Source organism: Pogona vitticeps, chromosome 2, assembly GCF_051106095.1.
Source record: "Pogona vitticeps strain Pit_001003342236 chromosome 2, PviZW2.1, whole genome shotgun sequence".
Classification (NCBI taxonomy): domain Eukaryota; kingdom Metazoa; phylum Chordata; class Lepidosauria; order Squamata; family Agamidae; genus Pogona; species Pogona vitticeps.
Window position 1 is genome coordinate 289,123,568 of NC_135784.1, and position 533,360 is coordinate 289,656,927.

Sequence of the window (533,360 nt, forward strand, 5' to 3'; positions counted from 1 at the left end):
TGGAGAGGCACCACCCAAAGCTCCACACTGTTTGAGAGGGGGAAAAGAGCAGCTCCAGGGGAGGCAAGAGGGCAGGGGTTTCTGGGGCCAGGAGCATGAGGCACCCATTGGGTCCGCCATGACCCTCAGCCGGCAGTTGAAGGGCAAGGTTCAGCAGGCGGCCACTCGTCTCATTACCGAGAAAATTACCCTGCTCGGACTTCCACTGCCCATCATGGAATTCCAAGCCTTCTTCCAGTTGCTGCATTTTTGACCCCAGTACGACCTCCCCTCATGGAGAATTCTCAGTTCTAGAATGCTGCCCTCACTCTATGACTCTGTGAGGGAGGCAGTCTGTGACCATTTTTCGCAGCTACAGGGGCACAAGGTGCACTTCATAGTGGACCTTTGGAGCAGAGGTCAGCTACCTCTCACTCACAGCCCACTGGTGTCAGCCAGAGGACTTGGGTAGGGGCAGGGCATCGGCGACAGGGCTGCAGGGGAAGGCCCTTGCCCTGACCCCAGGCTACAGGTCCGTTCTACTGCAGGCGCAGTACATGGTCACAGATTCTGGGCGGAACCGGTTGTCGCCATTGAACGCAGTGAGCTTTGAGGGCATCGTATGCATGGCACACAAATTACACTTTTTGGTGTGCGATGCCCTCAGCCTTAGCAGCCACATCAAGCCTGAGTGAGACGCAGGCACCCAGGAGACGCGGGCACTCCTGGAGCAATGCCATCAACTAGTGGGCCATTTCTCCCTCAGCCTGAAAGCTGCCCACTGGCTGCATGAGAGGCAGAGGAGTTGGGTCAGGAGTCCCATGTTCTCCTGACAGACCTGCCCACCAGGTGGAACTCCATCTACACCATGGTGTCACACCTAGTGGAGTAGAAGGCCATTTTGGAGGACATCATGTCCTCTATGCCCATTCTGCCCGGGGGGGGGAGAGGTGGACATCACTGCCACAGATTGGCTGGCCCTCTCTCAGATGGTGGAAACCACGGACATCTTGTGTGGTTATACAGCAAGCCTGGGGCAGGTTATCTCCCTGATTCATGCCCTTGATTGGTCCCTGGAGACCGCTGTGGCACCAGGATCCTCCCTCCTTCCACAGACCAGGGCTTTGGTGAAGAGGTTGCAGGCAGGCATGCAGAAGTGACTCCATCTTGTCTACAGTGACAGAGCTTACCGCATGGCCTGCCTGTGTGATCCTCGAATCAAGGGGGGCTTGGCAGCACGCACCTCAGACCTCGAGGAGTGGAGAACAGAGCTCTCCACTGAAGTCCACAGGGTGTTGGGGGCACAATGCTTGCATGAGGTGATGGGAACATCAAGCCACAAGGTTCAGGGTGGTTTGCCTGAACCATAGGGAAGGACTTCACCTGGTGAAGGCTCCATTCACCACCAACATGACTGGAGCTCTGTGGTGACCTTGGCACTTGCCTCAGAGGAAAGACAGCCAGCTGAGGAGGATTTGGCAGAGATAATGGTGCGGGAATATCTGGCTGAACACCCTCAGCCCCACCAGTCAGATCTCTTCCATTACTAGGCTAGGAAACTAGCCTTTATCAGCCCATGATAATTAGAAGCAAAGCATTCTCTGGTATCACTTAGATGCAGCCCAGTGGACTCCCTCAACCATTCTTTTGTTTGCTGACACCTCAACCACCAAAAAGGAATAGCCAGGTGTGTAAAGCCTTGAACAGCTCAGAAATGGTTGAATAACAGGGACTTTACACAATTCATGAGTGGGGGGGGAGTTGTTACTTTGGGAAAGAATCCCATAAAAAGTCATGAAATGGTGATATTTTTCATTCTGATGCAGACCTAATTACTGTTTCCATCTCCTCCTGGAGCTGCCTTGAAACCTTCTTAAGAAGCATCACCAACTTTCCTTTGAGTTGACTTCGCTGAAGGCCTGAAGTCTCCCAGAGTTCAGGCCTAGGTGAATCAGTGTCTTAGCTGCCCAACAAGTGACTTTAGCCTGAGAACCCTGCGAGCAATTATTTATTCTAAATTCGTCATCATGGCCTAGCACCGTGTTTCTCTGTGTTTTCTGGGGGGGGGGGGGTTGTCCAAGATTTCAATTTTTGTTTATACTCCATCTAGGGTCACAACACTCCCCAGCTTTGAGACAGTTTTAACGAGACTAGGGAGAAACAATTTCTTTCATCCTGAATCTCTCTTCAGAAGTACTCCCCCACCTGTTCCCTCTCTTGTGTGTGAGCAAGTGACCCTCTGTTTTTCTTTTCTTTTCATCTTCTTCAGGCATTAGCCCTCTCAGACTTGCAATAATATTTCTGAAGTACATATATTTTTTTTCTAGTTATGTGGCTCAACTGTAATCTTTGCTGTTCACCAACACAATGATTGCATCTGTTTTCATTATTTTGTATTCAGTAAAATCCCCATGTTGAATAGCTCTATGTAAACGTGACACACTTTATAGGTACGTCTCAAAACTTGTCTAAGTGCTAAATGTGTTTTATATTCAACATTTTACTTTAAAATTGAGAACAGATTTGTTTTAACTAAAAGGGGACTTAATGATGGTTAAGAAGAGGTGGGAAAGTATGAAGATTTGTTAAAAATTAAAAAAGGAGATGGGAATGTGATGCCATAAAGCTTGGGAACCACTGCCTTACTCTGTTGTATCCATGTCCTACTTTTCACAAGGTCTACAGACTAGGCAGTGTGATTTAGAGGTCTGAAAAATTCCAGAAGGTTCAAGAATGAACCTGGGAAATTAAGTATACAGGACTCTTGCATTTCCCCCAAACAATGGGTCCTTTTATTTCATGACCAAAGTCCTGTAATGTATTATTTGCTCTCCTTTGCTTTGAGCTCTCCATTGTCTCAGAACTGTTTGATGTGCTGGTGGCTCAGATACAATAGTCTTGTTTACATGGAATGAATGGCACTTCTATTGTTTGTTAGAATTTCTTTGCGTCCACAAAAGCCCGGCAACAGGCTCTGCATTTAAGGCCATCAGAAAAGTTTCACAACTTTTGGAAGTTGATGCACTTAGCAGGACCAGAAGAAAGTGAATGAAAGGCAGCTGCTTTCAATAGTTTCCAAAATAACAAACAAACAAACAAACAAATAAATAAATAAATAAATAAGGCCACAGTGGTGGGGAAAACCTGGCAGCCATTAAGTTCAACACAACTTCTGAAGAAGTGTAGTTGAGGATTGCAGCCATATCTTGGCACCTCAGAAACAAGCTGTTTTTAAATCCTTTTAATTTCAGTAAAGGACATCTAAGTCTATATTTATTTGCCTATGGGAAATAAGTAGGCTTTAGAATGTTTAATTTTGGCTGGCACTAGCATCTTAATGCAATAGAGATGCCTGTGTCTGAAGGCAGTTCATAATCTGCAGCTAGTCCAAAATACTGTGAGTAGGCTGCTAATATGAGCAGGTGAAAGGGGATATATCCTGACCATGTTAAAACAACTTCACTGCCTTGTGGTATATTTCTAAGTTGAATTCATCAAGCTGCTCTTGACTTTCAAAGCCTTCTTTGATGTAGAAACCAGGTTATAGCTGAACTGCCTTCTCTCCTATCAGTTCTACTAACTGAGATCTTCATTGGAGGCTGATTTCTACAATAGTTTCATACTCCAAAAGTGCACCTGGGCCAGCAGGGGAGAAAGAATGAGGTAATACGTTGCAGAGTTTTGAACTGGTCTAAAACAAATTGGTAGCTGTGCAGCAGAAGTGCAGAGACTTACAAAGCAGAATTAGGTTTAAATCTCTCCAGAGTAGATCATCCCTTTAGTCCCTTCAACTGGCACTTACAGTCTCAATAACTTACTGATATTGATAAGAGACAGAATAAAAAGGTTTCATTTACTCACAGTTGAATAGATCAGAACAACAACTGTAGAGAGAGAGGTGTGTGTCTCTCTCTTGGTTACTGCTGGTTGAATTACAACCACCCCAGCCCAGAAAGGTTCCCACCCCCCCGCCAAAACTCTAACAGAGTTTTCAAGGTAAGTGAGATATTTAAGGAGTGGTTTTAGCAGTTCCACTCCCCTAGTCAATTACTTTTTTTCCTAAATATATTTTTATTCATTTTCATAGGGATAGGAGTTATGGTACAAACAGGGGGCCAGATAAGGGGAGGAAGAGTAAGAAAGTGTAAAATTCCAGAGAGTGAAAAGTATTCTTACATACGCTTATACAATTGTATAAAAAATTCAAATCATAGAAAGAGAAAGAAAACATTATAACACTTTTCCATACTGTAATATTTATCATTACTAATCTTCCATTTTCTTGGACTTTCTTTTTCTTTTTATCTTTAACTTTACTAGTTTTATAGGTTTAATATTATTCTGTCATCTTTAGATATAAAGATGCTCTATTGTTCTAAATCACAATGCTCAATTGCTCTATTGTTCTAAATCACTGTTACAACCATTAATTTGTGTTTATTTTATCATATATTCTTTCACAATGAAATACCTTCTTAGATTTAACAAAGTTTATCTCCATTGCACTATCTCCATATTCTAACCAATATTTTGTGCCCCTCTTATCATGTCGTCTTTCATTTTCCATCTTATGGACCACGCATCCATTCTCAAGAGCTTCATCCACTCCAGGTATTGTCTCCTTTGTTTAATCTCCCACAGCGTGTGTCCCATCATCTTGAATCTTCTCTCTTTCATATCAAAGTTCATAGTAAACTTCATCATTTGCTGTACCTCCACTGTTGACATCTCCATAAGGGGGATTAGCAAATTGATTGTCCGCTGCATTGTATCTTCACCTTTTTCTTCGAGAACCTTCTGGGGTTTAAGAATAAAATTGTCTGTCTCTGTTTGTGGCTTTAAAAATTGATTCCCTGTCATAGTTTCAGTTCTTTCTCCATCTTCACTGTAAATTCTATTTGTGTCCGCATGTCTTTAATTTGTTCCAATAGCTGATCCATCTCTATTTTCATCTGGTGCAGTCCATTAAATATACTGTTTTGAATATGCTTAAGGATGTCTTGTTGTCCCATAATTGGAAGTATTATTTGGATTTCTTTCCATCAGGTAGTATCCACAATAGTTATTCACAATAGTAGCTTGGGGCAGAAGGTTGACAGGAGGAAGGGCTTTTCCCAAGACTGTTTCTGACTGCTTCATATATTTAAATCCATCAGTAGTTTTATTGCTGCAATAGAAACAAAGTTGTTTTTTCTCCCTCCCCCTCCCTCCTCCTTTCTTTGTTTCACTCAGCCAAGCCTTAGATGAAGGGGGGGGAGGGTGCACCAGTCTGGTCAGATAAGGGCCTAATCCATTTGTCTAACAGATTACACCCAGTCTCTACATTGTTTAGATCCTTAAAAGTTCCATATGTAAAATAAGTCACTTGGTCAAGTTTGGTCAAGATTATTATTCCAAAATCCTTCGGTACTTTTCCGCTGTCTGTCTTGGGACATTCACAGCTCTGTGCCAAAGATGGTGCACACTCAATTCTGCTTCCAGATTGCTACTTCAAAGACAGGCAGATCCAGAAATCCCGCGGGCCACCGCCCTTCTTAGTCAGATTCTGTTGCTTCAGACTTTCACTTCTAGTAAAAGTCCCCCCCCCCCAGGTTTGGAGGGGTCGAAACCAAGTGGTCTCAGACCCAACTGATCTCACTGCGATGAAGCCCCTGGTCAATTTCCATGGTCAAGTGGAGATTCAGACCCTGTTCTCCACAGTTCTAGTCCATCACTCTATCCACTATACCACACTAGGAATCCTGAAAGGCAGCATAGCATGTTAAAATAACTCCAAAACTATATTCCTAAGCGTCACATCCTCTAGATGTGTTACACTAACAGCCAGCCATGTCTGACAGTACCATGTTTGAATGGCTGTCCTCTGGAAAGCGACTTTAATTACATATTAGAATTATAATTCTAAGGGTCAAAAAGCTATCACTATATTTGTATACTTTCAGAAAGCAGTATTTCACTTTCCCAGATGTAACTAAATACTTAGTTTTAGTTCTGAACTAGGACATATAGTTAGCACAGCATCAGAAATGAGGCTCTCTGAACTGATATTATGCCATACCAGCCTGAACACAATCTGATTTTTTGATGCTAAACAGAGATTGTTTTGAGAATTACTTAGACATGAGATCATCAGGGAATATCAAGGATTTTGAGGCAAGGTTAGGCAAAAACTATGGAAAGATACCATAGTTGACAGTACTGGGCTATTTGGGTCTATTGACTCAATGTAAGGCAGCTTCCTATATTCCTCTAGATAAAAGGCATCTAATAATTGTATCAGGAGTTTGCCTGGCTCACTCCATGTTTGGCAAATTAACATCCTTTTTTGTGATTGGTCATCAGGAGGAAAAAAAGTAGACTTTGTTTGCAAGTCTGACTGTGCTTTCAGTGAATTATGTACCTGAGGGAATAACACAGATGCAGGGAACATAGATTCCCTTTTCATTAAAAGAATGTATATTTTCAGATAAGTGAATTAGTGGATACTGATTCTGAAGATAAAGGGATCCTGCTCTATCATTATTACAGGTGCTGGAGCCCTGTACTCTTTTTCACATGGCCACCATTGCATTAACCCCCCACCCCAAGAAAAGGACCTCAAGATAAAATGAAAAGAGAATCTATGTTCCCTGCAATGGTGTAATTCCCTCAGGTACATAGTTCATTGAAAGCACAGTCAGACTTGCAAATGAAGAAAGTTTATGGCACATGGCCTTCCAATTTAAGCCTTTCTCCCAGGTGAGCTACGTTTATGTCTGTCAAGTAGAATTCCTAGAATGGACAGTTATGAGGTCTGTAGTCCAAAAAAATCCAAAAATCTCACCCCTACCACAGACTTCCCTTTTACCTTAATGCCTTAGTGCACATCAGCATGTAGATGCCATGTCGTCTTTAACTTAGTTGTTTCATTAGCAACTGTGTTGTTCATACACTGAGAGTGATCTTTTGTTCTTGCTAGTAGTTGGCTGCCTTTTGAGCTGAGAGTTTCATCTTCCAGCACTATCACTTGCTTCATTTCAGATTGCGTCATGAAAGCCTTTCAAGGTGTAAAACATTCAGAAGTGGATTACCTACTTCTATGCAGCTCTAACAAGAGTTAGCTTGAGTTTCATTATGTTATCTATGAAAGATCCTTTGTCCATGTCACCTGTGGCTACAGAGAAAGAATTACCCCATGTTGTGAAATAAATTTTACTTCTCAGTGGGAACTAAAACCTGAATCTCTCAAGCTCTAGTTCAATATATGAATCATTATGCTATGCAAGCGAGCCAGTGTGTCAGGTAATTGGGAAGCTCTCAAGCAAGCCTTCTTTTCTACTGAAATGAATCAAGATGACACAGGTTCCATCTTCTACTGGCTTATGCCCAAGATCCACACTGATGATTTTGAGCATTCTAGTGTACATCTAGTCAAATATTACACAATAAAATCCAAATGGTCTTCGTAAGTCTAGCCTTGCACCTGAAAAACCAATTAGTGCCCATCTGCCCAAGAGGTCAGTGAATAATTCATAGCAAATAAATGGGTAAGACTCTAGTGGAAGGAGATTTTTTTTAAGAATTCAAAAGAATATTTGTAGATTATTAGGGTTTTTTTTTAACATCATGCACTGTCTCCCTAATCAGCTCCTATGGTTTATTCATTATCGAGACCAATTGCTTTAGTGCCTTTCCATTAGGCCAGTCTGCACTAATCATGTATTGTTAATGTCAAGTATGGGAGAGCAGAAAGCGTTGTTTTAATAAGTACTTAAAACTGCAGATTTAAAGTAGTAACTAATTGTGTTTCGTGACAGTTATTCAAGTGTTAAGGTTCAATTTGAAGAATTAGACCATAGCCCTATTAAGCTGTAGGTATTGACACTGAAATCTTAAGACAGCAAATGGTTACAGTTTAACACTGTTGGATCTTGCATTTATTTTCTCCTCCAGCTGAAGTTTCTGCCATCAAAAAAGGAAGGAAGGAAGGAAGGAAGGAAGGAAGGAAGGAAGGAAGGAAGGAAGGAAGGAGTCCAAACTTGCAGAAGTGTTTCTAAATAGCAGTAGCTAAACAGCAGCACAGTAAGAGCAATTTTACTATGTAGTTGCTAATCAAGTGTAGAGCTTGGAAAAGTCATTGATGTATACCAAAACGTCCAGAATTCTCCAGCAAATTTGCTCACAGGCTGCTTAGGAGGATACTGGGTAACTTTCTGAAGCTCTCAAACTGCATCATACCAGCCAGACCATAACAGGCAGCTCACTCACTCCATAAACTGAAGCTGGGCTTATGAAAGTTACTTTTTTCCCCCACTTTGGCTACCAGAATCCCCTGGCTGAGCCTATTTGCCTGGATTTCTTCATGTCCCTTTCCATACTTTGCAAGCCTGGTAGCAGCTCTAGAACCACTACCACCCACCCATCTTTGTCTGTCTTATCCTCTAACATCTTGTTTTGTCCTGAAATCTTAGGAAAGAGGATGTAGCTGGCCTGGCAACCTTATCTATCTATCTATCTATCTATCTATCTATCTATCTATCTATCTATCTATCTATCTATCTATCTATCTATCTATCTATCTATCTATCTATCTGTCTGTCTGTCTGTCTGTCTGTCTGTCTGTCTGTCTATCTATCTATCTATCTATCTATCTATCTATCTATCTATCTATCTATCTATCTATCTATCTATCCATCCATCCATCCATCCATCCATCCATCCATCCATCCATCCATCCATCCATCCATCCATCCATCCATCCATCCATCCATCCATCCATCCATCACACTCAAAGTGTCTTATAGTCTTTATAAAAGAATTTCAGTAAAATCAAATGTAAAACCATATAATAATAGGATCAATTAAAGCAAATCTCCCTGTAAAAATCATTTAAAGCAATTAAATGCATTTTAAAAATTAAAAGTGCACAGTTGAAAACAATGCAACAGAACAGTTTGAAAGATATGTTGCCTGAGGTGAAGCAATAAATGATGCTATGATGGCCATGTGAAAAAGAGTACAGGATTCCAGTATTGGTAAGAATTATATAGGAAGCTTGTTTGCTTTTTGTATATGGAATGAAAAGGAACACCTCTCTCTCTCTCTCTCTCTCTCTCTCTGTGTGTGTGTGTGTGTGTGTGTAACCACTTTTTTAAATGGTGCAGTGTAACTTCTGAATTTTAGATAATTCATTTCTTTGGCAAAATACTAGGCCCACGTTGGAAGGCACACTTTATAGTTACCATATTTATAGTAATATTCCATTTACCAGTGTCAGCTGTGGAAGCAGACAGAAGCCATTTCATTCAAAGTAGCAAATCATGTTGGCAGATAAGAAGGGATGTAATGGGTAACTGAAAAAAGCAGATATATAAACCAACACCTGACCATGCAAGAGTTTGTGTTGAACTGTCAAGCAGATTATCACTGTTTGATCCTGTATAAGGAGAAACCTTTGGGCTTAACAGAAAAGTAATAACAGTATCCTATAAGCACCCCAAGGTGAGGAACCTTTACTGGGTGTGGTGCTATATTGCAGCTGTATTGCTAATAAATTGCCCTTCCAAGTTTTTGTGTTTGATGTTTATTTCTACATAACCAATTAGATTATGACACTATGTATATTGATGATGTTCTTATTGTTTTTTCAATTCTCCCTGTCACCTGCTATTACAGACTATGTGTAGACTCCCTTTAACAACACTGGGGTTAGGCATGCCAGATCCCCATGTAGTTCAACCTCTGTGCATAACTTTTATCTCCCCCCCTCCATGTAACTACAAAACATAAGCAATTGATGCGCGCGCGCACACACACACACACACACACACACACACACACACACACACACACACACAGAGAGAGAGAGAGAGAGAGAGAGAGAGAGAGAGAGAGAGAGAGAGAGAGAGAGAGAGAGAGAGAGCAGTTCTTTCTATTGGGGTTCTCCTTCATAGTGTTGACAAGCTTTTCCATACAGTACCGTGTGTACTTAAAGGTCCTTATGACTCCCTGATCTAGAGATTGAATCAGACATGTTGTGTTTGGGGACAAATAGACCATTTTGATACCTTCAGTGTTCAATTCATGGGGGTCTGGGTGGTCAGGGTCACAATATTTATTCAATATTTATTTATTCAATATTTATTTATTTATTGAAAAATATGTATGCTGTTCAGACCCATGCAACTCAAGGAAGAAGTCTACTATAAAACTATATTAGTTATGGAATTTGACTATCCACCATATCCAAATCTTGTCTGATTTAAGTCAGGTCAGGTCTTGTCAGTGCTTGGATGGGAGACCACCAACAATATAAATGATTTCCAAGGAGGGCTAGGAGAGAATCCTGCCTGAAATTTCATGGAGCTGCTTCTGAGTTTTCTTGACCATTCTGGGCTAGGTAGAGCGAAGGTCAAGGTGAATACAATACAGCTTCGTGATATTTACTACATGTTCATTTCAAAAACTGTAGAAAGCCATTGTGATAAATGCATCCAGGGAACAGAAAGAAATTGCTGTTGTTGCTCTCCTGACTTAATCTGGCATTTGAACTTGTTGGTTGGTTTGTACAATTGATTCACATCCCAGCTTTGTCCCAGAATTGAGACAATATTGTCTGAATATTGAATGTTGTTGGTAACAGATGATACAATATTACTTGCTGTCTGCAGAGGGTACTCAATAAAGTCAATGAGTTAAATAATGAGCATGGTCTAAAAATCCATGTTATTTAAAAAACAAGCCCATGATAGCAAAAAATCAAGCAGTCCAAGGAATGTAGCTGAAGATCTAGAATGAAAGTGTGGAACATTTTGATAAATTGGGATAAAATACATTATGTCTTGACGGCATATAACAACAATATAATCCTGCTATTCAATTAACCATATTCCAATAGATTTCATTATACTGCAAAGAAATATAACAGCCACTAACAAGCAGAAGTATTTCAGTTTATTTGGCAGTGGCTTTCCTCAGCTGCTTTAGTAAAAGTATCCTGATTCCAAGGTGGTGCATGTATACATTTTGGTTCTTCAGCTACATTTCTTGAGTTGCTTGATTTTTACTTGTGGTAAGAATGAGGATGTAGGGGGAAGGGTCTAGCTGTGCTCTCCTGTCTCACACATTTTAAATATACCTTTGGAATGTCTGAAAAGTAAACAGGGATGTTGCCCCAAAAAAGTTGTATTATTATAACTTCTGCCCACAGATGAATATTTACCTCACATGTGTTTTCTCCTCTTTTATGGACAGCAAAGCCACCACTAGTGAGAGAATATAGAATGGTAAAACCTACAGTTTTTTAGCACTACCCATGAAGGAGGTGCACTTAACTTGAGGAAGTGGATTTCATCCATGAAAGCTTGTATTTAAATTTTTGAGTGGTCTAATACAAAGTAGCACCCTCTCTTGCATTTGTGTAGAGACTTGATAGTACGTACATAGAGATGAGACAATGGTGGCTTAGCTGAGCCAGGGCTCTAAGGGTCAGAGTCAGAGTACTTTCTGAGCAGCAGGGACTATGATATAATTTGCTATCCCCCTCAGGCTGAGAGGTCCCTCTGAGCTCTGCTATTCACAGTAGCTAGAAGAGAAATGCTTGTTTTCAAGAAAGGTGCATTGTTACAGGCTTTCCCTGTTGCCATGAAAAGTATGTGTGAATGGTTCAGCCTTGAAAGCTATTAACATTAATCCATCAAGAGAAGGAGATACTCAGGATTTGGCCATCTTTCACAGTCACAATATGCAACAATTATGATGGACTTAATTTGTGCTCAGTCTTCAAGGCAATCGCAACATAATCAGACATGGTAGTTTCATAAGTCAGAGCTTTCATCATTCAGCGTTCAACTTCTTTCTGTTTTTTAAAAACTTATTTTGACACGAGTCAAGTAATGTCAAGTCACTATTTAGACACAGAAGCTTTTAAAAAAAAAACATATCCACTTAGTCTTGGTTTTGAGTGTAAGTATTGGACAAACAATTGCAAAGCACCACACCATGCTTCTTGTAGCACTGCAAGGACTAAGAGGTTTCCAAACATTGTCGCAGCGAGTCACCATGAATCAAGGCAAGCCCTTTTGCATTTACCTTTTCAAATGCAACTGCTCTTCCCTCCTTTTTGGTGACCTTGTTTGTTACTCTTGACTTTTTCATTGTCCTCTTTCTCTGCTCTGTCTCCCAGAGTCAACATTCAATTTAGTGAAGATACCAAATTTCTTGTAAAGACATAGTTCACAAGCTCAAAAAGTGAATTTGTTTCCTGTATACGGCCATTCTCTTCTCATAGTTCTTCTCCAGAAACATTGCTCTTGTTTTCTCCCCCCGACACACACACTCAGTTGGTGTGCCGGCCCTACCATTAGGGACAGTACAGAGCTATTTCAGGCAAAAGATGTAAGGTATCATCAAAGGGCTAAAAATGCTTAGTTATTTGAAGAATTCTTGTATTTTCTACTGCTGTAGAAAGGAATATCTGGGAGACACTCTCCCACCTATTGTGGAATGTGGGATGACTTTGGAGATTTGCACTAGATTTAGAGAAAGGAGCATTTAATTTCCCGCTCTGCCTTAAACAGCAAAATTCTTTGGGCTAGCCTAACACCAAGCTGTCTGGAACAGTTAGAGTCCACAGAAAACTAGGAAACAAAAATTATAGACAGCAAAGTACTGTTTTAATCAAAAGCAGCTGGAGAACTAAAGGTGTTCATTTGGTGGCAACAATAACAAACAAGGAACTTTGTGGCGTTCACCCTTATTATGCTGAATAGGTTATGCATTATTCATGTTCTATGCTGATGTGGTCGAGAGGTGGGGCCACTAGAGATGTTAAAATGCAGGGCCAGAGAGGAGGAGTTTCGTTTACAGTCTGGATCTGAATTTGAAGGGAGAAAGAGAGAGTTAGTTTGGGAATCTGAGGAGTGATTCGTCTGAGGAGTGAATAGTAACCTGTAAGAATATAGAAGATTGTTATTGATGCTTGCTGAACCTGAAGAAGATACTTGTGAATTATTATAGAAACATCTGTAATCAATAAACCTGTTTTATTCAAAAGACAGTGATGAATGGACCTCCTTCTTTCCTAAGTAAAGTACATTGATTAAAAAAAATCAACTGGTGGCAGTGTGTGAAAACGTGTTTTTTGTTTGTTTGTTTGCCTTCATGAGCTCTCTGTTTTGGGGAGACAAACAGGGGGCACAAGGGGCAAATGTCACAAGCTTAGTCAATGGTTTGCTGCTTTCTCGTTCCTCCCATAGTGAAATAGTGGGATAGTGGTAACTTGTGAAGTGTGGGCTCTCTTTATGACCATCTCTAAAGCCACAATACAAAAACAAAAAAGTCAGTTCCAGCTGTTCTAATTTCAATCAGGAACATATCTTTTCAGAAACGAATGTGACCCAGTGCTCTTCCAGATGGGGGAAATTCTGTATCTCCCCATTTGGCATGAGGTCCAGGATGGTATGAGGTCTTCTGCCTTGGGCAGGGGGGTGACCTAAAAGACCTCCAATGTCCCTTCCAACCATACGATGATTCTATGATTTCTTCAATTTTCTTCTTCTTCACCATGAACAATCAGCGATTCGTGTCCAAACCACAGTCTAAAACGCATTTATCTAAAAGTAAATTCTCTTCAGGAAAAAAATATATCAAAAATTGGGGGAAAGAGCCACTGGAGCTACTCTTCTGGAGCTATTTTACTTATCTATGATGCTTCTGTATGTTTGCTTGATGATAACTTCAGTGATGATTCAGGTACATACAGAGAACAAATGTTCCCTCAGCAAGAACTGCCAATTGCTGATTCAAGTTGAAGTCTCCCCCAGATATTTTCCATTGCAAAAGGGATACCATACAATAATCTATTGTTGCTGGAAAATTAATTTACTACTGTGCAGATTGCAGTGAAACTTCAGATGGAGTAGCAGGTAATATTTCCCTCAGCAATCCAAATGTCTAGGCATTTCAACTCCTATAAGCATTAGTTCCACCAGACCACTGCAATGCAGGATTCAATTTTTCAAAAAACCTTGGGTTTATGAACGTGAGATATTATGCTTCTCTATTTATGATTCAAAAGACCAGGAAAATAGTCCAGCATTGCTACACAATATTGTGCCTGCACTGCCAGTAGAAAAAAGGATGCCAAGATTTACATAGCAAAAGAAAGCTTGAATGTTGACAGCACACATGTCAGCAGCCAAGATGGTCTACAGGATACTCTCTAGTGCTCACTACCATGTCTTATAGGCATTTTGATACCTAGAGAACCTGCTGAAAAACTGCCCTGACAATTGTTTTGTGTTTGGATAAGACATGGTTTACTGATGAAAAAAGGAGTGAGGTTCTGGGATTTTCCCATTCTTGATGTCTCTTTGTGAATGGCAGTGAGTCTAAGAGGATATCCTAACTATCTTGATTGCTGACATGGGTGTCATCAACATTCAGACTGCCCTTTGCTATGTAAAGTGCCCTGTTGTCCTATCTTTTCAGAACATTCATTCTGTTTGCTATTTTCATTGGTTACCAATACTTAGGACTGTCATGTCATTCCATTCCCTGATATTTCAATCAAAGTTGAGACCAAAGTGTACACCCTTGTGATGGCATAGAGGCGGGGCAAACAAGACTTGAGTTTTTCCTTAGGGTTTGTGCTTCTCCTGCTAAACTTGTACAACAAGAAGGTTCTAGTGTCACAATGCCTATGTTTCACATCCTGCTTTGTTCCAGCTGGTTTGCTGGGTCCAGTCTTGGTGTTCCAAAAATCTGAAGCAAGGGAAGGAGATTTCAGGCAGAATTAGTGAGGTCATCCATAGGGGCTATTATGTCATTTATAGCAACATGCAAGCAAACACATTTACATAATGGTAGTGAACCCTGGCATCATTTCGGAAGGCTGGAGATATGTTTCTCAGTGCTGAAACTGCTACACACAGACAAAATTGAATTTTCTTCTGCAGAGCCATTCACCCTGAGATTTTTATCCCCAGTGGGAGATCAACCAAAGCATAGCAATTCCATGAGACTTTGGCCAGCATCCTGAGACCTTGCAGACACACCAGTACGCTTGAGGTAGCATATAAAGCATCACGAATTTGACCTGGCCTTAGAAATAATTCATGAAGGTTTTTTGCCGTCATGTTATAAATGGAACTGTGGAGATTTAACTTTTTCTTGTTGAAATAAATGATCGATAGTTGTGAGGGTAAAGCATCATGTTGTATTATATGTTATAACTATGGGCTAATACAATAAAATTGCACTGAACAAATCCAGTGATGACTCAGTAAAATCTGGAGGAGGAAGAGGAGAAATTTATTTAAACACCCCCAGACAGTATTGGGATTATATCTCGAAAGGTGAACTATTATTATTTATTTCAGACATTTCATCATGTTGTAGTTCTTGTTAACAAAATAGAAACATTGCATTAACTTAAAATAGTGGAAAAACAATTCAGCAGCCAAGTTAATTTTTAACTGCTTAGGGTCAACGCTAGTCATGCTATGAAATCTACAACTAGGTGTCAACATTGGAAAATCCTTTCCACCACAAGATGGCAGAAAGCAGTCCAGGAAAGTGCCTGTGAAAATGATCTGTTTCCTTGAAGAGATTCACAATAGTAGGGTTTCTTTCAATACCAGTTCCCAAGCCATTTAAAATTTCATGCCTAAGACTGCCATTAGTATGGGAAAAATGGTTCCATGACCCATGAAGCTGTTTCATTATAGAATAATAAAGGTACAAGTGAGCTTGGAGATCTAATGCCCCATCTGCTACTCACTGGAGGCTATGCAGTGCAGGATGTAATAATAATATTCCTGGCAAATAGCTTCTGTATAATACAGGAGACTAATAATTTTCAGAAGACTTCTGTTCCACTGCTAATTGGCCCTACTGGCTAAAAGCCTGTTGCTTAGCATAGTCATCTGCATTAGAGTAGACCCCTTGTATCGAGATTTGGCAAATCTTTGTAAGATCAATTGATTCCAATGGGCCTACTCTAGTTGTGATTTACATTAACCTAGTAAGTCACAATTCAGCTGGGCCCTTTCAAATCAATGGAATTTAAGAAGGACTCACAAAATCTCAACTGATTCAATAGTTCTACTGTAATGTGACTTCTATGTCAAGCAGCAGGATTTGAGCCACTGGTTTTTGAACTGCAGCTTCCAGAATTCCATAGCCATCATGATCCAGAAATGTTCTAGGAACTGGACACCAGGAAATTGATGTTTTCTATTGTTGTTAGAAGGCATTTTAAAGCAAGAATGCTAGTTTGGCACAAAATATTAGCTGGATCTATTAATACATCTAAGTTAGATCCTTTCAGTGCAGTCTCATCTGAATAAGGTTCAACTCTGCCTTCTAGGTCAGATATGTAACTTACCACCATCATAGTTTTCAAAGCAGCAGCCATATTAGTCAGTTGCGTCATTTATAACTTTAAAAAAAGCAGAAGAAAAAAAATGAAAACGAAAGTATTGTGGCACCTTATACACTAATGTTGACTGGATTGCACCAACTCAATAACCATCACACAAATATTTTGCACTGGCCTAACTGTGCCACAGTGACTAACAATGTGTTCCCGACTTTGCTCATGCAAATTTTAGGAGATAAAATGTGCTATTAGAATTTATGGTCTCATCAAATTCCTCTTTATAAATCTGCAGGTCTTTAAAATCAATTATTAATATGTCAATTGTCATTGTTTAATTCTTTTTGTATTTCAAAGACAGTCTTGGTTATAGGGTAGGTCATGGTGTGCATAGCAATGATAAAATGTTACATAAGAAGATTTATCTCAGTCATTAGGCTTTGGTGGTTTTGCTGTGCATCAACAAATACAGCACAGTACTTTAAACTCTGTTTTTGCATGAAATTAATTTTTATCCTCCTCAGTAATTATCTTAGTTTTCAAAACTACTCAGAACTGGCACAGTTATATACTGGCATAGTTTGTTAAAAAGAACAAAGAAAATATTTATGATTTATAAATATAGTCGGCTAGGAAAATATGCCAATTGATAGAAGGAAATATATGCACATTAGCTGTGCATGCAAAAAGTGTTGCAGACTTTTGGATTTTAGTTAAAAATATCTAGCTATAAAGCAGAAGTCCAGGGATTCACAGCAGAAGTAGCTCCAAGTCTCCCCAGAGTAGACTACTCTTTCCCTCCCCATCAACTGGTACATACAGTTTCAATAACACTGTCTGAAACACTGGTAAGAGAAAGAATAAAAAGGTTCCATTTACTCACATTTGAATATATCAGACAAACAGCTTACTACAATACAGTGTATACTAAATGACTGCTTAGAGCAGCATACCTCAAGAGACCCACTGCTGACTGCTTCCAGCAGATGCTTGCAGACTACATTCTTTAACTGAACTAATTGTTAATTGCACTAACAGAAGCCTAAAAGGGGGGAGAGCACCTAAGCAGAGATATGTGGCTCTCTTTGAAATCAGAGGCAGGGAAGAACAACTGGTTCCTATTGGATTGATTGACAGTCAGCCCAACCCAGAAAGATCCTCCCCAGCCAAACCTAGTAAAGGCAAAATACAAGGTTGCCAAAACTCCAACAAAAAGCTATTGGAGTCTTCCCTTTTCAGTCCGCATTGTTCCTAGCCGTGCTCTCTGGTGAATCTCAGAATGGCAATTCAAAAGAGTATGTTTTCCATGTCCTGCTATATAAATACTTGCTAATGATGTGAATATAGCCACACTGAGATTGTCCAATTTAGGAAATAGTTATAAATCAGATGTCCTCAGTCTATTTTTCTCTATTGTGTTGACATAGAGCTCCCATTGATGAAGCCCTTCCCTGTAAAGTTCACCACCGTAGTATCTTTTTTATGGACTATATACATACTGGTTGAAATCTTGCTCACACAGTGAGAATGACACTATGGAGGTTGGAAGCTGAAGATGATATCCTTCTGTCTGAAGGTTCAATAAGCGGAGGCATACCAGCACACAAAACACTCCCTGATTGTGTGTGATTCATGCAGTTTACCAGCCTCTCAGAGAGTGATACATTCTCTCTTCTGACCAATTTATCTTGGATTTGCCTATACCAGCAGCCTTGTTTGTAATCTAACACATGCTCAGTTGCTTACTTTGAAACTTTCCAGTATAGGCCTATAAAAGGTTATTTGAGTCTGTTCTGGGAGGCCTTTCCTCCCTACTTTCTGTAGTGTGTTTTGGATTCTCCTCTTTTTGAAAGCAATAAAGTTTTGGTTTATTTTTACTGAGGTGTACTTACTCTGTTTGTAATCCCTTGCAGGGAACTGTTGGCTATAGTGCTGTTTTCCCCAGCAACATCATTATCAATGGCAGATTGCTGCTGATTAAAGACTTCCCTTTTGTGATTTTGACATGATCATTGGTTGCACACAGTGCTATGAAGTTATATGTATCCTGAAATCACAAGAGGAAGCCTTTAATCTGTGTCAATCTGCTGGTGGTGGTAGTATCATTCCCACTATGCAGGAGAACTCTACTCAACAGCATTTTGGACCACTACATGTTAAAGTGTGCATTGTGTGTTGTCTATTTGTGAACTGTGTGTATTACATGCTTTATGTGGTATATCATTTAGTCATTTTTGAATCTAAAAATAAGTTTATAAATGGCTACAACTAACCAATCAAAACTCAGTTTATAAATAGCTGTAACTAAATAACTAAGCAAACTTACCTCCCTTTGGGAAAGGGAGAAAATCCAGCCTTTGTTGGATTATTTTTCTCACTTTCTGATTTGATCTGCCTTAAATAAATAGCAAAACCCAAGAGCATCACTATTAGTCATTATTAGTCATCCCATTCACTCACCAGACCAAAGATCTATCAATTGCTCAGCTATTCTAGCAGACTAAAGCCAGTATGCTATCACATTTTTATGCCAGTGGAATACAAATAGCATAAATCTTGGCAATGAATTGCCATACATTAAGTCAGTGTAGCCATTTGTTTTTGTGCACCAAATCACACAAATTACCATACAACAGCAAATACCTTTACTACCTTCTTAAATACAGCAGTTTGCCAACTGAGTCACACCAGTGGATGCAAATAATACTTTTAGCCAATGTCATCCCTTTTGCACTAAATACAGTCCTGGAACTGTGTTCTTCATATTTCCACCCACTCCACAACACCACGTCCTGAATTTACTGCAACATATTTCGTTTTGTGACCTTGGGGGGGGCTTCTTTACACTTCCACCCTCTTTATTTTATAAATCAATTACATATCTACCAAACTTGTCTTCTTTTTTAAATTAAAAAGACCTCAGTGCAGCTTCCTTTCTTCACATGAACATTCCTCACGCCTTTATCGTTTTATTTGGTTTTTCATGTACTTTATTTCTACCGATGCTACTGTGATAATCGGCTAAATCCTTTTGCACAGATATGCTAGTAGAAGGGAAACAGTGGATTCTGACCTATATAGTTTGTTTAATTATATATTTATTAAGACATCTCTATTCTATTTTTCCTTTTCAAAAATCCCAAAGTGGTTTATAATACTCCACAGTAGACATTTGTACTGTGCTGTCGTCATGTTCGCTGCTGGTATTTCCATCTGTTTTCCAGTCAAGGACCTTACAAAGAAGGCAGATAATTTCTAATCACAAAAACAAAACAAAACAAAACAAAAACAACAGAAAGGCATTTATCTTTCAATGCAAATGAGAGGCCTGTAGTGAATAGCTTCTTCTTGGAAAGTATTTGCAGTGAAGATAGTAAGTGGCCAGGAAGGTTTCAGTACTACCATCATGATAAGTTCTTCATGTGTTACTTCAAAGTGGAAAGGTATGTCTGGCTTTAAAAGGAAAGGAAAGGAAAAGTACTGCATTCACAATTTAATATCATCTTAGAACTGCTGAGCTGGAAGAAACCTTATGGATCACCAAGTCTAGCTCCTGTCAAAGATTTACAGTGGGGAATCAACCTCCCAACCTCTGGTTCTGCAAGCAGATACCTAAACCACTGAATTATCCAGCAGTTCAGAAAATTACAGACCATGAGGAGGGCTCATGGATTCCATGTAGCATTCTCTTAATAGTGACCATTCTTAGGTAACGTCTTTTTTCTTCAGGGTTATATAGAGGCATGCTCTGGATGGCCTTGATGGATAGCATTATGAATTAGACAGAGAATTCAACATTTCCACATCTTATGTTTCTGAGTAGCAAAGATAAGCTAGTGAACACTGGAAATCAAGATCAGTCACTGAATCACCTTGCCCAGATTGTTTCAGCTTCTGCTTGATTTGTTTTCTTGAGTGTTTCAGAGGAAAAGAGAAAGAAACTGGGGTAAAGTTGTTAAGGGTTATTATCAAAATAGTTCCTTAGTAGCATCCCGATAACATTTCTATGGAGCTTTATAGGTAAAGGTAAAGGTTCCCCCTGACATTTAGTCCAGTTGTGTCTGACTCTAAGGGGTGGTGCTCATCCTCATCTCCAAGATGTAGAGCAAGCATTTGTCCATAGACAGTTTCCATGTGGCCAGTGCGACTAGACACAGAATGCTTTTACCTTCCCACTGTGGTGGTACCTATTTATCTACTTGCATTTACATGCTTTCGAACTGCTAGGTTGGCGGGAGCTGGGACAAGCGACGGGAGCTTGCAGCACAGAGGCTTCTGCGGTTTAACCCGCAGCACCACCACGTCCCATGGAGCTTTATAAATGCTAGCATATAGGTGCTAAACTCTGGTGGTTGTCCTGCTACCATGGAAGAAAATCTTCAGATATAAGGTGTCTGTGAGCTTCACGTAGAATGAGCCATGGACAAAAGCCTGAGGCTTTTCTTTGCACTAGTCATGTATTCTAGTAAGCTTCATACCTCATCACATAATTTTCTCACAATATACCTATCACATCTCCCTTTACAGAGACAGGAAACATGTGGCACCAAGGGCCCAAATGTAGCCTTTACATCTCAAGTAAAAACAAACCAAAACCACAGAGATTGCTTCAACATTTGTGCTCTCCAGCAGTTGTGAAATAATTTTTTGCCATGTTTTGAGAGGCCCTGAGCATTACTGAGGCTGCTCAGGCCCCATTTTTATTTTTTAAAAAATTATTTCAGCCATTGGAGGGCGCAAGAGGATGTTTTCTATTAAAGCAAAACATTTTTTGATAAAAAGAAAAGAAAGACAAAGGGAAACAAAGGGAAGAGAAGGGGTCATGGGAAAATGTGTGTTCCCCAGACCTCTGGTATTTGGTCACCACTGCATTATTAACAAGAATATCCACACTAATGGTGGGGAACTAGAAGAAGTAGCTGTATGGTGATGTTACTATAATTTATGTGCTTTATGCTTACAATTATACCGCAATCTGCTTGTATGTGTAAATTAAAATAATAAAGAAATATAGGATTCCAGAATGGAGGCAAAGTTCCTCTGCTGCATGGACATCATATCTATTGGGCTATCAGCAGTACTCCTATTGCAAATTAAACCAGGCTGAAGACAATAGGATGCTAAAAATATCTGTTAGAATACACTGTTCTCTGAATTTAGGTGAGAGTACTGGTAACTTGGCATTTACGACTATTGTATTCTTACTTTGTTTCCCTCAAATCGTAAAACAGAAATTAATTATGGGTACTTCAGAACGTGCTCAAACTGTACGAGTCCTTTAGGAACAGTTTTTGTGGTTTTTAGGTGATGAAATGCACTGTGCAGTGTTCATCCAATTTTTGCCTTAGATGAAAAATAACAAAGAACAGAGAGAACAAGCCATTCTGCCTTTGTGGAAGAAAATGATTAACAACAGCTAAAGAAGAGGTGGGTCAGGACTAGTGGTTTGCGCATCTGATGTAATAAAGAACAGCCCTAAAAACATTACATTTTGTCAAGAAAAAAAATGTCCAGTTCTGGCAATCTAGATGGGGGAGGAAACAAATTGCGGCCCTCTAGATGCCATTAGATTGCAAGTCTCATCATCCTTTACCACTGTCTAGGCTGCCTAGGAATAAAAGGATATGCAAATGAATAAAATCTATAGGTTTGCATTTTGCCCACTATAGTCTAGATAGAGCATTAGATCTGGACATAGCCAGTCTTTGGAGAACTTGTTCCACTGGGACTGGTCTAGGCATGGCTATGTTTGCATCCAACCACACGCAATGTGGTAAAGGGGGAAAATTAAGGGCCAAATTTGCACATAGGGGAGAAGTTTGGATGTTAATGACAAATTCTAAAATATCCAATTGTCTGGTAGCTCATGATTTAATTTGTACAATAAAGGTGCACTGTGCAGTGCCATACAAATGATAAGATTTTTAGAACCTAAATGAGCACTAAGCTTTCATTTCACCACTTGACAAGTATCATTTGTGGATATATTTATTTAGCTTGTCTACTGCCCCCATAGTGTACGGCGCTCTCTAGGCAGTATGAATTCAATTAAATAAAACACAATGCTACAAACATACAATTGATAACAATGGCAATAAGCCTTGTGGCACAGTGGCTAAACTGCAATACTGCAGTCAAGACTCTGCTTATTACCAAAGTTTGAGCCTGAAGGGCTCAGGTAGGCAGCTCAAGGTTGACTGATCCTTCCATCCTTCTGAGGTCAGTAAACTGAGTATCCAGCTCATTGGAGGCAGGGTGGGGAGGGGATGTGTAGCTGCATAATTAAATAGTAAACTGCCCAGGGAATGCTGTAAAAGCTATAGTGTTGTTTTGCTTTTTAATTAGCCCCCCCGCGGCATGAAAAATGCAACTTTAAATAAAAATAAACATTTAAACATATGCTTAAAAATATTTATCAAGTTAGTCCACCTCATATTTGGTCTTCCTTTTTTATCCTTCAACTTTTCATAACAGTATCGTTGAGACTTTTTTCTCTAGCAAACAGTGGAAGATAACTTTATGATGAAGATTTACAGGCTTCATCATGTAAGATGCTTTGATTGGCTATGGTTTGCAAACCATACACAAACAAATGGAATTTTAAAGGGGGCATATGTACACTGTATAAATAATGTGCATGTGGTTGATCAGCATCCTGAGACTTACTTAGACTAATTTTGCTGGTTTGAGGCATCTAGGGCGAATGTTTCGTACAGCTAAACTAGAATTTGGGGGGAAAAATTTTCAATCTACAACTCCCAGAATCCTCCATGCAGTAGTGATCATGCTGGCTATGGAGTTATGATTATTGTAGTCCCAGCGTAAGGATATCCACAAAGTTCTGCTCATTTCCATTTTGAGGCACTAAGAGTAGTGTGGAGCTACATGCTGATAGAAGATACTGCTGTTATCAATCTGTTATCAATCTTCCTTTTGAAGGTGGTAGGAGATTTATAATGCTGTAGTTCCTGAGATCCAATGTATCCCCAGGATTCTGGGTAAAGAAACAGAGAAGTACATCTATAAGCCAGGGTAATGACAGCTTTCGGCAAGTAAAGCCATCAGGCTTGACATTCTTCCTTGCATGTCATCAAAAGCCTCATTAGAAGTGTCACTCTCTTGTTTCAGAAGAGGCACAAGACAAATCATGGACAGGCTGAGGGCCAAACTAAAAATGTTGGGATTTGTGACCTCATTGCCGATGTCTTTGATTTTGATGAAAAAAAGCAGCTGTGGACAGTAAGAGAACTTCGGATTGGGATCTTGGTAGTACAAAACCCCCAAAGAGGGATAACTGGGGGGGGGGCTGGGTGGGAAATAAAGAGAGAAGAACCACATGGTAGATTCCACAATAAAAGTTCAGGAGAGGTGATACCTTTATGAGACCACTAAAATCAAACATTCAGTGTGAGCTTTCATGATTTTAAAAAAAGCTAAAGCTGGAAGTGGGGTTTTAGGGTTTTCTTAGTTTTTCCTTTTTTTTTTTTTTTTTTGCATTTTCAGGGGTGGTACAGCTCACCGTGGTTCCTGGATAAAGACAATTTGACCTCAGGCCATTGAAACGTGTCCACTGTTGTGAAGGCTGCAAGATAATATTGCAGTACAACGCTGTGTATACTACTGACTGTAGGGGGGTAGCGAAACATTTCGGGTCAGCCTTGCTAATTAGAAAAGAAATTAATTTCAAGGATTATTCTCCAGCATTGCAATTAATCATGACAGCATGAACAACATCCTGTTCTAGCCTCTTCTGCCTAACTGGGTAAACAGAAGCCAGGGGGATGAAGGTTTTTTTGCATCAGAAATATGAGAACATAATCAACCCACTTCCTCTCTCTGTGCCATGGTGCCAGTCTGAAGCTATCTGACTCCCAGAAATCCTGACCAGCTACGGCTGGTGGTGAAAGCTTCTGGCAGCTGCAGTCCAGGAACACCTGGGTTAGCCAAGATTGGGAACTATTGGTCTAGGGCCACTTTTCTCTCCCCCACACAAAGATCTACTTTAGTCTGCAACAGGTATCCCCCCCCCCTCATCCTAAGATTAAAACCAGCTGTTCCATTCAGATTTAGATGTTCAGATATATACCTTATATGAAAGGAGGGGGAAAGTCTCTGCATTCTTAAGAGTTTTGATATCTCAGCATTTCTTTCTGAAGCAATGATGCCCAAGTCAGGGTTATGAGACCATAGCATTTTTAGCTAACCCAGGTAACGAGAAGCCAATAGGCAGGCTGGGGAGCTGAGGAATATGGGGACCTGGGAAATGAGCAACTGTAACTCCATGGCCTCAAAGGGCTCCCTATAATGGAAACAAATAATTTCCTGATTCAAGTCCCAGCTGGTTCTAATTCTTTCTTTTCTTTTCTCAGTACATTCCTAAACTTTCCTTGAAACGAAAGTGACATCAGCAATGCCACGTGTTAGTTTTTGCTTTCTGTACCCTTGAGAGCCTCAAAAAACATTGTTTGCCTTTGTAGGAGGAATCTGTCTGGCTTTTCCTGCTTTCTAGGGTGGCACAGGAAGGTAAAAGAAAAACAGATATGCTGAGGTGTACCAAAGACTTGCATAATACTTTTAATGTCTAGGTATTTGAAAATGTGTGCCATATTAAAATAATAATTATATAAATAGCCCTTTATTTATTTCATGATGTCCATTAAAGTTATATCTAAAGATGGGCATGAACCTCACTTTGCCAGTTTGGCCCGGTTTGGTGTTTTGCAGGTGCTGCATGCTTCCCTTCCCTGCCTCTCCAGGGAATCACCCGGTCACTGGTAGTGGTGTAGGCTTACCTGCCCCATCTCCTCTTCTGAATGGACAATCACCCAAAGAGGTGGGACAAGAAAGCCTGCACTGATGCCAGTGACTGGGTGATCACCTGAGGAGGAAGAGGAGAGAAGTATAGTCCTGCTAGCAAGTGGGAGATTGCCCAGAGGAAGCAAAAGAAAGAGATGTGTGGTGCTTGTAGAACACCTGTGCATGGAACTGCACAAAACCTCACCAAACCACTGAACCAGATGTGCCCATCTCTAGTTATATCCCAATCTAGATGCTACAGCATTTCAAACTACACTTGTAGCAAATCTCTTACTCCTTGCCCTGATTTCTAATATGTTAGTCCACAGTCATTGAAACATGTCTGCATTGTAACTCCTTTCTTTTCAGTGTCTCACAATTTGTTTCTCTCCAACATTCTGTGGACAACTAACAGTGCAATCTTCCTACACATTTTTACTCAGATGTTCTTGAGTAAAACAACCTGCATATGATGCCTTTGAGGGGTTTTGGGGGGAGGGAGCTGCAGTAAATATCAATCAATTCAGTAACAGCCAATAGTTCCCTCTCTACCTCAGATTTCTTTTTTCCTGCCTTTTTCCAGTCGGAGTTCTGTCAGTTAACAACGGAGTCTGTCAGAAGTGGACAGTTAGAGTGATGTGTTCTCCATCAATATGTAATCAATAAGTTAGTCAGTAATAAAGCTACATAATTAACCAGTGATGTAATAAGTTAACATTTTTATAGAACATGTTGTTTTTTAAAATCTAAAAAGACCTGTAAGTAAACAGAAACATTTAATCCTTTCTCATTACCAGGATCTCTGAGTGTATTAATGAAACAGTAAGTACCAGTTAACAATAAGGGGTGGTATATCTAAGAAGACTCTCAGTCATCCAGGTGAGGTTATCTGGAAGTTGAGAGTCATGGTAATTGGACTTCTTTCTTATTAGGTTGAAACATTTTGCTACTCATCCAAGTAGCTTCTTCAGTCTGAGGAGAGTTGATAGGAGATCCCTGATAGGTCCTCCGTGTTGGCTTACCCCAAAAAAGATGCATGTCTGCATGGGGTGAAGTCAGTAGACAGAAACAAAAACACCTCCTTGGGTTTCCTAGACCATCTTTCAGCTGCTGTGTGACTTATGCTGAACCTCCTTCAATCAGAACAGATATTCTTAGGGCTGCTAATGCCACTTCCCTTCTTTTAATGTTTTTTTTACTGTTATCTGAGAGAAGATAAAAGAGACACCTTACCTTTGTTTTCAAGAAGTGTTTGACGGACTCTCTGTTTTCTCTTAATAAGCTAGAATTAGGATTCTTATTATTTTTCCTCTCTAAATACATTTCTCTAAAACACACACACACAACCTTTCTTACCATATTTTTCCGTGTATAAAATGACACATTTCCCTAAAATAGTTAGAGGGAAAATTGAGGGTCGTTTTATACACAGAAGTAAGGGGGGAGGGATCAAAGCACTTTGATCCCTGCTTTCCCCCTCCATGTTTTGTAAAGAAAGTGTGGGGAGAAAGTGAGCAAGGCTGCAGAGTTCGTGTGGCGTGCTCTTGCCAGGAAGCGATGCTCCATGCCCCCCTTGCTCACTTTCCCCCTACACTTTCTTTCAATGAAAGGAATTTTGGGTTAAAAAGGGGGGGCGTTTTATACATTGGGGTGTCGTTTACACGGAAAAATATGGTATTTGCCTAGAATAGGAAGTGTGGATGTGATTTCTTTCCACAGAGGGGCAGTATGCTGTGCTAACCACTTTTGCTTACAGGGGCTGACTGCACAAGTTAACTCTGCTGTTCGGTGCTCCTTATTCTGCTTGCAATTCTTCAAAATAGTTCAGCCTGAGAGAGATAGTCCAAGGATATCCAGTCAACTCTATGCACCAGAAGGAGAACTGAACCTGTGCTACTTCCATTCCAAAACCCATTATTACACTGACTATAGAATTCTCTACAAGGATAAAACAGGACTTCTGTTTGCTACCAGTGCAGCTTCTTTAGCCTACACAGATTTCAAAGGTGTGGAATTGTCCATCCTTGCTCCAGCAGGTATTTGTTTATTTGTCTGTTTTTACCCTGCCTTTCTCCTTAGAAAGGGCCCAGGGCAGCTTTAGATCACTGAAAGACAATTTTTTTGATTACTAAAAACAATGCGTATACAACGGTGGCTTGCATCATTAAAAGACAATATTTAAAGCTAAAAACAGTAAGTATGCAAATAGTAAAAAGGAACAAACAAATACCACTCTGGGAAATGGTAAACATAAGCAGTACTAAAAACACGGTCAAATCAATAACACATAACAATTCACCTGAAGATCTCAATCAGGCATGACAAACTTTTCCTGGTTGTGGGATTCTGGGAATTGTACTTCAAAACACAGGTATTGCTTCATCTCCATATTCCAGGAACCAAATCTAGCAAAGAATCCAACGTTCATTTTGTTCTATCTTTAGAGTCTTTAATATTTTTATATTAGTCGATAACAACCAAAATTTGCTGGGCAGTTTGCAAGTAAATAAATAACTATATTTTAATAGATCATAATTTACCACATGAAAACAAAAATTCAACATGAAGAGAATTCAATGTGTTGCACATATTGATTAGTCTTCAGAAAGTTATTACCTAAACACAGAATTTTGCCTCCCTTCGCCTTTGTGATCCAGTATGTTTTTTGTTGCAATAAATCTTACAAAACATCTGCAACTAGATCAAAGCTATTATTCCCTTGCTGTTGATTGAAAGAATGAGAGTGAGAGAATGGTGTATTCATGCCTCATAACAAGCTTATAGCTGGAGTGATATTTTAATTGGGAACCTCTCCATTTCAAGCTACACATTGGTACAGAAAACACATCATAAGAAGAGGGAAATCTTCAAGAGCTGAAAAGCATTTGATCAGGAAGGGGTTTCACACCTCTTGTAGTTTGCAAATTAGCTTACTTTATTTATTTAATTATTTAAATATTTTTACCTTCCTTTATCATTAAAAGGACCCATTTTCCTTATGATTGTACACTGGGAGATAAATTTATTTTATTTTTTTATTTATTTATTCATTTCATTTCTATCCCGCCTATCTGGTCACTTTCGACCTCTCTAGGCGGCTTACAATCAACCAACAATAAATATTTAAAACATTACAAGTAATGTAAGTTTGATTACTCAGACACCAAGGTCTCTTGGAAACATATCTTTAGAACACTTAGATAATTTCTACTACTAATCGTGCATGTACAGTTTGACCTGTACTCTCAGTAGCCCTCCTGAAAACAATTTGCACTTACGTTGTAACTGGACTATCGTTTAAACCACTGGTTGCCAACCTTAGGGCCCCAGATGTTCTTGAACTAAAACTCCAGAAATCCTGGCCAGGATGGCCAGTGCTGAAGGCTTCTGGGAATTATAGTCCAAGAACATCTGGGGACCCAAGGCTGAGAACCACTGGTTTAAACCATTGAATGAATGAATGAATGAATGAATGAATGAATGAATGAATGAATAAATGAATAAATAAATAAATAAATAAATAAATAAATAAATAAATAAATAAATAAATAAATATTGGCACAACTTTCTCATGACTATATTGAGCTTTTAAAATGCTGAAATAATTTGATGCAGTTCAACAGGAAACAAGGCTGAGAACCACTGGTTTAAACCATTGAATGAATGAATGAATGAATGAATGAATGAATGAATGAATGAATGAATGAATGAATGAATGAATGAATATTGGCACAACTTTCTCATGACTATATTGAGCTTTTAAAATGCTGAAAGAATTTGATGCAGTTCAACAGGAAACAAGGCACCATCAGTATTCCTCACATACTGATTTTTTTGATTGGGAACTTTCATAGTTAACCATACCATTTCCTTGGTTGTTTTGTTCAACCTACTTGTTCTAGAATTTGGTCTCATGTGCCGTCAGGTGAAAAATGATATGATAAGGTGAATAGGCTTTTCAAGGTAAGCAAGGTATTTAAGGAGTAGTTTTACCAGTTCCAAATTATCCTCTCTCACAGTAAGTTTCCATGGCAGAGCCAAGGAACTGAACTGAATCCTGGCCCATCACTCTGTCCACTACACCACACTGAGTGCCCTTCCAAAATAGCCCCACTTAAAGACAGGTATGGAGATTCGCAACAAGTGGAGCCAGACTTCAGTTGTACCAGCAACTTGACTCAGACTTGACTTGAGGGTGGCAGGTGGGATGGGACTTGGAACTCAACTTGGGACTCAGACCCACTTGTCTGAATTGCATTGTCAAGTTTCAATGGGCCTGCCCCCCCCAACAGCTGGCTGGTGCATGCCTGGGCAGAGGCCACGGGCTGGCTCTGGGAATGGATGTTGGCCTGTTCTCTCTTAAGATGGCAGCAGTGGCAGGTGGAAGAGGTGGGTGGCAGGGTGGGAGCCTTTGGGTCCCAGTCCCAAATCCTGAACCTTGGTGAGGGGCAGGGTAAGCAACGTAAGACTCAGACTTGAGGCTTGCAATTTGGACAAGGCTGTATATTGTCCCCCTGCTTATTTAATTTATATGCACAACACCTCATGCGAAAGGCAGGACTGGAGGAATCCCAAGCCAGAATTAAGATTGCCGGATGAAATATCAACAACCTAAGATATGCAGATGATACCACTCTGATGGCAGAAAGTGAGGAGGAATTAAGGAACCTTGTAATGAGGGTGAAAGAGGAGAGTGCAAAAAACAGTCTGAAACTCAACATCAAAAAAAACTAAGATCATGGCCACTGGTCCCATCACCTCCTGGCAAATAGAAGGGGAAGATATGGAGGCAGTGACAGATTTTACTTTCTCGGGCTCCATGATCACTGAAGATGGTGACAACAGCCAGAAAATTAAAAGACACCTGCTACTTGGGAGGAAAGCTATGACAAACCTCGATAGCATCTTAAAAAGCAGAGACATCACCTTGCCAACAAAAGTCTGAATAGTCAAAGCTATGGTTTTTCCCATAGTGATGTACGGAAGTGAGAGCTGGATCATAAAGAAAGCTGACTGCCAAAGAATTGATGCTTTTGAATTGTGATGTTGGAGGAGGCTCTTGAGAGTCCCCTGGACTGCAAGGAGAACAAACCTATCCATTCTAAAGGAAATCAACCCTTAGTGCTCACTGTAAGGACAGATCCTGAAGCTGAGGCTCCAATACTTTGGCCATCTCATGAGAAGAGAAGACTCCCTGGAAAAGACCCTGATGTTGCGAAAGTGTGAAGGCAAGAGGAGAAGGGGACGACAGAGGACGAGATGGTTGGACAGTGTCATGGAAGCGACCAACATGAATTTAACCCAACTCTGGGAGGCAGTGGAAGACAAGAGGGCCTGGCGTGCTCTGGTCCATGGGGTCACGAAGAGTCAGACACGACTAAACAACAACAACAACCAAAGATTTGCACTTGGATTTGAGGCTTGTGTCTCCAGACTTGCCAACGTCCATGCTTAAATGATTGGTCCTACACAGGACTCAGTATCTCGTTGCAGATTTTAAGAGATGCATAGGTGGCAGGGAAGGCATATTGATCTATTGCCCTGAGTTCTTCATCTCCATTCATTCTATTTTGAGCGTAACAACTCACCCATTGTCCAATGCAAAAAAACCACCCAGCTGTCCTTGAAATGTTTGACAGGCTTTCTGTGTTGAGAGAAGCATAACAGATAACAAGGGCAGTTTAACTTTGCGACACTGAATGCAACATTCATTTTATAAACAGTGTCTGGAATGCCACCTGTCCGGGTTTATAATAGCTCTGCCATCGCTCCATATTCATTTCTGCTGTTGCCAGAGTGTGCTAAAAACTGAGTGCATTTCAAATGATTGTTACTGCGGGAAAAGAATATTTTAAAACCATCATTGCCAAATCTAAAAGAGAAACAAACGGATGACAAATTGCACCCATAAAAATTCCCAGCAAACTGCTGACAATGGAACCACTTCAGCAATTTTTAGTGAAGCTTAAAAAATGGTCGGTGAGCACAGTCTCAGATGCAGGTGTTATCTGTGTTCTAAGTACCTCTACATTGTTCCCACTATCCATGGTATTAATGTTTTACATCTCCTATTGACATTTGAGGGTTGTTTTCGACATTGGTGGGTCGTGGAACCAAACTAAAATCATGGAAGACGATTAAAGAATTAAGCCTATCTCTAATCAAATACTAAAATAAGCCCTGATAACATAACGCTGCCCTTTTTATACCAGATGGGAATGACAGGATGGCAAGTTTATTCTCCCCTCATAAAGTACAGCAATGCATTGTTTTATTGAAGTGATGCAATTCGTCAGGGCAAAGAACTGCGGTTTTGGGGGAAACTGTGTATTATATTGCATGTATTATATTATAAAGTGTGTAATATTGGTCAACAATATCAGGCCAATCCCTGGCATTTTGAATCATGGATACAGAAGCAAATATCCCACATTTATAAACCAGAGGGTTTTTTCTTTTTATTTTTTTTTAATTGAATAAATCTAGTTGTAAGAACGCAAGGTTGAAGAGGTGATCCTATTCTCTTCAAGGCAACTACTAGGCAGCAGTGGTAGCTGGAAATAACTCTGGGGGAGGAACTACAACAGTGACACTCAAACTAACTATTGTTATTACTGCGCAGTAGGTGGCAGTGGTAAACCCCTGCTGAAATTTCCTTGCTACAAAAACCTTATGATGAAACAGTCCAAAATTAAACGAGAGATAGTGCTGGAGAAAGGGACCCCTGGGTCATAAAGCACTCTCTGCCCCCCTGCCAGATGTCCATTTATTCTGAGGCAGATTCCAATGAATCCATTCCACATATGTGACTGCCTCTGTTCTGTGTTTCTTTGCCTCTGCTCTGTGTTTCTTCCTCCCCTCCCCTTTCACCCACCATCACCTTCCTCCCAATCTCTCAGTCAATCTCTTCTTCTCACCCCCCTCTAAATCCTTCTTATTTTCTATTCCCCTCAGTCACCTTAGACCACTCTCGCCCCTTTGTCCCTCTTCTCCTTTCCGCACCCTTTCTACTTCCACCTTTTTAATGATTACATATGATTTTATATGGGATCCTCATCAAACCACCATCAAATCATAGATCCCATCTGTGCCCATAGAATATCAATCCAATGCATGCCTGGGACCCAGGTTTTTGTGATTTCGGGTGATCCTATATAGAAAGTAATGGGGATCTATGGGGAGAGTTTTTTCTCCTCTTCTACTGGCTCACTCTCTAGGTGGAAGGTTTGGATTTCCTGCATGAGGGGAGGAGAGAAAACACTCCCCACCTCTCCTTCTGTAACTCTGTCTCCTCTCGGTGTGTTCATGTGTGTACATGCATTTGTGAGTGTGTGTCCATAGTGGGTTTGCTGGGACAAAAAACCTTGTCCATTTCCCACTCTTCCTCCCACTCCCTTTCCATTCTCCTTCCTACCCCCCCCATCAGACCCATCTGACAGTAGATGAAGGTGGCACTAGTGGTAGTATTGACTACAGCAGGGTGAGGATGCCCATCACAAAAGTTTAGGATTCAGGATAAAGTCCATGTCACTTAAGCTTAATTTAAAAAGATAAGCTCACTCTGCCAGTTTATTCCAGCAGTGGGGACAGGTCCTAAGCTTATGATCGGTGTGAGGAATAATGGCAGAGAAGGGCACTGTGTTCTGCTTTGCTGAATGTCCTTTCAAAATGGGCACCAGTCCTGCTTTTAAGCAACTTGTCTTCTCCTGCTGATCCTCCCTAATATGATCTCTTTATCCATCGCAAGAGTTTCATTGTAACCTGAGACCTGATGCTTTTATTTCCTGGCTCAGACCCACTGGCCCCGACTCCCTACAGGCTCTGATAAAAGACTAAGAGGCTCAGCAAATGGGGGAATAATTATGTTGCCTTTTCACTTTCAATGGGAGATGGCATTTATGCCCCTGTCAACGAGATAGGAGGAAAGAGAGAAAGAGCTGGCATTCTGCTTTGATTCTGGGCTCACCGTTTGGGCAAATGGAGGACTATTCCAGAAGAGGCTTGGGCTCTGTCATTAGCAGAGTTGTGTGAAAAATCTGCCCCTTCGTTTTAGCAGGTGTTTTTTTCTTCCTTCCTGCATGCCAATATCAAGCCTAGAGGATGCTGATTTGCTAACTCTCCAAGTACAGATTCAACTCGCCATTGCACATTGCACGGCACCCACTTATTATGATGCACAATTGGCTTAACTGTGCAATATGTGTCCTTATTCAAAAGCACACAGAAGTCTCTATGCATTATAAAGCTGCTCCGAATAATTGCAGTGCATCACACGCACAATTGGCTTTATTGTGCATTAGTTTCTACATCCAGCCATTACTTCCTCTCCCTGCCCCCAATCTTGTGTGCTGTAAAGCTGATGAGGATGATAAACCTATGGTCTTTTCCTTTTCAGGGAAATTAATTATCCAAAGCATATGGCTTTGCTTCAGGAGCAGAAAATCAGTTATATGTTACATCTCTCACCCTTTGGCAAGGCAAGGTAAGGAGCTGCTTAACTTCTCTTGCATCATGTTAAGGAAAACTACAGCTGGCTGGATATGGAAATGAGAAGGAGCACCTAGCTGTAGAGCCTGCAATAATCAAGAAGTTGATCTGTCTAACCAGAGCCGTTACAAAAACCATGAACACACAAATGAAATAATGTTAAAACTAGGCAGCTAAAATAATGTTAAAAATAAATACAATAGTCAAATACCTATAGCCTAGACAGAATTCTAACAAATAAGATTAAAATACAAATTGTCATAATCGCCACAATTCCTTCTTACATATGCTGCCATGAAGACAAAATAGGCCATCTTCTCAGAGATACAGGGAGAAGTATTCCCACTAGAAATGTAAGCAGGTGTCCCATGGGACCTCCAAGTGGTGAACCCAATTCAGGACATAAATCTGCAAAAGTAATATTCTGGCAATCTGAAGATGGGATGGTTGGAATGAAAATTGGTTAAACTTGTCCTGGTTGATGCTGTGGGGCTCTCTAGATTAAGTTACTTTTTTTGAAGAGAATGAGTAATTTAAGGAGTGGTTTTACCAGTTCAGACCCCCAGTGAGTTTCCATGGCCAAGTGGGGATTTGAACCCTGGTCTCCAGAGCCCTAGTCCGTCAACTCTATCCACTACACCACACTGGATACCCTATGACATAAATAGATGGGCCTGATTATTTCTGGGCATCCATATTTATCTCCAAGGTAGACATACAATAAAAAGTTGGTATAAATGTGCTGGACAAGATTTATGAGAAATGGAATGATTTTCCTCAGGCTCCTAGCGCTATTGTTCGTTCGTTCGTTCGTTCGTTCGTTCGTTCGTTCGTTCGTTCGTTCGTTCGTTCGTTCGTTCCTTCCTTCCTTCCTTCCTTCCTTCCTTCCTTCCTTCCTTCACTTCCTTCCTTCCTTCCTTCCTTCCTTCCTTCCTTCCTTCCTTCCTTCCTTCCTTCCTTCCTTCCTTCCTTCCTTCCTTCCTTCCTTCATTCATTCATTCATTCATTCATTCATTCATTCATTCATTCATTCATTCATTCATTCCATTTGTTTACTGCCTTTCTGCCATTGAGTTCAAGGTGGCATACATGGATCTCTTCCTTCCCATTTTATCCTTTCTCCATTTATTTGAGTTGGGCAGAGTGAGAAGCAGAGTGATTGGCCCAAAGTTTTGTGGCAACCAGGAATTTGAACCCCCATTTTCCAAATTATAGACAAATCTTCCAATTACCACAGTACATTGGCTCTCTGTAATCTGTTTTCCCATACAGAGCCTTCAAAAGTTTGTTTGTTTGCTCTTTCTTTCTTTCTTTCTTTCTTTCTTTCTTTCTTTCTTTCTTTCTTTCTTTCTTTCTTTCTTTCTTTCTTTCTTTCTTTCTTTCTTTCTTTCTTTCTTTCTTTCTTTCTTTCTTTCTTTCTTTCTTTCTTTCTTTCTTTCTTTCTTTCTTTCTTTCTTCTCTCTCTCTCTCTCTTTCTCTTTCTTTCTTTCTTTCTTTCTTTGCCTCAGTTCACATTGTAAACAACAGATTGCCTGCACTTTGCAATTGGTCAAGCATACAGTACATTTGTTTACATGTCTTGGGCACATAGCACTGAAATAGCAAGATGACCATAGGACCATTGTTCTCATTTCCCATGTGAATAAAATGATGCTCAATATGTTGCAACAAAGGCTTTTCCAAAAAGGAAAAAGCACACAAGGTTCTATTGCAAATATCCACTGTCTACTTAAGCACACCAAAGAATTTCAGAAGAAGATCTGTCTATGCTTTATAGACTACAAAACATCCTTTGACTTTGTGGACCATGAGAACTACCCAATGCCATAGATAGTCCTGAAAGAACTGGCTGTGTCTCAGCACTTAAGTGTCCTGATTTGCAACTTGTATTGTGGAGAAGAAGCTATACAGTGGTGCCTTGACTTACGAACTTAATTAGTTCCGGAACTCGATCGTAAGTCAAAGCGCCATTTCCCATTGAAATGCATTGGAAATGTAATTACTGTAATTCGTTCTGGCTGAAGAGAAAAAATAACCACCACCCCCCCCAAAAAAACACTGCAAGACCCATCGGAAACACGATTAATCCCTTCCAGCCGAAGCGGGGTGGTGGTGGTGGAAGAAAAGCAATCAACTGTGCAAGACCCATCGGAAATGTAAAGAAAACAAAGCAAAAAGCAAGCAAAGTACATCAGAAATGAAAAGAAAACAAAGGAAAAAGCAAGGGAAGCATGCAAGACCCTTCAGAAATGGGAAACCACCCCCCAAAAAACCAACCAACCCCCCCAAGACCCATAGGAAATGGGGGGGACCAAAAAGCCAACAACCCCCAAGACCCATCGGAAATGGGGTGGAAAAAAACCAAAAAACAAACAAAACCCCCCAAGACCCATTGAAAATGGGGAAAAACACTCCAGAAAAACCAAACCCCCCAAGACCCATCACAGTGTAGAAACATAACCCCCCCAGCCCAAAACCACGCTGCAAAACCCACCCAGAACAGTTTTTAAAAAGCAGAAAGCAGCACCTTACCTTACCAGGCAGTCCGAAGCCTCCTCCGATCACACACTCTCCAACTGCTGGAGCGAAAGAGCTACAAAGAAGCAGCCTCTTCGCCTACCAATGGTTAGCAATTTGGATTTCCCGCCCTTTCCCCACTTCCTTTTTGTGTTCATAACTGGAAGCTCTAGCCACAAGTCCCTCTCAGAAGAAGCTGCATCATATCCAGGAGAGTACTGTATGCTCTGCAACTGTAGAATCAAACAGCTTAGCAACCTTGGGGAGCCCCCCCCCCACAAAAGGTCTCAGAGAAGGATGTATTTTATCACCTTTTCTGTTCAGTCTGCATACAGAACATGTCAAACAGAAAGCAGGACTAGATTCAGATGAAGGAGAAGTGAAATTTGCTGGAAGAAACATCAATAATGTAAGATATGCCTGTGATACCATCTTACTGACAGAAAGCAGCAATGGCTTGAAACAACTTCTGATGAAAATGAAAGAAGTGACAAAGGATGATTGCAGTTAATCATTAAGACAAAAATCATGACTACAGAAGAATTACACAATTTTAATGTTGGCAGTTAAGAAATTGAAATTGTTAAAGATTTTATGTATCTTGGGTTCAACCATCACCAAACAGTTACTTCAGCAAAGAAATCAGAAGATTGAGATTCAAAAGGCAGCAATGAATGAATTAGAAAAGATAATCAAGTATAAGGATGTATCACTGAAGACCAAGAACAAGATCATCCACACTCTTGTATTTCTATGCATGGGTGTGAAAGCCGGACAGTAGAGAAAATGAACAGGAAAAATGATTTGTTTGAGATATGGTGCTGGGGGAGAGTTTTGTGGATACCTTGGATTGCCAGAAAGACAGACAAGTGAGTTTTAAATCAAATCAGGCCTGAACTTCCTCTTGAGGCAAAAATGGTGAAATTGAGGATGTTCTACTGTGGGCACATCATGAGACAACAAGATTCTCTGGAAAATACAATACAGTAATGTTGAGAAAAGTTGGGGGCAGCAAGAAGAGAGGAAGAACAAATACAAGGTGAATTCCACAGGCTAGTGTTTACAAGAGCTGAGCGGGGCTGTTGAGGACAGGGCACTCTGGAGATTGCTCATTCATAGGATCTCTGTAAGTCAGAGACAACTTGACAGCACAACTGCTGCTGCTACTACTATTACTACAGAGAGATAACAATGCGAGAGAGAGAAATAGGCATCTACCTTAATATGTGATCTGTCTCTGAGAGAAAATGAAAGAGAAGGTGTGAGAGAATGAAAGGAAGAGCAATAGTGAAGAATGTAGCCCTTCTCATAGCTGCCATGCAGGCCCTTTTAAATTTCCATATGATATAAGCCCTTCATGGGGAAATAAGAAAAAGAAAAGAACTTTCTGTCTCTGTGGTACCCAGTGTAGTGATAAACTAGAACTCTGGAGACCTGAGTTCAAATCCCTACTCAACCGTGGGTAACTGGGGATATGGAACTGGTAAAACCACTCCTCAAATGTCTGACTTACCTTGAAAGCCCTATTAGGGTCACTATAAGTCAGTTTCAGTTTGATAATACATAACAACAACAACCTCTGTGATATGCCGCCAGATTGGCTGCTATCTTTGTAGATGTCTGGCATGTTTTTAAAGTTCTGGATTTATCTTTCAAGATGGTCACCATGATAGTCTGTTGCAGCAGATACAACAAACATTAGTGTATCTAAATAAAAAACTTTATTTGCATAAGTTTTCTAAATTACAGTCCACTTCTTTAGTTGCATTTGAAAAAGTACGTATTCACACACAAATAATGCATGCCGGACTTGTTAGTATATTTACACAAATTGACTCAAATCCAGCCTGCATTGAGACACAGTCTGAAACCCAGAATTGGCCTCCAAACCAAATAGGGAGATCAATCCATTGCCCTAGTAAAACTTTTATTCAACACAGACAATCCTGAAATAAAACAGCTCCACTCAACTTAACCTCCTTCAGCTGAACTACAACTCTCACTCCTATCATCCACATTGGTAAAAGATTATAGAAGGCATAGTCTGACACATCTGGATGATGTCAAATGTGAAAAAGCTGAGATAAGAGTCATGGTTAGAGATGGGCATGACTCACCATTTTGGCGAGTCATCCTGTTTCATGAGTCATCAAAAGTCGACAACTCACAAAGCACAAAGTTGTCCCCATGAAGTGACAAATAATGAAGTTATTCATCAATTCATGGGGGGATTATTTAAAAAACACTCCCACCCACCCCCCCGCTGCCACTGCCAGCCTCCTCATCACTGCTACACCATCACCACCGTGCTGCTGGCTAAGGCAGGCTGAGGGAATCCAGACTGCCCTTTGCAAAGATGGCAACTGCAACTTCTCTGCCCTAAATGAAGCTGCAGCCACCATCTTTGCAAAGGACAGGCAATTTCCCTTTCTATAGGCTGTGGCTGTGGAGACCTGATGGAGACCTCAGCAGCAGTGGCAACAATTATGGTAAGGGGGTGTCGGTGGGGATGGGGGGCTAAGGTAGGGAGAGGAAGGGGGTGCGGGGTAGGCTGTGAGGGTGGGGGTGGGTGGCTGTGGGGGTGGGTGGGTGCCTATTGGCCCTTTGATTAGTTGATCAGTAGCCAGTAGGCAGAATGTGTTTTTTTTAAATTACGAAAGATGAATAAAAACGAGAAAATATTTCTCAATCTGTATTTGTTGGGACTTTAAATCTGACAAATATTTAATGAATTGGCTACGTATTTTCATCAAAACAGCTGATCTTTTTATATTCGTCCCTATCTCTAGTCATGGTCTTTATCTGTGGAATTTCATGTAAATCATGTTCAAGTATTTCTCAGCAATTGTGATACAAGTGAATCAAAATATATTTGACTTCATTTGTAAAATTGTGACTCTTTTTTAAAGCTAGGAATCCCAAAACTCTCAAAATAACAAGGGAAAGAGAACATATGTTTTCAGTAGCTCAAACTGGATCAAAAAAAAGCTGTGCTCTTGGCAGAAAGAGGTGGTTTGGGGAGTGTTAGTTGACACATGTTGCTAGTTTAAGAGCCTGACCTTTCTAGGGAAGAATGTATGGCTTTCATTTTTATTTTTATAGCAATTGTTGCATATTACAAGGGGGGGGGGAACCAACTGAATGCTTCTGTTGAATCTCACATCCAATTAAGGATACTGAAAACAGTGCAGAGTTCACCAGTGTACATTTGGAAAAGACACAAAATAAGCAAAAATATACCTGCTGTGTAAGTATATTATTCTTCATGTTAATGTACTTCTTTTTTTTAGCTGGAGTGGAGAAAAAACTGTAGCTGGACCATCTGGAAGTCACTTAAAAGACATCTGCCATTAGAGCTCCAAGCATGATACAGGAAAGGAAAGGAGTCATACAGAAGTGGCTTGATTGAGGTTTTGGATCCTATTCTCCCACATGCCACTGACAAAGATGGTGAGGGGGAGCAATACCCCAGTACTGGAATTGGCATAGATGCATTCCCAGACAGCCTTGCAGCAGTTTGGCAATGGTGGGTCCTTCCTTGTAGATCCCATCAGAGATCTATGAGTATTTTGCTTTGCTTTGGGCAACACCTTCTTGAATATCCCAGCAAAGATGGCCAATGACCATGTTGACTAGTCAGCCAGGCTTGGGTATTTGGGGAGTTGTTGCCCAAAAATGTAACTGTTCTGATCTCTGGATTCTAGGCAGATATATATTCACTTGGGGCACCTGGTTTTCAGAAATCTTCCAGAGAGCAAAAATTGCGGAAAGGAGTGGATGGTGTCACCAACTATCATCAAATGCATTGTATTGCCTGCCTGTGGGCTTTCATTTAGAAAAAAAACTGTCCAGAAGACTTTCAGAGTCATTAGCATCTAACAAATGTCCCAGGTAAGAAACACCCACATTCAGAATTGGATTTTGTATCTCTTTTGCCAGCAGTTCCAGTGTAATGCTCCAGTAAATGTGTGTCTGACTTAAAACCAACTGTACCACACCTTTAAGAAAGATACCTGTACTGAGAAATCAGCATGAGAAGGGCAATCAACATGGTAGAGTCTGAAATGTTTAGCCTACACAAGAAAAAATTCAGAGGTGACATGATAGCTAGTTTCAAAAGTTTTATTTTCTACTATATCCAGACCAGTGGGTTCAGACCAAACATTAGGAAGAATTTTTCTGATGGCAAGAGCTGTTCAACAATGAGAAGATGGTACACTTTCTTGTGTTGAAGGTTTTTAAACAGCACTGGATGGACAACTTGGGGTTGCTTCAATCTTTACACTGATTTTATTATTCTATCCTGCCCAATTATGAATGTTCACAACTGCTCACACAGACCCTCCAAGAGGGCTCCCAAAGCATGCTTACAGCCATGAGCCCTGGTATGCTGACAGGAAGTTTACTGCTTACTTGAGGTTAAAGTTGCATTGTTGTGAAAGCTGTGAAATCATCTTCATGTATTTTACGCTTGGGACTCATATTAATCAAACAGGGAAATACACTCAAACAAAAAGAAAAACTGATTTATACACACAGCTCTTTTATAGTGGCCATGTCCCTGCTTGCATATTACTCTGATCAGTTTTGTTTCATAAAGTTGAATTGAATAAGACATGCTGAGCTAACTGTGCTTTCTGCTACTCTTGAATTTTGCAAGAAAAGAGGGGGGGGGGAGGATGGGAAAAAAGGCAGACAACCATGCTATGGGCTTTCTTTTCTCAAGTTTGGCCCTTTATTAAAAAAAATTTTTAAATAACATTATTGTCATTTCTCTTGTACAAGAATGAAACAAATGTTTACTGTTTTCTGCTGTACCTAGCCCAAAACAGGAAGCTCTTAATAAATTGGTGGTGGAAGACTCAAAGGTCATTTTGCACTGGTAATCAAGAATTGCACTCTTACATAGTAAGCAATTTTTCCACATAGTTTATAATTGTAACTATAGCCAGAATGTGCTAATGGATGAATTCTGGAAGTGATGTGAACAGATACAAATGTGTCTGTTGTGCCCAATCTTGGATTGTCATGATACTGCACTTTTCAAGCAATGATAGTGATTCGACCTGGATACTGATATGTGTTTTCTGCAGTACAGTGGACCCTCGACTTACAGACGGCTCGACTTACAGACTTTTCGAGTTACAGACTTCTCTGGCTGCAAAATTTAGATTCGACTTGCAGCCAGAGAATCGACTTACAGACCAGAAAAAAACCAAAATGGAATAAAAATAGAATAAAAACCACTGGTTATGGGATTAATAGGTTTTCAGTGCATTGTAGGTCAATGGAGATTCGACTTACAGACTTTTCAACTTGCAGCCACCATTCCAATACGGATTAATTCCTTAAGTAGAGGGTCCACTGTACTTTATCCTGTTAAACCCAAGAAACTGCATGTACAGTGTATGTGTTTGTGGCTATGTAACTCCTATGGACCATCTGGGGAGTGGGGAAATCCTTGGGAAGCAGTTGTCCTTGCAGGTTTTCAATTTTAAAAAGAGAGATGGCTGGATAGGAAAGGAGCTCGTTGGCCCCTGGTGATCAGGGATGTATCTATTTGATTTAGGAAACAGAATGGCCATATATTTGTGCAGAAGGGGCAAATGAAGGGTAAGGCCTTGGACTGGCAGGCTGTATTTATCTCTATGCTTGAATTTTATTTTAGGGCCTTGAAGATTTTACATTTTGAGCTTCTTGTCTGTGCCTTGAATGTATAGTGAGAAGCAAGGATGCTTTGAGATTTATTTTCTGACTTTTGCAGTTAAGGAGAGAGACTTCATAAAACTCTTTTTCTCCTCCACACATAGAATCATAGATTTGTAGAGCTGGAAGAACTCTCAAGAGTCATCAAGCCCAGATCCTTTCAGAAGCAGGAAATCCAGCACTAAGGCAACACTGACAGGTGGCCATCCAGACTCTACCTAAAAACCTCCAATAAAGAATAAACCCATCATCTCCCGAGGCAATCTGTTCCACTGTTGGAGAGTTCTAATTGTCGAGAAATTCTTCCTACTGTTTGGTTGAAATTTGCTCTCTTGTAGTTTCGATCCATTGCATTGAGACCTACCCTCTGGAGTGGGAGAAACCAAGCATCCTTTGTCTTCTATAGCCCTTCACATGTTGGAAGATGGCTATCATGCCAGTTTTCAGTCTTCTCTATGCTAAACCTGTCCAGTTCCTCCAACCGTCCTTCACTGTGCTTCATTTCCAGACCTTTTATCATCTAGATTGCCTTCCTTTGGTTATGTTCCAGCTTCTCAATGTCCTTTTTAAATCGCAGTGCACAGAGTTCCAGGTAAGGTTTGACCAAAGCAGAGTAGATGGGTACCACCTCAAGAACCAGATTGGTCCCTCTTCTCCTGTCATCAAAGCTTTTCAAGTGTGCTCTTATAAAAAACTGAAGACAGGGAAGAAGGTCTAGATCAGGTGTAATGTTCTTTCTTATTCAAGGTACAGTGCTTATCAGGCAAGATGGAAACTGCTGTTTCCTACAAAACTATTACCCAACCCATCATTACAATAAAGGTGATACCAAACACAAAATTTAATGTACAGTTACTTAATTTTTTTATTTAATGTATATAACACCCAACTAGACAGAAGTCTTCTTTCTCTATTTGGTAGCAACAGTATATATCCTGCCTGTAAGAGCCTGCTGATAGACTGTTATTTCACTACAGTGGTGCCTCACTAGACGATGATAATCCATTCCACTGAAATTGCTGTTTAGCGAAATCATTGTCTAGCGAAAAGCATTTCCCCATTGGAATGCATTGAAACCTGTTTAATGCGTTCCAGTGGGGAAGAATCGTCGTTGTCTAGCGAGGATCGGCCATAGGAAAGCCGCTTTGTGAACCGCCGATCAGCTGTTTAAATAGCTGTCTTGCGAAGCTTAGGTCCTGAAAACACCCGTTTTGTGAGCGTGGAGGGAGCTGTCAAAATCGTTGTCTAGTGAAAATTGGTTTGCGAAGCAGGGACCAAACATTGTCCAGCGAAATTCCCCCATAGGAACCACTGTTTTGCGAATCGCTGTAGCGATCGCAAAAAGTCAATGTCTAGCAAAAAAAACCAAAAAAAAAAAAAAAACCCTGTCATGCAGGGTAACGGTCTGTATTTGGGTCCTCTAGATGTAGTCTCCTGGACTAAAGTGCCATCAGCTTCAGCCTAAGATCTTTCAATAGAGCAAGTTAAATTTCTCACAAAGCAAAGCTCTGGAGCAACATTTCAACTAGTTGCCAAGCTGTCATCAGGTAGGATGGGATTCCTGCCTTCCCAAAGGGCAATTTTCACAGGCTTGTTCAGTTCAGAAACTGCCATTGAACTGAATCGACTGAATAGTTCCCAACAGTCAGGCCATAACAGAAGGTACATAGTTGTAACTGACATCCAAGATTAATAGGTCACACAGTGACCATAAAGAAAATGATCAATAATAATTAGAGTTAAATTAGTTTTACTTTCTTACCTTATTGCTACAATGTAGGGTTGATGCCAAACAACTTCCTGGTTGCTATACTAAAGGGGAAAAGTAAGGAATTGTTTGGCCTAAGACACTATCTCTCTTTCGACACGGATATTTTGCTTTTCTTTATTTTTTTTAAAGTTATACACACACACACACGAATTACAGTAATGATTCATAGTGATTCTGGAGGATCCCAGTTTTTGAAAGGCTGTGTTTTGTGGTGATTATAGCAGTTATGGTGATTGTGGGCCTAGAACTCTTAGTTCGAGCTACTACCTCGCAAGGTTATTTTTAAGGGAAGCAGGAGAGCAATGTATGCAGCTGTAACTTCATGGGAGAAAAGATGGGACTGAAATGCAAGAGAAACACACGGCTCAATTCCTGCTGTTTTAGCTCTTTGTTGGCAGGGCTCTTTGTTGGCAGCTCTTTGTTGTACATATCTAGACCCGATGCCTCTTTCATGGAAAAATAGGGAAGAGAAAATAGGGAAGAGAAAATTTGGAGCCCATTTGTTCTCAAAGGGATAGTACATGGTCAATTCACTATGCTTGAATAAAACACTAATGAGGGATAAGCTATAATGGTTTGAATCCTATTACTTAAAAACACCAGCAAAGTCAACTGTTAGCAGTGAATTGCCTAGTTAAGGAGTCAATGCTTGTTGTATTCCTCAACATGCACTAGTCATATGACTTAACACATGATGAGGAAAGCAAGCATGAACAAGTTTGTGTTTTTTGTTTTTTTGTTTTGTTTTGGTTTTTTTGCTAAACTTTATGTCATTTGGCTTACATTTGGTGTACAAAAGTAATAGGATTCTGGCCATTAAGCATGTAGTAGGTAGTTTACACTGGCCAGGATGCTGCTGCAATCACAAAACATAAATGAGCAGTTGCACAAGTGAGTTAAGCTATTTTCTGAATTGTCCAGTGGGAACTCAATTGGTTCCTGGTGGCCGAATCATCCATGTGCCCAAGTGCATGATGGCCAGACAGGAAATATCAAAAACCATTTGTGTGGTGGCAATTATATGCCTTTTGCCATCCCAAACAGGATGCTGGCCACTGTTTCTTTCTCTGTTGTTGCTTCATCAACTACAAATGGGAAGAAACATAATTCATTCAAAAAAAGTAAAGTAATAAAAGGCTATGGGGCAAAAAGCTACTTGTGAGGTGAAAAATCCCATCAAAATACATGTTTACATTTAAAAGTGCCATTAAATAGAAGACGGGAGGGCCTGATGTGCTCTGTTCTGGAATTTTTTAAAAGTTTTTTTTCCAGAGTGACAGCTTAGCTCATGACAGCCTGATCCAGATTTGGCCCACTATGCAACGGTGTGGGGAAACCACATTTCCCTTTCTTGGACTATTTCCCCCCTAAATTCCGTTCTCCAGCAAAGAGGCTAAAAAAAGATGTTGAATTCCACTTTTCTGCTGAACCAGGAAAGGTGGTTTATAGCTTGAATGCCACTTTTTCACACAGTCTGTGCCTCATACACCCTACACTGCCACCACGTGGTGATTAATGGATGAGCTAGTTACTCTGGTGAAGGGGAAAAGGCCTTTCTAAGCATGGCACCCTGCATTTGCAATCTTCTAATTATTCATTACCAATTGATTATTAATTTTATTTCTGACATTTTAATCTCACCTTTTCTCCAGTGAGAGCATAAGGTTGCTTTAAGTCTGAAGAAGCTACATGTTTCTAGACTTCTCCCGTTATCAACTCTGGGAAGTAGGTGAGGCTAAAAGCATAAAATTGCTCAAGGGTCACCTGGTTAGTTCCATGGCAGAAATTCCTTCGCTGTTGAATTTAGTTTCATTTAGTTATGTTTTACCAATGTGCATTAGACAACAGCACAAATATGTACAATGTAAAAAATGTCTTGCTGATAAAAGCATTAACTACTATTGCTATCGATCTTCATTGACTTCAAGTAGGGGTAAGGAAGCGATAACACATTATTGATCCAATATCTATTATTCAATATGAAATAATCCATGATCATGTTTAAAAAAGCAAAACTAATTCTTGTAATAGATTTTAAAGAACATCTTTCCAGAATCTGAGCTGATACTGGCATAGTGCAATGGAGACAGATTTACAATGAGAATATCCCAAGAAAACAGACCAGGTTTCCATTACTCTCTCATATTTATATTCCTATTGATACCTTTATTTTACGTCATTTTTTTACTGAGTGCAATTGACCATACTTGGTCCATCCTGGTATAAGCAGTGTGCTGCTTATATACCACCCCACAGTGCTTAAAACACTTGCTGTGCAATTTAGAATGAATTATACAGGCTACACATTATCCAGATCCTCCACCCTTTTGAAATTTCCATTGTAACTGCTGATGGCAATATTATAATCACACCTTTATGCAATAAGGAGCTATTTTGATAAAAGAAAACGGATAGAAGTTAAGAACTGGCCACATTAATCTGTTGCCAAGCCAACTGTTGAAAGCATTGGGAGTGTACAATAGGAGCTTCTTTCACTTCATGTAGTTTGCAGATTAACACAGGAGTTCTTTAAGTCAGATTTCTGAAACCTGAAAGGCTACCTGAACCACATTTCTCCAACATTGACATGCTTCCTGCTCTAATCATGAACATCTGTTTCTGTTCTTAGTGCAGTACTTGGACTACTATAATATCCTCGCTCATAGTCTTTTACATATACAAAGGTTCTCTAGCAGAAACAGCATGTACATTAGAGAGAGATGGAAGAGTGTGGAGGCTTTTCTTATGAGGAAACATCAAAGGCCTGAAACCCATTGCTCAGGAGGTTATGAATTCATGAGGTTGCTTTAAGTTTGAAGAGAATTGACCACACATAACAACAACAAAGTAGACCCATTGATCCAATAGGCCTTATGTAAGTGTTGACTTAGCAAGTTTAATTTATTCATCGAGTTTATTCTAATTAGGGGTATAGCTAGATTTGGGCCACTGTGAATAAATGGCAACTCTGAACACATTCATTGCACAGATAGATTGGTAGTGGAAGATAAGAAGAGAAGCAGCAGATTGCCATGTTGACATACTTGCCTCTCACAGGAGACTTACATTGAAGAGCACCTATGGCAGGGGGTGTTGTGAACTTATGGAAGGGACTAAAACCAGAGGAATGTACATGCATCATATATTTTAGGAAATCATGTCTGTCTTCTTGAGTCAAAAGAAGGACCGTGACTTATCAGAAACAGCTACCAAAGTAAGAGAACATAAGAATTTAGTACTAGATCAGAAAAAAATCCTGTCTAGGCCAGGATTCTGTTCCCATAGGGGTCAAACAGAGGCCCCTACAAGAGTAGGATGTGCAGAACTTGGTACTTAAGTAGAGAAAATCTGGACTGTTCTAACAAATATTGTATGATGATGACTGACAGTATTTATGGAAGTCCAGAAAGAGGGTGTGGTTAATACAACCATTCTACATCAGGTGTTGTTAATACAACCCTTCTGCACATTTACTTTGTATGTGTAAAAGGTCTATCTAGTCAATCCTGTTTCTGGGTGCAGTGTCCTTCCCATGCATGCTCCCAGAGGCATATGGAGAAGTATCTTGTCTCAGATACTGGTGGCACTCCAGAACCATCATAACTAATAACCATTGAAACACTCTCCTAAGTAAATGGACTGACTCATCCCACAATCCTGTGGGTTTCCACAGTTTGCTAAAGATCTCCTTTCCCAGAAGGTTCTCTATGGGTTGACTGACTGAATGTATTCTGCTGATACATTCGTGAGTTTTCCAGGGCTTTGAAAAGTTATACTGTATTTTCAATAATAACTCTCAGAATCCATGCTAGCTGGGGAAATGGGGATGGGTTAGAGAGCTATCATCAATAAAAAGTAAGCTTTCCAAGTTCCGGGTTGTTCCTTTGTTAATCCTTTGTTAATCCGCTTCCTTCTGCCTTTAAATCTGAGCTTGGAATAGTATGCTTAGAAAGGAACTCCTTGTATTAACTCATTACTTTCATATCAGCCAAGTTGCCCACATAAGTGGTGCTACCCTTTCTTTTACTAGAAAAATACAGGAAAATGGTCTCTGGTTCTCTCTAGTGGACCATTCCAACACTGCAACTTAAAAACACAAAAGTCAAAATAAAACTATATTTGCCATGTAGTATCAATAAAAGAATAGCATAAAAAATTTAAACATCCATATCAAAATACTTCTAAAACTACCTTTAAAATAACATATCAAAGTAACTAGAACATGTTGCTTTATATAAAGAAAGTAACTCTGTACCTAATTATATTACTTTTGAAATGTAACATAACAACACCCTCATTATCCAAAACACAACCAGTTAACAAGCAACTACTGCACATTAATTCTAATTAGTTACATTTGACCTCTGCTTTTAATAATTCTGGTTTTATTGAAGAAATTTGATATTGTTTGAAATTTGTAGTAAATCTCTTCAGGCATTTGTATGAAATGAAAAGTGTGTATATGTTTTTAATAAACAGCCAATATATAACTGAAAACAGAAGCAGTTCTTTAAATTGGCTTAAAATTGCTCTCTTTTATTTTCATATATGCCCTTTTCCTAATATAAGAGTTTCAACTTAAACAATACATTCATTTATAGTCAAGGAGTCCAATGAAAATATATAGCCAAGCAATAGACATTTTTAAAAATAATATATTGATGAGTTTGGTAATCCTAATAAATATTGCAATAATAATTGATTTGCATTTTGGGTATTCTGTGAATAATTAAGAATGAATAATTTTTGGAAAATATTGGTTGCATGAACCACAAAAAACTTGTTTACTCTGGGAAGAAATAATATACTCATTACCCAACTGGGTAGATGGAAAGAGCTTGCTCTTTAATAATTCTGTTGGCACTAAACTGTTTGCATTTGTAGTTAAACAATGCATCATCCATCTGTACTAATTAGTTGCCTAATGCCTTCAGCACAGCTGGATGCAATTAAAAATGTGAATATGCAGTCCAATACTCCCCCCTGCCCCATTAACTTTTCATGCAGTTTTACATTCTGTTACTTCTAGAGTCTGTTCACATGTAACATTATATCAGTGGCAGTCAAAGCATTGCTCTACAGATGTTATTGGATTGCCACTCCCATCAGTCCCAGCCAATGGCAAGGAATGCTTTGGACCATTGTCCAGCAACATCTGATGTGTGCATTGGCCAACCACAACACTAGGTAACAGTTTATACTTGCAGACACATGAAGAAATCTTTCTTCTGTTGATTCCTGGCTTCCTGTTATAGTGCAAAATCATGGTACAAATACACTTGGTTTTGTAAAATATTGTTTTAAGTTGGTGCATTTTGAAACTCCTCCTTTGCACAGAAGGAGAAGCAAGGAACTACGAAAAAAAGACATTGATTCCAGCATGTTGATGTGGATAGTGTGAAGGACTAGGGCTCAGGAGGCCTGGGTTCGAATCCCCCTTCAGCCATTGAAGGTCACTGGGAGAGTGGAACTGGTAAAAACACTTCTTAAATATTTCACTTACCTTGAAAGCCCTATTAGGGCCACCGTAAGTCAGTTCTGGGGGGAGACAAGGACTTGTGAGACTGAAGCTTTGCTTGTTCTCTTTTCTGATGATGCATCAAACCAGATGTTAGTGCAAGCATGGGAAAGGGCCAGGAGACTGAATATGAAATGGGATGACTGAAAAAAAAAGAAGTTACAGTCTTGAGTTTGCAAGATTTAGGTAGGGCTCTTAATTAGAGGATATTTTGGAGTTCATTCATTCACAAGGTCATGAATAGTTTGGAGGTGACTTGACAGCACATACCACAAACAAATGATGTGGTATTTGCGAGGGTAAAATCTGCTGCCACACCTCATCTCTTCTCCATGCATGCATTCATACACAACTTGGTAGCCAGCTCTGACTTTTAACTTCTAATCAGAGTGTGGAAAAGTTAATTTTTGGACTTCCCAAGTGTTTTAATGACTCCCAGAATCTGCACTCAGCTGTGTGAGGGATTTTGGAAATTCTGGAAAGTCCAAAAAGTATCTTGTTGTTAAAACAAATGAGCAGTGATTCTAGAAGAGAAACTAAAGTACATCCCACAAGCAGGACACATACTTTATTTTGTCCTGCAAAGGCATCCATCGTACCTGGCTACTATGCCAACTTGGAGATTCCTCTACAGAGGCTGAGTAGAGACAACAGCAAGGGGACATCAAGCTTCTGGAACACTCAGTTCCTGATGAACTGAACCCACTGGATCTGGGAGGATATTCTTCTGGACATATCCATAAAGAACGTTTCGTTTCGTTTAGTCGTTTAGTCGTGTCCGACTCTTCGTGACTCCATGGACCAGAGCACGCCAGGCCCTCCTATCTTCCACTGCCTCCCGGAGTTGTGTCAAATTCATGTTGGTTGCTTCGCAGACACTGTCCAGCCATCTCATCCTCGGTCGTCCTCTTCTCATCTTGCCGTTGCACTTTCCTAACATCAAGGTCTTTTCCAAGGAGTCTTCTCTTCTCATGAGATGGCCAAAGTACTGGAGCCTCAGCTTCAGGATCTGTCTTTCCAGTGAGCACTCAAGGTTGATTTCCCTTAGAATTGATACAGTAGGTTTGTTCTCCTTGCAGTCCAGGGGATTCTCAAGAGCCTCCTCCAGCACCACAATTCAAAGGCATCAATTCTTCGGCGGTCTGCTTTCTTTATGATCCAGCTCTCACTTCCATACATCACGATAGGAAAAACCATAGCTTTGACTATTCGGACTTTTGTTGGCAAGGTGATGTCTCTGCTTTTTAAGATGTTGTCAAGATTTGTCATCGCTTTCCTCCCAAGAAGCAGGCGTCTTTTAATTTTGTGGCTGCTGTCTCCATCTGCAGTGATCATGGAGCCCAGGAAGATAAAATCTGACACTGCCTCCATATCTTCCCCTTCTATTTCCCAGGAGGTGATGGGACCAGTGGCCATGATCTTAGTTTTTTTGATGTTGAGTTTCAGACCATCCAAAAAGAACACTGAATGCTAAAACAACTGTGGACTTCTGACCTCAATCTGACCTACAGTGATACTTTCTTGGTCTCAAAGGCTGTCCTACAATCATTCGCATTTATTTGTCCAGAAGGTACTCAAGTTGCTAAAGTAATTAGTCAAGCAGTTTTGGCAGAAAACATTGTTGGGAAGAAACTGGAATTACTTATACAGTATGCACAAAAGTGTATTTGAATACGACTCTGTACACATTCCCTTGGAAACGGAAACTTTTAGCTGATTAAAGAGTTAAAGAACTCTTTCACTGCCTCTTCAAGTTAATCTGTAGGGCAAAACACATTGTTGAGGTACTTGCCTTTGTTAATAGTCTATTGTCTCCTAAACTGGGCAACAAAGACTTTGGTAATGGGGTATTTGAACTGGGTTAAAGGATCTAGTTATACATTCTTTAAACATCAGTGGCCTAAATCAAATTGCTAATCTCAGCTAGAGTAAACCTACTGAATCAATGGGATTTACACAATTATCATTTTACCATTCCATCTTGAAAGCCCTGTTAGGGTCACTATTAAATCCCATTCGGCCATAAGAACAACAACCTGTTTCAAAATAAAAATTGTATTTAGGACAATATGTTGTAAATATAGTTGCTTAATAAAACATTGCATAAAGTTATATATATTATTGATGCATTGTTGCATTTTTAGATAGGGTCAGAAGGGACATGTTTAGAGAGAAAGGTCACAGAAACAGGCTAAAAAGACAGGTTTTCTTTAAAAAGTGGGAGAAAAAAACAGGTTTGCTTTAAGGAAAGTAGTGAAGTGACAGTCCTATAGAAAGAGAGATAGAATGCTATATATCTTCAGTAAACATTATTTCACAATTTCTCAGTCTTTTCACATAAGTCTTCAAAAGGAAAAACTGCTCCCTGTGAGAGACAATCTGAACTTTTGACCCTCTCAACCAGGACTCAATTAGCTGACTCTTAGATAATTTTTGTTAACTAACATTTTGTTTGAAATGCAATGCTGGAGGAAAGCTCTGCTATCCAGGGCTTCTAGAAAGATGATAGAGTCCTAGATCAAATCAGTCCTGAACTATCTCTGGAGGTAAAAATGTTGAAACTGAGACTTTCCTAATTGGGGCACATCATGAGAAGGCAAGGCCCTCTGGAAAAGATAATAATGCTGGGAAAATTTAAAGGCAGCAGGAAAAAAGGCAGACCAGATATGGACTGACTTCCCTAGTGGTCAGTTCTGATCATTTCTGAAGGCTCTTGCCCGATTTGTTTGCTTTCTACTTTGATTTGCATTTCCGAAGGGTCTTGCACAGTTTGTTTGCTTTTCTTTTCTCCCCTTTGGCTGGAACGGATTAATCATGTTTCCGATGGGTCTTGCAGGGTTTTGTGGTTTTTTGGTGATTTTTTTCCTTTGGCCGGAACGGATTAATTGCATTCAATGCATTTCTATGGGAAATGGTGCTTCGACTTATGACCATTTCGAGTTACGACCGGAGTTCCTGAACCAATCAAGTTTGTGAGTCGAGGCACCACTGTATAGCCTCCCCCCCACATACCGCCTCAGCTTGCCTAACCCAAGGAAAACGTTTAGAAATTGGAAAGTAACATTCTAGTCTGCATTTCGCAGAGCAGGCAAAACCACATTAGTTTGTATATGTTGCAGTCATTCACATGTTTTGTTCACCACTTTATTAAGTCCAAAACAGCCCTGCTAAATATTTTGGTGCAAAAAGACTGCAGCCCTGTCTTGGTTCTGTCCTCCCCCAGCAACCATATTACAAATGATGTGATTATTTTCTTGGATCCTCTAGCTCTGGGCAATTCTACATGAGGGAAGTTGCTATTGGAATTTGCATATAGTTTAGGTAAGAAGGGTTGTCACATGTCAGAATTGACTTGATGCCACGTGATTATTTAAATTTACATTTTAAAAAAATTAAGAAATTCATTTCTTTAAAAACCCTCCAGTTTATGTGGGACATTGTGCTTCTGTATCCATGTCTCAAAACACCAGTGAATGCACCTATCTCATGAGATATCCTGTAGACCAGTGGTCCCCAACCTTGGGCCTCCAGATGTTCTTGGACTTCAACTCCCAGAAATCCTGGCCAGGAAACGTGGTGGTGAAGGCTTCTGGGAGTTGTAGTCCAAGAACATCTGGAGGCCCAAGGTTGGGGACCACTGCTGTAGACCATCTTGACTGCTGACATGTGTGTCTTTAATAGTCAGACTACTTTTTGCTATGCAAAATTTGTCATTTTTTCCTACTGACAAAGTGAGCATGATACTGTGCCGCAATATCTGGCCATTTCCTAGTGTTCTGAATTGTGATACAAAAGCACAATAACCCACATTTATAAACTGGAGGGTTAGTTGTTGTTGTTATTTTAACAATTGAATTTATATGCAGTACTTGATCATCTAAAAGTTGGCTTGAGTTTTATGAGACCTTGAGTTTTAAAGTCTTGAGTAAGGACTAACATGTGCATTTTCTTCAAATGTGAATTTGAGTGAATATACTGACCAGTTTAATTTGTACCACCTAATGTCTGCCTTTGTGCCTTTCATGAGGAAGGAGCCACTTTGGCTCTCAGTGAACGTGCCTTTTTGCAAGACGTCTACCATCAGCCTTGTCTAATCACAACCTTTGGAATCTTAACATTCCACTCATTGCTAGAGTGAAGCTGGAAAGACCCGAAACTCCCACTTTGACATTTGATATATTTGAGAATGGCTTAAGTCCATCGATACTACTTACAACAGTATCAGTGAGCAATTTTGGACTTGCCAACTGTGCTTGGACTGCAACTCCCACCAGTCTTAATCAGCATTACTGTGCTGAGGAATGCTGAGACTTGCAGTCCAAAACAGCTGATCAATGAAGCCATGCACAGTTTTATGTACTTTCTAAAGATGTAAAGCAAGGTAAATGTTGTGGTGTTGGGACCATATTGTCCTTTTGAAGACAGCTGGACCCTATTTGCAGAAAGCTGTTTTCAGAACTGCCAGTCTTATAGTTTAGCTGTGAAGTAAACCATAACAAATTGGGGAGGGGGGTCAAGTTAGGAAGAAAGAATAATGCTTGTTTAACACAGGATATCTTCTAGTTATAAAAATAAATAAGTAAAAAACCTGTGATTCTGAAAGAAATAGCATGCTTCCCCCTCCAATTTCTATAGCTTGCCTGTACTTTCAGCTACATTTTCCTCTGCAAATCAGGTGAGTGGCACTTGTGGGAAAACAATGTTTGATTATTGATTTGAGTTATAGTGTTGGGGTAGAGCTTTGCATGGTTTGCCAGACCCCCCCCCCCAAAAGCAGGTGCTAGACAAAATCAAACCTGAACTGTAGTCTGTAAACTGAGACAGACTATCATCAGCTTTGGGCACATTGTAAGAACAGAGGATTCACTGGCAAAGACAATATTCCAAGGAAAAATTGAAAGCAACAGGAAAAAGAGGAACATCTAACTTTGGACAGTAAACTAATAATCATGTGTCATCAAATCAGTTCTGATATAGATTAATTAGATTAAAAAACACACAGTTTGTGTGTGAGTTTGTAAGTCTAAGAAGAGTTGTTAATAGTCGGACCTTCTGGAGGTCAGGGATTCATAGAGTCCCAATAAATCAGAAGCAAACAAGGCTGCATGGTGGTAAGTTCTGATCATTTACATAAGTAGTGTTCATTACTAAAACACAGTATGTTTGCCTGTGTACATTAAAATTTAGGATTCCAAGGAGGTGGGGAAGTGCTGCCTTGATCTGTTCTGCTAACCCTTATAGTCTGGGATTAAGTACATTTCATTTAGTACCATGGTGCCAACATTGGGTCCCCATATGTCATTAATACTAAAATTTCCAAAAGCCTTCAGCATTAGCTGTGCTGGCTAGGATTTCTGAGAGTTCTCATCCAAGGTTAGAAACCACTGATTTGGTTGGAGATAGAATCGATGCTTTTGAATTGTGGTGCTGGGAGAGACTCTTGAGAGTCCCCGGGACTGCAAGGAGAACAAACCTATCCATTCTGAAGGAAATCAAGCCTGAGTGCTCACTGGAAGGACAGATCCTGAAGCTGAGGCTCCAATACTTTGGCCATCTCATGAGAAGAGAAGACTCCCTGGAAAAGACCCTGATGTTGGGAAAGTGTGAGGGCAAGAGGAGAAGGGGACGACAGAGGATGAGATGGATGGACAGTGTCACCGAAGCTACCAACATGAATCTGGCCAAAGTCCGGGAAGCAGTGGAAGATAGGAGGGCCTGGCATGCTCTGGTCCATGGGGTCACAAAGAGTCAGACATGACTTAACAACTAAACAACAACAAATTTATATTCAAATCACAACTCACATTAAATACCGTATTTTTCGCTCCATAAGACGCACCATTCCATAAGACGCACCAATTTTTTAGGAGAAGAAAACAGGAAAATATAATCTGTTTTCTTTGCTCCATAAGACACACATATTTTCCACCCCCCTGTTTTGTGGGAAAAAAGTGTGTCTTATGGTGCAAAAAATACGGTAGTTATAAATTCAGTATTCCTTCCTGATTTATTCAGCATTATTTATTGGGGTTTCAGTACAATTTTAAAAAAACTTTTATTGAAGTTTTAAGACCTGAGGACTGTATGGGAAGGCTTCCAAGGCACTTAAACAGGCTTTTGAATTTGGAAAAGAGCCATTTTTAATCCCTGGTTTAGAGCTTTTTAAATGCTTCTCTTTTCTTTATAGTCCCTTCTTCGTACAGTTTGCTTTGTTCTTTAGTCTGTTATTCCTGTTGTCTATTTGATGTCAAAAGAGACTGACTTTAACCAAAATGAATAGTTCAATTGATTATGGATATACTGTAAATTTAAGTCTGAAGGGAGCTATTTTGCCTTTAAATACGTACACAAACCAGTGGATCAGGAAAAAAAAAACCTGTATGTACAATTTTTCACTATGTAGAATCCCTGTCTACTGATTTCACATGCAAAAGCTTTAAAATCCAAAATTGTGGAATGTTGTTAGAGTGTTTGTGAGAAGCAGAAACAGCAACTTTCACCTGGTGGGCCAGATATTGCTGAACATAGGTTTCCATATTGCCTACCAGCTTCTAGACTGCCCTTTCCCCTAATCAGTGACTAGGGATAAGAAATTATCTCTAGCCTGCCCTGTGAATGTAGGTCTTTCAATATGTCAAGGAGGACATTTTGAGGCAGAATCACAACAGGTGGGGGTAGAGCCTTCCTGAAAATTACTTCTTCTACTAGCATGGCTAGTAGCCATGTTGTTTGGGAAAATGTTCAGAAATGTAGGTAGGTAGGTAGGTAGGTAGGTAGGTAGGTAGGTAGGTAGGTAGATTAGATAGGTAGATTAGATTAGATTAGATTAGATTAGATTAGATTAGATTAGATTAGATTAGATTAGGTAGGTAGGTAGGTAGGTAGGTAGGTAGGTAGGTAGGTAGGTAGGTAGGTAGGTAGGTAGGTAGGTAGGTAGGTAAAGAAAGAAAAAACTAACTAACTAACTAACTAACTAACTAACTAACTAACTAACTAACTTTTGAAGGCTTTGTACAGGAAAACAGATTACAGAGAGCCAATGTACTGTGGTAATTGGAATATTTGTCTATAATTTGGAAAACTGGGGTTCAAACTCCTGGTTGCCACAAAACTTTGGACCAATCACTCTGCTTCTCACTCTGCCCAACTCAAATAAATGAAGTAAGGATAAAATGGGAAGGAAGAGATCCACGTATGCCACCTTGAACCCAATAGCAGAAAGGCAGTAAACAAATGGAATGAATGAATGAATGAATGAATGAATGAATGAATGAATAAATGAATGAATGAATGAACAATAGCGCTAGGAGCCTGAGGAAAATCATTCCATTTCTCATAAATCTTGTCCAGCACATTTATACCAACTTTTTATTGTATGTCTACCTTGGAGATAAATATGGATGCCCAGAAGCAATCAGGCCCATCTATTTATGTCATAGGGTATCCAGTGTGGTGTAGTGGATAGAGTTGATGGACTAGGACTCTGGAGACCAGGGTTCAAATCCCCACTTGGCCATGGAAACTCACTGGGGGAGCGGAACTGGTAAAACCACTCCTTAAATTACTCTTCAAAAAAAGTAACTTAATCTAGAGAGCCCCACAGCATCAACCAGGACAAGTTTCACCAATCTTCATTCCAACCATCGCATCTTCAGATTGCCAGAATATGACTTTTGCAGATTTATGTCCTGGCTGCAAATCAGTGCACACAACATATTACTTGTCTGTTACTATTCCTCATTGATACCACGGAGCCAAAGCTTACAGAATTGCAGCTGAATATTGATTCATTGATGACTGATTCATTTAATGACTGATTGGATCTTATTCTGTCTCTTACCCCAAATTGCCTTCCTCCTTTTATTCCTTCTCAGATTTGGGAGCAGGGGAGGGAATTTTTTAAGACTACAGCTCACAGAATCCTGCAACTGGCAAGTATGTTGGCCGGCTAGGGATACTGAGAGTTGTAGTCCTCATAGTAACTTTTATTATTATTATTCTTATTTATTCATTACATTTTGCACCCCACTTTCCCACTAAAAAGTACTCAAGGCATCTTGCAGTTTTCATTAAACAATAATAAAAAAGGAAAGATGACTTAAAAGTAATGTCACAAAATCAATTAAAACCAACCCGAACGTGAAGTTTACTTTGGAACAGTTTAGCCCTCCCTGTATTTCCCTCTGATGCTTTCTTTGTCCTATTCAGATCAATTCCTGTCCAGTTCATGGATTTGTCATTGAATGTCAATTGTTCTCATATGGAGTAGAATTCCTCCCACTCTGCTTGATTATTTGCAAGCTTACAAACAAATTTCCAGTTTTAATATGCTTTCAATCCTGTGTTTACATATAGGTTTCAATATATTTGTACATTTTTTAAAATATTGTAATGATTTACTGTTTTAGCTTTTAATATTGTTTCTTCTAATACTGCAAGTTTCCTTGGATCCTTTTCGGAGGAAGGGGCATATAAACAAACAAAAGTAAGACAATTAAAATCAATTGACTTTCTTTTCTTTCTCCCTCTCAGGCACATACCTGTTTTTTCCTCTCAGTGAGACTCCAAACTCTGAGGGATGTTTCACTGATAAACAAGGTGGGATTCCCCAGCTATCAGGACAAGCATCTTCTACCATTAGCTCCCATCAGGGCTTTCAATCTCTCCATCAAAGAAAGTTGCACCTGAGAACTTCTAGTAAACCAGGCAGCAGCCCCTTTATTCTGAGTTGGGCTTGTCAGAAATTAATCTCCATCCTTTATCTTCCGCTTTGCAACAAGGGGTAGGGCAAGCAAGCACTGTCTTGAACCTGGTTATTTATTGGGGAGGTTGTGGAACAGAGACATACCAGAAGTCAAACAGGCCTGAAAGCATTCAAATTCTTTTTTTTTTAAAACTCATCATACACTAAACAGAACATTCCACAAACTGAACAAACATTTTCAAATCTTCCTTTGTCACATATTAAGCCTGCTTTTTTTAAAAGGTGATATCTCCTAACCTGAAACCCCTGATTTATTCATCTTGATCAATGGCAGCCCTGTAATTCATAATCCAGATTTTTGGAGTTATAACTCTCCTCAGGTGTGACCATCATAGCCAATGAATACAGAGAAGGGGGTTATTAATCTAAACACCTGGAAGATGTCAGGCTGGAGAAAAGTGTTCTGCCCTGTAGGTGCTCCCAATTCCAAGGCCCTATGGCTTGCTTCTGAAAGCCAAAATGGACGCTACTAAATTGGGAAGTGGGCAGCATAATGGTCACTTAGGTTCCATGAAAGTAAATGGTGCACCTTGAGGGAAAAAATACTGGAACTTCACATATACTGCATAATACCAGAGTCTGAAATCGTGACAAATTAGGAAAAAGTCATTTTGGAACTGTAGTGGAAAAAACACCGAGGACAAAAGACAAATTCCATGCTAGGGATAATTAAATAGAGACACTGTGAAGGGCCCCCCACTGCAAGTTGCAGCAGAACTAGGCTCTTTATTGAAGTCAACACAAACTTAAAAGGGCTCAAAACAGAACACCCAATAAGCGCCAGACTCTCAGTCTTCTTATGGCTAAACATCCCCTTCAACCATTCCTAAGAGGGTGTTACTTCTGGGCCTGTTTGCTCTCCTCTGGATATATTCCAGCTTGTCCACATCCATCCTGTTCAGAAGAACAGAAGAGCCATGGTGAATCTATCTAGTCCAGCATTCTGCCCACAGTGGCCACCTAATGGTCCAGAAGAAGCCCTCAATCACTTGAGTGCATAAGCACTTATCTGTTTTTGTTCATTATCAAATGGAATGCAGAGACATACTATCATTACAAATGGATAGCCTAATTCTACATAAATTTCTCCAGTATGCCATTGCCACATCTTGTTGCAGGGAATTCCACTGTTTAACTATGGCCAATATGAAGACGCATGTTTTAGGAATAATAAGCATGGGTTTTATTCACTCTGGATGGGTAGACTTCCAGCACAGCCACACTTCCGAGACTCGTCTGCCAAATGCTGGTGGCAATGTTCATCCATGAGTGTGTGTGAAGTCCTCCCCGTTGACTAGGCATGATGGGACCTGTAGTCCAATATATCTGGGTGGTCCCAGTTTTGGAGAAAACTACTCTGCTTACCATGGACTTCCAGGGAGACAAACAAGTGGTTACTAGATCAAATGAAGCCTGAACTATTTCTGGAGGTCAAAATGCTCAAAATTTTGAGCATTCTGGAGGTCAAAATGCCCAAAATCCAGGCAGGATTCTCTGAGAAAGGCAGTAATGCTGGGAAAGGAGGAAGGCAACAGGAAAAGAGGAAGACCACGAGATAAGCTGACTCCCTAAAAGAAGCCACAGGCTTGAGTCTGCAGTTAGTTGCACAGCATGACTGTTGTTGTTGTTTAGTCGCTTAGTCGTGTCCAGCTATTCGTGACCCCATGGACCAGAGCACATCAGGCCCTCCTGTCTTCCCCTGCCTCCTGGAGTTGAGTCAAATTGAGGACGGGTCCAGATCACATATATGTCACAAATATATGTGATTTGGAGAATTGTGGGGAATAGCTTTGTATTTACTATTTGTAATGTTAACCCCAAAAGAGGGAATAAACTCCGGTGAAGACAACAGACCACAATGCACTACAACCAGCTGCTCTAAAGCCAATTTATTAGAATACACAGCTAGGGCCCTTCCTCTTAAAAGCAGAGAAGAGCCCCGAAGAAAGTCAGCATCAATGTTATATAGGATAATATACAAAGAGCCATATGAAAAAGTCTTATGATTGGTGCCTTTAACCCGCAACTTTTGGATCCTGCATATTATTGGCCAAAGATGTTTGGTGAACCTAATCTATTGGTTCTTGTGGGATCTCCGCATTGAATCCCTGTGTCCCTTTGACCTAAAGGTCATAACATACCCCAAAAGAGTCAATGTGTCTACTCTGAATATGCCTTGGTTTCCCTTATCTCTTTTGGTATGTTTATGTAGTGTTCTTGTGTCTGTAATATGGTCGCTTGTGTTTTCATTCTTTAGAAATAAAAAAGTTAAAGGGAAAAAAAATTGAGGACGGGTCATTTTGGAGACCCTTCATTCACAGGATCGCCATAAGTCGGAGGCGGCTTGAGGACACATCATCACAACAACCGCTCGTACACCGACCATGATTCTTAGCTAGAGAAGGCGGAGGGGATGCATCTGTGAAGGGAAGAACCCGGCGGCCACCGATTCCAGTAATTAGATAATGTAATATCGCTCCTGACTCCGGCCAGCTGCCGGAGGAGGCAATCAGCCGCTCCTTCCTCCCTGCGTTGCGGGACTGAGCGCAAGAAGCGATTCGCTGGCGGCGGCCCGCACCCCCTGACGTCAAGTTGCCAGCCAGCGTCAGGGCAACGCCGGCTTCAAAGCCAGCGGGAGAGACCCTGCGCGCCTCCACGGAGCCAGACCAGGGCCGGTGGGAGCGCTGCGGATTCGGCTGCCGACCCTCCGCGCGGTGTCCTCCTCGCCGCCGCCGCCGCCGCGTCCATCATGCGCTTCCCCGAGGTGCGCGCCCGAGCGCTGGCCCTCCTCCTAGTCGCAGCCGCCTTGAGTTGCGCGGATGCTGATACCAGCACCCCAGGTAACGAGTTCCGTTTCTTTTCCATCGCTCCGTTTTCTCAGAGATCGACTGGAAAGCCACCTGGTCCGCCAAACGGGGACGATGATTGGGGGGGTCTCCTTCCGAGGCGACCAGTCGGTCACCTTGTGGCAAGGTCTCTTTTGCTCGGGCGAGGGTGGGGTGGGGGAGGTATTTTTTTAAATATATATATATATTCCCTGACCTCTGGGAGCGGTTATATGGTTTGGGGTGAAGGGGTGCTGCTGCAAAGGATTGCTTTTTTTTTTTACCCCCTCCTCTGCTTGCTTTGGGGTATTCGGAATCGCTTCCCCATCTCTGGCCGCCCCAGAAATCTGCAAGAATTTCCACCTCATGGTTACCTTCCCCCCCCCCCCGCCGCTAGATCGCGCGAGCCGTGCTCCCATCCCGTCTCGAAAAGACTTACAGGACGCGCGCCATAAATCCCCAAACTTTCTTTAACTACAAAATGAATGATAACAATCCCCCAAACGGAAATATTTCATCCCCCCCCCTTTGGGATAAAAATATTTCTCTTTATGGTTTACTAGGAAAAGAAGCGAGGATGCCAAAGGCAGGGCAATATGTAGTTTCTGTTGTTTGTTTGTTTTGGAGACTTGAAGATGCTACCCTGGAGGCACCATTTCCTCTGGAATGAGCTTCTCCGGACGAAGGCTCCTCTTGTTGGGAGTAACCTTTGTGTGCTTGGTTTGTGACCATTTGCAGCACGACCCTCATGTTTACTCCAGGGTACATCCTACCGTGCCCAGTGGGTCCAGGACTGAAGCATTAGGATCTAAGATGAACCCTCCCGCTTTTTTTTTTTTTTAATTTTCCATTTCATTGCCATCAAAGCAAAGACTGGAATAAGATATGCTGAGGCTCTGTGTCTAGTGTAAAGCCCCTCTAGCTTTGCAAACAAGGTTGCCTTTTCTACATAATTGTTTAAAACGTGAAGTTTAGTTCCTAGCCCCATCCCCAGCGGATACCCATAAACGCGGAAGTATGGAACACTATACTCTGCATAGTCTTTGGCGCCGGCTAGTGGCCAGTTCTGGTAAATACACCATGGAAATATGCATAAATACAGGTGCTTGGGGGCTTTTTAATTTAGTATTTTCAGGCAGCAGATAAGTGAATCAGCGAGTACTAATTCCACGGATAGGGGGTTCTGCTGTTCTTATACGGCCTGTGTATAAATCTATCACTATAGTGAGGAGAATGTGTAGTGCTTTAAGATGTTCAACTAGGACTTGGGAGATCTAGGTTTTTGTCTCCACTGAGCCTTAAAGATAACGGGGTGCCTTTCGGCCCATCGGTCTTTCAAGTTTTCCTACCCCATAGGGTTGTTGTATGGATAAAGTAGAGAGGAAGGAAAGGAGAACTTCAAAGGTAACTCAGAAGTAAATGCAACCCCATGGTTTTCAGGCCCTGCACATCCTCCCGACTGGAGACCCATTGCTACCTCTATTGGAGGGGTCTTCACCCCATCAATGTTCAGATTTGTCAGTCCTAATGATGCAGCAATAGTCTTTGTTATTTCTTCCAGGCTGTGTTCTTGCATATGTTCGTGCCAGTCTCTCTTCCAGCTAAATAGGCATTGTGGCTTTGGAAGCAAGTGTCTTGTTTGCTCCGGTAACTGGTGCTTTCAGAGGATGTGAAAATGTTGATTATGATAATATCATGCATTAGAACAGCCTGAAAATAGAACAGACTGTCCTGGATGGTGCCCAGCTTTCCTTCATTAACAATTTTCAAGCAGAGATTGAATTACCTTAAGAGCATAAGGGCCTTTCGGTTCATGTAGTCCGGAATTATGTTTGCACAAATGTCCTACCAGATGCTTATGGGATACACATAAGCAGGACATAAGCAGAATAGCACCCTCTTAGTCCTGTTGCCTAGCATCCATGAGTCAAAGATACTGGAGAGAGCATCACAACATGTAGCTATTGATAACTTTGCTCTCCATGAATGTGTCTACTCGCTTTTTAAAGCCAACCAAGATGGTGGCCATCTTGTGATGGTGAATTCTATTTCTAAACTAAATTTTTATTCAGTTATAATCTAAGGGTGTGGAGCACACGTGCCCTGAAGAGGGTTTGCTGATCCCATCTTGGCTGCTGTCACTTTGTATATGAAAGCAACAGAGACCAGCTTATTCGGGTAGTATTTCCACAAAACCCTAGTTGTGGGGTTTCTAGCTTATGTGGTTACACAGATACAGCCATCTCCTCCTCAGACTTTTGGTTTCAAATGTTGAAAGTGACAGCATAGGGAGTGGAAATAGCATGTTCCCCTTAGTTCATGTAGACTCCACACACTTAGATAACAAACAGGGCTCACCTCTTAACCATTCCATATCCTCCTGTTTTTTCAAGTTGTTTTTAGCTTTCCCTAACAATACTTATTGATTCTTGCTTTACCTATCAGAGACGCTATAGAAATTGGATTTATGAATTGGGTTGGGCTAGGTAAGCCTTGAGGTTTTGTATACCCTGTGTAATGAGGGCACCATAGAATCATGCCTGGGATATTTTTTACTCTTAGGAACATAAGAAGAGCCCTGCTGGATCAGGCCAAGGGCCCCTCTAGTCCAGCTTCCTGTATCTCACAGTAGCCCCACCAGATGCCTCTGGGAGCACACGAGACAACTAGATCCCTGTCTTCCGATACCCCTCCCCTGCATCTGGCATTTGGAGGTACCTTCATTCTAAGCCTGAAGATTATACATCCCCACAGCTAGGAATGGACCTCAACAGATGGGAAGCCTTGACATCTTAGTGTTCAGCCTGGAGGCAGGTGGTGCAGCATGGCCTCTCCCAATTTGAAGAGACATTTGCTCAGCAGGCTGAGGCAAAGAGGCAGTTCCGAAACCAGCAAAATAATGGGAGCTGGACAGGGGACAGATTGTATTTGTCTTCAGTGTGGAAGGAATTATCACTCTCAAATTTGCCTTCTCGGGCACACTAGACACTGTTCCAATACCCCTATTCAGAGCATGTTACCATAGTTTCTCGAGACTGAAGGATACCTGTAAGCTATACGTATATCTCCATCATGGCTTGTAACCTGGGATAGACTTTTCCTCCAGGAATCTGTCCAATCCCCTTTTAAAGGCATCTAAGCCAGATGCCATCACCACATCCTGTAGCAAGGAGTTCCACAGACTAACAACATGCTGGGTAAAGAAACATTTTCTTTTGCGTGTTCTCACTCTCCCAACACTCAATTTAAGTGGATGCCCTCTGGTTCTAGTATTGCGTGAGAGGGAAAAGAGCTTCCCTTTATCCACTTTATCGATCCCCTGCATAATTTTATATGTCTCTAATCAGGTCCCCCCTCAGGTTCCTTTTCTCTGGACCAAAGAGCCCCAAACGCTGTAGCCTTTCCACATAAGAGAGGTGCCCCAGCCCTGTTACCATTTTAGTCGCTCTCTTTTGCATCTTTTCCAGTTCCACGATGTCTTTTTTTGAGATGCGATGACCAGAATGGTACGGAATACTCCCGGTGTGGCCTTACCAGAATTTTGTACAATGGCATTATAATTTGTTGGTGGTTCTATTTTCAATCCCCTTTTTAATGATACTTAGCATGGAATTGGCCTTCTTCACTGCTGCTGTACACTGGGTTGACACTTTCATCGAGCTGTCCACAAGCACACCAAGATCTCTTTCCTGATCCATCACGGACAGCTCAGAACCCATTAATGGATAACTAAAATTTTGATATTTTTTTTTTGCCCCAATGTGCATTGCATTACATTTTCTTATATTGAAACACATTTGCCATTTCCCTGCCCATTCTTCCAGTTTGGAGAGATCCTTCTGGGGCTCTTCACAATCCCTTCTGGTCTTCACCACCTGGAAAAGTTTCGTGTCATATGCAAACTTGGCTACCTTGCTGCTTATCCCTACCTCCAGATCATTTGTGAACAGGTTGAAAAGCACGGGTCCCAGGACAGATTCCTTCACCTCTCTCCATTGTGAAAATTTCCCATTGATACCTACTTTCTGTTTTCTGGTTCTCAACCAATTCTCAGTCCATAAAAGGACCTGCCCTCTTACTGTGGAGTTTTTTCAGCAGCCTTTGGTGAGGGACTGAGTCAAATGCCTTCTGAAAATCCAAATAGATAATACCCACTGATTCGCCCACATCCATATGCCTGTTGACCTTTTCAAAGAATTCTAAAAGGTTTGTGAGGCAAGACATACCCTTACAGAAGCCATGCTGATTTTCCCCAGCAAGCTTTGTTCTTCTATGTGTTTTAAGATTTTATCTTGGCTGAGGCTTTCCACCATCTTCCCTGGAACAGACGTTTGGCTTACCGGCCTGTAATTTCCTGGGTCCTCCCTCCTTCCCTTTTTAAAGATTGGAGAATCTGGAGACTGGAACTTGTGCATGAATTCTGATAACTGTTAGGGAGTCCTGTTAATATATGAGTTTAGAGGTCCTTTCCTCATCTCCAGAGTATCAATTGCAAATGAGAAATCTTCTTTGTTCCATTAAAGTGTCTTGGGCGTCTTAAAGATTCTCAGATCTCTTGCAGTTTAAGCACCTACAACAAGAAAGGCAAAAAGAAGGATGATCTCCAGCTGGCATATATTACATACACATATACGTATTGGTTGTTGTTATGTTCCACACAACTGCTTCCAACTTCCAACAATCATAGCAGGGTTTTAGAGATATGTAAAATGTTCAAGGTGTGGCTTTATCATTGCCAGTTACTGAAACTACAGATAGTGGATTTCCTGCCTGAGTGAAGATATGAAGCCAAGTCTCCTGAGCCCTAGTTCATGCTAGTTCTGGTCCTCCTGTCCCATTGTGCCCATTGTTTTCCTCAACCTATTTGTGTATATGTAATTGTGTAAAAAAACACATGCCAACTGAGGTTAACAGTCAATAAAAGTTTCTGCCAGAATAAATCTGTCTTTCAGGTGCCGGCAGACACCTTTATAGATTTATTTTCCCCATAAACTATAAGTGAGAATGATAGCCTTGCATAAGTTGCTTCATTACATGTTGCATTAAAGCTCTGCTTTGCTTATCCATCAATTGCAAAATACGTGACTTCAGCTTTGCATCATATTGAACTGAAATCATTTCATCAGTGCCTTTCCTGTTTCAAAATGAATTGGGAAAGCATTTTAACAGGCTGCAGATTAAAAAGTAAGCCAGTTTGACCTCTTTTATGGATCAATGCTCATTAGGACTCATTGGGACTATATGGCTATTATTGGAAAATATTTATCCTTATCTTTTGCCAGGTTTTATTGTAAATATGATGATCCTTCTGAGCATGCTTTGTTGGAATTTTATTTATTATTTTCCATGCTATCTGTATTTTCAATAACTGGGATGGATTTTTCAGTATTGGTTAGCATTAGTCTTATCTACCCAGTACTAATTGATTGATCTCTTCAGCTTTTGAAATTCAAACAGAGAGCCTTGCCTCTCTGCTGGGTGTTCTGTTCCTCTCTAACATCTGTTGATGCTAGTTGTTTGTTGTTGATGATGATCTGTTCCGTTGAGTGCTAGTACAGTATATAAAAAGTCAATAATTTCAAGTAATTATAAGTAAATAAACTTAAAATTCTTTCTTCTACAAATGTCTCAGAGTGAGCTACTGAGACTTTAAATGCTAATTAATTAGTAATGAGTGGAATCAGGAGAACTTATGCCTATTCTCCTTTGTGAATCTGTGTACTTGTATTGTGTGCCAAAAGAGAATCTTACCAGAAACTCAGAACTCTGCAACATGCTTTGGAGAACAGTACAGTTCCCAAGTGGCAAGCAACAACAAACAGATTGCTAGGACAACACAGAATTTAAAAGACCCAAGGTGTGATCCCGTCTAAGTTAGCAACACTTCAGACTTCTGAGTCCTAGTCCCACAATCTTCCAGTCTCCATACTGGTTCCATGATCAATCAATTTATCTTAAATGGTTAAAACTTAGGAAAAAAATTGGATCAAAAACATAGAGAGGGAATAGCCTTTTATTAGTGGTGAGAAAAGCTAATAAAACTCTTTAGGGTTTGTTTGACCTAGATAAAAGATGATGATGCTGTTAATGATAGAAGTTCATAAAAATATACTTCTGATGGGGAAAATTGATGGAAAGCTTTTTACTTTACAATGCAGGATTGTCTAATGAAACTGAGTGATAGCAGATTTCGGATCAGAATATTTCTTTATCCTGGAATTAATCAGGCTTTCAGCAAATTTACTTTTTTGGACTGTATCGTAACGTAGCCAGTAGCCAGCAGGTAACTTTTTCAAGTTCTGCAAGTCACTCATTTATAGAACACAATCAGGAAATGCAACCTGCACCACATTCACTTCCACAAATGTGGGAGGAGACACTGCTAGATAAGCTTTGAGATGCTCCTCTTTAAAGTTCTCATGAGCCCTCCCCACTTTCAAGTCAGAGACACAATTTCATTTCCCTTCCTGCTCCACTTGGCTTTGCCCTTTTGTCTCCATCCAGCAGTCAGTCCACAGTTCTTGCCCACTGGACTTTGGTAGTCTTTGCTGGACTCCTTTTGGTGTTAGGTTTTTAGATTATTATTTATGCACCCATAAGGCATGGATGGGACTGTTTTGGCTACACACTTGGAGACTGGAATTTTTATCTATACTACATAATTATAGCAGTTTGATTCCACTTTAACTGCAATGGCTTCTTCCTGTGCAATGCTGGAATTTAGACTTTGAAAGAAGTACTGTACTTAGAATTCTCTGCCAAAAAGCTCTAGTGCAGTGGTTCCCATCCTTGGGTCCCCAGATGTTCTTAGACTAAAACTCCCAGAAGCATTCACCGCTAGCTGTGCTAGTTAGGATTTGTGGGAGTGGCACTTTTTGGGGACCCAGGGTTGAGAAACACCGTTCTAGTGCCCCTCTCTGAAGTAGAATTCTATGTGCTCACCAAATTATCGATACCGTTATTCCATAGAATGAAGCCATAGTAGTTAAAGTGAAATCAGCTACAACTGTGCAGTATGGATACCCCCAGAGTTTGCTATTCATACATTAGTTATTAATATATTGGTTACAAACAGGAAACGAAATCCTGGAGAAAAAATATCATATTAGCTATAGTACTTTAGACACTGGTTTGTACATACACATCATTATTTAGAGCTTCTGCATCCAAAGTCATGATGATGTCCAACCTCGGACAAGATGTAGATTAGTGTATCATTCTGGCAGTGACTATTAATCATAATGGGTACATGGAAATTCTCGATTCAGAGGCCATACATGTCTGAATATTAGCTGCCAGGCAACAACAGTAGAGAAAGCTATTTCCTCCCTGTCTTTGTGGCGAGCTCCTCAGAGACATCTGCTTAGAAACAGTGGAAATTCAAATGTTTGCCCTGATTAACCTTTGATCTGTATTCAAGATAATGAGGGGAAAGTAAAAGGATTCCTTAATTCGTGGAAAGACTATGTATCAAAGTGTGAAAGCAGAACACCTGTTTAACATTCAGGAAGCTCCAGGATCAATCCCTGGCATTTTGGCTGAAACCCTGGAGCCAGTCATGAGAGAACAAGAGTGAAGAACCTCTTTCAGCCTGAGGGCTGAATTAAATTTGAAAAGGTTCACAAGGGCTTAAATTTTGGTGGTGAGCAAAGCCAAAGACAAAACTGCAATAAAAAAAATGCCAGCTCAAAGTCAGTAATGCCTCGGGATAGGGTGTTTTTGCCTTTAGAATGGGAAGAAACTCCTATAAAAGCTGGGAAACGATGAAACGATGTTGTCTAGCAGGACAGCGGGCAGGGGCTTTGCTTAAGGACACCAACACTGAGAGGGGGCCAAAATCTTGAAATGAATCTACAGGTGAATGTTTGGAAAATCATGGGCAATGCGTCCTCACCCTATTTGTATTTTTTGAAAGCAGAAGCTTTTCTTTTGGGCAGCACCACATTCTACTCTTGTTTTCTTGGTGGGAACTCAGACCCAGGTATTAGGGCTGAGTATGTAGCAAATGGTGTTGTTTGCCCTCCCCCCCCCCCGTTGCCTACATTTCTAGTTGTGCCTCTGCAATCTGGAGAACCCTAAAATGCAGATTGAGCTTCTGAGAGAACTGGGTTCATTTATGTAGCCTGTGGTTTTCTATCTGCCCAGAGTAGACTATCTATCTAGATAGGTGGGGTATAAATCTAATAAAATAAAATAAATAAATAGTGCCCTTGGTTATAGATAGGTAAAGGTTCCCCTTGACATTTAATCCAGTTGTGTCTGACGCTAAGGCACGGTGCTCATCCCCGTTTCCAAGCCATAGAGCCAGCGTTTTTGTCTGAAGACAGTTTCCGTGGTCACATGGCCAGTGTGACTAGACACAGAACGCTGTGACCTTCCCACCGAGGTGGTCCCTATTTATCTACTCACATTTTTACATGCTTTCGAACTGCTAGGTTGGCAGGAGCCGGAACAAGCAACAGGAGCTCATTCCGTCGTGTGGATTCGATTTTACAACGGCTGGTCTTCTGACCTTGCAGCACAGAGGCTTCTGCAGTATAACCCACAGTGCCACTATGTCCCTCGGTTATAGATAGTACTCTGCTAAAAGGGATTCAAGAGAAAAGTGGACAAATATCTGTCAGATCGGCTCTGATTTGGATTCCTGCATTGAGCTGGGGATTGGTCTTGATGGCCTCATAGGCCCTTTCCAACTCATTTATTCTATGATTCTATGAAAGTCCAATGATCTTTCAGGCAAAAGCTGAAAAGAAGGTCAAGTAATGCTCTTTATTGGGTCACTAAAGTGTCATAAATGGGTGAGCTTTTAAGTCCTGCAGAATGCATGCATCTGGCTGGGTATTACAAAGCTGGGCTGGAGAGCACAGGGAGAAACCGAGAAGTCTAGAAGACATTTTGGATAGACATAGAAGCTTCAGGATATGACGACTTTCTATGTCACTGTGTTGCATAATCCAAAAAGGTGGGGGGGGGGACAGCCCTAATTACTCTCAGTTTTAAGGAAACAATTCCTGCAAGGACTCTTAAAAACATTAACTGAAGGGGAAGTAATTATAAATAAATAATATGAAGGCCTCCCTCCCCCACAAGTAATATGAATGCTAAATTTGGCCTGAGGCAGACAAATTCCGGTTGAAAACCTCAAAAGAGCTCTGTTTTTCAGAGTCACAGTGGCCAATCAGATGCCTGCAGGAATGTACAAAGAGGATAGAAGTACAATTGCAACTTCCTCCTCATGTTGACCAGCAACTTGTGTTCAGAGGCTTTTCTGACAAGGATCGTATTTAACCATCTTACACGCTTTCCGTTTTATTTTGGTTTCGGAGGCAGGTTCTTTGTTTTAGAACAAAACACTCTTGTTTTCATTCCTTTTTAAAATGGAGGCCTTTTTTAAAAATGGATGAAATAAGATCCAAGGTGCACTGGTTGCGTTTTGCCTCCAGTGACTTCAGCAGCTTTAGCAATGGCCAAGATAAGCTGGAGAAAATCATCTAACCTAGCTATCGAAGGGTTTTTGCCTTAAGCTTTAATCCGTAAACCAGTGAAGTAATTTTGTTGAAGGCATTATAATTCCCTTACTCCCAATGAGAGAGAGACACCCTTGCCTTCAAGGCATTACAGGAAAAGAAAACCAAACTGAGATTCATTTTCCTACATAATGCATTTGGCGTGTAGAATGTGTGAAGGAAGCCAGTTCAAAAACAGGAACGACCCACTGTACGTCCTGATCTCCGGCATTTTTTTATTATTTGCGGCATCCAACTTTCCATAATGTGTGGTTTCTGCTTCACTCTGGAGCTCTTTGGAGAATCAGAGGAGAGGCAGTAGTGATAGTGAGTAGGTATTAAAGAAAGCAGTGAAACCTGTACCAATATAGCAGGTATATAAGCACATAAGAACTAGAATCTCACACCTATTGTGGCGAACTTTAGACCCCTAGAAACATGATAAGGCCTACATGACCTTCAAACACATTGGAATGCAGAGCAGGATGTTACAGGGAGGTGTGAAGAGGCCCCTTTTTACAACACAACAGATACTCAGTCCTCAGGAAGAATAACATCAACACACACACACATATATAAGGAATACACACCTGGGGTGCCAGGATGTCTCTGGAAATCAGAAGGATAACAAGAGGGGGGCAACCTTCACTTCATTCCCTGTTAAGAACCAATAGAACATCCGATCACAACCTAAACACCAGTTAGGGCAAGGATCCAAATTTCTTTCAGAATAGGCCCAATCACAGTTTTGGGGTTTATGACTGTCTGTAAACAGTATATATGTATCTTATCTATGTATTTTCGGGGCTTCTCTCCCTCTTTAGAAGAGTAGCTCCAGCTTTCTGTTTGGGGCATATTCTCTTCTTTTAATAAAACTCATTGTATCACAGCTGGTTTGTCCATGTCTGATCCTCTGCCAGAGATTAGCTCGAAAATATAGGCCTTCTCCTCTGTGTTGAGAAAGGGGCATGGGAGTAATTGATGGGAATATTCCCAGAAGCTGGTTGAATCTTAGACTGAGAATAGAGTCTTCAGGTTGCCATTTTCCCATTTCCTTAATCTTGGGACTCAACAATTTGAGACTGGAGACAGGCCCTTGTAAAGTCACAGGGGGACCTTCTGATTTCATGGACCGGGGGGGGGGGGCTTGTGTAACCATTGTAAAACAGTGTGAATGTGCATATGTGTGCATGAGAGAAAGTGAGTCACACTACATATGAACATTTCCTCCTAAATTAATGTTATATATACAACCACCTCTGCACTGAACGAGTCGGATGTGTGTGGGAGGAGATGGATGACCAGGCATTAAAGTCAGCATGTGCAATGAAATAAGATTCCAAAGAAGTAGCTGTGTTAATCTCTATCAGCAGGTTGACAAAAGAAAAGAAAAGGAAAGCCAAAATATTGTAGCATTTTAAAAGACTAGCAATTTTATTTCTGTGTGAGCTTGTGCAGACTAGTTCCTCAAACACTGGAGTCAAAATACATAACTGGTATAATTTTTTTAAATGTACATAACCCCTTGACCAGGTAAGGATACAGCTAAGGGCCAAACTGACAGTGGTTTGTTAACCCAAGAATGAAACTATCAAGTGTAAATTACTTCAGTTCTGTCCGGGCAATAGTTGTAGACCAGGTGAACTTAACATAAAACTCAAGCTTTTAAGTGTGCAAGATATGAGCAGGGCTACAAATGAGAGGACCTTCTGCAGTTCATTGATTCATAGGCTCACCCAAGTCAGAAGAAGTTTGGCAGCACAGAGTAACAAGAATGATTGGTCTTGCTTATTTTATAGATAAAGTGTTAACCATGTTATAGAGTTAGTATTTATAGAGGGTTCCTCTTATTGTAATGATAAGAGAACCACTGCCAAATGAGGGCTTAGAGAAGCATGGGCTCAAATATGCACCCAACTATGAAATTCACTAGGTAGCCTTGGATTAGACATGCTCTATCTGACTGATCTACCCTACCAGTGAAATAGGGAGGGTAAGGTGGGCAGAAAGAGTGCCATGTGCATTGTTTTGAACTCACTGGAAAAAAAGACTAGAAGTTTAACTAGTAAATAACTACAAGCATTGATAATGGATTGTGGCAGAGTTGCATTGGCGTGTGTTGTTTTCAAAGCAGCTATCATCGTACTGATAGCTGTTCCGAGTACACTGCATGGAAAAATGGCATGGAAATGAGTGCAGAAGTAATGATATTGGCAGTGCTGATGTAAAAAGCAGTCCAAAACACTTGCAGAATGACTGGAATTTCTTCCCTCCCTCCTTTAGTATGCAGACTTAATCTTACTGATTTATATTAAAGTCCTACAATTAAAGGCTTTTATGTCATGAATGACTAACATTGTGTCTACAATGAGGAGTAGGGGGAAAGAAGATGCTGTATGTGACAGATCTGGACTGAGGCTCAATTTCCAACTGCACATTATGTATCTAACTGCATGCAGGGGAACAACACTCAATGATGTGACTTGCTGCACATCATAGTAGGTAAACTGTAGTATTAGTCCTACTTAGATTAGTCCTATTGAAATCATGGGGCTTTGACTCACTAATTCCATCTGTGTCATTGGTCCATTTGAGGAAGGACTAGAATTGGATTGAGTCCTATTTTGCCATGTTGGAGGGGGGACTGAGGGAGTGTTCATTTTCTTCTTCTCTGAAATGGACTCCTTTTTCGCTCCATGTCCTCTAAGTCTTAATAAGAACCACTGAGAATCAAACCGACATTTGTCTACACAACTTTCATAACCACATCCTGTGTCTCATTTTGTGAAATCCGATGACAAAGAGATGAAATGCAGGAAATGACATGTGTATGATGCACTGAGATTTTAGGAAACATAAAGGGTAAAATATTGTTAACAATAAGTGCCTGTAGAAAGCAGAATTTTTACAGCTTTTTCAGTAAAGACTTAAGATTTTAAAACACTTCCAAGTTAAAGCGTCTAAAAATCCTAAGGTTTATGTCTAACAGTAAATCATTGTTCTCTGTAACACTGTTACAGAGCTTTTGAAGCTCTGTAAGCTTCAAAAGTTATTTTTTAAAAAAGTAACACATTCAAATAATTGTAAAGCCCCAATCAGAAATTAATAGCTTTATGACTGGCAACCCCTCTTCTACAGAGATGAGGAAGGACAATTGATTTGCACTGTCTGAAGCTGAAGCAACAATCCTGCAGTTTCAATTTCAGGATCGTACTTTGACTCAGATCCTAGAATTGTAATATCTGGTTGGGATGATTTTTCAACTCTTCTGCTTCTTTTCCCATTCATTCATGATCTGCAGTTGCCAGCATAATGAAGAGGCTCGCTGGACTGTAAAGCTGACCTTTTTTAAAAAAAATATAGGAGGAGTACTAGAATATATTATATTATCCATCCTTTTTTTCTGGATTTTGTTCAATGGCTTTTTCATTTAAGCTGTTTCATTTTAAGAAAACTATCTGTTTGTCAGACATAACTAAATACATATTAGTTATTTTTTTAAAAAAAATCTGAATGCTCCAGATTGATGCAACACATCATCCACCCATCTTGTCATAGCCTCAATATTCACAATAGCATGCAGCACAAATCAGAGTCTTATCCACTTAGTAAGGCATTATGTGCTGTCAAGTCAGAATTGACTTATAGTGACCCTAATAGGGTTTTCAAGGTAAGTGTGGTATTTAAGGAATGGTTTTACCAGTTCCACCCCCCCACATCCCCCCAGTGAGTCTCCATAGCAGAGCCGATTGAACCCAGGTCTTTTGAGTCCTAGTCCATTACACTATTCTCCACAGCACACTGGGTGTCCCTCTTAGTAAGGCTACATCCCCGTAATTATAAAATGTCACTAAAACTTCAGTTAACTGCAGAAGGGGTGATATTATCCCTTATTAATCTACAGTTGTAATCTAATTTAGTTCTATCTAGGTTATTGCAAAGAGGAATAGACTACCAGAAAGCTAGCAATCAGTCCTTAGTTTGTAAGACATGAGTAGGGTAGTTAGAGACACACACTTTTGGTAGTCATTTATTCTAGGTCATCCTAGGCAAAAAAGTGGGGCTATTGTACTTTGGGCACGTCATGAGAAAACATGACACACAACTAAATGCAATAATGCCAGGAAAAGTTGAAGGTGGCAGGAAGACCAACTTTGAGAGGGATTGACAATGCCCTTTAGTCTGCAAGACTTCAGCATGGCTGTTAACAATAGGATGTTTTGGATTCCCAATGTGGTGTAGTGGATAACATGATGCACTGGAGAACTGGGTTTGAATCCCCACTTGGCCATGGAAACTCAGTGGGGGATCGGGACTTTAAAACCACTACTTCAATACCAATACAGTACTTGAAAAGCCCTGTTAGGGTCACTATAAGTTAGTTCCAACTTGACAGCACAAAACAGACAATTCACAGGGTCATCAAAAGTTGGAAATGGCTTGAAAGCACAATGCATATTGAAGAGCTCTGTGTTCTCCTAATCCAAAGAGCTCTTAGGAAAAAAAAATACATGCATTATCTTCTAATGCTCCTTGACACCTCCACTAGGAGCACCGGCTTATCATTGTCTTGCAGAACCAGCTTCTGCTATGAACCTGGAAAACCATTGTTTTTAGAGGAAATAAACCCTGAAAACAAATAATCTGTTTCAATTCAGTGCTGTGATGCCTTTGTGTAAAAGTTTGGCTGCTTTATATATAGTGTTTGCCTTTATACTGAGAGACAAACACTACAAAAGCCAACTGCCTTGAGTTTGTGCTTCACACCAATTCACAGTGTGTACCTTGGCCAAGCTAGTGGTGGGTGATGGAATTGAACTCCCAACACATTTGATAGGCACCATTTTGAAAAAGGATGTGTGTGCACCTAACCACTCGCTGTTCTTTCTCTTAGCTGCATTGCCCTGTCACAGAAGAAGCCAGGACATGCTGGACACCTTAAAATGATTTCGGTTTCTAGGCCCTTAATGAGAGAGACTTGCTCTCATGTGTTTTTGACTCAGCCCTGTTGTCCCTGAATGAAGGTGTCACAGGCTTTTCTTCTTTCACATTCTTTTGGTTGTGATTTTATACTCCCAGTTGTCCTCCTTTTCCAAATCAGTGGCTGATTCATTTCAATGATTTGCTTGTGCCTGAAACTGAGTATTATTATCAGAGGAAGCCATCAGGGAAAAGAGTTACATTTCAGGCAACCTTCTAGAGCTAGGAACAGGGGTGGGGTGGGGTGTTGTTGTTGTTGTTGTTTGGGCCACAAGCCCTAGACTTTCTCAACCAGCATGCTTTTGTAACTGTTCTAAGCTCTGCAGTCTCTATAGCCCAAAGATAAATTTCTATGACTTTCTGAATTTTGTTCTCCAGGAGTGAGAATTTCCTCACTTTTTAACATGTCTTCTAATGAAAATTTGCACAATTTTGTTGTGGTCTGGGTGACCTTATTTCAGGTCCAGCAGCTTAACAGCGTATGAAGTTCCTTAATTTGTGATTTTTGTATTATTTTAAAATAGAGATTCAGAGGTTGTTCAGTCCTAGAGGCTGTAACAGGGCAATTTTGTCACTTGCTGCCCACCCAACCCCCCCCTTCTCTCCCTCACTATCCCTTTTCCTTGTGTCCTGTCATTCATAAGCCTGTGGATAAGAGCTGCCTGATTTTTTTATGCTTTTGTGCCATGTTGGGAACCTTTGGGAGGTGAAGAGCAGGTTAAAACTGTGACAAATAAAGAGTCTCAATGTTTTAGAAGCAAGCAACATACATGAATTGGCACAGAGGAGAGCAGGAGGCGGACTTAATTTCCTAGCCAGTCATTGACAAAGGTATCATTGACAATCAGGCTCTCAGATAAGACATCCTGTCTTCTTTCTGCTTTGGGGACCTGACCAAGATTATCTCATCAGTCAGGTGCCAGCAAAAAAAGTCCTTTGTGGGTTGTGAAGACACAAACATAGCAGAAAGGACTCCAGCCTTAGACAGAAAAGAGCCTCTCACTGACAAAGGTGAATTATTTCATCTGCTGTGTGACTCTACAGCACAAAGCAGACATCTAAAACCTTTTACCCTTGCAGAACGTTGTATGAATCATTCAACAGCTGTTCAGAAAGAGGGAACCCAAGGAAATGTACATTGGGTAGAGTATTTTGACCTCCTTTGAAAAGACAGGCACCTGCTTGACCCCAGATCTTGTCTCATGTAGAAAAACAGCCTCCAGCAGCATGGCCAAAACAGAGTGGAGGAAGTGGAGGAGTGCTCAGCCTGAAGGAAAAGATGCAGAGCTCATAATTAGAGTGTGGCAGTTGATTTTGTTTGTTTGTTTGTTTTGGGACTCCAAATAGCGGTATTCTCCAAAAAATTCTCCAGGCAGAAATCTTGGCATTCCAGCCCACAAACAGATTTGCAGACACTTTCATTTTATTCACTTGGACAAGATTAAGGCCTCCTATGCCTTCATTTCTTGCTGCTGTGCTTTCTTGGGAGGAAACTGCTGTAATGCTTCGTTGTGGTTGTAGTTCTTCAGGAAGCGCCTGCTATAGAAGTGGTCCCTAACCTTGGGCCTCCAGGTGTTCTTGGACTACAACTCCCAGAAGCCCTCACCACCACCTCTGCTGGCCAGGATTTCTGAGAGTTGAAGTCCAAGGACATCTGGAGGCCCAAGGTAGGGGACCACTGCTCTAAGGTATCTTGCTGTCCTCAGGTATTGTGGTAGATGATGCCCTGTTTCCATTACTAGAAGAAGATTCAGCTGTAACTCAGGGTGGGCATCTGTGGGCAGAATGGTGAGGAGCTGCTATTTGATTCTTCACCTAAAGGAGTACGGTCTCTTCTTTCAGTCCTACATTTTTAGACAGAGCCTGGTCACCTCATATTACTTGAGTCTGAGAGGAAGGGAACAGCAAGAATTCCCTGTGTTCACACAGCCTGCCCTGCCCCCTGTAAACTAGCCTGCTTCGTTCAAATGCTGTGGAAGAAGCCGCTCTGTCCCCTATGTCAGTGGTCCCCGACCTTAGGCCTCCAGATGTTCTTGGACTTCCACTCCCAGAAATCCTGGCCAGCAGAGGTGGTGGTGAAGGCTTCTGGGAGTTGTAGTCCAATAACATCTGGAGGACCAAGGTTGGGGACCACTGCCCTATGTGAATTTCAGTCCAACCAATTCTGTACATAGAGGGAATCCCCTTCATCCTTTACCATGGGCAGAAAAAATGTCTTAGGCTGACAATAACCTCAGTGACAATCACAGCCCTTTTCCAAAGCAAACATCATGCTGCCAAAGTAAAACTTCACTGATGTTTGTACCCTGTTGGGTCCTGTTGTCAGCCTACAGAGTCCCCTGTCACACAAAGGCACCAACTTGAATGTGATCTGAGTGGTCTTCATGCATAGTCAGTCACTATTTAAAAATAAAAATAAATAGAAGGTGAATATGTTGTCATCTCTGTTGCTTTCCCCACATGAAGAGTAGGATATAATGATCTCCAAGAGAATATATATAGTTATAAGTAATATTTGGCTGCCTTGAGCGGTAGAGTCCTCCCATTGTGAAATGCATTGCACTAGGGAGAGAGAGAAAAAGATTTCCAGAAAATTATAAAGAAACATTCTGATTATGGTTGTCATATTTAATTTTGGCAAATCTTAGTAACATCATTATATAATATGGTGTCAGGTAGCTTTTGTTCACATAATATGCCAATGTTATATTATGCAAAGTAATCTTAGAATAGTCGACTTGGAAGGGACCTATAAGGCCATCAAAGTCCAACCCCCCATTTAATGCAAGAGTCCAGATCAAAGCAGATCAGGTAGATGGTTGTCCGTATTCTCTTGAATGCCTCCAGCATGATCCCACCATGATCCCACCACCCAGCCCAAAAACCACACTGCAAAACCCACCCAGAACAGTTTTCAAAAAGCAGAAAGCAGCACCTTACCAGGTAGTCCGAAGCCTCTTCTGATCACACAATCTCTAACTGCTGGGGCTAAAGAGCTACAGTACAAAGAAGCTGTCTCTTTGCCTACCAACGGTTAGCAATTTGAATTCCCTGCCTTTTTTCCTTGCCTTTGTTTCTGTTCGTAACTGGAAGCTCTGGCCCCAAGTAAAAGCAAAATTTTGCGGCTGGAGCTGGTCGTAACTCAAAATGGCCATATGTCGGGACAATTGTACTGTAAGTTGAGGCATCACTGTACTGTGTTACAGTTTTCAAGGGGAAATGTAGAGGGAAGTAAAGGCAAGCTTCAAATATAAGGGAAGAAGAAGTTATATAATTTTGTGCAGAGATATACTCTGAATACTTTATTATAACCAGACAATACGTTTGGTTAACTTTCTTTGCTGTATTTGAGTTTTCATCATCAGACACACACACCAAAGCAAGTGCCAAACCTCTGTGGCAGGTCCTATACAGTGGGGTCTTGACTTAAGAACGGCTCGAGTTAAGAACATTTTGACTTAAGAACCACTCTCATAGGAAAATATTGACTTGACTTACATACTTAGATTTGAGTTAAGAACTGAAAAAAACCACGTGGGAGGCCAGGAAAGTGCAAAATTTGAACTTTCAGTTAACTGTTGGTCAGTGAAAAGGGTGCCTGTCTGCTTCCTCACTCCTCCCAGCGTTTAGAGAGTGGATTGGGAGTCTTCAGACTGCCTGGTACTGCACTGCCTGGACTGTATTTTCCCTGCCTTCCCTGAACCTTTCTTGACCTAAGAAAAAAAAGAAACAAAATATCCCCCTCTAGTGGTCGAAGGCAGAATAGCAGCTTCCCATTAGTTTCTATGGACGGAAAAGAGCAGATACGGATCAAATGGTTCTCAATGCATTCCTATGGGAAATGCAGATTTGACCTGAGAACTTTTTGACTTGAGAACCGCCTTCCAATACGGATTAAGTTCTCAAGTCAAGACCCCACTGTATTTTGCTTCCATTTCTCAGTAGAAATCTTTTCTAAACCTGCTATCTCTCCCTCTGCTGCTATTTTGTTGTGCTACTGTTGCCCCTGTTACAGTTACAGAATAAGATTTGCAGCACAGTTTTGGAAATGTACTTTTTGGCATATACAGTACAAGCCAAAAACTCTCAACTTGAATAATTACTGGCCACGTTGATTCTGGGATACTGTAGCCCAAGGGGGAAAAAGACTTTGTAAAACTTTAATAAGCACAGATATAGGAATCTTTTCTACGTCTTTACTAAGGTGCAAGACCCCATTTAATTAAGTATGACTTATATCTTAGCAATTTAAAGAGCCATATATAGAAAATGCACGTAGAACTGATTTTTGAAAAAGGACATTACAATTGTCTTCTCATTGTTTGAAATCCCCCCTAGAAATTTAGAATTTACAGCAACCACCTCAGTGATCATATTAACATCTAAAATGTTATTACTAAAACGTTATTATTTAATAATAATGTAATTATTAATAATGCTATTATTAAAAATAGTCACAAGTTCTGGATAATTTATTCTCGTCCTTCACCTTCTCATCTCATTTTATGCACCTTTCCTTTTCCTCATGGAGCATCTAGCTTGTTGCTTGGCAACTAGAAGAACCAAAAGCCCCTGGAATGATAGAATTCTAGAGCTGAAAGGGCCCCCCAAAGGGCATCAAGAAAGATAAATATCAGAGCTTGAAAATGTTTTCTTTTTCCCCCCAAACTAAACTCCTATAATCTTCTAGTGAGCATGCATTCCTATGGCTTCATTGCTTTCTATGCTCTGTTTGTAGGGAGCGCTTCAGATTTCAGCCATCTGCAGACCTTCTGAAGACAGGAGGGCCTGGCATGCTGTGGTCCATGGGTCACAAAGAGTTGGACACAGACTTAACACTAAACAAGCAGGCCTTCTAGCACTAGGCATATCTAGGACTGGAATAGTCACCCATTAGTCTTTGCTTTGCATACCTTTGGGCGGCTGTTAAACTGTGGATGTTTTCTCTCATGGTTAATCACATAGAAAGGCCCCTTTCTTACAAAACAATTGTCCAAAACAATGGCTTGTGTTTTTTTTTTAACTTCCTATCTGATTCTATCAGGGGCAGAGGCTTATCTTTAAATAAAGCAGAGGGATGAAAGAATGAATGAAGACCACCCAATGAGCTAAATGAGCACTGATGTTACAGTATGTCTAAATTCTAGGCAAAAAGTGGCCAAACTGGTAATATGGAAACTCTGGTCCTGATAAAGGCTGAACAGAAGCTTATTTCAGAGCTGGGAGGGTCACCAGCAAAGCGGCTTATACACTTGTCAACATAATGCTGCTACTGACAAGCAAGTGACAAGAATCTCTCCTTCTGAACTCAGCCTGCATACAGGCTGCTATTTATGAAATCAATCATTTAATAACATGCCCCCCAAGTTTCAAGACTTTTAAAGGTTAAAAAGGATTTACAGCTGGTTCTAGTTTTGTTGAGTTTGGTAGGGAAAGGGTAACTCAAAATATTTATTCCATATGGCCTTTCGTTTTTAATATTTTAAAAAGATTGGCCTTTTAAAATTATTTTAAATCTTTTTAAATATATCTATATTTGTCAATTTTACATAATTTTGGAAGCAGTTATGGGCTGAAAAGGAATCAATAAGTACGGTAGTTTTCAATAATAATAGTGGCAACAGTTCTGACACTTGTGGTAGGCTAGGAAATAACTTGCACAGAGGGTGCAGTGCTGGCATTCTCAATGCCTCTATGTTGCTGAAGCATTGGTTTTATTATTTGCTTTATAAATTGGTTCAGACTTTTAAATGTTGTTTTAATCTGGGATGAAAATCCTGATTTTCCTTGTTTTCAAATGCAAGGATGAGGAATAATATTGATTTTTATTTAAGTACGCTGCCTTGAATCCTTTTTCAGGAGAAAACTGGGGTAAAAATATTTAAAATAAATAAAATAAATAATAATAATCTCATCCCATGAGAGGAAAGCCATTTTGTGTTGTTTCCAACAAGAAGAAAAGAACAAGGATGAGAACGATTGTTCTTTTTTTTTGCAGCGTAAGCATAGTGGCATAAATAACATTTTAAATGTAAATAATATTTTAATGCAAATAAAGAAAATAACAATGACCGACTGTATATTTTTTAAAAAATCCCTGCCTTTCTCCTAAGAAAGGATCCAAAGCAGCTTACATCATTAAAACACAATATTAAGGTTAAAATAATTTTTAAAACCCCCCAAAAACCAACAGTGATTTATTCAAATATTAGAAGAATTAATAAAATTGTATTAAGATTACCAGACAAAGCAGAACAGATTTAGAAGCAACAAAATGCAAATGGTCTCCTTTTAAAACCTCTCCCAGATAGCCTGTCACTAAGGAAAAAGCCTGCCTGAAGAGAAAGGTCTTTGTTGGTTTGCAGAAGGACAGCAGAGATGGGGCCAGCCTGGCCTCTTGTGGGAGGGAGTTCCAGAGTCTGGGAGCAGCAACAGAGAATCCCCCTCTTATGTCCCCACCAAAGTCACCTGTGGGGATGGTATGTCAGAGAGATACCTCCCCTGATGATTTTAACACTAGGTAGGCCCATAGATTTGACACAACTCCGAGAGGCAGTGGAAGAAATTTGTAATTTTATGATTTTATATATTTTTATAGTTCTGTTTTATTTTGTAAGCCGCCCCGAGTAGACATGGTCTAGAGAGGTGGGGTAAAAATCAAATCAAATAAATAAATAAATAAATAAATAAGAGAGGAGGGCCTGGCGTGCTCTGCTCCATGGGGTCACAAAGAGTCGGACACAACTAAATGACTAAACGACAATGACAAGGCCCATAGAGGAAATATATGGTCTTTGAGAGAGCAGCATGGCCCCAAGCCATTTCATGCTTTGTAGTTTATAACCATCATTTTAAATTGTGCCCCAAAACGGATCAGCAGCCAGTGAAGTTGCTGTAACATAGGGGGTTGTGTGATCCCTGTAACCAGCCCCAGTTAGCAATCTCCCTGCAGCGTTTTGGACTCAATGAAGTTTCCAAGCACTTCCCAGAGGAAGCCCCACATGGAACATAGCTTTGCAAGGATTTAGAGGCATCGAAGTGCTTCCCTCGTTTTTTAAAAATGAGAGCCCTTTATTTTCTGCTTGCTTGTATGTGTATACTTTGCTTCTCAGAGAGAAGAGACACTAGTTTTGCCCAGAGACAGACTCTACCCACTGCAGAAACCATAATAACAAAAAACAGAGACGTTCTTCTCTTGCTACCACTTGAAGACAAGGAGTTTTTCAGGATTTGAAAAATCCTTCTCATGGTGCCGGCTCGAGACACAAGAAAGGGCTGGTTAAATATGCTTTTCATCTCCATTGTTAACCTACTTGGATCACAGAAAGAGTGTGAAGCTGCATAATGAATGCTTCAGCTGCGTTCTGGGTTAGGATGTCATAAACCTGCCATGATGCATTTAATTATCTAAAGTCCCTGGAATGAAGATGTTGTTTATCTTCCCCCTAGGACTCAAACAGATGCGTAGATGAGCTTCATATTTTGAGGCTGTCCTAATTTCAGCACATGAGAAGGCAGGATTCTCTGGAAAAGAGAATAATGCTGGGAAAGGTAGAACGCAGCAGGAAAAGAGGAAGACCAAATCTGAGATGGGCTGACTCCCTAAAGGAAGTCACAGCTTTGAGATTGCAAAAGCTGAGCATAGGGCATTTTGGAGATCAGTCATTCATGGGATCATGATAAATTGGAAGCAACTGACACATAACAACAACAAAGTATTAAAATGATTAGGGGGAGGAGGATATATATATCCTCCTCCCCCTAATCATTTTAATACTTTGTTGATGTATATATATCTGTAGCCCTAGAAATATGTTTTGCATTCAGCAGTGAGGTTTGGATAGCAATACACTTAATGCCTGTTACAGGCTTCCACAGGGCAAGCAGCTAGTTTCAACAGGCTAGCAATATACATGTAAAAGGATATGGTTCTTCAGGAGAATCAGAATGTACTTTTTCCCCATAGAAAAAAAGGATATGGTCTTTTACCAGAGTAAAACCATTAGAATAGTACTACCCTGTTTCCCTGAAAATAAGACCTAACTTAGTATGATTTTTCATGGTTTTTCCTGTTGTGATGTATGGAAGTGAGAGCTGGACCATAAAGAAAGCAGACCGCCGACGAATTGATGCCTTTGAATTGTGGTGCTGGAGGAGGCTCTTGATAGTCCCCTGGACTGCAAGGAGAACAAACCTATCAATTCTAAAGGAAATCAACCCTGAGTGCTCACTGGAAGGACAGATCCTGAAGCTGAGGCTCCAGTACTTTGGCCATCTAATGAGAAGAGAAGACTCCCTGGAAAAGACCCTGATGTTGGGAAAGTGTGATGGCAAGAGGAGAAGGGGACGACAGAGGATGAGATGGCTGGACAGTGTCATCGAAGCAACCAAAATGAATTTGACACAACTCCGGGAGGCAGTAAAAGATAGGAGGGCCTGGCGTGCTGTGGTCCATGGGGTCACGAAGAGTCGGACACGACTAAATGACTAAACAACGATGATTTTTCAGGATGCTCGTAATATAAGCCCTACCCCAAAAATAAGCCCCAGTTAAGTGAAACCCTGCCCTCCACTATTGTGCAGCAACCAAAAGAAGATGGCATGACTGTAAAATAAAATATCCCCTGAAAATAAACCCTAATGCGTTTTTGGAGCAAAAAATAATATAAAATCCTGTCTTATTTTCGGGGAAACAGTATATCCCCACTTTGATGGAAAAACTACTTTTGTTGCTTGCAAAAGATAAATAAATTGGAATTTCTGTTTTAACCACGATCAAGACTTTCAGCCACGTGTATGGATATGTACATGGTTATCTCAATGAACCCAATGTTCAGATGGTTTAAAAATACACAAGAATGTGAGTCAGTACACATCAATTGACTTCATTACCAGAAGTAGGTAACACACAAGCAAGACTGAGAGGCATCTGACATGGGTTTTCCTGCATAGATGCATATTGGCAGATTCCTGGTCAGGGACACAGTTGGGCTAGGTGCGGGCAATTAGAGAACTTAATTCAGTTCTTAAAAAAGAAAAAAAACCCTCCAGTTTATGAATGTGGAATGCTATGCTTCTGTATACATGATTTCAAAATGCCAGGAAATGGCCCACTATGTTCCTGCATTGCCAGCAAGAAAAAGGATGCCAGCCTTTGCACAGCAAAGAGTTGTCTGAATAGTTGTTGTAGGTTTTTCGGGCTGTCTCGCCGTGTTCTTGAGGTGTTTCTTCCTAACGTTTCGCCAGTCTCTGTGGCTGTAGGATCCCACAGCTATAAATACCCAACTATCCCATAAACTGCACCAGAGCACAGACAGAGATCTGACGTCCTCTGAAGATGCTGGCCACAGAGACTTCCAAAACGTTAGGAAGAACAACCTCAAGAACACGGCCAGACAGCCTGAAAAACCTACAACCACCATCAGATCCTGGCTGCGAAAGCCTTTGAGAATACGTAGTAGCCTGAATGTTGAACAACACCCACGTCAGCTGTCAGGATGGTCCACAGCAGTCGTTCCCAACTTTCGCAAACCCAGGTGTTCTTGGCCTTCAATTCCCAGAAACTACAGCTGGTGGTGAAGACTTCTGGGAATTGCAGTCCAAGAACACCTGAGTTATCCAAGGTTGGGAACCACAGGTCTACAAAAGACCCTCCTGTCTTTGCTGCCGTCCACAAATAGACACCAAGCAAGGGAAAATGGCTGCATATGACTTCTCTTTTCATCAGTTTACTGTTTTTCACCCAAAAACAAATCAATCATCAGGGCTGTTTTTCACTTTTGAAAGGCCTTTTTTGAGGATCAATATTTTAGTCCCTGGATTTCCTAATTTAAAATAGCAGTGGGTTCAACAGGTGTCTTTCAAGATAAACAGGATTGGTCTTTTAAAAATATGTAATCTGTTTTAAATCTGAGGCTTTTAGAATACACATTCTGAGAGGTGTAGTAAAACAGTTGTACTTAAGAAAAATCGTAAGTCAAAAACTCTTTGTCCAGAACTCCCTCAAATTTGGTAGAGAGTGAGAACAGACTGCCTGCTACAACTGTGCCAGATTTGATGCTGATCTGAAGCCCAGTTTAAAAGTTGTAAACTTTTTGAATGGGGCTGCCCCCATTTTTAGAATTGCCTTATCAAATGTTGATTTGCTCTGCCAGCACAAGTTCAATAACATTTTTCATGTGTGTAATATCCAAAGGTTATAAATAATCATAATGAATTTTGCTTTTCAAAGTAATGGTGCATTTGAGAGGTGTTCTTTCTACTTTTTCAGTGTGCCTTTTTAAGGCTAAAAGTTCCTGTATTTTTTTACTTGAAGTGTGATTTAAGTTCTGGCTTATAACTCTGCCATCTACAAGCTTATAATTGAAATATATAATTCTGATTTAAGGACTTGCCTGCAACTGAAGTTTAATCTTCATATATTCATAAGCATTTGTTTCTTACCTGCAAAAATAGATTTATATCAAAGAATTTACACCTGCACAAGTTTCATGATTGGATTTTCTGTATACAGTACCTGAAGTTAGAGTGCCTGTAACTTCCAAGTTACATGTTTTAAATAATTTTGGATTTTATTCTTTCGCATATGTTTGTACAATAAGCCAGCTGATGTTATTAGATGTGGCTGACTACAGAAAGATTTACGTCACCTTAAGTAAACAATGATTATTCTTATCCTGTGAAGAGAAACAAAGCATTTAAACTATCAAACAATTAATATCTTGATACCCAGATTAACTGTGATGTGATTGATAAGATTATCTGACCTCTCACTGGAATTAAAGTCTACCTAGGGAGAAATGCCAGTTATTATGGACCATCACAGACACAAACTACCAGAGAGTATTATAAATCATGTACAGTGGACCCTTGACTTACAGACGGCTTGACTTACAGACTTTTTGAGTTACAGACTTCTCTGGCTGCAAAATTTAGGTTTGACTTGCAGCCTGAGAATTGACTTACAGACCAGAAAAAAACCAAAATGGAACAAAAACAGCCTGTTACAGGATTAATCGGTTTTCAATGTACTGTAGGTCAATGGAGACTTGACCTACAGACTTTTTGACTTGAGAACCGCCTTCCAATACGGATTAAGTTCTCAAGTCAAGACCCCACTGTAGTGCCCTGAGGATTTTGTTCAAGTGTCATACATTTGACTTTGACACAATAACTGGATTCCTATTTTCTGCATCTAACATCCAAATCAGTTCACTGCAGGCTCAAGTGGTACCCATTGTATATAACTTTTCATCAGAGAGTTTGGAGATTTGGTTACCATTCTGTTCACAGGATTCCTCGAAATTTTACAATTTGAAAGAATAATAAATAAAAATAATTATGTACCATCAAGTCGATTCTGACTTATCAAGAGGGTTTCCTAGGTAGAGAATACACAGAAGTGTTCTTCTAGTGACACCTTGGGACTGGGCAGTTTACCCATAGGCCTGGCTCTTCTCCTAGGTAGAACAGTGGAGAATAAGATTTAGTTCTGAAACCTAACTGAGCTATCCGGCCAAGTTAGGAATAATATTCACACTTAGGTTATTTATATTGTTGGAACTAAAATACTCTTACTCTCTGCTTTTAAAAACAGCAATGGGAACACAAAATACCCAAGACATTTCAGTCACTGATGCAGATTCACCTACAGAACCACACACCTCAGGTAAGAATTAAAATTCCTTTTTTTTTCTCTTCATGTACAGGTTGTGAGCTTCTGATAGGTATCTAGTTTGATACTGTACGAAGTGATTGATGAACTAGAAAGGCTTTTGTTCTATTTGAGCATAGCTATTCTTATTGTGAATCCAGCAACAAGAACTGGAAGACTTACAGGTTTCCCACCCCTGTCAAGGTAATTTAATTCTGAGAAGAGAAAGATAAACTTAAGGAATGCTGAATTGTGAGCTTTGTTTGAAAGACCATTGCCATTCATGCGGTGAGAAGCACAGACCTTATGTGTTGATGGGCACGCATTTATCACTTCAGGTGACTTCTTCTGTGATTAATATTTTGTTTGGAAAACAACAAGGGTTGCAGCGCTTCGTGAATTAAAAACTGCACGTAGCAAAATTCTTAAGGGTGCAGTTCATCCCCCATTTCTATGAAGGACAGGCACATAACCACCACGCCCTCCTTCCCTCCATTTATGAAAATGTAGAGAAACTACTTTCATATGTGCTGGGAATGTGAAAAAATTGAAGATTTTGGAAACAAATGTTTAAAGAATTAATATATGTGGAAAAGACATAGAATTGAATCCTGAGATTGCTTTGTTATCAATATTTGAGAATGTGGAATATGATAAGATGATTAAAGAATTGATAACTAATTTATTAACAGCAGTGAGATTCATAATAGCTATGCAATGGAAATCAAAATCTGAATTTCAAATGGATGAATGGTATAATGAAATATGGAATATAGCCATAATTGATAAATTAACTTTTAAGCTAAAGCGGTGGTTCTTAACCTTTGTTACTCGGATGCTTTTGAACTGCAACTCCCAGAAACCCCAGTCAGGACAGTTGGTGGTGAAGGCTTCTGGGAGTTGCAGTCCAAAACTCCTGAGTAACTCAAGGTTAAGAACCAGTGAGCTAAAGGATAAGAAAGGAGAGCTGAAAAAGAATATTTTTTATGAATTGTGGGGCAGATTCATGAAATATGTACTAATAAGAGAAAAGGGGAAAGCTCCAAATCAAGAATCAATGCAATTCTGGAGAAGAGAACAATAAAAGGAGAGGAAGAATATAGATGGAGGAGGAAGAGGATTATTGCAAGAGGTCCCATCTATGGTGGTGGGGAAGTTAAATACAGTTAAATTGTATTTTGGTTTGTGTATTTTATTGTGTATTTTTGTTTGTGTATTTTGGTTTGTGTATTTTATGTTTTAGTTAATTTAAAAAAATTTAAAAAAAGAAAATGGAGAAAAGCAAGATGTATGACTTGGAAACTCATTGGCTTGGAGGCCTCTAGGCCACCACATGCCCTCAAGGAATGAACCAGACTGCTTTGCTTCTCTCTGTCTTCCTTGTGCCCAAAAAAATAATAATTGAGAGGGTATGGAGGGTTCCTTAGATGGTTTGGAGAACACAGTAAGCGGAAGATGTGTGAGTCTTACATAGCTGCTTTATATGCTCTAGATACACAAGAACAAAAATGTATCCTACTTTTTAGAGGAGTATCCTCAGTTTGGAAGCAGCCTCTATTCCAGTGGTTTTCAAGCAGCAGTATGTGTACCACTGGCAAGACTCAGGATTTTCATTAACACAGAACTATAATAATAATCTTAGAACTGCAGAGGTGGAAGGGACTCTATGGATCTTTGAGTCCAGGCCCTGTCAAGCAGGCACAGTGGGGAATTTAACTGCCAGCCTTCAGTTCCACAGCCAGATATATAAACCACTATGAATTATTATTGTTGTTGTTTGTTTTAATTAAATGATATTGCCAATAACAGTAGCATAATGGTTTGTTATTACTATCTTTTACAGTTACACAATTTAGGAGTAACTATATACTCAACAGTATTATCACAGTTTTCAAGTATTGATGGGCTTACTAATTTTTAGGCTATATATTTTTTGGTCATCCTCTTCTTCACTTTGGAGAGATGCATTATACTTCTATTTGAATTACAGCTTTGGTTTCTTAATTTGCATACGTATACATAAATATACGCTAGCACCACGGTTCCTCGCCTTCGGTTCCTGATTCAGAAGTTCTTGGATTGCAACTGCCAGGAATCCCAGAAATCCTGGCCAGTGCAGCTAGTGGTGAAGGCTTCTGGGAATTTTAGCCCAAGAACATCTGGGGAATCAAGTTTGGGATCCACTGCTGAAGCAAATGAAAATGTTCCACAATTCTGAGCTCTCTCCTGGGATGAAACACATCCTTTTCAATTGCCAATGTGTTAGTCCACAGGCTTTGTCCTTTGGTCCCATTTTGAGTCTTCAGCAATTTCACAGAAGTGATCAAGTGCAAGGAGAGCTGAATGGTTTTTGCCTGTCGTGTAACCGAGCCCTGCGTGACACTTAGGAAACGTTTCAGATGTTTCCTTCTCAGCATAGAAAGGCTTCTCAGCATAGAAAGGCTTCCTGAACCAGTTTCCTGCCATGAAACGGAACTGTTTCTTTCACAGCTGTTTGTGAAAGTTTTGGAAGGGTCTCATTGGCTGTGGTGAAGAAACAGGAAATGGCTGCTTTGCTGTGGAGCAGGCAGGGTGCCTCTGAAGTTCAGAAGCTCTTTTCTTCAACCCATTGGGCACCTTTGAAGCTCAATTGGGTTCCTCTTCCCCTTGTGAAACCATCGGCCAAGGTTTCCAACAAACAATGGCCTTTAAACCCTTGCCTAAAAGAATTTGTCCTCTATGCTGTCCGGCATTTAAATTTCACCTACAGGAAAGGAGGAGCTTTTAAAGACAACAATCCACACAGTATTCAAAAATCAATCTTAAAAGAAGCAGTTTCCCCTGCAAGATCACTGCACACAAAAGACCAGCTAATGACACCATCAATCACAGTGCACAGACAGAGTTCTGACTCCTGTCCTCTGAAGATGCCGGCCACAGAAACTGGCAAAACATTGGGAAGAATAACCTTTGGAACATGGTCAAATAGCCCAAACAGTCCACAACAACTAAATAATGTTTTCATTTTACGTAGGCAGGCTTTTGGCAACTGAATAGGCTGTTGAGGTAATAGGGAATACTGCAGTTTTTATTGCTTTCTGATGCATTTTAAAGCAAATTAAATCAACCATCCTTTAATGTTTTAGGGGTATAACTTGTCCAAAATTCCATTCGTTATACATGTCACTGTAAAGTTCAGCAGCATAAACTGCAGTGGTGAACTGCCATTTTTTAAGGAGACCATGCTCGTATTTTCTGTTGTGTTCCAGTTGTGTGACAGTGGTGTTTAGTGCGAAAGGTAAACAGTGTCTGCTTTGTTGATGGCAATTTACAACTGGAAATTTACACCATTGCACTTATGCTGGCAGATGTAATCGTCCATTATGTGTTACGAACCACCTTGGGTCAGTGCACTGAGAGAGAGAGGATACAAATGAAACGAAATATATAAATGAATTAATTAAATAAATTGTCACAGGAACAAAATCTTCTTTGCAATGCCTTCTAACTATGATAATGTGCATACAACGCCAAATAAAACATGTGGGTAAGTGAGTATTGCATATAGCATGTGCAGCCTTTTTCACATAAGGAGCCAGTTTGGGAGAAGGAAACACAAGCAGGCAGGAAGCGGGAAAGAGCCCACCATGCTTCTGTGTAATATGTTTGCCCCCACTGCTTGTATTTTCCTCATAACAATTATGTGAGGTGGTTTCTACTAGGAGTATGTCTACTGTACACACAGAGAGCAGTTTGATACCACTCATGGCACCATTTTATAGAATTCTGGTCTTTGCAATACTGGTAAAGTACTTTGAATTTTGTGCTGGAGCACAGAGTTCTCAATACCTCACCAAACTACAAATTGTGAATATTCCACAGAATGGAGTTATGGCCATTAAAGCAATTTGAAACCATTGTGATTATGTAGTGGAGTTGCATTCCAAGAGCAGTGAGGATGACAGCTGGATGTGGATTTGAGCTTGGGTATCATCATTTGCCACACAGAAATGGATCGCTTCAGATATGACTGGTTCCTCCATACATTCGTTGAACATGTGGATAATGACAAGTGGCATCTGGCCTCAATTGCTGCCGTCTGGGCATTCGTCCCCCACATTTTACAGTTAGGGGTTCTTCTCAAGAGGAAAAATATATATACAGATGTATGTGTTAAAGGCAAAATGTAGATGTGCTAGCAGTATATCCATGATGGGAAACAGCATAACAGCCACTGATTGAACACCAGGAAGTCACCAGACCTAATGGAAAAGGAAGGTGACTCTTAAGGTCAACTTCATGATTTTAGTCTGAACTTCTCAAGAGCAATCCTCCTATTAGGTTTAGCACCTTGTAGGTCTTGTAACATTTAAACAAACCCCCAGGGGGGTTGTTGTGTTCCTCCCATTTTTATTTTCCTGGGCTGGCTTGAAATCTATGTTGTGAGGGTGGAAGCAAACATGAGATGTATTTTCAATTACAACTTCATCTTAGTAAAGTGTTTTTATTTATGTGGAATATTTACATCCTGCCCTGTGTTGCAGGATCTCAAGTGAGATACAACTAGAGCAAACAGGTGAAATAATTTAAGTACCATGTTTTTCCTTTTATAACATTCCCCTGTTTATAAGTCTCATCCCCCCCCTTTTCTAACCCAAAATTAAGAAAACGTAGCTTTGAGTATTCAGCCTCTGGGCTCAGAACATCAGATATTACGAGTCCCTGTTAAATCTGAGCCTACATGCTCCACCTCCAATGAGGTGTGTTCCAATTGGTTTGTTCAGCATCAGCTGACGTCAGTTCCATATAGAGTGGTCGTATAGACCAGATGGGCGGGATAGAAATCAAATAAATAAATAAATAAAACACTCGTGATTGGAGGAAGCTAAGCCTCGTGATTGGAGGAGGCCTGTTTACAGAGGCAAGATATGTGCTGTTTTGTTCTCTCCTCAGCTATCTCCTCAGCTATTGCCCCTCAATTTTAGTGATGATTTTAGGAAAAAAGTGTCTTATACATACATATTACCACCCCATCTCCATAAAGGAGGTGGCTGCCTGATTCACTAGCCACCTATGACAAGAAGGGAAGTATGTAGAGATGGACATGAAATGGTGGTTCATGCTGCTTTGATCATTGGCCCAACAGGTGTTCTGCAGTTCTGAGCCCCACCTCTTCCAGTGGGCACCTACTCAGAGGCAGCACTCCAGCTTTCTTGCCCCGCCTCCTATGGATGCTGCATCTGAGTGGGCGCCTGCCAGAGGAGGTGGGGCTCGGAACTACAGAACACCTGTTAGGCTGATGGCCGAACCAGCATTTTGTGCCCATCTCTAGTATGTACGTTTTTATATGCATGCTATATCAAATTGTTGTGGAAATTAATCTAGTCTCAATTTTTCTGTTTAACAGTACCACCTACCAGTATGCAAGGTGTCAACTCAGCTGTGACTTCATTTCCCTACATGAGGGAGAATATTACCATAAATGGTATGTGTTTCTTCTTCATTATGAACATTAGTTTAATGAATTGTTTAAAAAAAACAGCAAATGTCTAGCTGTTATCGGTTAGGTGTCAAGGCATAAAGCAATTACAGAGGTAAATTTCAAAGTATATTAAAGGTCAAATAGCTAAGGGAGGTTTTTGTTCATTTCAGTCTTGATACTGATATTTAATCTTTGGTCATAGGAGAATATTTTATGTCAGATGGGTATGCAAATTATCTTTTACCATTTATTTAAGACTACCTCCCGGTTAGAAAGTACTGCCTACAGGTAGCTGTGCCATGGAAAAGCTCAGGAGCATTCTGCTTTCTGCAGAGAAAACGTTGATTTGATATTAGCTCCCAGACCTCTGGTTTTTCTCTTCCCCTGTCTGGGTCACGGCCAGAGAATATCTTTTCTAAACCGGTTTGTCTAGTTTCCTCTTTTGGTCTAATCAGGTAGCTCTATTCCTCTTTTGTGTCATGTTGAGAAGTTGCAGGAGTTTTCTTTTTGTCAGACAGAAACCACAAATCTTACGGGGAAGAAGACCTGTGTCACTTAACACAGCCGAGCTCTGATTTCATCATTTTCTGAGTAACCTCTGTATTATTGAAAGATTTATAATGGCACCTTGTTGTCAAATCGAGACACATTAAAGTTGTTGATCAAATACGTAGGGTTTGGTAATCACTTTAGGCAGGAAAATCCCACAGTTATATTCACAGAACGCAGCTAGAGGTATAGCAAATGATGGAATAACTGAATCAGTAACCCTAGGCTAAGGAATGAGACAAGGGATCAGTTATTTACACTGATAATAGAATTGTTAGCACAGGTAAATAGAAATTATAAACAAATAAAGGCACAGAAATAAAATAAAGATAAATTTGATGACACACTATTAATAATTAAGAACGTAACAGAGCTAATCAGAGCACATTTGAGAGTAGTTGAGGAAATAATAGGATTGAAAGTAAACTGGGATAAGTTAGAGTGTTTGCTGTTGAATTATTCTGAAGATGAGAAGGTGAAAATGAAACCTATTTGAAGCAAGATTGCAAAGTGTAATTAAATATTTAGGGATAAACATCACGTGGAATTTACAAGATATAGTTAAAAGAGATTTGGATAGGTTGAAAAGGGAGATACGTGAACAGATAAGACTATCAGAAGTTAAAAGATTTCTTCATTTGGCAGGGTAGCATTATATGAAATGGAAATTATTCCTAAATTCAATTTCTTATTTTGGATGCTTCCGATAAAGATCACTGAAATAGATCTGAAAAAAATGATAGAGTATGATAAAGACATTTTAATGGCAATAAGCAAGCAAGGATTGATAGGAGGCACTGGTATATACCACAAAAAGAAGGAGGTCTCATTATACTCAAATTAAAAGATGTTATATAGTACATCAACTTGGACATATTCTGGACATTATAATAAATAGTACAAATTTAATATGGAAAGATATAGAAATGTATGGAAAGGAGAATTTAGAGTGTATTCCATTTAAAGAAAAGATTTGAGAAGAGATTAAGAAGATTGCCAACCCTTTCTTTAAAAATACATTAGAAAGTTGGAAAAACTATAGAGGAGGACTGAGTCCACCAATTTGCATCTTTACCCAGGTGGTGGAGCTAACAAACTTTCCAGAAAATCTTTAAAAGATATTTTTAAATGTACTAAAGGATAAGGAGTTAAATAAGATAAAGGATTGATTGGAGAGTTAGTATAAAAAAGGAGGGGTGAAGGGGATTTCTTGATTAAATATATTTCAAATAGAAAGATGGACAACGGTATGGAAAAGCAAGAAAGGAGAAGGTAGACAAATGACAACATTTGAAATGATTATTGAAAAAAGATTAAAATCAGAAGCAGTCTAAAAAAGAAATGATGTGAAATATGTAAATTATATATAAATACAATAGGGTTAAAAGATTAATGGCAAGAAGATCTGGCAAATGAAATCATAGGAGATTATTGGAGTATAATATGGAACAAAAGAATCATGAAGAATATGTCTGTAAGGGTTAAAGAAAATTGTTATAAGGTAGTGTGGAGATGGTATTTAACACCGCTAAAGATTAATGTATTAAACAAGAACCTATCATCTCTGTGTTGGAGGTGCAAAAAAAAAAAAAAAGGGACATGCTTACGCATGTGGTTATTTGAAATAAGGAGGAAAGAATGAAGGCAAGTTTTTAAAGAAATTAGGGAACTGGATTAGATATTCAAATGTCTCAGTTGACTGCCTTATTGAATATGGTTAATCAATTGAAGAGAGGAGAAAAGGACCTCATTATTATAAGGGCTATAGTTACAAGGTTATTATTTGCAAAGAATTGGAAATGTGATAGCCAAATTAATATTGAGGAATAGTGCAGAGAAATGTGGGATATGGCAATTAATGAGAAATTAGGATGTGAAATTAATTTAGGAAGAGGATTATAAAAAAGTAATGATTTCTTTAATATATAGAATTTATTTCTGGAATATGTATTTTGAAAAGCGAAGGGAGAGAAGTGGGATGAAATGAAATGTAAGAACATCAAAAGGTGAAGGTGGTATGGGTGGAGTATAATGTCTAAGAGAAATGTATTTCAGTGCTTACTTGAAATAAGGTGATGCAATGCAAAAATGTTTTTAGGTTTATGTTCTTTTTTTTGAGATTGATCAAGTCAGTTTCATCAGTACTAGCTTCTTTTGAAAGGAGAAGCCATAGAATGTTTGAGTTTTCACATTGAGAGTTACATTAATTTAATCAATTTTCTTTTAACTATTTCCAACAGAAGCTTCAGTAACAAAAAATGTCATACTTGAAAAGCCAACGAGACTTGAATTTATGTGTAGTTTGGTTATTAATTCTGCTATGAAAATGGAAAAAATGGAGGTGGTTTGGAAGATAGATGACAAAGAAATAAAAAATGAGAGCATCAGCAGAAATCCAACAGATACAAAATGGTGTAGTCAACACGAGTGAGTGGCTTTTATGTGTTTTCTCCTGCATAATTTGAAGTGTATGTGTATGAACTATGCAGTGAAGGGGATGTGAAAGAGGGAGATGCATCAGCATGACTTGCTTTCTTATCCATCAGTTATGCAGCACACGAGTTTCAGAAAAATTATACTCAAAAGTGACATTCCTAAATGGAGTTTTTCCCCTTTTCATTCATAATATGTAGCGTTATGTAAAGCAAATTCATAGAATCATGAAGTTGGAAGGGGCCTATAAGGCCATTGAGCCCAACCCCCTGTTTAATGCAGGAATCCAAATCAAAGCAGATCTGACAGGTGGTTGTCCAATTTTCTCTTGTGTGCCTTCAGCATTGGAGCACTCACTACCTCCCATAGTAATTGGTTCCATCATCATACTGCTCTAACAGTTAAGAGATTTTCCCAGATGTTCAGCCTAAATCTGGTTTCTGTGGCTTGAGCCCATTATTAGATGTCCTGCACTCTGTCTGGAATGAATGAGAACAGATCCTGCCTCTCCTTCGTATGACTGACTACCTTTCAAGTATTTAAAAAGTGCTATCATACCTCCCCTCAATCTTCTTTTCTCAAGGCTAAACATGTCCATTTCTTTCAGTTTTTCCTCATAGGGCTTGGTCTCCAGGCTCCTGATTATCTTTGTTGCCCTCCTCTGAACTTGTACCAATTTGTCAATGTCCTTCTTGAAGTGTGGTGTCCAGACACAATACTCATGATGAGGCCTAACCAGTGCTGAATAGAGAGGAACTAGTACCTCATGCGATTTGGAGATTATACTTCTATTAATGCACTCTAAACTAGTATTTGCCTTTTGTTCTTTTTTGTAGCCACATCACACTGTTGGATCATATCCAGCTTGTGATTTACAACAACTCCAAGATCCTTTTTGCTTGTAGTATTACTGAGCCAGGTATCCCCCCATCCTGTAACTGTGTGTTTGGTTTCTTTTTCCTTAGTGCAGTACTTTGCACTTACCCCTGCTAAGTTTCATTCTGTTGTTTTCAGCTCACTGCTCAAGCCTATCCAGATCATTTTGAATTTTGTTTCTGTCTTCCAGAGTATTGGTTCTTCCATCCAATTTTGTGTCATCTGCAAATTTGATTAGCATTCTTAGCACTCACTGATCCAGGTCATTAATAAAAATATTTAAGAGCACAGAGCCCAGGACTGAGTCCTGAGGTTACCCCACTTGTTACCCCCTCCCACTTTGAGAAGTAGCCATTAATCGTCACCCCCTGAGTATGATTCTATAACCAACTGTGTATCCAACTGACAGTTGTTCTATCCAGCCCCCACCTAGTTACCTTGCTAATCAGAATACCATGGGGCACTTTGTCAAAAGCTTTGCTGAAATCATGATATACTACATCTAAGGTGACCTGTTCAAAAAAATGAAATCAAATTAGTTTGGCAGGATTTGTTCTTGACAAATTCACGTTGGCTTCTAGTTATTACTGCATTGTCTTTTAGGTGCTTGCATAGTGACTGCTTTATAATGTGGGATTAATGTCAGACTGACTGGTCTGTAGTTCTCAGGTTCCTCCCTTTTGCCCTTTTTGGAAATACGGACAACATTATCCCTCCTCCCATCCTCTGACACCTCACCCATTTCCCATGATTTCAAAAAAAAAATAATAAGACAATGATTCTGAGAGTTCTTCAGCTTTCAATATTCTTGCATGCTGTTCATCGGGCCATGGAGATTTGAACTTCTTCAAGGTAATAAGGTATTCCTTGACTATTTGTTTATCCATCTCCAGATTCACTTGCACTTCACATTTGTCTGGAAGGTCATAATCTGTCCTTTGGGGAAAGAAAGAGCTAAAATAGGAATTGAGCACTTCTGTCTTTTCTTTGTCATCTGTTATCATTTTTCCATCTCCATTGAGTAGCTGAGCCACTGTTTCTTTTCTTTGTCTTTTGCTACACACATACCTGAAGAATGTCTGTGAAGATTCTCAGTCTATGCTACTTGTCTGACAGTGAGTGGAGAAGGACTGCAGAAGTGGGATTGTCACTCACTCCTAGTTCTTTGTCCTTCTAAGGAGCCTATTCAGACCAGAAGAAGTGAAACCAAGGTGGAGGAATTATCAGGGATCTCCTGTCAACTCTCCTCACACTGAAGAAGCTACCTGGATGAGTAGTGAAACGTTTCAGCCTAACAAGAAAGAAGTCCAATTGCCATGACTCAACTTCCAGATACCTGAAGAATGTTTTTTTGTTTTTGTTTTAAGAATCTCTAGCTAAGCTATGCTCATTCTCCGCTTTTACCTTGCTAATGTCATATCTTCAATTTTATGCTACTTGTCTGAACTTTTCCTTTGTGGCCTGGACTTCTTTCCACTTCCTATACGTATCCTTTTTTTGTTTTCAGGTCCTCTCCGAGCTTTTTATGAAGCCACACTGGCCTTTTTGCTGTCTCCCATCTTTTTTTTCCTTGTTGGAATTGTTAGTTGTGCCTTTAAAATGTCCTTTTTAAGAAACTCCCACTCTTCTTGGACTCTTTTTCTTGTTAGGATCTCCTGCCATGGGACCTTACTTATCGTTCTCCTAAGTTTATTAAAACAGGATTTTTTAAAAAATGTAGCATATATGTGTGGCTACACCCTGCTTTGGTTTCCTTTGAAATCAAGAATTCTAGTAGAACATGGCCACTCTCGCCCAAAGTTCTCCTTACTGCCACTTACTTACTTACTTACTTACTTACTTACTTACTTACTTACTTACTTACTTACTTACTTACTTACTTACTTACTTACTTACTTACTAACTAACTAACTTACTAACTTACTAACTTACTAACTTACTAACTTACTTATTTATTTATTTGATTTATATCCCACCCATCTGGTCTGGTCGACCACCAGTTCATCCACCAAGTCGTCTCTGTTGGTTAGAATCAAGTCAAGGATAACTAGTCCTCTAGTTTCTTAATCCACTTTTTGTAGGAGAAAATTATCCACCACACAAGCCAAGAATTTATTGGAAGGGCCATACTTGGCAGAATTTGCCTCCCAAGAGATATCAGGATAATTGAAATCTCCCATCACTGCTACATTGTGTCTTTTTGAAATGCTTGCAGCTTGTTTTTCAAAAGTTTCATCTGCATCCTCTCCTTGATCAGTCGGTTGGTAGCACACTCCAGCTACCGTGCTCCTTTTGTTTTTCACCCCAAATACATTGATCCAAATTGTCTTAATAGGACAGCCAATCACTTCTTCCTATATTTCTGCATAGGAACATACAGTGCAACTCCACCTCCATTTCTGTTCTTTCTGAACAATCCCTATCCTTCAATTTCTGTATTCCAGTTATGGGAGTCATCCCAAAAGAAACTGGGTTAGGAAAAACAAGAAAAGTATGCTTAGTAGAGGAATTCTATCTAAGATACTAGGGAGCAGGAAGAGGACTGGCTGTAGATGGAAGAAAAGTCATCCTCAAGAGCATTAGTCTGCGCACAGCTTGGAGGTAGTTAGTTGTAGGTAACGTAGTTACCTCTAACTAGTTATTTTCTGGATAGCAAGTAATGTAAGTAGAAATTACAGAATTACCTTTAGCTTAATAAGTGACACCCATGTTTGTTTATTTATTTATTTATTTAATTTATATGCTGCCCACACTACCCAAAGTTATAACCAGCAACACCTGGCCCAAAATCCAATGGGAAAAGCACATGCAAGGCAATCAGACACTGATTGCTCATTTCCTGGGCATCCAGTGACTTGAGCAAGTCTGTGATTGACTGAGCTACCTGAGAAAGACCAGCCAAATGATGAGACAGTCCATAAGCATCTACAGCAAGAGGATCCTGTCCCTTTTTACTTTAGTATGTTACATTTAATGACACCTTAAGGCATTTGATTGATATTTGATTCAAGACATGTTGGCAGTGTTTTTTCAAGTTTTATACCATTCTCTTATCGATTCTAAGTGACATCAGCAGCACTTTTCAGTTATGTCTTTTGTACTTTGGTAATACTAACCTGGTGCAATACCTAATAGTTACTAGAAGGAACTGGGGAGCATTTCTTTGTATTTGCTACCTGGTTGGTAAGGACCACACAGTGTTTTATAATAGTGCATAGTGCAACTAATCTCTTCCATGATCAGAGCACCAATAATTTAAAAAAAATTAAAAGAAAAGCAAAAAAAACAAGAAAAAGATACCTAAAAATACAAATCTGATAAAGAATCAATAAGTACAAAAACAAGCTATACATTTACACATGCTTTAATTATAACATTGACCAGGTTCCCAAGATCTAATGAGTCACTTAGTGAGTTCCTTAAAAAATTGTAACATTTAGAGCTCTCGGTCCACATGACATAATATCAAAAGAGAGACATTAAACAGATAGACAGGAGCCCAAATACCGAGGCAGACTTTCCTATCTTATTCTACCAGTACTGGTGCTGAAGGCTGTCTTGGTGCCAAATGTCATTGCAATTTTCTTTATTTGAACAATAATGATATTTAACACTATTGATAGCCAGTGCTGTGGCAACCATCATGACACCATCATGTATCCACATTGTTTGCTGTATCGGTTTGGTCGTGGTGGACTTCAACATTTTAATGGAAGATGTATGTCTCGATACAATGAAAATTCTACCTGTAATATCTGATTTTTGATTACCCATTTCATAAAATATTTCAGCCCTCAACTAATTAAACTGTCAATTTGAATTAGCCTCACAATGTACCCCTTTTAGAGGATGTTGTGCCTCCATGAATTTGGAATATCACTATTGTAGCAATTTTGCTTTCATATTGCTATGCAATTATTTTCCATTTTTACTTAGTAAAATAGTTCAATTTTGCATATGATCATCTGATCAACCCACAATTGTATAGTATTAATTATTGAAGTATTCTTTTCAGGATAAATGTCATAAACAAAGACGACATAAAGAATTACGCTTGTGTTTTTAAAACTGAGCCAGAAATCAGTGCTATATTTCATTTACAAGGTAAGAGTTCAAGAGTTTTCTTTCTTTATGGATTTTCTAAATACTAAAATGCTATAATTAAATTTTGTTAGTTATCTGGGTGAAATTGCTTATAGATGTATATGTTCCTTTTTGCGCAGAACAATGTTGTTTAGTCGTTAAGTCGTGTCCGACTCTTTGTGACCCCATGGACTAGAGCACACCAGGCCCTCCTGTCTTCCACTGCCTCCCGGAGTTTGGACAAATTCATGTTGGTCGCTTCGATGACACTGTCCAACCATCTCATCCTCTATCATCCCCCTTCTCCTCTTGCCTTCACGCTTTCCCAACATCAGGGTCTTTTCCAGGGAGTCTTCTCTTCTCATGAGATGGCAAAAGTATTGGAGCCTCAGCTTCAGGATATGTCCTTCCAATGAGCACTCAGGGTTGATTTCCTTCAAAATGGATAGGTTTGTTCTCCTTGCAGTCCAGGGGACTCTCAAGAGTCTCCTCCAGCACCACAATTCAAAAGCATCAATTCTTCCGCAGTCAGCCTTCTTTATGGTCCAGCTCTCGCTTCCATACATCACTACAGGGAAAACCATAGCTTTGTGCAGTACAATATAGTTTTATAAATAGAAGCAAGGCAGAGCTGGAACATGGATGCAGTTGTGGGACTCTGGAAAGGAAGGAAAAAAGCACAGCTTTTCTGCTTTTTTAAAATAGAAAACATTGATAAACATGAGAAATGTAGTGCTGCCACTCTGTTTCAGCCTGCAATTTGTGACTTGGGGACCTTTCAAATGTTTTTTTTAATCATTTAGAGCAGGAAAGCCTGAGAATGCTGAAGGCAACCCCAATTTTTTTTCAACATTTCATGCACTAATCCCCAGTAATTTTTTGCTTCCCTACATGTCCGCCAAACATGTATTGTATTTTACATTTCTGTCTTGTATTTTACATTTCCAACACTTGTTAGAAACGTTTCCCATGCATTTTAGAAAGTTTCGTTGGAGTCATATGCCATCTATAAAACTTTTTATATACATTTTCTTTGCAATTTACAGATTGTGCAGACTTAATATTTGCCAAATTTGTGTCCAATGATCTAGATCAATATCATGACCAATATTTTGCACCCATTTTAACCACTTCATCTTCCATTTTCATATTTAAGAGATTCTTATTTTATCATTTGCAGTAATTTATTAAATGTTTGTTCTTCATAAAAGCCCATTGGTTTAGCTCTTATGTATCTCGAGTCTAATTGTAATCTTATCCACCAATGTTAAAAGACCTTTTGTTCCTCTAACTCCTCTCTAGTCTTTAACACCCTGTCTTTCTTTAGCAGTTCTTGATACCTGTGAAGTTTTGTTGAGCCCATTAAGGCTGGCTGTATAAATGATTCTAATGGTGACACCCCACCCCAGAATTTTGTGATACATTTGCTTTTGTATTTTATTCCAAAACCATAATAAAGATTTTCTTATCTTTTGATTATTGAAGAATTTTTGGTCTTTAGCTTTTTTTAATACTAAAAAAAGCATGCCATCCCCTTCATTTAACCTGATTTTGATCCCACTCACCCCCAATTGCTTCCTGAGTCATTTGTTTCACAGCAAATGCTGCAATGGGAAGTGGAAGATTGTCAGAAGCCCACTCTATTTCAACAGCATATAGGCAATCCCAGATTTAAATGGGCATTGGCCATGCTATGTGTGGGATTCTGGGAGTGGCAAGGAAAAAACAAACTTCACTTCCTAAGCTGTGGAACTTGACTATCTGTGTGAATGTTCAGTTTGTTGGAGATCCAGCTTGCAGGATTATCCCTACTTCCTTTCTTTCTGCAGGAGGGACGTAACACAACTGTGATGGATTGTTTATGCAGACAGTCTGGCTCATGTTTGTTTGTATGGTTGATGGATTTATATACCACCTCATTAGTATATGCACTACTCTTGGCGACTTACAAGCTACGAAGTTACAAGTTACAATATCAGTTTATAAGTATTACAGTGTGCTTCACATTACAATGTTAATTCGTTCCAGAGAAATCGCTGTAGAACAAAAATGTTGTAATGCGAAAATAAAAAGCCCATTGAAATACATTGAAACCCCTTCAATGCATTCCAATGGGCTGGAAACTCACCATCCAGCGAAGATCCTCCATAGGGTGGCCATTTTCGGTGGCTGTCTTGCGAGGAATCCATCCCAGAAAACAGCAGGGAGCCATTTTATTTTCCTGGTGGCCATTTTGAAACCACCAATCAGCTGTAGGAGAATCGTCGTTTTACAAAGAATTGGTTCCCGAAGCAGGGAACCGATCATCGCAAAGCGAAAAAACCCTATTCAGACAATTGTTTTGCGATTGCAAAAACGTCATTGTAATGCGGGGCAATCGTAAAGCAAGGCACCACTGGAATTTCCGTTTTTCTATAATCAGTTGAAGACAATATTCATGGCTCATGTTGATCACAACAACAGTTCTTTGAGATATGTAAGTCAGGCTGAGAAAAAGAGTTTAGATGAATGTCACCTATTGAATAGCATGGTTTAACTCCCAAGCTGTAGGCCAAGACTCTAACCACTACGCCATGATGGCTTTTGCACTCACTGAGGATGGTTGTTCCTTTTATGTCGAGCAAGGTCTTCTGACTCTCATTTTGATAAGGAATGCAGTGTCGTTCCTGGCCAAATTTATCAGTATATAATTCTGGAGCCCATTCACTTGCCCAAAGCTTGCTGAAGAGAAAACAATTAACCTGCTGGAAGGGACAGTAGATTAAGGGGGTCTATTGTTTAAAAAATTCTATTGATTGTTAAAAAATAATCATTTTTATATTTTATTTATGTAGATTGATATTTTTAATTTGATTTCCCATATTGTTACTATACAGTATATAGTCTTTTTCTTTAAAGTATTATTTGTTGTTTTACTATATTGTGAATCCCCCGGAGTGGCCTCAGTTGCCAGATGGATAGTATAAAATTTATTTAAATGTATAAAATTAAATAAAATCTACCATCCTGTGGAAAGGAGTTCCATTGTCTGACAGCAGCTACAGAAATGGCCCTTTTTTAAGTCTTCCCTTGGGCAATTGGGGGACAGTGGAACTGAGAGAAGGGTCTTCCTTGGAGAGGTGGAAGCCTACAGAGATGCATAAGGGAAATGCAAACTTTCTGATAGCTGGAGCTTTTTAGGACTTTTAAGGTCTTAACCATCATGTAGAAGTATTTTGGAAGTGCTGATTATGACTTTAATACTGGTGTTTAATCACAAAGTGGGGGGGGGAATAGCAGCACTCAGCAAGGGAGAGAAATGGCATAAGGAGAAGGAAAAAAGTGAAGAGGTTGTGGTATAAAATAGGTGAGAGCAGTTCCCACTTCCTTAAAAAATAAACGTTCATAGAAATCTTTCCTTAAACTGTTCTGACCTTTACAGTGTCTATAGAGACAGTAGAAATCTGTAGAGACGGAGCTTCTAAGGTGTTAAATGGACAGACCAGTGGCAATTGTCAGATACACTGTAGCCCTGGATCAGTTTGGTGATGAACCAGGGTACTGTAATATGGCGTACAGAATATTGGATTAGGACTCGGGTTCAAGCAGCTATGGAAACGTTTTGTAAAAATTGTTGTCCAGTTTCTCTGGCAGGTCCAACCAACACATGCAATTCCACCAAAACATGTGATATTATATAATATAGAGTTTGGTTTCCTGGGATAGCCCAAATCATTCGCCTCAATAGGATAAAACAATAAGCAGATCTTTATAGGGATCTGAAGATTGAATGTCTGAACTTCTTGAACAGTTTGTGCACAAATTGTTCTGGCACAACCTTGTACTGATATGTTTACAGCCTTGTGATGAGTTGTGACAAATTTATACAAACATCAGAAATATACTGATTATCTGATTACATGAATACAAAAATAGATACAATAGATGTTTAGTATTTCTGGAACAAAAGTTAAGTTTTCTGTAAGCTCTTCCAGTCTTTATCTCTCATGTTAAAATGTCAATTTGTTTAATACAACCTATGTTTTCTGTCTTTGGGGACTTTCTGCATATCTCTTTCTTCCTCCCTGTCTCCTTGGCTTCCAGCTGGGAGAGGGGGAGTGACATCCATGTGGTGTGTTTCAACAAATTTGTGAGGAAGAGTTGGGGCACTTATCTTATAAGAAAGGAATGTGTTTAAGGAGAATTTCTAGTGAATATACTTCTTTATACTATCTTGTTTACAGTGAAAGTAACATAATGTTTTGGGTACATTTTGAAAGAAAAAAAATTATATCAGACTTATTGGGTTCCTTTTTTATTGTGTTAGAAAGATTATTCCAAGTTATGGATGGGGAGAATTATTAGATGATGATGCTTCTAAAGTGATGCTATTTATACACTTGGCAGGTTAACTAGTAATGGATTTCCTCCACTCAGATGCAAACATAGGCTTGGTTGCAAGTACAAGCAAGAATTAAGAAAACGGGCCTACAAATTATTCATGTCAAATAAATAGCTCTATGTATGGCAAATACAGTGTGTGTTCATTATAGACAGATATGTCATTTCATGAGTGGTACCTGATTCTTTTCCTCAGTGCCTGAAATACATATAAAATCCAAGCAAATCGTAAGTTACGTTGGTGATTACGTTGTCTTGTCATGTACCGTTGGTGAAGAAAAAAAGCACTATCAACCATCATCTTGGGCTTGGCATACAGCCAATGGAAGTGAACAGGCAAGTTTTGCTCATTAGCAAGAGAAAAATATTATTTCATCCTAATATAGATACGTTCCAAATGTTTGATATAGAACTGGTCCTAGTCAACCCCTACATCTGCTTTATTGCATTTTAGCCTCTCCTAATGGTAGGGTAGGAAATTTTAAGGCTTGCCAACTCTTTATTTTTTTTAACTAAAACCCCAGAATCTAGTGATCAGAGTTAGGTACCAAAAAACAAAACAAACAAAAACCATAAGGAATGAAAAACAGGATGTCTCTGAGTGTATTTTTAGATGTGGATTATTTTATTTTATTTTATTATTGGTCTTAGAATTGAATTTGGCAGACCCTTTACCCCCACAAGTTCATTTTTGAGTATCCCAAACTTTCTCCACTTCAGCTGCCTAATTTAGCTGAGAAAAGCATTACTCTTGTTAGTGTTGGACAACTGGGAGTCCTTAGGATGGCCAAGCAGCCAACTTGAGAAGTTTTTGTAGACAAGTCCACTTTCTCAGACCATGGAAACTCACATTAAAATATAGCAGTGAGTTTTTAATGTGCCAAAATGTTTTTGTTATTTTCATTTTTTATATCCTTTTGGCCTGATATTCCATTGTGATATTCTGTTAAAAAGAGGCAATTCCAAAAAATGATTTCTCCACTTTGAACTTTGTCTCACACCGTCATCAGGTTTTAATTTGAATTCACCTGTGCCTAATCCATTGCAAATTGTGGATTTTCTTTCTGCAGTTTCATTCCATATTCAGTTTCATTCCCATGCTGTGGAGGCAAGTGACTCCAGTAGTGTGGCTGCTCTGAATCCACTTCAAGGTTTAGTTAAAAATTTAAAGGAGCTATCCAAGGTGCTGAGCCTCTTTGGAGATACCCTGTTTCCCTGAAAATAAGCCCTAGTAGGATTTTTCAGGATGCTCGTAATACCCCGCAAAATAAGCCCCAGTTAAGTGAAACCCTGCCCTCCACCATTGTGCAGCAACCAGAAGATGACATGACTGTCTTTGAATAAATGTAGATTGTTATACATGAAAAAAAAATCCCTGGTAAATAAGCTCAAATGTGTTCTTTGGAGCAAAAAATCACCCTGAACTCACCAGCTTTCATTGTTCCCAGGTCTAAAAGATTCTCCATTTTCTAATGATGTAAGAGTTCGTCTTTCACTCTACTAAATTAGATCTTCTTTTTTTTTTGGCCAGGTTGCTCTTAATGCTACTTTAATGCCAGAAAAATACCTCATTATTGAGGGACCTGCCAACATAACCAAACTGAAGATCTTGAGTCTGTCTGAGAAAGACAGTGGACTTTACTGGTGTGAAGCTATATTTCCAGTTGGTGAAAGCAAAGGGAATGTGTCGCTCACTGTTCTCACCTACATGACTCCACTTAAACCATTTCTTGGCATAGCTGCTGAAGTCGTTATTTTAGTAGCTGCTATTTTTATCTATGAAATGATCTCAAGAAAGAAAGAAGTTCAAGTTGGTAAGATATAAAGCACCACATTTTAATTTCTCTCCTTTTATTTTTTTAAAAAATGCACATTAATATTTTATTAATAAATTCATAATAGATTAATTTATTATTAATTTATTAATAAATTTATATTAATGTGGATTATTATATATTATACTAATTATTATATATATCCACATTAATAGTAACTTTCATCTTGTGGATATATGAAGCTGCCTTATAAAGTCATGTCAATAAATCTTCTATTCAAGTACCATCTACTCCAGCCTTCCCCAAATTTGCATCCTCAAGGCATGTGGTTTGCAAACTTTGTCATCCCCAGTATGCATGGCCCAAGTAGTAATCCTATAAAGTGTACTTATGAGAGTACAATTCTACTCCCTGTGTGACTTGAACGTAATGATCAATGCATTTATCAACGCTGGTGGCTTTGACTTCAGTGGTATGGAAGAGAACTTAAGGGTGGAACTCGAAAAAGAATTGGGCTAATAATGTTTCCCATCTCAATGGAACTTCTCTCCACATTAGACTTGATTAGAATTGAGCTTCAAGATGATCATTCAGAATGTCTTTAGAGATTTTAGGCTGCAGTGTGCTTGTTGCAAAAGATCATAAGCTGCATGATCAGGTCCTAAGTCCCTTTGAAAAGACTTGATCCACAAATATAGGAAGCTGCCTTATATTAGTCTCATTATTGATTCCTCTCACCCAGTATAGTATACTCTGAATGGCAGTGAGTCTCCAGAGTTCAAGGCACAATTGTTTCCTAACTATAGCCAGACTTCTCTGGTGTATCTCTGATGGTTCCCAACTCATATATTAATCAAACATGATCCTACTTAACTGCTCAAATAAGAAAAGTTAAGGTGTGTTCAGAGCGATAGAGTAGCAGCGCTTGATTGTCTTCAGTATTGGAATCAGTGAGACCTTCAAGTCATGATGAACCTTTTGTTGATTTCAGTGGATCAGAGATGCAACCATGTGTGAGACTCTCTCTCTCTCTCTCTCTCTGTGTGTGTGTGTGTGTGTGTGTGTGTGTGTGTGTGTGTGTGTGAGAGAGAGAGAGAGAGAGAGAGAGTTAGGTGGTCTGCCATTTCCAGAGCTCAGACAGCCCAAGTCATCTAAAGGAGGAAGTTGTTGGGGTGGGGGTGGGATTTCTCCCCAGAAAGTTCTCTGGAAGTTTCCCACCCCACCCCAGATTCCTCTTTGGTTGGCTTTAGTGGGAAAGAAGACGCCTCTACATTGAGTTAGGCAATAGGGCTGATCCTGAGATACTTTGGGGCAATGGGGATTAGACCCACAAGAGTGAGGGTCACCTCCCAACCTCCTCCTAGTACTCACTATTTCAGGTAACACTAGTGATGGTGGATGTATGCCTATGGATATTTCTTTGAATGTACCAGAGACCGTTGAAATGGACATGTATTTTCTCCCAGTTCTGATGGAGAGGCACTTCCCTAACACCTTAATACCCTCTAGCCAGCAGTTCGTGGGGCTAAACATTTCTCTTCTTCTGGATCCAACCTCTAATGTTCATATTGGCATATCCGGAAATAAATGTCCCATTTAAATGTGTTGATTTTGGATAATACAAACATTTCCATTTAAGCTGTCAGTGAAATAGATTGTTTTATTAATCAGTGCTTTACTTTTTTAAAAAAAATGCTGATGTGTTTATTTATTTATTGGCTCACAGAGGTTGAGAAGGAATTCGAACAAGCAGAAACACTGTAAGTAATTAAGTTACCCTGTATTTTTCTATGTTTATGTGAAGTATTTATAACATTTATACTAGGGTGAGGAAAATTCAGATCTTCAGATTTTTTTTTTTAACAACGTGTCACCAAATCCCTCACAATGATGAGTGGAGCTAAGCGAATTGTAGTTAAAAAAAATCCCAGGAGGGTAAAAGGTTACTCACTTGTGGTTTAAGCAATAGGAGATGAATAACAGTTCCATTAAAACTGAAGTACATTTTCTCATGTTGTTTAGTAGATGTTGGATGACAATGCAGTGTGGTTGTTCATTTCCACAGAGAAGAGAATGCTCTGTTTTTGTTAAGTACCAATGTGTAAGCACATGTAGGAATTCAAAATTAACAGTGACAGGTTGTTTTAAAGCAGTAAATACAGAACAGAATGCATTCCTCAAATCAGGCTTATTTGTTCATCTGGACTACAGAGACCTCATTACCTTGTTCTATAGACATATCTGCACTACACAATTATATCAGTTTGGTGGAAATTTATTAACTCTGTGGCCAGTTCTTCTCTTCAGACAACCTTTCCCTGGCTGCCCGAGTGGGGTTTTACTGCTTTGAATGTGCTTTGATGGAGCTTTTATTTAACATTTTTTCAGTGTGGTATTTGATCCTCCTTAGTATTTGTATATTCACAGTTGTTAGCTTTAAGTACTGTCTTTTAATGATGTAAGCTGCCTGGATTCCTTTTTAAGGAGAAAGGCAGGGTAAATATTTTAAATAAAATAAATCCTTGGACTTGTTGTTTGGTGAGATACGTAGGATCTTTTGCTAAAGAGGTCTGCCGTTGCCATTCAATGGAGTGCATGAGGACTCACTAGCAGAGAAATCTCAGTGTCATGCCAAATGTGGGATGGAGCCTTAACAGTTAAAGTGCTATCAGATTGGTGTAACTGTGTATTATAGTTATTGTATTTCTGAGAACAAGAAAGCCACAGTGTGTTTCCTGTAGTGAAAATGGCAAGTCATGGTTTAAAATTACATCTAAAAATATCTTCAACAGGACCAGCTTCTTCCAGAAAGCAGGAGTCACCTCCACTGATGACTTTTTTAAAGCCTATTCTTCTCTGGTTGCTCAGGAAGTTTATGAACAGTAGTTAAAAATGAGATGGCAATCCTAAAAATAAGTAAAATCATTATTTGCTTTATGTAAAAAAATCGAACATAAGTCCTAAGGACTCACTGGTCTTTCTCCTCTGCAGGAAATCGGAAGACAGCAATGGTGTGGAAAATAGTTCTACCAGACAAAGAAAAACTTAAGTTACATATCATCAGGCGGTAAGTTCAAAATACATTAGATAGATTCCAAAACTAATAATAATAAATTGGAGGGAAAGTGCCACATACTGTAAAAGGCACAGGGGACCTTTTTTCATTCCAAAAAGAAATAAACGCACGAAAAGTCTTCAAGCCACACATATGGTGCCTTTTACCCATCCATGTTTTAAGAATTCTCCAAAATCTGTGTTTTATTGATTGCTGTTATGATGTACAGGCTTCTGGAAAGATAAATTGTCAGGGATGGGAAAGTTGGTTTTGTGGACTCCAGCATAGCCAGGGGAATTTTCACAGGCCAGTTTCAACTAATAGGTCAGAGGTCTCCTCCCAATGTTACTGTATCCTGATTCTTACTCCTCCCCTAAACTCTTCTGAACAAATGGGTCAAACCTGACCTATCCCAGGAGGCAAAAAATATTGAAACTGAGGTTGTTCTAATTTGGGCACATCGTGAGAAGGCAGGATTCTCTGGAAAAGAAAATAATTCTGGGAAAGGTGGAAGGCAGTAGGAAAAGAGGAAGGAAGACCAAATACAATATGGATCAACTCCCTAAAGGAAGCCACAGGCTTGAGTCTGCAAGAGCTGGGCAGGGCAGTTGAGGACAGGACATTTTGGAGGGTGGTCATTCATGGCATTGCCATAAGTTGAGAGTGACTTGTCGGCACATAACAACAGCAAACACTCTCCTACCCTGTGTCTGGGCAGACATACTCTGAGTAACTGATCCTGGAGATTTAAGATACCCTGTTTCCCCGAAAATAAGAACTGACCTGAAAATAAGCCCTAGTATGATTTTTCAGGATGCTTGTAATATAAGCCCTACCCCAAAAATAAACCCCAGTTAAGTGAAACCCTGCCCTCCACCATTGTGCAACAACCAGAAGGCATAGGCTGATATTCATGGAGTCATCCGACCTAGCACTCAACCCTAAATATCTACACTCACTTCTTCACTTGTGGAAATTTGCTTCCAAGACTTAATGATGATTGAGTTATACCGGCAGTTTTTAATCAGTAGGAATCTGGCCAATGTGAATGAATCCATAATCAGAAGTGACACTATTTTGAATTAGCCAGTACTACCTAAATATATATTTTAATATTTATTATATATTATTTATTATCTTCTTTTTAGGCAAACCAAAGGAAACATATCTGTCTGGCACACCAGAAAACCTCGCACAGTTGAGAACAGCAGGAGTCAACTCCTGACCATGGCCTTTTATGCATCTTAAGAGAAAAAACCTCTTGCTTAATGCCTTTTTAGTAATAATTGTATTGAATGATGCTACTATCATGCGCATCATCATTCAAGTACTTCCTGTACCCATGTTGTTGTAGGCTTTTATATGGTTATACTGTGTTATACCCACTGGAACATTTGGCCTCAGTTAGCAATAACCTGGCCTTAATTTTCAGCCATTCCTCTGAATGTGTATATGTATGACATGCTTTTTACTTACGTGTGGGCCCAGTGCTAAGCAACCTATCCCAGTCTCGTATTAATTATCTCATTTAAAGAAAGTAGTGCAGCATCAGAATAACCTTGTAGCAGCCATGATTCTCAAGCAAAATATGAAGGGAACTTCGTGTTTTTCATTGTTTTGAGAATTTTAATGTACTGTATTAACTCATTTCAGCCACTGACATTTTTTGTTTGTGTCTGTGTGGACAATGGGCCCCTCCTAGGATCTCTCTATCTTATTTTTTAGATGTATTCTTTTTTAGATTTTTTTTTAAAGATATAAGTTGCTATTGATGTAGAGATGACTGGAATGTTAGGATATTAACTAACAAACTTGGTCACTAGCAAATAAAAAAATTCCTCGTCTTTGGTATTTGAAGTTGTCATGTTTAAACTAATTAAATGTGTTTTAAATATTTGTACATAGGAAGACAACAGCATTCAGCTGTTCTTTTAGTCTGGAACTATTTTCTGCCGAGAGTAGACCCAGAACTGCGCTGTAGCTACATAGTTTATTTATGGTTTTTATGAAGATGTAAAATCCTCAGTGTAACAAAAACCTAGGAGGCACAAAACACTTCGAATGTATTTATTAATTAATCATTATTTATTTATTCAATTTCTATACCACTCATCTAGTCAAAGGCTACTCTGGGCAGTTTACAACATAGAAAACAAGGCAATTAAAATCAAATTATTTCATAAATCATAAAATGACACATCCACAACTTACACAAAAGAAATAACAAACCATTACAACACATACTACAACACAGTGAATAAAAACTAAACATTTAAATGGCCAGTGATTTTATAGTATTTTGGCTGTAGCAACATGTTGGTAAGTTCCATAGATGAAATGTTTTGAAAAGCCTTAACTACCCTGTTTCCCTGAAAATAAGACCTAACCTAAAAATAAGCCCTAGTATGATTTTTCAGGATGCTCGTAATATAAGCCCTACCCCCCCCAAATAAGCCCCAGTTAAGTGAAACCCTTCCCTCTACCATTGTGCAGCAACCAGAAAAAGATGACATGACTGTAAAATAAAAACATCCCCTGAAAATAAGCCCTAATATGTTTTTGGAGCAAAAATTAATATAAAACCCTGTCTTATTTTCGGGGGGGGGGAGGATAGTAGATCATAAGCTGTTTCTTGAAGATACCCAGTGAAAAGCCATTCCACGGCTGAGGAGTGACTCCTGAGAAAGCTCAGTTGCTTGTTTTTGCTTTGTGGGTCTCTCTCGGGGTCAACATCCTCAGCCATCCTGCCTGGAAGGACCACTTAGGGTGGGTGGTCCTACTTGGGAGTAGGCGTTCTGCCAGTGTATTTTTAAATTTTAAAGTATCTCTCATTCTCCTGGTCATAGCTGCATATTTCTGCATCTTAATTAATTTTAAATAATGTGCTGGGGAGATACCCACACTGAATATAGAATGCATTATTGATCAGCAGTGCATACAGCTTGTCTTTAAATATTCGCAGGCTTTTTATTAAGTGTGTGTATATATACAGATACAGGAACGATATTTGTTCTCAAGATTGCTCACATTTTCAGGGTGTTCTCTTTAATTAAGCCTTTTTTTGGTATGATCTGGCCACAGTTAAGCTATTTAAAGGGATGTTAGCTCCCTTTGAAGCAGAAATTGGCTGAATTGGGAGCATGACACTGCTGCCTCCAGACCTCCGTGCACTCTCTTGGATGGTTTCCATTGAGGAAGCCTACACATTTAGCACCCCCTGGTGCATGAATCTTCTCAAGATGCCTAGCTCTTGTCATAGCAGAACATCTGGGGCAGGAGCACCAGCAGCACTCTGTACCTCATAATCCCATGAAGCCCACCCCTTTATCCAATTCAGATACAAAGGGGCACATGTGCTTTGTTTTCCTCAATTAAATCCATCAAACACAGGCAGGGCTTCTTTCTGTGGCAACAGGAAACAGGCAAGGGGTGGGGTGAGAGCCCTCCCCCAGTTCATGCTTCCAAATTAACCCCTTTCGAAACACCTGAATAGAGCTTAAGTTGACCCAAACAAGCTAGGATTGCCTCACCTGTATATACACAGGTGTAGCCTTTCACATGTGTAGGATGAGATGAGAAGATCCATATAGGTAAAACAGATTGTGTACATACCTTTTATATCACACTCCAGCTACATGTGACTGCGGTAGGATATTAGCAAGACCACTGCATACACTGGCTGTGGGTTCTGGAATTTTTAGTCCACAAAAGGAAGATTCACAAGTTTGCAGGGTTGGGGAATGTTATTGGATGGCAGCTCCCATGAAGGTTGCTGTTATAGTCAGTAGAGAAGGCTCATGGGACCTGCAATTGATCAGGATCCGAAGGCCAAGTGCTCCCCATCTTTATTTGGGGTTACATTTTATTTCCTAAGATAATGTCTAAACACCTTCAGTTCTCCCCTGACAATCATGTCCAAGCAAACAAGTTCAGCAGTTGCCACCTCATTGGTGGCCCTTTGCTGTCTACTCAATACTTTACATGTGCAACTGAGGGGAGGGAATCTAAAACATGGACCTTGCTGTTCATGCAGGAGAGTTCTAACTGGATGGGGATATCTTGTCTAGTCCAGTATTGCTAAAAGCCTATGAGGAACTAAAGCAGGCAACGTGATGCAGCATCTGGGAGAGCTTCATGTAAGTATCTTCCTGTCACCGCTTCACCAAGACTGCATCTCCTACTCCTTCAAAGTTCAGGTCTTTGGCCTGGAGCATGGCAGCTCTTCGTCTCTAGAAACTAATCCTGGGCAAACTTATTGTGAGTGCCCAGGTTCCAGGATTGAGGTGTTCATGAAGCAGCGTGTAATTTCTCCATCCTTGTCATGGGCCTTTGGTGTTGGACTGGGACATGGATAGCAGCAGTGGAAGTCTTAAAGGCTCTCTGGGGTCTCTGGCCATTCTGACTCACAAATCCAATGGTATTTTGATCTGATTTCCCCTCTTAACTGCACCACCAGTTTCTCAGCCCTTTAAGCCTGTGTCCATGACATTGCTGGACTCCTCAGTCATGACACTGGAAGAGGCAGACGGAGCAGATAATGAAGGACAAGGTCCAGGGACCACAGCCACCATCTTCCACCATTATAATTACACAAGAGGAGAATGGCTGAAGACAGGCACTTCTAAATGCATTTCCTTCTCCCATCTTTACCAGAATAATGCTGATAATAGATTGGTATAGTAATACTAATATTTGTTTAGTCGTTTAGTCGTGTCTGATTCTTCGTGACCCCATGGATCAGAGCACGCCAGGCCCTCCTGTCTTCTACTGCCTCCCGGAGCTGGGCCAAATTCATGTTGGTCGCTTCGATGACACTGTCCAACCATCTCATCCTCTGTCGTCCCCTTCTCCTCTTCCCCTCACACTTTCCCAACATCAGGGTCTTTTCCAGGGAGTCTTCTCATGAGATGGCCAAAGTATTGGAGCCTCAGTTTCAGGATCTGTCCTTCCAGTGAGCACTCAGGGTTGATTTCCTTTAGAACTGATAGGTTTGTTCTCCTTGCAGTCCAGGGGATTCTCAAGAGCCTCCTCCAGCACCACAATTCAAAGGCATCAATTCTTCGGCGGTCTGCTTTCTTTATGGTCCAGCTCTCACTTCCATACATCACAACAGGAAAAACCATAGCTTTGACTATTCGGAATTTTGTTGGCAATGTGATGTCTCTGCTTTTTAAGATACTGTCGAGGTTTGTCATCGCTTTCCTCCCAAGAAGAAGGTGTCTTTTAATTTCATGGCTGCTGTCACCATCCGCAGTTATCATGGAGCCCAAAAAACTAAAATCTGTCACTACTGTACCTCCATATCTTCCCCTTCTATTTGCCAGGAGGTGATGGGACCAGTGACCATGATCTTAGTTTTTTTGATGTTGAACTTCAGACCGTTTTTTGCACTCTCCTCTTTCACCCTCATTACAAGCTTCCTTAATTCCTCCTCACTTTCTGCCATCAGAGTGGTATCATCTGCATATCTGAGGTTGTTGATATTTCTTCCGGCAATCTTAATTCCGTCTTGGGATTCCTCCAGTCCGGCCTTTCGCATGATGTATTCTGCATATAAGTTAAATAAGCGAGGGGACAATATACAGCCTTGTCGTACTCCTTTCCCAATTTTGAACCAATCAGTGTTTCCATATCCAGTTCTAACTGTTGCTTCCTGTCCCATGTATAGGTTTCTCAGGAGATAGATAAGGTGGTCAATACTAATATAGTTAAATATAATTAGCTACTCATCCTGAGGCAAGTAGCTATGGGTGAAACAACAGTTTTAAAAATCTGTCTGCATGATGGATGCTGAAAACAGGAAGAGGAATCCTGTGTGTGTGTTGAAGCCAGACAGAACACACTGTGAAGTAGAAAAGATCATTAAGGCCTTCAAAAGAAAAATGTATAACAAAAGCAGCAACAGAAAATCGGAATAATACTTTCATTTACAACCCATGTTTGCTGGACAAGGCAAGGCAACATGTTGATTATGCTGTAGGCATGGGGGGGGAATCGATAATAAAGCAAAAGGAAATGAATTTAACGATTGTAGCACCAGGGATTTAATTAGCACCAGCTTACAACTTAAGCGAAACAGCAATAAAGAGAAAAGGGGAATTCAATACTGGATAAAGCCTCAAACATTGATTTGATTTTGATACATGACCTTTGTCAAAATAATGGTATTTACTATATCCAGCATATCTCTGGACTACATAAATAACTTGTAATGATTACTTATTTCTAATTAAATAAAGGTCTAGCCATGTGGCATTCCAGTTGTAACATAATGAGGGGCATCTTCACTTCACCGCCATGTAACTTGTAATTGTTACTTTTATAGTTACTTGGTGTGTGGCCTGATTAAATGGTGGGAGGGATGTTTCATTCTACCAGCTTCTAGCACCGAGCTCTTTATTACTGTATCCTCTTTAATTAGTTCTGGGGTTCAGTAAAATAAGATCTTGTGGCATCTTAAAGCCCACCATGTTTTCTTCTGCATAAGCTTTTGTGCACTACAGCACACTTTAATATGTCAAGAAAACATTGCTAGTTCTGAAGGTGCCATAAGACTCATTATTTCTGCTTCAACATACTAATATGGCTGGTTCCTTCCAATTTTAAAAAAATCACTGTATCGCTAACAAATTACTTATGTGTTGAAGATTACATCTTTGGACCTTAGAAGTAATCAGTTGCTTTTCAAGGCAACTTTCTAAGCTCTGTCCCAAAAATGACACAACCTCAAAAGTTCCATTTCTTGTACTTATGGCAAAGTAAGAATCCTGGCTTTTGTTGATGAGAGTGTACAGGTGGATGAATGCTAGGCTAAATAATTGAAACAACAAAGATGTTTGTGTGTCATCTTTTGAGAGGATTTTTTTTTCCAAAAGAACCTTCCAAGGCTATGCTTACTAACTTGGGCTCATGCACCTTTCTCTGCTCGCTTGCAGAACTGGGGAGGATAGACGAAGCTTGCCCTTCCAGATTAGAATAATGCTAGCTTCCCTCTAAACCAGGCTTGTCCAACCCGCGGCCTGAGGGCCGCATGCGGCCCAGGTCAGCTCATAATGCGGCCCCATGCAATTTTTTACTTTTAAAGAAATTCCAAAGTTTCAAGTAACACTGTCGGCGCTTGCGGCCAGAATGCGGCTGGGGCATGTCACAACAGTAGAGGGGGAGAGAGGGAAGTAAGGAAGGAGGGGGAGGGGAGGGGATGGGGGGCTATGTGACTGCATTGCGCCATCCCCATCAATAGGTGGACCCCCTCCCAGCTCCATAAAGCCGCCGGAGTCGAAGCTGGCAGCCTCTGCTGTCTGAGATCGCAGCTGCCGGCAAGCGTGCTTGGAGCGGGGCTGTGGAGGACAGATAGGGCTGCCCCCCCATGCGGCCCAAACCAAATGTATATGTGGCCCAAACCAAATTTTCATCTTCTAATGTGGCCCAGGGAAGGTGAAAGGTTGGACACCCCTGCTCTAAACAATGACTCAACTGTGATTAATCTAAACTGTACTTTGCTGAAACAGGTCAGCTGCCATGAAATTGGCTGGTTTCCCTATTATTATCTACAATTGGTTGGAACCGGGCAATATGGCATGCTGTGAATAATCTGAAGCAGAATAAAAATTTCTGGATTCAGAGCAACGACAGAGAAGAAGTGGAAAGAGATGATTACATGAACCTTACTGTAAACTCATTCTGATAATGTGAAACAAGCTCAGTGAGATGGCAGCAGTGTCTACCCACAGAAAGCTCTGCTTGGTCATATGCAGTCAACTTTTTAAAATTGTAGCTGTGGGTTCATGTGATCTCCCACCCATGAGACAGCTGGTCATCCTTGAGCATCAACTGTCAGAGGTTATTCATATGAGTCCTGGCTTTGACAACCTTCCATAGGATGTCCCTGCTTTCTTGAGGAAGACCTATGGCAGCTGGCCCCAGTAACCCAAGCTGGGTCATGTAAACCAGTGAGAAGCAACTGGTTCATCATCTGGTGTTTCTGGACTACAACTTTTACAATGCTATATTGCCTTGGGCATATGGGAGTTGCCATATGGGAGTTGCACTCCAGTATATCTGGAAGGTCACAACTACCCACTGTTGACTGATACCTAGCCACACAAGAGTTACTCTTGAAGAGCTGACATCTATCTAACTGGAAGAACAATGAGATGGCATGCTAGTAAACACACTACTAAAGAAATGACATAGGCCGGAGATGATAAACAGCTAGAGTTCTTCAAATTGTTTGAAACATACACTTGGTTCAATGAATTGTCACTCTTTCCATCAAGATATACCAAGAGGTCTCCTGTTTTCAGTATATTCATGATTCTCATCTAGTGACATTTGTCATTAAACTCACTCAAAAGTATGAGTAGAAATAGGATGAAAGCTTTCTTTATTCATCTCAGAGCACTGCACAATTTAAAATTAGGAATGTATATGAAATCTAGATAAAATTAAAAAGAAATTAAAGTGTTAAGATAATTAGATTATTTTGACCACAAGTAGGCTACTTCAATAGTGCTGTCACACCCATTTAGTAGATCTCCTTTTGTACACATAATTGGGCATAAATTGCATGTGCATAAGTGCTGCATTGGTTGAATTTCACCATAGTCACAGAAAATATGTCCTGTATTCAAGCAGCCCCATTATACCAAATTATTTTTGAGTTTCCTCATTTGCTTTGAACAACTTTCAAATGGTCTAGCCAGAATCTTGTCTTAGTGAGAGACACTCTTCAGCACTCATCCATTCAGCAGAGTGTGCTATTTTTGGTCTCCACAGGTTTAGTCTAGCCTCTTCTAATTTAATATTTAGAGCTTGATATGTGTCCAGAAAATTTCCTCTATTTCATTTGTCATATAGGGCAGTGGTCCACATCCTTGGGCCTCCAGATGTTCTTGGACTTCAACTCCCAGAAATCCTGGCCAGCAGAGGTGGTGGTGAAGGTTTCTGGGAGTTGTAGTCCAAGAACCTATGGAGGCCCAAGGTTGGGGACCACTGATATAGGGGGTTAAACCAAAAGGAAGTGCTAAAGCCAATGTCACTTTTGCCACTGGTGTTAGATTGCATCCATATTTAGCAGTGGCATTGGCACCAGATACATGTCATTGCTGCCTTGAAGAGCCCTTAGGCCATCCATTATCACTATGTCTTGGAACCCTAGAAACCGCTCAATAAGCCAGATGTGTCCAATGCAGGTAACCAGTGTCATTCAGGAAAAGGCATGTTGGGACAGAAATAAGGAAAATAACAAGGAAGTGGACAGAAAGAACAAAAAGAGGTGACGGTTCCTATTTTATAGTTTCTCAAGAGTAAGACAGAACAGCAATACACTGTTAAACTGCTCATCTAATTGGCCTTCAAGAGGTTTGGGACCTTGAGAACTGTCAGAGCTCCTCTTAAGATCTACCATCAATACCACCCACATTTCCCAGACTTGGTACTGTGGGTGGCCTTCCCTGAGGAAGGTTAGGAAGTCTTCAACCAGGAGCAGGGCCTTCTTGGTGGTGGCCACCTTGTAGAACACCCTGCCTGTGGAGGTGTACCAGGCCCCTAGCCTCCTGACATTCAGAAAACATGGGAAAAACTTGTTGTTCAGGGAAGCATTTCAGGACATCCTTCCTTTATGATTGTTATTTTATGATTTACTTATTGTTTTACATTGGGTTTGTCTGTGGCACTCATCCAGTGCTTTCTGCGAGTCACTTTTTATATTATTGTAATACGGCCATTCTTTTGATAGAAACCACCCAGATGGTGTGGTAGAGAAATGAAATGAAACCAAACAAACAAACCAACAACAAACCAACGAATGACAGCTGTCAATGGAACCACCTGTCGGGAATGTTGCCATTTCATTCTGCATTAGATCTTCTGCTCAAATCGCCACAGCCACAACTTCCCTTGGCACTAGAATAGGTATCTGGGGTGAGGGGTTGATTTCTAATTTGGGCATCATAGAAAAATAGAATTGTAGAAAAAGTAGAGCTAGAAAGGACCCCAGGAGGCTATTGAATCCAATAGCATCTCTGAAGAGTGCTCTCCTAATCTCTTTAAAAATGAAGCAAAGTCCATTACCTTCTGAAGCAGTCCAGTCTAAGGCCAAACAGCTCTTGCTGTCAGGACGTTTCTTTTAATGTTTAAGAGAAACTTCTTGTCTCATGATCTTCATCCATTACTTTGCATTCTACCCTCTGGAGTTACAGAAAACAAGCTTGCTTTATCTTCCACATAACAGCTCTTCTCTTGTTCAGGCTAAACATAGCCAGGGCTTGTGTTCCAGAAATGGATGGGGCAAAGGTAATGTTTGAGGGCAAAGAAAATCAGGTAGAAGGAATATGCAACGTTTACTGGTTTGGTGGTTGTGGGTTTTTTGAGCTGTTTGGCCATGTTCCTAAGGTTTTTCTTCCTAACATTTCGCCAGTCTGTGTGGCCGGCATCTTCAGAGGACAGGAGTCTGTCTATGCTCTGCATTCTGACTCCTGTCCTCTGAAGATGCCAGCCAAAAAGCCTGGAAAACCCACAACAACCATTGGATCCCGGCCATGAAAGCCTTCGAGAATACATTTTACTAGTTTGTACATTTCCTTGTCAACAATGTGAAGCACGGCTCACTTCTGTATATCAGCTTTCCAACTTTTAAATTGCCACCTTTTGTTTACTGATCACAGGTAGCAGCCAAAGAAACGTGAACCTAATGATAGAACCTCTCTGGGCCAGAGAGTCTGCAGTAATAATAATGCATCATCAAATCAACTCCAACTTAATTCTCCGTTTCCTAGGTAAAAAGCATTCCAAAGCAGTTCTCAGCCCTTCTTTCTGGTAACTCTCTGAGACAATGCAGCATGCCGTAGGCTACACAAGTGTCAGAGGGCATGTAACCCCATCAAACTCCAAACTATAGATGATTTCGGCTGGCTCCTCTCTCAGAAGATAGCTTGGAGATTCACATTTTTGATGTGCACCAACCCACTGAGCCACACTAGCTCATCTGGATGAACAGCCCTAGAATCACCACCTCAGGATCTCAGGTCATAGAAAGAGATGCTACATGAGCCTCCGAACCAAATCTACTGACATTTGTTTTCTAGATCAGTGGTTCTTAACCTTGGGTTATTCAGGTGTTTTTGGACTGCAACTCCCAGAAGCCTTCACCACCAGCTGTGCTGGCTGGGGTTTCTGGGAGTTGCAGTTCAAAAACACCTGAGTAACCCAAGGTTAAGAACCACTGTTCTAGATGCTATCAGTGACCTTTGTAAACCAAGACAGTCATTAAGGGAAAGCTTTCCTGGGAGAAAGTTCCTCACCTGCTTGCAGAAGGATATCAAAGATGGGGCCAGCCTGGCCTTCTGTGGGGAGGAGTTCCAACATCCCAAGTCTGGGAGCAACAACAGAGAAGGCCCTCTCCCATGTCCCCACCAAATGTACTTGTGAGGTGTAGGATTGGAAAGATTTCCCACCCACCCCTTCCCTGGAATGAAGCCAGGAGGAACCAGGTTTGGCTTGACATCTTTACCTATGTTCATGGAGTTACTTTCCACTGGTGTGTAAGTTGTCTCTATTGTGTCAGCCAATCTGGATGGGGAAAGCAGGTTTATATTACAGCATCATATACTGATGGAGCCATTAGGGCAGGATCACTTTCTGGTCTCTTTGGATTTGGATTTTCTTGGCTTTTGTACAGCCAGTCTCCAGGGCACCCTAAATTGTGTGTGAGACCTAATCCACAAGTGACAAAGTTCATCTATTATAAACCATTAAATACAAGAGGCTCTGTAAATTAAACCAGTGAAGCTTGAGGAAATTAATCCTCAAATGGAATTTTTGGGTCCTTTTTTAATCTTTTACCTGGCACCTTAAGCCCCCACAAACATATAATTACCACTGGGCATTCTTCCAGAATAGCATCTTTGGGGTTACATCACTCTCCTCTCCCCACCCACCACCCACCCTTCCCTGGCACAGCAAAGGAAAAGGAGAAATCAACAGAGAAGGTGGGGGCTGGAGGAAAAAAAAGGAATGAGGCAGCTGCATCGTCAAGCTGAAGGTAAGGAATGCCACGAAGTGGTGCCTAGGTTTTTCAGTTTGAAGACAGGCTTTTACAACATTCCAGGGGTATCCCAGTACAAATCCCTCATAAATCATGGAAAATAGGGATGCTGTTCAGGGAGCTTTCTGCACAGATCAGTGCATGGCACTGAATCGGGATTAATACATTTTGTGCTGGAACAGCCAATACCTCCCAAGTCAAGGTGAGCTGTACCCTGAGCTCTTCAAATGATTTTAGTAGAAAAATCTGAAGAGAACTGGACATTGTTAGTCTCTCCTTGTAAGACTAAAAATACAATAAAAAAGCAGGCCCAAGGTACAGTGGTTAAACCGCAGTACTGGAGTCAAGCCTTTGCTCGCCACCCGAGTTCAATAGCTGGCTCAAGGTTGACTCAGCCTTCCATCCTTTCGAAATCGATAAAACAAGGACTCGGCTTGCTATGAGGCAAAATGCTGTTTGCCCAAATGTGTTGTAGAAGGCCCTGGGAGTGCACTAGCACTATATAAGTTGAAACAACAACAATCGTAACAAATTAAACAGTTATCATTTTGTTGCCTTTCATGATAAACAAGGGTCAATTGCTCCTACCTGAGCTTCATGGCTGGGTCATTATCCTTCATGGTACATCCAGCTCTGATGGGAAAAGTCGCAAGCAATCTGAGTCAAGAAAATGTTTGCTGCCCACAGTTTTAAGCTTTTTGGTAATAAATGTTTGGAGGGAAGAATGACACCTGTCAGGTCGTGAGATTTTGGTGAGCATTTCAAATCCCTGCTCAGCCATTGACACTCACTAAGGTTGAAACCCTACTAGGGTTACCAGAAGTCAGAATCCACTTGACTGTACATCTCACACATACAGACTGAAATCCAGTAGTAAGTCACAACTAGAGTAGGCCCATTGAATCAGTGGTGATTTGGTAGTCAAGAACTGTGTAAGTTCCATTGACTCAATTAGCCTTCTTTAGTTACCACTTGCTGCTGGATTTCAACTATTATCAGTTCTGCAAGGACCATGAAAAATGATGTAATGGGGAGATAGGAAGGTGTGAATTCAGTGTTAGCCAAAACTTGGAAAAATAATGTTTTTTTAAGTCTACAGCTCCTTGAATCCTATGTTGCCATGCTGGCTAGAAAACATTTTGCACACAAGCCCCATAACAACTTCAATGGAGCATTTTATTGTTTCCGCTTCTCATTATAAAGCTTTAGCTCAGTTTTCAGCCCTCCAAAGTATTTTTGAGCAAAATACTATTGTGTAGTTTTAGGATGCCAGAAATAATTTAAATAAATTTAAAGCTTCCCAGCCCCCAAGTTTCAGCTCCCTAGGTTGGCTAGGACTCTTTTTTGCCTTGGGAAAGCCTTTGGGAGCTTCAACCAGGGTGAGAGAGAGATTTTAAAAGTCAAAAAGCATCACCAGATCACTGCCAGTAGTCCTAAACCCATGAAAAGTTACATAATAGGATCCTGCCCAAAATAATGATATGAATTTCTTTTAATGGTAAAAAAATACTTTTGTGCAGCTCTGCTGGCCCAATGAGAATGATGTCACTGGCTGTGCTAATGACAAGGGCCCTTGCTTTTTGAAGGGTGTGCAACTCACACGCAATGAGACAAAACGTATGCATGGCCTGAAATCAAAGCAGGAGCTCTTGTATTTGTAGCAGTTTACCATTGTCAGTGGCTTTGCTCCCATTATACCAATGGGGCTCTGCAACAGGATGCAGGCCAGTGTTTTCAAAGTTATTCACACAGCATTGCACCCTGGCTTGGTTTAAAAGAAGAATGGAGAATATGCACCGTTTTAGACAACGTTGGTCGGCATAGGGTCTCTAAAGACTGTGCCAGCTAAAGCTGATGGGAGCTGCAGTCCAATAATATCTGGAGCACCAACTGTTCCCCCTCTCTTGGTGACATCCTTTGATTATGCTACAGCTACAGAGATTTTGGAGAGGCAGTGGGGTGGAGAAAGTGCTAGGCTTAGACCCAGGAAGCTCATTTCCTATCTCTGGATGGCCATGAAAACTCAACCAGAGGTGGCAATGGTTGCCACTCCTTGAACATCTCACATACTTGACAAATTTATCAGGATTGGTGTAAGTGGGAGACAACTTAGAAGCTCATGATACAGACATTTCAGGATGCCATGCAGTTTCTTTATTAACCAGAAGATGTCACCGTTTTACTATGATTTAGAATGAATGAATTCTATCCCTCCCTCCCTCTCCCTCTCCCTCTCTCTCTCTCTCTCTCTCTCTCACACACACACACACACACACACACACACACAGAGAGAGAGAGAGAGAGAGAGAGAGAGAAAGCCTTGAAAACATTATTTAAAAAAATAATAAATGTGGTGTAGTAATCAAAAGAAAGACACTGCAACCAAATCTCTATAAATATTTTAAGATGGCATTCTGGTGAAGTTTTCCAGAGCTGGCTTCTTTCATGATGAGGCCAGGTGCTCCTTCTGGGTGCAAGTAAGGCAATCCGATTTTTGCCTTTGTGTGGCGTACCATGACCAGAACCTGGGCAGCATCTCATCCCTGCTGAGGCTGATGTGAGAAGGTAGAAATGCCTTTGTTTGGGGGAGAAAAAAGTGGTAGTGAAATGATAACCCAAACAATGATAGCTTCAATTGTCAATATAGCCACTAATTAGAGATAAAACCTGCAACTATATTGACTTCCTACATGGAAAAGAGAAACAGCTAACAAAGTTGATAGGACATGGGCTCTCCCCAATGATGACATGTGGAGATGGAGGCCCTATGATTGGGCAAGAATGGGGGTTGCAGGGCCATTTGGCCCAGGCCTCACCTCATGGGAAGAGGGAAGCCTCAACTCAGCCAGCATGATTGTGTGGCATTATTTATATGCACTACAATATATTTATTATTTGTTTGCTTCATTTATAGACCACCTTTCTCCCAATAAGGGGACCCAAGCCAGCTCACGATATTAAAAAGAATAGAATTAAAAACATAATGCATTATAGATTGAAAACAATTGAACTATAGAACTGATTAAAATGCAATCGAATAATTAAATACAAATAACTTAGGAACCTGGCCCTCCTGTTTAAGTCAGGAAAAATATTAAATTGTTTTGTCTATGATTTGTCCTTTATATAAATAATTTCTTATAATAGTAAAAAAAAGAGCTATCTTAACTTAAAAATGGCATTCAAGAACTCAATCGAGATTGTTAAAAGCTTGCCTGGAAGTGTGGGTCTTCAGCTGTCAGAAGAAGAATAAAAAGGAGCGGCCAATCTGACTTCCCACGGGAGAGCATTTCATAACCTGGGAGCTGCCACAGAGAAAGCCCTCTCTCATGCCCCCATCAACCATGCCAGTGCTGGCAATGGGACCGAGAAGATGCCTCCTCTGATTATCTTAACTGCTGAAAAGGCTCATAAGGGGAGATACAGTCCTTCAAGTAGCCTGGACCCAAGCCATATAGGGCCTTATAGGTAACGACCAGTACGGGATTCATGAACTACTGTATTTTTCGCTCCATAAGACACACCTTTCCATAAGACGCACCAATTTTTAAGGAGAAGAAAACAGGAAAATATAATCTGTTTTCTTCGCTCCATAAGATGCACAGACTTTCCACCCCCCTGTTTTGTGGGGGGAAAGTGCGTCTTATGGTGTGAAAAATACGGTATATTGCTCCTCATAGTAGGGAGCTCTTTGAGTAGATGTGGGTATCATTTCTGTCTGTCAATGCTTTGCAGTCCCAGAAGGAGCACACATGAAGTTGTAACATCCAGGATGAGGTGGATGCTAGAAGACAAAGCCAATTATCCTATGGTGTTCCTGACAGAGTTCCTGTGCTCTTGGCAGCTTCACTGTTACAGTGGAAAGTAAACAGGTATGGTATCCCACGTGGGCATTTGCTCATGCAAAGAATAATATCCTTAGCACACCGTCCATCTGTTCCTATGCAAATCTCTGTCGCTGTAATCCCTTTCGTGGAATTCAACAGCAATGAACACTTTACACAAGCATGGAAAGCTTGTGTTAAGTCCCCCACCCCAGCGTTGGGAATTTGGCAGCAGATAATAAAAACCTTAATAAAGCAAACATTTTCTACTTGACTTATATGATTGTTTCCAGTTTATAGGTGAAGTTTGGTGAACTGTGGTTTGTCACAGAATTTCAACAGCCTCTTCTGAGGGCCCTGGAAGCCACAAAAAATCTGCAGGGAGAAGCTCAGAAGCTATGTGTCACCTATCCCTACTGTTTGGTATTTTGGCTTAGAGCCTTGAGTTCTCAGAGTATTACCACTACACTCATGTTCCCATGGCTTTTGTAAAGTGTCCCTTCTCCACTCACACCACCAGCAAAATTAATTCTAGAGACTTTCATACTGAGCCAGTGAGCCCTGGGACCAACAATCAGGATAGGGAGGCCCGGAAGGAAAAAAACAAGAAACCGGGCCTTCTCGGTGGTGGCTCCTCGCCTCTGGAACCATCTGCCTCCGGAGATTCGTGCGGCTCCCTCGCTGGGTATTTTTAAAAACCAGTTAAAAACTTGAATGTTTAGGCAGGCTTTCCCCCCTAGTTAATTCCCAATTTTCTTTCCCCTTCTTCTATTTGTATTATTTTATATGCTTCCATCTTGCCGAATTGTAGAATTGCGTTATAAATTTTATATATGTGTTGCTCCATGTTGTAAGCTGCCTAGAGTGGTCGAAATGGGTATAAACAGAATAAATAAACAAATAATAAATAAATAAATAGGAGCATGTTGACAGGTCCCGGGACACCAACTGAAGTCTCAGGGAATCATTTTGGTTCTAGGGGGTCACCAGACAGATATATCTCAGAGCAAGTGGCACTGGAGGAGAAGAAAGCTTGATTTTATGTATGAGATAGCTTTAATTTCCAGGTCCCCATTGTTGCCCCAGTACATCTGGTCCCAGGGCTCACCGGCTCAGTATGAAAGTCTCTATGTTTAGTGGTACAATGGAAAATCCACACTATATGTCTCATTTTCCCCCCATGCATCTTAGTTTGCAGTTGTTACACGAGACCTGTCTACCGTGCCATCACGAGATATACGCCTGTGGAACACAGACAATACTGCAGCAGAATGCCCCTGGCACTTACAGTACAGCATAGTAACTCAACAATTGCAACCTGGGCTTCCTGCAACTTAGCACTGAGACACATTGCTGGTACCATACCCATCCCAGGAAATGCTGTGATCTTCCATGTCTAAGAGACAATCATCAGAAATGAACATATGTGAGACCATGTGCCATTGGAAAACATGTTAATCCCAGTTGGGACTGTTTCCAGGGGGAAAAAATAGTTTGGAAGAGTAAAAGGAAGGCAAAGATCATAGCTAGGAAAACGAAAATTTAATCCACAGTAGGTAGAACAAGATGGAAACTAAAGCTTTGTGACCATCCTTGCTGAAAAGCTGCTTGCATTTGTCCTCTTTCATCCCTACCTCCCCTGTTTTTCTTCCTTATCCCCTGTTTTTAGATTGTTAAACTATGGAAAGTTACTTGCTTATTATACTGCTGAATAGTTGAGTGGTTTGCATATCTGGCCAGAGGTTTCAAGTTCGATTCCCCACTGTGCCTCCTTGACAGGGGCTGGGCTTGATAATCCATTGGGTCCCTTCCAGTTCTAAGATGATAATGCTTGTATATGAGGAGCTCTCAGAAGCATTTCGGAACAGGAGCAGGATGGAAGTGGTGGTGCTGATGGTGCTGATACAGGGCCTGATTATTATGTGACTGGAAACTAAGGAAGCATATTAGGGAGTGGGAAATAAATACTCTTAGAAAAACATCCACCACTCCTTGGTATTCCTTCTACTCATTCCTGCTCCCAGACAAAAGTGGACAGGACGTTAACATCAATGACCCAAACCACATCAACTTATTATTTTTCAGCCAGACATATTCATGTTTATTTTGCTTTATTTTTTGAATATAATAGTAGAGAAAGTTTGTGACTTTCCTTCATCTTTCTTTTTAAAAAGATGGAGTTTCCCCATTTGAAATCTAATTAAGATTTCTTTCCCAAAGATTTTGCATCAGTTCAGCTTCCTTTGCTTAGAGCGTAAGGCTAAATGAATTCATCCATCAGGGAGCAAATCTTAATTTCTTTGACTCCACCTTTTTGGAGGGTATAAGAATGATTACATAACAGGAAACTGTTATTGTTTTTACTGGTTTTTTAAAAAAATCCCAAAATAACCTGTTTTGCATCAAAAAAACAATTCAGAACTGCTGAGTCTCTGTTATGCGTCTGCCACTAGACTTTACTCAGCTCTTGCGATTACTCTAGCCAGAGGTTAATGGAGTGTATGGTGTACATACAGACTCCTGGTGACCTTGTAGGACTCTCTTTTGTCTGTTAGCAACCTACAACAGTCTTTCAACATTTTAGAGTGATTCATTAATTCTAGCTGATGGACCTGAAGGCAGCCGAGGACAGTGTGCACATCCTGTAATAAGCCACCTTTCTCAGCTGACTTCACCAATGAAATCACTTTAATTTCTGCTGTCTTATTCCATTTTCCCAGAAGCTCTAAACAGTGCACTTGAGTCCCCAAAGATTGCTTTGCAAAATGGCTTGAGATCTGGCAAGTTCACAGTGGTGTGAACCTTCCATACCTGTCCTCCCTGATAAGAGGCACAAACATTTGAGCTCCCCCATTAGCAATTACGGGAGAGTGGAAGGAGACATTGGACTCTTCATAATTTACTGATGTCAAGCTGGAGTCACTTGGATGCTTGTTTGAATCACCTTTGTTAATTTCGTACCATTGTTTTGGTTTCCACAGAACAAGGATGTGACAAGGATTAAAGATGCCTCTGTGGCCCTATTATGGGACAGAACACTTTTAGGGATTACAGTGAGCTCTGATTCCTCATGCTCCCTTCTGCTAAGTATCATGATGTGTCCAAGATGGATAAAGTCCACTAAGGCCTCTTAGTGATGAAAAATAATTAGGAAGAAAAATGTAAAGGTGGAGTAGAAGGGAAATCATGTAAGCAGCCCCTTGCTCTCGAAGCCTCAACATGGTGTGCCTTCTTATGTGACTGATCTCATAGAACACAGCAGGGAGCCTGTGGGAGCTGGGAGGGGGAGCTTATGTAGTTTTCTTTGTGCTCTGCCTTAAGGCAACAGGATACTAGCCTAGTATTTACCATTTGGTATCAGGTACTGTATTTCTGTTGGCATTCCCCATTGATAATAAGGTACAGTGGACCCTCGACTTACAGACGGCTCGACTTACAGACTTTTCGAGTTACAGACTTCTCTGGCTGCAAAATTTAGGTTCGACTTGCAGCTGGAGAATCGGCGTACAGACCAGAAAAAATCCAAAATGGAACAAAAACAGAACAAAAACAGACGGATACAGATTAAACGGTTTTCAATGCATTGCAGGTCAATGGAGACTCGACCTACAGACTTTTCAACCTGTAGCCACCGTTCCAATACGGATTAATTCCGTAAGTAGAGGGTCCACTGTAGTAGATACAGTAGTGCAGTACCAGGGGAAAAACAATCCTTCAAATTCCCACTTATTTTGAAAGCCCTGTTAGACTTGCTTTAAGTCAGTCCTGACTTGATGGCACATAACAGCAATGTAATCACTTAGTATTTGTAGTAGCAAAATAACTGTTTTCCTACATTCTGTGGAGGGAATGAATTCCCAAGAAGCATGTGGAGATTTACTCTTCCTCTGGCATAAGATCAAGGACTTTGTCTTGAATTTGTGCACGGCAAGAAGATAAAATATTGATATGGTGGGAAGGAGAACAGTTAATTGAATTTTAAACCCAGTTTCAAGTGACTTTGGACATCCCACTGAGTTCTCTGACTTACATGTCCCTCCTTCAAAATCTAAATACTATTTCTCTTAGTTCAGTGGTTTAGATAGGCACTGTGCCTCCTTAATAGAGACTGAACTTCATGATCCATAGGGTCCCTTCCAGCTCTACAGTTCTAATATTTATTTATTTATTTATTTATTTATTTATTTATTTATTTATTTATTTATTTATTTATTTATTTATTTATTTATTTATTTATTTATTTATTTGGTTGTTGTGGGTTTTTCGGGCTTCTTGGCCGTGTTCTGAAGGTGGTTCTTCCTAACGTTTCGCCAGTCTCTGTGGCCGGCAACTTCAGAGGACAGCAAACTGTGCTCTGGGTAAGGCTTGAGAGTGGGCTATTTCCAGTGGGATAATGAATTCTACGAACAGACAGATGGAGTGGCCATGGGCAGCCCTCTCAGCCCGGTCATAGCAAATTTCTACATGGAGCATTTTGAGAAACTTGCCCTGGCTTCGGCACCCCTCGCACCCACAGTCTGGTTCCGATATGTGGATGACACCTTTACAATCTGGAGTCACGGAGAAGAAAAACTGGAAGAATTTCTCAACCATCTCAACAGCATCCACCCTAATATACAATTCACCATGGAAAAAGAAACAGAGGGCCAGCTCCCGTTCCTAGATGTCATGGTCCTACGCAAAACTGACCTCCGACTGGGACACAAGGTCTACAGAAAACCCACCCACACAGACAGGTACCTACACAAAAACTCCAACCACCACCCACGGCAAAAAAGAGGCATAATCAAAACACTGGTAGACCGTGCAAATCGGAACTGTGAACCTCAGTTTCTCAACACTGAACTCGACCACCTGAATTGGGCCCTACAGGCAAATGGCTACTCCAAAAATGAAATCACAAGAGCCATCAAACCAAGAAAACAACACCGAACTGAAGAACAAAAACAGCCACCCACAAACAAAGTATTTCTGCCATACATCAAAGGGGTCACGGACCGCATGGGGAAACTTCTGGAAAAACACAACTTACAAACAGTATTCAAGCCCACCACAAAAATACAACAAATGTTACGGTCAGCAAAGGACAGAAGGGACCCCCTCACCACTGCAGGAGTATACCGGATACCTTGCAGTTGTGGCCAGGTATACATTGGAACCACAAAACGAAGCATCCACACCAGAATCAAAGAACATGAGAGACACTGCAGACTAAAACAACCAGAAAAATCTGCAGTAACTGAACATGCCCTAAAACAAACTGGACATGAAATTCTATTTCAAAATACTGAAAGACTGGACAACACCAGCAATCATTACATCAGACTGCACAGGGAAGCCATTGAAATCCACAAGCATCAACAAAACTTCAACCGGAAGGAGGAAAGTCTGAAACTCAACAAAACTTGGCTCCCAGCTCTCAAAAACACAGAGTGCAAAAGATCAACGAACTCCACCCAGCCACAAGGTCAGGGGATTGCTACACACAAAACACCAGCTAATGACACCCATCAACCGCAGGGACAGATAATCTCCCCTCCTTATCAAAACAATACAGCCACAACAAAACATACTAATTAACCATCTCCTGATAGGACAATAGCCTTCTCACAAACAAGCCTTCTCACAGCCATAAATACTCCACTCTCAAGCCTTACCCAGAGCACAGTTTGCTGTCCTCTGAAGATGCCGGCCACAGAGACTGGCGAAACGTTAGGAAGAACCACCTTCAGAACACGGCCAAGAAGCCTGAAAAACCCACAACAACCATTAGATCCCGGCCGTGAAAGCCTTCGCGAATACATATTTATTTATTTATTTATTTACTTACTTACTTATTTATTTATTTATTTATTTATTTATTTATTTGATTTATACCCCACCTATCTGGTCTACTCGACCACTCTAGGCGGCCTCCAGTATAGGATAAAACAATAAAACACAAGAACATTACATAATCATTTGATACAGTTACAATAAAATAGAATGAGAATAAAATAAGAAGGAATAGAAAAGAAATCAGGTATTAACTGGAGGGAAGGCCTGGATGTACAACCATGTTTTTAATTGGGTTTTAAAGATTCCCAGTGTAGGGGCCGCACAAATCTCTGAAGGGAGGTTGTTCCAGAGGCGTGATTAATCATAATTAATATGATGATTAATTTCCCTCTTTATTGTGAAGTCATTCTACCCTGAATGGTGGTATAGCAATAATCAGTGAAAAAATAAAGAGATGAACAGATGTAGAAACAGATAAATATTTCACATTTCCTCCCATGCTTGATAGTTCTTCCCTATCTGCCAACTCCCTGTCATGTTAGCTTGTATACTTTGGGAGCTGTGGTCTAAAAAAGTAACTTTTCTAAGTTCTGGCCATCTCATGGGGAGACTTTAGAAGTGGGACATTTGAAAGGTTAGATTTTCAAAATGTGGCTCCTGTGCTAAATGTGGAAGAGTTTTACTTTCATTTACAATTCCATGCAATCTCACTTCTAGTTTTGTGCACAGAGCCTTCATGTATGGAGCAAAAACTGTACTGCATAAATTGCCACCTAAACCATGGATGGCTGAAGATATATTGCTACCTGAGGCAAAGAACAAACTCATCAGTCCCTCTTCATTTCCATGCCCAGACATGAACTGGGACAGCTGTTGAATTTTACTGCTGTGCTGTAAGGACAGCATCCTTTACAGCAGTGATCCCCAACTTTTTCCAAACTGCAGACTGGTTGGGGTGGGTGGGGTCCGTGCGGGGGAAGGGGTGCATGCTTGCACATGCACAGGTGGGTGGGGTGTGCTCACACGCATGCACATGTGGGCAGGGTGTGCTCATGGGTGGGTGGGGCGTGGATGTGCAGGGCAGCTGTGCACACATGCACAAGTAGGTGGGGCACCCTGTGCATGCGGGTAGCCGAGCTATGCATGGGGGTGGGCGTGCAGGGGAGATGTGCATGCAGGGGGGCAGGAGATCTGTCTCCACTGCCTAGTTCTGCCAAGGCCACATCCCAGTACTGGGCCACAGACTGGGGTTTGGAGACCCCTGTTTTACAGGGCAGGAAGCTGGATGAGAGACTGCAAGGCAGTTCATTTTGCACATATAGTATTTTTAACTGAGGAGAATTGCTAAAGGAGGAGTGATGGGGATGATACAATAAAAATTGCAACAAATGGGTCAACCTCATTCATCATTGTTCTCCCTCCAGAAATTTCATTCACATTATCAAAATGTCGAAATGGGGCTGCAGATGAAATTGATACGGGAATGCAAACCTTCTGTTCTCGCCACATGGGGAATGATGATGACAGTGAAAGGAGTTAGATCACATTGCCAAAACTGAACTTGTGTAGATTCTTCTTTCACACTTGTCCTCAATAGAATATTTAAGTGTGACCGTTTCTCATTTTGTCTCGGCATGCATTGCAACACTCATCTATCCCCCTTCTCTTTGGGATCTAGCAATTCCCAGCTTGTCTTTTTTTCCTAGGAAATTCTTGTGTCTCATAAATTACCGCCATCCTTTCAGACCTTTAACCCACAGGGGCTGAAATTAAAGCATGAATAGTAATTGCTTAAGCAAGAGCTTGCATATGGCCTCAAGCTTTTTGGTGGGTCCTGGAACTCTCCATTGCCCCCTGTTTTTTCTTTTTAAAAAAGGGAGAAAGTACACTACCAAAATGCTCTAAGGGATGTGATTCTCCTCTAAGAAAAGCTATGCTCCATGTAGATTTTTCAGCAAAATCTCCAGTTTGCATGGAAAATAGGACCCAGAAACTTTGCTTTTGCTCTCTCTTGACCTAAACAGTGTCAGAATCATAGACAGGAAAAGTTGACTCATTTTTTATTATTATATATAATAGAAAATTCTTGTAAGCCAAAAAAAATATGTTTTAAATAGTATTTCTTGTCAGGATTTTGTGGGAACATATATTAATTCTACTTAGGGTTTCACTTAATCCTTGATTTCACATTGTAGTATGAAATGAACTGCAGATAATGGGTTAAAATAGTGGTGAGGAAGCTTGACCCTATAGCTGTTGCTGAACTACAACTTCCACAGTTTCTAACTTTTGACCATGCAGGAAGGGCTGAATGGTGGACCTCCAGAACAGCTCAAGGGACATCTATTTCCCTTTAATACCTGGATTATAGGAATCCTTGGGTAGTTTTAAACCATGTCTAATGGTTGAGCTAATGAACTGCTTGGCTATTTGGGGAAGAGGGGATTCCTCTAGGGAGGAATGAGTTACACAGGTGTAGAGAGAGAGAGAGAGAGAGAGAGAGAGAGAGAGAGAGAGAGAGAGAGAGAGAGAGAGATCATCTGGTTTCTTGCTCTGATCTGTGGTGGCATCCCCAGTCCATTATTGATACTCCACTGTAAAGTGCTTGTTTTCAGCAAAAAACCTATACTGTGCCTTAGCTGATTTTCATGCTGAACACACAAATGTCTAGACAAGCGGTTCTCAACGCAGCTGTTCTTGGACTGCAACTCCCAGAGGCTTCACTACTAGTTGTGGTCACTAGGGTTTCCAGGTGTTTCTGCCCAACATCACCTGTTACTCAAGGTTGGGAATCATTGGTCTAGAGGATTTCCACAGTGAGTGACAATATGGGGACAGGGCTTACATGCAACATACTGTGTCTATCACCCTTCATACCTGACAGGCTGAATAGGGGCCTTCTGTTTTTTACAGCAAAGCTTATCTCAACTTGCAAATCTCCTGGTTTTTGTTTTGGGTCCCCAGGAGACAAGCACAGGTTTGTTAGCTCATCTCAGTTCTCAGACATTAGATTTGAATAATTTGCATGCCTGTTGGGACAATAGATTAAAGGAGAGGAAATAAGCATAATGTATGATCTGGCCTTGAATGTGTGACCCCTAAGGGAGGCAAAGCTTATTCCTCCAGGGAATGATTCTGCTATACAATGGCTCACTTGGCGTAGCTGGAAACTCATTCATGCGCATACAGAAGAATAACAGCCCAACACAATGTTCCAAGATTGTATTCCCAAGGACAAAGATTCACAAGGATAAACCCCAATTTGTATATTTCATCAAATGAAATGATTTGATCTTTAAAGTGGTACAATAATTTTTACCTTTTCCCCACTCTTTTCTCAATACAGTAATTTATTTCTTAGTTTGCAAGCCAAGGAATTTATGAATGTTTCAAGAACCTATGCAGTGTCTTATAAGTTTCCTCCCTTCTCAATACATTTATTGTGATAGACTGTCTTTTTCTAAGTGATGATCTGCTATGAATGGAAAATGACAACATCTGGCAAGCCTCCAAAAATGTTATCAAATATGGCAAAAATCATCATCTGAACCACTCTGCATCTACACTGGTCTAGAATTTGGTCAAGCCTGGGAAAATGGGGGAACCTACAAGCCCCTCTTTTTTCTCTCCTGCAAATCTAGGGACTATTAGGCCCCCATTACTAATTTTTATTATAGTCTACCTTAAATCAGCTACAGTTCTTTAGTCAGAACAAAGAACATTCCAAAGAAAAATATCCCATGCTCATGAACTTCATTAAGTCTTTCTATGCCACCCATTTTAAATCAAAGTTGAAAGCTTTAGACACTTTCAGTAGAGGCAAATGCTGGCTTGTTTGACAGGGTGAAGAAAAAGGAAAGGTTTTCTAAGGAGGATTTCCCCTCCTTTTCCTGCCTTTAGCAAAGAAAAAGGAAGCTCTCTCTTCTAATCTAATAAATCACCATGTGAACACCTGGGGGCACTCAAACTTCACTCTCTGCAATTCTAATGCCTGCAACCAACTCAAAGCAGAGATGGTCCTTGGACCAGCACAAGGAACATGAAAAGAATTATTTCTTCTTGGCAAGAAAGCACCACAGGCTTTCAAAACACTGCTAAATTAGGCCCAACAGCTCTATTATGTGTCATTCATCTTTGGGGCTTACATAAACGCTTCATGTATATGTAGGGGCTGAGAATCTTCACATGGGAACTGCTTGGAGGGCTAGAGCTCTAGGATGCTATGCAAGCAGAATTTCATCATCACAAAAGATTGTTTTTGTGTCCTCGTCATCCCCCCCCCTCATATTTTGGAACATTTACACATCAGAGGGAACAGCTATCATTGGCAGTCTAGTGGAGCCTGGTAACTCCAATTACAGGACCTTGGATAGTTCCTTGACACTTCTCATAAGACAGGCAGTGTGTTCTGCTCTCTAACCCTGCAAACTGTTCAGACAGCTCCCCTCTCTTGCCTAACGGAAATGTTTTATTCTTTCTACCAGTATATCTATGGTGGGGGAAAGGTGGATTCACTGTGCTGCTACACTTGTTCAACAGTTAGGATTGAACTACAGCTGATCTACTCACCTGAAAATAAAGGGTCAATTCAAATGCCAAGGGAGATGCTTATTACCTGCTCTCATAATTATTATTATTATTTTGCCTCCAGGCACACAGTTTCTTCAAAACTACTGGTCTGAACAATCAGACTTGCAGATGAAGCTTGTGTATATCAATCACAAAACAAAAGCATGCAGAATGAAGACAAGGTTGTGTTGGGACATAGAGATGTCTTTTACCTTATAGGGAGCTATGCTTCTAATGGCATTCTAAGTGTATCATCTCATTGAACAGAGGTAGAACATACTATGGGGTACTTCATAGGTAGGCAATGGAAAAAGTGGGCATCATATGAGGTGACAAGAGGTAGGGGAAAGACACTGTACTGTGAGATCGACATAAAGAAACCTGTGAGGGATGTGGTACACAGACTCTTACAGAAGGAAGAATGTTCTGGGAGAAAGGGAGAAAATGCATTCCATTATCAGAGAGGAGGTTAAAAGAAAATTTAAAAATTAAATTAAACAGGTGGCTTTTCTTGGGTTAGCATATGGCTGTTATATATGAATGTTTCTCAGCCCCTTTTGTGAATTTCCTACCAGCATTCTGTTCCAAGTTGAAAGAATCTATTTCCACCCCCACAGAAATTTCTGTGTATTTGCATCTGCTTTCTCTCCCAAAATGTGCACATTTTGGGCCATATATTCCAATGTATGCACTAGAAACAGGATAGATGTCTGTCCTCCTTTGCATCATGCTCCTCCAGACTAGCAACTAGCCTGCCTATTTCAAAAATTAATCCCTGTCCCTGCCTCCAAAAGTATATGGCATAATATGGGTGGATTGCCCTCTAACCTCCAGCGGAAGACACCTACATGGAAAGTGTCTGAGGGATCATCAAATCAATCTTCTTCCTGCCACATCAAACAGAAACCCGAACAAAAGGTCTTTAATCAGGTGAGGAGGGAAAATGCTGAACACCTTTGATAGCTTCCGTATGAAAATATAAGAACAGGCTAGATGCTGTTGTCAGGAACTGACAAAGCCTGATTTCTCTCTGATGATAAATGCTTCTGCAGACCCCCAGGGCCAGTAGATTTTTGTTATCTGCAGCTGCAAGAGATATTCCTTATTCCTCTGGAAGAAATATATCACCCCTGTAAAAGCAAGGTGGCATTTTGTTATTATCTCTCATTTCTCACCAAGAGCAGAGACCAGCATTTCTGATCAGCAAAATGCGCTGGTGCTAGATTATGATTATAAAATGGAACAGAAATTCTAGATGGAGAAGTTTCGGATATATGTCAGCTTTATCCAATCAGCTGCATTGAGATACAACACCCATCATCCCCAACCTTCATTTGACTTGTGGAAGGCTGATATACATTATCACACAATCAGTAATGCTTATGTTGTCATGCATTTAAGAAGGTAGAAAAGCTCCTTGCTTATAAGCCAAGTAACACTGCAAAGTTCATTAAGGTCTTTCATAGGTAGCTGTGATGTGATGGCTATTATGTCAAACTAACATTAAAGAGACCTGGGTTCAAGACCCTATGAACCTCACTGGGTGATCTTAGACCATTCATTAACTTTCTTTTAGTCTAGCATACCTCTCAGGTTTGTTCTGAAGATAAAAGGATGAATAGAACCATATATATTAGAGAGGTGCACCAAAAGCATGAATAGTTCGGACCCACTTTATCTGCTTCAGAAAGGGCGCTGTTTTGGTTTGGATGGCTTACTGTGGACAATTCAAACTTGGTACTAAAATGGGGAAATCCATGAACAGCAAGCCCTCTTTATGATTTTAAGTGAATTGCAATAAAATTGAAACATAGCAGTTCCCTTCAGATATATGAAGTCTTGAATATTTCAGAGAAAGCATAAGACATCAGTGCAGGGGTGGGTCATATCCAACCTATCGCCTTCATGTAGTTTTCCTCCTGGACCTTTCTGCAAGCCCACCCCTGCTGGGCCTCTACAGGAAGTCTTCTAAAAATGTGATATGACTCATAATGCTCTCCCACGCCAACTTGAAACGATACATGTGAGGACCATGTGCCTCAAAACATAAGCCTCATTTACCCCAGTTTTCACCAGTTTCAGTCACCATGACAAATTGGGAAGTAGCAGTGAAGCAAGACGTTACTCACTCCCAACCCTGCTTTCACGTTAGAGGCGCTCAACAAAACATGAAGTTACCCACTTCTTCTGTAAGCAATCTGCATGAGGATAACATGTCAAATAGCGATGACCTTTACCTCTAACTCTACAGTAACACTGTTATTGTCACTGTTACTGTTACTGTTTTCCATGGTATAAGGCAGTGGTCCCCAATCTTGGGCCTCCAGATGTTTTTGGAATACAACTCCCAGAAGCCCTCACCACCACCTCTGCTGGCCAGGATTTCTGGGAGTTGAAGTCCAAGAACATCTGGAGGCCCAAGGTTGGGGACCACTGGTATAAGGCACTGCTGACATGCATTTAATGAAACAAAAAAGAATGGTATTTCTCCACAAAATTAATTAATTAATTACTCATTTTTAACCCCACCTTTCTGCTTAAGATGGACCCAAGGTGGGTTACATCAATAAAAGACAATATTTAAAGCTAAAAAAGTAAGTATACAAATCCTACAAATGATCAAACAAATACCACACCAAAAATGGTAAACAAAAGCAACACCCAAAACACATTCAAAGCAGTAAGACACAACCATCTATTTGAGAGGGGGGAAAACACTTGGGCAGGCAGCCACTGAGGGAAAGCTTTCCTGAAGAGAAAGGTCTTCGCCTGCTTGTGAAGGTCACACCTCTTCTGGAGCAGTTTTGTTTGTATCTCTTTCCTACTAGCCTTGGTTCTAAGCTCAGCTCTTTCCAAACAATCATCAAAATGCCACTGAGAGATTGCTTTTTAATACTATTGAAAATGTTCCTAAAAAGCAATTTCCCCATCCCTTTTCATCTTGGCCATAGTTTTAACAACAGTGAGAGGAGGGAACAGAGGAGGGAACAGTGTCTTTCTTAACCATTTTACTTACTGGAGCCTACCTTTACCTACAATTCTTCTCCCATTATCTTCCAAAATAATCTGTCTGGTGTTTTGCTCTCTTGAATGTAACCAAAGGGATATTCCTAGGTCAGCACTGAAAGCGTGTGATGGTTATGAGCTGTGAAGGCTTTGAAGTTCTTCATTTTCCAATATAGGTGTCCAACCTGATGTTCTTATTTTCACATTGAAGCATTATATAACAGTGGTCAGACTGTCTCTTACAAATCCCACTACAGTCAAGTGGATTTATGTCTACTCTGTGCTTGCCAGAGGAGGAGGAGGAGGAGGAGAAAGAGGAGGAGGAGGAGGAGAAGGAGAAGGAGAAGGAGAAGGAGAAGGAGAAGGAGAAGAAGGAGAAGGAGAAGGAGAAGAAGAAGAAGAAGAAGAAGAAGAAGAAGAAGAAGAAGAAGAAGAAGAAGAAGAAGAAGAAGAAGAAGAAGAAGAAGAAGAAGAAGAAGAAGAAGAAGAAGAAGAAGAAGAAGAAGAAGAAGAAGAAGAAGAAGAAGAAGAAGAAGAATTGGCCTTTTCCAATGGATTGAGGAGCTTAGCTGGAGCCAAACAAGCTTGAACCTTTGGATGTGCACTTAAGTGCAAAAATTCTTCAACTTTCACTTCATAAGTGCTTTGCCAAAAATTAAGATGCACAGTATTTTAAAATGGAAATGATATCAAGCTATTTATGTCATATTTCAGAAGTTGTTATGGCCCACAACTATTGGAATAAAACATATTTATCTGCTTTTCTGAGAAAACAAATTTCCAGTGTTTTTTTTAAAAAAAGCAAATGGCACCCTGGCAATTAGTTGGCCTGCCTGCCCCTCCTGAAGCTAGCCTGGTGACTTTGCATGTAATACAAGATGCTGTACCACCCCATCTAGGTTGTGTATATGGAATGCGTGAAAGAGGCTTAACCTTGTACAGTATGGGACTTTCCTTGACAGGGATAGATAATGTACATCCCACCAATGTTCCTCACCACTCACTGCACTGTACACATACACAGTCCAGTAAATGCTATGCAAGACTGGGAAGTCTCTATCTATCTGTCTATCTGTCTATCTGTCTATCTGTCTCTCTGTCTATCTGTCTCTCTCTCTCTCTCTCTCTCTCTCTCTCTCTATGTATCTATGTATCTATGTATCTATCTATGTATCTATCTATCTATCTATCTATCTATCTATCTATCTATCTATCTATCTATCTATCTATCTATCTATCTATCTATCTATCTATCTATCTATCTATCTATCTATCTATCTATCTATCTATCTATCTATCTATCTATCTATCACCAGGCGTTCTCCAGAACCTAAGGATATTGCTGAAGTGAGATATTAGGGTTCATGTGTGAAGGAATTAGTAGTACTCTTCCCAACAACTCTCCCATCCACAGGGCTTTCTCTGGGCCTGCTCTATTTGAGACTGGAAATAAATCCCTCAAACCAGTTTGGGATGCGAGATATTTAAGGAGTGGTTTTACCATTATCCTCTGTTATGCTTTAGAGCAGAAAATGAATAGCAACATAACAGTCTTTATGTCAGCAGAACAGGAAACAACATTTAGGCCTCATGATAGATTAAAATGTCAGTTTAAGGCAAACTGATTGTCGTACCAGTAGTGCAACTTCTACTTGTACTATCACTAGAAAAAGTAACTGTTCAAAGATCTGGATAGGTGGGAACTCCAGATGCAGCAGTATTTAAAGAAGGTGGAGCTCTCTCACTTCTCCTCATGGTTCCAGTGTAACTCCATAATAACACCGTGGCCTATTTTATAATTGCATTATACAGCAGAGTCTGGTTTTGAGCAGGTGCTCAGACCAATGGGAAGCTTAGCATGCATTTTAAGCCTAGTCAACTCCCACCTAGGAAACCATTTTTTAAAAGTGAAACAAATTAAATAATCCTGCCATCTGCTGCAGGGAATTGATCAGCCAACAGGTAAAACAAAAGCCGATCAAGAGGCAGTATTAGAAATCAGCCATCTGTTCCCACCGCCCCCTAAAAGGAGTCTGTGGGAATCCAGGCCGTATCAAGAGTGTGAATGTAAAGTGATAAAAAACCTCACATGATACTACTCAGCCAGTAGAATACTGGAGCCAATAAAATGCTTTTAAAAAATTCTTGAGCAAATGGGCTAATACAGCATTTGTACTTTATTCACACTGCATGAACAGCAACTGAGCAGTACAATTGTTGTTGTCAAAAATGTTAATTTAAATTGTGATGGTAATAAAACCCTACATGAATAAACTGCTCTATCCAAGCAGCATTTAGCCAACCCCTGATTATCAAACTGGTAAGCAAACATTGAGGCCAAGCTCATACAGTATGTCTCAGTGTAGAAGCTACATGGCCACCCTTAGAGCACATTGATTTAGTATTGATCAATGTACATGAAAATGATATTTTAAGAGTGTACACAGTGCCAAGAAAGGGAAAGGGGGGAAAGCATCAACAGATTGGAGCAACTTCCACAAAGAGGTGATGGCCAACTTGTCCTTGTCATTATATATGGAAAAGCTGAAAAGGGACAACACCCAGAGAAAGGTAGCAGCAGCTAATGCGGCATAGGCATCAGTCAATCAGTTTCATTCAGGGAGTTTAAAACCAGCAAGAGTTTTCTTAGCATCTCTTGTTTTCTCCTTCTCTCTTTGGCCTGCCATGGAGTGATCCCTTGACAATGGGAGAGAGGTGGAGAGAATTAACTAGATGGCAATGAGTAGAATCAGTGCTGTAACAAGCTAGTTTGCACTAGGGATTATTATGATTCTGTTTGACTATTTAAAAAATTCCTGAATGTGTTTCTTGTACCACTTCTGTATTTTTTTTAAAGTTTTCTGTGCAGAGATGTTGCTTATTCTTGACCTTTAGAAACTAAGATGTTGGTGGGTCTAGAAAGTTATAGGCCAGAATCCTAGAATATGGCACACCAGTCATATGACTTGGCACACAACAGGCAATACAAATGCCAATTTCTTAACTAGCAGCAATTCACTGCTGAGATTTATGCTGTTGAATTTACTTTGGCATACATATTTGGTTGAATTTGAGCCACTGTCACTGAAGCCGACTGAAATACTGGACTTCCCACGGTCTGGAAGGGAGCAGTCTTAGAGAAGAAGGAAATGTGACCTCCACTCCCTGGGCCAAGTTGAAAGGTGATAGTCCCCCAGCCTCCCTTTACTCAAGCATGTTTGGTGCAGAACTCAAATGTGAAAATCAAATGTGAACGAAACTGAGGCCAGAAAAAGATGTTAATGATAGCTGGTGGAAGAGGGAGATACTTAACTAATGCAAGTGTCTGAGCATCACAGAATGGGGATCTTCAAGACTATGCAAATTAGGGTGCAAATGGACAGGAATCACCATATGGATAATTTGTGGCACAGTCTGTTGTGAATTATTTCTCAAAGATCACACAAGCTACAGGCCATAGGGCTCCAGCCCAACCCTGATCAATGCCCAAGCTGGATCTGTTCTTTTGGCCTAGCAAGAGGTCTACTCTTTCTTAGGATTGGACTAGAGCTACTCCCAGATGGATGGAGAACTCACTTTAAAGGAGTTCACTCCCAGCAAAGTGATTCTTTCCAGTTAGTTAGACACAATCCTTTCTTGCTGGCTGATCACACCATAAGCCTGCTTTGCCTGATGGCTGGCTTTCTGGATTCAACCATTGGCTTCCTTCGAAGTCTGATGTCACTTTCTCTCTCTGGGTTTTACCATTGTCAGTTGCTAAGGATGGCTACCATCACAGCATACCTCCAACCATCTCTCGTTGTTGTGCAGATTAGTTGGTCTTTATTGAGACCAGCCTCTGACAATAGCTATCCAAGAAATCTACCTTTTACTACCTTCCAGGTTTACCCTTGATATTCCCTTCAATAATGTATTGCTGCCTCAGTCACTTCTTTGCAACCTTAACATACTTTCACTTTTGACTATAGGCCATCTTTCTGGCCTGGGACTAACAGATTTGTCCATCCAGGCTTCTAAATTTCTTGTTAACTTTTAAATGTCTTGTGTGACTCCTTCTGTATCCAACTACTTTTCTGCTAAGTTAGAACTACCACCTGTTTTTTTCTGATAGACACATCTTCAATCTGTAAGTACAACCATCTGGGAAGAATTGCACCTAATGAATTCAGACAGTGCGAATGATGAATGTTTGCAAATCATTTGGCTACTGCAAATTGTTTGTTTTCAAATAATTTATCATATATTACATATTTTTTTAAAAAACTGTTGCAGACAAAAGTGAAGCTGAAAGAGTTCCCCAACCATAGCTATTTAAAAGGAATCTATCTTTAAAAGAGTAAAACAGGACAATACACTTGACATTGCTTAGCAGAGCTCTTTTAAGTGGTAAAAAAAATATGTTTGTCACAGCACACACTTTTCCTCACCTTCATATCTTGCATTTAGTGGTGGTTCTTCATGGGAATAATCATTACTGCTCATGATGAACCTGCTTTGCAAGTCTGATTAAGGCACAAATCTTTGAGGAAATCCCATAGCTACAAGGAAAGCTTGTTAAATCTTAGAGAGAACACATTTCCATGAACAGTTTGCTTGTCTCTCAGTGACAACTGAATAGGGAGAGGGACAGCACATATCATACCTGTTCCCATGCATGGTTTCTTATCATGTATAAAGAACACTCCAGGATTGGACCAAATGTCTATCTAGTCCAGCTTCATTTTCTGAAGAGGTCAGTCATAGAAAAATCTGGGAGGTCCACAACTGGTATAAAAGCTTTTCCACGGTATTGGTCCACAGTAAATAGTCTTTAAAGCATTACTGTATATAAATTCTGCTCAGGATGTACCATTCAGCCATTAGGACAAACAAACATTTATAAATGCATCCTCTATGGACTGGATTCATCCCCTTTTAAAGGCATCCTTGCCAGTGGCGATCACCGCATCCTGTAACAGTGAATTCCACCTGTGAATTATGCATTATCTAAAGGAATGCTTTCCTTTGACCTAATTCTGCTGCTCCTCAAGTGCTATGGGACAAACATTCCTGCCTCCACTCTTTCTTGACATCATGAATAATTTTATGAACCTCTTAGCATCATTGTCTGGGGGTGCATGAGGCAGCCATTCTGCTGAAGCTGAGCAAAGTGGTGCTGGGTCAGCGCTCGGATGGCAAACCATCTGGAAATGTCCATATTATGCTGCCTTGCATCCTGGACTGTAAGGCGTAACATAATGTAAATGGGTAACATCTATTTTGGTCAAAGAAGGGCTCCTAGAGTGGAAAATAAAAACAAGACAGTTCCTGTCCGCAGGGTGACACCCTAGAAATATATAGGCAAAAGGAAGGAGCAGAAAACAGGAGGTAGAGCAAGCTGCTTTCAGTAGGATTGATGGTATATCCCTGCTTCCCATCTCATCTCCTTTTGTTCTGTTTAATAAAGAAAGAAAGAAATACAGTAGTATTCTCATATAGATGCCTTTCTGAAAAATCTGGATGGATAGCTCAGTGGTTTAGGTATCTCAGAGGTTGGGAATTGTATTGCCTACTGTAAGCCCCAGGAGAAGAACCAGCCTGTGTGGCCTTGGGCAAGCTGCACAGTCCTGGGACTTCCCTACAAGACAGGATTGATAAACCACTTCTGTGTATTCTCTATCTAAGAAACCCTGGAAAGGGTAACCATAAATCTGAATTGACTTGACAGCATGCAATTATTATTATTTTTTTTAAAAAAGGAATGCTTTTCTCTTTGGATGTTCCAGGCCTTTGCTCATCTTCTATACCTCTTAGTCTCTTTGATATCCTTTTGGAGATGCAAAAAGTGACACTTCTGGGACAGATTAAAGACAAATATGTTTTATGTATCATCAGGTTTTGGGGAAATGTTGTCAACTTCATCAGATGCAAGTGAGTTATTGGCCAAGAAAGTTTATATAAAAGCATGTTAGTCTTCAAGGTGCATTTTCCATGCAAGAAAGTAACATAGTTAACTCATGGGAAATCTTTGAGATACATATGTGACCCTGTAGCAGCTCAAGAGTGAACCTCCAAATGTTGCTTTCATTCATCCTAAGCAACCTGACAAGAGGAAAGATAGGGATTGGTTCAGCAACAGATGAAAGACGAAAGGTTTCCTGCTCTACAATAAGTGAATCAGCAACAACAAACACAAACACAAAAATATTTTGCCACATTAAAGATACACTTCATGGATTTTATAGTCCACTTCTTCAGACACACAACTATATCAGAACAATGACCACTTACAGTCAAGCGATTCCCTGGATTTTACCAGGAGGTTCTCTGATGAGAAAAGGAATGAGAATACATAATGTCATAAATATTTATTTATAGCCTTGGAACTGTCACATGCCATTTGGCACTCTCAAGACTACTGGGAATGTCCATTTTCTGGGTCAATTATTTTGAAATGGAGAGATCTGTGAGTACCTGGTGACCACTAAAGTCATTTTGGAGACCTTAGTGAGCCATGTGTAGCCTACTGAGATAAGAAGTCCCATCCTGCTCTAGTACTTGAAAATTCATTCTTAAGAAAAAAAAAACAATCTCTGTATCCTTGAGCTCTGAAAAATGAAGGCAAGAGTACATGATTCAGAAAAGGAAGTCACATGTTAATGTTATTTGCAATTGGAATTAATGCATAACTAAGGCAGTATAGCAAAATTGTTGGGCATACATGACTTAAGTTATATGGACAACACACCCTTTGTCTCTAAAAGGAGAAAACCATTTAGATTTGGTAGGAAATAGTTAAATTATAAAAGAAAGGAGGACCGTTGACCATATTTCTACAGCTGCATGCAAGAGGTTGCTGATATCAGAAAACCTTCCTGCTGTGCAATCCAGGAAGAGCAGCTGTTGAACTCAATCAGCAGTCTTTGCAGCCAGCAAGTGAGTGAAACCTCCCACCTCATTACAGCAAAAAGTGATTTTTCTCAGTACTACAGTGAACCAAAGAAATTTGAGCAGAACCTAGTCAGACTGCACTGGTGAGGAAATTCACCCACAAGGCTACTGAAATAAAGTCTGGCAGAAGAATGAATGAAGAAATAATAACTGAGGTAACTGGAGGAATATCTGAATAGCCCAGATAATAATAATTTTAAAATTATTTATGCTTTAGGTGGCCATTTGCCCTATTTTGCATCATACAGTCCTCTAATTAAAGGGCTGCTCTGGAACAGACCAAATATTTGGGGTTTTCTTCAAAAGTCCAGACATGCATAGCAAAATACATCAAAAATAAAATAAAATAAAATACTTGCACGGTATGAAAGCAATCCTATGCACAGCTATGCCTGGAAAACATACTTTTGAAAAAAGAGATCCCATAATCGTTCAGTCAGCATGGTTCTGCTGGCTGACAAATTATAGGACTTTGTCACCAAGAAAATACACATTTTCCACATTTTAACACATAGTTACTTCAAAGGTTATAGTTCAACACCACCAACGTTGGTGGTACCTACATCTGAATCCACTGGGCAGAATCCTCTGTGCCTGATCTGTATACACAAGACCACCAACTGTGTTTGTAAAACTTGGGTTCACACCCAGCGCAAGAGTCAACATCTAGAAGTATGACTCCAGCTCACAGTTTGGTGTCGGATTAGCTGTCTCCCCTAAATTCATACAACAATAGCCCAATATACAATTTATGGTCCCAAATCCCACTGTGGGTGAGGAAGCTCTACATCCTTGGGCCTTATGCACAGTCCTTCCAAAGGGATAGCAGGCTCTTCTCCCAGTAGACAATGCCAAGTGCACACAGTTAGGTGCTCAGCTCTTAGCATCCTCCAGGTTTATCGCAGAAAACGGCTCCAGCAAATGCACCAAGAAAGATGCAGTGACCATGGTGCACTTCAGAAAAGAATCTCCCACTGGTAGCTCTTTAGCTCTGAGCCAGATGTGGTTTCAGAGCAAAGCAAAGCGTGCTACTTATATACCGCCCCATAGTGCTTCAAGCACTCTCTGGGCGGTTTACAAGTTAATTATGGAGGCTACACATTGCCCCCCCCCGCAAGCTGGGTACTCATTTTACCAACCTCAGAAGGATAGAAGGCTGAGTCAACCTCGAGAGGGCTATCTGGGATTGAACCCCAGGTCGTGAGCACAGTTTTGGCTGCCGTACAGCAGTTTAACCACTACGCCACGAGCCAAGTGATATCAGCAAAATGATTCCAGCTCGTAGCCAGGCAATCCTTTATTTCAGCTCAATATCCTCTATTCCTAACAGCAGTGAAAAGAAAAGGCATCTTCCTCACCTCACTACAGTACTTGTTTTCTCTGTCCAGCTATATGACCCCTATGCTTTAGAGGTCACAACGTTGTGATGGACCCAGTCATGTTTTGACAGGGTAAGCATGGTGACAAATAGATACAAGTGACCTATCTTGCTCCTTAACCTATCCCACAAATTACAAGAAAACATTATAACTCTATGCAATATGTATATGAGAACAGTATGCTGGGTTCAAACCCTAGGTTCTCCTTGTTCTCCCTAGTTCTACTACTTGGTAGGGGATATCATGTTCTCTACAGCTTTATATGTATACAGGCTATCTCACAGAGGCATTCATTTATTACAGAAAGGCAGTGTCTACCTTATGTGAGGAGAAGCTGCAGATCATACAGAGCAGGTCATGTGGAGCACATGCTTATGCTGTAATGAAACCCACTGAGGTTGATCAGAAGGATTATCCTCCAACCACAACAAAGCCTTCTACTTATTGTGGAAGGGCATTTTACCTTTGAATGTCATAGCATCCAAAAATGTGTATGTGTGGAGACTGAAGTTATCTATCTCCTGTCTAATGATATTGCTCATTCTTATGGCTAGTCAAAAACCTTTCTCTGCTAGAGACACGGGAGCAAATAGCTCAACCCAAGTCAATATATAAATGTTGCTGAAAAGAACAAAGTTATTGTAACTTTGCTTCTTTTCAGCACTACATGTATATTTTCAGAAACATACACAAGAGCTTACCTACCTCACAAGTATCTCTCCTCTTCACTGGCAGCAAAAATGCTGTCATTCACAAATGAAATAATTAACAATTAGATACCCTTGTCCTGACTACTGGTAGAGTCCAGCTTCAGCGTCTGGCCCTGGACTTGAAACATACTAGTCCAAATATATATATTTTCAGTTCATCATTGAAATCTGTAGTTGGAGGATTCTGGAAGTTGTAGTCCAAAGAAAGAAAGAAAGAAAGAAAGAAAGAAAGAAAGAAAGAAAGAAAGAAAGAAAGAAAGAGAGAGAGAGAGAGAGAGAGAGAGAAGGTTCCATTTCCTACCTTTTTTTTGTTTTTGGTATAGTGCTTTTGCTAAGGTTTCACTAGTGTCCTGAACAATACCACTAATTTATTTACCCGGTTAGTTTTAAATGGGAATTAGATGTGCCTGTCAGCCAATTCTTGATGAATTCTACATTTGCCACAAATGTCATGCCAACCCTGTTTGTGGGAATATACAATGAACACCCGAATCCATCAAGACACATTGTGTGATGCAAATACAACAGAGAGAATCATCTCTGCTTCTTTGGAGTTTATTTTTAGTTCTGCTTCCTTTGGAAACTGGAATTTGGGGGACAGATTGAATTTTTTTGTTTTTTTAAAAGAGCCTTTCTTCCCCTTTGCATTGAATAAGAGCCATAGATGAATCACTCTGAAGCCTTCTGAAATTATGTATGAGCCCCACTTACATGAAAATGCACTCATTGTAAGTTCTTGCAGACTGACTTTAGTTTTTAGCACAAGTTCCTTGCCTAAAGATTTATTTATTTATTTATTTATTTATTTATTTATTTATTTATTTATTTATTTATTTATTTATTTATTTATTTATTTATTTATTTATTTATTTATTTATTTATTTATTTGCTGGATCCCTTCTCACAGACTTATTGCAATGAATAATTTAGTGGTGAAATGAAACATGAATGAGGATATAATGTTTTCATATTCCATGTACACATACTGTATGTGTAAAATGTGCCATCCTCGCAATATTTTCTGGTAGACTGTGGAAGTGGGTTGCAATTCATGGAAGCTCATACTGAAATGAATCTGCTTGTTTCAAAGGTGTCACAACATTTCTGTTCTTGTTTTTGTTCTATATGCTGAAACAGACTTAACATGGCTACCTCTGTAAAAACTTGCAAGGCAGATCATGTTCTTATTATAGTAAAATGATCAGTCCATGCCACCTGCTTTTAATGGTGACTCGCTAATTGTTTTTAGTTTTTTTAAATCTTATTTTCTGGTTTTGAATTATATTTATTGTAAACTGCCCAGAGAAGTGCACTAATGGAAGAGGTATATTTATTAGACAGGCAGGCAAGACAGGCGGATGGATGGATAATATTAGTTATATGAGAGTTTGGACACAATTTTCTGGGCTACAATACAGTTTTCCAGCCAGTGGCCATGGTGCCTGGGGGGATATGGGGGCTCCAGCCTAAAAGATTATAGGTAAGGTAAAGGTAAAGGTTCCCCTTGGCATTTTAGTCAGTCGTGTTCGACTCTAAGGGGCGGTGCTCATCCCCGTTTCCAAGCCGTAGAACTAGCGTTTGTCCGAAGACAGTTTCCGTTGTCACATGGCCGGCGTGGCTATACACGGAGCGCTGTTTACCTTCCCACCGAGGTGGTACTTATTTATCTACTTGCATTTACATGCTCTCGAACTGCTAGGTTGGCAAGGAGCTGGGACAAAGCGATGGGAGCTCACTCCGTCATGTGGATTCGATCTTACGACTGCTGGTCTTCTGACCCTGCAGCACACAAAGGCTTCTGCGGTTTAGCCTGCAGCGCCACCACGTCCCTCAGATGAAGTCTGAGCAGGACTGTGCAGCAACTGCTTCTTTTTACCTACCTCAGAGACCATGAATGATGTTTAAAACCTAGTCCAACTTTTCCTTTTCCTGTTTAGAATCAGGGATAGGCGCCACCTTTGACTGAATCCCAGATTCTTCCACTTAATCAATTCTGTGGTGGAATAATACTCTCAGAACCGTAGAGCTCAAAGGGACCCTGTGGGTCATGGAGTCCAAGAAGCACAGTGGGGGAATCAAACTCCCAGACTCTTGCTCCACAGCCAGATACCTAAACCAGTGAGCTATACTGTAACTGTTAGTTCTGAGAAAGTATAAAGTGCTATGAATGTTTCATGATATCTGAAGAAGTGTACTCTACAAATGCTGATGCTGTAATTAATTTGTTAATTCTTTACAGTGCCACACAATTGTCCATTGGCTACAACAGAATAACATGGCTACTCCTTTAAAAAAAATCTGTTGGCATCGGTTGTTATTCATTCACTCATAACTTGATCATAACCAGAATATCTAAATGGGACTGAAGAAACTTTGGCTGAGACCCCCAGTAAAGTTCACTGGTAATTTGTGTTTATTATCCTCCAGGTATTTATCTGTTTGCATTTAGGTCAAAACATTTGGTATGGCCTTAGGCATGCCAATGAATTAACAAATTACTTTCAATGACCTCATGCCCCTGGCAGCATCCTAGATTTTTGTTTGTTGAAACTCAGCTAAGGCTGGGATTCCAGTCACAAGAGCTTTTCAACCATGTTCAAACAAATACAGGAACAAAGCTGTTCTTCACATCTGCACACCTGAACTGCAAGGTCTAAGATGCAGCCAAGCATGTTGGATATTTGGGGGCAGGCCCTGTGTGCCTACCTATGTTCCCCCCACTAATTTTGCCCTAAAAATGAGCAGGATGATAATGGAGGGTTTATGTAGCTTGTCTTGAGGTCCTTGGGAATGTCAACAGCCATGGGGTCACTACTGAGAAAACTCTGTCTCTCACATCTACCTGTCCGACTGATTTCCAGGTGTGTCTAGAAAAAAACATGAAATTGCATTACTCTTTCCCCACCCCTGCCCTAAGCCATCCCTTCTCTGGATGTCCAAGATTTCTTAACTGTTGGTTTGAAAACCTCCAATTTATTAAAAAAAATAACTGATTCTCTTTTAATAAGGGGAAAAAATCTAATGGCATACTGAAACACAGTCTTGATTGTTTGAAGGACTCCTGTCTTGCCCTGGGAGATGCAACTCATGTGTTATGAGTTCTGTCTCTGACAGATAAGCACACAAGCCTATGAGCCCGAGAAAAAAGAAACAAAAAAGCAGATTTTTAAAATCAAAATCTGTGCATATACATTAAAGGTTTTCAGTAGACAGCAAGTTCAGAGAATGCCATCTTTTTTTTATTTATGTGAGATTAACTGGAGACAGATTCTTTGATCACTGTTTTGATAGCAGGGAGAAAAGGGGGTAGGAAAACAATCTATAGGATAATTGATGGCTTTGGAAACACAACATGGCTTTGACTCTTCCGTTTTTTAAATTACGAAATATTTCTTATATAATTCCATTGTTATTATAACTCCTTGGAAACCCAAGTTATTTTAATCAAGCTTGTTTAACAGGGGTTATGCTATTATAATAGATTCTGCTAGTCAGGCGGTTGGAAAGAGAGATATACCCAAACATTTATTCATACACTACAAACGGCTAGCAGGGCTAGCTCTGCCATTAGACAGAGTGAAACCCCAGCCTCAGGAGCAGTTTTATTCCAATCATTATGTGTTTTGTTCTTATTGGGTTTTTTTTTTAACTGCCTGGAATGGGGAGAGCTGCTTATTATTATATTATTATTTTGCTTCTTTTATCAAAAGAACAGGCCTGGCTTTCAGTACTATGAATCTTGCAGGGTCATTTATCTGATAGCAAAATGCTATCAGCCAGTCCAGATGGGTAGTAATTATTTTTCAAAGTAATATAGATTGAACTGTAGACTCTCCCAGGTGCTGGTTTTGTATTACTATAATTGATCAAAACTTCATAAGAAGTCACATTGGTCTGCTGTTTGGCAAGGGACGAGCAACAAAATTCCACCCTCAAATCATGATCAGTGATTTTTGGGAGGGCTGTACATAACATCCCAGAAGTTAAATAGGGGAGGAATTAAGTGACACCCAGTTGTATCAGCATGTTTTCATTTTACTAGGGATATTTGTTAGCTGGATTAACCTGAGAGTTATTTCATTGAAGTCAGTATAACTTCCTTCCAAGCAGACTGTTGTGCTGTTAACTGAAGGCAAGATTCTGGAAATATTGGTATTCAGAACGCAGTGATCTGATGGGTGCTACTACAGTAACTATGTACTAGCAAGAGTCAGCTCAGGATAACCAGGAACTCAAGGATGAGACATACTGTATAAATAGCTAATAAAAGTGTGTTGTTTGGGCATAATGAACCATCCCTATAGCCATTTCACCTGCCATCAGGAAGAGAGTCCTTTCATCAGGAATGTCCGCTCCTTACCACGAGTCGTAGGAACAGAAGTGGGGATGTTGGGTTCAGGAGCTCAAAGGAGTTGAGTGGCTTAGAGAATATCAGAGAGATGTTTATTTGTGGAAGGGCAACTGGTACACAGTTTGGACCTGGACTTAGAAAAAAGGAACCAATTTACAGCTTTTTGGGGAAAACTCTTGAATTGCTGGATCAAATTCAGAAACAAGCAAACAGGTAATACTCCACCAGTAGCTGAAGGAGGCCTTCAGTTTCATCCAGTTCTAGAATGGAATTCTGCAGTCTGAGAGATTCTTTACTCTTGCACAGAAATGTAAAATGGATGAATGAGAAAAAATCAGGTAACAGCTATGCCAGTTTAACCATGAAGTAAAATCAATCAAATAAACAGACCTCTGCTCTAAGCAGCTCCCCTGTTGGAAATTCCTCATGTTTTCAGTGCATTTCTCTGGAACTTACTTTTTCAGATCTTCAGTTTCTTGGAAGAGTTGCAGATCTTCAGTTTGCTCCTATCAGGCTTCAATTCTGTATCCATTTTCCTGAGAATAAGTCATGCCAAACTCACTGGAGCTTACATCTGAGTAGATTCAGATACCATGGCCAGAAACAGCACAATCCTATCCTTGCGGCGCAAAAGCAAGTCCATTTTTTCCTTATTTGCAAATAAATGAGTATACAGTTGTGACTAATACTCTGCAGTACATATTTACATGAGACTACAGTGCTGAATTAAGTCTTGAAATAAGGAATGCCTTTTGCAGAACTCTTGAGAAAACAGCAGTTTGTTCATACCATGAACTTCTATTCTACGAGTTGACAAAGGGCGTTCCAGCTACTCTATTTCTTTTTTCTCACCCAGAAACAATAGGGTCAAGGGGCTGATTGCTTGGTCACTACAGTAATACAGACTGGAACAGTTACAAGTGGTTCTGCCCACACTCCATTGGGAGGTGCCCATCCAAATCAAGGAAGACCGTTTCTGAAGTTCTTAGAATAGAAATCCATAGAAAAGAATGTGTTTTCCACTGTAAGAGGCAGAAGAAAAGACAATGGCAGCAACAGTGTATCTTGTATGCATATAGAATAGTAATTATGCAGAATTATAAACAGAATAATTAGGAAAGCAGAAACAGTAATAGCTTCTTAATAACAGTAGTAGTGAAAATATGGAGGGGGTGTTTGTTGCACTAAAACCAACAAAGAGTCTTATGGCACCTGAAAGACTGAACTGAATTTTTATGGACTGCAGGCAATTTCTTATGTATCTTTTAAGACCTTTTAGCAATAAGATGCTATAAGATTGTTAATTTAACTGAAGAACAACAGCTCACCTTATTTGTCAGTATAGTAAGATCTTCACAGTGCAGTCCCATACATGTCAACTCAGAAGTAAATGACACAGAGTTTAAAATAATTTACTTCCAGAGAAGTGTGTAATGCAGTCTAAAAGGTTTTAAAACAGCCAGCAAAGTTTTGTTTCACTTTGTTTTTAAAAGCCCATATAGGGCAACTGTAACAGGCAGATATAACATCACATGTCCGTCACAGCTGGGCAGTGAGTCATCAGCCTATGGTGTGACGGAGGGTGGAACTTAAGGGGAAGAGCTAGTATAAAAAGGGGGGTGAAGAGTGTGTGAGGGAGATTGGAGATGAGAGTCTGAGCTGAGAGTTTAAAGTGATTAGTAGTTAGAGTGAGTGAGGGAGCCTGTCAGTGGTGAAATAGTATGTGTGAGCCAGTGTTTATTAACAGTGATTGATTAATTGATACTTTACCCGTGATTTACCATTTTTATTTTTGTGATCAATAAACCAGTTTTTGTTTTTCCAAAGTTATACTTGTCCTTTTATGATTCTTCAAGGATAAGTTGGTGGCAGCAGAGATTTTACAGTAAAGTAGCAACCACTCTTTGAAGTTTGAGGGTGGCTGTTACAGTAACATTTAGCAATAACCACATTCACTGATTGCAAGCACACTATTGTAATATTGTCCCTATTAAAAATTACTGAGATTTACATATGTGTAGGGAAAGGTTGCCCAGACTCCGGGAGGAAGTAGAAGACAGGAGTGCCTGGTGTGCTTTGGTCCATGGGGTCACGAAGAGTTGGACACGACTAAACGACTAACAACAACCAAGCAAAGGCAGAATTGCAATCTATTTTTTAAGTGCACCTCAGGTTTATTTAGTGTAGTTACATGGGCTGGTGGGTGGAATAATGTTGGCTCAGGATAGATATTGATTTATCTATTTTTATCTCTACAAATGCAGGGTCAGCCAGAGATCCCATTACATAAACTAACTGTATTCAAAAGCATCATTATGTTTGCCCACTTTTCCTAATTTGATTTTTACTTCTTTCTTTAATATTATTAGAAATTACATGTTTTTTTTTAAAGCGGAAGATACACAGGGACAGTTTTTATTATTATTTATAGAAAAAAACACAGTTATTAGATACATGCACAAATTCCAATGGAGGAAACAAATGGAAGAAAGTGAAGGAAAAGAGGTGATGGAAAAGGAGGCAATGGATATAAAGACTGAATTAATATAGCTTTATCTCTAAATAGGCTGCATCAGCAGAAGCAGATCCAGATCTAGAAAAATGACTCTGTTCAAACCTCACTTAGAATATAGTGTTCAGTTCTAGACCCCACTATTTCAGGAGACTGTCAGCCAGCTGGAATATGTCCAGAAAAATGTGACTAAGAGGTTAAAGGAGATCAAACCTTATTAGGAATGGCTGAGGCTGTTTAAGATAGGGGAGATGCCATTGAGAAGTGATGTAACAGCTTGAAATATCTGAGAAGAACCAGTCCTGACAGTAAGAGCTGTTCAACTATGGAATGCAATACTCTGGAAGATGGTGGATTCTTTTTCATAAGTGAAAAAAAGGTTGGATCATTTGAACTTAGGTTGGATCTCCATTTGTCCCAGATGCTTGAGCAGTGGATTCCGTGCATCAGCAAAGGGCTGGACTTGATTAACTGTAGTCAGTTCTGGTTCTATAATTCTATAGAGTGAAAGGGCAAATTTACAACTCCCTTGCACCAGCAGGCTTCATGTCACATTACCAGTTGTGTGATTCATCTTGCAACCAATGTGTGTATAGGAAGACAACAGGAAGCTAGCCAGAACAGGGGTTATGCTTTCTTGATTACCTTTCCACTCCATGTTTAGGCAATATGGCATTGTATAATCCAAGTACTATCCTAGTTATTTTTGTACTCTGAGAGGGCACCAAATCTCCTTCTGTGTCTGCCATTGTGCACACTACAGAACAACCAGTGTCACAAAAGGTCAAAGTGGATGTTAAGAGGCTAATCCTTATCTTGGATATTACACAGGTTTTCTGGTGGGTGAGGTAAGGTAGTACTAAATAAACTCCCTACGTGTCATTCAATTAAGGAAAGATTAGAGAGCATTCACCTTTCACTCAACACACAAAAATATGTTTTCATTAGGCAGTCTGGCAGACAACCATGTTGTCAAGGAATGTAATGAGATAATTCCTAGCTATTAATGAATAATAAGGTTGGGAATGTATTTATAGTCCTAAAGGTGTCCCAGATTCTTTCCTATTTATTTATATTTATTCAATTTGTATCCCACTCCCGTTGTCACAGCACCACTCAGGGCAGGTAACAACTCATAAAATAGAAAACACAAATGAAAATAGAAATATTAAAACTGATAGCAATAACCCTAAAGGGGGGGAGAGAAAACCAGATGGTACTGACTAATCTCATAGGGGATGGTGGAAAAGAGGGAAAGGAAGAGGAGGAGGGGAGAGAGAGAGAGAGAGAGAGAGAGGAGAAGAAGGTGATCAGCTGGGGTTGGTGTGGAAAGCCTCCCTGAAAAGCAATGTCTTTAATTGCTTCCTAAGAGTCCACAGGGAGGGGGCTAGGTGGGGCTCCTCTGGAAGCTGGTTCCATAAAGTTGGAGCCACCACAAAGAAGGCCCTACCTCTTGTAAAGGATTTATGAGCCTCTCTCAGACTGGATACCCAGAGGAGCCTTGGCTGGGAGGATCTTGTGGGTTGGACAGATGACATTAAGGAGAGACACTCTGACAAGTAACATGGGCCCAAACCATGGAGGGCTTTGTATGTGAGTGTCAAAACCTTAAACCTGATCCAAGACGCCATGGGCAACCAGTGGAGGTGAGTCAGAACTGCAGTGATATGGCCAAATTTACTTGCACCAGTCACCAGTCTGGCTGCTGCATTCTGGACCCACTGAAGCCTGTGCATCAGGTTAAGGGAAGCCCCACATAGAGGGCATTGCAGTAGTTCATCCAAGAGATGACCAGGGTCTGCACCAAAGTCTGAGGGAGTCCTCGACTAGGTAGGGGTGAAGTTTGGCAATTAGCCTAAGGTGTGTGAAGGCTAATCCAGACACGGCTGTAATCTGGGACTCCCAAGAGAGAGCTGGATCCAGAAGAATGCCCAAATTATGCACTTAGTTTTTAAACTGGAGGGGATTACCATCCAGTCTAGGGACCATCCCCTCCATACCTATCAGAGGTCCTCCCACAAGGAGCAAAATCTGTTTTGTCCGGGTTCAGTTTGAGCCTCTTAGCCCTGGTCCATTCCAGTACTGCAACAAGGCAATGCTCCAGCATCCAGATGGCATCCACTGCAGAGGTGGTAAGGGAGAGATAGAGTTGCATTTTATCAGCATACTGATGACACCTTACTCCAAAATTTCTGATGGCCTCCCCCAATGGCTTAACATAGATATTAAGCAGAATTGGGGATAGTGCCAATCCCTGAGGAACCCCACACCAAAGTGCTGATGCCTCCTCCTCTAGCTGAACTCTCTGGACATGGTCCTCGGGAAAGGATCGGAGCCAGCTCAATGCTAAGCCCCCAATCCCCTCCTCAGAGAGCCTGTCCAGAAGGATACTGTGGTTGACAGTATCAAAAGCCACCGAGAGATCTAGTACCAACAGGGTGCATCTGCCTCATCATCTTCCCTTAAAAGGTGAGATGTGATCATAATCCTTATTCCCAATACTAACCTAGCCACCATGTTTTGTACCTGTAGACGTTTCTATGTCAGTAGAGAGCATTGCCACAATTGATCCTAGAGATTACCAATGCATGGACCAGTGTGATTCCCCCATTGCACCTCCTAAATGGGTACTGGACTTGATGATCCATAGGATCTCTTCCAGATCTGCAGCTCTAAGATTATTTATTATAACCAGGAAGCTAAAGCAAGCCATGATTGTCATGATTCAAGAGAGAACAGAAAATAGTACTTGAACTGCTGTCTACTCATTTCAAAAAAATTCAATTTATTCACAGTTTACTCAAGATTTATAACAGGCAAGGAGAGCCACTGTTTTCTGCAGATACAATAATATATTGACACTCAAAGGCACACTCCACATAGGACTTCCTCGTATTAGAGAATTGGTAACCCTGCAGGCTCTTAAACTATAGTTTGCTAAAGCTGCTTGATGTGTTCTCAGATGGAGAATTACAGGAGAAATGCCTTTTTAAAGAGTGAGCAGTAGCAAGAGCTAAAGTTAAGCTCAATAGAACTAGGGACATATATGATCGTCACATATTTATCATCAACAATATTACCAAAAACTGCTGGATAACTCAGTGGTTTATGTCACTGGCTGCAAAGCCAGAGGTGGGAGTTCAATTCCTCACTGTGGCTCCCTGGCAAGGGCTAAACTGGATGATTCATAGGATCCTTTCCAGGTCTGCAGCTCTAAGAGGATGATAACCAAAAATGGAAGTCTACCACCAACAGAACAGAACAAAAGAGGACACTGTTTCGCATAAAATATGCATATGGCAATTTATTGGCACTATGGAACTATTGCAGATTCAGACTGCTGGATAGCTCAGTTGTTTAAGTATCTGGCAGTTGAGAATTCAATTCTCCACTGTACATCTCAAAAGAGCCAGCCTGTGTGGCCACGGGCAAGCTGCACAGTCTCAGAGTGCCCCACTTCTGAGTGCTCTCTAACTTGAAACCCCTGGAAAGGGTCCTCATAAGTCTTCACAGCTCAATTGCAAATTTAGAAATAACATGTTGTTTGCGTAGGAATAAAGTTCACAACACTGTTACTGCCACATTTTCTCGGCCAGTTGCCCAGTGGCTAATGGCTGATGAGCAACTTCAAAGCAAGTGTCTTAGGGGTCTTCAACTAGACTTGGAAAGACCAACTTTTCAAAATAGGGAATGCCTGCTATCGGCGGTTTCCCCATGTAAGGCATGACACGCAGGTGCACTAGAAAGGGAAGAATGTGGAATAATGGAACAAGGAATCGAGTGGCAGATTAAAGCAAACTTTTTCTATCAATTTTGCTGGAATTCAGCAACCTGTATATTATGCCTTTAGAGGTTTGGAAGTGAGGGACTTTGGGGTGAATGTCAGTCACATAGGAGCAACCAATTGTATCCTCTCTGCCTCAGATTCCTTTTCCCGCCTTTTTACTCTGTCAGGGTTCTGTGTCACTTAGAGTCAATTAGATTTTGGGATTTTGTATATCTGTAATTTATGGTTTTTCATGTAAACCACTAGACTTTCTGTGGTCTTGTCTGTCTTTCTGCTTGTTTTATTTTATATCTATACTGCCTTTCTCCCTGTGATTTATCATAATCAAGCACTACACCACACATAGTCATTAAAAGCAAGAAATTTTCAGTTTTCTGGAGCACTAAAGATGGCGATGGGGCACCAGAGCAAATGGGGTGACTAGAGGATAATGCACTAGGACAGAATGTACCACAAGGGCCTTGATAGCTATGCCCCAAAGTGAGACAGGGATGACCTACCGAGGCAGAGGCTGCAGGCTAAGGAGGAATACAAACATTCAGTCTGCCCAGAGAAGTACCAATCTGCCAACACAATTTCCCCTGTTTTGTTCATTTGGCCTTGAAGGTATCCCACCTGTCTATGTAAACTGTAGGTACAACTGTCAGAAAAGAAGAAGGTAGCAGGAACCTAGAATTTAGAAGCCCAGAGAGTTGAGAGAAGAGAAATAGCCTTGCTGGAGAGCTCTCTTTTCTCTGAACTCAAATATACTTGTTATATAACTGACCTACCTATAAAGTCAGTGCATGGCTTCTGGGGCTACATCCTTCTTGTTAGAGACTGTACTTTTTAACAGTCTTCATTTCAGGAAAGAGTGAGCATGCAAGTATGGGAGAAATACTAGCTGAAAGACAATTACCATTGTTATTTTACAGATTGTTTCAAATCAAATCTTTGTAAGTTCAGCAGGAATCAATAAGAGCAGATACACCTAGCTTCTTAAACCATCTGCAGTTAAATGAACTGTGTGTGGGCAAGGTATCTGCTAAGATGGTTGACAATAACCTTATTGCAATCAGTGAATCTGAAAAATGTTTTCTGAGAAAACTTTTGATTTACAACTTTTTTTTTTGGTAGAACAACAGAAAGTGCCAGAAGGTCTTGTTTGTGAGCCTTCTTCCCTCAGCTATTAGCCGAACGTCTTTGATGCAAGGCAGTCTCCTCCAATCCTCCAAGTGTTACAGCTTCCACCATGCCCAGACAACATGGAGAAAGATAGGTAACCTAACTATCTCGTGGGCACCAGGTTGGGGAAGATTGGTGTGATCTATGGAATGCTTATGTACTTTCAAACTCAGAATATACAGGCAGATTATATGGGACATCCAAAATCAACAAACAGTCCAGCTTCTGCATGTGAAATGGAATGATCCATTTTGATTCAGAGAAAGGACTCCAGGGGTAGGCAATAAGGCATGCTTATTTGCTGCTTTGCAGAGCTTGAAAAAGTCTCATTTTTGGACTACAGATAGCCTTCAGATAGCATGGCTAGTTGGCTGCTTCTGCAGTTTTAAAATACTGGTGAGGGAGGAATTAAAAGAATGAAACCTAGGGGGAAGGGGAAAAACAGAAGGAACAAAATGAAAATCCAAAAGGTATATGTAGGCTTGTTTCTCACAAAAGGACGAGACACAATAGCATTTGAACATCTTGGTTTTGTCTCTTGAGGTCTACAAAGGTTTAAGGTTGCCTTTGAGAGATGAGAGCCTAAGGAGACTAAAGGTGATCAAACAGGCACAAAATGGCATGACAAGAATCTGAGAAAAACCTAGTCAAATGACCAATAAAATAATCCCATGGGACTAGAGTAGTAGTTCTCAATCTTGGGTAAGTAACCCAGGTGCTTCTTGGACTGCAGTTCCCAGAAGCCTTCACTACCAGCTGTGCCAGCTGTCATTTTTGGGAGCTGCAGTCCAAGAACACCTGGATTACCCAATGTTGGGACCCACTAGAGCAGTGGTCCTCAACCTTGGGCCTCCAGATGTTCTTGGACTACAACTCCCAGAAGCCTTCACCACCATCTCTGCTGGCTAAGATTTCTGGGAGTTGAAGTCCAAGAACATCTGGAGGCCCAAGGTTGGGGAACACTGCACTAGAGCACCAATATATGAGGTCTGGAGGAGGACAAAAGGCAGCTTGTAAGCATGACTTCCATCATTCTTGAGCTTGCCCATTCTTTCTTGGAGATATCTTCCTCCAGTGTTTGTTCTGATGTTTCTGTCCCTGCCTGGGGATCTCAGGGTACCAAAGCTGTTCCTTGAGACATCAGTCGCTGCTTTTTGCTTGGTTGCCATTAATTTTTTTTTAAAAAAAAATTCTATATTGCTCTTTAATTTTTAAAAAAACAGATTATCTGAAAATGACTTGGAGGGGAGAGGATGCAAAACCCAATCTCCTCCACAAAATAAACACTTTTACAATAGCGTACCCGTTTTGCAACAATACATTCTTAAATTGTGTAGTGTTCATTAAAACAGAACAGTGACAATATTGTTATGCACCATCCGGCTGTGTCTGACTTATACAAACTCTCCTGAGTCCTTGTATGACACTTTAGTTACTACACTGCTCTGGCTCACTTTGCTATGTTATTTCTTGTTATTAAAAGCAGTAATCTATTACAGGTAACATTATTGCTTTTAATGTGCTACTTCTAAGTTGTGGCTTTTAAAGGATGTGATTGAACAAGTGAATATGATTTACTATACTAGGCTAATTAAAATGCCTCTATACAATATTTTTCTCCCACCAGTGGTAACCTATCTATGTGTTTCTAGGAAGCTTGCAAATGTGGCTAGCTCTGATTGGTTTTCACCATTAGCAAGTAATAACAAATGCACTTCTTTTCAACATAAACATCACATCTACATGGTGCTGTTGTAATCAGTGTTCATTGTCACCAGAGTCCTATCCTGCCCATTCTATTTAATTGTTTTTTGCAATTTGTCTTAACCAGGTGTCCAGCACAGAATTCCCATTATGCTTTTACAGCGATGCTACACGAGCAACATTATGGCATGTTACAATGGTGTAATAATTAGCAATCTGGCAATGATTAGAAGATACACCACGGCTGCTTTAATCCTCCAGGAGCACAGATCAGTGGTGTAGGGTATGGGCATGCTGTGGGTTCTTCATGCCTAGAATCAGCCCTGGATTTAGCTTAGTTGTCAAATAATAACCAAATACAGTGCTTAGAAACATGGTTATGCAGGCTGGCAGATTCTGGGAGCTGTAATCCAAAAAAAGTTAAATATGCAGGTTTTGACAAAGCTACCGGTAGTTGCAATGAAACTGGAAGTTAAGGACATGAATACAACATGGCAACAGTGCTGGGGAAACATGGTTTGGACATTATCTTTGATTCTTTAATTTTATGCAGGTTACCATTTATTGCAGTTATTTAGAAGCCCTTACCAAATATTCAATTAAACGTTCTTCCTTTTTTTAAAAAAGAGCAGAGTAAATTGTGAACTCTAACACCATTTTGTTTTGATATGTTAGAAGTCTGAGAAGTTCTGAGCAGCTGATTTATTTTTTACAGAGATTCAATAATACATTTAATAGTGTATTCATGAGTTGTCATAAAAGGAACCAACTGGTAAGGTGACTTAGAGGAAGCATTTCAATTTCTTCCGTTAATCTACAGCTCACAGGAGGTAGCGGGGTGGTGGTGGAATAAATATCAACTAGAGGTGTGTATTTTGGTTTGGAAATATTCAGAATTCCCTAAATAATGTCTTATTCAGATAATTATGAATAGATCTCAATCCAAATGTGATAGTTCCTAATAGCAGTAATAGTCATTTCTAATATTCCAGGTCCCATTTACTCCTATAAATAAGAAAGTAAAGCTTGCTAGAGGAAAAAGTGAAGATAAAACCTTTTTCCTCAGGCATCCTCAAGTGTTTTCTTGAAAAAATCAGGAAGAGGGGGAGGATAAAGACAACCCATCACTGTTATTAGGTAAAGGTAAAGGTAAAGGTTCCCCTTGACAATTTTTGTCCAGTCGTGTTCGACTCTAGGGGGCGGTGCTCATCCCCGTTTCCAAGCCATAAAGCCAGCGTTTGTCCAAAGACAATCTTCCGTGGTCACATGGCCAGTGCGACTTAGACACGGAACGCTGTTACCTTCCCACCGAGGTGGTCCCCATTAATCTACTTGCATTTTCATGCTTTCAAATCGCTAGGTTGACAGGAGCTGGGACAAGCGACGGGCGCTCACTCCGATGCGTGGATTTGATCTTATGACTGCGTGGTCTTCTGACCCTGCAGCACAGGCTTCTGCGGTTTAGCCCGCAGCGCCACCACGTCCCACCACTGTTATTATGAGCCCCCAATCCCCCAAACAAAATCTGTCATCTTGTTCAGCAGGGCCACTCTGAAAGAGCTATATGCAGAAGTACAGGAAGTACAGGAAGTGTGTGTCTTTGCCAAGGAGGTGACAGAGAAGCTTCTGGTTCAAAGTGGGACAGATATGAGTGACCTTCAGACATGGTGCAGTGACGTCTTTGTGCAATCCAGGCAGGGGAGTTTGGGCAAGGGGGCAAAAAAACCATGGTGAAGAAGGCACTTTTCTCCCAAAGAGCCAATGTGCTAGAGAAGAACAAGCATGGGTTCAGCACTCAGATTGACAGTGTCAGCTTGGGTCTCAGCAGTGCTGCTGATTTTGTGGTTGGGAAAGAGATTTGTGAAGAGCACCAGACATTGCCTTCTGTATCCATGGGTGCCATATTCAAGGAAGAGTTTAAACCCCAGCAAACAGCAAAAGGTGAGAGGCAGCAAATGCCAGACTCACATCTCAAGAGTAAGTTCAAGGTTACCCTGGAGAAGCTTGGAGGGGTGCAGGCAAATACTTAAAAATGGCAGGATTAATTATCACTTGGGGAGATGATAGCCCCGGATGATCAGCCATTTTCTCTGGTGGAGAACACTGGTTTCCATAGGTCTGTGGCAGAACTGGCACCCCATTGCCAACAGCCATTCCACTGACCCTTAGCTACAGAGTGATGCGCAATTCAAATTGCCTTTTGACACTGTTGGAAGGTGGCATCTGAGCATTTCTGTGAAATTTGAGGATGGTTCCAGGGCTGAAAGTAGTTCCTTACCCTAGTTACAAAGCGATTAACATGCTGGGGTCAGTCTTGTGTCCCATGCAATATTTTGCTTGGGAATGCAATGGGCAATTTCGTCTTGCTTTGTCGCCTAGTACCCAGCCACTATTTCCTCTTTGTGATTAGTCTATTCCCAACATAATGCAAGATTAACAAAGACTCTTCCTTTTCAGCAAACATAATACAAAAGAATGGGATTGATTTGAAATTGTGTCTGCTGCAGATGGTAATCAGGCGGACATTGCTGCTTCAGAGTGACTGAATTGCCATCTTTCCCTGTAATGTTTGATCAAAAGTGAAATTAACATCCAAATGCTAAATTTTGTTGACAGCTCAGAGAATATTTCTTAAGCATTTATCTGTGTATCTTTTAGATCAGATCCTGAAGCTGAGGCTCCAATACTTTGGCCATCTCATGAGAATACTCCCCAGACCATGATGTTGGGAAAGTGTGAAGGCAAGAGGAGAAGGGGACAACAGAGGATGAGATGGATGAACAATGTCAGTGAGGATGTGATGCATTGTCTTTAGCCTAAGTGTGCATTGCAAAGGGAGCCATGTTGCAGCCACTTAAAGGGCAAATGTCTCAGCTCCTGTGCAAAGGAGGCAAACATTTTCAAAATACATATTCACCCTTTCAGTTTAGTTCTTAAATATTTGCTCATTTTGCCCTACATGTTTAGTTTCTGCACACTTGAAATAAAGTCTGGGCAAACTTCCAATAGTATTCAAGTGGTTAATTTATTTATTTTATTTATTTGATTTATTTGATTTATATGCCGCCCACTCTACCCAAAGGTCTCTGGGCGGCTCACAACAACCAAAATTCAATGCAGTAAAACTAAATAATTAAAATACAGTTAAAATACAATTAAAATACAATTAAAAAATACAATTAAAATTGCCATCATTAAGACCCACAGTTAATGTTATTTCAATTAAAAGCCTTCTGGAACAGGAAGGTTTTGACCTGGCGCCGAAATATCATCAGTGTCGGCGCCAGGCGAATTTCAGTTGGGAGGGCGTTCCATAGTCTGGGGGCAGCTGCCGAGAAGGCCCTTTGTCTACAAGCCATCCCTCTTACCTCCTTGAGGGATGGCTCTTTCAAAAGGGCCCCCTGGCAAGATCTTAACAGCCTGGTAGGCTCATATGGAAGGAGGCGGTCCTTCAAGTATCCAGGGCCCAAGCCGTTTAGGGCTTTATATGTCAAAACAAGCACTTTGAATTGGGCCCGGACAGCAACTGGTAACCAGTGTAAATTATACAGAATCGGCTTGATGTGCTCTCTGGCGGCCCCACCACTCACCAGCCGCGCAGCTCGATTCTGGACCAGTTGCAGTCGCCGGACCGTCTTCAAAGGCAGCCCCACGTAGAGCGCATTGCAATAATCAATACGAGATGTTACCAGTGCATGTGTAACTGTCATGAGACTCCGCTCGTCCAGGTAGGGCCGTAGCTGGTATAATTTCCGCAGCTGGATGAAGGCGCCCCTGGCCACCGAGTCCACCTGGGCTTCCAGTGTTAGACTGGGGTCCAGGAGCACCCCCAAGCTGCGGACCCTGTCCCTTAGGGGGAGTGTAACCCCATTCAGGACAGGGAAGTGGCCCTCCAACCTGTCCGGCGAAGCACCCACTAACAGCACTTCCGTCTTGTCTGGATTGAGTTTCAATTTATTAACCCTCATCCAGTCCATTATCAGGTCCAGACACGAGTTCAGCACAGAAACCGCCTCACCTGGATTGGTGGAAAACGAGAGGTAGAGCTGAGTGTCGTCAGCATATTGCTGACTCCTCAGCCCAAACCTCCTGATGACCTCTCCCAGCGGTTTCATGTAGATGTTAAACAGCATGGGGGACAGTATCGAGCCCTGAGGAACCCCATGACATAAATGCCATGGGGCAGAGCAACTGTCCCCCAGCACCACCCTCTGGATACGGTCAGCTAGGAAGGAGCGGAACCACCGTAAAACAGTGCCCCCAACTCCTAACCCAGCCAGCCTATCCAGAAGGACACCATGGTCGATGGTGTCGAAAGCCGCGGAGAGGTCCAGGAGTATCAACAGGGTCACACTCCCCCTGTCTCTCTCCCGGCAAAGGTCATCATACAGGGCGACCAAGGCTGTCTCTGTACCAAAACCCGGCCTGAAACCCGATTGAAATGGATCCAGAAAATCCGTTTCATCCAGCAGCGCCTGGAGTTGCCCGGCCACAACCCGCTCCAACACCTTGCCCAAATAAGGGAGGTTCGCCACTGGTCGGTAGTTGACCACCAGCCTTGGGTCCAGGTTAGGCTTTTTAAGGAGTGGTCGAATTACCGCCTCTTTCAAGGCGGTAGGGACCACTCCCTCTCTCAGAGAGGCGTTCACGGCCTCCTGGACCCAAGTGCGAACCCCCCTGGCAGATCTTCCAATTAGCCAAGATGGGCAAGGGTCGAGCGGCGTGGTGGTAGAACGGACAGATCCAAGCACCCTGTCCACATCCTCGGGTCTCAACAATTGAAACTCATCCATTAAAGTTTGACCTAAGCACGGCACACTGGACACATCTTCCGATTTTGCAGTAACAGTGGAGTCCAGCCCACTGCGAATCTGAGCGATTTTTTCCTCAAAATGAATAGCAAACTCATCACAGCGAGCTGATGAGCAGTCCGGGACCTCCACCGGGTTTCCCGGTTGAAGAAGATCCCGGACCACCCGAAACAGCTCTGCTGGACGACATTCTGAGGAAGCAATACGGCTGGAGAAATATTGCCGTTTCGCCAGCCGTATTGCCACGAAATAGGCCCGATAATGGGCTCTAAGTCGTGTTCGATCAGATTCCCAGCGGGACTTCCTCCACCTGCGCTCTAGCCGTCTCCCCTCTTTCTTCATCGCCCGCAGTTCAGAAGTATACCAGGGAGCTGTCTGGGCTCGGCGAGCAGGGAGAGGGCGCTTAGGCGCAATCGTGTCAACCGCCCGGGTCATCTCCCTATTCCATAGGGTGACCTGAGCTTCGACAGGAGCGCCAACCATATCAGACGGATACTCCCCCAGAGCATTCAGGAAACCATCCGGATCCATTAGTCTCCGGGGGCGGATCATCTTAATCGATCCCCCACCCTTGCAGAGGGAAGAAGAAGCTAATAGACTGAATTTGACCAGGAAGTGGTCTGACCATGACAATGGGGTCACGACCAGCCCCTCCACATCCAAACCACCACCTTCCAGTCCCGTTGTGAAAACCAGGTCCAAGGTGTGGCCCTTCTCATGTGTCGGGCCGATGACACATTGAGACAGCCCCATGGTTGTCATGGCGGCCATGAAGTCCTGAGCTGCCCCAGTCAAGGCAGCCTCAGCATGGATGTTGAGGTCCCCCAGCACCAGCAGCCTGGGAGTCCTCAACACCAGGTCCGAGACTGCCTCCGTCAGCTCAGGTAGGGAGACTGTTGGTACGCAGCAGGGTGGGCGGTACACCAACAGAATCCCTAACCTGTCTCGCGAGCCCAACACACAATACAGGCCCTCGAGACCTCCTCTCAAAGGGACAGGAAGCCTGGTCAAGGAGATAGAACTCCTATAGACTATAGCAACTCCCCCTCCCCGACCCTCCGAGCGACCCTGGTGCTGGACTGAGTACCCAGGCGGACACAGCTGGGAGAGGGGGACACCACCTTCCTCTCCCACCCAGGTCTCAGTAATGCACGCCAGGTCAGCCCCCTCATCCAGAATTACATCATGGATGAGGGCAGTTTTGTTTTGTACTGACCTGGCGTTCATCAACAGCACCGTGTGGCTCGAGGGTTTGCTGATATGGTTGCCTGATACCATCTGGTTGGAGGTAGGACTAGAAGAGGGGATAGATGTAAGATATCTAACCTCTCTTCTCCTACGCGGGCATGTTCTACCCCCACCGCCATTCCTTCCCCTACCCAGCACCACCTCAATGGCTGCCCCCTCCAACGCCCTCCCCCCTTCCTGTTCCATCAGGTCCACTGTGGGTCTCTATGCAACTCAATGATAGTTAAAAACAAACAAAACAAACCCACACACCCTTCTAATGCCCCTTCTCCCCTCCCAGCCAGATGGCTGGTGTTGCAGAAGGGGTGGGGTAGCCCAAAGCAGCAGCAGCAGCAGCAGCAGGGTCCTGGTCCTGAAGGGTAGGGGAGTGCAGGCCAGAAATACTCCCAGGCACTGTCTCTCACCCAGTGCCTGGGGACGGCAGATGTTACCAGCAGCTCCCCCAACGACAGGAATGTTGCTCTCAGAGGGCCCTGGCACCGGCTTCTTGCTTTTATAGCTTCCCTCCCCTCCCAGCCAGGTGGCTGGTGTTGAGGAAGGGGTGGGGTTGCCCAAAGCAGCACCAGCAGCAGCAGCAGCAGGGTCCCGGTCCTGAAGGGTAGGGGAGTGCAGGCCAGAAATACTCCCAGACACTGACTCTCACCCAGTGCCTGGGGACGGCAGATGTTACCAGCAGCTCCCCCAACGACAGGAACGTTGCTCTCAGAGGGCCCTGGCACCGGCTTCTTGCTTTTATAGCTTCCCTCCCCTCCCAGCCAGGTGGCTGGTGTTGAGGAAGGGGTGGGGTTGCCCAAAGCAGCACCAGCAGCAGCAGCAGCAGGGTCCCGGTCCTGAAGGGTAGGGGAGTGCAGGCCAGAAATACTCCCAGGCACTGACTCTCACCCAGTGCCTGGGGACGGCAGATGTTACCAGCAGCTCCCCCAATGACAGGAACGTTGCTCTCAGAGGGCCCTGGCACCGGCTTCTTGCTTTTATAGCTTCCCTCCCCTCCCAGCCAGGTGGCTGGTGTTGAGGAAGGGGTGGGGTTGCCCAAAGCAGCACCAGCAGCAGCAGCAGCAGGGTCCCGGTCCTGAAGGGTAGGGGAGTGCAGGCCAGAAATACTCCCAGGCACTGTCTCTCACCCAGTGCCTGGGGACGGCAGATGTTACCAGCGACTCCCCCAACGACAGGAACGTTAATAGTTAGTAGTAGTTACCTTTTCTCATTTTTAATGTGCCATATTACTTATTCCAGCATAATTGTGGGGCTGGAAGAGACTCTTGAGAGTCCCCTTAACTGCCAAGAGAACAAACCTATCCGTTCTGAAGGAAATCAACCCTGAGTGCTCACTGGAAGGACAGATCCTGAAGCTGAGGCTTCAATACCTTGGCCAACTCATGAGAAGAGAAGACTCCCTGGAAAAGCCCCTGATGTTGGGAAAGTGTGAGGGCAAGAGGAGAAGGGGACGACAGAGGACGAGATGGTTGGACAGTGTCATCGAAGCCACCAACATGAATTTGACCCAACTCTGGGAGGCAGTGGAAGACAGGAGGGCCTGGCGTGCTCTGGTCCATGGGGTCACAAAAAGTCAGATATGACTTAACGACTAAACAACAACAACAATCATTCCTGGGACTCATGGAGCTAATGAAAAAGGGAAGGGGGGATGTGGCTGTGCAACTAGAAAATGTTTGTTTCATTTAGAAAGTTTTGGGACTAAATTTGACATATCTGCCATTGTTACAGCACAGGCTCCCTAGAGGGGAAAAATGGATCCATAAAATGGGTTTACTATATTATAGTGCTAAGGCCATATTGGTCATTGTGCATACAGTGCATGTCTCAGAATATGAGTATGTCTATGTTGTAAAAGCTTTCAAGGACTGGATATAGCAAACTGCTTTATTTATTTCATTTATGGTGGGAACTAACAGAATGTGCAAAAAATAGATACAGATAAAAGCAAATGTTCTAATATTAAAGCGTATTAATTAACTAAAGCAATTAGGCATTTAATAAGACTGAAAATAACCACTAACTTACAATAATTTGAAACATTTAAACACAAAGGAAAAATATAGCACAAGAGGAATATATTCTCTCACTCAGTTGTGTTTCACTTCCAAGAGCTTTCCAAAGCCATAAATAATTCCTGGCATGTTTCCGAAGACTCCTAGAGCCAGAAATGCCAGGGATTGAACCTGATTGCTGGTATCTTTTCTGCAGAGCAAAACTTAGAAATTTTGGCCAGAATCCTATTAGCAGTTTGTGTACAGTCACGTAAGTAACAGTAGCATAATGCTGCTAATTAACAAGGTGCTGGCTGTGCTCCTGGACAGGTCCTTGCTTGTACAACAACATATGTGACCAGGAACGCAATCAGCACTTATTTATTTATTTATTTATTTATTTATTTATTTATTTATTTATTTATTTATTTATTTATTTATTTATTTATTTGTTTGTTTGTTTGTTTGTTTGTTTGTTTAATTAATTAATTAATTAATTAATTAATTAATTAATTAATTAAACAATTAATTAATTAATTAATTAATTAATTAATTTCTACACCACATTTTTCCCCAGTAAAGGGACCCAAAGTGGCTCAAAAGTTATTAAAAATCAAGTCAACTAAATTAATAGCAATTTGCTGCTGGGAGATACATAATTTCCCTTATGTTCATGTAAATCAGTGGTTCTTAACCTTTGTTACTCGGATGTTTTTTAACTGCAACTCCCAGAAACCCCAGCCAGCACAGTTGGTGGTGAAGGCTTCTGGGAGTTGCAGTCCAAAACTCCTGAGTAACCCAAGGTTAAGAACCAGTGATGTAAATCACCAACAGGATTCTGGCCTTTACTTCTTTGTACAACTCCAAGAGTCTGCTGTAGCTAGCATGGAAGTTATAGCTCCCTTCTCATTAAAATCCCCACACTATGCACCGAAATGCAGCTCGTTCCCATGACTCGCCTGTTAGGAACAAGACAAGCATGTGGCGATCTCCTCTGAAGCCCTAATTCCCCCCCAGGCTTTCACGAGGTTCTCGCTCTTCTTCGCTGCCACCAGGTATTACTGCTTTAATACCATTTAATCGTGAAGACTTGTGTGGTGTTACAAACTTAAGGCTTTTATTTGAACAGGGAAGTTATTAGGTGATAAATATTCATTAGATCAGTCACAGGCTGTCAATCACTTACATTTGAATCTAATCAGGTACAACTACAAAACTCTCTTAACTTTCTGTTCCAATCTATATTCTTACAGATCCCTAACTCTCTTTCCGAGTTACACACAGTCTCTCTCTACCAGAAACTCCCTCAGACTCCATACACCAGTCTATATATCCAGCACCCCCCCTCCGCTCCGTCTTCCGTTCAATCATTGGCTACTTCTTCACTGTTGTACTGTGATGGACAGGTGAGGGCAGGGCTGTTTGCTACAAAGCATAACTGACAAGTTAAGGCAGTCCAACAGCCAGGTATACTAAGAAAGGGCTAGACTCAAGGGCCAGCCTATATATGATGCTAGGAAGCCTAAAGAGATTTCCTCAGAAGTAGGTCAGATTATCAACAGCAAGCAAAGAATGAGATGTGGAGTGCTCAGGGGGGCTATATAAGGATCGGTTAACTCTGGCCTTATATAGTTCTTTTGGGACTGCTTTTTGCCTCTGTGCCAAGTGTCTTTAAAAGCTGCATGACAGCAGGGAAATCAGCTAACAAAATGTTTCTCCTAGGATTTTCTCTAATAAAACCTTCAGTTTGCAACTTTTTCCTCAAGCAATGGCTTGCTTGTTTATATATGGCTTCCCCAAACCCTAGCTTTACTTCCCACTTATTTTTTATTTTCCCAGCAGCAGGTTTCATAGCTAAAGGGTCATGTGAACCGAGGCTTTCATCATCCTTGGGTCACATTCTTAACTGCCACAGTAGCAGGAGCCTTTTAAAGAAAAGGTATAACAAAATATTATGGTTTGGGTGAAAAACTGGCTGTGTGCATAATTAATACTGGTATCCAGTGATCACCCAATTCCCAATGAATCAACCTCTCTGTCTTCCTATCTAATTTATACTCCACATTTCCTCTAGTAGAGGATCCCAACTTGGGCTTGTCCTTTTTCATTTTATAACTGCCTTTGCAGACAGCGAGCACTTTTACTCCAGCGCTTGATGGCTAATCAATGGAAACCCATCGCTTCAAAGTCACGGAGTAAATCACAAATGGTGCCCTCTGGGAATTCTATGTTAACAGGGTGCAAATAGTTCTGCTCAACGGTAGCATGCTGTATAATTGCAGGCAGTTTGGAAAGGCTTATTTGTATTTATTTAATGGTCATAAGGCATGGATTGTTGTTGTTGTTTTCCAGGGGATAGACATGACAGTGCGTTGCTTCCGGCTGACCCACAAATGATCTGAATTTAACAGAGATCATATTGCATCCCCCAAACTGAATTAACTTCTCTGTATTAGAGAGTATGGCTCTGGGGTGTTTTAGAAAGCACTCTGTGTTTGCCCTTTTGGTAGAGCCAATCTCTGGTTCAAACCTTGGGTCAGCTATGAGGTCAGCAGATGGCCTTATGTAAACCTCGTTTACTTTGTAGTATGAAAGCATCAATGCAGACTTCGCTACTGGAGGTGATCAGGATTTTTGTGATTTAGTCTGAGAAGACTGAAAAACGTGTCTGAGTTAGGGTGGTCACATGTCCTCTTTTTAGGGAGGACAGTCTTCCATTTGCAAGGCAGTCATAGGATAATCCTGCCATTGAAGGTGTCCTGCATGTTATGGATGGGCGGGATTATAAAGATAGAGCCATAAGGAAGAAAACTGGAATCTTGAAGTTGACAATCCACAGTTATTAGCCTCTGGACAGCAGAGAAGAGGTCACCCTAGTGAGGTGTACCATAATTTTGTTTACATTATACAGATGATTTCTAATTTTATGTCTGTAAAGATAAATTAGAACATTTCATGCAGAAGTTGGGATCTTCCTTTGTCCTCTTTTTAGATGGTGGATGTCTTCCTTAAGTAGCTGTTAAAGATGTAAGAAATACTTGCAAATTTTCTCAGCCTAAAAAAAAGGAGAGAGAAGCTGCTGTGAGACCTTTTTCCCCTTACTCAAGAAAAGAAAAGATCAGCACTTTTTGAACGCAACAGATTTCGCAGCAATAATGAGATATGTTTGTGGGGAAAACTGTCTTTTGCATTAAGAAGCTTGCCCAAAATAGAAGGGGCTTTTATATGCAGAATGTAAGGAGATCTGCTCAAAATGCAAAGTTTCCTGCACAAACAACTGTAAATTTATTTTTGGCAAAAAAAGTGCCAGAATGCGACAACAAGAATGGAGCACAAAATCCATCATGGTGCATACTCTGCTCCAAGTTTAAGAAGGTGTAACTCAGAAGAGGAACATCTCTTCAAAAATAATTGGATGGTGAATTGTGAACAAATGTCTAACTGTGGGTTGGTTCCACATGAACTGAGAATCATAAACTATGAGGCTGCCAAGGAACGCATTAAGAAAAGGTTAAAAGAGGCTGACCGGCAATTAGACATGGAGTGCATTTTTAATACATAATTTTCTCAGTGACACATTTGAAAAAGGGTATACTCACAAAGATTTTCTTCCCGATTTAGCCTTCTGCTTCTGGAGAGAAGGCCTTTCGGTTTCACATGAAGTCTGCTCCCTACCTGGAGGAAAGCAGCCCTCTGAAAATTTTGTTTTTGAGATTGCAGCTCTCAGAATGTCACAGCTAGTATAGCAATAAGCTTAAGTATGGCTAACTGATGTTGAATTTCGGTTAACAGCAATTTTACCAGCATAAATTAAAGAGCTACTTTTAAAAAAAGGAAAGGAAAAAGGAAAAAAAAGCAACACCAACAGCAGCAGTCAGGATGGTCTACAGGCCACCCTCTTCTGCTCACTACCATTCACACTTGTTGAAAACCAGCCCTGACAATTATTTTGTGTTTGGGGGAGAAATGGTTAACAGATTAAAAATAGGAGTCCAGTTCTGGGATTTTCCGCTGCATGGTGTCATTTTTTGAATGGCAGTGAGCAGAAGAAGGACCATCCTGACTGCTGCCATTGGTGTTGTCAACATTCAGACTGCCCTTTGCAATGTAAAGCTTGTCATCCTTTTTCTTGCCAGCAACGCGGGCACAATGTTGTGCAGCAATATTGGGTTATTTCCTGGCTTTTTGAATTGTGGGTACAGAAGCACAATATCCCACATTGTGCTGGAAGAAGCAGTATTATTGGGGTTCTTGTGCTACTCAAGCTAAGATTGAGCTTTGCAATTAGAAAGAGAGCTTCCTTTAAAAAATCCCCACCAATATTTTCTGTAGCTCCAAAATTGCAAATTAGCTTGTTTTCATTTGATGACAGGTCATCAGGAGGTGATTCTGTGCTTCATTTACAAGTTGATTGAGAAAGCATGGTAGGAATGGATTTCTGAAGGAATACCATGTTATTACCTCCTAATTGCAAAGCTGGTGTCTTCTGCAGTCTGACACTCAGGTAACACAAACCTTGCCTGACAGTGGCACAGGACAACTCAAATTGGTTGAATGCCGGAGTAGACAACTTGATGCCCTAGGGCCAAAGCCACATACACTCCTTGGTCCAATTGCAGAACACCTTTACAAACTCTTCAGCTAGGCTTCTGCCACACCCAGGTGTCCCTTCATGTGCTGCTCACTGGGTGGGAAGGAAGAAGAGGAGGAAGAAGGGAAGAGAAGGAAAGGAAGATGGCAGAGAGACAGAGAGGCAAGAAAGATAGGGAGAAAAAAGGAAGGTAGGCAGAAGAAAAGGGGCAGGCTTGCTGACTTTTAGTTTTGGCAACGCCCTGGCATTAGAACTACCAGACACAGGAAGCATTGGGTTGTTGGGCTACAAATCTCAGAATACCACAACAAACATTTCCTATCTTTCAGCCGCATCCACTGCTTGTGTTCTTCCACCCTTGCACCCAAAAGAGTATTGTCATGGGAATACAGTGATTTTTGTCAATGATTTGACAACAAGAAGACTCCCCAGAGCCGGCTTAATATACATCAAAAAATAAATCCAGTGACGTCAACTACTCTGAATACAACGGGAAATGCAACAGGAATCAAGGCCATCAAGCAAAAGCATTGAGTAGTTGAATGAAATCAATCTCTCGACAACAGTTTTTAAAAGAGCATCCCTGCTTCAAATCAGGATATTTATTTATTTATTTCGTAGGTATGTCTTGCTCATAAATAAATGACAACTTTCTGGAATGTGCAGTTCTTCGTTGACTCAACGTGCATCCAGTCAAAGAAACTGCCCCCACACCCATGGGCCAAAGCATGCCTGTGTTCTCAGCAGGAACAGTTTCTCACATCCCCCTTTTTCCAGTGTAATTTCCCCTTCTATCTATATTTGTTATATTTCCTTGAATAATTCCCCACACACATACTTCAGCTTTGATTACAAGCTGCTGTAGTTCACTCCCTTTGCAGGCCACGCAAGGACAAAACCATTTTGTTGTTCTACTTGCTCTGCGAAGCAGTGCATTAAATGTGAGACATGCCTAGGCTGGTGCCAAACACAATCACTTGTAGAGAGGAAATACAGAAGCCTTTATATGAAGAGTTATTTATTTATTGGATTGATTTAAGTAGAGCAACTACTGTGACATACACAGACTCCTGGAACAGCCTTATGAATACATCCAGGACTCCATGGAGAATTTTCTCTTTCCTGTCAATTCTCACTCCCCCCCCCCCCTTCATAGCCAGAAATGTATTCTTAAAAGCGACATCTCTGCTGCATACTTCAGCAGCTTCTCCAACTAGTAGATCTCAGTGATTTTACAGTACTTAAAGCATTATGGGCAATGTGTAGAAGAAGGGAAGGCATGTATTTTCGGAAAACAGTTGTGATGTGCAATGTGGTCTTTTTCTGATTTGTGCATATACATACGGTAGTTACAGTACCAAATTGCAGGATTTCTGTCACCAAGGAGTGTGTGTATTCCTCTCTACTTATGAAGTCTCTGATGGCATTTTTAAGGCATGTGACATACGCGAGTAGTGGTTTACCATTACCATCCCTCCCCATAAGTTTCCATGACTGGATGGGAATTTGAATTCAGGTCTTCTGAGTCCTATCTCCATACAGTATTCTATCTACTACTGCACACTGGCATATGCACTGAGGGCTAAGGATATGCATATCTATAATATCTGCATAGATGAATTTTTTCCTGTTCCATGTCAGGTATCGACTTGGTTCCATCCAGGTTGCTTATTGTTTTAAGAGACAGTATCTATCTATCTATCTATCTATCTATCTATCTATCTATCTATCTATCTATCTATCTATCTATCTATCTATCTATCTATCTATCTATCTATCTATCTATCTGTCTGTCTGTCTGTCTGTCTGTCTGTCTGTCTGTCTGTCTGTCTGTCTGTCTGTCTGTCCTTATTATTTGTTTGTTTGTTTGCTTGCTTGCTTGCTTGCTTGCTTGCTTGTTTGTTTCACTTTTGTAGCATCCATCTGGCCAAAGGCCACTCTGGGCAGTTCACAACAAGAAAGACTCAAGAAACATGGCTAAAATACAAAATACAGCCAACCTAAAAATACTAATAGTAAAATAAAAAATAAAAAATACAATCAAAAATACATTAAAATACAATCAATGTGAATAGACAACTCAGATGATGCAATTAGATTGAGTTAAGCCAAATAGGTCCAGCAGACTCTGCAGGTGTGATATTCTGAAACATCTGCCTAAATAATAAGATTTTTAAAGATTTCTTTAAAATAGCCAGCGAAAGGACCAAGCAAATTGTGGGAGGCAACTTGTTCCACATTTAAGGAGCAACCACCGAGAAGGCCTGGTTTCTTATTTTCTCCTTCTAGGCCTCGCTTGAGGTTAGCGTCCTCCGATGGCCTGCTTGGGATGTTCGGGTAGGATGCCAGAGTCTGCCTGTCTGCCTGCCTTCCTAGCTTTTAAAATGCACCAATGTTTTTACTTGTCTGCCTTGCTTGAACACCTTCTGCCCATCAACACTGTGCTTTACATGCATTTTAAATATGCACATTTTTCTGCACTCACTTTCAAATCTGTGCAATTTTGGGGAGACATCCTGTAGCAATCTGTCAAGGTGAACATTCCCATGACTATGTACAGTATCAGCATTCAGCAGCATACTGTCTGGAAAGTGTGGTCTGTGGGCAAAATGCTTCAAAATGTCAGCTTTACAATTAGAAGGTAATGAAACATTTGGCCTCCAAAGATGCAGACCTTCAACAATCCCCTTGCACATGAAGCCCATCTTTTTTTTCCTGTGACCAGTTTTCCCAACAAAAGCAAGCTAATTTGCAACTTGAGAAACCTCATATTAGGATAAATGAAGGGAAATCTGCTTCTAGTGACAGGCTCACTACAATATCTGTTTTGAGCCTAAGAAAAGCCTATTGAATCTTACACATGTCTAGTGAGTGATGCAGTAGGTATCTCAGAACTTGGAAAAGTAACTACAGTATATACTTGAGCTTTCTGGGGACTGAAATGCTGAAAAAAGCAAGTCCCCAGGTTCTGGTGTCCCCACATATAGTGACCCAGTAAATCTAGCATTCTGTTTTCAGACACTTTTAGGCAGAAAAGGGAACATTGCTCAAGTAGAAGACATCTTTTAGAAAGGGCTACCTCATTTGCCAATGCAGAAACAAATGTGACAAATCCATCAGGTCAAACAAGACTAAATGATGTGGCCAAATCAGATCATCTGTGTGCTGCTGCCTCTTTAAGAGATGACATTAAGCCAGCTGCAGATGATGATTATCCATTTGGCAAAGATGATTTGGTAATTAAGCCTGAGATTAATTAACTCATCAAGATAAAATGGGGACATCAAAAATACTTCAACTAGGTATTCTTCCAAGAAGGTTCTGGAATGCATTCCTGATGCGTTGAGGTTGGACCTGGAATAAAACATCACCCTTGGCTCATATAGTTCAGAAGCACATTCACTTAGAAGAAAAATATGTATTAGCAGTAAATAGAGTTTCTTTGGCCTTATGTTAAGTAAAGTTGGGCTATTTAATATTAAAACAGGGACAGAGACACTTGGTGGCGAGACACATGCTTTCTGTATAGGAGATCTCTGGTTTAATTGGTAGCATCTTCATTTTTAACAGAGAAAGAGGGTCAGATTGCAATTTGTGGTAGAGATTTTTGACTGAACCCCAGGAAAAATGCTGCTAAGCCTTTCATATGTTTGAGGTTGCTGGCTGGATAGCTCAATGGGATAGGCATCTGGCTGTGGAGCCAGAGGTTGGGAGTTTGATTTCCCACTGTGCTGCCAGGGAGAAGAGCCAGCCTGTGTGGCCTTGGGCAAACTGCACAGTCCCAGGGCACTTCTAGAAGAAGGGGATGGTAAGCCACGTCTGAGTATTCTTTACCCAGAAAACACTGGAAAGGGTCACCACGTCAGAATCAGTTTCACACACATACATGCTTGGGGCAACAAAAACTCCCATATTCCATTACCACTGCCTATGTTGGATAGGGCCAATAGAACATCTCGATAGCCATAGTGCCCCTAGCCCTAGTCTAACCTGATGTAAGGCAGAGTTCTACATTCTATATCTCTTTTTTGTCAGGTACAGATAAGCAAATCAGTCCACGAGTGTACACAATGCCTGCATGTTGATACCACTTTAGCTTCCATATCTCCATCCTAAGGAATCTTTGGATTTCTAGTCTAGTACTGTAATATAGAATACAATTGTTAATGTATCTTATACGTCCTTCCAGCTAAAGCAGAGAATTCTAAGTCTCACAGCAAATGATAAATCCCAGGATTTTGTAGGACATTGACATTGCATGTTAAAGCATTATGAGACTGTCATAACTGTGAATGTAGATGTACTTCCAGTCAGTGTCACTAGCCAAAAGTCAATTTCCTTTAATTTCCATATAAGGTAAAGGTAAAGGTTCCCCTTGACAATTTTTGTCCAGTCGTATTCGACTCTAGGGGGTGGTGCTCATCCCTGTTTCCAAGCCATAGAGCCAGCGTTTTTGTCCGAAGACAATCTTCCGTGGTCACATGGCCAGTGTGACTTAGACACGGAACGCTGTTACCTTCCCACCGAGGTGGTTCCTATTGATCTACTCGCATTTACATGCTTTCGAACCGCTAGGTTGGCGGGAGCTGGGACAAGTGACGGGCACTCACTCCGTCGCATGGATTCGATCTTACGATTGCTTGGTCTTCCTGCAGCACAGGCTTCTGCGGTTTAGCCCGCAGCACCACCATGTCCCCAATTTCCATATAAACCTGAAAATTTAAAAAAGCCCATTGCACAACCTTAATTTTCTTTATATGTAATTTCTGCAGCATTCAATTTGTATATTCCAATTTTTATATGCCAACCTTCTCCAATGTACAGCTTTCTATAAATTTTTTAAGTGTACACCACTTTTGAGCTGAGAACAGCACTGAAACATTCAGAGAAATGGCACAGCCTAAAGAAGAAACGATCAGTATTCTGATCTGCACAAAAGTCTAGCAAGTTCTGTTGCTTAAAAATGTTGAAGAAAGACAATATTTTCCCCATGTCCAGCATTGTCAATTATTTCTACAATGACTCTTTGCATCTTTTCTGATGGATGGACATTGTTATCTGTAGATTCTTTATGATGTATATGTCAACAGTATGTAATTAGTATAATCTGAATGTTATATTAATTAACAGAGAAGTGCCAGATTATTACAGAGAAAACATCTGAGTCTTAGTCTACTGTGTCCTCATTTTGCAGTTTGCACCCTAAAATGAACCTCTTGGAGATACTGTTAAGTGGCTATGGAAACAACAGGGTTTGAACAAATTTATTTAACCTTGATACTTTTCAAATAATATCAAATGCAGAATATCAGTTAAAGTGAGAAAATATGTTAAAAACAGAAAATTAAGATTCTTAGCATTTAATTAAACTTAGTTCGTTATGTCCGATCAAGTTGGAACTGATTGACTGCGACCCTAATGGAGCTTTCAATGTAAATGACATATCTAAGGAATGGTTTTACCAGTTCTACTCTCCAAGAGAGTTTCCTTGGTCAAGTGGGGATTCAAATTCTGGGCCCCCGAGTCCTAGCCTGCCACTCTATCCACCACACCACACTGGGCACCCTATGAAAGATATATTGCTGTAAATAAATACTTTGAGGCTGGCAAAAATCCTCTTGCATAAGTTATGCTGGCATAATGGAGATGCTCTCACTGGCAGTGAGAGATCACCAGTCATTACAGATGCCATGCCTCATTCCTGGGACTTGCATGACTCATACATCATTGACTGAGCAATTATGTGTAAGTTATGCAGGATTGAGGCAATACCTCTTCTATTAGTACCAGACTCATTCCCCAGTGATGCTGATGTGCTTTATGCCACAGGATTTTAGCCATTACTTATTTGTAGCATCTCAGAAGAAAGTACAGTAGGGCCTGTGGGCTCCCAGAGCCTTCCGTACACCTTTCCAAAATCCATACACCCTATGCTGAGATTTATTTTGAAATAAGGAAGCAGCTGAAAGGATGGTTGGAAGGAACATTTTTAATCTTCCATCAGTTAAAAGTTTCCCTATCAAGATGTTGCTTCTGTCACATATTCAGATTCAAATGAAGCAGTACTGGAAAGAGAGAGAGAGACAGACAGACAGAGAACCCTGAAACCTAATAATAGATTCCTCAATTGTAGAATTATTGGCTTCATGAACCCTTTGAATATTTACCCCTGTTGACCATTCCTACTTAGTGCTTCTTTTCTGGCATCTAACACCAGTAAAGCCTCAAGTCTCAGAAAATATCATGCAGGGTTTTATTGAAAAAAAGGGGAAAGTAATGAGCAACAATAGTACTTTTATTACTTCCAAGCTAAATGTAACCATTTTCCAGTTAACAGAACAGCTCTCTGGATTCTATGCTACGTCTTCTTCCACGTACTCTATTTTTATGTTCTTTGTTTGTTAATAAATCCTAATCTATGATAAATTAACTTGGTATGTTCTCATTCTGACTAATTTTATCTCACGGCACCAGCATCTTGAGCCTCTTAGCCAGGCTTCTGTTCTATAAACCCAGCCTGCTTCGTGCATCAGTTCACATTGTTTTGCCCATAAGATGGCAATTCAGCGGATTGTGCTTTGTACGTAGAGCCATATCGTTGTGCATTATATCTGTGTCTAATGCTTTCCACAGCATAATCCATCACAGTTTATTCCAGGCCTACCAAGTTGGATGGGATGGGTTCTGTGTTAGAAAGGTGCAATCACTCAGGCTTAAAATAGAGTTAACATACTTATCGGTGGTGTAGAAGAAAGCTTATTATTCTATATAACATAATAGGTTCGATAGAAAGATTTTTAATGAGTCATAAAAGTAGAAGTACATCTCTTCCAAAGAACTGTGTTTGCTGGAGCTTAAGAGTGAAGCAGGGATACCATGTGAAAGAAGAAGGAAACAAAACAAAACAAAATCAGCTTAAATAATTCAGAAAGCTCAGCTCTCTGTAATGTCTTTGCCCATAGCTGCGTACAAGCACAGTTTCCTTTCATCGGTTTCCTATCACTTCCTCGTGAGCTTCATATCAGTAGAGGAACTGCATGTCTGAAGACACGCACAGCCTTTACTTGGATTGAATTTTGAAATAAGTGTGATTTCCTGAAGAGAGACCCAGTTTCTTCTGTTGTATAACAAGTGCATGGCTGAGAATAGTCAAGCTCACCTAGGTTGACCTTGGAATAAAGATGCAGGAAGATACCTAACAGCTAGCATGGTATAGTGTTTGAAGTGTTGGACTGGGATACCCAAGTTCTAGTTTCCAATGAGCCTAAAATGCTCAGCCTGGATCAGCCAATCTCTATCAATTTACTTTCTTGGACAGCTACTACCAGTTTAAAAGGAGGTTTTTCAGGCTCTGGCTGATAGACATGCTTTCTGGAAATTGAGTGAACTGTACTTTCAAAGAATGATGCTCTGTAGCAGACTATCATGGCACCTTTTAGAGAACTAGCTGGTATATGTCAAAATATAACATACTGTGTTACACTGAAAAATCCAGCAGATCTAGCCCTTTGGTTTTTTCATAAGGGAAGACCTATTTATCAAACAAGGGTAAGTTGTTTGCTACAAATATACCCCCAGAGAAAACAAAAATCAAAAAGAATATTACAATGGGTTTCTTAAGTTTGCTTAAACTGACAGGGTGAATGCTTTCTCAGTGAGGCAAAATGCAGGAAACATGATTAAAGTTTAAATCAAGTAGGAATAGGGAGGAAGCAATGACAAGGTTTAAGGGACGTAGTGGCACTGCGGGCAAAACCGCAGAAGCCTGTGCTGCAGGGTCAGAAGACCAATAGTCGTAAGATCGAATCCACGTGACGGAGTGAGCGCCCATCGCTTGTCCCAGCTCCTCTCCAACCTAGCAGTTCAAAAGCATGTAAATGCGAGTAGATAAATAGGTGCCACCTCGGTGGGAAGGTAAAACAGCGTTCCCTAGTCAGGCTGGCCACATGGCAATAGAAACTGTCTTTGGACAAGCGTTGGCTCTACGGCTTGAAAACGGCATGAGCACCGCCCCCTAGAGTCAGACACGACTGGACTAAAAATGTCAAGGGGAACCTTTACCTTTTTTTTAATGACAACACTTAGCACAAAAGGAATTCTAAGTTGAGCTCAAATGTTTGAGAGCAGAACTAAGACAGGAATAACTCCACTGAAGCTGAACAGCTGCTTTGCTCCAGCATTTGAGTTGGTTTGCTGGTGCCATTGAATATGTTTTCATTAAATGGAATGCACCATAACTTCCTGAATATACCTGATTTTACCTTGCTTTGAAATCTAAGCCTGCAAGAACAAGCAGGGATCCTCAGGCAGGGCTAGGAAAGAATCTTCTGTAGTCCTGGACAGCTACTTCTGATCTATGTTGACTAGATGGGTCATGATCTGGCTTAGTCTCTGGTAGCTTCCAACATGCCTACATACTTAGCAAATTTCCATGCCAACCTGAACATGTCCCATTTTTGTCTGATCTTGGAACCTGTGCACCATCAGTCCTGGTCAGTACTTTGGTAAGAAACCAGTTAGGACTATTATAAATCTTCAGGTAAAGCTGGGGGGAAAACACCTGAAAATCTCACCCCTGCCAGTGAGAAGAGATAATATTAGCCTGGGTTAGATGTGCTAATAGTCGGACTGAGTTTAGCTGCCTGTTCTCTTTAATTCTTGCCTACTTCCTATAAACATAACATAACATAAACTGCTGGACAGCTCAGTAGTTTAGGTATCTGGCCGTGGAGCCAGAAGTTGGGAGTATGATTCCGCACTGTGCCTCTTTGACAGGAGCTGGACTTTATGATCTATAGGGTCCCTTTTATGCTATGCTATGCTATGCTATGCTATGCTATGCTATGCTATGCTATGCTATGCTATGCTATGCTATGCTATACATATAACTGATTTATAATGTTCCGTAATATTTCAACATACTTCTAGGGAACATGGGACAACCTCCTTAGAAATCTGATGGATTACATATTTTGCAGCGCTTGAACCTTGGAGCCATGAGAAATTTTGGTCTGAATTTGGTGAGGGAAAAAGTGCCACTTTCCCCTTTGTCTAATGCTGCCAGAGCAGCAAAATGCATAAGAAAGTGAAGGTGAGGGTTTCTCAGAGATAAGAAAAATAAAAAAGTGGGGGGTACTTATTTCTTGCTCAGACTAAAATGTAAACCAGTGAGGTTGTTTCAAAATCAAAATGTATGCTTCTAATTTATAAGGTATGGTGTTATTGTGGAAGACCTTTGTCATGGCAAGGAAACTTAATGGTATATATGAATGTTCCTTCTATGTACAGGCTTCTATTCATACCTAGGTCAGAATTAGAGATCAACCTTGTTGGGTTATATTACAGAGCTCTATTCTCTTCTGATGCCTCCTTATCTATGTGATAGAACTTTGCTTGACAAAATAAGACCTAAGAATGTGTTTACATTGAGATGTGCTGGGCAGAAGTTCTAGGTTAGCAATCAGGTGATAAGAGTATCTCAGACTGCAGTCATGCTGGCAATCAGGTAAAGGTAAAGGTAAAGGTTCCCCTTGACAATTTTTGTCCAGTCGTGTTTGACTCTAGGGGGCGGTGCTCATCCCTGTTTCCAAGCCATAGAGCCAGCGTTTTGTCCGAAGACAATCTTCCGTGGTCACATGGCCAGTGCGACTTAGACATGGAACGCTGTTACCTTCCCACCGAGGTGGTCCCTATTTATCTACTTGCATTTGCATGCTTTCAAACCGCTAGGTTGGCAGGAGCTGGGACAAGCGACGGGAGCTCACTCCGTCGCGTGGATTCGATCTTACGACTGCTGGTCTTCTGACCCTGCAGCACAGGCTTCTGTGGCTTAGCCCACAGCGCCACCACGTCCCTTCTGGCAATCAGACCTGCATTTAAACGTCATTTAAATTAATTTAGACTATATCATTCACACAATGCAAGGGTGAAATTGATTTACAGTATATGGTCTGCAAAGCAAGTTTTTTCTTTAACTGGCTGGGCAGGGACTTTTTAAAATACCTCACCTCTAAAACTGACACTGCTGCTGTTTTAATTTGTGCCTATGTAGATTTTGGGTGGCCGGGGCACCACCATTTTTCCTTTTAAATGTTTTTAAAATTCTTTCTTGAAATGTTTATGACTGAATCACTTCCTCAGTATGTTTGCATTACAAACACCTGCCCCATTCTCTCAATTCGGTTGATGAAGGAGCCAGGAGAGGAGCAGAAGACCAGCAGGCACAGAGTGGGCACATCTGAATACAGAGGGTGATCCGCAAACAACGAGCATTGCCCCACAAAGCAGCTGGAAGCCTTCCTCTCATTTTTTTAAAATCATTAACTGGCTTGGGTCACCTCTCTGATGTTCCCCCCCATGGTTTCTAGATGCCCCCCAGGTGGCACCTCCTAGCCACTCAATTGATCAATGTAGCACTTACTTAAAAAAATCAAATCAAATCAAAACCTTTAAAAACAATGTTCTCCTAAAACAGAAAGAATATGCCGTGATTTCAGCAATGTAGACACCAAAACTGGTTAAAGTCACCGGGAAAAAAAAAATCAATTTCTATCAAGTGCATGTGAACACATGTGACCTGAACCCGATTTTTTAAATATCTAGACAGAAATCGATTCGGATTGCCTGTCTGACCACAGCCTCAGATGGAGAGCTCTGGAATCTGTTTATACTTAGATGTTTGGTTCTGCTATTATTTTGTGAATTAATCAGATGTGTTGTTATCATTTTTTCCAATTAGTCAGATGTAAACATTTGGAAAGTTTGCTGAACTCAAGTATGATTAACAAGCAGCCACAACTAATTACTGTCTCAAGGAATATAAAGCCCGGACCCTTCTATTCATGAAGCCTCCATATAAACCTAGATCCCAGGAAGGTGCTGTGCACTTACCGATTCTGAGACTACTGGCAATCAGAAGCAGTGTAAGATTATTATTTTTTCTGTGTACTCTCCCACTTTACTGTTCATATTTTCTGTTCTACCATCTCTTTGATAAAATTGTTATCTTTCCTTCATGGTCTCTGAATCCAGAAACTGTTGTCAGTCTTGGCCAGCTATAAGACCACTGAGTTCTGCATTTCTGAGTCAAGAACCATGGAATGTATTAGCAATGCAGGTAAGACCTTAGTGCAACCTCACTAGTCAAGGTAAGTGCAAAGGTAGAGATGGCCAAAATGTGGTCCATGTGCTGTATCTGTTACTCAGCTCCATCAGATCTCCTCCAACTGAGTATTCCGGAAAAAATCATGGCAAATCGTGTGTCATGAAGACACGAGGATGCAATTTGCCCTTTAAATTTACTACCCCCAATCCTGTTTTAAGCTAAAAAAAGGTCCTTTTTAAAAGACAGTGGGAGGGGGAGAGAGAGAGAACAAAACGGAAGTGGCTACTAGGAGTATAGATTACCAAGGCCCACAGGAGGGCAAAAATAACCCAGGGAACTTCAGAGACTGCCTCCCTGTATGTTAAGGAAACTGTGTACCCCTCTGATTAATGTTGAGAATACAGTATTTGCAATTCTGCATACAAATGTGGTACATGGTCATATGAGAAGAAAGAACCTCTCATCTAACTAACATGCTAGATTGTTCCTTACAGACCAGTTAAGTTGACCCTTTTTTTAGTCGGCTTGAAGGCCACTCCTATTGCCTTGGCTAATTAGAATAGTTAATTGCTTTTTGTTTTGATGGGGGGGAGGTCTGGTTAAATTTTCTCTCTTCCAACTGGGATAGTTAAGAGCATGGACACTTGCTAAGAATCTCCATATGATATTTATTGCAACCAACATACAGTATGTTTTGAGAGGTTTTGGCTGGGAGGGAAGTTTCTGGACTGGGATGGATGCCTGTCAACTCAGGAGCAGCCAAATATTTCCCCTCTATCTCAGATTCTTTTTCCTGCCTTTTTCCGGTCAGGATTCTGTCAGTTTTGAAGACAGTTAGAGAGAAATGTTCTGTCAGCTATGTAACCAGTCAGTTAGTCAGTAATGAAGCTAGTTAGCCAGTTAATCTCAGTGATGCAGCAAGTTAACATTTTTATATACAATATTATGTGTGTTTTTATACAAGAAGAATGGTGAGTAAACAAACATTTTATTCGTTCTCATTACCAGAGTCTCAGATTGTATAGAGACAGTAAGTGTCAGTTGAGGTAAACTAACAAGTAAAGGGTGGTCTACTGAGGCAGACTTGAAGCCAATCTGCTCTGTAGGTCACTGCCTGAACCCTTTTTATCTGCTGAGTAATAAGAGGGATTTTAAAATTTTAAGCCACACTCAATTCCTCACACACTCTGACCCAAGAAATTCCACCATTTTCCCCTGTGGGCTGAGAGGATCCATTTTTATTTTTACTTCTTTTACTAACCTTGTCAAGTCGACTGATATGTTTATTCACTGCTATCAGCTATTTCCTTTATAGTTTAAAAACTGCTATTTCCTTTTTAGTTTAAAGCAGTTTCTGTATAATTATTTGCACTGTTCACTGCGGTGAGGTGTGCTTGGAAACTTGCTATTTAATTCTAACTCCTGGATTGCTGGATTTCTGGTGTGCAACAAGGGGGGCTTAAAGGTATTATTGCCGCTAGTATTACAAATTTAATAATTTCCACAGTCAATTAATTCATTTCCCCTCCAACAGTGAGATTTCCTCCAAGATGTGTGCCCCAACAATCACACCTGCAAATTAAGCCCATGTTAGCTTTCAGTGCCTGATCATAAAACAATCACACTTTCTCAAACAAATATCTCTCTTAATTCAAGGGAGCAACACCCTCTCACACGTTGTAAGCATATTGTCTAATGACTTGAGGAGTGAGATCATTAGTATACTGTATTATCAAACTGCATGCTGCCTAATCAGATTATCAGCAATCTCCCATCTTGTCAAGCAAGAGCCTTAAAAATTCCTTCCCAACCTGATATTCAGCCAAGGTCTGGATGGAGGGCCTCCTATAGGCAAAGTACATCTGTCACTGACCTTTATTATTCCTTGAGGCTGTTTTTCTCTTGCTTGATAAGACTATTGATGTCTGGTGCAACCGGGGAAAGAGTAAGCATTGAGCACGGTCCTAAAAGTTCACAACTATCATGTCATAATGATGATTTTGTAAACTGAGCCATGAAACAAAAGTCCTTCAGATTTGACTCTTTTTTGTTTTGTTTTGTTTTTTGTTATTGGAGCTTTTTGAGATGCTTAATTATTTATAAACATCCTTAGATTGTTAGATAAATACCAGCAAATGATATTAAAAAATATGTAGAAACCCGACTGGGAAGATCACAATGTCAGAAATTAAACTGCTTTGGTAAAATAATCTCTGATACAATTCTGAATTATTATTTTGTATGCTGCACCAAGGATAGAATTGCTCAGCTGAACTTTGCAGTGATATTACTGTTGACATGTTGATTTTTAAAACTGTTTCATATAATGCTGAAAACACTTTTCCTTTTCTACAGGAACAGTTCAGGAAAATTCTCCATATCTGGGCACCATAATTTGTATATGGTATGCAAATCAAGCACAGGAATGGTTGCTTTGTTTTTCTACCAATATATTTCACCCTTGGCATCACTTATGCAGGCAGAGATTTGAAGGAAATTGTATAGCTAAAGGTTAATTGTTCTAGATTTGGGAAGCTCCAAATCAAATCCCTACTCAGTTACAAAGCTTATTAGGTGTCTTGGGGCCAATCAGTACCTGTTATGCAAGCCTACCTTTCAGATAGTTTTGAAGAAGTGATGAAAAAGACCATGTAAGAAGGGCATAAAGAACATAAAATGAAGAAGACCATGTAAAGCAGCTACATAAATTGTCTATAAATAATGATGTTCTGCCACACATGGTTTTCTGGTGATATTTTTGCAGTTAGTTTTTTACTGGCAACACACACCACCACCACCAAAAACAACAATCTGAAAACAAAACAAATCCCTCCAGAAATCCATCAAGCACAACACACAGTCATCTGATTTTCAGGCTGGAAAACAAAAAGAAGAGTGAGGCAATGTGCAGGAAACTGGAGGTGTGGGGACAAGATGAAATTTCTTTCTGAGATACAGATTTAATATTTTATTGTATCTCTAGCTTAACTTTCTTTGTCCTGTTCGACTTCTCATCTATCTGTATGAAAGCTAGTGACAATCTGAAGTGGTACATTTTGCCTCCACTTCTCCTTCATATAAATCCTTTCTAATCCCCCCAGCTGCTGCTTTGTTTCACTGCTATGGCCGATGTTATATCTGGGAATAAGATTCATAGTAGAGTATTGACAATTTACTTCCCGGAATATACCATTAAAAATCTCTTATCTGGAATAGCTACTGACCATTTGGCTGGAGGATTCTGGGAGGTGTAGTCCGAGAAAATAACTGAAAAACTCTGCTTCCTAATAAATACAGATATATCAATTCTCATGTGCACATTTACTGAGCCATAAGACACACTTAACTTAGCAGGGCATATATCTGAGTAAGCAGTTCAAAGAGCCATGTTGATGTCATGTACTGTCAGGTCACCTCCAACTTACAGTGACCCTAGGAATGAGTGATCTTAAAAATGCCCTGCCAAAATGGCATACCAAGGCAAATAAGCGAGGCAGGATCCTCTTGATTTATTTATCTGCAGGGAAGTAAAAACACAGAAGTCATATTTAGTCGCTGGTTGCACACTTAATTGCATGCTGGTCACACAGCAAGGTATGTGACTGGAACCTTGTCAATTAGCATCAGTAGCTGTGGATACTTCTGTGGTTTGGCTTATGCACATGTAAGAGAACCAATAGGATTCTCACCATGTAGGATTAGTCCTTCAGAAAGGGCATTTCTTATCATTGTTTGATATCTCTTTCCAGAAATGTTGTTCTTATCCCCATCCTCATAATCACTACTACTGCTGCTATGGGTATGACTACGATGACTGCTACAAATAATGATAATGAGCACAGGCTGCTAATAATTTGCTTGACTTTGACACTATCTTTCCTCTACTCATTTTATCCCTAATTCTTTTGTTTCTTAGGACAGCAGCTGATTCAACACCTAGTTACCCTTCTAGAAGAAGAATGAATGAAGGGCAGTTGATGTTAATACGAAGCCAGTAGAATCTTGGGGGGGGGGGGGGAGGGAATCCTTTTTTTTTTTTTGACTACATCTTCCATAATGCCTCTGCCAGCATTCATTCTTCACTGCTTTCTATGTAATACTTGCAAACAAACTTTAGCTTTAAGCAAAACCAAGCCATGTTTCCTTCAGTTGCAACATTTGCATGTGAATTCAGGCAGTATGAGACTTTAATTCATGTATTGATCAGCATCTGCCTAACCATGGAGGACTTCGCTTATTGACTGACCATACTGAAAGGCTCCATTCTCACAAAGTACAGTATTCGAATGTATGTTTTGCTCTGTTCTGTAAGAGCTAGGGAGTTATCGTATTTTTCTGTCTATAAGAAACTACTTTTTCCTAAAATCATTACCCTAAAAATCGAGGGATGTCTTTTACACAGAAGTAAGCTAAGATGACAAACCCAGACAGCATCTTAAAAAGCAGAGACATCACCTTGCCGACAAAGGTCCGCATAGTCAAAGCTATGGTTTTTCCACTAGCGATGTATGGAAGTGAGAGCTGGACCATAAAGAAGGCTGACCACCGAAGAATTGATGCTTTTGAATTGTGGTGCTGGAGGAGACTCTTGAGAGTCCCCTGGATTGCAAGGAGAACAAACCTATCCATTGTGAAATGAACCCTGAGTGCTCACTGGAAGGACAGATCCTGAAGCTGAGGTTTCAGTACTTTGGAAATCTCATGAGAAGAGAAGACTCCCTGGAAAAGACCCTGATGTTGGGAAAGTGTGAAGGCAAGAGGAGAAGGAGATGACAGAGGACAAGATGGTTAGATAGTGTCACCGAAGGTACTAACATGAATTTGACTAAACTCCAGGAGGCAGTGGAAGACACGAGGGCCTGGCGTGCTCTGGTCCATGGGGTCACGAAGAGTCGGACGTGACTTAACAACTAAACAGCAACAACAAGCTGAGATAGCTGAGGATAGAACAAAAGGACATATACCTTGCCTCTGTAAACAGGCCTCCTTCAATCACAGGGCTTAGCTTCCTATAGTCAGAAGACTTCGCTTCCTCCAATCACCAGCCTAATGGAACTTATGTCAGTTGATCCTGAACAAACCAATTGGAACACACTTCCTTGGAGGTGGAGCCTGTAGGCTCAAGATTCAACAGAGACAAAACGTCCAATGTTCTGAGCCCAGAGGCTGAATCCTCAAAGTTAAGTTTTCTTAATATTTGGGTTAGAAAATTGGGGGGGGGGGGGAGAGGCAGTTTGTAAATGAGAGTGTGTTATTGTGGTGATCCCCTCTGAAGCCCCTATCCCCTCAGGTCTTCACAAGGTTTTCACCCTTCTCCTTTCTTCACTGCCACCAGGTATTGCTGCCTCAATACCATTCACTCAGGGAGACATGTGTACTTTTAAAACTTAACTCATTTATTAGATCAGGAAAGTTAACATATGATTAATATTCAATAGGTAAATCACAGTTTGCTAATCACTTGTATTTGTATCAGTTTTACTTTAACTTTAAATCTCTATTAACTCTCTCTACCATTCAGCGTTCTTACAGATCTCTAACTCTCTACCAGTTCACTTTTTAAGTTTCACACTACTGTATCTCTCACTACCAGAATCTCTCTCAGCCTCTTTACGCCAGCCTTTATATCCAGCCCCCTCCCCCCTTGGCTCCGCCTTCCATCCACTCATTGGCTCCTTCTCCCCTGTTATGCTGTGACGGACAGGTGAGGGCAGGGCTGTTCGCTACAGTTATAAATGGAAAAATACGGTAACTGTTTTTAAAATAAAATTTCAAATCCAGGCCAGACGATGATCTAAATGGACATGCAGTGGTATGGCTCAAATCTGGTAAAACTCAGCCAGGTGGGTAATATAACAAGCCTAGACATATTGCCCTCGTTCTGAATTGATATTGCTTTATTATTGCATTGGCTGCATAATCCCTAATATGTGGCCAACCAGAAGAAGACATAATTTGAAAAACAAATCGACAGAGAGTCTGCTAATTGGGCTTGCAAATAAGCTGTGAAAAGCAATAAAAAGATGTTATGTGGGACAGCAGAGAGTAAAGCTATCTTGGAACTGTGCTAACATATTTAGCTCTTGGGTTCTATCTTAAATCCAGCATAGAGTGAGGATGTGATGCATTGTCTTTAGCCTAAGTCTGCATTGCAAAGGGAGCCATGTTGCAGCCACTTAAAGGGCAAATGTCTCAGCTCCTGTGCAAAGGAGGCAAATATTTTCAAAATACATATTCACCCTTTCAGTTTAGTTCTTAAATATTTGCTCATTTTGCCCTACATTTTTAGTTTCTGCATACTTGAAATAAAGTCTGGGCAAACTTCCAACAGTATTCAAGTGGTTAATAATTAGTAGTAGTTACCTTTTCTCATTTTTAATGTGCCATATTACTTATTCTGGCATAATTGTGGGGCTGGAGGAGAGTCTTGAGAGTCCCCTTAACTGCCAAGAGAACAAACCTATCCATTCTGAAGGAAATCAACCCTGAGTGCTCACTGGAAGGACAGATCCTGAAGCTGAGGCTTCAATACCTTGGCCAACTCATGAGAAGAGAAGATTCCCTGGAAAAGACCCTGATGTTGGGAAAGTGTGAGGGCAAGAGGACAAGGGGACGACAGAGGACGAGATGGTTGGACAGTGTCATCGAAGCTACCAACATGAATTTGACCCAACTCCGTGAAGCAGTGGAAGACAGGAGGGCCTGGCATGCTCTGGTCCATGGGGTCACGAAGAGTTAGACACAACTTAACAACTAAACAACAAAATTACTTATTTCATACATATTATTAAGGTTACTGGAGATGTCTTAAATTGTTTATCTCAACTCTGAAATAAAGTAAAATAAAATATTCCGTTCAAAATTAGTAGCATATACTTATACATAATAAATGTATTTCTTGAGTCCCAAAGCCTATTGGCTAAAACCAATTGTAAAGCCCAATTAGAGGAGATTCAGCAAATCAATAAGACTACACCTAATTGATTCACTGAGCCTCATGGTGCAGCGGTTAAACTACTGTACTGCAGCCAAAACTGTGCTCACAACCTGGGGTTCAATCCCAGGTAGGAGACTCAAGGTTCACACAGCCTTCTATCCTTCTAAGGTTAGTAAAATGAGTACCCAGCTTGCTGGGGGGAAGGCAATGTGTAGCCTGCATAATTAAATTGTAAACCACCCAGAGAGTGCTTTAAGCACTATGGGGTGGTATATAAGCAGCATACTTTGCTTTTGCTTACACATGTGTTAACAAATTATATTCACTCAGTGAGTATACTCTAGCTGGGATGATTGGATTTAGACATATAGTTTTATCTTGTTCAGGTCAGAGAAGGAAAAAGGTACCTTTTTGGTAACTCTACAGTTCTCACAACACCCTAGTCATGGTGGCTAGTTGTGATCTTCTAGAAGTTATCATCCCTCCAAAAAAGCAACTTTTACCATCTGTGGTTTAGACTATGATCTACAGTGGTACCTCGATTTACAAACTTAATCCATATTGGAATGGTGTTCTTATGTCGAAATGTTTGTAAGTCGAGGCAAAATTTCCCATAGGAATGCATTGAAAACCATTTAATCCATTCTGGCTGTTTTTCATTCTTATGTCGAGGTGCTGTTCGTAGGTAGAGGCATTAATTCCCATAGGAACTAATGCAAAGCCAGTAAATTCTACCACTAGGGGGAGAATTTTTAAAAAATGTTCTTCTTTTGACCTAAGATGAACTTAGGTCAATAAAAGTGCAGGAATTTTTTTTTGTTCATAAGTTGAAGCTCCATTCACAAGTCAAAGCAAAATTTTGCAAACGGAGCCATTCATAACTTGAAATGTTCGTAAGCAGAGACATTCGTAAGTCGAGGTACCACTGTACCTTGAAACCATGTATATAATTGTGACCACATTTTCCAATGGTCTTTTTTCTTTGTTGCATCGAGCCAATCTGATAGTATGTTCATTTCTGTGGTTTCAAGGATTTTCTCTATCACTTCATCTATTTTCGGTGTTCTAGGTTCTTTTCAGTGGTTCGCAAAAACTAGTATTGCTGCTGTTATAATATGAATACTGTATTTAAATATGATTTTTCAGAGTGTACTATATCTAGCAAGATATTTAATAGGAATAGTTCTGGTATCATCAGTATTGAAGTTTCTAATATCTCTTGTAGGATCTGATTCACTTTACTCCAGTATCTTTGGGCGTCTTTGCACATCCACCACATGTGATAAAATGTTCCTTCTTTCTGTTTACATTTCCAACATATAATTGAAATCTGGGTGCTTATTTTAGCCAGTGTTGTGGGGGTCATGTACCATCTGTACAACATTTTGTATATATTCTCTTTAAATGCTACGGATTTGGTCAATTTTATATTTGTTTTCCAAATTCATTCCCATTGATCCAGTTCAATATTGTGTCCTACATTCTGTGCCCATTTAATCATACAAGCTCTTACCACTTCATCTTGAAACAAACACTACACTTGGACAAATGTCCCGCAAAGCCCTGTGATGAGTTCCAATATTTAGTCACAATTAAAAATACTGTTTTCTTTTAAGTATGGATGTCTTAGCCACTTTACTGTTTCTCATATGCTGGTGAGCTAAGTGAAATCTGTCACCATTTAATTTCATGCATTTCTATTGTTTAGAATGAAGAGATCTAAAAAATCGTTCAGTGCCTTTAGAATGGAAATTACATTGGACATGGTAGGTGGGGAAGAAAGAGAAGCAATTCTATAAGAGATTATGGATTATCTTTGCTATCCCAAATACAGGCACAGTTCTAAAGCTGATTCATATGTTTCCACACACTTCCGTCAGTGGCAAACAGTTTTCTCTCAGTTGAAGAATAAAAGAAAACAAAGTTGTGATCACACAGACCTATCACATGGGAATATTGTGTAAGAGGGATTAAATAATGGGTAGCCAGGGTTGCCTATGGTGTTACATTTATTGTCTCCTCTTCTTTCAAAGAAGTGTAAGCTGTCAGTTGCTGTTGGATTACAACTTTAATCATCCTTTACCACTGGCCATGCTGGCTGTGGCTGCAGGGATTTGATGTCTACCGACATCTAGAAGACACATGTTCCCTGTCATGATGTTCTGGTATGCTACCTATCTCCATGGTCCATGAACCCAGACCTTTCAGCATGAACAGAGGAGTAAAGGAACTTAAATGTTACACACTGACAAGCACTGAAACTGCATATTAAGGTTCCCATCTTAACATCCATGCCATGTAACTATTACAAGAAGTAGGTTCTTATATGTAGATCCCATGGGACATGGCTAGGGGTGTTACTTGAATGACAGATGAGTTTTTCCCAAAAGGAAATACCCATTAGAGGAAAGGGGATATGCAGTGATTTTTTACCAATTCCTTGCACATCTCCCCAAACTCTCTGATCTGCTATAAAGGTATGTGGACAGAGAAAGGTTGCTTTTTTAAAAATGGAAAATATATCATGATAGCTAGTGGCAGTGCTGGCTGAGGTATTTTGGGAGTTGTAGTCCAAAAGACTACAAAATGGCCAAAGCTGGCCTCTTCCATCTGACGTATGGAAACCTACACAGTATCAACAAACCTACTGTGAACACTGGAACACCATTAAATACAGACCCTAATAAGCACAATTGTTTTACAATCAAGAAATCAATATCTTACAATTATTAACCTGTCATAGGCAGAAATACTTAGAACTGGATCCCAACGGGGGGGGGGGGGAAGGACAGGGGCACTTGCTTCTTTAGCTCTGTGAATTTTTCTTTCTTTCTTTATTGCTTTTCTGATTAAGCCCACTTCTCATGAATGCACCAAGTTCAGCTGATTAGATGGGGGACACAGAAGGAGCCTTCCTGTAGAATGTGAAGATTGTGAACACATTTGGACATCCCCTAGGCAACCACAACACTCTGTCAGCTGGTCTTTCCACTCCAGAAGCATCATTGATCACTTCTGACAGGAACAAAGAAAAAGTAGTTCTTTAGATTCTCGATTGTTATAGTTAAGACATACAACATGGCCTTAGGGGAGGGAGTCGATTTGACATTTGACAACTCAATTGCAACCACAGGTTCCGTTCCATCTCCGCAATTTAAAGGTTAAGATTATCAATGATAGCAATAACGGAAACATGAAATAGATATTGTATCTTATAAAGAAGATGCACATTCAGGAAAAGATAAGTTTAATTTAAAAAATAATAAAACTTAAATAAAAACTGTCACGGCGATCACAGTGTTTCTCCTGCTAAAATACGGAGTCATTTTAAATTCTTTGTTTCCAAAATTACCCCAAATAACAGTTTTGGTCTTAGAGGTTATCCTTGGTCAAAACACGTCCAGAGACAGAAGTGTTCATACAAATGGCTCTAATTTAAATTACACACGTACACACATATTTCACAGAGGCAGAGAACCAAGGACATTTCAATAGATGGTATTCAAGTACACTTCAGCAAAACAGGTGGTAAATTATTTTGCTTGTGAACTGAGATGTTGCTGTGAGTTTGATGTGATTGAAACTGACACACTGGGGTTCTGCTGTGCATTTTGTGATTATTTACACTCTGTCATGTTTGGAGAAAGTCTCAGGAAATTTAGAACAGGTACATTCTCTGGACTGGGCTGTTATTATGTTTTATATTCCCAGACTACTCAGTGGTAAGTTAACTATAAACATTTGCTGAGTTCTTCTTAAAGGCATTAGTAGATAGATGTGTGAAATGTCTCCCCTTTGTGCAGTGTTGGTCATTTGGGAATGGGTGGTCTGTATGCAAAAGCATCTGATGGAATGTCATGCTAGCACACATTTGTTTATTAAGAGTGTCAACATCTTGATATCCTTCTAATGGTTGTTCTGCTATATAACTACTCTTATATGTTGTCAAGTCGCCTCCGACTCATGGTTACCCTATGAATGAGCAATCTCTGAAAGGTACTGTCTTTAACTGCCCTCTGCAGCTCTTGTAAGCTCAAGCTGTGGTTTCCTTTAGGGAGGTAGTCCATTTCATCTTTGGTCTTCCTCAATTCCTGCTATCTTCGACCTTTCCCAGCATTATTATCTTTCCCAGAGAAGCTTGACTTCTCATGATGTGCCCAAAGCATCAGCATTTTGCCTCCAGAAATAGTTCGGGCTTGATTTTATTTAGGACCTACTTGTTCTTTTTTTCTGGCAGTCCAGGGTCCTCCAGCACCACATTTCAAACAAACTGATTTTTTTTCCTGTCAGCCTTCTTTACTGTCCAGCTTTCATACCTATACATGATGATCAGAAATACAAGAATGTGGATGATTTTGATCTTGGTCTTCAGTGACACATCCTTACACTTCATTCATCTTTTCTAATTCCTTCATGGCTACCCTTTGTAGTCTCAGTCTTCTTCTGATTTCTTGGCTGCAGTCTCCATTTGGGTTGAGGACTGAACTAAGTTACACTAAATTTCTAAGTATTTCGATTTCATTGTCCGTTCTAAAGTTATGAAGTTCTTCTGTAGTCATGATTTTTGTCGTCTTAGCATGCAACTGCAGTCCATCTGGCACTTTCTCCTTTCATGTTTGCTAAAAATTTGTTTCAAGAAATTGCTACTTTCTGCCATCAAGATGGTGCCATCTTCTAATGGTACCAGGCTGGATTACAAAACATAATTTCAAAAATCACAAACTTCCTTTAAAACCATAACCAACTTCAACAAACTCTAACAGAGCTTGTAAAATTCTCAAACAGAACAGAGTTAACATGTCAGCAAAAAGAATATTAAAATTGCATATTGCGATTTTTATATATAGACCGTACATTTGGCAACAATTTACTTAATTGCATAGTTTTTGTTTAAGGATTTCTTTTAAAAATTGTATTTTCTTGAAAGATCTGAAAGAAAGATTAGTAACTGCTGTGTTGATCTTGGAGTTCTTCTTGCATCTCCAGAAGGTATGAACATTTAATTAGTCAAACAGAAGATTGAATTATGGATGGATCTGTGAATGTTCAATTTACGAAGCTGTATCGTGGTTTTATGGGTCCATTCTTCGAAAATCAGACACACTGACTTCATAGTTACATCTACAATAAGCAATTAGGAAACTGGTGGAAATCACACTAAAACAAGCCAAATGAAAAATGTGGTTCTAATTTTTTTAATTTGGTATCATTTGTAGGCTGCCTTTCTCTTGATCAAAGCCACGTACCGTGTTAAAACAGATAGAATTAAAAACTGAATGAATTATGTATTAAAAGTATTTTAACCATGATAATAATTAAAATGCATTAAATGATTAAAACCATCTAAAACTTTAAAATAAACCTGCTAAGCTAAAATCCAGCATACAGGACTCAATTATCAAAAATCTGCCTGAAAAGGTGGATCTTCAGCGGTTGACTGAAAGATAAAAGGGAGGGGGGACAACCCAGTCTCCCAAGGGAGAGCATTCCACAGTCTGGGAGCTGCCACAGAAAAGGCCTTCTCTCATGTCCTCATTAAGCATGGTGGTACCTCGCAAGATGATTACCCTGCAAAACGTTTTTTTCACTAGACGTTGACTTTTTGTGATCACTATAGCGATTCGCAAAATGGTTTTTCCTATGGGGGATTTTGTTGGACGATGATTTTGTCCGTGTTTCGCAGACTATTTTTTCACAAGATGATGATTTTTACAGCTGATCGGCGGCTTTGCAAAATGGCTTCCCTATGGGCAATCTTTGCAAAACGGGTGTTTTTGGGACCAATGCTTTGCAAGACAGTGATTTAAACAGCTGATCAGCACTTCGCAAAATGGTTTCCCCATGGCCGATTTTTGCTGGACAGCGACTATTTCCCCCCATTGGAATGCATTAAATGGAGTGCATTCCAGTGGGAAAACGCTTTTCGCTAGATGATGTTTTCACAAGACAGAGATTCCAATGGAACAGATTAACATCGTCTAGCAAGGCACCACTGTACCTGCAATGGCAACAGGACTGAGAGGAGGACCTCCTCTGAGGATCTTAAGAACTGAGAAGACTCATATGGAGAGATATGGTCCCTCAGATAGCCTGTTCTGCCACCAGTTTTTGAGACTAGCCAGAGTGTACATCCCACTTTTTTTTTGAAAGATGGCAAATATAATTTATTTGGACTTCAGTATAGCATTGGCCTTTATGGTTGTGGGATTCTGGGAGTTGAATTAAAAAAAAACTTTCCTCATTTCTGTTTTTATGAACAAGAAGTAACATTTCTGTTGAAAGACCCAAATACTGTCTTTAGATGTTTTAAGGACATTCTTATCTCTGGTTTCCAATATTCCATACTTATGAAAGCTTGGTTTGGTAGTAGGCCAGAAGCAGCTTTGCTTTCTTAAATCCTAAATTTTAAGTACTCTTAATATTTTAAATCTCAAGTTCTTTCTATAGCAACATGAAGACATTTAAGAAGTTTGTTAAATTCCTAAAAAAACATACTAAAATGACAATTTCCCCCATTTGTGCTGGCCATGTTCAATAAATACATCTGTTTCCTGCATGGGGAGCGATCTGTTGTATCTCTCTGGTATGCAGTATTAACGCAGTAGTAATAAGGCCATATACAAAATCAGACTTTTAAGCACACAAAGCTCTGACTGTGTATGTACCAATCTGAGTTTCAATTCCACAGATATTCAACTTCTGAAAACAAATCTCAAATTATTTCCACAGATATGTGGAGAAATGACATTTTTGGTGAATTCTTCTCTGGAATGAACTGAAATAAAATTTTCACCCATTCTTTCTTTAATTTGTCTCTGGGTACAGAGTTTCTAAGGAATTCAGGAATCAGCCAGAGTATTTGTTACCCCATAAGTATTCGTTTCTGTATGGATGTTATAAATGTTTTCCTCACCATCTGCATACTGTTCCCCTAAACTCTGTTTGTAAAGTACTTTCCCCCATGACTTTTTGCTCCTGTTCATTCCCCTGAAGACAGGTTTTATTTTTAGTCTTGGTTTGTGCTGAGGGTGGGGTGCGGGATACGTACTGTGGCATTTTCTACCATTAGCACTTATGCATTATCTCTGTTGACAATACCTCTGTTTACTCACTCCCTCTTGCTTTTTCTACACAAGCTTCTCACATTCTTAGCAGCCTCCTTCATGATAATTTCCCTTCCTTGCTTTACGTGGGTAGACACAGCCAGAAGCCCAATCTGGAAAGCCGTCACTGATTCTCTTCCATGATTGAGGGATAAATGAGCATTGTGATTGATTAATGTTGAAAGCTGCCCCCAAGAACCCCACCGAAGCTGTCTCCTTTATTTCCTTCTGCCCGTTACAGGGTGCCTAAGGAAGTTGCTGAGTGGAATGGCTTCTTTTGCTTCCCCCAACCCTGCTTGGCCAGGAGAAAACAGAAACTGCTCTGCTTCAGAGAGGCTTCAGCCTAAACAGCTAGAGCTGAGTGAGTTCTTCTGTTGCAGAAGGATTTTCAGTGTGTGCTTGCTTGCTTGCTGTGCCTAAATAAGAAGGAGGTTGGAGGGAAGGTGGAGAGAGACAAAGGTATCAGGGTCATGTTTGGATTCAGAAAACAAGAATGAGTGTGAGAAAGAGTGAGTAAAAAGGAGCAAAGCAAAGCAAGAAGCTTTTTCCATCCGAAATAGCCCACAGACTTGCCTTGTGCTGACCAAAATCCCAGTGCTGGCATAACTCAAATAGTGCAAATTTGGGCAGTGAATTCTGGCTAGTAACAATTTTTTGACGTTGACAAGCCCATGCTAGTCCATGTTCCATAGCAGACAAAGGTGTTTTATAGACACCTTTGGATAATGGCACCATTATTTTGACCGGACCTAGTTTTTCCTGTTTAAATCATCATCATCATAGGCATCCTTCAGTCTTGAGAGACTATGGTAACATGCTCTGTATGGAGGACTTGGAACAGCATCTAGTGTTTTGATGCTGTACCCGAAGCTGGAGTGTCCTCTCCAGGGCACGAAGCCTGGGTAAAATAATGTGGAGGATAGGCTGTTACCCAACCAGCAAATCCTCTCTCTCCACATAACTGAAATAGACCAATGGAAAGGCAAGAGCCAATACAACTGGTTTCAGTGACGTTGCAGGAGTTGACAGAATGACACGAACTCCCTCCAGGACTCTGGAGTTTAAATCATCACAGTTGTAATATTTCCCTTTAAAAGGTGACCATAAGCCAGAATTGATTTGATAGCACATTATTGTTAATACTGGGAATGGCCAGCTATTAATATAATTCATTCTTTCTTTCTTTTTCTTTCTTTCTTTCTTTCTTTCTTTCTTTCTTTCTTTCTTTCTTTCTTTCTTTCTTTCTGCATTGAGCTCTGTTTTGAGTATCAAGTTCATTCTATTGAAGTACTTTTTCTTGACTAACAGTGTAAGTTTCTTGGGTTTATATTGAGATTTTTGTGGATGGCTAGATATTTACAGGCTCTCTGAGCAGAGAGCATGTATCTTAATTACTGCCCTCTGAAAATTTGCCTCTTTTGATATGGATAATTGCACACTGATCAACACTAACATTCATTGTATTTTCGAAGGCTTTCACGGCCGAGATCTGATGGTTGTTGTGGGTTTTTTGGGCTCTTTGGCCGTGTTCTGAAGGTTGTTCTTCCTGACGTTTCATCAGTCTCTGTGGCTGGCATCTTCAGAAGACTGGAGTAGGAACTCAGTCCATGCTCTATTGCTGCAACAGAGCATGGACTGAGTTCCTACTCCAGTCCTCTGAAGATGCCGGCCACAGAGACTGACGAAACATCAGGAAGAACAACCTTCAGAACATGGCCAAAGAGCCTGAAAAACCCGCAACAACCACTAACATTCATGTTGGTATCTGTACCGTAAGACTCAAAAATGTTTAAGAGACTATCTGTTTTATTGTGAAAGCTTGCAAACAACTTATTTGCACCTATATAAATTACATATGAAACATCAATGCTATTCCTCGGATAATTATGTTTCTAGCCTTTTGCACTATCATTCAGCTGGGTAAAGGGGACTTAAAGCTGGACAGAATCACAAAGGGCTCAAAGAATCACCTGAAAAAAAATCTCTACAAATAAATATATTGTTAGATTTAACTTACATTTGTGGATATCATTAACAGGGTTCTGACCCTTTTAAAAAAAGTCATATAGTTCCTTTAGAAGTCCTTTAAGGTCAGATGTTATAGTTAGCATTTTGTTAGAAGAAGAAAACAGTTCCGTCCATGCAGTTTTCTTCCATCACTATGTCTAATAATCATAATGCAAATTAAAGTCATGCTTACCTCTTGATGATCCAGGAAAACACAAGGCAAGTCTATTTACTATCTATAAAGATCAAAAAAGTTCCTAGAATGTGGGTCAACAACATTTAATACATAAGGAATTTTGCTTCTTCCAAAGAGTTCTCAGTGGTGCTGGGCCCTAAAAACACAACCACAGAGCTGTAGAAATGCACTTTTTGAGAAGCAGGGTGAACCTGTAACTGGGTTATGCTTGAACCTTAAATCTTCCCTTATTGATAGATCCTTCCCTTTGTAAGATAACATTCTAGATTTAGCTAGGCCAGGATGACATATTTTGTCACCACAGCGTGGCATTTGGTGTTGGGGAAGAGAAATTATAAGGTACTGGTTACAGAAGACTTCATCAGACACTATTTCAGAAATCAGTAATGATAAAAACTGCATTAAACACCCATAGAGAACAAAATAAAAGCAGTTCTGCTGCTGTATGCCGTGCAGAACTGCACATTTTTCTCTGCCTCCTTGGGACAGTGTTAAGAAAATAATTTCCATTAAATGATTTCCCGGGCAAAGGGACTTCATTGGCATTGCCGCCTTGGAATACTTCTGCATGATAGCATGCAAGTGTGGGAGAAAGATATGTCAAGTTGTTGCTCATTTCCAGGGGTCTTTGATGCAGCTGCATAGTGGTGCCAGCATCACAAAAAGAACCTACAGATACTCACAAGTTTAGCCAGGAGTAAAGACAGCTGCTTAACAAAATCACAACATCTGTTTCCTGCACATTGTGTATCTCAGCGACATTGCTCACAAATGTTCTCACATGCATAGCTCCCAACCATCAAGAGAGCAATATTTTCCCAGGGATTTTCCAATAACTTTTCCAAGCCCTGACACTGAACTAAGGAGCAGATAAAGTCTCCTATAAGCAGTATTAGAGTGGAGGTCTGATTGTAGCTATATGCAGGCCTGATTGCAGCCATTTGCAGGTTGCAGCTATATGCCACAATGTACTGTTGTTTGTTTGTTTTGGTCTGATATTCATTTCCACTGAATATCCCTTAAAACAGCAGCATGAACTAAAATCAAGGAGCAGGGAAGTACATATCATCCAATGGCTTGATCATTAAGAGGTAGCTCCTGGCTTGGCGTCCCAATGCTGCCCATGGATTACTGGACTGTTTCCCTGATGTGAACATTTCTAACATTTCTGATTCTTAGGCACCATACCCACTTCCGGATTAACTCTTGCTATTTTATGTTCCATTTAAAGGAGCTTTAAATTAACAAATGTGGTGTTCAGTGTCGTTGTTTTCAAATGTCTGCAGTGCCCATTTTTCCACACATTTTAGCATGGATTGTTATGTTTATTGGATATTATGATTTGTTATAGGATTTTTTAAATATTATATGATGGGAGCCAGGTTTGGCATATGGGCACTGTAAGCCAGCATGTGAATGTGTAAATAAATGTACAAGGAAAAAAATGTATGTATAAGAAAATCTTGTTACATTGGCAACAGTGTAACTAATGTAACATCAATTACATTGTTACATTACCTTTTTTTCAAGGGTAGGAAAATTCCTCTTTCGGTCTACAATCCCTAAACCAACCCAGTCAGCATAACCAATGGCCTCTGGAACTAGACATGGAGAAATTTTCTTTTTGAGTTGCCATCAAAAAAAGGTAATTTTTTGAGTTGCCATTGAAAAAGGTAATTTCTCCAGGATTTGCTCCATGGGACGTGGTGGTGCTGTGGGTTAAACCGCAGAAGCCTCTGTGCTGCAGGGTCAGAAGACCAGCAGTCGTAAGATCGAATCCACATGACGGAGTGAGCTTCCCATTGCTTGTCCCAGCTCCTGCCAACCTAGCAGTTTGAAAGCATGTAAAAATGTGAGTAGATAGATAGGTACCACCTCGGTGGGTAGGTAACAGTGTTCTGTGTCTAGTCACACTGGCCACGTGACCACAGAAACTGTCTTTGGACAAAATGCTGGCTCTATGGCTTGGAAACAGGGATGAGCACCGCCCCCTAGAGTCGGACACGACTGGACTAAATGTCAAGGGGAACCTTTACCTACCCAGATATCTAGAAATGGGAAGCTGCCTCATAACAAATCACACCAGCGGTGCAGTAATAAATTGTGTGCATGCTAATTGAGAAGATCCTGAAAAATACAAGCCTGCTGGCTAGGATATTCTGAGTTGTAATCCCCAAATTTAACTTTTCTCATTTCTGTTTTTTCAGTAGTATCATCTAAAGTCTCCATTTATTTTCTTTTTCATTTTAAAGGGGAGCAGTGACACTTATCATGGACAGATACAAGAACACAGGATCTTTCCCTGGTTCACAAAAAAAGGGTGAACTTGCCACATATGATTTTGGCAATTGCATTCCTCTCAATAGGAGTTGTGCAGGAAGAGTTTCTGACAGATTTTTCCCTTCAGAGCTTTCACACATTAGTGATCCGCCAGTGACAAAGACTGGGAAATTATTCATTTATCTCAGACAGAACCATTTGCATCCATTTTCCCAGGGACATATTCCAGAATCAGATGTCTGGCAATTAGGTGGCAATTGGCATTCATCTGCTCCCTGATCTAGCGGGCGCATTAAAGACTTTGCTTCTATTTCTGTTCATTCACCACATTGCCATTCCAAGCAACGTTGCAGCCGCCTGATTACCCGCACATCTATTTTTGAATGAAATAATAGCACAGTTGATGTAGTACACTTTGATCTCAAAGACCATCCCTTGTTTTCAACTGAACATCCTGCTTCTCGGTAGATAAAGGAACATAGGAATCCATCTTTTGGTGAGTCAGGTTGTGGTCCCTCTGGCTGAGTATTACTATAGCCTCTTGAATATATCTGCTCCTCTCTGACTACAGAAGCTAAGGAGACTGGTTAGTACTAGGATGAGAGACAACCAGGAATGTCCGGGTTGGACTAACATGAAAACATGAAATCCTAGTAAGCTGCTGTCATTCAGAGCAGACAACACTGGAGGAGTCAGCATAAGGGTCTTATTTGTTATAAGGCAATATATCATGTTATTGACACTTGTAGCTGGCCAAGCATCTGCTTTGCACACGGAAGTTCTTGAGGTTCATTCTCCAGTTCCATATGAGGACACATCCTCCAAGAAGGAATGGGGAAGATTGCTGGCTGAAGCTCTGGAAAGCTGCTGCAAGTGAGTGTTAATGACACCGAGCTGGATGGACCAAAGGATGGATGGTTCCAAGATAAATGGAGATGCCTCTGTTCCTATGACATAGGCAATGTGTTTGCTTGTTGGTTGTTGTGGGTTTTTCAGGCTCTTTGGCCATGTTCTGAAGGTTGTTCTTCCTAATATTTCACCAGTCTCTGTGGCCAGCATCTTCAGAGGACAGGAGTCAGAACTCTGTCTGTGCTCTAGTGCAGTTTGTTTGGAGTATTTATAGCTGTGGGATCAGCTTTTGTCCTTTTCAGGAGATGGGTGAGTGTGGTGATCAGTGTGTTTTCTGTTGTGGGTGTATTGTTGTGATAAGAGGGAGAGATTATCTGTCATCGTGATTGATGGGTGTCGTTAGCTGGTCTTTTGTGTGCTGTGATCACCGGTCCTCGTAGCTGGATAGAGTTCACTGACCTTTTGCAGGCTGTGTTTTTCCAGTGCTGGGAAAATGTGTTTGTTTGCTTGCTTGCTTGTTTGTTTTGTTACTGTGACTCCTTAGAATCCAGCCATTGTGGCCACTGGAAGTGGTAGTCTAATAGAGGAACCTTTCTCATCTCTACTAGACAGAGGTTTGAAAGAGATTCAGCTATATTTTGGAGTGACAAAAGAAAGCTGAAAATACCCATTCAGCAGGGATGGGGACTTGAGTTGTGGGACACACTGTCAAGTCTGACTTAAGTTACACCAGTGACTTGACTTGAATTCAACTCCCTCCCTCCATGACTTGGAATCCACTCCTCCCTTTTTTTCTGGGGAAAAAGCTTGTCTTTAATAGGGACCTGGACTTGGGTCATGGAGATGGGGACTTGGGATTCAGACCTGAAGACTTGCCAACATCCCTGCCATTCAGTTATTCTGTTCCCCAAACTGCAGCTCCTAGAATTCCCCAGACTGCCAGGCCACAGCTCATCATTAGATGTGCCTGTTCTTCAACATAAGTAGTGCTGGAGCAACTAAAGGCCATTGACTGACTGACTGATTTAGTCAGTTCATTAATTAATTCCCCACTTTTCTTCCAGTGGTGTTGTTAGCTGGGACATTTGGAAAGTTATAATTTGAAAAAAAACCACACACATTTTTCCAGTCTCTGTTTCTCATCTTCTTATGTTAATAGAATGGTTTAGATAGATTAGATCAGATTAGTTCCACCATGTGCTTCCCTCTTTTGCTCAGTAGCTAAACCTGCATTAATCGATTGGACAGCAGGAGGGGGCAGAGGCTTGAGTTGTCGGACTCCCTATGAAGATGGGCTTAAGTTGCACTGGTGTCCTGACTCAGACTTGACTTTGATTTTTTCTTTTCTTTTTCAGTGACTTGGAGCCCACCCATCCCCTCCCTTTCTTCTGGAGAAAACAGCTTGTTTTTAATATGACTCGGACTTGGTAGCAAGGACTCAGACACAGATGTGGTGATTGGCACCAAAGTTTTCGACTTGGGACATGGACCCAAGACTTGTGAACATCCCTGGCAGAGGCTACCAAAGACTGGACATGCCCCATGAGATCTAAGCTGGCCATAGGTTTTTTTTAAGTACTCTTGTACATATTCCATTCCTTTCATCTCATTTTGTGCAGAATGAATTCCAACATGAGTGTGTCCTAAAACTTCAAGATGTTAAGGAGAAGATGAATTGGTTGTTGTGGGTTTTTCAGGCTCTTTGGCCATTTTCTGAAGGTTGTTCTTCCTAAAGTTTCACCAGTCTCTGTGGCTGGCATCTTCAGAGGACAGTAATTTTTCATCTTTTTAAGGAGATGAATTCTTAAAAAAAAAAAAAAAAACCAAAAAACCTGCCCCAGTTTATGAATGTGGGACACTGCTTTTGCATCCAATTCAAAAGACCAGGAAATGACCTGATGTTGCTGCACAATATTGTGCCCATGTTGTCAGTAGAAAAAAGGATGCCAAGACAAGCATTTGCTATGTAAAACTTGGCATCCCTTTTCCTGCTGGCAATGTGGGCATGGTATTACTATGTGAAAGAAAGACAGGGACAAAAATCAACTCATTTGAACTGTGGTGTTGGAGAAAAGCCTTACAGGTAACACAGCCAGAAAAGCAGAAAAGTGGATTCTCAATCAAGTCAAGCCTGAATCTCACTAGAGCAAAAATCAGCAATCTGAGGCTATCCTACCAGGCACATATAGTGAAAATAAACAACTGACCAGAAAAGACAATATTGCAGGGAAAAGTGAGAAGAGAGGAAGATCTAGGCAGATTGACTCAACAAAAGAATGCATAGCTGTTAGTTTCCAAGATCTGAGCAGAACTTACTGGAAAAGACAATACTATATTGCTAAGAAGGGCAGCAATAGGAAGAGAGAACAATCTAATAACATAAGATGTTGTTGATTTGCAAGGTCTGAGCAAAGCTGTCAATTATATGACATTTTTGAGGTCATTAACTCATAGTCTTCAAACATCAGAAGTTATTTGATGGCACATAACATCTGTAGAGGTTTCTTTTTCTTAATTATATAGTGACAAGTAGGTGGAATGGTTGAAACTATGGCAGGACAGAAGTACTAAAGTTCTGCTAACATTGAGTAAGTAACTGATCTGTGTTTTTGTAATGCACAAATACTTTGAATAGGTAAGGTAAGGTAAGGTAAAGATTTCCCTTGACAATTTGTCCAGTCGTGTCCAACTCTAGGGGCTTGGTGCTCAACACTGTTTCCAAGCCGGAGAGCCAGCGTTTGTCTGTAGACAGATTCCATGGTCATGTGGCCAGTGCGACTAGACATGAAATGTCATTACCTTCCCACCATGGTACCTATTTCTCTACTCGCATTTTGCATGCTTTCAAACTGCTAGGTTGGCAGGCGCTGGGACAAGCAACAGGAACTCACTCCGTCGTGTGTTGATTTTCTGATCTTGGAGCCCAGAGGCTTTGTGGTTTAACCCACAGTGCCACCACATTCCATATTTTGAATATGGCTTACAAAATTGTCTAGTAATTCCCAAGAGATCCATTGCAAAACATCCCTTTCTATTTTAAAGCTGGAGGATAGTCTAGAACTTTGGAGAACAGGGTGTGAATACCCACTTGGCCATGGAAATTCACTAGGGAACTGGTAAAACCACTCCTTAAATATCTCACTTACCTTGAAAGCCCTATAAGTTGTTTCTGACTTGACAGCACAGAACAGGCACACATTTTAAATCTAGGGACATTTTAGAGTTGCTTGTTTCTGCATTGTGTTTTAAAGAGTTTTATTTAAAAAAATCACAACTCAAAAATGCTTTGCCCAAACTTCCCCAAATTTGGCACAGCACAAGAGGTGACTGTCTGCTATATCTATGCCAAATTTGGTGCTGTTCCAAAGTAGAATTTCCACTTCATGATTTTTTTGTTTGGGCTACTGCTATTTTTAGAATTGCCTTGTAAAATGTTGATTTGTTCCGCCAGCACAAGATCATTGCTGCACTCTCATACAGCAATGCTGTCTGAATGTTCCAAATGAGACCAGTGACTGGGGGGAAATGTGAATTCTTTTCCTCTACCCTTGCTTTGTGTATTAACATGCCTGTGTCTACAAGCACTCATTCGTCAGTGAATAAAATTTTATTTGAAGTGACTATCTACTTGAAGGAAATAAATTATTCATTTCCTTAGCTAGCTTGATAACAAATTCCCCTCCAAACAAAATTAGCAAACTCTCTCTCTCTCTCTGTGTGTGTGTGTGTGTGTGTGTGTGTGTGTGTATTTAATTTAATAACAACAACAAAATTTATCAGAAAAAAATGTATCCCTGATTGCCTTATATCTGGGGTATCACTTATCTTTGGAAGCTATATTATTTATACGATTGAGAAGATGGTTTTAATTGGTAAAATGATTTTTTTAAAGTCCTTTAAACAGCCATTTGGGTAAACAATGTATATTTAAAAAATTAAACAGCTTTGCAACAGAACTCTCCATGGATCAACATGCAATTCTGTAAATAAAGAGACAAATGAAATAGAGATGCCACATCTGAGATGGTGTCCCCGATGTCCTCAGACATGAAGGAGAACACTCACCTATTGCCTTTATTTAATAATACTAATAATTGTATGCTGTCAAGTTGATTCCAACCTATGGAAACCCTTCCTAGATTCAGCTGTGGCTCAAACTAGAAGTTAAGGGACTGCATGTTCCCTACAGTTGGCTTGTTTTCCCTCCCACAATTAGATTACCTCACAGACATTCATTTCAGCGATTAGTTTTCTAAATTAAACTCATGTTTACCTTCCAATGACGAGTCACAAAGCATGCTAAATGCAAAATAAGGAAAGGAAAAATGCAAAATAAGGTAAGAAAAATCACGACAAACAAATCTCTTTCACCACTTGGGAGAGGAGTTTTGCAAAAACAAACAAACAAACATGGCAAATATCTCATCCAGTTGATCCTAAGATTCAACGCTTCAGTCTTCATTTTGGCATTTGGACTGGATATGGATGCCTTGAGGAGCAAAACATCTTAAAACGACATCCTACAAAATAGTTTAACTACTACCACATTGGGCAGTATCTAGGCACCTGGGAATTTCACAAATAAGTATGATTAGCCTAATGAATGAAAATAGCTTCTATTGATGAGGTCTTGAATGAGCTGGAACATTTTTGATGTGCATCAAAGAATCGTTTTTTTACTACCTCTATACAAAGCTGGCACATTTTTCTATTAGGAAGGTGTAAGAGAAAAAACAGATGGTGCGCTCACCCCTGTTTTATATATATCTGTCCCAAGGACCATACCATTGCAGCCTAAGTCTCAATTTCTTTGGACATTTTAATAATGAGAAAATAAATAATTATTTTTTTAAAAATACTTTTCTTTTTTCCTTCTTTCTTTTCCTTTCTCTCCTCCTCTGCCTTCTTTGGTAATAATAAGCCAATATTAATTCCTGGTTCTAGGCAGGTTAACTTAGAGTCAGGGTTGGGAGGGGGAAGCATTTTGTTCACCTGTCCTTAAACTTTGTAATGGACATAGAGAATATGGAATCTGCATCACCTCCCCTTCCTCTTTGTAGAACTCAGTGAAAAATAATCCTTCCATTATGTACTCCTTACAGATTATAATTATAGAGACAGCAGTTTTTCTGATACACATTGCCCTTGGAAAAGTGTCTCCAGGTAGAATTTAATACATCCTGCATTAAGCATGTGCAACTAGATATATTTCTCAGCTGCAACAATTATTCAAATATAATTTTAAACAAACGTATACTCATTTATTAAAAAGCATATGAGTTGGCAAATTGGATTGAAATGGTTTCAATAGGAGCAACAGCAAATACCTGTTAGATATTGACCAGTTTATGTACTTTTGCTTTTCCCCCCAAAAAAGTCTCTCCTAATCGGTGAAAGAGATCTGCTTGTTGTTTGTTGTTGTTTAGCCATTAAGTTATATCCAACTCTTTGTGACCCCATGGACCAGAGCATGCCAGGCCCTCCTGTCTTCCACTGCCTCCCGGAGTTGTGTCAAATTCATGTTTGATGACACTGTCCAACCATCTCATCCTCTGTTGTCCCCTTCTCCTCTTGCCTTCACACTTTCGCAACATCAGGGTCTTTTACAGGGAGTCTTCTCTTCTCATGAGATGACCAAAGTATTGGAGCCTCAGCTTCAGGATCTGTCCTTCCAGTGAGCACTCAGGGTTGATATCCTTCAAAATGGAGGAATGGAGGAACCACAAAATGGTTTCTTCTCTTTGCAGTCCAGGGGACTCTCAAGAGTCTCCTCCAGCACCACAATTCAAAAGCATCAGTTCTTTGGCTGTCCCCCTTCTTTATGGTCTAGCTCTTGAGTAATTCAGAGAAGCTATGGGCTATGCCATGCAGGGCCACCCAAGACAGACAGGTCATAATGGAGAGTTCTGACTAAACGTGATCCACCTGGAGCAGGAAATGGCAACCCACTCCAGTATCCCTGCCAAAAAAAAACTCTATGGACACAAACAAAAGGCTAAAAGATAAGATGCTGGAAGATGAGCCCCTGAAGTTGGAAGATGTCCAACATGCTACCGAGGAAGAGCAGAGGACAAGTACAAGTATCTCCAGAGCTAATGAAGTGGATGGGCCAAAGCCAAAAGGATGCTCCGCTGCAGACAGGCCTGGAAGTGAAAGGAAAGTCTAATGCTGCAAAGAAAAATACTGCTTGTCATAGCATGTGATTTTTCTTACTTGTATATCTTGTTTTGACCAAAACAGTAGGATGCATTACATGGATGCAACAGAAGATTGAGGTAGGAGAGTGGTGTGGTAGAAAAAACAAAAAACTGCACAGGGAAGCCATTGAAATCCATAAACACCAGCAGAGATTCAACAAAAAAGAGGAAAGTCTAAAACTTAATAAGGCCTGGCTCCCAGCACTGAAAAATACAGCCAGCAAAATGTCAACAATCTCTACCCAGCCACAAGGACCAGGGATCATTGCACACAAAAGACCAACTAAAGACACCCATCAATCACAGTGACAGATAATCTCCCCCCCATCACAACAACACATCCACAACAAAAGCATGCTGATCACCATCATCATCCTATATCCTGAAAGGACAAAAGCTGTTCCCACAGCTATAAATATTCAAACATCCAACAAACAGCAACAGAGCATGGACAGAGTTCCTACTCCTGTTCCTCTGAAGATGTTGGCCACAGAGACTGGTGAAACGTCAGGTAGAACAACCTTCACAACATGGCCAAAGAGCCCGAAATACCTACAACAACCATATATTGGGTAACTCTGGGTGGACTGAGCACATTCAGTCTCTTTTACAGGTTTGGCCACTAACTGCCACATTCTCTGGAGGCAAAGAACAACTTCCGTTCTCATTGAGTAGCTTCCGTTTTCAATGAGATCACAGTTTAAAAGCCTGACTGTGCTTTAGGTTACCTGGAGTAACTGCAACCACACTTTTTCTATACTGAGCTCATTTGGGGAAAATAAGTGCAGCTGTCAAGTGGATGATTTATTAGTGCATTCCCTGATTGGGGCAGCCTTTCTATGTATGTGTCCTTGAAATAAATTATACTTCTTGGCAGTTTCATCATCAAGCATTCAAGCTGGAATGCTGGCAGCAACATGTGGAGTTCAGCACAGCTCTATAAAGGCAAGGGACATACAGACAGAAAAGGGGCTCTGTGTTGTATTTCTAAAAATGTATCTTCTTATTTTTATTTGAAGGTATTTATACATTTGGGACGTGGTGGCACTGCGGGTTAAACCGCAGAAGCCTGTGCTGCAGGGTCAGAAGACCAAGCAGTCGTAAGATCGAATCCACGCGACGGAGTGAGCGCCCGTCGCTTGTCCCAGCTCCCGCCAACCTAGCGGTTCGAAAGCATGCAAATGCAAGTAGATAAATAGGGACCACCTCGGTGGGAAGGTAACAGCGTTCCGTGTCTAAGTCGCACTGGCCGTGTGACCACGGGAGATTGTCTTCGGACAAAACGCTGGCTCTATGGCTTGGAAACGGGGATGAGCACCGCCCCCTAGAGTCGAACACGACTGGACAAAAAAATTGTCAAGGGGAACCTTTACCTTTTTATTTATACATTTATTAAACTATAAATGATAGTGTGGGAACTGAAACAAGATGGGGGAGTAGAAGTTAGTTTACTATCCTGGCTTGTTTTGAAGCTGGTAAGCATGGTTTTCCAGTTGGACGGAAATGAGAAAACTATGGCCAATGGGAGATTTCCTGGTCTGACACACTGCCATCTGGAGGCTGCAGCCAAAGGACCAAGTCCATGGATAATTCACATTTCATTTTATTATGGCCAAGATGAGTAATTTGAATTAGGCCACAGAGGTCTACTGCTGAGAGTTAGGAAGTAATTACAGAGTTACTTTTGAAACAAATTACATTCTGCAAAAATGACATGGAACAGAGTTATTTTTTTGCCAGTAATGGCTGTGGCTGGAACTTTCACAATGGAATTTTTAAAAGGCGTGTCTCCTGGTTATTCCATTACTCATTGAGAGGTACAGGAGTGGAGGAAGGGTCACGTGGAGTCACATGGTCCATCTGTTACTGCTACATCCCACTGCCTCTCTTTGTGGAGGAGGCATTCTGAATGGAACAAAAAGGGAATGGAAGCAGGAAAAGAGAGAGAACAAGTGAGTGAGAGAGCAGGAGGCCAGTCCCAATGAAAGAAAGAAAGGAGAGTGAAAAAAAAAACCCATAGACTTTCCCATTAATTATTTGGACTTGTATTAAATGATATCACTGTATTAATGTAAGTGGTTGTGCATTTCCAGAGTTCAGTCAAAGGCGGTACCCAGTACAATTCTGCCCAAGCAGTCGTGTGATTGCCTTCACAATTACATGGACAGGTAGTTGCGCAACCAGTTGTATGTCTCCTAGTACAGTGGTTCTTAACCTTTGTTACTCAGATGCTTTTGAACTGCAACTCCCAGAAACCCCAGTCAGGACAGCTGGTGGTGAAGGCTTCTGGGAGTTGCAGTCCAAAACTCCTGAGTAACCCAAGGTTAAGAACCAGTGTCCTAGTAGACTAACTAGCAGAACATTGTAGCTGTTTGTAGCATGGTGTAATTCCGCACAATCATGGTAATGGGGATTTCCTCTCTATTAGATTTATGATGGACTTAGATCTTGATTTTTGGACAGTTTTAGTAACTGGATTATGTTTGGAATATCGTAGTATGTGGTTTTCATAAAGCAGCTTTTAGAAATATCAGAACTTTGTGCAGATGGCTGAAGAAGCCTAACAAGGAGATGGGGAATATAATTAAGTACTTCGGGGAACTGGGAATGGCAAAAAACACTGAAGCAAAAACAACAGAGATGGATAAGCTATTAACGAAGAATGGTAGAGACTATAAATTGAGTAAACCTGAGTCCTAGACAGAATGAAACTACATTACTAACAAGAGGTCTTCAGCTTGTCATGACTAAATCATGTCTAGTATGTTTTAACAAATCTTTGTAAAGGGAGACAGGTCTGGAGACGCAAATCTGTATTTAAACTTTACTAATGGGCTACCCCAACAAAATTATACATAAGGCAGTATAAGTTCCTTGCACATTGGGTACATTAGAGAAAAGCAACTTCTGCAATGCCATGCTTAAAAATGTTGCCTTTACTGTAGATATTTCCTCTGGACTAAAGAATTAATTTACACATCAATTTAGAACTGGATAGCTGAGTGGTTTAGGGAGCCAGAGGTTAGGAGTTTGATTCCCCACTGTGTCTCCTTGATAGAGGTTGGACTCAATGATCCATAGGGTCCTGTACAGCTCTGCAGTTCTAGGACTATGATTATATTATTATTATATACCCCACGTTATTGTTTATGAGTTTTTATTCAGCTCTTGATCGATTCTAGCTGAATGGATGAAAGGACTCCATTTTAAAATATTATGTTGGCACTAATCTGTGATGACTCAGTTACATATGCAAATACTAAATTGATCTTGTAGTCACTGTGATGGAGAGATATGAAGTGGCCCTAATATACAATTTACAGAGTATAAAAGCAGGAAAGGAGTGAAGCTAGTGGGGGCTCTGGTCCTTTTGGAAAGAATGAAAATTGAATGAGTTAATTTTATTTTATTCATCTTATTTTACTAGTTAGGTATGAATCTTATCTTTCCTCTGAAGAATGTAGGCAGGATATCTTTGTTATCTATTTTATCTTTGCAAGAGCCCAATGAGGTAGATCAGTGTGTGTGTGTGTGTGTGTGTGTGTGTGTGTGTGTGTGTGTGTGTGTGTGTGTGTGTGTGTGTGTGTGTGTGTGTGTGTGTGTGTGTGTGTGTGTGTGTGTGTGTGTGTGTGTGTGTGTGTGTGTGTGTGTGTGTGTGTGTGTGTTTGGGCCAAAGTTATCCACTGGATTTGTAAACACTAAGTCCACCACTACACCATACTAACTCTCAAATGGTTTCCACTCATTGTGAAACATATGTGCATGGATGCATGAATCAGAATGTTTTTCTTGGTTTCCTTTCATATCCATTTGCATCATTCAGAGATAATGGGTCTTATTTTGCCCTCCTAGAAGTAGAAGGTAACATTGATGGCCATACCCATCTGGTGCCTAGTTTTGTTCTTTGCAATGCCGGGTCCACAACATCCAAGTCATTCTGGAAAGGAAGAACAGCAGCTACCAGAAACAGCTGCCAAAACCAGTTCTCTTGCTGCCAACACTGCAGAAAGGGCAAAACAAAATGTAAAGGAAAAAGGTGCACGTATGTGAAAACTGACCAAAATGAATGGGAAACAATGAAGCAAACATTGCTTCAGTGAATGAATGATGAAAGGCATATGATTGGAACGAGTGAACAACAAACAAACCTGGTTGTTATAAACAAAATTAATTGTTTCACAAAATAAGGCAAAGAAGAATGCTCACAAACTAAGCCTGGAAATATTGAGAAAGGAAGGCTTATCTTTTGCTAGCAAAAAAAAAAAAAAAAGGTATAACCGGTTTGTTGATATGCTTGACTATGGAGACTATCCAGAGCTTGAAAGTCCTCATTGGGGTGTGGAAGTACCTCCTGATTCAATCTAAATCCCTTTTTAAAAACAGATCAGTGCTGGCCTGCTCTAAGCTGTTGTGGAGGCAGCCTGAACCAATTTGTTCCCAGGTTCATGTGAGTAGTTGTGTTTTCAGATCAGAGCTTAAAACCAAAGGAGTTTGTTTCCCCAGTGTGCCTCCTTGACAGGGGCTGGACTTGACGGTCCATTGGGTCCCTTCCAGCTCTGCAGTTTTAAGATTATTATAATAAAAACAAAAACTGAATGGGGGAAAAGGCTTGGGATACATGTGGGGTGAGGATTGCAAAAGGCGCCATTAATTTTGAGAATGCAATGGACCTTCACTAGAGGGTCCATTGTGTTCAGATTTCAGACAATCATGCACTTTCTCAAGTAGAGTCACCTCCAAATTAGCACTTTATCTGCCAGAAAAATCTAAGCAGCAGCAGCAGTGCATGGCAGAGAATCTAGAGACAGACCTGCTGAGTAGGTGATTTTCCCAGTCAGTAACCTAGCTTTTAGAAATATATCCAGCAAGACAGCAAGAGGCTTTGTCTCCACTCATGACAAAAATGCACCAAAGGTTTGACATGATCAGAAAGGCTGGTTTGAATACCAGGAAATAATCAGTTCTTCTCACTTCTTGCAAAAGCTGCAGGCACTGGCATTTCTTTGTGGGGAAATGAGCAAATAAAAAAGTAGGAAAGGGAAGAGATGGGAAGATAGTCTATACTGCTCTTCTGACCTATTCAAGCAAAGTCCACATCAGAAAGAACACAACAGTTCAAAAAAGTTATAAGCAGGATGGGAAGAGTCTCTCAGGATGCTGTGTGTCTTCCTCAGACAGCGGGATATGAAGATGTCATCCAGGGTTGGTAGCTGGAGCCCGATGATATTCTGGGCAATTTTAATGGTTCTCTGTAGAGCTTTTTTGTCCGCTACAGAGCTACTCCCAAACCATGCCAGAACGCCATAGGTTAGGACACTCTCAATCTTCCCACTCTAGATTCCTCCATGTAGCCACCCCAGATAGAAAACTTCCAAGGGAGGCTTGGAAATATTCTACAAGGGGCAGGACCTTCTCTGCAGTGGCTCCAATTTTATGGAACCAGCTGACAGAGAAGCTGCACATGGTTCCCTCCCTCTTATCATTTAGGAGACAACACAAAACATTTCTTTTCAGGGAGGTCATTCATACCAACCCTGGTTAATAGATTGCTTACCCCTTGTCCTGCTATCACTGGGAAATTGTTTATGACGACATTGGTTTTATGCTGCAATGTGTTTTAACCTTACTGTTTATTGTTTGTTTAATATATGTTTCAGTTTATTGTTAAACCACCTAGAATGCACTAATGAGGCAGTATATTAAAAAACAAACAAACAAGCAAGCAAACAAATTCTTTGGAACCTTCATGCTGCCAAGACTGTTCCATGTAGTTTATAACAGTCTCTGTTTTCCCCTTTAGAAATACAGTGGTGCCCTGGATAGCGAGCAGTTCGTTTAATGACAAATCCGCATAGCGATGTGTTTTTTGTGATTGCAAAAGTGATCGCATAACAATATTTTAAATGGGAAAACATCGCTTTGTGATGATTGGTAAGCGTTTCACTTACCGATTATCGTATAACGATATTTTTAAAACAGCTGATCGGCAGTTCCAAAATGGCCACCGGGTAAAGAAAATGGCCGCCCGCTGTGCTTTCATGCCCTTTCCTCGCTTACCGGGCAGCAAAAATGATGGCCGCATGGAGGATTTCCGCTGAACAATGAGTTTTCCCCCCATAGGAATGCATTAAATGTGTTTTAAGGCATTCCTATGGGCTTTTTTGCCCTGCATAGCAATGCATAGCCGCCCAGAGTGGTATAATATACCAGATGGGCGGGATATAAATCAAATAAATAAATAAATAAATAAATAAATAAATACAACGAATCGTATAGCGATGATTTTTTTGGAACGGATTATCGTCACTATGCGGGGCACCACTGTACCTCTTTTTAAAATCAATATTTCAGCCCCTGTTACATGGATTCCTTCCAAATAAAAAAGCAGGTGGTGCAAACAATTCTCTTTCATGATAAGCAAGATCATTCTTTTCAATGTGTTTGATATGTTTTAAACTGCTGATGAAAAAGGCTGCCAATGTATGTAAGGGGAGCAGGGGGTTAATCATGTCTATAATTTTAAAATCATAACTTTAAAACTATTTGACCAAACATAACCAGAACTGGCACACAGCAAATGTTGATGCCCCATTTTTAGAATTACCTTGTAGAATACTGATTTTCTCTGCCAGCACAAGATCATTGCTGCATTCTTCTGCAGCAATAATTTTTGAATGTTTAGAATGAGACCAGAGAGTGGAGAAAAATGTGAATTCTTTCCTCTCTTCTGATTTGTGTATTATCAACATGCCAGCATCTATGAGCACTCATTCATCAGTGAGTAAAATCTTTATTTGAAGTGACTATTTACTTGGGGGAAATGAATTATTTATTTCCTCAGCTAGCTTGATAGCAAACTCATATCCAAACAAAATTAGTGAATCATGTGTGTGTATGTGCGTGTGATTTAATGATACTAATGGGAACTAAATTTATCAGAACAATCTATATCCTGTCTTTCACACTTGCTGAAAGACAGCCTTGATCATTGCTTTGTGTTTGGGTGAGAAGTGGTTAACTGATGAAAAAAAGAGTCAGCTTCTGGGATTTTCCCTTGCTTTTTTCTCACTTAGTGGTGGTAAATGACAGTGAGCGCAAGAGGGCATCCTGTAGATCATCTTGACTGTTGTCATTGGTGTTGTCTACATTCAGGCTGCCATTTGCTATGTAAAGCTTGGCATCCTTTTTCCTGCTGGCAACATGGGCATGATATTTTGCGGCAATATTGGGCCATTTTCTTATGTTTTGAATACTGGATACAGAAACACAACGTTCCACATTGATTAGCTGAATGACTTTAAGAATTATGTTTATTATGAATCAGCTATAAATCCTTGACTCTCTTATTCTGCTGATATACCCTCAACAATACCCCCAACTATGTCCCCTCCCAAGCTGGTATAGTTAATTTACTCCCAATAGATTCTGTGGCAAGATTAAAAAAAAAAAAAACAGAAACAAACCTTGTCAGTAAAGAATATATCTGTGAAGATTCTCAGTTATCCAGGTGATGTTATCTGGAAGCTGAGTCATGGTAACTGGACTTCTTTCTTATTATGTTGAAACATTTTGCTACTCATCCAAGGAACCTCTTCATTCTGAGGAGTTTCACTTCCCCCTGATCTGAATAGGCTAGTGACAAATATCAGTAAAGAAATTGGTTCATTCATAATTCTCCTGTTTATTAGTATTCCCTTTTCTCATAAACAGTGGCCAAAGTGGCTTACAATATTTTAAATAACAGTTAAGTTTAAAGATTCAGAAACAGTGATGATTGCACCGATTGTACACAATAAAGGTGTAACAAAAATTAAACTATTGTATACAATACAATCAACCTGAATACAATCCAGGAACTTAAACTTAACAGGAAAAGGCAATAAAGACCAACACAGATATAAGAGATCAAGCAAGATAGATTCCAGTTTTACACAAAAGCAGTATGGAGTCATCAGCAATCTTCCGATAGGCAGCCATGCCACTCCCTTGTGGCATCCTTCCTCCAGACCCTTATCTCTCTCAAAATGGGAACAACCTTGCCACCCTCAGCTGCTAAGCTGGCACAGCTGCTGGTGTAAATCCCTCTCCCTACTTGAAACACGAATCTAAGTTGCTGAGATGGCTGAGGGCTGGCTGAGCTGCCCCTGATTCAGCTGAAGCTGGGCTGAATCCAGATCCTTCCTAGCTGAAGAGTATTGGAAATTACTTAGCATTATCCTGACCCTGGCCTAAGTTTATGCCAGTATCGTGGCTGCAAGTTTGAGCTGAGCATGGTTTGGATCTGGTGCAACTGAGCTCCTTCGTTGGCCCTCCTCTTGTCTATTCCCTTATTTTGGCTCCGCTGATGGCAGTTGGGTCAGCCTCTCCATTTGTTTTGCCAGCACACAGAAATTATGCAAATACAAGAGGTTTCAGCCCCTTCCAAATTCACTACAGCTGGCACATCTTTGATTTTGAGTCATACTGCCTGTCCAAAATCCAATTTGCTTTAAAAACATGTGCAATGGTTCTTTGCACATGCAGTTCTTTTTCCCCTTGGTGTTTCATCAAGGAGACATTCACTGCTGTGCTTACATAACCAACCCTTTTCTGAAAGAACACATAGTAATTGTGCTCCAACACGTAGTAATTGAAAATGAAGACCCAGCTCCCCTTTTTCAAGGTCCAATTTACTTGAGACCTTTGGAGTGTGGTCCATACATTTAATATGTTTCAGTACTACAAGCCCTGCCTTTCTAGAGCACTTCAGCTTGTAATGATCTTGACTGACATTGTGATCTCAGGTCCATTGGTACTAATAAAGATAGATGAATGCAGGCAGAAGACCAATTTCATCTGTACCTTTCCATTCTGCAAGCTAGGTAAATTTCAACCATGACCCAGATATTATGAAACTGTGAGGCTATTCCTAATGGTATTTTGAGGCAAACACAAGCGTAAGCTAGCTGTTCACAGATGGTGGGTTTAGGAATAAGACTATCTTGAAGTCTGCTGTGATTTTTTTTTGCAGAAATTTCTATTTCTTGAAGTTGTCATTACATGCTAGGTGACCCATGTTGCTGCATTCCTTTCATACGCGTTCTTCACCAGCAAGGTCACTTCATAGCTCAATGAACCATTCTGGTCTCTGGAGGCCAGGGAAGCATTTGTACTCAACAAGAGACTTTCGGCAGGCTCATGGTCAAAGGGGTGATTGGATCTGTTTGGATGTCTGTCATGGCACATTAAGTGATCCTGCAATTTTATGTTCATGCTCTGCCCAAATACGCATCGCACAGAACCAAGTAATAAAGAGTGCAGTGCACATATCGCTATCAAAGAGGCTGGGTTTTTTGTTATTTGGGTGGGAAGAAAATAGGCATTCTAACACCTGGTTTGCCCATTATTTTATCTGAGAAGTTTACTCTGCATATAAACAGAGTCACTAATTATGTGAATATGCACCTTTTAATTGAAATGGAGATTCAGTGAAACCAGTGAGAGCTAAGTCCAGATAAATGTTCATAGTACTGGGCAATTCACTGATGTCCTAAGTATCTATATATTCTGCTTGTTGACAGTGAAGCACAAGCTTCTTCATTCCTTATGTAATTAATTTTGTATGCTGCCTTTCTCCCAGTGGAGAGACACAAGCCTCTGACTTTCTGATGATGATTCCAGTGCACGGGTATGCAGCTGTCCAAGAACTGATGATGTCAGAATTTTAGAACAAGGCTTGGTAGGCAGCCAAGGGATGCAAAGATGTTATATCTAGATTCTGAAAGAGCTGTTGGTTTTGTTTCTTTAAAATGGGATGGGGCTTCCATGGTAGAGCAGTATTTTATCCCTCAGCTCAAGCCACGATTGCTGCTTGCTATAAAGGTGAACAGACATTATTGAAAAGGAGGAATTTTCTGCATTAAGTCTGCATTTGGAGGCAGGCAGAAGAAGATTTTCAACAAAACTCATCAAGACTTTTCCATATTGCAAGCTAGGTAAATTTCAATCATACACCAAATATTATCAGATTGTGAGACTATTCCTAATGGTACACAAATTTAAGGTAACATAAACAAATGCAATCATAGTTACATATAATTATTAGAATTTGAGTAGAAATACCATGCAATTGACCAAGCGCAGAAGATTGTGACCCACCATCACTTGCTATCATTGATGAGGAGGTGAGCAGGCTTGTACGCTATGTTGTCCTGTTTTGTATCCACTGTACAGTTATTTTCTGTAATCCTGTTGGTGTTCACACAGGGTTTGCATCACTTGCCACAACTAATTGGTGAGGCTCTGGGGTACTTCTTGGTCATGTGCTTTGGCACACAACCAGGCCCTGATCCAGGATGCTCCCTGGCACCTGTGAATTAGCCACAATTAGCTATGGCAGGTCGCACAAACCCTAGACAAACACCAGTAGAATTTTGGCCAATACATTTTCAATTGTTTTAACTGATTGTTATAACAACACATCTTTGAAGTCACCCAAATTTAGAGAAAACAACACATAAAGGAGGTAAATGTTTGCTCTACATCATCTTCACACAACTGTATCTTTCCCCTCAACAATCATAACGGAAGGATAACAAATATATTTGCTTTTACAGTATGGACAGGACAGATATGTATAAAGGCTGCACAGATTTTATCTGCAGCAGTCTGTGCTAATTTTTTTTTTTTCAAAATGAGAATCCTCTTTCTTTTTAGCGTGGTTCTCAATTTTGCAGTGCTGGCTTAGTGGATAAATTGACGGATTAGGATTCTGGAGAACAGGGTTCAAATCCCCATTCAGCCATGGAGACTGAATGGGGGGAGTGGAACTGGAAAAAAAAACACTCCTTAAATTTCTCACTTTCCCTGAAAGCTCTATGAAAGTTGCTATAAGTTGGTTCCAGCTTGACAGCACCTAATAACAGCATAGTGTTTGCATTTTGATATTTTTACAATCAAGCAATTTTCTCTGTATTTTGTGCTTTGCGATTGTCTAATGGTCACTAATAATATTATGACTGAATTAGCATCACTTCTCCTGTAACTTTAAACCCAGTAGTTTTAGTCTCATTGTACTATAGAGAGGGCAGTAATTATGATCATTCACTTTGTTTAAAAATTTGGCTGGAAACCGCCCCCCCCCCCCAAGGAAGGAATAGGAGAATATGATAGTGCTAAGTCCTGTGACCTTAATACAGAATGGCAGGAATGTTCAAAGAAGATTGTCCTTCACGAATAGAAGAAAGCATTGAACTCAGCAGAACATGGTATACTGTGAAGTGAGCACCTCTTGTTTCTCCTATAAACAACTTTTATAATAGTTTTCCAGTAAAGTGCTATATCAGATAAGCACAGCACCTTGTATCAATTGTTACATCAATCAGCCCTATGTCACTTGCCTTTAAAAAAAAAAGACACCTCACTATCATCACCTCGTCAGATCCAGAAATTAGGTGCTTGACCAACACCCCCCCCCCCAGGAGTCTGCAGAAATTCCATAGATTTCCAGGGAAAAAATTAGAAGCCTGTGTACATCACAGCTGGCATTTATCCCAGTAAAGGGTTAATTCTAGAATGAAACTAATCACAGACAATCATATCAAAATTTATCTGAGAATCAAAGTATAAGGCAGTAATTCCAGGCAACATCAGCCTGTCTAATTCTACAAGCTTTATTCATCTACATAGTATCTGTGCTCCTTATGCACTAAATACTTCAGAGTTGTATCACACACACAAAAATTAGTTATGAGGGAAATTATAGGCATAAATACTTAAAAAACCCTTCCTTGCAACTTATGAACAGTTACAGGTACTAAAACTCAAGTCATAGACAGAACCAATGTCACTCTTGAATATAAAATACAGGAACATTTATTTTATGATTAAAAAAGAACAGTGAAAATGTTTTAAGCGACAATTCCAAATTTAAAAAAACTTCCAGTCTATAAAGATAGAGAATACCTCTCTAGAAAACATCATCAAAAACTTAAAAGCATTGTAGCTTTAAGGACTTTTAAACATTTTTTATTTATTTATTTATTTATTTATTTATTTATTTATTTATTTATTTATTTATTTATTTATTTATTTATTTATTTATTTATTTAATATCTCGCCTATCTGGTTGGGTCAGGACTACTCTAGGCGGCTAACAACATAAAATAAAACATAGCAAAACATAAACGAGAAGGGAGAACTATAGGAGAGGGGAAAAAGGGCGTCAGGAATTATCTGATGGGAAGGCCTGCCGAAACATCCAAGTTTTTAATTGATTCTTTAAAATATCCAGCGAGGGAGCCATGCGAATCTCAGGAGATAGGTTGTTCCAGAGGCGAGGAGCCACCGCCGAGAAGGCCCGATTTCTTGTCTTTTCCTTCCGGGCCTCCCTCGGCGTTAGGCTCCTCAGCCTCACCTCCTGGCTCACGCGAGTGACATGGGTAGATCTTGGTGGGAGCAGGCGTTCCGCCAAGTATCGAGGCCCTAAACCGTTTAACCGTACTTAAAAAGAATATCTCAAATACTGTACTAAAAATGTCAAAACTAAAAATATATTAATGTAAAACACATGATTTAACCTCTAAGTATGTTAAGAATATACACAGAGAAAAAAAAACTTGCTCACCAGCCATACCAAATTGAAGTGTATAGAGGAAAATCCATGTCTTATATTTTCCCCCTCCATCAATGTTTGGCAGGCATAATTTTCTCTCCTTCTTGAAAGGATATCTGGCGATCTGTTCTCAACCATTATTATATTTTCACCAGCTGTAAACAATTTAATCCTGTTTACATAGGTTTAATAATAGTATGGAATTACTGTTTATTTATTTATTTAACTTATATGCCACCCACTCTACCCAAAGGTTTCTGGGCAGCTTACAACAATTAAATGCTTGTGCTAACGTAATAGAAATTCTCATATACTCTACTCTTGCTCCATTTCCTGGGTGAGAACACATATGTAGATAAACATCTATGAATTTTTATAAGGTCATACAACTAAATATCCCTTTTCCATTTATTCATCTGGTGTTTACTATAATCTTATCTAAGTTTACAAATCATAACTAAAACATTCATTCAGTTGCCACAGCTGTTTATAATTCATTGACCTTGCTTTCCTGGATCTGGCTCATTTTTTGTTTTCAAAAATGATGGATTATTTTGAAAACAATGTGCAAGCCGCAAAAATTCATTTTTAAAGCATTTGTCGTGCACTCCCCATAATCATACTATTATTTTAAAAATTCTCTTAAACATACAAGGTTTTGAACTTTAACAACCCAACCCTAAGACACTCCCATCATTTATTTTTTAGATTGATATAGACAATCACACATGACAGAAAAAAGTGATGTGAGCAAAATTAATACAAAAGCAACAACAGCCACCACAAAATACCCTAGCCTCTGTTGACTGAACAAAAACAGGAATGTCCATGAAAAAAGACAGGGCTTACTCAACTATGCATTGCATAGTTGATAGAACAGACATTGAATTTAACTGTGCCATAGTCCAACACAACCAGGGTAAACTGCAGTGTACTCACACCCTCAGTTGTGTTTTGGAGACTCATTCCCCAAATTTGTTATGTGGGGATTAGAAAAGCCCAGTTTCACCCCCAAACTGAGATTAATGATCCATTTCCTCAAAAGCAATTCTACAACAACAAGGGGGCTCTCTAAAGATATTGTCTGAGCCACTGTTGGAACTTTGCCCATTCTGTTTTGTGTTCCATCAGAGGATCGTGAAGAAGGAAACATTGTCAGTGAATGCAAAATTATTTTCTGCAGGATGCCAAAGAATATAAATCCCCATTGCCCCGCCTGTACCCCATACTGAAGCAGTGGGACAAAAGCTCTTGTGATACAGTTCCAAGGCTAGAATGTATTCATCTTCTCCAACCTTCTTCAGTCCAGATTGCATTGGTCTGAGAGACTCTTGTATGGATCTCATGTGTTTAACTTCTCCACTAATGAAAGTGTATGTTCTCTGACTTTTATTTTCATTTTGGCAAGATGAACAGTGCCTGTCTACAGCCATCCTTGCTCTCCCTGCAAAACAAGTGATTGAAGGAACATTTAGTGGCACAAGTTCAGACTATTATCCAAGTGGGAATCATGACAGGAAGCATCACATGAATCTGGAATACAGCCAGATAATAAGAAAAACCAAACACCAGGAGGCAAAGACATCTGAAGAGGTGTTCGTAACCACATTGATTGTACATTGTTCTTCCTAGACACAGAAAAGGGAATACAAGGTCAACCATGCCAAACTCCTGTGGTGAGACAGCATTTTTTTTATATCCAGACATCTAAAAGGCATTCTTTCATGGTTGTTTGCCAAAAGTAAAGCCTCAAAGCAAGCCAAGGGTTTTTTATTATCATTATTAATGCTGCATAGTTCAAGCCTAAAGACATAGACACCTTTTCTTGATATTCTTTTGCCAGAGGCTGCTGTGAGCTTAAGTGAAGCAGGCTCAGAGCTTGGCAATATTACTTTTGTGGACTGCAACTTCACAAAAACAACATTCCCAAACTCTGACCAAGTACCCATCCCCTCCTGTTCAAGAATAAAGTTATATACACAAGAAAACTCTAAACCAGTGTTTCTCAACCTTTTGTATCTTACATTCCGCCAATCACTCTGTGCAAGACCTCAGATCCTACCAGCTATTGTTGTTATGTTCCATTTCCAACTTCTGGCAACCCTATGAATGAGTAATCTCTAAAATGTCCTGTCTTCAGCAGTCCTGCACAGCTCTTGTAGACTCAAGAGTGATTTCCTTAAGGTAGTCCATCCATTTCATATTTGGCCTTCCTCTTATCCCCCTTTCCCAGCATTATTGACTTTTCCAGAAGATCTTGCCTTCTCCTGATGTGCCCAAAGATGAACAGCCTCAGTTTCAACATTTTTTTGTTTCTAGAGATAGTTAAGGCTTGGTTTGATCTAGGACCCACTTGTTTGTCTTTCTGTCAGTCCAAGGTCTCTTCCAGCGCCACATTTCAAACTAATCAGTTTTTTCCTGTCATGGTTATTGCGGGTTTTTCGGGCTCTTTGGCCATGTTCTGAAGGTTGTTCTTCCTCACGTTTCACCAGTCTCTGTGGCCGGCATCTTCAGAAGACAGCACTCTGCTCTTTTTCCTGTTAGCTTCTTAACTGTCCAACTTTCATACCCATAGATAATGACTGAAAATACAAGATGATCTTGGTCATGGTCTCCAATGACACACCCTTACACTTGATGATCTTTTCTAATTCCTTCATTGCTGCCCTTCATAGTCCAAGTTGTGAACTACTTTCACTGAAGGCCAGTGGTTATACTGACCAAGTAGGAACAAACAGACCCAAGTTCCAAATAGACTTCAATACAAAACTGAGGTGACCTTACAGTAAATCAGTCATTCTCTTAATGTGACTTCTCTTAGTGTGAACTTGCACTGTAACCAACAGGATTATTGTGAGGAGAAATTAAGAAGATTGCTCTCTGAGCTCCTGGCAACATCATCCATGAAGGAAGACCATCAAAGCTCAAGTTAAATATCTCCAGAGGGGGGGAATTCTGTTACCATTTACTGCGTCCCCCCAGTGTCCCTTGTTTGTTCTCCCAAAGCACAGGTCCACCCTCTGGATGCGTTTCCTCTTTGTTTCACTGCCTCCAGTGGATCTAGTCCACACTATATCAAATATATGTATCTCAGACACGTGCTGCCAATACAACAGGTTTATTGATCTTTTAATTGGTATGTAAATCACAGATGTAAATCACAGTTGTTGAAGATGTGCTTTTATTCACAATAACCACTTTAACAATATTCTTTAACCATCTATCTATTCTCTATTCCTTTTAACTCTTTCCTATTCTCTATAACACTCCAACTTTCCAATCTCAGTCTTAACTCTCTCAATTCAATGTCCTAACTCTCTCACTTCCATTCCCTATATCTCTCCCTTTCTCTCCAACTGTCTGTCACCCTAACTCCTCCCCTCCTGTCCTATCATAGGCTCCTGCACTTGAGCTCCATATGATGGACAGGAGTGACATGGGCATTCCGCCACACCACCCATTGCAGTTTGTTCCACAGATGAACCCCTCTTACTATTGAGAAGCATCTCCTAAATTTTAGCCCAAATTTACTCCAAAATGGATCCCTTGCCACTGCAATGCATTGGTTCTAGTCTTGCCCAGTGGAGCAACTTAGCTCTGTCTGCTATGTTTTGTATGTTTATAAAAAAAATAAAAACAACCAGAAAAAGGGCACACATTTAATAAACAAATATCTAAACAGACAGTGCTCCCTCCACTCAAGACCATTTGGGAGTAACAAGTGTAATCCCACCTCCATTCCATAATTGCTTTGATTCTTGCACTGCCCTTTCTCCTTTCCCTCCTTTGTAATACAAAATTCATACTTTCTTCCCAAATATCTATAAACTGATCTTTACCTGTTTTCCCCCTCTTAAGTTTTATATTACACATAAGCTTATCATTGATAGCTGTATCCCAAACTTCCCTATACCAAACTGGAAATTGTATGCTGTTTTCCACTTCCTAGCAATAATCAATCTCATCATTGTTAACAAATTTGAAATTAATTCTTTAATAATCTAAGTACCTTCCTCCTTTTCAAATATTGATTAAAGAACTATATTAGGACATACAGCTAAGTTTAGCTTGCTTATTTCATTTATTTCCTTGAAACCCAATTGCCAAAGTTTCAATATATTCTCACATTCCCACCATAAATGAAAACAAGTACCAGCTTTCTGGCACCCTCTCCAGCACATCTTAGAATAATGTGTAATCCGAAGAGAGGTAAATTAGAGCAGTGGTCCCCAGCCTTGGGCCTCCAGATGTTCTTGGACTACAACTCCCAGAAGCCTTCATCACCACCTCTGCTGGCCAGGATTTCTGGGAGTTGAAGTCCAAGAACATCTGGAGGCCCAAGGTTGGGGACCACTGAATTAGAGGCCTTTCAAGTTTTTCCCCCCCAAGAAAAACATGTATTGTGGGGAGACTATCTCCAGGAAGAATAAGGAAATATATGGAGAAAGTTGTGAATAACAGATTTCAGGAAATGGATAGAGATATAATGGACTAGCCATAGATATTTATGGTGATATTAGGAAAGAGAATGTTGATTGTTATTACTAAATACATTTTGAAAAGATCAAAATGGTTTTGTGCCAGGAAGGCAAAGAGCAAATCTGACCAAGAGACTGCTAAATGCAATAAATGAAATATTTAAACAAAAGATTAAGACAGGTATAATTCCATCAGATGATTTCAAGGTGTTTGATTGTGTGGAATGGACAACATTAAAAGTGATAATTAAGGTATTATGTTTTGGTATACTTTTAAGAAGAATAATTATGGATAATTATATCAGAGAAATATGACAGCAGTTTTAATAAAAGATGGGATAACATAACAGATACCCTTAGGCCAGAATATTAGACAACGATGCCCCCTTTCCTTGATATTGTTTACTTATAGAACTATTAGCAAATATTAAATATTAAAGAAGATAGAGAATCTAGGTATTGGTATTAGAGACAGAGTTAAAATTAGTTTATTCATTGACAAAACCTTATCAACAATAGAAAATCCTTTAAAGGTAATGGAGAAGGTAAAGCATCATTTAAAATAATTTGGAATGATAACTGGGTTATAGATAAATTGGCATAAATCAGAAATCATGGTACTTAACTATGACAAAAAGGAAAGAGAAAAAATTAGAAAAAATGAATGCTAATATTTGAAAGACTAATAAGTATAAATATCTCAGCTAATTTGGAAAGATTGGAAAGGGAGAATTTTAAAATATTCAAACAAGTAAAACAAGTTTGTTGATTTAAGGAAAATTGAATTGTCATGGTTTGGTGGAGTACAGGGTATGAAATGAAGACACTACACAAGATAATTTTTTTATTTCTAAAATAAAGATAACTGAAGAAGAGTTAAAGGACTGGCAAAATATGATTGATAACTTTTGTAACAGAAGTAAGAAGTCAAGGAGTAATAAGAAGAGATACTATAAATCTCAAAAATGTTGGAGCGTGGTTTTGGCTATTCATGGATTTTTTTTAAAATAAATAAATATTCAATAGATAATTGAATTATAGATAATTCAGAACGCCCAGAACGCCATGAATTCAACACTGAAGGCACTGAAATGGTCTACTTGCCCCTAAACACAACATCTCTAATTCAGCCTCTTGATCAGACCTGGACAAAGTGTGGCCCAAGGGCTACATACGGCCTGTGAGCCGCTCCTGTCCGTCCCACCGGTCGTTGCTGCAGTCCGGTGTTCAAGCACTTGTTCAAGCCCAAGACAGACTGGATTTCTCTCACTCAACAAGTTGAACATCAAAACCATTTATAGCTTTTTGCTTATCCTTAACATACCGCAAAAAAAAAACTCTTTAGTATTTGTGAAGATTAACAAGTTTAAAATAAAAAGAATCATAATATCACTGCTTCATTTTGTTTCGGATCCCGAACACAGTTCAGATTTTTCATGTGGCCGCCCCTATAGAAATTAATTGCTCACCCCTGCTCTAGATTAGTGGGCCATAAGGACCATTAAGTCTCATTACACACTGAACTGTATAGAAAGGACTGTCAACCCTATGTAGGAGAACACTGGTGTGTGTGTGTGTGTGTGTGTGTGTGTGTGTGTGTGTGTGTGTGTGTGTGTGTGTGTGTGTGTGTGTGTGTGTGTGTGTGAATCAACCGTTTATGCTTTGTACAGTAGTTACATTATGGGGGGGCATAAGAGTTATGTACAGAACTACACAGAGGTCTAGCACCCCTTACCGCAACATGGTTGAAGTTTATATCTCAGGCATAAACTAATTTGGTTGAATATGGAAACAAAAAAAATTCATTTGAACCCTGTAAATATTCTTTTCATGCACAGTAATAAAAATACAGTAAAAATATAGACAATCCCTTCTTTAGGAACATGCTCTTAATTTGGAAAAGATATAGAAAAATATTTTATTCCTCTGCATCCAGTGACAGAGTTGGAGAAATTCCCAGGAAACCTGGAAGAAGTGACTGAGAATTTATTGATATATTTATTGATATATATCCATCTCTCTGTTCATATTTTATATATTCAGCCAGGCAGCGCTTTATGTTAAACCCCTGGTGATTAATAAAAAGGTGCAAGCCGGCGAATTTTTGCCTCTCCCTTGCACCTGCCTTTTGACCAAACTCCGGGAGGCAGTGGAGCCCCATGGGGTCACGAAGAGTCGGATACGACTTAACGACGAAACAACAAAAGCACCTGTCTTTTTATTTTTATTATTAATTTATTCATTTCACTTTATGTTTTTTTTTTAAAGGAAAGCCAAACGCTGGCTCAGGCCAAGCTGCGCCTCGCCCTTCCCGCCCCCTTCCCCCCCTTCCTCCCTCCGCTCCCCTCAAGGGCTTCTCCCGGTCACTCAATGTCAAGCCAAGGAAAGCCAGCGCGCGAGGCGGGCGCAGGGGCGGCGCGCGCGGGGCCCTCGGAGGCCGGCAGAGGGCGCGCGAAGGGAGGCCACCGGCCGCGCGGGGCGCCCGGGCTCGCTCTCAGTCTCTCTCTCTCGCTCGCTCTCTCCTCACCGCCCCTCTCGCGTCGGTCCCAGAGCGAGAGCCGGCGTCTGCTTGGGCTTGCAATGCCCCGAACGACAAACAGGCAATGAGGAGCTGAAGGGCAGGCAGCCGCCGTAGCAGCCGCCGCAGGAGCAGCAGCAGCAGGAGCAGCAGCAGCCGGCCGCTGCTGCCGCCCCTGTGAGGGGAGCCGGCTCGCTCGGCGGGCTTCCTCCTCCTCCTCCTCCTCCTCCTCCTCTCTTCCCCGCCCGCCTGCGCTTCTCCTCCTCCTCCTCCTCGTCGTCTTCCTCACGGGTCAGGAAGGAGCCCGTCAGGCTGGAGCGCTCTCCCGGGCGCTGGCGAGCGGCGGCATGGAGGGCAGCAAACCCAGCTCCTCGGCCGGCAGCCGGGACGAGGGCAGCCCCAGCACCAACGCCTGCTTCCAGGCGAAGGCGCCGCCGGCGGGGACGGGCTCCGACAAGGCGCTGGGCAGCCCCGGACCCGGCGGCGGCGGCAGCCTCAAGGACCATGGCAATTCCGTCTGTTTCAAAGTGGACGGCGGGAGTGGCGGCGGCGGCGGCGGGGCGGGCGGCGAGGATCCCATGGCGGGCTTTGAGGACGCCGACAGCGCCCGGCGGCAATACGGCTTCATGCAGCGGCAGTTCACCTCCATGCTGCAGCCCGGGGTCAACAAATTCTCCCTCCGCATGTTCGGCAGCCAGAAGGCGGTGGAGAAGGAGCAGGAAAGGGTTAAAACTGCAGGATTCTGGATTATCCACCCCTACAGCGACTTCAGGTGAGGAGGGGTGCCCCCCTCCCCCAGGCGAGGGATACTGGGGGTTAAGGGGCAGAGATGCTTTTTTTGGGGGGGGAAGGGGGCGGAGGGGGGGGGGAAGAGGCTGAGAAGTAGGTAATGGTGCGAGGCTCACCTCGGCTGTGCCCGAGCCACGCGTTTGGCTCCTCTGCCCTCCCCGGCGGGCTGCGCGTTCGGTTCCGGCGCGGCGGTGCTGGGCGCTGCACGGAAGCGCGAGGGGTTGAAGCGCGCCGACGAAGTTGACCCCGAGGGTGATCCGTGGTCCAGATCAGCCGTTTGCTGAATAAAAGAGGCACCTTTTAAATAAAACCCACTCTGGGATCGCCTGATCCCATCTCCGTGTCACCCTTTGCCTCTTTCTGTATCCTCGCCAGAACTCGGGGAAAGAACTTCCAAAGTGTTCCAGGTGGGGTGGAAACCCGTACCGGATCTCTCCTCCCCTCCGGCCCCCCAAAGTTGCCAATTTTATGTGAGCCATTTCTAGCTTCCCATTCCACCTGCCTACATTTTGGGTTTGAAAAGAGTCCTGTTTTCAAGCAGTCCTCACTTGGAATTAAATCTCATTTTATGCAGGGGTTTATTCCTAGGCAAATTGTGTTTAGGATTAGGCAGTCTAACCACTTCCCCAGTTCCTGGGACTGGCACTAGAGGAACCCCACAGGGTATGAGCACTTTACTCTTTGATCCCTGTGGAAGGAAAATCAAACCCTTCAGCTCTGTAGCATAAACCTATCTTTGAGGTTAAAGCTCTCTTGGGGGCAGACTTTTCCTTCCCATCTGATCCACAGAACACAATGAAATATACATCTCAGCTTCTCCCCCCCCCCTTCCCACTGAATCATCCCTGCTAATGGCAGGTACTCAGGCATTACTTACTGGCCAGCTGTCTGTCTTGCCCAGATGGTGTGTCTCTGACCTTCAGATATGGATGTCTCTAAAGAAAACATTCTGGACATCTCCTTTCCAGTTAAAATATAAGGGGGAGTCCATGCTCTGGAAGGGTTCTAAAAGTTTTCTGGTGCACTCTTCTCCTAATAGGAGACACTGCATAGAAAAGAAGGGAAAATTATTTTGGCACACAAAATATGAACAGTGAAATGTGATTTGTTTCCCAGTCAAGTAGCTGTTTCTTGCTTTATCATCACAGTATTTATAGTCTGAACAGGAAAACTGGTGGCTGTTTTAGAATAAATGGAATGCATGGAAATTGGGGTGTGACCAATTATAAATGAGTTGTCCTCCTTTTTTTAAAAAAAAAATATGCACTTCCGTTCTGTTAATTAAAAGCCATGGTAAGTAATTATTTCCAAATTAGCTGTTCAAACTGTGGCTATCCCTCAGTTAAGCCCTGTTGTTGAATAGAGGTTTGTCTGAAATGATAGTGTAAAAGAGGATCACATTCAGATTGCCTTGAATGGTGGTGAGTACAGAAACAATACAGCTGACCTTGACTGGAGTCCCATGCAGATGTTCTTATCTATGTTGCATGGGGAATGTTTCATCATGCTAGCTGGCTCCACCACCTTGGCACACCTGACACCCATTTGTTGAATATTTTACCTGCACTGTGATGTTCACTTGTAGAGGAGACCTGCATAATTATGGATATTTATGTTTGTTTATGGCTGTCTGTACTATGGATAGCTTACAAAGCCAAGAAGAAAATATAACAGGAATGAAATACAGTGATTAACAAACACACAAGCCCGCCTGTTTTATTCTAGCAATAGTTTTGTAATTTGGGGCCTGTGCATAAAAGTGTTCTATTCCACTATATGGGGAGGGGGAGTCTAGTGCAGTTGTGACCCCTCCCCATATAGTGGGATAGTGTGTCAAGTTTTTAAAATTAAAATATTAATTTTCATTCTCTAGTCTGCTGCTGCTGTGTTAGAAAAATAAAAAGAAAGCCCAACCAACATGGACGGCAAAATACATTCGGAAAAGAATTTTAAAAGATTATTATGTTGCTCTCAAAATCAGAAGTATTTCTATCTGAACCACATGAGATCATGGGACATTTAGACATACGTATACCCAAAGATTTAACACCTAAACTTTGTATCTTAGTCAGAGGAGTGTGTGAAATCCTTTTCGGCCGATAAACAGATGTACATTTTGAAGCTGCCTTCCTGGATTGTTTGGGGATATATTTAATAACAAATACAGAAGGGAGAAAAAAAGACCTGGAAAACAGGGGTGGGGTGGGGATTACATGGATTTTAGACAAGTGGGATTTTGCTTAATTTTTTTGGACAGAATGGGTATGTCCTTATTTGCCTGGTGCTTGAAAGTCATCCAGAGAACAGTATCTCCTTAAGCTGTGCTATAATGTACTGAAGGAATGAGAGTGTGGAGGAAGAGAAAGGCTGGTGGAATTCCTACATCATCTAGAACTGGGAGCTATCCAGGGTGTTGAACAGTAACACTGCTGGAAATCCCAGCTCTTAACCTTGGGATTCATGTCCTTGCTGGGCTCCCCCAGTCTCTGTTTATGCATAACATCTGATCCTATATATATGTGTGTGTGTGCTAACAAATTTAGTTTTCTCTCTTATTTGTGTGGGAAAGAGCAAACGATGCCAAAAAGGAAGACAGGAACATTAGGTATATATGACCTTCTGAGGCATATCATTAACATTTTTGATTTAAATGGCTTTGCATATTGGAAACTATATAGTAGAAGCACAGTATTAATTTAGTAGAAAAGATGTATCTCTGAAGACTGTAAGCCCACTTTACTCACACGTGTATAGATGTATGGAAATTACTAAGATATTTTTAACCTTTAAATTATCTTTACTAAACAGGAGGTTTCATACATGTTTAGAATGGATTTGTATACAATGTTTCCAGAAGGAGTATGTATTACATGCAGACTAATGTTACGTTTTATGTGCTACAAAGAGGTGGTCTGTTTTAAAACTGCCGGATAGCCCAGTGCTTTAGGCATCTGGCTGAACCAGATGTTGGGAGTTTGATTCTCCACTGTACCTCCTGGAGAGGTTGGATTCGATCCATAGAGTCTCTTCCAGATCTGCAGTTCTATACTCATCATCATTATCAAAAATTATTCATTCTTTTAAATTTGCTAGAATTGTGGGTCATGATATGATTTCTCAGTAGTATAAAGAAACTTGTAGTAAAAAGGCATAAAAAAGGTAGAGGTCATGTAGGTGAGGAGGCCTCCTGATAAAAGAACATCATCGAGCTTTGACTGTCTCAGTGACTCTCATTTTCATTAACCTGTAACAATATATTGTAAATTACTAGTTAGTTCATCTGGTTTTCCTGTTGTCCGTGATAAAATTGAGAGGAGAGCCTGTTGAAAGATTGTTTTTCACAGAAAGGCTGGATAAGCAATATATTCACATTTTAAAATAATCAATGTTGCATGTTGAGTCCTGCTGTGGGACAGAAGACATTTGTCTGCAGGTCTTGGTTATTCCAAATAGCTGCTTGCTACTGAACAGCCTCCTGAAAATAATAGAAGTGAGCAGTTAAATGGAGAGGTTCCCCTACTTGGGGTGGTCTCATTAGTTTGTTGCAGTAAAAACAATAGAGTCTTATGATAACTTAAAGAAAAAATACGTTATTTATTTATTTTTTGGGCCAGGGGGACATACGTTTGCATGACTGCAGCTTATTTCCAGTCCATTGCGCTGCAAAAAGAAAATGTGTATGTCAAATGAAATTAATTAGTCTTTTAGATGTCACAAGATGCTTTGTTGTCTTTCAGGTGACTGAGAGGTGGATTCCTAGAGCTGATTCACAATGCATATTTTAACCTTGTTTTTTAAAAGGTGCATAATTTTAAATGTCAAAATACATGGGCTTTGTTGGCAGTTATGAGTGGCATGCCTATACATGTTCTTTAAATGTATAAAATTCCAAGCAATAAATATGATCATCTTCCTGATCAGTATTTTTTTTAAAAAAAATATTGTTTCCAGGCATGTGTGTACTGTTTGTTTGCAGGCATATGGGTATTTGTATTTGATGGCACGTATGCATGTATCAGCATGGTATAAGAATAAATCAAGTGTAAATTAGTTTTTCTTTTATAGTCATTTGTAATCAGTTGTGGGCAAATTATTACTTATTATCCACATTCTAATAGGCATGCAGACAATTCTGTTTTTAAATTATTGCAGTTTTCTTAATAAGATATGCTGTTAAATCAACATGTGAGCCTATACATATTTGGTCAGTAGCAAGGTCCACTGATTCTAGTAGAGCTTATTTCCTAATAGATGTGGATAGACTTGCATCCACAGTGAAATAATAATTTTGCCAATATACAATCGATAGAACTTCCCAGTGACAGAACTTAAGTCTACCTTGCAGAGAAAGCATTATGAGCATCCTTTGAGATCAACTTCTGTTTGGGGAAATGGTGTAAAAAGAACTTGTCATTATGTAGTTTTTATGCTTGTGCCATGCCTGTGAAACTGTATTTCTATGGATTGTCCACATATTAGTAGAGTTGCTTTCATTTATAACTGTGAGATTAAATTTCAAACTTTGTACAGTATGGTGACTATACAGCATAGTTTAAACCAAAGTTGTGTTGCCTATGAATCCATTGGTTATAGCTAGAAATGAACAGCATTAAATAGTCATGATACATACTGTGTCCAATAAAATCAAATCCTGATCCATTTACATTTCTTTGCTGGCATCTTAGAGCTTCCTCCAAGCCTAGTTTTGGTCCATTTTGAGTCCATTTCTTGAGCCATTAATGGGCAAGGGAAGAGGTGTATGTGAGGGGATCCATATATAGATTTTGTGGAGTTTCTTGAGAGGGGCACTGCATTTAATCTGGATGTTGTTTGGTGAGACAGCAAGATTATATTTAACTGTGAGAAATGATGTGTCTCTGTAAAGAAATGAAATACAAGGGACAGTATTAGCACATGGTCATTGAAGTATGCACAGCCATGCAATGTGGAGTAGAAAGAGTTTTGGAAAAGAATGTGAGAGTTCTAATCCCTACTGAGTCATCAGAACCCATGAGATAACCTCAGGACAGTCATTCTGTCTCAGAGTGACCTTCCTTAAAAGGCTTCTCAGGTGGATAAATCTGAGGGGATGAGATCCATGTATGCCATCTTGAGGTCTTTGGAGGAAAGGTGGGATTTACATATTATAAATAAAATAAACAGGAGTGTTTGCAATGGGCATTGTGGTTCCCTAACAAAAAGACTTCCGACTGTGATAGGTGGTACTGTTATCAATACTTCTAAGAAGGTATTTCATGCAAATGTTATAAGGAGAATTTTGGTTCTGTATGAACATTACTGGCACTATGAAAGTGGGATGGGCAATCACACCTGTATTTTTGTTCCATGTTTCTGATATGTTTAGCTTCCACATTTCCCTTAAGGTAAGCATGCATCTTGAACTTGTACATTTACTTGGACACCATTTCTCTGAAGGACTGGATATGGATATTTCACAAGCTCGGGCTCTTTATTTTCTTCTATGCTAGAACACTTTAAAAAAAAATAGCTATCTGTACAGCTTTTGAAAATTGCTTAACACCATGCAACAAAACATCATAGCTATGTTTTATTATTAATAGAGATTAGTTATATGGGGTGTTTGAATGTTCCATGACTAGACTTCATTTTAACTGTTGTGTATAAATACATTATTTCATTGTTTTTGATCCTGTTAACTTGTGGCTATAACTATACTTACACAAATAAAGCCACTGATAGAGATCATCCAGTGATCAATTATGGGCTCATAATTTTGTAGATAATATCCAGCAATCTCTCCTTATTTGGAGAGTCTGCTTCAGAGCCCTAACTGTCTGAAAGGAACAGGGAATTGAATATGGACTAACATGTTCATATTCAGTCCTGGAAAAGACTGGGATTCAGAGAATAACCTGTTCTTGATCAGGTCACATCTCAGGTGGTTGTGTAGCTTTGCAGATGCTCAGGTGGTAGACATGCCCAAGAATATATTTGCCTTCTTTGAGTGATGTGTCATTTGTGCCTTTTGTTGGGATAGTAACAGATACAGTACCGTATTCACTTCACATTTCGGCTACTGCAAGATGGTATATACTGGACTGCCTCTGAAGGAAGTGTGGAAATTTCAACTGGTGCAAAATGTTGTAGCCAGTCTATTGTTTGATGTATACTTTGCAGATCATATTATTGTTTAACACTACTCAACAATACATCATAGCTATGTTTTATAATTAATATAGATTAGTTATATGGGGTGTTTGAATGTCAGTTGCATTGGCCACCATAGACACATTAAATTCCTCATTTGTCTCACCCCTGCAAGTGGGTTTGTGGAATTGCAACCCCTCCACCCCCACCCAGGTGAAGAGGGCAAGGGATATTCTGGTGTTCTCAGTAGAGTTCTTGTTTTTCTGAAAACAAGAACTCTTTTAATGAAACCATTTTAATGAAAAACTGTTTATTTTTTCCACAAAATTACTCAACTTGCACAATTGAATGATTTGTGCAGGGTGCCCAAAATGAGGATGATGTCTGTTTATTTAAAAAAATTGAACACTAAATGAGTTGTGGGCATCTTAATGAACAGCAATGTGTACATACACTTCACTTCCTGGAAAGAAAGGACATGAGAGGTAATTGTTTGCAAATTACAGGCACCTTGTAAATTACAAAGATAAGTGCTTTGTCTTGTGTGCAGCTGGAGGCGACCCTTATAGTGGCTTACAATTTCCATATTGAGATGCAGCATCATGTTGAGACAACTTAAATATACAGAATGAGAGATCAAACAAATATTCTTTCTATCCTTGGTGCCAATTTGTTTCCATATTCAGGTGCAAATAAGAGTTCGAGTTAGCATATTTGAAAGATTGCCATCTTACATATTGCAGTAGTTGGCTATTTTAGGCTGTTAGCTATTTTAATTTGCAATAAAACTTATAAATAGTAATGTGGTACCTTAAAGACTGGCAGCTTTATTTGGCATAAATGTTTGCTTACTGCAGGCCACTTCATCAGCTGCATATTTTCCCACAGAAAAAAAATATATTTTCTGACATTCAAGCACCCCATATAACAAATCTATATTAATAATCACACACACACACACACACACACATTCTGTGGGAAAATATGCACCTGATGAAGTGGCCTGCAGTAAGCAAACATTTATCACACACACACACACACACACACACACACACACACACACACACACACACACACACACACACACACACACACACACACACACCACACAGACACCACACAGACACCAATCACCGAAGGAGGCAAAGTTGGTTGGTCAGGATCTTTTTATGGAAGCATCCATTGGAAGTGGTGACTCCGATGCTGCAGGGCAATAAATTCATGTGGGCACCAGTCCAGACTTTACAGGAGCTATCCATGGTGCTGATTCCCATCTTTTTTTAAAAAAAAGGCTCAGCACCTTGGACAGCTCCTTCAGTATTTAAATTAATTTCTGGGGCAGATTCCTTGCCCAAAGACATTTGAGTCATCAGACTCCACTGGTACCATCCTGTGCAAGTGAGCCTAGTCTCTTTATGTTTATTTATCATCTGTTGCCCTTATAGATCTTCTATTATGAGAGTTCTTCAGAAAGCGTACAATAGGTTATGTGTATATATGTTCGTGTGTGTGCATGTGTGTTGTACAGACTAAAGACAACACATAAAAAGCCAGCAACAAAAACTAAAAGAATAACAACACTGAAGCATATAAAACTAAATTGAAGTCAGCAGCAAAAATAGAAGAGTGCTAATAACTCAGAATATTGATCTTCAAATACTTCAGGGTATAAAACGCTTGTTACTTGGCACTGAAAAGACCATTGCGTAAGTGCCAGGCAAGCTGTCTAGCTTTATTTGATGGGTATTCTAAAACAAAATTTATGATGGTGAACTTAGGATCTGGATAGGTTCCTTTTCAGAGATCAATTAATTTTTTTTAAAGTTGTGTTGCTTGCCACTTGGTAATGATTATGCTAGCTCATAGTTGTATTGCTAGGGATTTCTATTGGTTTGAATTAGTCAATGTTTCACTGATTTTTCTTACAACAGTGACAACAATAGTCTTGGCAAATGAGAATTTAGAATATATTTTTGTATGCATAGAAAACATTAAGAAGGAGCGTTGTAAGAAGAATCTTACAAATATGGACAACTAGACATTCGGAAAAACAATGATAATGATGTTTCAACTTATTTTACATATATTTGGTATCTAGAAGGCCAACCTAATCCATATATTCACTGTTTATTTTAGGACTACTTGATGGTATTTGATTCAGCCATTACTAACCATTGCTTCTTGCAATGGCATGTGAAGTGAAGCAGACCAGAACAGATGTGGTTTATTGTAGGCGTGTATAAACCAGTATTTACGTCTTAGGGCCATTTATGTAGGAGACAACAGGATGGCTATTCATGTTTACGTATGTTGTGAGAAGCTGTTTTTATGTGCAAAAGGGATCAGGTTATCAGGGAAGTGTGTGTCAGAGAGAAAGAAAGAGAAACGGCATTATTAATAATAAATGTTTATTGTGGTCATATGACCCATACAAAAACCAAAGCCAATCAGTACAAAAGAGAGAAAAAATATAAAAAGAATAACAAGGAGCACATACAGTGTTCAAACATCAGCAACTGATGCAGCCCTTCTACAAATTGTAGCCAAGACCTTAGCAACCTGAGCTGTTATGTGAGAGTTCTGGTCTAACAGGCAGTACAAGACCAGCCATTTGTGGTCTTGTACTGCATAAAATTTATGCAACAAGGGATAGATCAGGTCCCTCATAATTTCTTCATAAAGAGTACAGTATAAATGGTATGTGACAAAAATTTGGACAGTGTCTTTCTTGGCATAGGGTTCCCTGAAATTTACCTTGGAGTAAAGTTGAGGGTAGAACATGAAATCTTGTGAGCATAAATGCTCTACAGGCCTGGGGTATACAAAATGTAGTTAAATAACCCACAAATAACCTGTATAATAGGAGGAGGATGCTTGCCAGAGAAGAAAAGGTTGTGTTCACTAAGAAGAGCAGTTCTTATTTTTCAATATTGTGAACTCTCTGGGTGAGTGCGCTATAGGCCTGTTGCTGTCCAAGCGTTAGGACAGAATCAGGAAGCATACCCCTGAACCTAATTTAATGTTGGATCATGGATAGCCACTTGCTAATGTACGAATCAGTTGGCATATGGCATATGTAACAAAGGTGGCCAGCTAAGAAGTGTATCCGCAACCAGAATTTTAAAGTCTGGATCCATGCCCTGGTTTTGAATTGGCCAGCTCTAGCTTCTAACTATAAGGCTGCATATCCCACACAATTAGGAACAGCCAGAATACAGCACAAAAAGGTGGATTGTACTTTCTCTACCTCAGAATTATATGCGCTAATCCAAATGGATATGCCATAAAGTAGTTGGGCCCTTGTTTTTTTGCTTTAATAAAAATAACAGAGGGGGTATGGCATTAATGTAAAAAAAAAGCGAGCAATGGCTGTCAACGTGCATTTGGCCTTGTTAAGGGCATGTTTGCAGTGGGCAATCCAGCTAGAATTATATTTAAAAATTAGCCCCAGATACTTAAACTCTTAAACTTGTTACAGTGGTGCCTCAACTTACAAATGTCCCGACTTACTACCATTGCGAGTTATGACCAGCTCCGGCAGCAAAATTTTGCTTCAACTTGTGGCCGGAGCTTCCAGTTATGAACAGAAAAAGGCAAGGAAAAAAGGTGGGAAATTCAAATTGCTAACCGTTGATAGGTCAAGAGGCTGCTTCTTTGTAGCTCTTTTGCCCCAACGGTTAGAGTGAGTGCGATTGGAGGAGGCTTCAGACTGCCTGGTAAGATAACGTTCTGCTTTCTGCTTTTTAAAAACTGTTCTGGGTGAGGTTTGCAGCATGATTTGGGGCTGGGGGGTTATGTTTCTGTGTTGTAATGGGTCTTGGGGGGTTTGTTTGCTTTTTGGGTTCCCCCCATTTTCGATGGGTCTTGGAGGGTTTGCTTGGTTTTTGCTTTGCTTTTTTGCATTTCTGATGGGTCTTGCACTCTTCGCTTGCTTTTTGCTTTGCTTTTTTTGCATTTCTGATGGGTCTTGTACAATCTGCTTGCTTTGTGCTTTGCTTTTTTTGCATTTCCTATGGATCTTGCATGATCTGCTTGCTTTTCTCCCCCCCCCCCCCCGGCCAGAACGGATTGATCATGTTTCCGAAGGGTCTTGCAGTGATTTTTAATTTATTTACATTTTTTGGTGATTTTTTTCTTTGGCCAGAACGGGTTAATTGAATTTCAGTGCATTTCAATGGGAAATTGTGCTTCGAGTTATGACTATTTCGAGTTATGACCAGAGTTCCGGAACCAATTAAGCTCATAAGTTGAGGCACCACTGTATTCTTTAGTGTCCAATGGAATTTCTTCCAAGATTCAGAGAACACTAGGATGTTAGATTTTTGAGGATTAATGGACAAAAGGCTATCATCACAAAAAACTGGAAAGGCCATCAGCAGCCACTTTAGGCCCGACTAGGTTAAAGATGTTGTCTGCATAAAATAAAAGTGGGATTTGCTGGGGGCCAAGTTTTGGAAAATGACTCTCAACTGTCTTCAGATAGGAGCCCAAGTAATTTATAAACAGATTTAAAAGGTAGGGGGCCAGGACATAGCCCTGCTTAATCCCCTGTTACTCAATGTCTCATTCAACAGTTCTCCCTGAGCACCATGATGGACCTGACAGCTGGTGTGGAATGCAGCTTTTGGATGAAAAACAGCAGTTTCTTATCTACTGAAGTCCTATCTAATTTATGCCACAGTCGTTTTCTAGGAATTGAGTTAAAAGCCCCTTTCAGGTCAAAGAAGACAACAAACAGTCTTCTCCCGCCTGTGTTTCTATATTTTTCAGCCAGATGAGCTAACATTATGTAGAGGTCCTGTGTGCATCTATTAGTGCAAAAGCCAATCTGTTCTGGCCCTAGGATTTTTTGAGTTTCCATCCAAGTTGTCAATTTTTCAGCTAGCTGTCTTGTGTAGTACTTGCCCATGATGAGGGCTTGAAAAATGCACTCGGCCACTTGTCTGTAATGAGTGAAAAATGCTGCTCAACGAGTCACAGCTCCCTCCCCTGCCTCTCTTTCTCTCTCTCTCTCTCTCTCTCTCTCTCTCTTGCTCTAATCCTGCAGTCCTCTCCTCCCCCTTCCCATTGCAAAAGGAAAACTGCCCTCTTCTCGCGATAAGGGAGTTCAAGTGGTACATAGAGATATAGCTCTGCAAGAGAACGTAGAGTACTCCCATGCTGGAGAATATGGAGATTCCCTGCTCCCAATTTCAACTGAACAAGAACACATCCTGGGGCGGGGGAACGGTGGCTCCTTAAGAAGCCAGGAGCTTTTGCTTTCAGATTTTATTTTATTTTATTTTGCTGGAGAATTGTGTGTGTGTGTGTGTGTGTGTGTGTGTGTGTGTGTGTGTGTGTGTACTGTATTCCATCAATTTGTGTGTGTGTGTATGAAAAATGCATGAAGTAGAAAGGGGTGTGTGTGCACTTGTGTGTGTGCACATATTTACTGGTATTTTTCATACACATGTGTGCACACACACAAATTGATGGAAAATATACATACATACATACATACATACATACATACATACATACATACATACATACATACATACATACATACATACATACATACATACAAATAGGCAGTCTTTCCTTTGTAACCTGTGCGCTTATTTTGGATTCAGATGCGAGTAGCTTAACTAGTTTTGCCTGTATTGTCTCTAAAACTTTGCAGAGATAGCCTTGGGAACTGGACATTATTGAGTCCACTCATTTATTTATTCACTGAGACATTTGCTAGGCTGGTCTGGAAAACAAAACATTCAACATGTTATGCCTTGTCCTGTGTTAAATGTTGGCCTTTCTAAACGTATCATTGCTGCCCAAGGTTTCTGAAGAACCTCTTAAACCTTTATGAACAGACCCCCTAAATCAACTTCCAGAATATCACCATAGCCATACTGAAATGGGATTCTGGAAATTGACACCTGAAATGTAACTTTTCCAATCTTTGTTTCCCATATAACTCTTTCAAAACAGGGGATATCAGAGTCAGAGTCTCCTGTACCTACAGATAGGGTGGATTAAAATCAATGACTTTTAAAAAAAACCCACCATTTTAAATAACTATTTAAATAATGATTAATTAAAAATCAAGTCAGATCTGATTTCTAAAAATGTAAATCATGATTTAAATGGATTTAGTTTAAATCTAATCCACCATACCTGCAGAACACCTGGTCTTCTATTGACCTTTGACATTTCAGTTAAACTATGGCTTAATAAGAACAATTTTTTGTAAGAGCCATGTATATTTGCAAATAAATTGTTTTTCATATTTATGTCCCACCTTCTTTCTAATGAGCTGAAGATGACATGTTTGGCTCTTCTTCTCCACACTTTCTAAATGCTATAAATGTTCTAAGAGGTAGATCTGGCAGAAAATATGTGAATAGCCAAAGATCACCCCCTAATTTTCATGGCTGAGTGGGGTTTTGAATCCAGAGCTCCTGGTCTAATATAATAACCACTACACCATGCCAGACATATGCATCCCCTTGTTTCAGCCTAAGCTTTGAAAATGCAGGCTGAAATTTCTGGGAGTTACAGCTTTACAAGAACTTTTTGCAAGTCTACCCTATACTATGCTAGGGTCCCTGAGTTGAGAAAAGACTTTTTCAATCAATGATAGTAGGCTTCTTCTCTCAATGTATATTTCATGTGAGTGTCATACGTACCTATCCAGAATAGTATTTTTGGAAGCAGTGTTAATTTTGGTATACAGATTTGGCAACTTTTTTACAGTTGAAATACATTTGCTTTCATAGGGTGACTTTCTTAGGCTTTTTATTGTTTGTATGCGGGGGGGGGGGATTGGATTCTTTCATCAGAATTTGACACAAATGACCATGATTTCCAGTTGGGAGTGGGTGTAGCTTCTGCATGGCCTCATGCGCTCCCATCTCATTTGACTTCCTCCGGTGCAACCATATGCAGTTCTTTAAAAGCATCTGCTTCCATTTCGGATTATCAGCAGTTTAGAGTATTATCCAAATATAACAGACTGTATCAAAGCATAACTGTGATGTGCATAAAATAAGGAGGCTGTAAACTCTGTTTAGTTGTTCTGCAATCTAAAATTATCAGCACTTCTACAGAAGAGAGGATAGCTTTATCCATCTTCCCCGTCATATGACTGCTTATGTACCTGAAGAAAAGGGTCCTACTCATTTGCAGGTTCTGGTTTCCATATAGTGCCTATAAGTAAGCAAGAACCTCTTTCTCTTTAGACTTGTCACTTTTGGCATGAGCAAAGCAGGAGGAGTGCAGGTCTCTTCCTGTAACCCATGTTGATGATTTTGGGTCTTAGAATAACTGAAACCACCGATTGTTGGATTTGAATGACACACTAAACTGTGATTAATCTGGCGCAGATACGAAAACTTCTGAACTCCTTGCAGCCATGATGGAGAAGGAGGAGGAGGGACAAGCAAACCTGGGGGAAAGCTAGGTTTGTTTCCATCACATTAAACCACGTTTTGTCATGACTTCTGCAGTCAGCCACTTTTTGTGCAAATGGAACAACAATTAGAAAGAAATAGAGTGAGTGTATATTATCATGTATAAATGGTGCTGATTATTTTCTGTTTGGGAGAAACAGCATATACTATGAGCTAAGTTAAACTGAGAAAATCCCTTTTGCTCATGTCCTTCTCTGTTTTTGTTTTCAAGGAGAGAAAGAGGAGTGAGGTCTGCTGTCAATTAACATTTCCAGAATATATTGATTGATATTGCACTACTAAAAATGGCCATGACGCTATAAATTAGCTTGAGACCTTTAGACAATTTACACCTGCAGCACATCCATTAATTTCATTGGGATGTAGAATAGATAATTGCCTGAAGCACTGCAGTCTAAGTAGTCAGCCTATTAGTTAGTAATAAAGATAAGCGTAGAGATCAGACACAGAGGGGTATCATCTGTATTCATGGTTATCTATGTTTCTCCAAATGTATAACATTTGAGAGTCAAATCCCTTCCATTTTGCACATGTAACATTTTATTTTGTATTTTAAATATTCAATATTTTAACTGGTTTTAATAACATTAATATTTCATTTAAAAAATTTTGTACAGAATAGCGGCTCTGAGATTTAATCCAGAGTAGACCTTGGTCTAGGTGGGTGAGATAGGAATCAAATAAATAAATAAACAAACAAACGAATGAATGAATGAATGAATAAAATTTCCTGCATTCTGTGCAAAAATAACTTGTTTGCCATTGTATCTACCTTAACATGGGGAGGATACCACACCCCATTTTCTAGTAATGTGTGCAACATTCTCCTTGGATAACATTACTAACGTTACTAATCAGCACTAATGGGAGAGGGATTTATAAATTGATTAAATAAATAAATAAATAAATAAATAAATAAATAAATAAATAAATAAATAAATAAATAAATAAATAAATAAATAAATAAATATGTGAGATCTCAGTCTTTCATGACAACCGCTTTGTGTAATTAATGAGTTTCCAGTTGTGTTAATTCATATTTATTGTTAAAATAGTCCAAGCTTTCAATGCCAATATCCTGCTCCATCTTTGGCAGGGAAGGCAAGATATCAACTCAAACAAAACTAACCCCCAAATACAATCAAAACCACTTGGGTGGACATTCAGACTAAACTCAGGCAGATTAACATTAAAAAGCCCTTTCACTGGCCAGCATTGTATAAGGGCAACCTGCCAAGTCTATCCAGTTTATGAGACAGAGGCTTCTAGCAAGTACTAAAAGTAACTCTCTGCTGATGGAAGGTGGCTCAGGTTTTATCAAGAGAGCCCCAATTATAATTCTATCCCAAAATTGACTGGTTTTGGCCAGTACTTGTACCCTGTTCCATTGAGGCTGATGTTCATCCTTGATACAATGTTCAGCCAATTCAGATTTTTCAAGCTGTTGTAATATAATATATTGTGAATGTTCTGATATTGTCTCTGTAACAGATCTTCCAATCTGGCCAATCTAAGCTTGACCACAGCAGCATGGTGCCCACTAAATGCCCTTTGAGTCCCAGAGGATGGATCCTTTGTTTGACCCATGAGCTGTTTACGCAGATAAATATGTGTGTACACACTGGGGTTCTTTCAGTCACTTTGGCTGCAGGAAGTCCATCTGAACCCCCACCTCTTTAAAACATTTCTGAGTTGAAAAAGAAGTTTTGCAGCTGTGCTTAGGAAATTACTGTAGAGTGCCAGGTGATGAGAGAAATAACGTGCTGAACACTTACTCCTTAAACATAGTTTGCAATGCATCAAAGCAAGTGAATATTTTATTATTTATTTATTTTACAATATTTATATCATTTCTGACAACCCAGTTGTCTGGACAGTTAACCCTGCCTCCCCCCCTCCCCCAACAAGATACCTAACCCTTTCTTGCTTGTTTGAAGGGCAGTCCCGCCACATTAGAAGGTTATGCCAGGTTTCAGACACTGTAGTTGAGACTTATAAATTTAGTGATAAAAATATGTGAATTATGGCTAGTTTGAACTTATGATATTTCATCAGGGTGGGGCGAACAGAGGTAACAGTTGTTGTGAAGAACAGACAAGCCAGAGTGAAGTTTAGAAGTATTATTTTTATCTTTGAGTTGCAGCTCCTAGAATTCCCCAGATAGCAAATTGTTTTAAAAATTAAGAAGAGAAAAAATGTTTTAAAGCTTGTGCCATGTCTTTTTACTTGAGGGTAATAGGCCCCTCTGGGAAATTTGGGGTACAGATCTCTAAATAAACAATCAGTATAAAAATTATAATAAATTATAATATGCTAAAACTTGTAATTAAAAGAGTATACAGAAGGAAACGATAATTTGAGAAGTTTCATGTTGAAAAACTATACAGTACGTGCTAGAACAAAAATTGGTCTGGCTTTCATCATATAATTTTGTGGATTACTGAGTGGAACTAAAGTTACTGGATCAGAAGAGGCATGAGTTGAAACTGCTACTTAGGAATGATGGTTAAATTCAGTTGACATTCCCAGACTGTCAACAGGATTTATATATGTGTTGTTTCACCGTAGAAGCTGATTAAATGTATCTGGTCTTGTTGGGAATAGCAATAAGATTTGTCAGTGTAACCAAATATAAATTGGCTGGATAGCTCAGTGGTTGAGGTTGGGAGTTCAAATCCTCTGCAAAATGCCTCCTGCAAAGTAGAGTCAGCTGTTTTGGCCATGAACAAGCTGCACAGCCCTAGGGCACCCCTCAGAAGAAGGACATTTTAAACCACTTCTGAGTATTCTCTACCTGGAAAACCCTGAGAAGGGTTGTCTTGAGTCAGAATTGACTTGATGGCACATAGTGAAGATGATGAGCCAAAATATAGAAAGAATGTGCATGTTGGTCTACATACAGCCAACTTCTTAGTTGCGTATTAGTAGCTTACCGTACTTGTTTTGTTTACTATTGTTCTAAACTGCTCAGAGTATTGCATTGTATTAATGGGGTGGTATACAGTATAAGTACTGAAGTACTGAAGCTGAGGCTCCAGTACTTTGGCCATCTCATGAGAAGAGAGGACTCCCTGGAAAAGACCTTAATGTTGGGAAAGTGCGAAGGCAAGAGGAGAAGGGGACGACAGAGGATGAGATGGTTGAACAGTGTCATCGAAGCTACTAACATGAATCTGACCCAACTCCGGGAGGCAGTGGAAGAGAGGAGGGCCTGTCGTGCTCTGGTCCATGGGGTCACGAAGAGTCGGACACGACTAAACGATGATGATACAGTATAAATTTAAAAAATAAATAATAAGAATAATAAATTGACAAATCTGTACAAGTGGTGAATAAAATACAAGGGGAAATTGAGCTATAGTAAAATAATAAATGAAGTGACACAAATTATCCACCAACGTTCTTCTTCCATCTTTTCCCTCATAATAAGCTATCTCAATCTATCTAACATAAAACTTTTGAGAGAATTGCCTGACCTACTTTTGGTTAGGAAAAAAATATATGTAGAAAGTACAGAAGATGACTTGTTAATTGTCTACAGCCTTTCAGCCATCTATTTCTCTAGTTCTGCTTTCCCTAAGGGCTGGATTTTAATTTTTAAATGCATAGTGTGTTGAGTACTAATTCCTGGAGGGCTCATTCTAGACATAGCAAAGTAAGTTAATGATAAAAACTACTGGATGTTATTGGTGGCATTTCAAGGTCATTGATACACAGCTTTCATAAGGTATAGGTTAACTGAGGATAGATTGTAGAGAAGATAATAATGTTTGTGGAGGAGTAGGTCCAAATAAAATTGGATTGTGACTCACAAATATTTGTGACTTCTTTTTCTGGAACAGTTTTCTAGATTTTTCGTTTCATTTTGCTATGCAAAAACATATAAAGAAAAAACATGAAGGAGGACAAAGGAATAGCTCAAAAAGACAGCTGTAAATTTTTTAAAAAATTATTTTTTACAAAAATGTCAGTAAAAAGTAACCAAATGTCTAAAGAAATGCTATGCCACATGTATAAATGTTGAAAGTGTTGCATGGTCCTCAATCCACTGAATAACATGTAAAGTTTTATGCTTCCAGTGTTGCTCTCTAAGGCTTTTGACTACTGACGAGGCATGCATATGAGACATATATATTTTTTTTTTGGTGCTGTTATCTGTTGTACATCATATCCTGTGTGGTTGCATCACCACTTTGGGCCAGATTAAATGTAGACATCAAATGTGGCTTTACCTTTCAAGTACAGCTTTGCAAATCATAGTTTTGGTACTAACCCAACTATATGAGCAAGCCCAAATAATGTTGAAGTCCATGGGCTCTTAGAGGATGTAAAGTTGAGATCTGGATTGATATCCCTCTGCCATATTTTCCTGCTGTGTTAGCTTGGTTAGCCTGAATTTTAAATCTTTAAAATGCTCAAACTTGTAAATAGCAGCGGTATCAGGAGGAAGCTACTACATTTCAAAACAGCAAATAGGGAAGAGGAATTTATTTTTTTTTCTCTCTCTCTCTCTTTAGCTGTGGTTTTAAGAAAAATCAGTTATCTGAAGCTGCTTGAAGAAGAAAACTCTTCCCTTGGCTTTAGTAGAGGTTCTTCACCTCTCCCAGAATATACTTCCTTCAGACAATGTGTTTTTTTCAAGACCACAGCTGGGAGGAAGATTCCCCCTCCATGGCTAGTGGTAAATAATTAAGGCCCTTTTCGCTTGGGACTTACTGCAGAGTGGCAACTTTCCATGCTTCTCATTAATACTGGAAGTCCCAAGTTCATAGAGGATGAACTCATACCTCTAATAGTGAAGGACCAATGGCCATGCTAGCTATGGAATTCTGGGAGCTGTAGTAAACTCCTCCCAAATTTCCCCCACTCTGGATTGTGGATTTCAGGAATTACATATTGAACCAAGAAGGGGCTGCTGTGCAGCAGCTAAGACCTTGATTTAGCATATTCCATACTAAAACTTTAGTTACACAGGAGCCTAAGATTGAAAGAAGTAACATATGTAAAGGGCTGAATGAAAAATAATGGTTTCCTTTTTTTTTCTTATTCTAGTTGTTAAAGTTGTGAATTATGATCAATGATCTAATCCAAAAGGAAATCAGGGTCTCGAATGCCCATCAAAATTGCATAGCTGTGTAGAGTGAAACAGTAGATTCATTCAGCTATGCTAGCACAATTAATGTTGTTCTTTGCTAAGCAATTGAGGAAAAAAATCATTTTGCTGTGCTAGCTACAAATTTCAACCCCATTCTGGCAAATCACCATGGTTTCCAGTAGATTCCTGTAATATCACTTTGTCCTTCATTGGTGAAATACGCTCACACTGCTGCATAGGTTCCATAAATATGAGAAGATAACAGCCCTTCTGTTGGGATCAGACCCAATGTCTACCTAGCTCTGCATTCTTTTTCTAGAGTGGCTGAACAGATGCCCCCTAAAAACCTGTAAGCAGAGATACCAGTCACAATTACATCTGTCTGCTCATGCTCCACAGCACCTGGTACTGATAACCATATTGCTTCTTGTTATGTGCAGTCAAGTCACATCAGACATCTGGAGACTCTAACAGGGTTGTAATATATGTGAGAATTTCAAAATTGACCATTGCCACCCACTAGTGAATTTTCATGGTAACACTAGGATTTGAACCCAGGCCTCCTGAGTCTTAGCCTAAAAATCTGCTACCTTAACGTTTGCTGTTGAACCATCTCTTACACTGGAATTCACTTTCCCATTAAAATGCTATTTTGACACTATTTACTTGAAAGTTGACTGCAGAGTTAAGTACGTACTTGTATTGAAGGGATGTATTAGACTAGTGAGTGTGATAACCTCTTGGCCACATTTTATCTCTTTGCTTTTGGAAGCTAAATGGAGTCAGCCCTGGTTATACTCTGGATGGGTGACATTAATCTACAATTAAGGACAGTTAAGAACCCTGTAGGGAACTCTAAATTGCTGCTGCCAGTCATTGCCAACAATATGGGGCAAGACCAGTATGTCCCAAACTTGAGGTCCAATTTCTCTTGGTCCTAGAAGCCATAAGCAGTGGCTTTGTTTTGGGAACTGCTGGGCTAGATGGGCTAGTGCTTTGACTTGTATAAGTCAGTCATCTGTCTTTCTTGAGTCCCAGAGTGGGGGCTAACGGTTTTCCCCCCTTCTCTGCACCATATTGCTTGTGTCCTTTGTTCATACTGGTGAAAGGAGTCCAGCTTGTCCAGCCACTGACAGACTTGTTAGCTATCAATCAGAAAATTTAAATCAGTTTGGTAAGGATTCTAGAGGCTAATCTGTCTTAATAACCAAAATTAGAAAATTGCAGTTATGCATATCTCTGCATAATGTTTAGCACTTTGATTGCCATGCTATGATTATCTAAGCTCTCCATCCCTTTTGTGGGGGGACTTAATTAAATTGGACAAGTGTAACAGTGTAGAGAACATTTGAATAACTGGGAAGGCTATAACCATTGTTGCTTGATTTTTGTTAGTGGGCTGCAAGCAGAGTATCATGTCAAAGCTAGTAAACTTAATTGTTGTTTATTATGCATTAGACAAGAGCTGCTGAAGGCACAAATCTTTCACAAAGGAAAAAGTAGGATAGAGAGTCTAGGTGAACTGCCAGATAGTTCAGTGGTTTAGGGATCTGGCTGCAGAGTCAGAAGTTGGGAGTTCGATCCCCACTGTGTCTCATTGACAGGGGGTTAGACTTGATGATCCACAGTTCTGCAGTTTTAAGATTATCCACTGCTTTCAAAAAGAAACATATTTGACTTAATGTACTGCTGCTAGCACAATATTTCCAAATACTCAGTTTGCTTCAGACTTCAGACTTTAATAAAATCATGTCTGCAACTAGTCCATCCATGCTTGCCTTTTTTCCCAAGACACAATCCATTCTTGCATTTTGTTCAGCTCTTCTGCAAACCTGACATTTCAATGTGCTTCATGTACCTGTTGCCTCTCTTTTAAATAAACCTTTAAAATGATGTCCTCATTTTGATATACAGTGGGGTCTCTACTTAAGAACTTAATCCGTATTGGAAGGTGGTTCTCAAGTTGAAAAGTTCTTATGTTGAATCTGCATTTCCCATAGGAATGCATTGAAAACCATTTAATCCGTATCTGCTCTTTTCCGTCCATAGAAACTACAGTGGAACCTCTACTTAAGAACTTAATCCATTTTGGAATGGTGTTCTTAAGTTGAAACATTCTTAAGTTGAAGCAAAATTTCCCATAGGAATGGACTGAAAACCAATTAATCCGTTCTGGCTGTTTTTTTGTTATGTAGAAGTGCGTTCGTACATTGAAGCATTAGTTCCCGTAGGAACTAATGCAAAGCTGGTTAATACGTACTCTACCACCAGGGGGAGAATTTTTTTTAACCTAAGATGACCAAAGGTTAAAAAAAGAGCAGGAAAGGTTTTTTTTCCTGTTCTTATCTTGGATTTCTGTTCTCAAGTAGAAGCAAAATTTAGCAAATGGAGCTCTTCTTAAGTTGGATTGTTCTTAAGTAGGGATGTTCTTAAGTAGAGACCCCACTGTAGAAGAAAGCACAGCAGAAAAAACATAAATAATTGATGCATGTAAGACCATTTTGAGAATCTACACGGTGCTCTTACTGAAATGATAGTGATGTATTTATATCCATAATTTGTGATAATGAGGGAAGTTTTATAAATGTACATTTCACTCTGCCTCTCAGTGTCCCTTTTGTGCCAGACATAAAATATGAGACATAAAATATAAGCCATGTTAAATCTGTTTCTTCATATAATGAGAAGCATGCTGCTGTGGTTTTAGAACAAAAATTAATAAATAAATGGAAATGACCTGAGTTATTCCAAAAACTAAAAAAAAAAAAAAAAAAAAAAAGGAAAATTAGAGTACAGTATTGAGGAAAAGTGATTAGAAAAGAGGACTTCTATTTGAGTCTCAATCCTAAAATACCCCCCCAAAAACCTTATTATGTTATCAAGTATTTTGCAGATGTTTTTTAAGAAGAAAGATAAGCTTGTTAAATATACCAGTGTAGCTAACTAACTAATGCAGCTGCTCTGCCCCATGTCTGGTTATTGGAAGTATGGAAATCACACATGAAAGTAAAAACATGAAAGAACTAGGTTCTCTATGTGGAAAGCATTTAAAAATAGCTGTAGGATGTCACAATGGTAGTCTTCTATTAACTTACCTGGGAATGTACACAAATGGAGTCAGCTGGACTCCACAATAGAAAGAGATTATTATTTAAGAAGGACAACAGGTAACATAACTGCATTTCTGTGCATATATAAGGCAGGGGTAGCACATACTGAGTGAACCAAGGCCTCTTTCCCCCAAAGATCTAAGAAGGGCTTCATCTTCCACTATACAGTATCAGAATTTGGTGGTGGAAGTGGGGGGAAAAGGCCACCTTCAAGCTCCCCCAAAACATTAGTGTTAGTTTAAAACAAGGTGTAAAGGAAGTTCAAGAATTAATCAAGAATTATGCTTGGGGGGGGGCTTCTGAGACAACAAACCTAATTTTAAGCACAGTAAACAAACAAATGCAGTTTTGAGCAATATCTGCTACTGAATTTTGACAAGGCAGCACAACTTGGGGAAGGATGAAGTGGCACACAAATGGGAGGGCATGGAGCCTGTTGGCTGCATATTATCTAACCTATCTTGCAAAAATTTGGTAAGGTGGATTGGAGCACCTAGGTGTGGCACCAGAGGCTGAGAGTTCAAACCATCACTTTGCCTCTTGGGAGAGCAACATTGAGAGCCTATGCAGCCTTGGGCAAGGTGCATAGTCACAGAGCACCACTGAAAGGAGGGATCTGGTAAACACTTTTGAGCACTTCAAACTTAGATAACCCTAGAAGATCTGCCATAATTCAGAAGAGACCCTATGGCACATCATAAATGTTTTCGTTTCAGTTTCAAGGTTACTAATGGAATTTGTGTTGCCATTTCATTTAATTATCCTTGTCAGAACACCAGCTCCCATTCCACAAACCCCACATCATATCACAACTATGAGATGGAACTCTTCTCTATTCAGAATACCATTTTGACAAAAAGATTAAAGCTATTTTAGAAATCAGTTGCATATTTAATTGAGCCTAACAAAATATAGATCAACAAGAAAGTAAATGTACTGTAACCCTGTGGCATACAGGAAAGTTTTAACTTTTAGGAATATAAATGTTTATCAACAGAATGAACAGAAAGAGGAGCATGGGGTCATACATGACAGTGACCTAAGTTCCTTCAAATGCTTATTTTAAGAACAGCTTATCTGTATTTGCAGCTATGGGCAACTTACTTGAAGCGAAACACTTTCAGTTGTCCCCTTTAACCTGTACTTTATGTGTCTGAAGCAAAGAAACAGCTGTGGTGGTACTGTGTGAAGTCATTAAAGAACGAGGGTTACTTTGAACACTCAGGGATCAGACAGAGTATCTTTTCCCAAGGGTTTTCAAAGAGTGCAGGCAACAGGACAAAGTGTATTACTAATATAATTTGTACTGGGTGGAAAAAGTGAAAATGTGGAAATAATTATCTTTCTCTTATGATGGATGTACACACATGCATATGATCATATTGTTGTTGACTGTTGTTGTGCCATGCAGAGAAATGTTTATTTCAGAACTGATGTGATGCCCACTACATCTCACATCTTTGTAACACATTGGTTGAAATCCTGTTGAAGAGTTATATAAAAGGACTACCATTTGGAAGTGAATTGTGGTAACTTAAGAAATCTACACAGACATTATTTGTTGCATACCAAGTTGCTCAACTCAGCAGGCATTTTTCCCCCAAAAGTTATGCCATTGGTGTAACTGTGCAACAGTATTTCAGCCATTGTTACTTCCAGATAGAGAGAATAATAAAATGTAGCTAGCTGGAGACAATTAAAATTGTAAAATGATACATAGTAACAAAACTCATAGATAGATTGTAAGATTCATTGCAGGGACTGTTGGGGTATGCAGTTTATAATGCACTTTGGAAAACTTTTTGACTTAAAGACAAGTTGTAAATGCTTTAAATATATTTTATTTATTTTATTCATTTATTTACCCCACCTTTCTCCTCAAATACGGCCCAAAATGGCTTACATTATTAAAAGACAATATTTTAATTATAACATATAGCATGAAGGTGTATCTGAGACAAGATACAGCTACAGTAATAAAGTGTTTGAGGCAAAAAATGTGCACACAGTTTATTAACTTTGAGTAGTTTAATTATCCTATGCAAATTACCCATCATATATGACTCAACAATAAAAGTGAAATGCCCCATTTTATCTATCTGCATTTTTCTTGTTTATGGTAGTTTGTGATTCTGAATCCCTCTTCAGTCATTACTTACCCAGTTAAACAATACACTCAGAAAGAAAGAATCAGCCCCTTTCCTCTCTGTTGTTGCTTTCTCTACATGGTGAGTGATGTGCCTGAAGAGGAGAACTTCTTGGTTGCATATAGGCTCCATGTCCAAGGAAGGATCTAAAATTTCCATGATTTTTGCTCATGTATAGAGTGAAATGCAAAACAGAGTTGTCCTTCTTGAAACATGTCCCTCTCCACAGGAAGAAAGGGATGTGTACTGATAAGAAACAGATATATTATGACTGAATAGTGCTCACATCAAGTAAAGATGGATGTATTGCTCTAGGTCAGGGGTCAGGAAACTTTTTTAACCTTTTACCCCCCTCCAAAAAAAATAATATACAGTACAGCAACATTACCCCCTTGATTTGAAAGGAAGGCTCTTGGTCATGTGCGGCCAGAGGAGGAGGAGGAGGGAAGGGGGTTAGGGTCGTGTCCTCATTACCCCCAGGATTTTCATTTTTATCCCATTTGGGGTAATTTACCCCTGTTCTTTGACCACTCCTCTAGGTCAAATCATTGCCACTTTCACATGTCTCCCTATGTGTCCTGTTTATATGCAATTTTTTTTAAAAAAACCACACACTATACATTTAAAATACATGTACTTCCAAAATGTACATGCAGTTTTAAAGAAAAAAATGTAGAGAGCATAAAATGAACACGTATGAATGATCATGTAAAAGTGACATTGGCTAGAACTAAACTAATACACTAATGTGAATTCCTAGTTGATATGGCATCATAAAGCCTTACCAAATTTTACATATCTTAATGTGTTTTGAGAGAGAATGCATTTTTCCAAGTTCCAGCCAATTGATATAAGAATTCAGAATCAGAATCTAATAAAAGATTAATTTCTTGAAGAACCCAAGCAATAATTCCAAGCTAATCCAGTGGCCATTTTGCCAATTTATTTGTTGGAAATGGTAAGTGAGCAGGACTGCCCAATGCAATACGAGTGATCTCATCCTTCTAATACAAGAGGATATCTGCAGACAGAGAAACTACTGCAGTTATGGATGGGATTAGATTGCTTTGCCTATTCTTGACAAAATGAAGATCAAAGTATTAAACCTTCCTATGTGCTTTGCCCCTGATGCAAGTTTGAGCCTTGGATGTTTCCTTTAGAGCAGTGAGGAGAAAGTGTTAATTTCTTTGTGTGGGACTGCAAATCTTCATCAATCTTTGATGGCATACCTAACGGGAAGGGTTGCTGGGAATCAAAGTTCACCTTCATCCATTACTGCTGATTTAGAGAACTCTCTCAATACACCAACTGTAGAGCTGTTAATTAATTAATTACTCAATCAGTCCATGTGTTCATCTGCTATTAAAATCAGTTAACTGACACAAACTTTAGCCAGAAAGGTCGATAAATGTCAAAGATTATTTCTCTTCCATAGGTGAAACACCACACATTATAATTAATTCCAAATTCCTTCTCACTGAAAAGATTTAGTATTGTGTGTGTGTGTGAAACATTATCTTGTTTGTTTTTTCATCAGCTGTTGGTTTAGTTGGCTTTTCCCAGGAATCAATTTTAAGTAAATAAATAAATTAATTAAAAATCATGGACCTTTGCCATCTGCGTGATGTCTTCAATTCCTACTGATAGTGTCTCTCTAAGATTCAGATACATTGGAAAATACATGCAGGTTTTACATGCTATGAAATAGTAGGGGTCTAATGAACAAACACACTGTGAATCTGTTAAAAGCAATAATTCTTTCCAATTTTTCTGTCCTGAAACAAACACTTACTAAAAGATTACTCTTAAAGTTCATCAATATATATTTCAGTGGCATACATTTGTAATATAACCATTTTGTTGTAAACCGCCCAGAGTGGCCCTTGGCCAGATGAGTGGTATAAAAATGAAATGGAATAAATAAACAAATAAATAAATTTCAGAGAAATGCTTCCCTACCTCACAGTGATGAAAAAACAGTCCAGGTGAATCAATGTTCTGTCTGCAAGACTGGAAGCTATGTAGCACTACAAGTCCCATGAGCCACAGAAAAATACAGTATTATCAAATAACTGAAAGATAATGTAGATAATAAATTTATATTACAAAACTTAACTGACCATGAACCAAAAGAACTGTGGACTGAAATAAGGACATAACTGAAAAATAATTTAAGATTATTGTCAGTGCCCTGGTGTTTTCCCAGGGGCAAGAGGTTTTGATTTGATTTGAGTCGAGAGACAGTGTTGCAACAGTAAAGAGGAAGAGCTACAAAACTTTTTTTTAAAGGAAGAGAAAGAAAAAACCATCATAGCCCGAGAAAGCAATGATAGGTCATTCCATCCATCCAAGTCTTCACATCCAGACCGTGTGCACAACACCAGCTACCGAAGGCCTGTGCCAAAGGTACTGAATAAAGAACTCTGGAGGTATTTTATACTCTTAAGTCAGCTAACATCAGGCCTTTAGCTAAGATCACAACACATTCTTTCTTAAATGGGAAAATATTGAATAACTCTCTAATTGCAACACTGATAAGGAGATTCTTCGTAATTGACAAAATAATAACATGTGTGTTCAAAGGACTTGGCTAAGGACCATATTGATTGTCTTTCCAAGGCCAAGTGTCCAGATTTAATTTGGCTAGTATTGCTGTGACAGACAAACACCTTTCTCAATAAGCATAAATCATTTCCATGCAATTACTGACCAGGTCAAGCAAAGGACATATAAAAAGAAATGAAACTCCAAAATAGCACGTTGAAACAGAGCACTAACGTCTATTTAGGCTCAAAAAGGCCTATATAAGGATCTATATACAGTGGTGCCTCGACTTACGACCATAATCCATTCCAGAAGACGGACGTAACTCAAAATGGTCGTAAGTTGAAGTATCATTTCCCATTGAAATGCATTGGAATGCAATTACTCTGGTCGTCGTCATACAGGGCACCACTGTATCTGTTATGTAATACAAGTCAATGTTTTAATAACATTGCCTGGTATTTTTTCAAGGTTTTCCAGATAGAGAATACTCAAAAGTGGTTTACCCTACCCTTCTTCTGGGGGCACATTGGGACAGTGCAGCTTTCCCAAGGCAAAACAGGCTGGCTCTTCTCAGAGGAAACACAGCGAGGAATCAAATTCCCAACCTCTGCTCCACAACCAGATACCTAAACCACGTCCATCTAGCCCTTAATGATGTTTTGTAAATTAGTGAATCAAATTGTCAGATTCCTTTCCTTCTGCATACACTCCCATTTGCACATGTACACACACTTACTGAGAAATATTCATGTGCTTACTCAGTTTTAACTTTGTCAGATTTTTGTCATTATCTTCCAAAAGAATTAAAGCAGAGATTGCATTGTGTTCTCCTTTCAAGCAAAAATTTAAAAAATCAAGTAACCAATCATTGCTAAGACAAACAAGTTATATAATTTTTTAAATTTTCAGGTATTAAGTATTAGTTAAAATGTCCAATAAAAATGAATGAACAGGAAATGTGTAAAAGAGAAAGAAAAGGCATAATGCAGCTGACTTGATAATGTTTTGAAGGGGGGGAAAGTAGCTTATTGCCAGTGATAGCCAATTCTGCACCTAAACTGATGGTATAAATGATTCATCACGAGTTATTTCCTCACTCCTGATTACACTTGATCATTGCCGGTTTGAAAAAGAAGAACTGAAGCATTTACATAACTGAGATTACTACTTAGCTTTAGGGGTAAATATTCTTAAATGAAAGCTTAATGCCTTGGCAGTCATGATATTTGTAAAGTTAAAGCTTGCAACTGAGTGCCCTGTTCTGCATTTTGTTAAACGTGTTAAAGAAAACTGTCAGCAGAAGTCCAGATGTCTTTTATTTGTATTGAGCTTTACAGTATTATTATACAGAAACACTCATATGGAAGACCAATTTAAACATAATCCCAGTTTGAGCTTTCATAGTTTCTTGACCTGCAAACCAGTCAGGTTCTCACTACACCCTTGCTCTTCTCCCCCCCCTTTTTTTTTGCTTTACTTCCAGAAAAACTATCATGTTTTTAAAGCTCTTTAAAACATTTTTAAATGCCCAGCTCTTAAAAAAAAAAAGCCACCAGACAATCTGCATATACCCCCTCCCCCGCCACCTTCAAACCCCAGTTTCCTGGACTGCATGCAACAGAAAAACATGGCTTTTAAAAAAACATGATAGTGATTCAGAAACCAATGCTGACTCCTTGGTGGCTCTTTGTGTGAAGAGCTAGGTGGAAAACTCTAGTCAAATGTTACCAGGTGTGAAATTTGAAACCACCAACACCCCATGGCTGTTTGCAGATAGCATTTGGACTTTCGCATTGATACTTTCTACTGCTGAACTATGGATCCGGCCTGGAAATAAACAAGATGTTCAATTTCTGTATTTTTAATTTTAATATTTTTGCCCACAGCGATTTGTATAAAGAGCAAAATGTAAACAGATCTGTGAGAGTGAGCCAAAAAAGAAGATGGCAGGTGGACTGTATGCCAAAGTCATTTAGAAGTTTTATTTTCCTCATTCAAGCCTGTAAGTTCAAGAGCCTTTAATTCCTCCAAAGTTTTGAATGGGAGGTAGATAGGCATTTGGTGATCCTGGAGCATTTGGTGTGCAAAAAGAGAAAGAGATCATTTCCTGTTGCTTTCATGGTATAAGAGAGAGAACACATTCAAAGCCACAAAGCAACATTATTGTGATAAATAGTCCAATGATTTTAATACTTTGACTGTTAAATTTTGTTTTTAATAGTGTATGTTAGTGCTGTTTTGAAAGAACTGGAACAATGCAATAAGCAGACAAACAAACAAATCTGTTATTAACTTCTGCTTTTTGCCTTGTCTCAATATATTATAAATAGCAAACTATGAATACTATGATTAAATATGGCTACATCTTTGGAAGTTTGAATGAAGAATTGCTCCACGTCAGCAGGTAGGGTAAGCTCAGAACATGAAGAAAATACAACACTCAGTTTTAGAGCACTTTCCAAATGTTGTGGATGGTGAGATGCATCCAGGTGTGACATAATTTGATCAGTAAGGGAAGGATTCAATAACACCAACACATCCCCAGAAATAATTTGAATGTCAGTGCAGATGAACAAATCTGAGACTTGACCAGTTCCTTTTCTTCATATATGATTTTGCGATAACAGAGCTACAGTGCTCAAAAATGCACATCACTAAAAACAGGAAATTGCTAGATGATGGGATGTAATGTCATTTTTCCCATTATATTTTCTAGAACAAAAAATGAGATTGTAATTTCTGGATAGTTCAGTAGTTTAAGTATCTGGCTGCAGAGCCAGAGTTTTGGAGTTCAGTTCTCCACTGTGTCTCCTGGGAGAAGAGCCAACCTGTGTGGCCTTGGGCAAACTGCACAGTCCCAGGGTATCCCCCAGAAGAAGGGAATGGTGAACCACTGTGTATTCTCTCCCTTGAAAACCCTAGAAAGTGTCACTATAATTCAGAAATGACTTGACAGCACATCATGATGATGATGATGATGATGATGATGATGATGATGATGATGATGATGATGATGATGATTAGCAATGTGTGGCTCAGAGCTTGACAAAGTTTATTTGAGGATAAATATATGATTCAAACAGGATGGCTTGGCTGACAATCGTCCTATGGTCTTATGAGGGAATAGGGGAATCCTATTCATGTAAACACGGTGAGTCTTTTTGTAAATAAAATACTTGCATAGGGTGGAAGTGATGCTGCATGCTTTGGCCAGAATGCTGTTGCATATTACTGCATGTGGAAGAAACAAGCTGTTTCTGTGTAATTGTTTGCATCCTTCATGTCCTGTGGTACTCCACCTTCCCTCCAGCAAAGACAAAAGATTTCATACAGGTCAGTGGTGATGGTATCTTTACAGCACTTCAGCATTTCAACAGGGATGTTATCCTTCCCAGTTGAGGGAATCTAAGGCTGCTTTTATTTCTCCTAAAGTTGGTTCGCTGTCCAACTTTTCTAAGACAGGCAGGCACTCGATATTATTTAATGCCTCTTTGGTTACTACATTCTCTCTGGAATATTGCTTAGAGTAGTGCTGCACCCAGTGTTCCATCTGCTGTGCTCGGTCCTGGATGATCATGCCTGTAGCAGATTTCTTCTGTATTCGACCTAATGCCTGCTTGATACTGTCATACATTCCCTTGATGTTACCTGTGTCAGCTGCTATCTGTATCTGAGAGCAGAGCTGAAGCCAATAATCATTAGAACATCTCCTGACGGTCTGTTGGTTTTTGCTATGAGCAACTCAAAGAACCTGCAAGTTGTATTCACTAGGACAGGCTCTGTGTGCTGCTATAGTTCTCCTCTTTTCCTCAATGGCTGGCATCCACTTCTCCGGCTAAAATTATTATAAATAAATAAATAAATAAATAAATAAATAAATAAATAAATAAATAAATAAATACATACATACATACATACATACATACATACATACATACATACATACATACATACATACATACATACATACATACATACATACATACATACATACATACATACAAGTAGTTCCAGTGACGTCGCAGGAGTTGCCAGAACATCACGAATTGCCTCTGGGATTGCTTTCCCATCGGTGGATATAATGACAAGGCAGTGGAGGTTTGAGATCCGAATTTTCCTTCTCCTAGATGGGCTGCCTTCCAAGGCGAATGAGCCCCACCTACCCAGAGCAAATGTAACAGCTTGAATAAAGGTCATGTAATGTGTTCAGGGAAATACATATTTGCTCCTACTACAGCCTTTCACTTGTACACATGAAATTCCTTCAAACTATAGTCAGATTTGTAGATAAAGCTTGTGTTTACTTCCTGATGACCAATCACAAAGCAAAAGGAAGCTAATTTAAAAAATGTGGAGCAATACAAGCCTGTGCAAGGACAATCAGATATTGTTTATTACATCCTGGGGCTCTACTTCCAGGGACATGCAAACAGTACCATATATATATCATATAGTTTGGGCCTGAGTGCATTTTTCCCTCAGGAAGCCATTGATTCTTGTTCCAAGCTCTGCGACTGCAGTATGGTGCTTAATAGTACTTGCACATCATAATGTAATAGATTAAGGTAATCTATTGCATTTGAATACTCTAGAACCATATATTAATGAAAACTCTGCTGGGCATCTAGAAATTAAAGGCGAAAAGGTGGCCTTGGTGGCTACCAGGATGAAAGCAAATTATGAGACTGACGTTCTTTCTTTCTTTCTTTCTTTCTTTCTTTCTTTCTTTCTTTCTTTCTTTCTTTCTTTCTTTCTTTCTTTCTTTCTTATTTATTTAAAATATTTTTATCTTGTCTTTCTGGAGGGCACAAGGACCCAATGCAGCTTACACCAATAAAAGATTGAAATACAATATTAAAAGCTAAAAAACATAAGTATACAAATACTAAAAAGGATCGAACAGATACCACCACCAAAAGACAGCAAACAAAAGCAACACTGAAATTGCATTCAAAGCAGTTAGGGCACAACAATCTGTTTTTTAAAAAACCCACTCAGGCAGCTAGTCATTAAGGGAAAGCTTTCTTGAAGAAAGGTCTTCACTTCTCTTCATGATAAAACTGGGAAAGGGTAAGATCAAAGATGATGATAACCATTTCTTGTATCAAATGCATTTTCTTGTGTTAAGCCATACTTCATATACTTGGCAAAGAAAAGCAGTTGCAATAATCTCTGTCTTTCACAAATGAGAAATACAGTAGTTTGAAAATATTTGGATTACAGTTTGAGGCCATGGAATTGTCCTTGTTTCAAGTTGCTTTTAATTAGTTTTGGTAGTGTTTTGTGTTAAACCCGCTGCTATTTTTAATGTTTCATCTTTCAAAAGCTGTTACTGATTTAATTTTTTCATAATTCGTACTGTTAATGTTGCTGCTACAACAACATTTTTAATGTGCTAGTACTGCATATGGGTTGAGGGTTTTATGATATATTGTTGTTTTAATATTAGGAATCTAATACCATATTAATTTTAATGTGTTATTGGACTCCTGGGAAGGGCTTGCCCTGAGATGTGACATACAGTTGCCTACCTTGGAGGTCTAGTTCTGTGTAAAATGTGATTCTGGATGACTGCCCAGATGGGGATTAATGAAAGTGGTCCCATTTTTTTTAGTTTTCTGTCATCAGAAAAAAATAATGAGCAACTGGTCCTTTTCCTTTCAGAGTTGTAGGGAAATAAATGTGTACAACATAACATGGATGTCTTTGAAAAATGTGCACAGACTTTAATCAGTGGGGGGGAAAGTGCACATAGATGCATACATTAAAAATGTGGGTGAAAGTACATTACAAAAAAGTACACAAATTTCTACATTATGCTAACAACCCTGCTAGGGTCACCGTAAGTTAAGACTTTACTTGACAGCACATAAAACACAATCTGGTGGTAGTGACTGAAAATGATAAACTACCATGACTAGCCAACTACAGTAGTTACAATGTCTAAGCAAGAGGTGTCAATTCCTTTTGTTTTATTTCTACATGTATAGAATAGGCTTTAACAGAAGCATACTTTACTGGGACAATATGCATGCAGTGCTTTGAATGTTTCAAAACACAATGACTGAAACACTGTTGCTTAGTTATGCATATATAAGGCAAGTGATGTAAAATTCAGTTGCTGGTAGCTGGGAATTAATTAGATTCTTGTGAAGTTCCTGGGTACTGGGCTTGTTTCAATGACAGGAAAGGTTCTGGAAAAGATCACTGAAAGATCATTGTTGATTTATGAAAGAAACATAGTGATAGCTAAGATCACACAGTTTTCTCAACAACATGTCACAACAGGCTAATATTTCTTTTTTTGGATAAAAGTCATTAGGTTAATAAATGAAAAGTATGCTGTGGATACTGTGTACTTTGATTTCTGGAAGGTTTCTGGCAAGGCCCCTTATGATACTTTCATAGCCAGACCGGTAAAACGTGAGCTAGACAGTGCGACATGGATGATGTTCCTAATGTTGGGTAGATTTGCAGCTGGTTAATTGATCATACACAAAGAACATTGACCAGATGTTCCTTGTCATCTTGGAAGGAAATGACAAGTTGCGGATTGTAGAGTTTTGCTCTGGGCTCGGTATTTCTCAAGATCTTTATAAATAATTTTGATTTAGGGTATGAGAGAATGGTAATCAGATTTGTAACTTACATTAAGCTAGGTGGGGTAGCTAATAATAGCAAAGAAGGTGGAATTGGAGTTCAAAATGACCTCACCAGATTGGAAACCAAGGCCTGTAAATCATGATTGAGGGAGCTGGGTGAATTTATCATAGAAAAGAGATGGCTGAAGTACAATAGGATAGCTACATTGAAGGGCAGTCATATGGAACATGGAGCAAGTTTGTTTTATGCAGTTCCAAAGGTCAGGATCTTCAGCCATGGATTCCAATTAAAGGAATGGAGATTTTCACTAAATACTAATAACTTCTTCACAATAAATGTTGTTCAGTAATGGGATAGACTATGTCAGAAAGTGAACTCTTCTTCATAGTAGATCTGTAAATAGATTACCTTCTATCAGGCGTGTTTTAGTTATGCATTTCCTGCTTCAATGAGGGGTCACATTAGATTATCCTTGGAAAATCTTACAAGTCTATAATTGTATGATTCTGTTGCATGAAAGGTGTGGAGGAGGAAAACCAGATAATATATTGTCCGATATATTGTATATCTTCCTTGCTGAACACGCTCCGCAACATTTTGGGCTTGTATATGGAAGGAGTCCAAGAGTGAGTTTCATTGAGTTGCCAATGCATTCATGATTAACAGCAGGCACCAGTTCATTTTTATGTAAACACAGTGATAGGTTTTGACAGGGAGGCTGGGAAAAATCTACCAAATGCCACACATCCTTTCAAACTTGCCATGAAATGATAATGTGACTCTTCAGCACAATGGTGAATGTATTCCATCTGCCAGTCATTAGTAGGAAGTAATGACAGATTTTGAACATGTTTAGATAACTCTGGGTGTATTCTAAAGCCAGAGCCCTCAGCCTCTGATACTATGAAACGTGTAAGAATAACTCTTGGAACAATTTAACCAAGAAGAGTTGTGCTCTGTTTTAAGTTGTACTATAACTATACAAACCTAGAATTTTATAATGGTGAAGCATTCAGCATAATCACTGGTACAAACACTCTGTGTCTCTCTATTTGATACTATCATACTGAATTTTGAATCAGCAAGAGCAAATTATAGGCTTCTGGCCACACAGACAGAAAGATTCTATCTAATCTGTCTCCTTGTCCAACCCTCAAAATGTCAGTTTAAAATACTGTAATGTTATGATTGAAGCTATAACATTCCAGAACAAGGAAATTTGGACCACAGGTCAACACTCTCATCTTCACTTAAAACATGACCATTTTGAGGCCTCCTTCTTGTACCTTTCTTTCCTTTCCCAGTAAACATATAGCATGATCCCACAGGATGATGCACCACTTCCTATATAATCACTGATAATGTTGAAGGGCTGAAATGAACCACAGACTTCATTAGTGTCAGTGTTCACAAACAGAAGATTTGCAGCATGGTTTTATTTACCATTACACAGGCTTTACTAGTCCAATGCTATTGATATATGTTTGAGGAAAGGAAGGCTCATTGTTTTTAATAGTCTTGGTGCTAGGTAAGCAGATTCTCTCTCTCTCTCTCTCTCTCTCTCTCTCTCTTTCTCTCTCCGGGATCAAAAAGTGTAGCTCATCTCTTTTGTTTACTTGGGGTAGATAGGGAAAGCACATTTTTTATTCCATAATCACCATTGCATATTGAGTACCTAGGTAAAAGGCACAATTTCAGATGTGAAATTGCAGCATCATTTAATAATAATAGTAGAAAGATTGCCAGAAAGAAAAAGCATGGAAAGATAGTCCCTACTATTCATTCCTTGAAGTGAGACAATATGGAAACCTGTCATCACCTGTAACTATACGGTGGATTAATATTAATTTATCTATATCCTTCTCACCTAGCCTCCCTTCCTCCTCTCTTCTCCTTTCCTTCTTTCTTAGAGTTCTAAGCTTTATTTATTTCACAGATTTCCGTATCCTACTTTTCAGTTTCTGGCTTTGTCCCAAAAGTAACTCCCGACATAGTGTACAAGCATTAAAATTATTATATAAAGCAACATTAAAAACTTCTAAGGCCAGAATCCTATTAATATCAAGCAGTGCAAACTAGAAATAACATAAAGAGGGTGATTCTGCCAGCTGCCTGCCACTTTCTTGAATGTGCCTGAGATGTGCAATTGGTTGTGCATTGTTCATACAGATGAGTGAAAAATGATGGGCAAAATGCAAAAACTGCTTACACTGTTCCCCGTACATGCATATTGTTTAACATTTTGATTTAAAAGATTAAGATTCACCAAACAGAAGAGAAATTAAAAACAAGACCAGATGATCATATACTCAACAATAATATAAAAAAGTAGAATAAAACCCACTCAGTTCACTCAAATAGAAGGCCATGAAGAAAATGAGAAGTGGATTGTCTTAGCAAGCATTCATTTATATATATATACAAGCTCTTTTTTTTTTAGAACAAACCTTTTTCAAGGTAGCTTAAGCATGAAGCCATAAAACACATTAAAACAGTACTAAGGGGGGAAAATTAAAAAAAAAAGTCTTTGGAAAGTTTCCAGGGTGCAACCCTGGCCAAGATAGTTCTGCTGTTTTTACATTCAATTAGAATAAAATATAATTTCGTTCATTACTGTTAGATCTAGAATTTTAACTTTAGGTTGTGACCTGGTCCTCACATGCCACAGAATAAAGTAATGGAATCCAGAGCTGGTAACACTAACATTTTGTGTCAAAGAGAAAGGTGTGTTGCTCTCTGTTGTACCAGTTTCCTTGAAAGTGGAAGCTAACACTTCTGGGAGAAAGAGCCTCTTTCTGTCCAGTTCCCCCTGTTCCAAAAACAAAAAACAAACAAACACGCAAACACCCCACCTCAACTCGCCAAAAACAGTCCAACAAACAAATCAAATAAAGTCAGAGCTGTTTTAAAATAGGCAAGCATTCACTGTCCATAAATGATTACTTCCAGGCTCTCGTACTCCATCAACTCATTCTGCTAACATCTTTATTCCATTTCTAAAGGCTTTGGCACATGAAATGCTTTTCCCTGCCCCGCCAACAGTCCTCTTACACTCTACTTTCTGACAGCATATTGATGACGATTAGTATTACTGTCAAATTCCTTGTAATTTTGCATTAAGTTGTAAAACAATTAAATGCCTAAAAGGGAAGGCAATTCTACACCTTGCTTTGTTCCATAATTATCTTTTCTGTTTCTCCTAGGTTTTACTGGGACTTAATAATGCTTATAATGATGGTTGGAAATCTTGTCATTATACCTGTTGGAATCACATTCTTTACAGAGCAGACAACAACGCCATGGATTATTTTCAATGTGGCATCAGATACTGTCTTTCTTTTGGACTTGATCATGAACTTTAGAACTGGCACTGTCAATGAGGACAGCTCTGAGATTATACTAGATCCCAAAGTCATCAAGATGAATTATTTAAAGAGCTGGTTTGTGGTCGACTTCATCTCATCCATACCAGTGGATTATATCTTCCTTATTGTAGAAAAAGGAATGGATTCAGAAGTTTACAAGACAGCTAGAGCACTTCGCATTGTGAGGTTCACAAAAATCCTCAGTCTGCTGCGTTTATTGCGACTCTCAAGACTCATAAGATACATTCACCAGTGGGAAGAGGTGAGTTGCCATTTTGTGTGTTGTTCAGATATCTGATGCTTTTCTTTTAAAATAAATGAATAAATAAGAGAACATTAAAATGTTTCAGCCAACAGTTGCTGAGTGTGAATAGATGTTTCCTTTTCCCATTTTTAAATTTTTTTGTCAGTTGGCTTTGAAAACCAACTTCATTGGAAAGGTATCTGCAGTGGTGGGAGTTGTGCTAGTCTGTTGAGACCAAAACAACAATTACTTTTGTGCCACATTCGTCTCATGCACATATAAATTTCCTGTAGTAAAAGCTTTCATGGACTGCAGCCGACTTAATCAGGTGCAAATGTAACAGCATTCAAACTAGGAGTGGGTGGTGGGAAACCTTTTCAGAAAGCCTGACATGAGGGGGTGGACACTCCTCACCACAAGAGCTTAGTAAATTGACTGGCATTGTATTCAGATATACTACTAATATCTGGAGGAGTTTATCTTTAATAATAGTAAAGTGAAACATACAAATTGTCATATGGTAGCTTCAATTTTTCCATGATTAATATGAAATGGTCTTCACAGGATGGGGGAGGACTGTGCGTTTTCCACTACTTTAGTGGACCTTAGTGGGAAACACTGTAATTTATCACTTCTTGATTCACCTTCCTTGATTTCTTCAGCAACAGAGACAATTAGTGTAGTGACCTAAGTGGTTAAAAAGATAAATGGACATGGAAGCAGAGATGCCTTACTGTTCTTTTGATTCATGTTTGGGATACTTAGGAAGAGAAAGGAAATATTTTAGGAAATAAGAAATAACAGTTAAATGATGCATGTGATGGGGATGTAAATTTCTCATTTGTACTGACTGCGTAAACATGTCAAGACAACCTATTGTGAGTTTGTTTATCAACATGAACTTTCTCAACTCCAGCATGAGAGTAAGACAACAAGCACTTTTAAGGTGAAGGTTTCCACAATTATGTGCAAAATGTATTTGCACAAAATTAACATATTTTCCTTTGTGATGTAAGGCACATATATCACTCACAGAAAAAAATTGACTGATTATCAAAAGGATGCACACAATCCCTTCAACACTTCTTGTATTACAAGTCCATGTAACAAGGCAGTAGCTGTCTTTTAGTCACATGTTTTGCACAACTTATGTAATTTTTAGAAAAATCTTTCATACAAATGTGACTAACAGAAAATACCTTGCGATCTTGCTGATGAAAACAAAACAAAAACAGTCCAGATTAATGAGGGGTTTACATTTCCATGTTGTGACCCAACAAAAATATTCACATCTTGACAAAAGACACAAGAGCTGAAATTTCACAGCAGACATGAAATGTTTTCAGACACTTACTTCACTTCACTATTTAGTTGATCAGATTTTGGTGCTTTTTTTGACAAGTCTGATAAATGCACTCTGGAGAATTCAGTATTTACTTATGGAATATTATCCCCAACGTCCCAGTTAAGGAGGACAGGATTTCTCAATATAACTTGTAATTTTATGTGTGTTAAACTGTTTTAATTTTAAATTGATGCTCTTACAGTACATTGTCCTATACAGCTTTGTAGCTCAGGCCATTCCTGCTTAAAACAGAAGAAATTAATTAATAAATATCTTCATGTCATCTTTCTGTTACTGTCTGCATGCTGTTTCTATATAATTCTGTTCTTTTTATTGTTTTGTTTCAGTGTGTTTTTAATATATCTAATTTTTCTAAGCAGTTGTCTTATTTCCAAATATGCATTTGCACATGCTGAAGATCACTTTGAAATGTGCAAGAACCACAACTGAATTCTCCTTGCTTCTCTTTCCCATTCCAGCCCCCAGTACCCAACGTAGACTATTATAAATATTTCCTTCATGTCAGGAATATCTTTTTTGGGATAGGTGGAGGATGCACTAGCAGGAATCCTGTAGAATCTATGCAATACTTGTTCTTTTTCTTGGTATCTAATTCATTAATAACCATGAGCTTTTGAGACTAGGAGGCAGTTTGTAAGTTTTATATAGAATGAAATGGCTTTGTGCAGATTGCATTTTCTCTTAGTTTTATAAACTCAAGAATTCAGGCAGAGCTACTCAGTTGTCATTGTGGTCAGCCATTCTGAAAGAAGGTGGGGTCCCAGGCATCGTTACAGTCCACTGAGGGAGGAATCTGCCTCCTCTCCTATCTTTAAATGGTACTGAGTGCAAACCTATGCACTGATGGGGGAAGCCTGCCTGCTGTGCACTGTGAATGCACTGCTAGCTCTAAAGACACAAGCACAGTAAAAATAATTAATACTGATTAAAGAATGTTAAGGAACAAATCACCCTGAGGTGCATGTCCATAAAAGTTCCTTTTGGATTTCAAGCATTTAACATTTAGACTTTATGTCACTGGAGCTATGGCAGTAAGAGATAAACAGCGAGATATTAAAGTTAGTGTTTATGTGTGTGAAAAAGACCCTTTGTGGGAGAAAGAAACCTCTACTTTTTGTGAAGGAAAAACTTTGCCCTATTAAAATGCCTTTTTATGCAAATGTGGCGAGGGTGTTGCAGGTTACTTGGCTATTAAAAAGGGAGTCATGACTCAAAAAAGATTGGGAACCACTGCTCTAATTGAACAGCTCTCTGCTGTAAGTCTGGTTTAAAGATAAAGGATGGTAAGAAGGGAGAGCAGAGGTCTTGACGTTGTCTGTCAGCAGCTAACATATGGATGACAGACTAAACATCCCTAATCACCCTCTTCCCCAGAGGTGTAAAAACTTACTTTTTAAATAACAGCTCCCCAAATCCCAGAACCAGCATGTAATATCTGTTTTTCCAGTTATGTCGAGATGGATTATATTTCTTTCTAAATTACAAAATTGTTTTCTGCATATAGGAATTAGCACATGCAACTTTAATATATATCTCTATGTTTCTTCTTTCCTCCATCGTACTCCCTGCTGGGGTATAGAAGTGGCCATTTTAAAGGCCAGAGGATGCCATTTTGTGCTTTGATTGGATAGATGGTAAACAGATTTTAGTAGGGAGTTAGCTCAAGATACACATCAAAGTAAAGAGGTCAGCTCTGTGTTATATTTGGTATTGCAGTGCTTTTGCCCTTTGTTTCTAAGAGTGGGTCCGGTTGCTGCTGTTTTATACTTCATGATAACCAGGCAGAGTGAGGAGTAATCCCATCTTACCTGAAACACTGAGAGGAAATTGGTGGGTGTTTGGGAGGGAGCAGTCTGTCATGGATGAAATTGCATGCATTTGAAATAGTGTTAAATTTCCACCAAGGTGCTAAAGCAATTTAATGAACTTTGATTCGCCACACATGAATTACTGGTTTTCATTACTATATTGGCCAAAGATTATGAAAATCCTTTGCACCTACCACTTCTTAGGTTGAAACCTGGGGTCTTGAAAACCAAACTATGTGTTTCTTTGAAATCTTTCCCCACCCATCAGTGCATCTGACCATCAATGGGAATGTCTCTTTTTAATCATATTCACTGAAATGCACTGTCTGACTTAAGCAGGATGACCTCTTCTGTATGTGTGTGAGATAGAGAAAGAGAGTTTATATAGTGGCTCATGTAGGTACTCTTGAGTAATAGAAAGGTGAAGCAAATGGTATGAGATCTGGCACCAAGTTTCTCTCCTCCTTGGATTTCTTCCTAGACCTCCATTTTGATTCTTCCCAGTTTCTTGTAATTCCTAAAAACTAAATATCTGCTCATGAGCAATCTTGACAATGTCTTATTGCAGACCTGGTCACAAAATTAATATGGTTTAACCAATAAAAATACCACTTCAAGGAATAAAATTCCATCTCAGTTACTAACCTCTGTGACAAGCCTGGTGAAAACATATACAGGGGAACACAGCAATCTCCTTAAAAGTGTAGCTGGTAATCATAACAGTAGGGTGCTTTAAAGGGCTTTATCACTGGAGAGTTTGAAGGGCAAGTAACATTGCAACCTTAAGTGATGGACTTGACTCAAATAAAATCTAAACATACTAATTCATTCACGCATCCATTCATTCAGTTTATATCCTGCTTTTCCCTCAACAATGGAAATCAAGGCAGCTGACTAAACAGAACAAATATAGGTTTACAAAACTGAATGAATAGAACCATAACAACGTTAAAACACAATATAACAGTCCAACAATAAAATAAAATACAGCACTCACACAGTTAAAGTGGCATTGGCAGAAAGCAAAGTTGGTTGCTGAAGGCCTGCCTGAATGAAAATGTACTGTATTTCCCAAAGCAGTAAGGCACTGCCAGCATAAAGACAAGAAGGATAGAACCAATCTAGCTCATCCTTAGTAGGGAATTCTAGTTTCTGGAAGTGGCTACCAAGAAATCTACCTCACCTCCCAATGATGGAACGAAGAGGCCTTTCCTGAAGTAATCAAACCCAAGCAAGATCTTAGGATAGACACTGCCACCATGAAAAGTAGAGGATTATAAACTGCCATGTTGTGGGGGTAGAGAGATAACCTATCCCATAAAAAATATGTGTCTTGTTAGCACTCCAGTACAGAACAAGCCAAGGCAGAGAAGGAATACAGAGCTGCTTAGGACTGGTTCTACTACTAGACATGGTGAGGGAATCAACTTAGGTAGTAAATTTATATGTATTTTATTTATTTATTTAAAATATGTTTACCCCATCTTTCTCCTTAAGAAAGATCCCAAGGTGGCTTACATCATTAAAAAACATTGTGAAAAACTAACAACAGTAAGTAAACAAGTATAGAGGTGCCTCGACTTACGAAGGTCCCGACATAGGGCCATTTCGAGTTACGACCAGCAAAATTTTGCTTCGACTTGCGACCCGAGCTTCAAGTTATGATCAAAAATGTCAGGGAAAAAAGTCAGGGAATTCAAATTGCTAACCGTTGGTGGCGAAGAGGCTACTTCTTTGTAGCTCGTTCGCCCCAGCAGTTAGAGAGTGTGTGATCGGAGGAGGCTTCAGACTGCCTGGTAAGGTAAGGTGCTGCTTTCTGCTTTTTAAAAACTGTTCTGGGTGGGTTTTGCTGTGTGGTTTTGGGCTGCGGGGGTTATGTTTCTGTGCTGTGATGGGTCCTGCAGTCTTTCTTTGTTTTGTTTGTTTGTTTGTTTGTTTGTTTTTTTATTTCTGATGGGTCCTGCAGGGTTTGTTTGCTTTTTGGTGTTTTTTTCCCCATTTCCGATGGGTCTTCCAGGGTTTCTTCACTTTTAGGTTGTCTTTTTCCCCATTTCCAATGGGTGTTGCAGGGTTTGTTTGCTTTTTTTGGGTCCCCCCCATTTCCAATGGGTCTCGCAGGGTTTGTTTGCTTTTTGCTTTGTTTTGCATTTCTGAAGGGACTTGCAGTGTCTGTTTGCTTTTTGCTTTGCTTTTTTTGCATTTCTGAAGGGTCTTGTATGGTTTGTTTGCTTCGTTTCCTCTTCGGCCCAAACAGATTAATTGCGTTTCCAATAGGTTTTGCAGTGTTTTTTGTTTGTTTGTTTTGTTTTTGTTTTGCTGATTTTGTTCTTCTGCCGGAATGGATTAATTGCATTTCAGTGCATTCCTATGGGAAATGGTGCTTTGACTTACGACCATTTTGCATTATGACCGGAGTTCCAGAACCAATTAAGTTCGTAACTTGAGGCATCACTGTACTAAAAGGAGCAAACAAATACCACACTAAAAACAGTAAATGAAAGCAAATCCAACATACGTTCAAAGCAGTAAGGCACTACAATCCATTTAAAAACCTCACTCAGTTACTGAGGGAAAGCTTATTTATTTATTTATTTATTTATTTATTTATTTATTTATTTATTTATTTATTTATTTATTTATTTATTTATTTATTTATTTATTTATTATTAATATTATTAATATTATTAATATTAATATTAATATAGCAAGATGTATTTGTAGATGGATACATGATTTGTGGAGGATGGGATCAGACTTGGAAAGTCACTCATTAATGTGCATGTGGAGCTATAAGAACATCACAAATAGTGTTAATATTTTTGGTGGTTGATAGTTCATGCAGAGAGAATAAATTCTTGATGATGAATCTGTCCTCCATGTAATTGACACATGAAGGGAAGGAGTTTGATGACAAAATGCTAGGTTTGCTTACAAGCTGCAAGACCCATGTTAATATGCTGCTTCTCAGTCTAACCATTAAGTATTTATTTATTTTTCCGGCTTTTACCCTGTCCATCTAGATTCAGTGAATCTACTCTGGGCGGCTTAGAGTCTGAGTATAAAACAAAAATTAAAACAACAATATCAAACAACATAGAAATAGGCGAAGTCCAAGATAGTAAGACATAGATAATTAAGAAATGGAAGAGGGGAAGGCCTGCCTGAAAAACCAAGTCTTCAGCTTGTTCTTAAAAACTCCCATTGAGGGTGCCAGATGAATCTCCAGGGGCAAGGTGTTCCAGAGGCAAGGGGCCACTGCCGAGAAGGCCCGGTTTCTAGTTCTCTCCTTCTGGGCCTCTCTCAGCAGTCAAGCCCCTCAGCCACCCAGCCTAGCTAGACTGGGTGACACAAGTAGAGCTATGTGGGAGCAGGTGGTTTGTCAGGTATTGAGGTCCTAAACCGTTTAGGGCTTTATATGTAAGCATTAATACTTTGAAGTCCATGCAGAAATGAATGGGCAACCAGTGTAAGGCTGGAAATGTGATGATTTTTTTTCACCCCAGTTAATAATCTGGTGGCCATGTTCTGGACCATTTGTAGTTTCCTCATCAATCTCAAGGGCAGCCCCATGTAGAGCGCATTACCGTAGTCTAATCTCAAGATTACGAGTGTATAGACCAGAGTGCTGAGCACTCCAACATCAAGATAGGAATGCAGCTGGGCAATCTGACGAAGATGTAAATGGGCGATACAGACCACGGACACTATCTGGGACGCCATGGTAAGCGCTGGGTCAAGATGGATCCCCAAGCTGCAGACCACACTCTTTGTGGCGAGGTAAAGGTAAAGGTTCCCCTTGACAGTTTTTGTCCAGTCGTGTTCGACTCTAGGGGGCGGTGCTCATCCCCGTTTCCAAGCCATAGAGCCAGCGTTTTGTCCGAAGACAATCTTCTGTGGTCACATGGCCAGTGCGACTTAGACACGGAACGCTGATACCTTCCCACTGAGGTGGTCCCTATTAATCTACTCGCATTTGCATGCTTTCAAACCGCTAAGTTGGTGGGAGCTGGGACAAGTGACGGGAGCTCACTCCGTCACGTGGATTCAATCTTACGACTGCTTGATCTTCTGACTCTGCAGCACAGGTTTCTGCGGTTTAGCCCAGAGCACCACCACAGTCCCCTCCAAAAGAGAGGGAGCTTCCCAAACCACTGATAGGAGGGGCACCCACCCTCAAAATGTCCATCTTGGTTCAGCCTCAGTCCATTCTCCTGCATCCGCTGCAGTACAGCCCCCAGGCAGTGCTCAAGGGGCACAATGGCATCCACTGCTGTTTGTACAGTATTGATTGTACAGGCCAATTAAGGTTATAAAGCTTAATTATTCCAGGCCCAAACCCTTACATTTATTGCACATAGATATATGCATCAGTTTTACCAATAGTTCACTTAACATGCTGACTGGATATCTTTGTCTTAAGGCTTCACTCCATTTCTTTCTGCGTTTGACAATTTCTGTAGAGTATTTCCATCCAGAGTTAATTGAGAAGTGGCAGGGGGCCCAAAAAGTGAAAGGCAAAATAATACAATTTCTTGCTATACCGGGCTAATGCCATTTAAGGTTAAAATCTGGGGGGATTCTGGGGAATGTACTTTGGTGCATTACTTTGCCGACACTATGTTCCCAAATAAGCCAAAACATACAATATTGCAGCTGTTACAAACTGAGAATATAGCTCATACAATACCCACAAGCCCTCAGCATACCTTTGTAGATAAGACACTGATGTTCAGACATAAACGTGTGTGTGGGCAAAGAGTTTGCCACTTTGCAGAGAACTTTGCCAATACTCACCTTCCAGCTTAGAGAATATAAGAGAAAGGGGAGGCTGCCGCACCAACAAGAAAAGAGAAACCAAAGAAAGGGAGAAAGACAGACCCTAGCATCTGACATAACCATAAGAATTCAGGCATTCATTTGTACCCATACACATATGTCCTAGATGTGTGACTAACAAAATTTTTTAAAAGGATGGAAATAGCAATATGCTCCACAGATGGAAATCTCTCACAGTGAGTTATTGTTGTTCTATTTTAATGGATAGTGTTGGCTGGAGCTTTATGCCCTCAGTCAGAAATCCCCCCCAAAGCTTTAATTGCAATTGTTGTGTCTTGGGCTTCATTAGTAAAGCGGGATTAAGCTATCAGCCTCCTTACCCTTTGATGCCTACCTTGTATAGCAGTGATATTTTTGATTACCCCCACAACTTTTAACCACATCACACTTTTTTTAAAAAAAATTAACACTGTGAACCCCGCAAATTCTGGATTAACAAGAGGGATCTTTGGGGCTGCGCTTTGGCTCTTTGCCTCAATCTGTAATCTGCCTAGAATACATTGATAGCCTTGATTCAATTGGTGTTCCCGTTTTGGCAAACTGTTGTACAGATCTCTGTCTTTATCTATATAGCTTTACTCTCTCATACAGACACATTTTAACCTACATCTATGCCTACATGTGTGTCTCCAAACTGCACTTATATACCATGTGTATTTGTAATAATAGGTGGTTAGGTAGATACTTGGTCTGAACTGAAAGATATATATTTCATTTGAGAGCATGGAGTGGAAACCTGCTTCTCAATGCACCTATGTCAACTGATCTTGTCAGTTTTTTTAATGGGTGAATTTTTAACATTAGACGTTTTAAAATAGGCTTTTAATTCAGTTTATATTCCCAGCTGGAACAGACTCTCTGAGTGAGTGGGATTTATACAGGTCTTCACTCACCTTTCAGGAAGTGATTCATAACATTTGGAAACAATAGTAATCGTATAAATCCTTGGCTGCTTAATTTGGAGGCAAGGATGAGGAAGTCTTCCTGGGTAGAGAGAAGTGCAGGGGTTTTCTTCCATTCTCAAGTCATCTGCACAATTGTGAAAAATGATTTGTTGTTGCAAAAAAGTACAAATTATTTGTGGAGAAGATAGAGAACCTTAGTTTTCAGAACATGTGACAAGTTTAAAGCCTTGAATTGGATTATTCATACTTTCCTTATAGTCAGCCAATCCTTCTATGCGTGCTTTCTATGCGTCATTTGATTTTCAAGGGGAAAGAATTCTGGAAAAATTAGGGAGGCTTTCTACAAGTGAAACAAAAAGAAACATTTTCTGACTCTCAGTAGACAGTGAGGAATCTTCTTGACTCTTGAATTCCTCATTGAGATTTCTCTTAGGATTGAAACAGCCTAAATTGATGAAGATGCATGATTTTTTGAATGTGCACACTCCTAGCTAGCATTTAAATATGAGCCTTTATTTCAGGAAAGAGGCTGTGCCCCCACCCTAATGCCACCAGAAGGACCTTGCTGTTCTTTGAGAGTTTTGCTCTTAAGAGCGGAACAGGCCCCAAATTCCTGTCCCTGAAATATCCTCGGAGCTATGCATTTGGGGCCTGACTGACTGGAGAGCAGTACTGGCCACTGCTTTCCAAGAGTTGGCTGATATTAAGTATGAAAGAGTGAATGGCAGAAATATTGGGTGGTCAAAATGGTGGATGTAAAATGGTGGCAACAGCAATGCTTTTCCTGATTCACATAGTGGGAGAGTTTGGGCTACCATTGATCACAGTGGCTTGTAAAAGTTAGCCAGTGATATAGATAGAATACTCAATGTGGTGTAGTGAGTAGAGTGACAGACTAGCACTGAGGAGACCTGGGTTTGAATCCCCATCAGCCATGGAAATTCATGGTATGGGGCTGCACTGGTAAAACCACTCCTAAATATCTTATTTGAAAGTCCTATTAGGGTTATTTATTTATTTATTTATTTATTTATTTATTTGATTTATATCCCGCCCATCTGATAAATCTATACCACTCTGAGCGGCTAACAACAATATTAATACAATTATAACAGCATAAAATAAAAATCTCGATTAACAAACATAACAAATCATAAATAACAGATAAAGAGAAAAATAAATTAAATTAAATTAAATGCTGGCAGGAGGGAAGGCCTTAACATAGAGCCATGTTTTTAGCTGAGTTTTGAATGTGCCCAGGGTAGGGGCCGCGCGAATCTCAGGAGGGAGATTGTTCCAAAGGTGAGGAGCCACTGCCGAGAAGGCCCGGTTTCGTGTCTTCTCCCTTCTGGCCTCCCTCGGCGTCAGGCTCCTCAGCCTCACCTCCTGGCTCGCGCGGGTGATCCGGGTAGAACTTGGTGGGTGAAGGCGTTCCGCCAAATATCGAGGTCCCAAACCGTATAGGGCCTTATATGTAAGCATTAAAACTTTGAAGTCGATACGGAAACGGATGGGCAACCAATGCAGTCTAGCCAGAATAGGAGAGATGTGATGGTATTTTCTCCCTCCAGTGAGAAGTCTGGCTGCTGCATTCTGCACCATCTGAAGTTTCCGTATCAACCTCAAATGTAGCCCCACGTAGAGCGCGTTGCAGTGGTCTAATCTTGAGATTACAAGCGCATGCACTAAGGTAGTGAGGGCCCCTGTGTCGAGATAGGGCCGCAGCCTGGCAATCCGCCAGAGATGGAAAAAGGCGGAGCGGACCACTGACGCCACCTGTGTTTCCATGGTAAGCGTCGGGTCCAGGTGTATGCCCAAGCTGCGGACCCCACTCACCGGAGTCAGGGTCGCCCCCCCAAACGAGAGAGAGTCGACCAAGCCACCAACCACGGGGGGCCCCACCCTCAGGACTTCCGTCTTGTCCGGGTTCAGCCTCAGGCCATTCTCCTGCATCCATTCCAGTACGGTCCCCAGGCAGCGCTGGAGGGACAGGACGGCATCACCTGCAGTTGGTAAAAAGGAGATGTAGAGCTGGGTGTCATCAGCATACTGGTGACATGATGCTCCACGCCCCCTGATGACCCCAGCTAGCGGCCTCATGTAGATGTTAAATAGCATTGGGGAGATAATCGACCCCTGTGGAACCCCACAATTGGAGCTCCACGGGGCCGAGACACTCTCCCCAAGCTGAACTCTCTGGGGACGGTCCTCCAAGAAGGAGCGGAGCCAGGCTAACGCCAGGCCACTGATTCCCAGCTCAGAGAGTCTCCCCAGGAGGATACCGTGGTCGACGGTATCAAAGGCTGCCGAAATATCGAGGAGGACCAATAGAGACGTTTTGCCCCTGTCAGCCTCCCTCAGCAGGTCATCATACAGGGCGACCAATGCCGTCTCTGTACCGTGGCGCGGCCTGAAGCCCGACTGGAATGGATCCAGGGCATCTGTTTCATCCAGGAGAGCCTGAAGCTGGTCTGCCACCACCCTCTCCACCACTTTGCTCATGAAAGAAATATTGGCGACGGGCCTGTAGTTGCCAATTTCGTCCGCCGCCAAGTTAAGTTTCTTTCGTATGGGCCTAATGAGTGTCTCCTTGAGGGCAGGCGGAAACCTGCCCTCCAGGAAAGACCCATTAATTATTGCTGTGGCCCATTCAGTTGTTTTCGGCCTGGCTGCTTTGATTAGCCAGGCCGGGCAAGGGTCCAAGGAGGAGGTGGTGGCCCGACAGCGGTCAAGTACCCTGGCCACAGAGTCAGGCGTTACCGGCTGAAAAGAATCGAAAATAACCGGGCAAGACGGAGCGCTGGACATCTCAGCTCGATTCACTGCATTCAAAAAGGGAGAGAGCTCCCGGCGGATGGCCTCCACTTTAGATTTTAAAAATGCTGCAAATTGGTCCGGAGAAAGACTAGGGGGAGGCCCATCTCCCGGACCAACTCCGGATAGGTCGCGCACTATACGGAAGAGCTCCGCCTGCTGGTTGGATGCTTCGCTTATCCGGTTAGCGAAGTATGATCTACATGCAGCCTTCACCTTATTCAGGTAAAGGTTAGTTGCGACCTTGACAGCTATCCAATTGTTATCCGTCGGATTCTTCCTCCATCTACGCTCTAGCTTTCTCCTTATTCGCTTCATCGCCCGGAGCTCCTGGTTGAACCAGGGCGCCGGACGAGTTCTGCGCCGGAGAGGGCGTTTGGGCGCGATCGTGTCTACTGCCCTGGTGGCAGCGGTAGACCAGCTGTCCACCAGGACGTCGACAGGAGCACTAGCCAGTTCAGCCGGAATCCCTCTCATGACATCCTGGAAACCAATCGGATCCAGAAGTCTTCGAGGGCGGGCCATTGAAATAGGCCCCTGCTCCCTGCGGAGGGGGAGGGCCACTGTGAGGTTGCATTTGATCAGGTGGTGATCTGACCATGACAAGGGGACTGACACCAGGTCCGCCACCATCAGACCACTCTCGCCCCAATTGGAGGAAAAGACCAGGTCCAGAGTGTGACCACCCACGTGGGTGGGGCCGTTGACATGCTGGGACATGTTCAAGGAAGCCATGGTTTCCAGGAACTCAAAAGCTGGCCCGGTTACCTCTGCCTCCGCATGCACGTTGAAATCACCCAAGGCCAGAAGCCTTGGGGAAACCAACAGTGCCGTGGAGACAAAGTCGGCCAGCTCCGGAAGGGAGGTGGCTGGGCCGCAGGGAGCGCGGTAGCCCAGCAAAATCCCAATTCCATCCCTGGCCCCTACCGACACGTGGAGCGCCTCTAGACCCGGCCTCACCACCGAGGAGCGCCTGGTAACCTCCAAGCTGGATTTATAAACAATGGCAACTCCCCCTCCCCGTCCTTCCAGTCTACCCTGGTGCTGGACATCATAACCGGGCGGGCAGATGAGGGCCAGGGGAGGTTACTTTAAGTTGGTTCTGACTTGTCAGCACATAACACATGAAAGATATGATTTGAAATTTAAGAAGTTAACTATGTTTATTCATAATTTTTTTGGTTACATTTAGACACTTGGTACACAAGGCTAACTTACAGTTCATTCTAGCTGCAGACATACTCTCCAGTCAGATTCTTGCACAAAGCACCATATGCCAGGAGAAATTAAGTCTGTAATATCTTTCTGTCACCAAACCCTCCTTCCTCCCTTCCCCCCTACCACTTGTCAAAAACATCTTGGAAAACAGAAAGTCTCTGGTCTGTGCTTAAAGGCAAGAGTTGTGAAATGTCACTCCTAATGGACAACAAGCTGCTGAATTTGTTGCTCTGAGTCCTATGATCCCTTTTTCAGGGCTGAAAAACACAAATCAAAATTGGTTATAGGTGACAGTGTCTTGCTTCAGTAACATAATAAATGACGTGCTGTTGTTTTGAATTTGTAGGAATGTGACCCATTGTCATATGAAAAACACTTGCGAAGGCTTTCTAAAACATTGGGTTTAGGGCTCCTGGGCTTTGAGTCTTGAATGGAAATGGTGGGATGAATACCTATCACATTTGTACCATCCCATCTTTCTCTTGCAAAAGAAAAAAAAAAGGCAGTCTCTTTTATTTTAAAAAACGACAGTCTCTTGTATTAAAAAAAACATGCTTGACAATATTTAATGAATTATGTGCTGCAAAATTGATTCTGATCTATAGCGATCCTCTTAGGCTTATTGTGATGTCAAGTACTCAGAAGTGGCTTACCCTTTCATTGTTTTGGGGGCATCTTAGGACTGTGCATCTTTCCCAAGGCTACACAGATGACAGGGCACACAACACTACAGTATTAGTCATACACGCTCCAGGGGATTTCAGTTGGCTCTTCTTCCTAAAGGCACAGTGGGGATTCAAACACCTACCCTGCTGCTCCAATTTACCAAGTTAAACTTATTCACATGGATACTAGACTTATTTGATGGAAGAAGAGCTAGGATTGCTGGTTCCTTGATGTTGTGCATGCTGTCTAATGAATGTCACAATTACCCACCACAGAATTTCTAATCAGTCTTGGTCCAGTCTCAGTTTCACGTTCCAGTCATGATAATGACGATGGGCAAAATTTTATTTATATATTTGTTACCTTTCTACCCCATCTTTCCCCCAATAAATTTTATTTCTGCATGGAAGTGAGATAAAGAGACCTCAAGGTCACAGCATTGGTTTTGTGGCTGAGTGGGGATTTGAACCCAGTCCTCCCCAGGCTTTGTCCAACACAGTAACCGGTATAGAACTTGGACCTAGAGTACAAAGTACCACTGTTTTTTTTAAAAAAAACCCTTATATTATTGTGAATTGGACACAGGTATTAAAATTCGCATGCCTTACTACAGAATTTTGTTAGCCCTCCACTACCACAGTGCAAGGGCAAAATATCCATACCTTTGAGATGGGAGGGGGCACCAAGAGAGGTGGGCTTGCTAGAGGAAGAAGGGACTTTCCCAGATAATTCCTAATTGGAAGCAATGCTTTTCATTGTGCTCTCCAGTATCATTTCCTACTGGTGAGGTTGTGTACATTGTGTCATCTGCTTTTATTGTAATTTGGAAGCCCAAGAAAATTATAAAATTATCCCATGTCTTTTCTCACTACTAGAGCCAATATGGTGTAGCTACAGATAGATTGTTAGACAATGACTCCAGAGACTGGGTTTAAATCCCTGTACAGCCGTTACTTAGTTACTTAGTTACTTAGTTACTTAGTTACTTAGTTACTTACTTACTTACTTACTTACTTACTTACTTACTTACTTACTTACTTACTTACTTAATTGAAATATTTTTACCTGGGCTTTCTCCTTAAAAGGACCCAAAGCCATGGAAAATGGAGTGGGTGGGTGGGAAGCGTTAATAATGTTAGACTCCTTCAGCATGTCACATGCTTTGAAAACCCCCATTAGAGTCACCATAAATCAACTTGATGGCACATAACAGCCACAACAAATTCCCCACTAACTGTGGTCCTGTCTCCTTGTCAAACTAAAAGAGGGATTTGACGCTGTGGGAAAGGTGTAGTGAACTTAAGCTGTGTTTTTGAAGCTCTAGCAGATACATTCAAATACCTTTTAAATGACTGGTGTAATTTTTTTTTAAAAAAAGGAAAAAGAGAAAAGAAAAAAGAAAAAGGGAAAAAGACTACAGTAGAATCAAAACATGTCAAGGAGGAGTTTGTACGTGTTTAGTTTCCCTTTGAGTTGTCACTACAAGTGATAAATCTGAAAGCAAGAGACACTTGAACTTTATTTTTCAGGACTTCTTTCTTGAATGTCCAAGGCCACTGAGATTTCTTGTAATTTTTTGCTATTGATTAATATATGGAATTGTGTATTGAATATGTAATACCAGAATCTAAGAGTACATCACAGTTAATACTTTTTGGTCACTCTGTTGGAGAATTCTTTTTCCCCCCAAACTAGATGTGTAAGATTTAAGTTACAGATAGTATGGTCGTGGGTCCTGCTTCTATACAAAGTACCTCTGGAAAGGCTGTTGAGTTTGCACCTCATTCAGAAGTAGAAAACCATAGGGGAATGCAGGGGTCTTGAAGTTTCCAATCCAGGCCACCTGCTGATGAAATCCATTATGTTTCTGTTTCAATTATTTCTAACAATTGTTTAATTATGATAATTATTGTTTAAATAATAGACATCTTACTGCGCAGCAGGACATTCCCCTTCTCCTCTCTGACTGCATCCTCTGTGCAAATTAATCTCGCTAATTATTTCTAATTTTGTTGTTGTTAATTTAAATTTGTTGTTATGTGCCATCATGTTGGAGCCAACTTATAGCAACCCTGATAGGGCTTTCTAGGTGAAATATTTAAAGAGTGCTTTTATTACTACTTGTTGAAGAGTTTTAAATTTCTGGTTAAATTCCTCTAGCCACATAGTAGAAGTGCAGGAATTCACAGAGAAGAATAGTTTCAAGTTTCCCAGAGTAGATTAACCTTTTTTTCCCTCATTAACTGGCAATTATAGTTTCAATAAAGTACTTTGAGATATTAGTAGTACTAAGAATAAAAAGTTTCATTTACTTACAATGGTGAACTGATCAAACAGCAAACTGACAAAATATGACTGCTTCTCAGCAACAGGTCTCAACAGATGTACTGTCTCCAACAGACTCAGGAGAGAGGGTGAAAAGCTACAGACGTGGAGCTCTCTTTGAATGTAGAGGCAGAGAATAAATGATTGGTTACTGCTGGATAGATTGACAATCACCTCAGCCCAGAAAGGTCCCTCCCAGTCATACCTACAGGCAGCATGCGAGCTTGGAAAAAACCCTCCAACATTACTTCCCTCCTGTGAATTTTATGACTGAACAGGAATTTGAAGACCAATCTCCTGAGTCTTACATTATCACTCTATCCTCTAAAAAACCATATTGGACACATTTATATTATAATATACAGTGGGGTCTCTACTTAAGAACGTCCCTACTTAAGAACAATCCAACTTAAGAACAGCTCCATTTGCTAAATTTTGCTTCTACTTGAGAACAGAAATCCAAGATAAGAACAGGAAAAAAAACCTTTCCTGCTCTTTTTTTAACCTTAGGTCATCTTAGGTTAAAAAAAAAATCTCCCCCTAGTGGTAGAGTACGTATTAACCAGCTTTGCATTAGTTCCTATGGGAACTAATGCTTCAATGTACGAACGCACCTCTACATAACAAAAAAACATCCAGAATGGATTAATTGGTTTTCAGTCCATTCCTATGGGAAATTTTGCTTCAACTTAAGAACGTTTCAACTTAAGAACACCATTCCAAGACGGATTAAGTTCTTAAGTAGAGGTTCCACTGTAGTTTCTATGGACGGAAAAGAGCAGATACGGATTAAATGGTTTTCAATGCATTCCTATGGGAAATGCAGATTCAACATAAGAACTTTTCAACTTGAGAACCACCTTCCAATACGGATTAAGTTTTTAAGTAGAGACCCCACTGTAGTCCTGAGTTTTTAATTTGTAAAACACCCAGAGTAATATGTCCACTAGAGGGGTAGTATATCAGTCAACCAACCAACCAACCAACCAACCAACTAACCAACCAACCAAACAAACAAACAAACAAACACACACACACACACACAAATAAACAAATAAACAAAGTACATCATTGCCATCTTTGGTCTCTTTTTGGTGACATGCAAATGACCACCTTACTTAAGAAACATATAGATTTCACTTGAATGTTAGGTAATGGCAAATTAATTTGACAATGGAACCACTTACATTGGGGAGGAGAGTGCCCCCTACTGAAGATATTTAAGCAGAGATTAGTTAGCCATCAATTGGAGATGTTCTACCTCTTGATATTCTTCACCCAGCAAAGGCTACAAGTTGGCCAACATTCCCTGTTCTGTTATGGTTCTCTGTGTCTGAGACATCAATATCGTATCTGTCCTGCATTCTAAGTAAAGTCTAATAATTACATGGGTTTCTAAATGGACAATCAGATTTCTTTCTGACCTTGATTTGAATAGAACAGAACTAAACATGGACACGAACCTCGGTGTGGAGGTTTGTGCCAGTTCATATGCACAGCACCACAGGTTGCACATTCCCTTCCCCCACCTTCCTGGCAAATGACCCACTCACCAGCCAGAATGTGCTCCTCTCCTCCTCCTCTTTGGCTGTTCAGCCAGTCCCCAGCAGGAGCACGGGCTTGTCTATTTCTCCTCCTTATCTGAGTGGGCGATCAGTCAAGGAGGCAGGGCAGAGAAGCCTATGCTTCTGCCAGGGATTGGCTGAAGGATGAACAGCCAAAGAGGAGGAGGAGTGCTCTGGTTGGTGAGTGTAGGAATCCAGCCAGTGAGGTGGAGTGAAGGGTACATGCAGCACCTGCAGTGCCACTCTTAAAAACTGGTTTGGAGGTTCATGCCCATCTCTAGACAGCACATTCTCAAGGAAACTTTTTCTTAAGGATGTCTGCAACATTTAGAGTGGCTCATTGGCTCAATTCAGATTTCTATTTGTGTCCAGAATAGAGAAAATGCTCCAAAGGGTCCAACATATAACTGCTTTTCTGCTTGTGCTAACTATGGTGAGTATATATGCTCTATAATAGGTCATTTCAGGAACAGCTAAAAGCATTACACTGCCTGGAACAATTATGATGCTGTTTGAGCCTTGCACATTTCAATCAGTGCTTGTACTGCTTAATGGTGTTCTCATTTTGATAGCCTGATATTACCGTTGCTCATTGCTCAGAATGTAGCACAGAAGGAAACACTGCAAAATATTACATTAAAAGAGAACTTGCTGTTAACGGTGCCGGAAACCTTTCAGTTCAAGGCCTATTAGTATTGGCAACTGAGACAGCAGAGTAGAGAACAAATCTTTAGCTGTGGCCCCCTAAAAGACAGTTTGCAGTACACTAAATGAGAGCTTTCTTCTTCTTTTTCTTCTACTTCTTCTGTTGGAGGTACAGATATTCAGTGTTTGCTGCTTTTGTCCCTACAGGCTTCCTCCCCAACAACAATTGCTTTTGGTGTCTACTCTATACCTTGGTTTCCCTCAATACCATTTGTCTTGAATCAGAATAGATCCTGCTGGAGGAACAGGGTCTTCCTACACATGTAGATTACAAATGTAGGGCCTTCCATGTTTGCTCCAGGTAGTTGGGGAAATCCTTCCTCAGAGCAAATGTGTACATATGTAGATGCAGAAAGAGGATGTGCTCTTGCAGCTATTTGTTCACATGAAGTTGGATTGAGCTGCGTGTGTGCATGCACGTACATGCTTGTATGTAATACTTAATGAATCCATTTAGAGAGAAGCAAAGACAACCAATGAAAGTCAGTGATAAGAAAAGTAATACCTTCATTTGCCAAGTCAGAGTTGCCAAGTGTCATCATTATTGCAAGGGAAATACTCATGGCACATCTTCTGATGGCATAGAAACCCTCTCCTCAAGCCATTTTAGGAGAAAATTGCAAATAGAAAAAGGCCTTGAGGTGATTAATACAGAACAATAATTTTCACAGCTACAATTACCCAATCACCCTTAAATTATCCTTGAAATAGCTTTTATAGGCAGAGAGTTAACTGATGCTGTTTGACTTTATGTTCCAGGCAAAAGAATGGGAACAACTAGCATACCCAACATAGAAAGTTCTGAGGACAAATAGTGTGCAATAAAAATGTGAAAACCATGTTGTTGTTTAGTCGTTTAGTTGTGTCCGACTCTTTGTGACCCCATGGACCAGAGCACGCCAGGCCCTCCTGTCTTCATGAAAACTATAGTGCAGTTCATATCAAGTCAAAATCAGAGTGAATTGTCCTGTACTTCTGCTTTAATCTCTCCAATTTCTACTGACAAATTAAGATTATCAGTAGTTTACTGGAGCAATTCTCAGCCTTTCATATTTTATATCTCAGCCTATCAGGCAAAAAATAAAATAAAAATAAAAAATAAAGAAGACAAAAATATTGTGGCAGCTTAAAGACTAACTGCTATATTTTAAGGTGAGATTTTGTGAACACTTCCTCAGAGGAAAGAGACTTGTGCACAAAGGTTCACCCTAAAATATAGCAGTTAGTCTTTAAGGTGCCACAACATATTTGTGTTCTTTATTTTTATTTTTGCCTGATATGCTAGTGCAGGCTAACATGGCTGCCTCTTTTAAAACTGCTACATCATGGCAGTTGCTCTGTCACTGTTGCTTCTACTATGACAGAAACAAGATGCCCATTTTTTCTGAGAATGGAACTTATACAGGGAGCATCATATTACGAACAGCAATAAAAAAGTGAGCAATTAGACCTATTAACAATCAGCAAATAGACAAAACATAGTAACATGGAACAAATGGCATAATATCCTGTGCTGAAAAGAAAATAATTAAATTAAAATTATAAAACCATACTAACATCCTAACCACCTAAACCTAGAACAATATGAGGAATGGTATGAGAAGTACTCCTTGGTTTTTTAAGTGTAAGACCATTAAAATCTGTCCTGAAGTGTCCAGTTTTTAGCATCTTTCAAAAGGTAAAAAGAGACGGTGTATGGCAAACTGCCAATGGTAGCTTGTTCCCCAATACATTTAGGGCTCTGTATGTCAAAATCAGAAGCTTGAATTGAGCACGGAATAGTACATTTATATATTTACAGATATTGGTCAGAATCCTATTGGGTTTGTGAAGCATAAATCCCAAATTGCATATTTGTTCAAGTTGTTACATGCTTGGACATAAAACAGTTCACATGGACATAACCAGTCCCTTGAATGTATGCCTAGATAAAAGACAGGTGGCTTGAATTGTATAAAAATGCTTCCATAATTTTCCATATGAATAAAGTATTTAGTATTAGAATTATGTTATTCTGTCATTATGATGCTTATTATTTATGATAAATAAAAGCTGGAGTAATATTGTTGGGAGTAAAAATAAAGAAACAGTTAGAACCATAGAATTACAGATGTGTAGGTTCAAGAGGGATCTTAAGGGCTACCTAATCTAACTTCCTGTTGTTGCATGAAAACCACAGCTTTATAATTCCATTACTAGCTGCTAATGCTGTTGAATATAAATTTTCTTGCTGTTTTAACTGTTAAACAGAGGTAATAAATACAAAAAAATTGCAGGTCACACTTTCACAATGACATGGGGATTGAGAGACAGGAAATTCATAGCTATTGCTTTGAAAACCCTGTGCCCCACCTAGCCTGCTTTTTGTTTCTCACAAATACATCCCTTTTCAAGGTTTTCCAGTTGAGTATTCTCAGAAGTGATTTACCATTCCTTTCTTCTGGGGTCATCCTGGGATTGTGCAGCTTGCCCAAGGTCACACAGGCTGGTTCTTATCCCAGGAACCATAGTGAGAAAGTGAAACTTCAACCTCTGGCTTCGTATGAAAAATTTACAGAGCTATCCAACTAGCTGTCACTGCTGAATCTTAAAAAGAAGTACATAATTGTTGTTTTGTGCCGTCAAGTCAGAACTGACCTGGGCAACCCCAACAGGGTTTTCAAAGTAAGTGACATATTTAAGAGGTGGTTTTATGTGTTCCGCAGCCCCAGTGAGTTTCCACGGCTGATCAGGGATTCAAAACCAGGCCTCCTGAGTCCTAGTCATCACTCTATCCACTACACCACACTGAGTATCCCAAGTAAATAACAGTGTGCCATAAATAATAACATGCTTTGCTAACAAAGAGGAAGCGAGGCGATAATGAGTCTTTATTGGCCTCTGAACTTTATCTAAGATGCGAAAACAGAATACAAATGGATAATGCCATTTTTCACGCAGCTATCCTGCTCTCTATGCCTGTAGCTTAGAGCAGAGGAGAAGAGGTTCTCCCTTTTCTTGTCTCAAAACACCTTCTCAAAGTAATAAGGCTGCAGGCAGCAGCACAACACATGCCCACCACAAATGGGTGTCATCCTTGTTGGGGGCAGTATCCTATTCTTTATAATTCTTTATATATATTTGACTTTTGTGTTGATGTTTATACAAATCAGGATATAATTTTAAAGAAACACCTTGATAATGAATGTGTGTAGGTTCCTGGATGAGGTCATTTCTGATTACCAGTTATCATTTGGTTTGATGTCATTCATAGTCCTGTGAGTAGTGCAGATGAGTAATGTAACATGGCTTATCAAAGCCTTATTAACTCTCCTAATATAATCCTGAGCTTTCTCATCTCATCCCTGCCTCTTAAATATTTACTGCTCAACAATACTGTTCTAAATGGCTGTCCTATAAAAACTATCAATGAGTTTGTTCAGTCCATTTATACACATCTAACAGTCAGGTTCAAAAGGTTGTAGATTTTATAGGGTTGATGAAAAAGGAGTATGGGAAGCATAGCCTGGGCACTAATTAGACTGAGCTTTGCCATTTTGTATGGTGCTGTCCAACATTCACAAGTTACTTATTGTATTATCTCAGTACATTCCATAGCTTTTGTGTTGTTATCATCACGAACAGCTGGCGTTTACTAATTAAAAATATCAATCTTCGGTTTACTCTGCTCCATGATAGGATTAGTGTAGCAACTTAAAAGATAACTGAATATTGCTGAATATTAAATAAGTGAAAAAAGGACATTAGCTTTCAATTATACTGTAGACCGATTTTTCTCTTAAAGTTTAGTTACATACACATAATATGGTTTTCTTTGCATAAACACATTGACTTAAAGCATTAATCAAGCTAAGAATAGTTATTGGTCTTGGTGGTTAATTGTGTGTGTGTGTGTGTGTGTGTGTGTGTGTGTGTGCGCCTGTGTGTGTGTGTGTGTGTGTGTGTGTGTGTGTGTGTGTGTGTGTGTGTTTTAATGCAAGATCTCAAAGCAAAGTTGCTGCTCTTCCCCTTTTCCATTTCTGGAATTTTCTACTTCCCCCTTTTGGAATTTTCAGCCCATGCCTTTTGGCAGCCATGGAGGCCTCCTTATAGATTATAGACTCTTCCTTATACTGTGACAATTGGCCAATATAGCCCAGGGGTGGGAAGCACATGGCTTGAAAATTGCATGAGGTCCTCAACGTCTTACTGTGGTCCCTAGACCTCTTCCTCTCCATTGAGATAAACACCTGTAATCTGGGCAAAAAAGGGAAGACTTCCAATTATAGAACAGGAAAAAAATTGCATAAGTTATGCTTCTGATTTTTCAAAATCAATCTGCTTTACCTAACCCCCTTAGAAATGATTTTTTTTTGTTTTTCTTTTTAACAAAATCAGACTTTGCTAAATAGTAATTTTTGTTTATGGAACTGGCCACTTTGGATGGGAGGTGGTTAGGTTCATATAAGGTTTTTACTGAGTGGATGGAGTATTATATAAGGATTTTCTTGAATGTTACTGTGCGCATTATGTGTAAAGTCAGAATGGACTTTTAGCGAACCTAATAGGACTTTTTGGCTGGCTGCATAGCTCAGAGGTTTAGGTATCCGGCTGTGGAGCTAGAGGTTGGGAGTTCGATTCCCCCTACTGTGCCTCCTGGGAGAAGAGCCAGCCTGTGCGGCCTTGGCCCGGCTGCACAGTCCCAGGATACCCACAGAGGAAGAGAATGATAAACTACTGTTAAGTATTCTCTACCTGGCAAACCCTGAAAAAGGGTCCCTATAAATAAGAATTGGCTTGACGGCACGAGTATTGTTATAATATGAGTTTCAAGGTAAGTGATTTAGGAATTGGTTTTGGGAATTCCAACTCCACTCTCACCTGGAATTTCTGTGACGGATTAGAGATTTAAATTCAGTTCTTCTGAGCCTGGTCTGTCTGTCCAAAACAGCAAGAGAAACACAATGTGGATGTTTATCTGCTACACTGATTTACAAATACTTCACTCCTTAGTCATCTTGAGTGACTTTTTTGTTGTTGCTTGCCACAGATAATTATATGTGTGGTATATGGACCAGTTCAACAAACTTTTCAAGAAAAGAAGGATTTCTTCAACCTCTTCTCAAAAGGGGGGCACTACTGCCAGTGGTTATAGCATCGTTTAGTCGTGTCTGACTCTTCGTGACCCCATGGACCAGAAGACGCCAGGCCCTTCTATCCTCCACTGCCTCCCGGAGTTGGGTCAAATTCATGTCAGTTGCTTTGATGACACTGTCCAACCATCTTGTTCTCTGTCATCCCCTTCTCCTCTTGCCTTCACACTTTCCCAACATTAAGGTCTTTTCCAGGGAGTCTTCTCTTCTCATGAGAGGTTATAGCATAGCTTTGCCTTTTTCCCCAAAATATTTTTTCCACTACCACTGCAAGTGGCAGTAACAGCAAGTATGATGCCAGTCTGGTTGCCATTTTGTTTCAGCCATAATGACTTCCAGCTGGTGTCATCTAAGGGCACCATAATGTATGGGGAGGCAGAGAGAGGGGGAGGGAGAGACTTCGGAAACAATTCTACAAAATGGCTTATCTTGGACGTAATAAGAAAAAGAAAAATTAAACTGATTTATAAACAAAATTGAGCTTGACACTTATTTTCATTCCTCAGGATTCAGCACCTTCCCTAGGATTTACGTATCTCACACTTTGGAATAGTTATTATAGGTGTGTTTTGTTGTTGTTTCTTCTATGTGTACTTACAATACAGTTCCTTCCCCTCTAACTGTTATGGCAGGTATGAAGGTGTCTGTGTTACGCTCAGCTCCAGGAAAAAGATGAAGTTACTTTGTTGTTGTTGTTTAGTCATTAAGTCATGTCCGACTCTTCGTGACCCCATGGACCAGAGTATACAAGGCCCTTTTGTCTTCCACTGCCTCCCGGAGTTAGGTCAAATTCATGTTGGTAGCTTCGATGACACTGTCCAACCATCTCGTCCTCTGTCATCCCCTTCTCCTCTTGCCTTCACACTTTCCCAACATCAGGGTCTTTTTCAGGGAGTCTTCTCATGAGATGGCCAAAGTATCGGAGCCTCAGCTTCAGGATCTGTCCTTCCAGTGAACACTCAGGGTTGATTTCCTTCAGAATTGATAGGTTTGTTCTCTTTGCAGTCCAGGGGACTCTCAAGAGTCTCCTCCAGCACCACAATTCAAAAGCATCAATTCTTCAGTCAACCATCTACATCTCTACAAATGTCAAGATGCATCGAAAATCATTATAGAAAGCATGTTATGACCTTTTTCAGCAAACATCCTGCACCAAACTCCATCATCGTGCATTCGAACCAATTGAGGGCCGGAAATCGTTCCAAGGTCACCCCTACTTATAGGGAGGATAGTAAACTGGATGTCTTAGGCCGTCACATGTACTCTCTAACATCATTTATCAGGCAGCGATGGGCCCCTACCAAAGACAATTGTGGAATAAGGTCCTGCCAGTTCTGCAAGCCACGCCTGAAGAAACTAGGGCTGTGACTCTCAATGCACACCTGGAAGCGACGACGCTGTCTAAGCAGCAACGACTGGCGTTGCATCATACAGCTGATGCTGCTTCCAAATCTTTGACATTGGCAATTGCTCTTAGGAGACATTCCTGGTTGCGCTCAACAGGCATCAATGACAACGTCAGGTCCCGTATTGAGGAGCTGCCGTTTGATTGCGCAGGGCTATTCAATGAAAAAACAGATGAGGTGATGGAGAATTTGCATAAGATCAGGAAGACAGCTAGATCTTATTATGTCCAGCAGCCCAAATACCAACAGCAATAATGGGATAGACCCATCACCTCTTACCATTCATACCAACAACCTTATCAACAGGCCTACCATCAGTATAAACCTCATCAAGAAAGATCTAATCCTCCTCCATCTTCCTCTACCACTACTTCTTTTCGAACTCAGGTTTCTGGTCAATCTTGTCAAAATTTCCATCGCCCTGCCAGGAAGGGCAAGCAGTATCTTTGACTGTCCTCTACTGAATCCTCCCTTCAACCTGTCCCACCTCCCTTGACTAGCCCCTTTTTCGAAAAGTGGTCCTCCATCACCAAGGACACTTTGGTGTTAGCCATCATACGTGTTGGTTACCGGTTAGAGTTCTCAGATCTTCCTTCTCTCAGTTATATCAAAATCACATCTTATTCACCCGCTCTAGAAGAAGTCTCTGTTCTTCTCCAGAAGTATGCCATTCAACACGTTTCTTCTCAGGAAGCACTGGGTGCCTTCTATTCCTGATACCTCACAGTTCCCAAAAATGATGGAGGCCTGTGGCCAATTCTGGATCTCAGAACACCTCAATACTTACCTTTGTTTGAGACAATTCAGAATGGTCGCCTTAGAATCCATTGTCCCTCTTCTCTCTCCAGGTGATTGGGTTGTCTTGGTAGACTTACAGGATGCTTATTTTCATGTTTCCATACATGAGCGCCATTGCAATATCTCCGATTCATGCTCAAGGGATCAGTGTACTAATTTTGCACCCTGCCATTCAGGCTTGCCACTGCCCCAAGGACTTTTACCAAGTGTCTAGCTCCAGTAGTGGCCTATCTGCATCTAAACAACATCATGGTCTTTCCATACATGGACGATTGGCTGATCTAGCAGGCTCTTGCACCAAGCACAAGAGGACACAACCTTTGCATTACAAAGTCTGGCAGATCTAGGACTTCAAGTCAACTTTACGAAGTCCCATCTTCAACCTTCTCAAGTCATGAACTACATCAGTGCAGTTTCGGACTCCAACAGAGCCGGAATTTTCCTCCCTGCAGATAGGATCATCAAGTTACATCATGCTATTCACCCCTTTCACGTCTCTCAATTCAACTCACTACTGGACAACCCTGCCAAGTGTCTATGGGTCATTCCAGAGTTATCTCGCCAGCTAACATGGTGGACGTTCAGGCCGCATCTTCTGATTGGTCAATCTTTCAGACGCCTTCAACTGACTGTTCAAGATGACAGCACAACAGAACGGGGTATGAATTGCAGTGCTCACAAGATCTACACTATGTGGTCCAGCTCAGAGAAGCTGCTATATATCAATCATCTGAAAATGTTAGCAGTAATCAAGGCCCTTCATACTTTCTATCCGCTGGTGGTCAGTTGTGGAGTACAAGTGGCTACAGACAACATGACCACTGTGTACTACATAAAGAAGCAGGGAGGCACTCTCTTGTTGTCTCTCCTATACTTAGCAATCCACGTATGGGAGTGGTGTTATGATCATCACATATTTCCCATTGCCATCCATATGGCAATGGAGGACAGTGATGTGGCCGATCGCTTGAGCCATCTGACCACTCAGATGCACAAATGGGTCCTCAACAACTCTGTGTTCGCTCAGATCTGCAGCAGGTGGGGCACACTGGCTATCGACATCTTTGCCAATCAGTTCAACACAAAGTGTGAACAGTTTTGCTCTCAAGCAGGGAGAGGCATAGGCTCCTTGGGAGGTGCCTTTATGGTGAAGTGGGACAAGGTTCTTCTCTATCTCTTTCCTCCTATCTCACTCATTCAGAGGACAATAGTCAAAATTCGACAGTTGCGGGCAGATCCCTTCTTCGTGGTTCCGTGGTTGCCTCAACAGCCATGGTTTGCCACCCTCAAGACTATCGCGTCCCATTGCCTGAGATTGCCTCCCCAACCATCACTCCTGACTCAGGACAGAGGCAACGTCTGTCACCCAGATGTAGAATCTCTCCACCTCATGGCTTGGAAGATTCCCCCACTATAAAAGAAGTGCTTGAATGAGCTAGGAAGCCTTCAACCAAACTACTGTACTCTTATAAATGGTCGGTGTTTGCTAAGGTTGCTGAGACCAGAGGTTTAGTCACTGTTCCAGTTTCTGTAAGGACCCTCCTAATTTTCCTACATTATTTGTTCAATAGGGGTCTAGCACATTCCACACTTAAAGTTTATGTGTCAGCCATTGTTTCATACCAACCTGTGGGCTCAGATGCTTCCCACTTATTTTCACACCCTACTGTTAAGAGATTCCTACAGGGATTACACAATATTCGTCTTCCCGTGCGACAACCAGTCCTTCAATGGTCAGTACAGACTGGATTGAAGGCTCTCACGTGGCCTCCATTTGAGCCTATGTCTTCTACTTCTTTGAAACTTCTTGGCTATTGCATCTGCATGGAGAGCGAGTGAATTGGCAGCAGTACGGGCTGATACACCTTATATACAGTTCCACCTCAATAAGGTCATCCTATACCCTGATGTTTCATTCCTCCTGAAATTGGTTTCAAATTTTCATGTAAATCAGCCTTTGATTCTCCCAACATTATTTCCTAACCCTTCTTCAGATGTTGAGTACATGCTCCACTCCCTTGATGTTTGTCGAGCACTGGCTTTCTGTGTTTCAAGGACTAAGGACTTCCGTAAATCTGCTAGACTGTTTGTCTGTTTCCATAGATCCAAAAAATGTCACCCAGCTTCCTCTCAATCTGTGACCAGATGGATAGTATCTGCCATTATGTTAGCCTATCAGCTGGTTGGCAAGACCCCACCAGATGTGCTGAAGGCTCATTCTACTAGAGCCATGGCTACCTCTACTGCATGGCTGCATGGCATTAATCTCTCTGACATCTGTCGGTCAGCTACTTGGTTCACACCAATGACCTTTGCTACACACTACAGGCTGGATGTCAGAGCCAAAAAAGAAGCAAGTTTTGGAAGGGCTGTGCTGAATTCGGTTCTACCATGACGGCCCTCCTTCCGGTAAGTGAGCTTGCTAGTCACCCATTCGTGTGCATTCACAGAGATCACAAAGAAGAAAGAGAGGTTACTTATCTGTAACCATGGTTCTTCGAGTGGTACTCTGTGAATTCACACGTCCCGCCCAACCTCCCCACTGTGTGTCACGGCTTGCCTATAGCTTTCATTTATCAGAACCTTGGCAGTGGCAGACATTCGGAACTGAGATACCGCGGGTGGGCAGAGCATGCACGACACAGGTAAACATTTCATTGGTCAGTTTATTAGCTCTAGAATATTCTGAAGAGTCCTGTGCAGGTGCAGCTTAACCCATTCGTGTGAATTCACAGAGTACCACTCAAAGAACCATGATTACAAGTACCGTATTTTTCCATGTATAAGACTATACTTTTGTCTAAAATCTTTAGACTAAAAATTGAGGGTCATCTTATACACGGAAGTAAGCTGAGGAGAGAACAAAAATAAGTGGAGGGGAAAGTAGGGACCAAAGTGATCCTGCAGGGCTTTGATCCCTGCTTTCCCCTCCACTTGCTAAGCCCCACTTAGATTTCTTAATTTTTGGTTAGAAAAGTGGGGGCGTCTTATACATGGGGGCGTCTTATACACGGAAAAATATGGTAAACTCTCTATTTGTTTTTTTTTTTTCCTGTTACATATTCACCTTGTCATTTTGCAGTTGCCTGGTTGCTTTTCCTGATCGGAAAAGGCCCTGTAGAAGAAGTTTTCTCATGTCTTCCTTGTGTTCTAAGTGAAGCATGAAAAGCCGGTTGGGAGCATGGTGCTGCAGGCGGCTACTGCAGAAGTGATTGTACAATGGAAGGCAAGACATACATGTGTACTCCCTAGCCACTTAGTAAAAAATTAGATTTAGAATCCTGAAATCCACCCATGAGAATTTTCCTTTCTCTGAAATTGTTTTTCAAATGGAATTCATTTTCTATGAAATTGAATGAACACGGCTGAAGTTCTCATGGGAAAAGTTTTCGGCATAGCATTAGTTTTTATGAGTTCACTGAAATCTATTTCACTGCCCTCCAGGACAAGGAACGCTTTGAGTCAATCATAATGTGAAAAAAAACAAGCACTGCATCATAAATGCGCCCATACAAGTAACAGTCATATGTACATTCTGGCCACATTAGTAAAAGCAGCTGGCTGAACGAAAAGCAAGGGACAAGATGTTCAATTCTTGCTTTGCTATCAAATTTCTGTGTAACACATATAGCCAAAGTCCTGTTGGGTCTTGATATCTAACAGTATTCTACTGTTTACTTTCACTTACTACCTTTAGAAAACAGTCATTTCTAGTTATCATATATAAAGATTCAATGTATCTGCCTTTTTTGTTTTTTGTTTTATCCTTTTTTCAGGTCTCTTTTAAAGTTTCTAAGTATGTATAAATGTCCCAACAGGTACTTTCTTTGAGCATTGTCTTGGTACCTAATCATTTCTATATCTGCACCACAGTTTTCATTCATCACAGAATAGCATAGCTTTTCCGATTTTAACTTCTACATGCTTTTTGTGTCTGGCTTTTGTAACATGCAAGTGGAACATCAGAGAAAGAAATGACAAAGGAATGGATCCAGACAAAGCGCTCCTAAAGTCAAAAAACCATTTTGCAGCTTTTGTGAGAAGGGGAGGAAAAAGTAAGCAGCGATGAGAAGAAACGACGATTTTAAATACAGAAGACCAGGTAAAATGAGTCAGAATGATTACACATTAAAAACATTTTCTGGAAGCAAGCAAAGAAGTATTTAGCAACTCTGCCTTGATTTTAAGATCTTCAGCAAGAGAAAATTAGGATGTACTGTATTTAGTGAACATTTAATAATACAAATTAAGGCACTGCTTTGAATGTTTCTTCTACAATTGCCTCAAATCTTGTGAAGCAGCATGCATATGCAAACCTTTAGATGTCAGTAGACAATGCATTCGATGCACATTTATGAAAGTGGATGATCACTATTTTTACAGGGCGAGTAAAGGGATTTGTTTAATCTGGTCTATTTTTAAAGGGATATTAACCATGTGACACCAGGGTATTATGTTTAAGAGAACTAGATAAACACATTAGAGTAATTAACCTTCGTGGGCAGGGGTAGCTTTTGAAACTTAAACATACTGTATTAAAAGGTAGACAGTGTTGAATTATCAGCAGCTGCTGGATAAAGGCGAATTATCCCATTATCATTTCTTGTAAGTATATTGGACCCATTTCAGCTGTAGTTTTAGAAGCCAGCATCACTCTCAGGGTCATCATAGAGCTGAGTCTTCTTTCAGCAGTGATACTGTTAAACTTAAGCTTGTGGCTGTTCAGACTTCTGGCTTCGAGTCCCACATTACACATTTGATTCACTCAGAGCATAGGAATTGTCTTAATAATCAAAACCTGGAAAAGTAACTTCTTTTGATTAAACCTGCCAGATCCTCCACCTGGCTTGACTGAGTGTTCTTGGAGCTATGGTTTAAGAAGTTGTATATACTAGAAAAGCGGATTGTAGTCATGAACGCTCACCCAGAAATAAGTTTGTTAGTTGTGACAATGCCACAATACATTATTTATTTATTTATTTATTTATTTATTTATTTATTTATTTATTCATTCATTCATTCATTCATTCATTCATTCATTTATATTCAATTTTCATCGTGCCCCCCTAGACAGTGTCTACTCGGGGCGGCTTACAAATATCAAAAAATATCATAAGATATAATAAAAACATCATAAACATTAAACAATTAAATCAACAATATTGTGTGTTCAAAATGGGGAATAATAAAAAAAAACAAGGAGATAGAATTCAAGAATTTACAGAAGGGAACGCCTGCCTAAAGAACCAAGTCCTTAGATGGCTCTTAAAAACACCCAGCAAGGGTGTCAGGCGGATCTCTGCTGGAAGGCTGCTCCATAGTCGAGGGGCCACTGCCGAGAAGGCCCAGTATCTTGTTCTTTCTTTCTGTACCTCTCTCGGCATTAGGCCCCTCAACCATCCTTCCTGGCTGTGCCAAGTAATTCGGGTAAGGTGGGAGAAGGCGATCTGCCAAATATCTTTGGTATTTGGTGCTGTTCAAGGAAGTAACATGTCTAGCACAGTATATGTTGTTGAAACAGAATGTTGCATGCCTCTAGGAACATGAGCTCCTAAAGTTCAGACCAGAAACAGATATAGCACATTGTTTTCATCTCCCCTGGTCAGGCCCTCTGAGAGTTCAGATGAGGCTTGGGCTGTGTCACATTGTGAGCCTCCTCTAACTCATTATTTGGGAAGTGGAGTAAAAAAATGTGTTAGTGTAAATCTCAGTCTGTTAAAAACAAAGGGTTAAAGTGGAGGACCATGCATCCTTGGTTGTGGTGAGACTCCCCCACGAGGAGAGACCTGGACCAAATGGCCCTGCTGGTCCCCCACTTTTGTAGGGTCTGCCAATGATACAATTCTAAGGTTGTTGTAATCTTTTAGTTAAAATTAGTGCACCAGCTGTGTCCATTTCTTGAGAGCTCTGATTTGGTGACACATGCCCTAGTTACTTCTTGTTCGGATTACTGTAACACGCTGTTTGTGAGGCTGTCTATAGAAAGGGTTTGGAAACTTCAGAGGGTCCAAAATACCACAGCCAGATTGTTAACTGCGGCTGGTTACAGAAAATATGCAACAACCCTGTTACAACAGCTGGCTACCCATACGTTTCTGGACACAATTCAAAGTGCTGGTGTTAACCTGAATTATTTGGGCCCAAGCTATCTAAAAGATTGCATCTCCCTCTATGAGCTTGCCTGGGTATTCAGAACATCCGAGGAGGCCTTTCCCTCAGTCCCACCACCCTCACAGGTACACTTGGTAGGGACATGGGAGAGGTCCTTTTCTGCTGCTGCTCTCAAACTCTGGAACTGCCTCCCATGGGAAGCCAGACTGGCTCCATCTTTGCTGTCCTTCCACAAGCAGACAAAAAACTTTTGAGGAGAAAGGCAAGGTGAAAATAGATAGATAGATAGATAGATAGACAGACAGACAGACAGACAGACAGACAGACAGACAGATAATCTTCCCATTGGAATCTTTTAAAACCTGTGATCAGTTACTGAAGGTCAAAAATTGCTCCTCTGTTTTCCTCTACAACTTTAATATTTTCTGTTGGTTTGTGGGTCCAGAGATACAGGAATCACTCATTCCTCCATGCTCCAGTAGATCCTACTCTCAAATCAGTGTTCAACAGACACTGATAGGATGATAAGCAGCTTTTTTTTGTTTTGTTTTTTAATAAAATGTTTCACAGCCTCTCTTTTAGCATGGAACAGCCAAGGGAGTGTATAAAACAACAAATGGTTTATTAACTCTAAATCAGTTCTGACTAGATGAGACAGCAACAAAGAAAAGAAACCCTAGTTTTATAGACTCCAAGAGAGAGAGAAATTTAACATTCTCAGCACCGTGCAAATAATCCCATTCCAGTTAGAGAAAACTGCACAAATCAGCTGTATATGTTGCCAAATATCTGCATTCAGGCCTATAATGAGAAATACAGTACAGTCTGTCTTCTTTTCCAGCCATCTTCTGTAGAGGATAGATAGAAGACAAGAGACAGGACAGTTGTATTCCTTTGGTTGGAAATGGTCTGGATCTTGCTTTGTATTCATGCTTCCCAGAAACTGAAAAACAGGTAGAAAATGCAGACCTGTGAAATATTATAGTCAGATAATTTTCCTTCTGTGATATGCTTATTCTGGGGAGTTTGCAGTCTGCTCTAGTCAGAGGTTGGAAAATTACTTTTAAGAAGTACTGTACATAGTGATATGCTGTAGAACATAGGACAGTTTTAGGATGATGTTCTGGGATTGAAGATAAGGCACTAGGTCTGGAACAACATCCCACTGCTGTGCAGTTTGTTTGTTTGTTTGTTTGCTTTCTTGATTTGTTTATATGCCACCTTTCTCTCCATATGGGACCTACGACAATTGGAATCATGCAATCATAACAGTTTAAAATGCCTTACAAGGATTCACCGATTCAATTTTCTTTGCACAACAAAGCAAGAGTTGTTTTATCTGTTCTATCAAAGGTTGGGGAGGAGAGAACAGAGGCATGGCAGAATACAGTCGCGTCTTGACTTGAGAACTTAATCCGTATTGGAAGGCGGTTCTCAAGTCAAAAAGTTCTCAAGTCAAATCTGCATTTCCCATAGGAATGCATTGAAAACCATTTGATCCGTATCGGCTCTTTTCCGCCCATAGAAACTAATGGGAAGCTGCTATTCCGCTTTCGACCACTAGAGGGGGATATTTTGTTTCTTTTTTTCTTAGGTCAAGAAAGGTTCAGGGAAGGCAGGGAAAATACAGTCCAGGCAGTCCAGTACCAGGCAGTCTGAAGACTGTCTCCCAATCCACTCTCTAAACGCTCGGAGGAGTGAGGAAGCAGACAGGCACCCTTTTCACTGGCCAACAGTTAACTGAAAGTTCACATTTTGCAGTTTCCCTGCCTCCCATGTGGGTTTTTTTCAGTTCTTAACTCAAATCTAAGTACTTAAGTCAAGTCAATATTTTCCTATGAGAGCGGTTCTTAAGTCAAAATGTTCTTAACTCGAGCCGTTCTTAAGTCAAGACCCCACTGTAAATGAAAGAAGAGTGGACACAGTTATGTGATGAAGCACTCTCTACTCATTTTGAACTTGTGGTCATTTAACCAGTGCTCTTGCACCATATTGTTCCATGCTCAGGTCATTAATTACTACCAATGGTTTACTGTACATACATTTTGTGCAATGAACGAATGCTCCTCCTTACTCTTTTCTCTGTGTTGTGGTTGCTGGTGGTATGCCTTCATACTATTTTATTTATTTAATTTACACCCCATTTTTCTCCATAGAGGGACTGAAACTGGCTGTTTAATTACTCATTACTATCCAAAATATCTAAGATTTTATTAGGGTACAAATCTAGGCTGGCTCCAAATTCTGTAGAATGGGCCTTTTTAAGTTCATCTGCTAGTGGTAGCTGCACAGCAAGGATAAATGTTTTTCAAATTACAGAGGAAATATGCCAGTGGCTGGTAGAGGGTCAGTTCATGGCATTGCAGTAAATTAAAATGGAGGCTTCCAGATCCATGTTCCTTTTGTGAAGGGTTGTGGCCAAGTGTTGTGGCTTCAGTGGGTCTCTGGGATGTGTCTTGCTGACACTGAGGATATGTTTAATGACTATTTTGATTTTGATCCTTGGTTTTGACTTTTTTTTTCTTTGATATGGTTAAACAATGTGATCTAATTAAGGCATTATAAGCATATCATGAAATAACAAACTCATTGGAATAGACAATAATGGTAATGTTGATACCTTCTTCAAAGGAGCACATACAGAGTGGGGGCCAAGCCTGCTCATCTTACCCATACTGCCAAAATATTCATTTTAAGAGCGTAAGAAGTTGATTTATAAAGAACCAAGCTATTGGTCCGAACAACTCACTGCTGATTACACTGGCCACCAACAGCTGTCCAGGGGTTCAGGCAGCTCAAGATGATGATTTGAACCTGAGGTCTTCTGCCTGCAAAGCATTAGTTACAGTACTGAGTCTGCTGACATACGGTTTTTCTCAGCCTACAATTAATATGGCTACTTTGCATGTGGAGACAGCTGAATTAATAAAAAAGATATATATAGTTACTAATACTTTACAGTACCTCACCACATTGTCCCATCTTTTTTTAACAGTTATTAAAAGAGTACAATGAACATAAAAGCTCTCTCGGGTACTAAAAAATTAAAATATTCCACTTCTCCATAAACAACATACTCCTCTTGACATTACTAGTGGGTTTTCCCCTCTATATAATTAAGATAAGCATTTACATATCCAAATATGCATTATAACAAAGTGCGTTTGTCATACTGTCTGTGATGACCACCCTTTCACGCTTGTAAACACCAGATAGCTTCCCTATTTCACTTCACCCATCAACAAAAGAGAGCATTAGTAATTTGATATGTATAATCAAGATAATATCTGGATAAACAAAAGCCCTTCGGCAATAATTTAACATTGCTGGTCTCAGAGCAGTCTTCCAGAGTGTCCTCTCTCTCTCTCTCTCTCTCTCTCTCTCTCTCTCTCTCTCTGTGTGTGTGTGTGTGTGTGTGTGTGTGTGTGTGAGAGAGAGAGAGAGAATGTCCCTATCATGACTTTGTATTAGCGTTGTGTACTTGGCTGTCGGGGGAAGGGCAGGGAAGCAATTAGAAATAAAAACCCTGTGCTACTAAAAATGGGCAGTTTTGAGATGCCTGCCGTACAGCATTGAGGCACTGTGGTTTTCCAGCAGGTGGAATGAATTGTTGATTGACGAATGCCTTTCAGGCATACAAGTACGAAACTCCCATTTCTGTGTTCTCCATTCAACTCAAAATAATGTAAAAGTCTTTGTGTTCTTCAAAGTCATCTGGTGTACAGCAAGCTTTGAAAAAATGGCTGTATATCAAAGTGTCATACATCAAAGTGTGTGTCTGTCTTCATGTATGTCTACACAGGAGGACTTATTTCACAGTCTTCTCCTCTTGCCCCAGCTTGCGTCTACATATTCCTACCTCTGTGTAAGTTCCCATTGCTTTCTGCTTGGCTAGAGGTTTTATTTCTTGCCCTTGGCATTTCTCAGCCTGGAGTCATATTAGCATAGATGCTTGAAACACTAGGCAGTCATACCACATCAGATGAAAAGGGTGGTCAGACAGGCAGGCAAGCAGAGAAAACAACGCATATATTGTCAATCTATCCGCCTATCTTTTTGTATTAGAACTGGTAGCTAGAAAGGAGCAAAGCTGTTCAGTAATACGTATGTGCAGTTTCCATGGTGGTGCAAGAAGGACAGCTGTAATTTCTGTGAGCTATATAGCCTGCTTTTATGATTTGAATAGTTTTGAAATTAAAGTGAATGATGAAAAAACAGTTTTCCTGTTCTGCTAGTGTGAATGGTTTCACTGTATTTAAGGATGTTTAGAATCTGGACCTCTTTAGTGGTAATATATTTTTCCATCTTCTAGTAGTTTAAGCAACTCTGTATGGCTCTTTTATTTCTGTAGCTGATTCTAATATTGCATTTTTAGTTTCAGTTTTGTGCTTTGCCCACATAAGGATCCTTGGTTTAAAATTAGTTGGGTTGCAATAAATTAGTTGCTGTGACTCTACCTTTGAGAATAGGTTTTCATTTTTGCATTCCTCTGAGAACATTGTGGCTGACATACTGTACTCCATCAGGTGCAAAAGGCAGACACAGGCAGACATTTCACTTCTCTCTGTCTCACCTATCTTATCCATCTATCTTTGATACGTGTGTGCATGTAAATAAACTATTTGTATGTCTATCAATTTCCAAAGAGTAACTAGAAAATAATAAGTATCTTCTTCTGTATATGTAAACAGGAAATAACCATTTTTAAAGAGATGTACCTTTTACAACGAATGAGCTGTATGTGTTATACATCCCTTCCTCGCGCCCTCCCAACTTTTAATTTACCTTCTGCTTTGCTTTCCATCTTTCCTCCCTCAGCCTGTCTTCATCAACTTACATAAGTCTTTGGATTTGTAGACTGGCGTATGGTGCTTGTTGGCCGTCTCTCAATCTCCTCCCACGCTAAGATCATCTTCTCAGTAAGAGTGTAGCACATCAAGCAAAGATCGTCTAATACCATCAGCCTTTCCTGTTAGCCCTGTCTTCAAATATCTTTCTTGGAGTCTCTGATTGCAAACTATTTCACAGAAGGTAACCATAGTGGGAGTTTGCACTGCAAAAAGAATGTAGACTCTGCTTCTAATGAATACCACAAAGCCTCAGAACGTAGTGCTGTTATGTTGACTCATTAATCCAGTGTAGTAGGGTCTGCTCACAGTAAGTAAGCAAGCACCTCTTAGTACTTCCTCTTCTGTACCCATTCCTTGAGAGGCCCGATTTTGGCCACAGTGACACATGTTAGTTACATTCTGGCTGGATTACTGTAATGCGCTCTATATGGGACTGCCTCTGGAAAGTTTCCAGAAATTTCAGAGGGTTCAAAATGCAACAACCAGATTGCTAAGTGGGGCTGGTCACAGGGACCTCATTGTTGTGTATTTTTCACCCACTATAGCCTGTTGCCCAAGTGGACATCAGAAAGATGAATGTAAACACAAAGTAGTCACTACTTGACTTTCTTTTTTATCTTAACTTCTATTTTGCTTTTCCATCTTGAATGCCATTAATACTATTGATATGAATTGTCGTTTTAATTGTTTAGATTTTGTTTTTCATGTTGTTACTGTAAGCCGCCCAGAGTAGATGTTGTCTAGATGGGCGGGAAACAAATCCAATGAATGAATGAATGAATGAATGAATGAATGAATGAATGAATGAATGAATAGTCTTATGAATTTATTCAAACAGATAGATAGAAAGAGCCAGCAAATTGACAGAATAACCATGGGTTAGAAACAAGCAAGGTAAAGATAAAGGTTCCCCTTGACATTTAGTCCAGTCAGGGCGTGGTACTCATCCCCATTTCCAAGCCATGGAGCCAGCATTTGTCCGAAAACCGTTTCTGTGGTCACGTGGCCAGCGCGACTAGACACGGAACGCTGTTACCTTCCCACTGTGGTGGTACCTATTTATCTACTCACGTTTACATGCTTTCGCACTGCTAGGTTGGCAGGAGCTGGGACAAGCGACAGGAGCTCACTCCGTTGCATGGATTCAAACTGCTGGTCTTTCGACCTTGCAGCCTAGAGGTTTGGGGGTTTAACTTGCAGTACCATCACGTCCCTGACATGCTTAGAAGCTCAGAAATGCTTTTCAGAAACAAGCAAAGAAAAGGCTAAATGTGTGCTCATTCTCAATTTATTCCTCCCCCACATTACCGCCTCTTAATCATCATGTCAGAAGAGTTTTCTCCAATCCAGAAAGTAGTCAACACTCTAAAATATACACATGCAATAAAAACATCTAGCTCATGACCTGTGTGCTAAGATAAGAAAGTTAATGAAGGTTTATCCTAACTGTCTTTGGGAGCCGCCTTACCTTCTTCTCTCGATGGTTTCCTGGGCATCTACTGTATGTCAAAAAGTTAACCTCCTGGTCTCTTATCTTCATCAGGACTGACCATCTGGGTAAGTCCAACAGTCAAAAAGTTAAAGTCCTTCATTCTAAGTTTTTTTTTCTTTTACCCTTTGCTGATAATGTAAAACTTATAGCCAAATATATATCTAAATAAAAGTATGCAAGGTAGGGAAACATATTTGGTGTTCACCCACATAACCTCCCTGTTCAAGCAGCTCTGCTGGCTGCTGATCTGTTTCCAGGCACAATTCAAAGTGCTGATTTTAATCTATAAATCCCTAAACAGCTTGGGTCAAGCTATCTGAAAGACTGTCTCCCATTATGAGCTTGCTCAAGTGTTAAAATCCCAGGAGAGGCCTTTCTCTCAGTCTCACCATCTTCACAGGTGCATTTGATGGGGACACAGGAGAGGAAGGCCTTCTCTATTGCTGCTCACAAACTTTGGAACTCCCTCCCACAGGAATATTTGACCATGTACAGTAGTCACATCATGAATCTTTCATCCAGTACCCATTTATGTAACCTTTAAAGAGTTTCACAGAAGTACGTTGTTGGGGAAACAGGGAATTTCCCTCCATGCCAGTTGTGCTGCTAAAAGTGCTTCTGTCTTTGAAACGATCTTGTCCTCAGTATTTAATGTGTGGATTAGATTAATTGTATTCATATGCAAGAAAACTTTATAAATCTTAAGACAAACATTTTATTTGCATGTGAGGTGGAGAGAATGGGCAGCTTGAATGATGTCCTACTACTAAAAATATTTTAAACTAAAAGGAAAAATTGGGAAAAAAATAAGATTGCTATCCTCCTTTAATTTTAAGGTCAAAAGGCCGTGTTCATGGCTTGGATTCAAAACTGAAATCCTGCTAAAAATCTAGTCTCCATGGAATCGCCACCTTGAGACTTATTGCCAGGAGAAAGTGGAATAGAAGTGCAGTGCGTTTTAAAACAGATGACAATCTGATACAATTTGTTTTCTGCACTACAGCTCCCAGAATTCTCTATGCATCACAGTCACTGGCCTAGCTGTGTAAGGAATCCTGGGAGTTGTGGTCTAAAATCACAAAGCTGCACAGCTTTGCTTGCTGTGTCACTCTAGTTTAGTAGCTACCTTGAATTTCCTCAAAGATAGACAGAGTATCTCATATAGAAACAAATTCAATAAATACATGAATGTTTCACAGAAGTTCATTCAAACAGACAGATTGTGTTTTCTACTCTTTTGCTTCTAAAACATAGATTGTAGTTCAACAGTGAGTATTGGCTGCTCCAGGAGCAATGCCATAGTACCAGCTGTGCTGCAGCAGCCACTTTTTAACGGCCTTTTAGAGTGCAACTAGATGCTAAGGAAAATATGTCTTTTCAACATTCAATCCTATTGAGGTTTCATGCATGCTCAAGAGGGATTATGTAAATTGTTGCACCTTCATGAAAAGGTGAAGGCCAAAGGCAGCCATACGTCTGGTTGTACTCCTGGTCACATGCCTGGCACATGCCAGACAATTCATTAATTAACTGTGGCATATTACATGACTCCGTTTCAGCACATGTAAAATGCCAACAGGACTTTGGCCAATATGCTATCATTTAATCAGTAGAATTTTCTGAGGGGTGTGCATCACAGCCCTCTGTTTTGCAAAATAAGCCCCTGTTTACCTTTCATTGACCAATCCCTAAACAAAGCAGGATAAGACTTGGGACATACTTGAGAAAAGGCCTGTGCCATGAGAAATCAGGTGTTTTTTTTAATCACTTGAAAGAATATTGCTGCAAAATATATCAATATATTGTCTCTCAGCTTAAGTCACACAAGGGTAAGAATAAAATACATGGGCTTAGAAATTTAGCCCTGGAACTGTCTTCATCCTCCTTTTTCTTCCCCACATATACTAAGGGCTAAAGCTGTAGTCTTCTTCAGAAAAAAAAGGAGTATATACAGGATGTCTCAGATTTGAATTGCATGTCAGCCACCAGAGTTTGTGGAAAGGTTTTAGGCATATGAATGTCTCTTAGAGCCTTTATTCCTTGTAAGGTGTGACTGCCCGCCTTGTAGTGTTGTTCTAGTAAAATTTGTAGGAATAACCTAGGCTAATCCCTTCCATAGGGAAGCTATATATAACAGCAGCAGTCTTTACAGTAAATGAGCAGATTTTGTTATCCACTATCAGCATTTGGTTTTTTAAAAATGTTGACAGCAAATCAGGTTTAGCAACCTAAACTCAGTTTTGTGCGGCCGTCCATCTGCTAGCATAGCAGGACTTCCTTCACACCCCCAACTTCCTGCAGCCCTCCACGCCACCCAAAAACCTGCTCTGGAGAGTTTGTCAGCCTTCCCAACAGGTGTTCTGGTTGAACAGAGGGGGTGTGGTGCAGACAGAAAACACCCCCTAACCATTCTGCACACTGAACAAGTTCCATTAATGAACCAGCCCTTGTATTGTGACCAGTTATACTCTACCTGCTAAGAACACTTAATTTTCCTCTTCAGTTTTGAGTTATAATTGTGACTATTTTGTAAGCCGCCCCGAGTAGACATGGTCTAGAGGGGCGGGGTAAAATTCAAATAAATAAATAAATAAAAATAAATACACTTCTCAACTGTCTGTATTACTTAAATAGTTGACACTGAAACTACTTTATAAGCGGTCACATGCAGGAGATAGTTTATTTGTTGCAGACTCAAAATGAAGCCTTTGTCCAGAAAGTGAGATTAAAAATTCCAAACGGCAAAGGCCTAAAAATAGCCAACTGAGCCCATAATTCAGTTAACAGATAAAAGTTGGTTTTACAGAATCATAGCTGCAAGGAAGCCGACGGATGTTCTTATCCCACATTTTGCCTAAAAATAGAATTACCTCGAGCTATAACATTCTGATTCGAATATGCAGCTGCCCCTACCTAGGGTTTTATGTTAAATCATATAGAAGAATAGTTCACATTCATATTTATATTGTTAATAAAGTACTTTAAAACTCTTTTACTTTCCAACCACATAAATTGTAGGCCTCTTTAATAACTAGATGCTGTTGATCTGAACAGAAAAGCCTTGTGCTCCACAAACACTGGGAAACACTGATAAGTAGTAAAATAATGTCAAACAAGAAAGGGAGTGGCGTTGTGGAAGCATATTTGAATTATACCCATTCACTGCAATATCTTTAAATAGCTGCTTTGCATAGAGGTCATTTAGGAAACTGAGACTGCGACCAAAACATAGATTTTTCTTTCCTCCCATCCCCATGGATGTGTTGCAGAATTTTGAATTTCTGGTTAAAAGTATCAGCAACTCACTCAGACATTTGTAGGATAATTTTTTTTTTAAAAAAAATCTCTTTACTTACAGTTAGTTGAAATCACAGGCTTATGCATGCTGCATTCTTTACTGCACATGTATTTAGCAACCAACTGAACAGATCAACAGCAAACAAACAATGGATACCAAACTAAAGAGAGGGAAAAGAACACTCAGCAAAGAGCCAGGGTTCTTTTTGAGTTGAAAGGCTGGAATGAACAGTTGGTTAGTTTTTAATAGATATACAATTACCCCAGCCGAGAAAAAGTACCTCACAGTCACTCAAGCTACAGAGATTATGTGTGATTGCAAATAAAACTCCAACAGGATGCCTGTTTTACCTTTCTGTGTCTTTGAGAGACTGTTGGGTTCACTTGTCTGGAAATGGCAAGCATTACATTTTTGGACAGTAACTCCCAAAATCCTACAGTCAACATGGCAGTGGTCCTGTTGACTGAGTGATTCTGGGTGTTGTAGTCCAAGGGGACATGCCTGTCTCTGAAACTGCTTAGAAAAGCATCAACTGTGATGGAGCCATACAGACTTGCAGTGCCAACAGTAACACCTGTCATAGGCTGGAGTGGAAAATATGCTTTGCAGGTAAAAGGTTCCAGGTTCAGTCCCTGGCCTCTTCATTTAGGACCAAGAAGGATGTCTGCCACAAAATAGTTGCCTGTCAACATAACCAGCATGGAGCAAGGTAAATCAGTGGTCTGACTCTATATAGATCAGCTTCATCTGTTCTTAAAATAATATTCTAGTGGTTTGTGAGTAGTGTCATGAACTGGCAGGATTGGCTTTCCATCTACAAATGTGCCTTTGAACTTCTGTGAACATATGATCCTTCTGGACATTCCAGTGAATACAGTTAGTGAGGTTGGAGCCCATCACTGTAGAGTTTGTCTGGGTGGGTTGGAAGTGCTGTAATAATTCAGTGTTGATTCAGCCCCATCCTCTGGTCCTACTTGTGTTGTGATGGTAAAGGTAAAGGTTCCCCTTGACAATTTTTGTCCAGTCGTGTTCGACTCTAGGAGGCGGTGCTCATCCCCGTTTCCAAGCCATAGAGCCAGCATTTTTGTCCGAAGGCAATCTTCCGTGGTCACATGGCCAGTGTGACTTAGACATGGGACGCTGTTACCTTCCCACCAAGGTGGTCCCTATTTATCTACTTGCATTTGCTTGCTTTCGAACCACTAGGTTGGCGGGAGCTGGGACAAGCGATGGGAGCTCACTCCATTGCGTGGATTCGATCTTACAACTGCTGGTCTTCTGACCCTGCAGCACAGGCTTCTGCGGTTTAGCCCACAGCGCCACCACGTTCCTGTGTTCTGATGGCTTCTCCCTAAACATTTTTGCTTGTTACTCTCATGTTCTATCCTGAACCAGGCTTCATCCCTCACCAGCTCATGGAAAAACTACATTTTTGTATTGCAGTATCCACAGTGCCCTAACTGGCAAGGTTGTTGTGGGTTTTTCAGGCTCTTTGGCGGTGTTCTGAAGGTTGTTCTTCCTGATGTTTTGCCAGTCTCTGTGGCCGGCATTTTCAGAGGACTGGAGCAGGAACTCTGTCCATGCTCTGTTGCATGTGGCTAGGGTCTTCCAGACACTGAAGTACTAAAACATTTTTCCCCAAGCTCTGATCTCTACCCTAGGAAGTTACTGTCCCTAACTAACAAGTATTTTCTCCCAAGACTTTACTTACCTCTGCATTCTAGCCTCTTAAAATAAAATTATCCAGTCTTTCTGGATGCTGTGATCACCCTTTTGCGTACAATGCACATGTATAATTATCTAATTATGGGCTCAAAAGTATGTGTCAGCTAGGTTTGTCTGTCTCTGTTTAGGAAGGTCAGAAATCTCATGACGTGATGCTGCCTAACATCACCTCTCTGCTGATCAAATAACAACACTCTCTGGCTTGCTGATAGTGATATACCAAGGATATCTATAACATGATACAGCCATGCTATCCTTGATAGGGCAGACAAATTTGCCTTGTCATGTAGCAGGTGGGTGTTTAGAAAATAGATCCATTAATTATTGAAAGAGGATTCAAGACATCTGATGTACTCTGCTTCAAACTGGTAAGAGAAAACAACTTGAATTTAGGCAGGTACAGAGAGTAGAAAGTTACTTTGAAAAAGTAATAATTGTTATAGTAAGAGTTCCATGGCAAAAGTATTTGATTATTATTACAGTTATTTTTTCTCAAAATAACTCTTTACTTTGACTATTTCATAAAAGTAACTGAATAGTTACCTTTTAGTAAAATTAAAGCATTCTGAATCCTGCTATTAGGAGCATAGGAAGTTGCCATATACAGAGTCAAACCATTGGTTCCTTCATCCCAGCACTGTCTACTCTGACTGGAAGCTACTTTCCATAGTTTCAGGCAGGATACTTTACTTGTCCTACTGAGAGATTGCCAGCATCCTCTCCTGGTCTCTTGTAGAAGTACTGACCAGGCCTTTCACTTGGCTTGGAAGAAGCAAAGATGAGAAAGTTAGTAGGAAACTGTTTAGTTAATAGCTAGCGAGCCCAAAAATCCAATTCAGTTAAGTTTAGGTTAGAGAGAACAAATGTGTAACAATGAAGTTGATGCTAAAAATTTTTTTAATTTAAATTAGGTGATCACAATAAAGAGGAGGCAAGAGGAGAAAAATCGCTGGAATTATTTCTCTGTTTTGGGCTTTGGAATAAAGGGAAAAGCTATATGAAGTTTGGAGGCAGAAAAATAATGTTCTAGCCACCTTACCAAATCATAGAATCATGAAGTTGGAAGGGGCCTATAAGGCCATCCAGGCAAACTCCCTGCTCAGTGAGGAGGAATCCAAATCAAAGCAGATCTGACAGAAGGTTGTCCAATTTTCTCTTCAGTGTTGGAGCATTCAAAGCTTTACCCCTCCCCCTTTACAACACTGTGAAACCCAAGTGGATCCCAGTAGTAGTTCCCAGGAAGTAAGAATTCAGGGATGAATTACACATTGCAATACTTTGATTTTTGCATCTGATTTGGCACACTTGAAAGCAATTTGACAGTCTCCAACTTAACGACATACAGCTAAGCATTCATATTTTTTTTGGCCAGGAAGCAAGGTTTTTTTAAACACCACATGGAGCTTGTTTGTTCTAAATCGATTCTGGTCATGCTGTTTTTTAAAAATTCACCTGTGTGATCACCTGTGTGAGAGTATATAGTGTCTGTGTGAGTCTGTGTGAGGTTTGCCAAGTTCAACAGGTTTTGAACTCCAGGATAGCTTGCAGTCTGAACTCCTCCTCTTCTTTTTTTCCCTATCTATTTATATTTTAGTGCTGCATCAGTCTAATGCTATGCCAGTTCAAAACTTACATTAAAAAAACACGCGAAAACTGGGGACAAGCTGCTGTGGTTGACGCTGCCACCCTACAGCTGCACTAAAACTGAAATTTCTTGCTCTGCTGGCTTCCTCTGGTTCATGAGCAAAGGGAGCCCTAGAGCTAACTCCTCTGCCATGATGTGTGGGTGGCTCAGTTTCCTGGCACAGAGGAGGAGCCTCTCTATGGTGTCTAGTATAGGATTCAGGGGAACTACCATACAAAGTAGATGACTATCTCTTCTAAATTGTTCTTATTTTAAATTATTTTAACATTTAGTAAAGATAAAGTTTCCCCTTCACAATTGAGTCCAGTCATGTGTGTTTATCCCCATTTGTAAGCCGAAGAGCCATTTGTTTACACTTTCTGTGGTCATGTGGCTGACATGACTACACACAGAACACTGTTACCTTCCCACTGAGGTGGCACCTACTGATCTACTCTCATCTGCACGCTTTCAAACTGCTAGGTTGGCAGGAGCTAAGACAAGCAATGGAAGCTCAATCCATTGCGTGGATTCGAACTGCTGGCCTTCCGATCGACAAGCCCAGTGATTCAGCAGTTTAACCCACGGCACCACTTGTGTCCCTCATTTTCCCCTCATGGTCCAGACTGTATGGCTCAAATTAATGAATTCAAATTACACAAAGGAAGACTGGAACTGAACATTAGGAAGAACTCTTGACAGTGAAAGCCGCTTGAGAGTGAAATGGGCTGCTTGAGATGGTGGTGGACCTTCCTTCATTGGAGATTTTTAAACAGAGGTTGATCATCTTAATTCTGAATTTCCAGTTCTGTCATGGAAACCTTGGGTTCCTTTCCATCTATGATTCTTTCCAGTCCTATGATTCTATCCTGAGCTTCTGAAATCAGACAATATCAGATGCATGCAGGCTATTGTGGTGGAATGTAATCTCTTCTGTCCACCTTGTAATAGAGCAACACTCACAACACAGCCCAAGGCAGCAGTGGAAGACACAACACAAACTAGCACTTGAACCATGTGATATTTGGTCTTCACACACAGCCAGCTATAAAAGTAACTAAAATTTTACAAAACCAGTGTGATGCAGCAAATAGAGTGCTAACTAGGATTCAGGAGATCCGAGTTTAAGTGTCATTTCTTTCACCCATGGAAACTCAAGAGGTATGTTTGGCAATTGTCATGTCCCTCAAAAAACTATTAGGGTCACCATAAGTTAGAACTGACTTGACAGGACATAACAACAATTATATCTTTGTTATTTGTAACTAGTGGCTTCCATGGTCTGAACAGGTTATAAGGCTGGGAGACGGACAGAGAATCCATTGCAAGATAGATAAAGTACAACTGTAAGTAGAAGGACTAAGAAATAATTGTTCAATGGCTGAATTACTAGTAGATCCAAAGATAACTTGTTTTAATGGTTGTTCTGATGCTTGCATATTGCCTAGCTGTTTTGTAATTAGCAGATCAAATATCAGTGTAGAACAGATGATTGAAAAAGCCTTTCTTTCATTTATGGCACAGGATACCTTTGGCCTGCATGCAATTTGCCTTGATCTGTCAGGTGTTCTCTAAGGATTTATAGTCATGAAACAAAATTGTGTTAGCAGAATCCTTTCTTTGATCACCAATAGATAAGGGCTGGATGAAACATGGTCTTAAGCAACTTCTGTTGTGAAAAGTGAATTGTTTTTTTAAGGTATTCCATTGCTGATTTGCCATTTTTGCAAGCCAGCTTCTAGTTCCCTCTATACCCTGTGCTGTCTGTTGTCCATCAGAATAATTCTTCAGCTTACCTCTTAGTCTATTAATATCCAAGCAGACCTTGCACTTTAAGCTTATCACATAACTATCACACAAACAGATCAGTTAAAACTGAACTCAGATGAAAACAAATAATTTTCTCTAGTCATTTGGCCTTTGAGACAAGGCGTCAGCAACCACATTTTGGGTCCCTTTTACACTGTGGATTTTGAAATCGAAGTCTTGTAAAATCAGCACCCATCTCATCAATTTGCTGCTGTTGGCTCGAATCATCCTTAGCCATAGAAGAGCAGTAGTGGTCAGTGCACAGGACAAAATTTCTCCCCCAAATGTATGGCTTCAGCTTTTGCAGCGTCCGTACAATAGCTAGACACTCTTTACAGGCAAATTCCTTTTAAGTGCAATCTCAAACACTTGGCTTATTTCAGATTTATTGAGATTTTTATCATCTGGTTTTCTCCCATTAATCTCTGGTTTCTCAGGTAGGGGCTCATTTTGCAGGATTTTCAGTGCTTTTGCAGCTGCATGTGAAGCCTTCTTAATACTAGTTCCTTCAGCTTCCCAGTGCTGTCATAACTAATCTACAGGTCCTCATCATACTAACTGCAATTTATTCCCTTTTATGGGTCTCAGCATCAGTACTTTGTCCTCAGTACAGAATGTTAATTTCCTGGGCCTCTTTATCATACCAGCTTTTCTGCTTTTCTTGAGCACCCTTTAAGTTTTGCTTTGCTATTTCTAAGGACCTTTGCAAAGTGTTCATTAGATTATCCATGTACTCTATAACAGATTCAGGGTCATTGTCTTTATAATCTTCCCGCTTCTGACAAAGTAAATCTAGGTGCCCTCTTGCTTTGCACTCAAATAAAAGTTCAAAAGGACTAAACCTAGTACTTTCTTGTGGTATGTCCCTATAAGCGTATAATAATGACTGCAGTTTATTATCCCAAACATTTGGGTTCTCTGCTACATATGTGCATATCATTCTCCTTAAGGTCCCATTAAATTTCTCTACTAAACCATTGATCTGGGGATAATAAGGAGAAGAAGTGATGTGGGAAATTCTGCAGACTTGCCACAATCGCTTCATTATTTTGGAAGTAAAAAATGTTCCCAAATCTTTTACTATTTCTGAAGCAAAATTCATTTGCACATGTAGTTAACTAAGTCATCTGCCACAGTTTTGGGCTCTGTATTTCTTAGGGGTACTGCTTCAGGGTATCTAGTGGCATAATCGATAATATATAGGATGAATTTATTTCCTCGTCTACTCGCTGTGGGTAAGGGTCCCACTATGTCCAGACCCAAGTGTTGGAAATGAGTTGAGATCACTGGCAATGGGCATAGCTTAGCCCTCGTCTTGTCCTTTACACCACCTAGTTTTTGGCAAGTATCAGAGCTTTAATAATATTGTTTAACTTGCTTCCCCATCCATGGCCAATAAAAGTTCTGTGCCACTCTTTGGTTAGTGCAAGAGATGCCCATGTGTGCTCCACATACATCATTGTGTGCCTTTTCCAAAATCTTTTCTCAGTATTTAACACTATGATTAACTGTTTGTGGGGTCCTTCTCCTCCCCTATGAGGAGTCATTAAAACCTCTCTATACAATAAATGTTTTTCCACACTATACTTCTCTGGATGTTCAGGGGTCAGTGGAATGAGATTCTCCTTAACTTTTTTTGAAGCAATGAGTTAAGGAACTATCTTCTTTCTGTTCCTTAATAAAGGAGAAACTCTTAGGAATTCTCAACAGCATTAAATCGGCTGTCTCCCTCATTTCAGGACTGGTTTATGTGAAAACTAACCATGTTACTGTTGTTAAGTACCATTAAGTCAGAACTGACTTTTAGTAACCCTAATAAGGCTTCCAAGGTAAGTGAGTATGGTGTCCGCCCAGGTCATGAATATTAATGTGCTATCTGCATGGACCAATGAGAGTGCTGGAGAGGTGGAGTCACAAGATACAAGAGTCTCTGAAGGAGGAGGAGGAGGGGAGATTGAGAGAGTTGGAGTTTGGTATTGACAGAAAGTTTGGAAAAGTGATAGAGAATAGAAAGGAAGGTTGTTTTAGCTGAGATCTAACAACACTGACTGAATTTTTATTCCTTGTAATAAGAAACATTTTTGACTTGGTTTTTAAATGACACATTGACTGGACCTCTGTCTTTAACAGTGAATAACGATGTAATCAACTGGTGGCAGCTGAATGACATGTAGCGTGTGCCTTTGTTTAGTGAAACAACCAAGAGGCAGCCAGGAATGTGACAAATTGGTGGCACAGCGGTGGAATACGAAACAATCCAGTGAAAAATTGAACTGGCTTGAGTTTGAAGGTATTCCTAGCTGGGAGGGGTTAGGATCTGTGGTAAGAAATGGTTACTCGTTAGAGTCTTGTGGAAGACTTAGTTTTGGGGCTTCTGAACTCCATATCTGGAGAATCCTAAGATAGGGAAAATACTTACTCAAGGGAAACCATTTACCTCAGGATTTAAAGCAGTGGTGTATAACTGTTGACTATCCAATTTTGAGGAGCTATTATTCTCCTTGTTTATAACCATTGGCTAGTTAGGCTGGGGCTTGAAGGACAATAATATGTAGAGGACCTTTGGTTTCCTGGCTGTTCTCTAAATAAAGTGCAAGTAATTGGTGACATGAGGTTCTGGAAGAGGGAGAGGAGGCAAGCATTACTGAGAATGCTTACTTTCTGAGAAGCCATCTCTTTCAGGTTTAACTGTTGCAGAGTTTTGAGTGTTGGTTAAATTCCTCTAGCTGCACAACAGATGTGCAGGAATCCACAGAACATAATAGCTTGAAGTTCCCCAGAGTAGGCCAACTCTTTTCTCATCAACTGGTCTCAATAACTCACTCTGAGACATTCTGGAAAAAGAATAAAAACAATTTTCTTTACTGACTTTACAACAGCAAACTGACAAACATAGCTGCTTTCAGTAACAGCCCTCAAAGAGTCTCACAGCTTCCAACAGACTCTATAGAGGGTGGAAAGCTCTTAGCAGAAAGGTTTGGCTCTGTTTGAATTAACAGGCAGGGAAGGGACAGTTGGTTAGTGCTGGACAGATTGATAGTCACCCCAGCCCTGAAAGGTCCCTCCTAGCTACACCTAGTAGAGGCAACATCTGAGGTTGCAAAAGCTCCAACCTTTGCTCTTACCAGTTGTCATTCAGCAGCCATTTTGCCAGATTAAGGAACATTACACATTAAGAACCTATGCTGAGTTTTACTGTTCTCATTTGTCTTTCCACTCTGCTTTTCCTTTTGTGTTAAGCATCTTTTGATAGTATGCCCATAGAAACCGTCCTGTGTTCATTTGTATATGGAAGCTAGTTTGAGAGCCTTTCCAGCTGTAGAATATGGTATGAATGCTATGTATAAATAAATAATAACTGGATATATCTAACTCCTTGGACATCTTTCTTCAAGATATCTAAAACACTGGCCCTCATACCTTCTGACTTTGAATTTTACTGTCAAAGGTAGTTCTAGAGTAAGTTTACTTTCACATTTGGATCTAGATCCAGAGATTGGTGGCAGTGTCATGTTTATGGAATAGGTGAGGAAGCAGTACATCAGCAGGTAGCACTGTGTTTTTCATGTTTGTTTATTTGCAGACCAAATATAAAGGAAAATAAAATAAATTCGTTCAAGACATGAATGGCATTTTATTTTTAAGAAATTATACATTTACTGGTCCTGGACTCGTGATCCATCATGGCCCTTTCAGCTCTGCAGTCCTAAGAAGTACAGTTTAGTTAGAAGAATCAAAATAACATTTGTTGTTTTCTCTAGGAAAAAAATAAAGGACCTTGGAATAAATATGCTGAACAATAGTGAGGAAGAGCGGGGGAAGTCAACATTAATGCATACTGCAGATTTTCAATTAATTGAACACAGCATGAGCGTGCACGCACATGGCATTTGCACAATATGTGTGCACTTCAATTTTCTTTGCCTGACTGCTTCTTTAGGCAAATATAATGTGACAAGTCAGTTTCTTTGGGGGTTGTGTTTCTCCTCTACATGGATTCTAAGAACACACAAAATAAAAAAAGAGAAGAGAGTGCCCTTCATATGCAGCCGACATGAAGTAGCGACAAATGGCTTGGGGTTGTGCTTGAAAAATACAACTTTCTGGCCAAGGCAGGCCATAATTGGCACAACCAGTTGGCACATATGCTTTTGGAAGCACATCAGCTGCCCAGAAAAGACCCATAGGTTGCTCATATTGCTCATGTGTATTATTCTTGGTCTCATTGTCCTATGACACTGAATGCTGCCCATGTCCCATATGTAGGGCATAACAGGTGAATGTGTGGTGTGTGTTTATGTTGTAAAGATAGAGAAATAGGAAGAAAAAAAGGAAAGAAGGAAGGAAGAACTAAAATAAATGTTTATAATAAGTGATTTGGGTAAAATCTTTGTATTGAGGTGAGATGACTGCATTGGTGAAATAAGTCTGTTGTCATCATTAGAAGGATTCCGAAGTTGGCAACATTTAATCATGGATCTCCTTTAGATCTAGCTTGGAAAAACAGATTGTGATCAGGCAATATGTGTGCCTTGTTGGTCGTCTCTTGTCCAGGTACTAATAGCCAACTTCAGTATGTATGTTCCACATTCTTGTGGTTCTTCAATTTATGGCTTCAACTAGGCAGCTCTTCTACTAGAAAAAAAATAGAGAAAACCTTGGGATCTGGTCCCCTGGAGCCACCCACCCTAAAATATAGTGGTGCCTTGCATTACAACGTTAATTCGTTCCAGCAAAATCGCTGTAGAATGAAAACGTCGTAAAGCGAAAATAAAAAAGCCATTGAAACGCATTAAAACCTGGTTAATGCGTTCCAATCGGCTAAGAACTCACCGTCCAGTGAAGATCCTCCATAGGGGCAGCCATTTTTGGGTGCCTGTGCAGTGAAAAATGGCTCCTAAACACAGTGGGGAGCCATTTTGAGCACCCGGTGGCCATTTTGAAAACCCGACGATCAGCTGTTCGAGCTGTGAGAAGCGAAAATCGGTTCCCGAAACAGGGAACCAATCATCGCACAGCGAAATTCCCCCATTCAAAATGTCGTTTTGCGATTGGTTTTGAGATCGCAAAAACCTCGTCGTAATGCGGATTCATCGTTAAACGGAGCGCCCGTCTTGTGAGGCACCACTGTAAAGAGAAAATAGGATAGCAGTTTTGCATTACTTGAAAGATAGTCATACAGAGGAGGGGCAGGATCTGTTCTTCATCATCCTAGAGTGCAGGAAAGGTAATAATGGGCTCAAGTTACAGGAAACCAGATTTAGGCTGAATGTCAAGAATAAAAACATAAGTATTAGAGCAGTATGACAATGGAACCAAATACCTTGGGGAGTGGTGAAATTTCCAGCACTGAATGCATTCAAGAGAAAATTGGACAACCATCCGTCAGATTTGCTTTGATTTGAATTCCTTCCTTGAGCAGGGAGTTGGACTCGATGGCCTTATAGGCCCCTTTCAAAGTGTGCTGCACCCTTTCAACTCAATTATTCAATGGTTCTATAAAATTATAAGGGATGATAAGTCTACTTTTGGTTCTGTAAAAGATGAAATCAATGAAACAGAACAAATTGCAAAGAAGAAGAGCATCTTTTCCCTCGTTTAAAGACAAATTGGATTTTATGGAGGTTTCCAGGAGTCTCAACTTGCATTCTTTTAATTTAGTTTTTTAGTTTGATTTTTTTTTAAAAAAAAAGGGAGGAAATCTTTGACAAGCTATTGTGAACTTCACGCTGTCTCTGACCATGTGTTGCCTATTCCTCAAATGAAGGACACTTTTCAAACAGAGGGATGTTCACTGTAAAGTAGGCCACATGGTTATTTTGTATTTATTTTGGTAATGTTTGCCTCCTCATAGCATAGCTTTTTGTGAATGAATCAGTCCTGTCCTGTATCTTCCCTGGTGCAACACCTTTACAGAGAGGGGAAGACCCCAAAATCAAAGCAGGGTTAGGTATCCCTAAGATATTGGAGTCCAGCTGCTGCCAGCCTCAGCCAAGGTGGCCGGTCATAAGGGATCACGGGTGGAAAGGTTTCAAGTGAAACAGCATCTAGAGGGCCATGGGTTTCTCACCTCTGACTCCTCACCAGATTTTATGTTACTTATGAGCCATCGTGAGAGATCAAATCACATTAGTGTTTGATGGATGTGATTGTGGCAAGCATCTCTGTCTGAGAATTCAGACTTGCAGATAAAGCCAGTTTCTGAAGTACAGTGAAAAAGCAAGTCACAGTGATTTGCAAATTACATACATAAGAAAAGCTCCTGCTGTGATGATCATATATCTTTTTAGCATCTGAGGAATTCCTTCTTTTAATGACAGGTTGTCTTCTATAAAGTATAGCTTGGCTCTGGAATGCCTGAAAAGGTGCAGCCTTGTAATGTCAGAGAACATTATGAAAGACAAGCAGGTAATCTCTGAAAGCAGGTGGCTCTTTTATTTGGTTGCTGTTTCTACCTAGTGAGTGTAATACAACTGTTATACTTTGGAACCTTAAAAACTAGATTAGTGAATTTTTAAAATATATTACAGGGATGTAAATTATCCCAATGCAATTCCCATTTGCATGCATTTACAGTCATACATGTGATGTTCAAAACAGAGTATGGTCAAATAGAGTAGATGTTCAAACTACATACAGAATGCCCTTTGGAAACTGAGGGTGACAAAGATGAATATAGGTGTTTTTCTTCCCTTTTCATCACAGTAATTTGCTGTCTGAAGACTATTTCAGGTATGAAAACATGGGCAACTTATTGATCCCTCCCTTCCTAAGCTATAGAATAAATAGCTCAAGCGCTTTCCCGTGATATGTATGACACATTTCCATTTGGTTCACTGGGGACAATTTTAACTAAAGGAAAAATAAAATAAAGGAATGCCATTTAGGAGGAAGAAAACATTATGTCATGCTTCCTAGACATTCCAAAATATCTGCCAAGTAGTGAAGAATACTGTGTGACATTGAGCAGTGCTTTAAAACAGTTGGCCCCTGCTGTCAAATGAATTCCCTTTCCTTATACGGTGTTAGTGAAAATACATGCAAGTAAAGCAATAATAGTGTGGAATTCTAGGTCAGCCAAGTAATGATAAATATCTATCCAAGCTGTAGACAAAATGAAATTGTGTAAGATTAAAAGGAGGTTGGAACTTCAGAACTCTAATTTAAGTCATAAACATCTGTTCTCTGAAGAAAGAATTTAAGACGTAAAAGAAAACACAATCCAACCGCCACATGCTATAGAAAAACATTTAAACCCTATTAAATTTTAAAGCTTTGAGCCAACACTAAAATGTCAACCAAGTCAGGAAAAAGCCTTCTTCTTCTTCTATTCCAAAATTGGATCAAATGGTGTAATTTTAGAAATGCAGGGCAAGCCCTGCAGGATAAGCGATGGGGAACAACATGGCCAGAAGGACAGTGGTGTTTCTCCAAAATGCCGCATGAAAAATGTTTGTATTGCAAAATGCATCTGATTTTGAAAGGATTTTCCTTCCTCCTTCCTCTCATTTATGTCTCTTATAACAAAACAAAAGAAAAAAATGACAAAAGATCATCTCTCCTTGTTCCTAGTGCACCATTGCTATTATGATGCAGCAGTACTGAAACACTATTAATACTGTACTTAGTATAATATTTATATTATCTACTGCAATCAGAGCTTGGAAGCATTAGTTTTTAAATCATAGTTCCCAGAACCTCCCAGCCAGCATGGCCAGCAGCCAAGGTGGATTCTGAGGATTCTCCACCCATTTTTCCCCCCAAGTTCTTCTGATTATAATATTTAACATTTTAATAGTGGAGGAGATGGTAAGTTCAAGGACTTTTGTGTTTTTCTTCCTACAGACTGCTCTACGATGAACCATTATTATTTAATTTTGTCATTGGAGGTGCCTTGTTGGTAGTATACTGATAAAGAAACTCAAGCTTTTTTAAAAAAAGTACCATGTGAATGAACCCTAAATGCCCGCAATTCCTGTGGCAATGAGAAAATGACTGTTGCAATTGCTTAAAAGATAGCTGAGACATGTTTGTAGGAAAAGAGGCAGCTCAAAAGAGTTTGCTGTCAGTAGTGAGGGACAAGATATTAGTCCCTCCCTCCTTCATTCCGTGTACAGAGGCCAACAGTACTAGCATTTGAATCTTATTCCCACATTGTTGTCAGGACATCATCCTTCACAGCACCTGAGGGCCACAGGGTAGCTTAACAGGCACGAATCTAACTGCACTGCATGTTCTTCTACAGAGAGGGATAATGCCCAAGAATTTCAGTGCAATGGTTAAGAGCCTGACACTGCTGCCTTCCAGCACTTGCTACCTTTGTGTTCACAATGCCACATGATAAGACCAGACCTACTTTACTGATTACGCACTAAAAATGATTGGCAATGCATTACCCACCTTAATGCTTGAGGTGACTTTTACCCTATAGGGAGTGAGAAATGTACAAGGTAAATTCCAAAAAGGAAGAGACACTTCAGATCCAGTTGCAATTATACACTGGTTACTGGAGTGCACCAAAGGATTTCAGAAGAAGATCAGTCTATGCTTTATAACCCAATTCCTAGTCCTCTCTTATTTGCACCATTTTTCAGATGGGTTGTGAAGCAAATAGTGGTTCGTCTTGCATGGTAATTTCTTGGCTTGGTTATACCCCACCATTTTGTTTCAAATGATGTCTTGCAACTTATGCCTAAATGAGCATCTCTCTGTGTGTATGTGTGCATGTGTGCACATACATCTGTGCATGCATTTCACAAGAAACTATATGTGTGTTTTTCACCAGAAACGTCTGAAGTATTATAGATGTTTGCCACACAGACTCTGTCTAGATCACAAAAAGCTCAGTTAAGAACTGCCACTGATATTCCTCGTAATCATTGCAGTGTACGTTTACATTATTGCCACCTAGGGGTGATAAAAGTATTCCATTAGGAAGCAGACAGCATGGCCAAAGCATTCTGGAAGCTGCAGTCTAATAAAGAAACTTTTCCCGTCTATGCTCATGCCACATCTTCCAACATTGCCAGAATTCTGCAGACCCATAACAGTCTGGGAGGGGGTCACAGGGGGACTAAGTCAGGAAGGGGAAGACAGGGAACCTCTGGTCCACAAGTGGAAGTATACTCATAATCTTTAGGACCAATACATGGATATTTAAAGAAATGTAGTTTTGCCCCTGTATGTTTAAATGGTAATATACTTTTTCAGAGTGTTATGGTACATGTCCTGTTTGGGAGGAGAACACTGTACTTTTACAGTGCAGGTTTCTGGAAAAAGCATGAAAGAGAGCCTCAGGACTCTTTCATTGGGTTATTGGTGTTCCCAATTCAATTCTTCAAAAACCCTCTAGTTTATGAATGTGGGATATTGTGCTTCTGTACACACAATTCAAAATGCTGGGAAATGGCTTGCCAACAGGAAAAAGGATGCCAAGCTTTCATAGCAAAGGGCCGCCTGAATGCTGACAAGATCAATGGCAGCAATCAAGATGGTATGCAGGATACCCTTTTGTACTCACTACTATTCACAAAGTGACATCAAACAAAGGAAAATCTCAGAGGATACTTCCTTTTTCATCAGTTAACTATTTCCCACCTAAAGACAAGGCAACTATCAGGGCTGCTTTTCAGTAAGTGTGAATGGTATCCTTGCACCCAAATTTTACACAGAGCAAGAGCACATTGCTACACCAGTGCCAAATTTGGTACTGATCCAAAGTCCAGTTTCATTTACACTTTTTAAAAATCTGCCCCCATTTTTAGAATTGCCTTGTAGGATGTTGATTTGCTCTGCTGCACAATAAATAAAGTAAGTGATTTACCTTTCATGTGCGGCTTAATCCTGTGCATGACTATTCTGGAATAATTCCGGAAAAGATCAATATGGATTACTCTCAGGTAACTGTGTATGGGGTTGACAACTTTTATAATGGTCCTAATGATTTTTATTTTGACAAATTCGCTATACTGTATAAGATTGCCTAGATACATATAGTACAGAGAGGAAAGTCATTGTGCTCCCACCGATTGCAACTTGGAGAAAAGAACTCAAATACTGCATTAAACAGGAGCTATTCTCCCACCGGACTATGGAAATTCAGTTTTAATAATTTTGCAGCCAGAAAATGTGATATAGTTCACAGAGAGCAAGTATTTATAGAATTCATCTCCAATGATGTAGAGCAGAGAGAATTTGGGCAGATTTGCCTTGTGAGCAAATTCTTTTGCATGGAAAGCTCATTGAAATGTTTGAATCTCAACAATACCTTATTAAAACTAAAGCAGAAATTGAAACATAGTAAAGACTAAATATACACGGGCAGCCTTTCTCAATGTGGTGGTTTCTAGATTTGTTGAACTTGAACTCCCATCAGGCTCATACAGCATGGCCCATGGAGTAGATGTTGGGAACAGAAGACCAAAGCAGCTGAAGGCAGATGTTAGATTCACCTTTTCTGCACACATACAAAGAGCAGCTGGATGACAAAAATGTGGTCCGCAGTGGTGATGTAAGTAAATATCATCCTGAGCTCATCAGACAAAGAACTGTTAATTCACAAGCCCTTTTAGAGCGTAACGTATTTTCACTTCCAGGTATAATTGGTAGTTCACAGAATACAGTGGTGCCCCGCACATCAAGGTTAATCCGTTCCGGATTAACCTTCGCTGTGGGAAACATCGCACCACAGAACGGAAAAAGGCATTGGAACGCATTAAACAGTGTTTAATGCGTTCCAATGCCAAAGAATACTCACCGTTGTGCGAAGTTTCCCAGGGGCTGGCAGCCATTTTCGCGCCCTCCCCTCGCAGAACAAGGGCGCGAAAATGGCTGCCATCAGCTGTCCGGCGGGTCCAAAATGGCTGCCGGAACAGCCGAAAGGGGCCGGGGTGCAGCGTTTTCGCGCCCTTGGTAAGCAAGGGGAGCGTGCGAAAACGCTGCCGGAAGCCCCAAAAATGCTGCGCCCCGGCCCCTTTTGGCTGTTCCGGCGGCCATTTTGGACCCGCCGGACAACTGATCGGCGGGTCGCAAAGTGAAGGTCGGTAAGCCTCGTAGAGCGAATTATCTGTACGCTTAGTGGGACTGAATTGTACAAGCTCAAGGAATAATGGACAGCAACGTGAATTATTACAGAAAATGAAGCTGTGGGTGGATGAGTCTATGCTGGTTTGCTTTATAATAGTTACCTGGTATAAGCTTAGCAGCAGAGTATTCCAATATTCCACCCAGTATTTTGGAAACATACATGCCCCTTTTTAAATCAACCCCTTTCTTAAACATCAATTAGATAGGGGGAAATGCCCAGAATCTTACTGGTTTTTAAAGGCAATGTAAGTTCAGTGACATATATTTCAGTAGCAAATTGCTAGTAGTTAATGAGTCACCACTTGCAAATTGCCAGTAGTTAACGAGTCACTTACATGACTTGGCACACAACAAAGAATGTAATTGGCGATTTGTTGATTAGCAGCAATTTGCAGCTGTGGTTTGTACCACTGCACTTACATAGGGATAAATAAACAGTAAACGTCTGGCTATTATGCATTGTAAAGAGTGAGCATTTTAAAGCCACAAATTTTTGTTCAGGGACAGAATTTATTTCCGTTAACTTAATATGAATTTGCTCCACATGCAAAGACATATTGTGTATACAGGCAAGGCAGATGGCCTCGTACCATCCAGATGTTTTGGACTGCAGCTCACATCAGCATCGATCAGCATGGCCAGAGGTCAAGTAAGATGAAAATTAAATTTAAGGCAAGTTGGTGCGTCTAAATATGGGATCATCACACTTAGACTTTGGACAAAATATGAATTACAAGGAATGACCAAAACTTAGCTAATGTTGACACTCACAAGTGAATGCTGATATTTCAGATGAATTCCATGAATACCCCAAAATAAAAATGTCCTCACTTTTTGAAGACTCACCATCAAATACTATCAATTTCATGTATGTGAATGTCAACATCTCACTAGTATGCTTCTGAGTTTTGAAACACTCCCAAAATATACATGGGATTATCAGTGTTGAGAGATGCTTGACACTTATTTTAACCCATTAGCTTTCTCATGTAAAGTGGCATCACGTCATTAAAGGGTCTGTGGGCTGTGCTTCACTTACCCTCACTGTGGGCTCCCACACTGTGTTGATCATCTAGTTTCTTTGTACACTGCAAATTGCTCTTCACAGCATACACATTTGCTTGCTTGCTTGCTTGCTTGCTTGCTTGCTTGCTTGCTTGCTTGCTTACTTACTTACTTACTTACTTACTTATACCCCACCTTTCTCATCGAAAGGACTTCAAGGATAAGAACAGGTAATCTGCACAACATTGCTTAGAATTCCCCATCATGTGATGAATGCATGAAGAGAGCTGTTGAACCAGTGAATGAATGCAGAATTCTCACCTTTTAAAATACTGCTGTTTGGATAGCTCAGTACTTTAGGTATCTGGCTGCTGAGCCAGAGGTTGGGAGTTCAGTTCCCCACTGTGCCTCCTGTGAGCAGAGCCAGCCTGTGTGGCCTTGGGCAAGCTGCACAGTCCCAGGATGTCCCCAGAAGAAGGGAATGGTAAATTATTTCTTAATACTCTCTATCTAGGAAAGAGTTGTCATAAGTCAGAATTTACTTGATGGCACATAATTATTATTTGTTTAAACTACTACTCTGGCTTTGTTTGTGACTAGCTAGTCTTCCAGCATCCTCCTGATCTGGCTTATGTGTGATGATGCCATCATGAATGGCATTCTGGTACTCTGCAGGAAAATGCTAAGTTCTCTGTGCAGTATGTGCTTGTTACATCTCTGCTATAGAGTGCATATTCTCATCTTCTGCTTTAATGTAAGAAGTAAAACTCTTCTCTGCAGCAAGACAAGACAAAATAATGGGTAGTGGTATGGCTGTGGAAAGGAAGAAAGCTAAATCTCATAACTCTGTCTTTGGCAATCTTTTTTAACATACTGTAGCGCACTATTTTGGCCTTATCCAAGAACTGAACAAGAAAGCCACACATGTTGTCTTGCACTGTGTCATGGGAATCAGGGAGGCACAAACAATATGTGACCTGTAAAGAGGGTATGAAGCAGAGATAGCTTTGTTTTTTTTCTCTGTGGCATTCCTAAGAACTTGCTAGTTCTATTAATTCTACTTTTGTCCTAAGAGACCTATTTATTTTCTCTGCTGTCATCAGTATTTCTTTCAGATTTTTAATAGATTGCCATTTGGCTAAAAGTCACTACTGCGGCTACTTTTCTTTCTTATCAGTGTGTCATGACCAGTGTTCATACCTCATTATCTTTGATTTATATGTGCCAAGATGTTCAGTGTCGTGAAACCCTGAGACTTCTTGTGCCTATCCTTTTGATACAATAAAGTAGGAATTGCATGGAACTGGTAAATCTCATATCTCTGTTATACCACTTCAGACTCTGAATGCATCAGATGGTATGTTTGGATCTCCAACCCTGTGATGTAGGACCTCCTGAAAGACCCTCTTCTGTTTATATTTCTCAGGACTAGGCTGCAACCACACATGCATTGTTAGTAGCAAAGTTTTGAAAAGTTACTTTTTTGAGCCTGAATTCAGTGGGTAGTCCCAATGAAACTAGACCCATTTAATTAATTTAACATAAGTGTTGGCTTACCATTCAGCACTTGTTTCAATGCATCTGTGCTAGCAGGGACTATCATTTTAGTTTAGGCCATTGACTACAATTCCCAGAAGTGTCCATAGACTCCAACCATCTTGACTATGGCTAATCTGGTAGTTGCAATTTTCAAAAAACTGACATTTTCCAGCCTACATATCATTTAACGTATGGGAATCTAGACTAATGGCTTTTATTTGGAGAAGAGTAGCATCTTTTTCCAAATCTTCTTTTGAACTCTAAAACCACCAAGGTCAGTGCGTCTGCAAGGCCAACCCCTATGTGAGAGAGGCCAATCCTCAGGTTGGTGAAATGATTAAAGCTAACTCCAGATTCCAAGAGGTTCATTTATTAAAGAATTTAACCAAGAGAAGAAGAGAAACAATACATTCAAAATGCAAAATAACATGAATCATACAATAAAAAAAAACACCTAAATTTTACTATCAGGAATTTTCAATCTGATTAAAATCCTAGGAATCACCAAGACATGCAGCACTGCAGCTAGTATAGATACTCAACACTCTGTAACATCACTTTGGCTGTTGCTTCCACTTTTCAATCCACACAAAGGCAAGGATATTTTCTTAAAATGCTAAATTATTCCTGAGGTGTTGGACATCTCCCAGAGAGAAACATTCAAAAAACAGACATATCACTAGGAGGCCTACCTGTTCATATGACCTTTGGGCATGTAGTAATGTTAAGTCAGAATCATGAGGAGATGTGAAGGGAAAGAGTGACCATGGACTGCAGAGATTAATATATTGTTTTCTATTGCACTAGCAAATTTGGATGTTCCTAGGCAAATTCTTTTTTGAGTCATTTCTAGAAAGCCACGTTGGTGGGGGATGGATTTCACCACCTAATTATTTGTTACAGATATTTTGTTTTATCTATGGCCTCTTTGCTTGTTTTATTTTAAAGTATTGTATTGTTTCTTTTCAGTTGCATTTTAAATGTATTTTTATTGTACATTATCTCATAAATAAGTGAATGGTCCACCACATGCATATATTATATCTAGCCACATAGAATGCAGGTTCTCATGGGGAAGAATTATCACGTAGTCTTCTTCCTCTTATGTAGTTTTCTGTTTGCAGGGATTGTTATTTTTGTCTGGGGAAATATTCAGGCAGAATGTTTGGTGGTGGCCATGACTATCTTTGCACAGTTAAAGCAAGTATGCCAACTGTGCCTTTTCTTTGAGATGTCTGATATGGCTATGACGGCACATGCTTTCGTGGAATTATGATGGAATTATTGCAGTGCACCCTGTAGACTTTGAAGAATGTTCAGAAACTTCATCTGGTCCAAGACACTAAAGGGAGACACCAGAACAGATTCAGCTGTAGGGTGCATATAACTCAGCCTTTTATAATTGTTTCACTGGCTGCTGATCCATGTTTAGGCCAAATTGAAAACTGTTGACTACAGCCTATAAAGCCTATAAAGTTGGTTCAAAACTATCTGAAGGACCATATATCTCCCTGCATGAGCCTCACTGGGTTTGACAATCTTCATGGGATGCCCTAATCTTTGTCCTACTTCCCTGAGAAGTGCATTGTGTGAAGACATGAGAGGGAGCCATTTTGGCATCTGCTCCCAGGCTGTGCAAATGTCTTCCACAGTAAGCTGTGTTGACCCCATCTGTGTTGTTCTTCTGCCTGCAGACCAGATCATTCTTTTCAGCCAGACTTTCAGCAACTAAAGAGACCATTGAAAAGGGATGTTGCACATTTTCCTATTTGTGGATGAGTTTTAAATGAGCAGTCTTCTAATACTAATCAGAAGATTATAATACTAACATGTAATTAAAATGTAATAAATTGCATTTTTAGTATTATAATTTATTGAGATGTTAGTAGTATCTGTTTTTTAATCATTTTGTAAGAGTTTGATCAAATGGCAAGAAAAGATCATGGCTGATCACTCTGGAAAGCATTGCTTTGCTGGAAGCGATCTTCCTTAAGAGACCCTTCCATCCATCAGTAATCATTCCAGCCAACCTCAAAAAAGAGTATCCCTACCACTAGACCAAAAAGGTTGGGCATGGATCGGGGTTGGGCTGGACTGCTATTGTTGGTATGTTGCGTGATCACTGGAAAATCGCTTCCACTGGATTGTGCCACAAGCAGTCCAAAATGTAAGCTATTTCCCTGTCCAATCACACCATAAACTTTGGTTCCTGCACTGAGGAAATTAGTGATGTACAAATGAAATGAAGTGAGCTATTTAAATTATAAAAGACTTTACATGCATGCAAAGCACATTTATTAATGCAGGGCTCAAAGTTGCCCCTTCCAGCTGTTTTCATTCCCCAGAGGTGAAACTGAATGTGAGGGATAAAAAATTCTTCATCTGGGACACTCCACAGTTTGGAGCTACCAGAGCTGTTTTTTGAATCCATGGTGATGGTGACAGGTGAGTTGTGGAATTACGTGTATGCCTGTGTTGCTTCTCTGTGAGAATTAAGTCTTTAAGTACCATAGTGACAAAAGAAATCACCTTGTGCAGGTTTAAAAGTACAGGTGAGTTTAAGAATAGAAACGTAATACCAGAACAGTCTGCCTCTAGCGTGACAGAGAGTTTCAAATAGACGCAGCAAGGGTGCATCTTTAACCCCAAAGCAAGGTTTGCCAATACTGTTCATCGCATATGCTGTGACCAGTATCGCATCTCCCTGCGGTGAGTGTGAGATAGCCTAGCCCCCCCTCCCCCTTAGTTATCACAGCTGGCCTTGGCGGGTTCTCTGAGAACTTTGGAAGTGCAATGCTACCAAAACTTTAAAAAAAAATGATTTGGGGGATTACAGCTCTCAGAAATTTCCTAATCAACATGGCTGCTATCTGTATTGGGTGGGGAACTTGTGAAAACTATAGTCTAAAATGTAATCTTTCCAAGCTCTGTTGTGAGAATAGTCATTCTGCTCACCAAATCTGAGCTGATAAGAAAAGAAAGGAATTGCCCTTGTCCTGAAACATTTTAGCTTAGCTCTCAAGTCGATCCAAAATGTGTGGTCTTTTTGCTTAAAACACTAGGGAAAAAAGGAGGGAGGTGGACCTTCATCACATTTTGCTTCAACGAATGTCACTTATTAGCAATTGTGTTCCGAATGTAAATGCTAAATGATGTCTCAAACAATTTTGCTATATAGACACTCCTCACTTAACAAACTACCTGTTTAATGACTGTTCAGACATACAGTCCTTATGATCTTCGTAATGTGTGCTTCACCATGTCCCTTCTCAATGGCACGTGATTTATTACTCCTGTATTGCTCCTCGCTTATCCACCAGTTAGCTTAATGTCCTAGTTGTAGGAACAGAAGTTGGTCATTAAGTGAGGAGTGCCTGTTTATATATATATTAAAATAAGTGTTTAATTTTCAGTATTCTTCTTTGATGGTGGGTGTTCTTATTTTGAGCACCTTTGATCATATGTCTTTACTGCATTATATTGTTGTAATTGTTTAGTTGTTAAGTGATGTCCGGCTCTTCATGACCCCATGGACCAGAGCACGCCAGGCCTTCCTGTCTTCCACTGCCTCCCAGAGTTTGATCAAATTCATGTTGGTAGCTTTGATGACCCTGTCCAACCATCTCATCCTCTGTCGTCTCCTTCTGCTCTTACCTTCACACTTTACCAACATCAGGGTCTTTTCCAGGGAGTCTTCTCTTCTCACGAGATGGCCAAATTATTGGAGCCTCAGCTTCAGGATCTGTCCTTCCAGTGACCACTCAGGGTTGATTTCCCTCAAAATGGATAGGTTTGTTCTCTTTGCAGTCCAGGGGACTCTCAAGAGTCTCCCCCAGCACCGCAATTCAAAAGCATCAATTTTTCAGTGGTCAGCCTTCTTTATGGTCGAGCTCTCACTTCCATACAACACTACTGGAAAAACCATAGCTTTGACTATGCAGACCTATGTCGGCAAGGTGATGTCTCTGCTTTTTAAGATACTGTCTAGGTTTGTCATCGCTTTCTTCCCAAGAAGCAGGTGTCTTTTAATTTTGTGGCTGCTGTCTCCATCTGCAGTGATCATGGAGCCCAAGAAAGTAAAATCTGTCACTGCCTCCATGTCTTCCCCTTCTATTTGCCAGGAGGTGATGGGACCAGTGGCCATGATCTTGGGTTTTGTTTTTTTTTATGTTGAGCTTCAGGCCATTTTTGGCACTCTCCTCTTTCACCCTTATTAAGAGGTTCTTTAATTCCTCCTCACTTTCTGCCATCAGAGTGGTATCATCCGCATATCTGAGATTGTTGATATTTCTTCTGGCAATCTTAATTCCAGCTTGGGATTCCTCCAGTCCAGCCTTCCGCATGATGTATTCTGCATATACTGTAAGTTAAATAAGCAGGGAGACAATATACAGCCTTGTCATACTCCTTTCCCAATTTTGAACCAATCAGTTGTTCCATATCCAGTTCTAACTGTTGTTTCCTGTCCCTCATATAGATTTCTCAGGAGATAGATAAGGTGGTCAGGCACTCCCATTTCTTTACGAACTTGCCAGAGTTTGCTGTGGTCCACACAGTCAAAGGCTTTTGCATAGTCAATGAAGCAGAAGTAGATGTTTTTCTGGAACTCTCTGGCTATCTCCATAATCCAGCATATGTTAGCAATTTGGTTTCTAGTTCCTCTGCCCCTTCAAAATCCAGTTTGTGCTTCTAGGAGTTCTCGGTCCACATACTGCTGAAGCCTACCTTGTAGAATTTTGAGTATAACCTTGCTAATGTGTGAAATGAGTGCATTTTAGTTCACTGACTCCTAGGATGCTAATGTTTATTCTTGCCATCTCTTGTTTGACCACATCCAGCTTACCAAGGTTCATAGATCTTACATTCCAGGTTCCTATGCAATATTTTTCTTTGCAGCATCGGACTTTCCTTTCACTTCCAGGTGTGTACTGAGCTGAGCATCCTTTCAGCTTTGGCCCAACCATTTCATTAGCTCTGGAGCTACTTTTACCTGTCCTCCACTCTTCCTCAGGAGTATGGTGGATGCCTTCCAACCTGAGGGGCTCATCTTCCAGTGTCATATCTCTTAGCCTTTTGGTTTTGTCCATGGAGTTTTCTTGGCAAAGATATTGAAGTGGCTTGCCAGTTCTTACTCCAGGTGGATTGCGTTTAGTTGGAACTCTCCACTATGACCTGTCTGTCTTGGGTGTCCCTGCATGGCATAGCCCATAGATTCTCTGAATTAGTCAAGCCCCTTTGCCACGACAAGGCAGCTATCCATGAAGGGGCTGCATTATATTACTCCTTTTAAAATAATAACTATAATTCTAAATTTGCCAATCATCATCATCATCAATATCCAGTTTCCAAAAACCCATGGGAATATCAGGTAGAGAAGGTGTTAGAAAATGATGAATTCAAGATCTTGTGGGATTTTCAACCAAACTGATAAGAGACCTTGAACAGAACAGACTAGACACAGCAATAATAGAAAGAAGAAATGTCTGGATAATTAACATTGCAAGTTCAGGAGATGCTAGAGTTGAAGGTAAAGAATTGAAAAAATGTAGAAAATGCAGAGATCTGGCAGTTGAAATATATCACTTGTGGGTGAAAAATACCTCAGTGGTCCCATTATTATTGAGGCTTGGGAATATCAAGACATTTCACACAGTATTATAAGCAGATGCAGATTCCAGAAATAGCATCATCAGAACTACCAAAAAAAAACAAAAAAACAAAAAAAAACCCACACAGCAGTTTTAGGAACAGCATATAAACTATATTGATATTTAATGGATACTTAGGTTTTAGGTTAAAACTTGTATCTGTTATATAATACCAGTCAATGTTTTTATAATTCTGATTGACTGTGTTTGGTGTTCTTGAATAATAATTAATCATTATTCTAAATGTGTCCAGATTCTGAGCAAATGTTTGTCCTCTGTTACTGACATCCTCCTTTGAAATTGTTTGAGTTGTCTTCCTATAATGCTGTGAAAACTAACATGTTTCATCGATTAAGTACAGTGAAGTCATGCAGCTTGAAATCAATTCTACGAATATGGCTGGTATTTTTTAAAATTAATAGTCTTGGACAATTTGGCATTTCAGATTGGTCTTTGCTGAATAAATGTTACGCAAACCCAAGGTTAATACTACTTGTGCCTTTATGCAGAGCTGAGCTGTGAGAGTCTTGCAGAGAACTATACCTGGCAGTTACATGGGGTATATAACCAGTGATTCCTGCCACACCACTGTTTCTGCTTCGAAAATATTTATCTTGAAAACCTTTGAGCTGCAAGGATGGCATAGTATTCATGTTGTTGTTTGGTTGCAGTTGAGCAGTTATGAAATTGCAGCAGAATGACTGCAACTACAGTCATTTTCGTATGCTTTGCACCTAGTGGATGTCTCAGCAAATGAGATTCTGACGTTTCTGGGGCAGTGCTGTTCTGAGACATGTGGAAACTGTATTTTGAAATGAGAGTTTCAAATAACATGAATATATGTGGGTAGTAGGTTCAGACTGAGTGTCCTGTATCACTGTAAAAACTAGCTGCGATTCACTGGACAATCAGATGATGTATATTCTTGTCTTTGAAAGATCAGTCTGCTGTTAACCAATTGGCAGTTTCCACATTACACAAAAGCAGAAGTGAGTCACCCTGTTGTTTATCCAATTGTCACTCAAGAGTGGATTTATCAATATCTCCCATGATAATGTCACACTAACACTCATAACATCACCACCACATGCACTAAATGTTTTTCTTTCTTTTTTCAGCACATTCAGCCTTGTCACTTAAAGATATTAGAAGTACGATGCATGTTTTGAAAAGAAAAAAAGTTTTTCTGTCTCTGCAGAGCAATACAGAATTGCCTTGAGTTGACCTACCTGATTGCACTGAAGGTGACTGGATAACTTAGAGGGCAGCCATGTTTGCTGCTTTGCAGAGGACACTCCTCTTTTTTAAAATAAACCATACTGTATATTAAGGGCTACCCAATATATGGCTTGTTGAAGGATAACGGATTAGAAGAAGGAAAACCAGAGCTTGCATGTGCCCTTCAGCAGCACCATAGAGCAGAATTAAAAAGCAAATGGGTCACCTGGTCACATGTCTTTGCCATGACAGTGAAATATATTGCTCCTATTTAAATAGTAACAATGATTCAAAAATCTCACATATAAAGAAGGAAAATTTGCCCAGATTTTGAGCGAATATTTGTCCTCTGTTGGTGGCGTCCTTCTTCCTCTTTTGTTGTTGTTGTTGTTGATACAAAAGTGGCAATTTTAATCACTCTTTGTTTGTATGCCCCCCCGTAGCGTTCAGCCCTGCCCTCACCTGTCCGTCACAGCTGAACAGTGGAAAAGGAGCCAATGAGTGAACGGAAGGTGGTGCTAAAGGGGGAGGGGCTTGGATATAAAGGGGGGTGTATGGAGTATGAGAGAAAGGATGTGAGTCTGTGAGGCAGTGAGCCAGTAAGTCAGTGAGAGTAGGGTTCTGTGTGTCAGTGAGTTCAGTGAGTGAGAGAGAGATTGATTAGCAACTTGTGATTTACCTATTACATATTACTGATCAAATAAACAAGTTTAACTTTCAAAGTAACACATGTCTCAGTGAATAACTGGTATTGAAACCGCAATACCTGGTGGCAGCAACTAAGGAAGAAGAGTGAGCACCTCCTGGAGGCCTGAGATAATAGAGGCTTCAGCGCGCTTGCTACACTCCCCTCTTTCTATCTCCATTGAACTCATAGCTTTCCTGGCCACTCTGACTTCATCCACAACAACACTTTGTGAGGTAGGTCAGACTGAGAGATACTGACTGGTCCAAGTTCACCCACAGAGTTTTGTGGTTGAGACAGAAGCTGAGCTTTGATTTCCCAAGTCCTCATCCAATGTTTGAACCGCTGCATCGCTCAAAGTACAGGAGGGTTGTGGGACATATAAAAAAAAGAAAATGAAGAGGCACTTGTGAGGATAGAGAGCACTGGCGCAGGATATCTTGAGGGCTGTGATTCCTGGACTAACTGTACTGCTAGAAAGAGAAGATGACGAAAAACCAGCTTTCCAAATAAGCAACAAAAACTGCAGCATTCACTCTTCATTTCTTCTTTCTGCTATTGTTTTCCTCCAGGGTCAAGAGAATTGTCTCATGACTAGAGGTAGATTTCATAAAGGTTTAATGGCTTTGTTTCCCTTTTGGTGGTTGAAAAGATAACAGTGAATGACAGTAGCTCTCCAGAGTTTCAACTGTTGTTCCCACCTCCCCGTTTTACCTGGAGATGCCAGGAATTAAACCCAAGATCTTTTCAAAACAAAGCATGTACTGTGCTTCTGAATTACAGCTTTCCCAGCATTTGACAGTCAGGCAAGCAGTGAGGAATCTAAAATTTTAATACTGAGAGTGGTTGTACCTTAGGTGGTGGGACATCTTGCTGTGTGGGAATGGGATCTTCCACAGAATACAAAAACGACATCAGTCCCAATAATACTTAGGCTTGGTCACCAGCCTCCCATGTTTCATAGTTTTTATAGCTCTTGAAACTGAAGGGACTCAGAATGTTAAAAATGTGATAAAACTTTGGGTATTTTTTTTCCAAGAGGGGAATCCACATTGCATACTTGGTAATTCGTGGGTGACCCTGAAGGTAGCTCTTTTGAATCTAACTGAAAGAAACTCTTGAACAGAATACAGTAATGCTGTATATCAGTGTTTCATACGTTGATGTATTTTCTTCTAAGAATACAGTAGGACCTTCGTATCCTTGGTGGATTGATTCCAAGACACACACCACCATGGATGTTGAAAAGTGCAGTTTACAGTGAATGCTATTTTAATAGCAGACATTATCCATAGCATGGTTTCTAGCTCCCTCAGATGGCCACCTCTGGTAATGACATCTTGGAAATGTATTTTTCTAGTGAGTGCTATATTGTACAGTACATAGCAATATCTCTGACTCTCTCTAGTGGCCATTTATGGTAACTTCATTTTTAGAAACTATAGGATTTTTCTTTTAATATTATTAATATTTTCAGACTGTGGATAAATGAATCAGCTGTATTTGTTTAGGAGATGCTAATGTCTTATAACATAGTCTTTGGCTATAAGAGCTTCATCTTCAAGATACCATACATTCTCCCTTATTTGTTTTGCTCTAAAGTTCTTAACTTTTTGTACTCATTCTTTGTGACAAGACATTTCTGACAAGTATAATGAACATTTTGAACTTGCATGATTTGTAGTTTGTTTACAAAGACCAGTATGTTAATTATGGTATTTAAGTAAACACTGACTTTTTTGTGTGTGATGGCATGGTAGCTATCATCTGATTGTTTCAGAAAGAAACTTAAGCAAAATAGGCTTTACTTAGTATGTAATGTCATGGCATTCCAAAATGCTGTTACTCTTCATCACATCAGTTTCCAATACTCCATTGTAAAGTTACTGTATTCCATTTTATGCATATTTTGCATTTTCCAACAGCTGGAACTCTAAAGAACCTCTCAACAAGATTGAAAAACCATGATAGAAATAAAACTATACTTACAATACTAAAAGCCTGTTAAAGAAATGATTATGTTAAAACACAATTAAGTTATACTCAATTTAGAAACAGCACTTTCTTAGAAAAAACATCAGTTGAAAAAACAGCTAAAATTCTTTTTTCAGCAACCAGTAACCAAAAGCCTGCTTGAGTAAAAAGGGCGAAAGGGCATCAGAGAGGGGACCATCCCTGATTTCTTTGGAAGTGAATTCCTCAGCCTGGAGGCAGCCACCAAGAAGGCCCTTTCTTGTATCCCCACCAAAAAGGGCTTTCCCCAGTGACCTTAATACCTGGGCAGGCTGCATGCATGAGCAGTCTTTCAGATAGCCTGGACCAAACTCATATTGTATGCAATAGTCCATAGGCAGCGTTTTTAATTCTGCCTTGCAAGTAGACTCGTAGCCAGTGGAACTGCTATAATTAGGTAGCTGTATACTGCCAAGCCCAAAGTGGGTCAGCAATCTGGCTGCAGGATTTCGGAACAGCTGAAGATTCTGAACATTTTTTGAAGACATTGTGCACCCCCAGCGCAGACAAGATGTACCTAAGGCATGTGTCACAGTAGGCATAGCAGACATTTCCAGGACCGGGTGCAGCTTGCAAACTAGAGGTCAGATCATGCTTTTATGACAAATGCGTATTTCCTCTTTTCCTGCTGCAGGCGTGAGACATCAGACATGTAAACAAACCCGTGCTGTCCCCCAGCAAGATAAACTGCCAAACTTGGTTTCGGACAAGCTACTGTTACAGTAAGCAGCCAAAGGTGTACTGCTTCAGATTCAGAAGCAGCATCTCAGTTTGTGAAACCGTAGGTTCAACAATGCAACCACATTCCTGGCCACCGCCGGAATGGTGGTCACACAACATCCTTAGAGACTTTTCCCATCTTGCTTATAACTTCTTTGAACTGTTGCTGTCTGGTAGAAGATACAGAACAATTGGACCACACGTTTTCTGAATAGTTTTTATCCCAGAGCTATAATTGCACTTAATAATGAACTTAAAGACCACCAGTAGTGAACAGTGTTACTTAGCCTGTGGTGTAGATGTTTGTATTTTTAGTGGGGGATGTTTAGTGGGTGGGGAGTGTTTGGGGACTTTTTATGTGTGTGCATGTGGGTCTGGTCTCTGCGTGTCTGTGTGAATTTCGTTGTATGTATATATTATGCATAGACTTACAATGACAATATATTATTTGAATCTAGACATCCAGTTCCAGGGCTGGATCTATGAAGAAAGCCAAGCAGGGAAAATATAGTCCCGTATATGTTGCTGCTAAGTACCATCAAGTCATCTTTGATTTACGGTGACTCTATGAATGAGCAATCTCTTGTCTTGTCCTCAACAATGCTGTTCGGCTCTTGCAGATTCAAGCCTCTGGCTTCCTTTAGGGAGTCAGTCCATCTCGTATTTGATCTTCCTCTTTTTATTCTGCCTTCAACGTTTCTCAGAATTATTGTCTTTTCCAGTGAATCCTGCCTTCTCATGATGTGCCCAAAGTAGGACAACCTCAGTTTCGACATTTTTGCCTCCAGAGATAATTCAGGCCTAATTTGATGTAGGACGTGTTTGTTTGTCTTTCTGCCAGTTCAGGTATCCGTAAAGCTCATCTCCAGCACCACATTTCAGATGAATCATTTTTTTCCCTGTCAGCTTTCTTAATTCTCCAGCTTCCACAACCATATATGGTGATCAGAAATACAAGAGTGTGGATAATCTTGGTCTTGGTCTCTGGTAACACATTCTTATACTTGATGATCTTTTCTAATTTCTTCATTGCTGCCCTTCTTAGTCTCATATAGCATAGGTTGTATTCCTGTTCAACTAATCAAGAGCGCTTGGGTTTAATCTAGTTTAAATTTCAGTTTGTTTACATTCATCCAGTTCATTGCTGACATGATATACTGGTTTATAAGTGCTTCCTTGGATTTAAATAGAAAAGAGAGTGTATTGATGGCTATTCCAAAACTCTGGACAGCTTCTCCAAGTGGCTTCACATATATATGTTAAGTAGCATTGTGGACAAGGCAGAATCCAGCAACCACAGTACTGCATTTTTCACACCAGAACTTGAACTATCACAGAACACTGCCTCGATGTCAGATTGCATGGCATACAGAAGGTCTGTGCGTATGTAGGTGGATAGAGCTAAAAAATAATAATCCTGTCTTAAATCCTGGGAAGCTGCTGCCAGTAATATGGACAATACTGGTGCAGATGGGTGAATAATGTGACTCAGCATAAGGCAGATTCCTTTCTGTCTATGTTCATGAAACATTGGTTAGGTTTTCTGAAATTTGGTACAGTGCTGATGTTTCTTTAAGGTAATTTAAGAACCTCCAGTGTTCTGGAAGGGAAATAAGGAGGAGGGTGTAGTTGATTTCCTGGCTGTTCCATTGGAAGATGTCCTATCAGTCCCGTTGTTACTCATCATCTCCACAGTTGCAAATGGAGATTTCCAACTATGTAGACAGGAAGTGCAGCTCAGCAAGACTGTGCTCATCAGCCTATTTCGCTGATACGATATTCAAAAAATATCACCGCTCAGTTCTGACATGACCTGTGTTCTGCCAAAAAGGTAGCAACGGGCGTCTCACTCTCCTCTTTTGCAGTGAAAGGAAAGATTGGCATAAGTACTTATGGCCTTTTAAATAGAAATTAGGTACAAATGAAATGGCAGTGGCACCAATTATGGATCCTGAAATATCCATGACATAGGAGGGTAATTTCAGTTTGCACTCTGTTGTGGCCAAAAATAGGTCTATGCACTTATGCTGGGAGAAAAAAAGTGACCAATATACGACTGAAGACTTTTGCAAGGAACTAGTACGTGTAATACATTCAAGAATCATAGCATTATGTTCATTTTTGTAGCAAAATGATATTCTACAATTCTGACTGCTATACTGATGTGCATCATACTGCTATAGGTGGCTATAGCAATGCAATGTACAGCAGTATAGCAACCATAGAATTGTAGAATAATGAAATTGGCAGTGGCCTATAAGGCCATTGAGTCCAACCCCATGCTAAATGCCAGGTGGTTGTCTAAATATCTCCTGAATGTCTCTAGTGTTGAAGCACACTGGCTCCATTGACGTACTGCTCTAACAGTTGGGAAATTGTTCCTGATTAGAGATAAGGGTATGAATATGAATATCCCCGTGCAGCTGGAGTTAATGAGGGTATGGCCCCTGTGGCCAGACTGTCCACTCACTCATCCGCTGGTGGTGGCGGCCCCTCTCTTCCTTCCAATCACTCCAGAGCGCCGCACGGCTAGCCACCCAGCAGCCTTGCAGGGAGACTCATCCTCCCTCTGCCAGGAGTGGCTAGACAACTGGGGAGAGAATGTCACTCGGCAGCGATTGGAAGGATGAATGGGCCGCCGGTGGCGGGAAATATGTGAGGGGCCGGACTCTCGTTAACTCCAGACATGTGGGGTTATTTGTATTCATATATGAATACCCCCCATCTCTATTCCTGATATTCAACCAAAATCTGGCTTCCTATAACTTGAACTCATTGTTGTTTGCCCTGCACTCCTCTGTATATCTTTAAATTATTTGAAAAGTGCTGTCATATCTCCCCTCAGTCTTCTTTTCCCAAGGCTAAACATGCCCAGACCTTTCTGTCTTTCCTCATAGAGCTTGGTTTCCTTACCCCTGATCATCCTTGTTGACCTCCACTGAACTTGTTCCAATTTGTCAGTATTCTTCTTGAAGTATAGTGTCCAGAACTGGACACAGTATTGAAGATGAGGTCTAACCAGTGCCGAATAGAGGGGAACAAAGTCCATTTACATGGCTCCTGTGACTCTTGTCCTTAGCTGTGCTGACAGTACAGTGGAGTCTCGACCTACCGACTTAATCCGTATTGGAACGGTGGCCGCAGGTCGAAAAGTCCGTAGGTTGAAAATGCATTCCCCATAGGAATGCATTGAAAACCCATTAATCCATTCCGCCCCAAGAAACCCCCCCCCAAAAAAGCTAAAACTAAAACACTGCAAGCCCCTGGGGCTTCTCCCAAAGGGCTGCCCTGATGGTGGTATCTGCAGCGGAGAAACCGTGCAGTGGGGGAGAAAGACCGGATCGGCTCCTGCCTTTCTTCCCTGCTGCCCGACTTCTCCCAAAGTGCTGCCCCGATGGTGGGATAAAGCCAGGGAGAACTCACCTGCAAATAGCCCCAGCTTGCAAGGGACGGCCAGCCCAGCTTCCGACAGCGTGTAAGAGGCCCAGCGACTGGGGGAATCCATTAGCATTGGGCGCTGAGCAGGGGGGGAGAGGTGGGTTCCCTCTGGTGGCAAATATGTTTCCCTGACTGGGGAGCAAGACCTTCTCCCCACCGCTGCTGCGCTGCCCTGGTTGGCCACATAGTCCCAGAGGCTTTCCCATCGGCGAGCTTTTCCAAACCGTTGGGGCAAAAGAGCTAAAGAAGCAGACTCTTCACCACCAACAGTTTGAATTTCTTGCCCTTTTTCCCTGCCTTTTTCATCCGTACGTCGAAGCTCCAGCCGCAAGTCGATCCAAAATTTTGCAGCTGGAGCTGTACGTACGTCAAAAAGTCCGTAAGTGGGGCCATTCGTAGGTCGAGACTCCACTGTACCACTTTATGCAGTGGGAAGACCTTTTTTTGTCACTTTAGAGGTCACACAGAGAGAGGCAATAGCTCTATGCTGTAACACTGTGCATCTTGAAAATTACAGATTCAGTCTCTGTTTTTTTTCAGTTTGAAGAATCTCATTCTGGAAAGTTGCTGCCTTTCATTGCTAACAGTACTGGGTTGGTTGGATGAATGAATGAACCTCAGTGCAAGGTGTGCTGGCTGTTTTTTGTTTTGCCTCCCCTATCTGGTATCATTTGTGCTGTCTTTTCCCTCTAGTATAGAAAACTGACCACAACTTACAGCATGCTAGCACACAAAAGATGGGCAGATACCTTGTATAATGTATACGTCTGAATGTCTTTCAAAGAAAATACTAGGCAAATTTTAAATATACAGATGTTTGTATGAAATACTGTGTTGAATCCTTAATGCTAGAAAGGATGGCTGACAAGCTCTGAAACTTCTTTTGAAACATTCTGCATTGGATGGTATCATCAAATGACCTCCGTTGACCATATTAACATGAAATCCAATGAAATGTATATGTCATTAGATCCCAAAATTGCAACAACAATGGACTAAATACTTCCATATTAAAGAACAATATGGATGTAGCATCTTTTAAATCTCAGTTTTTGCATTGTTACAAAGTAGTGAAATGAACAGACAATTAAATCCATAAAAGAGGAAGCATATTGAGGACAGAATTTTGTATTTATCTTTTTTGTATTAGTAGGCAGGTTTTCAATTTATTGGAATCTGTTAATCAGCTTTGCTAGTAGATCTGCTAGGAGGGCATTAGAGTCATCCAGGCAAGAGACGAGAAAGAAATGCCCAAATTAGGTTTGAGACGTTTCTAGGGGTATACAGCACAACCCTGGAGGCTCAGTTTCTCACAGGTAATACAAGTTATACACAAGTAAGCTATTCAAAGGGGAGGATAGAATATGCCTCTTGATCCCCCTCTCCTCAAAGTTTGCATTCTACCTGTATGTAGAAATAAGAATTATTCCTGTAGTCCCCAAATCCCATTCATACATAAAAATGTTGTGATTCATATAACCACAGGTCAAATACTGAAACCAAAGTCAGTCAGTCATTTCTGCTTCTAGTGAGACTACAGACTTGATATGACCCACTTATTTGGCTTTCTAGTGGTCCATAATGCCAAGGTACTTGGAGAAACTTCTCTTCCCATATGAATATATTCAGATCCCCAGACATTTGCTGAAACTTATGAAATTAAATCTAGTTCAGGAATTTGACCAAACTCTAACATTTGGTTGTGTGAGTCTTTTCCCTCCACTTTCTCTGGCAATTTCTGCTTCTGCTTCAAAACCAATAAGTACTGAATGGACGAATTATTGACATCATGTGCCAACTTTCTTAAACCTCAGTTTTCAAAGAAGTATGTGGGTAGTTCTGGTGTGTTTACTGACCCCAAGGGAATTTCAGTGCATGGAGGGTTGTAAGTAAGGTTAGCCTTAAAATTACCGGAAAGACTTTCAGAACTATGCAGAACAAAGAACATTCCTGATTTGCTTCAGCCGTGCCCTTCCCTCCTTGTTGTCCTTCACACATGCCCCAATAAAGACTCTTGTTTTTTCAAATCATCTGTAAAATTCAAAGGTTATTTATTTGCACTGGTGCGTGCATGTCTGCACTCTTGTGTGCGTGCTGGTGTGCATGTGTCTACAACCTGTCCTTGGTCTCTGCAACCTGGTGAGTTGCACATCAAATTAAAATATGACTTAACAAGTTGTAGTCAGTGACCCTAATCCAATAATCTCTTTTGGGCTTTGTAACTCTTGTGTATACACAGAGCTCCCCAAAATAGTTTTGTTTATTTCAGTTGGGACCAGGGAGACATTGTCTCCATTGAACTTGACTCTTTCCGAAGTCCATAAAGAATGTTTTGGGAGTTAAAATGATTTTTTTAAAAACTAAAAGTTTGCATTTATTTAAGGCACACATTTACTTTGCTATTTGATCAAATCAATAAAGGCAATATTGTGCGTACCTGCTGGCTTACAGTTTGCAGGACATAACATAGGGAGAGGGAGAGGGTATGTGAAGGCAAGAGGAAGATATAGATTTAAGGTGAAATGATATGTAAGAGATAACTCAACATTAGAGTGAAAAACACATCCGTGTTCAAGAGACATGGCCGATCTAGTCTTTTATGTCTTCCAGTGACAAAGTCATCCACTTGCAAAGAATGAACTTGCTAATAGCCTGAAAGCCAGTTACAAAACAAGGCAAAGTACTGTAATATGCAAATTATGAGAGGCAAGAAAAGCTTCTGCTATGACAATTGCACACAATCAGCACTTGAAGAAATCACTCTTCTAGTGACGGATTATGTATAGTGGATAGTTTGGCCCTTAGATAGCAATCCCTAAACTTAAACAACACTATTGTGTTGACTGACCTCAGCATGTTATGAAGAGGAGAACCCATCAAGCTGAGTTTTTTTCCCCTGAAGGGCAGATTAAATTAGCCTGTTTCCTATCTCATTCTTCTGCAGCCTGAGGGAAAAAAATGGATATAGTGCTAGGGTGTCCCACTCTTCTCTTGGCTAGCATTGACACTCACCTCATTTTAGCACCAAGTTAAAACATGGCTATTTACCAAGACCTTCCGGAATTAAGGCTCATGGCTTTAATAGCCTGTGGAAGGTTTTTTATTGTTGTAGGTCTCATTGTATTGTGTAGTTTTAATTTTTTTAAAATGCTTTTAAAATATTGAACTTTTTTGTTCAATTTTTTATTATTATTGTAATCTTAGGCAGAATATACATGTCTTAAACAAACAAACAAACAATCTTGAGTAACAATTTGTTTCATTTCTAGTGGTATCTTGAAATCTCAGTACAGCAGAACCCTCCCCTCCTGCCTTCCATCCCTCCTTAATCTGCTCCCAAACCTCTGGAATGGATTTGGAGGACCCATGGGGAGGGGCTATGATAGGGGGTAGGGATGGCATTCTGGTGACACAATCTGTTGTTTCCATTGTTTTGATACAATCCCTCCCTGGTCACCTCATTTCTTAAAGAAAATCACAAATAAATAAGGGCAGCAGAGGACACCGAAATGATTAAAAATGTGTAAGGATTTCCATATGAGGGAAGATTTAAAGGATTACAGCTTGTCAGGGAGGAGGGAAAAGAACTGACATGATCAAAGTATATCAAAATAATGAATGGCTTTAGACAAAGTAAATAACATTTTTATTTATTTATTGTTTGCTTGTAGCATTTTTTAGCTCCATCTTTAAACAAGCTTACATGGCGCTTGCCGTGAATGCAAATGGGGTTATGTTTGCTTGCCATTTTTATAGCACATATGTGAAGAGCCCTAGCAGGCTTTTTGTTCTGTTCTGTTTTGTTTTGGTACTGAAAAAAGATGGGTAAATGTACCATTCCGGAGAGTTTTCAGCCAACTTAATCTGATTCTGAAATATTTGAAGGCAGATCATTTGTATGGAACACATTGTCCCGCTGATAACTACTCATGCAGAAACCTCTTTGTATGAGATGCAATCTGTGAGTGCTCAGTTGACACTCATCAGGTCCTTCATTGTGAAAATGCTTCATGTTCAGAGCACTTATGAACTTTGTTTCTTGATAGCCCTGTTGTCCTTGGGTTAAAACCAGCATTGCACAAATTAGTTGTTCTATCGCTCCTCTCCTTGTTCTACTCTGTTCAGAAATCTGCTCCAAAGTCCTTTGGAATAGATTTTGAGGACAAACGTGAGTTTGAAGAAAGGAGAGGGAATCACATACGTATATCATCACCAGCAGGTTCCACTCACATAAGCTGTTTTCATCAGTAGAATAGCAGCAGTGGGATCCCTTCGATAAACTGAGGAACAGGGATTGAGTCCCTGTGGACTGGTGGTTTTCATCCTCGGATTCCCCAGGAATTATATGAAAAACTCCAGTCTACATGAACAGTGAGGTCAAGATTTCTGGGAGCTGTAGCGTCATGCCATCTGGAAGTCTAATGCTGGGAACCACTGCTGTTGTCCTTCACTGGCTATATTTGAAAATCAGATTAAGGATTGACACTCCCCCCCCCCCTTTCTGGTTGGAAAAGTTGGAAAAAGTTGTTCCAGTAGTCCTAACCTGGCAAGGGCCTACACAAGATTTGCGGCCACTGTTGTTTTCGCCTGAAAGCAGTTCTGGCTGGCAAATGGAACATTAGAAGCTTAAGCTCTGTACAGAACCAGACAGTTGGTCTATCTAGTGTAACCTTGGCTGAAATTCAGTAGTACATCACAGCTACAGTAGGCTCTGACTCATTGAATCAGTGCAGTGTATGGACGAAATGACATAGCTCAGTGGTTTAGGCATCTGGCTGAGGAGCTAGAAGTTGGGAGTTCAATTCCCCACTGTGCCTCCTTGACACAGTGGACTTGATGATCCATAGGGTCCTTTCCAGTTATGCAGTTCTAAGATTGATTCAGTAGGTCTACTCTAGTTGTGACTTACTACCAGATTTCAAGAAGGGACGTGGTGGCACTGCATGTTAAACCACAGAAGCCTCTGTGCTGCAAGGTCAGAAGACCAACAGTCGTAAGATCGAATCCATGCGACGGAGTGAGCTTCCGTCGCTTGTCCCAGCTCCTGCCAACCTAGCAGTTCAAAAGCATGTAAATGCAAGTAGCTAAATAGGTACCACCTCGGTAGGAAGGTAACGGCATTCCATGTCTAGTTGCGCTGGCCACGTGACCACAGAAACTGTCTATGGACAAACGCTGGCTCTACGGCTTGGAGACGGAGATGAGCACTGCGCCCTAGAGTCAGACACGTCTGGACTAAATGTCAAGAGGAACCTTACCAGATTTCAGCCAATGTCAATGTGAGTAAACAGAGCAAGAAAGAAGAGTTAAAAAGGCCTTCTCTTGAACCAGTATTGCCTTTCAGATTATACAAAAGTGAAGATTCTGTTCACAGCCCGAATTCTATCTCAGTAGGCTCAGGCACTCAGGTTCACTCAAGGTTCACTCAGCTTTCTATCCTTCTGTGTTTGGTAAATTGAGTACCCAGCTTGCTGGTGGCTGTGGGGATGTGTAGCCTCCATAATTACATTGTAAACCACCCAGAGAGTGCTTTCAATGCTATGGGATGATATAGAAGCAGGACACTTAGCTTTTTTAAAAAGGGAGGAAAATATTTCAAAAAAAATGTGAACCTCACACTCTCTCCTTCTTAGAGACAAACTAAAGAGGAAGGGAAGTCATTCTTTCCCCCTCACAGTGATATTTCTCTGTGTGAATTTTTCCCCTGATAAATGTTTCAGGAAATCATTTAGGATTAATGCCAAGTTTCCTGATTCTTTTTCGTTTTTCTGAAGTATCTGATAAATTAACAGGGGTTATTACAGTTCCTTCCAGGTACAGTGAGGGCTCGACCTACGGAATTAATCCGTATTGCAACGGGGTCTGTAGGTCGAAAAGTCCTCAAGTCAAAAATGCATTCCCCATAGGAATGCAATGAAAACCATTTAATTCGTACCTGGCCCAAAAAAACACCCACCCACCCACACGCGTAAAATTAAAATACATTTAAAAAATTAATCTTACCTTTTCGTAGTCTTCCAGGGGTCCCCCACCGCCACCATCGCTGCTGCTGGAGGACTTCGAGGGCTTCGGCGCGGCTGCCGGAGGTCTCTCTGAGCTCCCCCACCACAGCCATTGCCGCTGCTTCAGAGGCACTATCTGCAGTGGGGAGAGGTCATCCAAGAGGCCTCCCATGGTGGCAGGGAAGGCCTCCGGAGGTTCCCGGGCTGACATCGGAGGAAGCCCTCCTGGGTGTCCGAACATGGCTGGGATTGCCCGGTGCAGCTCGGCTCCCACCAGCGGCGGCGGTGGTGGGCTTCTGGATGCCTTCCAAGGCTTCTCTGGAAGGCATCCGGAGGTCCCCCCGCTGCTGCTGCCGCCGCCACCACTGGTGGGAGTCGAGCTGCGCCGAGCAATCCCAGCCATGCTCGGGCTTCTGGGAGTCCGAGCATGACTGGGATTGCCCAGCACGGCTCAGCTCCCACCAGCAGCGGCGGTGGCGGGGGGACTCTGGATGCCTTCCAAGGCTTCTCTGGAAGGCATCCAGAGGTCCCCTGCCACCACCCCCGCTGGGAGCTGGGCCGTGCTGGGCGATCCCAGCCATGCTCAGGCTCCTGGGAGTCCGAGCATGGCTGGGATCGCCCGGCATGGCCGGGCTTCCAGCAGCAGTGGCGGTAGCGGGGGACCTCCGGATGCCTTCCAAGGCAGTGGAGAAGCCCTGGAAGGCATCTGGAGGCACGGCCTACGGCCTACGGACTGGAAGGGGGAGGCGGGGCAAACGGCAAATTCAAATTTGGCACTTTCCCCACCTCCCCCTTCTGGTCCGTAGGTCGATTCTCCAGCCGCAAGTCGAAGTTAAACTTTGCGGCCGGAGAAGTCCGTAGGTTGAAAAGTACGTAAGTGGAGCCAACCGTAAGTCGAGACTCCACTATATGTAGGAGTCACCTGGAAAGTGCAGGAGAAATATCAAACTGCACAGGATTCATCTGGAAAGGACAGAAGGAAAATGAAACCTTATAGAATTATTACAATGACTGTGGAACATGGCATCTTTCCTCCACAGAATTCAATGGAAAGGCTGTTAAGCTGCAATGAATTTGGCAATTTTCTGTGTAGAACAATAGTGAAAAATTAAGGATGGGGAATGGAACACTGAGTCTCATTTCCATGGGCTTTCAAGAGATCTTGCTGATGCAAAAGGCAGCCTCAGCAGAGAGTCTCTGCATGGTGAAATCCAGAAGATCACTGAGAATGAGAAGTTTTGTGAGTACTCATTACATCCTATTTAAAAGGATAACTCCATTCTAGTTTTAAACCATTAAGCAATAGACAAATGTGTTCTACTTCAGTAGCTTTCTAAGGATGATCTGCAGACTAATTGTTTACAATATTTTGGCTAATACAAAATTATCACAATTGACTGCAAGCGAACTGACAAAATCCTGTGAATGTTTATTTTCTCAGAATAATCCTACTGTATTAAATGGGACCCATCCTCAAATAAGGAGGATTCTCAGGGAGTGAGCACACCTGTCTGAGATCAAGCTGATCAAAATTAATTACCTCTTAAGGCAATAGGTTCATAGGATTGTGTCATGTATGGCAGTGAGGCAAGGTGGCTGCTGGTGCATCATCATTAAAAAGAAGAAATGTCTTACCAAGAAAGAGAATAAAAGATTCCAATGCTTGGCACAATTCAGAGTTCTGGCTTGCACCTATAAAGCCCTAAATGACTTGGGCCCAGGCTACTTGAGGGACCGTATCTCCCCAGATGGGTCTTCCCAGGCACACTTGGTGCAGACTTGAGAAAAAGCTTTTTCAGTGGCTGCTCCGAGGCTGTGGAATTCCCTCCTGTGGATGATCAAGTTGGCCCCTTCCTGGCTGTCCTTCACCTACAGACAAAGACTTTCTCTTTTAAGCAGGTTTTTGGTAAGGGAAATTTTATTTATTTATTTATTTATTTATTCGATTTATATCCCACCCATCTGGTATATTCTACCACTCTGGGCGGCTTACAGAATATCAAAACAATTTAAAAAACATAAAAACATTAGCATACAACAATAACAAATAGTGCAGGAATAAATAAATAATAAATAGCAAAGCAAAAGAAATCAGTAGTTGACAGGAGGGAAGGCCTGGATGCACATCCATGTTTTCAGCTGGCATTTGAAAGTACCCAGCGTAGGGGCCTCACGAATCTCTGGAGGAAGGTTGTTCCAAAGGCGAGGAGCCACCGCCGAGAAGGCCCAGTTTCGTGTCTTCTCCTTCCAGGCCTCTCTCGGCGTCAGGCTCCTCAGCCTCACCTCCTGACTCGTGCGGGTGATCCGAGTAAATCTTGGAGGGAGCAGGCGCTCCACCAAGTATCGAGGTCCTAAACCGTTTAGGGCCTTATAGGTAAGCATTAGAACTTTGAATTCAATGCAGAAACAGATGGGCAGCCAGTGCAGCTTGGCCAGAACAGGAGAAATATGTTGGTGTTTTCTCACTCCAGTAAGGAGTCTGGCCGCTGCATTCTGCACCGCTTGAAGTTTCCGCATCAGCCTCAAAGGCAGCCCCACGTAGAGCGCATTACAGTGGTCTAATCTTGAGATTATGCTGCTAAGAAAGGGGTTTCAATGGGGAATTTGTATTTTCTATCTGTTTAAATGTGTCTTTCAATACTTTTGTCTCTCTGTGTTATGTGCTGTCAGGTCAGAACTGACCTTAAAAGCCCCTAATGGGACTTTTAAAGTAAGTAACATATTTAAGGTGTGGTTTTACCAGTTCCACACCCTCACTGTGCTTCTGTAGTTGAGCATGGATTTGAACCCTGGTCTCCAGAGATATGTTTTGTTTGGTACTTTTAAATGATTAATACACTTATTTGTTTTTAAATATTTCATTTAATGTATTTTTAAATGTTTGAGTACATAATTTTATTTATTTATTTATTTATTTATTTATTTATTTATTTATTTATTTATTTATTTATTTATTTTATTTAATTTATTTTATTTATATGCCGCCCACTCTACCCAAAGGTCTTTGGGTGGCTTACAACAATTAAAATTCAATTAAAATACAATAAAAGATAAAATGATTTTAAAACAATTAAAATTGCCATCAATTTTTAAATTATCATTAATTTTAAAAATACTTTGTAAGTTAATTTGGGTAACTCTTTGGAGAAAGGCAGGGTATAATACATCTATTTGTATTTATAGGTGCAAATTTAGAAATAATTAGCAAAACGTACATCTTAATACAGTATATCTTATCATGGTGGGAGAGAATGTGACTGGAATGTACCACAGCTTAATCTGCAATACTGATCCTAAATGGCAACAGGAAAACTTCAAGGCACTTTCTCTTTTTTCTTTCTCTTTCAGCCAAATCTGTATCAGACAGTCGTCTTTTCAAAAAGAGGACTGGTGTTTGTTTGTTTTGGAGAAGTGTGGGCTAAGGGATCACATGTATTGTAAGAATAGCATACTAAATAGAGCCCCTTTCTATTTCAAAGGTTATATTTGCATGGTGAATGAAAACTAACAATTTACTGTACTATTGAAATGTCATACCCAAGTATCCTTTTCTTTCTGTTTTCTCTGATACCACTCAAGAGGATGCTTGCTTTCATATTGCCCTTTTAAAATTATAGAATTTTTTTTTTACAAAGAGAATAGAAAATGACGAACAACTGTTTGGAAAAGAATAACAATGGTAATTTGTTGCTCCTGCTGATTCTGCATCCAGACGATGTTCAATGTTCTTCATTGAAATAAACTGGTTCTGTGTTTAATCAGGGGCGGGGCGGTGAGGGAAGCCCCATTGATTTTATTGTGAACAATAAGATGTGCACATAACAGAGAGCTCCCTTTGCTCTTTAAATGGTGCCAAAGGCCCATTGCAAATGTGAACATCCCCCAAAAGTGACAATCTCTGTTGGCATTCCATGCTGTAAGTATTTTGTTTAAAAAGTTACATGATAACTTGTATCTGCATTTAAGGATGGCTGCTGACTTGGCATATTACCATCACATAAAACTAAGTTAGAGTCTTGGGCCTTCTTTAGCTTGTGGCTCCCATCATCTCAGTCCAGCATAGCCAATAATACGGGGCCGTTTGAAATATATTCTGAATGCTTTCATAGCCAATTACTGTTTTTCTCTCCTTTATTTGTTACATCGTACATGGAGATGCTTAGTCAAAGTAAAAGCTTTCTAGTGTCCCACAGCTGATTTTAATTCTCCTGGTGTGAAAAGATGTTTTGTATGTTAAAACAGACCTTGGCATCGTTCTGAAGGAACAAACACATGAACCAGTGATAGTGTGAATCAAGTGCATTCATATACATAGACAGACAATAGTATTTGGAATTCAGAGAAGATGGATGGATTGCTCCACCCATCCTCGCTGTACAAACCATTGGCTAAGGAACAGCTCATTAAAGAACCAAAAGAGGAGCGTAGGAAATTACCCAGGTAGCTGAAGCCAGATTGTTGATTCATTTCCATAATCATAATAATTTCCATAATCATTCAACCCTGGAAGTTCCAGCTGGGGCTGATAAGAATTCTTATGTCTGGAGAGCCATAGCTGACCTCACCTTATGTAGATCACTCTTATCTACACCTTAGGGCAATAGTTCCCAACTTTGGGTCCCCATATGTTCTTGGATGGCAACTTCCAGAAATACTGGCCAGCTCAGCTAGTGTTGAAGGCTTCTTGGAGTTTTAGTCCAGGAACATCTGGGGACCCAAGGCTGGGAATCACTACCTTAGGGGAACATTGTGTAACCTTCCATATGTTATTAAACTGCAACTCCAATTAACCCTGGCCAATACAGTTGACAGTGAAAGCCCATATGAGTTGCAAAAACATCTTGGGAGCCACACATTACCAACCTCCTACATTGTCTAAGAGGAATTCTTTTCAAGCCCTTTCTGGAGAGATCAGGGATTGAAACTTGGTATGCCAAACGTCCAATTGCACAAGTCAAACACCAGCCTGCATGACCACCCAATCCACTGTAGTATTTCATTGCCTAATATAGTGTTATGTTTCTTGAAATCCTCTATGACCTCACAAGTAACAAGTTACAAGTAATGAGGTTACCTGTTAATACTTTTGGAGGTAACAAGTTTGGAATGTCATTGCAGTATGATAAGGGTGCACAAGATGTGGCCTGTGAGTTACATGTAGGCACTCATATTATAGGTCTTCCAAAGCATGTCAGAGCTCCTCCAAGTCAGATAGTGCTTTTTTTAAAAAATGGCTATGTCCAGTCCTAGAGATTTCCATGAACAGTGTTCTTTCATCATTGTCATCTTAGAATAGCAGACCCGAAAGGGACCTTATAGATCATCGAGTCCATTCCTGTCAAGGAGGCACAGTGGGGATTTGAACCCCCAACTTCTGACTCTGTAGCCAAATGCCTAAAGCACTGGGCTTTCCTCTGGGGGGTTGTTTGGAGGTCCCAAGAGTCCCCAGATCCAAAAATTAAAAAAGGAAGTAGCTTGTTGTCTCTCCACCCCCAAAAAATGTTTTGCCATTTCTGGCCAGTTTGGGACTGTAGAGGTCCTGGTGCAACTAACACTAGAGTTGTAGGGGGTCCATAGTCTGACATGAAGAAACAAAGTGGCAAGAGAAAAAATCCTTTAAAACAGTGGTCCCCAACCTTGGGCCTCTAGATGTTCTTGGACTTCAACTCCCAGAAATCCTGGTGAGCAGAGGTGGTGGTGAAGGCTTCTGGGAGTTGTAGTCCAAGAACATCTGGAGGCCCAAGGCTGGGGACCACTGCTTTAAAAGTATGTTCAATTCGTCACTAGAGGGAACTGGAAAGTATTCCTTTGTTTTCCTGGTTCCATGGCAATGAGAACAAGAGCACAACTTGCTGATAAGACAGCACAGTCAGTTATATTGTCAGATGTGGCAATGGAAAGGGGAATGATCCACTAAATGATGCAAAACATTAGAGAATCTTTACCCTTGTAACTTCTATCTTAAAATAGAAATGTTCCAGTTCTGAACACTGCCAAAGAGTGTGTGTTTTCTTCTATTCACACACACCATGTCTTAAGTTCCCTATGTACCTTCAAAAGAGGAGATGTTGATGAATGAATCCATGCAAGGAGCTTAAGAATATGCATTGATATGTCAGGCCAAATTAATGGTCAGCAAATTTGTGTCATGTGTATTATGTCTGTGGGTCCCATGGGGCTGCACATACTTTGTAGAAACAGATAATATGCAGGCCACAGGATGAGACTCGCTGCACTTTTTTTTGCTCCTGCATTGCCTATGCTCAGTATACACCATCATGTATGTGTTCACAGTTCTTTTTTTAATGGGAGTTGCATCTTGGGGTAGGCTAAATGGGTTTTGAATAGTAAAATGGAATGTCATTTTGACTGAATTTATATATATAGAAAATAAAGGTCACAATACACAGCTCATATTTTCCTGATTTCTAAGTTTGATTAAAATGAATGCACATTTTGTTAAATCTTTTATGCCTCCCTAGTCAGTCAGCTTAACTGAAATCAAGCTTTTATACTCATTAGCAGCTTTGAATAGAAAATGTAACCAAATTTTAGAAGTGTTGAATAGTTATCTATCTTCTTCTCCAGAATGATTAAACCCTTATGAAAATGTATGTAGAGAAGGTTGAACTTATTTTTATGTACATAGGTACATAAAAACAAGTTGATCACCAATGATGCCCTCCAGACATAATCAAAAATGCACTTAAAATTGTACTTGGCAGCTTCTCTACATGTTCTCTGTCTCCTGCAGCTCACATTTCTGATGTACAAAGTGTTACAGACTATTTAGAGTAACAGCATTAGACTTGACAGTGCTGCATCAATAAGGAAGCTCCATTTGTCTTCAACAGGTATTGAATCAGACCAATAGTTTGCAATTGTTCTTGTACTGAGAGCACCACTATCAACAGTAGTTACTAAGCTGACATCCTGCTTGTCTCAAATACAGGCTGATTTGGCTACAACTTCCTGAGAGGTTTTCTTGTTAGCTTTTATAGTGGGGTAGGCAATGGTATCCACAAATCTTCAAAAGATTTGTGGAAAGCCACTGATATAAACACTTTCCCTTGGTTGTGGAAAAAGCTGATCAAAAATGTAGCACTCAAGTCCTTTGGAAAGATCAAAGTTGTCTGCTCCTGTTTTGAAGGTTCTAGTGCCTGGGTGTCAACAGAGCTGGTCCCAGCATTAGGACGGAATAAGGCACATACCTCAGGCTGCAGATGATGGGGTAGCAGCAGCATAAACCTCCCCAGACATTCCCCCCAAGATGTTTAGGAAGGGTTTGTGTGTGTCACATTGTCCTTTGCCTCAGCAAAAAAAGTGTCTTGGACAATTTGCAATATGTATGAAGTTACAAACAATGCATGTGAAGAGGGGCACGGCTGTAGCATACCTAGAGAAAGAGCGAAGTGCAAAGTGCAGTCTGGATTCCTTTTTCTTTGTCCCACATTGTTTTGCTGTCTGTATGTAATAAGCAGAGGCAAAACCATGATGAGACAGCAAAGAGAAGTAGGAATTGCTTATGTGAAGTAGAACCAACTGAATTGGTATGGATGGAGATCCTACCTAGGTGGCATCTGGATTTGACTTGCCCTGGCACACTCCACCAGAAAGATTGGTGAGCAATATTTTTGCAGGACAACTCAAGAAGAAGCCACTTCTTGATGATGAATATAAGACAGAGCAGATGTGATTATACTGTAAATGTAGTTCTTGAGTCATGTGTTTCAAACTTAAGGAAGTGAATAGGAAAAAGGAAGAGAGAAACCTGGCGTGTGCATATTTTGTGAGTAGCACTGTTCCAAAAAAATTCTTCCACTTTTTAAAAAAAATCATTCAGATCTTTTATGGAGAGAAACAGTGACTTGATGTATATGCAGAAAGTTATATGCTTGACATTCTCTGCTAATTGAGATCCAATTCCTTGTAGATAATTAGAGCTTTGCATTAAAACTCTCATAGCTTATTCTGGTTAGCATCATTCTTTCTTTCTGTTCCTTCAACATTTGGTTCATTTACTATTATTGGTCATATTTAGCACTCATCAGGACCTCCATTGTGGGGATAGCATTTTCACACTTGAAGTGAAGGCCAAAACCCTACGAGTCTGTAACCTGAACAAGCATGTTAACAAACATTAATACTAACACAGATGTTTGACGTAGGTTTTGAAGGAGCGATTTCCATGTTTGTTTTTCCGCATGCTCCAGGCTCCCGATTTTGGATATACAGTATCTGTTTCATAGTGTGGATAAGGGTCCAAAGACCATCTGTGAAACAAAACTGCACAAAATTAGAACATATGTTTGGCATATATACTGGAGAGTAGTGTAGTGTTAAATGTGTATATTCAGGCGCTCATCATGATAGTCCCCATAACTACCTGTCCTTGTGCAAAAGAGGGTCCAAAATGCAAGCAGCAGTATCAATGTGAATAAATGAAAAGAGCCTTTGTAAAGTTATAGACCCTTAACAGGCCCTTGAAGCCAAAACACTCCCAAACACTTTGCTTCATTTCAGAATGGCTTGCAAGAATACACTGTTGTTGGGGGGGGGGGAATATCTTCAAGCCACTCTGAGGATTGAAGTTAAGCTCAGAGAGAACAGGGAAGCCTGTAGCTTTGACCCTGTTAGCCCTGGCTCTATTAACCCACCGGATCTCAGGAAGGTTGACAAAACCTTGGCATAACTTTTGTGAGGAAGTTGACTCTACGTTACTCCATGTGTTTTCAAAAAAAAAAAAGGTTGAACAGATTTTATACCTAAGCAAGAAGAGCCACAAACATGTGATTTGGGCAAAGTAGCCAGGTACTATCCAGTGTTATTAAGGAATATGACTAATGCAAGAAGAGAACTCCTACAAATTAAGCTTCAAGATCAGAATGCTCTTGCATTCTTAGATCTCCAGTATTCAAAGGATTTTTGGAATGAACAGGCACCACTATGTTTCCTAATATGTGCCTAAGAATAAAAAAGGGATCATTAACTTAGTGCAAATTAAACTGCCAATCGGGTAATGGCCCTCGTTGGTTTCTGAGGCCAAACCCTTTTCCTAACCAAATACAGAAGTACAAGTCCAATCTCAGCTATTGCTAAGGTCATATTTATACAAGAAGATATAAAAAGGAAAGAAAAAATGTAACTATAAAGAAAGGTTTTGCTTGTGGGAAGAACAAAGGAAAGGATTCTAGTTTAAAACCATCCCCCCAAACTCAGATTTTTACTTAGCAAATAGAAGAAAATAGTATTATTTGTGCAACATCACTAAAGAAAATATGGGGAAAGGTGGTAATAAATGTTAAACAAATTCTAAAAATAATGTAAAAAATGACTTACTTACAACAAACATTTTATTAAATTGATTTAATTGAAGACTCCTAGTCAGGCAATAAATTAAACATTAAAAATCTTAATATAGCTGATATTGTATGGATATTCAACAGTAGTTTTATTTATTCTTTACTTTGGTAACTTGTAAGTATAATAATAATAATAATAATAATAATAATAATAATAATAATAATAATAATAATAATAATAATAATAATAATAATAATAATAATAATAAATCGATATTTAACAGATAGGTTTTTGGTTAAAACTTGTATCAGGTTTTTGGTTAAAACTTGTATCAGGTTTTTGGTTAAAACTTGTATCTGCTACATAATACCAGTCAATGTTTTTATAATTTTGACTGTGGCTGGAGTTTTTGAATAATAATAACAACAACAATACAGCAATATTAGGAACAGCGTACATACTGCACCAATATTTAGCAGATATTTCGGTTTTTGGTTAAAATTTGTTTCTGTTATAAAATACCAGTCAATGTTTTTATAATTTTGATTGACTATGCCTGGCGTTTTTGAATCATCATAATCGTCATCTTAGAACTGCAGAGCTGGAAAGGAGTGTATGGATCATTGAGTCCAACCCTTGTCAAGAAGGCACAGTGGGGAATGGAACCTCTGGCTCCACATCCAGATGCCTCATCCGTTGAACTATTCAGCAGTTATTTGCTTATTGGTCTACAGCAGTGGTCCCCAACCATGGGCCTCCAGATGTTCTTGGACTACAACTCCCAGAAGCCTTCACCACCACCTTTGCTGGCCAGGATTTCTGGGAGTTGAAGTCCAAGAACATCTGGAGGCCCGAGGTTGGGGACCTCTGGTCTACAGGATCCACTTTTTTGCTCACTACCATTCACAATGAGACACCAAGCAGGGGGGAAATCCTAAAACCTGACTCCATTTTTCATCAGTCAACCACTTCTCAGTCAAACACAAAGCAGTGGTCATGCCCATCTTGCCAGTGAAGCAACTCCTCAGCTAGAGTTATTTAACTGGCTGTCCAGTTGACTTTTCAGAAGACTCTTTGAGGTCTGTTTCAAATCGTGTCTGACCCTTTAAGAGCAAAAAATACTCCATAGCTGAGATTTCATTCACTGTACTCAGTCAATCAAGGATGGATTGGCAGAAGTAATGGTAATGTGTAAGACTCCTTTGCTTTTCTTTTGAAATAAAAGAGAGCTGTGTGGTCATTGTACAATACAAATGCAGGATGAGCTGATACCTTTATAGACCTCTAAAGAAATCATATGATCTGCTAGCTTTCGTAGACCAAGATGCCCACTCTTATCAGGCTTGCAATCGAGTCCTTTTGTCAGTGCTAAGAACTCAAGAGTACCAAAGGTTCATGGGGGATGAATTTTTTCAGGCATTTTTTAAGATGTAAGTTAGGAAAGATACAGGCTGTGTTGAAGTTGTGGCTTTAAAGTCACAGCTGAGGAAGTTGTTGATTGGTTACCACACCCTGGTTTTTCAAACAAAGTGCAGGCATTATGTATATACCTTCCCATTTCTTAGTAAGGACAAAGAAACTGGAGTTAGGAATGGCTTGTTCTTCCTGTTTAAAAAGTGCCATCTTAACCAACAAACATTTCAAGAAATACAGAATGGTTTGGCTTCAAAGACTGAAGAGAGTGTAGGGAAAAACATTACTTTTTAAAAAACAATCATGGTTGGTATTTTAAATTTATTTAGGAATTTGCTATCTGCTGTTCTGACAATGGTCACATAATGTGTGAATGCTTAAAAAATGAGTCCTTAAAAAAGAATGTTGTTCATGAATGAATGAATCCTTTTTTAAAAGGATCAAATGAATCATTTAAAAAATCATGATCTTAAAACTGTTTGCCCAAACTTTCCAAAATTTGGCAGAACATAAGATTAGACTGCCTATTATTACTGTGGCAAATGTAGTTATGCTCCAAAACCTGTTTTTGTTTGTTTGTTTGTTTGTTTGTTTGTTTGTTTGTTTGTTTGTTTGTTTAATTGGACTGCCTCCCTTTTAGTAAGGGCCTGCAGAATGTTGTTAGACTCAGTCGTACAAATATCATGGTTGGACTCTTTCCCAATCATAACGTGTGCTTAAAAACAATTTTAAGGTGCTGTTAGTGAAATAATTCCTTAATACTATTTGGCATTATACTAAAGTTATTTTTACATTTGATACTTCAGGGCACAGATGATTGCTTCTAAAGTTGTAAAGAATATTACACACACACCCTTGGGAAATGAAAGGCTGATCAGTTGGAAGTTTCCATTTCTGTAGCCGGTAATGGCCTGCTAAATCCATATTCTATAATCTGTGCATTTAAAAAATTTCTATACTGCCCTTCAACAAGATTGGTTGTAGAGGAATCTGCACAATCTATATATAAATGGCCTGATTTTTAAAGGTGCTCAGCACCTGCAGGGTATGACTTAGAGCTAAATAGGATTTGTGGATGGTGAATGTCTCTGAAATGCCAGGCAGTTATATTTAACTGCCTAAAAATGGCCTGGGATGCAGACATTTAGACTTCTTGGTTTAACAGTTTTGGCCACGATTGCTGTCTTGATGGGCATCTTTAATAAGAAAAGATCTGATATCTCTTCTTGGCTGCCTTATCAGAAATGTTGCTGTCAAACAATCTTGGTTCTGATCCTGTTTCTTGGCTTTTAGTTCTACCTGTTTCCATTCTACGTGTCAGCATCTTTGTCTCTTAACTTAAATGTGAAACAGATCAGCTTGGCATGTGTTATGTGTCATGTAGTTAAGCCCTTAAACACAGGGGTTATTCTTATTATAGTTATTAATTGGTTAATAGTTGAAATTCCCCAGTCCAGATTAAATCCACAATGTTTCATTATCAGTGCACAATGATGACATGGGGAAGGAGGGTTGAATAGGGAAACTTTTGACTACTGCTGTAGATTTTATCTTTACGTGTCAAAACAAAATGGAAGCATGAGGCCCCAATCCTGATTGCACCTCAATAAGAAGGACATATGTTAGAGCCCCCTACTCTTTCTCAGTGTTGGAGAACTGATCTGCCCCACCCTCACAACTATTTCTAAAATAAACAAACCAACCTCATCAATACCCTGTATTTAGCGGTAGTGTTGTATGAATCATGTGACAAGTATCCTGGCCCTTAGTTATTTCACTTTCTTATGGTGAAATGCACCACGCTAGGGATTTAATCTGGACTGGACATATTAGCCTTCATTGTTCCAACTGACTATCTGACTCATTTAGGACAAATTCTAAAAGTTCTCCCTCCTTCCACATGCCATCATTTTGCACTGATAATGAAACACTGTGGAAAAGCCATCTTGATGTGGTCTTCTCTGTCCCTCATGTTTTATTAAATATTAGTATTTTGTGGGTACATATGGTGCATGCTGGTCAGTACATTGGTAAACTCTACACAAAAAGGATCACAATACTACTGTATGTACAGTTAGTCAAACCAAGATTACTTGAAGAGCATATTTTAGCAGATGATGGGCATGTTGGTAAGGTAGGAGTGGAAGTACAAAAATAAAGGGAAAAAGCTGAAAGCTATGTGCAAAGTGTGCTTACAGAGAAGAAGAATGTGTGCTTATGGAGAAGAAGAAAAATTAAGAATTAAAGCCATAGTTATGGTACTTGTGTCAAATGCACTAAGAAGAAGATAACCTTTGCAAAAGACAGCCACACCCTCCTTCTCACAGCACAACCTGAAAATATTATCTCAGAGCAGAGGAAGGTACTGGCAGGCCCTCTGTACCTCTTGGTGGAATATTTATTTATATATTCATTTATTTCCACTTCCACACGCGCGCACGCACACACACACACACACACACACACACACACACACACACACGCGTGCACACACACACACACACACACACACACATGTTTGTATCATTACTTTCTGGAATATGTGCTCAGGATGATATTGTGGCTACTAATCAACACATTCTCATTGGTACGATGGAAGTATTTGTGTCATTTGCACCAAAGGGGAGACTGGCTAGGTGCCTTCTATCCCTTTCTCTAAGGTTAACATCTGGGCCTAGAAGCAGGTGAAAAACCCAGGTTTCAAGAGCCAAGGCAAGTAAGGCCCATTCACTTTGCTCCCAGTAGATTGGATGTAGGGCCAAATTTGGCTCAGATCTACTGTGAGCATTCCAAAAGGTGCTTGTTTTTGAGCTCACCTCACCGGAATGCTCAGCATGTCTCTACATTCCATGGCTCTCTTTGGCTGTCCTCTGAAGACCCTTAGAAGAAAGCTATACATCCCAAGGTTTACCAAGTCTCTGGTAAACGTTTGAAAACATCTGGTTGAGGCAGCAGATTCATAGATTTCAGAGGAGAGAACTAAAGTTATAGGAGTCTATACATGCTTGATTTTAGTAAGATACATAGTGCTTGCCTTGGTAAGGAATTGACTTTACTTTTTCTTATGCACACTGTAATCTGTGTAGGAATGGCTTCTGAATACCATGCCATTCCTTGCCTGTGGCAAATTATAATTGCCTCTGGAACTATATATGTATATGGTGTGTGTCTATGTGTTTGTGGATTTATTTTCAGTCCTTGGTTTGATATGTTGTTGTAGATCAAAATCACTAATTCGTTGGTTTATATTCATATGAATCAATGCCCCAATGAATAAGAATCAATACATTTTAGCTAATTTTTATTTGTCAGTTCATTTGCTATAAAATGCTCCCCAAGGTAGACACAAATATTGCAGGGAAGCTTCCTCTAACTCTCCTCTAGGATCCCTCCAAGTTTGATGAAAATTGGGTTTCAGATGTCCGAGTTATACACCCGCAAAGAGCAACCCCCAGGAAAGTTCCCCCCAGGCACCTAGAGACACCAGAATCACACAAAAAAATTCCCCTGACTCTCTCTCTACAATACCTCCAAGTTTGATGAAGATTGGGTTTCCCCAGGCCAGCTGCTAAACGGTACTTTCCTTGGGGGACCCACTTTGTGGGTGTATAATGCTCATGCCTGAAACCCAATCTTCACCAAACCTGGAGGGCTTGTAGTCGGGGGAAACTGCAAATTTGGTGTCCCTAGGTGCTAGGATGGCTAAAATAAAAAATGAATTGAAACATTGATTCATTAAAAAAATCATAATTTGTGATTCATCAAACTTGCTGAATCACACATCAAAATGAATCATTTTTTTTCTGATTTGTGCCCATCTCGTCTCTCTCTCTCTCTCTCTCTCTCTCTCTCTCTCTCTCTCTCTCTCTGTGTGTGTGTGTGTGTGTGTGTGTGTGTGTGTGTGTGTGTGTGTGTGTGTGTAGAAAGAGAGAGAGAGAGAGAGGCCACATTTGGCTAGTAAGGGGACATATGGGCAGACAGACTTGCATAATTTGTGATGTTTGTCGATTTATTTTTAGTCCTTGGTTTGTTATGTTGTTGTAGATCATGGTGTTTTTATAGCAGTAGCTTGGGCTATGCACTTATATTGCCACTTACTCTAATGATATATGTCTAAGATGTCAAAGGAAACATGTTCTGGCATCAGGTGAAATGTCAGCTAACTTTCTTCTTTCCAAACATAGTGAAATAGTAAAGCAAAAATTGTCCTGAATTTTAATTAATTCTATATACAAAATTACATTTCAGACAGAGAATCACTGTGTTCTCTAGTTTATTTGACCCATTGAATACTTACCATGTCTGGAAGGATATCTTCAAGCAGTTTATAGTAGAAAATCATGTAGATAATGTTAATATAAAAATGCTTATTAGTTAAAGCACTTAAAACTTAAAGCTGTGTACAGCAATTAACAAACTGAGTTGGAAAATTAGTGAAGGCCTAGATCAGGCTTGTCCAACCTGTGGCCCTAGGGCCGCATGTGGCGCAGGTCAGCTCGTAATGTGGCCCAGTGCAATTTTTTATTTTTAAAGAAATTCCAAAGTTTTAAGTTATACTGCCGGCGCTTGTGGCTGGGGCATGTCACAACAGTAGAGGGGGAGAGAGGGAAAGAAGGAAGGAGCGGGAGGGGAGGAGAGAGGGGGGCTGCGGACTGCATTGCGCTGTCCCCCATCAATAGGTGGACCCCCTCCTGGCCCCATAAAGCCACCAGAGTCGAAGCTGGCAGCCTCTGCTGTCTGAGATCGCAGCTGCCGGTAAGCGCACTTGGAGTGGGGCTGCGGAGGACGGCTAGGGCTGCCCCCCCCATGCGGCCCAAGCCAAATTTATGTGCGGCCCAAGCCAAATTTTCATCTTCTAATGTGGCCCAGGGAAGGTGAAAGGTTGGACACCCCTGGCCTAGATGAAGAGAGCGGCTTTTGATAAGTACCTGAAGAACCCTGACTACTGGCTGGTAAGGATTCAACAACATGGAGGCAACAAAAGAGAAGGATTGCTTCAAAGTTGTCACCAAAGGGCAATATGTAAATCACAGTACAGCAAGCAAGACCCCCTCTGGTGTTCTTAGCTAATATACAGATCTGTATTGTAGAACGATGTGCTATTTCAAATAGCATTTGTAGTGTCTTTCTCTCCATCGACATTGCCAAATAACTCAGTATAGTACTGTACATATTTCTTTTTCCTAAATAAGTGTGTGACATTTATAAATGCCCTGTGCTTTGTCTGCATTGCTAAGACTGGAAAATATAAACTGTTTCCTGTTCTAAACAGTAACAGCAAAAATGTATTTGCTGTCCACCAAGTAGAAAATTGTGTCAGAGGAATATGACTCAGTTCTGTAGCTTTAAAATAAAATAGAATTGACCTCATATTCTAGAACACAAACAGGTAACACAGAATGGGTAGCAAAACTTGATTGTAGATTCATGTTTTAACAGATGTCTATAGCAATCTCAAACAGTATTTTTAGCTAGTTTTATCACCAACAAAAATTGGATACTGAATTTGTATTGTTAGCCTGGACAAGATAAAAACAAAGGTTTGGAGGAGTGTGCATACATTTTTAATTTCCCTATGAGAGCCAGGGATACTCTCAGAAACTGCCTTCTCTCAAGTATTATCAACAGAAATTAAAGCAGTCATAAATAAAGTTGTATTTTCATGATGTTTAGTTACTGTATCCTTCTTTGTTCATAAGAACATGATTTCCATTGGAAGTATGTCATTGGACGTTTATGATAATTTATCTGCAAAGCTACAGGTTAAAGATAGGTGACAGTACAACTTAAACACCCCAACAGAGGGCTGAAGTCCACTTTCTCAATGTTGGATCTCCATAAAGTAGAAGACAATATCCACAAAGGCTGTGACCTTATGGAACAGAAATTCTGCTGACTCCATTTTGGGGGGAAAACAAGTTTAAGATGGGGGCTGGCAGTTTATGGTTCTGGCCCTTCTCTAAAAGGTTAAAGGATGAATAACAACTAGACAGTGTCTCAAATCATATTCTTGATTTCTAGGACCATGTTAGCTCTCATGGAGTTGTCTTACTGAAATGCTATGGTCTATCAAACATTTCCTTTCTCAAGTCTAAAACTCTGGCTAGGTATTTCCTCAGGGCAAATTGCATTTTGATAGTTCTGTTGACAGAAACCTATTAGGAAACCCATTAAAATTATAGACTGAAGGTGGAGTTAACACAGGAGGAGGAAGAACCAGCAAATTTTCATTATTATTCTTTCTGTGGATATTTGGCATTTGACTTTGTGCTTCTACACCACACCAGGAGAGCTGGAAGTTTTTGTTCAGTTACATTAGAGTATGCAGAGAATGGTTCACATATCAGCTTGTCTGCTGAGGAAACTAGAATATTGCAGAAAGAATGAAATCTAACTCAGAGCATCTTTTAATGGCAGGATATGTACGGATTGTTGGCCTGGTTGTTTTTTTAAACTTTGTACATTTAAAGAAATATGAAGTTTAGATTGTCCCCCTCACAGACACTCATGATGTTGTTAAGGCCTTACAGTCAGCCCGCATAAAAAAGCTAAAGAGTTATCCAACATCCCTCCGTTGTTTTAGAAAAATTATCCTTCACTATAACCACTTTACTTAGGTTCACAATAAGGTTAACAAGAATGTGTGAGAAAGCAAGTAGGATAGTCCCACTGCCACTTCAAAAGATTTGACAGAATCCTATTCTTGCCACTGGTAGTAGCTTGAAATGCTAGCCTAAGGCCTGAAGAGGGTAGCTTTGTCTATGTATGCATAATTTCTTTGTGAACAGAAACCCTGATTCTCAACATTCTAGATTTTACACAAAGCTTCTGTGCAGAGTGGAGGTTTTCCCTTTCAGACTCTTATTCTCCATGTGCACAGAACAACAAGGGACATGCCTAGTCTTTTTTTCTTCCTTCATGTTATCATTTTGAAGAGTCCTGATTAGTTTCAGAGGAATCTCATTATTTCCCAGAACATAGCTTGAATCAGGTCATGGTGACTAGGAGATTCCGATAATCTTAAGAAATAACTTCCCAAGATTTGGTTTGTCTACAAGATTTCACTTTTACGTACTTAGTGAGGGAGAACTCCATTGCCCATTTCTGATTTTGACGAAACTTTTTTTACTTGTCTTTTTCTCCTTAGATTTTCCACATGACATATGATCTAGCAAGTGCTGTAGTGAGAATCTTCAATTTGATTGGAATGATGCTGCTCCTTTGCCACTGGGATGGTTGCCTCCAGTTCTTGGTACCATTGCTCCAAGATTTCCCACAAGATTGCTGGGTGTCCCTAAATGGTATGGTTGTAAGTATTGTTCATTTTTCATTGTGTTTTTTTTCAAACTTTCTGTTGAAAATGTTTTGACAGTAGTTAGTTCAAAATTGTAGTGAAAGGGAATAAGTTTAAAGCACCATGTTGTAATTACACAGACTTAGCCATCCAGTTTTGAAGCATATCTTGTAGCTGTATCCAAAGATGGAAAGGGATAAAACATTAGCAAACTATGGAAAAGTGGAATAAAGATCAGAGGTAGGCTGTGTCCTTACTTGACCATCAGTATTGAAGACTGTCCTATGTTTCCTATGGTTGTTAGTAAATCTCACTAAATTACTTGTTCTTGACACAGCACGCTGCTTTGACATGTTGAAACATCCTGCAAACAGTTCTTTGGTTCCAGTAATATTTACTACCACCAACATGAGAACAGAACCCCACTTTGTCGTTCTCTTCCTGTGTTTTTTCCTCTATCCAGGTTTGCACAATTTGCACAACATGAAGTTGTGCAAAACTAGAGTTTTCTCCTATTGTGAAATAAAGCACAAACACACGGAGACGGTAAGCTGATTTGTCAAGAGGATATAAACAACCCATCTGAGGATTCTGGTTTTTAAAAGCCTAAGAAGGCATCAACAAAGCAAGAGCTAAAACGGTTTCATGATGATCGTGTGCCATCAAATCATTCTGACTTATGGTGACCTTTTGCAGAGTTTCCAGGTACAACAATGGTTCCCAAACGTGGGTCCCCAGATGTTCTTCAGCTGAAATTCCCAGAAGCTTTCACTCCTAGCTGTGTTGGCCAGAATTTCTGGGAGTTGTAATTCAAGAACATCTGCAGACCCAAGGTTGAGAAGCACTGAGGTAGAGAATACTCAGAAGTGGTTCACCATCCCCTTCTGGAGGCACAATGAGGAACTGAACTCCCAACCTCTGACTCCACAGCCAGATACCTAAACCACTTAGCTATCCAGCCAGCATATAATTGTGTGCCATCAAGTCTTATGGCAGCCCTTTTCAGCGTGTTCTAAGTAGAGAGTACTCAGAAGTAGTTTATCACTCCCTTCTTTTGGGGGCACCCTGGTATTGTGTAGCTTGACCAAGACCATACAAGCTGGGATGCAGAGTGGGGAGCTGAACTCCCAACCTCTAGCTTCACAACCAGATACCTAACTTGCTGCTCTATCCAGCCAGCTATCCAAAGCAGTGTAGATATATATTTTCCATAATCTGAATAATATGCACAAATGTGGAAATCGTCATTGTGACAGAGGGGATCTATCTTTCTGCCTTACAGGTGAAGAGAAAATGTTTGTGATTTCTCATTGTCTCACATGATGATGGGATAGTTCAAAAATGTATTCCCTATAGTGCTTTCTCTGAAGGAGGGAAGAGTAAGGGAAAGCAGCCAGACCTCATGCTATTAATCATTTCATGGTGCCTTAGTATCTTTCCCTCATTGTGATTCAGTTGCTGGCTCCCTGCATCTTTTTTTCTTCTTCCCTGCTAAGGCAGCTATTCCTCTTCTTCCTTTTCTGTGCTCCATGGCCATTTGTAGTACACTGGTGCCTTGACTTACGAACTTAATCTGTATTGGAGCGGTGTTCATAAGTCAAAGCACCATTTCCCATAGGAATGCATTGAAAACCAATTAATCCATTCTGGCCGAAGGGAAAAACAAAACCAAAAAAACACTGCAAGTCCCATGCTGGCACTGCAAAATGAAAAAAAGAAAAGAAAAAAGAAAAAGAAAAAAAAAAAAGAAAAAAAGAAGAAAAGAAAATCCATCAAAAAACAAAACAACACAGAAGCATACCCTCCCAGCCCAAACCTACCCTCCAAAACCCACCCAGAACAGCTTTTTAAAAGAAAAAAAAGCAGCAATTTACTGGTCCAAAGCCTCCCAGGGGTCCCCCACCGCCACCAATCACTGCCTTCAGGCTTTCCTGGGGGGGGTAGGGTCAATCTACCCCCCCGGAAAGCCTGAAGGCGGTGATCAGCGGGGGGCAGGGGACCCCCGGGAGGTCTCCCATGGTAGCAGGGAAGCCCTGGGAGGCCTCCGAAGGCAGCGATGGCAGTGGCAGGGGACCCCCGGGAGGTCTCCCATGACGGTGATGGCGGCGGTGCCAGAAGCCTGGGAGGCTGAGCCTCCCTTTTCCTTACCATTGGAGTGAAAGAGCTACAAAGAAGCAGCCTCTTCGTGGGTTTTTTAATTTTCTGCCTTTTCCCCCTGCCTGTTTTTGTTTGTTAGTCAAAGCTCCAACCGCAAGTCAAAGCAAAATTTTGCAGCCGGAGCTGTTCGTAACTCAAAACGTTCGTAGGTAAGGATGTTTGTAAGTCAAGGCACCACTGTATTTTTATCCTCTGTATTTGTCTGTCTCACATCTTATTTTTTGCTTCCCACCTGGCTGAGGGTGGCTTGTGGCTGTGGCAGTGTTCCAGTAATATATTTCACCAGCTGATGGATGCTCAATGACCATGAGCCAAACCTGATCCTGTATTGCTCATTCACCTTTCTTTCTTCCTGTCTTGTCTGCTACCACCTTTTCCTACATCCTGTTTCCCTCACACTGCATAGATACACAACTTGCACTTTTGAGAAGCTCTCAGTATTGGCACATGTGAGATGTTTATGTGTTCTCCTTACATCAAGCTTGTTTTGAATGCAAGTTAACTATCTTGGATCAATGCATTTCACCATATGCAATGACTAGACAATCCAAAGCCAGCAAAAGTCACCTTTACTGTAGTAAAAGAATACATGGATGATAGTTTTTCCAACATCCGTATGATTAAAGGGAACAATTTACTTCCAACTCTTCTTGCAGTAAAGCTTCCATCAGCCTTAACTAGCATAGACAATTAAATTATGGAAGTTACAGTGGATCATCTTCTAGATCACTATATGTTTTCCCCTCCCCAAAATGGCAGCAAATCTCCAAAAGGGACACAAAACTTATTTATTTATTTAAAATATTTTTATCCTGCCTTTCTCTTTAAAAAGGACCCAGAGTGGCTTAAAATCATTAAAAAGAGAACATTCAAAAACTATAACCAGTAAATATACAAATAATTAAAAAGAATTAAACAAGCATTATATTAAAAATGACAAAATCAGAACTAAAATACATTTAAAACAGCAGAGCACAACAATTCATTTAAAAACCTCTTTCAGGCCATCAGTCATTAAGGGAGAGTCTGCCTGAAGAGAAAGGTCTTTGCCTGCTTGCAGAAGGACAACAGAAATGGGGCCAGCCTGGTTTTCCATGGGAGGGAATTTCAGAGTTTGGGACAAGGAGTTGGGAGGGCTTACCCTTAAAAGTGACCACAGTTAAATTATTTTTAAAAAATGTTCTTTTAAAAAAATCTGTAATTTTGCTGTCTTCATCATATAGCATATTGTTTGAAAAACCTACCTGGTGATGCAGTCATCAGTGAATTGTGATTGCTGTTTTCTCTGCATATACAAAACAGCACAATGATCTTGTAAATCATTTTGTAAATCAATATTGTGCCATTATACTGAGAATGCATTTCTGTGGCAGCCACAAACAGCTGCCGTTTCTCACTTTTTCAGGAGATCAGGGAAATTTCAAAATTGGGAGAGGAGAATTTTTTTAAAAAAGGAATGGCAGCTCCACTTTTAACAGCTCGACTTCTTCCACATTTTTGAAACACACCTGCCACCAAAAATGGACTTATTTCCCACAAAAAAGCTTTCATCCCCACCACACCCGACAACTTCTCCAAATTTCTTGGCGGGGGGGGGGGGAATCAATTGGTAAAAATTCTTCAACACTGATTATTGCTGCTTCTAACTGTTTCAAGTGGCCAGTAAAATTATGGATGAGAAACAATATTTTTAGAACAGATGCAACCAGCCCCAAACTTAATGGTTAATCTCCTCCTCCCATTTCTTTCCCAATTTAGCAGCCACTATTGCTTTATTCACCCTCCCCCCACACAACACTTCCTCCAAAGCACTGAAAAATTATAATTAACAAAAATTATTTCTGATACTCTAATACAAATGAGAAAACTAAGCTGAGTACTTCCAACATACTTTATGTTGTTTGCAGTCACTGGTTAGAGATTCGTATTTAGATTCTGGTTTGCAAGAAGCTGGCTGAGAATGGCAGAATAGTCAGTGAGACAAAAATCAAAAGCTAAATAAAACCATGAGTGATGGAATTATGGAACTAAAACTGGCTAGTATCACTCAAGGCAAAAAGCAGGTAGTAAAAAGCTGCATAAGCAATTGGCCAGCTGTATCCATTGCTCAGGTGATTTACTAATTATGTTTTTGCCTAGAGCAGTGGCCTTTATGCCCCTGGTGAAAATACTACATCTGGGGTGGGGTTATGGTCTCTTGAGAATTATGCAGTTGTTACACAGCTTTAGTGTGAAATTTGGCCACTGGAAAGTGGGAGAGGCATGTGACACTTTCTCTTAAATAATGAAAGGCACGTCTCTAGTGAGAGATCCTTAAAAGATCTCAAGACTGGCTGCTTTCCAAGCTGGATGTTTAATAATCAGCTCCACTTAGCACCCAGATTAAATGTGGGTTGATTCACATTACATCACAGTCAATCCTATTTTAAAGTGGCTTTGCAAAAAGCTCAGTACTTTCACACAGGAAATACAGAAATGAAGTCTTCTCATGGTGGAATAACGACTACTCTGAATTGGTCATCCGTTGTCACCAAATAATGATCATTAAAATGGTTCAGTTGTTTAGAAAAAGGGAGTCGTGTCTAACTTTCCTGGTTATATAATACCAACTCTGTTTTTTCTTCAGATCGCATAATACCAAATATATAGGCAGCATTGCTTCCTAATCACAACATGTACAATTCAAATAGGATAGCATGGCATCGCAGTTACACCATGCTTTACTATTTGAACTGTATGCATCCTTGCAACAGGCTTGCAGAATAGCCTTCAATTTTTCCCCTAATGCACGAAATTTGGAATCAGGATGTAGAAACTGGCTGCACTTGATTTCTATGCAGTGCCCTGAGCCTTGCAAAAACAACAAAGAATCTAGTGGTCCTGTAAAGACACCAAAATCGTGTTGGGGAAAATCATGCACCAAAGGTTAGTGGCACAAGCAGTTTTCCTCTCTGACTTTGCATCCTTGAGACTGGAGGATGTGAAGTCATTGTTAGCCTTGGGAATGCATGACATGTGGCGCAGAAATGCTTTCTAAACTAACACTTTACCATATAGTGAATGCATCTGTTGCTCCCTTGAATATTTTAAAGTGAACGTTTCCCAGCTAATTTGGTTTTGGTGTTACACAATATAAAGGTGTTTGTATGGAGGACATGGGATTGAGTAAATGACCCTTCATCTTCCATAGGTAGAAAAAGGCTGTCCCATCCATCAAGTGGACTACAGCACATGCCAAGGGCAAAGCAAAGCATGCTGCTTATATACTGCTCCATACTTCTTAAAGCACATTCTGAGGCAGTTTACAATTTATGCAGGCTAGACCTTGCCCCCATCCCACCACAAGCAACCTGGGCATTCAATTTACCAACTTTGGAAGTGCAGAAGGTTGAGTCAACCCCAAGCTGGCAACTCAGGTCGTGAGTAGAGTCTTGGCTGCAGTACAACAGTTAAACCACTGCACCACAAGGCTCCATAAGGGCAGCATTATATCCCACTGTTTCCCTTGGATTCCCTAGATTAGCCTGCTCTTCACCCCTTAATCCTAGTTGGCTGATTGTTCCATCACCAATGTTGACAAAAGATTTGTCAGTTTTGGTAGCTGGAACTGGGGGTGAGAAAAGCATCTTGTCCTTTGCCTCAGCTGGGAAAAAATCTTGGGTCACCAAGATTGTGTTTCTTAAGCTGACGACACAGAGAGAAGATATTATTCTTGAATCCCAATAAGTCTTCTTTTACAATACTTTGGAATCATTCCATATGCAGATTGGCAGCAAAATCATATGTAGCACAACATCAAGAATATTCTAGTTTATTTTGATTAGCTTCACTCTCCACTGATGGGTCCTGGAATTTACAATATTTTATGTCACACCAAACTCAAACCCTGAGTCTAGCTAAGCACTGCTTTCAAAGTGATTCCACCTCACCTACTATCACAGTTAACTCCCTCACTTTTTCATTTTTTTTAAGTTTTATAAAATGATAGTAATTCTTATAATATATATTTTACATACAATGACTGACTGTGCATTATTATTATAATTATAGTTATTCCATGTAATAGCTAAGGTTCGCTCAAACTGTCCTTGGTCACCTTGTTCATTCTTCATATCCCTTCAGCTTCTGTTCGAGTGAAGTGCTCCATTTTGAGCAAAAGTGTATTTTTGCACAAGCCTGCCATTTTTATGTCAGCATTAACTCTTTGGGGGATGTTGCTGTCAGAGTCCCTTGCATAGTGCACCCAGTCTCACAGCATTCAAGTGCCTTTAGACATCTGGAAACATATTTAAACGATAAGTGGCATGTTTGCTGACATCTCACTAGTGCAGCTTTCCTGACAAAATAGTGACATATCTTCAAAAAATGTAATTGCTCTAATAAAAAGTAGGTCACGGAGTTGCTGACTGGCATGTCTTGACAATCTCTGTGCAGTCATTGTTCTGCTTTGTAGCTTCTTCCCCCATGTACTGGAAGAAACTGAAAAGTGCATTTTTTTTTTCCTGCTGAGGAAAATGCGTGTTGAATCAAGGGAACAAAAGCACTGCCAGATCAGCTAATCAGAACAAAGGGAGCAAATGTTGTATTGTGTTCAGGAAAAAAACATGGGAAAGAAGGCCAAATCAGTTGCAGCACTTTTGAAACTCAATAAGAACTAGCACTGTAATCCTGGTGTGTAACTCTGTATACACTTACATTGGAGTGAGTACTGCCATTGAAACCACAATAACTTTGAGGTGGAAAAGCCCTCAACATAGAAATAAGGCTCAGCTCTTGTGCATTTAGTAGCTTTATTTAATATCCAATTAGCCTCTCTTGTGAGACTCCTTCTACAACCCGGAATACCAGAATACAGTATTGCTTAATAACTTTGCATTTCACAATTTTGATGCAAAGGAAGAAATGGGAGATATTTCACACAAGGCATTTCTGTTCATGGCATACATTTGATTAATTTCATTCTTGAGTTAATGGGTATGTTGATTATATTGGTCGATCATAATGAATCTTACATGTGTCAGAGGAGAGACTTACCGTGCTATATGAAAACCAGAGAAGCACAAAGAAAATCTTTTGAAACAGCTATCCTGCCAGTGGTCAGAGAGGAGCTGAAAGAAGGAACACGAATCTACAGTGGTGCCTCACATTACGATGTTAATTCGTTCCAGCGAAATCGCTGTAGAACAAAAACATTGTAAAGCGAAATTTAAAAGCCCATAGAAACGCATTAAAACCTGTTTAATGTGTTCCGATGGGCTTAAAACTCACCGTCCAGCGAAGACCCTCCATAGGGCGGCCATTTTCACTGCCTGTCTTGCGAAGAATCTGTCCCTAAACACAGCGGGGAGCCATTTTATTTACCCAGCGGCCATTTTGAAACCGCCCATCAGCTGTTGGAAAATCATCATTTTGCGAAGAATCGGTTCTCGAAGTAGGGAACTGATCGCCGCAAAGTGAAATTCCCCCATAGGAAACATTGTTTTGCGATCGCAAAAAGTTCATCATAATGCAATTTCGTCGTTAAACGAAGCGATCGTAATTCGAGGCACCACTGTATTTGTTTGCATAGAAATTTAACATAAACATATAGTAGAACAGCCTTCCCTAACCTATTGCTCTCTATACATTTTGGATTACACCTACACCATGCTGACTGGGGAGAGAGGGAGTTGTAATCCGTCACATATGGAAGGCACCAGGTTGAGGAAGGTTGTAATGGAGATTATGATGAAAGCCTGTCAAATTTATAATCTCAGAGCTGTACATGGCATGACAGATGTATGCTAATAAATTTTGGGGGTGTGTGTTTACCTGTGTGAGAGAGAAACTATAGAATGATGGTGACATCTCATTTTTCCTATGTGCTCTTTCTTATGATTTTTAGTACAGTGGTGCCTCACTTAGCGATCGCTCCGTTGAGCGATGAATTCGCATAGTGAGGGGGTCCGGGCCATCGCTGGAGCGTTCGCTCAGCAATGGCCCCTATGGCGTTTTTTCGCTGTGCGACGATCGCTAAGCGATTCGCTTAGCGATTTTCGCACAACGAAGCGGGGGAGAACCGCTGATCGGCGGTTCCAAAATGGCCACCACAACTTTTCCCGCCGCACCCTCGCTTTGCAAGGGCACGAAAATGGCCGCCCCTATGGAGAAGCTTCGCTCAACGGTAAGTTTAGGGCCCATTGGAACGCATTAAACCAAGTTTAATGCGTTTTAATGGGTTTTTTTGTTCCGTTGAGCAATGTTTCTCATAGCGATGGTTAATCCGGAACGGATTAACCTCGCTACGCGAGGCACCACTGTAATTATGAAATTATTATCCAAGAGGAATATGCCCAGCCTTAAGACTTAAGTATGGTCCTTTTTGAATAGCTGTGGCTTTTTTTATAGCACATGAGATTCAGATGTAGGTGTCGATCCATGAAAATGTGTTCCTGTGTTAGTCTTCTCAAAGTGAATGATGCTTTACAGAAAGACAGATAGAAAAAGTTAGGTACTGTCTAGTCAGAACCAATTTATAGCAACCTGAATAGGACTTTCAGAATAAATGAGATATGTAAGGAGTGTTTACCAGTTCCTATCCACCCCTGAGTTTCCATGGCCAAGTGGAAATTCAAACCCAGATCTGAGTCCTAATCCATCACTCTGCCCTCTACAGTAGCGATCCCCAACCTTTTTAACCCCACAGTCCAGTTGGGGAAGGCGGGGCACCTCCCAAACCCATGCACATGCATGATGGAACTCTCTCTCTCTCATGGGTGCGCTTGCACAAAGGAGCAGGAGGGCGCTCATGCAGGCACTTGTGTGCTTGCACGAAGTGTGGCATCGTGCTTGTGCAAATGCACAAAGGGTGGCGCTGTGCTCGTGCTCATGTGCAAAGGATGGTATGGTGCTTGTGCAGGCACACAGGCAGGTGCTCATGCGCATGTGCAAAGGGTGGCACAGCGCTCAGGGAGCACTCTTGCACATGCACAAAGGGGGGAAGTGCATGCAGGGGTGGGGAGGAGGTCTGTCTCCGCCGTCCAGTCTGTCTCAGGCCACGGACCAACACCACTGACCAGGGGTTGGGGACCTCTGCTCTATAGCACAATTAGGTATGGAGAGAAAGAATACCATACTGAATTGTTCCTTAGGTTATAGAGTGGAGAATTGTTAATGAAATAGAGGTTTAGTACTTCTATCAAAGATACCCAGTGTAGTGTATTGGATGGAATCACACATTAGGAGTCAGGAGGCCTGGTTTCTAATCCCCACTTAGCCATGGATACGCACTGGAGGTATGGAATTGGTAAAACCACTCCTTAAATATCTAACTTACTTTAAAAGCCTTATTATCCCTATTAGGATTGCTGTAAGTCAATTCCAACTAGACAGTACATAACAATAACAACAAACTTCTAAGAAGGCTGCAAATGTAGTTTTTGAAAGCAGCATAATGGGTAAAATCCTGATGTTATGCCATACAGTAATGATGATGTCATGAGCCACAGTGATTTGTTGGAAATAAAATATTTCCAGTTTCTCCCCCAAAGGTCTCAAGGCTTCCATGGAATCTCCTTAATCACCACGAAGCCATGGTGGGCGGGCCACAGAACAGGAGGGCAAAACATCAAACTACATCATTTTTTGGTAGATTAAAGACTTCCATTTCCCATGCCCCCCAAAGGCTTTTGGCATTCCCCACAATGCTTGACAGAAAAGAAAAAAAGTTATGTGGTCCTTGTACACTGTCTCAAGATGGCTGGGGTTGTGATTTTTTATCAGACCAATAAACTCTTATAAATGGACACCAGCTTTAGCTTCTGAGGGAGTCTTCTTCAGGCTGAGAATTACAGAGTTAGGGATAGCTCTGAAGAAACATAGAAGTTTCAAAAACCATAGCCAGATATACAGTCCAGGCTCCTTTTTTTAAAAGTGGGACCCAAAAGGGGTCTACAGAATTAAGTGGCAATATAGATTAGAACATCCCTCCAAATCTCATCAGATTAGGAGTCATGAGTCAGAGGATATTCACACTAAGATTGCAGTAGTACAGTCTGTGACAGACAAAACTGCCAGTTCCAGATTGTTTCCCCTTCCTTATGTTGTTCACTCAAGAACCATTTTATTATTCATGGACTGGAGAAGAGAGATATTTTTCTCTTCCATCTCATGTCATACCAGAAACTAGGGCCATTCTGGGTCATCCAGTGACACTGATTTGGGGAAAATCTGAGGCTAGCAATGCATTCTTTCATTTTATTTATATCCTGACTTTCTCCTAGTAAAGGAACTCGAGGCAACCAACAAAATACTAAGGACAGGAATGCAGGCAAAATTTAATAAATTACAATAGTAAAATGCAATTGATGATATTAAAAATAGAATTGGGGGAAAACACATGTAAAGGCACATTAGAGCAAGGTTTTTAAAAAGGCACAGCATTCCCTATTAATCCCACTTCTGTAGGAGGCAGCCAGTGCCCAAAGGTCATCATCACTTTCTTAAAACTGCAGAGCTGAAAGTGATCCCCAACCTTTTTAACCCCACGGACTGGTTGGAGTAGGCAGGACACCTCCCACACTCATGCACATGCATGAAGGATCTCTCTCTCTCTCTCTCTCTCTCTCTCTCTCTCGTGGGTGCGCTTGTGCAAAGGAGCGGGAGGGCGCTCGTGCAGGCACTTGTGTGCTTGCATGAAGGGTGGCACGGTGCTTGTGTGCATGCATGAAGGATGGTGTGGTGCTTGTGCAGGCACACAGGTGAATAACATAGCCACTTTTCTTGATACTTTACCAGAAGACAAAAAAGTATTAGCACAAACCTTCCTAAAGGAAGGTCTGTTTGTTACTAAACAGTAAATGTTCTCAGCCAAACACACAGTAGATGCCATGGCTAAATCTGTTGCACTCAGACGCTTCTCCTGGCTAAGAACAGCCAGCCTCACTGAAGATGCCCGAGCACATATTGAAGACCTCCCATCTGATGGCACTGGATTCTTTAATGCTGAAACTGATGACATCTTAGAAAATGTTCAGAAGAAATGTTGCACTACCAAAAGATGGGGCGTCTATCCCACTTATCAACAGCACCCCCAACGTAACCAATGGAGGCGACCTAACAATTCCTACCAGAGGTTCCAACATGAACCCCAACATCAGACCTTCTACACACCTTATTTTCGTCGTTCGTCATAGTTTACTCGTGTCCGACTCTTCGTGACCCCATGGACCAGAGCACGCCAGGTCCTCCAATCTTCCACTGCTTCCCATAGTTGTGTCAAATTCATGTTGGTTGCTTCACAGACACTGTCCAGCCATCTAATCCTCTGTCATCCCCTTCTCCTCTTGCCGTCACACTTTCCTAACATCAAGGTCTTTTCCAAGGAGACATCTCTTCTCATGAGATGGCCAAAGTATTGGAGCCTCAGCTTCAGGATCTGTCCTTCCAGTGAACACTCAGGGTTGATTTCCTTTAGAATTGATAGGTTTGTTCTCCTTGCAGTCCAGGGGACTCTCAAGAGCCTCCTCCAGCACCACAATTCAAAGGCATCAATTCTTCAGCGGTCTGCTTTCTTTATGGTCCAGCTCTCACTTCCATACATCACTACAGGGAAAAATCATAGCTTTGACTATTCTGACTTTTGTTGGCAAGGTGATGTCTCTGCTTTTTAAGATGCTGTCAAGGTTTGTCATCGCTTTCCTCCCAAGAAGCAGGCCCCAGAAAAAAAGAGAGGGGTGGTTGGGTTCCAAATCACAAGTCAAGTCCAGGTCATTGGGGGGGGGGGGTGGAACTCAACTCTAGTCCATGTTGAGTCACTGATGCAACTTAAATCGACTTGACAGTGAGTCTGCAACTCAAATCCCCATTCCTAGTGAACAGAAGAGGGTATCCTGTAGACTATCTTGACTGCTGCAATTGGTGTTGTCAAACTTCAAGCTGCCCCTTACTATATAACATTTGGCATCCCTTTTCCTTCTAGCAATATTATACAGCTGTACAGAGCGCTGTCCTAGCATGGATACAGAAACACAATACTCCACATTCATAAACCAGAGGTTTCTTGAAGAATTGAATTGTCTTTACCTGGAGGATGTGTGTGTGTGACAACACATATTTAAATTTCTGCAAAACATTTTCCTTTGTCTGAGAAGAATGTACCAGCTCAGAGATATTGGTTTTATCATGTTTTTGGTAAATAGCTTATTTTACTTCAGAGGTTTAATTTGCACATCTTGGAAAGAGAATGTGCTGTGGGATAGATGATTCTGTTTCTATCCACTTCTTCATCTGACTGACTGCTAGAATTATGGCTATATAAATCTTGGACTTTTTTCTATTTTTATTTTCTTATCAATGCTAGCAATTCAGATACCTGTTTGACTCAGCTGTTATATAATGGCTTAGTTCTTAACAATGCCAAATCAAAAAAGACATTTTGAAGGGGAATAAACAAAATACTGCATGAAAAAACCTTAAGGAACAAACATTTTATTTTATTCTTTTTTTATTCTTTATTTTAAACATTCATCAGCACATTCAGAGCTTTGTGATGTCACCACATTGTCAGTCTCGAATGGCATGTCATTTTGATGCCATGATAGTAATAATATAATCCATTTTATTAAGTCAAGATTATACAGTACTTAAGAATCAACAGAGTTTTGCATTTCATTATGTTGCTTTTCTTTTCTGAATGTAACCAATTTTTTTTCTATCCCTCTGGAATACCACTATATCATGGATTGTTGTTCAAAAGAGATCCTGATGTTAGGTTAAATACTCTGGTCTTTTAAAATTTAAAATACAGGAATGGGGGGAGGGGGGAAAACTGTATGACTGGAGATGAGAAGAGTTTTGTGAATTCTGTGCTTGTTGATACAATTATTAGTTACAGTTGTGGGTTTTTAATGAGAAAAGTAGAGGAATCCAACATTGTAATTGTTAGCTTTCATTTGTACTTCATTTTATTATAATAGGGTATTTATTTATTTATTTATTTATTTGTTTGTTTGTTTATTTATTTATTTATTTATTTATTTATTTATTTATTTATTTATTTATTTATTTAATTTATACCCCGCCTATCTGGCCCACTGGACCACTCTAGGCGGCTTCCAAATATAAAATAAAATAATAAAACAGACAAATACATAATAATCAAACAAGAACAGCAGTAAAAATAAAAAGGAAAAGTAAGAAAAAAAATCAAGAGTTGGCTGGAGGGAAGGCCTGAATAAACAGCCATGTTTTTAATTGGGTTTTAAAGGTAGTTCGACATTCATGCCCCTTTTATTATATGTGGTTACAAACACCCTGAATTTATAGTGTCTGGTTTTTATTTACCTTAATTAATGTAATTAACATATTAATTGCTAACAAAGACAGAGAAATACATAATCATTGCATGTGTATTCCCATTGCTCTGCTTAATTTCTTCCTTTGATAAATGCATTTGAACAGCTATGGTTGTTTTCTTACTTAACCTTCTAAATAAAATGAGGCATTCTGAAATACCAAAGCCACAAATATTTTTTCCCTCCTGCTGTATCAGTTTTCCAATTTTCTTCAAGGGACCCCCTTGAAAAAGATTGCCTTTGTTTATGAACACTGTAAATACTTCGGTGAGAAAAAAAATGTAAAAACCTCCAATATAGAATCAAATAAGCATTCAAAGTGCTTGTGCTGAAAATATCATTTGAAACTCTTATTAATCTGTTTCCCTGAAGGAAAAAAAAACAGGCAAGGGATAGGCAGTCATCTGCTTTGGGGCAGTTATAATTCTGCAAACCCATTCCACCAGGCTGTGACATCTGGAACTAGCCTGTTGTAACAAGAAAAGTGAAGGAGGGAGAGAAAAGCCCTAACTAGGCAATCACCTTCAAGCTTCAGCATTTCTAAATCAATTTGTATCTGAATGTGGCGTATGGCTGAGCGCTTTGCCTAAGGGACAAAGCTGCCGTGTGGCAATAGAGTTGATTGGCTTGACAAGGCCAGCATCTCCTAGGAATAACCTCCTCAAACTCGAATAAGCTGAAAACACCATTAAACAACAGATGGTTACCTGATTTGGTGGCTGCCTTTGAGTTTCATGAATTAAGCCGGAAGGATGAAGGAGGCACATTTCCACCTGTGATGATGCGTTAATCATCTGTCCCTAAGAGTACAACTGTGGCCATCTGTTCTGGTCAAATGCACAAGAGGGTGAGGTTTGAGGACAAACATAAGATGGTCTGCATCAAGACAGAAGTGATTGAAAGGACATGACTGGAGAAATTGTCAAGGGGAACCTGTACCTTTACCTTGCTATCTTCCAGTCCAAAATCCTTCCTTCCTGCTTTTCCTACTCTCTTCTGCAATATGCCATCCTGTTGTGAAATTGGGGTGTGGGGTGTGCAGTTGATTCCTTCCCCTTGCATAAGGTCAGTTTACAGTGGAAGCCTTGTGGAGTCCTAGTGCACGAGGAGCATTGAAAAAGAAATACTGTGCCATTATTTCATCCAGCATTTTATGGATAGCTAGACATCACCCATAGGACCACAATCAGAGATGTGGATCTTCTTCCATGTTGTCTTTGCTTCTGTGTTTAGCCACTTCACTCCATGTGAAGGACTATATATTTGAATATATTCCTACTTAGGATAAAGCTACACACTCCACAGCAAGGGTGTAGTATGCAGCTTTTTTTTCTTGAGGTTTTTGTCCCTTGGTTAGTACTTGTGCATATTCTTGATCTAATGAGAAACTGGCATGTAGGGGTGTGAGAAGCGCAAACCTTCCTACCTCTGTTTTAAATTAAAAAATTCCCATATTCCTTGCCCACTTTATTCTCCAACATACCCTCCCAGGAAAGGGGCAGACAAAAGCGGAAAAAGTCTGTTTGATCCATGGATTGGAGGAGCTTCTCTGGAGTTAGAAAGCTGGCATGTCAGGAAGTAAAATTCAATCTGTTCTTCTCAGAGACATCCTAACTTTTCTAACTTTCTGTATGTAGGATTTTAGGTGCAGGGTGCTTATGTACAGTTCTCTCACATAGAGCTGTAAGCCTTATAATCCACAAAAGGCCTTAAATTGTATCACAATTGCTTGATTTCTGCAATCCTGGCTTAACCCATACCCAAATTATAAATGTGCAAACAGAGTGTCTTCATAACTTTTTGAAAAAACAGTGATTGATTTGACTATGTCTTGGACATTGTTTTAAATCAGTGGCTTGGGGCCCCTGTTTTCCCACCAGCACTCTGCTGTGTACCACATCACAACTCAAAATGGCCATATTGGTCTTGAAATAAGAAATAATAATGAAAATAGATGAGTACAGTATTTCCAAATTGTTTTCTCTGTATGTGTGTGCATTTTCTTTTGCAGGGGTGGGGGCATTAGCGTAGGAGCCCAGTGCCAAAGTACCACTGCTGGGGGTCTCCAGGAGCATAAATGGGAAGGGGGAGGCTGTGTGGTGGCCTTGGGAGCTGCCAAATACCTTATTGTGGGGTTGCACGAGGTACGCAGGTACAATCTGCAGGTTGCCCACCATCTTTTTAAATGGCTACTTTCTAATTCTGTGAACCTGGCATGTAAAACAAGAAGCCAATATGTGGACTAATAAAATATAAATGTGCCCTTGAACTATTTAATATTAGTTGTAACAAAGTTCTGTTGATCTTACTATGCCAGTCACAGATAGTTGAGATTCATTGCTATTTGTAACATCACAATGCAATCTCATATTTGGAATATGTGTGGCAATTGAGTTCCAGTGGCTGAGCACTCATCACATCCATAGCCACGTCCTGTTGGCACACTGCAACCATGATGCAGGGAAAAATATTTTTGTCCCTTGTCATTGATTCCAATGGGAGAGAAATAACTACACTAGCTCTAGTGTTGTCATCATTTTGTGAGAGAGATGGTAGTCTCCTGATGAAGGAGGAGTGCAACAGACCTTTAAAAAGCCACAAGTGCACTGCATTTAAATACAGTTTACTGAGAAAGATTTATAAATTAAGATAAACTTGATTAATTGCAAATAATCAGTGATCACTGCTTTTCGCAAACTGGAGATTTCCAGGTGTCCTCTAGCTTGGTTACATAATCAGTCCTTGGATAAATAGCTTTGGTATTTGTCACAATGACTGTTTTTAATAGTTCATTCTCCCCTTAGAATTAATGTTGTTCTATTTAAATCAGTTAAAACGGATTACTACTAATCTGTAACCAGTGATATAGTTGTTGTCAAGTAAGACATATGAAGAAATCTCTGCTTTTTGTACATGCAATCTTTTTTCTCCTACTCTGAGTAATAGGATAAGCTTTGTCTTTTTCTTCATGTTGCATTTTGACAAAGCCTTTGGGGAGCAATAGTTTTAAGATAAACAATGTTATAATCCTATTTTTAAAGTAAACATAAATAAAAGATTTGTAGCCCAATACTGAACATGTTTTCTTCAGGTAGGACAAAATCACATGTTATCTTTCAGATCTGTGTTTGATGCTGTCAGTACTCCAGGCAGTGTTGGATGATGCTAGTTTTTTACATCCATCCAAAGCTATTTCTAAACAATGTTATGAAATGGAAACAGCTCTGGTTGCTGTGATGAATGATTCGAACTGGATAAAGAGTATAGGTGTACAATGAGCCAGAGTGAGGTAGTTGCTCCAGAGGGCAGATGTTGGAAGGTGGCAATAAGCTGCTGAAGGAGAGAACTGTGTCATACAGGTCTTCTCTAGCACATAAGCTAGCCTGTTTCCTTCAGGTGCAGTGGAAAATTCAGCACTGATGAAAGATTACACTGCCAGTCTGATCAGCTTTCGTTCATGAAATGCAAAAGCCTGCCATTTTGTTCCTTGCTTCAAGTGGCAAAATGGTTTGGACTGCCATTGTCCACTGTACTGACAGGTTATTCAGGTTTTTTGAAGGTGCTGGGGTTTGCAGACGTTTCCTGTTTGCCATGCTTCTCCTCATGCAAGGAATTCCCTTAGCAAGGTGTTTTTCAATATCCTAATGAACCTGTCCCTCAAAAGTGGCAAAAGACCCCTCTTAATCGGGTGCCTGCTTATTCTCTGTTAGAACTGACTTCTGACTGTCTAGACAATTGTCCTACCTTCAAAGGAAAAAGGAAAAAAAAAGTGTGCTGCTTATATACCGCCCCATAGCACTTCATAACTCAGCAATGTAAACTCTCTGGGTGGTTTTCAAGTTAATTATGCAGGCTACGCTTTGCCCGCCCCCTGTGCAAACTGGGCACACATTTTACCGACCTTGGAAGGATAGAAGGCTGAGTCAGCCTTGAGCCGGCTTCCTGGGATTAAACCCCAGGTCGTGAGCACAGTTTTTGCTGTGTGACAGCAGCTTAACCACTGCGCCATGAGGCCCTTCAGTTTCTTCTTACTTCATTTTAGTTGTCTGTTGCTCACAATTTAGAATAACATTGGTATAGCAGCATGATAAACACTGAAATAATAAAAATGTATCCTGGAGTAAAACCAAGTACAGTGGTGCCCCGTATAGCGAGGTTAATCCGTTCCGGATTAACCCTCGCTATACGGAATCATCGCTAAACGGGTAGGGGAAAGGTATTGGAACACATTAAACTTCGTTTAATGCATTCCAATACCTTCGTTACTTACCCGTTCAGCGAGGATTCCAGGTGCCGGCAGCCATTTTCGCGCCTTCGCTAAGCGAGGGCAGGGCGCGAAAACGGCTGCCAGCAGCCATTTCCGGGCTTCCGGCGGCCATTTTGGAACCGCCGATCAGCTGTTCGGTGGCTCCAAAATGGCCGCCGCAATACCCGATCTTCGCAATGCGGGTTTTCCCCATTGCGAAGATCGGGTATGTTTCCGTATAGAGATCCCGAAAAAGGGATCGCTATACGGAAACATCGCTATACGGTGCACTCGTTAAGCGAGGCACCACTGTATCCTTCACTCTTTTGCCTTATTCTTTCCTGTAAAATGTGCAGAACCACACAGGTTGAAGGAAGCCTGGTAGCCCTTGCCTCTCTATCATCTCTTTCATAACAAAAACGACAGGTTTAAAGAAATGTGGGAAGTTCCAATCCAAGTTTCCTCTCTCTACCTTTGAAAAGTGTTTCTGCTTTCTTTAAAAAAATGCCATCAGATATGACCTCATTTCTAAAATATAGATTTATGTTTGTCACTTTTTAAGGCTCTTGGGTGCAAATCGAACAACAACGGCTTTGCAATTAAACACTGAGAACAAAAGCTAGAGAGAGGACAATAGGGCCCAATTCTGATTCTTGGTTTGATATGATGTCTATTTTGTTTCCATTTAAACCAGCATCCTCTTGTGTAAATGTGGCTCAGCAATTAAAAAGAATAAATAAGCTCAGGTTTGTCTGAATAATGCTGAATTCTGACACCTGTTTGTGTGAGAGTTGGGGATGGAGATGTCTCTTTTCTCATGTGATCTATCCCCACTCCCTGAACCACAGAAAGGGCAAACTGCGGCCATGATCCAATCTTGGGGAGCGGCGCTCGAGCAAGTTACTTTTGGGGACTAAAACTCTTGGTGTCCCTGAGGAATTATTGGGATTGTTATATTAAAAAGAACATTTTTTTAGCTTCTAAGAACTGCTACTGTTACAAAAAGAAACATGTTGGAGCTCCTAAATTTTCATAGGCCTGAATCCAAGTGCTAATCCCAGTTGAAGTACACTCATTGAATAAACAGGATTTACATAACTATTGACCACCCCTCAGTTGATTGAATGGGTCAACTCTAATTGAGATTTAGTATCTAGAGAGTCTAAACACATGCTAAACGTAAGTGTTAATGTGTTTTGAGGGATTTACTAGTAACTGCTTTTCATGAACATCACACTGTATTTATAATATTGTTCTCATAATCCTTCCCTTTTACCATCCACCCTCTGAGGCACTCAATTTCTCTGTTACGATTCTACTGTCAATAAATTGTTCCTAATATTTGGGCAACATCTTTCTTCGTATAGGGTGAACCCATTACATTGGATCTTTCCTGCTGGAGCTGCAGAAAACAAACTTGTTTGTGGCAATCCTTCAAATTTTTGAAGATAACTATCATGTCACTTCTCAGTTTTCTCTTCTCCATGTTAAACATAGCCAACTCCCTCAGCCATTTCTATTAGTACTTGGTTAACAGATGGCTGGACAGTGTCTGCGAAGCAACCAACATGAAACTGACACAACTACGGGAGGCAGTGGAAGATAGGAGGGCCTGGCGTGCTCTGGTCCATGGGGTCACAAAGAGTCGGGCACGACTAAACAACTAGACGACGAACAGATCTTTTATCATCCTGCTCACTCTGCTCTAGACACATGTCAGTTTGTCAATATCCTTCTTAAATTATTGTGCCCATAACTAGATGCAGTTTCCAGGTGTGGTTTAACTAAAGCAGAACAGAGAGGTACTGTTACTTCCATTGATCTTGACATTGTTTGCACTTGCTTTTCTTGATACCACATCACACTTCTGACTTGTGTTTAGCTTTTGATCTACTAGATCCTTTTCACATGTACCACTGTTAGGCCTATAATCCCATTTGGGAAAGGACCAATGGCACAAAAACAGCCTCTTCCACCAACTCTTCTCTTAAGCCAGTGCCTCCTCTGTCAACACCACTCACTCACCCACAGGCCTTTTGTGGCTTCCAGAATACACTCTGGACTTCAAGACCTGTCTCCCCTACTCAGGATTATCTTTAAAACTACATACAAAAGCCACACTGAAAGTAACTGTGGTAGGGAACTCTGACAATGCATATTGGAGGCATTCTCAGATAACTCTTGAGAACTGTCTTTGCTCAAATCGCATAGACAACCTTTATGTGAATGAATGTCTAGCTGTGCAACAGCATTTGCAGCGGCAGATGTGCTATCAGGTTCACCTGTAAACTGGTCCAAAACTGTTTCTCAACAGTCTGAGGTCTTTTATCTGTGCAGTCATATAGAGCTGTTGAGGTATATACTGTTTGTATGTTTCTAGCAGTTTGAAAGCATGTAAATGTGAGTAGATAAATAGGTACCACCACGGTGGGAAGGTAATGATGTTCTGTGTCTAGTTGCACTGGCCACATGACCATGGAAACTGTCTATGGACAAATGCTGGCTCTACGGCTTGGAGACAGGGATGAGTACCGTGCCCTAGAGTCAGACACGACTGGACTAAATGTCAAGGGGAACCTTTACCTATGTTCCTAACTTGCATTGAACAAACGTGAAATAAACATTTGATCTTGGTTGTATAAAGCCCAGAACTACCTAGTTTTAGTGTATTGTTCCTTGTATACCAAGGCTAGGGATTTTATGCCTCTCTGGATGCTGATGAACTATTGTTCCCATCACATTTCATTATTGGAGTCATGGAGGTTGCAGTTCAAATATATCTGGAGAATCACAAATCATCCAGGCTTCTTGTATACCATTCTGGTGGCTAGATGAACTGCTGGCAAGATAATTCACTCTTCAATTACAAAATTCCAAGGCATGGCTGGCTCCCTAAGGCTTTGTGCAAAGTGTGTAATCTCAGCTTTTACTGCCAATTGCTTGATCAGAGGGAAGGAGGAGGTTGGAACCTAGGTGCTTCAGCCCTTCAACCATGGGTCAGTTCATTCTTAAGACCATGACTGTCAAAGAATTCAAATATATTAGAGTATAAACAAAAAACAGTAATAAAGACTCTTGCAACACTATCATGACTGACAGGTTTATTACACCATTAAGCTTTCCTAGACTGTAATCATGAAATGCTTATCTTTCTAGATAGGCTACTTTATAGCATTCAGTGGCTACCTGGTTGCTTTCCTTGCTTCCTCAGATTTAAAAATGCAGTGTTGGGATGGGAATCCATTGTGTGAAGCAATTTTGTGTGTGATCATAAGCGAATCTGACAGCCTCTCTAAGAGCTTATTGGAATAATTTACTGCAATAAAGAATATCACTTTTCCATTTATGAAGAATATATTATAGGGATGTTCCTTCAAGATAAATAAGCTGTTATCTTCCTCCTAGATAAGCCTGGATTCCCTTGTCTGCTATATGCAAGCTGACTCAAGCCCTTTGTCTCCTTCCCTCTCTCTCTTGCAGAATGATTCCTGGGGAAAGCAATACTCCTATGCACTCTTCAAAGCTATGAGCCATATGCTTTGCATTGGGTATGGAGCCAGAGCCCCCGTCAGCATGTCAGATCTCTGGATAACCATGCTGAGCATGATTGTGGGGGCCACCTGTTACGCCATGTTTGTGGGCCATGCCACCGCCCTAATTCAGTCTTTGGATTCATCACGGCGTCAATACCAAGAGAAGGTAATTTGCTTTGAAAGACTATTCGTTTATTCCTTGGGCCACTTCTTCTGAAACTGTGATCCATGTGAAAGAAAGTTCTGTTGAATATGTTCAGGCACGCTGATTAAAATGATGGCACTGAGTTGGTGAACATTTCCATAGATGCTCAGGTGCTTCATCATTCAAGTGGTGAGGTGCAGATCTTAGAATGTCTTTGTATTCTGGGGCTAAGTCTAATGACACCATTAGCCATGATTGTATCTTGGTAATTAAGAGTTGCCTATCTCCCCACAAAAAAAAAATCTTAGAATTCCCTAGGATCTTTTTCATCCTGAGGAAGCCTTTGGGCACAGTGGGATGGGGGTAGGAATTCAGTCTTAGAGCTGACAGATTTCCTCTCCCCACCCAACTCCTGGATACCTCCAGAGATTGATATATCTGCTCCAGAGGGCTGGGATACCCTCTAGAATAGAATTTTAAGCACTGCAGAAAGCTGTGAGAGAAAAAACTAGTGGGAACACGGAAGCTGTGGAGAGTAGGAGGAAATCAGCTCTAAGATTCAGGGACGGAGTTTTTCCCTCAGTACAAAGACCCAACAGGACCCAAGAGATATCCGTATATAAGACGCCCCCATGTAAAATACACCCCCCCCCACTTATCTAACCCAAAATTTCTTTCTTAGCAAGAAACTGGAGAGGGAAAGCAGGAATCATCAAAGCGCTTTGATTCCTGCTTTCCCCCTCCACTTTCTTGTGAAGAAATTGCTTTCCCCCTCCGCTTTCTTCTCAAAAAGTGGAGGTGGAGAGCAGAGATCAAAGTGCTTTGATCCCCCCCTTACTTCGGTGTATAAGATGATCCTAAATTTTTAATCTAAAGATTTTAGACAAAAGTATCATTTTATACACGGAAAAATACAGTATACTGTGGCCCTTAAGAAAAAGCTGTTGAAATATTTGCAGCGGTCTCCTAAATCCATTCAATATTTGATTCCATTGTCCTGTTGTATGCTACTGCCTGATTAACAGCTTGTGCAGAATAGTCAAAGAAAGGACATATCCCTCTTTGAGAAGGTCATGGTCTGTAAAAACAAAGCACTAGATTTGGATTAAAGCAAAGGGCACAGCAGCCAGAGATTATATATGCAATTTATTTGTTGCTTTAGTGCTGCTTGCACTGCTGAAATTATTTTTTAAAGTGGGGAATAAGTGCGTGCTGAACATCAACTGCAAAGGGTAAAGTGCATAATGCTGTGCAAATAAGGAGAGGCTGAGGCAGAAATAAGAGGCAACAGATATTGTCGGATCAACAAGGCAACATGAAATTTGATGAGAGGAGAGGCTGAAAACAGGAAGGTAATATAAAACTTCATGTTGACAAAGAGATTGGTTGATCTAAGAGTAAATGTGGAAGCAACAAAAGAGCCTACAGCAGTTGGCATTTTGATTTTGAGCAGATCAGCAAGGATGAAACATGACCTTAGCATCTGCATGGAGAAAGGGATGCATTAGTGAAAATGATCTTTCAAATATTACATTTTTCTTTGCACTTGTCACTCTTTCTATGTGGAATTGTCAATGACAGGTGGGACAATTGGGCTGAGATAGAAGTATTCTGCTGAATTTCCAAGATAAGGTCAAAGCTGCTTCTGCTCAGTTGAGAAGCCCCAAATCTAAAATGCATAATCATCAGCTGTAGTTAGTACCAACAAGAAACTAGAGATGTGAAGAATGCTCACAAAATTCCTCTTTTGGTGGAGAATTTGTAAGCCTGGTGAAATTCCTCACCTCCTGCCAAGAGCAAAAGAGCTTTTGCTTCTTTCAAGAAGCATCTCCTGTACAAAATCCTTTTCCCTTGGAAAGAAACACACATGATACTCACAGAAGGACTAGCTGACTGTAAGAACGATGCAAATAACTCCAATGTATCTAAAACTAAGGAGCAAGTGAGGTAAGTGAGTTAATCCATTTCAGCATGTATTCTAAAACAAACAGTAAAATTTATAGCACTTTAAAAACTTATAAATTTATTTCCGTGTGAGTTTCCATGGATAGCAATCTACTTTTTCAGACATATGGATTTATATGTGCAGTGTAGCTCAGGGTTAAGTCAGTGAATTGTGGTGTTTTTTAAAATCAATAATATAGCAAGAACAGATAAACAAAATGCCACTAACAAATCAACTTAAAAAGAAATGAAAAAGAAACACAATTATACATTTTTGATTCTGTACTCCCCATCACTAGTGGGACTACTTTACATATTAGTAAATTTATTTTATGTTTTATAATGCCCCATTTATTTCCACAAATTCATCACCAGGGGTATGACCCTTCCCTTCCTCAAACACATAGACAAAAATAATTTCCATATCTCCTTGAAATTATTTGTATTCAATATTGCTTTTCTAATCTTGGTTTCACAGATTAATTGATCATTAATAGCCATATTCCACATTTCTTTATACCATTGTTGTTTAGTCGTTAAGTTGTGTCTGATTCTTCATGACCTCATGGACCAGAGCACGCCAGGCCCTCCTATCTTCCACTGCCTCCCGGAGTTTGGTCAGATTCATGTTGGTAGCTTCTATGACACTGTTCAACCATCTCATCCTGTCTCGTCCCCTTCTCTTCTTGCCCTCACACTTTCCCAACATCAGAGGCTTTCCCAGGGAGTCTTTTCTTCTCATGAGATGGCCAAAGTACTGGAGCCTCAGCTTCAGGATCTCTCCTTCCAGTGAGCACTCAGGGTTCATTTCCCTTTTAGTTGTTTATTGTTAACCATACCCAACAAAGATATCACTGAAGACATTTGAACATCAATACCTATAATTTCAGTAATCTTTTTAAAAAATCATTGACCTCTTAGTGGATTGTAATCCTCAAAATTTCACCTTGAAATAAATCTATTAGATTTAAAGGTTTGATAAGGTGCTTCCTTATTGTTGCTATAAAACTAAGAAAGATTCCTCCTAGTTTATTCCTCCCATCAATTAATTTGTGCAAACTATTTGGGATGGGGTGTGTGGTTGCATGAAAAATGTTCAGGCAATTGCAAATACGACTCTGTCTAGGGGGTTGGGGTAAAAATCCAATAAAGGTTAAAAAAAGTAAAAAGTAAAGGATATCTTGGCCAAGTCCCCTCCGGCCAGAAGAATGTGGCATGTTTCCTTATCCTGGCCTGCAGAGACTGAACAAGTGATGTTTCACATTCTTAGAGCAAACACACTGTCCATTCTCATGCATTTATTTTGGAGGTATCTCCCCCCCCCTTAAGTTCAGACTACTTCCAACTGCTAAGCTCTAGCTCAATCTTTTTCAACCCACTTTTGGCCCTTTTAAGACCTCTTCTCAGATTCCAGGGTCCCCTGTCGAACAAGGATACAACATGAACAAATGAATTAAAAAATAGAATAGAAAATGTCTTGTTCTGTGCCTCGCCCCCTTCAGAAGTGCCAGGGCCCCCAGCGGGGCATATGTTCCCTGTTGAGAATAGCTGTAAGCTAGATCAGCAGTCCCCAACTTTTTTGGGACCATGGACTAGCGGAGCCTCTGAGGAAGGCGGGGCACCTCCCGCACTCGTGCATGCTCTTGGGCACATGTGTGAAGTGGTGGGGAAATGCGCACACGCCCACCAGCTCCAGCATGAACACTCCCCACCTCTTCACACATGTGCAGGAGTGCCTGCATGCACACGTGGCCACCCCTTCACACAGGTGCTCAGGCACATGCATGAAGAGGTGGGGGAGCACTCACGCTAGTGCCGGCACACTTATGGATGCACAAAGCAGCTGGGGGAGGGGAGGGGGGCAGGAGGTCTGTCTCCATGGCCTGGTCCTGCTCAGACCATAGACCAGCACCAGGTGTCACGTTCCCAGGGGTTACAACAGCAGAGTCCAATAAGCCAGTCCTATGTCAGGAATTCAGAGCTGATATCCAAATACCAAAGCCAACTCACACAATGTAGTCCAGGGTCAGAGTCCAAAGCCAAAACGCACAACATAGTGCAGGGTCAGAGTCCAAAGCCAAGGGTCCAGGGAACAAGGTTCAAGGTTGTTAGGAGTGTGGATGCAAGCCAGAGGTTTGACTTGTTGCTTCCACAGATTTTCAGCTGTCTGAGAGCTGTTTATATAGTAAAAACAGCCCTTGAACTGCTGGAAGCCTTTTCATCCTGTCAGAACTCAGGGTTAGTTGATCAGATGTTTCTGCGGGCAGCCTTCAAGTGATCCTCTGATCTTTTTGTCATAAGTCTTCCCCTCAGCCTGGCCTTCAGCCTGTCTACTGGGGGAGGAGAACCTGGAGGCGATTCAGGTGTTTGTATTTCTCATTGCTCAGCATTCTCTTCAGCTACAGTTAACTCTTCAGGGTCCAGATCTTCGGTTGCACTCATGACACCAGGCCGTGGACCGGGGATTGATGACCTCTGGGCTAGATCATGTTAAGGTCTGATGTCATAATATACAACTGAAATTGTGTGTGCATATGCAGGTGCATATACCTATGCAGATGTATATATTCGATTTTTTTATCACACCTTTCTCCCCTAGTGGGGCCCAAGATAGCATACCAAAAATTTAAAATCAACAAATTTTAAAAACAAATTGTAGATACTGGCAAATGAATTTTGGTTGTGGATTGTAGGAAATGCCATAAATGCCAAGTTTTGCTTTCTAGGAAGTACATTTTCTCATGGTTTGAGACTGCTTACTGATGTCTTTTCAAACATAATTTGAAACACTGCAGGGAATTCAGTATCTCTAATTCCCAAGTCTGTCTTAGGGGGGGTCGAATAGGGATATGCCAAAAGAGTGCCTTTTTTAATACTACAGATCCAGATACTACTGTCATGCACTCTTGGAATAGCCTATAGTTTGTCTAATAACATTACTTTTCAATGTGACTTGTACATATTTCAAGTCTCCTGATAGAACAGACGTAGCTTGATTCTTTTCATTTTGCATGTACGTAGCCTCACTGGTTGCTTCCACCATGATTTAAATCTTCATCATTTTTAGTGCCAGTATTGTTCAGTCTCTGCATGGTGGTGATGAAACTGAGAAGATGTATTCTCGAAGGCTTTCACGGCTGGGATCTGATGGTTTTTGTGGGTTTTTCGGGCTCTTTGGCCGAGTTCTGAAGGTTGTTCTTCCTGACGGCCACAGAGACTGGAGAAACATCAGGAAGAACAATCTTCAGAACACGGCTAAAGAGCCTGAAAAACCCACAACAACCAAACTGATAAGATGTTTCTACACCCCTGTAGTAAAATAGGTGAGGTAAAGTGAACTAGAAGGGGGAAAGGGAAATCTTCCCTATTAGGCAGGATTTTAACTTTTCAGAATGGAAGTAGCCACTGCTACACATTCAAGAAGGGGACCACTTATGCAGGTCCTTTTTATACCTATGTTCAAACATTGGAATATGGATCTGTGAAAAAAGCCTGCTTTCCAAACAGGTATCATCCTTAATTACACTGTGATATGTAGGTGCTTTGAAATTAAATATAAATTTCATCATCATAATGGAGAGCTTTTCATAATTACCGTAAGTGAAAGCATCACTTTTGTTGTGGAAAATTCATTTTAATCCAGGGCTGGAAAAATCAATCTATAGTTGGTTGGTTGGTTGATTGGTTGGCTAGTTGGTTGGTTTTATGTCTTGCCTCTCTACTGACCTGGGACCCTAAGTGGCTTACAGTATAATTGATAAAAAGCACATTATAAATATCCACAGTTAAACCAATGGGCATATTAAAATGGAATTTTTAAAAAGTTTTTTTTAAAGAAGTAGTTAAAATATTAAAAGCAGTAAAACAAAAGAAAAGTACAACATATCAATCAGTCAGCCTTTCCCATGATCTAAACTTATCATTTGCAGAAGAATTTTAAAAACTGGGCTAAGGTAGTTAATGCAAAGTCTGCAAGCTGATGACCATTGCTATACAGGATAGTCTGTTGCAAACTCTGGTCTAAATCACATGCTGGTCCCAACAGGAATGCACGCGTAGACTCATTTGCTGAACAATAAGGATGGGGCTTTCAGGTTAACTTGAATGGGATAAGACAGGAAAGAGGCTCCTTCTCACATTTTTTGGAGTCTTGTGTGGCTTTCTTAAAGACAGCCTCTGTAATACAGAAGATTTAGAATTCAGAAAGAGAGGTCAATGGAAATTATGCATTTCTTTCATATTCTGTATTACTCTACATTTCTGACCATTCATTTTATTGATGCTTGAAGGGATTTCCCCTCATTTCCATTATTACTGCCTGAATTGCTGGATTGAAGCTATCAGAGTGGTAGAAAGAGGAACTCTCTTCCTAGTCAGAAAAGTTTGGTAATATTGGCCTTAGTGAGTTTATGAGTTTTATTTTGATTTCAATCATGATGATGATTTATCTTTCTCATCTGTATTGTTTCCTGCTGATGACTTGATGAAAATGATGAGGATGGTGATGTGATGATATATACTGTATAAACTTTAAAGTACTATTAGTGCCTGCAGAAGTCTGTGGATGATTGATTTTTCTTTCTTATGTGGTGTTGTTGTTGCTTGCTTTTGAATAGATGATTGTCTGTTGCCTTGCCCCTGTTCTTTTCGACTAAGGCTAAATTGGGTCTTGCACCAGAGAGCAGAATGGGAAATCTGAAACCAAAGATCCAGGAAGATTTGGATTCTTTTAGGTCTACAAAAGGGTCCTGTGCCCCAAAATACCTGAAACCAAAAGAGGAGCCATTTGAAAGACCCCAAAACAAAAGAAATACTAAAGTTTCACCCTGCACATCCCTACTGAATTATGAGTCCATAGAAAGCTCATTTATTCAGTGCTAATTGGAACTGCCAGTTGGACTCAAACTTCTGAACCTCAATTCATTTTGTGTCTACAGTTTATCAAATAATACCCCTCTTTCTGGAGCATTTGTATTATGTTTTCTTATTATACACAGGAGCTTTTAAAGGAGCTTAACAGAAGACAGGAGTATTAAATAACTACACCACAGACATTATTGTGCAGTTGATTAGAATTTAAAATTAAGGCATCAGAGTTGAAAATGAAAAGTGTCAAGTTACATCTTCATAAAGTGCAGCCAAAGCACAGTATGTTTGTAGTGATATATTGTACAAACAATTTCTAATATGCATGGTTTTTTGTACCATATGTTTTCAGAAAGTGAAACAAATCAATAGATTGTAGGATATTAGGTAGAAGAGCTAAATTGTTCTTGAAAGGTATTCTCTTTAATTGTTGTTTGAAATAATATAGCTTGACAGCCTATCATGGAGTCCCAAGAATGCAGGGTAAGAGAAAATGTAAATTTATAGAAATCTTTATAATCCATTTAGAAGAAGTTATGCTAAGTACAGTTTCTAGCAGGTGGCAAAAGGTGAATTAAAGCCCATGTGTTCCACTCCAGGTAGCATTTCATCAAAATAATTTTATAGAGGAGCGACACACGTTTTAAATTTAATACTTCTTGAATCTTTTCATTTAAGTACTTCCATAAACAAAGGAAACAATGGAATATGTCAAGTTCCCTCTGTTCGTTGCTACAAATTTCAAAGAAAAATTGTCCATTCTGCAGTCTAACAGATTTCATTTGTTCAGTTTTTTAAATATATGAATGGTCTTATTCTGTCTTATTCTTCCATTCAAGAAAAATGATTTCATGCAGATGTCATTTGCAGAATGCTATGAGAAAACATTTCTTCCCCTCCATATAACTCTTTCCTTTGTTTATTGAACTGCCTGTGTGAACTGCTGTTTTTAAAAGCTTCACTATTTGGCATTGACTATGCTGGCTGGCAGATTCTGGAAACTGTAGTCTAACAATGATTGAGAGAATCATTGGACCTTGTAACACTAGGCTGCAACTCCTGACTTCCATGTTGTAATATTTATTTATTAATTTATTTATTTTATTTATATCTCGCCTATCTGGTCGGATCAGGACCACACAATAAAAGTATAATGATCCTGTTCCTTCAAGTCAATTCTGACTTATGGCAACCCTTTTCTAGGTAAAGACTACTCAGAAATGATTTACCATTTCCTTCTTCTGGGGGCATCCTGGAACTCTGCAGCTTGCCCAAAGCCACACAGATTGGCTCTACTCACAGGAGGCACGGAGTGGAATTGAACTCCCAACCTTAGCTAAATGCCTGAACCACTGAGCTGTGAAACAAAATATTGAAGAAGGAGAATTGAGGTATACTTAGCCTTTCCCCCAGTCACTCTTTCTCTGTTCTGAATTCTCACAACACATGTGCACCCACAGAGCCATTTTCATTCTGTGGACTCCAGCTGTGACAGGTTTGCAGACACACCATAAGCAGCTTAGGTAGATATAGGTAGAGTGGTCCTGATCCGACCAGATAGGCGGGATATAAATAAATAAATAAATAAATAAATAAATAAATAAATAAATAAATAAATAAATAAATAAATAAATAAATAAATAGAGAGAAGCTGTGGATTGTTTTGCATAGGAAGGGCAGGTTGTGCCTTTTGTCTTAATCCTCTCTTTTCTTCTATGGCCTTATCATTCCAAATTTTCTCTACCCCCCGCCATGCTAAGGTTTGCTCTGTATGTATGTTTATATGTATGCAGCATATAGTTGAATTACTGCACATTATGCTGCCACTGTGAGTGATTAGGCTATCCAATCTCACAACATTGTGTTTCCATTGGTGTCTTCAATTTTTTCTGAAAAATTTCTAAGGGGGAGCAATCCTAAGTCTATTGTAATAGGGACAGCAAAGAGTCTCTTAGTACGTTGAAATCTGATGAGTTTTATTTGGTTTTATTTATACAAGCTTTATTTATATAAGCATTGATGTATCAGCTTCGTCAATTACAATCAACAAGAGTTTATGGCAAACAGAAGTCATTACAGTGGTGCCTTGCTTGATGACGATAATCTGTTCCAGCAAAGTCGCTGTAGAATGAAATCGTCATCAAGCGAAAGTAAAAAGCTCATTGAAATGCATTGAAAACCGCTCAATGCGTTCCACTGGGCAAAATACCTCATCGTAAAGCGAAGATCCTCCATAGGGTGGCCATTTTCCAGTGCCTGTAAAGCAAGGAAACACAGCGGGGAGCCATTTTGAAACAGTGGGTGGCCATTTTGAACCTCAACGATCAGCTGTTTTGATTGCCGTAAAGCGAAAAATCGGTTCCCGAAGCAGGGAACTGATCGTCGTCAAGCAGATTTTCCCCATCTAAACACCATTTTACTCACCATGAAGTGATATCGTCATCTACCAGGGTAAGCGTCTAGTGGGGCACCACTGTAATTAGTCTTCAAGGTGTTAAAGCCCCTCATGATTTTATTGAAATCTCTCTCTGTGGAGATTGTCTGTTGAAATCCTTTGTTTTCTTGCTTGCTTGTTTTAAATTCTTCTATTGCTATTATGTTTTTTTGAATGGTCCTTGAGACCACTCGGGGTCAAATGCTATAGTTAGAACGTAATTAGAAATAGAAAACAGGGTGATATTTCAGTCATGTGGTCCAGTATCATGTCTGAGCAACCAGAATGTGAACTAAGCAGGCTTTTAACTCCTGATGACAGGTCAAAAAACAAAGTGAATTAATTTTCAAGCTACTCAAGATCAGAGAAGCTCATTACATTGCCATCAGATGACTTTTCATGCTTAAAGAGTTGTGCCTTCTAATAATGAGGAATTTGTAGTGTGTAGTTTTGCCATGAGATTTTGCTGATAGTAAAGTGATTTGATTTTAAAGTGTTATGTTATATGAGATGATTACCACTGAGATCACCCTCAGGACCACTGAGATGATCTTGAGGATCAATTCTTGGTGGAAAAATACATAAAAACAAAAATATACATAAATAATTGGAAGAATTAAATGAAGGGAGGAGATTTACACTTACAGAATTGTGAATATGATGTACTAAAGTTTATATCTAGATTATAAATGAGAGACGAAGTCTCAGGGTGTAGAAAATAGAATCGAGTTCTTTATTCTGTATTCTTTAAATGAATAGTTAAAAAGCTCTTGCTCAACATGTTTCAGCGAAGCCTCCTTCAGGAGCTAAGCATAATACAAAACCACATGTGATGATTTGGCACTCTCAATTTTACATAAATACATACATTTATACTGAGCACATTAGGCACAATTAAATATATTAGACAGAATATAAAGCACATACCGAGCTTTTTTATACTCTCTGCACCTTTCTTTGGTCTATACCAGCTCCAAAACTGATTAAAAATATTTGAAAGTGCAGGCACTGAAAAAGGAGGCATTTGTACACAGTTGTACATAAAGATGAAGTTGGTGAGATAGCCATCCCAGCAGTGTTATCATAATAAAGGGAGAAAGTCTGTTTCTTCATTTAACCCATGAGGCACAAGGGTGTTCAGTTTCGGGAACCAGTCAATTTCCTTTTTTAGTAAAGACCTTTCACAGTTCCCAGGAACTCTGTCCACGGCCCAGAACAATAGATCTTTTATTGTATGATTCATTTCTGTAAAATGGCCAACTAAAGGACTGCATAGTCATTTATTTCTTAAATTACTGTACTAAGAACAAGCTGAAGACGTGGTTCTACAGGCAGGCCCTCCCCCCTTTCATTTCTTAATTCCCTATGTCTTACTATCTTGGACTTTGCTTGTCTCTATGTTTTAAATCTTGTTTTATATTATGTGTTTTAAATCTTGTTGTAAGCCGCCCAGAGTAGATCCATTGAATCTAGATGGGTGGGGTAAAAGCGGGAGAGAGAGAGAGAGAGAGAGAGAGAGAGAGAGAGAGAGAGAGAGAGAGAAAGAAAGAAAGAAAGAAAGAAAGAAAGAAAGAAAGAAAGAAAAAGATTTTCACCCATTCATACTCTGGCAAAGTGATCTGTCTGACTCATTACAGATATTCTCTTGTGCTTCTTCATGTCACTGTTGCAAATCAAGAATGATTTAATGCAGACTCCTTCTACAATATTTTTTTTCATATCTGCTTTCTGTTTCTTTAAGTTATCTTAAGCTTTATCTGTTATCTTGTCTGCATGGCTCCTGTGGTTTGGCCACCATGGCTATTAAAGGTGAAGGTAAAGGTAAAGGTTCCCCTTGACATTTGGTCCAGTCATGTCTGACTCTAGGACACGGTGCTCATCCCCATTTCCACGCTGTGGAGCCAGTGTTTGTCCGAAGACAGTTTCCGTGGTCACGTGGCCAACGCGACTAGACACAGAATGCCGTTACCTCCCACCGAGATGGTACCTATTTATCTACTTACATTTTTACATGCTTTCGAACTGCTAGGTTGGCAGGAGCTGGGACAAGCAACAGGAGCTCACTCCGTCATGTGGATTCGATCTTACGACTGCTGGTCTTCCGACCTTGCAGCACAGAGGCTTCTGCGGTTTAACCCACAGTGCCACCACGTCCCTTTTAATTGTGAAGTGATGGACTAAAGCCACATCTGTTTCCTTTGCTGTAGTAATGTCCTTTTTGTTTCATCCCATGTCCTTCATGGACCAGAAAATGGAATGCAGTTGTTGAATGAGTATCATGCATTCCCCTGATAAGGATTGTTCTCTTTTACTAGCAAATGGGATGAATGGCTGCTTCAAAGACCAGCTTTTGCTGCCCCTTCTGTCAGCACATTTATCTGTGTTAAAAATAGGCTTATTTCCTTGTTAACAGTGATTTTGCCAAAGAAGGATATAAAATCATCAGGCAAATGATTAGCATTTGTATGACAAAAGCAAGCTGGATGTTCTTACACTTTGATGCATTTTTCTTGAGTTGAAGTAATTTCAAAAGGAAATAAGGAAGACTGCTTCTAATTTTCCCCCCAGAACCACACCAATCATTTTTTCATGTTGCAGCTTTTTAAAAGGAAGTTTGAGGTGTGCTTTCATAGATACTAAAACAGGCATGGCAGGTAGAGTGAAGCACCCTTAAGACTAGGATAGACAGCTGGGCCTCCCTGAAACAATCAGGTAAAATAGATTTGTAGTTGAACCTTCACCCCTTAGGAATGATCAATCAGACCTGTGCTAACAATCGTTTAAACAGAAGATAAAAGCTGCTATTTCAGCTGAGCCTTCACAGAAGTCACTCAGGCTACAATTAAGCCTATCCACACTTACCTGGATTTAAACACAGCTGAATACAGCCAGAGGAAACTGTTCTAATAAAAATATTTTGTCTTCCTGAAAGTGATCTGAAGTAATGTGATTGCAATTCATCATCACAGGAAGAGATCATAAGTCCAGCCATCCGGAGCCCTAGAAAACATCTGGACTTCCTAAGAGTAGTTTCTCTGAGTCAAATCAGGACTTGGGTTCTAGAGCTAGAAGAATATGGCAAGGGAGATGTGGGGGTCATGTAAATTATTTTTATTACTTGTTTAAATGCTTACTGAAGACCAAAGGCCTACAACATCAGGACTCAGAGTCATCCTTCAATGAGCAATGTCCATAAAAACATGGTTTTTTCCTGTTGTTTTCCTTTGTACTTCACATAAGTTCTTAATCTACTGCTTCATAATACCAAACCAGTGTTTCATTGGCATAAATTCAAGTAAGAGAGAACCAAGGAGATTGTGGCAAACATTTCTATGCCAGAAGAGGATTCTCACCTTTCCTATGAATTATATATTTCCAGTATATTTCAGTCTTCCCCAGTTCTGTTTCATTCAGAGAGTTATTTTCTAAACTCACAACATTCTTGATTCCATATATATTTACTATACTTTTATATAAGGACTATCCCAATGGCCTGTGTACTGATTTTGTTCCACTCACAGAAAGACCGAAAAATTTTGCTTATTTTAAGAATATATTGGCTGAATCAGTACAATTTTGGAAAGGAGGTTTGTAATTTAAAAAAAAATGCTCCAAAGGCTCCCGTGGGTATGGGGGTGCACTGTGTTTTAGATTGTGTTAGTAAGTATTTTGTATTGTTGTGTTCGTTTTGGAAATTTAAAAAACAAATTTAAAAAAATATATTGGCTGGAATCCTATTCGTGTTCAGATAAGGTTTGTATAATTTGCTGTGGCTAATTGATGGGGTACCACTGTGCACTTCACTTGTGTGGCTGGTCATATGCCTACTTATATAATTGAGTTGTGTCCCAAAACCTCTCTTTAGTTAGCATCAATTAACCACAGCAAGTTATGCAAATTTTACATGGATGCCAGTAGGATTCTAGTTATAGATAAGAGAAAATTTGATGCAAATGCGAAGTAACACAGGAGTGATTTTTTTTTTTTTTTTACAATTCTCTTTTAAAATACTGGTAAGATAAGAGTATTGGTACAGAGCTGTACGGTATTTCTATTTTAGCGATACCATTTTTGCATCTATTTACACTTTGTGAGTTGCATAGACTTTATGTGTCAGAAAGTAGTATGAGGACTATTTATATACTTGTTCACAGCTATCATAAATTTCCATTTTTATTTTATTCCTGTGATTTCTCCTGAAGCATCTTCCACTGCATAGCCAAATGCTGCTCTTTTTGCTGCTCACTTTGAAAGCGGATGTAACAGAATGGCTTGATCCTACTGATGTTCATATAAAGGTTCTCTTAACTCGCCACAGTTAATTGCAGCTAACTGAAAAGGTTTTGTGCAATCAGATGGATGAGCAGGCATGTAATTAAGTAAACATGGGGATGAATAAAAAAACATTGTGATATTCATTTAAAAATTGCTGATACTTTAAATATTTATCCCTTCGTATTTGTGAGTTCCAAAGACCCCAACGATTACAAAGGGATGAATATTTGTCTACTTTTATTTATCCCCCATACAAAGAGAGGGAAGGCTAGCCTTCCTTCTCTTCCTATGGCCTTCCCATTCTGCCTATGGGCCTGCCAGTCAGCTGATCAGTGAGCTGATAGGCCACTGGCCGGCCCCACAGCCAGCCGCCCCCACAGCCTATTCCCCACCCCTTCCCTCCTTACCTCAGCTGCTGCCACCATCCACCACCACCCGGTGCCATTGTCACCCATTGCTACCCGCTGCTACAGCCATCCACTGCCACATGTTGCAGTGGCCTCTGCAGCCATGGCCTGCCGTAAGGGACACTGGCTAGCCTTTGCAAAGATGGCGGCTGTGGCTTCTTTTAGAGCAGGGAAGCTGCAGGCACCATCTTTGCAAAGGGCAACCCAAATTCCCTTAAGGCAGGCCATAGCGGTGGAAGCCATCGCAGCGAGAGGTGGTGGATGGAGACTGCGGAGGCCGCCATGGCACAGGCTGCCATGGGTGGTGATGGCAGCAGCAGCGGCACAGATTGCAGGCAGCCAAGGTAGGGCAGCAACAGAGGAATCGGGCAGGGGGGCAAGCTGTGGGGGTGGGGGATCTGTTTCTTTTTTTCTTAGCTTCTGGCTTTCTAAAAAAACTTCAATGAACCTTCGTTGGTTCATGGGGAGGAGCTTCATGCTTCGTCAACTATATTTAAGACCTGTTTGATTAAACTTTTTATTCCTTCATATTTTTTTAAAAAAATGTAACTCTTTTTGGTTTGTAAACCCTGCTTATTATTTTCGGATAGCAGTTGTAATATATTATACTCACATATATCTATAGTCCATGTTATGACACATTGTTCTTATATTATCACTGACTGTGCTGTCTTGTGAGAGTGGAGCCGATAAAATCGACATAGTTTCCATCCCAAATTTTTCTGGTAGCCAACCAGTGGGCTGCAGTGACTTTCCTAATATGTCACAGGAGAGTAACCTTGAATGATGTTGTAGCTTCATTTGGGTGCAAACTAACCTTCTGCACAGACTACACACTGAGACAATTAGGAACACACCTAATCTTGCCACAAAAACAGAAGCCCGAGCACTGTGCCAGAAAGATACGGGACGGCTCTAAAAGGGGGCAGGATGGAGGACTCAAAGTCAAAACATGTATGGATGCTGTAATTTGGCTCAAACCGAACCGAACCAAAAGCAATCCAAATAATAATCTATACTGTATATGCCTCTGGAAAGGCACATATTCACAGCACTGGACTGTTTAATCCCTAAAGAGGGCTATGAAGTTAGATGGAACGTGTAAAGCAGGAACTCTTCAGCTGGAATATTTCCACTGTTATATACTTTAGGTGGTCTTAAAGGGGGGGGAAAAAGCAAAGTTTGCTGCTTATATACTGCCCCATTGCACTTAAAGCACTCTTTGGGCAGTTTACAATTTAATTATGCAGGTTACACATTATCCCCCTCCCCAGCAAGCTGAGTACTCAATTTACCAAACTCAGAAGAATGGAAGGCTGAGTGAACCTGGGTAATGAGCAGAGTTTTGGGTTCGTCGCTGCAGTTTAACTATTTCACCACAGAGTTCTTCAGAACTGGAAATAAATTGTCATCCTCTGTTAGTAGTTCTAGAATGACATATGGAACAAATCCTTTTTTCATTTGCATTATCATGGGAATATACCGTAAACATTTTTTTACTGGTATCAGAAATGGGTTTCCTCACAGGTTTTTACTGGGAAATGCTTAGCATGTGATGTTAAATCACTTCCATGGGAAACAAGTTACATGTAGAGAGTAATTTAACACACATCTTTATTTGTGGTTCAGCTTGAAATGCCAGTTTTTTATACAGTAAAGACAGATTCTTAATGACAAAATGAAACCAAGGTTAAGATCTGGCATCTTCACTGTTTACATACAGTTATCAAACTGTTAAAGCTATATTTCAGTTCTTAGATGAATCAGGTGCTAACTGAGCTTGCTGATTTCTGTAATCATCGTCATACAGTTCACAATTGGGACCTGAATGGCCAGTGATAAGTTTGAGGAATCATTACCTTTTTCTGCATGGATGTCTTTTGTTGGAGGGCTGGGAGTAATGCTATGTTTATAGTCCTTTATTGTTTGTGGTTCTAGGATCCGACAGCAAAATAACTGTAATGAATGCTGCTGTGTTCCTCCCTCCTGACTACACTTCCCCAGAGGGTGATACTGGTGCTTGCAAATCATTGTCCCCTACCTGTTCTCAGTCAAAAGCTATTTGTTACTTTCCTCATCTACTGTCAGGACTACTATATGTAAGAGAGTCAAGTTAAACCAACCATCTTACCTTTGTTTTCCTTTTGATAAACTCAGAAAATCCAGAGGACAAACTTCCATACCAATGAGAAACCAACGAAGTTTCACCTGAGCAGGGATTGGCATTGTCATAAAGATATCTCAGGGCTACAGGTTTGGTCATTATTTGTGACAAAGACATTAGCTGAATTACAAAGGAATTCAGTACAAGGTGATTAAAATAAGAGATTAAAGTCAATTTTAAGCTCATTGCATAAAGAATTTTAGGTTCTTCTTAGATTGAATATCTTTTCGTAGAATGGGTTGTTTTAGGCAAATTGATTATTAATGCAAAATTCTCCATAAATCCATGAGTTGTATACTGAACAGTCAGTTTCTTAATAGTTATGTATTTCATAAAAATTCTGTTGCAGAATTTTGAAGATGCATGTATCCATTGTCTAGATTTGCATGGTATACATTGTAGCTAGCAGTGAAATCCTGTTTCTGTTCATAGGTAAGACCAATTAAGTTCAATTGGGCTTGTTCCCCGGATTGTACAGCCTCTCTGAAATTCTCACGCAAGAGTTGTAAAACTTGAGAGTTAAGGCATCCAGAATTAGCTTAGACCATAGAGATTAAAATGAAACAAAATCAGCTTCAGGAAAATAGAGGTTCCTCTGAAACTATGACCATTGAATTGTAGGATATTCTGCTATCTGAGATAAATTTAGCTTTCATTTTCGTATGGAATTAAACATCACAACCCAAGGATTTAGCCATTTTTAATGGCAACAATTATGGTTGTAACTTTTCTTAATCACTAGGTTGGAGAGTCTTGGATTTTGGTATATGTACTGAAAATCGATTTTTATTTTTTTATTTTTGTAATTCTTTATGCTTCCTGTTATACCACACCTGGAAATGGTAATGTGACAAAAGGTGTATAAATATTAAAAACAAATACTTTCTTTTTGAGAAAAGAAATAGTTTCCCTAGCCTTCAGATCTGAATCCCTAATCCCATCTCCCACAGTTTCTATTTATATTGAGTTCTTTGTATGTATTAACTGTACAGTTGATGATTTGAAGTTGTGTCTGTGTAACCAAGACTGAAAAACATTTGAAGATGGCTTTTTCATACTTGTGAGTCATCAGTTTTTGCAGTCATCAGTTGATTTACATGCACTTATTCACAATCCTGGCTGATCTTCTATTTCCTTTGACTTTTTCTTTCAGAGCAGATGAATCTGTAAAGCAGGCCAGTGATCCACCTTAGTGGGTTCATTGAAGTGTTAATTAGTTTTTGTACTTTGTTAGTCTGGAACATTAGTCTGATCCTTAGTGTGCTTAGCCAGCTCTTGTTGATTGCTTGGAAAACTGAATTAATATTTTTGGAAGAGGCATTCCTTTACAAATTTCCTTAGCCTGGTTCTTCCATCCTTCAATGCCGAATCAGTTCCCCCAGCCCAAGGCTGTTGGCGCTATAAAGTGAAACAAAACACTTTATTGCACTCTCTTGTATTTGTGGCTTTTAAAGGAAAACATGACAAACATGAATGCATGCTACATGGAGAATACTGTGATAGAGTACTCTCAGATGTAGTCATTTCTTGTTACCATGTGAAATTCTCTTCCAAATTCCATGGTACATAACTTGATTCATTCAAGTAATGGCAGCAGATGTTTGAAATGTTAAGTGACCACTAGACTAAGTTTTAAGATGCACTGCTGGTTTAACTGTAACCAGTAGCCAGTACTCTTTAAGGGCCTGTACCAACTCCTGTCACTGTAGTAAATACAAAATCTCTTGTGCTGGTGGTTGTTCATTTTCAAATTTAATGCCAGGCTACTCTCCAGTAGTGATTCCATTGTGTACATGTCTGTGCAAGCTGTTGCACCATGGTGTAATCCAGTGCAGTTGCTTTAGCAAATGCTGTCACTCTGCCATTGGATTTCTGCATAGGCATCCTTCAGTCTCGAGAGACTATGGTAACATGCTCTGAATTGAGGAGTGTCCTCTCCAGAGCATGAAGCCTGAGTAAAATAATATGGAGGATAGGCTGTTACCCAAGCAGCAGATCCCCCCTCTCCACATTGCTGAAATGGTCCAATGGAAAGGCAAAAGCCAATACAACTGGTTCCAGCAACGTTGCAGGAGTTGGCAGAATAACACAAACTGCCTTGGGGACTCCAGCTCCGGATTTTGCCTCTAGGTTAACTCCTGAAGCCTTTTCCATGAGTGGATATAGCCACAAGGCAGTGGAGGTTTGAAACCAGAGTTTTCCTTCTCCTAGATGGGCTGCCTTCCATGGCTGATGAGCCCCACCTACCCGGCCTGCTCTTTAATAGTGCGGAAGTATGATCTGACCCTGTTGGGCTAAATCATTGGATTTAGCCCAACACCTTTAAAAGCCTGTTTAAATATTCCTGATTTTTTTTACGAGAGAATAAATCAACTGCTCAATGTTTCCTGGATCAAATACTGTTAGGTTCTCATAGTTGGCCAGGCAGTTTGTACAATAGCAGCTCTTGGTCATTTGCATCCACTGATGCCTCTGGGCAAGCAAAAATGCTGACAGAAACAAAAGAAGCTCTGGAGTGTGTTCAGTGGTTGGGGATTTGGTCTGAGAACTTCCCCATAAACAATAATACAACAATGGCAATGCCACTGGGAACAATTCATTATTGCAGTACTACTGCATTATAGTTTCTAGTTAAATGAATGCAAGGGAAAAAAAATACAAGGAAGGTGGGAAAGTGAAAGGCAAATGAGTTTGTTGTGTCAGCTTAGTTATGATAAATTACTGCAGGCAGTGTCCCTTATGCAAGAAGTCTTGCAGTAAGGAAAGTGTCTCATTAATAAGAAGGAGAAAGTGACAAGATGAGTTATAGTAGAGCAACTCATACCTAATATGGTACAGACATGTGATTATAGAATAGTTGCATGTAACCCTTAAGAGGAAGAGACTTCATAAGACATATCTAGCCTAAGGCCAACTTTAGAAGCAGGAATGGGAAATGTGTGACCCTCCAGATGTTATCACACTTCAACTTCCGTCATCACTTGGTAGCAGTGATTTGAGTTGTAGTTTGACAACATCTAATGGTTTGCATTTTCCCTACTGTTGTTTTAAAGTATGTGTAAATTTCATAAATCTATATGAATAAAGGTAATTTATATATTTTCAGACTATCCACTGGTATGTGGGGGCTTTAGATTGGTTTTGAAACTGGTGGAAGGAAAATTAAGTCAATCTGCTGGCTGGGCAAGCCAACTGCATTAAGCAGCATGTCACCATTCTGTTTCAATTTAGTTGGCAGATTTTTCTGCCAGAAAGATTATGCGCTTGGAACTGTTGAGCTAATAATAAATGGTATCATTAGTTGGATGGTTACATGGTCTCACCTTTGTTACAAGAGAGAGAAATAAAACTATTTTCTATCTATCATCTACTTCAATGTCTGTTTGCTCATTCCAATTCTGCTCCCACACCTATACTAATTACCCTTAAAGAAACTTTATAATGTCATTTAACTTATGTTCAGTAATTAAACATCACATGTCAATTATTGGTGTACTCAACTTCTCACATACTGTTGCTTTCAGTTATAGTGACTGAGACATTAATTAAATTTGAATGACTTTCCTGGAGATTCATGTTCTTGGTCCTTTATGACAGTTAGCTTTTATTTGCTGAGTGTTTTTAAAACGATGATAAATACTTCTATCTAACACAATGGTTATAACTTAGTTTCCTTTTTAAAATATGAAGTCTGCATTGAATTAATGACTTCAGAGAGGTAGCTGGATTTGTCTGTTCCAGAAACAAAAAGAACAAAAGTATTGTGGCATCATTAACAGAAGTATCATGGCAGCACACAATCCACTTCTTCAGAAACAAATTATCCTTTTGTCCAAACAATAACCTGCATTGACATTCTTTGGAAGTATGGGCTAATTTTCTCAAATGGCACCATCAGCTATCCCATGTGGCAGTAGTTGTTCTGAACCTTGAAGAATGGCAGGTGCTGAGCAAAAAATTAAATAAATAAATAAAAATTATTACCAAGAGTTCTCCACTGTTTAATTTCTGCCCCCTTCTACAGCACATCTGTCTTCTAGAATGCCACTAGCTAGAGCAGGGATCCCCAACCTTTTTCACCCCACGGACTGGGTGGGGAAGGCGAGGCACCCCTGCACATGTGCGCACATGCAAATGGTGGTGTGGTGGTTGTGCGGGCACACACGTGCTTGTGCACATGCGCAAACAGCAGCGCGGCACTTGTTTGGTCACGCTTACACTCGTGTGCCTGCACGAAGGACGGTGCACACTCGCACGGGCAGGCTGGAGCGCATGAGCATGCATGAATCAGCTGTGCGGGGGGTGAGTGCGTGCAGGGGCGGGGCAGGGCGGGAGGTCTGTCTCTGTGACCCAGTCCAGCTCTGGCCATGGACTGGCACCAGGCTGCAGACCAGGGGTTGGGGACCTCTGAGCTAGAGGACCTTATGGAAGAAGCAAAAAGGTGGCCAGGTGGCCGGCCCAGCTGCTTTTCCTGTCACTTGCAGTGAAAGAGCAACATCCAAAAATTCACAGGGGAGAAGAGAGACCAGATGTTTGTTACAACCACAGTTTATGGTGGGCCTCAACTCTGAAAAACTGTTGGAGAATTTCTCTTTCCCCTGGAGAAATTCAGTGAAATAGTTCCTATAATTTTTTTGTCCAAAGTCATCTGTGGAGACCTCACTGGAAGCTGCAGTGAAATCCCAGTTGCTCTTTTATGTTCACAGTGAACAAGGCTCTTGACTAAAGACTGGAGCATGGACTGTACGTGTTACCAGTGATATAGCAATGAACTGCAGTTCTTTTCGGGGGCATAAATGCTATCCAGATGCTTTTAGTTTATTCACTGTCTTCTGCTGCCAAAAGCTCAACAAATGCAGAATCCTTTATTTGTTTGTTTGTTTAAATTTAATTTATTTATATCCTGCCTATTTGGTCTTGCAACCACTTTCTTAGGAATACTGTATAAAAATCTCTAGGCTGAAGTCCAAGGGTACTAAACCTTTCCTGATATAAACATTTATTAATGAAAGCACTATTATGAACTAAGAAAAAGAACTAGACATTATAGCCATTATTCTTATATGTATTTTGTCCTATTAGTAGCAGGATCTGAAGAACATGCTGACCAAGGAGGGTGGAATTGTAATCTGAGATGCCTGGAGGACACCAGGATGGTGAGAGCTGCATTAGGTCTCTTCCATGCTGATTTGTTTTAGCATCTAATGATCACCATAAGAACTTACAGTGGCTGTCTTGGGCTAGATGATGCCATTGGTTCTTCTTCGTGGCCTCTGTGAATCACACCCTGGGTGATTCGCACCTGTGCGGGGTCTCATCAGAAAGTTCTAGAGCTTCTGCGGTAGCAAAAAACACATTATAATAAGGCCCCTCCCCCCTCGTATAAGTACCTTGGCACCAAGGCTCCCCTTTCAGTTTCTTTCAACCGCCGTGTGGAGAGCCTCATAGTTCCGCTTCTGTGATTAAAAGAGAAAGAGAGTTTATTCTTGATTCCTTCCTGTTATCAATCTTTTTTCTTTTAAACTTTTAGATACAAATTCATTATCATCAGAGGTTTTTTTCCCCTTTCTACTTCGCTCGGCCTCCGGCTGCAGCACACACACACCATCATCGCTTTTTCTCCTCAAATTATTTTTCTCCTATTCATGGCCCCTTTGGGCCCGTTTAAACACTGTGTGGTCTATGATTACAAAATACCACTCTCTTATGGCCATGTCAAGTGTCTTTTTTGCTTGGGAAAGGCACACCAGACATCCTCCTGCCAGCATTTTAAGAACTTCAAGCGCAGAGTCCTCTGTTCTCACTCACCCAGATTAAAACTCATTTTGGGGAACAATCCTTTCAACCAACCAAAATGGCCCAACCTCCTTGTAAGGTCACCTCACAAACCTCCGCAATGGAGAAGGCTCTTTCTGAAGTCTCAAAGCAACGTCCATCGACCACACCATCCCACACCGACGCTCCATCCACTTAGTCTAAAACTTCAAAAACCCATAAATCGAAGCACTCGATACCAAAATCCTCAACTAAACATCAAATGTCCACCAAAGCCTCTTCGGTTCCAGAGTCTTCTCCTCCTAAAAGACCTAAACAGCATAATTCTAAAGTTGCAGTCATCTCTCAGCAGCCTCAACAAACTGCCGATTCAATCTCTATTGGTTCACCTTCTGACAATGACGGAATCCGCTCTCATCAACCCTGCTCCCAATCACCATAATGGGATGATAGTCAATCGATTAACATATTCTCTTCCCAGTCCTCAATACTCTGTTCTTTCGAGCAACCCTTCTGTAGTTGCTTCACCTGACAGGGTCGACTCCAAACAACAACTAGAGACCATACCTTATTTGGTAACATCTGATCTTCCACCATGACTGCCTCAGAGACATCGGCCCTAATAGCTCCTGGCCCCATCTATTTCATCACACGTGGCTCAGAACCGCGTTCTGAACTCTCACCGGGTTGCCATTTGCCCTGACCAGTTCTCGACCAGACAAACTGCAACCACCAATCAGCCAGTTGCTCTATCCAGCTCGGCCACACCTTCTCATGGCGGGCCTCGATCTCAACAACCATCGGGGTCGAAACGGCCATATTACCATGACCCACATGGATGCCAACCTGCTCCCTACCTGGCACCTAAAAGATCCAGGATGGTCGAGCAGTTTTCTTCTACACGCAAGGCTTTTATGGCTCCAGCCTCCTGATATTTACCCTCTAATCCAGACAAGAGAAAACATGCTTCTTGCTTGGCATTTCCAGCTTCTATATACTCCACTGCTTTACCAGCTCATAAACAACCTCCGTTTTGACATCACTGAGACACAGGTTCTGATATCGATGATCCTCAATATCCATCCTGGTCCATGGAAGCTCGTTCTGTCCCTCTATCGACGCATGATTTCCACTGCCCGATAGAACCAAGCCATTGAACTTGACATCACTATGACCCCGAGTTCGACACCAATGTGCAGCCATATCAAACAACAGCCATGGATACTCAGATGACATATCTTGGTATCGTAAATCCTCGACACTGACAAATGGCCATGGACATGCCTGCTCAATCGACATTGAGCCACAAACGTCAATACCATGACACTCAACCTATCGACACCAAAGTTGATCAACAATCCGTCGACTCCCAACAATTATTCCAATCACGGATCCAGACCTCAGATGCTGTCAGTATTACTTACCTCACCAGAATCCAACCCCTGTCCTTTGACAGAACCGGCCGATCATCTATACGACCCAATCTCTAAAGTTACAACTACTCCAGAACATCTCAATGCTTCTGTCTCTACTCAGCAGTGCATAGATTCCACATAAGCTCTCACCTTTCTTCCTCCAGACAAGAGAGAAAATCTCATCACATTACTTCAAGTTTGCACCCTTCATGCTGTTGTGCCTGCCTTGACTGTGCAAAGTGTACCAGTCCCAAAGATGATTAACCCTCACTCCACCAAAGCAGTGGCAACCTCTATAGCATTCCTAGATGACATAACTCTTCCAGACATCTGTGCCTCTGCCACCTGGTCACAGCCATCCACTTTCATCCGGCATTATAGACTTGATCTCCAGCCAAAGTCTGATGCAGCCTTTGGACATGCTATTTTAGCCTCTACCTTGGCGTGACACCGTCTCCAGATAAGTCAGCTTTTTAGTCACCCAGAGTGTGATTCACAGAGGCCACAAAGAAGAATGACAGGTTACCCATCTGTAATTGTAGTTCTTCGAGTGGACCTCTGTGATTCACACATCCCGCCCGTCCTCCCCACTGTCACGCTATTCTGCTTAATGTAGCAGCGGACACAACTGAAAGGGGAGCCTTGGCACGAAGGTACTTATACAAGGGGGAGGAGCCTTATCCTAATGTGTTTTTTGCTACCGCAGAAACTCTAGAACTTTCCAATGAGACTCCACACAGGCGCGGATCACCCAGAGTGTGAATCACAGAGGTCCACTCAAAGAACTACAATTACAGGTAAGTAACCTGTCTTTCCCTGTCTGAAACTTTAGTTAGAGCTTCTTCACTTGGCACTTTGTTGTTGTTTCAAATTATATACAACCTCATAGTGCTAGAGCACTCTCTGGGTGGCTTACAACATAATTATACAAATAACACTTTGCTTCTCAGTAAGCTCATTTTACCAATCTCAGAAGGATGGAAGGCTGAGTCAACTTTGAGTCCGCTACCTGAATCCATCGGAATTCAACTCAGGTCATAAACAGAGGCTTAACTGCAGTATTGCAGTTTAGCCACTGTGTCAAGGGCCACTTCGACTAGGAAAACAAGTTTTCTCATCTTCCCTTTGTGTATGGAAGGGGAAGTGTTTTCAGTCAGGGCTTAGAAATAATAGCTGAAAATAGACATGTTCATTCTACACACACACCTTTCTAATGCTATGTGAGAAGTCCAGAGTTGCTTCTTGGCCTGGTAAAGAGAGAGCTGGTGATTACAAGTGCTGGCCGAGAGTGCATCAAATTCTTCTGATGCACTCCTTCTGATGATCTCCCTCCCAGGGACTTTCCACTGATATGTACAGTCACTGATTGGTGATAAGAGTTTGTATTCCTTTCTTTGGACACCCGTAACTTATGGAGGGTGATATTTTGGTGCAGCAACCCAGGAGGCTCCATGGGCTGAATTCAGATCCTGCAAAAGCTGGATTATGCTCTCTCCTTCCCTCCCCAGTGTAGGAGAGTTTTTTCATTAGAAATCAGCATTCTTGCATGATTTATAAGCCAGATCTCCAGTAGATTTTGTGAATATACTGTTAGCATATTTTAAAGCCCCTAACAATATTGGCATACACATTGTCTTCAGTAAGAGTGCTGTGAACCCAGTGTTTCACAGGTCTGACAGCAGAAGAGGCAACCTAATGAGATAGCTGAAGGTCAGGATGAAAAAGAAACTCATCAAACAGAAGCAGAAGATCAAGATGGGCATGTATGCAAAGCCGGAGTTGGCTGGTGTTTAGGCAAAGTCCTGTTGCACACAATTCTTTCCTTAAAAATTAGACACGGGCTTACCACTGCCAGATCGCAGGAGCTGTGCCGAGGTCCATGTAAAAAGGTTTAGTTAAGGATTTCTTTTCTTCAGAGAAAAAAAAAGATCTTTGGTGAACCTAAACTACCTTTTCATGAGCATTATTCTCGGTTTCAGTGTCCAGAAGGCTCAATCTTTTCAGATATTTTCAATGCTCAGGTCATGAATTTTGACTAGATGACATTGTGATTTCATTCAATCTACACCCCTCATGGCTAAGCCCACTTATAGGGTTATAACAGGAAAACAAAAATGGCAGGAACCAAGGGAAACAACATTGCATGACAAAATCAGAGACAGTATGTGTTGGAGAAAGGATTCCACCTGATGTGGCTGCTCTGGATCAATGCTGTTTGTAGAGATGGTGGCAGTTATATATCACAAAGGATAGAAACACTCCAGAGTGAATTAATGATGTAAAATGTTATCTTCTAGTTTGTAATGTTTTGAATATTGTATGTATCTTTTCACTATCATCTTGGTTGGAGCTTTGATTCAAGGCAAGTGAAGTAGATGGGAGCCAAAACATCTTGCTGTAGTATTATAATAGCATTGCTGTCCTAGTAGAGTTAATAAAAACACATTCTGGGAGATTTATTGCATCCTTCTTGGATCCATAACAGACTAGTCAGAAATGCTGTCTGAGATTGCTTCTGTGCATGTGTGTACATATTTCTATATTCTTTGTGTGTGTGTGTGTGTTGCTGCTTGACCCTCTGAAGTCGGTACCTCAACCAATAAAGCCAGAAGTGCAAAATACTTTGCACTAATGTGATGGAATTACTAGACAAGAAGGTAGGTTAGTGTGGCGATCTCGTCTGAAGCCCCTATTCCCCCCAGGCCTTCACGAGGTTCTCGCTCTTCTTCTTCGCAGCCACCAGGTATTACTGCTTTAATACCATTTAATCATGGAGACATGTGTGTGCTTTTAAAACTCAAGTCATTTATTAGATTAGGAAAGTTAATATATGATTACTATTCAATAGATAAATCACAGGCTGCCAATCACTTATATTTGAATCATATCTGAAATAACTTTAAATCTCTTTTAACTCTCTGTTCTAATCATCATTCTTATAGATCTCTAGCTCACTCTTAGTTCACTTTTAAGTTTCACACAGTCTCTCTCTACTAGAATCCCTTTCAGACTCCGTCGACCAATCTTTATATCCAGCTCCCTCCCCCCTTGGCTCCGCCTTCCGTCCACTCATAGGCTCCTTCTTCACTGTTCTGCTGTGATGGACAGGTGAGGGCAGGGCTGTTCCCTCCAGTTAGTGGCTGAGATAATGGCTAGTGTTCTGTTACCTGGCATCCTCCCACCCATAGCCTTCCCATTCCATGATAAGTTGTATGATTGATATCAGTCCTGGTGCCAAAGCAGACATGCGGTGGAGAACATTACAGAGCACAAAGGACAGACATTCTCTTCCATGGCCAGACGAATGGAAATTGGTGATTTATGAGCAAAAGTCTCGATGTTCATTGTTAACTTTATAATAAACTTATTTGATGGCCGTTTTTACTTTTTCCCAGAACATAGCCCTCCACTAGCTATAAAGGTACAGTAACGCTGACCAACATTCTGTGTTTCTTGAAAGGTTCAGTGAAGTCATAGATGTGAAACACTTCTGAACAGTATAAAGTGCTGTATAACTGCTGTTTTTATTGCAGTTAAATGTGAACATGGTACAATCAGAGACTGAGTAGAATTTATTCTGAGTAAAAGAAGACTCCTCCAAATACAAGGGAGATATCCTTCGTGGGAAGAAAACTAATTGGCTGAATTAATCAGGAAAGTTTTTTTTTCCTGGTGCATAGTAAAAGATAGGCACAACTCCAAGTGTGTAAACAAAAATCCCAGCAGCCAAGTACCTGAGATAATATATTGTTATCAGTTCAGCAGTGGACACTTGTATGTCATCTACACATGTGGCAATCTCTAATGGATTTTCAGAAGAAGGGGGCTAAGTGTGATGCTCAAATGCATTAAGGGGAAAAGGCTGGTGGTGGAAAAATTAGCTAAACAAAAGCTAAAGTCAAACACATGAATCAGCGATAATGGCTGATATTGTCTCTGCGTCACTGCATAGCTTGAAAGAAATATTGTATGCAGCTAAGGCTGTGTTCTGGTTTCCTAGGCATTTTGTCACTTTACAGCTTCAAAGTTTACTTGGCAACTGCATGGTTACAAATATATATTTTCAAACAGAAGATGGGAGACCTTGTGTTTTCCTGGTTACCATATTGTGTTCATGGTTGTGTTTCCTGTCTAGAGGGACTGGAATTTCTTAGTTTTGCTTGAAAAGTACAATGCTGCTCGGAACAAAAGTTGGAGCTATTTCATTTAAACTTACAAAGCTTTGGGCTATTTGTTAATTTTTTCTCTAAAGTGTTTGCTTTTATTTAACAGACATATGACCTCCTGTGAAACTATCAGGGTGGCCCACATGCTGAAAGCAAATCACAGTAGTTATATAACTTATTACAGCTGCCAATACCTTCCCATAAATAGTTGGTTACTATTGTAAGTGCATTTTTGTTTTTGAGAAACAAGAAAATAATAAATTGTTCTGTTACATTTGAGAAACAAAAGGTAACAAGTTTTTTTTTTCCAACAGTAACTGAAGTGGTGCTTTTTCTTTCCTTAATAAACAGAAACAAATGTAGATTTTACAAGCTATGGGGCTATCGTACAAAACATAGTCTCCTGTATGCTTTGTTAGATAACTTGACATGAACTGCATGGCACAAAATAGCCTTGAATGCACCCTCTTCCATCATGTACTGAAGTCACACTCCTTTAACTGTACAAGTAACTAAGAAGTTTCAGTCATACCATAAAAGGATTGATGTTATCCCTCTTTAACTACTCACCAAAAACTAATGTGACATAATTATAGCTTCTTACTGGAGAAGGGAGTTAAACAGAAGAAATCTAGATAAAATCAAGTATAATAATATCTTATTACTACACTTGAAAACACATTAAAATCCACTTGTGAAACTAAGTAGTTATGTCCTAAATTGTTTTACCTTTTAAATCTTTAGCTTGCTACTGTCATCCTTGTCCTGGGTACAGGTCGATTCGATTATTAAAATGTGCTGTATGTAGAGCTTCCTTTAAAAAATATTTCAGAAATTTTCTTTCATAGAAAAAGATAGCGTCCTAAACCAGTGGTTCCCAACCTTGAAACCCCAACGAGCACAGTTGGTAGTGAAGGCTTTTGGGAATTGCAGTCCAAGAACAGCTGAGTTACCCAAGGTTGGGAACCACCGTCCTAGAAAATTGGAGCTTAGAAATTCTGAAAGAAACTCCTTAGTTTCACATGTTATATTAAGGATGCCCATGTTCACCCAAGATCAGAAAAATGCCAGAAAACAGTGTTGTGTAAAATGTATTACAGTATTAAGGCAATATGGTTATGTTATAGTATCCGGTGAGGTGGTTGATTTCAAATTCATTCATTATTTGATTCTTTATTTTGTGGCTTTTATACATTGCAATTATGTTGTAACACAGCCTTTCGCTTTAATATATTTTGAGTCCCCATGAGAGGATAGCACTGAAAGGTAGACGCTACTATCAATACATGGGAGAAACTGTATTTATTTATTTACCTTTTGGAGGAAGGAAGTGGATATTCAGACTCAAAATTCAGGTTCAGTAAACAACGTGAGAAGAATTGAACAGGGCGCATAAGGTTACAAATGAATATACAGTGAGATGGGTGGATATCTGATTTATGTGATAAATAAGAAGGTGGATAAAGGTCAAAGCACAGATCAGAGCCTGTTAAAGAATATGAATGAATTTCAATCCTTTAGATATGTAATCCATTTTTCTTTTCAAGGATATGGATAATGCCATAGCTCTAAACCAAGGATGAGGAATCTCAGGCCCCAAGGCTTGAAGTCAAAGGAGAAAAGGCACTGAATTCAGTTCTTGGTACCAGTATAGCCCTCTGGACTTCCCAAAATGTAGCTGGGTCCAGTTGCTTGAAGGTCAATGTGCTCAAGGACTGGGAGTCAAGGGGTGATTTATGTGGACCCAGGACCCTCTAGGGGCTTCACCAGCTTCTCCATGTAACACTGAGAACTAATTAGAAAGCCTCTTGAAAACCTTTCTTGGGCTGGAGGGTGGGGAAGTGCCCTGATTTTGCATTAAACAAAGGTTTGGGGTATAAGAGGAATATGCTTCCTGAGCACATTCCTGACCCTGGGGCCCCAGGGTCAATGCAGTCATAGGATTGCCGCCTGTGGCTTTAATGGCCAGTTGTTATCCTGTTGTGGGGCTCCATATGTTCAAAGGTGATAGATAGCATGAAAGTATCCCCTAAATGGAGTGTGAGATAAGGACTGGGAACTGTAATTCTTACATGTTCAGTTGTATCACTGTCTCTTATATAACATTGATATATCTAATGCTCCTCTCAAAAGAGCTGGGTTATTTCTGAATTAGCTGTCCATTCCCACAAAAATCTCACCACATTGCTCATAAGTCAAGAGCAGCCAGCTATCCATATTCAATAATTAGTTCAATATCAGGCACAATGTCCTGATAGTAAATATGCTGCTTTTATAACATCTGGTGTTGAGGACTAAACAGTGACCTTCGTCATAATGACCTTTCAGTTTAATCCTTTTTGAAAATAAATCTTATTATGGATGAGTCAGGAAATGGCTCCGCTGTGTTCTCCTGTTTACAGGCTGTTAGATAATGAGGTTGGTTTGGTTGTTAGCTCTTTCATACCTAGAACATTCCTCTATGGGATTGTTTTTGTTAATCATTTCAGTGAGTATATTATCTGCCAGGAAAGCAGTCATGAAACATTGAAATCTGTGCTGCTTTCTATGAATGTTTAGGGAAAGATGGTAGCTTTTTGAAATGTCATGAGATTATTTTTCTCATCATGAAGAACCACAGTGGTTGAGTGATTGGCTGGGAGCAGGAAAATATTTTAATCAAAACTTTACTGTAAGAAACTGACATGGCATTAAATTTATGGACACACAACTATTTCAGTAATTCATCTGGCCATGTTTTGAGACTTCTTTCAAATGTAGCTGCATACCAGGAAAATTTGAAGAAGCAAGAATAAAATTAAACAATATAGCACAAACAGAAATTTCTACTCTAGCAGGTAGTAAACAGAAAATTAAAGGAGATTTGATTGGGGAGTTTATTATCTGAAGATAATTAAATTGTTAAAGGATAATTTACACCCACAGATTATCAGGATTCCAAGAAAGCAAAAATCTGGATCTTAGGTAAAACTTCCCTGGGTGGGCAACTGTTGCTCAAACAAAACCCAAAAATACTTGCAAACTTGTTTTTCCTTTCCTTTCCTTTCCTTTCCTTTCCCTTCCCTTCCCTTTCCAAAATCTGTATCCTACAATAATGCTCTAATGTGAGGTAGAGGTTTATAAAAATATGCACCATGTTGATGTGGACAGAAACAACCTTGTTTGGCCTCCCCCATAATACAAATGCAAAGGATAATTCAAAGAAATTATACGATGTGTGTCCAACAAACGAGATCATGTCACACAACACATCCACTAATTTAGAGTTCAAACTTGATTCAAATATGGCTGTTGGCTTAGGTGGTTTTAAAGGAGGATTAGCCAAATCTACAAGAATCTGTTAGGGTCAAAATAGATTTGATAATCTGTCATGTTGTTTGCACTTATGTGGCTGATTTTTTTATTATTATTTGATAACAGTAACTGGTGCCAAGGAGGCCCAAAGAGAGATTGGGAACATGCCATTAAAAGAAGAGAGATTTAACATTTTTGACCTTTCTGTTCCATCTGAAATTAGACTTGCTCTTGCAAGTCACATTGGTGCCAACTGGCAGCAGTGAAGTCTTTCCCAGATTCAAATATCACTTCAACCATGATCAGCAATATCAGATACGTTCTCCTGAAAAATGGCTTGATTGCTACTGCCAGCCTTCTCCTGACTGTCTGCAGCTTCAGGAGATGACTGCATACAGTATGTACTAGGTCATTTCTTCATTTCTGATTGAAGCCTGAAAAATAAATGTATTTCCCAAAGTAAGCATAGCAAGCATAAGGCAGCTTTGCTGATCCATAAGAAAAACATTCAGGTACCTTCTTTAGGAGTAGCCAAAACAGACTCAGAGGGTAGAAAACCGGTTCACATAGCAACAAGTGCTTCATCACCTAGAGCACTACCAACAGCCATCACCCACAACCTTGAGTAATGCAATCTTGGCTATTATCCTTTCCCTCTCTTTTATGATGCTGCTCATTCACTCTGTGTGGATCATCTGCGTTTTTAAACAGGCTAAAACCTGACATTTTTTACATTTTCCCTTTCTAGTACAAACAAGTGGAGCAGTACATGTCATTTCATAAACTACCTGCCGATATGCGTCAGAAGATCCATGATTATTATGAGCATCGTTACCAAGGCAAGATCTTTGATGAGGAGAGCATTCTCAATGAGCTCAACGACCCACTTAGAGAGGTAAGTAAGCCAACCAAGCTGGAAATACTTTTTCTCTCTCAGTTTGAACTGGAAAAGAATTTTAAAAACATGTAAAGTTCACATCTCCTTAGATGTGCTGTAATGAGTCACCACAGCTCCAGTCTTTGGCTAAAAAGACTTTTGTCACCATTTCTGTTTAGAGGTAACAGACAAAGCACAACCCAGCTGATATCTGCCTACAAAATCCAGTTCTCTCTTTCCATTTGGTCAATCTCAGTCATAACACTGTTTGCATTATTGACTAAGAGTGCAGACCTAATACTTTTGATGTTTAAATTTGGTGGAGATAAGATGGGATGTGGGTTATTGTCAATGGGAAGGAGTGCCACTGGGGAGTTTCTGATATGGTGGAAGCCCCCCATCTCACCTGGGTTAAGTTGAAAGCTGCCACTAGCAGTAACCTGTGAAAAGGACCCCAACGAAGCAGGGAAAAATAGAGGCAGGTCAAACTGTACCTTACAAAAAAACCATGTCAGTAGATTAGCCACAGCAGAAGCTTTTTGTAACTCCCATAGTTGGAAAATTAGCATATTTTGTGATTGGTCTTCTGGGTTTAAACATTAGCTTTGTTTGCAAGTCTGTGGTTTCTGAGACATGAAGGTGTGTTGGAAGAATGTCTCTGGAACATGAAGTGATTTCAGCTAGTGTGTGAATAATGCTGCCCTTTGGGAGTGTCTAGAACTGGTTCATTCTCCCAGATGTTCAATAGCTGTGTCCTCTTTGTAGCTGGCACACTTAATTCCCAGCTGTCTAGCTTCCCGTGTGGTGTGTGGGGGGGGAAAAAGAGCAGCCAAATGAACAAAACAGTCCCTGACACTCACGATTGCAAGCTCGCAAAGCTTGCAATATGGCAAGAGGTTTCCTGCTCAATTCTGCCCGAGCCCTACTTTGAACTTCTGTAAAAAAATCAATTAATATATATTTTATATATTACAAATGTAGTAAAATTAGTCTTGTCCAAAGTCTGTTGGAAAACCGTTGCTACCAGTTTTCAAAAAGAGAAGCAGAGATGACTCAGGAAATTCAGGTCTTATCAGCTCATGTAGTTTTTGTAGGTTATTGTTCTTCCTAACGTTTCGCCAGTCTCTGTGGCTGGCATCTTCAGAGGACAGCACTCTGTGCTCTGGACATTTGTCTATTACTTGTATTCTCAACACCATGAAATAAATATAAAGGATGGGTATTTGCACTCTCTGTGTCAGAAGTAGTGAATTTTGACCCATGAAAGCTCATAATGAAATATAATCTTTCAAATGCTATAATATTTTGCCTACTCACCCATCTTTTACCCCTTTTGCAACTAGAGATGCTTCTGGTTTTTAAATGTCTATGTAATAGAGCTATAGCCATCATTGTTAGGTGCAGTTTGCATACTAAAATATTATTTGTGCTTATTTGCTTGCTCTGTGAAGAATAAGTGTTCTTGTTCTCTTTCTTCTGTTCAAGAGCACTGAAAAATGATCACCCTATTACAAGGCAAGAGGAACAATTATGTGTTCCTTATCCTCACACACAAGGATTGGTGTTACAAACAAAAATTTATATCCCAACGAGAGAGCAAATTTATATCCTTTGATCTCTCACTGAATCCCCAAAATATTGCGCTGAAACAGTTTTAATAAATCAGGACTCTACCATTTCAAACTGGAAGGCCAGATTATAGGAAACATAAATTCCTTTATTTGTTATTACTTGCTCTGTTGCCGTCATAAAAAAGGTCACAGTGCTTTCTTGATCTGAAAAGCTTGGCCTGGAAAAAATGCTTGAGTCTGGATCCAGACCAGGTTGTTTCACACTGAGCAATACAACCTGAGGAAAATAGAACATCTACTCTCAGTCCAGCAGTTCTCTGATTGACTATCATTGAAAGTCTGCTAGCCAAGAAACTGCTGAAAGCTGCTTTGTCTACATGGATGTACTGGTTTAAATTGCTCTGTATGGTCACACAAATGAATCCTTAACCTATCGCTCTTCCTATCAGCTTTATTTAAGTAAAGCTTAAATTAGTATCATAATCTACATGAATATCTGAAATACATTACTAGGTGTTAGACCATAAACATCACAAGATGAGTTTGTATTTTTCCAGTGGAAGGTTGTGTTACATTGGATATTGTTCTCAATTTGTGGCTGAGAGCCCTTTATCACTATATAACACAATAAGAGAATGTCTTTGGGTAGAGGAACTTTGGGTAGAGGAACTGAAATTAAAAGACGCCTTCTTCTTGGGAGGAAAGTGATGACAAATCTTGACAGCATCTTGAAAAGCAGAGACATCACCTTGCCAACAAAAGTCCGAATAGTCAAAGCTATGGTTTTTCCTGTCGTGATGTATGGAAGTGAGAGCTGGACCATAAAGAAAGCAGACCGCCGAAGAATTGATGCCTTTGAATTGTGGTGCTGGAGGAGGCTCTTGAGAATCCCCTGGACTGCAAGGAGAACAAACCTATCAGTTCTAAAGGAAATCAACCCTGAGTGCTCACTGGAAGGACAGATCCTGAAGCTGAGGCTCCAGTACTTTGGCCATCTCATGAGAAGAAAAGAGTCCTTGGAAAAACCCCTGATGTTAGGAAGGTGTGACGGCAAGAGGAGAAGGGGACGACCGAGGATGAGATGGCTGGACAGTGTCTGCGAAGCAACCAACATGAACCTGACACAACTCCGGGAGGCAGTAGAAGACAGGAGGGCCTGGCGTGCTCTGGTCCATGGGGTCACGAAGAGTCGGACACGACTAAATGACTAAACACACAGAGGAACTTGTACATTATCTCTTCCCCAAATCAAGTCCCCCTCCCCGAAGCTGCGAAAGAAGCAGTGTGAATTTCTTGTTCCTTTCTGTCAGAAACCATGAAAAGGAGAATACTTCTCTTAAGAACTGAAGTAGACGTGGGATATTCATATTTGTATCCCTGGGGATACAAATATGAATATTGGCACCACAGATGTCTGGGAATCCAGTCCTTTCCCCCAGACTGGCAGGCCCAGTTACTGGTTACCATGCATGTCAATCACCAGTACCCGCATGCGACCATCGGTCATAGATGACAATGACTTAGAAGGGGCAGGAAGGGGCAGACTGATGATTTTTTAAGAGGATCGTTATATCTATCTACCTCGCTCATAGTGCAGCCCCCTTATACCTTCTAGAGTGAGTGGGGGGGCAATTTTGCCATTCTTTGCTCCTTACTCCAGAAACACTTTTAATTTTTCAAACAATTAATTTTTTTAAATTGTTTGAAAAATTAAAATTGTTTCTGGAGTATTTTTACCATACTCCTATCAATTTTTTCCTAACAAGAAGGTAACAAAGTGTGGTAGCAAGCAACATAATATATTGTTTGTGTAATACATTCCAACAAGAAATAGTAAATAACTAAATTTGGATCACACTAATGGATAACAGGAAGAAGTTGCTTTTAAACAGTAACTTTCCAAAGTCTGGTTTGGACTAATTTATGTAGAATGTCTATTACTGGTTGCTAACCATGATAATTAAATTGAACTTTGATGTTCAGAAGCAGCATAGCTCCACATACAACATCCTAAGGGACAGCAATCAGTAGTGGGTGGATGTTATATAGTGAATTCTACATTCTAGTTGATTTTGGATGGTTTGGTATAATGAGACACTTTGATGAGAAATGAGATTCTTTGTCTCCAGCCAAGAGCAAGATAAAACACTCTTTTCCCCCTCAGGATGATTCTAATTTGGATAAAATGTCTTTATTGTCCTTTTATTTCAGTCACACATGCAGCAAGCACAGAAGGACTGGATGGTTTTTAGGAAAGACGCAAGCAACCCATCTAGTGTTTCACATTGTTAAATAGCAATCATTCTCATTTTGGGAAATTAGCACGATTTATTTATTTATTTATTTATTTATTTATTTATTTATTTATTTATTTATTTATTTATTTATTTATTTATTTATTTATTTATTTATTTATTTATTTATTTATTTGATTATTTGATTATTTGATTATTTAATTATTTAATTATTTAATTATTTAATTTATATCCCACCTATCTGAATCACATAGGAACACTTTAGGCAGCTTACAACAATTTGCACAGTTGCATAATTTTGTGCAAAAAAGAGAGGCAGTTTTGCAGAAAATGTCATTCTGAGCAATGTGAAAATTCTGTCAAAAGGATGGAGAAATTCCTGGCTTTATATACTATAAAGGAGAATAATATTGCAGCTACCCACATTTCTATACAATAAGAAGACAAGCAAGGGTTTCCATCACTGTTATTATCTATATAACCTGCTTATGGATTTCCAAAATATCTGGTTGACCGCTGTGGGAAACAGAATTTGGACTAAATGTGCCTCTATAAGATTCTTATTTCCTTAGCAATATTTGAATGTCCTGCATTTTTAAATAAAGATGAGGGGAGGAAGCCTTTATCAAAATTATGCTTCTTTCTTTTCCAGTTTGCATTACCGAAATGCAAAAATTACGCCACAACCCCAAAAGGTGTCCTTGGCATCAATTTTTCATAATTTAATCTGTTAAATTTATAGCACGTTTTTCCTCTAAAAAGCACATAACAGCATAAACAATCTTTCTTTACATTTTAATCCTCACAGTAATCCTGTGAGAGGTTAACCTGAAGGGCAATAATTGACCAAGGGTTATGCAGTGAATTTCACACATGTGTTGGAGTTTGAACCAGTTCTGGTTTGAGGCTGGAATCCTATTTAGCATGAGCAGAGTAAACAGCTGCGCAGCCAAACCTCCCAACATAATTCTGTTCCAGAAAAAGATATCAGTGCTGCTGTTTGCAAAAAGAAGCCCTGGATACCTCCCTGAACAATTAAGAAAAAAAAAAGATAAATCCACTCATACATCAGACCATTGCACCAACAAAGTAACTAAAAAAAGATATTGGCCCACCCCACTAAGCGTTTTTGTTGTCATTTTTGCTATGTGCCATCAAGTCACCTCTGACTCATGGTGACCCTGTGAATGAGCAATCCCTTATCAGCTCTTGCAGATTCATGGCCTTTTCTAGGGAGTCGATCCATCTCATATTTAGTCTTCTTCTTTTCCTGCCGCCTTCCACCTTTCCCAGCATTATTGTCTTTTTTCAAGGGATCTTGCCTTCTCATCATGTGTCCAAAGCAGGACAGCCTCAGTTTCAGTATTTTTGCCTTCAGAGATAGTTCAGGCTTGATTTCATCAAGGACCCATTCGTTTGTCTTTCTGGCAGTCCAGAGTTTCTGCAAAGCTCTTCTTCAGCACCATATTTCAAACAAATCAATAATTTTCCCTGTCATCTTTCTTAACTTCCTTAATTCTAATCATTAATTTAGTAATCTTCCCTACTGTGATTACTGCATGCAGGATATCCTTGTATTTCTGCTGCATGTCACTTCATGTCCGTTGTAGCCATGCAAATCAGAACAGGGCCAAACGAAAATTAGAAACCGATTGCTGGGCAAAGGTAAGATGTAGCAGCAGTTGTACAATGCAAGTGGTAAAGCTGAGACCTGCAGCAGCACAACAAACCTCACTTGTAAGAAAGAGGTTAATACCCTTTCTAAGCCATTATTTAAAGTTCAGAGCTGGCCTATTTTTAGACAGTAGTGTGAGAAGACGTTGGCTGAAAATAGATACAGATCATGTCTCCTTGTAGAATATAGAACATTGGGACACTTCATTTTCAGGGAACATAATTGCTATTTGGGATATAACCTCCAGTCTCTCAACCTTTTGTGCATTGTAAGGAGAGATTTGTTACAGAAACCTCACATCTTATGTGAACATTCTTAAGAACGCAGAGCACAACAATGGTGCCTTTAATTGTGGTACAGTTCTCTGAGCCCCTGTTGGGGGAAACTGAAATTCAGCCATCCCAAAATTCCCTTGCTGTTACTACTGTTTTGGCAAACATGCTCTCCGCTTCAGTAGCAGCAGAATCTGTTACTCTTTGAATAAGTAATCTTTGCATTAAAGCTCTACAAGCCCTAGCAATGCTGCCCATAATGCCGCAGAATACGTATTAATTTCCAGGTTAGATCCCACTTTTAGGCAGTAAGAGCAGGTCTCATGCTGTTGGTGTAACATGCAGATGAGAACGAAGTTACTTCTTTGACTACGGTTCTCAGAATAAGCTGCCAGTATGGTCACTTATGTATAAGAACAAAGGAAACAGGGGTGACCGCAATATATACCATGGCATCTCTCTTCTCAGCGTTGTAGGGAAGCTGCTTGCCCGTGTGGTGCTGAAGAGACTCCAGGTGCTTGCAGACAAAGTCTATCCAGAATCACAGTGTGGATTTCGAGCTAATAGATCCACCACTGACATGGTATTCTCCCTCAGACAATTGCAGGAGAAATGTAGGGAACAGCAACAGCCACTCTTTGTGGCCTTCATAGATCTCACAAAGGCCTTTGATTTGGTTAGTGAGGACGGTCTTTTTAAAATACTTCCCAAGATCGGATGTCCACCTCGACTCCATAACATCATCGGGTCTTTCATGAGGACATAAAGGGCACTGTAGTTTTTCATGACTCAACATCAGTTCCCTTTGACATCCGAAGTGTCAGGACTGTGTCGTCACGCCAAACCTTTTTGGGATCCTTTTTGCTATCATGCTGAAGCATGCTTTTGGAACTGCAACAGAAGGTGTCTATTTCTGGACTAGATCAGATGAAAAACTCTTTAATCTGTCTAGATTGAGAGTGAAGACCAAAGTCCAAATGAAATACATGCAGGACTTCCCCTTTGCCGATGATGCAGCTGTTGTTGCCCATTCTGTTGAAGACCTCCAACAACTCATGAATCGTTTTAGCAAAGCCTGCCAAGACTTTGGGTTAACAATCGGCCGGAAGAAAACACAAGTCATGGGCCAGGGCATGGACTCAACTCCCTCTATTACCATCTCCACACAAGAATTGGAGGTTATTCATGGTCAGGGCCAATCTACAGAATCATTGTTGGTTTGTAATGATATGTAACTTCTACTGTCTAACTTATACTGAAGTCCAACTTTCTAGAACTAAGTACTCAGTTCTGGGACTGGATGGGTGATTCCCCCCACTTCAGTTCTTTCCCCAATTTGTGTTTTTTGTTTGTAGGGTCTCTTTCCTTCTCAAGTGTAGGGGAAAAAGTTGAAAACTTTGCTACCTTCTTACAAAAGCAGAATCCAAATGAAATTCTCATCTATAATAACATTCAGTGTGCATAACAGTGCAAAAGATATTGCAAACATCTCTATTTCTGTAAACATCTGTTCAGGTGAAGCATATTTTTGTGAAACACTGAAATTTTAATTCCACCTGATTGCTGCACTGAAATGTTAAGTCCACCTGATCTTCAGATTTTTAACAGTCTCACCTCAACCCTTTGAACAGCAAGCTCACAAGGCATATCTTAAATCCGACTTGATTGAAACCTGCAGAGGTTATCCCTTTCTAAGCAGCAGAATGATAACATTTATCAATCTGACGGATATGCGTCACTTGAGTCATTGCCTGGAAGGAATAATGCCTCATTTACTGCTCTAGTTTAATAAAGTCAACAGAACTTGAGTGTATTCATGGAACTGGTGATTAAGAGATGGGCTTATTTAAAATATTTTGGACCACTTCTTGGCTAAGACAGCAGCGTCTGTTTCTTATGGAAATTATCTGCAGTTCATAATTAATTTATAAGGTCAGGTAAGATAATTAGGACAGAAATTTTATTCACCATTAAATATCATGTCAGGCAGTGGGCCTGTAAATTAGCCAGACTCATTTTCACTACATTTTAATGTTCTTTTTGAGATTCTTGGCCACATGGGAGGCTTAAAGAAACTGAGTAAGCTGACAGTAGTGCTTCCAGTATAGTACGGCAAATTAAGAGCACTCCTGTTTTGTTGCAGAGTTTTGAATTTTTGGTTAAATTTCTTCTAGTTGCGCAGTAGAACTGCATGGACTCACAGAGCAGAATCGCTTCACGTTCCCCAGACTAGTCCACCTCTTTTCTCATTAACTGGCACTTAAGTTTCCAATGGCTCATTCTTACTCTGTACATTTTCAAGAAAAAAAGTTTTCCAATCAGATCTGGAACATGCATCAGTATGCTACAATTTATACTCATGTTGCTATGGTGTTCTGTTTTTCTGTTCCTATTGTAAGTGTCAAATCTTGTTCAGGATAGATGGGAAAGGAGGGGAATGATTCTGTTCTAAGACATATGACCTAAAGAAGATATTGAATAAATTATAACAGAATTAACCTAATTCCAATATGAATGTTAAATATGCAGCTATATATTAGATATATTATAATATAATTTTCCAAGAAAAGGCTACCATAATAATCATGCATATAAATGCCATTGGAGGAGACCATGCCTGCCATTTCTAGTACAACCCTTAGAATGCATCAAAGAAAAGGTGCAGAAGAAAGTATGAGCAGAAGAGATCTTACCAAAGGGGGTGGGGTGGGGGCAGGGAAGCATAAGATATCATTCCAGCTCAGAGCTCCTGGACATAATGTTCTATTCTTTTCCTGTGCTGGCCTCTTCCTTGTCAAGATAGATCTTTCTTATTAGAACTTTTTTAACTGCTTCCTTTCTGATAGATATTCCTTGCTTATGGATAGGGAAGACATTTCTGTCATCTCTTCCTCCTTCTCCTCCTCCTTCTTTCATCTTCTGTCAAGTCAAATCTGACTTATGGTGACCCTTTTCAGGGACTTCTGAGTAGAGAATACTCAGAAGTAGTTTACCATACACTGGACAGCTCACCGAGTTATCAAGCCAGCATGAAATTCAGATAAAATAATCAAAATACTTCTTGGTTGATTAAACAGGAGAAAATATTGTGTCTGTTTACTGCTGAAATCTTTGCAAAAGTTCACAAATTGTTAAGTGAAAATATGTTTGGATTTCCCCATCCCTCATTGCTGCCTTGTGAATTTTATGCGTACTTAAGTTTAAAGAATTTAGCAATGGGCCTCTTTTCCTATTCACATTGCTGTGTCTCTTTAGCTCTGAACTGTAGGTTAAAGGACTAAAAAGACTGAAATCCCAATGCTTCCACTTAACCAGCTTCTGGGTTGCAGCCATCATCATAATTTAATCACTCCCTAGACTACTTCTATCCACAGCGTAAGTGCAGATACGGTGATATTTGCTTCTTGTTCACTCTTTTTAAGAAGAGAACTTGAAATACTGATGAAATCTCACTGGTCTTGCAACCTGTTTCTGGCCATGCGCTCATGTGCACACTTACAGCTTATGAAGTATTTTTATGCAAGCATGGTGAAACTCATGGGACATGCAGAAAAGTGTATTTGTGATCTAGCCAGGGCTGGCTCAAGACATTTTGCTGCTTGAAGCAGAGAAAATGTCTTCCTTCCACCAGTTCCATCTACAGAAGCCAATTGTCTCTTATGGCAACACTCTTAATGGAACAGTGACCTCCCCTGATGCTGAGCAAACCTCAGTGGCATGCATAGCTCTGTGTTCCAGTGCCTTACTGGCATTCTCCACCCCTTCCATCTCAAGAAGTCTGCCTTACTCTCTTAAACAGAAGGGCAGGAACTGCATAGTTGTCACTTGGTTCGATCAAAGGGGTACAAGAGGAAACCACTGCTAAATTGTTTTAAGTGTTTTCACTTACGTAAACTTCCTCAACCATTTCTCATTCATAGTCATTTTCAAGCTGTGCTTAACAGAACTGTGTGACTCTTTATAAGTCTTTTAGGGGATTCCTCAGATAGATGAATAATCAAGGAACAACAATTTCTTGATCGCTTGGCCACAATCGATAGCATTTCCTTGCAGTGTATCTTATTTGATTGATTGATTGATTGATTGATTGATTGATTGATTTGATTTGATTTGATTTGATTTGATTTGATTTGATTTGATTTATACCCCGCCTATCTGGTCTACTCGACCACTCTAGGCAGCTTCCAGTATAGGATAAAACAATAAAACACAAGAACATTACATAATCATTTGATACAGTTACAATAAAATAGAATGAGAATAAAATAAGAAGGAATAGAAAAGAAATCGGGTATTGACTGGAGAGAAGGCCTGGATGTACAACCATGTTTTTAACTGGGTTTTAAAGATTCCCAGCATAGGGGCCACACGAATCTCTGAAGGGAGGTTGTTCCAGAGACGAGGAGCCACCGCCGAGAAGGCCCAGTTTCGTGTCTTTTCCTTCCAGGCCTCTCTGAGCATCAGGCTCCTCAGCCTCACCTCCTGATTTGCACAGGTGATCCGGGTAGACCTTGGTGGGAGCAGGCGTTCCACCAAATATCGAGGTCCTAAACCGTTTAGGGCCTTGTAAGTAAGCATTAAGACTTTGAAGTCGACGCGGAAACGAATGGGCAGCCAAAGCAATGCAGCCAGAGTTGGAGAAATACGTTGGTATTTTCTCACTCCAGTGAAGAGTCTGGCCGCCGCATTCTGCACCACCTGAAGTTTCTGCATCAGCCTCAAAGGCAGCCCCACGTAAAGTGCATTACAGTGGTCTAATCTTGAGATTACGAGCGCATGCACCAAGGTAGTGAGGGCCCCCATGTCGAGATAGGGTCTTAGGTCTCACTCTCAGTTTATCCATGGCAGCAAAATATCTAACCCAAATTCAGTGTTTGCTACAGAACATATCCCAAAACTCTCTGTAGTTTATTGGAGACTTCTTTTCCCAGGCAAATATTAAGGAGCATCAGAAAAAGCAGAGTGAAAATAGGTCTTTAAAAGCAGCACCAGCCTTTTAACATCCTTGCACAAGTTTAATATCTCGACTGCTCCACTCTTTCTTTTTCATCCTTCTGAAAAAACAAAGATGCTAGCATAGATTCTTCTGAAGACTTGTGCTATTCCCACTTAGATCAAAGCTAATGCCAAGAGAAACTTGGCAGTTCAACCTGGGTTCAAAATAGAAGTGTAGTTTGTTCTGGGGTAGATTTGGTTTCTTTTAGTTTAATAGTGTTGAATATGTGTAGCAACTGTTTGTCTCCCCAAGAAAATAAGTGGTAAAAAACTAGGATCTTTAATAAAGTTACTCAGTTGCTAAGTTCTCCACTATCGTGTGGCAACTAGGTTCAACATAGCAAAGAACACTGTGGCAAAATTGCTTGAAAGATTCTCTGCAGTAATATCCAAAACCTGAAAACAATTAAGGGATAGCATCTAAGTTTTTATCATTAACCTTTCTATAATTTAAACAATGTTTGACCATTTATGTCAAGGAGGCCTGATCCATTAGGTGCATGCATTGTGGACAGTTTTATAATTGTTGTAGCCTCCCAGCCTTGCTCTACGATTCTGTTTTTCCTGGATTCTGTACTTCATTTTGTTCTGTCGAAACATCCCTTGATAATGACCCCCGTTGTCTTCTTCCTCTTTTAGGAAATTGTCAACTTTAACTGTCGCAAGCTGGTCGCTACGATGCCTCTCTTTGCCAACGCTGACCCAAATTTTGTCACGGCCATGCTAAGCAAGCTGCGCTTTGAGGTGTTCCAGCCTGGAGATTACATTATCAGAGAAGGGGCTGTGGGAAAAAAGATGTACTTCATTCAACATGGTGTTGCTGGTGTTATCACTAAATCCAGTAAAGAGATGAAGCTGACAGATGGCTCTTACTTTGGAGGTGAGTACGGAGGACAAATACATGATATGATAAAAGAGAGTGAATTTTGGTACATTACCTTGCCAGGAACTGGGAAGAGTATGAAGACAAGGTAGCACATTTGTTGGACACATATTCTTTTGCTTCTGAGAAGACCATGATATTCAGATATAATAATAATAATAATAATAATAATAATAATAATAATAATAATAATAATAATAATAATAATAATAATAATAATAATAATAATAATAATAATAATAATAATAATAATAATTTTGATGGTGATGATGGTGATGATGTACAGAGACCTGGCAATCGAAACATCTCACCTCTAGATGAAACACACTTCAGTGGTCCCCATAGTCATTGGGGCTTCAGGAACAAATTTTGACATTTTGACAAATTTAGACATGATAGAGTGGCAAAATTAGTGCACTGGTCATTATGCAAAAAATATAACTTGCCAGCCTCCAAAAACCCATAGGAACATCAGGTAAAGAAGGTGTCAGAAAATGAGGAAGTCAAGATCTGGCATTTCCAGATCAAAACTGATAGACACCTTGAACATAACACACCAGACATAGTAGTACAGTACTAGAACAAATACCGTATTTTTTGCTCCATAAGATGCTCCTCTCCATATGACGCACCAAATTTTTAGGAGAAGAAAACAGGAAAATAAAAATCTGTTTTCTTCTCCTAAAAATTTGGTGAGCCTTATGGAGAGGTCTGTCTTATGGAACACACCCTAGGACCCTTTGGAGGCTCCCCCTGCTCCCCCAGGGGCCAGAGGGGGCGAAATTGCTGGCGCCATGGGGGGTGCAGGGGGATTCACAAGGGTCCTGGAAGGCTCACTCGGACCCCTGCAAGGCTCACCCCACCCCACCCTCACGGGGCCAGTGGGGGCAAAATCCCCAGCTTCTAGGACCTTTTCTGAGGCTTGAAAGGCTCAGAAAAGGTCCTAGAAGCTGGCAGTTTCGCCCCGCTGGCCCCATGGGGGGTGGGGGGAGCTCACTCGGACCCTTGCGAGGCTCCCCCCACGGGGCCAGTGGGGGCAAAATCGCCAGCTTCTCTCCATAAGACACACAGACTTCCCCCCCTACTTTTTTTGGGGGGGGGAATGCGTCTTATGGAGCAAAAAATACAGTAAATGTCTGGATCATTGACATTGCAATTTCAGAGATGCCAGAGTTGAAAATAAAGAATTGGAAAAACTAACAAAATACAGAGACCTGGCAATTGAAACATCTCACCTCTGAATGAAACAAACTTCATTGGTCCCTGTAGTCATTGGGGTTTTGGGAACAATATTAAGAACTCTCACACAATACTATAAGCAATTGTAGATCTCAGAAATCACACCATCAGAGCTACAAAAAACGGCACTATTAGGAACAGCATACATACTATGCCGATATTTAACTGATAGGTTTTAGTTAAAACTTATATTTGTTATATAATACCAATCAATGTTTTAATAATAATAATAATAATAATAATAATAATAATAATAATAATAATAATAATAATAATAATAATAATAATAATAATAATAATAATAATAATAATAATAGCAGAGAAGACAAGAGAAACAAAATGCAAGGGAGATAGGGAATGTTACAGAAAATTGAATGTAGACTTCCAAAGAATAGCAAGGAGAGACAAGAGGGCCTTCTTAAATGAACAGTGCAAAGATATAGAGGAAAATAATAGGAAGGGAAAAACCAGAGATCTGTTCAAGAAAATTGGAGATATTAAAGGAACCTTTTGTGCAAAGATGGACATGATAAAGGATAAAAATGGTAGGGACCTCACAGAAGCTGAAGACATCAAGAAGAGGTGGCAAGAATACACATGGCTAACAACAAGGCCAGGGGAGATGATGGCATTCCAGTTGAACTATTTAAAATCTTAAATGATAATGCTGTTAAGGTGCTAAACTCAATATGCCAGCAAGTTTGGAAAACTCAGCAATGGCCAGAGGGTTGGAAAAGATCAGTCTACATCCTAATCCCAAAGAAGGGCAGTGCCAAAGAATGCTCTAACTACCATAAAATTTCACTCATTTCACACGCTAGCAAGGTTATGCTCAGAATCCTACAAGGTAGGCTTCAGCAGTATGTGGACCGAGAACCCCCAAAAGTACAAGCTGGATTTCGAAGGGGCAGAGGAACTAGAGACCAAATTGCTAATGTGTGCTGGATTATGGAGAAAGCCAGAGAGTTCCAGAAAAACATCTACTTCTGCTTCATTAACTACGCAAAAGTTTTTGACTGTGTGGACCACAGCAAACTGTGGCAAGTTCTTAAAGAAATGGGAGTGCCTTACCACCTTATCTATATCCTGAGAAACCTATATGTGGGACAGGAAGCAACAGTTAGAACTGAATATGGAACAACGGATTGGTTCAAAATTGGGAAAGGAGTATGACAAGGCTGTATATTGTCTCCCTGCTTATTTAACTTATATGCAAAATACATCATGCGAAAGGCAGGACTGGATGAATCCCAAACCAGAATTAAGATTGCCGGAAGAAATCTCAGCAATTTCAGATACTCAGATGATACCACTCTGATGGCAGAAAGTGAGGAGGAATTAAAGAACCTCTTAATGAGGGTGAAAGAGGAGAGTGCAAAAAACAGTCTGAAGCTCAACATCAAAAAAAAAAAACCTAAGATCATGGCCACTGGCAAATCGAAGGGGAAGATATGGAGGCAGTGACAGATTTTACTTTCTTGGGCTCCATGATAACTGCAGATGGTGACAGCAGCCACAAAATTAAAACACGCCTGCTTCTTGGGAGGAAAGCGATGACAAACCTAGACAGACTCTTAAAAAGCAGAAATGTCATCCTGCTGAAAAAGGTCTGCATAGCTAAAGCTATGATTTTTCTAGTAGCAATGTATGGAAATGAAAGCTGGATCATAAAGAAGGCTGACCACCGAAGAATTGATGCTTTTGAATTGTGGTGCTGGAGGAGGCTCTTGAGAGTCCCCTGGACTGCAAGGAGAACAAACCTATCCATTCTAAAGGAAATCAACCCTGAGGACAGATCCTGAAGCTGAGGCTCCAATACTTTGGCCATCTGATGAGAAGAGAAGACTCCCTGGAAAAGACCTTAATGTTGGGAAAGTGTGAAGGCAAGAGGAGAAGGGGACGACAGAGGATGAGATGGTTGGACAGTGTCATCGAAGCTACCAGCATGGACAAAGTTCCTACTCCAGTCCTCTGAAGATGCCTGCCACAGAGACTGGCAAAATGTCAGGAAGAACAACCTTCAGAACACGGCCAAAGAACCCAAAAAAAACCCCAACAAACATCAGATCCTGGCCGTGAAAGCCTTCGAGAATACTACCAGCATGAATTTGACCAAACTCTGGAAGGCAGTGGAAGATAGGAGGGCCTGGCATGCCCTGGTCCATGGGGTCACAAAGAGTCGGACACGATTTAATAACTAGACAACAACAACAAAGTGAATTGTGATTTATAGTGACCCTTTGCAGGGTTTTCCAGTACAGAATACTCAGAAGTGATTCACCATTCTCTTTTCTGGGGGCATCTGGGACTGTGCAGCTTGCCCAAGGCCACACAGTCTGGCTCCACCTGCAGGAAACACAATAGGGAAATAAACTTCTGACCTCTGGCTTGCTCACTGTGTTATCCAGCCAGCATGATATCCAGATGCAATAATCAAAATACTTTTTATTCAGATGCCTTCCACAGCAGTCACTACTAACCTGAACCCTTTAATGCCATCACTTCCACCATGCAGAGCTTGGAATTTTATTTTTAAATAGTAACATGTTGGCATTAGCTATTAGTTTTTCAGAAGGGCCATGTTATTTCAAGAGTGAAATCTTATTAGCCTAGTACTGTTGGTTATCACTGTTATTGGCTATAAATGTATACATTAAAAAATAAAGGAATGTTGCCCAAATCCTCATAAACACTGCCTCAAAAATAATTTTATATAAATGAATAAGAATTACTTATTAATTAATAATAACATTGTAGGCTATTAATTATTTCATAACATAATGTTGTTATGTTTTTGTAATCCAATTGCATCATTACTTGTAATGTGTTCCTTCCAAGGTCTGGTCTGATATAGCTCCCAACATAAATTCATATATGCATACACGTTGCATGGTTTCCCTGCAATGGATAGCTCACAGCGAAATGTGTAAATTATGTCTTTTCAAGCACTTGTGCTGGCTATAGAAATGCTTATGCATGGAGCAGACCATTGAAGCTAATGGGGAAAGGCAGCCATGGCTAAATAAAGCCCCAGTGCTTTCAATGGATGTTCTCTAAGCAAGATTAATTCTGGATTTGTCCCCTTTTATTTGGAGGCGGGAGAGGTTAATACATAATACTGAGGTCTTCTGTTTGTGGCTATTTTTCATTTCTTGAAGCTATTACTTGATGCTGTATTAACATACAAACTTACATTTTAATCTCTAACGGAAGCTTCTCTGTTTCATTATAATGCTCATCATATGCAGCCACAGAGAGCACAAATGTATGCCCCATGTAAACAAAATGTGGAGAAACCCAAACTGGCATTTCTGTGGTTCTGTATAGGCAACAGCCATATCCATCACTGCACACAGAGGTACGCAGGAACTCTCCTTGAAGGAAATATTACCAGAATGATCGGAAAAATTCCCATGGGTATTTCCTCTGCCAGTATAATATTTTCAGCTATCTGTGTTTTCATTTTGCCATTTCTTGCCTCTGAGAAAGCATAACTTATCACGGGTGGGATTAATGACACATGACTGTTTTCTGTACTTTAGAAGCGACAAGGTACACAAAGCACCAATTAGTGTAGTATAATTTTGTATGGAAATAGCTTTTGGATCTTCAGGTAGTTTCTTACTTCTTTTAGTTAAACCTTAAAGGGATAGAAACATCATTAGCCGTGTTTAACTCATGCCAGATTACTTGACAAATCTTGTATAAATGAGAGCATCATATCCTGCATGGGATACATTGACATGAATGAGAATGGCATAAAAGCTCAGTTGTTTTCTATTGCCTGCCTAGTTCCATTCTTTTATTTTTTCTGGGGGACTATTTACATTAGCAACAATATTGATTTCTCTCTTTATGATAGAATTCTATTCTCTAGTGTAAAGAATAGATCTCACAAATGGTAGATCCATTCCACTTTAGATGTCACATAAATTGCAATCACTGATAGTTTTCCAATATTCATGTTGGAATAGGTGGCAGACAGAAGTGCTTCCTTTGCTGTATACATTTCATTTTGCTTTGTAACAAAATTGTAATTTTATGGTTTATTACACACATGTGTGTAAATAAGATATATATTTAATTTGAAGACAATGAAATGAATTCAGATAGAATGTGGATAAAGGCACCAGAACTTTTACATGCCATTAAAGACAACTTATGAATGAAAGCACAAAGAAAGCAGTGGCAAAAATATTATGGTTTCCCAGGGCATTCTCCTAATTATGAGAAGGACTTCACAGAAATAGGGGTTCCTCTTTATACCTCCAAGGTCTTTGGGTGGACATTGGGAGATGGGTCAATTATTTGATGCCATGGACAGGATCAGTTGTGCAGTTGTAATTACCATATGGACCACTTAACTTGTGTAATGCATTAGGAGGGCTTTTTTCACAGAAAATTCAGTTCCTGCTTCCTCCGGGTTCCTTTCACTCTTAACAAATGTTCTGTTAGTATAGCACAGCCAGTATGATAGTGCTGTCATCAGTGACTTTGTTTATGAGTAGTCATGCTTTGCCTTAATAGTCATGTAATAGGTTGGGGGGGTAACTAGGAGGAACTTATGAGCTAAACAGAGAAATGGAGATGGGAGAAAAACATGCGTACAGCTTATTATATATTTATGTGTTACCTTTGAAAACAATGAAGAAAGCTTCTGTCAGAGGTTGTGTAATTTAATGAAAGCAAGAGAGAGAGAGAAGCATGGAAAGAAGATATGTCTTGAAAATGCCAGGCATTTTGGAACTTCGTTGAGCATGGAACAACCTTAACATAACACTGTAAATCAAAAAGGACTTTGTTACTTGTATGTATAACACATCTCTATGGACACAACACTTTGCAAAATATAGCACTGACAGATCCCTATCCCAAGTGCAGTACAGTAGAGGGACATAGAGGTAGGTGGTACACGGGAGCAATATATGCAGTTATTTCAGCTACACATGCTTCTTCTAACATACAGTACCCTCCACTTCCAATGACACATGCCAAGAGGCAGAATTCAAAGATGTTGGAGAAATATATTATATATTATCTCCAATTTCTCTCTTGCCCCACAAAGTAGCCTACTGATTTCATACCTGGTGGAAGATACTGTCCTGTGACCAGCACCAAAGTAAGCTGCCGCATCTAGTCTAAGTGGCTTTTGTATGTTAAATTGCAATTTGTATATTGATTTTTTGTCTTAGCTGAATGGTCTAAGTTATGTATACAGGCATATCCCATCACATTTACGAAGAGAAAGTGGTGTAACTAGAACTGAACTGAATGAAAGTTCAGTAGAATAGGAATCTTATCAGCAAGTCTGCAACAGATCCTGTTTTTACAATTATACTGAGTTTCCAGATAAATATTTCAATTTTTCTGTCCATGTCATTATCTACTGTGTGTCATTTATCTCCTCCTGCTTCTTTTTATTCATTTATGTGGTTATGCAAATACCAAAGAGGGGGGCTGGCTGTGGGCAAAAGCAAAATCCTCTTTTGTGTCTCTTTCTCTTGAGCATTTGAGGTCCACCATGTCCTTGAAATCGATGGTATTGTGCAGCCCTGACCCCACCGTATATCATAGCTAGTTGCGCTTCCCCATTCATGGGAAGGGAGGATTTCATGGAATTTTGAAAATGCACAAATATTGATATGGAATCAAACAGGTCAGGTCAGAGAGTCATTAAAAAGCACGAGATGGGTTGGGCACCAATTTCTACATCCTTATTCAGGCAGAGACACAGTCAAGGGCCAGCTACTAATTACATTCTGGCTGAAATCCTGTTGCTTTACCTAAGGCCACATAAAGTTAATTACATCAGCTGCAGCAATTTTTCAGAAATTAAAAATTTCTGATTCCCAAGGCACCCTTTTTCTTGTACAAGCCGTTGGGGACTGTGGGACGAGGGGGGAGTCTACTGTTACATACAGCACTGATGTTACCTGTCTGTCATGGGTTTGGAGGGAAATTTCCATCCTATGGGGAGTGGAAGGCGGGACATCAGGAGGAGGGGCTGTACTGTATAAATATGTGATGCCTGGGTGGTGAAACACACACACACTGGGAGACACTGAGAGACACTGGGTTGTGACGAAGCAGCAGCTGGGAAGAAGAAGCTGTTGTGGGAGTCTGTGTGTCAGACAGGGTACTGCTGTGTGTCAGAGTACCAACCTGATAGGTTCAGGTGTCTGTTGGTTAGCCAGAACTGATAGGTTCAGGGTCTGTGCTTTAAGTTAAGGTTCTGTGTGAACCAAACTGTATGCTTGTATGAGTGAGAATAAGCCACGTTACTTTATTTTATTCACCTGATTGTTTATTTTTCCCTGTGTGTATTTAAAATAAACCTTATTCTTTTTATTGTTTGAAAATCCATCCCTGGTCTGTGTGACTTATTAAAGGGAATGGTTGGTGGCAGCTTAGTGTAACTGTGTGACAGGTCCCAGTAGGTCTGGGTTTGTCACATTGATTGGTGTCCAGCGTGTGGGATACGACTGGTCCAGTTGTCCAGCGGTCCAGCAAGGCCTTGGCAAGTGTGCCCAGAGCAAGGGGGGTCTAGTCAGGGACAGTCTGAGGCGCGTAGGTAATCTTCTAGGTGTACCTCACGGGGAGGTGCGCTAGTAGAAGAACGTGCCAACTGGGGAGACTTAGATTAAGGTGCTCTGAGGCAGCCTAGTTTTGGCGGGAAAAAGCTGAGGCAAAACTGCGTAGTAACAGTGATCTAGCTTGCCAGCTGAGAGGCCCAGCAGAGGGGGGTAGGCTCTGACTCGATACTGTTGCAAGTTTAGTGCTGAAGAACAGCAGCAATCTCTAGGGAGAGCTGGTTCTGAGGCAAGAAGAAAAAAAGTGGTCGTTTTATTTTGAGGCTTGACTTTTTAAAGCAGCCTGTTCTGAGGGGGGATTATGCCCTTGACTCGAAGCCAGATGGCCGAAATGAGTGAAGTGAAAGACCCCCAGATTGACCAAGGTTCTGAGGATGAATTTGGCTCAGTGCAGGGTGACAGCACAGGAGAGCAGAACCCAGAACTTAGAAAATTGCTCATAGCCCAACAGCATGAACTGAGGATGAGGCAATTTGAAGTGGAGGAAAGGTTAGAGAGAGAAAAAATGGAGGAAAGGGAAAGAGAGAAACAAAGGCAATTTGAACTAGAGAGGGAGAGAGAGAAAATTGCTCTGGAAAAAGAAAGAATGGCGTTTGAATTAAGAAAACTGGAACTGTTGAACCAGAACAATAATAACAATAGGGATTCTGAGGGAGGCCAATTGTCTAAGGCTGACCTGAAGAAATTCCCTGTGTACCACAAGGGAGATTGTCCTGAGGTGTTCTTTTCCTTAGTGGAAAGAGCGTTTGTGGACTTCTCAGTGAGGGAAACTGAGAAGATGACCATCATGCGATCTTTAATCAGTGGTAGCCTGGCTGAGGTCTATGCCGAGATGCCTGAGGAACTGATGAAAGATTTTGCAGAGTTTAAAAAACTGGTGTTTGCCAGACATGGGATAAATGCAGAGCAGCTGAGACAAAGATTCAGGTCCCTCACCAAGAAACCAGAACAAACTTTTACCCAAGTGGGGGCCCAATTGGTGAGGCTGCTTGAGAAATGGCTATCGCAGGAGGGAACAGAGACCTATGAGCAGCTTAAAGACTTGATAGCACTGGAACAGTTCTATTCAGTCCTGCATGGGGAATTGAACTTCCAGGTGAGGGAAAGGAAACCGAGGTCTGTGGCAGCAGCCGCAGAGATCGCAGATTTTATTTCCCAAATAAGAAAGCCCTTGGGTGAGGGGAAATCTGTAGGTAAACCCAAAGAAACCTACAGCAAGTACTCTCAGGGACCAGGGAAAAGCCAGCAAGGGGGAGGGGCCCATGGTGAAGGGAAGCCCTCAGACATGAAACCAAGACCTCAGATTTTGGAGGGAAAACCAAAACAAGATGAGAGAGAATCAAAATACACCAGAAAATGTTATTTCTGTCAGGGGAAGGGTCATCTAATCTCAGATTGTGAGAAATTAAAGCAGCTAAAAGGAATGGTGCCTCAGGAGTCTAGTGGGACCAAGCCAAAAGCTGTGTTCTGTGTCCAGAAAGAGCAAGGCTCAGTGTCACAGAGGGAGCCTGTTGCCATGGCTACTCAGTCTGGAACAGCTACCTCTGCTGATCAGGCTGAGGAAAATGGTCCTCTTATAGAGGTAAAGCGCTGCTTGCTGATAAAAACAGATTCTCAGTTGTTTGAGACAGCAGGGGTGGACGTAGGAATACTTGACCGACAGTATAGGGGGCTGCGGGACACTTGTTCCCAGGTAACCCTGTGCCATCCAGATATCATCCCTAGGGAGTTTATAATCCCAAATGAGAGCATGAAGGTGGCAGGGATTGAGGGGCAGGTAATCTCTCTGCCAGTAGCAGAGGTACCTGTCAACTTTCAAGGCTGGAGGGGAGATTGGCGGCTAGCAGTTTCATCGACTCTGCCAGCAGCCGTGCTCGTGGGAAATGACCTGGCTGAACATGTGAAACGGGTGCTAGTGATTACACGCTCACAAGCCACCACGGGGACAGTTCAGGGGGGTAATGATGAGCCAGAGACGGAAGCAGAGGGGAGTTCAGAAGCTGTGGTGGAAACCTTAACCACAGACAGCAGATTTGGACAGGAGCAAAAGGCAGACGCCACTCTCCAAAAGTGTTTTGAACAGGTGACTGACGCCCAGCTAACACCTGAAACCCCAGTGAGATTTCTGGAGGAAAAGGGGATTTTATATAGAGAAACCCTGAGGAATATCTCAAAAGGGGGAGATGGGATCAGAAGTCAGCTGGTGGTACCTGAAAAGTATCGCCCCATGATCTTACAAAGGGGTCACTCTGACATGTTTGCTGCACACTTAGGGGTGAAAGGGCCCCTGGATTTGATCAAACAAAATTGGGAGCAGATCACCCAGGATGACCCACAAGACGTTGTGACATACATAGACACCTTGATGAATGACCTAAGGAGAAATCTAGAGCTGGCAGCAGAAAACCTGCAAGCTCAGAAGGTCAGACAGAAAACATGGTATGACCACAAAGCTAGAGAGAGGCACTTTGACCCAGGGGAGGAAGTGCTTTGGCTTAGGCCCTGCAGAGAGAATAAACTGCAGCTCAAATGGGCAGGACCATATAGGGTCATTTCCAAGATGTCAGACCTGAACTACCTAATAGAGCAGGAGGAGAACCAAGCAAGGAGGGTGGTTCATGTGAATGCCCTAAAACCCTACTACAGAGGGGAACAGAGGGTTTTATTCGCGATAAAAGCAGCTGAGAGTGAGGAAGCTGAATTACCCTTCTGGGAGGGTAGAGGGGAAGTAAAATACAACCCAGAGGAGGTAAAGATCAGTCCTGCACTCACCCAAGACCAGCAGCAAGAACTAAAAATGCTGCTTAGTAAATATCAACAGGTGTTTTCCAACAAGCCGGGGATAGTGAAGGGAGTGATGCATCGGATCCACACAGGGGATGCACCCCCGCAGGCAGTATCCCCATACCGAGTAACGGGACCCTATAGGGACAAGGTGCGGAAGGAGCTGGACAGATGCTGAGGGAGAACATAATCGTCCCCTCTTCTAGTCCTTGGTCCTCTCCGATAGTCCTTGTGGACAAGCCTGATGGGAGCATTAGGTTTTGTGTTGATTACAGGAAATTAAACCGTGTAACCACTCCTGATGCCTACCCAATGCCCAGGCTAGACAACCTGATTGAAACCATAGGGGGTTGTCGGTTCATCTCATCATTGGACCTGGTAAAGGGATATTGGCAATTAAGAATTGATCCCAGGGATCAAGAAAAGACTGCCTTTTGCAGCCCTTTTGGTCTCTATGAGTTTCGAGTCCTGAGCTTTGGTCTCAGAAATGCACCAGCCACATTCCAAAGGCTGATGGACCAGACCTTGGCAGGGCTCAGTGACTTTACAGTGGCCTACATTGACGACATAGGGATCTTCAGTAATACCTGGGAAGATCACCTGTTACACCTGGAGTTAGTGCTGCAGAGGTTAAGTGCAGCAGGGCTAACAGTAAAGGCCAGCAAGTGTCAGCTGGGTAGCCCAGAAATAAAATACTTGGGTCACATGGTAGGGGGAGGAATGATAAAACCCCTGGAGGCCAAAATAGAAGCTGTTCGTGATTGGCCTAGACCCAACACCAAGAAAAAAGTCAAATCATTTCTTGGGTTGGTGGGCTACTACAGAAAGTTCATCCCGAGGTTTAGCGAGATTGCGGCTCCGCTGACCGATCTGACGAGGAAGAAGGCTGATGACAGCATCCCGTGGACCAGCGACTGTGAGGCGGCGTTCCAGAGGTTGAAGGAGGCGTTAATCAACTATCCAGTCCTGCGGGCTCCAGACTTCGACCGGGAGTTCATCATCTACACCGATGCGTCTAACAGCGGGGTAGGAGCAGTTCTGTGCCAGGAGGATGAGAATGGTGACCAGCATCCAGTGTCCTACCTGAGTAGGAAACTTCAAAAAGGTGAGAGACATTTGGCAACCGTGGAGAAGGAGTGTTTGGCCATAGTCTACGCGATCCAGAAGGCCAAGCCTTACATCTGGGGAAGACATTTTATTCTGTGTACTGACCATTCACCATTGCAATGGTTAAAGACAATGAAAACCCACAATAGCAAACTTATGAGGTGGGCTTTAAACCTACAGGACTATGACTTTGAAGTGAAGGTGGTCAGAGGGTCAGTGAACTGTGTTGCTGACGCCTTATCAAGAAGACCTGAAGAATGAAGACGGCGAAAGAACATGGACTATATATGTACATATTTTGGTGAACAAAAAGGTTAAATGTACCTGTTTTTTTGAATTTGGTTTGTATGAATAAAGGTAAATGGATGTAATGTATATAGTAAATGTTTAAATGCCTATTTGCTATGGTTTAACTTAGAATGTAAGTACAAGTAAGTATTATATGGTATGTATAACTGTTTTTGTATGTTTTATCCAGGTTGTTTTTTTGGTGAAAAGCACCTTAGCTTTCCCCCTACAAAACAACTTATAAAGAGGGGAGGTGTTACATACAGCACTGATGTTACCTGTCTGTCATGGGTTTGGAGGGAAATTTCCATCCTATGGGGAGTGGAAGGCGGGACATCAGGAGGAGGGGCTGTACTGTATAAATATGTGATGCCTGGGTGGTGAAACACACACACACTGGGAGACACTGAGAGACACTGGGTTGTGACGAAGCAGCAGCTGGGAAGAAGAAGCTGTTGTGGGAGTCTGTGTGTCAGACAGGGTACTGCTGTGTGTCAGAGTACCAACCTGATAGGTTCAGGTGTCTGTTGGTTAGCCAGAACTGATAGGTTCAGGGTCTGTGCTTTAAGTTAAGGTTCTGTGTGAACCAAACTGTATGCTTGTATGAGTGAGAATAAGCCACGTTACTTTATTTTATTCACCTGATTGTTTATTTTTCCCTGTGTGTATTTAAAATAAACCTTATTCTTTTTATTGTTTGAAAATCCATCCCTGGTCTGTGTGACTTATTAAAGGGAATGGTTGGTGGCAGCTTAGTGTAACTGTGTGACAGGTCCCAGTAGGTCTGGGTTTGTCACATCTACTTTATGAAAAATCATCCCTAGTATTTTACTAATGGCACCAATGTTCAGAAACTGAAGATTCTATTTCCATCTCCCACAATTAAAGGGATCCAAAGGGAGCCTTGGGACCTTAAAGGGATGGAATCTGAAAAATTGCATGCCCTATACAACAGGATTTCAGCCACTGCATTGTAACTAACACATTATTGTCTCTGTTAACTTTCAACTACAAACCCACAGCCAGAGGTTGTTGACAGGAATACTTATTCTCACCCACAAAGTATACAGAAATTCACACCTCCATCTCCATGTTGTATTACAAAGGAAGGTCATGTTGGATGCTTCAGAATACACACGAATATACAGCTGCACTCTGTTTGCACACATATTTCAACCCAGCAATGGATTTCATGCATGTGTGGTTTCCCATGGGTATAATTCTATTGTAGGTTCACAGTTAAGAATAGAGATAGGTACCCAATGGTTTGAAATGTATGGAACTGTATAGATACAGAACAAGAATGCTTAACTAATTGATAAAAGGAAAGTATAGTTTTCTACATATTTGAATTCATGACTGTAATCCACCTCCAGAGACCTATCATTATTGGCTGTAGCCCAAGGATTGTATGGACCTTGTATAAATCAAACAGCTCTTCCCCAGTCTTGCACCATTCTGTAAAAGGAGAAAACTTCTAATACAGTGGTGCCTCGCTAGACGATGATAATCCGTTTCACTGAAATAGCTGTTTAGCGAAATCATTGTCTAGCAAAAAGCATTTCTCCATTGGAATGCATTGAAACCTGTTTAATGCGTTCCAATGGAGAAGAATCGTCGTTGTCTTGCAAAGATCGGCCATAGGAAAGCCGCTTTGCGAACCGCCGATCAGTTGTTTAAATCACTGCCTTGTGAAGCTTAGGTCCTGAAAACACCTGTTTGCGAGCGCGGAGGGAGCTGTCAAAATCGTTGTCTAGCGAAAATCGGTTTGCGAAGCATTGTCCAGCAAAATTCCCCCACAGGAATCACTGTTTTGCGAATCGCTATAGCGATCACAAAAAGCCAATGTCTAGCAAAAAAACTGTCATGTGGGGTAACTGTCTAGCGAGGCACCACTGTATTCTAAACAATTCATCATTCAGGAAACATGCCAGAAATAGAAGACTTTATTGTAGGCCATTTCCTGATAGAACACGGTTCTTCTCCAGAGTTGCTAATGGATTACCATCTAATCTTTCCAACTACAGTGTACATCTATATGAAAACTTTTTAAATGGCAGCTGATTACATTAGAAAAAATGCCATGTACACATTTCCTGCCAAGAATGTTTGGTTTCTAATTAGTTCAGAATGAACTAGAATGAAGAAACAATATGAAGTAATGACTTCAGAGTTAAGACGCCACAACATTTCCTTCCTTCCTTCCTTCCTTCCTTCCTTCCTTCCTTCCTTCCTTCCTTCCTTCCTTCCTTCCTTCCTTCCTTCCTTCCTTCCTTCCTTCCTTCCTTCCTTCCTTCGGTTTTCTGTTTCTTGTTGATTTGCTTGCACAGACTAAAATAGCTACCACTTCAAATACAACAGTAATTTCCCTAACACTTTTGTACAGTTCATATTATTTGTGGATGAACATGAGGCTGAGAGCTCTGGTGAGTTCCTGCAGTTCAGTAGTACAACTCTTAATTGACATGCATGAGATTCCGTATTCAAACCTTGGCATATTCAAATAGGGCTGGATAAACACCTGCCTGGAACCCTGGAGAGCTGCTTCCAATCCGTGTTGGCAGAGCTGAACTTGACAGACCAAGGGGCTGACTCGAAATGAAGCAGGTTAATATGTTCTTGATAAATAAGGGAGTAGAGAGGTGATGCCTGAAATAGTGTTTTCTGCATCATTACATTCCAGCTTAATAGATCTCATAATGAATGTCTATTAAAGACCGCTCTTTATATTATGTTTTTTTCACATGGAAGGATCACTGAAAAGTTGCCTGATATATTTAAAACAACAAGGCATGCTAGTTTTCTTCCCTTTCCTTGCAGTTAATTTGAGAGGTTAATTTAGCATTATCTTGCTTTTTTTTCTTGTCTGCCCCTCTGTGACAGCTCTAGATGCAACTAGCTTATGCCAGTTTTGAAGAAGAGCTTGTTCCTGAGAAGTTCATACTGTCGGTGGGTGGGTGGGTGAATGGATTCTCTGGTTCATTAAATTTTCATCTCTACTTAATACAATTTTGTAATTTGGTTAGCTCCTGCTGCTTGTTCAGTTTCTAAAGACAGTTACTTTCAAGTGGATATGCTTATATCAGCATTACGATAGTCGTGTTTCGTTTAAAGCTAATCAAAGCATTTTAATCCAGGGGTATGTGGAACACAGGGTTCTGCAGATACTGTTGGATTCTAGCTCCCATCACTTCAACTAATTTTCTTGCATGTGGACTCAAAAGCAGCAGTACGCAAATAAGTGGTCAATGTCTCTCCATTCAAATCACACCTCAGTTCAGCACAATCCCATACACATTTACATGATTAAGTCTCTTTCAATTACTTCCGAATCCGTTTGCTTCACAATTTTGCCAGACCCAATCCTTTTCTACCATACAGGGCTTTTAAAAGGATTATGGAAATAATTTGTGAAATGGTGTAAACCTCAAGGCTTCCATCAAGTTGTTGTCACAAGATCAATGCGGTATTAGAAGTGTATGAATTAGTTCCATACTGCTAAGTTTTCAACTGGATTCCAGCTTTTGTCTCAGCAATTATTCTGTATTGCAAATACATTATAATTACAGAGACAGTATCCAGAGCCCAGTTGAAAGCTTATGCTGGCATAAGTCCATCAACATACATTTCAGTTGTGAATTGCTGCAAGTGAAGTCAACATAGGCATTTGTTATTGCATACTGAATCATGGAATTGTTGCAATGCCTGTGCTAGCTTCTTATCTTTTGGCAGTTCACAGTTGAGGTGGATTCATGATGACTGGCAGGTGTTAAGTAAAAGGATTCTGTCTGTTGCATTTAAAATAGAAATCCTTATGTTGTCAGAATCTGAAAAATTGCTATTCCTGCCTCACAAGAGAGTGAACAACAGGCAGTGTAGTATAATGGGCAGAGTGTTAGACAAGGACTCAAGAGATCTGGAGTCCCCCACTTGGCCATGGAAATTCAGGGGGGGGGGAGGATACCTGGCTCAGCAATAGCACAAGTGAGAAGGACTTTGGAATTCTCATAGATCACAAGCTGAATATGAGCCAACAGTGGTATGTGGCTACAAAAAAGGCAAATGCTATTTTTGGCTGCATTAACAGAAGCATAGTTTCCAAACTACTCAGTACTGGTTAGGCCTCACCTTGAGTATTGTGTCCGGTTCTGGACACTGCATTTCAAGAAGGATGCTGGCAAACTGGAACAAGTTCAGAGGACGGCAACAAGGATGATCTGGGGGCTGGAAACCAAGTCCTATGAGAAAAGACTGAAACAACTGGGCATGTTTAGCCCTGAGAAATGAAGACTGGAGGGAGATATGATAAAACTTTTCAAATACTTGAAAGGCTATCATATAGAGGAGGCGCAGTCATCCAAGGACATGCAACAATGGGCTCAAGTTATAGGAAGCCAGATTTTGGTTAAATATCAGGAAAAACATCCTAACTATTAAAGCAGTATGACAGTGGAATCAGTTACCTCGAGAGGTGGTGAGTGCTGCAACATTGAAGCCATTGAAGAGAAACTTAGGCAACCTTCTGGCAGATAATCTAAAGTAGTTGAAGTCTAGAACATGTGAAGCAGAGATTGTTTAAGTTACTGTTGGAGTACAATATATTCGCGAAGTTGGAGTACAGTTCCCATAATCACCAAGCTGGCATGGGCACTGGGAATACTGGAAGTTATTGTCCAAAAAATTGTGTTTCTGTGGATCAGTCTTGAGAGCTGTTCATTTCCTCATTCCTGCTATGGAGTTTTGGTAGTAAAAAAAAAAGAGAGAGAGAGAGATTTTGAGAAGGATCTGTGCTTTTCAATAAAACCTCTCTTTTAAGTCACTGTTGGGGAGGTTTTGTGCTATGAGTACAATCCAAATGTAAGTGTATGCAGTGGGACTGGCAGCCCTAATTTCTATGCTAGACCCTGGAAAATGATGGTGGGAGGCTGAGGGATAAACCTCCTGATTGGCAGAATCATTTTTGTTATCTTAGTTCTTGACCCTACGGTAAACGATGGAGCTCCTCCATAGCGTAGAGACATGATTGTTACTATTTTTCATATCAGTGTTTCCCAACCTTGGGTAACTGAGCTGCAATTACCAGAAACCTTTACCACCAGCTGTGGTGATGGCTTCTCTTACTTTTAGTCCAAGAACACTGTTCTAGACCATCATTGTAAACGATGAGTTGGAAATTGACAAGTGATAAGTGAAAGTACATTGCAAACCAGAACACATTCTTTTAATTAGGTTCTGGATATTCTGAAACCACCACATCATAAAACAGCAGTGAGAACAGCTTCAGTGTTGGCTTGTACTTTATAATGCAATCTGTCAGCTTGCTTTCCATCTAAAATAACTGTCTGTCTGTGTCTGTCACAATTTCAAGATTATACGACCTGGACATCTGAAGTGGGACATAGTAACTAAAAAGACACTAGAGGTGTTTGTTGTAAGGTTTTTTTGTTTTTGAAATGCATTACTTATGTTTATTTAATTAAAAATTTGTTTCTAGCATTTTCTTAAGTTGTTAAGTGCTAGACCTTCTCAAGAGCTGGAGGTACATTTGAGAGATAGTTGCCTCTAAAAGATCTCTAGGGTGCACCGTGTTTTGCTTTCCTTTCCAGGGTGAAGAGGAGAGACTGGTGAAAAAGGAAAGTATCAAGGAGGGGGGGAAAAAGAACTTTCGAAAAGGGGATAATTATTTGTTTGTTTTGTATACTGCCTTTCTCCCAATATGGGGACTTAAGGCCACTCACAATATTAAAAGGAATAGAATTTAAAACATAATAAGTTAAAGATTAAAAAAAACAATTAAACTGTATGCTGATTAAAATATAATAGAATAATTAAAAACTTATCTTAACTCTAAGAAGGCATTCAGGGATTCAATCATGACTGTTAAAAGAGTAAGCTGGCCCTACTACTAGTAGTTGCATGTTTCTTGATCACCATAATGGGGAAGTTCTTTGTAGCAGAATTGAGTCACAGTATTAATTTTCACCAGGAATAAAAAAAGCATTGAATGAGTGTGTGGTTTAGCATTGTGGTTGGAGCTATATGTACTTCCTTTGAAGCACTGAGAATTCCTGGGGTCCCCCTCCCCAAGTCAGTCCAACCTATGACAATTAGAACACTTAAGATTTTCTTTTTGGCACTGCAGTTTTCTCCCCAATAGCATTAATATGAATTGCAACTGAAATGAAATTAAATAAAAAATAGCATTATGACAAAATGCAGTAGATTTGTATGTAAAAAAAAAGTCGCCATACATTCTGGCTGAAATTTGGTGACAATCTTAGCTCTCAGAATGACAGTATTACAGAATGTCTCCCCTGTAGGTCATGTTCTGTGTGAATTGTGCAACAAAGAGTGACCACAAGGAATTAAAATGCCCCATCCTGGTTCACGAGGGTTAAGCATATGGCGTTTTAGGCTTTTGGCTTTCCGCATAGATTTAGAGGAAAGACTGTAATTGGATGGGAAGCCAGCATCCAGAATAGTCACAGTTTAATCAGAAAGCACATTGAGTAATGTTAGGCTGAGTAATAGTGGCTTTTCTAAATTTTAACTGCACATTTTTGTTATGAGGGTAATAGGAAGACTTTGGATAATGCCCTGGGCTATGCAAACCTGATAGACAAATACAGTTCTGTTTTATTCATCCACAGATGTACAGGGACTGTTGAGGCTGTTATGTATTTGTGTGAGAAAGTACAGTTTTATAGTCCTACCTCGTGTAAGCAATGCCAAGCCATTTCCGTCATCTGGTGCAGAAATTCAGATTATAGTCTGTAATGAATTATATCCTTCCAGTTGAGGAAAGCTGACTTCAGCTTTAATTTCTCAGCAGGGAGCGGGTGTTTCATCATGTACCAGGCATATTATGTTGCTGTCTAAATGGGCAAGCCGTTTATCTAGGCCATATGCTAGCTTTCACAAGGCAGGGGAAGAAAAAGACTCCATCAGGTCTCTCTTCTGAATAGCCAGCTCGTGCCTCCCCACTGCTAGAATTTACTGAATAAGAGGAGAGTGCTTTTTTAAAAAAGGAAATTACTAAAGCCACTCTCTATTCTGGTACAGATTATCTTCCTCTTGACAACTCCAGCCAAATAGATTTCCTCCCCAGAACTAAGTAGTTGAAGGATTTAATCAGCCACTTTTCTTACTGAAAAATACAAGTCCCATATCTTTTGAAGTTCTCCCTGGTTCAGAATCTTAAGAGATAAAGTTTGGACCTTATCCACCTAGAGATGGAAAGAATACTTGCCAAGATCTTCACTCTTTCCATTATCTTGACTTGACACTTCAGTGAAACTATAAAGTCTGTGAGAATTCTTCAGGTAGAGGGGCAAGCAAGACAAGACCTCTCTCCCCACCAATTCTTTGTAATCTGTAAAAAAAACGTTTGTACTTTCCCTTTAAGAAGTAAAGCACAGTAATAGACACACAGAGCACAGAATGAGTACCTAATTGTTAAGAAAAGACATAGAGCAGTCCATCCAGTGTTTCAGAATCTGATACAAACTGGGAATCATCTTCATTTTGACCAATTCGTACAACTGTATGCATTGTGCAGTTTTGCACAAAAACAGGAGGTTTTGTGTAAAACTTTGTTATCATTATTGCAAAAATTGTAGAGAGTACGAGGAAATTACTGATCATCCTTGCTAATGAGGAGAAGGATTCTGTAATTCCTCATCCTTTTGCGTGGGGACAGGACAAGTGAGGGCTTACATACCAGCCAGGATTTCTTGGAGTTGTAATCCAAGAAGATCTGGAGACCCAACATTAGGGACTCTGGGGGGGTTACAAAAGTTAAAAACATGATGTATTAACTAAATGGTCCAGAAACAGCAAAGACATGAAACTGATGAATAAAATGCAGAATGTGAGGCAAATAACAAATATCAGAGAGGGGTGAACGGGGGGAAAAATGCATCAGGCAAGGCTGCCAAAAAAGGCCTCTCTGTTGAGCAGTGTTTTTAAGTGCTTTTTAAATGCGGGGAGGGAGGGAGCCAGGCACAGTTCTACAGCAAGTTGGCTCCAGAGTATTGGTGCCACAGCAAAGAAGCCCCTACTTCTAGCAGATGACTTCCCGGTCTCTTTGGAGTGGGTATCTGGAGATACATGGCCTGGGAAGACCTCCTGGAGCAGGTAGCTGACCTTGGGGAAAGATGTTCTGACGTGTTTTGTTAAATATCACTATCTTGGGTGCTGTCTTGTTATTATAGTCCTCTTTTAGGTTTGGTACAACTCATCCACAGATAATAAGATACAATGAGTGGGACATTGAGGCTGATCAGAAATGTCACATCCATTTTCTTGTATGAAAAGAGAAATGGGCATAGATTTTGATTTTGGGAAAAGATTTGTTTTTAATTGGGGATGCAAGGATGTTCTGTTGCTTTTGAAGGCTGATACCAGGTGCAAGCATATCTGTCAACTGTAATTATTTCAAGGAGTCAAAAACCTGGAAGATTATTGCCATGAGGCAAGTGCTTGCAGATCAATCCTTTCTAGTTTTTAATCAAATATTGTTATGACAGTGCAAGATAAGCAAATACAGGAGGAAGTATAATTTTATACAGGGAATTAACTACTAGTAGTTATGTGTCACATAATCTACTAGGCATTGCCATCTCTAAGAGTGAATTCTTCCATTTTAATCTGGAACAGCAGTAGTGACTGGGGGAAAGGAAGAAGGTTCATAATGTTTCTCAGTCCTTGTCAGCTTTATTCATCACCATTTTATGGAATGGCTTCAGTTAAAAGCATTTCATTTAGAGTGATGCCACTCATAAAGTCCAATAAATAAATAAAGCAGTTTCCTCTGGAAGCAGAGAGTGCAGGATATTTAGACAGGTAAGATAACCAGGATCAAGGCTGATCTGAGGGACTAATTTAGTCCTCCATGTTCTCTTATGGAGAGTAAACTTACTAGCTCTGTATACAGTGGTGCCTCGCATTACGATGTTAATTCGTTCCAGCGAAATCGCTGTATAATGAAAACATTGTAAAGCGATTTTTAAAAGCCCATAGAAACGCATTAAAACCCAATTAATGCGTTCCTATGGGCTTGAAATTCACCGTCCAGCGAAGATCCTCCATAGCGTGGCCATTTTCGCTGCCCGTGCAGCGAGGAATCCGTCCCAGAAAACAGCGGGCAGCCATTTTTTTTCACCCGGCAGCCATTTTGAAACCGCTGATCAGCTGTGTGAAAATCTTCGTTTTGTGATAATCAGTTAGCGAAGCAGGTAACCAATCATCACAAAGCAAAAAAACCTCATAGGAAACATCGTTTTGTGATCGCTTTTGCGATCGCAAAAACTTCTTCGTTATGCGATTTCTTTGTCAAACGAAGCGCTCGTCTTGCGAGGCACCACTGTACCCTAATGCATTCAGTTTGTGTTTGTGATGCAAATGGAGTTCAGACTGTGTAAAGATAAGAGTCTGTAGCCCTAGTTAGTATCCTGTATTGAGCATATATTGCAAATGGATGAGTGGTACATCTTAATAGAGCTGTTTCTATGGCTACAAGAGAAGACCTTTGGTCTAGTTGGATAGGATAGAAATCCAATAAATAAATAAATACAATCCTGTGCCTTTTTGTTTTCATCCTTTTACCTCTTGGCTCCAACCCCCATGTTCGTAGATTCTTAGAATGTAGTTCCAATTTTCCATTTGGGGTTCCAGGTAAACCCTAGCTCTTAATATGTCGAAGACTAGGAATCTTTCATATGTTAATCTTTCAAATCTTCACATGTCTCTTCCTCACATGTGAGGGCAAAGAATCAGAAAATTATTCTCCTTGCCTCATAAGAGGGCAAACATTTTTGTAACCTCGGGTGCCCCCAGCAGGCCATCTTGCCCTACCCCACAAGCCCAGGGGAGCCTGGAAGAGAGCACATTTCCTGAGACCTTTGCCAGCAGGTATGCTCTGCCACAGGTAGAGGAAGGGCTACCACCTGATGTTGGACAGCTGGAAGAGGGCACAGTGATAGGAATAAGAGGGCTGGTGTTGCAAGGCTTGTGGTCACCAACCATGTCAAGTGAAAGGGTGACATGAGGAGAAGCAGTCAGGCACTGAGATGCCATCCTCTGCACCTCTGTGGAGATACAAACAGGGATAGAGGACAAGTGAAACCACCTCCTCTCACCCTGCCTGTTCAGCCATGGAACCAGCTGGGGACCTGAGACTCCAGCAATGTAGGCCCCAACTGATACAGCAGCACCCCAGCCTTAATGTCCAAACTGTCCAAAAGGAGCACTGTCCAGCTACAGTGCTGGAGACGCAAGCTGGTCTGGGAGGAGCAACTCTGCATAGCCCTGTTTCCATTGCCCAACTTTACCAGCCCTTCCTAGAAGGACTGCATCCTAGATCAGTGGTTCTTAACCTTGGGTTACTCAGGTGTTTTTGGACTGCAACTCCCAGAAGCCTTCACCACCAGCTGTGCTGGCTGGGATTTCTGGGAGTTGCAGTTCCAAAACACCTGAGTAACCCAAGGTTAAGAACCACTGTCCTAGATTAGGACTCATACTTCCTGCCTACTTCTCAAGACCTGCGCTTTCAGGGATCCCTTTGAAAACAACTGGAGCCCCAGTCAGTTGGACTATGCCCAGGAGATTAGTGCCAGAAACTCAAGCCCCTGAGAATGCAGAGGAAGGGGCAATTGGGGCTTACACTGTACCTTTAGTAAAAGCTGCTGTGAATGACATAATCAAGCTGGAACGCATGGAATTATTGCTGGGGGGCTTCTCAGTCACCAGGCCCCAGGAAGTGGGGGCCAGAGTAACACCCTTAACAAGGGGACGAGAAGAACTGATTTTTTTTCACAAATAAAACAAAATTATGCAAATAATGCTTTAGCATAAATAAAATTTGAACACAAATAACAGAATGCACAAAATGATAATGATTGGTATGTTGTTGCATGGAATTTTGGCAGAAGGTTTTTAATTTGACGCCTCAGTGGCTCCACTTGAATTTTCTAATGATCAGCCAGTCATGCTATACTTCCTCTGTGTGGTTTGTGTAAGAGTGGTTTGCTTATATTACAGAGATTTTCTAGAGAAAAAAAAAATAGAATCCCTTGTTTTGTTCACACCTGGAGGTAAGGAATCTCATGGGGCTTGAATTCTTTATTGAGGTATCTTATTGATTTAAGACAGTTTAAATCGATGACAAAAGAGTGAAGAATTTAGCTGGTACTCTTTATATTTCTACCGAAGAGACTGCTCTAAAGCTAGATACAGTATTTGCACTCAGGCATAAATGTTAGCTATATGCTTGTAACATATTTGCAATGCAAATGAAACTTTACACAGCTTCTTTTGATAGCTGCTCATTTTAAATTTTAAATTTAAATTAAGCAATTTGGGATTGATATTTATATCCCAAAACCTATGCCATGCACTTTTCATAACAAAAACATGTATTTCCTAAAATGAACGATTCTGTTTCACCTTCTATAATGTTTGCAGTTTTCTAGCACAAGTTGATTTTATCCTTTTTCTGTAAAAGATTTTGAAAGGTTTGTGAAAAGGTATATGTTCCTTTGTGCAATTTCCCCAGTACATGTATTTTTCCAAACAATTTTCTCAAACACTTGCTTTTTTCTACTTATTCTGTGAGCAATTTATATATGTGTTTTTGTCTGCATGTTTAAACCAGAGAACTGAATTGCAAATCAAAAAGTGTGAAAACTGAAAAATAGCTGTGTTCCTTTTTGTGTGGTCGTTCAGGAAGTGTGAATTAGGTTGTTTCACATTAAAATGTGAGCAAACCATTTTTCCCCTTGCTCCTATCTTATCCCAAGGCATCTAAATGTAAAAATGAAGGACAGGGTGGGTGGATAGAACGAATTTTCGACCCTCATCCAGTTACATAGCTACAACATGGACGTACAGAATATATGACAGTATATTTAGTTCAGGTGGTTGGGAAGTTTCCACTGTGGATTCCACAGTTCCCTTGCTTCTAAGTCCCAGGGATGTTCAAGAACTCTGCCTTTTGGACAGGTACAGAAACATCCACTTCCCAAATCTTAAAAATGAGTGTTGTAGGCTCTTGCTTGTGTCCTTCTAGGGTTCAGGACAAAGTCCAAAAATAGATGTAAATTCAGCTGGAAAACTGGAGGGTCAATCAAAATGTGAGTGCTTTCCAACAACAGCAAAAGTGAACATGCAGAAAAACCAACTCCAGTCATATATAATATACATATTATGTAGGGCAGGAAACCTTCCTTATATAAAACCCATGTGTGCTTCTAAAGAGCAACGGGAATTTTATATAGCCTGAACAATTATTCTCATTTTCTCTCTCCCTCTCTTTCACACACACACACATGCACAGAGAGAGGGAGCAAGAGGAAAATAAGAAATTGACAAATGAATGGTACTTACTAAACATGGAAATGTGGAAAGTTGGCATGATTTATATTTTACTTGAGTCACTTTTTGAATGATTTAGAAAATTCAGCTAGCATAAGAAAACTAGGCAGGGGGAATTCTCCCAGTTCTAGAATGAGTACTTGACAAAGGCAAATGAAGATTTTGGTAACTGAAAGTTTATATCTAATATGAAACAAAAATATTATTTATGCACCTAGCATCTTTAAAAAAATGAAGTGCTTTGAATAAATTCAAATGTCATCATCATACATTAAAATATTGACTTGAAAAAAGAATGTCACATAAATTAGCATTAGAGTATTGTACAGATAACTCTTCTCAAATGTAACACAATTTTATGCTTCATTTTTTAATCCTGATGATACTGGAGTCCACATTCACTCAGTACAATAAAGCAGACCTGGGCTATATCTGCCTTACTATGAAAGAATCAACATTATATTTTCCTCTTCTCCAATTTCTTCTAGGGAACCATTTGCATTGATGAGCTCCTTAGTGAGAGACAGATATAAATTCATATCTAACAGGTTTTAGCTACGTACAGTCTTTTAATTATCTGTCAACTAGGATTCATGATGACTCTACATCATTTAAATATCTTGTGAATGATTTCTACGTTTTTCACTAGGATTTATAAATGAAAGGTTTATAGGAAAGACATAGTTCTGGCACAGAAGATTGTAGATTTATAGAACAAACTTATTTTCTGGTATTGCAGCAGGGCCTGTATTGGCATTAAATGCGCTTAACGAGCAGCAGAATCAACAAGAACACATCAGCTTCAGAAACAGCAGTGTTGCAGTACCAGTGAGGGACAGCCAAAACATACAGCCCAACAGCAGCCCCACAGGCAATCCGTCTAACACCCTGGGCACATTTTCATTCCATCTCACTGTCACTCTAGGCATGTGAGAAATGACAGGAACAAGGAAAATGTTCAGTCAGCATCTGTTCATACTGCTCTCTCCCATTATGTAGTCATGTGGATTAGACCAATAAGCAGAGAAGAAATAACTGTTGTGAGAGTGGCACAGAGGATAATTGGTGCCTCTTGTGAAGGAGAGCCAATGATGGTATTTTCTCCCAGGGTCCTCCAAAATATGGAGCTACAGACTGGAGAGGATGTTTGTGGACAACTTTTAAACCTCTATAATCCCTACAATCACCATTCCTAGGCAGTAATGACAATCACCCCCCAGATCAACCAGAGACAGAAGATATCCATGTGTTTGTATAAAAATCAAATTATTGTGTAAATCCACTACTTTAAGCACCCATTCTCTTATAATGCATAATAAAGCACCATAAAGAGACTGCAATATTTTCCCTGCCTCCATGAGCAGAAAGAATTCCTAACAGAAGTATATGAATCCGCCTGATCATGACATCTTCATACAGACAGATAGGTAGCTAATAGGGCAGAGTGAAGAACAGAAGTTAAGACACCACCTTCAGTGCAGCCACTAAAACACATTTAGTGAGAACAGGCATCGTAAGGTTCTCCATTGACTCCAGTGGGCATGCTGTTGTTGTTTCCACAGTATAACATGATGCTAGTATCTGAGGTAAGAATAGAATCCTCAGTTCCCATAGAATCAGAACTTAATAAAAGTTCTTTTCTGATTGACAGTTCCACAAATCTCCCAGACAGCATGGCCACGTTGTGTTAGGATTATCAGAGTCGTAGTCCAAAAAATTCCTTTGGAAGGAGATTGATTTTCCTCACCTTATCCTCACTTTTGAACAGTTTTTCACCCTGACTCACAAAGCCTACCCAGCAAAAAGAATATTACTACTTCACAGTACCAAGGATTTTCTTCCCTCCCACCAGTATTTGATTGATTGATTGATTGATTGATTGATTGATTGATTGATTGATTGATTGATTGATTGATTGATTGATTGATTGATTGATTGTATTCTACAAAAGCCACCAAGCTAGCATCACTGAAGGAAAGGGCTGCTGTCTTGGAACAATGTTTGTTTAGCTGATTAACAACTTCATTTGCAGTGTCACTCACTTGCTATTTAACTTATTCTAGTGCCACAGATTTCTGAGAGGTTTTTAAGGAACTGGAATGATTTCCTTAAGGAACTGAAATGATTCTGAAATCAATGTTCAGGCATTTTCTTCCCTTCCTACAAAGGAGCTTCCTTTTTAATTTATTTTTTACCGGTAGCGGGTGATCATAAATATAGCGTGAACAATATTAGTCCTTTGAGATCATGTTGTCTACCAGAAGTGGCATAGGGCTTGAGAGTCAATGGGAGTTTGTGGCATTCTTTCAGTTACACAGAAAGTAATTGCTGAACTCAGATGAATTTAGTACCATCCTTATATTAATGAATTTCAGAATGACTTACCTACACACTGACATATTAAGCTCTGTCAAAGTCAAATCTAAATGTGGTACCAGTGCTGAAAATGTTCTCCTCACATGAATGCAATTTCCAGTTAATAAGGCTTTTAGTAATATCCCTGTCTTACTTATTAAATTCTCTTTTTCCAGTTATAGTAAATATGCTAGTTACATAATGGCTATCCAAGGTTTGAATCAGTCTCTTGTGACATTTATGTCCTGTCAACATGACAGTATTTAGTGCTCACTCTGTAAGCACTATGGTTCATGTACTAAGTTTTCTTCCATGAATGGCCCAAATTTCACAGTAAGGAAGCAGAATTTTCCTGCATCTCCCTGGAAGGTTGGAGGAGCTTAGAGTCTGGTGCTTAGGATATGACACAAGGGACCTAATAGGACTAGAAATATGTTGTCTCTTCTTGTATGAATCAAACAAAAGAGGTTACATGCCAATGAAAACAAACAACTACCACATGCAGCTCTGTAAGAATTCATGAAACCCTCTCTAATTGGGACATTCTCAAAGGAAGGTTGCATTTCCCCATTTTCTTTCATCACAGAATAACAGTGTGTGGAGCAAAGAACACTTCATCTGCCCTCTTCCTATTAACTTGTGTGCATTATAAGGGGACGTGGTGGCGCTGCGGCCTAAACTGCAGAAGCCTTTGGATGCTGCAGGGTCGGAAGACCAGTAGTCGTAAGATCGAATCCATGTGACGGAGTGAGCTCCCATCGCTTTGTCCCAGCTCCTCGCCAGTCTAGCAGTTCGAAAGCATCTAAATGCGAGTAGATAAATAGGTACCATCTCGATGGGAAGGTAAACAGAGTTCCAGCTGTAAGTCACACTGGCCACGTGACAACGGAAACTGTCTTCGGACAAACGCTGGCTCTATGGCTTGGAAACGGGGATGAGCACCGCCCCCTAGAGTTGAACACGACTGACTAAATGTCAAGGGGAACCTTTACCTTTTACCTTATTGTAAGAGGGAATGCAGTTGGGTCATACTCTTCAGTGGAGTACAGTTGATCCTTTTATGACCATGGGTCATGATGGAAAGGGTGAAATGAATATTAACCCAACCAGTAAAATAGCTTGAATCTAGTCTGCTCAAACTTTATGCAGGACCTGCGCTTACAGAGAGGGGTTGGTTTTTAAAACATCACCAAAAAGGGAGGGTCAGAATCCTGTTTATTCTATCTTCTCACATACATTGTGTGAGAAGCGCTATTGTTTCTGAGCTTGTGTGGTGTGGTATTCAGTACCTTGCTAAGCGAGCTAATCCTTATTCATTTCAATGGAAAAATCTCTGACTTGGATAATAGAAACAACAGGATAATGCACCCCACCCCACCAAAAAAAAAAAAAAAAACCCTCTTAGAAAACTCTGTTGTAACACAAGGGACCTTATCAATAATTTAATATCTGTACAGATATTTTATTTTGTCAAAATTTTCTTTTTTGGGGTGGGGCATTTTAAGTTCAAAATAAAAAAAAATGCTGGTATATTGACACATGCAAAATGTTACTTCAGAACTCTAGGAAATGTTTTTGAATGATCTGAATGTTTATAATTTTTTTTTATCAGCTGACTTCTTTTTGCCATCAGCTTTAACCATTTCCTCTGTTTTCCCTTCTCTGTGTTCTTTCCTTCACCTCAGAAATCTGCCTTTTGACAAAGGGCCGCCGCACAGCCAGTGTGAGAGCTGACACATATTGCCGCCTGTATTCTCTCTCTGTGGACAACTTCAATGAGGTTCTGGAGGAATACCCTATGATGAGAAGAGCATTTGAAACAGTTGCCATTGACAGGCTGGATAGGATAGGTATGCTTTTCATTTTTCATTCCTTTTATTTATTTAGTTATTTAACCAGATACAAGTCTGTTCTTCTTCTGGGATCAAGAAAATGTACATTCAAAACTGAATCTTATTCTTCGGCTTGTCCCTCTCCTGCAAGAGGTTGGACATCATTGTGTCCATTCTGACATTGCATTAGGTCAGCTCTTAACATGGTTTCTGTATTGCATCCAAGCCAGTTGAATATAAATAAGTATAATCAATAAATATGATACTAAGCTTAGAAACAAGTTGTATATATTTATAAATAGAGGGGGAAGCATTCTCAGACATTTCTGCAGTGTTCTCTAAAAGCTCCAAAGAACCTTTTGGCTGCCATTCTCTGGCAACCGGTGCACTTTCTGAAGACCCATTGGGGCAAACATTTTTAGCTTGCTAAGTTGCTTAGTTTGCATATTTCAGACAGTGAGCTGTGTTTTCACTCCCCTATTATAATGTGTAAAAGGAGCACCTGTACAGTTCTGTACATCTGGACCATAAGCATCACCTTTCTTCAGTGACACATAACTCTCCATGTCTCTTTACATTTGGGTGGGGATTTTCTGAGGTGCACTAGTAGCTGTACACAACCTAAGAGAACTTCTTCCTGGCTTTTAGATTGCTCAGACTTCCTCAGGCCCTTACCCCGATTGAAAAACATTGGACAAAAATGGGGAATCATGCCTACAGAGGCCTTTCAGAGTCTATAATTCTCCACTTAATGGAGAATCACCCTAGCTGGACTATTGTTCATAGCCAGAAGTGACCTTTCACTTTCAATGTTCATAGCTTGGACTGTGGTATTTAAAGGAACATATGAATGTTTCTTTAAGCATGTGCCTACTCTGAATTCAAGTATGCAGTGACCAGGAAGAAGGTTTTTGCAATAATGCCATGTGGTTTGTGGTATACTCTTTCTTGGCAAATAAGAGTGGATGGCTGAATAGCTCAGTGAGTTACTGTAGATACCTGGCTGTGGAGTGCAAAGTTGAGAGTTTAATTCCCCGCTATGCCTCCCCAGATTAAAGCCATCTCATGTAGCCTTGGGCAAGTCCCATAGCACCCCCCAAAAGAAGAGAATGGTAAACTATTCCTGAATATTCTGTACCTAGAAAACCCTGGAAAGGGTGCCATAAGTTATAATTGACATAACTGCACACAATTATTGTAAGAGAGGATCTTATTTTTATTATTCAGTTTAAGGCAATTAAAGCCCAGCAGTGTTCACCGCAGCTTTTAATTGTTTTTGAAAGTCATGACTTTTCTTTAGTATCTTTACAACTGTTTGCCTTAAGTTTTAATTGTACTGTTGAAACTGAGTTTTATTTCTGCTTTGTTAAGATTTAGAAGGTGGTAATCAAAACTCTGTTGCTTTTTAGTATTGTTTTTATTTATTCTATATGCTGCTTTGAATACCTATAGACGGCATCAACATTTATAGAAACATGGCTTATAAATGTTTTCAGTGAACAAGTACAGATACTTCAGAGAAGCAACCCAAATCAAATATTCAGATTTCTAAAAACTAAAAGGTCAAATGCTGTGACCAGCTGTTCCATTCCAGTAATGACATTGTCAGTTTATGAATAAGAAATTTGCTATAAAAGAAAAAGTGCAAGTGAAGTTTAAATAATCCAAAGGGTTCTGAAAAGCACTCTTATGCCCCTGAAAATCTGCAATTGGATGTCATGATTATTATTGTTTATTACTCGCATACAGATGCTACTGGAAGAAGTTTCAGAACAAAAATATTATATAGTATGTGTCTGTTGACTGTGATAGGGTGTTCTGCGAATGTTCTTCTGTCCAAAATGATATACGCCCATTAGTGTCCATACCTTGAGTCTAGTGAACATATGGTGGCTGTTGTAGCTTTAAATTAGCCCATATGTCAGACTTGTGGCACACATCACAAGCTTGGATTGGTCAGCATTTATATTTGTTGGGTTCTTCAGTTATGCTTTCCAAGGAATTGTTTTGGGTGAAAAGTCATATCTAGTTAATACATGTAGTAAAACCAAGGTCACTTACTTTCCGTAGCCAAAATCCTAGAAACCTCTAGCATAAATCTAGCACCATCTAAACACCAACATAGTCCCTTTCAAATCCAAAACCAGTGACCAAAAAATGGACAAATCTGCATGGTGAGCTTATTCATCCTTTGCACATAGAATCATAGAATAACTGAGCTGGAAGAGGGACCTATAAGGCAATTGAGTACAACCTCCTGCCCAATGAAGGAATCCAAATCAAAGTATATCTGACAGATGCTTGTCTAATTTTCACTTGAATGCCATTAGCATTGGATGCTTACCACCTCCTAAAGTAATTGGCATCAGCTCGCCATCTCCCAAGGTAATTGATTCAATTGTCATACCTCTCTAACAGTTAGGAAGTTTTTCCTGATATTCAAAATCTGCCTCCCTATAACTTGAGCCCATTGTTACGTGTCCTGCACTCTGGGATGATTGGGAACAGATTTTCTCCATATGACTATTTTTCAAGTATACAAAAGGTGTTATCAGATCTCCCCTCAGTCTTCTTTTCTCAAGGTTAAACATGGCCAGTTCTTTCCGTCTTTTCTCATAGGCTTTCTAGTCCCCTGATCTTCCTTTTTGCCTTTTGAGCTTTTTCCAGTTTACTGACTTCCTTATTTATTTATTTATTTATTTATTTATTTATTTATTTATTTATTTATTTATTTATTTATTTATTTATTTGTTTGTTTGTTTGTTTATTTATTTATTTGTTTATTTAAAACACCGCCCCCTTATCCTTAAAAAGAACCTTCTCAATGTGCGATATCTAGAACTAGACACAACACATATGGTGAGGCCCAACCAGTGACATTATTACAGGCACCTACCCTTCCACACATCTGTAGTTCTTTGAATATACAATTCCACAGAAAAATGTGTATTAAAACTTTGCGTAATAAGGATAGATATGGAATGCCATGTGACCTTGCAAAATCACATTGTGACTGGTATCCTCAGAACTGTTATTAAGCTGAGAACCTAAGCTGAGATAGACAGGTGAAAGAGCTCATGGTCACCTCATAGACTTAAGCAACTAAACAGGATCCCTGTTCCTATCACATGTGAGAGAAATACTTCAGAATGTTCTCCTTCCACAGCCTCTTTTGCAAGACTTCTCATTTCATGTCCTTTCCTATGAAATGCTGAAAAGGAAGAAGTTGAAATATCCCATGCAGTTTGAATATTTTAATTCAGTTTGGTATTATTCCATGAATTTGGGATTGCCTCAAACTCATATGAATATGTGAAATTGTACTCCACTGTTGTGTTTGCAGCTGGAGGACAAAATATTTTTCACTCTGGAAGCTGTGGTTTGTAGGCATGTTCTGTTCTGTAATATTCTACGAGGTATGCCGTTTATATGTTGTGACCCCTGTTACACAACCAGGTACTACATAATATGCACTGAGTTCATATTAGTTCACAGACATTTGGGAAGATTACTCTCAATCTGTTGGCCACTGCTTACTAATGTTTAATAATTAGTTCCAGGAAACGTGTTAAGTGGGCACATGTATTTACAAGTTATGTAACATGTTTAGCACTTGGGAAATTAGGACAGCTTGACAAGGAGAGAGACACAGTTTTTAACACTTAAAATTTCATTGCTCTAGTTCCCAGTCTTTCTACTCTTTGCTGAATTGCCACCATTCAGTGGTAAATATATCAATAAAATTGAGTTGTCATATTGCCCTTCCTTTGTACTGTTTGGTAGACTGCGATTATATACTTGTAGAAAATATTTGTGTGTTAAGAGTCAAGTATGTCCATACAATAATAAAAGCAAAATGTCTGTTTTCTAGCAGACATTCCTCTTGATGCTTAAAAACTAGGAAAATGGCAGTCATGATGATAGACACGGCTTTAACATATAACATAGGCTGGGAAGATAGGCTGCCACTTCAGCCAGCCTAGTTTCACACGCTTAAATCTGAACTGAACTAATTTCCCATGGATACATGGATATGCATGCACAAACACACACACACATACAGAAACACATGCATGTGCCAAACGGGAAAAACGCTTTCGTAACAACCATAATGCCCCAGTGGGACAACAGTATTATGTGTGCATGGTGCTCTCATGTTCTTCAAAGAGAGGCTGACAAATTCTCTCAATAACTATTAGTGAGACAGTTCCTAACTATAACTTCAGTAGTACAGCAATGAATACACATGTTTATGGAGCAAAAAAGAGAAATGGCTATTGGGTTCATGCCATGCTTGAGGCTTCCGGAGGTATATGGTTGGCATTTATGGAAATAAGATGGACCATGGGTCTGATTACCAAGACTGTTCTTTGTACATTTTTTCAGGGGTTTCCCCATGAAGGTAAATGGGATTTATTTATTTTGTATGGAGAAAGTAACAAGATGTGTTGAAAGGTATCACCATGGTTGGGATTAAACTACCTCTTTAACACTGATGATTCATATTATTCTAGATTCCAAGAATCATCTCTCTACATACCACTGGGTAGTTTCACATGATGATGATGATGTGGTGACAGCAAGTCAATTTGAACTTAAGGACAGCCCTTTCTAGGTATGAAGTTCTCAGAAGGAGTTTATCAGTCCCTCCTTCTGGCACTGCTCTGAGCCTGTGCAGCTGCACAGGCTGGCTCTTTCCCTGGGGGTTCAGGGGAGGCTCACTGGGAAATCAGACACCCAATCCATGGTTGCACAACTAAGTTTTCCAATCCATAGAGTTCTCGCCTAATCATGCCCTAATTTGTGTTTCTTGATCAGAGTATGACATAGGGACAGAATAGATTGAATGTAGCTAATTTTAACCAGTTTCTAAATTATCTGGAAGTTAACAAGCAAAACAAAACATGCTTTTAGATCTGCTGCTTGCTTACAGATCTGCTAACTTGCATATTATCCCGTGTCTGTTTCATCCATCTTCCCCCCCCCCCCGCCGACTCCCAGGAAAGAAGAATTCGCTGCTGCTCCAGAAATTTCAGAAAGATCTCAATACTGGAGTTTTCAACAACCAGGAGAGCGAAATTTTGAAACAAATAGTGAAATATGACCGGGAGATGGTGCAAACTGTTGCGTCAACAAATTTGCAACAAACGCCAGCACTAAATTCAAGCGCTTCTACCACAACATCGGCAATGCAGATCAGGACACAATCTCCACCTGTGTATTCGGTGACGAGCCTCTCCCAAGGGAGCCTCAATTCTCCAACACCCAGCACACAGACACCTCAGCAAGCTGCAATTTTCTCTCCCTGCTCCTACTCTTCTGCCATCTGTAGCCCACCAATACAAAGCCCGCTTGCTGGTCGAACTTTCCAGTATGCAACACCTACAGCGTCACAGTTATCACTGCTGCAACAGCAGCAACAGGCACAGCAGCTGCAGCAGCCGCCACAGCCGATGCCTAGTGCATCACAGAAGAGTGACATACATAAGAGCACACAAGCTCTTCACAATGCTAGTCTGACAAGAGAGGTGAGACCTCTCTCTGCCTCACAGCCTTCTTTGCCCCATGAGGTTTCCACGATGATAGCAAGACCTCATCCAACAGTTGGAGAATCTTTAGCCTCCCTTCCACAGCCGGTGTCTAGTTTCCAAAGCACAGGCATCCAGACTGGGAGCAAGAGCACCGTCCCCCAAAGGGTTGCTCTCTTCCGCCAGATGTCTTCAGGAGCAATTCCACCCACGCGAGGGGCCACGCCAGCAGTGGCCATGCCACAAAGGGATTCTTCCACCATCTTAAGCACTGAACTAGAGGGAGATAAACCGCGGTTTGCTTCAAACCTATGATTCATGAAGACTTATAAATAAATCAAAGACATTAACCTGAGGTTACTCCCAGGAAACTGTTTTAACCTAATTTCTGATAGATTCCAGATGTCTACCATGGAAAGGAAAACTTTAGACAAACGTAGCTCTTGAAATCAAATGTACAGTATACAGAAAGATGGACAGAGGAAAAAAAGAGAGAAATCTAATGGCTCTTGTGTCTTCCTTTCTTACATTTGGTTGAATGAGTCTAAAAACACTGGTTGTAATATTATTTATTTTAACTGGTTTAACAATATGAAGAGATTCTGGTACCAATTCTGTGGTTTAAAAAGAGAAAGAGAGAGAGAGTGTGTGTGTGTGTTATTAATACTATGAGCCACAGAATAATAAAATTCACATAACAACTTAGCCTGGAATTAGTACTTGTCAAATAATCATTTTTAAATTTTCCTTAATCAAAGATTATTGAAACATTTCCTGTGTTAGAGGTCCAAATTATTTTTTAGTGCTCTTATATTCAGGTTCAGATTGATGGATCAGTAACATTATTGCTGTCTACAGAAGATGGTTTAGCAGTACTGCTTGTTCTGGATGAAATCTAACCTCAAAGTCACTCTTCTCTTTCAGAAAGCTGGTGGACTTATATCTTCATATTGGGGAAAAGGATTCATGGAGACTCATTAATCCTACTGTAAATAACTTTTAAGACCCAAATAACAATAACAAAAATAGCTCCTGTGTGCTGTACCATTGCAAAATATTTGTTTAGACATTTAGTTTCAGCTATTCATGCCAAAATGTAACATTTTTAAATCTTACAAACTATAAAATGCGACACAGCGGTAATGCAGTGGCTTGAGACCTACCGTGCTACCTTTACATGCAGTGTTTTTATGCAAGTTTCTATGCCTGAACCTGCTACGTGTACCACCACCAATATGATCATCTCTTTCTTCTTTGCCCTGGACAGTGTCTGAAAATATTCCATGCATGCTTGGATATTTTTCTTTTATTTTACTGATGTAAAACAAACCAAAAGATAAACAACATAAACCCCCAACATATCCCTCTGCAACTAATAAATTCAGTCAGCAGTTTTAGGGAATAACCCAAACATATTTTCCTGGGTTCGGGAAATGATGAATTCATTTATGGTTTCTGAATTTCATTTCCTAGAATGCTGACATTTGAATCTGTCACTAAAGGCTGGACATTATTTCATTTTAATTGACTGAATGCATTATTTTGACCATCATTGCTTGGATTAGGCTTTCAGGTGTGATCTCTGTCCTCACTGTAGTTTGTAGTTGACTGTGGTGATATTTACAAAGAAAAAAGAAAAAATAAGTATACTATAACATCTTATTTGTTTGGGAATGCACGATTTGCTCAATGTACACTGTAATAATTTGGACAACCTATTCTCCTATGGCATGTAGTGTGAAACATAGAAATGAGGTTGTTGTTATTTTTTTTCCTTCTAGTGTCTGCACAAAAGAGAGGGAGACCATGAGAGAGGGCGGTGTTAAAGTATGTGATCTTGTAAAAACTTTTGTTCACTTGCTCCAGTCTTTACCTTCTTATCTTATGACTTTGGGTGCTTCCAGATGGAGAGTTTTCCAAGTGACAAGGGTCTTGATTTGGCTCCATTTATACAGTGTTACCACACAAGTGTGTTGAGTAGCAGAGAATATACACTCTGTCTGTAATCATGTGGCTAACAATTGTAAACATCAAAAGCAGCCCTCTCACAACTGTGGGTAGCATATGAAACACTCCTTGGTGTGTTGGTCACCCCAAAGCCATAGCAGAATTATATGAAACTTCCTGATCAAAATGATAGGAAACAGTGAATTTCCATGTTCACAGAGGCATCCAACATAGCAAGTATTATACATAGATCCCCTGACAATTTGTTCTCCTTTCCTTGAGGTTATCTTTCCCTACTTCTGATTTTGCCTTCTGTGGCAAAACCCAGACATGGAGGAACTTTGACAAGACCTGTGTCACCCTCCCCATAAAGGAAGTCCCTTAGCAAAATGTCAGTGCCTGGGAAGGGTCACAGATAAACCATCCATGTCATAATGAATTCACATATTGAAGTATTAAATAACTTATTTTGTCCACCCCCTTCAATTGAGCATTAATTGTGCTTGGTAAGAGAATGTGCCCATTAATCATTATGTCACTAAGCAACAGGAAGAACAAAGTCAAATCACAGAACTACATGCTGCAGTATTCCCAAATACACTTGAAAGTTGAGCTTGTTCTAGTTACATCCTGGAACACAATCCACCAGGAATGTTTCCTGAGCAAAAATGGACCCATTTTGAAGATATCCACGACGGTTTGCGTTCAAAGTTTGCAAAAAGTGTACAGAGCCTTTTCTCTGTGGGAGTCTCATTGTCATGGGACAACTAGTGTGGGTGGCTTGAGGACTGTTGCCCAAATGTCATGCTGCCTATTATGCCTTTTCCCTCAGTGGTATTTTGAATGCCTACATGAATTAATCACACTTTAGCGAATCCCACTGCCCAACTAAAATCAAGATTATGACATCATTTATTCCGTGAATATAATGCTGATTGTTAAATGGGAGTGGTCATGAATCGCGGACAAAGAATGTAATGTTTGAAGTGTTATGGTAAGCTGCAAGACCATTTATTTTTTGGTACAGTAGAAATCTAAGTTTATTTTAATACTGATGATAAATGTTATCCAATTTAGGATGATCATGTTATGGTCCTTAAAAACTGTTTGAGGTTTACATTTGATAGGAATATAATGAAGTTGGTAGTGAACTATTTTTATACATATGTTTATTTTATTTTAAGTACTATATTGAAACATTAACATACATGGTCTTTCAGTGAAACCATTAAAAATCTTTTTAATGACTTTGTAATAGAGTGGGCAAAATCTAAGGTTTGTACGTTAATTAAAATGGTACAGGGTATAAAACTATATACATGTATGTATGTATGAATGTGTATATATATATTTAGGTTACAAATGACTCTGATTTCTGTAATATAAAGAATATTCATTGCTATTTTGAGAATTAACTTATTTTTCTCTAAATATAAATATGCCCTTAAACATGAAACTTGCATCTGTATAGAATGAAATGTATTTACAATGACATTGGATCATGCTGCTGCTGAAAAGACAATGCATAAAAATTATGATTGTGTGATCAGGGATGAGTTAGATTTTTATTTTATTTTGTCTTTGCTCAAAGCCATAAATAAATAAATATATATATATGTATAAATAAATATAAATATAAAAGTTATTAATAAATTGAACAAACGTATAAAACAATAAAAAACAAATATTTTATTTGATGTGTGGTGTTTCCTCCAAAGTTGTTTCTTTTTTTTTATCTAAACACGAACAAGTGGTTGTTTGTTTTGTTTTGTTAAATTAATATGCAATGGATCAAATTACTATTTGGAGTAAAAGTCCCAGAATCTCTGAAGGATTCTAGGAATTTTTGTCAATTATTGTTGTCATCGTCCTCATTTGTGGATGACACATTTCAGTGATCCCCACAGTCATTGGGGCTTTGGGGAAAATATCAAAAAGCTTCACACAGTATTAGGAACTGCATACATACTGTGCTGATACTTAGGTTTTCGGCTAAAACATGTATCTGTTATATAACACCAGTTTTTATAATTTTGATTGACTGTATCTGGTGTTTTTGAATAATAATACAATGTGGCAAGATCCAAAAACTAGATGAAATTGAGTTAAAAATGTGATATTGTTAAATCACTATCAAGTGATGAAAATTATAAATACCTTGGAATACTAGAAGCAGGTAACATCCTGCATGCAAAATAAAGATCTGACAGAAAGTGAATGCATCAAAAGACTGCAGGAAATCTTAAAATCAAAACTGAAAGTTGGAAGTTAAAGCCATTAATACATGGGCAGTTCCAGTAGTCAGATACCCAACTGGACCCAAAATGAATTAGAAGAATTGGATAGAAAAACATGGAAACTAATGAACATATATCACACACTGCATCCAAAAAATGATGTGGACAGATTATATTTACCACACAAGACCTATGAAATCACTGAGATTCACCTAAGTGTTGATGTAGCATTCAGCAATTAATTTGGCAGGTCTGGTTGTGGATTTATGCCAATTTAATACAGTATAAGGAATAAAGAGAGAAAATAAGATGCGACACCTTAAAGACTGACAGATTTATCTCAGAATTATATATACCACCTCTCAAAATATATTAAAATGGTTTACAATACAGAATCAAGAAATTAAAGTATACATTCAATGGCAAAACCTAACGATATATAATAATATATTCTACTGTATATGCAAAATATTAAAATATAATGTATAATTAAATAAAGGAATATATCACCTAATGTATTGAGAGCCAGAGTAATGTAGTTAGATAGGGTGTCAGATTAGGGTGCAGGAGACCTGTAACCAAATTCCCACTCTACCATGGATATTTACTTGGGAGGAGGGGTTGGAAATGGTAAAATAACTTCTTAATTATAACCTTGAAAACCCTCTTATGGTTGCCGTAGATCAGAAGCTATCAAAAGATTAAGAATAAATGTTTTAAAAATCACAAGTTTAAAGACCACATATCGTAAGCCATTACCATCACTAATAAGACATGCCTGATAGTGATTAATATAGTCAGAGAACAGGATGCAAGCTCTAGATACGAGTTGCATTCTTATCTAAAAGAAGGCGCGATTTTGTTCTTGTCTGCTTTTTCCTGTCTGTTCATGGATTTGGCTATTGCAGTTGTATGCCCTCTGCCTTTTTGATGTCTCACTATTCCTTAATTGCTGTGTTGTGACGTCCATTTTTTTACATTAAGATCTTGCATTATTTACCCCTCACAGCATTTTATCTAGTTCTGTTGTCTCCAAACATTTCACAAGTAACAAGTGGTAGGTGAGGGGCAACTTTTCTCTTGGTCCCCTTATTGCCAAATATAACCCCGAATGGGAAAAAAAATGCAGGGAATTTTAGAAGCATCCAGTTTTTAAACCATCTTTTGATATAATAATGAAACAAGGTACATGAAACTCAACAGAGCTGTCAGCACTCTGACACAGAGACTCTTTGGCTGAGGTATTTTGGCCAGGAATGACATGTTTGATTGTTCATAGACAGATAGCCTTTGGGACTCTTCATCACTCTCCCAAAAGTCAGCTCAGCTGATTGCTAAGTAGGGCTAGAAATAATTGGTCCCTTTACTGAAGGTGGGCTCTGCAGATTGTGGGAATACTGCTTTCTGAGGACTGCCATTCCCATAATCCCAAAACCAGTGTGCTTTGTGGTGGAGATGCCTCACTTTTCTAAGCTGGGGACCAGGGTCAAATGGTCCTGAATATTTTATATATTAAAAAATTATAGCCTAGAGCAGCCTCCCTCAAGCTGTTACCTTCCAGAGGCATCAGGATAGAATGTCCATCATTCTTCAGCCAGCATGGCTGGCGCGTTTTAGTCCTGACCCATCTGAAGGATACCAGGATTGAGAAGGTTTGTTCACAACAGGTGCAGAATTAAACTACTAATTTTATTATTTATTTATTTCCTTTGTATTTGCCCTATATCCTAAGATCTCAATAAAAACAATCAAAAACAATTTGATATTTAAAATATGAAATACTGTATAATAAACTAGAACCACTATGTGGTTAAAACGAAATGTTTCTGAGTGTCGTTAAAAATAGGCTGGCCATAATATTTACTGAATGAAAGTCGAAACAGCAAGAGGACTTCCATCGCTCCGATCTCACCCCAGATATAACTAAATTCTTGTAGCAAGCACCAAGCAATCATACTGAATACAAATTTATAGAAACGGCCTTTTCTGATGAATGATCCAGTGACTGACAAATGAAATGCTGAGCAGAAAAAATTTCTTCAGCAGCTGAAATGGTTATTTCATGCATTGCTCCCCTTGCCTTCAAAAAACAATAATAATCCAGTTATGCCAAATATTGTTAGCTAGGAGGCTTTCCCTGTAAATCTAACATAGTAGTGTCAGATAACTGGATCCTAAAGAGTAAATGACTTGCACAATACCATGACCTATGCTAAGTTCAGTATTTAATTGTCCTTGTTGTCAAGAAGTGTAACTTCCACAAATGAAAGTTAACTAAATCCAAATAGTGTACTCAACAATGCATGTATGATATGAGACTACACAGCAGATTTCTTTAATGAATTTCAGATTTTTAAAGAAAATATCCACAGCCAAGAGTGCACCTGGGATTAATAAATCTTTTATAATAGAACTGATTGCACTGCAATATAATGCAACCCATGAGAGCCATTTATTTTAATAAGGGGCAGGAGGAAACAGAGAAAAAGAGGTTAGAAGGCATTGTAACTGTAGAGCAGTGGTTCCCAATCTTGGATCCCCAGATGTTCTTGGACTAAGCTCCCAGAGGCCTTCACCACTAACTGTGCTGGCCAGGGTTTCTTGGAGTTTTATTCTAAGAACATCTGGGAAGCCGGGGTTGGGATCCACTGCACAGAGGAAGATATTGCAGAGAGACAGTGACATTATTGCAAAAGATCAGAGTGCAAAAATGATGACTGCTCCCAAAATGAATCCTGGTTCATACTGCTTGAGCGGCCTGGATGACACACTCACACTTACCGTTTTTAGCTTTTGTATATTGTCCTTTTAACGATGTGAGCCACCTTGGGTCCTTTCGAGGAGAAAGACGGTAAAAATATTTTTAAAAAAATAAATAAAAATAGTGCTGCTGAATGCCAAGTTAATAACAAAGAGGAAACCACCTGTTATGCAGGATTTGCTCCCAGATAAGGCCACCAACCTGACTTGCATTATGACAGAGGCCATTTCCAGTTTAACCTGTTCTTCAAAAAATGTTCTCTGTGCACTAAAAGGAACCTATTTTTTTTCCTGTTTGGTTGACTATGTCCTCTCTCACAGTGTTCCAGTTTAGAGTCTGTATATTGGAAGGCATTCAGGACACAGCCGGGATTCCATTTTGGTATATGATCTATTTGGCAATCCAGCAAGTTCCCATTATGAATTCCGCAGGGTGATCTCAGGCATAGCACTCAACTGTCCCCAGACAGCTATGCTTGATTACTTCAAAATCCATGCCAAGGCCATTGTGCCAGCAGTGGCTCAGAGCATGACAGTCTCCATTATAAACATGGCCATGCCCGAAGTGGTACATGGGCCAAGCCATCCCAAAGGGCCATCCTTTGGCTCTACATTTCTGTGCTGGGCCAGATCATGGTGGCCTGGCATGCAGGAACCTTCTGTACTTCAAGCTCATGGAGTAAACATTTATGATCCAGGAAAGGATAGAATGGTGCAAGGAGTGACCAAGCCTGTGTTCAGAGCTAAGGATTCAAACTAAAGTAAGACCTCAATATATATGCAGCTTTCCTGCATACTTTAGAAGATGGAGATGTTCTGATTTCACACTTATACTTGGTGAGAAACTGCAGGAACATAGAGTGTAGTAAAGGCTACGAGCTGAAAAGTGGTTTAAGGGGGGGAGATGCCTCTTGGCAGTCAGTCTTTTAAAAATGAAGGTTATTTATAAAATGGGCATAAAAATGCATAGCAAGATAATTACTACCAGCATCCTGTGTTTTTATTATTCATCTTCTCTAAGTGCCATTGCAGCAAAAAATGGAGAAGATTATTTGCTTCTTTTGGGGGCCTGGAAACAACTGATATGTCTGGATGCTAGACCAGTTTTCTAAAAATTGGGACACTAAATCTGATGGTTAGTCCAAACTAGAATATGCTAATTGGATCAATGAGATCTACAAAATGAAATGATTTAACAACTCCTACTAGATGAATTGATCTGCTCTCCCATAGACTGAGCGTATAAAACAAACTAAAGTTAAATGTCAAGGGTCACTGATTTCAAGAGGAGAATGTACGTATTTGATTTTCTTCTACTAAAAACTGCAGAGGTTTACATGCACTTAGCATTGTCTGGATCATGGCCTTTCACATAGATAGTTATTTATCTTGGCCTGTTCATAAAAGAGAGTCAAACATAAACTACAGATTGCACATTCTTAGAGTGGGAACTTCTTGAGTGCTGAAAATGCTCAGTGTTTTTCACCCTTTTCCTAATTAACTTGCTTTGTTTTGGGGTGGATCTTCTGAACTAGCAGTAACTTAATATATAAGGAAAAAGAAATATCATCACCTAATATCAAAAGAAAAACAAAAAATAAAGAAGACAAAAGGTTGTGGTACCTTAAAGACTAACTACTATATTTTTAGGAAGAAGAAATGGACTTGTCCATACAAACTCACATTAAACTACAGCAGTTAGTCTGTAAGTTCCCATAATATTTTGTTTTCTTTATTTTTTATTTTTATTTTGTTTTTGGCCTTATATGCTAGCACAGACTAACCCAGCTACCTCTTCTAAAACTATTAGCATATCTTGTAGAACATTTGCCTGTTCTAGCCTTTAGTGTTATAAGGCTACTCAGCAGTATAAACTGCAACTCAGCAAATATATTGTAGTATATAAAGTATAAAATAAGACATATTGGGGGCTCTGCAACCTGGATGATCTATGTATTTTATGGGCCGTGAGTGTCTCAAACAGCCACACTTGCAAAGCTAGAAACAGAAATAGCCTGTGATCCTTTGGGATCAAAATACTCCCAAAATAGGCAGATAAGTAATGAAATGTTTTAGGCGTTTTATGCTTGCTGAGCATTTTTATTCATAGGCTTATCACGCTAGTTAGGTGAGCTCATTAGACTATTGCCTGTATTTCTGGAAATCAATTGGTCTTCTGTCACTAAGCAGAGGACAGAACACAGTCAATCACAATTTATCAAAATATACCTTCTTTTGTAATTCATACATTCATTAACTCTTCTTAAATTTCCCTGGAATCTTCACTGTGGAAATGGGTGGATGGAGAATGACCTCTTAATACTCAAATTTGATATATCAATCATTGACAATATGGAGCAATTAGGAAACCTGTTGCCAAAAATGAAATATAAGTACTTCCTTCTAGAGGATGAACAGTATTTATATCTAAAGATATAAACATTTCCATTCATAATCTGGAGGGTATTAGCCCCCGATCTAATTAATCTAAATTAAATGGACAGATGTAACATTCCTCCTGCTTAAAAATTTAACACTGTGGAAAAGACACAGAGCAATGAGCAGTTTTAATCAGATAAAGTATTAGTGGAAAGTAGGGCCCCACCTTGACCTGACATGTTTTGACCCTGGCCTCTGCTGCCCTCAGAAAGGAATAAGCAAATTTCAATCACATAGAAGGGTTAGGTCACAAGCACAGAGAGTGACATCTAGTGTGTATGGTGACCATTCACACAGCACTAACAAGGATAACAAACGAGGACACTGATTTGCATAATACTGTGTCTACTGTATGCACAGACACAAAATCAGAAATGATTGTTCGGATCTCCTCCCCAGAATAAATGTAACATTTTCAGAGCGCTAAAAGTGAACTGTTGTGATTGATGGGAAATTAGAGTGTCATAGGATCCAGGAGACTGAAAACTAATCAAGAGGCTCAAAACAGAGTGTAAAAGTTTTCAGTTTTATTTTAGCTGATCTGAAGCCATGCAGGACAACCTATTATTGAGTGGCCGAAAGAGGAAACTAGACATGGGAGCTTCAGGGAAAACGAATACGAATGGTGGTTTTAGCGAAATGCCAACAGGTGACGTCATTTGTGCCTGTCCATCACAGAAGCTCAAAGGGGAGGAGCCAAGGATAGGGCAGGAGGGGCGGAGTTAGAGAGACAGTTGGAGATATGGAATGGCAGTTAGGGTTTAGGAGAGAGAAGGAGAGGGTTAGAGAATTGAGCTGAGAGTGTTAGGAGAGGGAATTGAGAAGTTTAAACAATATTGTACAAACAGGAAGGAAAGTATAAGCACTACAAGAGAAATATTGATTGAAAATATATAGCAGGTAAAGGTAAAGGTTCCCCTTGACAATTTTTTTGTCCAGTCGTGTTCGACTCTAGGGGGCGGTGCTCATCCCCGTTTCCAAGCCATAGAGCCAGCGTTTTGTCCGAAGACAATCTTCCGTGGTCACATGGCCAGTGCAACTCAGACACGGAACGCTGTTACCTTCCCACCGAGGTGGTCCCTATTAATCTACTCGCATTTGCATGCTTTCGAACCGCTAGGTTGGCGGGAGCTGGGACAAGCGACGGGCGCTCACTCCATCGCGTGGATTTGATCTTACGACTGCTTGGTCTTCTGACCCTGCAGCACAGGCTTCTGTGGTTTAGCCCGCAGCGCCACCACGTCCCTGAAAATATATAGCAGTTTGGAATAAAAGTGATTGCCTATGTGATCCTATCCTTGTTAATACCTGATACAGTTTATATGTGATTTACCTTTATGATTTATTTGACAATAAAAAAATATTTGTTAATTAAACCTCTGATTCCGAAGTTACACGTCTGTATAACATAATAACATAATTGGTATTAGGTGAATACCTGGTGGCAGCGTGAAGGAAAAGGGTGTGATCCTTTGTGAGGGCCTTATAAACAGGGGCTACAAGGTCGATCGCCACAGTGGTACATTCCCACCCCCAAGAACTAGCCCAGTCCACTCACCAGTGGCCTCACAGCACACATGTCCACCAGCTGCAACATTGTGCCAATCGCAGAACCAGTTCTGCCAACACTGCTCCACCTCTCCCACAGCTGACCACTCCTATGAGGATGTGGGAAGATGACTCCCAACTCAGCTTCTGAGCAGATGGCTGAGGGGAGAGGTGAGACAGCTCTGGCAGGACTACTTCCACAATTGGCACAATGTTGCCATTGACAAACACACATCCTTCGAGGAGCCTGGTGAATGGAACGGGCTGGTTCTTGGGAGAGAGGAATGGACCACTGTGTCACCTGTAGTGCTGTGCTTTGTATTTGTTTTCCTGGAATATGAATACTGTACAAAGCTCCCAGGTCTAGTTTCCTCTTGTGGCCACTCAATAACAGGTTGTTCTGCAAGGCTTCAGATCTGTTAAAATTAAATTGAAAACTTTTACACTGTGTTTTGAGCCTCTTGATTAGTTTTCAGTTTCCTGGATCCTATGACACTCTAATTTCCCATCAATCACAACAGTTCACTCTTAGCACTCTGAAAATGTTCCATTTATTCTCGGAAGGAAACTTGAAAATGAAGATGTACCTGATAACTGAACTACACTTGCATTGGGCGGGAGGCTAGGGAATCAGCCAGAAATTGTTTCTCTGCTTATACAGAGTGATTCATCTCATTTCCTCTTCCTCCATCCTATTATCAACTTCAAGTTATCAATATTGTTAAGTGAAATGGATTTCTAAACCTCCTATTGTTTGGCAAAGTGCTAAAGAGACACCAAAATTAGAAATGTACATTAGGGGTAGCAGAAGTCCAAATGGTTGTTGGAGGGGGGGGAAAGGTTTTCGGTCTCTTTAGACGTGTTCTGGAGGTTTTTCTTCTTAATGTTTTGCCAGTCTCTGTGGTTGGCATCTTTAGAAGACAAGAGTTAGAACTCTGTCTGTGTTCTGGTGAGTTCTAACTCAGCTGCTGTATCCATGGCGAGGCAGCACATTCTGGTGATCACTTAACTTTTATTGGACTTAGCATACAAAGGGAAGGGAAGGGAAGGGAAGGGAAGGGAAAAACAGTGTCTCTGTAGTCCTTTACAGGCTGGAGGCCCCAGTTCAATGCAGTAAGGATAAAACCGGTAGCTTTCTATAATTCCAGTCCTTCTAGGGCCAAGGGAATATTCTGTCCCTGCCCCCCAAAACTCCTTGGGAGTTACTACACTCCTGTGGCAGCTCATGCCACCTGAAAAGTCCTGGCTGATAAAAAGTCCTTGCCAGCCCAGCTCCCCAGCATGGCATCCAGCAAGCGGAGGAGGCCGTGCAACACCAGCTGCCCCTGGCAGCTTCTTTCCTTCAGCCTTCAACTTGCCTTAACTTGAGCCAACAGTCCTCCAGAGGTACCAGCCTCTTAGAAGCTCCTTTCGGCATCTCCCCTGACAGACTATTCTCTTTCTTCTCCAAAGTGACAAAAGCTCCCAAATGTCCAGTCCCTCCCCCCTCTCCTTGCTCGGTCTCCTCTATATCTACCTCAGCTACAGCTACAACTGTTTCTCTGGGGGTGGGTTTAGGGCCTCCACCCTCCTCTGACTCAGGTGTTTTTCCTCAAGGCCAAAAACCCTTCTGCCTTAGGTGAGGGGGCCTGCCCACGCTGGCACTTAGCTCCTTCCCCCAGCCAGCTGTAGCTGGCTCACACTGATTCTCTTCCTTTCTCCCAAAGGGTATCCAAAAGATCATTGTTGACTCCAGGTTTTGGCAGGGAGATTGCGATATGAACAACACAAACATCTGTAGATGAGAGCCCCTAAGGTGCTCTTGCAGCTTGAGCATCCCTTCAAAACATTGCAAGACTTTATTTTAGTGCTTTGAACAAGTTGGAAAAAGCCAGATATGGCCTACTTTTAAAACATTCTTGCATCAAGTGACCTTTCTTCCACAAGGCCAGGCTCCTTTCTGAACCAATAACATCTGAAGTGGAGAGTAAGAAACATGAAAGCTATAGTTCAGAACACCTGAGGAAGAGCCATTCCCAATCTCTCTCAAGTATGGTTGACAGAGGATTTTATTTATTTGCCAATTTGGACACAAAATCCTTTTCTTCCATTGTTTTTTCCCCCAATTTCTGGACAAAAATACAATGATCAAACTTCTACCATGCATAGAAGTTTGATTTTCTATCTTCATCTGGTATGAATCAGGACTGCACTATCTGAAGATGAGAATTGTGTTGGGATTCTACCTCCCACCAGTTGCTCTGGTGATATTATTTCTATTCATTTTTTAACCTTACAGTGACATTTAATACTACAGCCTCCTCCCACATATGGTCAGTGGCAACTCAATGACAACTTGGATCTCTCACTCAGATCTCCTCAGTGACAGCTCCAATCTTATTTATTTATTTATTTATTTATTTATTTGATTTTTACCCCGCCCCTCTAGACCATGTCTACTCGGGGTGGCTTACAAAATAAAACAAAACAGTATAAAATATATAAAATCATAAAATTACAATCTCATTTTCTCTTTTTGATCCTAGTATGATTCTCTGTTGATTACCCCTTCATCTTTCATATGTCCTTCCCCTTTAGTGTTTCCTAATAAAATGAAGTTCATTTTTCACCCACCTTTGTTTACATCCTGAGCACAGTTAGCCCAAGTATCTAAACAGAGCTCTGAATATTACATTTTACAAGGAATCTGTTGTGATATTGTTTATGTCTCGGCAGCGAAGTTGCACCACAAGCCATTTGCTCCATTACACATCAATAACAGGTTGCACTATCCTTTTCCACAACTCGGCAGAGGGAGAGGAATTCTTCTTGCCGAACCTTGGAAATATTTATCAAAATATAAAACATCAAATAAAAAAATGTTTCCCTTGTTCTTTTTTAGTTCAAAAGGGGATGACATAGAAGCTGAAAAATTCCTGTCAGAATTGCTTTCCAAAATGCCCCAAAACTCATTTTCAAAGTAAACTTGGAAAGTAAATAGATTTTACTTTATAGTCCTATTTAATATTATTGCTAATATCAGTAGAATTATGAAGTAAAATGACTTTATAATTATTAGCTGTATTGCTTGTTACCTAAAAATAACATTGCCAATATCTACTTACAGTACATCCAAAATCTGCACCCAAGTGTATACTGTATGAAAATAATTTGCATAATAGCTTGATAATCACTGTTTTGCTATTTGTATCATTAATTACTGAGAGAAACATTTTTTTCTACCCCTCGCCTTTCCTGAGTAATGCTCTCAAACAAGATTCATGGAATAAATTAAAAACAACACACACCCCTTTCCCCCCCCCAAAAAAAAATTCTCTGTGGAACTACCTTATCGCACAATGGCAATAAAACATTTAAAGGGCAATTTTAAGAGATCATTATCCACTTTTGCTCAACACATCTATTATAATTATTGTTCCACAGTTACCTAGCCAGATCTCAGGAGCAGAAAGATAAAGATGAATTTACATATTAAAATGTTGGCAGGAAGTCATAATGAATTAATTGGGATCAGGAATTCTAGTTTTAACAGAGTTCATATTGTTAAGGCGTTTCAGCAGGTCGGCATTTATTAAAAGGGGGTAATAGTGTTAGTGGCGTTCACCTTTTCAGCTTTGAAACTTGCTGTGTGCTAAAGAGCAGCTTTAATGGAAAAAGCACGATTACTATGAACATCAGCGATAAATTGTTGGAAGTGATGGGTCAGCTTACGCTTGAGAAAACAGGTGTCTTTGCAGAAAAAGGACCCCCTGAGGCCTCTTAGACTCTCCTTTACCTATCCTGCCCTGTGCTGAGCTTCCTTTGCCCTTCAGTTGCTATTCTTAGGGTTGCTGATGTCACTTTCTTCTCTCTCATGCCTCCAACGAGGAGACATTTCGTCTTTGTTCTCTAGGGATGAAAAAGGTAGCCATGACTCCTAACACTCCCCACTGAGCTACAATTAGGACTTCTGTCATATTTCCTACCACAGGGGTATTTCTCTATAAACAGAAACATTCTTATTTTCTTAGAAAGAAGTGTGGCAACTTGATTGCTTTACAAAGGGGGAAGCTTCAAAGGTCGCACCCACAAGTTAACGTGGCTCCAGTGCCTGTGTGTGCTAACTCTCCAACACGAATCAGGAAGTATCACTTTATCATCAACATGCCTGATCTGCCATAAAGAGATAACGCCTATTGCTCTCGCCTTACAGGATTGGTACAAGGTTTAGAACAGAATTGCATATAGTGAACGCCGAACTAGGGATGGGTGAAATTTTTTTTGCAGTTCATTTCTGCCCGTCGTTTCGTCGTTTAGTCGTGTCCGACACTTCGTGACACAACTTCTTCATTTCTGACTTCCTGATTTCTTACCACAAGCAATTATTACGATTTTGCTACATCTTCTCCCTCTCAGATCTGCCTTATGAATACTCCCTGAGTTATTCTTGAAGTCCTAGCTTCCCTCCCCAGCCAAACTTCAAATCCAAAAGTGAAGAGTTGGCTTCCTGGGACAGAAACGTTTTTAGAAAAGAGAAATCAAGCATGAATTTCTAATGGAGAATTTTTTGGCATTGACATGGAAAAGGGTGAAGCATCCTTCCAATCTACATATTAGTCATTCTCTGGGAAACTCCCCCTTGCTATGGACTGTAGTTAGATGTTGTAGAAGTTACATTTTGGAGTTGAGCTCATAGAATTCTGCTGGCAATGCTTGCTGTAGGATTCTGGGAGTTATAGTTCAAACTCTTTCCAAGCTTCTCCTTTGATGGGACAGAACTGGATACTTTCCATCTATTTGCAGAGGTTCATTTCTGAGGCTTGGGTTTGTGGGGAGGTGGGATAGAAACATGATTTGAAGTAAATCGATGGGAAAAGTCATTGATGGCAATGTTGAAACCAATGGTTTTAAAACCTTTGAATACAGCATGTACTATGCAAGTCGTTTTTAAAGGCAAGCCAATGACAATTGTAATAGATCCCCATTAAGGATCTTTCTGAAGGTTGAGGTGTTTGGGACATTTAGCACACTGGTCCCCAACCTTGGGCCTCCAGATGTTCTTGGACTACAACTCCCAGAAGCCTTCACCACCACCTCTGCTGGCCAGGATTTCTGGGAGTTGAAGTCCAAGAACATGTGAAGGCCCAAGGTTGGGGACTACTGCTTTAGCACATTAAATCCTTTTAGAATGTTGTTGCAGTTTCTTCATTTTTGTGATGAGCCAAATCATGTGAAATCAATTGGTGATCTAACTGTATCTTTTTGTTAGGTCTCTTAATGCAGACTGTGCATTGTGGAAAGCATGTTTAACACTGATGTTGAATATTGTTAACTGACCTCCTGGTATGCAGAATTATCAGAATCCCAGAAGTAATGTTTCCAAATGCAGCTGGTATGTGATATTCTTGTTCAAATTGTGGAAATGTTAAATGAACTACAACTTCAGTTAATACTATGATGTACTGTGATTGCAATTATGTTTTTGACTTTTATTTGTGAAGAACTGTAAGTGCAAGTTACTATGGAAAATGCAGGATGGAAAAATATGTTTAGGATCTTTACTTTGTATTTTTTATGATTTTATTTTTGTTATATTGATGTGCTTTTATCTATGTAAGCCGCCCCGAGTAGACATTGTCTAGAGGGGCAGGGTAAAAATCTAATAAATAAATAAATAAATAAATAAATAAATAAATAAATAAATAAATAAATAAATAAATAAAAAATACTACAGTTTCCCCACATTTCTTGGAGCAGCACAAGCCTTCCATCTTCTTTTATTTAGATATCTAAAAGGTTGTCAAGGGGGTATTTCCACATGCTAATCTTTGTATAATAAACAGACCATTGAAGGAAGACTAAGGAAAAACATCCCTTTCCACACATACTGACCACATTTTTGGCCACAGATATAAACCACAATGATATTAGATATTTTTTTTAATGACAGTGTATTTTGTTGTCGTTGCATGCTGTCGATTCACTTCTAATTTATGTTGATCCTATAAACCAATGATTTCTCAAAGGCTGGTTGCTCAGTGAGTTAGGTATGTGGTTGCAGAGAGGACCCAATATGTGTCATCTTGGGCAAGCTGCACAGTCTCAGGAGAAGGGAGTAGTAAATTACTTCTGATTAGAAGTAATGGTCACCATAAGTCTGAATGGACTTGACAGAATGTAATTATTATTAATAGCACTGCTCAAATCTTACAAGGTAAATACTGTAGTTTTCTTTATCAAGTCATCCATCTCGTGTTTGGTTTTCTTCTTTCCGTATTACTGTACCACTCTTCCTAGTATTAGCATTTTCAAATGAGTCTTGTATTGTATTGGAGCTAAACAAAATATTTCACAATGTTTAACCATTTGTTTATTATAAAATATTGTATTTAAGTAGCAAATATTTGTCTATTTCATTACAGCGGAAGACAGGAATCGATCCAAGCAGCAGCAATATTAAAGGCTACCTCCCACCCACCCCTGCATGCCAAGGCTCCCAAAGACTTACCCACAGCAAAAAGGAGCCTGAGGGAGCCTCAGAATATGAAAGCAAAGGTCTATGAAGCTTTTCATTAAATTAAATATTTCCAGCACCTGATCCAGGTTATGTCAATGTCAACAGAACGGCAACAGAATTTTCCCCATGATGTAATCATGTAAAAGACAAAAATGGTGCCCCTCCAGACTTGATCTCCAGAAAACACCTTCTTGTGGGCCCTCTCTTCTGTCAGAGCCTCCCAAGCAGGTTTACTTGGAGGCAACAACTGCACCAGTGTTGCTGCAATGAGTGGCAAATGGCAAAATTAATATCCCACAATGCCTCTGATAATGTCGCCCCAGAGTATTGTGTGACATAAAAACTACAACTTGTAGATATCTACTAGGCATGGGACATTTGTATTTTTTGGACATCAGCCTCCAGAATGCACCAGGAATTCCCCAGCCACAGTTCTGGAGCTTTAGCCAAGAAATCAACATCCCCACAAGAGTTTTCAGTTACAAACAGATAGAGAATGAAGGCTCTGCCAGCCATTTTGTTCTTGTGATTGAACAAAATGGTTGAAAGTGGCCACATTCCATGGACGTTGTAAGAGATTAGGAGACGATGATGACAGTGATGACTACTACTACTACTACTGTTATTACTTTTTCTTTCTTCTTCTTTTTAATGTTGAATAGGAGCCAAAGGCTATTATCACCATCCACAGACAGCTTGGAAGGGATCTGGTGGTGCTGTGGGTTAAACCGCAGAAGCCTGTGTGCTGCAAGGTCAGAAGACCAGCAGTCGTAAGATTGAATCCATACGATGGAGTGAGCTCCCGTCGCTTATCCCAGCTCCTGCCAACCTAGCAGTTCAAAAGCATGTAAAAATGCGAGTAGATAAAAAGGTGCCACCTCAGTGGGAAGGAAACAGTGTTCCGTGTCTAGTCACACTGGCCACGGAAACTGTCTTCGGACAAACGCTGGCTCTACGGTTTGGAAACAGGGATGAGCACCACGCCCTAGAGTTGGACACGACTGGACTAAATGTCAAGGGGAACCTTTACCTTTTACAGACAGCTTTGAATCAAACAAAAGGTTTGGAGGTAAAAAGGAAAAGGGAAAAAAAGGGGGGAAGAGTTAAAAGGAAAAAAGAAGGGACGTCTGAATATAAATGACCTACTAAATTACAGGACCGCAAAAAAGACCACCATCCATTCAAAACTTCATTCCACAAATTATAGCCCTATAATATACCCCCCAAATTATCAGCCATAATACCTTCACCCACCCAAAGATTAAAGAAGGAAAATAAAAACTCCATGGCCAGTGTTATCTACCTCCCATCGCTTTTGTCACTCACATCTTATTTTCTTCCACAAATAGCATTTCCTTTCACTTTGAGTCAAGGGCAGAGAAATGTTGGTATTAGAATGCTCCATGTATATTTTTTATACTTGAGTCCACCTGTTCATTTCCCTGTACGCCTAGCAATTGCCCTGTACCGCCCAAATAAATACATCGTGATCCTCTTTTGCATCTTGTTACCCAACTTTCTTCTAGGTAAATATAGGCAGCTGTGGAATGAAACCTTTGTTTCATCCATTGCTACAGGTGTGCTTTTCTTCTCCTCAGTAGGTAAATTACCTTTTCCAGTGACAGCTTTTAACCCCACTGTTTAGGGTCGAAGAAGCTCTTGGCAATTCTAGCTAAATGTATGTGTTTTCCTCACTTTGAAACAGCCAAAGGAGGAAAGAGAGCAGGATGACAAGCAAATTTGCCAGAGACCAAACCTCATTACTGCAGGAATAGATAATCACATTAGGGAAATTTCATGTATGAGAATTAATTATAGGCAAGCCTTTAGGGCCATCATTATTCTAAACCAAGTTGCTGAAGGAACACAAAGATGAAACTGAAAGAAATGGGACAATTCTGGATTCTTGTTTTAAAGGTTAAAATATATGCAAAATGAGTATTAATATATTTGAGGTAATAACTTGTCAATGGTGACCACTGATTCTCCTCCCTAAAGGAATACCACATCTACTGAAGACAACTACATTAGATAGGTTCTGAATTCTTATTTAATGCTAGAAATATGTTCCCAAGTCAGTAGTAAAAGTCAGACTTTTTACTCCAAGCCAAACAAGATAAGACACCAGTCATTCAGTTAACAATTCTGTGAATGGCTTTGAAAAAAAAAATTAGAGGAATAAACCCAATCCAGAGCTGGACCCCAATGTGAAAATAGGGTGCTTTATCTCTGTCTCCTTCACTGAACATCCAGTCCAGCTTGTAGACAATTACTTCCTGAGATTGTAACACAAACCCTCCCCCCTGTTTTCTGAGGAATAATGCTCCCAGTAGAATAAATGGCACATTTCTTTCAGTGCAAATAGGGATATCCACTAGTACCAAAACAATGCACAAATTGTTAAGCCTGCACTGGCAATTTTCTTAATGCTTTCATCCATCAGGTTGTGTGCATGCTTACACAGAGACAGAGTTGCATTGAGTTCTTACCTTATATCCTACTGTAATTATAATGTGATGAATGGATTTTCATTGAATACAATCCTCTTTTTCAGACATATTGGGAATGTCTGCATTCCCCAAACAACGTTGTTGCATAGCATTTTGAGTTCCCACTTGTGGACCTTTCCCCCCACCTGCCCCACACCATCAGGATGTGTACAAATAGCCATACAAATCCGAGAGCAAAATGCTTCAGGCCACCTCTAAACCGGGGCAGGTTGGACTAGATCTGTGTAAAAAATATTTGGATCCTAATCAGATCCAACTATAGGTGCACACCCCTAATTTATACTGTGTACATGGTGTGAAAAACATACTGGCCTAAATCCTGTTGCTTAATGTAAGCCATGTTGTAACTTTTGGTCCATTTCTCCCTGGTAGCCAAAACCCATGATTCTTGGGTGAGGGGCAGCCACACATGCACCAAGCCAGCATTTGCATGCCTCCTCCCCCTGGAATCATAGCTGGGACTGTTTATTTATCAGAGAAAAATAGATTGAAAGTTATTTGGTTTATGCTAAGCAACGGGATTGAAAATGACAATTCATGAAGCAGAAACTATGGAGAACTGAAAAGTTATTTAGGGAAACAGCACATAAATTTGAACTACTCTTCTACAATTGGAATCACTGCTATAGATCCTCAAGTCCAGCCCCTGACAAGGATGCACAGTGGAAAGTCAAACTCCGAACCTCTGGCTCCACAGCCAGATGCCTAAACCATTGGACTTTCAAGCTGTTCTCTATATTGTTTTGCATAATTTTGTTAATTCTAAACAAAAAATAACATTTAATTTTGCACAATTTCCTATAATGAAGTAAATCATGCATATGAACATAGTATCATACAACCGCAACAGCACTACATTATTTTATAAAAGACAAGCAAAGTCAAAACATTGTCTGAAATCCTGTTTCTTATACAGTGAATCACACTCAAGTAGACCCATTGAATCCATGGGGATTTGGTGAATCAACTCCTCTTTAAGGTCCCTTGATTCAGATGACTTTGCATATTAGACTACCTTTAGACCTAGACCATGTGGTATTTCTACCAAATGCACCGACCTTCAGTGACAAAAATCCTGTAGAAGAGACAATTTTATGCATTCTATGACAGAGTTGGATAACAAGTATTGGGCCTAGTTCTGGAAAAAGAAACTGAGATTTAAGTTTATATTTTGGCCACCACATAGAAGAACAGCAAAAAGAAAAACAAGTGCAAGAAAAGGACTGCAAATATAGAAATTCCCCTTCATTCATTTTTAAACCATTAAGGGACTACTTAAGCTTATTTTAAAACCATTTTTAGGCCAGTTTCAAAGAATATAATTTCCGGAGTCCTAGGGGTACTTCAAAGGTCAGCCAAGATTCTTGTCTTGTAACAATATTTAGTTAACCTTAGAAGGGCTGCCTTCCCATTGGAAATAGCCTTCCTAACTTAGTTGAACAAATGACGTTTCTTTGCATTACTAATAAGAGCGAAGCCAAGTCACCCTCCAAAGAACCAAAAGACTCAATGACCAAGGAGCATCTCCCAAGGGCCAGAGGCAAGCAATACTGTCACTATCCTCTGTGGTGATTAAGGGGAAAAATATGCCAAAATTAATGGTGTAAAGCAAGCTCTTATTTTGACCCAGAAAATCCTATTAGCTGTTTGGCTATATGCCCACTCATAGTGTATAGTCTCACTTTCACACTCAGGATTAATGGAGCAAGGTATGACACTAGCTTGTATTTAATTGGTATGTGCTTGATTATTGCCAGCCAAATTGTTGGTTCCAATTTGTTTCATAGCCATACAATTCCAGGTATAAGTTCAATAGTATTGGTTTTACTGTGTGTTTAGTTATTTGTTCAGACTTTTATTTTCTGCAGTCATTTAGAAAAGCAGATACAGTACATTAAAATTATACTGATGTAATATATAAGTGAATATTAATAATAATAATAATCATGTGCCAGCAAGTCAAATCTGACTTATGGTAAACCTTTTCAGTGTTTTCTAGGTGGCGAATACTCAAAAGTCATTTACGATTCCCTTCTTCTGGGGGCACCTGAGAGTGTGCAGTTTGTCCAAGACCACAAAGGCTGACTCTACTCATAGAGGATACAGTGGGGAATTTTTGAGTTGCCCAGTTCGGAATCATGACACTGGATGGGCAGACTCTGTGTACATCAGCCCCAGGCCTGTTATTGTCAGATGATCTAACCCAGCTTGATGTACTTCTCAGTCTTGAAAATCAGTTTTACTCCTTGCTTACAAGAATGTGTAATGGTGGCAGATAGGAAGTGGAGAAGGCTGTACTGTCATGGCAAGTCCATTTCTACATGCTGATGGTAATCTGCCATTCTAAGGGTCAGATTGAGAATTCATCTAGTAAACCAGCGGCCTCTCCGGACAGGGAGCAGACAGAATCATGGTCATCAATCAGCCCAGGGTTCCAAGGAATCAAGCAACCCAGAAACAACATTTGATGCAGTCTGGCCAAATAGTTGTCTCCAACACTGAAGCAGACTGTTAGAGCAGGACTTACAGCTTTCAATGTGTCTCCTCCCAGACATCCAGCTGTTTCTAACTAGTTACCAGAAGCCTGTTTGACCTGGAAATGCCACCTTCACGTCTATTTCAACATCTGGAGCTGACAGTATTTCTTTGGGGTTTGGTTAACTTTCATCCTCTGCATCTTCTCTTGCACAACTTGCTTCTGCCTTACTCTCCTAAAGTTTCTAGGCGATTGCTGCCAGTTGGGTTGTGAAATTTCCCTTCTCTCTGGTTTTCCTTGGCTAAAACCGATCCTCCTTCTTTTCTGATGATGACTCGGCTGGGTGAGGCAGAACGTGAACTCTTGTATACTTTCTCTTTGTATGTTCTCAGCTCCACAAAGGGAAAAGATGTTAGTTTTGTACAACTTGCTGAAACCTTATAAAAAGTACTTGTGCTTCTGGTTCTTGTAGTAGAGGTGAGAATGTCCATGGGGCTTAATAAGAACAAGATGTCACCTCTCAGCAACAATGGGAAACTTAGGTGCATTCAGAACCAAGGTTTGAAAAGTTCTTTAAGGATTTTTAGATACAGTGCTGAAACCTTAGTAACAAGTCTAGTTCCCATTTTTAAAAAGTTAAGCTGAAGACCAAAAAAAAGAAAAGAAAAGAAAAAGAAAATTAAAGATGGCAAAAAGAAAAAGAAAAGTTGTGGCACATTAAAGACTGGGTAACATAGGAGCCACAGAGTCACATAAGTCTATGTGGCCTCCAGAGGGAACTGCCACTCCAAGAGGTCTCTCAGGCAGACTGTGGCCTGCATCACGGGGGCACTCAGGATCCCCTGATGAGGTGCCTCCAACCCAATGCTTGGCCAGGATAACTATTCCTGTGATCAATAAAGTTGTGGGGGCCCTTTTCCCAATTATAGTGTATGTATCAGTTATTCTAGGCCCAGCTGGCTTAGCAGTAGGCCATCAAAGGCCCAACCTCTTGGCCTTCATCAGACATAAGAGTGAGATTACATGGCAAATTGTTATACATTTATATATGGCCCTTAAATAACAAGACAGTGGTTGATTAGTAGATATAAGTTGCAAATGGTGTGATTCAATGTGGTATTTGAGTAATATGACTTCTGTTTGATATTCAGATCTTTTCCATTGAAGCTCTGCACTGCCAAAAGCCACAAAAGGAGGATAGTCTTTTAGCAGCCCAACTAGAGAAGGCCCATTTGAATTAATGGAACATCTGGAGGAACTGACTCACTGCAGATTCAATGGGCCGATTCTAGTGCATCTTACTATGCTAAACAGCAGGATTTCCACAATTGACTCCTTAATAGTTGTGCAGAATGAAAAAGCCACATTCTGGAAGTTTCCTCTTTTATAAAATCTCACAGCTGTTAAAAGTTCACAAGTCCTATCCTCTTTTGAAAAGCAGACATCCTGCTTAAGGCACAGCCAATGTTTCATAATAAAAAATGCACACAGCTTTCCGCATCGCAATTTTTGTCAGTCACCAATTTGGATTACCAAGAGGCACAAATAAAAACAGCAGTCTTGGTTCTGTTTGACTCTAAGTGATGACGATAACCCTTCCCCTTGTGGCACATTCGTGGGGACATTACTCATGAAATCGCCCCTAATGAAAATGCAGGAGGCCTTGAAGAAATTGCTTATATATAATTTACACTCATGTATAATGCATATTTTAAGTAGCATAGAAAGGAATCACTGGTGGATGGATCTGCCTCAGAAAATACAGGCCATTTTGTCTGTGTTCCTAGCACCTAGAATTATGCTCAACTCTTGCCCGTAACCAGTGACTTAGCTATTGGAAGTATAGCATGACATCCAAGGCAAGTTTAGTACAATCTCACCAAAACATAATAAGATACACCATCTTAGGATACAGTTTTGGCCCTTGCATATTTAAATACTTCTCAGAGAAACATACTGCACTGTATATAGCAGTGGTCCCCAACCTTGGGCCTCCAGATGTTCTTGGACTTCAACTCCCAGAAATCCTGGTCAGCAGAGGTTGTGGTGAAGACTTCTGGGAGTTGTAGTCTAAGAACATCTGGAGGCCCAAGGTTGGGGACCAGTGGTATATAGGATAAAAAGCTGGCTAAGGAAAGGATTATGTTGGCTCTCGAGATGAGCATGAAACACTGGTTTGGAAGCCGGACGCAGTTCATTTTCCATCTGAATAGCTGATCCGTGGATTGGTGCTCCACCCCCTCCAGCAGGAGCCCTTTCAGCAACAGCACTCTGCCCCACCTCCTCTGGGCACTCCCTCTGAGTGGGCACCTGCTAGAGGGCATGGGGGTGCCGAACCACAGATCGGCGGTTCAGCAGGGAAACGAACCTCATCAAACTGCTGAACCAGCAATTTGTGCCTATCTCTAGTTGGCACTTCCTCTGGTTTTAATTAGATTTTTTCCCACCTTGTGATGTAATTTGTGGCCTGCTTTATCCTTGTTCGGTAAACAAAATAGGGAAAATAAAATAAAATAAAATTTAAAGAATTCTTACCATAGGATGGCAAGATTTTGGGGGGACATTCTGTGAGAGATTTTGCATATATTCGAGACTAAGTATTGCACATGACAAATGGAAAAATAATGTGGCTATTGTTTCGCTACACAGATTAGTAAGAGCAGTGCAGATGGGATTTTGGCTTCTGTCTCTGGATCCATCAGCCTGTCATTTTGTGCTTGCTGGGCATGTGAAGGTATAACTGCCGCCTAGAGTGGTCTTCACCGACCAGATAGGCGGGATATAAATAAAATAAATAATAAATAATAGTAACTTCCCAGAGCTGAGTATGGGCCAAATGAACTGCATCCAAGGATATTAAACGAATCTGCAGATGTCATCTTGGAGAAATGTAAGGTATGTGTAGATGGTTAAGGGGTCATTTAGGAAGAGTACTCATCAATAGTTCCTCATTATTCTGGCAAGAAGTTACAAGTAGAGTGCCCCAGGGTTCTATAAGGGTCCAGTGTTGTTCAGTATCAGAACAAATGACTCTAACTATCCTTATAAAAGACCCCCCACACACACACACACACACATACACAATTTCAACATCAGTTTGATGAAGGAAACTGGGCTTGATGACTCTTGGATTCTCTTCCAGCGCTACAGTTCTGTGATTCTGAGCTTCTATGGTCCAACTGGGGGATGTAAAGTTCTAAATTTAGGCAGAAAAAAAAACAGGTGTGCAGATATAAAATGGGTGACAGCTGGTTTGGAAGTAGTAGTCATGAACATAATCTGGTATCTTAGGACGGCACAATATAAACACAAGTCAAAAATATGAAGTAGTGGCCAAAAAACCACAAAAGTAGTTAGAAAATGGAAATGCACCCACATCTGCTAAATAGACGGTGGGACACAACTATAGCAATGTGATTGTTCACCATATTGATGCTACATTGTGTCTCTAATGTTTGTACAATCATTGATGCTTGATAGTAAGTACCAGGATACACAACAAATCACATTCTTCTAGTCATCTATGTGTTCGGTTATCCATTAATTACATCCCACACAACAGCTGCAGGTTTGTATTGCAGGGAGAAACCAAAATGCTAGCCCACTACTCAGCAAAACAAAATGTTTTCTAGGTCATGTGTTTGAGGACTGAGTTTGGTTTATTTGTTTTTATCTATTTGATGTAGACAACATCTAAAATTCGGAACAAATGCTGGCCATGATTCAGTCATAACATTTGTCAAGGGGGAGGGGGGAACCACAAGCATTTTACACCAAATTTGCCCCACCGTATTGGCAGAAATGTTGAATGAAGTGGGCTGATATCATCAGAGCTGGCTCAAAATATTTTCTTGCCTGAGTGTGAGGATGCTTATTTTGTCCATAGGTAAAGGGAATTCTAATAGCCCACTAGAAGTGCTAGTCATCATAAATGTGAAGCGCTCACAGTATGAACTTCCCTTCTTTCAAGTATTTTGCCATCTGGTGCAGTCTTTTAAACTGTTTCTGATGCTTCTACCTCTATGGGGTGGGGGTGGAGTCACATGTACATTCAGGGGTGAAGCCATGAGAGAGAGAGGCAGATCCTCACCTAACGGGACTGAAAATTAAAGGGTACATTGCTTTCAAATATTTGAAAAGTATGATCAGGTCTCCCCTCAGTTTTCTTTTATCAAGGCTAAACATGCCTGTTTCTTTCAGTTTTTCCTCATAAGTCTTGGCATCCAGTCCCCTAATCATCCTCGTTGCCCTCCTCTGAACCTGTTTCAAATTTGTTCCTGGTACATGGGATTGTAATCTGATGAAGCTTGTCTTGTTCCATTTCTTACATCTTACATCACGACTGGAGGTATCAGAGGTCCCAAATATCTGGCCTTCAATAGGGATATTTGGGAACCCTGATACCTCCAGTTGTGGAAATTCTGTCAGTACATTCAGCAGAACACAGAGAGCATTTCATTAAAAAAATTAAGTCAAACACATGAAGGTTTAAGTGAGTTGTGGTTGGGATGTGTGTGCATCCCCTGTGTGGCTATCTTGATAAGAGACCTCCACACATTTAGGCACAACACCCAAATGATGTTTGTGTTGATCATCATACCATCCGCAGAACTGATTGCTGAAAATACAACAGCCACCCCTTGAAAGGGACAGTGGGTGAAAAGCAAGCATTTGGAAATTTCAGCTCAGTCCAAATCTATTTCCCTAGCACTTCCATTGTTAAATGTTCTTTGAGACCTTTGCTACGTGCCCTGGCTAGCATTAGGATGAAGAATCTGAAGTTCCTGTAGTTTAAATGCCAGTACCTGCAGTTAGAGTTAAATCTAGATTTCCTTCTTTCCATTGGTTTTGTGGTGTGGATAGTTGTTTTTTTGAAAGAAAAAGCAATTATTTTGCCTGATAGCATATTCTTTTACAACACTGGAAAACAAATTATGAATGCCTCACACAGGCAGCAGCTCAAATACTTTTCTGATACAGTATCTGAGGCAATTCACCCAGGAAAAATCATATCTATGATTCATAGAATGCATGGAGCCAGCATTTCTGATAATTGCTCTGCAGCTTTGAAATGAGTGTGATGACAAGGTTAAGCTGTATATGGCTGCACCATGAAAGAAATGGCTGAATTCTGAACAGCAATTCTATTTTTTTAAAATTCAGCCTCTTTTTTTGTTTTCCCATCCACTACAGATAGGACAGACATTTCTTAAACCCAATTTATAAACTTCTTTGCGTATTTCTTTGTAGTGCAATTTTAATTTCTGGTCTTCTAGATCAGATCAGATCCTTATCATGATACAGCTGACAAAAAAACCACCATGAAATACATTGCAGAATACTCAGGAAATAGGCTCCATACATTTTAACAGTATTTAAACAAATGGTATAGGAGTGCTGCTTGCCGTTGCAGAAGCTAGCCACATTAGGCACAATCCTAAGTAACCAAGATGGCTGGGTTGGCCTAGCTGAATGCAATTCTTCTCAGCCTAGAGAAGTTGGACATTACTTGGGATTAGCCTGGTTTAACTTTGTGCCAGTATAGTGGCTATGAGTCTGGGCTAAATGGGGTTTGGAGGTGGTGTAACTGAGCTCCTTCCCTGGTCTTCCCCTTCTCTGTCTCTTTTTTGGCTCCTCTCCTAGCTGATCTTAGCTAGCACAATATTTACATGGCAGATCTAGGATCAACCAACAGAAGGGTTTATGCCAGCAACAAGAGCAGTTATGCTGACACAGAAGGTTTCTATCTGTTCCAAACCCACCATAGCAAGCATATTTTTTGAGTATGGATTGTACTACCTGTTACAACAAATGCAAGGATTGTTTTGCCTTCCATCAAGACCAAAATAGTCCATCCAAATATTTTGGCACAGAGGGATTGCAGCCACTTCCCAGCTGTTCTTAGTTCTTCCCTCTCCCCATAGCAACCATAATATTGATCGTCTTTTGGGATCGAGTAGAGCTGGGCAATGCTACACGAGGGAAGCTGCTGTCTGAAATTTTGTGTAGTGTATGTATACTTAAACTTCTGTTTTAAAAAGCCAAGAAATTCAGTTCTTTAAAAACCCTGCGGTTTATGAATGTGCTTTTGTATTCATGATTCAAAACACCAGGAAATGACCAAATACTGCTGAACAGTATCACACCCACATTGCCAGCACAAAAAAGGATGCCAAACTTTACACAGCAAAGGGCAGAATGAATATAGATAACACCATGTCAGCAGTCAAACTAATCTACAGAATACACTCTTGTGCTCGTTACTGTTTATAAAGTGACAGCAAGCAGTAGAAAATCCCAGAACCTGATTCCCTTTGTCGTGAATTAACAACTTCTCACCTAAACATACAGCAATTGTCAGGGCTCTTTCTCAATACATTCTCAGGCTTTGGCTCTCCCTGCCAAAGGAAGCTATTCCGGACCTCTTTCTGTTGTGCTTCCAGCAGCATATAAAGATTTTTAAAATTAAAAAAATCTAGGAGATTTTTAGCAATCAACAGGCAGTTTATATTACCGGTTGGGTGCTGTGCTATTCTTATGTCTGGTTTTGTCTTGTATTTTAATGGTAACATCATCATCATCATCATCATCATCATCATCATCATCATCATCATCATCATTATTATTATTATTATTATTATTATTATTATTATTATTATTATTATTATTATTATTCACTAGCAAATTGATTCAGCTTTATCCATGTTTCCTTTAAAAATCATGAGTTCTGTCTCCATCACAGAGTTCTCTCTTCTCTGCTCTCTCCCTCTCACCCCTTCTTCCTTTCATCCCGGTCTCTCCCTTCCTTTCCTGGTTTTCATTCAGTGCACTTAGCACTTTCTGTCGTATTTATGAGATTGCCAGGAGCAACCTTGAGTTCATATTTCAGGAGACACAGGAGTGATGTAAATTAAATAAATAAACTCTATTCTATTTACAGCTTTCCCTTCTTCCATGGAATTGTAAGAAGCACTCATAGCTTACCAAGGCTGTCATTCATTCAAGCACTGACCAAAAGAAAATCTACTTAGCATTTAGTCAATCATTTCAATATGATGGTAGCTTTCTGTTGCAAACATTTTCAGAAAAATCCTTCAAGCCAAGACTACATTTGAAATACGATTATCATAAATCTCTTAAGAGACCACTGCTTTATTATATACATGATCTAACAAGTACAGTGGTGCCTCACAAGACAAGCGCTTCGTTTTATGACGAAATCGCATAACGACGAATAACAATAACAATGATGGTGATAATGTTCTGTAGTGCAGTGCAGATTCATAGATACAGTGGTGCCTCGCTTAACGATTACCTTGTTAAATGACAAAATCGCTTTATCATGAAGTTTTTGCAATCACTATTGCGATCGCAAAACGATGTTCCTATGGGGAAAATTTGCTTGACGATGATCGGTTCCCTGCTTCGGGAACCGATTTTTCCCTAGACGACGATTCTAAAACAGCTGATTGGCGGCTCTAAAAATGGCCGCCCGCTATGCAAAATGGCTCCTCGCTGTTTTTAGTACGGATTCCTCGCTTTACAGGAACCAGAAAATGGCCGCCCTATGGAGGATCTTTGCAAAACAAGCAGGTATTTCACCCATTGGAAGGCATTGAACGGTTTTCAATGCATTTCAATGGGTTTTTTTAAAATTCGCTTGACGACGATTTGGCTTAACAGCGATTTGAACGGTAACTGATTATCGTCATCAAGGGAGGCACCACTGTACTTTTCTTTATTCACAACCCCACTGTTATCAGTATGATTACTTGTCCTAGTAGCTGATTTGAATATATCATCAGGTTAACACATGCCAGTTTAAGGTTTTCTTGTGTCATTAAATCCTCACATGTCAGAACAGGACATTTATGTTTTCCAGAATCATGTTTTATTGCAATATGCAGATAGAATTAGACCTTAAAATCAACATTCTGTGACTTTGTTAAGAGTGTAAAGGGTATAAAATGTTACCAAGTTGAGGCCAACAGGTCTTATATGGTAGTTGTCACTGGTAGTAAGGTTTTTGTTTGTTTGTTTGTTTGTTTTTTGTTTGTTTGTTTGTTTTGGGAGAACTCGTTTATTGTTTTTTTGCCTTTGAGGCACTTTTTTATATTGTAGTACTTTGGGGAAAAATATTCTCATGCTGGATTTTATTTTATTTTATTTGACAAGCCATGATGCTGAATAATAGAACTGATGTCCTCTGACTGTCAGTAGATTGGCCCTCAGTAGACTCAAAATATATCAGATGTCATTCAATGCACGGTAGCTGCTTTTCTAAAGTAATGCTGGTATAAGAGGATTTTAAAAAAAAAAAAAAAAGGCTAAGCTAAATCATACATTTACCATCTAAGATGGAAACCGTGATGCTGCTGAGAGCACTCCCACCCCCAACTGACTGCAGATGGTGTCTCTTCCATTCCCAAATCCATGCATTTCAGCTGTGCAAGTTGTTACAGAAACAGCTTTGGAATGCAACCGATTTCCCTTGACCCTAGTTCCAGACACTGGGCCAAGATCTTTACAATGTGTATCTTGCCCCTCAGTTACTTCCATCAAGGGTCACACAGTCTATTCAGAAAGTTCAGGTCCTATGAACTCCGTAGTGTGGAAGTCTTTGAAGCCCTGAGTCTAGACTCCTTTGTCCCTTGACTATTCCTAATGAAGAGGGTCAGTAGGACTGCAGCAAAGACAAACTTGAGGAGTGTGTCCCTGTATGGAACCAGCATGATCTGGTTTTTGCATTTATTTTTCCCATTGTTCTTCCAAAGGTGGTGTTCTTTTTGCCTCTTCTTGCTTCTTTATATACATAAGTGCAGTCTCCTGGAGGTTCTGGGTTCTGGATCTACTTCAGGGAATTCTTCAGCCCAATAGGTCCCTGACCACTCTTTAGATGCATTCTCACTTTGGGTTTCACTAGTTTTCCCCAGTTCCTCCTTCCCTGACTAAGTTAACCTCAGGATCACATCCTGCTTCTCCTGATCCACCTTGTCTTTCTCCTTTGGTCCTTATATCTGGAACACCCTCTCCCCTCCTTTCAGCAACCTCCTCCTTCTTTTGACAGCAAAGCCTCCTTTATATCATCCATGTAACTACCTGTTATTTCCTTTCTGAATGCCCTGAAGTTGCGTTGAATTCCAATATCTCATGGGCAGGAAATCCTTGATCTTTCTTTGCTCTGTCTCTCTAGAGCTAATGTTGATTGGTCTGCCATCGGTCTGCTCAACAATTGAAAGTGTTCACTAAAAAAGCATATAGACTCTGTCTTCTTTTAGAAATGAAGATGTTGGTGATGACAACAGCAACAACAAACAATGTGTTGCCAAGTCTACTCTGAGTGATGGCAATCTTTTCCAAGATTTATCTAGTTATAGCACATTCAGAAGGGGTTACCATTCCTCTCTTCTGATGATGCTCTGGGACTGTGCAACTTATCCAAGCTGACATAAGTTGCCTCTTCTTCTGTCAGGCACCGTGGAGAATTGAATTCCTGACTTACTGAGTGATCCAGCCAGTTGGAAGGAAAATCACTGGGTCGTATAAAATAGGAGATTGCTAGGAAAGGAGGAAGAGCAAGAGAGAATGAGAAATTGGAGTTAAAGAAAAAATAGAATCTAAAAAAAAGTGGAACAAAAAGAGAAAAGAGGGTGACTTTACAACCCCCTTTTTTCCTCTCACTGGCATTTGCCCTGTTCACAATTAATCTGCAGCCTCCCTCCCAAAAATGTAGCTTCTGAACTGTAGGGAAATATTGCTATAGGAAATGTTCCTTAAAGCAAGCAAACAAAAGCAAGCAAGCAAACCTGGAAGACGCAACCATATAAGCCAGAGCTTGGGAAAGTAACTTATTCAGATTATAGCTGCCTGAATCCTCCACCAGTATAATTACTAGTTGTGCTTCCTGTGGGATTGTGGGAGTTGGAGTGCAATGAAAGAACTTTTCCAAGCTCTGGTATAGGCTATGGAATCTTAGAATGCATTCAGGAGGAAAGAGGAAATGATGTCTGTGATTCAGCTGCCAAAAGTATATTTTATTCATAATTATTCTCCTGATAAAATATTCATCTTGTGTAACACCAACACCTCCTCCACCTTTTTTTTTTTGGCCCAAGCACCATCCTTAAGTGTTCCTGCACAGAAGAGAGAGATGAAATGATTCCAGCCATGTCTCCACTTTAATGTCTCTGTGATTTGCACTGTCCTTGTCATGGGAGCAAAAAGGAAGATGCACATTAAAAATAGATGCATGGGATGCCAACCTGTTAGAAACATGGGGTTTCGATCTCTCCAAATCAGTGCATCGGGTATTTAAGCTGCCTGGTGATACCAGGGTCTGAAGCTCCATAGCATGGAGAACTGTGGCTCAGTGGCATGGCGGGCTTTGTATGCATAAATAGTTTGTGAGTGAGCTGTGGCAGACAATCCTCTCTTTAAAGCATTGCAGTCCAGATCTGATTGGAAAACAAGGATTCATAAGAAGTAAACAAACAAACAAAAAAGAATGATAGATGGCAACTGCATAGTCCCAGGACACACACACCCCCCCCAGTAGAAGGAAGGATTAGTAAACCACTTCTAAGTATTCTTTACCTGGAAAACCTTAGGAAGAAAGGTTTTCCCGGTAAAGAATACTTAGAAGTAGTTTACTAATCCTTCCTTCTAATGGGGAGTGTCCTGGGACTGTACAGTTTGCCCAAGGCCACACAGGCTGGCTCTACTCACAGGAAGCGCAGTGAGGGATCATACACTCAACCCCTGGCTTCACAGCCAGATATTTAACTCACTGAGTTATCCAGCCATAGGCCTACATCTAGTTGCTAGTCCCAACTGGAATAGACCCACCAAATCACTGCCTTTACTTCTATAAAACATATTGGTTTAAGGGGTTTATTCTCACTAGAACTAGTGCATTCAGAGTAATGGAACAGTACTCTCCACTGTGGTGTATTGTATTGTCTTTCTATTGAGATTCTAGAAATTGTTTCCAAATCTGCGCCTATCCATATACTAATTTACACACTTTTTTGGGCCAGTCTCTGGTCCACTTTTTGATAACACATGGATCAATCCTGGACATCTCCAAAGAAAATGATCAGTACAAAGTGTTAGAAACAACATTTCTGTGCCTAAGATCTTGGAGAATTGTTGTCATTCAAAAACAGAATAAATGATGCTTCTATAACCTTGTGCTGAAGTATCTTTCCTGTCACCCTCAACTATCATGGCTGTTGCTCATGTCTGGGGAATGGTGGGAAAGGTACTCCAATGTCTTTGCAAGACACCAATTTCTGGAAGGCTGAACTAGACACAAAGGGAGGTCCAGAGTCAGGAGGGAGAGGTGAGGTATTCTTAGTGCTCAGGTGCCATTGCAGTAGACATTGGTGGAACTACTTTTCAAAAAATAAAATATTCCATAATGAATGGTAGCCTTCTGTCCTATTCTTGGTTAAATATGGATTCAATTCACTTCTGTGACTGTCCATTTCTTAATGGATATATAAATTTCATAAGAACATAATTGGTTTTCTGATTCAAGTCAAAGCCTGCCTATTCCACTATCCTCAGAGATGCCTAAGAAGACACTTATGAGCAAGGCATGGTATTGACAGTTATTCTCTCATTGTGATCTCTACCTGCTGGCAATCACAGTGTTGCAGTCTCCTACAATGATTGACTTCTAAGGTTTCTTGTACTTACAATGCAGGAAAGCAACTTCTCCAAACTCGGATTAATCACATTTTAGACCAGTGATTCCCACTTTTGGGCCATCAAATGTTCTGGGACTACAAATCCCAGAAATCCTGGCCAGCACAGCTAGTGGTAAAAGCTTTGGGAAGGTTTAGTCCAAGAGCATTTCAGGACCAAGGTTGGAATCCCTGCTTTAGACTGACTCCTGTACACGATCCATCTTTCGAACTTAATGGGGTGTAATTCTGAATTCTACTAATTCCTGGAATTGGCCAGCTAGATTTTAGGAGAATGAGAGAGCTCATTATAACTTTAGGTGAGCTGGAGAACTTTGTCAAATGAAGAGAACAATTAGAACAACATAAAAGCACTGTATGAAAATTACATTGTTAAAAATATTCCTGGAAGGAGCTCAGGTGGGAACTGGTATCTCTGATTTAGATGTTAAACATGACTATAATATTTTCCTTTTTGTCAAAGTTGTCCCCATGGGATATCTCATAAGAAGTCCATTTGTTCAGACAGAAACAGCCTTGGGGAGACATACAAACACAGGAAGCTTTGCCATTTATTTTACTGTGCAGTTTCATTATCTGCCCTATTTTTCAGACGATTACATTTGAACTATAGAAAATTCCCCTCAGGCTGAAACCTGCTAATGTTGTAGAGTGCTTTCCAGAATTATTAAACTGAAATGTAGATTCAGCTCCACCTATGATACACGCGTCTGTTATTTTGCACACATCTATATACACCTGATTAGACATTTTTATTGGTTCAAGGAATCAGTGCAGTGAAAATTGAGCCCTCCTATTTTGTCCTCAGACCAACCTTATGAGGCTGGTTAAGGTGAAAGATGCTCATGTCTCCCAGAGAGCTCAATGGCACAGCAACTTCTCTCAGTCCGTCCAATTCCATCTACCTCAAAAAAATCCTACAGGCAGGTAGATTAGAATGCTCTACTAATAAAAAGAGATGATATGTTTTCTCATACACAAGAAAACAAGAAAATAAGAATAACAGCCCTGATGGATCAGTCAGGGCACTTGTTTTTTTTTTACAGATTTTGCTCTGTTGCTTAGATCACTGGTTCTTAACCTTGGGTTACTCAGGGGTTTTGGACTGCAACTCCCAGAAGCCTTCACCACCAGCTGTCCTGACTGGGGTTTCTGGGAGTTGCAGTTCAAAAGCATCTGAGTAACAAAGGTTAAGAACCACTGCCTTAGATTGAAAAAAGTCCAATAAGTATGCAATAATGAAAAAAAAAACATGAAATGCGGCTCTTTCATGATAGTCGCATGGATATTCTGAGGAACAATTGGTGGCCAAGGATGTGAGAGAAATATTTATTAGAATTAGTACAATCTTAGGACGGATCATACTTGGAATTTTTATAGAGCAATAAGGTTGATGCAGACAGATTTTTAAGAATGGATAATATTGTATGGAAATGCCTCCCCCTGCCTATATGTGTGGGGTTTTGTTTTGTTTTTGTTTTTGTTTTTATTTGTATTGTTTTTGTTTGTGTGTGTGTGTGTGTGTGTGTGTGTTTGGTATGTAGAAAAAAATAAAATAATTTTTTAAAAAATAACTGAAATTAAAAAAAACATGTGTAAGTAATAAAACACATCCAGGGTCCGAGATCAAATCAAGCCTTAACTATATCTGGAAGCAAAAAATCTTGAAACTGACGCTGTCCTACTTTGGGCACATCATGAGAAGGCAGGACTCTCTGTAAAATCCAGTAGTGTTGGAAAAGGTGAAAGGCAGCAGGAAAAGAGGAAGACCAAATATGAGATGGACTGACTCCCTAAAGGAATCCACACGTTTGAGTTTACAAGAGCTAAGCAGGGCAATTCAGAACAACACATTTTGGTGATTTCTCATTCATAGGATTGCTATGAGTCGAAGGTGACTTGATGGCACAGAACAACAGAACAAATGTACAACACAAACAATGCACAAATACACAGTACATACGCTAATAAACAATGGCCAGAATTCTGACTAGTTATACTGTGGTGTAAACCACAGCTAGCTAACAAGTTACTACTTCTATCATCCGTTGCGCAACAACCTGCATATTGCCTATACAACAAAGGCAGTGACTTTTTAACTGCTGGCATGTTGCCACTACACTTTATAGTTAGGCCAGCATAACTCACCTCTAGGATGCCAGTTGGTATTTGAGACCTAGCCATGGACGTCAGCATGTTTAACAGAAAGCAAAAATGAAACAAAAAAAGATTCTGCCCGCTCAAATGAGGTATATCTGGGAGGAAGCAGAGCTAAAATCTTAAGAAGCACAAATCTCACTAACAACACTTGTAAAAGACATTCACAAAATATTCACAAAAAGGCAAAATAGGAAGGAGTGGGTGGGTTAGAGGCAATGACCCTTCAGAAAGCAGAAATTCAGGACGGCACTGTAAACAGGGCCTATGAAAGAGTATGAAGGACTTCGTGATTCACACTTCAGTGTTTGAAGTTACTTGCAAACAGCACTCATAGCCTGCTTTCTGCTAAAATGAAAGCTGCCATCATTAGCATCTCCCCTGGAGGTGGCTTACAAAGAAGAACAGCCGTAATAGTAGTTGACTGGAACGCTGCGTCTATGGACTTGTAATTTTCTACATACGCTGCCCTCGATGGAATGATGGACTGTCTCATTCTTCTTTCTCCAGAGGCGAAGGAAGAGACATGGAGTTCCATTTCATATAATTCAGATGTCTTCTATAAGGAGCACGAGAAGGCACCACAGGACTTTATACAAAAGCAGTTTTTGAGAAACCACCCTGCAGTGTTTACAGCAGTAAGCAGCTGGACATCTATTGACAATATTACAGAACTTCAGACTTGTTGGGATGAAAATATCTTAGCAACACTGACGGATGTGGCTTCTTGTTTCACCCATGGCCAAGAGAATGGAGAGAGAGAGCACAATGGTGATTATAACTGCCCTGCAATATAATAAACCTTTGCTGGTTCAAAATGTCTACTTTGACGACATGGTCAGCGTAGTCCATCTTGACGATTATAGGGCTGGTGGTGGTGATGGGAATGAGAAACTCATTATCCTCCGTAGGAACATGAATTTAAAAGATGTGTCATGAAGGTGGGAGGTTATCCCATTTCTGTCCCCATGCTGTGGTCTTTCAAACCTACTGAACAGCACAATAGAATGAAAAATGCATATTTAATGTTTGCTTCTGAAAGTCTTTTGCTTATCTGATCTAACTGCTAATAAACAGAATAACTGGCAGTCATAGCTGAATGGATTTCTATAGTAGCAGAGAGCTAATGGAATAGAGTGATTCAAGGAAGCCTCTTTCATTCACATTTTGTCTTCGTCACAGTTGCATAGGCTTAGTCAAGGTTGCAAACCATAAGCATAAAATATTATCTGGGCTATAGCACTCTCATAATACTCTCATATCCTACTCAGAAAAAAAAATACGTAGACTACCATTCCCATGATCCACAGACAGCAGGGCCACTGGTTTAGGGATTTAGAGAGCTGTAGTCAAAAAGAGTAGAAGGCAAGAGGAGAAGGAGACAACAGAGGACGAGATGGCTGGACAGTGTCATCGAAGCTACCAACATGAATTTGACCAAACTCTGGGAGGCAGTGGAAGACAGGAGGGCCTGGCATGCTCTGGTCCATGGGGTCACGAAGAGTCGGAAACAACTTAACGACTAAACAACAACAGCCCAAAAGAGTAACTTATCAGCCTCTGCTCTGAACTTATTTAAAGGGCCGTGACAAGAATTGTAGAGATAGGATTAAATTTGTGGGCATCGCAGGTTCTTTGAAGGCTGTAGGGGTGACGAACGTAAAAGGAAAGCATAAAGGGAAAATCTGCCCACAGGGAATACAGAAATAACTGAGAAGACAAGGTTGCCTGAAATTCCAGGTCAGGTTAAAAATAGTTATCTGTGGGCCAAGATGATTAAAATAAAACAGCATTGTGCATACCATATTTAATATAATAAACATAAAAATAAATGCAACCTAATATAACCAAGGCAATTCCCCGGAAAACAGTGTGGCCTCTTTGGGGGTCTCAACCTTCAGATTGGGAATCTGTGCCTTAGTTTTTTCAACAATGTCATTTTACTATTTATCAGGCTTCAAACTATCAATAGTGACTGAAAAAAATGTGTGTGTTTTTTTAAGCTTCAAATCTCTCAATAAAACTTAGTCGTTGAAAGAAAGAAAATAGTATATTGAGGAGAAGTGTCAGCAGAATAAAGAGGGTGCATACAAATACATTATAGCATGCGAGGCAGAACAACATTTCAAGTAGGAAAAAGGAAGCTTTGTGTCATCACATATTCTTGTTGTATGTGATAATAAACTCATCATTTTCTCCTTTTCTTTGGATTATAGAATTTGATCTAAAGTACTGTCTGGAACTGAGTGAATAGAGAACTCTTAGTTTAATGGAAACGAGGTAACCCAAAACAGTTCCTGCAAACAGTATTTTCTCTAAAATTGTTGTTTTCCATCTTGCAAATCCATGAATTTACCTATTTTGATCCTTGAAGCAAGAAATCTGTCCTGCACTATGCAGGATTGTACATATATATATTGGAATGGACCTAACTATAATTCAACACACACACCCTGGACATGTGACCACATTGGACAGCTGATGCTTGGTGATAGGTAGCAGGCAGAGTCGCAAGACCTTGTCTTGTATCTCAGAAAATATCTCACCAAATACTGGACCTAGAATGTGGTGGTGGGAGGAACAATCTTATCCTTTCCCTCTGGTTGTAAAATATCCCTGGGTGGTCCTAATTAGGTTTGTAGTTGTAAGGCCTTGAAGTCCATTGCCCTGCTCAAGGTAAGGTAAAGTCCACCACAGAGCAACCTAACAGTACCCGAACTTAAGGCCAACCACCACATTACAAATAACACATCTTTAGATGTGAAATCAGATTAACGTTCCAGGCGATCAATCTGGAAGACCTCAAATCTCAGAATTTAAACCTACAAAGTCATTCTTAACTCCCAAAGACAAGTCATGAGCAAAGTCATGCTGGTTTGCAATATACAGGAAATGAGAAAAATGCCTGCTGTGAGAATCATATAGTCTCTGTAGTTAAGGACGTCCTCCTTCTAATGACGGAGTATCTCTAACTTTAGTTCAGCCCTATAGATCAGGAGAAAAGTTCAACACACCATACTGCTTAATTATTCTTTCACAGTATTCTTATTTCATGCTACTAGTCTGAAAGGCAACATTTCTTTCTTTATAACTGAAAGCTAAAAGGATGTCTACTTGAAAGGGAGCTATTGTTAAAACTCAGTGTGTTTTGAATATATGCAGAGGCAAACGCCATTGAGTTGAATGGAATTCAGTGCCATGTAACCTAGGTGTAGGTTTGCTATCATGCTGATCCCAATAAACTCTGTATTATATTACAAGTTAGTGGACCTTAAAGGTATGTGTGTTGGAGTAGGAAGGAATTCTCTTTCCATTCATTTGCTGTATCAATTTTCCAAAATTTGCAAGAGTTTCAGCTTTTTTTTTTGACAGAAAAAGCTTGAAGTTGTTATTTTTTAAATTAGAAAAAAGTGGACTAAAAGCGAAAATTACAGACTGATTCAAACAGGCCCATTGCCTGAATTTAGAATCTTTTGAGCTGCCATTTCTTTGTTCGAAGGGGCTCCCCATCTTGTACATTGATGCATCTGGGCAGACAGAAGATAATTTAACCAAAAAATAATTGCAAATTTAGGAAAGGAAGAACCTGAATGTATTCGCGAAGGCTTTCACTGCCAGGATCTAATGGCTCAGTGCTGTCCTCTGAAGATGCCAGCCACAGAGATTGGCGAAACGTTGGGAAGAACAACCTTCAGAACACGGCCAAAGAGCCCGAAAAACCCACAATAACCAAAGAACCTGAAGTTTTTTGAGTTTTTTTAACAGAATTTAGGAGAAAGGAAAATACTCTGAATTTTACACCTTGTGCTTGTTGTACACCCTTTCATGATAATTAAAGTGGCATGTTAACTTTTGCCACTGAGCACCAACCAGACAGAACTGAAACTGCACGGCTGAAAAGAATCCCTGTTTGAGACTGAAGGACTGTGCTAGACAACAGAAGCCTAAATCATCTTTTATGTTCAAAAAAGAACTGCAGATGGCATTTTGAGGAAATATGCCAGTTAGTTTGGTATCACTGACCTAAACAAATTAGAGTTCTGAATGGTGACGTGGCAGCTGTTTGGGAGTTTCACTTTCAAAAGTTCATATTGTCAGGATAGAAGGAGCATATGTCCTATCTTCATCAGAAGGCCTTCAACAAACAGATGCCAGTTTTAAATAGCACCTCTGCTCCTTTCTTGCTAACCTGGTCTATCAACATATTCTTGCATGTGATCAAGGAATGTCTTTACTGCAGAAGTCTCACCTTGCCCATAGTTGAAAGTTACACAGCCCACACAAAGTATAAGGACTGCGCCCGTAGAGGTAGTGGGTGAATATTCTTCATAACTATACATGTATGTGCTTGGGTAGACAGTCTGTACAGGTGTTCAGTGGATGCTCAGAGATGGAGGGGAGAAGCTTTCCCCTGCCTTTCCCATGCATTTATTCAATCAAGGAGGTTCACATGAAAATGAACCAATTTCCTCAACCAGAAAGGCAAATAGTGAGAGCTTTAGATATGCTTGTGACAAACCCAGACCTACTGGGATATGTCACACAGTTTCACTAAGCTGCCACCAACCATTCCCTGTAAGAAGTCACACAGACCAGGGATGGATTTTTAAACAATAAAAAGAATAAGGTTTATTTAAATACACATAGGGAAAAAATAAACAATCAGGTGAATAAAATAAAGTAACGTGGCTTATTCTCACTCATACAAGCATACAGTTCGGTTCACCCAGAACCCTTAACTTGAAGCACAGACCCTGAACCTATCAGTTCTGGCTAACCAACAGACACCTGAACCTATCAGGTTGGTACTCTGACACACAGTAGTACCCTGTCTGACACACAGACTCCCACAACAGCTTCTTCTTCCCAGCTGCTGCTTCGTCACGACCCAGTGTCTCTCAGCATCTCTCAGTGTGTCTCCGTGTGTGTCCCTTCACCACACAGGCATCTCATATTTATACAGTACAGCCCCTCCTCCTGATGTCCCGCCTTCCACTCCCCATAGGATGGAACTTTCCCTCCAAACCCATGACAGACAGGTAACATCAGTGCTGTTATGTAACACCTCCCCTCTTTATAAGTTGTTTTGTAGGGGGAAAGCTAAGGTGCTTTTCACCAAAAAAACAACCTGTATAAAATACACAACAACAGTTATACATACCTTATTATACTTACTCATACTTACATTCTAAGTTAAACATTTCAATTATGCATTTAAACATTTACCATATACATTACATCAATTTACCTTTATTCATACAAACCAATTCAAAAACAGGTACATTTTACTTTTTGTCATCATTATATACACATAGTCCATGTTTCTTTCGCCGTCTTCATTCTTCAGGTCTTCTTGATAAGGCGTCAGCAACACAGTTCACTGACCCTCTGACCACCTTCACTTCAAAGTCATAGTCCTGTAGGTTTAAAGCCCACCTCATAAGTTTGCTATTGTGGGTTTTCATTGTCTTTAACCATTGCAATGGTGAATGGTCAGTACACAGAATAAAATGTCTTCCCCAGATGTAAGGCTTGGCCTTCTGGATCGCGTAGACTATGGCCAAACACTCCTTCTCCACGGTTGCCAAATGTCTCTCACCTTTTTGAAGTTTCCTACTCAGGTAGGACACTGGATGCTGGTCACCATTCTCATCCTCCTGGCACAGAACTGCTCCTACCCCGCTGTTAGACGCATCTGTGTAGATGATGAACTCCCGGTCGAAGTCTGGAGCACGCAGGACAGGATAGTTGATTAACGCCTCCTTCAACCTCTGGAACGCCGCCTCACAGTCGCTGGTCCACGGGATGCGGTCATCAGCCTTCTTCCTCGTCAGATCGGTCAGCGGAGCCGCAATCTCGCTAAACCTCGGGATGAACTTTCTGTAGTAGCCCACCAACCCAAGAAATGATTTGACTTTTTTTCTTGGTGTTGGGTCTAGGCCAATCACGAACTGCTTCTATTTTGGCCTCCAGGGGTTTTATCATTCCTCCCCCTACCATGTGACCCAAGTATTTTATTTCTGGGCTACCCAGCTGACACTTGCTGGCCTTTACTGTTAGCCCTGCTGCACTTAACCTCTGCAGCACTAACTCCAGGTGTATCAGGTGATCTTCCCAGGTATTACTGAAGATCCCTATGTCGTCAATGTAGGCCACTGTAAAGTCACTGAGCCCTGCCAAGGTCTGGTCCATCAGCCTTTGGAATGTGGCTGGTGCATTTCTGAGACCAAAGCTCAGGACTCGAAACTCATAGAGACCAAAAGGGCTGCAAAAGGCAGTCTTTTCTTGATCCCTGGGATCAATTCTTAATTGCCAATATCCCTTTACCAGGTCCAATGATGAGATGAACCGACAACCCCCTATGGTTTCAATCAGGTTGTCTAGCCTGGGCATTGGGTAGGCATCAGGAGTGGTTACACGGTTTAATTTCCTGTAATCGACACAAAACCTAATGCTCCCATCAGGCTTGTCCACAAGGACTATCGGAGAGGACCAAGGACTAGAAGAGGGGACGATTATGTTCTCCCTCAGCATTTCGTCCAGCTCCTTCCGCACCTTGTCCCTATAGGGTCCCGTTACTCGGTATGGGGATACTGCCTGCGGGGGTGCATCCCCTGTGTGGATCCGATGCATCACTCCCTTCACTATCCCCGGCTTGTTGGAAAACACCTGTTGATATTTACTAAGCAGCATTTTTAGTTCTTGCTGCTGGTCTTGGGTGAGTGCAGGACTGATCTTTACCTCCTCTGGGTTGTATTTTACTTCCCCTCTACCCTCCCAGAAGGGTAATTCAGCTTCCTCACTCTCAGCTGCTTTTATCGCGAATAAAACCCTCTGTTCCCCTCTGTAGTAGGGTTTTAGGGCATTCACATGAACCACCCTCCTTGCTTGGTTCTCCTCCTGCTCTATTAGGTAGTTCAGGTCTGACATCTTGGAAATGACCCTATATGGTCCTGCCCATTTGAGCTGCAGTTTATTCTCTCTGCAGGGCCTAAGCCAAAGCACTTCCTCCCCTGGGTCAAAGTGCCTCTCTCTAGCTTTGTGGTCATACCATGTTTTCTGTCTGACCTTCTGAGCTTGCAGGTTTTCTGCTGCCAGCTCTAGATTTCGCTTTAGGTCATTCATCAGGGTGTCTATGTATGTCACAACGTCTTGTGGGTCATCCTGGGTGATCTGCTCCCAAATTTGTTTGATCCAATCAAGGGGCCCTTTCACCCCTAAGTGTGCAGCAAACATGTCAGAGTGACCCCTTTGTAAGATCATGGGACGATACTTTTCAGGTACCACCAGCTGACTTCTGATCCCATCTCCCCCTTTTGAGATATTCCTCAGGGTCTCTCTATATAAAATCCCCTTTTCCTCCAGAAATCTCACTGGGGTTTCAGGTGTTAGCTGGGCGTCAGTCACCTGTTCAAAACACTTTTGGAGAGTGGCGTCTGCCTTTTGCTCCTGTCCAAATCTGCTGTCTGTGGTTAAGGTTTCCACCACAGCTTCTGAACTCCCCTCTGCTTCCGTCTCTGGCTCATCATTACCCCCCTGAACTGTCCCTGTGGTGGCTTGTGAGCGTGTAATCACTAGCACCCGTTTCACATGTTCAGCCAGGTCATTTCCCACGAGCACGGCTGCTGGCAGAGTCGATGAAATTGCTAGCCGCCAAACCCCCCTCCAGCCTTGAAAGTTGACAGGTACCTCTGCTACTGGCAGAGAGATTACCTGCCCCTCAATCCCTGCCACCTTCATGCTCTCATTTGGGATTATAAACTCCCTAGGGATGATATCTGGATGGCACAGGGTTACCTGGGAACAAGTGTCCCGCAGCCCCCTATACTGACGGTCAAGTATTCCTACGTCCACCCCTGCTGTCTCAAACAACTGAGAATCTGTTTTTATCAGCAAGCAGCGCTTTACCTCTATAAGAGGACCATTTTCCTCAGCCTGATCAGCAGAGGTAGCTGTTCCAGACTGAGTAGTCATGGCAACAGGCTCCCTCTGTGACACTGAGCCTTGCTCTTTCTGGACACAGAACACAGCTTTTGGCTTGGTTCCACTAGACTCCTGAGGCACCATTCCTTTTAGCTGCTTTAATTTCTGACACTCTGAGATTAGATGACCCTTTCCCTGACAGAAATAGCATTTTCTGGTGTATTTTGATTCTCTCTCATCTTGTTTTGGTTTTCCCTCCAAAATCTGAGGTCTTTGTTTCATGTCTGAGGGCTTCCCTTCACCATGGGCCCCTCCCCCTTGCTGGCTTTTCCCTGGTCCCTGAGAGTACTTGCTGTAGCTTTCTTTGGGTTTACCTACAGATTTCCCCTCACCCAAGGGCTTTCTTATTTGGGAAATAAAATCTGCGATTTCTGCGGCTGCTGCCACAGATTTCGGTTTCCTTTCCCTCACCTGGAATTTCAATTCCCCATGCAGGACTGAATAGAACTGTTCCAGTGCTATCAAGTCTTTAAGTTGCTCATAGGTCTCTATTCCCTCCTGCGATAGCCATTTCTCAAGCAGCCTCACCAATTGGGCCCCCACTTGGGTAAAAGTCTGCTCTGGCTTCTTGGTGAGGGACCTGAACCTTTGTCTCAGCTGCTCTGCATTTATCCCATGTCTGGCAAAAACCAGTTTCTTAAACTCTGCAAAATCTTTCATCAGTTCCTCAGGCATCTCGGCATAAACCTCAGCCAGGCTACCACTGATTAAAGATCGCATGATGGTCATCTTCTCAGTTTCCCTCACTGAGAAGTCCACAAACGCTCTTTCCACTAAGGAAAAGAACACCTCAGGACAATCTCCCTTGTGGTACACAGGGAATTTCTTCAGGTCAGCTTTAGACAGTTGGCCTCCCTCAGAATCCCTATTATTATTATTGTTCTGGTTCATCAGTTCCAGTTTTCTTAATTCAAACGCCATTCTCTCTCTCTCCAATCTTTCCTCCCTCTCCATTCTCTCTCTCTCTCTCTCTAATTCAAATTGCCGCTGTTTCTCTCTTTCCCTTTCCTCCATTTCCCTCACCCTCAGTTCATGCTGTTGGGGTATGAGTATTTTTCTAAGTTCTGGGTTCTGCTCTCCTGTGCTGTCACCTTGCACTGAGCCAAATTCATCCTCAGAACCTTGGTCAATCTGGGGGTCTTTCACTTCACTCATTTCTGCTACTTGGCTTCGAGTCAAGGGCATAACCCCCCCCTCAGAACAGGCTGCTTTAAAAAGTCAAGCCTCAAAATAAAACGACCACTTTTTTTCCTTCTTGCCTCAGAACCAGCTCTCCCTAGAGATTGCTGCTGTTCTTCAGCACTTAAATTGCAACAGTATCGAGTCAGAGCCTACCCCCCTCTGCTGGGCCTCTCAGCTGGCAAGCTAGCTCGCTGTTGCTACGCAGTTTTGCCTCAGCGTTTTCCCGCCAAAACTAGGCTGCCTCAGAGCACCTTAATCTAAGTCTCCCCAGTTGGCACGTTCTTCTACTAGCGCACCTCCCCGTGAGGTACACCTAGAAGATTACCTACGCGCCTCAGACTGTCCCTGACTAGACCCCCCTTGCTCTGGGCACACCTGCCAAGGCTTTGCTGGACCGCTGGACAACTGGACCAGTCGTATCCCACCGCTGCCACCAATCAATGTGACAAACCCAGACCTACTGGGATATGTCACACAGTTTCACTAAGCTGCCACCAACCATTCCCTGTAAGAAGTCACACAGACCAGGGATGGATTTTTAAACAATAAAAAGAATAAGGTTTATTTAAATACACATAGGGAAAAAATAAACAATCAGGTGAATAAAATAAAGTAACGTGGCTTATTCTCACTCATACAAGCATACAGTTCGGTTCACCCAGAACCCTTAACTTGAAGCACAGACCCTGAACCTATCAGTTCTGGCTAACCAACAGACACCTGAACCTATCAGGTTGGTACTCTGACACACAGTAGTACCCTGTCTGACACACAGACTCCCACAACAGCTTCTTCTTCCCAGCTGCTGCTTCGTCACGACCCAGTGTCTCTCAGCATCTCTCAGTGTGTCTCCGTGTGTGTCCCTTCACCACACAGGCATCTCATATTTATACAGTACAGCCCCTCCTCCTGATGTCCCGCCTTCCACTCCCCATAGGATGGAACTTTCCCTCCAAACCCATGACAGACAGGTAACATCAGTGCTGTTATGTAACAATGCTCACTATAGGTGAGAATGCTAAAGAGCTTTAAGCATTCATACCTGTAAGTTTATATAACTATGAATTCAAAGGAGTTGTGTATGTATGTATGTATCTTTTTTAGAGAACAGAAACAAAAACTCTGTTCTCTACTTCCCTTCAGGATCAACACGTAATTCTCCTCTGTTTCTCAGAAGATTATGTGTTAATCTTGATAAAGTCACATAAGAGCATTAGAGAAGTGCCAGAGGTCTTGACCACCACATTAAGACCGGCTACATTTTACAAGATTATAAGCACAAGGACATTCCGGTAGGCATCTCATATCTGAAGAGAACAGTTACTCTCAACATGTTGTCATGATGCTAGCATGTGTAGAGGGACAAGGTTTCAACCCAAGTAGTTTTGGGGCATGTCGCTTCAACAAGTGTTTGACGTACCAGAATAAATATGCACTTGATACAGGAGCAACATATGTTGGGGACAGTCCACTATGAGAGCTTGGGGGAATACAGGAAGGCATGACATTTTGGGGGAAGCTCACTGGTAGAGCACAAAGTACACACTTAGTCCCAGATTTAATCTCTTATCTCTATACTCCTAAAATCTTTACCAGCTTGATTTCTACATACAAGGTTATGTCAAATGGTTCAGTGTCATATCTCTACAAACCTGTAACAAGAAAAGCAGGGGGGGGCGGAGGTAAAAAGGCAAACAATGAAATTGTAACCACCGATGATACATATGAAAAGAGTGAAATCATGACCATTTGAGAAAGAGGACAAGCAGGAGAGCCAGTGTGGTATAATAGAGAGAGTGTCAGCCTAGGATCCTGGAGACCTGACTCAAATTTATTTATTTATTTATTTATTTATTTATTTATTTATTTATTTATTTATTTATTTATTTATTTATTTATTTATTTATTTGTTTGTTTGTTTGTTTGTTTGTTTGTTTATTTGTTTATTTGTTTATTTGTTTATTTGTTTATTTGTTTATATGCCGCCCACACTACCCAAAGGTCTCTGGGCGGCTTACAGCATCCAAAATACAACAAAGATATGCAACAATTAAAATACAATTAATATATATATAAAATTGCCATCGGACCCACAGCTAATATTATTTCAGTTAAAAGCCTTCTGGAACAGGAAGGTTTTGACCTGGCGCCGAAATGTCATCAGTGTCGGCACCAGACGAATCTCAGTCGGGAGGGCATTCCATAGTCTGGCTGAACACTCAGATGTCAGCATTTCTCATCTGTTCATTCCTAAGGCCTTCAGATCCTGCTGAATCCAACCATCAGCCAGTCTCACAAATCTCTGTTTAGCCATGGAAACCTTCAGAGAAGGTACTGGTAAACCATTATTTGCACATTGTTCAACTTCAAAACCCCTATTATTAAGTCAGAAGTGACTTAACAGCACAGAAAGACAAGATCTAGATCTTCTTGTACCACATGCGCATCAGTCAAATGAAACCAAATTATCAGATATGGAACTGTAGCTCTCAGCTGCCATGCTTGTTGAAGGATTCAGTAAAAATAAATAATGCTTCCACATTTTGCTAAACATTGTGTTCAGTGTATTGTATTAAATTGAAATGCCTATGCAACAGAGAACCAGAGAGATGTGGTCTGTACATGATTAATAGAGACAAAAGAAGGAAAATATGGGAGGAAGTAGAGGTGGGGTATACCAGCCAATACAAGGGAGGACATTAGAAAGAGGGAAAATTATATACAAACATATAATCTAGAAGCTATCTATAAACATAATCACTTGAGGAAGTCCCAAGTAAGAACATCTTACAGAGATCATCTCACAGAAATCATCTTATGAAGAACATTTCCCAAGAACCACAACCACCTATTTTTTGCAAACAAGTGGGAAGGTGCAGATTGACAGGGAGTGGCCAGGAGATAGGCATGGGAATAGCACAGTTAAAGGCTGAGAAAGATAGGTTGAGCTTTTCTCTTTCAGACAAAATATTTTTCTGTGTCTACTACATGCTTAGAACTAAATAATGCTTTTCAATTTGTGTTTTCTTATTATAAGAACTCTGATGTTCTTAAATTTGAAAGCAGCTTTTAAAGCTATATTGCTTTTTACTCTTAAATGAAATATTATAAAAATGTATTCTTTGCCTTTATAGGCTCTGAGCTCCTATATTTTAATGTTTTTGTATTTTTGATTCAAACATGGCTAAAATTCTTATCTTGACTTTATATAGCTATAAGCTTACAACTGAGATTTATTTTCTGACTTCAGTATTTGTTCAAAGTAGTCTCAAAGGCTTTCACGGCCGGAATCCGATGATTTTTGTAGGTTTTTCGGGCTGTCTGGCCATGTTCTTGACATTTTTCTTCCTAACGTTTAGCCAGTCTCTGTGGCTGAAATCTTCAGAGGACAGGAGTCAGAATTCTGTCTGTGCTCTAGTCAATGCTTAAGTTCAGTTTTAATGGATTTTAAAGTATTTTAAGCCTATTGTTTTGCATGTTTATACAACTCTGAAATTTAAGCATATGTGCCTACAATTTCTCTCCATAACTGTAAGACTGTCCTGGATAATTTTTAGATTTGCTACTTTTAAGCATGGAACCTAGAAATGATGTAAATAAACAGAACTTGTATAGAATTAAAATGTTTTGGAGTGCCCTGAAATTAATGCTATAATTTTATATCAGATTAGATTAGGCATCCTTCAGTCTTGAGAGACTATGATAACATGCTCTGTATGGAGGACTTGGAACAGTGTCTAGTGTGGCTGAAAAGGCCAATTCAAGAGTGACAATCTCTTCCACACTGAAGACAAATACAATCTGTCCCCTGTCCAGCTCCCCGATTTTGCTGCTTTCATGACTGCCTCTTTGCCTTGGCCTGCTGGACAAGGGTCTCTTCCAATTGGGAGAAGCTGTGATGCACCGCCTGCCTCCAGGCTGAATGCTCAGATGTCAGCATTTCTCATCTGTTCATTCCTAAGGCCTTCAGGTTCTGCTGAATCCGACCATCAGCCAGTCTCACAACATGCCCCAAGCCAATATAGACGTTGCTGCTTCAGTAATGTATACATGCTAAAAAATTTCAGCTCATTCTAGGACTACTCTATTTGGAAATTTGTCTTGCCAGGTGATACCAAAAATGTGTTGGAGACAACACATATGGAACGTGGTCAGCTTCCTCTCCTACCATTCATGAAGGGTCCAGGACTCACTGCAGTACAGGAGTGTGCTCAGGACTCAGGCTCTATAGACTTGGATCTTGGTATGTGTCGTCAGCTTCTTATTGAGCCATACTCTCTTTGTGAGTCTAGAGAACATGGTTGCTGCTTTGCCAATGCATTTATCCAGCTCGACAACTAGGGAGAAACTGTCAGAGATAGTTGAGCCAAGGTACACAAAGTCATGAACAACCTCCAATTCTTGTGTGGAGATGGTAACAGAGGGAGGTGCATCATCTGCGAAGAGGAAGTCCCACATGCATTTCAGCTTTGGTCTTTGGTCTTCGCTCTCAATCTAGAAAGATTAAAGAGCTTTCCATCTGATCTAGTCTGTAGATAGACACCTTCTGTTGTAGCTCCAAAGGCATGCTTCAGCATGACAGCAAAAAAAATCCCAAACAGAGTTGGCGCGAGGACACACCCCTGTTTCACTCCGTTTCAGATGCCAAAGGGATCTCATCAAAAACTATAGTGCCCTTCATTTGCTCATGAAAGTACCTGATGATGTTAAGGAATCGAGGTGGACATCCAGTCTTGGGAAAATATTTTTAAAAGGCCTTCCCTGCTAACCAAATCAAAGGCCTCTGTAAGATCTATGAAGGCCACGAAGAGTGGCTATCGTTGTTCCCTACATTTCTCCTGCAGCTGTCTGAGGGAGAATACCATGTCAGTGGTGGATCTATTGGCTCGAAATCCACACTGTAATTCTGGATAGACTCTGTCTGCAAGCACCTGGAGTCTTTTCAGCACAACATGGGCAAGCAGCTTCCCTACAATGCTGAGAAGAGAGATGCCACGGTACGTATTGCAGTTGCCTCTATCTCCTTTGTTTTTATACAATGTGACTATATCACACAGCTCAATGGTGATGATCTCTTTACAGCACTTCAGCAGGGATGTTATCCTTCCCAGGTGCCTTGCCGGAGGTGAGGGAATCTAAGGCTGCTTGTATTTCTGCTAAAGTTGGTTCGCTGTCCATCTCTTCCAAGACAGGCATGGACTTGATGTTATTTAGTGCCTCTTCGGTTACTACATTCTTTCTGGAATGTAGCTCAAAGTAGTGCTGCACCCAGCATTCCATCTGCTGTGCTTGGTCCTGGATGATCATGCCTGTAGCAGATTTCAAGGGAGCAGATTTCTTCTGTATTGGACCTAAAGCCTGCTTGATACTGTCATATATTCCCTTGATGTTACCTGTGTCTGCTGCTATCTGTATCTGAGAGCAGAGCTGAAGCCAATAATCATTGGAACATCTCCTGTCATCCTGTTGGACTTGGCTATGAGCAGCTTGAAGAGCTTGCAAGTTGTACTCGCTAGGACAGGCTTTGTATGCTGCTAGAGCTCTCCTCTTATCCTCGATGGCTGGCATCAACTCCTCCGAATGGACTTCGAACCAGTCTGCCATCTTTTTGGTCTTCTTGCCAAATGTGGACAAGGCAGTGTTATAAACAGCATTCTTGAAATGTTCCCATCATTCAGATGCATTTGCATCAGCCAGGCCTTGAGGAGTTTCCTCAGGAACTTGGGCAAATTCCTCGACTTTTCTCTGATTGCAAGTCTTGCTGATGTCAATACATGGTCTTCCTTCCTTTTTCATGTGATACAATCTCTTTATTCTCAGTTTTACTCTGCTACACACCAGGGAGTGATCAGTATCACAATCTGTACCCTGATAACTGCATGTGATCATTATACTAGAAAGGATAAAGTGTCTAGTGAGGATCAAATTGAGCTGATGCCAATGCTTCAATCTTGGATGTCTCCAAGAGACTCTGTGTCGAAGCTTTATATTGCTGATACAAAGTGTGTTGCTGACATGAAGACCATAATAACAGCAAAAGTCCAGCAAGCACTGGCCATTTTTGTTCATCTTCCCAGTGCCAAAACAGCCTAGACAAGCAGGTCAAAAATTGTGATCAGCACCAACTCGAGCATTAAAGTCTCCAAGAATGAACAGTGGTTCCCTCTCAGGGTTTTTTTTGTTAGTAGCTCACCAAATAAAATGTCCTCACCTCCTGCCTCAGCTCCTCTTCAGGAAAAGGGCTTAGAGCTTCTGCCAGCCCATATTTGAAGCCAAAACCCCACCCCCTCAGACCATGAGGTCAAGGAGAACAAGAATGCAATAATAGTGACACTTATAATGAGATAACCAGATGAGTTCACAGACTGCTTGTGACTGATTTTTTGGTTTTGTTCTAGTATTAAACATTTCCTGGAATAATATCAGCTATGACGAATCACAGAAACTGTTCTCTTTACCTAGGAGGCCTGTAAATCTTATAGGATTCCTAGGGGAGTCAGTAACTCAAATCAGGATCTGACACTCTGACTATCCTCCAAGGAGGAAGCATGCAGGGTGTCCTACATGCTGGACAATCCATTTCTCCCCCCTTTTTTCTTCTGGCTGTAGCTACAAATGGCACCTGTTAAGTTAAGATACACTTTTCTACTATAAATATTTCTAGAGAGATTTTTACTATCCAAAGTTCTAGTTTATATGCAAACCAGGGAGGATGTTATTTCATGATGTCTCCATGTTTCTGTGTTGTTCCTTCCCCTTATTCCTGCTAACTAAAAAGAATAACCAAATTCCCAATCCTTGCTTCTTAAACCATATTTCCTCAATAGGTTTGTGTGAATAGAAGTACTTTGGTTGGCCCTGAATATCCCACTGAGATGGGAAATATTAAAAGTTTTGACTACACCTCTCAGAATATCCATCGAGCAACATGATCACTGGATGTTCTGGAAGCTGTGGTAAAATGCCAACAAAACAAAAGAAAATAAAGTAATGATGATCCCAGACTCTAGCATTACGTGAATATGCCTTATTACCACTTTTTTCATGCCATACATCATTTTATACACCTCTGTCACACCCTCATCTAGTGGCCAGATGGTTCAAACACCATTGCTATGCATTGGGATGTCAGTTCCCCACTCTGCCTTCTGGGAGAAGAACCAGCCTATGGGCCCTTGAGCAAGCTGCAGGGTTCCAAAGTGCCACCAGAATCAGAGACTGGTAAACCACTTCTGAGTAGTTTATTCCTAGAAAACTGTGAAAAGGGTTACAATGCATTGGATTAGCTTGAGAGGACACAATTACTATTATTCACCAAAATGTCAATATCTCTTTACCAATCAATCACCACAAGTGCAGATCCCAACAGCTCAAATTTGGATTTTTTTGTTCCAATGAACACATTACAGTTGTGTAAATTGAGTTACATTTTGGGTTTTTATGCCATTTCTCCTGATGCGGATAGATCCTTTTGCCTTGCACTCCACCATTTTGTTCTACTTATCTTGCTTGCTTTATCTTCTGCTAGTTTACTACCGAACAGACAGTGAGATTTCTATTAAGGTCACATGGGTCTGTCAGAAACAGAAAACTAGAAGCAGATTGATTGAGATAGTGTATCCAGCCTTTGAAATGGCATTAAGTTAATTCTTTTCTTTTCAAAGAATCTGGGAATGACAAAATAGACCATAGGTATCAGGGGAAATATTGTATTTTTCAAAAACATTCATAATGGAATTGCTATTAATTTTGCTAGATTATATCTGTATTGGCTTTTCCAACTTTATTCTTGTGCAGCAATCTTGTAGATTTTAAGCAATAAATTAACAGCAGTAGCAACAACAATAAGAACAACAACAAATCTTTATCTTCATTTAAAACCCTGATGCAATATTGTACTTGTAGCACAATGAGGAACAGAAGACAAACCATATTTCTATAATTAGCTGTTGTCTTCTTAATGGATTTTGAAACTGAGGAAATGAAGGTCAAAAGAAAGATGGTGGAGGGCATCTCTAGATCTCTACGCATGTCTCTGTAATTTTGTGCCAACTAGAGAGTTTTGAGGGACTGTGCATAGCAATATTGTTTCAAAACAATTTGGCTTGATTAGCACCACGGTTTTTTGCTGTGCTATTCATGAACGAATCAATGATTAAATTTTAAGAGTAAACCTTGTGGGTTTCTCTCTACACACATGCACACACACACATACACTCCTGATATTTACAGAAGCTGAAGCTCTGCTTCAGGTGACATGAAGGTGACATGTTCATTCATATGCCCTAAGGACATAGCCATTCGTACTGCTTTTATGTCCATATGTCTGAGCATCTGCTGACAGATGGCAATACAAAACATAGTGCATGTCCCTGCTTGACACAAGAGACATTCTCCAAGAGAAGCATGTGCTTGACCACTGATCTATACCCCTCTTCAAAACAGTGAATTAGCTGAGTACATTGATAGTGCCTCATGGCAGCTCTGTAGAAAGACAGAAATGCTTTCAAAGTCACTGTGAACTAGAGTTTCAGACAGAGGTCTCCATAAATATTCCAAGTAGAGAATGAATTTAAGTATTAAAGAATCTCATAATGAGGGTGAAAGAGGAGAGCACAAAAATGGTCTGAAGCTTAACATTAAAAAACCCTAAGATCATGGCCACTGGCCCCATCACCTCCTGACAAATAGAAGGGGAGGATATGGAGGCAGTGACAGATTTTACCTTCTTGGGCTCCATGATCACTGCAGATGGTGACAGCAGCCATGAAATTAAAAGACGCCTGCTTCTTGGGAGGAAAGCGATGACAAACCTAGACAGCATCTTAAAAAGCAGAGCCATCACCTTGCTGACAAAGGTCCGCATAATCAAAGCTATGGTTTTTCCAGTAGCGATGTATGGAAGTGAGAGCTGGACCATAAAGAAGGCTGACTGCCAAAGAATTGATGCTTTTGAATTGTGGTGCTGGAGGAGACTCTTGAGAGTCCCCTGGACTGCAAGAAGAACAAACCTATCCATTCTGAAGGAAATAAACCCTGAGTGATCACTGGAAGGACAGATCCTGAAGCTGAGGCTCCAATATTTTGGCCATCTGATGAGAAGGGAAAACTCCCTGGAAAAGACCCTGATGCTGGGAAAGTATGAAGGCAAGAGAAGAAGGGGACAACAGAGGACGAGATGGTTGGACAGTATCATCCGGGAGGGAGTGGAAAATAAGAGGGCCTGGTGTGTTCTGCTTCATGAGGTCACGAAGAGTCAGACACAACTTAATGACTAAACAACAACAAAGCTCTGCAAAAGACTGGAAGGTCCTTTCTGAGAGAAACAACTGACCCCCAACTGAAGGTAACATGTTTTATGATAGGTTTGATTGAAGATTTATGGATTAACATTGCCTGGCCTTGCTCAATGTTTTCTTCTCAAAACATGATCCATCTTGAGATTGTCCAGAACTACAGGCATACATTTACCAAAGAATACTTGTCATTTTGTACTAAGAGGAACTGACAGGGGAGGCTTCTATCCTCCTCCTAGTTGGTTAAAGAATGCTGACAAGAAATATCAGAAGTGTTGATTTACCCAGTGCAGTATCATTCTAGTGCAGCATAACGTAGTTACCGTAGTTACCGTAGGTTATGAGGAAATTCACTTAATATTAAGACTCTAAATTCTGACACTGGCAATAATCCCTACAATATCAAGAATCTTTTAATGGGGAAAAATATTCTATTGGGTCTGGAGAAACAGAGCAGATTGTCTACATCCCACCCACCACTTGATGAGTACATCTTGTGATCAAATGTAGCCTGAAGCCTTACATAACATATACTCAGCAATATGTACCAAAGCCTAGCATTTTAGTCAATAAAATTTTCAACTTTTTTTTAAACAAAACACCACACACAAACACCCCACACACATTTTTGTTGTGATTATATCCCCATTTATTCTTCACAGAACAAAGCTATCAGTGTAAGGCATCCAGATCCTTACTATGCATTCAGACTGTCAGACACAAAGCTGGAAAGGGAGTGTGGGGCTGAAGCACTAATGTCACATGTTTTCTTTTTTTGAACCATTTTTTTCTGATTCAGGCCCACCGCCTGAGGAATTAGAACAGCTTCAAACACTTTTATACAAAAGAACGGGGGGGAAAGATGGATAAAGTAGGTATACTTCATGGAAGTGGAAAAATGTCCTTGAAACTTACCTCCCGTTTCAAGGTAGTATTAAGAATGGGTGGCATGTGTAGTGGGGAAAAGAAAGCCAAGAGATAAAAAATAAATAAACTTTAGACTGGCTCATCCGTGACCTCTTTTTTCCTCACTAACATCTTTCAGACTTTTGAATGATTAAGAGGTTCATGATCTCATATTGAGTGTCTCTTTAGTTTTCCTGGAGTGCTTCAAGTTAATATATTTAAACAACTCCAGTAAAACTTTAAGGGAGGGCAATAGCTGCTAATGAAGACAGATGCTTAGCTGAGGAAACCCATTTGGCTTCCACCCAGCCATCCATATCTCATTTGCTTCTTTTAGTAGAGAGTTCCAGGACTTGTTCCCAATGTCGCTTTACCTCTAGTGTGCCCTCCACTTTGTGACAGTAATAGCTCATAAATGAAAACAATGCTATATATGTTCCAGAGTCACGAGGATACTTGTCAATAATGTCAGCTTAATCAGTACTAATGGAAACTTATTTTGTTAACTGAAATAAACAGCAGAGTCACTGAGTATAATTTCATTGTCAGAACATAGCTTCTCAATAATAAATATCTTGCTTCTTCTTTTTTAAAGTCTTTTCACTTTTTAATTTATCTACAAGCTATCTCACTGTGGGACTGCTTTCCTAATCTGGTACCCTCTAAATACGTTGAATGACCGTGCCCATCATCCACACTCACATGTTCACTAGTCTGAGGAAGATGGGATTTGCAGTTCAGCATGTCTAGAGGGCACCATCTTGGGGAAGACTGCTGTTGGATGTTCAGCCCATAACAGTAAATGCTTGAAAAAGAAATGCTATAATCCTCTTTGATAGATATAAATATGCATTTATTTTAAAGCATTTGGGTTTTATGGCTTGTAACAAAGAACCCTGAGAAATGCAGTTTAGGAAAAGTGATAACAATTCTCTGCTAGATGTCAGAAGCTATATACACAATTTTTTGCCACTTTAGGGTTTCCTCAGGAACAGGAAATGACCAAGGGCCAAACTTGATGTAGGTCTGTATCCTATACTTTCATGAATTGGAGTGCTGGTGAAGCTTCATTGCTTTTAAACAATTCCATCATTCGCTACTTGTGAGTGGGAAACTGGGTGTGTTATTTTGGTCCTGCCTCAGAGCACTCGGAAGAACAGACTGACAACACCACTTTGTGTGTGACTGAGGGAAATATGTGAATAGTAGGCAAAGGTTGGAGCATTACATTTTAAGAGGAACTCTTTGCAATACTCATTATTCTTGGCTATTAGGTAGTTGTCATCCTTACTTTACTTTATTGACGCAAGTAATTTGTTGTCTTGTGCTGCTGTTGAAAGGTAAAGGTAAAGGTTCCCCTTGACATTTAGTCCAGTCATGTCCGGCTCTAGGGTGCGGTGCTCATCCCCGTCTCCAAGCCATAGAGCCAGCATTTGTCCGAAGACAGTTTCCGTGGCCACATGGCCAGCGTGACTAGACACGAAATGCCCTTACCTTCCCACCGATGTGGTACTATTTATCTACTTGCATTTGCATGCTTTCAAACTGCTAAGTTGGCAGGAGCTGGGACAAGTGATGGGAGCTCACTCCATTGTGTGGATTTGATCTTATGACTGCTGCTCTTCTGACCTTGCAGCACAGGGGCTTCTGTGGTTTAACTCAGAGCGCCACCACGTCCCGCTGTTGAAAGCAGGACTCTAAAAATTCAGTGAAATGCTATCTCTTTTCTTCTTGCAGCTGATTCTGACACTGCACCTTGAAGAGAGAGAGAGGCAGGCAGGCAGGCAATGCCCTGTTGTTCATTCTTGAGGTACAACAAAACCTCAAGAGATCCTTCATATTCATTTAGCATTCATAAGGCTGAAAATACGGTCAGTGATCTGAATTGAGGAAAAGAGAAATTGAAGATAATACAGTAGCGTGAGTTTCTGGCACCAAGTTGATGGTGAATAATAGTTGAATCTTCCCCTCATAAAACCTAATATCTTATCTGGACATTCTAAACTAGAGATGGGCATGAACTGCCTGTTCTGCATTTCATACCAGGTTAGCTAATGGCTGAACAGGTGTTGCATAGTTCGGCACCCTGCCCCTTCCAGCAGGCACCTACTCATAGATTATGTCCAGAATAGGAGGGGCAGGGAAGCAAGGGCACTGAGTGGGCACCCGCTGGGGGGGGCAGGGCACCAAACTGTGGAACACCTGTCTAGCTGTTGGCTGAACCAGGGGTTTGTGTCCATTTCTATTCAAAACCCTTGAGGTGTTGGGGGGGGCTCAGGCTGAGGTCAGTGCTTGGCATATGTATCCCCTTGCAGGCAGCCATTTTGCAGAGCTGTAGGGCAAAGAGAAAGACAGCCATTATCTACAGGGGCTGTATGGCCCACTGGGGCCCTGGCACATTAGAAGGGACCACAGACTGAAAGAATTCAATTCTATTTTTCTATTCATCTGTTTGTGCCGTATCCTTGTTTGACAGGGGTCCCTGAACCTGAGAAGAGCTCCTAACAGGGCCGTGGCCAAAAAAGGATTGAGAATGGCTGTTCTACAATGTTGCTCATTGTATTTGTTCTCTGATTCAGCTTAATTTTCTAATGTACTAATCTATTCTGAAATAGGATTGGAGCGTTTGTGCATGATTGTGGAATGATGATTGTTGCATGGGCTTATAGTGAATAGGTCACATGATTAAGGTGTTTTGTTCTTCCCCGCTCCTACCCTTCATGCGTTGGATATCTGGAAATGAATAAATAATACCAGCAGGTCAGAATGTCTCCTGAAGGGTAGAAGTAGGGTTATCCCAATCGCTATACCCTTTCTTGGGGTAGAGAGCACACTCTAGTAAAGAGACAAAAGACAAAACCAAATATTAGTTCCCAGGCCATGTAATATTGATAAATAATGTGCATAAAATCTGAAAAGCTCCTCTCAAAGTGCTTCTAAAATTGCCCTATCATGGCCTTTAAAAGTAACTTTTCAAAACCAACTATGTGTTACTCGTTAAACCCAAATAACTTTGTAACTCAGGTGTAAAATAACATTGCAACTACTAGTTTCATTAGCTGTTTCATGAACAGTGACTAGTTACACTAACCATGTTACTTATAAATAGTTGCTTCCAGTCTCTGATGCTGGGCGGTGACAGCCAGGTGTTGGATGAGAATGCTATGTGCCATGCTGCTTTCTTTCTTACCCCCAAAGCCCACCTGCTGCCTTCAGGTATGAGGAATACACTCTTCCATTGCCAGGGCTGAATTCAACTAATAGTCTAGCTGGCTTCTGCACATGTAGTTGGGGTTGATGTCATCTGGTTCTCTTTTGCCTCAGGCTATGCAATGTCGTGGGCCATCTTGGCAAGAATTATCTTTAATAAAAACCCTCTACAATACTCCTTGCAATTCTATACTTCTCTGTACCTTCAAACTAAGGTTACCTATCAGAAATATGATTTTTGGGTGCCCCAGAGAAGAAGCAGGATATAATTCACAACACCTGCATCTCTGCAGCTTCCCACCCCCTCTAGTGTTTGTGTTTGGTTCTCAAAAACCTTCTAAGCATGACAGAATTGGGCCATCACAAAAAAAAACACAAAAACAAACCCAGAACATTTCTGCTGGTCTGAAATATAAATACAGTACAACAAAGTTTATGACTGTTCTGGAGTGCTCAGAAAGACAAGGCTTGGTGTGTTCTTTCCACCATTAGCAGCTTTCTTGGCTGCCAACATCTGGCCTTCTCTTTACACATCAGGCTTTGGGATTTTTGGAAGAGAAAATGGCAGAAAAGAAGAGTGAGGGAAAGTGAGGGCTGATTGTAGAGCTGAAGAAACTTGCCTTTGGGGCTGTATTTCCCAGAATTCCCTAACCATTGGCCATGCTTGCTTGTGCATTCTGAGAGCTATCACCCAAAAAAAGTTCCTTCCTCAAGCTATTTGATTCCAAACCAGCCTTTCCTAAACTGACATGTTGCATTTAATTGTCACTGTCCCCAGTCAGAACGGCATGTAGGAATTAATTTTTTAAAATACTTTGCACTCTGTGATGTCACCATGATTGATACTTCCCAGAAATTAGCTCAGAAAGCACATCAACCATATTCGTTGCACAAGAGATGGCTGAGTTTAGAAACTTCCTTCTTATCTTTCAGTTTGGCGTCTTTCCAGGATTTATTAACAGCACAGTCTTGTACATGTCTATGCAGAAGCTGCGTGCCAAGAGCAACGGGGAACATCTTCAGGGAAGGAAGAACTGGATTGCACCCTACACTGTGGTTGCAAGAACATACAGGAAGGCTGGTGCCATGCAATTATGAATTGAAGAGTTGGGCTCAAGGATCATTTCTAAATCTCACTGTACTCACCAATAGGCCATGGACATTGGGTCTTCAGAACTCCGGTGAAGGAGGGGCTCCTTGATATTATTGTTTTCACTGTGCCTGGTGTCCCACTAAACAAAGTTGTCTGGGGAATAGTTGAGGGAAGGTAAAAAGGTAAAGGTTCCCCTTGACAATTTTTGTCCAGTCATGTTTGACTCTAGGGGGCGGTGCTCATCCCCGTTTCCAAGCCATAGAGCCAGCGTTTGTCTGAAGACAATCTTCTGTGGTCACATGGCCAGTGCGACTTAGACACGGAACGCTGTTACCTTCCCACCGAGGTGGTCCCTATTTATCTACTTGCATTTGCATGCTTTCGAACCGCTAGGTTGGCGGGAGGTGGGACAAGCGACGGGAGCTCACTCCGTCGCGTGGAAGTTGAGGGAAAGGGTATGTTGAATCTAGAGAAAAAGAAGACTTTTATATACAGTTTTCTAGTATTTGAAGAACTATCATGTGGAAGATGAAGTACACTTGTTTTGTGTGGCTCCAGAGAGCAGAACCTGAACTTATTTTTTGAAGGTTGGCTTTGATAAAATGTGAGGAAAAATTTACTGACAATAAGAGCTGCTTCATATTAGCATGAACTAACTGGAAGGGGGCAAGGTGGTCTCCTTTACTGGAGGGGTAGATGATCATTTCTCAGTTTTACTTGGGCTGTCAATTTCCTGTTTGATCCACGAGGTCCCTTCCAGCTCTGCAATTTCATGACTCATTCAGACCTCCTGCACTTCATCCTCAGCAACTGATAGGAAATTTCATATTGAATAAGGCCACTTGTCTGCCTAAAACAGCACTGTCAGCAACTGTCAAGGCTTAGACTGCATTCCTATGGGACACGGGGATAAAGCTCCCTTGAAGTTACCAAGGCTCACATAGCAGCAGAGCTGTGCATGAGGGTGTCTTTGTTTATTGTTCTGCTCAAATTTCTGAGATGTGATGGATTCACATTGGACCTTTGCATGTGAAACATGTACTCTACTGCTGAGCAAAAGCTACCTTGTTTTCACATCTTAAACCATTGCTTTCTAAATAGAGATGGGCACAAATCTCAGTTCAGATGTTTGTGACACTTTGCAAGTTCCTTTTCCCTGTCTTCCGGTTGAATCCCACCCCCCTTCCAGCTGGTGCGTGCTCCTCTCCTCCTCCTCTTCAGATGTTTGACCAGTCTCCAGCAGGAGCACAGGCTCCCTTGCTCTTCCTCCTTGGCTGATCACCCAATCAGACACGGAGACAGGATAGGCAACTCCATGCTCCTGCTGGGAACTGGTTGAACAGCTGAAGAGGAGGAGGAGAGGAGCATGCTCTCACTGGTGAATGGGTGGCTGGGGAGGTGGGGAAGGGGTGTATGAACAGCCACAAACCCCTGAACTGAGGTTCATGTCCATCTCTATTTGTAAACAACCCATTACAGCTATTTTTCCAAGACCAAAAAGATGTTTGCCCTCAGGTTCAGTTTTTTAAAGGTAATTCTTTATGATGATTCTTTTTTTCAACCATAGCTAAAATAGTTATATTTAGTTACTTAGAAAATGCTACAGACTACCAGCCTGTGGCACAAAATACATTCACCTCTGGCCACCTTGTCATTGCTTCAACTCTCAGAACAAAACATAAGGCAGCAAAACAAGTGACTATGAGCTAACTTTTTAATGATATTCCATGATATTCTACCACCACCTTTAGTAACACTACACTTCCACAAATATTTTAAAAAATAACTAAAATTTTGCAGTTACACTGCAAAGGGAGGGAAGTTAACACTAATTAAGTTAGAGACATAATGTAAGAATTATGCCTTAGTTCTTGCTCCGTTCTGCTTCATCAGGCAAAGCGTCTCCAGGCCCTTCACCCTGGAGAAATTGATGGTTTGTGTTCCAAGAGGATGGGGTGCCTCATTGTGGAACAGCAGAATGAGGTACCCCCACCTCCTTGGAATACAAACCACTGTTTTTTTTGTGGGGTACGGATTAACTGTAGGTAACAAGTTATTTATAACTTGTTGCCACCAATCCTTAAGAAATATTGGTCCTACCTTTTTAGACTAAGAAAAGAGTGGGGCTCTAAGTAAGAGATTTGAATCAGAAAGAGTGGGAGAGCTGAAGAGTACAGAGCTACTGCTGCTGCTGATTAAACTGCTAATCCCCTTGTCAACTTGGTCTAAGGTTTTAAAGATTCTGCATGTGCAGCTGATTCTTCTGTGTTATGGATATCCTACCCTGCTGAAGAAGGTATCTTGGATTTTTTTGGTCTAAATTTGAATTCAAAAGGATACTTGAACTTTGCAATTCTACAAGCAATTCTACAAGTATTGATGCTGTTGCTGATGACTTGGGTGCACAAACTGTAGAATGTTGTTGTTGTTATAATTGCTCGTGTTGTCTGTGAATGAGAATGTGCTCCTTTTGTGAAATTGTGTTTGCAAGGCGCATCAATAGATATCTAAGTAAACAAGCAGCCCCACTGAACTAAAAAAGTGTTATGCAAGCATTGCCTCTTTTACACAGTAAATTTACAGGCTGGACCATGCATTTTAAAATAAATGATAGTGGTTGTAATGCTATTGATGAGGATGGTGGTGATGTATGCAGACCACTTCCCATCTGCACTTCTGCCAAGGGGAAAGTAGCCATACTATCAATAAAGGGAACTAACAAAATAATGGTTGCAGGTCAGGACTGGGCTCAATAAACATGGTTATTTGATTAGAAAGTAATGGTTGCATGATGTATCTTGGACAACAGACTGGTGAACGAGGGGGGCTGGTTCCAAGCATTGGCAGGCTATATGGTTGTTACACAACATCCAGTGCTCTGACTTTATCTGGCTTCTGCTGTACAATGAATCAAATGTGATGATACTGAGAATTATCATTCAAGGGTTGGCATCCATGGTAGCCACTTGGAGTCTTCCTATTCCCTGATACAGTTCAAAGTTCTGTAAAAATGGAATATGTGGGTTAAGGATGCAAAATCTAGCCCACCCTGCAAGTTCTGCCCTGGAAAATGCCATAGATTTCTGATGCTATGTGCCAAATAAAATAAATAAAACACTGCAACTGGTAATCGCTTTGATATGGAAATTTGTACTTTCATGCCATTTCTACTGACTACTGTGCATTTCGCTTACATTTTTCTTCAATGAAAGCTGGGAGGAAGAACCTAATTATATCAGGCATCAGAACTGTTCCTCCTATCAAGTGACAGACTTTTCTTCCAGTTTATTTATAGCTGTATAAGTAAGACGGAAAGGATGTTCTCTAACTTTTTATAAATTTTTGGTATTTTTTATGATGTGACTGCAATCAGGGGACAGAGATTTAGCCTGTATTGGATGGGATTACCATTCTGAAAAATCAGGTTTCTGGTTTGGGTGTGCTCTGCAATTCTATGATTTCATTATTCTAAACCAAACTTTTCTGTTCTCAAGCACTGTCTGCTCAGAGATTTGTCTATCCAGAGGAGCACAGCAATCCTCTGACACTTCGGTCAGAATCCTAGATACCTAGCTTTCCTATGAAAGTTTATGCCACATGATACATGCTAGTCAGACTTTTTCTTGTGGTGGCTGCAAGAGGGTAGTACACCTACCTCCTCGAAATGCTTGAACACCTCCCAGAGTCTGCCAGCCAGCATGAGTCCTTCAGAACTGTCACCCAAAAGGTAACATTTCTGGATTCTGATCTATAGTGGACAAGTTATGTAACTTTAACCATTTGCCTATATGGTGAAACTTGTGACTTCATGATAATGCCACACGAAGCAAGGCTCCACACAGAAGGCCAGGACAGTGAACACATTCATGACAGCACCCTGTCAGCTGATCTGGGAGCAGTCTGGAAGCATCGTTGGTTTGCGTCTGACAGGAATGAAGCACAGATGGAATGACAAAACAGCAAACAAATTACACAGCTATAAACACAGTCCTTGCCAAATTTGACAAGCTGGCTTGTTGGTTTGGGTTTGCTTTGTTGGGATGAGTATTACTTCCCATTTTTGAGCTTCACACGTTCGAAGTGGATGTTAGTGATAAATGAACTGAGGGAAAAGTTGGAAAAAAAAATAGCAGGTAATGCCAAGGTAATAAGAGGGCACACAGAATTACCAGCTGGGGACTCCATGCTTCTGGTTGCAGAGGGAGAGAAAGAGGCAATCAAAAGCAAAAAACAGCCACAGCAGAGAAAAAAATTGAAATAAATGATTTTAGTAATATTTATAGCTCGTTTAAACTGAATTGTATCATTCAAATCCATAATTAGCTTGCCTTGTCCCAGCAAATATAATCATGTTAAGGAAGGTTTTTCGCTCATTTCAAAAGAAAAAAGAAAATGGTTTCCGCTTGAAATCACATAACTGGCAGCATCATCTGGGATTTCAGTAATGCTTTTATTTGACCATAAAGATCCTATTGGTGTTGTGAATCAGCAATGCCTAATTCTGATATAAATGTCAAAAAAAATTAGGAAGTGTTTCAGAATGCAGTTCAAACAATCCATATTCACTGTTCTCTCCGTTATCACCAGTTAATGCATATGTCATGGGCTTTCAAGATCTCATGGCTGTATGCAATGAGAAAGCTTCCCCCATACGTATTTTTTTGCACAGATGATTGTACTCACATAAACTACAAAGGATGCAGCTGTGTCAATCTGCTGCAGGGGAAACAGCAGAGTTTCACAGCACCTTAAAGACTAAGATGTTTAATTTGGCAGAAGCTTTAATGGAAACTCTGAGGCCCATCTCGACTATTTCTGTGTCCCACCAATGGCAGGTGCCCTTGGTTGAGAGCAGCTGGTTTAGATCCCCCAATTTTAATTCCTCTCCCACCAAGGGCACCCCCATGGGGGCCATTTTGCCCCCACAGTATCCTGGAACCTGTGGCATTGTGCACGGGTGATTTAAAAAGTAGGTTCAAACTGTCCTGTCCTCCGTCAGTTCTAATACAGTAGCCTGACTCTGTTTACTACTGCCATTGTTAGGTAACCTAGTAAGGACCAACATATGAGCAGAGCTTAGAAAGTGAAAATGTGGAACTCAGGGCATCATCCTACCTATGCTCAATTGCTAATGGCATCCTTATGTTATTGCATTTATTCTTCTTAAAACTAGCTTTCTAAACTCATGGAATTATCATTTCTATCTGTTTATATTTGGGACACTGCAATACAATTTATTTCCAATAATACAACACTGCAATGCTGTATTTATAACTTCTGTCCTTTGCTGATGCTGTCATTATTGTTGTCATGTTACTAGTGTTTTCCTCTCATAATGACATTTTTTAAATATTTTGTATACTTATTGATCTTTGCCTTAATGTTGCTTGTTAATTAATGTAAGATGCCTCTTAGTCTTTATTCATTGTTCATAATTTTTATTTTACTTTTTAATGATGTTAACCACCATAATATACTCATTGTTTTCAACTTTAAATATCATCTTTCATTGTTGTAAGCCACCTTGGGTCCTTTTCAAGGAGAAAGGCAGATAATAAATAAATAAATAAATAAATAAATAAATAAATAAATAAATAAATAAATAAATAAATAAATGTTGTCAAGTTCTGCCTTTGACTTCTTGGTGAGTCTATCACTAAAATGTCCTAGCATTAACAGTCCTGCTAAGTTCTTGCAAATTCAAGACTGTGGTTTCCTTGATTGAGTCCATCCATCTCATATCTGGCCTTCCTCTTTTCCTGCTGCCTTCAACTTTTCCCACCATTATAGTCTTGTGAAGCAAGTTTTGTCTTCTTGTGATATGCCCAAAGCCTGACAGCTTCAGTGTCATGATTTTTAGTTCTTGAGAGCATATGGGCTTTGCAATTACCCTAGTACTAAAAATGTATTGTTTCTATTTATAACTACCAATGGAATTATAACTTCTGTTTGTGTATGTTTACTTCCAACCATACAAGTACAATGTGTGTGGAACACTTACTGTAAATGATAAATTAGATAACAGAATCACTGTAAGCATGTAAATGTCCTTCTCAGAAAAGTGATCTCTTGTTTCTAACTTGGTGGGACTCCTGATTCTTTAATATAGTGACCGATGGATGTACAAAATGAAAGGAATCCCACCCAGAAGCTGCTTAGGACAAAACTGGGAGACAAGATCGATTTGTCCCTCCTCTTCTCTATCAAGCCATGTGATTCTCTTGTGCCATTTATGTTTTGAGATATCACCAAATATCACAAAAAATGTTTGAGGTTTAGATACTGCCTCTGAACCTGGAAAGTGGAAGATAGCTTGGAGACGTTCAAGTGAGTCTTTTCCAAGGACTGAGATAATTTCTGGAATGTAAGACTTTCCCAGGAGTTACCAGGAAGAAGAAACAACAAGAAACAACCAATTCTTCATTTTTAGAAATATTAAAAACCAGCTGTTATTCAGAAGCCACTCAGTAAAGCATGTATTTTTCACAAGGGTAGAAGCCAAACCAGCTGTTATGAGTACATGGAATCTGCCTGGATGCTTCTGATGATCAGATTCTATGGATGAATATCAATGAGATCTGCAGTGTTCGCCTTCTAAGTTCCTAGAAGTATCTTCTTCTTTATCTTCATTAAGGATAAGATGCTTATATGGATAATCTGATCCAATGAGCACACATTCATCCAGAAGTTAAGGGTGCTCATAGTACTCCCTTGGAAATCAATAGTGCTTTAAAATAAACTAGTTGACATTTACTGCCTGACACTATTTCTCACCTGAAACTCAGATAATATAAAAATAGAAATTATTTGCAATCTAAAGCAAAGCTTTAGTAGACCACTAAAAAAATCAAACAAACAGCTAGCTTTCAATGACAATAAATCTTGTTTTGGCACCATCGGATTTTTACACTGTAAGTGTTTTTTAGTGTTTGGTTGTTTTTATATGGTTTTAACCTGCTGCTAAACCACCCAGAATAGTGGTTGTTGTGGGTTTTTCGGGCTCTTTGGCCATGTTTTGAAGGTTGTTCTTCCTGATGTTTCGCCAGTCTCTGTGGCCAGCATCTTCAGAGGACTGGAGTAGGAACTTCGCGAATACACCCAGAATAATGCTTTAGAATTAATGGGGCAGTATATATATATGAGAATCCCAAAAATATATATATTTCTAAACTATTCAAAAAATCTGGTGCTCAACCCGAGAAAAATGAATTGTCATTGAAAGCTTGCTGTTTGTTCCATTTTTAGTGGTCTAATATACGTATCACCTGCTCTTGCATTTGTATTATTTTAAGGATTACATGGCCTTCTCCTATCCCCCCCCCCCCGCCAAATGAAGCTGTAGACCTGGTTCTTTTCTTTCAACTCCTTTTGTCCTTTCCTTCCCGCTTTTTATTTTCCCTGTGTCTATTTTTAGATTATAAGCTCCTGGGGTAGGAGACTGTTAACCCTTGTAAAACATCGATCACACAGATAGTGTTAGACTCTAACAACAATGCAATAATAATACAATTAAACAAAGCAATCAAGATCCTGTTGAGTGCATTGAGTTGTTCTCATCTTTTGTATTTTATGAGACCGTATGGTCTCTCTAGGCAGTCTTAGGTAAATAAACATTTCCAAATAAATAAATGCTGCATTACCCTTTCTTATCTGGCCACACACAGATTGTTACAAAATGCAAGGTTCTCAGACAGAATTCTCCTTCTGTTTCTTCCAGGCAGTTTATTATAGCTGAAAACCATGGTCCTCTCTGCCCTCTAACTGACCCAGCAGTGATGGGAAACAGCAATGAAAAGTTCAGTGTGATAGAAGTTCAGTGCCTGTTCCACACAATAAACTCTCGATTCGCACAAGGTGGGGAAAAGGAACTTTCTTCCTTTCTTAGTTAAATCCAACCTGTCCATTAAAAGGTAACAGCCAAAGTGGTGGTGTTTTAAAGAGGAGGAGGGGAAATGGCCTGCATCCAGGTGTTCGTCCAAAGGAGAAAAGACCAACTGGAGCAATAAGATTGGTTTAAGTGTTGACTTACTACTCAGCAACAGATTTGAAGGAAGCTGCTTTACATTGAGTCAGGCTGTTAGTCTCTTTCATACAATGTTGTCAGATAATACAAAAAGAACACAGAGGAAAGGAAACTGTTGGGGGAGGGGGTAAGCAGCAAAGATAATGGCCAATGGAAATTTTAAACTAATGATAACTCAGTAGGAGCAATGCCTGTTGATCAAAGTTGAGCCCACAGTTTGAGCCAGGGTGCCTTGTGGTGCAGTGCTGCAATGAAGACTCTGCTCATGACCTCAGTTCACTACTGGGCGCAGGTAGCTGGCTTAAGATTGAATCCAACTGCCATCCTTCCAATATCATTAAGTTGAGTACCCCGCTTGCTGGGATGTGCTAGGTAGCCTGCATAATTATATTGTAGATCACCCAGAGAGTGCTTTAAGCACTATGGGGTAGTATATATGCAGCACACTTTGCTTTGCTTTACAGTCACCTCACCCTGATGTTCTGGAGGGAATTCTTTTATGTTTGGACCACCAGCTGCTGGTTTGTTGTTGTTGTTGTTTAGTCATTTAGTCGTGTCTGACTCTTTGTGACCCCATGGACCAGAGGACGACAGGCCCTCCTGTCTTCCACTGCCTCCCAGAGTTGTGTCAAATTCATCTTGGTTGCTTCGCAGACACTGTCCAGCCATCTCATCCTCTGTCGTCCCCTTCTCTTGCCGTCGCACGTTCCCAACATCAGGGTCTTTTCCAAGGAGTCTTCTCTTCTCATGAGATGGCCAAAGTACTGGCGCCTCAGCTTCAGGATCTGTCCTTCCAGTGACCACCTCAGATGCTGGTAGTGGAAATAAAATCTTCACATCCTGATAGAAGGTCACTAGCTGTAAACTAAACCAATATCTCTCTAGCTGAAACTACACATTCTGGAAAAAAAAACCCAGTTGGAATTCATATGAGACAACCCCTACTGCAGTTTTTAAACAGAGCTGAATCACTATTTTTATAAAACCACAGTAGGGCTTATATCAGCCACACAAGAGAATCAGGTGGTGGACTGTGCAGTTTTGGCCCTAGATGCAATTCCTCACAGTAGACTTTAATGGGTCCTTTTAGTTCTTGCTGGCTGCTTGGTGCCAAGGTGAGAAGCCAGCCAAGGCCAGTTTCTACCCTATGCCATGCTGTGAGCTCAGCCCATGAAAAGGACTCAGACAAGTA

The 533,360-nt window shown here is 40.4% G+C and overlaps 2 protein-coding genes across 3 annotated transcripts; both read left to right on the forward strand.

Annotated features, from left to right (window-relative positions):
• Window positions 1-60,353: 60,353 nt before the first annotated feature.
• EMB (embigin) lies at window positions 60,354-111,322 on the forward strand. The gene is made up of 10 exons (XM_072992778.2): window positions 60,354-60,735; window positions 86,803-86,874; window positions 92,246-92,323; window positions 95,110-95,296; window positions 100,194-100,282; window positions 104,838-104,977; window positions 106,173-106,455; window positions 108,143-108,176; window positions 109,408-109,483; window positions 110,620-111,322. Exons 1-9 carry the CDS (start codon window positions 60,645-60,647, stop codon window positions 109,463-109,465), a joined length of 1,032 nt encoding a protein of 343 aa, XP_072848879.2. The 5' UTR covers window positions 60,354-60,644; the 3' UTR covers window positions 109,466-109,483; window positions 110,620-111,322.
• A 118,899-nt stretch (window positions 111,323-230,221) lies between these two features.
• Window positions 230,222-467,836, forward strand: HCN1 (hyperpolarization activated cyclic nucleotide gated potassium channel 1). Of its 2 annotated transcripts, XM_078384443.1 has the most exons (9): window positions 230,362-230,899; window positions 267,199-267,622; window positions 365,274-365,435; window positions 386,637-386,855; window positions 418,323-418,469; window positions 429,859-430,099; window positions 458,523-458,687; window positions 463,184-463,284; window positions 463,671-465,553. In XM_078384443.1, the coding sequence occupies exons 1-8, from the start codon at window positions 230,475-230,477 to the stop codon at window positions 463,282-463,284; spliced, it is 1,884 nt and encodes a 627-aa protein (XP_078240569.1). In that variant the 5' UTR covers window positions 230,362-230,474; the 3' UTR covers window positions 463,671-465,553. The 2 variants fall into 2 exon arrangements, with proteins under 2 accessions (XP_078240568.1, XP_078240569.1); XM_078384442.1 differs by lacking the exon at window positions 463,184-463,284 and having other exon boundaries at window positions 230,222-230,899; window positions 463,671-467,836.
• Window positions 467,837-533,360: the final 65,524 nt, after the last annotated feature.

Bases quoted from the DNA above. Each gene is read 5' to 3' on its own strand.
- EMB (XM_072992778.2), top strand. From the start codon at position 60,645: ATGCGCTTCCCCGAGGTGCGCGCCCGAGCGCTGGCCCTCCTCCTAGTC. The intron at 86,875-92,245 runs GTAAGAATTAAA...TCTGTTTAACAG, and splicing joins TACAGAACCACACACCTCAG to TACCACCTACCAGTATGCAA. The intron at 95,297-100,193 runs GTGAGTGGCTTT...TATTCTTTTCAG, and splicing joins AAATGGTGTAGTCAACACGA to GATAAATGTCATAAACAAAG.
- HCN1 (XM_078384442.1), top strand. From the start codon at position 230,475: ATGGAGGGCAGCAAACCCAGCTCCTCGGCCGGCAGCCGGGACGAGGGC. The intron at 418,470-429,858 runs GTAAGTAAGCCA...TTCCTCTTTTAG, and splicing joins TCAACGACCCACTTAGAGAG to GAAATTGTCAACTTTAACTG. The intron at 458,688-463,670 runs GTATGCTTTTCA...GCCGACTCCCAG, and splicing joins TGACAGGCTGGATAGGATAG to GAAAGAAGAATTCGCTGCTG.